The 576716-nt window shown below is 40.5% G+C and overlaps 5 protein-coding genes and 2 long non-coding RNA genes across 29 annotated transcripts; 3 read left to right on the forward strand and 4 right to left on the reverse strand.

Moving 5' to 3' along the window:
- Positions 1-49310: 49310 nt before the first annotated feature.
- Positions 49311-57082, forward strand: YARS2 (tyrosyl-tRNA synthetase 2). The gene is made up of 6 exons (XM_055807198.1): positions 49311-50147; positions 51056-51223; positions 53838-53993; positions 54328-54498; positions 54969-55566; positions 55841-57082. The coding sequence occupies exons 1-5, from the start codon at positions 49345-49347 to the stop codon at positions 55126-55128; spliced, it is 1458 nt and encodes a 485-aa protein (XP_055663173.1). The 5' UTR covers positions 49311-49344; the 3' UTR covers positions 55129-55566; positions 55841-57082.
- A 3623-nt stretch (positions 57083-60705) lies between these two features.
- Positions 60706-99976, reverse strand: DNM1L (dynamin 1 like). Of its 5 annotated transcripts, XM_055807193.1 has the most exons (20): positions 99747-99976; positions 88272-88419; positions 82235-82273; positions 81021-81067; positions 79848-79919; positions 79203-79289; positions 78239-78401; positions 76155-76275; positions 75415-75546; positions 74908-75114; positions 74590-74710; positions 73073-73228; positions 72875-72964; positions 71819-71911; positions 70194-70250; positions 68941-69018; positions 66470-66637; positions 65663-65772; positions 63023-63182; positions 60706-61590 (listed from the first exon to the last, which is right to left on the reverse strand). In XM_055807193.1, the coding sequence occupies exons 1-20, from the start codon at positions 99846-99848 to the stop codon at positions 61534-61536; spliced, it is 2208 nt and encodes a 735-aa protein (XP_055663168.1). In that variant the 5' UTR covers positions 99849-99976; the 3' UTR covers positions 60706-61533. The 5 variants fall into 5 exon arrangements, with proteins under 5 accessions (XP_055663168.1, XP_055663169.1, XP_055663170.1 ...); XM_055807194.1 differs by lacking the exon at positions 82235-82273 and having other exon boundaries at positions 99747-99975; XM_055807195.1 differs by lacking the exon at positions 68941-69018 and having other exon boundaries at positions 99747-99975.
- A 14405-nt stretch (positions 99977-114381) lies between these two features.
- Positions 114382-224592, reverse strand: FGD4 (FYVE, RhoGEF and PH domain containing 4). Of its 11 annotated transcripts, none has more exons than XM_055807416.1 (17): positions 224394-224592; positions 152161-152325; positions 145090-145270; positions 141481-141967; positions 134295-134384; positions 132107-132252; positions 127460-127616; positions 125729-125867; positions 124773-124831; positions 123995-124141; positions 122304-122476; positions 119468-119498; positions 119198-119293; positions 118682-118807; positions 116668-116808; positions 114930-115070; positions 114382-114746 (listed from the first exon to the last, which is right to left on the reverse strand). In XM_055807416.1, the coding sequence occupies exons 1-17, from the start codon at positions 224527-224529 to the stop codon at positions 114489-114491; spliced, it is 2673 nt and encodes an 890-aa protein (XP_055663391.1). In that variant the 5' UTR covers positions 224530-224592; the 3' UTR covers positions 114382-114488. The 11 variants fall into 11 exon arrangements, with proteins under 11 accessions (XP_055663391.1, XP_027648788.1, XP_055663392.1 ...); XM_027792987.2 differs by lacking the exon at positions 224394-224592 and adding an exon at positions 212836-212922; XM_055807417.1 differs by lacking the exon at positions 224394-224592 and adding an exon at positions 201015-201118.
- On the forward strand, positions 167764-173923 carry LOC129784694 (uncharacterized). 2 transcript variants are annotated; one of them, XR_008747696.1, is made up of 4 exons: positions 167764-167868; positions 169695-169903; positions 170621-172897; positions 173345-173920. It is a non-coding gene; the product is annotated as an uncharacterized LOC129784694 (long non-coding RNA). The 2 variants fall into 2 exon arrangements; XR_008747695.1 differs by having other exon boundaries at positions 170621-173923.
- A 10976-nt stretch (positions 224593-235568) lies between the features above and the next one.
- Positions 235569-426504, reverse strand: BICD1 (BICD cargo adaptor 1). 5 transcript variants are annotated; one of them, XM_027793029.2, is made up of 11 exons: positions 422765-426504; positions 329094-329306; positions 291411-291563; positions 287446-287883; positions 279779-280873; positions 271725-271876; positions 263519-263836; positions 262350-262540; positions 248193-248201; positions 247945-248020; positions 241312-241399 (listed from the first exon to the last, which is right to left on the reverse strand). In XM_027793029.2, exons 1-11 carry the CDS (start codon positions 423941-423943, stop codon positions 241312-241314), a joined length of 3912 nt encoding a protein of 1303 aa, XP_027648830.2. In that variant the 5' UTR covers positions 423944-426504. The 5 variants fall into 5 exon arrangements, with proteins under 5 accessions (XP_055663788.1, XP_027648828.2, XP_027648825.2 ...); XM_055807813.1 differs by lacking the exons at positions 247945-248020; positions 248193-248201 and having other exon boundaries at positions 235569-241399; XM_027793024.2 differs by lacking the exons at positions 248193-248201; positions 262350-262540 and having other exon boundaries at positions 241286-241399; positions 263629-263836.
- A 28793-nt stretch (positions 426505-455297) lies between these two features.
- On the reverse strand, positions 455298-494626 carry RESF1 (retroelement silencing factor 1). 4 transcript variants are annotated; one of them, XM_055807810.1, is made up of 7 exons: positions 494311-494624; positions 491264-491346; positions 479833-480076; positions 465222-465299; positions 458423-463854; positions 457556-457630; positions 455298-456366 (listed from the first exon to the last, which is right to left on the reverse strand). In XM_055807810.1, the coding sequence occupies exons 5-7, from the start codon at positions 463812-463814 to the stop codon at positions 456224-456226; spliced, it is 5610 nt and encodes a 1869-aa protein (XP_055663785.1). In that variant the 5' UTR covers positions 463815-463854; positions 465222-465299; positions 479833-480076; positions 491264-491346; positions 494311-494624; the 3' UTR covers positions 455298-456223. The 4 variants fall into 4 exon arrangements, with proteins under 4 accessions (XP_055663785.1, XP_055663784.1, XP_055663787.1 ...); XM_055807809.1 differs by lacking the exon at positions 479833-480076; XM_055807812.1 differs by lacking the exons at positions 457556-457630; positions 479833-480076 and having other exon boundaries at positions 494311-494626.
- Positions 494627-494783: 157 nt separating this feature from the next.
- On the forward strand, positions 494784-506470 carry LOC106112761 (uncharacterized). The gene is made up of 3 exons (XR_001227246.3): positions 494784-494943; positions 496511-496556; positions 505717-506470. It is a non-coding gene; the product is annotated as an uncharacterized LOC106112761 (long non-coding RNA).
- Positions 506471-576716: the final 70246 nt, after the last annotated feature.

The raw sequence follows: 576716 nt of genomic DNA on the forward strand, positions 1-576716 counted from the left end.
ATATCAGCCGTGTAACCAAAGACCTGGAGAAATTCAGAAAGGCCACAAGGACATGGATAAATCTGTCATTTAACACCACTTTTTAACAGCTCAGATGATTTTTATCTCCCTGATCTGACTTTGGCCACTGACTACTTGAAGACACCTGCAAGAGGGTGAAGCTTACAAGTGCTGTGCTGCTTTTCAAAAGTGGCATTCAGCAGACGCACAGTGCACTAATCCGGTTTATTTTCGGAAACATTGATTATATATATACTGACATGAATTGTAAGTACCTGCTTCAGATAAAGTGCTTTCTTTTGTGCTTTCCTGACAAACTAATTTTGTAGCTATTAAACAAACTTGATATCAAAGAGCATCAATGCTCCGAGCAGCACTACCTGCATTCATGAGCATTCAGGCTGCTCTAACCACAGCAAGGTCAGGAGCTGGTTGGGTGCTACTACACCTTTAAGGTCAAATATCTATCACCTTATATATATATATATTTTTACTATTTCTGACAAACAAATGTAGATTAAATACATTCAGCAACTCCCACACATGTTTTTTGTAGGAGCTTCCTCATGCAATATGCTAGCTCAAGAGCACCTTTTTGCCAAGAGAGCTTTCCTATCACCTACGTTGTTTCTAGAAAGGTGTGAAATCTACTCAGGCACAATGAATGCCAGTGTCTCTCTATATATATGTGTATTTGTGTGTATCTATACAAATTTATGTACATTGGTTATAAGAATGTCCTCAGGAATAAGGGAAAAAAGTCAACCGTTGAAAGTTAGGAAGGACCAGCAGTAAAATTACATTTTTAGTCTGTCCTCTCATGTTTCCAGCATCTGCTCTGCATTGGAACAGAGAGGAAGAGTTTAATCTTGAAATGAAACTACAGTCTTAATGACAATCTAATGTCTATGTCCACAAGAATTCACAGTAGTTTACAAGTAGTTCAGCCTGTGTTGGCAATAGCATTTTTTGACCCTGCCTTACTGCTCAGAAACACTTCATCTAGCTGAAATGCTGAGATGCCAGCTGCATATTGGCAACAGACTGTCGTTCTAAAAATTAGTGCACTTTCTTTTTCTCAGCAGTATTAAAAACCACACAAGATAATTACGGCAGTTCTGCAACTCGAGCAGAATGCTGAACCTGCCTGAGCTATTCTCTCACTTGAAAGTGACATACCAATTACGAGTTTCATTTGGCTAGAAGCTTTAATTTATTACATCTCAACATTATGCTGAAGTTGTAACTTCATTTCACACTGCATAGGCCCATCCCATGCCAAGACAGGGCCAGATGCACAGATAAATGCCGAGGAGAACTTGCTTTGGCAACCCATTACTGCAATCCTGGAAGGAGGCATTTAGGTGCCAAGTTTAGATATAAGCTTCTGCTACATTTTGAATGCTTCCATTGAAACATGTCTGCAGTGCATTTACAACCTTAAAGCAAAGTCCCGTGCCAAAAGGTATCTGTAGAAAAGTAAGAATGTGGCATATTTACAATATTACTTTTAAATGTCCTTCTCAGGGACAAGAACAGCAGTGACTTCTCCACCTACCAGCTCCTCAAATTCACCTGGCGCCTAAAAGAGTACAAATATAGAAAAACAACAAGACCTTGTTTCTCACTCACATTACAGAGGAGATTTAGAATGGCAAGCAGCTCAGGTAAACTAGAACAACTAGTTTTTCTAGCCTGATGTGGGCAAGGAACCCCTTCTAGAAACAAACCCTTCTCATTTCAGAATACCCTTCTCACAATGACAATAATAATGATAATCATACATTAATGCATAGCCTTCCAAAACACATTTCTGCCAGAGTCAGAAAAAACACATAAGAAAATGGATTCCTTTAACATGTGAATTGTTGAAGAAGCTACTGCTCATCTAGGTCAGTTGCAAACTTTTCCAGAGGGAAATAGTTTTACATTGGCTGCACCAGAGATGTGTCAGCATGTCAGAGCAACCCTCTGGCTCTGCAGACAGCTAACAGCAGCTTTCCCACATGGTGTGCATGTGTACGTGTGCATGCACATGCATGTGTGTGTGGTGGGGAGGCTGCCAAAAAGCAACACAGTCTTTATAGGCAGCGTCAGTACAGAAACCTGCACCTGGGGCTGCCGCTGAAATAACCATGTGGCGTTTCACTGCTCGCAGGGGTGAGCACCCACCGGTGCTGCCACCCTGCTCCTCTCCCCTGGGAACACAAAGCCAGGCAGGTCTGCCTGCCAGGGAGGACAGGATCCAACTGGCTTTTTAAGAACTGTCTGGAGATCCTGACTGCAAACTGATCCCAGTTCATGCTCAGAGCATTTAAGGCTTCATGCAAATGTAGCTCCCTTAAGGAAAATACTAAAAACATCTTCTAAGTGTTCAAGAAAACTACATTTCTAGCTTGGCCAGAATGGAAGAAAACAGCTTAATTAAAATGGCCGGATAGGATCATAACATTTTGTATTTCAACTCTATAGTTTTATAGCTCTGCAGGAATTATTTTGCAGAAGCTGAGATCTGCTCAGATTTCTTCTTAAGATACTATGTTTCCTTTCACAGGGAACTCTCACTTCAGTATTTGTGCTAATAAAACCATTCCTCACACTTTTATTTCACCTGTGCTGCGTATTCTTTTCCAGTTCTAAAAAGGCAAACGAAGAAAATTGTTCCAGCAGGGCTTGGCACATGTCTAGCTATGTAGCCATCTAAGAAGTTTGAACTGTATTAATTTCAGTGGCCTAATTGCTTTGTTGATAGTCTCAGTACAGCATCAGAACTGGCCAAGTCAAATAAATGCCTGCAGTCATTTTCAGCTTTCCACATAGATCAGAACGTGCTCTAAGAGGACTCTAAGCTACACACAAGATCTTGCTAAAATAAAGGAGATAGATGAAACAAGACAGTTTGGATGTAAAACAAGTTAATCACTGGTCTAATAAAATATATATTGCAGGTGTTAGGGTCTAGTAAAACTAGAACACTTAAATCCAAATAATCTCTGGAGATAACTTATTATCTCCAGCACAAGTGGCAAGGTTCAAAAGAACCACAGGATGGTGAACATAATGCTTGCCATTAGAGCAAGTAAAAGGCAGGAATTTACAGACCAGTCAAACCAACCTAATCTCTGGCAAGATATATGAAGCTCCATTCCAACCATAAACAAGGACAGAGACCGAGAGTGCCTAATACACTGGCTGCTAAGAATTTACTAGGTGATCTCAGAATGGCTTCTGTGACCCACATTTGAAAAATGTTTCTCCCATTGAAATTAAGCTGGAGCAACAGTAGGCAGATAGAGTCCCTGGTTTGCCATCACCACTGTACCTTCACTCAAGCTCAACAAAAGAAGACTGACATCAAGAAAAAAGATGTCCTATGATTTAAGGTGAGATTTAATTGAGTTTAAATTGAACTGAAAGAGAAAAAACAAATGGATGAAACCAAAGAGTGATTGCCTCAAGGTATTATGAACCATCTGTTAATTGTACTTTGGCTCTCTTTGTAAAGGACGCCTCTCCAGTCTGACTAGTTTTCAACTAGTTGTAAATAGCAAGTATTCGCAATGCTTCCTTAGTGAGGTTATTCAGCCCATGATCATTCAACAGTTTTATGGAGCACTCAGAAGCCCAAAGCTTGTGTTGAAAGACATTTACTGTGGAGAACAAAGTAAATGCAGAGAGTCGCAACAGGACAGGGAAATCCTGTGTTTCAATCTGGATGTCACTGCTGAGTGTGGTTTTGTAATAGTTCAAACTGACTGAAATGGTTGCTTTTCCTCCCTCATGATTATGCTTTCTTTCTGCCTTCTCTTGCACCAATTCCTCCATTTACTTGATGCCTCATTCTCTGTTTTTGACCTCCTTTGCTGTGGCTCCTTTGAGCCTGTGTAGCTCTCCAGACAGCTTGCCTGGGTGTCAGACGTGTGTGGCGTTAGGCCAGGGCAGGCATGCATGGCCAGGGGCAGGCTGGGGCTCTGCCTGCAAAGGCCCCAGCACGTTTCAATCTGGCATGTCACCAGCCTTGGCTATGGTTCTGACATGCATGACCTAACAGGCACCTTTACTCATCAGAGGAGGAAGAATTTTGCTGCGGTCCTGAGGAAAAATCAAAAACATAGTGGCAGTAACTGGATCTTTTAGCTATGCTCTTTCTTGCTATTCTTTCATGCAATTGATATATATATGTGCCTTTCAGTGAGGTCTCTGAGTCCCATCACAGGTCTCCAGCCAGCCTCATTGCTAGTCCATTTGCAGTGCTACACCTGCAGGTCAGGGCTTTCATGGGATGACAGAGTGAGCCAGGTCCTGTGAAACCCAGTGTTAGCTAATCAGAAGAGAAACACTCCAGGAAAAAAGTATGTCAGTGTTTGCATGCATGCCTGCCATACCACCCCATCAAGCTCCATTCATGTGGTGACCCAGGAAAGTGGGTCATAACCTTATATGTTAGAGTCTGGAAAGAGCTTCTCCCTTCCTCTTTCCTTCAGAGGACAAGAGGAGTCATCGTTTTCAAGTCTCCTCTTGCTTGAAGCTATTTGACTCAGGTCCCAGACCTGTACTTCCTCCCTAGGAAGATGAAAAAAACCAGAAGCCTTGTTGCTTGCATTGTTTTGTGATCATGGATAATGTTAATTGCCACAAAAGTAATTAATTTCAGGAAGCATTCTCTTAGATTGCCCACTGAGTCAGGAACATAACCACCAAACAAACCATAAAGATACATATCATAGCCCATTATTTCATTCATCTTGCAAGAGCTGCAGTAGCACGTATAACATGCAACTCACAAAACCTAAACTGTTTGCCTATTACCTGGTAACTTAAAGCCTTCCTTCTGACCTGCTGGCCAAAACAAGCTCCTCTGCTGGATTAGCTGAGGACTTGCATGGTGGAAAGTTGCAGCATCAGGCCTCCAGGAGGGTACAGCATCCCAGCTGTGCGTGGTCCGTGCATTGGTAGTGCTGAGTCAGAGCAGTTATCCCACAAGAACTAACAGGATTCAGGGAAGGACCTAACAGAGTATTTTGAGGCTAGAGCAAAGTGGAGGTGCCTAAGTCAAAAGCTGACCTTGTCAAGGAGGGACCTCATCAGCTACTGCCAGGACTTACTAGGATGGTATTTGGATATATATAAATAATCTGGAGAAACAGGAATATTTGTTAAAAGAAAGGGCTGTGTATCAGACTGTGTGTTTTCTCCTCATCTATACCTGCTAGTCAGGGGAAAAACTGCAATTCTGTTGCCCAAAATACCACTAAATAGTGCTACCACATTTCCCTGCTGCCCGCTCCCCCCATCTTCTTGAACAAGCCTTAAAGGAAGAAAACAGAAAAAGCACTCAAGGGGAGCCTGCCCCAGCTGTGCAGGCGTCAGCCATTCCAGATGTGGGATGGGAATAAGAGGTGCAGCCTCCAAGTGCCACTGCTCAGGAGGGCCTGAGCACAGGGGAGATGGAGGTTCGGGGTGGGGACGTATGTACATCTCACCTCTGCCATACGCACCCAGCCAGGGACTGACTCATGCAGTTTCACTCCCCTGAGTCCTTTGTCTATAGCTGGGATACAGGACTGCAAACCACAGCGTATCTACGCTTGACAAGCTATATCTGATTGCTCATAGGAATAAAAGGCTGTTGGAGCTATTTCATTCATAGCTGGCCAATTGAACTCTGGACAGGAAAGCTGCACCCTTCTCAGTCTCCATTCAAATGGGGTTACTCTGGGTTTTCACGTTTCATTCCCACTGAAGATCTCTCCCATGCTTTACCGTAGCCGCAGCTCATGCATGAGCAACCGATGCAAGCGTGCAAATTCACAGCTGTGCAGTCAATCCCCTTGCAGCAGGAGGAGAGCATTGCCCCCTCCTGCCAGCCCCAGCCCCTCCTTGCTGCTGGGACCCACCCGCTGGGTCTGCTGGAAGCCAGCCCAGCAGAGCAGCAAAGGGAAGGCGTTGGCCTCTGCCTGGGAGGTGCCGCCACGGTGACTTACTTGGCACCATCTCTGCTGCCACACCTGGCAGGCTTTCCAGGAGGGACAATAATTCCCAGTAGAGGTATTGATGAAGCGATCCAGCCTCGCTGCTGGGACCTTGCAGCTGTTGCCACCTTACCTATCACGGCAGCGACAGCAATGGCAGCACAGCTGCAGCGAAGCCATGTGCGCAGACTGAGGGTGGGGGAAAGGAGACCACACCAGAGCCTTCTGCCCTGCTGCACCATCTCCCCAGGAGCCATGTTGCAGAGCAGGCACAGCTCCAAGGGCTGCTCTGCTCTCCTGAGACACACGATTGCCCGCAGACCAGACACTGCACGTGACAGGCACTGCAGGGCAGGGGGCAAAGAGGCACCCCCATCCAGCCTGGCCAGCCTGGCCTGCAGCAGCCCTCCCCAGCATGCCAGCCAGAGAGCACAAGCAGTTCTGTGCCACCCCACTCCATTCAGCCCTGCATAATTTTCCCTCATTGCTGGGCATGCATTCCCACACTGCTGCAGAGCAGATCTGCCCTGGAAGGGAAAGCGTGGTGATTTCTCTTATAAACCAGATCTCTATAGCATCAGGTAAGAAACCACCATTTCAGAAACCCTGAAAAAGATTTCAATTAAGATCTACAAGAAAAGGAAAAACATCTCATTTTGGGGCCAGAAAAAAGTTGTATTTCATACTGAACAAACTATTTTCCTACTTCTAGCTTTTCCTTTCTTCTTTTTTTTTTCTTTTGTATTACCAAAAGGGAAGTGGAGAACAAGAAACGAAAAAGGACCAGAGATGCACAAAAGTCCCCAGTGACCAGCCATAACATATCCCAGTTAAACTCAGAGGTAGCTCATGCTGGTGGCAGAGTCCCAGTTAAACCACTGCAGCTCACGTACCCTAGAAGCCCACAAAGCACGTACCAGTGTGTCCCTCCACCACACAATGTAACAGGACCAACCAATCTCTCTTTCACAGATGGTGCTATAAATATTTAGGCCCAAGCTAACAAAACAAAATAAAAGAGGACTAAATGCTTCCAGAGTGCTGGCAGGGGGGACCAGGCAGTCCAGGCCCACTTCCAGTGAGCCGTGAAGGAGTAATGTAACTCTGCTGGGAGCCATTTGCCAGGAACAATTAATCAGAATTCCTGTGCTGCTGAATAGCAAATTTCCAGAGCTAACAGCCTGCTTATCATGAAGCCCTTTAGTTGAAGTACCACTAACCCCACCCTTCCTTGAAAGTCCTAGTTCCTTTGGTAGGGTGGACTCCTGTGTGCTGTCCTAATCACCAACATATTCATCACTTCTCCAGGAGTTTTGTAAGAGGACATGTAGCCACATAAGGCAGTTTTAGTGAATATGAGCTGGACCCGGGAGCATTTGGACATGAAATCAGTAGCTTTGACATAACAGAATCAAACTATTGAAGGCATTTAGGGTGTGGATGTAACATGAACCATATTGAGGAAATAAAACCTGACAGGCTACCAAAGTACAAAGTAAGAATATTGTTTTGGGATCTCATAGGTCCTCTGATTCTGATAAGAAATTGTCCAAATAAAACAAAAGGAATTATGACAATAAAATCAGTGTTTACCGATTGAAAGTTAAGAGCTATTGTCTTCAGTTTCATGTGCAAGTACCCTTATTCCAACTGTGAAAAAAATAGAAAAAGAAAAAAATGCATTCAGCCTAACGGGGTAAACACACTTCTAACTGAATAATCTTATTCCTTTTCATTATACAACACCTTTGACTGGTGAAACTCCTCTGTGACAGTTTGACAGTCCTTTCAGATGTTATTGAGCACTTGAGACTTTGTGGGGAATGAGAAAATGTTGTTCGGTCCAGAGATGCCGCTGTTGGAACGTGCCCCTGTTTCCTGCAAAACAAGCATGTATAAATGAGGAGAGGAAGGAATTCAGCCAGAAATAGACACTTTTGACCCTGGCACTCTATTCAGCTTGCAATACTACTGCTGAGGAAGTAAAAACAGCTTAGCTACAAACTCCTTCCCACATACCAGCAACTAAGCTTTATAAAGGCACAATTTTAGTGCCTTGTAGCAGTTCTCTGAAGAGTCACTTTAGCCAGGGAAACCAATATGGGGTCAAAAAGAGAGCATGGGATGGGATAGACTGGAAAATAAAAGCAGGATGATGAGGAGCAATACGGGATGAGGAAGATGGCAATTCCAGGTTTATATTCCATAGGTGTTAGCTGTAGCCAATGGGACTCTTTGCTGGAAGGTGCCTTTTAGCTCGAGTGAAGACAACCTGGGTGTGTTGTGGGGTTCTGAAGACCCAGAAGACACTGGTTTGGCAGCCCTGAACGCCTCAGTGACTCCCGAGATGAACCGTAGTTTATGGCCACGTGCAGCCTATGGAGGTGCCCCAGCGAGAGTACATCAGTGGTATAAACCCTATTGACATCTAGGTTTTTTGAAGGGGGTTCTGTTGGTTTTTCTTTGGGGGGGGGGGGGGGGGGGGGGAGGGGAGTGTGGGTTTGGCTTAGTTTCATTATGGTTGGGGTTTTTTAAGTTTTCTCTTATGCCGGGTGCTTGGAAAACACCTTGACATTGTAATTTCAAATTCAGCAGACCGCTTCAAGCCTGTGTTGCCTCCATTTTTCATGTATTTTTGTCAATGACTGTATGTGAACAGGCTGAGCTGGATTTCATTACTTTTTCCAATGTTGACTCAGACTGCTGGTACCAAGCCAGGTGCCAAACATCCTAGAAGGCAGGAAACTGGCTTCTGAATCTTTCTGATGAACTCCATAAAAGATAGCAACTCTTTAGGGCAAGGCTGCCCTCCGCAGGACTTCTTGCTGAGTGAGGAGATGACAAATGAATGGCACAGGCCACCTTTCCTTTCAGCTACACAGAATTTGGGGATATTTTGGTTAATATGGAGTACATAAACTTTGATTCTGAGGAGAGTTAAATGCCAGTCAAAGGAAAGAACTACAACCGGCATGACTTGGGCAGAAGGCCCCTTAGCCAGGCAGACCATGGCTGGGTATCCCATGTCAAGTTTATAGAGGAGAATTTTCATTTCCCATGGGGGAGAAGGGAGAGAAGAAGATGGAGGCCAGGGAGGTGGGATTTCCTCTCTCCCAAGCTGAGGGAAGTTCACTTGGGCTCAAACCATGGGAGGGGGTAGCCAAACAGAGAGTTACTGGGAAGGGCATCACTACTGAGCACAAGTGCTGTAATGCCTTCAGCTGGATAGAGACAAAAGATAAATAAATCACGTTTCAGATGCCAGGAATGCTGTAAAAAGAAAGGTAAGCAGGAAACAATGGAAGGCTACTGGGCAGCTGCCTTATTAGCACTTCACAATTGTGAGAGGAGAGCTTGAGGCTGGGCCCTTCAGCAGCATACCTGAGGGGAATGCACTTATTGTGCTTAAAGAATATTATTCATGGAGGTCACCTAGACAGATGACCTGGGGAGAAATGAAGTGATAAAATGAAAACCTCGTGTTCCGTTAGGAAATTTGCCTCTGCAGTTGTTTTTTCTGTGCCTCAGACTGAACTACACTTCAGTATTTATGCCAAGTAGTTTTTCCTATATCATATATCTTTGGGTTTAGTCAGGCAAAGGGGAAGTAATAAATTTGAGCATATAGAACAAGGGAATAAAATGCAGAAGTTTTATATTGCCGTCCCATCAGTATGAGAAAACATATGAGATCTTGGCTCAAGCAACAATCGAGCAGCATTAATCTCTCTCAAGTGCTTTCTTGAGAAAAAGTGTCTCTTATCTTAGCCCCAAAGTTACCTTTGTTCCTTGCAAATTTCTGCCTTAATCCCAGCAGAGGGATGGCTATGCTTTCAGTAGGGAAAAATTATTTGCAGAGATAACAAACCTCTTGTAACTGAAATGACAGATGGAACTGCTAAACTCACAGGGAGGAAATTCACAGAACCCAGTATTTCCCATTTTAATCATTTTCATGCATCCCTCACTCAGGCAATTCATCCCACATCAGCACCAACAGTGGGGTCACAACAAGTTCAAGGCATGCTCGCACCAATACCTGAACAAGGGGGTTTGTGCTGTAAAATCTGTTTCCTATCTGGATTACAGGAAGAAGCAGGATCTGTACCAACTGTTTCTAAAACTGATGGGAGATTAAGACAACTGTTTTTATATACAGCCCAACAACAGATTTATTGCTTTGAAATATGTAATCGAAAAGTCTTTTCCTCTGCCTCTTCTGATCAAAACACCTGGGCTATAATGTCCTGCAAGGAAGTCTGTGTGTTGGAACTGCAGCCAAAATTTTAACCAGACAGGCACAAGCAGGTGTTGAGTGGAAGTCACGGACGTGATTTGCATCAGGTGAGCATTACTATGGCTGTGCCAGGGCAAACTTAATGGAAGCTGGTGTCTCGCCCTGGCAATATCAAAGAAGAGAGAGACTGCTGCTGGCCCGGAGTCCCGGCACGCTTCAGCTTCTCATGGCCAGCACAAGTATTTTGAAAGCTCAAAAAGAGCAGGATGAGGCCTTTTACAATTCTGTATGCACATACAACCTGTCTTGAAAACCTCTCCATAAAAAATGAGCAAGCCCTCCTCATCCAGGGGCAACCTGATGGCTCTTTCTGTTTACCTCAATAGGAGACTTCTCCCAAAGTTGGTCTCCATTTGTTGCAAGGAACTGACTTGCAGGTCATGGCTTTTAGTATTGATTCTGCCATCCTGTTAAAATCACATTCCTACACAGGCTTTCCAAAGAGATCTATCATTTTAATACTGAAAAGCTACAGTTCCAGTCTTCACACTCCTAAGGTCTGTATGAAAAAAAGCCTGCAGTAAAATGACTGTGATTTGCATGGGGCACTGCACACACTTGAAAGCCAACTTTATCTTCAATATTTAAAATGTATATATATTCAATTCGCCATTTTTGCTGTACTTGAGAAACAGTAATGGGACCCCCCTCGGGGCTAATTTAATATAGTTTTGTGAACAAAGCATCTGCTTCACGTCTCCAAGCAAATAAGTTTAAAGTCTTTTACAGAGTAGATTGCATTAACCTTTCTAATTATTTTTCTCCTGAGAAAGCACTTCCAGATTTCTCCTGTCAAAACATATTTCACTCCTGAAGCATATTTACCACCAATAATTAAAACCAAAATGGAGCAAACACACACAAAGTCTTGTAAAATAGGCAGCCCAACAGCAGAACCGTGAATGCTGGAGAGCCTCACGGCTCCGTACAGCCTTGGAGCTGCCTGTAACAGCTGATAACAAATTCCATCCAGCACGATATGTGTGCTAGCTACAGATTAACCAAAATAACCAAACCCCTTGAATTTGAGGTCTGAGACCAGGAATGCGTTTAGTCCTCTCATTTAAAAAGTCCTGTGTTTGTGCAAAAAACAGATGCCCGATTGCTCCAGTGGGGCACTGTCTGTGCATTCCAGCGTGGCCGAGGATCAGTATTTATCACCAAAACAACCCCAGGATCAGCCATGGCATCTTTAAATGACTGAAAACAGAGTGTGTGTCCTCCCTTTCTCCCACTACCCCAGATTGTATACAACTGTTTTATGTTACTCCACAGAGCAGCTAAGACACTGGTGTCTTCCTATGATAAATACCAGCACATACACTGGGAACTCGGTGCGTCTACAGCAGTGAAATGAACAATGAACAACAGTGCAGTGAGTGACCCAGCGGCTGCTCCCTTTGAAGGGATATGGAAATCAGAGAAGGCAAACTAGCAAGGATCACCTTTCCTCTGCCTCCATAAATGCCATTCACATACCACTTGAATTTTTAGCTCAAATCTACAAAGGAAAAAATTCTTTCATAATGGCCACATTGAACTGAGAAACAATGGAAAATTGCTGATTTGATTCTATTATAAAACACACAGAATTATTTTGTACTAGGCACAATAGTACTAAATTCTGTTTCAGCTCGGTATAATTATAACCGGCCATTCATACGCTGAAATTACATCAAAGAGCAGTTTATTTTGAGTAATAGTACATAATTCACCCTAATGTATGTAATTAGAAATGAAATGCAACATGGGCCCAGGCTTTCTATCAAGGGAGAGTGGGAAGTGCAGACTTTTGAATTCATACTTTGTAGGAACTGCTTAATAACACAACTGGTAAAGATTAATAATCCATCACAGTGCAACAGATCAGGTAATATTAAACAACCAAACAAAAATTAAGCTGCTCAGCACAAAGGAAACCAATTATAAACACAGTGGAAATTATATGTGCCAAAGCTAAATTAATTTCTGGTATAACTCCACTATTAAGGGAGGAGAAAAAAGGAAAAAACATTAAAAATGCACTTGGGGCTCAGTTTCTGCAGCATGTGGTATTCCCAAAGACAGGCTGCAGCTCTGCTTTGGTCAGAGATGGCTGCCCAGCCTTCCAGGACTGCAGCCCTGGAGCAGCACCCCTCAGCCACATCTGGGATGGCAGGAGCAACAGGACAGATGGACAGCAAGGGCAGGCTGGAGCCCACCACCCACCCCCTCAGCCCTCAGCAGGACCATGGAGGACACCACAGTGGGAAGGGTTAGGGTGACCACATCCTAGTACCGTGGAGCAGCTGCCCAGCTGCAGGAGCCTCTGGCCAGCCCTGAGGGGTCTCAGCTGAACCAGCAACTGCTTTGGGCTACAACCACCCCTGAGTGCCCGAGAGCAGCTCTGGGGGCTCTCCAGGGGTCCTGGGCCTGTACTGCTGCTGCTCTTTGCATATTATACCTAGCCAAGTGAAATGATGTCTTCATTTCCCTGTCAAACCCCTCCACACCATAAGCCTTTTTCCATCCCAAAGTACTACTGACTGGCAAGTCAGCATTTTTTCCCACCAGCATTTGACACTGTTTTTTTAAGTTTTTAAGATTCTTTAAGTAAGCACTTAGAGATACAAGAACCATGCTACTGTGTACCAGGCAGCAAATAAAAATAATAAACAATCTGAAGGAAAGCTGCTGACACGGAAACCTCTCTGTAGACTGGAAAGAATGAGTGGAATACAAATGAGCAAAAAGCAAAAAAGGGTTTCAAGTGTTAAAGTGCAGTCTTACAAAAAAAAAAAAAATGCTGCCTGCAATAAACGAAGTAGAAATGTCACTACGATAAAACATCTGTATCATGCAGCACATGGGGAACAGGCACAATTCATAGCTAACGACTGCCTACCTTTCTAAGTACATACTTTATCCCAGCAGCTGCTGCATAGTATCTTGAGCTGGTGTGCCACCAAAGCTTTTGTAACTGCTTTATAGTCTAATAATTCTGATTGCATTTAATGGATTTACCACTTACTTCTGAATGGCTGCATTTAAAGCCTTTTTATCCTGATCATTTATCAATGTATTCTGTGGTTCTGCTTTGCTATCTGTCATTCAAATTAACGCTGAAATTTGTCTTCAAGAAGAAGGCAAGGTGATGTTTATTTACCCCGAGAAACAAACGTTATCTTACCTAGACAGCCAGTCAAGGGGCTACAGTGAACAGAAAGGTTTCCCTTTGGTTTTCAATATTGCTTTTGACAGAGGACAGTGGCCACACAAAAGATATACAATGGTGACAAAAGGCTGAAGAGATCCTGGTTGGTCAAATACCACCTTTCTCAAATTTCTCATGTAAAGAAAGTTTCTCAGAAGTATCTTTTCCACAGATGTTTTTCCCCACCTGACTTGACTCTTCTGTGTTCTTCCCACTTCCCAGCTCTGACCTTGTTTATTCCCAGGACTTGTCATCAGTTTAAGCTGAAACAGTACCTTATGGAGGACACATGGCTCTCAACATAGCCATTTTTTGTAGTTGGGAAGAGAGGGCTTTTCTGAGGCTGTTGTGACCGGAGATATGGAAAGCACCAAAAAAACAAAGGCAATCAGTCACAGTAAGCGAAAAGGTGGACTTGCAACATTTGCCAGTCTCTAGTAAATATCTCAACATATTTTGGAGGTAACTAGCAGTTGTGCTGGATTATTAAGCTTTCTGTAGCACTTGAAGGACCATCACAGCAGCTGCCAAAGCTGCCTGTGCTGAGTGCAGGCACCACGGATCTGGGGTGTTTAGTTTGTTGTTTTTTTTAAAAAAAAAAAAATAGCTTCTGAAGTAAGCTGTGCTCTTCCTCTTTACTCAAATGTGTTTGACCAAAGAAATGTCAGCAGTCCCTAATCCAGTTCTTTGGAAGACAGGCAGCAAAGAGCTAGCTGCATTGGGTTTAGCCAGCTAGGACAGTCTCCAACAGCAGGGTTAATCTCCCCATGCTTTGCTCTTTCTTCCTCACATGAGCTACAATATATTTTAAAAGGGCTACAGGGTTGTATTTATGTATATGTGTCTGTATGTGTGTACATTTATTTTTATATATATATTTTAAAAAAACCCTTTTCATGTATATGTGTACAGATATAATCTAAAAGGTTATATAGTAATCGTGGTTACAGTTAATATATGTTAAAAATGATCCACTGGTTGTGTGTAACCACAATATCAAAGCTACACATGGAAGCTTTTACCTACCACTGTTAATGAAATTGCTATTTATAGAAAACATATTTGTTAGTGTGCTTATGATAAAGATTGAATAATAAATTCCTCAGAGTTATTTGAGGTTCACACACACACAAAATTAAAGTGCTTACACAGCTGTACCTGGACTTCTTCCCTTTTATTTGGTAGTCAGGAGTTATCCTGGGCTCTGAAACAGCTTGTCTTGTTTAACATTGAAGTTAGGCAACGTGAACGGCTAACAATACCCTATAGCAGGCCATAATGCTAAGAAACACATCATACTGAAGAACTCTCCTTACTTGTAAAGATAATCAAGAAATTGCAGACAGGGATATACAAGGCCATCATTCGAATGGTTTTCGTGTCACTGGAGTCCCACAGAAATAAGGAGGATTGTCCGTTGCCAGATCTGTTTCAACAGGTTAAGGAAATCTTTACATCTCCATTACCCAAACCATGACTGAGCAGTTCCGATTTCCACGGCCGTCTCGCAGCCTGCAGCTGCTGCGCAGTGCTGGAGTGGTGAAGGGAAGGCAAATAACAGGCCAAAACCCACTACTTTAAGCTCTGGGGACGTGCGAGACCATGGCCGCACTTTTGGCTGAAAATGAGAGTAAGCATTAGGCTGATCGAATACTCTGTAGCAGCCATCGCCTCCAGGAGTTCACTGCTCCCATTGATGGGAGGCATTACGGCTTGGGTTGGATCACCATGGAGAAGCTGGTATTTCTGGCTGCCCTTCAATCCCTGCTGGCTTGGCCTGGCCAACATCGTAACTTCACAGCTAAAACCAGGCTTTGGGGCCGACAGACGCTTCACCCAGACACTCACTGCAGCTCACAGCCAGCAAAACCCACTGCTTATTAAAAATATCATGGTCCTGGGCTATCAGTTTTTACCAGTGTCACACAGAAGCGCTGATGTGTCCTTGTGCTGTTAATAAGCTCAGCTAAGATGATGATCCCATGATTAGCTTTAGGCAGGCGAGAAGTGGCTGCATCTTAAGGGCAAGGAGTGATATTTAGGAACAGGCTTGCACCAAGAGCTGCAGATGAAGGTAGCCACTTTTCAGGCAACTCAGAAAATAAAATGCACCCTTCTGAGACACATGGCATCCCTAGTCGGCCCGTGATTCCCTGGTGGACCTGCCTTCCTATGCTGGCCCCACAATGCCATGTTCAGGCTGCCCAGCACTTTGGGGAGCCACATGTGAGGCTGCCCCAGGGGAGGGGATGAGCAGGGGGCTGAGGGCAACCCCCACCCAACAGATGTCATCAAGGGGCTCAGCCCCACAGGGTACATCGAGGATGTGAACCAGGAGCAAGGGGTCCCGTAGGGAGCAAAAGGAGTTGAGGCTGGAGACAGGGCTGGGCAGGGGCACCCCTGTAACGTAGGCAGGACAGGTGCCCAGGGCGGAGCTGAAACGGGGTCCTGGACCTCAGTTAGGCTGGGGAGGTTTCAGGGGAGGCTAGACAGGGTGTGAGGGCTGGTAGCGCCCTCAGGGGCCAGAGAGGCTCCTAAAAGTAGGGGGCACACACAGAATTACCTGTTGTGAGCCCTTAGCTCCTGAGTGTTACCTACCTACATGGATCTCAATTTTATTTCTGCAAATTCACTGCTCACTTGCTGCCATCCCTGGACATACCAAAGTCCTCTGGCTGCACGATAGCCTTTTACCAGTAAAACTTCCCCAACAGGTGAAAATCTTCCCAGAGAGATCTAGAAACATCAAAAACCATTACAACACTAAGAGTCACGGTGCCTAACTCAGGAAAGAAAGGCTAGGCACCTCTCCACCTGTGATACCAGGAGGCTCCCAGACCTCACGTTAGATAAGCAGAGCACAACACACTGTCCATGCAGTCCCTGGGCTCATCCACAAGCCCAGTGTCACCAAATGCTCCAAATATCTGTTTGATCCCTCATCTGAGCAACCTGAGCCTCACATCCACATCCTAGGTAAGAACCGTAGTTAGTGTAGTTAGGTAAAAGGGAGGCAACTGGTGACTGACATTTGTGTTTAGAAAGACTGGGTGCAGGGGCTGATCTTCAAGAGGAAGCAGACCTACCTATTCCATCCTGGTGATAGATACACCTTCCTCCCACATGGTAACTAAATCCCTCAAGAGTGGGTTTTAAAATGTCCCCGGTTCATAGCTTTTGCCATTTTTTTACTGGTAGAGATTTATTCACTACTGCAAGCCTGTTCATTACTTAGGACTTCATTTTACTGGGAGGACAGGCAAAACATTTCCACTGGTATCAGTTTTCCCATGCTTGAGCTTTCTGACATAAACATGCAGATGCACAACAGGAATTTAAAGCATTTCTTAAGCCTCAGCTGATAAGAGCAGTTAGACATTGCATCTGCACCAAAAAAACCCTCCTGCATTGCGCAAATCCTTCATTTACTTCTTGGACTATTACTGCAAAAACACTGACATATCTCCCCAAATAGAAGTGAAACTGCAAAGATACACTTATATTCATTAGCTTAAATGTATTTCCTGTCATGTTGCAATTTAGACTATGGCTGTCCATAATTTCCCATTGTTTCTTCATATTCTGTAATGGACTGTAGCAAATACTCCTTCACTTTGTATTTAGACTGGGAATGCATTTGGGCACGGATGTCCTTTATTTTCCCGTTTTGTAACTGGGCCTTGTAACAAAGCATCTCCGGTAACAGAAGGAACAAGCAATTTTCCTCTTAGTGGACCCTGCTTTTGAAACAAAGATATTTTTTTTCTTACAAGCCTAGCAGAAACATGAATTTTAAGGTTTCTCCTCCTCCTAAATTCCATTCAGCCCTCATTCTGATATCTTCGTGATGCCTGACAACCAAGATTAGAGACAATAGTATCTTGATACACTGCAAATCTCCAAAGGCGATTAGATTAGAGCATCCTGAAATGTCTTTGGCCACTGATATCACCTCCTCCTCATCAGCCAATCACTAACCACCTACTTTTCCACATTGTTTATAGGTATTTCAAGCAGCACTGAGCTTAATGTAGATCCATAAGAAATTCCAGTTGGTTATTCCCCTCCATTGTGAAAAATGAACATTTTTCTCTATCTTTTATCAGTATTTGCAGCTTGCCTTATCATGTATGTGGAGAAGTCTGTGACACGTTGAGGTAATTCCCACAGACCTGAAAGATTTCAGCTAGAGTCCCACTCTATAGTTGTCCCTTATCACGTAGCAATAGACAGGGTATGAATAGCCTGAACAGAGTGCACTGACTAGCAATTCCTGGGAAGAAAGAATGAGCGCCTCCCATCCCGGAGTGGAGCAGGAATGTAAATTACTAGCTTTCAGACCACAAAAACATCAAATTAATCTCTGAACATCAATGACAGCTACTTATATACGTGATGCAGTATAGGGAAAATCACCACCAACCTGGAATGAAAGCTGACACTGTTTTCTACATCAGGGAACATTATATCTCATCACTTGCTTAAGTGGTCACCAGGTTCCTGCTCTTTGGTTTAAATATATGCTGAATGACTTAAATCAGAAATGGAAATGTGCAATACAACAAATGTTTGGTACCCATGTCAAGATACAAGAAAAAGAAACGACATAGTAAGAGAAGTGAATGATGAATGATGTACTAATCTATAGGATGATGTACTTATGTTCACCTAAAAGTTGGGAAACATCCAAGGACCCTTATTGCTAACATGACGGATGTACTAATTGCTAAGTCCTTGGATTTGTCATCTTTAAAAAGGTCATCTGGTCCTAAGTTCCTGTTGTTTATACAACTTTTCAAAGACAAGGACTTAAATCATGGTCACTAGTTTAGTGAGATATGTAAATGAATTCCTGGAATTGTAATGAATATGTAAAACAATTTCCTGGAAAATTAATGAATAGGTATGAGTTGCCTGTATAAAGAGGGGACTGAAAAATCCCCTCAGTGTGCATGACTTTGGTGGAGCGATCCCTCATGCACCCAGCACTGCCAAATAGAGATAACCTCCGCTCACTCGAATATCGGTGACTGATTCTTTAAATCAGAAGACACAGCATTATTGTGCTACATACAAATGCCAAGTGCTGCAAAATGTCCCAGGTGTCTCACAGAAATATGGAGACACAGTTAAAGCCTACCCAGTTTGAAAACTCTAGTTTGCTTAGAGTTTGAAAACCACATTTTGAGATGTAAAAGCGAGGAAGGGAAAATGGAATTGGAAGGAGTAAGCAATATTTTATTATCTATACTGTATCTTAAAGAAGATATTCTCACCCCATTTCACTGAATGTTTTAATGTGTCAATTCAAAGCAGCACGACATCTTCTGATATCAGATAAACACAAGTGAATTTCAGCAGGATTTATGTGGATGTTGGTATTTAAGGTCAATTAAAACATATCTACTGACTTCATTAAAAGCTGATTCAACAAATGCAGAACAGATAGAAGACTGGAGGAACACAGGTAGAATTAAATGTGCTGCTCTGAACAGAGCCTGGAAAGCACTTCACTCCCACTGCCCAGTCTCCATCCCAAGCCCCACTGAAACACAGTCAAGGAAGATTTTAGAGATTCCAGGAAGATTTTCTGGGTTGTTCCTGGCAAGATAAGCAGAAATATTTCAGTAAAGCTTTCTGTGGCTGCCCCTGAATGCTTAGATCCAATCCTCTTCTCTGCCTTTTTCATATCCTACCCATGCTAATGAGCACCAAAATTTAGGGAAGAAAAAAGTGGCTGCTCCAGGAAGCAGTACACTAAACATGCTCATTCACAGAGAAGAATTTACAATACAGAACACTGGGAATTTCCAAGAATGGCTTTTATTTTTCTGAAAGAAGACTATATGGTGTGTATCTCTCTCCTTAGCACTGTACTTTCAGGCTAGCGGTCATACGCTGCTCCTCTCTGCCCCTCTTAATTCTCCCTTCCCAGACACGCATGCTGTTCTGGACGGTCACAGTTGTCAGGGTAACGTCCAAAACCCATGGATTAATAGAATTGTGAAATTATCTTCGCCGTTTGACGCTACAGAACAATTTAGGCGGACAGAAATGCTGAATCTCCCCAATTACAACCAACACTGAGTTGTTAGCCTTCTGCTTGTACAGCCAATTACATGTGATGTCTGAGAAATGGCTTGCATCAGGGTTTGTATCTAACACCTCACCCACAAGCTGGTGAATTTAACGGGAGAAAGCTGTAAGGAAAAAGCATCAGCCACCTAGCTCCTCAAACATCATGTCCCAAAGCTCACTTTCATTTCTTCAAACAGCAGCCAGCTTTTTAAACCTTTTTTTTATGTAAGCTGCCAGGAGCACAGCCTGAGGTTTGTGTGGCTGCAGGCTGCGGAGTGTATAAACAAGAAAGCTGATACGTGCATGCAAGCAGTCTCCAGAAACAGAGGAGGCTTGAAGGATCACGCACATTTTCTCAGAAAAAATCTGCTGTTATCAGCTTTGAAGACAAAGTTTGCTTATCAACTGTCTAAGCAGGCAGATTGATGTTAACAGATAGGGTTAGAGATACACCACAGCCCAGGTGCCTTTCAAAAGTATGTGCCGCTGCCAAACACGGGTCCCTGTTTGTGTTAACCACTAAATCCCATGGTCAGTATTGTGCAGAGGGTAGATCAGCCAGCTGCTTCTTCAAGCCTTAGAAACTGTGGATCTTGAATTCTGAGAGGACAAGGGCACATGTGTACCAATGCCCTGGCCCAGCAAGACGTTTGAAAAAACATGGGCAGTCGGTAGGCTTGCAGAAGTAGCTGTATGTTATTTGAAATACACAGCAGTCTCAGCACATGTGCCCACAGAGATCCGACAGCCTGAACACCTACCTAGCTCACAGGCAGCATTTCATCACAAATCCTGCTGATGATTGAAGTGCACATCTCAAAAGTTATTTACTCTTTCAAGGCTTCCTACTGTGTTCCTCTCCTTTACATTGGTATTTATTCACTAAACCACAAACTTGGGTGGATTTGAAAGATCTGTTTGCTAACACACTGACTTTACAATGTGTTGTCTGATTGAAAATAAGATTTTCCAAAACATGCTCAGAGAAAAACTGGTACCATGTCAAGAGAAGACAGCAGCAGGCTGTTATCACTTCTGTGCAAAATAACAAAATGCGCATCTATAAAAACTTCCCCATGTCCAAGTAAATACTGTGGTGAATGTAGTGACATGAGACACCTGTGAAGTCTACAATCCATTTTTTAAGCTAGAATTTTTTTAGTCTATCTTCTTTGAATGAGAAAGACAAACAACCCCCCTCACATTCTGAATAGCTGTAGCTTTGACTTCTATTGGAAGAAATAACATCAAGATAGAAATTATAAGTAGTCTTAAACCAGTTCCTTCATTACAGTGGGTGGAAAACTAGTCCTTGAAAGTAAGTGTAGAAAACAGAGTTATTACTACTTTCCCTATGCCTGCAGATGTCACAAATACTTTCTATTACAAGAAAGGATGAAAAAGGCTGGAAATGAACTGTTTCCATTTGACGCCACTTTTGATTCACTGTTGCATGCTCTTATAATGCAGGAAAACAAGCATCAACCATGCTGAAAAGTGAATCAGAAATCTGGATGATAGAAGCAGACTTTACTGGAGTGAAGCAATCATCTCTCTGGGAAATTGACACATACAAGGTGCCCAGGTTCCTTTGGACCTCAGGAAGGTCAGGAGTTAAAAGCCAGGAGAGGAGTCATAGTGGGACAGCTGTGTCTTGCCAGTGCATCCTCTTTCCTAAGATATTTTCCTTTTAACAGCAGCTGAGGTCCTAGCATAACATCTTTCACTGACTATTGAGCCATTTAAATACAGATATCAATTATTAGTGATAGAAAAGGCATGAATTATTGATCCAGAAAAATCAGCTTAGTCTTCCCTGGCTTTTGCATGAAGTTAATTACGCAAATGTAGAGCACATACTACACACTGGGAGACAGAATCAAACTGCAAATATATTTACTCAGCTAATACCCCAAAGACTAACCTGTGTGAATGCTAGGAAAAATGCTAGGAAAAACACCAGCAAAATTTTGCATACCAAGCTCTTGTATTGCCACCTCGTGGCTAATGCACATATAACTTCACTTTGTTGGGACAGAAGATGGAGAATTCCTTGTGCTGCAGAACAAGCTAATAAATGCTGGCATAAATCAAAGCAGAATTTTAGACTTAGTTACATTTAATAGGGATACTTTGCAATGGCATGAGACTCTTCTCTGCAAAAAAGAATATGAATTAAATACTAGGTGAAAGCTTAAGCATAAAGTGAAAACTTAAGTAACTACCCCCGTTGTGATGTGTCCTCACTCAGCCTGGCACTTTTACTGGTGGGACACAAAAGGCAATGTTGCCACTAATAAGTAACTTTAAAATTAATCCAATTAAGCAATCCTTCTGGGAAATTCTTGCAATAGTTTCCAAGGCCTCTGAGTGATTTGAAAGCCAATTGATAGAGAGACAACTGTGATTTACAGGAACTGTTACCTTCTTTTGAGAATTAGATCCTACAGTACTGTAGTGGCTGAATTTGATTATGTCCACATCTACTTAAGAATAAGGAAATTCAATGGGATCCAGGGACGCAGTGAAGAACGAGGAGGAAAATATAGCTGGAGGGGTGCCTGCCACTGGAAGTGACACCAATCACTTACCAGCGAACTGTGGGGGTGCCCACCAGTGTCCACAGAGACCCTTCACGCCAGCATTTTATGTTTCCTTTAATTTCACATAGCAGTTCCCTGACCTCTCCAAGTAACTTCCTTCAAACCACCAATGCTTACCTACCTGCACTGGCAAACAGAGGGAGTTTCAGCTTTCACGTATGTTTTTATAGTCTGAAAGCAGAATGGTTTCTTCCCTTAGTGTCAGCACCATCCAGAATCCAAAATCAGAGAGTCAGGATAAAGGACTCAACCTTGAACAACTCAATTGGACAAAATAAAATTCTTATTTTCATTACTAGCTCTTGTTAGTTCTTGCTCTAATCTATGTTATTTGTCCAAGTAAATGAAAATAAGTGTCATGAAAATAATTATCCTTTCGTGGCTATGCTATTTATCACAAGGAAGGCTAAACCTTTACTATCAGTTCTGTATTTTTTTGTTCAAATGCTTGTAAAATGCCTGTAAAAATCATTTCCATACAAGGCTAAGATAAATTGCTTTATGATTTATAGGAAGACAATCACACACAAAGCTTGATAATTTATAATAAAAAGGCTAAGCACCTTAATCATCTCTATCTAACTGTATCCACATTTCTTCTGCTTAGGCTTAGCCAGTATTCTAATAGGATTAAGTCCTGAATACTTCCTACTTTCCACAGTTACATTATTGGTATCCCGTAATACATCCAAGACAGATCACCCTAGGCTTTATCTTACTCTTTTAAGTGAGTGGTGCTTGAAACAAATAATTTGACAGTTACAGTATGGTAGGGAGGTGAAAAAGTCACGAAAATTTTCTCAGCAATGCCACAAGCAAATACTTTGTTAGCAAGTGATACCGACCTGTAAGCTTCGGGGGCAAAAAGATACTATGTGCATATACACATTGTGTGATTATTTAAATTTCAGTGTCATTAACATAGCATGACACTTTTTAAAAATTATACATCATATCCGTACACATAAAAATATACATAATTCAGTGAGTAGAAAGGCCAGTGTCTGACATGTACAAACATATTCTCTGACAGGTAAGTTCTGGTATTATGCAGTTAGAGGCAGTCTAACAACGTTGGCTGGAAGAAAATGAGTCCTTTCAGCAGTCTAGCATTCTTCGCAAACTTCTGCACAAGTTCTTGCTCCATCTCTGCCAGGAGGGATAGGCATGCACTTAAAACATCAGACTGGGAAGTGATTTATAATGGGGATTACATTTCTGATGGTTTCATGGGTTTCTGCATGACCCAGGAAAAGTTACTGCAGTTAAAACGGCAAGTGCACAACTTTCTTAACAAAATTTTATCTTATTTGAAAATTAAGCCTGTGCAGGACTTTGTGGAGAATGGAGAGATTTTGAACTTACAATACTATCATTTTTATGTGTAGCATTTAGCTCTGTAAAGCTCCTTTTACAGGATGCCTGTAGCATGGCTTAGTCATACCTACATCACATCATGTCCTCAGAAATTACAGCCACCCTTCACGCCATTGCTGCATGCACACACATGCTATTGCGCCCACCCTGTATCATTCCTGCTTCTGCCCTCTCACTTCCCACACCACGCACAGAGTCTACACATGTTTTCATTCCAGATAAAGAGGGAAAGGATGAAATGAAGAATGGAGGTTTGTCCAAGACTTGCATGTTCCTTGTGTGAAGGAAACAAATACACACCCAGTCATAGCAACATCCACTCCAACATGAGTCCCAAGGACTATAAATGGCATGGGTGTTGCCATTTGGTTTGTGATGCTGTGGTCTTACCATCTGCAAAGGGAACACAGTCAGAGGACTCACGCTGAAAACTGCAAATAAATTTATTTTAAAAGTGACGTAACTCTCAATTTAATCCCGTGCAAAACACTTTGATGATCTCACTCTAAAAAGGCTATGTAAAAGGAATAATTGCTGCAAGCTAACAAGCCACAAGTAACATCATTCTCACAATGATACTAGAAACATCAAGGGGTTTGGGGTTGTCCTAGAAAATCCCAGTATTGAAACTGCAGCTGAGGGAGTCTAAAGGCAAGGACAAAAGCAGCTGTCCGCATCATAGTCTGCAAAATGATTTAGCCTGAAAAAATATGAAAGCATCTTACACATTAACTGGTCTCATGTTTCAAGGACAGACATAAAATTTAAGTCTAAAACATGATCAACATGGCACAAAGACTACTTAAAAACAGGTATGCAAATTAAAAACAGGTATGCACCTATCAGAGGACATATAAAGAGGTCCATATAAAGAAACAAAGTTAAACAATATATTACACCAGAGACAAAGGGGAAAAGGAAGGAGAAAGGACACACAAGCACCAAGTGCCCCTGGATGGAGAGAGACAAGGAAACAGGGAACTAGTAACTTTTCAAATTAAAAGATGACAATATAAAAAAAATATAGATATATAGAAAAAGAAGATCAAATAAAATAAATGTGAGGGAAAGTGGGAAACTACAATAAAGGAAGAGGAAAAATAGATGGGAAATCCTCATTCAAATGCTCTGATCCAAGAGAAAACAAGCTGCAGAGGGAATGAGGACCACAGAAAATAACCACTGCCTTCACAGTACAGACATCACACAGCGAGGCATGACTGCCCCTCGGAGACATCAGAAGCAAATGCTTTTCCCACCGTTAAACCACAGACAGAAGCAAAGCCCTGTGGAGCATGGCAGAAGCAGTAATAAGAAAGAAGGTGGCGGGGGGATTGGTATGAGCTGTGCTTCTACAAGGGAGCGGGCACAACCACAGCGGCTGCTCTCACAAGGCGATTATCCCAATGCCACTGCATACACTTGGGGGCCGGGGGGCGTTGGATCCTAAAGCTCCTGTTGATGTTGTGGAAATTTATGCTGGTTCACCAGCAGCAGCAGCCAGACTGCCCCTCTGAAATGGAGAAGTACAGGAGACATGAATAAGGAACAATTGGCAAAAATTAGCTCTGTAACAGAATTAACTAGCAAAGGGAGGGATGCAGCAACTCAGAGATTTCAAAGTAAATTGATGCAAACATTGGATCTTTTCTGCTTCCAAGCTGCTGTGAGCTCTCCTTGTTCCAACAGACCATTCCTAACCACCTACATAATCAAAATACTCATGTCTTGGTCTCATGTTTAGCACATGTCACAACCTCACTCAGTTTAGTTTCTTCTACTCTTTTGACATGGTCATATTTCAGAGCCACTCAATCTTAGCTAAAATTAGTATGAATTATCCTTTTCATATTTGCTGTTACCTTATTTGGACATCATTACCTGAAGGATCTTCAGTTAATCTTCTGGATTGCTGATAAGAAAACAAAACAACACAATGAGTGACAAACGTATAACATATACTATTAAAGAGTATGAAAGACTTTTAAAAGCAATTTTATGTTTTCATATTTCTATTTTTGTACTACCTGACAGGCTTTTTTTAAAATAAACTAAATCATCTAGGATGGAATAGTGTGCTAAAAAGCTTCTAAAAATCAAGGTTATTAAAAATAAATTGTGTTAGTGAGCTACATTTTGATAAAGGAAAGAAATAACTCTCCTTCACTAATTCTATCTCACATCACATCAATAAAACTGTATGGTCTCAGCTCTAAAGATCTGCATGCACATATCCACTAAGATAATTCTTTGCAAGAATGAAAACCAGTAGTAGTCCCAATGCACTCTATCAATTAAATATAGCTGTGTTAACGTAGCATCAAAGTTGTTTACGGCTGGTGATATATAAACAAATTAAAATTCAGATTTCCTGCAGGAACTCTGTTTGACTGCTTGAAACAGAGTATCACTTTCTTATTGGCAAAGAAAGTCCCTGAATGCAATAGCTTTCCACATTTGGACACTGAGTGCCACTTTGTGAAGAAGTTTTCATAGAAGAAGGTCTCAGAGACCACCATGCACCCTTGGTTGCTAGTGAGAATTTTGCAGCTTTAGGAAATGAATTCAGAAGTGTGCAAGCTGTGACACTGCCTGCCTTGCCCGACTTGTATGGCACCACTGTTCTTGGGCCCACATACATAAAAGGCTTCTCACCTTGCAATAGTACATACGTGATGCTGGGTATTTTACATCCAATCCTGTTCTGATCTAGCCAGTCTCAAGAAAAGTATTTAAAATGTCTTTACTCGCCAAAAAAATGTTATTCTTAGCTTAGATTTGGTGACGAATTAGGAAACACTTGTAATCGCCTGTGAATGGTCCCATGTTTTTAATACTGTTGCAAACTGGAGTGAATTTATGAAGTTAATTCAGGAAGAGGCAGTAAGAACAAAGAGAAGAAAGAGCAAGGATTATCTGAAGTCAGTGATCCCTACCAGCACAGAAGGGTATAACCATCTGCTCCAACTAGGCTTTTACCTGTATCTACAAGTGAGAACTCTACACAGTCATTGCTTTTACTAACAGTTAAACGTGCTAGAGATGGCTACTTTTCTGGTTTCTAATATGCAGCAGCTAGATATTTCTCTCTTGTCAGTATTTGGATAGTGAATAATCTAAACTTTTCTCATTCTGTACAGTATTTTCTCTTATTGTTCTTCCCGCTGTATTATCACTTCTACACATTATTCCTAAGACAGAATGACAAAGATTTTAACAATGTTATTAAGTCCTTACCACTGTCTCGAAGGTAAATGCTGCCCCTGCTAGGATATTTAGACTGTAAGACAGGCAAACATGTAGAGCCTGGATTTCTGGGGAGCCATACCCATGCCTTTAGTAGAGCATCAGCTGTTCAGAAAGAGTACATGGCTTCACAAAGAGGGAGGAACTGCCACAGCCACCACTGTCCCTACATAGGCAGACAGGAGAACAGAACCTATTTCGGAGGGCAGGAGGGCACAGTGGGCCCCAGGAAGCTCCATCTAAAGGCTATGTGCCGTCTAAGGGCAGAACCTCCCCCACTTGCTGAAGGAGACTAAGAATAGCTTGTGAGCACAGCCCTTCGTCCCTGTCCCTTCCCCTTCAGAGTGGGAGCTGCCACCTTACCACCTATACCCCCATGAGAAGCATCCTTCCCTTAGCACTCAGCCTACCTCTGGTGGTGCAAAGAAGCTGGAAGCTGGCAATGCAGAAGAGGGCCCTGCCTGAAAGGGTGAAGAGTGTGCAGTTCCTCCCCAGAAAAGGGAAAGTACAAGGTTTTTAGGAAGATGTCCTCAGGGAGGGGTCAAGGGAACAAGCCTGAAACCATGACACATGGCTTTTAACTGTCTCCAGTGCCACCCACATGCCTGTTTCGCAGAGGCCAGATGACTTTTGCTATATCCTTTGCTCGGATCAGCTTCAGACAGTCGTGGCAGGGTTCATGTGTGGTGACGAGTTCAGCATTACACAGGTCTCCCTCAGAACTGAAAAAATACAATATTGCCACAATTATGAAAAGGTGTGTTTGCAGGAGGAATGATGTCTCTCTGAACCTAGAGTGGGTTCTTCTCTGTTTTCTTCTCTTCTATCACTGGCCAAGGAGGTGAGTAAGGGATCTCCAGCCCACAACAAGTAAATACTTGCAGTACGTACCATAAACTTTTCAACTTAGGAAACAGATCTACCTACTCTTTGTGTACTCACAGCACCATAAAGACACATACTCTGGTTTATGAAATGTGTATCCAGGAATCATTTCACCAACCAAACCATAATCACCTGAGTATGAGAGTAGGTGACAGCAGAGCATTCAGTCAACACACTCCCCACTAAGTAGTCAGAAGAGGGACTGCCAGCCAGGGACATGTGCACAAACATTTGCAACAGCACTGCCAGTCTGCAGAGAAATTTCCCATGGGCAGGAAACTTCACAAAACTCAGCTGGCCTGTGTCAAAGGACACAGTTCAAGTTGATCACCCAAATGCATTGCCCTGCATTTCCAACAGCTAAGTAACACCAGAGCCCACACAGAAGCAATAACTCTACTCTGGGTTACCCGTCTCCAGCACATGTGAAGACCCTGCTCATCATTGCTCACGGAAACTGGGCTTACATGAGTTCAGAGACAGGGGACTAGCGTGAACCTCTGAGACTCTGTCACATAAGTTTGCTGGGTGTATTAGAATGTAAGATCACATTTACCTTTGTAAAAAACACTTGCACTCTGTACCTTGTAAGACTAAATTCCTTTCCATGCTATGTAACATTGCTTCTCCATTCCACACTTTGGAAATTCCCATGGTAGATTAGTCAGAGAGCTATTCCTTCATTAATGGAGCAGCCAACACCAAGATTTCATTAATCTAATTCCTTCAAAGTATTTAATGAGCTCCTACCTCATAATAATTGCATTAGCTTCTGCACATACAATTGCATGCTGGTCAAAATCACTGTCTGTCTTCTCACAAAATAAACTATTCATTGCCCCTTTTGGATATCCACTGTACCCCACAGCAACCTAGAAAGAAACACAGAAAGAAACAAAAGGTAACATTGTTCTGGGACCTTTAGATATTAACAGCCTAATCCAACTCGTAAAAGCTGTTAATAACTTCAGTGAGAGTCCTTATGTGATGCTGTTTGGTAATGTGTATGTAGATCTCCATTTCAAAATAAGTAATTGTGAATCCTAATCATATACTTGTCTATGTGAAGTTTCAGAAAATAATGAATATTTTTTCCCCAAAAAGGATAATTTGTCTTTGTTTCCAGAAATATATTTTCCTATGAACATGAAATACAATGCTTATCAACAATAATCACAGGAAAAGTTGATTAGGAAGAAAAAATTAACACAAAAGACGCAGCTAAACATAAAGTCACCAAAAAGATCTGGAAAATGTTAGCTACATTTTCTTAGCTGTGTCAATTTTGGAAACATATAAAATAAAAATAATCATGGAATTTCAATATGATAATAGCAACATCATCAGGGGTATCAGCTCATTACTTTAAAGTTTAACATACAGGGGACTTCACCTCTTCTGATTGTTGACTGCAACCTTCTGATTGCTGACTGTATATTAAAAAATCCATCATCTTAATGTTCTGGGATAGAATTTGGGAATACAAACTTTTTTTCCCCAAAAAAGTTGTTTTATATTATTGAAACTCGACTCTCATTTTTAATCATGTCCATAAGATGCAAATTAACTTCCACATTTACATGCACAAACTCAAGCCTAATGAATTTAAAGCACATTTCTTATGGCAGAAATGGGCTTTTAAAAATATTTCTGTGCCTGATAACTTATTACATAGGAATCTTAGAAGTTTTATTTTCATATGACAATAGATGATGATTAGACATTTCTATAAGAGCACAATTTCCTAGATCACATAAACCTTTACTTACAATGTTGCCTTCCTTGTAAATCACTGTCCCCACTCCATTATTATTGTCTGAGGATAAACAGTCAAATAAACACAGTTATAAATTCATACAACACTATGATATTACAACAAATCTGCTGGTCAAAAGATATGACACTCCTACTCATGCCTGCTAATTCAGAGAGATGCAGAATACACCTGCTGGGACAAAAGCTGCTGTTCCTTGCTCAGCTGCCTCCAGAAAATATTGAACCAGGCCAGCTGCTGACAAGAAGGCTAACCAGATGTTAGGCTAATCGGTGCACTTGCCTCCAGTCCTCGTAGCTCTCTGTCTCCTGTATTCCATCTCGATTGCCTTACCTAGTGCTCTTGTGTAGGAGTACCAAAACCACTGACCTGGCCCACTGCTGACACTAACATGTTTTCTATCGTTGCAGCTCAGAACGAGTTTAGAACCTACTTTCTCTGCCTGAACAGCAAGTTCTGTTAGACCTTCCTCAAGGCACAGGCACATGCAATGACATCCACTGCCCAGGATTTCTCCTTCCATCTTTCCCCTGTCAAGAGGAAACAATCCCCAAAAATTTTCTTTTGTGGGAAAGGAAGCCAGAAACTTTCCACTTTCTGGTGACCCAGGGGAGCTGGTGCTGGCATGATGCTGATGGGGACTGCCCGAGATGGGGCCGGGAGACAAAAGACTCCACTGTTTTTATCTACAAGCAAAGAGCAACTGTTACGCTGATTAAAATCAGTCAAAATCAGCAATGCTTTCTTTGCCATAAAACAGCCATATGCATTTAGAAAGCAGTAGGAGAAACATTGGGAAATAGTAGTGGGATTTGGGATAAAGCATAAAACATCTGCCATACTGTTGAATGAATCCTATTCTCAGCCCGCACAGCTAGGACTGAGCAAAAACCAGCCCAATATCTTTGGTGTAACCAACCACAACCAGCCAGCCTAATGGACAACAGGAGAAAGTAACAGATAATTGTGTCCAGTTTTGTTTTCTTTTCTACTGTAGCAGTGCTGCTTCAGTTTTGCAAGCCTTTAATACAAAAACAGGAAAGCTCACCAGGACCCAGCACTGGAACTGCCTGCCTGCTGTTTGATACCATGGAGAAACTGGGCCCAGCCATAGTCTCTTGCAATCAGCCAAAGGAGTTAGAAATCCCCACCTGGTGAGGAACAGGAGAAGCACATTCCTCCTCTTCCTCCAGGTTGGCTAACAGTACAGAAAAAGCCCAACTAAATACCTCTGCACCATGTTTCTTTGGGTCTTACTCAGCCCTGGGGCTCATGCTGCAGCAGCTCCCCCTTCAGCAAAGAAACCTCCAGCTAGTAGTAATGATATACTCTTTTTTTTTTTTTTTTCAAGAGAGATATTTTTGCCCAATTTACACTACCAGGCTTCTTCAGGTAACCTGAATACGTTTTGTAAGATAATGACGCAATATAGATCAATTTTGTAACAGGAAATATCATTGTGATACTAAAGTTGGCTCGATATGCAGTTTCATGAATTACCTAATAGAATGCAATGTAATCAACTAAAGGGATTTTTTTCCAGTGTATGTAGGACTTCTTTACACTGAGCAAATTACTAAGCTAAATTTATTAATATTAACTTACCACTTCTGGATGCTAATAAATAACAGAGCTGTAATGCATGGGTGTATTTATTCTTTACTCTGTGTTTCTTCTGTCCCTCTAAGATTGTTATTTCTTCATCTTTGCGACTTGCCAGAGTTTGAAAACACTTCTTTGCTGTAGTAAGATTTTCTTTATATCTTTCCCGTTGTATTTCTTTCAGGTGTTCCAAGTCAAAGCTCTTTAAGATACACACATTTAAAGTTTTCTGATCAAATATGGATGCAATTGGGATTAGATCATCATCAGAAGACACTGTTTTATTTGAATTAAGGATCTGCATCTTCCTTTGATTGTCTATTGTTGGTACATATACTGCTGCAACAACATAGCTTTCTTTAAAGATGGTTTTAGCATTTTTTACCCGAGAATCACTTGTGTTACTTTCTGCCATTTCAGTTTCAAAATTCGGCCAGTAATACACTTGTGAGACTTGTGCTGAATAAAGAAAATATATAAGCAAGATTAATATTAAATACGGAATATACTAGTCGTCATTTTTTTCCATTTATAACTGTAAAGTGTTAAGGAATATACTTAAACAAGCTGCAGCTTTTCCCCACATTAGTAAAACAATAGGAAAATATTTTGTTATTAACACATTATTTTTATAGTCAGAAGGGAAACTTACATACAATTTGTGGCATTTTTCCCCCTCCCCCAGGTGATTAAACTTTTATGTCTACTCAGATTTACCAAACAGTAAAAATTTCCAAAACAAGGAGAGTGTTTTAAAAAGATACAGAAAGCTATGGAAGTTATAGTAGAGGAGAAATATGCATATCATTAGGCATCTAAAAAACCCAGAGAACTCAATGTATAGGTAGTGCAGTATCAATTATGAAGTACTACATATTAACTTGCCTGCAAAAATCTACCTACTTCCCTTGTTACCCCGAATATTAATACCTGAGGTATATTTCTTAACTGATAAATGACTTAAATGGGAATAGCTATTTTCTTTCTGGTTTTTTTTTGGGTTGATTATCTATGCATTATTTATTCAGCATTTCCACATCCCTTGGGACCACTCCTTCAATATTTTTCTTGTTTAACAAACGTTTCTACAAGCTCTGGTGGCTCTTTTTTCATTGGCTGACTTGCACTCTTCATGATCCCTCTGTTAGTAAATACCAACAATTTGTACAATGACATTATGAATCACATCTTAATATTCTCTAACAATCACAGCTACTTATTGAATAAGCTATGTAGCGACATCAGCTTCTGACAGTGATCTGAATGAGTCATATAGAACTAACTGAGGAAAAATGCAGAGAGCAAAATGGAAGAAAATGAAGAGGAAGAGAAATGACCAACATGACTAGTTTACCAGCCTGTGCGTATGCCACAAGTGCAATCTTAGTCCAGGAGATATCTCAGTTCTGATACTGACCTTGAACCAGCAATTTTGTGCAATAATTGCAAGGCATCCGAGACATGTAAACTTCACAGCCTTTCAGTGCATTAGGAAACCTTAACAGCACTTTTGGCACAGCATGAAGCTCCTCTGTTGAGCAGCCCAGGGCAATAATCCTTTTTGGCTTGCTCACTTCACAGATGACGATTCCAGTTTTGCAATACTGTGTACATATACACAAATAAATATACACATACACAAACGAATGTATAACCATTCCATGAATGAGAGCCCATCCAGATTATGTGCATGTAAAGTAATAGCAATCAAAGGATCCCACAGAAAAAGAATGGCATTTGTTGTACAAGGGCAGGGATCAAGCAGTCCAGAAACATGCTGATTCTTGTGGATTTTCAGTCAGTTCTGGTGTGTCAGTCCACAGTGTATAACTCAATTGTTGTATCCTAGATCAACAGTACAAATACTTTGACTGGAGTCCAGAAAGGGGTAGGGGGTAGGATAGACCTTGGGATGTCTGTAAGTCTGTAGAATCATGAAAAAAGTAGGGAGATAAAGATCCCAATAGCTAGTCTACTGCAAACTGCCGAAAAAGGAGAAAGGAGTGACAAGGTATAGTTTCAAACAAATGCCAACACTATTCGAAGGATACTCGCAGTAGGAACCACCAGACGTAAATGTAGTTGCAAAACCACCACCAGACGTAAATGTAGTTGCAAAACCACAAAAAGCTTTGATTTACCAAAAATTATTAGAGTCTAAGCATACAATAGACTAAAATCCTAACTGTGGGACTGTTGCCCATGAGTGATCCACACTGGGGGAGAAACACTCCTGAGGGACCACAGCCAGCAGACAACCTGTGCCAGGGTAGGGCTGGTAGGAAGCACAGAGGAGCAGAGGAAAACTGGGGAAAAGTACAGAGGAACTGCAGCCAAACCATCATGCACACAGCCCCAACCCCCTGCACCACCCGTGGCCTCACCGAAGGAATTGGGACCGACTAAGAGTAACCTATGGTGAAAACAACAGAAGTTGAGACTAGGAAAAGGCGAGGGTAGGTGTTTGGCTTAACTGGAACCTGGCAAAAACTGAAGGAAGGATGTTTAACTCTTTGTATTTTCTTTACTTTCCCTCAATGCCCAATTCAGTAAACAGAAGTTTGTATTTATTGCGAATAAACTGAATTAAGTTAAAATTCCTCAAGTTAAGATCATTCTGCCCACAAGACCAAGTCAGTAATTTTAAAATCAAGATCCTATTTGATACTAAGGCTTTTGTGGGCTTGGTAACAATGAATATGCTGGAGTTGACTCAACTCACAGATTTCTGTGATCCACTTGGTGAATTTTCCATATGTAGTGCTAAAAAGATGCACAAGTCTTCTTTCTTCAGGTAAGGAACAGGACCTAGAAAGTAACAATGGACAGAAAAGCTAATCAAAATAGTCTTGGAGAAAAAATAGTATCATAAAATTAGTAAATAATGGTAATGAGAAAGAAAGGATAATATAGCCAGCTCTCCAGTCCTAGGTGAAAAGTTGGGGAAAAGGGTTATAACTTCTATATAGGCTGAACTAAAGAACAGTTTCTTAATAATGTATCAGAGCTCAATGAGGCAGTTACCCCCTGTAAAGAGCCTTATCTTTGCATTTTACCCATCAGCACATCCAGTTATGCCTGCCAGTCCTCTGAGGCAAATGGTAATGATCACCCCAGGAGCTTTTGCTTGACAGAATGCAGAAATATCCTGAATCTCTTTTTTCTGGTTTGGTTTTTGGTTTTGTTTTGGGGTTTTTTTTCTTTTCTTTTCGTTTGTTTGCTGGTTTGTTTATTGTTGTTATCTACTCTTCTCTGCTGGCATAAGGAATAATTTCTGTTGACTTCAACAGGGAAGAAACAGTATGCAAATATCCAATATCTGGAATGGCCAGTTCTATTCCCCTGCGTCATACTATTCTTCAAAATTTGTATCTTTCAACTATCATAGTACAAAACCTTCCTTTTTTATGTTGTATTTTGTTACTAAGATTTCAATAACATAAGGTAGGACTGAAAAAAAAAAAAAAGATACAATTACTTTTACTTAAAATAAAATTAAGACAAACAAGCTGCCAGGGAGATACATCAGAAGTTCATGCATCAGCAGTCAGTGCTGTGTAATATCCAGCTCACTGCCTTCAGGACAGTTATAGTTATTCAACCCTGTTTAAGGAAATGAAATTAGGGGAACCAAAAACTATAATGAGAAGTGAAAAGTTTATTAAATTTATTTCACTTTGCCTTCATCATTCATTCCTTCTGTTCCTCCATTGTCTTTTGAATCACTGGGTACTGGAAGAAAGAAAAGAAAAAGGTTGGGTTAAGAATAACACATGAAAAAACATATTACATGAAGTGTAGCAGCATACCAGCCCTCGTCTTCTCATCATCAACACTGACAGACCATCCACTGTGAGCTGGGCATCTCAGAAGCAATGATTTGTCTAGGACAATGTCTGAGAGTCAGGACATTGAGATCCAGGCTCTGATACTTTATTCAGAAAGATATGATAATAAAATGAATAGGAATTGGCCAATTACAAAACAGTTGACTGAATTTCATGTAGAAATAAATATGGCTCTCCCATGGTTGGGGTGGTGGTGTTTTGGGGTTTTGTTGGTTTGAATGTTTTAACCTACAAATCCAGAATGCTTTCCTCACCTACAGAATGGTCAATACCTACACACTCTCCACTCCCTTTGCTTTCACACTCACAACTGCCTCTTCTTGTGTTTGATACTGACTCTCTGCTTGCTCATTTCTGCCATTTGTCATCCTCCTTAGGCAAATCTCATCATCCTGGTTCTCATTCTTCCTATCAGTTTGATTTCATTCTACTGCAATTATACACTGTTCTCCTTGATTTTAACATAACCTTTCCCTTCCTCCTCTTCAGTTACATAGTTTTCAGCAACCTACTTGCCCATTGTATCTTCACACTCCAAAAAAATGTGGTCAGCATTTTTTTTGGACTTACTATCTAATTTCATTTTGCTCCAATTCTTGACTTGACTCTAAACCTCTATTCTCCCTCAGTAAGAGCAATGGTACTTCAGTTTATAAATCATTAAGATTTTAATTCAGTTATAAATTTGGGTTTGCTTATAACAAACAAGAAGTATAAAAATTTTGGCACATTCTAAAAATGTTGTGCAGTGTTCTTAAAAACTTCTGTTACTTTTTACTCGTTGTATGGTCTAAATAAAATTATAAGTTATTACATTTTTGGTATTAATGACATTATTCTGGGATAGGCGACCAGACTTGCTAACTGGCATAACTCAGAACAGCATAAAGCCAGTAGCATGAGGAGAAGACTCAAGCTCAGTACCTCCAAAGATTTGGATATATGCATTCAAGGACAGAAGAAATTCACAGAAAAGGGTTGAAATAAGACACTATCATGAAGAATGCTGATTAGTCATTTGGGGAAAATCAAAAAAATGAATGACTAAGAGAGCAGAAACCATTAACCCCAGAAACTAGCTATGCTATTCCTCTGTATTTTCAACTGTAACCAGTTATGGGGTCTGGCCACCTGCAGACCTCAAGGACAACATTTCTGTATGATTCTGTCTTCTCCATATTCAGAAGTATTGGGGCAGAAGTGGAATCTGCAGGGTAGAGATATTTATATTGTATAGTTCCAAAGGAAGGTTGGAACAAGTAGAACTAATCTAAGGGTAACTCAATTCAACTTACAGTAATTACATGCAATTTATAACCAGATTTTGTCGTATTTTTTACATGCTGCAAAAAGGGCTTTAAAGAAAAATACTTAGTAACATACTGTGCTTCTAAATTTAAATATTGAGTAGTACCAAAAGAAGGCAAATGGGACAGTACAAAATGATAAGGAAATTAAACAGAACCATACCTGCCTTAAGTTTAGTTTCACACTGTTTCCACTGGGGAAAAAAGCAAACAAACACAAACTCAATCAATTTATTTAAAGCATAAGTAAACATTTGTTTAGTACTTTCCACAATTTGTCTGCTCAAATATGCCATTGTATCTAACAACTATTAATCAATCTACCATGAAGATTTCTTGGACCACCGGACAAACACAGGTCCTAGAAGTTATTCTTGTCTATTCCAGTTCTAAAGCTCTTGTTCTATAGAGGAAGATAGAAGTCAGTTACGTAGCCTACTCTCTAAGCATTTCATCAGTAGTCTTGTGCCCCCAAGTTCCCTTTTTACCCAACTCAGATTGTTTTACCTCCATCAGATATATCTGATGGATCTTGAAAATTGAAGCAATATTTTTCTACATTATCTGCTTCCACTTCTGACATGCCTTCTACCTGCTGAATTATTTCTTATTACATCTGGGAATGACTGGCTCCCAAAACTACTGATGAATTTCAAAATGACTGAAAAGCTCTGATGTGTATATTCAGGTGAACACATATTTACATACCATCAAATGGTTCACACTCAGTGTATTTTAATGAAAATTCCATCTAATGAAAATGTGTTTCTGAAAAACAACAGGACACCCACCCACCCCCAATTAACAAAGCAAACCAGAAAGATGAAACATATTAAAGCAAACTATTCTATGTTTTTATTAAATTAATGTTGAACAATACTTTTTACTAGTACAACCCTGAGTCTAAACTTCAAGATGCAAACCTACCTCATGATAGTCAAAGTTTTTCTTTAAATCATCGAGATGATCCTAAAAGAAAAAAGAAACTTAAAAGCAAACAAACCAGGCACTCACAGAATCACTGAGGCTGGGAGCCACCTCTGGAGATCTCCCGTCCAGACTCTCTGCTCAAGGCAGGGTCAACTAGAGCAGATCTCCTGGGGCCATGTCCACTCACGTTTTTAATATCTCCAAGGATGGGGGCTCCACAGCCTCTCTGGGCAACCCCTTCAAGTGTTCATCACCCTCACAGCAAGAAGGCTTTTTCTTACATTTTAGTGGAATTTTCTGTATTTCAAATGTGCCCAGTGCCTCTTTGTTCCATCACTGGGCACCACTGAGAAGGGTCTGGCTCTGTCTTTACTCTCTCCCATCAGGTATTTATATACATGGATAAAATCCCACCTGAACTTTCTCTTCTACAAGCTGCTCAGTTTCAGCTCTCTCAGCCTCTTCTCATGTGGGGAAAACTCCCATCACTCAGTCACCTTCACGGCCTTTAGCAGGACTCATGTTATATGTCCTTATCTTTCTCATACTAGGTAGGCCAGAACTGGTCACAACATTCCAATCACAGCCTCACCAGTGCTGAGCAGATGGGAATGATCAACTCTCTCAACCTGCTGGCAAGGCCCTGCCTTAAGCAGCCCAGGAGGCAGTTGGCCTTTGCCTCAAGGGCACATTGCTGCATCCCAGTCAACCCAATTAGCAGGGCCACCAGGTTCTTTTCTGCAAAGCTGCTTTCCAGTTTGTCCGACCCAGTCTGTACTGGGGAATGGGTTTATTCCTCCACAGGTGTATAGGCTTTGCACCTCCCTTTGATGAACTCCATGAGATTACTGTTTTGCCATTTCCCCAAATTGTTGAGGTCCCTCTGAATCAACTCTCTGGAGTACCAACCACTCCTCTCAGTTTTGGATCATCTACATACTTCTCAAGGGGGCACTCTGACTCATCGTCCAGGAGGTCACTAATGATAATATTAAACAGTTTTGGTCCCATTATCCACCCCAGGGGTACACCACTAGGGACTGGATTCCAGCTGGATTTTGTGCTGCTGATCACAACACTCTGAGTCTGGCAGTTTGGGTAGTTGTCAATCCACCTCACTGTCCACTTACCTAGTCCATACTTCATCAGTTTGTCTATGAAGATGCTGTGGGAGATCATGTTGCAAGTCTCATTAAAGTCAAGTTGCAAAACTTTTACTGCTCTCTACTCATCCACCAAGCTGGTCATCTCATCATAAAAACGTCAGGTTACTCAGGCATGTTCTCCCCTTCATGAATCCATGCTAACTACTCCTGGTCACCTTCTTGACAGGACCCATGGTCTTGCATGCATCCAACTTCTTTAAATAATCCATGACTAGATTCTACTCTACTGAGGGTAACTCTTCACTGCTCCACATCTTCCCACTGGTCTCAGGAAAATGAGATTCCAGAGGGCAAACCTTGGCAGTAAAAACCAAGGTAAAGAAGATTTTGAATACCTTAGCCTTTATAGGGGTAGAATTTAATCTAGAACATGGGAATTAACTGGGTACCTGGGCCTGAAGCAAGACTGAGACCTCTTCCTTCAGAAAGATTTTTCCAAAGCCATACACAAATTATTTGATTTAAATTACATCTCCGTGTAGGTCCTGTTAAGTAATTGTGGGTCTTCCCTGAAAGTAATAATACTCATTTGCAAACTCAGAAAATATTCTTTCCACTAAAGGGCTGGTGATATCTTGTGATGAATCTGAAAATACCTTGTTTGGCACAGACCTGTAAACAGTGAAGCCAAACTCATCAGACACTTTAAATATGAGAATGTGAGACTTAGAAAGAAGACTGTTGCATATACCCTGAGGGATTAAATGTTAAGTGAGGGCAAAAGGACGGAGGTAGTCCTTTATATTGTAGGTATTAATGAAGCATCCCACAGCTACCTTCATCATCTATGCCCAGGTTTCCTGCATATAGCAACCAAGACACGTACCCGGGTCTCACCATGGTAAGAGTTCAGGCACAGCCAGAATAAGCATCCAGATGCAAAATCGGAGAGCATTCCAGAACTCTGCCATATAGATATAGCTAAACAGGAGACTGGATTTCCCCAGTGCAAGATCCTAAAATATGTAACTCCTTCCTTTCCTAACTTTAGAATATCTGAGGGCAAAGATTTTCAAGGCAGAACGCAAGCCATAAAATTTGAGCTGTACATGCATACCAAGAGTGAAGAACCTGGTAGGTGATGATCTGCTATAGTTCCTCTCCTATACAGAAGGGTAAGAACTGACATGTTTTCCTGTAAGTCAACTATCAATACAGTGACTGCCCCTGACCCCAAACATATAGTTACACTATGGCAATAAATAAAGAGTATTATATAAGCATACTTGTTGACTTTGTGTGGATGATTCTTCTACACAATGAATTGTCTTGATTTTCACATCCTTCAAAAGCTTCTGACATTCATGACAAGGCGGTTTGGTGCAGTAAAGAACATCACTCTCCTCTATTTCAGGCTTTGATCTGAAAAATTATGCAAAGCTAAAACTAAACATAATGTTTACATTTCCTTAAAATAAAACTAGTAATACCATTGAAGACTATTCTTTCTAATTAGATTAATATCTCCTCCTCCAAGTTTCCTATTTCACCTTGATCTTCCCTTCAAACATCTGATCTTTGTTGCTTCCTCTGCTTCTGTGTATATAAAAAGGCTGCCATTATAAGCCGTACGGTTTAAAGTAATTTTTTAGTTCTCCACCTACTGACAGCTACAGTCTTAAGGGATCTGGTTGGCTTGACACTACTCTTGTCAGCCTAAGGACCACCAAAAAAAGACTGCCAGGCAGACTGCTGCAGACTGCGTCTTTCAAAAATTGTTCAGAGCTTCATCACAATGAGACTGGGTGATGACTTTGGCAGTGTGGGAGTACAAGGCGGTACTACACTCCTCTAGGGGTGGAGGAGAGGAAATGTACATGTTAAAATGCTGATTATAAGCTCAGAGCTGTAAGATGTTATGTGTTTGGAACTAGGTTAATGGGTGAAGAACACATGGAAAGGTCAAAGAGAAAACATGTGGTTGCTGACTTATTCACACTACACACTATTCACATCTGCTGTCACAAAGAATGCCTGTGAAGCCACTCAATTACTAGATTTGTAGCAATAACCTGTATAGGAGAACGTTCGCTTCAGCATGGAGAACAGCTTCTCGTTTTGCAAGTCCAGCCTTATGTTTTTTTCTCCCCACACTGGGCAGGTTTCCATATAATATGCCAATGGGGTATCCATTATAACCTGCCCCAAACTGTCAAAATAACACATGAAATAAAATAATCAAAATCTAAATCCTTCCAAACATCAGTAACTTTTTAACCGTCTACTAATACAGCTTCAAAACCTAAATATATCCTGTCTATATATTCCTAGGTACATAAACTTCTAAGTTTTTATAGCTATTTATATATCAGATTTGTAATCAGCTTTTAACACTTTGACACAAGCATCTTAATACCCCATCATGTTATCCCTTTTAACACAGTCAAGAGCTAATTTTGCTTTTGCATTCAATGAGGTCATTGCTCGCCATCAATTTCATCACCAACTTTTTGTCTTTCTTTCTCTGCAAGAAACTTTGGATCCTCCTTTTTACTGGGTCTCAGGGATTATTTTTTTTAAGTTAAATGATAAAATATTATCATTAGTATTAGCATATTTATTATGGGAGGATGTGTTCATGAGGGAAATTAATCTCTCGTTCACCTCTCCTTGACTTCTTTACATGTCTACACCTGAAGCAATCACCATAGACTCCCTTTACATTCAAGGGAGAAAATCAGGTCTGCTTGGCCTATTCCAGACTCTGGATTGGGATGAATGACACTGTAGATCTCCACCAGCTATAAAAGGGAGCCAGAGCCAATAGCTCAGAAGAAGCAGGCATCTACACTGCAGATGTCTACATTGGGTTGAATAAACCACACCCCCTGAAGCACTAAACAGACATTTAGAAGTGTTGGAGAATTCCACCTACTTACAAAATATCCATCCTGACTGTAGAGTGCACATCCCACACCTCGGTTTGGATCATCTTGTAGAAGAAAGAAGGATTTTCATGTCACTTGAAAACATGCTTTTTTCATACTTAAAAACATATTTTACAGATTAACATGTAGTGCTTTAATGATATAGAAACAGAAAGCAAAAGTGACTGCTTATATATTGAAAGAATCCATCCAAAGAATCCCTCCATGCATATACATTATCTAATTCTAGACAGACACCCACACATAACAACACAATGAGGCATAATTACTATCAAGTACAACGAATGTCAGATTTCAGAACACAACTTAAAATCTGACTCAAGGTACACTTAATCTTTGATTAGTAATTGCAGAGTATTAACTTGATACAAAATCCTGATAACAGAATATAATAGGTTATAAATACATCGAGATCTTCCATTGGTGAGACTTGCTGTAAGTTCACCTAGGTACATTAACAATATACCAAGAATGTTTAAATTCATACATATTTTTATATATATTTAATAATATTGTTTTCCCCCTCCAAAATGGATTAAGTGATAAAATATTATTTTCCATGTTTCTATAATATGTTTCCATCTTCTGCTTGAGATTTAAGCTCAGCATTACAACAAACATTATAAACCATAACATTAAACATTAGTGTAACAAATAAATTACTGAAAAATATTTTAGCAGTTATGTTAGGAAAGCGTGCCAATTTCACTGACACGTATATGTTGTGAAATATTTTCTCTTTGCAGTAGATGAATGAATCAATGGCAATAAAAAAAATAATACAGTAATTCATTCTTTATATTTGGTTACTATTCTTTATACAGTCTCATCATAACTTACCAGATCTTGCTGCTAAAAAGTAACAAAGCTGCAATGCATGTCGATTAATATTTTCCTTCAGTCCTTTTTCCTCAAGCTGGGAACATTTCAGCAAAAAATCATAGCAACGAAATGCATTTTCCATCCGTTTGACACAAGTATCTTTACACTGACATATGTTAAACAGTGAAAAATATTTGTCAAAGTCTTCAGTCAGGTAATCGATCAACTTAAAATTGCTGTTCAGCTGTCTTTCGCACCCTATTTTTTTTGCAATCATTTTCACAGTTTCAAAGCTTGTCATGGGTAAGAGCACATTGCTACTTATATGACTTCTAAGAAACATACAGTCAGCTTGTTGAGTATCTTCCTTAACCACTGAATCATCTCCCTTTTGTTCAGGAGCCACTGGCCAGTAATAGACTGAAGAAACTGAACCTAGAAACAAACACTGAAAGTCATTTAAAGTGCCAGAGTCGTCTGGGATATTCAATTCACACGCTTTTTGTTTGACACAGCAGGGCCGATTTCTATTGCATTGCAATTCTGTGTATACACTACTGTCCAGAGCCTATATACACTTACCTAACAGGCTTAAACCTCTCCCATTGCAATGGGATCTGAATTGAACATAAAACAATTGCAACTGGCTCTTCACATTCATAAAAGACCTCTCACAGTTTCCTAATCCTCCCCCAAGCAAGCAGTTTCACTTATTTCTAAGAGACTATCTGCACAAAAAAAGGATTACTTGACTAAGGAGGGATTTATTGGACTGAGCCACGTACAACTTTTTTCTAGACATGGTGTTTAGTGGGGTCATTTATGAACTTCTGATTCAGGTAGAACTGCAGTTAACAGAGGCTGATAAAAAATGCATTATATACCTTGAATGAGGAATGTGGTACAAGTTGTGCATGGCTTCCTGGACAAATACACAGTGCTGTCACGCAAAGAAGAGGGAAGACACCGAATGATCTGTTGGACGGCATGCAACCCGGCTACGGAGAAACTCATAGCTAACATTTTGTGTACTTTGCCCGATTCACATATTACAATCCCAGTCTTATTGAACTGAAGAGAAAGAAAAGAAAGTTTATTTTGCACAGCAAATTTGATTTTACAGGCATGCATGCATGCTTTCCACAGATTCAAAAATACACCTTAGGTTTTCCCACATTGTATTACATATAAAGTCTCTTTAGTCCCACAATCTTTAGATCACAACTTCTCTTTATGAGAAGTTAAGGTAAATTTAGTAGGAATTAAATTTTTTTCTGTGTATTAATTCTCAAGAAATCCAGCTCTGCTCCAATGAAGACACATATGGAATGAATCAGAAAGATCAAACTATAGATTTCTAAAACATTCTGGGAAGGATTTGTTTCTTTTAGCCAAATTTCTCCAAGAATACACACACACATATATGTAAAGAGCTGGGTTCTTCATAAACGTTATATTAACTGTGGTAGGAAAGAAAGAAAAAGACAGTGATATTAATGAGTGTCCAGATTCTTTAAATCTTATGTACATTCATATAATGGCAGGTATTCTAATGCCCTCTGTTGCTACAATGGTGCAAAAAATGCCTGCTGTTGCTGGTATGGCCCCCCTACAAGGCTGGTAGATGGACTACACAGCAACAAACCAGAAACACAAGGTAACTCGGATTTGAAACGGAAGCCTGGAGGTTATCTAATTCACCTTCCTGCTCAAAGCAAGGCCAGCTTCAAAATTAGATCAAATTATCCAGTTCTTAGCTAACAGTTTCTGCCTTCTCTGTCACAGAAGCAGTTGGAATGATCTGTTCTAGGCGATCACCTACAGATGCAGCTGTTTTGGAGCTCAGTAACACCTGCAGGGGATGTTTCAGTGAATGTAGCTCTGCTCCGCCTGCCCCAGCGGATGTCTGCATGGGAACTGAATAGCTTGTGCCATTTTTCAGAAAACAGCAGCAGCTTTGGGATTCACTAACATCTTTCAAGAAGACCGTAAACACATAATTCTGTAAATTTCTCAAAGAAATAACAGAATTAAGCAAAGCAAGAGTGAAGAAAGTAGTATCAGTGATATCAACAGAGATCTGTTACTGACCATCTGACCAAAAGGTAAAAGGATGAAGTGCCCTTTTTTTTTTTTTTTAATCCTTTAAGCAATCATCTGATGCATTCAAGGATATTTTGATAAAGGTAGACTAACTACTGGAGATAGCAGCTAGAAAAGTAATACATTCAGGATACACCTGCAGCTCTGGAAATATGCCATAGCCTATCTTCATTACAGTGATGAATGATAAAACAGGTATTTTGTATTTCATTCTAACACAGAAGAAATGACCATAAATGTGAAAGTGGAAAGTAACTCAAATAAAAGTTATGATGACATGATACATAGGAAAGGATGTTGTAAGAATAGGATGACAATAATGGTTTCAGAAAGATGTATATCAGCAAATTTGAGGAACTGTTGGGAAGACTCTTGGAAAAAAAAATATCCAAGGACTATGAGAGTCTGACTTAGTAGAAGAGAAACAGGAGTAAAATATCCTGATGTAAAGGAAAAGCCAGTAACACCATGACACCAGTTTGGTTGTATCAACAGATCTTTATCAAAACCAGAATAAGAAAAAAAACACAGATGTAAAGGCAACATGAAGAATGATCATAAAGGAATAGTATAGCATGCACAGATAAAATTAGAAAGACTACTGAAAAAAACACAGACACTGCCACTAGCAAGGGATACAAAAGGCAAAAGGAAGAGTGTACATACAAAACTGCAGGAAGAAAATCAAAGGAGGCACAGTTACATTACACAACAGAAAAGGAGGGCGAGCAAGAATAAAGAAAAGGCTGCGTAGCAACAAGATGAAACAAAAGCCAAGCAAAGCAAGGTCCCGCTTTGTAAACAGAAACTGAACAAGCAAATACAATATATAGAAACATTTCCTTGCCAGAAGAGTCAGGAGACTATTGTGAACTATGTTTTGACAGACCAGCAACACAACGTTACTATTGACCTCCACGTATAATAGATGTCTACGGGAATCACCTAGTTGTAGTTACCTGACCTGAAGGTGTCACATCAAGTTTTCATCCTACCCTAAGAAAAATGCAAGCACACTGCAGAATTCTAGGGAAGGAACCTTGGAGGTTTAAACAAAAACCAAACAACTAAAATCTAGGAGAAAGTCTGAGCTTGGCATAAGAAGGGTGATACATCACGCCTATAAAATAGTTTGAAGATCATGTTAGGCAAGCATCTGATAAGGGTGGTGTAATTAAAATTAGTTTATAAAGTAATTATAAAACTTAATCTTGCTTCACTGCAAGAAAATGGATTAGATTCCTTCAGCCCATTTCTGTGATTCCACTGTTTCACATTCAAAGCTGTTTGTTATTATTATCAGATCAGATGTTTATGATTTCAGTAATGTTTAAGAAGTAGCTCTTAAGTTGTTAAAAGTGTAACCATTACTGTTATCCGCTAACTTGATCCCTGTGTAGTATTTAATCAATAGTTTTATAAACCATTCTCAGATATCCTGAAGTTGGGAAAGTTTTCTACACAAGCAAAACAGCATGTGAAAATAAAATATTTAATGTTTTCATATTCACAACTAAAATTAAGATGGGATGTATTTTAACTGTGGAAATGAGAACATGAATAAATGATCAAATAGAAGTTTCAGTTATTTCTTTCAGAAAAGTGCTGTGGCTATTAAGACTGTCAGACCGATTCAGTTAAATCACTGTCCAAGCCCGAAGGGCGAGGTCTTGTCACTCTTGCCCAGGAAGCTCTGCTTAACAAGCTACTGCGGCTACAGCCGTGCTTAGTGCAAATAAATGTTTCTGTTTTCTTTCGCCTACCTAAGCTCATCCTGAAACTCATCCTTCCGTGAATGAGTTCACAGCCTACAGCGCTGCTGAGGCGCAGCTGAGGAAGGCTCAGGACACTGAAAAAGTCTGGCAGACAAAAAGCAGAGTCGCACATTGGGCTCACTGCCTCCTGTGGTATGCTCTATTCTCAGAATACAAAGGGACAAAGAATTAAAATGTCCTCAGAGACATTCACATGAAGAATTGTACTCCCTGAGATAACAACCACTCCAAGGAGGAAACACATTACCCACTATCCATGCTGTCTAGTACCATTCTAGCTATTGACAAGGCTGCCAATTTGAATATACGAATATTCTCTCACCTGGATGTTTCACCTGCTTTGTGCTATTCCCAAAAGCAATGACAGCTCTGGCTGAAGGACTGAAACTATGTGCATCACCAACACCATTGGGAACAGAAAGTGAATCTGGTTCAATAGGCACAGGAAAGACAGAGGGAGGCCAACAACTATCTCACAAACTGATTTACTATTTTAAATCACAGGTAAACACAAAATAATCTTCACATTATCCCTACATGTAGACAACTGAACATAATTTTATCACCATCTTTCAAGTAGGGAAAGCAAACACAAGGCAGTGCCACTTTTTCCCTGGCAGTCTCCTCCGGTTCCATTACAGGGTTCAATAACAATTTGAGCATGTTGGTATGCCTCAGTGATGTGACATAGTGATGGAAATGAAAAAAATGGAATTAATTGATACTTAGGAATCCAGTATTTTTATGTAACTTTATCAGATTACGGTGAAAAACTTAACAGCATCAATTATTATCAGTAACTTTTAAGACTGGTAATTTTTAATAGCAAGACTAGAATGAACCACATAACTCACCAGACTCACTTCCATCACAAAAGTGGCAATCACACAATAGAGGTTTATGTTATAAATATTTTGTTTGATGTATGTCATTAGATATATTAAAGGATAATTCTCAGTAAAATAAGCAGCAAAAATATTTCCTAGCAATGATAGCCTGTTACATACCTGGTCAGATGGGGCATGACATTCTGGAGACTGCTCCATATGATGAGCTAGAAACATACACATATCTTTCTTTTCTAAGCGTATGCATGGATGACTCCCTGAACAGGTCCAAATGAAGAGGTCATAATTAATAGGCAAATTAAAATAGGTCTATGCTACAGAAAAGACATTGTTGATTATTGCACTTTTGGTAATATGGAGAATGAAGGCAGAGTATTTGGGTAATGGAAAACATAGAAATACATATATTTTTACATGTACTGCACATACAGATTAACTGTCAGAATATACAAGTAAGAAAGAGAAAAGTTTGGGTCGGTGTTGCCTAAGGAGCACACCACTGACTGCTAAGGAACACTAAGCTGGTTAACAGCCATAAAGCAATACCATCATGCAAGTAACAAATCTAATAAATCTCACAGAAACTAATACTGAAAGAGAAGCTCTGGGCTGTGTTTAAATTCCTGCTGCTCATTCTATCTACAAAGAGGTAGTCAAACTTCAATTCTGATGTCCTGGTTTTGTATTCTTTCCTGAAACTGAAGATAGATGTGCCCGTTTCAGTTGAGAGATGATTAATGGGAGCAAAGTGATACAAACCATCTTCCATGTCCTCAGCTCCAGAAGGTCTCCTCTTCCAAGGGAAGGAAAAAAAAAAAGTCTTCCTTTTAACTTACTTTTGAAGCGAAGCACTGTAGTAGACAGAATATATATGTACATGTGTGCGTGTGTGCACATATATATTTAAGTATATATGAACATATAACTTGTGTTTATTCATGTTTTAAAAATAATAAACACCCTTCACTCCACATAAATCCAAACAAAACATATAGGAAAATCTGGTATCTTGTATTGCCAACTCCCTTTCTTTTTGCCAGCACAATAAATCTTCAGTTAAAGAAACCTAATTTGTATCATCCCCATTAAGCATGCAATACCGGTCCAATGACAAAGTACTTCACAGCACCTTTTCTTATAAAACACCATTAGCCCAAGCATTAAGTATTTCCTGTTGACAGATACCTCATTAATTTAGGATTAGGTCACTGATGCTTAATGGACTTGTTCCCCCCCCTTCTTTCTTTACTTTCCACCAAAATCTGATTTTCTTCTATCGTGTTTACCCCAATGTGATAGAACGATTCTGTACTTCACTTACCCACAGGTCTTTTAGAAGTCGTCTTCACTGGTAATAGCTTTCAAGTGCGCAACCTATTGGTTTTGTATCTTCCTTATCTCCTGTGAGTCATAGTCATGTACACGCTGTTCCACCTTTGACACTACCTTGGACTCACCCTGTCAATGTGCATATGCCACCTGGAAACCAGTGTGGTGAACTGGGGAAGTTTACCAGGAGAATCAGGTGTTGACCTATGAACGCTACATGCGTGTAAATGCTCTCCCTCCAACTTGAAGTGACGAATTAAGATAGGTTTCTATTGGTATGGTTACTTAGCACCGTTCAAACCTCTAATGAAACTTCCTTTTCCAGGCTGCGCGAACTCACCAGTAGCTGGACAATCTCAATACCTCGTATTTTATCGTGCATATTCCCCTCTGAAACACAGTCTGCCAGTACTTACCTATGTAATCAGTACAAAAAGGAGGAGTGTCCAAGACGAGAAGAGCTTGTTATAAAACTGATGTACATTCTCTAAATGACTTGGTGTTATTTTCTGTACTCAATCATGCTGCTCACACCCTTTTTTTTTAAACCACTACCGACTTCCTCCTACTACAGCGCTTCAGAGAAGCATCAAGGCAAAGTTCTTCCAGTACCTTTTACTATTGTCACTAAACTGATGTAGAGTCATCGTTTTTGTTGAACTGAAGCAGGCAGCTAGTCAACAGGAGTGAACAGCTCTGGAAAACACTAAAAAGTTACACCAGGAAGGCTGGTTTCCCCCTGACTTGCTCCAAGCGGCCGGTGGCCGCCGCCAGCCCTCTCCCTGCAATCTTTACTTTACACCAAATCCCATTTCCCATTAAAGCTCACCGAGACAGTGTTGTGTTTTAGACAGGCTTTGAGCTTTATTAAAAAGTTCATCAATTCTGGAGTTTGTAAGTTCTGAGGCTGCAGCATCACTACCGCAACCACCTGGTGGCCCCCTGCCGGGCGCCCTGCTCAGAGCCGAAGGCCGCTTCCCAGCGCACGTATCTCAGCCCGAAGGCGGTTTGAAATCCCGGTACTTCGGGATGGCAGGTTGGGAAAACATCCGAGGCAGGAGCCAACACATCCCGCCTGCGGGCACATCTTCTCCAGTATCCCGAAGGGCAGTCACCGGCCGGCGCCCGGGCCCGCAGCACTCCCGCCGCCGACCGCCAGGGCCTTCCCCCGGCTCCTCCCGGCCGGGCCTTCCCGCACACGACGCCCGACCGCGGCCGGGCCGCCCCGCCCCGCCGGCTGCGCCCCCACCCCCGCCGCCCCGCCCGCCGCCCCGCCCCAATCCCAGCGTCCCCCGCGCAAGATGGCGGCGCCCACGCTGCGGCGGCGCTGCGCCCGGGCGGCGGAGCTGTGGGGCGGCCTCCGCCCGGGTCCGCTACCGCTACCGCTCCGGCGGCGAGCTCACGAGAGGCCGCGGCGGGCCCGGGGCGCCGGGGGGCTGCTGGCGGCGCAGTGCGAGCGCGGTCTCTTCCAGGAGGTGTTCCCGGCGCAGAGCGCGGAGGAGCAGCTGCTGGAGCTGCTGGAGCCGGGCCGCCCGCCCCTCACCGCCTACTGTGGCTTCGACCCCACGGCCGACTCGCTGCACGTCGGGCACCTGCTGCCCGTCGTGGCGCTCCTCCACTTCCAGCGCGCCGGCCACGACGTCATCGCCGTGGTGGGCGGGGCCACGGCGCGCCTGGGGGACCCCACGGGCCGGGAGCGCGCGCGGGAGCCGCTGTCGGCGGAGCGGGTGCGGGCGCACGCGCGGGGGCTGCGCGCCGGCCTGGGGCGGCTGTTCGAGAACCACCGGGAGCTGTTCTGGGCGGCGGGCGGCGGGCGGCTGGGGCGGGCCGCGCTGCTGGACAACACCGCCTGGCTGGGCCGGCAGCCGCTGCTCGACTTCCTGGGCGGGGCGGGCGGGCGGCTCCGCATGGGCGCGCTGCTGAGCCGGCAGAGCTGCCAGGCGCGGCTGCGCAGCGCCGAGGGCATGAGCCTGGCCGAGTTCCTGTACCCGGCGCTGCAGGCCTACGACTTCCTGCACCTGCACCAGCACCACGGCTGCCGCGTCCAGCTGGGGGGCGCCGACCAGATGGGCAACATCATGTCCGGCTACGAGCTCGTCACCAGGTACCGCCGGGGCTGGCGGGCGGGCGGGCGGCGCTAGCCTCCGCGCTCACCCGGGGCGGCGGGGGCCGGGCGCGGGGCTGCCGCGGGGGGGGCTGCCGCTGGGGGCCGGCCCGGACGCGGCGCAGAGCCGAGGGATCCGGGAGCAGTGCGTTGCCCTGGCCTTAGGCCTGGCCCAGAGGCGCGTTTGGGCCGCGGATTTAAGCCTGTTCCCGTGCAGCGTTACGGAATCTGTAGCGGAGGGGACGGCTCTCGTAGCAGCGGGCGCAGGAGCCGCAGGGAGCCGCGCCGGGAGGCGGCAGGGCCGGGGCGGGCGGGCGCGCTGCGCGGCGGGCACCGGAGCAGAGGCAGCTGCGGTGCGTTGGCCAGGGTGGATGCGTTTCTTCTCAGAAATCCCGTGAAACCTGGTGAGGATGAGCTTCTGCTTATCCACCAGATCTGCCGCGAGCCTTAGAGAATTCGCAGCGTACAGGCGGGGGTGGGGATGCGGCTGCGGTGCGCGACTGGCTGTTGCGGGGCAGAGCATCGGCACGGCGAGAAGCAGCCCTGGGAGCGCCCCGGCCACAGGAGCAGCCTCAGTGCTCAGGGCAAAGAGGAAAGGTACAGGATGTACCGGTTGCCAGTGATGTTGCCATGAAACTACTTGTTTAACGGCTGTAAACTTTGTTACGCACAAAAGAACTCAAGTAGTTAAGTTCAAGGGTGTTTGGTGGTGTTTGTAGGTTTTTTTTCTTAAAGCACCCTTCACAGAAGTGTTCTGGCATCTTTTCCCCCTCACCCCCTTGTCTTAACTGCTTTATATCAAGGATAAAGTATTACAGAACGCTTGTATTTTAGTCAGCTTTACCAATATGTGGGGGGGTTTTGTTGTCTTTTCTTCTTTAACATGCAGTGACTCTTTCCTTTCTCAGGATGACGGGAACAGATGTGTTTGGAATTACTGTACCTCTTATTACCAGTACTACTGGAGATAAATTGGGAAAGACTGCTGGCAATGCAGTTTGGCTAAACAGAGATAAGACTTCTCCATTTGAACTGTATCAGTTTTTTGTCAGACAACAGGATAACGTAGTTGAAAAGTAAGTAGTTTTTCTTTGTCTTGCTTTCTATCATAGTTTATAAAACCTGATCCTAACTGTAACTGTTTCATTGGGGTGTGTGCAACAGAAGCTCTGTGTAGAAGTATATGTTAATTATAACTGTACATTCATTAAACAAACAGGCATGACTGGTTCTTAGGTATACAGGATAGTGGAACCTGTCTCCATATGCTGGCATGTGCATCATAAAATTAGAACGTGGATGAACAAACAAGTAAAGTGTAATGCATTTTGTTCTGCCAGTGGGGTGACTTTATTGTATAGGTATGTTAGTTTCAGTACCGTAACATCACAGTTATCAAATGAAATCTCTCCTGCCGACTAATAAGCAACTGCAGTCAAATAGATACTAATTACTACAAGTTCTTACTTAATATGAGGTATTCAGAAACACTGCATTTTAATTGCAAGAAGCTACTGAACTGGTTGTAAACAAACACATAAAGTTCAGCTTGTAGAACTGCATCACATTAAAAACTGCATAGCCCTAAGAAAATTTTGATAGTGCCTTGTTAAGAAAAAGCCAGGAAGTTCATATTTACGGTTGTACTAACCTTTTAGTTCAGTGGTCTCCAAACTTTTTTGATCACACCCCTCTGTCAGTAAAAAAAAAATCGAGCATTATCTCCCAATACACATATATTTATTTATTTATAGAGTATATAAGTGTACTGCTTAAGTTGTAATATTTCCTTCCTGCACCACAATGGATAATTTTGCATACCTGCTGTGTGCTGGCACCCCACTTTGGAGACCACTGGTCTAGATAAAAACATGCCTAGCATACAGTTAATGCTGTGGTAGTAGTGTGGTTAAAAAGAAGGGAAAATGGTATGATTTTAAGCTCATGGCAGGCAGTATACAAGGTAGCGTAGAAGGGATTTACAACGTAGAGGCTTTCAGGCATCAGTTTTAAGTCATTGTTGAAAGTGAAAACTAAGGCAGAGGAGAAAAACAGAATGAACAAAATGAATATACCTGGTCAAATCCCCAGTTGCTTCGAAGCTAGTAGTCAGTCAGCACCCTCGGCTATAGTTTAGTAGTGTAACTGTGGTAAAAATGTTTCATGTAATTTTGCCCACCTCTGGACAAACATACCATGTATTTCTATCCATGTAGCGTAACTCACACAGTTAAGCATTAATTAAAAATGTTTAGAATATGATGAGAGGAGTGCTTGTTACATAAATGGCCGGTAGTACTAACGTGGTGAAACCTTAAGGCTGTCTGATGTTCTTCTCATATACCTTGTATGGGAATTTTAGTGGATCTTTTTGAAAGTTGCTGATACGAATGATTTGCATCATTCTGACCCTGCTTAACGTTAGAGGGTTTCCCTGAACTTAACTGTTCATCTTCCTCATCTTGGAACACAGAAACAAAGATTTCTGCTTACAGTTATAATGGCAAGTGCATTGATCTGTAAAGCAGATGAGACTAATGCACCAAAACCTGGAAGGATATCCAAATACTACTTAAAGCTGTAGCACGTGCAAAGACAAAATACTGAACATTCATTACTTAGAGTAGAGCAATTCCAATGAGCAAAGCGTGGTCTTCGATTCATTGTGCTGTCTCTGAATCCAAGTCAGCCACACATAATTCAGTAGTCTTACTGACCAGTGTAAAAATACTAAAATCATGTAATGAGAGAAGGGTCGTGGAAGTATGAGAAATACCATGTGACAGGTTTCCTTCATTGGTGGTTAGCCTCCATGCTGGTGTACCAGTGACATGACTGAAAATAAATAGCCAATAGCTTTTTTCAGGGCATTACGTTAATTTTAGTAAGTTGCTATATGTTCTCTTTTAAATCTGCTTTTCTTTAGATTTCAGTAGCACTGTCAAATCTGAGTCTTCATAAACGTCAGATAGGTACTTCCCTTTCATATTGTGACCTGTCATATAACTCTGATACCTCTCTCAAAGGTTATTTCCTGATATTTCAAATTTAGGTTCTGCATCCACACCACTTTTCAGACTGAAAAGAAGGGTATGTGGGTACCTAATATGAAAATATTCCATGCGTTCAGATTTTGTAACAGTAAAGGTACTTTTATTTTTTTAATACGCTGCATTTCATGGTACTGCAGGCCCATTAAAATGGATTTTGTTGTAAAGAGTATGCTTAGACAGGCACCTTTAAATTCTTGATTATCCTAAATAATCTTCCTGCCAAGATACTTGTGAATACGTATCATACTTTTGTCTCTTGAACACCACTGACAAGCAGTGTTATTTTGCATTAGCATATTGTGCAACTAGTAAGAATATAATGTAAAACCTTATTACGTGACACACAATTGCAATAAATCCTGTAACTTGTTGTTGATTGCAGTATAATCTTCATAAAAGCATCTGATGCTATCTTATGTCTGAAGACATTAACCTAGGCAGCATATAAAATAAAACGTGAATTATCCCGGTAAGCTGAAGCACGTGGGCGAAAATAAAGAGTTGTTTGAAAGGACAAAATACGGATTTCTTGGATGGAGTAAGAATCATTTTAGCATACTTAATGAAAATTGAATGACAAAGGCAGGAAATCTGTAATGCTGGCTGTACAGACAAAGTATTTTTTCCCTGCTCATAGATACCTGAAACTCTTCACCTTCCTTCCTCTTGAGGAGATTGACCACATCATGGAAATGCATGCTAAAGAACCTGAAAAATGGGGCCCTCAGAAACGACTTGCTGCAGAAGTAACCAAGCTCGTTCATGGTAGAGAGGGGCTAGAATCTGCTAAGAGGTAAAGTCTGATTTGTCGAGCAGTTTTCTTTCAGATTTACTCAGTGGTAATTATCCATAGATTTTCAGGGACTACTTTCATGTGGTTAGTTGTTGCTCAGCCGTTAGAAGAGAAAAATGCAGTAATTCTGTAGGCTTACAGATACATTAACAATATATACAAAAATTGCAATGCAGTGGGTTATGATAAAAAAAATAATCGGGGTGTATTTCAAGTTCTTCTGTTACTGTGTGGACCCTCGGAATAACTTGGGGAGGGGAATTAGATCAGTTGAGTAGCACTTTGTGTGAAGATGAGACTAGCATTGTATTTCGAAGGATCTTTGTTCCTACAGGTGCACTAAGGCCCTTTATTACAGCAGCGTGGAGGCACTGGAAGCCATGTCTGACCAAGAGTTACAGGAACTTTTTAGACAAGCTCCTTCAGCTGAATTGATGCTTGAACCTGGAATGAGTGTTCTTGACTTGTGTCGCAAAGCAAATGCCATTCAGGATGGACCTAGCGGGTATGTTATCACCTGTGCTCTTTGGTAATACCTCACTTAAACAAGCTGTAGTGGTATGCTTTCAGAAGTCAAAAAACTAGGACAGCCAAATCAAGCAGAAACAGGCTACTGATCTACGTAGCAGCGTCAAAGAGGGGAGCAGGCAGCCTTATTCCATTTTGAACTAAAAGTGTAGGATAATGCAGTCTCTTGTACCTTAGCTGTAAAATCTACACCTGATGAAGAGACAGCCTGAGGCAGCAGCCTAAGTTTTCTTATACCTCTCAGAAAGAATGGGAGTGGTAGAGGCTAAGGTTAATTTCAGTCACTCTTGACCTGGACTGAAAGTAAAGTGCCAGAGAATTAAAATCTATTCAATTATGGATCCAACCAAAAAAACCTTAACTGAACTTTCAATACTTAACAGCAAGAAATGGCTTCCTCTTGCAGTTACCAGTTACTTGTTTTTTGTTTGTTTGGGGTTTTTTTAGGTACCAGAAAATTAAAGATGGTGGAGTTTCAATAAATGGGATTCGTGTGACTGATCCCGAGACAGTTCTTATTCTTGGACAGCATATTCTCAAGAATGGAGTATCATTACTTAGGATTGGAAAGAAAAATTACTACATTATAAAGTGGCTGCAGTTGTGACAACAGAGTATCTCCCTAAAACGACAGATCGTTTCAGCTTTGCTGCTTGAAGAAGTACTTGAAGATGTTTCTATACTGTGCATTACTACACAGCTCACAAACTGCCTGATACCATAGTGTTATTTTCAAATTACACCAGCAGAGTTCAGATAAAGGCAGTTAAGTTACACCACTGAAGAGATTTTTAGCTACTCTGCCTTATTCAAAGCACCATTCCTAAGAGGATATGCACAAGAGGAAAAGATTAATTTCAGAGTCCAAAGATGGAGATGCTCTTCCCTTTTAACAACCTGTGTTGTAGGACAACAGTGTCCAGGTACTCCACAGCATAATCCACAGCAAGATGCCTAAAGTATACTTAAAACCGGTAGTTCCTACAAAGGATGTATGCTGCTATCCAGTTGGACTTCATCTTAACAGAGAAACCTGCATAATTGGGTAAGGACAACCAACCTGCAATCAACATTTTTTATTTTTTTTTCCTTGTTCTGCACAGGTTTCCTTTCAAGGAAGCTGCAGAAGATTGACAATAAATGAATAGAATGATTAAGCCCTAGTATCCAAGTTTCTTAGCGGTTTCATATGGGGGCACATTGCATCAAAGGTTTCTAGCCTTAAAATGGTAATACAGAGCAAATTCACTTTTTGAAATGTGAGCCTTTCCCAGCTTAAATCGGCCTGATGAATCCTTTTTATGCCTTTGTGTGCTTAGTGTGACTCATCAGTGTGGGTGACACTCATTCTGCTTCTTCAGTCCTGTGAACTACATGGATGGATCTGTGCTATCTACAGTCTCTTTCGAAGGTAGACCCTGGCACTAGTTCTGCGGGCTCTACAGTCAGTTGCAAGGTGCTGTATTATGCCAGGAGATTTGAAGCATGTACATTAAAGATTTTAATTTTAGCTGCCTAGGACTGGTGGGTGAACAGCAGCAGAAAGGTATCTGGAACAGAAAACATGTGGGGGAAGCTGTAGTGCTTTTGCAGTTAAAAAAAGTCAGACCCTTCAGACAGGGCAACGTGCAAAAGCTGCACTTCACCCAAGAGCAGGAAGCGATCTGACTGCTGCTTGGCCTAGCCACCATCGGGGAGCGTAGTTTTCTTGTAAAGACAGCATGACAGTGAGAATGTACTTCCAAGACTGGTAGAACAGCAACATCTGTACTTCAAAGTAAAATTGCTTTATTGCTCCAAAACACACTCAGACACCCCACCCCCCCCCCCCCCTTTATTTTATTGCTATCCACTTACATACCTGGAGTCAAATAAATATGGAGTATAGTGCCTTGCTAAATTCCCTGCCCATGGTGGTGTTTGGGATTGGGTTGGCAATACAGGTGCCACAGTACTTACAGCCAGGTCACCTGAACAACAAAACCCACATGTGGTTACCAAGATTATTTATAGTACAAGTCTGTATTTAAATTACTTTAAATTGAGTGGTACAATAGAGTCATGTAGTTGGCTGGCTTAGAATTTTTTTTTATTAAGGCCCCTCCCTGCTCCAGTGCAAATACTTATGAAACCCTCAGCCTGATCTAGGAAGTGACTGATTGCAGTGTTGTGTTCAAGGTTTAGAGTAGCCCTCACTCTTTGGCCAAGGAGAATAATTTCCTAGTCTGTGAAAGTCCTAGACAATAGAATTTTGCAGTCAGAAGGGGAAGAGACCTTAATCTGAGCTACCTGGATGTGGTAACTCATCACCATCTCTTATGTTAGAGTAAGTCATGGTATTTCAACTGGCTTAAAACCACCAAGCCTACAAGAAGAACGGGGAAATAATTAGAAGCGTCAACAAGTCTCAAGAATCCAGACAGATATTCTATAGTTGGGCAGAGAGCTTCTGTTTTTTCAGTTGTTTGGGTTTTTTTAACTTGATATTGATTGACTTGATGTTGGATTTGTTGTCAGTCAAAACTTCAGTAGTAATAAACTGTAGTGGCTTGCTGCTTATACATTGCAATTTCTTCAGATTATTAAACTGAAATATGGTAGTACTTTTAGTAGCTCACTACTTGGATTTACTAGTATTGATGTCAGTTTCTAGATCCTACTTCCCTGCCTGATAATAAGGTATCGTTATCCTAATCTCTTGTTATATAAAGAAAAAAAAGTAGTTGAGTCATTCCTACCTTAAAGAAAAGAACCCTCTACATAGCGTGTTAGCTCTCAGGACCAGTAATGGTCAGAGCCATTGCAGAGAAAGCACTCGGAGGAAAAATCACAACTTCTGACGTTGGAAAGGGTAGGAAAAAAGGGAGAGTGAAGTTCGTTCACTTAATACAGCAGCCTTGTACCTTAAAGGAAGCATTATAGCAAAACAGAAACATGCACCTGGGAACAGAATATACCATACACGTCCATGTTGGCCTCCAGAGAAATACAAGAGATCAGGTGTGACAGTTACTTTCTCATTGCAGGAAATAAAACTCCTAAGAGTACAGTAAGTAATGTTTCATCTCTGATCTCCTGCCTTTTTTCCTTCATATCTAAATCGTGCAGATACACGTATATCCAGAAATTTCAGCTTTTTTTTAAAAAGCATTAGTACCCACTTTGATGAAGTATTAAAAGAATTTTATTTCTTTTTACAAATACAAAATAAAAAGGGAATTAAATTATTTGCATACAAGATTTTTAATAAGATCCATAAACTCCCAATAAATTTAGTCCATGCTTCCTTTTGACCAGCTCCTAGAAATCCAAAGCTTTCCCTGACTCTTTCCAAAGAAACAGCTGGATACAACTACTTTTCATGACTGTACAAGGTTATCACAACTAAGCGTTTGAATACTTAAGCTGAGAGTCAAGGAACACCAAAAAAACAGTATTATTCCTTAGCCTGGTTTCATTTCTCATATAGTATGTTCAGGTAATCAGAGAGAGAGCTTGTTCAAATGTGAACAAGTACTAACTAATATTGAAGTATTTAACATCTCTACAACTGTATGATTTAGAAGTGCAAGGAAAGTAATTATTTGGGCCAGATGTTAAAACTAACATTTGTACAGCATCTGGGGACAGCAAAACCTAGAGGACTTGAATTTAACCTTATTGTGGCAGCTAGCAGCGAAGAGGTAAAGGGTGAAAGGGTGAGCAGCAAGCAAACATTGTGCATAAAACCATATATTCAGGTGGTCTAGTCTGTTTTTCTCTTAAAAGTTTAAGTATTCATCACTCAGCTCCCACCTCAGAGCACAGTCTTAGCAGACAAGTTAAAAAGCAGACCTATTTGAGATCTTCAGTATCTACAGAAAACACTAGCTAGCAAATCACTGTCATATTGAAAAGATTTAAGGGGGGGGGGGGGGGGGGCAGGGAACCCCTCAATTCAAGTTACCAGTAGGGGCACAACAGATTGGCAGGTTGTTTCCCCTGCTCTGTTCCACAAAGCAGGGACCCGAGTTTGCAATATTCAGTTTGGCATCTTTCAAAGTCATAAGGCATATGCCTCCATAAGACATAGAATAAAGGCAAGTTTTACATAAGATTTATTTGCCTCAGAATACAGTTTGAATCACACAGACATCCCCCCTCTTACCTATCTGTTCCATTAAGTGAAATCTGAAACTGGCCACTAAAAACCCCAAGTAATTTATTGACAAACTGTTCACATAGGGATACTATGTTTTATTTACAGTAGTACCACATAGGTCAGGTATTAATGTCAAACATTTACTGATCTAAACTTAGCTACAGTGGTTTTTCTCCCCCATGATTGTGTGCTGCACTGGATAACAAGTTATTTTAAGTTAGCTGAGATTTGTGCATTGATGACAAGAATATTCCAAGTTTAAATAAGGTGGACTAGAAGACATTAGTAAACCATTGCTGATTCTAGGAATTTTTCTGTTGGTGCCTTCATTAGGCTTTTTTCTATATTTCCCCATAATTTCTTTTAATGGTGGAAGCAACAGTAGCATTTTAAGTATTTTAGTTCAATTCCAGATAGATTGTTTAAAAACCATTAATAGCCAATAGCAGCCTGTCTACACTATTACACAACTATACTAGAACTAACACTGTAGAACTGCATGAGGACAAACGCAAACATCCCTAAGGCTGTGCAAATAACAGGTAGTTGTACTGTTAACTTCTAAGTCCTTACCTGAACTACAAGTTAGTTAAAAGTATTTCTGGAATAATTAGTTTTGTGTATTATCTGTTTATTAAATAACAGGATTGTTACAGCATAGATTTTTAAAGACTTGCATTAAAGATTACAAATCAAGTTCATTTCTTGGCACTCAAAACATTACCATATTGGAAATTTTTGTGAAGCTTAAACAAAAAAAAGTCGTAACATTTTAAATCCCAAAATTAACAGTGGAAATTTAACATAACATTAAAGAGCCAGTTATCACTTGCAGGAATTCCTTAAATAAATGGAATTGATTTGCTTTATGCAACGTTTCAGAATTTACAAGTCAGATACTTCTTCACAAGAGACTGTTGACTGAACTTAAGAGTTAAAGCTCAGGTAGCAGTTCCCTTACAGGCAGCTCTACCTTGCTGAAAACACACTGCTACTTAGATGTGGAAAGTAAAAGGGCGAGAGGTGTCAGGTGAATTCCAAACAAATGTAATGCTTCTAACAAAACTTTTAATAGCTTTCACTGTTCATCAGAATTGATTGGAAAAGTGGCTTGTACTTCACTACAGTCACATTTCTTAAATCTGAGAACTACCACTCCTGGATACAATGCAAGAAGTTGAAGTTACTTCCTTTGTATTCATTATATATAGTGCATATATCATGACTTTTTTAGGCTGTTTAAAAATATAGCATGTATTTCTGTGTTCTGCGTGAATTATTTTGGGTCATGCATAAAGTATCCAAAAGCTGCATCTGTCAGATGTAACACCTTGTGCTTAATACTGGTGCCAAACTGAAGATTACCATGAGAAAAATACATTTTTAAATAGACCTTCTTTTAAACTGAGGTCTTATGTTTTTTGATTTTCTGTCTTTGGCAGCTTACAAAAGGAATTCCATTTCTGTTAACTGATGAAATGGGGAAGGAACTGAATATGGTAATAAAAACTTCACTATATTGGCCCAGTATCTTAAAAGCAAGCCATGGATGTTAACAGCAGCATCCTGTTTTTCATGCAAGTTGTGTTAAAGATAAATAATCAGCAACACCATAGCAAACATTTTTACTTGATACAAAAAAGTGAATCTGCTTGAAAAGTACATGCAAATGTGCTGGCTGGAGTTGAAATACATTTGCATTCATAAAATTATAATGTTTACTTTTTAAAGGCTAGTGTGAACAATATTTATCTGTATGGATTATAATCAGAAGAAAGTAACTCATCAACTTTATTTCCAACCAAAAATTCCCTAACTTTAAGATTGTCCTAAAAAAAAAAAAAAAAGGCAGCGCACTGCTACTTCCAGCACAGTAAGGTTTCCTCAAAAGAAAGTAATAACTGTAATCTCTGGTATAAATAATTCTAGTCCCACAGACTTTCTGTCATACTGTCATACATTCCAAAATCTGGACAAAGTTGTGGGGATCCCCTTCTCCCTGGCCAGCTTAATCTGTTTTTAAAAGAAACACTTATTATCCCATTACAGTTTTGAAATCAGTTTTATTTTTCAATTCTGCCAGAACAAACATACTATTGGATGGTCCAGGGGCTTGGTCCCAGTGGGGAGGAAGGGGAAGGTGTTCTTGTACCTGATTACAATCCCCAGCGTTTACACACAAGCTCCAGTGCACATGAATAACTTTGCACCCACCTTTCAGTAGGCTGTTACTGTTCGCAAGCTCCAGGCTAATTCTTCCTATGTGATACTCCATTAAATGAAGTTCAGATTTTTGTCTGCAGCTTTAACATTTGGGGGGAAAATGGGGACACACACACACATAGTAATACGGTAGACAACTCTAGTGTGCTATAAAATTGATACCTCCATCTGTCATTGTGCATGCAATATATTCATGAAAGAAAATACTCGGTGCTCTCTTCTCTTCACAGTATTTAAACTTCTATTGTAAAAGCAGCTTAAAACTATGCCACAAGACTACACCGTCCATCTTAACCACAGGCAACCTGTTTAGCAAGTCAGGCACTGGAACTTTAATGTTTTTTCTCCAAGTTTAAATGAGACTGTCACTGAGACAGTAGACTTGGTCTGCTTTAATTTGCACCAGAAAGCTGGTAAGGAAACATTTAGAGCCATTTATTATGTGGATTAAATATGACTTATTTTGCAAAATGCAGCATATTTTTCTGTTTGCAAATCAAACCAACTGTCTTTACATGAGCAAATTTACACAGTTGCAGTACACAGACAAGAGTTCATAAATAAAAATTCTACTCCGTATACCATGCCTAGCAATTTTCAAGTCAATGTAACCTCCAATGCATATAAATAGTGTGGCTGGTAGAGTCTTCACCAAAGATGTGTCTCGCGAATCTCTGCAATGATCTGACTGGCTCGCTGCAGGGCCTGCACACAGAAAGATGGAAAAGCCAGTTATTTAGTTTTTCTGAAGAGATTTCTCAGCAGCAGTAGTCTAGGAAGTACAGTGTTAAAGATACAATAAAAGCAAATCATTTTCATGATGAAAGGAGTGGTATCAACCTACACACCACTGATTAACAACTCTGAAGCCTTCCATCTGCAAAAGATTATGCAACTGGCAAATACTACAAAGCAAAGGTAATGATAAAACTTAGCATAGGTGTCATTAAATCGCTTCTCTAGACTTAAGAATTAAAAATTGGAAACAACTTCCAGTTTGAAGCAGAAAAAGCTCATTGTCATAGTTTTGAGCAACTTCTGTATTCTCACATATTCCCATTAACACCTGTTTGTCTTAACATTTTGTATTTATAAATAAATGCTCAAGAAGGGCAGACGTTTTTCATCACACAGTTTTAATGCTTTAAACCTTCCTCAAAATAAGAGAAACTGCACCTATTTTGTATCACTTTCAGCATTCTGATGTACTCATTACAGTCTAGCCTGCCACACTTTGCAAAATTAAAAGCTCAGAATACCAGCTAATACTAAACATTATTTAAATTCTTACTTCAGTTTGGAGAAATCCAAGCTATGAGCTTGGCCCTATGAAGTTTATAGTTTCAAAGACTGTTAGCAGACCATTCCCTTCACTCAAATGTTGATCATATGATAACAAAGATTAAATTTGCTGCAGTTGGTCTTTGACAAGCAGTATCTCTGGGTATCATCTCTCAAACATGCAGTGTCTGACCACGCTGCATATAGGAGAGAAGCACTTCTTGCTACTTCTTCAGTCAATGGGATGAATGGGCAGAGGAACTCTTCTATGCAGTTCAATGCAAAGTGGCATATTTCTGGTGCAGCTGATGCAGACACTGATATACCACATAACTGAACAATGAAGAAACGAAGACTTCTCCAGCACAGACATGTCACAAATGCACTGTGATACAGATGAGGTCATCATAAGTAAGTCATAACACTCCCAGTGTTCACATTACAGGGTACTGTCTTAGATACACCTGCCACTGGCCAGCAGGCTCTGTGTGAAGCATACAGATGAACAGCATTTAAAACACTGTAAGCTTAATCCCCCAAAAGAGAACTGCTGAACACTATGAAGTTAAATAAAAGCAAATTATTAAAACCAAATGTATAATTGAAAATAACACCAGATTACAGCTTCTGCTTTACACCCAAAATACAGTTTAAGACACGTCTTCCCAAGTACTCAATCCATGTAATACTTTCTGATCACATACTGCTTTTAATTCCTCTAGCAGAGAGAAAATAGACTGGCATACTCTTAAAAAGCAGCAAAGTAAAAACTGAAGGCAAGTTTTCAAAAAAATCTCACATTTGTATGGTTTCGATTTAATTAACTACTCCCACAAGCTCCTGATCTTTTTAATACCTTTAGCATGTCAGCTGCCTCTTTTCTGCGCTGTGCCATGTCCTCAGATTCCGTCAGAAGGTCATCCAACAACAAGGATTTATACAGCTGGCCTACCAGCTCACTCTGAAGAGTATCCTTCACGTGGTTCACCAGAAAATGCATCACTGCCTTTGGCACACTGCAAGCACATAAAGATTGTTTCTTCAGAAAGAATTATTCAAAGCCAGGTCTGCCCTACACTGAAGAATGCAGTGTGAGGAAACAGCTACACAACCTTGGCTTAAACTACCATGAATCTACCATGACCATAAATAAAAAACCCTTTTCTCTCAAGTGAATGCAGAACCTTGTACAATTTAAGAGCTGTTAGATTTCTTCCAAATAGGATAGCTCCATTGTTAAGAACATGAATATACAGTGTAAAAAGTAAAATAAGAATAAATTACTTTGCTCACTAGAGGCCAACCTGAGTCTCCACTCTGCTAGCCATGATGAAAAGCTAAGTATTTTAACCCTAAAATAATTTTTAATATGTGAACGAGAAAGGAAAGAGTTCATATATCTGATCTTACTTAGCAGATGAACTGAAAACAGGATCACTGTTCAAACACGGGCCATATTATTTCTGTTATCAGAGAGCATAACATGAGAGCAATTTAAGGTGCAAATAGAGTTTAAGTGTGACTTTGTCTGGAATGGAGGCAGGCAGCAACCAGTAAGACTCAACAACAGTCCATCAGAAGGACACTATAGAATCTGTAAGGCAACAAGCAGCCACTGTCTTAGCTGATTTCCATGCCACTAAGCCTCCTTAAAAAATATTCAAAGTATTGAATATAGCTGAACCTCATTTTCTTTGGGACTTAGGATATGCGTAGCAGTACTTTCTGAAAGAGTGGGGGAAAATATTTACATGAGTATTGGTAAACTCATCATACTAACACAGTACCAGAATCTGAGGATATGAACACAGAATCAAAAATTGAATTAGTGCACCTCAGGTTATTTCATCAGAGTGACAGTACCTGACAATAAAAATACTGATGGTTGTTCCCAGCTGAGAAATACAACGTCCATTAAGACAACCTTGTTGGTGTAATTCTTAGCATCAGTATTTCGCAACTAAAGCAGACTGGGAGTTGACATATGATCAGTTCTGACTCCGTAAGTACTGACCACATCACTCTTCCCATGTGCCCATAGCCCTAGATTTAAACCAAAATAGTTTTCATGGGCAGATCAAGAGTTTTTGCTCAGTGCTACAACTGTTACTACAGAATTAACTTGACAAGGGTCATGCGAATCTAAACAGCCAGACCCAAGATCAACAAAGATCCATCAACACATCTGAGCTTTTGGAATCATACTCCCAAGTTTGTCTGGGAATTTTCCCACTACTACATTTTGCTGCTTTGTGGTTCTTTACTAGCCAGTTGTGGGAAGACTTCCGGAAAATCATCATGAGACCGTATACATCTATTAGTACTCAAGTAACTTAGTTTACATACCCCTTTCAAGCCAATACATTGCAAGTTCTACCAAAAGGAAGCTTAAGAAAGAAGCCTAGAATATTTTGGAAGTCACCTGGCTAGAAGAGTGAAAGCAACCCAAAACTCTGGTTCAAAACTGTGTATGTACAGATACCATCCAAACCATCCAAGCAAGAGCCTGAATTAGTTCTTCAGGTACATGGGATGGACATGAGTACCATCTTTGAGAGGTATCTCCTAAAAATATTTCTGAATTAGGTGAGGATGTCCTAATAAATCAAATCTATAATTCCTAAGATAGCATTTTATTTATTTCCTCATGTATGCCTATTTACTGCAAAGAATGTGAAGGGATCGTTTAGAGTATGCAAGGAGGTAACGCTACTAGTACTGACACTGCAGTAAAATTAAGGTAAGCAAGGCAATTCCCTGCCATGAAAAACTAAAAATTTTATTGAGGAGAATATCAGTTTACTGGATAGAATAAAACTTTTATGAGCTCGTTAATTTGCTCTAAACTCTAGTTTCCAGATACCTGTATTTCCCCCAACTTTTCATTCATATGTGTGTGTGCATATATGTGTATATATATAAAATGCTACATCTTTCCACAAAGACTTAAGCCAAGCGAAGTTTTACATCATTCTTCATTTTAAAAAAAAAGGTATGACAATTTTTAAGCACAACTTTAAAGGCATTTTTCATAGTTGCCCACAGCAGAAACATCACTTTTCTGCCATTTCTATCCCTACAGTACTAGAAATATTAGCCACAGTAGTTTCTATTCCACCTTCCCATTTGAAATAACAGAATGGCAAAGCTAAGTTCTGTCAGGTCTACACAGCACCTAGAGTTTATTCCAGTTAGTTGCTGCACATCATCAATGTGAATTGCAGTATCCTCCAGAAAAGCATCTCCTAAATAATTAATTCAACATTGTACTTAATATAATACAGAATATAATACAGAACTCAAGCCAGTAGAAAAAACAAGTGCTGCTTAATTCTGCGATGGGTCAAGTTTTACTGCTGCTGCCCCTTCTAAAAAAAATAATTGTATTTTCTCTCTGCTTACAAACATACAAACATGATAAAATAACAAGATTATATACATTACTCTTGAGATATCACAACATTTGTATGGCTTAAACATTTCTAGAAAGTTTTACCTGTCCTGAATGTTCTTCCTGACAATAAGGAAGTAAGATTTAATAAGTCGTTCGATCACTTCACAGTCTCGTTGCTCACGGGCAGAAAGTTTGCGTGCAACGGGTACAGGCTATGTAAAAAAAAACAACAAAGCAAAACCACCAATCTCAGTTTACTAATTCTGCTCATTTATTTAAGTAAATAAAACTCAAGCTGTGGAGTCTAAAATAAACTATTGCTCTTTGAGTCGGACAGTTTGATAGATGTAACCTCTCTTTAAACAAACCTCTAGTTTTTCAGAAATAAAGTTAGAGACATGCCAAAATCCAGACCTGTAAGACAAAGGTCACAGGACATCACTACTAATTTTATTTTTTTTTTAAAAGCTCACTAAAGGAACTAAGCTTTCCAAACACTGAAAGCATCTCTATCTATTTTTAACTTAAGTGGGTTTTTTTCTTCTTTAATGATTATTTAATATAAAAACGCTAACTTCAGCAAAAAGAGAGCAGGAATTTGAGTTGAGACATGAGCTGAGATTTGTTTCTATACAAAGAGTGATCTAGACAAGAAGTTCACTTGCACAGTAACTTGTGAAAGGAAGCCAGTTATCCCAAATCATAGGCTGGAACTGGAGGGGTGCGGAAGAAAAGATGAAGGACTGGGCAAGAAGGAAGTAGAAGAGACTGGCTAGAGCCCCCTGTCCTTATAATGGTAATTATTTAGAAAGATATCATATATTAGCAAAGTTACAAGATCTGGAATTCAGGTGTTTTCTTTCCTGAGCCTGAAGTACAAAGGGGAGGCATCTGTCTTTCATGACTCACCACATCTAATAGGTTTACAGCGTGTCCTTTCTGAGGACTAGCAGGCAGGGCTGCAGCTGGCTTGGATTTTTCCTCTGTAGACACCTCTTCTGCTTTTGAGGGTTTCAGCATTCCTCTCCAGTTGCCTGTTCCAGGCTCCTGAGATGTATCTCCTGGCCCAGGAGCAGCCTGCACAAACAGCACAATGAAGAAACGTTGGAGAATTAGAACTTGGGCATGGCAAAGCAGTATCTGATCAAATCTACTGTTACTGAGCTATAGGTTAAGACTCAATAAAAATGAGATCTTCACATGTATATTCCCTTTATTCTATTCTTTACATTTTCCACCTTTGTTCTCTCTTTGCTGCTTACAGCTGACACAAAGTACCAGTAAAACAAAAGCTTTCAAAACTTGTATTCTTCCTAATAATGGTATGAAAATGCCACACAGAGAAGCCTCCCAGCACTTCTGAAATACAGAATGGTCTTCCTGAATCATCTGGCTTTTACCGCTTTTACCATACATCCCTGGAGCAGTACAGCCTATACTATCAGGATCTGAAAGTATGTTTTGAAGATAACCACAGCTCTTAGAAAACTTGAATTTAAATTCTTTGGTATTTTATTTAAGTTTATTTATTATATTATATATTGTATTTATTTAAGTACGAACTGAAGTTTCTTACAATAACAGCTTAAAAATATGCACATTTATGTTTCCAGGTACTACAGCTACAAACATATTTGTGCTGTCAGATCTCAATTTATGGAGGGCTTTTTTTATACCAAATCAAAACAGAACAATAAATCTCCATCCTCTGGAAAAGAGGATCAGTTTCTGGGAAGTGCCAGACAAAGAATGACTCGGTAATCTCCTGACAAAGGGACATAACATCCAACTCTTAAATATTAGGAATGACTGGACCAAAGAAGTATTAGTAGATAGCATCATCCATCACATACTAACAGTATTAAAAAACACCAAAACAGTTTATTTTTATGTGGAACAGTAATGCTTTTTATTTTGTACCTTTCCATAAGCCTAGTACCTATTTACTACTGTGCTTTACAATCTATTGCTGTTTGAAAAACATTTGAAGTCATACAAAGCTCTAAACTACTACTACTTATGTCTTGTTTTGGATATAGGCGGAAATAAGCTAAATTTATCTATTGCATTTACAATTGAAACACCACAGGCTGATCTTGAGTCTAAAAAAAAGGAGTGAGAAAGAAAGCATGGCAAACAGAATACCAACAGTTGCATAGTAGGAAGAAACTCAGATAAACTGTCCACATCAGAAATTTTACTAGAATTGTACAACTGCTCAGAGGTGCTGTAAAAAAATACACTACAAGAATTCAAATCAACTTCTGCTAATAAGAGAGAACCATTGATGAGAAATGCTCCATTACATTACTTAGGACTGCAAGACAGCCATTCAAAATAGCAAAAATCCTTATGGCACTCTCATTCAGTATTACTATGGAGCCTGCTGTATCTCCAAAGTAGTTTCAGAAACAAAGCTACATTATTTCCTAAGAAAAAGTGTTGGGTTATGTACCATCTGATAAAGAACAGGTTTTGTGGGAAACACAAATTAAACCAAATTTGGCAGCTTCCTGCAACTTCTTAAGGCAAAACAGTATCCTCACAGTAGCTCTTGACTTCTTTTTAATGTCTGCAGCATATCGCAACTGTATCTAAAACTCTTGAGAAAATACTAGTTAAAAATCTGCCACTGACTAGATTTTTAAACTACTTTGTTCAGGACAGAAATGGCAGCTTTGCACTAGAAGCTGAATGTGCATATGCAATGAAGCAGAAAGCGTAAGTCTTCTCAGTACTCTTAATACACAAACTTGTGACTACCCATCTTTTCTGACTCCAAGTGAAAGCAATTAGCAAAAAAGTCTTTACAGTAATGAGCTTTATTTTAACATAACAGACAGCACACCTGAAGTGTAAAAAAACACTGTAAAATACATTTCACAATTATAAGTAAACCAAGGATTGAACGATTATGTGAAACAACGAAAAGGAGGTTCAGTCTGAACAAAGCCTATAAAGATTCCCTGCAGGAAGCAGGAAACTCACATTTTTAGCTTATCTTCTGTCCTCCTTCTTTAACTGTCAACACATTAAAAACATGCAGTTTAACAACCATGCTGGACACTTTTGATTACAACATTGTTGCACCAAACAATCTACTGACTATTGTTTGAGGCAAATTATGCTGCATACTTGCATCACAACACATTGCAACCAAGAGTTCAAACAGAAAGCAGTGACTTTGCCACCTAATGGCATAGCTTTACCTGTCACTGCAAATACTGGTGTCAGCAGTGACACAGTCTATACTGTGTAGGGCATGCTGTGTCAGTGACAGAGCACTAAACACCAACTGCTTTCCGTACTATCTGCGATGCACCACAACAGAAATGTACATGCAGTGCTTATAGAAAAAAAAAAAAAAAATCAAGACAGACCTTGCCATCAGCCTCAGCAGAAGCAGCAGTAACAGTCTCCTGGGAAGCAGGTGGCAATGCACCTGGAGCTTTAGTAGACTAAGGAAGGTAAAAGATGCAGGGAGGGGGAAAAATTCAACTGAAGACCACCAAATCTACCTAGCAAATTTTATACACTTTTACTAGCATCTTTAAAAATCCAGAAAATATTTTAAATTTGTAACCAAAACAGTAATGTAAGTAGAAAAAAGAGAAAAGCATCTCCAAGACAGTGAAGAGACTTTGCATTTATCTGGCCTTCAATTTCATTTCAACTCTATACTGATGACATAAATATGAAGCCAATGAAAGAGAAGGATCAAAGATCACTGAAAGCGATCTCTAGATGGCTACCTTAAATTCACCGTTCATCCACCAGTTGGCTTCCACGGATTAAAGGCAGTAGATCCGTTCTGGAACTTAGTCTCACTTCTTAAGCTAACAAACTTAATGAATCAATTTCTATCAGCTGTAGTAACTCTTGTTACAACCTGTGAGGAGTTTAAACTATATTCTGTATATTTGGATTCTGAATACTTCACATATTTTAAATATCTAACTGTCTAAAATTCCATCTGAGTGTCAGACCATTCATTTCTACAGCCAGGCAATGTTTTCCATGACACTTGGTTCTTCCACGCAGGTACGTACTTGTCATTGAACTAATCCCAAAACCTGGCAAAACTAAGCAAGCTCCAGAGATAGAACACATGACTGGATTATGACAGTCAATTGAAAATGCCACCTCCACCATCTTCTCCCAAAGTAATTGAGACTGCAATAAACTGCAGTTTTAAGAATAATTTTAAAATAAAACACCAAAAAACCACCAACCACCAAGTCACTATGTTGGCTCATTGAATTTAAATCACCTGTTTGTTTTGAAATCAGTCTCAGCCATAAATTTAAGCACGCATGTTCTGACTCCATCTTTAACATCTGCAGGCATTTTAAGCCTTTCCTCAAATGACATTCAAGAAATAATCGTAATATTAATGTAAATTTACATGCAAGTTTTCAGAAATCCCAGATATAAAACCTGCCAAAAACTGCATCTTTAGAAGACGGTAACATTCTACTTCATCTTATGAAATTGAAGGAAGTCAGTCAATACTTGGGAGCTCCCAAGACTGTTACTAGCACAGCATATTGACGTTTCCAATACTTAGATTGGATCAAAGAAGAATGCATTAAACTTTAAATGAATGAATCAACAGAAATCTACATTTACTTACCTTGTCTCGTGGCACGGCAGAAGGCAATTCCCTGGCTAACCTGTTACGCCTTTGTTCCTTTAAAAACAACCCAGCAAGACCTCAGTTATGTATTACTCTATATCAACACATGTGCAAGATTCATATTTTACAGATAACTTATATTTTTGAGACAAACACTAGTAATTTCATCTCATCCAGTGTCATATAGCCATAATACAATCCTATGAAAACTTCAATTACATGGATAAAACTACTCTGATTACCTGGTTAGAAGTAAATTCCCAACATAAAAACTTCTGCTAAACTTTTTGCAATGCTCTCCATAATCAAAACTAGAGCCTTTAAAAAACAAATTCAAAGCTAGACAGTTTGGCTCAGTATAGTGAGGGCCCTACAGCCTTCATTAAGCTTTAAATCTTTGAAGTAACCTAAAAGGATTTGATTCTGTGGCCAGCACAGTTAACCATGACTGGTCCAAAAGGGAGAAGGAGGCGGCAGAATTCACTTTATAGCAAACTAGAATTGAAAGCAATCAGGACAAAGATCTGATTTTTTCTTGAAATTAAGAATTGTCCACTGAATAAGCATAAGATGTTTTTTACTTGCTTTGTTTCTTCAAAAATTTCAATGTCCTGTTTAGGAAAATATTGGGAAAGAACTAGTTTAAGTAACACTCAGTAATACAATAATCACGTATGTTCAACTTCACAAAGTCCTATTTTTTTTAGTCACGGCAGTCACACACACATTGTTTCTGAACTAGATTCAAGAGCAGTCTACCAAGGCAAATTCAATTGCATACCCAGTCAACACAAATTTTGCGTATAGAAGAAAGTAGAAGGTTAAAACTAAAGAGCAGAAATGATAACGTAAGCATTCAAAAAAAGAACATTACTATGAAAGAATACTGGACAAGCAGGGGAACACAAGAACTCTTAGCGAACTCTTAGCCAGATGGACTAAGTACTACAACAAAATCAGACTGCAAGAAAGAACTGAGCAGATCAGTTGTAGAACAACTGCTTCTCTAGGACAATGACAGCAACAAGTATTATCAATCAAAGCTGGGCTTGAAAATCAGGAAAACTACTGAAATTGTAAAAGACTTATGGGAATGATGGAGAAAACTGTCTTAAGGAGATGGAAGCGTGGTAACACAGAGACTCAGGAACAATGCCAAAGGGAAGCAAAAATTAGGACCTCAACAGAGAAAACAATACTTGTATTATCCTTTCATAAAAGAGAGGAACATTATAGCTATTGATACATTGTCAGAGACAAAATGTAGTTACTTGAACATTAAAGAGTATTTCACAACTATCTAGTTTCTCTTCTGAAAATTTCATTTCATTAGCCAATACTCAGTTAGGTGCTCATCTTATCTTCCAGACAGAAATACAGGCACAACTGTTTTCAGTGAAATATCAACCACTGTCCGTGAAAATCATATGCAATATAAATCTAAGAAATCAACAGATCACATGCTAAGAGTATAGACCATATTTTTAATATACCACAGTTTTATACTTCAAAATGTAGATCCGTGCTTCAGTGAAAGAAAATGAAGCATCTGTTCTTTTACCAATTATTTAGGCTCTTACCTAAAGGAGTCAAAAGACTTCTAGGAGAATGGGCTTTCTTACCTCTATGTTGTTATTCATTAAACCACAGGCATCAGCAAAGTCTGGATGTTTGGTATTGATATAAGCTAATTCAATGGCCACTAGATTATGAACCTGCAATGCAATGTCATTCACAGTTCAAAAATTCAGTGAGTAAATCTAATACTAGTGAAAAGCAATGACCTACGAAGCTAGAAAGCATAGTTTAACTGTCCATAAAAAAAAGGACCATTCTTACTGCCCCAAAGACATTAAAATTCTGATCCAGAGGGCAAGAATGCAGTTCATTCACTCATTGTAATACATTAAGACCTTCAACAGTTTTGGATGTTACATCAGTTTAACTTGTTAGCCTGATTAAGCTAACTGCTTTCCAGCCATAAATAAACAAAACTCAGCAATGTAATGAGCGTAAGCTGTATAGTAATGAAGTGAGCTATACAGTCAACCTTCAGCCACAAGCCACATACAACATCTGAACCAGTGAGGGATGGCTCTCTATGGGGGATAGTGAATGTACGGAACAATTTTTGCTTTTCACATAAAACATATGCAGTCAATAACTGAAACACTTTGTTTCCCCCCAAATAAGTAGCCCAAAGCAGACTTTTATATTAAAATAAATTTACTTGAAGACAGAAATTGAATTTTTAGTTCTCACTATATAAAAGGCATTACAAGTAAAATCACCATTTGTGTTGATTTTATCTCTGAAACACACAGAATAAGGACTACAATTTAATTTTCATCATTAAATTTTGCATCCTGAACTCTACAGTAAACACACAGCTTCTGATACAAGGGAGGGAAATATACCTATATCGGAAAGACCAGGAGATGCTAAATCCCAGTTTTGGTAAAACTCTTCTTGTGAAATTGGAAAATAGGGGACAATAAGCTGAAGATGGTTTCCCCCCATCCCTTTCATTTTTATGGATCTATCTTCTAATACAGAAGTTTCAAACCATGTAGATTGATTCCTTTAATAACTTGGGTTCTTAACATTACAGAGCAAACAGAAGCATGAAGAGAGACTCCAGAAAACACACTTTTTCCAGCAAGTAGATGGAAAATTACCATTTCATTTGTGACAGGAAGCCTTCTACGCAGAAGACAGGTTACTACTTCAACTATGGCATCATGCAATTTAGGAAACCTCAGTAATTCCTAAAAACAAACCAAAAATTTACTGATAAGACTTCCAGAATTTTTTAGGGAAGTGCAGGGAAAAGCGCCCAATAATTACAAACATAATCCTAAAACATGCATTTTTACCTGCGTACTGTAATTACTACAATGCTGGATAATCCTCTGCATTTCTTCATGAACCAGCTCCACACAGCGTAAGCTAGGTTCTTCTAAACGTTTGATTTGCCTTTTTACCAGTAATTCAAATGAAACTTCAGGAACAAACAAGGCAGGACGAGGACCCTAGTTCAAAAGGAGAGAAAAAGCCACTAAATTGTTTATTAAAACAATATGCATTTCTAAGGAGTAGTATCTGATGAAGCCCAGAATAAATCAGGTCACAGTACTCACACCCAAAAGAACACTCAGAACAGGTCTTAATAGAGAAATATGTTACAAGAATATTTAAATATAAAAGCTGTAAAACAGAAAGTTGTTACCTTTAAGACAAACTCTTTGTTAAATAAGAATTAACCAGCATCCTTATAGAATTCTTGAAGATTTCTACCTACTAATGTCACTCCTTACAACTATGAACAATTCTTTTCACGGTTGTGGATCCAAGTTTAAATGAAATTTATTATAAAAGCAAAGACATTCTCTTCCTAACTTCTGAGAGAAAAGTTACCATTATTTGACAGTCCTATGCATGCAGTTCTTACTGCAAGGTAGGTGGGGTTCCTGTTCAGTATAACCATACTACAGTGTAATTGATTACAGTGTTTGGCATAATTTCATTTATGACCATATAGACCAATGCTTAGCTATAGATAAAACATTTTCTACCTGAAATTTCATTTTTTAAATCAAATGAGCTTTAGAAACACAAAGACGTCAATGTCGCATAAAAACAAGGCACCTCTCCTGTTACTAAATGCTATTTTACATTTACAGAAGGGTGATAGCACGCACATACATCATTGCTACAAAGTACCTAAAGTGCTCTAAGTTTGAGTAATTACTGGTCTTACAGAAACCTGTCTGTCTGTCCACACCCAACAGAACACAGTACAAAAGCAGACCTAACATGCTTGACATCCAAAGTCAAGCTCTAAGAAGTGAACATTCTATATACTACAAAATTTAAAAGTGAACTTCCTCTGTTAATTCTTAGCAACACCAATTCCCATATTCACAAGAAACCAAATCTGTCACGTAAACACTGAACTACTGAAGAGTTGCGTCCCTTATACAGGATTAAAACATCTGAATGTGTCCTAGCCCACGCATCTCATACTCAGTCTCCATAACTAAGAGAAGTGCTTAATGCAAAATAAATGCAGAGGCAGTCTTCCATCACCATTTCTGTAATGTATAATAGCTTCAGCACAGCCAAAGTGGGCCTGAGCTTTATTTGAGCCTGTAAATTACAGTAATGAGAGGTAAGCATTCACCTTAAACTCATTCCATATAGGAAAATGGCTGCAAATTTGGATATTGTAATTTTTTTGACTTAAAATACCAAAAAGCAGGTTTCAGCCTCTTCATATTAACTCATTCAGCTGAGGTTATTAATACACAGGACGGAAGGAGCACAAATTTGTTGAAACCTTATCTTCAGATCCAACATACAGCAATAACAGAAATACAGAAAAACAACTCACAGTAGCATTTCTAATGGCAGTCAGAATATCAATTGTGTTAAGGCCACCCAGTGGGTCAACAGATTCTAAAGTTCTTCCAAAGGTCTCATGAAAAATGTAACAGATTCTGGCTCCACCGCACCTAAAAGAATAAAACAACAACTGAAGTAGCAAACAAGAAAAGAGCTCTCATTGCAAACCTTTTTTACAGTTACTAGTATCCAAACATTTTTGAGTATGTTACGTTCCAGTGCGGTACTATTGCCAATGAAGGCCTGCAAGAACCACTGGGTCACTTAACTGCTCAGTCAGTATTCTAGAAAACCATTTGGTACTTACAGCTCTGAAGTCTCTATGTATTTTGCTGTTCCTTCAATAGTGTTACAATACTCTGTTGCAAATTTGGTAATAAGCTGCAATAAGGTGGCACTTTTGTCCTCAACAGGTTCCCCATAGCTGTTTAGTAGAGACTGGTACTGAGCAGCTAAAACATTGATTCTGGTTTTCAGTTCTGGCAAGCAATCCCTGATATGATGCATCAGTAGTCTAAAAATAGAGAACAGTCCCTCATTAGAAAGGAGAAAAAGTTTCATCTTTATCATCTCCAGCAAAACAGAGAAAAGACAGAAAATAATCACCAAAGGAAAACATTTACTCAGGAAAATAACAGCAAATTCAGAAACTGAATTTGGAACCAAACAGAGTTTTCCTTAATGTATCACTGCACATCACCAAAAGAGAAAGGCAAGGTAAAAATAGATGCTTACACATATTTCTAACACCAATTTATAGCTTAAAGTATCTTTAAAAGCTCACATTTATTTTCTTTTACTTAATACGTAATACCTGTTCAATGTTCTAGCAAGGTACTTGGTTCCATTTCGATTGGCTAAGGAAGGATACTTCTTTTGAAGAAAACCATACTCGTCACGAATGGAATCAGCCACACTCTTCTTATTGTTAATATCCAACTGACTCCTGAAGTTAAAAGGCAGAGTTACACACTAGTTAACAGATGCAAAGTCAAAATAAAATTACACTTCTGCTTTTCTGGACAGGACATCTAACAGCTGGTTTTTGCTTTACACACCTAACATCTTCCTCAGACAATAAAGGGGTTTATTTGTTGTTCTGTGCAGCATAGTCAACAAATCAGTATGAACAGCAGCTGTACACAGACTAAGCAACACCTTTTTATCAAAACTACATGAGATTTGACCTGGCTAATGCAAAAATAAAATGAACAGTACTACAGGTACTACAGCCATTTGCAGTTAGGCCTAACATAAACAAGATCTGTAGCGGATCAGTGCTAATATTAACAGCTGACCACAGGCATCCCTCAAGCTCAAAAATAAGAGCAGAAAGAAGTGCACTTCCAGAAGTGTCCCTACTCCTTTCTAAATTAGCAGTTGGTTGAGTGGAAGGACAGGATTTTGAGAAGTGAGCAACAAGCTTCTCATTTACTCAGAAGTTAATTTCAACATCGTCACCTTATTCTTAAAAAACCATATTCATGGGTAAAAAAGCCAAAAGCATTACCTCACATTAAGTTTTGAAAATAGCATCAATGTGCACAGACAAACCTGTTCACTACTCCAATGATGCCAAGTTTGACTGGAATCACTCTTCCCATAAGCACATCCATAGCATCAGTGCCAGCATCCATGAGATCCAGTTTTGTGATAACAGCTAGGGTTCTTCGACCTACCAAAAGGAAAACTCACTCACAGGGATGTTTTGTCTTGACCAGGGTAGCTAAAACTCATCATTCAAAAAGTTCTTCAGACAGCTGCATGAAGTTTGACACTGCAAACCAGCAAAGACCAGCACAAGAACATGTTCTATTAGTATATCTGCAGTCCCTTATTAACAGGAGTGTAAGTATTTGGCTGGTACTGCTCCTCCCCCAGATCTGGCTAAAGGAAAAGGTTCAGGCACCATGCAGTTTGAAAGGAGCCATTACTCAGTACAACAAACACTTTTGCATACTACGTGAGGTTAGAGGCATTACCTAGTCTCCTCCACAAGTACTCAGTAAGGCAGGCAGGGGACTCACAAGTGTGAGTGGACTGAACATATTTCTAGCATGTATGCAGGACCAGACATAATGGGAATCTGTTTCCAACTGCATTTGAAATACCACTACCCACGGGAGAAGCTGCTAAAGAAGGCAACAGGCCCACTTCCAGCACAGTGCATCAAATACATAGCTGAATGCCCCAGGAGACTGAATAGCTTGAAATCCATCCACTGAAAAAGCTTTAGGGGATTCAATTTTGCTAATGAAACATACTTTTATTCAATATGTGACTGAATGTTTTCTGAATTCAAACTAAACTTTATACTGGACACTGTGAAGGACAAAGTGACCTAAATTCATTAAATCTGTAAATATTGCACACCTAAACAAGTAAGCTAACATGCACAGGATTTGTCCGAGACATTAATATTTTCCAGGTTCTTGGGTCTGAAAAAAAAGTGGCAAGAACTTTTTCTTTAAAAATATAACACACTGAGTCTAAAAATAAACCAGTCTAAAAATTACCTCTGTAAAAAAAACAAACTACTGAGTCTAAAAATTACCTCAGTAAAATCAGCAGGTTTTCAGGTCCTGAAACTTTCAGATGAATGCAAGTCAGAGAGTCTACCTTTAGTACTTCAAGTTCTCATTACATACCATTATTCCTACAGAACCTGCAATATGAGCTGCCACTCCAGACCCTTAAGGTTTAGAATTTTGAAAAGTGATCCAAGAGTCACAGCTCATCATTTTTATAGGGGCAAATTACAAGGAAAGGGTCTGCTGCCTTGAACCAGGACAACTGGACCAAGAATCCTGCCTGAAGAGGTTCTCCCTTAAGGTTATGGGGCTATGGAACCCATAAAGGCTTACGCAGACAGACCAGAGTCTGGAAACAAATCAAGAAATGTTATACTTCATGGGAAGAAAGATGGGAGGGTAAAGCATGCCAACACTAAATTTTAGCCTAATTTCAGTATCCCTATTTTCTAAGTATACTCTTCCATATCATTTCAAATCACACAGTGCCATTTATTAGTCAATGATACCAACAGCACTTTGCATAAACAAGAAGCATGCAACCAGTAGCTTCAGATCTGTTTCAAAGTCATAAGGTAAATACAAAACCATAATCCTCTTTTTAGATTAAATCAAATCAGTCCCATCACATAAATGCAGGACACAAAAATGGATACTGACAGTATATATTGATTTTATTCTTAGAAGCAGTCACTTAAACTAACAGCTAGACAGTCAATTACTAGCTGCAGGATGGTGTATTTCCTCTACTAAAAGAAACAACCAACATGGGACAACAAAGCATGAAGCCATCCTAACAGATTAATGTAAACTACTAAAAATCTCAACCTCCCCCATTTTATGCCATTTTAATGCTCTGGAAACAGAAACGGCACCTATGACTACTAAAATAGGTATTTGGCCTGTTCATAAGCCAGAAATCTATTAGGTATTAATTCATCACAACATTCTCTGAGTTACAGAAACTGCAACAGGAAGTCTTTAAGCAAATATAAATGTATTTTCTAAGAAATGCAGTGACATGTGTTTTCCTTACTACTTTTTGCCCAAATGACTTCAGTTTATTTTAGGAGTTGAATTACAGGATCCAGATTTTCTGCTGCTTACCATCTGGATCCACCTCCCGTGCAACTTTAAGTGCTTCTGAAGTGGCCATGTCCGTGTTAGCAGCTGTGACTGCCAGAATAATTGAATTTGGGTTGCTGATGAATTGAAGGATTAGCTCTCTTATTTGGAGTTCAATGTCCTTAGGCTGATCACCAACAGGCACCTAGAGAAAAAATAATGTAGAACTGTTCAAAATTGTACATTTATGCCCGTGTGAGACCACCCATTGAAAGTTCATACCCTATAACACAGTATAAGATAGTTTTCCAGTCCTTTCCTTCCCCCTTCACAAACAAACAGGAAAGAAAAGAAATATCTTACAAGGTGTAAGAACTAAAACCTCATAGAAATAATAATCAATTCAAATTATTTGATATTGTTGTCAAGGCAGCGTGGTATCCGAGATCCACCTGAACAACTGGTAGAGTAGGGTGCATACGTGTGCACAGGCAGGGAAAGATACCATTTTGTCATCTTCGTGCTGCAGAAAATCATTCAGTATAAAACCTGATCAAACAGGACTTGAACATTTCTTCTACTGTATCTTACTTTATACAACTTCTTACATAAAATACACGTAGCAACTTCTGGAGAAGCAATGGGGGAAACATTTTCAACCTTGCCAACTACCCATCTATCTGCAAGTACAACTTTGAAACTTCAATTTCTACCTCTTCGATTAAAAAAAGGAACATGCAGCCCACACAATGCTTCCAGTCCCTCAGCTGTATATAGAAAGAGGAAGAACTTAAGCAAAGCTACCTCTTAAAACAGCAAAGAGCACCAGAAACCCAAATCTTACACCAGAAGATGGTGACATCTCAAATTTATACAACCAGCCACTTAAACCTGAGGAGGGCTGTTTATCTAACAATATTGAATAATTCCAAAGAGTGAGCATACACTTCTTGCTTCAAAATACATTGTTCACAGTCAGTCAGAAGAAAAGCATTCTGCATCTTACCTTTGTCATTCCAGGTAAATCCACAAGAGTCAGATTTACAACATTAGATGAAAAAATCTTAAGATGAATAGGTTCAGGACTGATCCCCTAGAAATATATATTAATAATAAAAATTAATCACTGTACTGGATTATTTAAATGCACCCTTCAGAAAACCAAAAGCTGTAGTGTCATACTAGAAAAACTTTCTTCCATCATACACCTTAAAACTACATGATAAGGAAAACAAATGCCAGCCACATCTGTCAATCAATTCCTTTGTCTTTGGAAGAAGCCCTCCCTCAGTATAATGTATAAAATCTTCTCTATTTCAGTGATTATATAGACATGTAAGAACAGAATACTTGATTTTACAATTACAGATAAAGCCATGTTTGTGGAAAAATGGAAGCAAGTTTAGCTCAAATTTTATGTTTTGCACTATTATTACAGAAGCTTTGAACTAAACCAACAGCAATTCTCTGCATTTTCTTTAGCTGAAGTAATTTATCCAATGAACAACGAAAAAAAATCTCAAGATAGCAAGCAGCATTGTGTTCTTCATTAGAATACTTCAATGCTTTTCACTTCTGTCAACATTGTTTAAGAAAGTTTTAAGCAGCAGAGAATCTATACCAAGAGAAAGATGAACAGTCCAACATTTACCTTATTATTTCCTGAAATCCTCTCAGTTTCATTTTCTATTTCCTGACGAATCTCATCAAAATCTGTATAAATCTGAAATACAGAAGAAAAAAATTGTTTAAAAATCAAGGACAGCATCCACCTACCTAATTGCAAAATAATGCTCTGTTCTCCAAGTGACAGTGAAAAACTCTGTAACTAAGTATACAGAAGGCAAGAAAAACTAAGAATGACTATTCGCCCTTAAGCTAATGCTAGCAACAATCATCAGTGCTAAAAATTGCAGAAATTGGAATCTTGGTATCTATTGATCAATGGTAGTTATTAACATTTATTACCCCAACAACAACAGACAAAAGTATAAAATAATGTTCACCTAAAGAGAATCTCAAGCAATTCCATTTCTAATCTAGCTGCTATCCTTTGAAGTTAATAAACATGTAGCCTGAACCTCTTCTCATCTCGGAGAGGAAGAAGAACAAGAACAGTTTCATTTCAAAATTTTTCCACTCTTGTCCAAACTGTTATCCTTCCACCAATCCAAAATGAGCTGGCACAGAGCTACCCTTGCGCAAGTTCCCTCTGCATTTGTCTCTAGATCTCTTTCAATTTCTAGCACTGCCCAGGTGAGGAAATCAGTTTAAAGTAACAAACACTTAAGTAATTCATCTGCCAACAAAAAGATTACTTTCTTCAAGCAAAGAACTAAACTTTGACTCTCTTATTGAAGTCCTAGGTCATCTGAGTTTCTGCTTCTTGCCGCTGATGCGCATTAGGCTCTTCCTTCCTTTTCACAGCTTTATAAGTTTCTGAAGTAGCCAATTCTTCAGTGGACTGAAACAACTTGCGATTATACACTTCCTTGCCTTTGCAATGTCCATTCTAATTTCACCAATGCACGCACGCACACACACACAATAACGAACAAATTGACATAAAAAGGATTAAGATAAATAACTCAGCAGAATCAATGCCCCACACAACAACCATTGATAAACTTTGTGTTGAGTTTAAGAAGGTTTTCAGAAGTTTTCTACTCACAAAAACCAAAGCAGAAAATCCTCAATATTGGCATATAGTATAGCAGACAGAATAATCTCCTTTTTGAGAAAGTCAAGGAAAGAGATACAGAATTAAGTATATACATGATAGTGTATTTATGACAATGCTACTCAATTATCAGAGTAAACATACCTTATTTTTGGTGTGAAGAAATTTACCCCACTCTTCAGCATCTATCTCTGAAAACAAAGAGTTGATAGGTGAGGAAGAAGAAGCAGATGTTTTAATGACATTTTTCTGAGAGCCTGTTTGTTGAAAACTACAATGTTATGCTTTTTTCCAAGCAGCAAGAAAAAAATTAGTCTGCTTTCTACCATTAGATGTTAAACAGCTCAGTACAAATGTATTTACGATTCTTCTTATTTAAACACTGCATCTCATGACTCTTCAATTTGTCTTTCTTACACAAGGTCCTAATTGTGACTGAGCCAATTAGTTATCCTACCATTTTTCAGAAATGGTCTAGTCCATTAAATATCAGCTTGCAACAGAAAACAAAAGAGTTATTAGCAATAGTTTTAAAAACCTGAAAATAATACCACCTTTTAGCATCTTTTCTTTTACCATGCAAGTGAGATCAAATTACAGCTGAAAGAAAAAGTTAGAAAAACCTGTAAAACCAAAACCAAGCAAACAGAAAATATGTAAGAATTCTGCATAACCATGAAGTCTTAGGAGAACATGTCTCTTCCCAAATCTGTCAAGGACCAAACATCTTAATTCTTGTCAGTCACCACTAACGTCTGGAATTACTTGGGGGCTATTCAAGAGCAGTCCCAGAAACAGCAAAGGAGGTTCAGTCAATTCCTGCTTCATAGTGCAGACAGCAGTCTGAGTCACATTGTGAGATACTCACACCTAGACAACTAGGTTTCCAAGTATTAGCGATAAAGTCAATTTCAAATTTTTAGTTTGTGGTCATTTCCCCTCTGCTCCCCGATACAGCAATCTGCTCTAGAAGAATAGTCTACAAGAAATCTGGACATATGACAAACAACTGCTTACCTAAAATCAAGTAATCTTTCAAAACATTTTTTCCACTCAAGTTGAAATCCAAGATCAATAGAGATTTTTTTAAAGGATTTGGGAATTAAAAGTGCAGGAAATTCTATGAGGCAGCAGCGGCACAGAAGAAAAGCAAAAATCATCTCATTCTAATGCAAACAAGGTCAGAAAACTAAAAATCAACCAGACAACAAGGCTCAGCAAAATAATCAATCAACACAGTAGCCAAAGTGTAAAAGTAAAAGTGTATTCAGCCATAAAGTGGCATGAAATGTACGTGGCTAGTGTATGTAAGCATGCACTTTATGCGTAGGGAGAAAAAGCAAGTGGATAAAGGCAACCTTTAGAAAGGTGTCTTGGATTTTTCCATGTAGCAGGGTCTGCAGTTAAAGAGAAACAGCATTGAATGATGTTTAAAATTTGTAATCATATTTAATATAGCATTTCATTAACTTTCAGTACCAGACATACTACAAAGATCACAAATGCATGCAGACAGATGTGCATGCTATTCTACTATTGATGAGAATGTATAACATTAACAATATGCACAGATATAAGACCTTAACTAAACACTGATAAATGATGCATACTAATCAGATATTCTATACAACTAAGTTTACTTCATGATGACTTTATTACTGCTGTTCATCTAATTCCAACAGCTCACAATATTTTTATCTGAGCACACAGAAAACAGCACCATCAAGTTCTGCAAAGCTGAACTTCTTTGGCAATGTATGTTTCTCATCATTTACTCATGGCAAGAGCAAGTAAGAGTAAAGAAACCTTTTTAATGTCACTGGAAGTAATACTATTGTATGGAAAAGAAATCTGAGGGTTTGCATCAATATTTCTAATGCTCAATTAAAAAAACAGTACTTCTGAGACAGATTTAAGAAGAGACAATATTAGCTATCACCATTCTCAACTTCTGATTTTCTCAAAATATTTATGGAAATCCTATTACAAAAAAACCCAACTTTTTATTGAAGGGTTGATGACTTTACAACTCTGTATTTTTATATGATGTCAGTACAGCACCATGGAAGTGCAAGAATCTAAACAAACAAGAGAATACATTTTTGGCACATGCCTGTTTGGCACAGAACACAAGTAGCACAGCAACAATCAATTCATCAGTTTGGAAATCCTAGCACATCTGGTGAGTTATTTTAATGTCTTGCTCAGGTAGGTAAGTCAAAGGTTTATCATCAACAGAATTATGCTGATTTAGATGGACTGGAACCATTAAGGAAAAAGTTTTTTTAAAAACCTACTTTTATCCTTACTGTTCTGCAGGTGCATAAGCTATGAAGAAACCCTTGTTAGGAGGCAGTTTGTTTGTCTTGGTTGGTAAACAGGCAAAACTACATACCAGTCTCCAAAATAAGCGCAGAACGGAAGGGTTCATTAATTCCACGTTATTATACAGGTTTAGTATAGTTACAGTTCAGAGGAAATAAAGCAAAATGCAAATATGGGAAGAAACTACAGTATCTTCAAGATTGTATTGCTCATCCCCTCTTAAAAACTGAATCTAACAAAGTAAAGACAGGTATAAAATGAGGAAGAAAAAGATACAGCAAGATACTGCCACCATTACATTTGGGAGAGGACCAAGCACTCTCCTGTTATGTCCCTCCTAAGGAGATGATGTCCTCCTAGGACACATGGTTTAGTCTTCAATTACGGTTTTGTGGTGGCACAGGAATTTGCAGCTAGGTACCAGGCTTAGTTCTACGTATAAAGAAATGTTTTGATTTAGTAGAATCTATTAACTTTTTAAAATGCATGTAACAAAGATGCATTCTAGTCAGAGGCGTTGCATTTTAACTTGTTAACATCTATGGATCAAAGGGGACTGAAAATTTTTCAAGCTTTAACAAGCTGCAAGTTTTCTGTGCTACACAGAAGAGAAGACTGAAGCCCTGATAAATGGCTTTCTCTTAACCTCAGCCTTAGTGCACATAAAAAGAGGAGGACAAAAAGTTAAGGAATAAACACAGTCTCCCAAGGTGCACAGATCTCATCTGGTCAAAGTATAAAATTTTATACAGCAGGGAAACTCTTGCCCCACCCTTCTGAGGAAGTCTGTACTAACACCCCTTTAATATTTGAGAAAAATTTCCCAATAGCTCAATGCAAGGAGGTTTTAGGAAAGAAGGAAGGATTTGCATTATTCAAAATGCAAGAATGCTTCAGGGAAGGAAAAAATATTTTAATTAGCTTACATGCAACAACACAATGTTCTGGTTTACATGTAGAACTATTTTTTTATCACTCATTTCACTGGCAAATCAGTCTTCTGGTTATGTTACCTTCTGAAAGCTTTCCTGCTAAAACTTTCATGTGAATTACTCAGTTACATTAGAGGTTCAATGCTAGATAAAAGTGTGCAGATATGACATTTTGGTCATTATAAAATTAAGTATTACAGATTGTAAGAAATTATGAAACCAGCAGCTATTAAGAACAAACAAATCCTGCCCTTCAAAAAACACATCTGAATAAAGCAACAGTCTGTTTCCTTTTCTCACTTTTCGTATCTTGAAACAAGACCTGAAAAACTCCCAATATACTGGAAAACTAGACATGATTCTGGTATTTTTCTCAGGACTGCCCTCCATCGATAGGTTATTTGTTGCCTCCCATGCTTCAATGCTCCTTTAAGAAGCTCAAATACAGCACAATGCTAACTGACTTCAGTTATTCCTCTCTCTCTTCTCCCTTTCTAAAGCAGTAGAAATGTTCTTCACACACATCTGGAGCACAAAGAAGCTGTTCAAAGTCACAAAAGGCTACCACCATAGACAATTTCTTGCAGCACGGCAATGAGAACATCTCAAATACTAAAAAGGATAAAAATCAGCAAAGTTGGAAGAATCTTATCTGTTTTCCTAGATTTCTAGTTCCCATAACTTCACAGCTCTTGGACGCAGCAGACTACCATCTGAACTCTTTTTTTTCCCCCCATCAACTCATCCTTTCCTTGCCCTCTTTCTGTAAATAAAAAAAATAAACCCCAACTTGTGAAAAAATGTGCACATTCTCCAATCCCTTCTGTATGTTGTACCATTTTTTCCATCTTTGATGCTAACTAGATGGCAAGCTCTTTTGAGTTAAAGCTCTTTCTTGCGCTTCTACAAAGCTAAGAACAAGGAAGCAGACCACACTGTTTGGGAGCTAGAGGTAAGAGATTCCTATTTGAAGTAGAGTGCAAAAAGCTGAAAAAACAGCGTTGATTTAGCAAGCAACAGATGTGTATTAAATATTCCTGTGTTCCACATCAGTTCTCTCTGTTCAGAATTTGAACAATGTTTGGCTTCCTATCTTGGACAAAAAAAACCCCAGCCTATAAACATTTACTAACTGACCATTCATACGTTCCTTCCTCTCTTCCATTTCCTAACAAGTGGATACGCCACCTGAATAGGTCTTAGCTATAAGACCAATTTAATAATTTATGAGACCAGGCCTAGTTCTCTCGTAAATGCTGCTTCTCTTGCAATTTGATAAGAGAACACCACAGTGGGCTATCACCACATGAAACATACTGTACGTGCTGAATCACTACAGGCTAACAATAAACAACAAAAGTTTAATGAGAACATTTCCTGCACATCACACATGCATCTGTAGACTATATGCACCAGTCTGAAATACCATGTTATGAAAACACAGCACTTCAAATTTAATGGAAAATTCATCCCTCTGCTGTTTTCTGACTATCTTGATTTACAGCAGTGACTACCATACAAGGGTATCACATAGCTCCTCAGTGACTTTGAGCAACAGCAGAGATGACCTTAAGGTTGCATGTTAAAAAAATCAGAAGTTAGTTCAAGTATCTGGCTGCAATTCTTTCTCAACAGTCTTTCCCAACGTGCTTCCAAGAATCAAATTTAAAAAAATTAAGAAAACCCAAACAAACAAACCAACACACCCCTAAACCAGCCAAACAAAAATGGTAAATTGATACAAACTGATACTTTTGACAGTTCACAAGCATCAGAAGTTGTCAAAATTAAGCTATGGGAGATACGTAATTTTTTCCTTCAGTCATAAAGACAAGGCAATTGTCCATGCTTAAACAAATACCACAGCAACCCAAAGCGCTTTGTGTTAAAAACAGGGAACCTTTCTGAATGCAAACACTCAAAGGCAAAATTTAAGCTTGTAAGAACCACAGACTAGGACTATTTTTAAATGGATGTATGTAATACTAATACATATCTAGAGCAAGCATTAGTACAGTTAAAGGTGACATATCACAAAACAAAGAAGCAATTGCATATAAGTATCTGTGCATACAGAGTTCAGTACCAGCACATTCAGAAAGCAGCATGCCAAGACTAATCTCCTTTACAAATTCAATATTGGACAAGAGACCAGACCTCTCATCTGGAGAAAATACTTTTCTGCAAGACTATGGGTAGATTTCCTTCTGGGAAATCCTGAACACGTATTCAACCCTACCTCAACACCCACCTCATAATAAAAAAAAACCATGACCTCTAATAATATAGTGACTTATATACATAGAATAATATAGGCAGCATAGCCCATAAGGCTATTATTAATGATAAGAGGTTTCCATCTTTTTTCTTTCCAAGCTACTGAATCCCATCTTCTCAGCTGTAACACCAGAGTCTGTACATATGCTAAACCAGACCAGTGACAAAACCATTTAGACCACGATTTGCTTGAAGTTTGGATGGAGAAAAGAAGCACTTCAAAGGCAACTGGTAAGTCATAAAGGTTTGCCTGTTCCGAACAAACAAGCCCATGTCTTACTCAAAGGAACATCAAGACGACATTATAACATATACATCTTACATATTGATTTATTTTTCCCCAGAGACCTAAATTGGCCTTATAAATACTAATTTAGCCTACAACCTTATGCAATAATATCATTACCCCATTTTAAATTTAAAAACTGAATCCCCAGAACAAACTCAACCTGCAACAGAAAGGCTCTGCCTTGACTCAGATTATTCTGATTACAAAACTGTCTTTTATACCTGTAAAGTTGCAGAGCAGAACAAGATCCTGCAACTCAGAATCAATGCATTCTGAAAAGTACTAGAAACTATACACAGCACAATGAAGTAACAGAGCCACATATAAAGAGATCCAATGTGCTATTTCTAAAAGGCTGTCCAAAGACTGAATTCTCCACCCTTGGAGATTTTCAAGATCCAACTGGATAAAGCCCCAAGCAACCTGGTCTTAAGTTCAGAGATGGCCCTTTTTTGAGAAGGTTGGACAACAGACCTCCTGCAATAATTTCCAGCCTGAATTGTCCTACAACCTCTCACAATCCAGCACATCCTGGCTTGCACACAAAAAGTTCTTAATTGTTATGAACCCAAACTGTATTCTCTGCTTATGGCAACAATGAAAATTAGAGCTTAAACCTTTCAAACTGCACAATACTAGTAACTGGTCTTCGGAAACCAAAAGCTATAAATATTACATGAAAATAAATACTGTAAAGAATTCCTGATACCTTGACTTACTACTGCTAGAAATCAACTCAAAAAAAATTGAACACAATAAAAATTAGTAATTATAGTCCCAATATTATCACACCATCAAAAGCCTGTGTATTCTTTACTATTTACATCAAAAAGCTAAGATTTATTTCACGATCAGAAGGTGGATATACCTCTGCTGCTCTTTCATAAGATCAAGAGAACTATTTAGTATAGAAAGAACATTTAAACTCCCAAGGGACAACTGAGATTACTTTCTTGATCTGCTGAGGGATAAGATAGAAACACTACAAAAGACAACCTTCAAACTAGACAGTTTCAGAACATTTGAATTGTTGTTCTTGACACACTTGGAATCTCTCAGTGCAGTCCAGTAAGGTAGCATCTGTAAGCTACAATTAAATTCTGCCTGACCTACTACAACGTTTTTTCATTTCTCCTTCTTCTGCTCTATTCAGAATTTATTTATTTCCTAACCTTCTAAAACATCACTTACTCATCTTCTCAAGGAAAAAACGTATTTATACAGCAAAAGAGGAGGAAAAGAAAAACACACAAGAAAATAATGTTCTCTACAATCTAAACAATCATTACCATAACCAAAATGCTTTCTTCGGCCTGCTTTTCTCAAAAGCCTTCCCTAAGAAGAAACAGGAAAGCTTAAAACATTAAAGATATTTTGAATACCCAAAAGATTTTGACTTCATAACATTTGCTAAATGGACAGAACAGATGTGACAACAGCTATGTCTTCTTCCAAGTAAATTTTTAAAAGCACACAAGTTTTAAGATTACAACTGATTTTTCAGTCAAATGAACAAGAAAAATTAAAAGTCTCTTTCCTACAAGGCAAAACACACTCTTGGATCACACTTACCATTTTCATCTCCAGCTGTTTTCCGACCATCCTCTGGGGAAACATGCACCAGCTGCAGAATAAGGGGTCTCCGGGTGACAACTCCAGTACCTCGTGGGAGCAGATCCCTCCCCACAAGACTTTCCAACACAGAACTCTTTCCACTGCTCTGAAAATTGGAATACAGCTACATGATTTTCTTAAACAACAAAATGCTGCAGTATTTTAGTTTTAGCTTGCTTTCATCACTGCTGCAAACAGTGCTGTATTCTGTCCCCTGCTATACAGCACCTAAAGAAGCACCTGATAGACTCACTGCATCTAACACAGCTGTATCACACTGCACAGGCAGTGAAGGACACGAGTCCTGCTATATACCAATAACTGTCTAAACCTGTTTGGGATACTTAAAAACTATGGGACACTTAAAAGTCACGTAGATAGATGTATTTTCTATCTCTTAAGGCTAAGTTAAACACATAATATGCCTCAGAAAAACTAATATCTTACTTAACATTTTCTACCCCAAATACTAATCTCTCCAGAAATATTTTTGGAAAAGAAAAGAAGAATTTCCTTCTGAGCATTATAAAGAAAACTATGTCCTCTACTACATCATCTTTTAACATCTTGCAGTAACACTCCACTCTGTAGACTATGGAATTTAACCTCCAGTTAGTGCTAACATGGGATGGCCATGTTAACAATAACAGGAGCATGAACAAAAAGATATTAACTACATACGAGTACATTAAGCTCTTACAGTCTTCTATTCCTTTGGTTTTGTTGTGGGTTTGTTTTTTTTTTTTTAAATAACGTATCAGCTTAATAAGCACAGACATTGTTTTATACTAAATATATAAACAAACATCGTTTAATACTGTCTCTCCCACCCTCTCTATAAGTATTTACGAATTGACTGCAAACATCTGTCTACATAATAACAAACAATTAAGAAGCTGTGAATACTTTTAAAGGCTGTGGAATTACAAATTTGCTTTTAAAGTCTACATTTAAAATGTTCTCCTGTAGCACTTCTGTATAAAATGCAGAACTGGGCAACATGGACCACCATATCGCTGTGAACACACAGGTTTTGAGACTGATTAAAGACTACTACCTTGTTAAAACTAACAACAATTGACTCTGAGAAGTCAACATAATACTTTAAAAGTCTGAACAATAAGATTTTGTCTATTAAACTCCCAGTTTTCTGCAACTGGGAATTCAACGTGGGCATGCCATGTGAAAACCTGCTCTGACAATCATTGCCCTCGGCTAACAAATGCTTCTATATTAATGCTACTACCAAACAATTCTCTTAAAAAAAACACCGCAAGCAACACATGCTTCTGACAGCTCCAATGTGCATTACTGCTATACAGCCTCAATTCAGCTTACCAATTCTGAAAGAACTAATTCAAGACTTTAAGTAAATCATGAGTACATAACCTAGCCTAACAGAAATAAAAGCAGTACTGAATATCTTGTAAATATCATACATTTAGTGACATCTTAGGTGACTTTTCTAAAAATGAAAAATAGATCTGCAGAAATCAAGTAACACAGCACTAGCAAACAGCACCTTTCTACTAGTGCAGTAAGAGAAGACAGAAACATGTTATGTGAGAGCATTAGAATCTATTAAAACGGGACTTGTATTTAATGTTTATTGCATGCTTCTGCATATAAGCCCAAATCCCTAGAAAGCTTTAACAATGACAACAAATGAAAGCCTTCTTCTAACACTTTACTTTATAACCATGCTTTACAGCACAGAAAAATGCTGTTTTATCAACAATGTCAGGTGAATAACAACCCAATGCAGACAAATTTACTTTGAAAAATATACACAAAGTCAAATTTGACAGGAGCGAGGTCAACTGTCTAGAAAGAGTAGGGAGAAGGACAGGGTCACAGGAAACAGAAATATACCTTATTAAGATTTTTTGTTTCAAAAGACTTCCCTAGAAAGTAATTAATAATTCTATTCTTCAACTGACCTTCTCCAACCAACTTTGGGCACCTTCCATACAAGGAGCTTATGACAGGACATTGGACACTGAAATCTTACCAAAGAGAACTGAAGAATAACCTGGCCAAAGCATGAACTAGATCTGGAAGCCTCCCTGAGAGAGCTCCTGTTGTAGCCTACTTATAAAGAATTACTGATATTACAGAATGTGAAAAGCCATAAAATTTCAGTGTGACAAACAAACCACTTAACAAACTTCACAATTTTAAAAAAGTGCAATGCCTGCTCAAAAAGATGAGACATGATAAAGGTTCATCAGCTGCACTGGGGAAAAAAAAAACAAAACCACCAGAGTTTCATCCATTAAAAAATATTTTGAACACCTCCTGAGCAAGATTTCTTACACACGGTTAGAATGATCACTCGGTCTCAAAGGTCTGGAGGTGAGACAGATGAAGTGGCTTCTCTTGAACGTATGATCCAAGTAGAGAAAGGATAGCAATAGAGAGCTCAAGCCCTTACCAAGAACCTCAAGACAGGACACCAAAATCCATGGGACATGCTGTTGCACACTACTGCTCATCGGTCTTTCCAAAAGAGTGGTATTGCAGGAAGATGAGATAGGCATGCACCAAACTACGTATCAAACTAAACCACTATGTTTTACACCACTCCCACAATTATCACTTCGAAGAAATGATCTGGATCCTTTGCAAATGTGAAGTCATACATTAGATGAGACACTACAGTACTCCACAGATCCGGAAATTTGTTTCAAATTGCATTATGTTCCCTTATTAAAGCAGTCTGTTCTTGGAAAATAATACAGTATCTAATGACGCACTCCTTCATCTGGGCCTCATACACATCCAGTACCAAGAATTGTCTGGGAACATGGTAAGAAAAGCAGTAAACACAACGCTGATCTTTTTCTGCCAGTGGGAGGAAGTGAGGGATATAGGTCTGCTCAGAATACAAATTCAGTTCAGCCATTCCTTCATATAACAGATGTAGACAGAGTAATACTTTTTACCAAAAGGTTCCCCAAAATTTTTAGAAATAAGTCTGCAGCAGCATCACGCTTGTTCTGTCATCTCATTGGAATGCTCGTCACTATTTTAAGCAGACTGAAACCCATAAACTCGTTTCATGACAGGTCCAAAAAAAAGCATTAACAAATTCTAAGCTTTTCTGGCAGATCAGTCAGGTTTTCCTCTGCACCCTAATATCGGATCCTAATTATAAATATCTTTAAATTGTGATATCTAGAGGAATTTTATACAGTCTGCAGAGAAAAAAAAGAGGGCATCTTGCTGTCTGTTGCTGCTTTAACCATTCTGTCAAACTTCCATTGCTGAGTGTTTAACACTCTGCTCTGTTAAGCATCATCAGTCTCACAGATAAGCACCTGAGTCTAACAGATGGTAAACGCATTTTTCCCAGAAGTACTAAGACAAGAAAAGATGATGAACAGACACTTAAAACATTTTATTTCAACACACTCTGACACTATATATGATGTAAATCTTATCAGCTTTCTCACTGCCTCCTTAACAGTTATATTTTCATCATTATTAACATAATCTTCAGGTTAATCTAAAACAATCAAGGATGAAAGGTAGAATAACAGGGAAACAACTGTGTACGTACTCTCACAAACTAAAAAGCTGAAATCTTTAAGAACTGTGATCTGCTCCAAAAGGCCAACATCTCTACTGTTTAGCAGCCCTAATGATCTTGCGTCTGCCTCCCTGTCCTTCATTTCTTCTTTACTTGTCTCTGCGTATTTTAACTGTGTGCACTCCTCAAGTATCAAACTCATTCCCATCCATTACATTAATTCTTATGAGACAATCTGGATTGCAGCCTGCTGTATTACTAGCCACATTTTTAAGGAATTCAGAAGCAGCAGACAACAGTGCATTATTTTATAGTTGTCCAGGTCATGAACAGCAAGAGATGATACTTTCACCAACACTTCAAGGTTGTTGACATGTCAAATGGAAGAGACCTGTATTGAAAATTCTGAAGTAACACTCTGAACAACCATTCACATTCATCCCAAGTATTTACTTCACTGGCTTTCTTCTACTTCCAAGTCCTCATTAGCATTCCTAATTTTAAAGACTTGTGCCCTACACCCGCAGGCATGCAAAGATGCTTTCCCCATATCCAAAAGAGAACCCTGACCCAATTGTCATCCACTATTGATAGTTAGCCTCCACTTCAGGCCCCATCTATAGGTTCAAAGGCTTAGAAGGGCCAGCTGGTGAAGACCCAGGCAAAGCAAGCACCAGCTGCCTCAGCCTTGGCCATATCCACTGTTCACAGTCAGCACCGAGCCTGTATTTCCTTTGTTTCTCTTTTTTAGTTCTTTAACTGCTGATGCAGCTCTGGAAGTTCTTCTTGTTGTCTTTGATGTCCCTTACAAGTTACTCTAGTGGAATGTTGGCTTTCTTAATACCATCTCTGCATATGCAGACAGTATTTTTATATCCTTGAATGAGCTTGTCCTTATTTTACCTCTTGCAAAAGTCTTCTGCATTGACCCTCAGTCATGAGTTCCCTCCACACTGCTCTCCTTACATGTCTACTCATTTTCCTGGACATTTGTACTGACAAATGTTTTGTGCTCCAACGAGGTTCTCCTTAAAGGCATACCAGGTCTCTTGAGCTTAGCTGTTCTTTAACTCACTGGATCCCACCGATTAGCTTAGTAAATAAGCCAAAGTTTGCTCTTAGTCTTATGAAGTCCATGCAGCACGAAGGCAATAAACACAAGACTCACTTGGAGTATCATTGATGCACAAGATCCATAATTTTTTTTTTACAGTCATTTGCTCAGAATGTTGATTGTTGCATATTTCAAGTTAGTAAAATGACAGTGGACTTCTATTGGCTGCAGATTTTAAGTCATCTTACAAGAACCTGCTGCTTTCCTTCTATTTTTAGACTTTGTAAAAGCTTTGTGGAGCCAATGTAAATAAAGCATCTGCAGAAAAAAATCTTTATAAGGAAACATGTCCAATAAATAACTGGGGAACTTCCAACAAGAAAATTGGTTGAAGGGGGTATAAACTTTGTCCATTGCTTTTCATAGCACAAACTAATAAATCTTTTATTATCTGAACAAATGGGAAAAAAACTGCAAAGAACTCCTGCAACACAATACAAGTTTACTGCAGGACGACACAGTATTCCCTATGACTTGTTCAGTGGTACAACAATAATAAATATTTGAGAACAACATTAAGGAACTGTGAAGTAGGAGAGATTTCTCAGTGAGACATGGTAATTCCTGAAGAATTCTCTTATGAAAAGCAATGCATCTACTTTGACACCCAAGACAGAATGGTGGCAATTTTGCAGTTTCTGTCATACACAAATTGTAAAAGCCTTACTGGCTAAATCATGCTTTTAGCAATACATACATATATGGTTTACTAAATTTTAATTCTGTTATTGGGAAATATAAGCTAACACATTTTTACAGGGATATCATCCACAGAAACATTATCCAAACAGATACTTTGAAAATAGGTTCTCTGCAGTAGCTATCCTGGAAGAGTTCAACATACTATAACTAAAAAACAGCAAGATTTTTTTCTTTCTTTGTTTTACAAACATGAATTATTCTGAAATAAAAGGTCAGCACACATGCAATTCCAGAGCAGTTCCACAAGGGAACTGCTTTGGTTGTAATAGCTATTGTGGCAAAATCTTCCTGTGTGAACCAGGAACACCCCAAGGTAGGCTGGTTCTAAGCAGCCAACAAGTTTAAAAATGCATTTACTAATCAGAAAAGAATTTTTAAGTTACAAGCAGGCCCGATGAATTATTGTAAGACATTCTTTGAAACAAAATTATACTTCTAGAAAGATGCAGAAGAGCTAACAGGCTGATCCCAACTTGAGAAAGCAGTGAAATAATGCACTGCTAGATGTTGCAAAATATATTTTCTCTGTAATAGATCTCATCCAGATTACAAGACTGTTCTTCCTGCAGGCCATTCCCCACTCACTTGAATAAAGAGCTTTCCTGAATCAGTCACAAAGAAACTGGAAGCCACAGGAGCTCCCTCCACAAAGGACAGCTTATGTAGAAGTAGTAAGGAAATCCTGAATTCACAAAGCTCAGTCTAAATTCTTCAGGAACCATGTATTTGCATCATATCAAAATGTAAATATATGCCAAACAACAGTAAATAGATAAAAGGTTTGCAGATGTATTCTTTCTCAACTCATCAATTGCCAAAGTCCTCCAATACTTAAGAAAAAAGTAACTCATGTAATTTAAAGATAGATTAAAAAAGAACTCCTTTAGGTCAGATCATGGAACCATGGTATTTGAAGTAGTATTGCTTATACTACTATATTCATTACTTTTTCAGTAAAATTAATCAAAACAAAGTCAATGTGTATTATCAAATTTTAAAAGTTCTAAACAAGAAAGATTTAAAAAAATATAACTATGAAGAGAAAGCAAATCAACCTTTTGGCTACTATATGCCAAATGTTTTCTAAGAACTTCAAAGCCATTTTCTCTCCAGATTCTGAAACGCATTTGCCAGGGCTGTCTGCTTTAATATTCTTCCCATTACTTTTCCTGAAAACATGTTTCCTTTGCACTGTATCCTGTGGACAAGATACAAGGTCCATCCATTCTAATTAAAATACAGGTTTTCCAAGAAAAACAATTGCCAATCACAAGACGAACAGGACCCAGGCAGGAAGCATACAAAACTAGTGGAAGGGAAAAAAAGAAAAAGAACCATTTAATTCACATCCTTCTACAACTGCACATTCTCTCCACTCTTCCAAAATAACTGGGCACTTGCAAACAATAAAATCAATTTAAATCTGCAAATTTAAAAATGCAAAATAAAGCCAAAGATCAATTTAAAAGATGTTTAATATACTAAAAATCTGTAGAGATTGAAGGCAACATCAGTTATTAGACCTATAATTTTAATTAATCTGAAGTCTGTACATAGCACAGCGAAAACGCTATCCTTCTAATCATAGCGGCCTTCAGGACCTAAAAAGTATCGCTGTTCAGAAACTGAGAGGGCCCATCAGAGAAAAGAAACAGCAAAATGCCAAATGTTCTTTGTACTATATAACTATAGCAGCAAAATCTATTTTATATCTGGTAAATGTAACCAGCTAATTAATGTCAGCTTCACTTTGCTGCTTGTCTGAAACAGGCACCAGAATGGCTCAGGGCCTGGTCTGACAGGAGGAAGGGATAGCAAAAAGGAAAACAGTTATGCAAAATATTTGGGAAAAAAACCAAGCTCTCCCCAGGCAGCATTGCCAGGGCTGAAGCCATGCTCTAGTTGCATCCCCTTTTACAAATGTAGATACAATGTCTTTTTGCATCTGCTTGAAATCCCTGCGAAAAAAAAACCCAAAACACAACCACCAACAAACCAAAGGCCACCCAACAAAAAAAACCAAAACCAAACACAAGAGAGAAGGAAGGAAGATATTCCCGAGTCCAGCTTGGCATGGGGTTTGTCCTGGTTGCTTGGTACAAGCAGGAATTTCCTTCACCTAAAACTGGCTTTTTGCCAACACAATGTAGGATACCTTGAACAAACCAAGTAAGGTGAAGTGGCTTAAATTTCTGTTCCCCTGACACAGCTTTGTAGGGCAACTGAAGTTTAAAACCACAGTACCAGTCTCTCCCAGACCAGATGCTTTGATACAGCATCCACTGAATTCTTCTCTTCATAAGTAGTCAGGACCATACATTAGATTCTTACTGCTGTCAAATTCTTAACAGGCAAATTACTATCCTGTTTAGCCTAAGAGAATATACAGTTATACATATTCAAATGCTCAAGCTATCTGTTATCTCAGATCAAGAAATGTTCCTCCTCAGCAACAAAAAATGGTTTAGCACTGAAATATCAAACATGATACTTATTCCAAACAGCTAAAAAAAAAAGAATGAAGTGTAATGCTCATCTGTGAGCCAATCACAGCAGCTAATGAAACATTTTTTTCTGATGGAAACATTCAACAAAACAGCCTATGTTAAACTGTACCTCCCCATTTAAAGTCCCAAAACAGAATTAACTGAAGACTGAACAAAAGTACTATATATATGTACATCTGGAAGGTAATTTAAAAAAATCTCATTCTGAATTTCATTAGTTGCTAGATCAATTTCACCATGATGTCTCTACTAGAATCAACACTACCAAGTGCAAACAAAGCCCACAATTTGGTTTTATAACTTCAGTATTGGAAGAAGTTCCTAAATAACTTTGTATATAGCTAAGTTAATGACTTTTAAAAATGCAAAACAGATACCAAGAATTAAGAAACTAAAAAAAAAAAAAAAAAAAAAAACAAAAAACCCCCAATTAATTTCTACGCATCTCTAGGTAGAGATTTTTTTGTTTGGTTGTGGGTTTTTTTTTTAATTTATTCTAAAACTCATGCCCACTTTTGTAGTGTGGGCATTTCATTTTTGTGACAGCATCTGTGTACCTTTAACATACAAAAGGCCATAACTAACCAAATTTCATCCTCCTGCCTCCTTTTATTATAGTTTTAATGTGTTTGGTTCAGGCACTTCAGTACTTGTAAAGGACTAACAGGGCGGTATTGATCACAAAGCATTTGTACAAAACACATCAGAAGCTTAGTTATTACAGTATTATTGAACAAATATTGTTTATCTAGTATTCCCAGCATGGACATTTTATTTGCACTTCAGTAATACAGTTCTAAAAATGTAACTGAAATACTGAATGAGGAAAAGAAAAAACTAAACCCCTATCTGAGAACGGCAAAAAAACCCTGAAATAGTGATGAAAAGTTGGCAGTCTGAGGGTGCCCTCCAAGTTCTATCAGCAGTAGAGTCTTCAGTTTTCTTAACAGACCCTGTACTAGATACAGAAATAACTTACATGGTATTTATGTGGAGAATGAAAAGGAATTCTCACATGACTGAGTCACAGGAACACCACTAGAAGAAGTACAAGAGGCCATCTGAGTGTGTAACATTTACTGATAAATATTTTGTAATTAGTACCAAAATCCATCTAGAAAGAGGAAATTTTAAGATGCTTCTACTGTTCAGAACACAAGGATTGTAGGAAACGAATCCCAAAACAACAGAGGAGGGGCAAAAGAGACATGGGAAACAGAAAACATTCAAAGCTAAATTAAGAATTATAAGCAGTTTCTAGTTGTACATACTCTAGAATAATTTGATGCACATAAGTAGAAAGATGCACAGAGAACTGAAGAAAGACACAAGCACAAAGAAAAGGGTAGAGAAGAAACATATGACAGGTGAGAAAAAGAAACAGCAAAAACTACTTTAAAAAGCATTTTTCTTCTCCTTGCTGAATACATAAAAAGGTCATTTAAGAAAAGCAACAGGCCAAAAAAGGGGGTGAAAAGCATAATCAACAGAGTTACAGAAATCTTAACCAGTAGCATTTGTTTCCTACGAATAAAAATGTAGGTGCAAAATTCAAAACTCTTTGTGAATATTATTCAAAGAGGAGGAAGTAAAGCCTGCATATGCCAGTGGGCTACAAACAAAACAACTGGGTGAACAAACTTAAAGGCTGCACAGCACATAACCAAAAACATCTCAAGAAACAAGACTGTTTCAAGGCATATCTCAAAAAAACATGGAAGCAAGCTACCAGCAGTAAAACTATCAGCTCTAAGGCCATATTTAAGACATCTCCACAAATCTGGTCTACAATAAACTAACTTCAAATGAATAAAGTAAAAAAACTTTATTTAAATTATTTTAAGACTAACTGCATAAAATAACCACCTACAGAATTACCACGTCAGTAAATACGATTATTTCTTCCAACAACCCTGACTAAAAACCAAAACAAAAAAAACCAAGATACAAATTGCCAGAAATTTCGCTATGTATTTTCCTGGAGTCTATAGAAGTCTTTGTTTTGGCATGCTAAGAAATATCACACTAATTCAAGGAGTTTTATGAATATACTGAATACAGCACTAAATGGATATTAATACTGATGGGTAAACTACTGAAGTCAAATGCATGTCAATACTGTCTTAACTCTCAGTATCTAATGTACACACTTAAAAAAAGTTAACTAGGACAAAGTTGTTTAAAAGGATGATAATTAAAAAAATGCCACTTCAATGAATTTCATAAAGTGAAACAAAAGAATACTTTATTTATTTTACAGAGAAAAACGCCACACCTCTGCGTTGCACTTTGTTGCAGAACTAAACTAAAACAGACCCCAAACAAACAAAAAAGCAGCTTGCTTGTATGATTTTTAATGTAATGGAAAACAAATGTCTTCATAAAGCGATTGAATCCTGTCAGCTACAAAAATAGCAAGTACCTAATAAAGCTCAACAGCACGAAGTCCCTCCCACCCAATTCAAGTATTTCAGATCTATTTTATAAAGTGGCTGATACAAACTCAACGAATCTGATTTGTATCGGTAAAACAGAATGACAGCTGGCTGTCTCCCAGCCAGTTTGACACTTCAGTGTTTGTTTAGTGTTTGGCTTTCAGCAAACCTACTCCATGCTTCAGCAACGTGCAAGTTTTAAATATACAGCTTGTGTGTTTTAAGTCATATAATGAAATCCCTGACTGCACAGCTGCTGGTATTACTGTCCTAGGTGGGCATCGTACTGTCAGGTAGCATCACACATTCAATAAATACTGTTAATTTCAAGACACAGAAAGAGAGATCCATTAATTCAAGTTTCAGTTGGGTTTAACGTTTCATTTTCAGTTCTCTTATGACTGCTGCTGTTCTGGTCACACATGTTCTGCTGCCAAAAGTTTTGCCGAAGAACGGCATCCCATTTGAATAGATCTGCACGGGTCTGAGCTATCTTCGGGCCCAGGAGCAGCACTATCCGGCAGAGACGCGCACACCGTTAGAGCCAACAACGGCTGGCTTCGCCTCCCACCATCATTCCCCACCGCCAGCTAAGACAAAGAGGTGCGAACGGCAGGAGAACTCGCAGCACGGGGAAACGACCCAGGCGGGCACGATGCCATTCCGCTACCGCATCCCTGTGACTGAGACCCGCTTCGCGGCGGCTGCCAGCGAGGGGCCGCCACCGACCCGCGGCAGCCGCCGGGGCGCAGGGCCGGCAGGGGTCCCGGGCGGGCGGCGCCACCCACGCCCGTGGTGCGGGGGCAGACACGGGGCCACAGGGCCAGGCCGCCCCGGCAGCCCTGCGAGCGCCTCGGCCGTTCAAACGGCTGCCGAGAGCCGGAGGGGAGGGCGGGGGGTGAAAGGGGCACTGGCACTGCAAATGGCAGGGAGGCAGAGGAGCTCGCCGAGGGAACGGCGGCGGGGGAACGCGAGCGGCCGCGGCAGACGTCCCGGCCGCCCCCGTGCCCTTGGCGGAGGCAGGTCAGCAGCACCGACGCAACGGACGCCCCGAGTCTGCCCTCAAGGCGGCCAAGGCCGGCGTCGCCCGCTCCCCGGCCCCGGCCCCGGCCTGCCCCGCCGCCCCGCCCCGCCTCGCCTCACCTGCGTGCCCACCACCACGATCTGCGGGAGCTGGATGATGTCGGCCCCCACCGTGTTGAACACATCCTGCAGCTTGTTAATCACGGGGATCAGCGCCTCCATAGCGGCGGGGGAGGGCGAGGGCCGGGGAAGGCGTCGGCGATGAATGGGCGCGACGGGCAGCGGCTCCCGTCAGCCGCCCTCTCCGCCTGCCGCCATTGGCGCCGGCCCCCGCGCACGGCGCGGCCCCCAGCAGGCAGTGCGCGCCCGGGGCGCCGCGCCGCCGCCGCCGCCAGGCATCATGGGAGCTGTAGTGCGGGGGGGGGGGGCGGTGTGGGATGTGCGGGCGCCCTCTCAGGCGGCGGCGCGCTGGGGGCTGTTGGCCGCCGCTTTCTGCCTGGCAAGCGCCCAGGGCACAAAGGCCTTCGAGGATAAGGCAGCGTTGCCGTTGTGGCCGTGTATTACAAGCCATTCCCAGGTTTTACTCCACCTTTTGGCGCAACAAAGCCGATCCCCTCAGGGGAGCCCCAGCAGCAGCGCAGCTGGGGGTGTTTGGGCGGCAGGCCTCGCCAGATTTCAGCAAGCAGTGTGGAGTGGCCACGTTTATTTGAGGCACAACGTTTTGAAAACCCTTGAGAAGCAGGAAACAACCAAACCGTGCCCCCCCTGCCCTCCCCACTGCTTCACCAGGTGTGCCGGTGGCACGGCCTGAATACAGCAAGGAAGGGTGCTGGATGACAAACTGCTGGACCCTGTCAGTGTCTGGTGTTGCAAAACCAACCGAGCAGGAAAATAAAACTGCTGGGAGTGAGGAGGAAGCGTTATGGAGGTCTCTTCAGGGGGAGAAAATAACCAGAGAAGACCAGGTCCTTCAAACTGTGCAGCAAAAAGGATATTCTCCCATTGCTGTTCATGTATTGAAAATTGCAATAGACACATTTAAAACGGCTATATTTATTCTGTTTGCTTTTTCTGTGGATATTTTTGTTTTCACTGTCAGTCTCTTGGCTAATCTGCATCTGAAATTTTCTAACTCAGATGAATACTATTAGGTTTGGTTGAGGTGTCTGGCAGGGCATGGGGAGTGGGAAACAGTGAGATCTACTGCTCAGCTGCGTTATACAAAAAGATAGAATGACACAGAGGATGACTTGTGATGCGAGATCACAACAAATGAGTCTCCAATATTTAAATGTCTTCCCCTTGAGTGCATTTTCTCAAAGATAAATTATGAATATGCTAGCATGTTCAATGTGTTAAATTCTGGCTTGTCCTTTCTTGGAAGCCAACATAGTAAAAATGCTTCTGAAAGTTTGAAGTTCTGGATGGCATTAGAATTCGTATTGTTATTCTATACAAATTACTCTTTCCCAGACTTCGTGTCTTGAAACTCTCAAATGTTGAAGGAAAGAACGTACAAAGGAAGTATGTTCTTCTCTGTATATCTTTACAACAAAGTTTCTCATTCTTTAGAATGAGGAAATTTCACACTGCTTGTCAGAGGGCATTTTGTGCTTTATACATAAAGCATAAAGATGGCTAAGCAAATTGAAACACTCAAAAATTGGTGTATGCCAGTACAGAGAGAATCAACTAACACATAACATTTTATGAAGAAGGTCCTGAACGACCTCTTGGTGAGGAGTTCTTGTCATAGCCGTACAGACATGATTATCCAGCAGTTTCACCCATTAGCTTTCAGTGTGCTTCAGCCAGTTGCTCTCAGAGATCATTAATACCAGGATGCCATTTGGCATCTTCTTCTCCAGCTTCCAGGATTACAGCGAACTTTCCCCGCATTGTACACCTGACACAGCAAATACTCTTTCTAAAGGGTTTGCTGTTCCCTGGCTAGTGTGGAGCCTCATTTCCTCTCCTTCCTTGACTCCCTGGAAGAAAAAGAAAAGAAAGAAGAAAAAGAGGGAAAAAAAAGCATCCTAGTTGCACAGAAATAGAAGTTGCTGGCACCTGAAGTAGATAACACTAGCTTATTTCTCTACGAGTATCTCTTTTTTCCTGATGTTTTCATTTTGCCATATGACCTCATGGACACCACTGTGAAATGGAGAAAGTGCAACCTGGTTTATGTTTTAATTTAGACCAGAAGTGGGACATCTCTGAAAGAATGTAGAAATGGAAAAGGGTCAGAGAGGGACAGGAAGGATGATGAAAACTGTGGAACAGCTTCAATATCAACACTAAGCTAGGAGTCTTCACTCTACAAAAGAAATGGGGAGGAGTAGGGAGGATTAGAGGTCTGTGTAATCATTATCAGCCTGGAGTGTCAGTTTTGTTTACCCTCCCTTCCAACATAAAGTGTTTGGGGAGTGTCTAATGAAACTAGGAGCCAGGTCAGAACAAAATAAAGAGAGTAGCCCCTCATAGGTGGGTCAGTGACCTATTGAGCTCCTTGCCAAAGAATGTTGTAGACAGTAGAAATTTAAATTCATTCAGATGATGTTTGGACAAGTTTAAGGAAATGTATTGCATATAAATAAATAGCTATGTAGGAATCAAAACTAGCTCTGGATGTTTCTGAGCTGACAATGGATGGAAGCTGGGAGAGTATCATGCAGAAGCACTGCGTGTGCTTACCCTTTAATCTGTCCCAGTATGGCTATTCTTAGAATTTTATCAGAATAATATTTCAAGAATCACACAGCGAAAATATCAGTTGCTGAACCAAGTTGAGATAACATAGTCTGCCCAGCAGAGATGTCAAAAGTCTTATCAAGGGCTAGATACCCAAATGGAGAAGCACAGCACAGATGGAGGAAGTGAATTGATGAAGGAAAGCAACAAGAAAGTACTAAAGAAGATACAAGACTGAGAAACACCAGAATGCAAAGCTTAATATGTTGTACATTTCTGGCTAAAAAGCTGGAAGTGCTTTTGCTATGAACTGTCATGTACTGCACCAATTTATAAAATCCAGCACTTCAGCCCAGTTGAGGACTGTGCCAAAACAAACATTTTAACAAGAAATGGCCTTCTGTAGCTTTAACTCTAACCTTCCATGGCCCACCTACATTGTACTCAGCAAGAAGCTCAAAGATCTGATAAGAGGCAGTAGTTAGATTGGTTATTTACTAAAGTTAATTGACAGGAGAAAGCAGGAACTGCCACACTGAATCTGCCCCTGATATCAAACTCCCTCAGAATCTCATCTCTAAGACCATCCAGCATCAGCTGTCTGGGGAAAATATAAAAATGCAATGTAATAAGATCTGATTCCCGAATCGTTTATTAAATAATTTTGGTATTGCTGTAAGATCGGAAGTAGACAGTTCAATTTTTTCTTCCGCTTTACGTTACTGGAAACTAGATTGCTTCATTTACCGTGTAATAGTTTTTTGTCCCATCAAGCTAAATTCTTGGCTCCAATGACGTCCTATGACAGTAAATTCCATGATCTAATTATGCATAGTGTAAAACATCAATTTGGTGTCTGTTATAAATCTGTCATCTTCTAATTTCATTATAAGCTTCCTTGGGTTTACGTTTGAAGTCAGGAGAACAAAATTTCCAGTCTTTCTTCTCCATTATATGAATTCTTTATAGTTTTGCATAATAATCTGCTTCCATTTTTACTCAGTAGTTTTTGCTCAGACAGCTGGAGCCTCTTTATATTGACATATTGACAGTAGTGGACAAGTCATTTGCCATTTAATTCATTTCTGCAAAACAAGGAAACAACAAACTAGCATCTCAGTAAAGGATATTTCATTGCCATTGTATTTGTATTGAGAAAGAAATACTTGATTACCATACTGAAATGTATCAAGTATGTAACATAGCATTTGTGCTGCATACATACTGCACAAACACTATTAGCAAAATACTTCTTTAAATTATTCCTTGGTAATGTCACCGTTTGGAACCATGCAACACAGCGAGTATATGGGTCTTGCAGAGCCTGATTTTTATGTGAAGCCAAAAAGAATGGTGGTTTTGTGTTCTCCAGAGCAGCCTCATTGCAGATGTTACACTTTCTCATAGCACTTATACCAGACATCTGCACAGCGAACACCATTAGAAGTGAAGATAAATAAATTCCTGAAATCCTTTGACAGGATGACCCTTCATTTGGATGTTCTACACAGATTTCCCAAGCTGACAGATTGTTCTTTTTTTCCAGAAGAAACAGAAATCAGAGGTTTCAAATACATAGCCCAGGGATTCTATTGAGTTGGCAAAGTGAGCTTTTCTACCCATTTCAGCGGCTGAAAGAAGGTCACAGAAGAAGGAATCCCCAAGTTACATATTACCTGTGCTGAGACCTAGCCTCTGACAAAACAAAATAAACCTGGGGCAAATATGCAACTTTGCTGGATGATATGAGGAACTAAACAACAGAGTTCCTTCTATTCTTTCACTCTATCCACATGAAAGTTATTTACCTAAATTCCTTCAATAGTTGGGGTGTTAACACAACTTCTCGTAAAACACGCATGCAGAAAGGAAAGCAGGTTTCACCTTAAGGAAGGGGCAGGGCACAGAGGGTAAGAGCCACAGGGCAAACACAGCAGTCAAAGTTCATCAATCAGTAACAAAGCCCGAGCACTCTGTGAGGCATCAGTGTTTCTGACAAGGCCAACAGAGGTAAAAGCTTCCATTGGAGATGAAAATAATCTCTGCATCCTTTTGAGCTGCTGTACAACAGTGCTGCCTCCCCCTGCCAACTGTGGTCGTCAGATTTCTTGGAATAACAAAACCAACAGTAACAGTTGCTTCAGTGAATGATTTTCACCACTCCAGTGGTGTGCAGTCCAATTTTAAGGTGAAGACTTCTAACTTTAAAGGACAAAGGTTTTGGGAATAAAGCCCATAACCTCCTGTCTGCTATCAGGAAAGCAATTTTTTATTGAAAAACAAAAAGCAGACTTAGCATTCAGCTGAGGCATTTTAACTAGAAAGGAAAACAGAAGAAGCCTTACCCCAACCAAATGTTACCCCAAATAAAGCTTGCTGGTATTCAGGAGGAATGGAGCTTGTATCTTCTACTTCTGGGTCTAGTATTTTAAATAAGGCTATCTCCTGTGGTCTTTTTAAGATAAAATAGTATGCCAAAAGGAGCGGGTTTTTAATTTTTATTTTTATTATAGATGTTTTCTTGTGCATGCTGCTTTTTATGTTATGATTGGTACCATTCTAAGTCTAAATTGGAAATAGAACTATCAAATATATGTGATTTACAACATCACAGCCTGCATGTAAGACTAATGGATACTTCAGGTGTATTTATCTAAAGCTTTTTACTCCAGCTCAGAGTTGCATTTCTGGAGTTGACGCTGGATGTCTTACCTGCCATGCTTTGCTTAGTGTCACAGAATTGTCTTGGAGCACATGGATATGACTCTTTCCATGTAACACAGAACTGCAAGATGCACTTCAACCACTAAAGAGCATTGTTAATAGGACCAGAGTAGTGCTAGTCTGAAACTGAATTCCAAAATACAACATAGGTAAGGTAAGCCTTTTGTAAATGCTGTGGCCCAAAGCCTTGAGCTAAAAGATTTGGATTCTTTTTTGCAAGCCAAGGAACAAGTGAGTAATGCAGAACAGGCAAAGCAGGTAGTTCTACATAGCTAGGCAATAGGTTTAAACAAAATTGTGGTTGAAATCTTCCATCACAGGGTGATTCATTTAATTTAACGCTGTGGAAGGCTCCTCTATTCGGTAGCAGAGTCCAAAACCTATCTCCCTGAAGCAGGGACCCTTACCTAGAATTTGAAAAAATGGACATACTATGCTAAAACATGTTCAAAAGAGAGCACAAACATCCAGCCTTACTTTAGAACACAAGCTCACAAAATCAGAGATACAAGTTCAGTGTTTGGTGGATCCAAAAGAGAGTTCATTTTCCTGTATTCCCCACGCAAAAGTGCTGTGACTGCCTGGCTCGAGACAGGAGTAGGGAGGGGCAGAAGAGAACGTGAGGCTATGGGAGGCCAAAGAAAGAAAGGGTAATTCCAGGTTCTGCTCCCAAGACAATTTCTGTTTCTTGAGCCATGGGGTATTTTTACATTACAAATGCATAAATCAAATGTAGAAACCCTCTGGAATCTTTAAGTTAAGTAGATTGGTATTCAGTAAAACTAACACGAAGAAGTTTTGGGATCTGGAAATCAATCTGCAGCCCACTGAGTCTTACCCTAGATTCTTAGCTAAGGCTCTGTTCCATAAGGAGATGCTTCTGACAGCAGAGATTTCCTTTATTTAGCAAACAAAAATATATTAAGATTTGGTGGTTGAAATTCTTAATGAATTCTCTTTATAAGATCCTGATGGTTAGAAGCTATGTGAGTTCTGACTAGTGATAAGAATCATTAAAAAAAAAAAACCAACAAAAAAAAAACCAGCTACAGAGAGCATAGCTAACAAATGGAAAACTTACCTGAGCATGTGATGGATTCTTTGTAAGTTAAGACTTTAAAACAGGGCAAGTAATTTGAAAAATATGCTCTAACACAAAGAAATGTAACAGTTTGATAGACAGCTGTTTGCACATCCTGCTGATGACACCAGAGCATTATGGTTTTGAGACAGAAACAGAAACTAGCAACACAGACATGGGGTAGACCTCAAGCAAATAAACTCGGCTAGGTGCATCCGGATTTACTACAAGCCAGGTCTGACGAGGCTTAATATCGAGATAGCTGCCTAGTGCACAAGCCAAGGAGGCAGAAGGTGAACAGCTCCAAGACAAAACAGTTGCCATCATGAGGATCCCTCTGCTTTTTCATTGGAGACATCGGAGGACCCTCCAGAACTATTTCTTTAAAGCAAACAAGTCCCAAATACTGTGTTTACCGAAGGCAGGCATGCCATTTCTCTCACGTCAGGAAACTCATACAATGCCAAGAACAGCTCTGTGGTGATGAGGCAGTATTAGTCAGGCTAAGGGAGAGCCAGAGGAGATTGTTACTCACCACTTACTTACCAGCCCTGTACTTGATAGGCTCCTGGACAATTTGCTGCCGAGTAGAAATACCCGTGCTTATTAAACTTGCTAATACAAAGGAATTAAGTAGGACCTATGATTACAGATTTCCTGTTGATTGAATTTTAAAATTGTGTTTTCTTATTAAAGCACATTTCAAGCTAAATTCTGTTATTTTTGTCTCCATGTAGAACACATTGTGTTGGGTTTAATGAGGAAAATAATGGGTTTGGAACAGTTAATCACAGGGAAAAAATAATCAGAACAATCAGTGGGGAAAATTATGTAAATGGGAAGGAAGCATTACTTTCTGTGGTTCATCAGTACTTATTTCAATTTGCTTACTGTGTCTGCAAATAGAAAAAGTAGAAACTAAACAGAAGCCTTATACGCAACTCCTTACAGACAAGAACTAGCAAGTAATACAGTAAATTTTCCTCTCTGTATTTTGGGGGAAGTCTTTTCTGCAACATTTTGCCCATCTGCAGAAGAATACCAAGAATAAATCAGATATGATCAAAACAGGTTTACTGTGTACAGATGATGGAAATTGGAGGCAACTGCAAATGGTTCTGTCTGTTAAAAGACACTTAGAAAAGGAGTAGCTGCAGTTTAAGTGGCACTACCATGGACTGAATGTGTGCTTAGCTAGCAAATGAATTTAAAGACTCAAAGTTGCTTACACTTAGGATAATAATCCAGCCAATTACCTAATAATTTTTTCTTTGCAGCACCACCTTTAATGCACAAGAGATTATACTGAGCAGCTGCTCAATGTTTTGTTTCATCCTTTTGTTCTGAGCAGCGTTTGAATAATAGTAAGAAAGACGTGGGCTTCACTAAACACGTTCCTTTCTTTCTGCGCTCTTCTATGGGAGTGGCAACGCAGAAGCCCATGAAGTACACCATAACATCCTGATCGCACAAGAGAACAATATTATTCCTATTATAGAAATGTAGACCTAAACTGTGAAGGACTGCAGAGACCACTTCTTTTATCTTCCCCACCTACCGTGTCATAGCATTATATATAGCTCTTTATACATTCAGAATGTATCTTCCACTGACATCGCAGTACTTGTGAGTAGCTAGCCCTTCAGCAAATTAGATACCAGTATTCCATACTATCTGTCCTTACAGTCACACACACAATTGGAAATGCAGTTTAAAGACTTCATCAGAAAAGTAAACAGTAGGTAGGCAGAAAAAAACCAGCCAACCAGCAATACTTATTTAATGATGGTTTTATTTTACAGGATACAAATTTCTTTTTAAGTACTCAACAGGAATTAAAGTGCTTAATTTTACAATTCTCCACCCACCGTATGATCAACTATACATATATTACAGAAAATATATACAATATCTGCAGATTTTTTACATTCATATATTTCTTGACCATAAAAATGACCACTTACATTTGCACAACTTAAAATGGCATTTATATTTCACCTTTTTAATACTCTTCACTTTATTGCAAAACCAGAACAAATTTACACCTCTTCCAAATACTAGTATTTTTTTACAAAAGTGTTTTCACAATTAAAGCCAGAAACATTTCCATAATGAAGGGGAATTAATATAGGCATATAGCCTATAATTCTGATGTTAAACATTGCAACTGATCCAGCTCCCACTAAAATTAATGTATTAATCCACCTCAGGGGCTACAGAATAGAAAACATGCTAATAGAAAAAAACAATACTTCTCTTGCAAACTGTTCCCTATATGCAACAAATTTGGCTTCTTTCTTAAACATACTAGGGCACATACATACAAAAGGCTTTGACACAGTTCCCCCTTTTCTGAATGTTTTCACCATAAATAGTTAATGAATCTACAAGGATGAACCATAAACTGAAGTAGGCTACTGTTATGCAGTGGCTGAAAACATGTTTTATTCAAGAAATGTGCTTGAAGATTTTAGCAGAGAAAAACCACATTCTACATTTATTTGTGCTAGGAAGAGGAAGGGGTAAAAGCAAAATGCCATAGTTGAGTCCGGGAAGAAATTTAATCATGGGGTTTTAAAGGAAGCAGACTGGATGCCTTACTGAATTTACTGTCTGTGAGTGTCTGCGTATGATTTTTTTTTTTAAAATTAGACTGAAAAACTAAATGTGCCACAAAAGTAGATCTACTTCTGTTGATTTTTTTCTTCTGAAAAGCATACTCCACATACTCAATATACATTACATTTTGAAAGCAGCACAGTGTATTTTTGGATTGTAAAATACTGCTTGAAAACAGGTCATCTGAATAATAGCCTCAAATATATACAAACACATATATACATATACACACATATGCGTATGTGTATATTTACACACATATACAATCATTAAGTTAATGTTATGCTCTGTTAAAGGAAAAGGATTATGGAAACAATCTGACTAGCACATTAAAACTCCTATCAAAAGAACATACTTATCTACAGTCCCATGGGTCAGAACCAGCTAGATAAATTCCTCGTACCAACAGGGCCACAGACCAGAGGAAAAGAAAAATAATTCCATATATTTCATTTCGTATTTCAAATAAGAGTACACCACAGACAAAGAATGATGATGGATTTATCTTAAACATAGTTCTGCCACAAAATTATTTCTCTTCTCCAGTAATTTTTTTTTTTTTGGATATGTATCTCCAGCTGTTTACACTCACTCCTACATCCTTATCTCCAACTGAAACCCACCTGAAGTTCAACTGAGCACTGTGATTCTGGATGAGACACAGTAAGTCAGCTGGCTTTCAGTTGGTGAAAGCTTGATTTTCCACAAGTGTTTATATAATGTAAGGCAGAGTCTACATGATTTTAAATTACTGAAGGTATAATAGCTCCAGCAGGTCTCTGCTAGTCTACACCAGCTAAAGATCTCTAAATAGATTTATGGAGAAAGCTTTTTTATTGCTTAGAATTATTTCTACATGGAATATTTACTTCTTTCCTGAAAGCCTTTCCTTCAGTATAAGGAAACACTACCCTCTGTTCATTTTATTTAATCTTCTCTTGAAATGAAAAGCTGACCAGTTTTTATACTAGCTATATGGTGATGTAGCTTTACAGAAAAAAAAAAACAACCCTCAAACAACAACAAAACCCAAAGAACTTGTCAAGTGTTTCCACATCCTTCCCACTTATTTTTACATATATATATATGTATATAGATATTACTTTTTCCCCCTCCTGACTCCACTTGGAACTCTTTAAAGCGTTACTTCTATAATCTCATCTAAAATTTACTCAAGCGATAGTGTATTTATTCTAGATTGAATTGGTGCCTTGGCTTCATCCATAATTTAAAAATATGAAGAATAAAAATCCTATTTTCTATGAAAGGGATTTAGAATTTCTGAGGAGATTTCTAAAGCACTTTGAGATGGTTTTGCATAAAAAGGTGTCACATATATTGCATGCATTTACAGTGGTTCAATATTCTACTCCAAATAGAAGAGAATGTTTTCTATTCTTAATACCTGCTTTTCACATAACAAATAAGTTTTGTAACAAACTAAACTACTCGGTGTGGAAGGATCTGAAAGTACTAGATGCTATAGATTTTACAGGAGCTCTTCAAACAAGCAGGGGTACCTGATACCAGAAAACAATTTTTAGAAGGTCTTGAAGAATTGTGCAGACATGCAGATGTCATGATACACTATTTTTCCAGGATAGGGGAAAAATATTAAGCAATTTTGAAAAATACATTAATATGTTCCAAGCATATTAATGATAAAATGAAGCCATTGTTCTGTTGAAAACAGATAAAACCACATAAAATAACTTTTGATCTGCTTTAAATTGGACAGAAGACTGATCACTTTTAAAGTGAGAAACAAGCATGTCTTGAACACAAGAATTGCAAAGCTTAAATAATTCAGTGGAGCCATTCACATACCTTCACGTATTATGAATGAATGCTCAGTTATAGTTTATTCCTTACATACACAGCTTTATGCTAATAAATTTAGTGCCCTTTTTATTTTTTTTGAAGAATTCAATAGCTGAAGTTTATTAACAGTCTGTACTTTGTTGGAATTATAATTTTGACTGCTTTGGTCATGATACTTAAGCCACAGCAGTTACTACATTGAATTTGTTCCTCTGTGGTCATAATTTACACTTTAAAGTTAAAGTTTTGGATACTGTAGGAGGGCTTGTCTGTGGAGAGTGAAGTAAAACAGTGTGGTTAAATCTAGAAGCAACTTCTCCATCTTTTGATCTCCTTTAATATTGGTACATAATTTTCCTACAAAATACACACACAACCAATCATTTGAGTGCCAAGACATTCTGACTCATAAGAGAACAATTCTACCCAAGCATCTGATTAAGAGAACATGAAATAGGTTTCACTAGGGTAAATAAAATATCCTGCTCTTTATACTTTAATGGCTGAGAGCAAACATGAGGCTAACATCCAAATAAATAACTCCCAATGCTAACTTTATTTCAAATTATTTGTGCCCAAATGCAGGGTTTCATCTGGGAGAGGCCATTCAAGCAGCTTCAGCTACTCGGTACCACCATAACAATAAGGCAATCTAGACATTGCTGCCTCTAATAATTTCCCTAATCATTTAACTGGAATAGGTCTTCCTATTTGGCTCAAGAATTAAGTTTGCAGGAGCTTAGAAAACAGAATGTACTACACAACACCAGGCTGAGCAGGCGTGTTGATCTGCTGGGGGGCAGGCAGGCTCTGCAGAGGGATCTAGACAGGCTGGACCGATGGGCCGAGGCCAATTGTATGAGGTTCAACAGGCTGGGGCAGAAAGGCTGGAAAGTGCCTGGTGGGAAAGGGCCTGGGGAGCCAGCTGAACATGAGCCAGCAGTGTGCCCAGGTGGCCAAGAAGGCCAACAGCATCCTGGCTTGTACCAGAACTAGTGTGGCCAGCAGGACAAGGGCAGTGATCACCTCCTGTGCTCTGCAGGGGTGAGGCCGCACCTCAAATGCTGTGCTCAGTTTTGGGCCCCTCACTGCAAGAGGGACACTGAGGTGCTGGAGCGTGTCCAGAGACGGGCAACGGAGCTGGTGAAGGGTCTGGAGCACAAGGCTTATGAGGAGTGGCTGAAGGAACTGCAGTTGTTTAGCCTGAAGAAAAGGATGCTCAGGGGAGACCGTATCACTCTCTACAACTACCTACCAGCAACCGTAATGAGGTGGGTGTTGGTCTCTTTTCCCAGGTAACAAGCGACAGGACAAGAGGAAATGGCCTCAAGTTGTGCCAAGGGAGGTTTATATTGGATATTAGGAAAAATTTCTTCACCAAAAGGATGTCAAACACTGGAACAGGCTGTCCAGGGAAGTTATTGAGTCACCATCCTTGGAGGTTTTTAAAAGACTTGTAGGTGTGACATTTAGGGACATGATGTAATGGTAGACTTGGCAGTGCTAGATTAATGGTTGGACTCAATGATCTTAGAAGTATTTTCCAATCTAAATGATTCTGTGATTACAGTCATACCATCATATTATTTTCAGTATACCTCAGTCCATCTTATCCAGGGACTCCTTTAAGGCAACTTCTCCCCTTACACCCAACAACTTGAACAGGACAAACAATGTTTTTATACATTAGGATGTGGTAAGGTGATTCTCCAGATCCCACAACTGCACTTGAGACTTTTAGAAAATACCCACTTTCAGGAGATGACCATGAGAGTTAGCCATGGAGAGTTCTTGCTTACCTGAATGTCCCCTCATCCTTCACCATGGTATACACAAGATGTAGCTAGGGAGACCTCAGCGAAGATTTGATGGTACTCACCATCAAATTGAACCAAAACAGGTTTAAGCTGCACATAACTAGAGGTCAATACAGATGACAACAGAAGTAACTTCAAATCTCTTAGAGAACTACAGAAGAGCTTGCACATCAGATAAAAGTAATACTAGGGTTATATGGAGAATAATATGGACCAATGGACAACCAAAGTCAGTTGTAGAGCTAATACTCTACAATTCCATGTCCTGATAATTACCAACACTTGTGTAAAGCTTTGAAGTCTAAAGGCCATGGTAGATTTTGGGTTTCCGCTAACACTAAGTTGCACAACATTTCTTCTTACCAAAGAACAATAGACACCGTGTACTCATGGATTCTTGACAGTAAAAACAGAGGTTACTTTAACAATTCCTTTTCAAATGCTAAATGGGTTGTTGTGTTTTGGTTTTTTTTCCTATAGTGTCACAGAAAAAGTGGGAGTGGGAGTTCAGTGAATACTTTTTTTGGAAATCTTGTTATAGGAAATCAACAACTTAAATCTGTCTTCAAGTTACTAACAAAACTGTACTTGAACCTGAATTCTTCAGCTTGACATGATTTAAAACAGACTGCAGTTATACTGAGAAGACAGACTCCTGAATGTGCTTATGACAAGTTGATTGTAGAAGTTACATATTTTCCTTCCTTTGAGGGGTCAGAAAAGGAAAGATATTTATCTACTTGACAGTCATCATTATCTCTGAATTTCTCGTATTTCATCCAAAGATGTTACAGTAAAAATTTTAGGGAGGTCATTTGCCTCTATGTATAAAACTTCTAACAGGAATGGAAGTTCATAAAGGACTTAACACTGTAAAGCCAACAAGTCCTTATTCCCATAAGTGGAATGCAAATAATATCAGTTAATACAACTTGAGATTTGCAGGCTCAGACTTCATACTGAATTTGTATAAAGCAGGCTCCACTTTACAACAATAATCCTTGAAGACTGTTGTCATAAATAAATATTAGAGTATCTAATCTTCTGTAAAAATTAAAAGATAAATTCAAAATGTTCTTTCATTCCAATAACCCTAATAACAAAAATACACGATCCCACAACGTTACTAGAATCTGTTGCTTTTCTCAAACCACATACTGCATTTGAGTAATGAACTACTGCACTCCTCAGAGGTAACAGCGATAGGACACTGAAGAAAAGCAACTACTCTTTTAAACACAACTGGAACTTATTTGTCCATTGCATGCCACTTACATTACTGCTATTTTTTGATGCATAAAGATATCAAGATCATTAAGTGTCAGCTATTAAAACAAATCACTGAACAGTATTTGTTAATTTAAGACTGTGTTTAATTTCAAATAGAAAACATGCTTTTTAAATAAATTACTAATAGGAACCCAGTATCATGAAATCATCAAGTATTGTACATTTTTAATTCTGTACATATATTATATATTGTTTCTAGATTGAAAATCATTAGATTGTTTCCTTGATAAATTGAAACTTTAAAAGCCAATATACCTGTGAAAGCAATTTGCATTACTTTAATTCAAAAGAGACAAGTGAATACAACATATGTACAGATCTGTGGAATTTAATCTATAAACTACATACATTAAACTGAACTGTCCCTGCATATTTAACTACAGTTCTATTTGGCAATGTGGAGGTATATCTTTTATCCTGTTGCAAGTCCTCACATGTATAGTAGGAAGCTTCAATATTTGCATTCTTAATGAAAGTAGCAAACAATAACTGAAGAGCAACTGGATTTAAAAAAAAAAAATTGCATCACGACAAACAAGTAGTACAGTAAAGTTAGTAAGTATTTTTAATAGCATTCACATTTTTTTAAAAAGTCTCCGAAATGGACCTGTACATCACTTTTATTGACAGAACATAAATATAAGAAAAAGATCCCTAAAAAGACCAGAATTTTTCCCAAACGTAAAGTGCTAAGATGTATGGTAGTAAGAAGTTTCTTTCTTTTTTTTTTTTTTTCTTGATTGAGCAAAGAAAGGTTAACACAAATGTTAACCACAAACTCAATTGAAATCTTTTAAAAATACCATGTGTTCTTGAGCTTCAGCATTCAGATGTTTTAGAAGATTCAGGTTGCTCTTCTAAATTCACTTGCAGTTCATTTTGACATTCTGGTGTCTCACCTTTGACAGCTAAATGGATAACTTTTAGCCATTTCTGTTTTAGTTCCTCATTGTCCGCAGCAAAGCTGTGCACAGACTTAGACTGGGTCAGTTTGAAGCTGTGCGGGAGGTCAGCACTTCTGGGAGTATCATCTACTGTATAGCCCAGAAGTGGAATTGTAGCCAGAGCTTTAACATCCTAAGAGGAAAGAGAAGTTCTTGATTAAGAACAGCCAACTAATCTGCCCGCTACCTCTTGTTTACTATATAGGTTGGTGAAAACACTAGGGCCTTTCCTCCATTCCCAAACTATTTGACTTCTCTTCCTCAGATGCCAGTCGCAATAATTACTAAAAATCTCCCCCATTTTCTCCGTACATACCTGTGGAGCACCATACATGTACAGCACGAGAGCTTCCTGTTTAGGTATAACACACCATGCTTTCTGCCAGGGCTTTGATTTTTCCATGTACTGAAGAAAGCTACATATGACGCTATTTCCAGACACTTCTGCAGATTCAATCTAGGAGAGAGTATGAAGCATAAAACAGAAAATAAATTTTCCTTAAGTAAAGACTAAACCCATACAGAACAGAAAAGCAGAAATTCATCACCATTCATATCAAATCTTGGCTAGCATCTCCAAAAGGGCTTGAGCAAATAGGAGAATATTTATTTATTGCATAGATACAATCACAACATGTACTCCCTTAACGTGTGATCTGTTCCTTCTTTCATCATTAATTCTGGATTACAGTTTTTAGATCATGCTACATCTCGTCTTGCCACCACAGCTAGTCTGCCTCTGTATCTTAGCATCTACAAAAGTCAGATTTCTACAATAACATCATGTTAGGCACTGAAGTGCTACTAAGTAACCAATACGAGAACTACTTTATTTTGGCAGATGCAAAGACATTTCTAAGAGTAACTTAAGAATGCAAGCAGTAATCCTACAGAAAAGATTAGGTGAATTTCTTAAAATCTGAAGACAGAGTGACATGCTACTCCGGTTAAATAGTGACCCTGAGAAGATCAGAAAGAATACAAACCAATTCTGCATTAAAATTTCGTTGCATCAGTTTTTTTCCCTCTCCCAGCAGCGATGCTGTCTGGATGCTGCAACATGGTACCAACCACTCCATTGCCATGAGATCCAGCACGCATACAGAGTCTGCGTAAGGGACTCTGTAGCTCCTTCAGCTACCTTAAAAAAGTCACCATGCCAAGAAACAGCAGTCTCTTGACTATAAGGTAAGCCAGTGGAGTTCTATGCTCCCTACTCTTTCTCATTAAAAGAGTGTAGTCAAGGGTAGTCAAACCAACACAGATTAAGAACTGTGTATGGAATTACAATTTGTATCTTACTTTTCCCTTCTTTTTCTGTTGGTATTTAGCTCAAAGGTCAATCCTTCTCTACTACATCCCAAGATAAATATATGTCTTGACAAAGTTAGGATGATATTTCTCTAATTTATGTCAGGTGTTTTAAAAGCATCTACAAAGGGAGATTTAAAAATGTGAAGGTTAATTGCAATTCTGAGATACCTATTTCTTCCCTTGATCATAAGAGAAACACGGCTTTTTATTGTCTGATTGAGACCTTGAATTTTTAAATGTGGAAAGCTGAAAGCAACTTGATGACTTAAAATGTACATTGTATACACTGATCAAAACAGTGCCTTAGTACTCAGACTCTGAATAGCAAAATTCTCCCCCATTCCCCTATCCTCCATCCCCGTTCTTTCAATTTGGGCCTATGATTTCAAGAATCATTGTAGTAGCAGTGGTTTTTGTTGCTATGGCAGCTTAAGTGCAGAAGAAAACTGAAGATTTATAAGGAAACGTAATGTTTTATCGCATTAGCTGACGTAACTGGAAAGAAGCAAAAAAAAGCTCTAAGATTCCTAATTCCCCCTTTTTAAAAAAAAGCTGTAAGAAACAAAGTAGTATTGTGAAAGATGAATGGTGAAAACCAAAATTTATTGGATGGGATTAATTTGGTTCACATACTTTTTATTTTTCAAACAGAAAATAGCCCTGCAAGAATGCTACCATTTCTCACTTACTGATGAGCCGAAATTGCAACTATGCACATATGGTACTTTCAAACAACATACCTCCAAGATGCCTTTCTTCTTCTTTTCTTCACTGTCTGTACAACCAATTATAACATGATAGCAGTCCTTACAGACCTTGTTCAGTTTATTTCCATCATATTCTAGATGTGCCTTGTAATCAGAACATTTCCAGCAAACCACCTTAGAGACAAAAAAAAAACCAAACACGTATATAAAATTTAAGTATTTATAAAACTATGAAAACAGAATTGAATTAAAAATTAATAGTATTTTATCTACTTAGTAATATAGTTTGATTATACACAACAAGAAAGATAATGCCTTTATGACACATCAGCAATAACTTCATAAAAAATAATGGTTTACCAGATTTTTGTTGCTGCTTCTTAACTATAAGTGCTTTTTACTATTTACCTGGTGGAACTTTGTACTTTGCATAAAATCACATTAGGCTTTCAACTTTATCTGTAGGTTAAATTTTGGAATAGAATCAAAATATAGCACAAGCCATGCTGCAGGAAGAAAATCCTCCAGTTTCTTGAAATGCCTGAAAAGGTATATTTGCCATTTTTTTTCTAAATAAGCTCAGAAATGTACAACAGAGATGCACTTTTGATGATAAAAAGTTGTAACAATATCAGAAATGGCTCATTTTTTAACCTGCTAATAAATAGTAAATTTACAGTTTTAGAATTTGTTCATAAGTACACAGAATAAATAAGCCAATATCACACTGATTTTTCTTTTCACTATATGTATATTTTAACTGAAACACAAGAGGGATCTGAGGGAAGTTCTTTCATTAGAAGTGTTTTTCCACAGAAATGTCCTTTCAGGTGAAAAAATAGTCTGCATAAAAACCATATGACTGCAGTCATTTCAAGAAAGAAAGGTAGACAAATGGACTTGAACCACTGAAACCCCTGAACAAAATCTTGTTGTGGACCAGGCCTCTGCAGTACTAGTCTAGATGGCTACTTTCAACTAGTATCTCTAGAGAATACTAGTCAAGTATTCCCAATTAGTCACTGCTGGAAAAACACTATCACTGACACAAATTAATTCCCATGAAAAAATGCTTTAAAACTAATGTGCAGGGAGACGTGATAGAAGTACAATACAGGGAAGTAGTTAGGAGTCTGAACAAAAGGGGAATAAAAAGGAAGGGTGTGATCCTAAGAGAGGAGTTGTAAGGCAGAATAAGCTGGAAAAAAACAACCCAGATGACAACCATACAGTCAAGAATTCAGAGCTCCTGAAAAAGTCTCTACTGTCCTGCAAAGCACAAGAGAAGAACACCACATAAAAACATTAGAAAGAAATCATACAAGGTAACCTGTAAGACAAGTTTTAAACCTGGGCTTGCACTACCATCTGCTGGAGAAAAGCATAGTTGCTGGATGGCAAGAAAAGAAAGTACAGTGTTTGCTCTTTTGTTAACTTCTGAAAACTCTCAAATCATACCGCTATTTCATGGTTCCTTTAAAGCGGCATAAGTTACATAGCATCATACACGGAATGCAGCTCTAACCCTCTCTCCCCATCCTAACCTTCTCTTGCTCCCTGATGCTTAAAGGCACACGCTCAGACATTTACATGCTGAATCCAGCTGGGAACAGCTCCAAGTTAACCCAACAGAAAACTGCAGGGCTTCACGGTCTTCTTGTGAAGAGGAGAGAGGAGGAAGCAGAACGGGAAGAGGAGGCAGCCAGCCAGTGCTGCCCAGGGTAACACTGGCTTAGGGCAGTTTAATACGGTCTTGAAATTGTTGGGATCAGTGGAGGCCACTCGGAAGTAATAGTATAGTGTATGTCCAGAGGCTTGGGACATTTTACACAAACACACATCTTCCACTGCTCCAGGTTACTTCCAAATTTACCATGCCAGCTAAAGCAGACAGAGGATCCTTTGTGGTATGCTATACACAGCTTCTTTCAGCCACTAATGCCGCAATAAACTGCAGCATAAGAAGCAGAAGCCAGAAGGTGAGTAGGCACTTAGAACAGTTCCCAAACCTGCTCCTCAGCTACAGCAGCTAGGATTTTGCACTTACATGTCCACATGCTCGGCAGTGATGCCTTCTCCTTGTCAGTGCATTAAAGGGCTCCTTGCATTTCATGCACATGGTTACTTCATTGTCTCGTATCCACCTCGGTGCTCTCTTCCCAAGCTCAGCGTTCTGAAGCGGAGGGCAGGGAGAGGGTGGGAGAATAATAATAATAATAAAAAAACAGTACAAAAAGTTGTGCAGTACTTCAAATAGAGAAAATAATTACTCTCTTCCTCTGGAAAGGAAATGGCAAAACACAGCTCAAGTTGCATTTTTAAATCTATACAAGAAATAACAAAGAACCTAGTCAAAAATCATTATGCATCACTGAAAGGGTACTCTGTTATGTGTTTCAAGAAAAAAAGAGTCTTGTTTATAATATTTGGCATTATGAAGAAAAACAATTACCAACAAGATGACTGCTTTGTAGTTCCTCTGCTATAAGAATGATGAGCTTGAAAACAAAGTTTCAGCAAAACTTTTTTACAAAATGATTACAAAGGAATAACAGCAACTTACAGAAACCTCAACAGGCATGTCTTCATATTCTTTAGCAATAGCGTTTCTGAAAGTTTCGTTCCTCTGCTGAAAAGCTTCTATAGTATTCTGAAGTGCCTAAGGAAACAGTGGATAAATTCCTCAAGCATTATTACATTTAAAATGGACTCTCTGCATTCTGACCAGTTATTGATTAGCAGAGCGACACTGCAGCCAGAAAATAGGGATATTACTTTTTTTATTACTTCAGTGAAAAATTGTTTAGAAAGTAAAGAATATAGATGAATTTACCTTAATCCATTCTTCCTTATCTTGTTCAGAACTGAAAGAAATATTTGACACGTTAGTCCAAAACTACTTTAGGAAATATTACCTCACCATCGACAACTGCTAGCAAAAGCCAAGCTTCTGAAGTAATTCTCAGGAATTTAAACTTAAACTATACTGATTTGTAACTGTCCACCTTAAAAAACCCGAAACACAACAGAAAACAAATGCATCACTTCAGGCTTCACAAGTCTGCAACCACTAAGCAGTGAATTAAATTTAAAAGATAAATGTAAATGCATTTAAAAGTAATAACAGTATTTGTATTGTTAGGCTTTTTGTTTGGGCTTTTTTTTTTTTTTCTTCTTGTGCTTTTGTTTTGAGTACAACATAGAGAGGAAAAGAGGACAATACAAAGTTTAGATGTAGGCATCTTTTTCTCCTCTCATTTCATGCAGTAAGTTCACATACTATCACAGACTTCTCCTGTGCATCTCTTAAATCTTCCTCCCTCCCCAATAAAAGTAGTTTCCTTCATGCTTTTTGTTGTTGCTGTTGTTTAAACTCGTCTACAGTGGCACAAAGAGTATCCGATTAAAAAAAAGGAAAAATATGTTTTAATATTATGAACTAAACAGCAGAGATTTCCCTTTTATGCATTAGGGCAGATACAGATGACTTAACAGTAAGCATAGGTAAGATATACAGACAAGACAGCGACGAGAAAGGAAATATATTAAACTGATCTTGTACGACAGTTTTGTCATTAAAATATATCAGTAGGACTTTGACATTCAAATCTTTGGAAAAGCATCATATATCACAAATAATAGTACTATTAGAAACTACTGGATAGTGCTAGTAATGAAAGCAGTTTATCTGCAAGTTGTAAGTCAAAAAGATGAGAATTAACATCACAGTATATCTGGCCCTTCAAAAGCGGCCGCCTCCTCAGATAATGGTGTGGAAAAAAACCTTCTGTAGCCATGCAGTATCAGCCATGCAAAATTTTATTTTTCTAAGGATTGCTCTGAAGGATTTGAAAGAGAGCTTTTATCACATCTCAATAAAAACAGTTCCTCACATGTTGTTTTGCAGCATTAGTGAAATTTTTAAGCAAGCAGAATCCTAAAAGTGTTTCTCTTTCCTACCTACCATTTGCATACGAGGCAGGAGAAACCTGTCTAAACAGCCAAAATAATTCACCCTGTCTGCTTACATTAAAAAACAAAAAGCTGAGCTATTAAATGTCATACTAGATCACCAATCTCAAAGAAATAATCTACCAGCTGTTTAAAACCAGTGATTGATAATGTGCTCGAATAGTGTTCTGAAAAATAGAAGCCTACTAGTCAAGAAAGCCCCCAAATGTGAACTAAACATTACAACACTGTTAATACAAGCTCATGAATTAAGGACATTAAGGTATAGGGTACACACAATACCCATACTAATCAAGATTATTCTAATATAAGTGAATAAGATCTCGTTTGGTACTCATTCCTTCACAGTTTCATACACACTTAACACATTCTAACAGCGTTCATAAAATGAAACAAGACATAGAAGCATGTTCTTCTCACACCTAAAATAAACTAATGCAATAAACTTTCCATTACTGGTAATATGGGAAAGTTAGGAAAATGAACTTTGCTGTATCATTTTTCTTCCAATTAAAACGTAACTTCACAAAGGGTAAAGCAAGATGCCATCATTCACCATTGAAATGGGTATATGGCATAACAACTTGCAAAATACTTAGTAAGACATTGTGCAGCACCTTACAGTAGATGTGACTGATGACCAAAAACGTACCCCAGAAGTCTTGCAGACCTTAGTGGAAAGCTTTTTCCTGTCATTTTTCAAAGTATATCTTTAATTTCAAATATCTCTGTATGCTGTTACCTTTCTGCATTCACTACTGTAACTGTCATTAAATATCACAAGGTGTTTTTTTCCATAAAGAAAAGTAGTTTGCAAGCTCGTTTGCTAGCAGACTATGGTTTGTCCCCCAATACATGGTGTCAACACAGAACTGTATCCACCACAGACATCCTCCTGCTTTTGTAATCCTTGCCTCTCCACGGTGAAATCCTGCCTGCTAAGAATAGGATCTTTAAGCAGGTCCAAAAGGAGAGGTGGAGCACCCTACTTTATTTGAAGTGGGGCAGTCTAGACAGGGAGGATTTAGTCTAGGCTATGCGAAAAGCAGTACTGGGAAGGTGACCCAGCAAGAGGAGGATACAAGAACTAATGAAGAAAGCAGGAAAGTGCCAGTCAGAAAAGTGCCATTGGAGAAAAAAGACCCAAGAACTAAATGGAGAACTTGCCTTCCAGGGTGAGGTTGATACCTGGGACTGGAGGAAAACAAGTAGACTGGAAACAGGCCTGAGGAATGGAAGAAAGTAGGTGCCCATCTACCACCATAGAAAACTATGTTCTGTGGATGTAAACCCACTGGGGTGGAGATTTTTGTTGGGTAGACATGCCTTGAGGCAGACTCATTTGTACCAAGGTGGCTCAGATACCGCCCAGAGATTTAACACACACAGTGTCCCAAGACACTTAAGTCAGCCAGATTACCTTTGCACCAGTTAGCTATGCTGCTTTCAACCTTCCAGCCAGCTTGCTGACAACTATCTTAGGTGTTTCTGCAAAGTAAGGCAACACACTATACATTGTAGCTACTTCTTCCAGTTCATGAGATCCTTGGACTGAACATTTATGATTTTTGGCAGCCTAGGCTATTTTCAAAACCCTGATATTAAGATGAAGCCCACTGCATCTTTCACCACTACTAGTCCAGTCTTTTGTATGTGTATAATTAATCCTCCAAAAACTAGATAAAAAGACTGCTTACCTGGCTTGCAACTCCAGTGTTCGCTCTTTTCCAGATACTTGAAAAGTGTGTGGATATTCTTCATTATGAGTTTCTATAATCTTCATACCATCTATACCGACTCTGGTTCGAACCGAGAACTTTGATCCTACCAGGCTGAATTTGGGGACGCAGTAGAGCAACATATTGTTAAACTGGGGAAAAAATAAATATATGGCTTTGCATTAACAAAAACACAGGTACAGCCACAGTTTCTACTGAGAGCTGGACAATACTGCAAAGCTAGGCTTAGTGAGTGAGAAAGCAGGTTCTTTTCTGCTCAGTTGATATCTGAGAAGACCAAAGCTCTAATTCAAGACAACTTCTTTCTCTAATTTGTTTAGAAATAAGATTGAAGGACAGCTCCAGTACATATAAGAGTAATTGCTCTGTATATGCAGCAGTCTTCATAGCATTTATTACCAACTATGCTCAGACTGGATATTTTTTACCAATGTAAAGCTTTTGTTAGAAAAGCCCATTCTTATGCCCCGATTCTGCAAAAAACTACTCTAAACTGCAGAATAAGAATTCTTTTCTTCAGTGTCTACATCTATAGTTACCCTATAATAAAACCAGTTGGTTTTGTAGAAATTGTAACTAATACTATTTGAGGACATTATTTGTCTTTTTTCCAAGATGGAAGAGCATTTCTTCCAGTTTTTTTCTTCAGTTTTTATTCACTGAAACCCTCAATAACACAGGGAAAAAATCAAAACCCCAAACCCACGAGCAGGACAAAGATACATTCCTTTATTAAAGAGTAGAACTTCAAATAATGTTTAAACATCTGAAGCCCCAGCCTAGAAGCACAGCTATTAAATCAGATCTATAGCGTTTAATTTTCTCGCATTTTTCCCCTCACATTTATCTCAAAATTAATTATTAAAAGAGAAACTCACTTCAATTAAATCCTATTTCATAGAAATCCTGTCTAGCCTATTGCCTAATCTGTATCACAGATACAGTACATTTGAAGTTGTCACCTCTCATATGAAGTGCACATCATTTTAATCAGCTGTCTAGCCCCATTTGAGGTCTTCCTATTCAATGATTTCTCCTTTTGTTTGAAGCACAGATAAGCAGGAGTTGTGCCTCAACAACACATTACTCATCCTTATTAACCAGAAGACTTGCAGTGCCAGAGGTCCATAAGCAAAAATGTATTAGTAATTTTTAACGCATGGGAAGCAATGAACTACATCAAACCTTTTAGAAGGGAGTTGTGAGGGAGCATGGCTGTGGCTTTTTGGTTCCAAGACAAGACACAAGCCCCTGACAAGAGGATGACCTGCCACAATTACAAGCTCCCACAGGACCATGACACTTACTGGGACTCCAGCACGCTATCAGGACTAAAATCCTAAGCTTTTACATTTCAGTTTCACGAGAATGTCAAAGTCCTCATGCTCTAGGACCTGCATTTGTAATCAGAGCCACTTACTTAAAAGTGAGTTGATGGACATTGGTTCCATTTATTTAAAACCATGTATTCCATTCTAGCTGTTCCATTCCAGCCTTTCTGCAAGCAGTATAAGGTTTACTCATGCCCTAAGATCACTAGTTGAAAGGCACTGACATCAACTAGAGAGTATTTCCCTCTGTCTTTGGTAGTTCTTTCAAGTCTAGAAAGGTATACAGCCACTCCTGCAAACACAGGCCACCATACTTACTAGGAAAAGATACCGTTCTTGAGCAGATGTATTGCGAGCAGCGAGTTTAAGGATCTGTCCTTCTTTTATCAGTTCATTTGAGGGGTTCACAATATCTTCCTCTTCTCCCAGCATCTCATATATCTCTAACAATTTCTTTAGATTCTCCTTTACAGTGAAAAAAAGTCATAAAACTTATTAATTAAAAGCACAGATCTGTAAGCATATTTAGATGAAATTATGAGAGCTTGCATAAGTCTGGAGAATGTTAGCTTTGAAAAACATATACATCTGGTATGTATGGTCAGCCATACAGACTGATTAACCTAGTTGATCAGTAACGAGTACTTTTAGAAATGTCATCTCCTTGGTAATTTTAGAAATGCAGTTATACATACAGACTGCATTATTTCTTGTCCAAAATATCTCACATACTTGATGAAGTACCTATCATGCCAGCCAAACATGGTGGAGAAACAGTAACTACTCTTCACAAACATTATCCTTTCACTGACAGGAACAGATGAAACAAGATTAAGAGTCCAGCATTGTATCAACTATTTGACCCAGGAGACGAATCCAGTCTGCCCCATTTTCTACTTGAGAGAAATAGATGCAATGCCAGATTCTGTCTATCATTCCCAGGAGCTGTACAAATGCATTAAGTAGGAGCAATCATTCAGACCCAGTAAACCCATTTTTGCCATTTCAGGGAAGATCTGCAATTCACACTTCTAGCTTCACCAAATACTCAAATACAATATATTAAAAAGCAAACAGGAAAACAAAGATAATTTACCATTTTTCTTATTGCACTATTCGAGTGACTTGCTGCAGTGGATATAATTTCCAGGGATTCTAGACAGAAGAAAAAAAAAACCCAAACCACTAAAAAGCTGCATTTTTATATATTTCTATATCACATAGAAAAACCCTGGATCATTCTACAAACTTGTTTGTCATTTTTATGTAAATTACACACTACAATAAATTTTTTAAATTATCAATAAAAAGTAACCAAGGTACAGTGGGAAGCATAAGAAAGTCAGCTACCAAATAGAAACTGTAATCTGGAAAGATCAGAAGAGAATTACTGCAGATTACTTTAGAGCTTCAGCACCTAGAAAAACATTTTATGTGACGTGAACAGTCATGGTTCTCTTCCCTCTTTTCTCAAAGAAGTCCAGAATGCCAAACAGTGTTTTTTAGTTGAAACAGCTCATATTACAGATATTTACAATGATGGTACTAACAATGAAATATTTCAAAAAAATTATCTGGCAAGTAGTTTTGAACAATCTGGGGAATAAATTTCAAATCAGGCAGTTCTTTGTCCCTACAGAGCTTAAAAATACAGTAATAAGTCCACTGTTTTACAAATAAGAGACATACATTCCAAATGTGCATAAAGCAAACCAAAATGCCAACAAAACCAAACAAAAAACCAAATAAAACCCACCACAATCCCAGATCATCCACAAAGCAAACAAATCAAAACCTGTGCGCTACACCAAAACTAAAGCAAAACTTATGTGCTCCAGGAGGAGGATACTAAAGGCTTTAGTTTTTCTATTAACTTCATCCACTATTCAAACACTTTTTCAAAGAAGCCTACAACTCCACTAAAGAAATCCTGCCATTCTTTTCAGAGGGACTTTGCCTCTTCACTTTATTTTTCCTGAAAATATATTGAATTTACAGCGTCCTCCTACTAATATCTTATTACAACTCTTTTAATGGCTAGAATATATTTACTTTCAGCATCTTTCCAGTCTAGAGAATCCTGAGGCAATTTCCTTAGGTAGTCCTTTAGAAGCATCTCGTAGCGTGGAATGCGTTGTACTGGTTCTAGCATGTGATGTTGCAATGTCAAATTTCCACACACTTTTTCCTTCTAAAAAATTGTAAACATATTTCAATGTAGCAGGCAAAAATGTTATTACGATATTGTAAAATAAAAGTTATGATTGATGAAACATAAATAATGTATTCTGAAACATGCATGATAGACCTTCTGAAAGAAAGCAGAACTACTTTACCAAATCAAATAATTATAAATTCTTTCCGAAAAATAATTGTAAAAAAATTCCTAAATATCCAGTGCTAAGTATCCAATTCATAAATGGAGTCCTACCAAAATACCTCCCAAACTCCAGTGTATTTTAGATTTGGTTTGTAATAACTCAGACAACAGAATTACTACTGAATTAATAAGAACAGTTCATGACCACATACCAGAAGAAGTAGCTTAAGGGGGCTACAGGGTTATATTTTACCTATCTACCTATTTACTTGCCCTTTTCAGGGCAAAGCTGGTGAAGGATGTGGAGTGGCTGAGGGAGCTGGGGTTGTTTAGGCTGGAGAAGAGGCAGCTCAGCGGGGACCTTATCACTCTCTACCGCTGCCTGACAGGGGGCTGTAGGCAGGCGGGTGTTGGTCTCTTCTCCCAGGTAACAAGGGACAGGACAAGAGGAAACAGCCTCAAGTTGCGCCAAGGGAGCTTTAGATTGGATATTAGGAAAAATTTCTTCACTGGAAGGGTGGTCAAGCATTGGAACAGGCTGCCCAGTGAGGTGGTGGAATCACCAACCCTGGAGGTGTTTAAAAAAATGCATGTGGCATTTAGGGACATGATTTAGTGATGGGCTTGGCAGTCCTGGGTTAACGGTTGCACCTGATGCTCTTAAAGGTCTTTTCCACCCTAAATGATTCTATGATTCTACCTGAGGATGGAATGCTTGCTTTGAGTTTAATTTGTAATGTAAAGCCCCTCAGCAGTGTTTTAAGGTGCATATTCATTTCCATGATCTTAGCTGTATTTAAAAGATTACATTAAAATACACATAGTTGCTTCCCTAGCTTAGAATCACAAGACCCTACAGAGCAGTAAAATGTAGTTAGAGATACCTTATCCTATTTCTAGCTGCTCAGGCTGCAATAGGAAGACACCTGCCAAGTCACAGAGAAACCTACAGGGAGCACTACAGGGTATAAAACACACTTGTGTAAAAACAGATGCATTGCTTAACTCTTCAGCTTTCTTGACCTTTTGAGGTTTAGCATTTAGGATTACATACCTATTTCCCAAGAGCAATGCTCTGTGTAGCAGCACTGGTGTGAGCCAACACAATACTTCAGGATTCAGTGCAAGGATCTACAGTTGCACTGATAAGTCACGTTATCCTAGAACAGTATTTACTTTTGGCATCTACAAAAAACATAGTATTTTTTTAGCCTTCTCATGTTTCAGACTTTGTACTTTGGTCCTCTATTTTGCAGTGGAAAGTCTAGATTTGTGGGGGTGTTTACACACATATAAAGGGAGAAGAAGAAACAGAATGTGGTGTGAAGCGGACAAAACCAACAACCCTTAATTGTAAGGGATTTGGTGTTTAATATTCTCTTTAATCCTTTTTTCACCCACAAACCTATGTATTTTTTTATATGCTTGTATTACTTGGAGATCTACATTATTCTCCCCATTACCTGAATGTCTTGAATAATGAATTTGAATTGAGGTGACCGTTCAGTCCATGTTTTCACTAGTTCCATTGCATTATCAAAATTCTTCACATACTCTCCATACATCTTGAGGAAAGGAGCTAACTTTTGCAGAATATCTCCAATTCTGGGAGTGGTGGTCCTGCAAAGTAAGAGGGCGGAATCTCAGAGCAAACAGGAAAGAAAAAAAGTCACACAAGGTTGTAAACCGGTTTCAAGCGTTTAATAGAGAATCCTTGGTGTTTGGGATCGCCTCATATAGAGTTCCAATGTAACCATTAAAATTGACCAGAATTAATGTAGAAAGAGTGTTTGCGTCCTCTTTGATGATGTATAAGCATTATACATCATGTAGAGCACTAAAGAAAGAAACACTATCTATAATGAAAAATTTGAAATATATTTTTACAAAACATGGCCTAATTTATTTGCAGTTCCTTAAAACTAAATTATCTTCTTTTGACCATACGTTACCTTCTAAATATCTAACCTGTGGTTTTGAGGACTAAATCTATAATGTACTGCTTCCTTTCTGTGCCTTATATAAATAAATGTATTTACAACTTTTAAAAAAACATTATTTACCTAAGAAAACTTATGAAGTAGAGAGAATCCCTTGGATTCCAGTCTTTTGCGAGAACTTTCTCACATCTTTCACAATGACTGATAGCATCTTCAAATCAAACTGAACAGTAAAGAAGCTAATGGAGAAGCAGAGAGAAGCTGCACTCTCGATGCACACAAAGAAAACTGAACAGCACACATGCATCTCCAAGAACTACAATGGGAAACACATTTCACATATAATATTCAAGGACAGACTCGGAAACTCAGTGTCTCTGGATTTCTGAAAGTCCAAAATCAGCGTTGTGATAATGGTCTGCAGTGAAGCAATCTACTAAATTACTTCAGCGGTCTACTGCAACACACCACTTCTCCAAGAGAAAAGCTGCACAGAAGGGAAAAGTTATTTGAATAGTGATATTGCCGGGACTGGCAGTGGCTGCTCTAGCTCCAGCTGGCTCTCGGCAGGACAGAAGGAAGATCTGGCAGAAGTCTGAGCTGCTGCTGGACCTGGCAACTAGAGAAGGGGACATGATAAGGTGGGAATTTGGCCTCTGAAATGATCAAGGCTCTCCACCCTTAATTAGCTTCATGTTTGTGTTCAACCACTTTACATGCAAGCAGACACACTTTCAAAGGTGAGCTAGCAATTCAAAACAAAAGCCCACTCCTTTGATTCATTGTATGGTATTTCCCTGGGCTGTAATTTTATTGTAAAGTAGCAGCATAATTTTTAACTGAAAATAAAATACAAATAATGCCAATTCCAACAGAACCAAAGAAAATGCAAATACATGTCTAAAGGTCACCAGCAAAAAAACTCCACAGGCATTAAATTTTTCTGATAAATTTAACAGGTCATTATAAAATTTTATAATTAAAAAAAACTTAAAGCAGAAAAGACTGTGGCAATCCCTTTTATCTGAAGAAACTGACACAGAAAAAGAATATTTCTACTTAACTGTTTCATAAGTATTACTACATTTATAAACCAAGAGGCAGGAACAGTTTGCTGTGCCTGCTCCTTGGATACCTATGGCTACTCATTTACACAGAGCACTAAAATTTCATTGTCTCGGAAGATTCAAAAATTTCGTAACTACTTTCATGCAAGGTCCTTATATGTCCAAAGACTCTGAGGCTATAAAAACACAAATTCATCATCATTTCAGGTAAGAAAGACAAGGTCCACATGACACAAAGAGCTCTGGAAGAGTAGGAAGGACAGGGGAAGTCACCACAAGTAGAAACTTGTGAGAGCAGCATCCTCCCTTGATGGACTTTTAATGTAGACAACTAGTTCTCATGTTCAAATACTACGCACCATGAGCCAGAACATTAAATTCTACTAAATGCCATGAGGTCCAGGACAGTTACTGATCTCTTTCATAGACAGATCAGAGAAAGAACTATTACCATGGACCCAAATCAGCACTGCGCTGCTGCCATACAACAAAAATATCATCATGTGTGTCAAGAAATACAACTTCACATTGTAACATAGGTACAGAAATAGTTGGTATTTCTGTGTTATCAGACCATGATGGTATTCACCTTTGCATTCTAAAACCTCAAACATTAAATGGCTGACTTACTAATCATGCTTTGTAGCATCTTATTTAAAACTGTCACAGCTTCAAGGAAACTAAGGAAAGAGCTGTAAAATCACAGCACAGCAAAGGTGACTACAGAACAGCTGCTTTCTCTTCCTATATACATGCTAACAGGCATCCAACAAAATTGGAAATTGCAGTTCCACAGATTCCAAAACTTTGTGTTGAGTGAAAAAATTTCTTCAGCAACACACCCCAACCCCGAGACTATGATGCTGTGTTCTTGTATTCTTCCCCAGGTATCTGCTATTGGTCATCCTTAGGTATGAAAGACAGGGAGAGCTAGATAGGTATTTTGTTTGATGTGGGATCACCGTTATGTTCTGTTATGCTCTTTTCATGGGAAATACATTGCAATTAGTCTGTTTCCAGTGTTTTCAAGCCATATGTTGTGAAAGAGATATTCAGCTCCAGCTGCTGCTCAACTCATTCAAAATGCAACTCCCAGAAAATTTCATTTCTACCCAATAAGCCTAGATTCACGCTGCCTTTTCTTTGAAGAAACAAGAATCTGCTTCTGATCTGCTTTCCTAGTTGCAAAACTTTATATTTTTACCTTAATTTTTTAAATCAAACCACAACTTGGGGCAAGCGCCAGAAATTTCTACCCAGCTATTTTTATTGGAAGCTAAAGAATCACAGAAGTGCATAAACCTACCAACAGAAATATTTTCTATGTCTAATCAGGGGAACTGCTGAGGAAAGTGAACTCTGTATCTAGCAGAAGCCGTTGTACCAGACAGTTGATGCAGAGAGAAATTTATCCCAGATTTTTCTTTCAGCAATGATCAGAAATAGTTCCCTTTAACTGCACCCTTTCTTGTAACTCCTCCCAAAAGCATAATGTTTTAAGGACATTTAAACACACTGCCTCAGGTACAGCACAGAAGTTGTTTCCAAGCAATATGGGAAAGATACTATCTGCATGATGCAATTTATTATTTTTGCACCAATAGTCAAAGCTCATCTGCAGAAGTGCTTTTCAGCTTTTGAAGCTATTTAATTATATACACAATATTAGCGATTTAGCATTTGCAAATACATAAGGTAGTGCAACCCATATTCTGTCCCCCATAAAATGTCTAGAGCAAAATTTTAAGAGTACATCACAAATATAATTTCAAATATATACGGCACTGACATAATGTAGTCTAAGCTGCTTTTTAAACCTCATTACAGAAAGTTAAACTCCACTTCTCATGAATATACACTCTAATTTAATCCAGCTATCTGTATTTCCTATCAGATTTTTTCAATTGATTAGAAGAAAAGGGTGGGGTTACCTTACACAGCCGTTCTGCAAGGAACATAAATTAAAGTCTAAGCTTTCCTATATTTCACGATGCTTAAATTTTATTTACTTTCTTGCCTTATAGACTATACAGAGCTACCATGTGCTTGTGCATGGTAACTACTAGTGATTAAGATAATGATTCTATTTTGAAGAATCATTATCTTAAAGAAGAATCATCTTACAGAGCCAGGACACATATAGCTGTTGTCTAGAGCACCACTGTGTGGTCTGAGATTTTCATATATGTCACAAAATACATTATTTCTCAATTTTTTAGTGTGATTTCTCACAAGTAAGGAGTTATATGAAAATGTAACTGGAAATGACATCTGGACAAACACTTGAATTCCTCATAATAAACCATGGATAACATGGAATACAGAAGCCAAGCAGGTGCTGAGGTGAAACAACTAGATGAAACAATATTTGGGTTTTGTTTATTTTTTAATGAGGTGACTCTTTTTCCCAAATAAGGTAAGGAAGCAGCAATGGTTTGGGACTTTTTTTTTTTTTTTTTACAATTACATAAAAGAGACCAAAAATACATGCCTATATTTTAATATCTCCAGAATCATATATGCCAAGGCAAGGTAAAGCTAAAATATCTTTACATGATCATTGTAGGGTATATTTAGGCCTCAGTTACCCTTCTGGCTTGCTCCAAACATAGGTCAAGAAAAGATGGTGGGAAAATGGCCCCAAAATATACCTGACAAGGATTTTTATTTCAAAAAGAAAACCAAAATAGGAAAACAAGAGTGTATCCCATGTTATTACAGAAAGCAATAACAACAAATGTTACTGTGCTACAAGGGTAGCACAAAGTAGATACATGTTAGTTATCTCAATTTTGTATTCTGTGCAGTGAATTCACCAGGTAGCACACAATTTCAGTCTGAACCCCTAATTCAGAAAAGCATTTAATCATGAGTAACCTGCCTGGCTTCAGCAAGATACATGTCCTTTATTTTGAGCAAATGATGCAAGTCCTCTACTGAGTCAGATCCTGACGAGGAGTGGAAGAGCAGATGTTCTCCTACCCACAGTACTTCCTGGGCCTGCAGTGCTTAATTATAAAGGTACCTTCCCTATTTCAACCCTATGACAGAGTTTCTACAGACATGGTTGTAGCAGTATATTAACCAGTGAATCGCCTCTTACCATTCTTGCATTCTTTTCTCAAGTTCTGGAAGTAAGAATTTACTGTGGAAGGCATTTATTGATGAAATGTTAGAAAAGATTTTGTTAATCACTTCAGCTGGAAATGAACCTCTGTTGGCTTCCTCAAGGAGTCTGGAATAGAATACCTGCAATACAGAAAAAGAGCCCCAAGCCTATCAGCCTATTATCTTTAACCAGTGGAAGATCACCTATCCACCCCACCTACTCCAACTGAGGCAAGATCAGTATTTCAATAATATAGACATGTAATGACAAACTCATTTGTTGTCTTTTCCTTTACAGAAGTTACAAGCTTCTCCTCCCCTTACACCCCGCTTTTTCTGTCTTGTGAGCCAGGGAAGCACTGCAGGCGGAGCAAACATAAGGAAAGCCAAACTGAAGTAGTGCCATTTTGGATTGACTCCAGGCGTCTTGTCTGTTTTAACAGCTAAGCTCATCTCAGTTTTCCCAGTCTTCCAGTCATATTTTCCACTTTTGCTTTCTTTTCAGTTAGCATGATGTCTGATCACCGTTAGCACAGCTACTCTCCCTGTACACTGTATCCTCTTATCCTTTTGAAATCAAAGCAGTTGGCAGACTATGACTGTTCATGACATACTGTTTAAAGTACAAAATGCGCCCAGTTCTGAATGGACTCTACTACAGTCTCCATAAAAATTAAAATTCTTTCCCCATCAGTGGGCTCTATCTGACTAGATGCAGCCACAAGATGGCTAGAGACATGTGTAGCTCTTTACGTGCACATCACATAAAACATAGCCTATGGGGAGCTACGGTCCCTCTATCTCCCTCTCCTGTGCCTGAACAGCCTGTGTCTCCCTAGAAAGGGCTTGAGAAGTTTGGGTAAGTGCTTGGGAAAACAGAGTCTGAAGACAGGAACTTTGATAATTCCAACTGAGACAGCAGAAGACAAAGCAGAAAAGTCACTTTCACAAATACTTTAAACCACGCTCACTTTGCTGCATCTCCAAGAGGAGTTAGTTAATTTTGACAAGTTACTTTGAAGACTATAAAGGTTACATAAATTATAACCAAGTTCAGAAATGTAACAGTCCCTTCCCAGTCTTCTGCTTTCCTCTCATTAGCAGCAGTTTAGCAGCTGTGCTTGAAACTCATTTTTCAGAACTCTGCCCAGTTCTGGGCATAGGAGTAATGCACTTATGATCATGTCAAGGAAATAATTGTACATTACCCATCAGAAAAAAAATATATGAATGAAGTAAATATTTTCCTTTTTTATTTTTAAAATTCTCTAAATCAAAGCTCTTTTTTTTTTTTGCAATACTTCATCTTTTAAAACTCACCATATAACCATCGCAATGTGGGTCTGCTAGGTAAATCCATTTTCATGAGGACAATTACTTAGATCCCCAAGCAGCCTGAACAATTATTATGTCAGTTGAGACTTTTTACTTTTCATCAACTGTTTTTACAACACTTATGCATTAGGCCTGAGAAATTTAAAAAGCAATGTCTGAGAAAAATGTCACGGAGTAAGGCAATGCAAAGCTATAGGTAGCCAGGTAAAATGGATGTCTTATGTGAGAAAGTAAAGACTTAAAAAGGAAAGTACTCAAGAACTACAGACTTTTGCATTTAAGAAATATCAGTTTCATTCTAGAGAGCACAACAATTCAACCCTTCTCTTGCAGTAAGAGTAATTTCTGTTCAATTCATTAGGATTTATTCTAAACATATAGTGGGAAAATAGGGGAGATAATAGTTTAGAATGAGCATCTTCCTAGGTTCTTTGGCACTAAAGAAAACTGGTCAGGTTGCTTAAATTTGAAAGATTTAGTAATTTTCTAGTGGGTGGGTGATTTCAGTATTATAAAATGATACCCTTTTCCATTTCACCAGAAGCCAAGAAATGGATACCCATCCTCTTTGCTGAAAGGTCTAGCAGTGTGCACTACTATTGCTTGTGGTGACATCCACACGCACAGAACATATTGCATTAATATCCACAAAATTGTAATACTTCAAAAAATGTAGTGCTCTTAAAATAGAAATATAGGCAAAGTTATATGGCAAAAGCAAATGACTGGGAAAGTCAGCAAAATGTGAAAAACATATCATGTCTTCTGTAATTTATACACATGCTTATGCACAGACATTTAAGTGAATATGAGGCAAGACAATAAAAACAAATTCAAGAAAAATGTACCCCATCTAGGAGGTCAAGTCGGCTAACGTAGGCTTTTTCTGTTTGCAGAAGTTCACTGGCAATTTTGTGACGTTTCTGTTCATCTGTCTCCTGGAGGAAAACAAGAAGATCTCTGAGGATACTGGAGGAAACATAATTTAATACTAAAAAAAGTTGAAAAGATATGTGATTACCTTACAGTCCAAAAAGCAGCTGCAGTTCAAGTTTCACATTTAGTAACAGACACCCCATTTTGAAAAATCCAAACTTTCTAGCAGATTAATCAACAATACAAAAGTCAAAGAAGATAAAAAAATCAGTTGAACTGCAGAGCAAAACTCAAAGCCCAAAATATTGAATATTCCCCAGTTTATATAGGGATCTTTGCCAAAGCACCAACTCCCTACTAAACAGATCAGCTCACATCCTGGTAATTGCGTACCGCTGACCTTTCAGAGTTGGAAGAACTGATTTGCAGAGTAAGAGGGAACAGATGGGATTAGTTGGTGTTTACCCCCACTCCCATTTCAACAGTTATTTGAACTACATGTTCTTTGCATGACAGAATTATTGAAAAATAGCGTACAAATTGTTTTACATTCATTGATACGCTCATTGCTGATTAATTGACGACTACAATTAGACTTCTTTGCAGGTCTTTATGGGCTCCTGTGTTAGGTCTTTATGGAAGTCACTTTTGAATCTTAAGGGAAGTTTTCACTTTAAAGTCTTTCATTCCACAAAGTATATTTTTGATTCTTCTACTGAACGGAAACATAAAATGCTCATTCAGATTTCAATAATAAATTAAATATGTTAAAATACAAATGTATGAGTTGCTACAAGAAGTTACTTCAAGACAATGAAAGCACAGCCATCTACAATATTAAAACATTAGGGAAATGCCTCAGGCTCAGAAGCATCAGATTTAACAAAATGACACTTCCATTACAAGATTTTTCTTCCAGATCTAGTGCTAGCCCTGACAAGTGTTCACATCTAACAACAGCTGAATCTTTCCTGAGTAAATGGCAGTCTTATCACGGTGCTTATGGGAAAGTGGTAATTTTCTAAACAAACTATAAAGTTTTCATTAAAAAAAAAAAAAAGAAAAAAAAGAAAGAAAAAAAAAGAGTTTGGAAAAGTTATTTCTGATTTCAAAATGCACGCTGCTTTCACAAGAGTATGATACACATATTATGTGTATATACATGAGTACGATAAATATATCATATAAAAAATTCAATATGGAATACTAAAGTAGTCTTTTCATTTAAAGGATTTCAGTGGCTTTTTTCTTCCTTTTCAGAATTCGGTAAGTATTACAAATTTGAACACATTTCGGATACCTGCAGTTTTAACAGTCACACTGCTACACGGCAAACCTCCTCCCTAAATACAGACTTTAAATAGTGACTTTAATGCTGTTCATTAAATCTATTTAAATCAGCATAGCAACCACAGTAACCTACAGAACAGCATTTTAAAGTGCTGTCAAGAGACACTGCAGGGAGCTGGAGGATCAGCTATTCCAGCTGCAGCATGCCGTTTAGTGCAGCCATTTACAAGGCATCTCATACGTGGACTTGAGCCACAAAACCATGGAGGCTGTTGGTTCCTCAGCACTTTAATTATTTTTTCTCTCCCCAAAACCCCACTTTCTCCCCTGAAGCACTACTATAGAAGCAATCTGCAGTTTCCAGATTACTTGAACTAATCAAGAAAGGGAAAAATCATACATAACTGACTCAAAAATATGGCACAAAATGAGCAATTCAGAAAAAGCATTTAATCCTCACTCCTAAATCAGGACAAATCCCTCTTATTCTCCCACTATACTCTGACCCCAACTTTCCCATCTTCTCAGTATCAGCCTTAAACATATTCCTAATTCTAGAACCTCAGTCTCCTTTCTACATCAATCACACTACCGGACACAGGAATTTTTAGTTACCTTTTAACCACACTGGCATGTTCTTATTCCAGCATAAGAACACCCACCCACCGGGTTAGGTTAGTGCAAAAACAACACAAAACTGTATTGCTCCTTTTCTTTTAGGGAAGTCCTCATCTTGCCACCTCACCATGTCAATACTTGCCCACATGTTACATGAACTCCCAGCTGTGTTTTCTACTGCTAGCTGCATCCTCCTCCCTTTGCACACTTCAGTGTCTTCTCTAGTACCCTGTCTAAAGGAAAGCACTTGGTTTCCACGAGGTCGCTCCAGCTTCCTTCCTGTTGGAAACAACAGGTCACAGACTATTTTGCTAGTAGTGGTGTCCATCTGCTGTGGAGCTTTCCTTGATGGAAGTGGCTGCTGCTTCTCCTGAGCACACAGGGTGAATTGGGAGCAGACGCATGGGTGGACACGTGTCCTGGCAGCACCATGCTACACAGCAAGGCACGTTTGGTGGAAAGACTCACCAGTGTGCAAAGCCAGTGCTGCAGCTGGCGTGTGTGTGTGTGTGCGCGCGCGCGTGTGCATCCTTCATCCTTTCAGGGAATTCATTTACAGTCATCCCAGTTCTGCCGTGGCACACGCCAGACTGCACTACAACTTTACCCCCAGCTGCCCACCTGCTCCTCCTTGAAGCAGGCACACAGGGAGCAGCGAAGCTATGGGCTCAGGGCAGGCAGACCCAAATCTGGCTATTCCCAGTAGCAGGAAGCAACTTTTACAATGTAATTTGGAAGTGAATCCTCAATGATGTTTGTGACAGTGAGAATGACATGGAGCCATTCGTTATTAGAGCTGTTCAACAGAACAGCCTTGAAAAACCTTGTAGAGACAATGTAAAGAACTACTGCATCAAATCTAATCATTAACAGTAAAAGGAAATGTTAATAGTCTTTTAAGTTACAAGTTAAGCTTTATTTTCAGAGGATATAACCATAAATGCACACATCTCTTTTCACAAGTAGGATAGTAAGTTAATAGAAATTGAAGATATGGACACTTTTTTTTTTTCTGGAAAAATTTTCTATTTCCCTCCTATGATTTCATTATACTTTTAGTACATTAGTATTTATTCTGGGCTCCTTGCTGTTAACAAAAAAAAACCCAACCAAAAAACGGAGACAAAAATTTACTACAAGATATACCTGGACATATACTCTATCACTTCAAGCGCAGCTTCTCAACGATTTCAGGAAACTTCTGTGACAATCCATAACACACGACAACTCAATGTATAAAACTGTAAGACATGGTTAGTGTGCTATACAGGGAAAGGTCACATTGGAGGTACACTATTTCAACCATAGACCAAAGTATCAGAAGTGTAAGACTGCAGTAGGTGCATCAGTCAGGACTGCAAACTTGTGCCACTATATGGATGCTTACAGCAAGAATTTCACCTAGGCCTAGTTATATATTCGTTAATACAAAGTTGCACATCCCTAGAATCATTACATTACTATGGATGCTTAAGAAATTAAAATACGTAATTTTTACTAAATTGTTCTTGAACTCTAAAATTAAGAAGAGGTATGAAAAATGCTGCTGAGAGCATGAACTTTTTTCATGTGAGTTTATATTTCCTAACACTGTTTTTCCATTGGCCTAAGCTTGCAAAAAAAAAAAAACAAAACCAACGCTGACTTAAAACAGCCTTTACATAAACCTAAATTCCAATACAGTCATAACTAATTATCCAAACCAAACAGCAGCCATATCCCATAAAAAAACCCTATACCTACTGATATGATAGTGATGCTATATATGATTCACTCATATTTAGGTGTAGCCCTTGCCCAAGAGCTTTGCAGTAATACATGAAGCAACACAGGGTGAGAGATGTAGAGTATGAAAAAATATAATTCAATTATGTTGTGCTTGTTTGTAATGCTCAGTTTGGTCTAAAGTAACAGAATGGAGTTTTCTTTTCTAGTACTATTCATGTCATAGCTGCTTCACGATCCAAAGCTTTTTTCCCTGAGTATTGGGAATATAAACATAAATTTCCAGGAGAATTTAAAATATCCTTTAATCTCAAGTCCTCTGTTTCTGAAATCAAGGAAAGCACTGAATTTTGCCAGGCCTCCAATGAAAATCCTGAATGCTACCATCATGTTCTGGCATATTAACTCTATATAATAGTCCCATTGCACAAATGATGGGCGAGTTTCTTGCACAGCAACCAAGAAAAGCAGTAAAGATCCTGGTATCCTTAAATAAACTATTCTTGTCAAGAGGATTTACACATTTAAACTGTGTGCTAAAGATATACGGCGTTGCTCATTATTTACTGTTGCTAGAGACAACCATAAAATTGTAGAACCAGGGTGTTGTAAGAGTAAAATATTTCTTGCCAGAAAGTTAGCTTTGCAACAAAGTTTCACCATATTTAAATCAAAACTTCACCTCACATTTAGAAATACACAATCTCCATCAGGTTTTGCACCTGAAACACCAGGGCCCTTAGCATTGCTGCTAAAAGAAGACATCAAGGACTTTATTAAAGATGCACAATAGATTATTCTCCATCTGTGGCATGCGTGCAGTCTATATCCCTGTTTCCTACCGGTCTCGCAACAAATACCAAAGCGTTTGTCTTCTTGTCTTCAGTTAGCTCTAGCAGCAGATTTCTCACATGTTATTCAGGAAGTTAAATGACTGCAATATTCTTGTATTATTCAGCCTCTGTGTTTTAGGCAAACCAAATTTTATGACAGAAGGTGCTTCTGCTGCAAGGCAGGAAACTTTCCACTTTTAATTGTGTTTTTGTTTGTGATATTTGTGGTTTGAGACTTTTAAACTAATTCAGTAAATAAGAGAAATAAAGCATATTATACTCAGGTAATTTGGGGAAAATATTTCAGAACAATGCCAAATTTACTAAGTTTTGTTTCAACTTTTCCAGAACCAGCAACAATCTGACTTTGGTCAGATCTACAGTGACTAAGGGGAAAAAAAATAATTTTAAAAGCAACACTATTTCAAAATCAGCTTTTTTTTCCAAGTCTAAAATGTAATTTCTGCTCTTGTTTTGCACCATTCCACAATTTAATTCGTCCTTTCCAGCAGTGGACTTAGTTTATTTCTGCTGTGCAATATGCATTTACATAGAGATAACACCACTTTTTTCTCTTCCTTGAATTAGGAAATATGGCATGCAAGAGGCAAAGAAATTTGCATCACTATCAATGTATACATATCTATCTCAGATCCATAATTTAAAGTTTGTCTATGACTCACATGCATCTGCTCCTATTGCTTTTACTCAATTGTACCTACACTTGCTTAATTAAAAAGGTCAGAAGTGTGCTGTGGCAGAAGTCTGTGCAGTGCAACTTCAACTGGACTGTATCCCAGTTTTAAGATTCTTTACTAAGTGGGTGCTTAGCAAAATCACAGACTGCCTAAATGCTCTTACTTCTAATGCCTGCTTGGGCGCAGAAACAGCTTAAAGCTCTACCAGACCTCTCCTGTTCCTTATCACCCTCCCCTATTCCAAACAGCATGGCAGCAGCTACTTAGACCGCTGATTTCAATCTATAGGTTGCATTAATCCAAACTAAATTGCTGTTTGATTTTGTAAAGTGTGGCCCTTAGGTCAGTTTGTGGTGGACATGGTTCTTAATCTCAGTAAAGAGGATGTCTTTGTGTCACAAGCAAGCTGGTATCTCTGGAAGTGCTGCTGTGACCCAGTTCAGTTTTACAGATTCAGTTCTCCACCGGCGCTGACTTAGAAGTCACCCTGCATGCCTTTGGTTTGTTTCAGTTTTTTACCCTTCAAGCACCAGCGAACAATACATCTAGCAGCAGTCACGTTACCCCTCACAATCTGACTCTTGGGCAACACAGGACAGATCACACGTGTTGGTCCCAGCAGCTCAAAGACAGATTTTTGATGAGATTGCTGCCATTAGCATTTGCCCAGTTCCTTCCTGGACTTTATAACAGGACTGGCTCCCATTTCTGCTTTTTCCTGAAAATGATGCCAGCACCTTGCTGCGTAACTTGGATTCAGGCTTAACATCACTGCCCACGCAGCATTCAACACTTCATAGGCACAGAGAGGGGAAACAGGCATTATTGCACAGGAGATAGAAACATAATGAGAGGTGTGGCAGGTTAAAGGTGCCTTGGACTGTGGCCAGGCTTATATTTAGATGGGAGTCATAACGTTCACTCCTTAATGGCAAAAACCACCCCTAAAACAAACAAGAAAAGCCATGCAACCCAGTGCCTTCTCGTCATTACTTAAGATATTTCATCCTACAATACATGAGAATTTGAGGCCCACCTTTCCCACACACAGAGTTTACCCTCAAGCATAGATGTGTGTTAATGAAACTCAAGTGCTTGGAGAGGTCTGTAGTTAATTGATGCAGGTGTACTCCTGACAAGCAGTGATGAGCTTTATCAGTGCTCAGCTATTTGTCCCTGTGGTGAAGAGGAAAGCTGGGAGGGTCCAGCCTGCCACCAGTCCCCCGTGCACACACCACACACACCACACCCCCCCATGACTCACATGTGGCAAGGCTGGACCAGAACTGTTAGCAATGCTCACTGGCCACCAATGCCTCAGTATGAGAAGGCAAAGAACATAATCAAAATTTTAGTGGTGGAAATATGCACATTTTTTCAGCAATTAATTTCCCAAGACAGATTTTCTTCCACCCACTTATTTCCCTTATTATTTAAAAACCTTCCTTACAAGGAAGCTCAAATTCACCATGACATAAGTTCTCATTGCTAACAAGGCATATATTTAGGATGCTAAACCTTGCGTCTATCTCATAGCTAGCAGACTGCCACTGCCTTTCCAGCTTTGACTTGACAACTACATCCAAGTTAAGGACTCATATGACAGTTCTGCCTAAATCCCTGCTGCTACAGTTTACTGCATGTGGAATTTTTATGTACCCCACTAACATGTGTCCCTTGTAGCCTGACACAGCTGAAGCACTGCGCTAAACATATACATGTACTTCGGTTTCACTCTTTTTAAACCTCAGATGGAAAAGTGGGGGGAAAGGGATGGGAAGTAGGGGGGGGACACCAGAAAGAGAGGGGGGGAACTGGGAAAAGCAGGGGAAAGGCAAGCAAAACTTTTTTTCCTGTCTTTTTTTCACAGGAAAAATAACCAAAAGATTTTCAACTTTCTGACTGGCTCTTGTAAGCTTGTTTTTGTAAATAAAAACCTAGAGAAAATACAGAAAGTAACAATATAGCAAAAATGAAATAATTTCTTGGTTTACCTTCATCTCTACAGGTTGATCTTGCTTGCTGATTTCTTCAGTTGGTTCTTCCTTCACTTTAGTATCAATTTCTAGAGTTTCATTTTCAGATGGGAGCAGTGTATCACTGCTTGGAGTTCTGTAGCAGCTGTTAAGCATCTGTCCTTCACAGGCAGTCGTACTTTGCAGTGACTCTCTAGAAGTACTTTCTCTTTCCCCATTTACCAAGCTGCTGTTGATGGCGTTATCCAGAACCAGGGTGGACACAGTGGAGCCACGATCTGGTAATCTCCTGTCCTCATCTTCCATCTGGTCTTGTGCTACTACTCCGTTAGCTGTGTGTAGCTGTGCAACCTGAGTTTTGTCAGTGTTACTGTTTCCCTGTTTTTGTAGTGGGTGCTGGGAGGGGAGTTTTGGTTGAGGTGATGGTGTTGACCCATATCTTCCTTGAGATTTAGAAATGTGGAGAACAGAGGAATCTTTCTTCAAATCACTAGGATTTAATGAGCTAAAAACACCAAACAAAACATATATGAGAGAAAAGTTAAACATGGCATTATAGAAAATCCCTAGTATGGAGAGCAGGAGAGTTACACCACATAACAAATTCCTTCCAGACCCTTTTTGGTTAATATTGGGAAGTTCAGGCCATTGAGGCTTAAACTGTGTTATTCCACTGAAACACACACAAACACGCATCACTTACTGGAAACCCAGAGTGCTGCCCATATTGATTTATTACATCCTCACGTGTCTTGAATCTCCTTTGTAAAATGGGAGGCAGTATGACGAGCTCCACATAACAGACAAGGGAACTGAAGTGCTGATACATGAAGCAACTCACCCAAAGTGTTACAGAAGATTATTGGTGGAAATGGAGAAAGATTTACGGTCTCCCAAGTCCCAGTTCGATGCTTAAACTAACAAGCAGCCTGTTCCCTAACTGTCCTATAATTATACAAAATGCATGAAAAATGTCCAAGAGCATTTAGCATCCCTTTCCTTAGTTCAGCAAATTACAGGAGGGGCTTTAAATTCTTACCTTATTTCTTCCCCCAGTTTCCTTATTTAGCAGTGCCCTTTTGTCATGCTGCATGTTTTCTGATTTAAAAGAATAAAATTCTTTCATATTTTATCTCCACTTTAAACACATTATCTCTTGTTCATACCTTTCACTATCTATTCCTCAGTTTTATTTCTGAGATTTTGCATTTTAGGCCAATATAAATGGTAGCCTACTCCGTAGAAGTGCTTGGCTTCATTACAGTTTAAAAAAAATTAAATCATTGAAATCAAATCAAAACCTATACATTTTTGTCTGAAGTACCTTTAACAAACCATATTCAACTTGCAAAACGGTATCATGACTGTCCTCTAACATATTGTTCCCAGTATGGACCATTAATCTTCTGGAAAGATGAAGACTGCTTATAAACTGTACGTTTACACCAACAGTGTAAACATATTCTGCACTTTTGTACACAGAGCTCAAAAAATATTTTTCAGTAGCTTCACGTTCTTCCGTCATATAACAAAGAAATTTAAATCAGTTTTTCTTTAATTGTGTAAAGACTATGTCTTTAAAAAAAAAAACCAAAAACAAAACGCCTTAACTCCAAGATAGGATTAAGTTACATTTGCTTGCATACAGCACAGAGGTTTAATTAACTTTTTCCCATGCCTACATGTTTGTGGGATGTACAGACTAATAAAAATAAGTTATTATAATTGACCATCAGTTTGCAATTCATGAACATGCTACCTAGTCATTTGAAGACCAATAATTAAAAGTTAAGTTCACCTTCACGGAAGACACATTTTGTGAGCTAAGCTCGTTTGAAAAACAGGAATTGCTTCTATGGCCACAGCAGGATATTCCAGAACTTGACATGCTAATTGTGCAAGCTTCTCATAAGCAGAGGTCATAGAGTTGAAGAGAATTTAATCATTGCACAGATATTATTGGATATATTTAATAAAGTATGTTGGTCAAAAAGCAACTCAGACTCCCCTAGTCCCCAAAACAAAATGTCCCTACTTTTAGAAGTCTACAAATAAGGAAGTTTTCCTTGCTTTCTTTATAGCTTCCTTTAACTGCATAACATTCAACAAGTTCCTGTAGAACACATCAGGAATGTCTAGGAAGAAGAAATTCAGGACTCATTGGTGTAGGGCACAATGAACCTGAGGACTTTCCATTCAGAAATGCTAACATTGTTTTCCTAGGGATACTACACTGCTAAAAAGACTTGGGTGATGCTTGGAGGAAGACTGGGAAGCTCTAAGTCAGGGGTCCTCAAACTATGGCCCACGGGCCAGATACAGCCCCCCCAAGGTCCTCAATCCGGCCCCCGGTATTTACAGACCCCCCTGCATCCCCCCGCTGGGGGTTGGGGGGAAACCAAGCAGCCGCAGATGACTGCCTGCCACTGCATCCGCGCGGCGGCCCCCTGGTTAAAAAGTTTGAGGACCCCTGCTCTAAGTGGTAACAGGACTAGAGACCTGTGCTAGCAGTATTCACAGGACCTCCGGTGCTGCAGTAATTTCTTTTTCCCCATCTTTGAGCAGCTGTCATGACAGAGTGCAATGAAGTATCTGCCTAATGATGGAAGTTTCTTGCAGATGAAGGTCTGAAATTATTTCCACTAGAGATGCAATGCTCAGCTGCCTCTGTATAAAGGATTAAATTTCCCCCATCCTGAGGGGCAATTCTTTCAATGAAAGTTGTAATACTCTGGCTTGTCCTCAGGACATGCTCTGTTGTACGTAATATGCACTCCTTCCCATGGGGGACATCCCTTCAGGACATCAGTGTTCTGACGAAATACAGGAAAGCCACATCCAAAACTTGCAGCTCTCAACTGTCACTGGACTGTTTCTTGAGCTGTTCTTCTATCACAGGCTTTCTGGAAGGTCACTCTCTTTATACAGAGCAGATATATTCGGAACTTCTGTTTCCAAGCTCATAATTCTTGTCATGTACACCTAACTAAAGGCATGCAAGTAACACTATTTTCTGAAAGCAGAGTTCACTGTGGCTCATGTTTCTCAAAGTTCCAATGTTTCCTGTAAATGGCAGTATCAAAACTCAAGAACACCAAACTATTGCACCACAACATCATATCAAGTACTACAAAGCAAACAGTTTAGGGAGTGTATGCCATACCAATAACGTGTGCAGTTCACCCTCTTCACATGAATGATCTGAAGAGGTTAAGACAGTATAAAATTAAAACCACGATTTCAGGTTTTTCAATTTCCTTATGAAATTAAAGAATATTTTTTTCTGCAAGAACAAAAGAATTTAAGATTAGCTCCAATGCTTCATTCTAAAAATCAGCATTTATTTCAAATAGCTGACATTTTTCAGGATGTTTTAAAAATGCTACAAGCTTGGCTTCTTTGTTTTTTTAAAAGAAAAATTAAGACTAGCACCTCATGAAAAGGTGCATCTCGAACAGGTCAAATATACAACTGGCTCACACCGTTTTAAAAACACACGCAGTTTTGCCATCAGACCCTCTGGCAGGGATGGGTTTGAGCACTACTGCGGTACCAACATTTTTCCTCACAGGTTCCAACGATCCACACACAACAGAGTTACAAACCAATTCAAATTCTATTACATACCTGCCTCCCTCAAAACGATTGATGAGATCTGACACTTTGCTGGACTTTTCCTTTGCAACACTAGACACAGTGGTGGGCGTCTCTTCCTCCATTCTTGGTTTCTGGTTTGATAAAGCTTTATGCCTACGGGTTTGGTACGTAATAGGTGACACCTTCTGCAGATGAATTGGCTTTGGAGGCACTGCAAACAATAACAACACCACCAATCACTCACAAACTGTTTCTTTGAACTACCAAAACATATATGAGATTTTTGCCTAAGAACTTACTACGGTAATGAAGAAGAGGTGCTCTTGGCTTTACTGAACCTTAAAGTTGCTTTATGAATGCAGGGACCTCATACAGTTTTTTTATGCACTGCCTGGTGTCAGGAACCTTGTTATAATTCTTGGGTAAAAGGCAAACCATATGTACTTTAACAAGCTAGAAAATTAAGAGGTTTTCTTGTTTGTTTAGTTTTTATAGTTACTATAGTAAACACATGTGGCCTCCATAAATGCAGGTTTTTGCATTTATGCAAAAGAATTAAGCATAATCAAAGGACCTAGCTGTGCTGAGGAGCTCAAGAGAGATATTTAAATTGCTGCCCCAAAACTCTGGTGCTTTCATTCTTTACCTTCTCCCTTGTGAACTCAGTAATAACAGTCAGTGGAAAAGGTATTTGCCTTCGCCTTTGAGCTTCCTTTACTTATTGAACACTTGTCTATTCATACTACTGAAAACCTGGGCCCCTGAAAATATTTTTTATTCTTCTTCCTTTTTCCCCCATCCCTACCAGAAGTCCTTCTAATTAGATTGTTAACGATCAGTCACTGTTTAATACAGCAGTGACTAGAACACAAAGGACAGGGTGACACATAAAGCAACTGAAGTCACAAGTGCTGGGGTTGTTTACATTCAGGTTCACCCCTTTAAGTGACTATGCAGCATTTGTGGGCAGCAAAAGCACTTCACAGACAGTGCCCAAATGTGTTCCACTATCAGAGCAATGGACCTCCAGCTCCATCAAAAAGAGACACTTAATGGAAAGGTCCTTAATTCCCAAGAACACAACTCTGCTCATTCTCACACCCACTCCCAAAATGTATTGTGGGGAGAAGTGAAAGAATTTGATATGAAATTGAAAAATAAAGACTGTATCTGCCCTTTAATAAAAGGCAGGCATAAACTAGCAGGAGTAGGCAATGTCCTGCCAGTAGAACTGCTGGCCCCAAGGGTTCAGCTACCCCTCCACAGGCACCACACTCCGGTGTGCCACAGGCACCAGCCCTCCGGTAACTACACAGACCTGCCAGGGGGCAAATATGAAGCGAAGGAGGACAGGAATTGGTATTAGGAACCACATGCAACTCTCACTGTAGAAAAATAAGCACTAGTACAGGATACATGGTAGATGGATCTGAAAAGTCATGTTCCTTGCATCACTGATTCTAGAATGGCTTGCTGACTGACCCTGGAAAACCTGTGCACCACAGGAATTAGCTTAAGTCCCATCAACAGACATTTGAAAGTGTTGTTGAAAAAACCTCTTGAAAATATACTGTCACAGGCTATGATAAATGTAAAGGAACACTTTGATTAAGGGCAACTTTCCATCTCTACCTTACATTAAATTTATAAGAGGTAATATTTATCTGTGCTTCCAATAACCTAATAGCACTTAAGTGGGATTGTAGTGATTGCTGCAGTCTGAAAAGTACCATGAGGGGCTCCATGAAGAAATGAACGTACCACAGAAAGCTTTAGACTTCAACCATATCAACTACAAATGCTGATAAATGAAATAATCAGAGGGAGAAGGAATAGATTTTCTGTGTATCAGATCCTTTTACTGCGTATAAGTGTATCTTTGGTCTTTTCAAGCTTTATTTTGTATTTATTAACACAAGCAAAAAATCAGATTTGAGGAAGGATGCAGTGCAGAAAGGATGACGTAAAATACTGCAGTTTTCAAACAGCTACAATGCAACCCTGAAAACAAGCAGAATATTAAATTGTGTAACTGCTTGGGTATCTGTACTAACTGAAGCCCCTCCTGAGAAGCCGCATACACTTGCTCAGCCGCAGCTGCAGTGCAGTGCAGCAGCTTTCCTTATGCTCCCCTCTTCTCAGGGAGTTCGGAGAAAGTCTGGCAGAATTAGGCCAACGAGCATCAGATAATTGTCCAAGTGCTGAATAGCTTGCTGCGCTGACAAAGGCGATGGGACAGCTGAACAAGGAGACACAAGCGGGCTGGGAAAAAGCAGGACACAACTGAGCGTGGGCACTGCCATTCCCTCAGGGGGGAGACGGAAGGGAAAGGGAATGCTGGGCAGAATTACTGACCAGCACCGTGCTAGTTCGCAGAAACACTTCTTATTCTTGCAATGGATTTTGTATAACCCACAGTCCTGTGAATTCTCTTATTTAATGGACTCTTCAATTCTTTGATTCTTTTGTACATCTCATAACATGTTAATAGCCTCACAAGGATATATTAAAACTACTAAGCTTGAGGGAATTAATGTCTACTGATAAAGCAGAAGGAATTAGCTGGAAGCTATTTTTATACTGGATCCACTGGGACAAAAATCAAATTCTAGGACATTCTGTGGAGGTGTCTCACACTTTTGCAGCTATTACAGAAAAATCCCCAGTTTAGCAGCATTTCAGTAGGGCAAGCATGAGGAACTTCTGGCCAAACTGGACAATCCCAGTATACTGAAAATCCCTGTAAAGTCTTCAGAGGAGAACCACAAACCAAACAGCCATGCCAATTCACTAATGTAAGATATTTTGTTCTTTACTCCCTATTACCACCTAACAGATAACTTTTCCCCTAATCAGCTGCTCCTGTAGCTACTGTAAGTTTTAGGAATAAAGCAATGGGAAAATGACAGTCACAAGATCAATGAAAAGAAAAGAATCAGTAGTGTAAAAAAACCTGCAAACCTTCCTGAAAGGTCAACCTTGTTAGCAGGGATTATGGAAAACAAATTCCATTAATTCTCCCCTCAATGTACTTCTGTAGTGTTTTGTTTTAATCAGATTATTTTTCAATGTGCACACAGCAGGATCTTAAGGAGAAAAAAAAAAAGATAAAAGACTAGCCCATTGTAATACCCTGCATAATACAGAGCTCTGTCTGAGTCTATAAATACTCTTGTCTCTATACTTTAGAATTTTGAGCTCATTAGGGGATGTGAACTGCATATTCTACCCAAAGAAAACCCCTCGGTATACTCAGGTAGCTGCTACTGTATAATGCTAGCCAAAATACCTACTCAAGATTTAAGCTGCAGTGCCTAGTTGTGCATTCAGCTTTGTACATATGCATAAGGAAATGGGAGGTAATGCTACAAAATGGCTCAAAAGGTGCAACCACCTTTGCTGACTGCAAAGCATATTAGCAAAGAAAGTTTCTCTTCTCTTAGAAAGTATAACACAGTCAATCTCCCTCTATGCATTTAACTCCTGCTGGTTAAAAATGCTGCTATGCTTTCATTCAATGAAAATACACCCAGTTAAAAGTTCCTGTGGTAAGCAACTATAGCTTTCCTGGCTGAGTCATCCTTCATCAGCTCCTTGCACGCTCCATCACCTTCAGGAAGATCAGATGAGCACAGTTGGACGGATACCAAAGATTTACACTTGCCAGAACAGTACAAAATGACTAAGAACTGAGACTCAGCAAAAAGAAAGAAAAAGTTCTCTCCTCTTTAGGATGTACATTTCCACATTTTTATACCACATCAGAACAAGTATCTTCCAATATTATATTATAAAAAAAGACTAATAATAATCGGATGTGCTTTGTTCTCTCATTTGTCTTCTTTCTGGAAATAATGTTTGGGATTTAGCACTTTTGATGATAAAAGAAACATTGCTACAGGTTTCTTAAAGCACCACCGAGACTGGAGAAGTCTAGCTAGAAACAGCTCTCAGTTGCAGTTCAATTTGCCTTTAATTGTAGAACTTTCATTTGCCAGAAGTGCAGTCTACATCCCAGACCTTTAAGAGGTCTCTGGGACCAGGGCACTGAGTAAGTTCAAAACTACAGACTATATTATAATCAACTGAGAAAGGAGGACAGAACTGATGCCACACAGAAGAGAGTCAGCTGAAGTCCGCGTGCTGAATACTTCGTGTCCATACCATTTCACAGTAGCACAAACCAGCCTGTCTTCTGGAGTGGAAAATCATCTCCAACCCAAACAAAAATGCCTCTTCAGCCTCAGCAGGAGATTCACAAGTACTCCTAAGCACTCATTAGGAAAATTTACATGAGCAACTGATGCACGGTCTTGAACTGACAAGACATTTCACTGCTTTGAAGAAGTGTTGACATTTCAACATATTTTCCATCCTACAATAAAAATCTGCTTGGTACAGACAACAGTTTCAGTGCCCAGTATTTAGTAATTGGGCCTTATATAAAACTCATGCAAGAGGTTCAAAGAGCAGTGACCAGAAGAAACTAGAAAAAACTGGTCAATTTGTACATGTCACTCCACATGCGTTCTGCTATTGCTAGGTTCAGATCACTACCCAAATATTTGTAGGTAAGGGCAAATTTCAAATTATCTAACAATTTGCTTCATCTCTTGTGCATCATATTTGCCTTGGAATTCAGTAGTGTATTTCACTATTTCCATTGACTACCTCCAGTCTGGATTAGTCCACTCTATCAGAGAACACATTGCACTGACGCAAAGGCGAAGCAACGTGTTTCACAGCTGGTCCAGACTGTGACTGCTTTTCTCCACAGTCCTGATTACTTTGCTTAACTCACTTATCAGCCTTCAGTCAGTTTCAGGCATTGTTCCAAATTTGTAAAGATTTTCAATAATCAAACTGTACTCAACACAGAAATCTGACATACAAGTTGTTAAATTATTAATAGAAGGAATTATTGGGGAACAAAAATTGCTCTTTTACTGTCAGAGTTTCAGACTGCTGTTTGCTTTCTCCTTGAAATGCTGGGGTAGTGGGGAGGGGAATAAAAATGAAAAGGAAGAATTTTATATTGGACTCTGTGCAGATATTTATTCACTTGATCCAGCTATCCTGAGTTTCCCAATATTTAAACTACTTCTCAGAGACCAAGTGCAGACAAAAGAGGCTCAGAGTCCAGGGTTCACTTCAAGTGTAAGATTTTGGACATTTTTACTCTATATCAAAGCTCTATTTCACCTATTAAAGCTAAGTTTACTAAAACTAGCTGTAACCCACCTGTAATGCAGCCTCAAAGTCATCTTTCAATCTTTCATTTTAATTATATAGATTTTGGTAGGTTACAGGAAGGTCATTTTGCAGTTAGTTCATCAACAACCAAATACACTGCATTACAATTCAGGTCTGTCATCTTGTTTCCCTTCACTGTGAAAGCACACTTAGTATTTGTATGACTAGCACCACCATTTTGAAAAATATTTCCTGCTAGTATAAACCAAAAACATTTCTATACCTGTACACGAAAAGCTCTTAAAAAAATAGCAAACATAATTAAACCATTAAACTAGAGCAATTCAGTTTGCTTGGATCATTTGGACTCCCAAATGCTTCTCTTGTTCATTCTATTCTGTTTTGCTTCAAATGAATAAAAAGGCCAAATAGATACACTATATAATTTCAATATGATGCACATATTTAACAGAAATAAACAGAGAAAGATGTAGGACCCATGAACAAAGGATGCACAAAATACTATTTACAAAAGTATTATTGAATATAATCTACACAGCTGCATTTCTTAGGTTACAACACTATCCCTGGCTGTGCCACATTTTGGAGAAAGCAATTTTGACAAACACAGAAGTCATGGCTAGGAAAGAGCAACAACAGCTGCATAACTACTTGAATGAATAGGGTCCAATAATATCCAACTCCTAATTTATCTAACAGCTAAAATTGATAATAAGTAGGCTGGCCTTGTTTTTGAAATGCTTAAAATCTTTTTATTCATTGCTCATTTCTGTTTATCCATTAAAAGATTTCTAAAATATTTTTCTTAGGAAGAACATGTGTTATCCTATTAACTCAGCTGCAGCTAGGAACTAGTACAGAAAGACTACTCAAATAAGTAATGTTTACATACAAATGCTAAAAACATCTTCATTTAGTGAACAATACTGGCAAAAGTTCTATAAAAACAAAGAATACAGGAAATACAACTTTATTTTGCTCTTATTCTCCCTAAGTAAACAGAATTTTCTTGACACCCCAATGAATTTCTTCCCCACTTAACCCTAACACGAACTCAGGACTGATGCAAAATTCTTTGAGATGTGTTTTCTTATGAAGTGATACACAGATTGTTAAAACCACTTCATGATGACTCCATGTGATTCTAGTTTCTACATGTGATTTAAACGTGATCTATTTTTCTGTAAGTAATTCTGGTTTCTGTCATATCAGCACCGTGTATCAGAATTCAGTTCACTGAGCAGAATCATGATATCAGTCTTCTAAACTCACTCTTTTTTTAAACTTTTGAGATTAAGTTCCTAATTGCACGTCACTCCTACAAGACATCAGTCCAGATTCACTTTGAATCCAAGATTTCCAGAACACACTCTTTGTTGTGATCAACCTCAACAGAATCATCAGTATTACTGAGCAGACCATATAAAAAGGTAGTTTGAGGTTTAGATATGCAAAGTCCACATGTCAAGTTGGTCTACTTAGCTTCTAAAAGTGAAGATACAATTCATGGATAGAAAGAAATCTACTTCTACTCTGCAGACATTATTGCTCAGCTTTTACTGCACAAAGTTCCCTACTGACTAGCCACTTCTTGAGCAGAGAAGGTATTTAACACTTGCTGCCTAGCAGTAACATTTGAGATAAAAAGTGTAGCCAGACCTATGTGCTTGTAACATATGAATAAGTCCAACTTTCCTTCTGAGAACCTTTTTCAGCCAAATATCAGAAATGACAGATTCATAAAGCATTTACAGAACAACTTCAGTAGCAAGCTTTTACACCACTATTTTCCAACTGAACAAATACAGTTCTTTCAAGGTGCTCTGTTTCTCTTGAAGTCTGAGATGAAGAACAACTCCCCTAAAAAAAATATTTAAGAATGCTTACCTTGTGGCTTTGGATTTGAAGCTGAACGTGGGGACTGTTTGACTGGCACACTTCCATTTATTCCCTGAGCCGCTTCATTGTATACATTCTGCTCAACTAGCTTGCTTGGGGCATCTACTGTGCAAGATCTAGACAATACTAAGGACTTTGGACAGATACTGCTGCCTGAAAAACAAATACAAAATCCCAGGAGTTAGAAACAGGATTAAATATAAGGTAGAATGACTATAAACACATTTATTGAGTGCTAACATGTCTCTATAGAGAAAATTGGAATACTCATCTATCCTTTAAAAGTGCCTCATCCTAAAAACATACTTGCCTTTCACTGGAATTTATTATGTTGTTTAAAATTTGAAGAGCTGGATACAAAAAAAGACTTCCACTGTGACTAACCTAAGCTTTCCTATAGAAAGATTACAATTCTAACAGACTTTTTTCCTGTCTGAATTGTTAAAGTCCCTGTTCTACAAAACTGTAGAAGAAACAGCATTTTTGTTCAGTCAATCTATGTTTATATTCTAAGCGTCCACAAAACGTTATACATTCAAAAAGTTTATTTTACTACAGAAGGTAGCACCCAAGAATTAGCTAAACATATTGCAACTGTTTTTTGTAGGAAAGGGCTCCTGTTGTAAATATTAAAAAAAAAAAATAATCAGCAAAGCATAAAGCTAGCCGACTCATCTATTAATTTCTTCCTAGCAGAATGGAATTTATTTTGATTAAGAGGATCAATATGCAGCTATTGGTAACAAAGCTGGGACAAAACATAAAGCAAAGCATATTCACACACTGGAAACTGTAATAAAAGCACTTATTAGAATGTGGTGACAAAAGCCTAAAGCATGCATTTTTGTTTTCAGATATGAAAGAAATTGGTTCTGTAAACACAATCAGAAACTTTAAATAATAATATGAAGGACCTTGATATCTCATTTAGGTCAATATTCATTCACCTCTAAATCAAAAAAAAATCCACAACTTTTTTGTGAGGAGCAAGGGAGAGGAGGAAACCCCATTTATCATTTATTGCGGTGTTGTCATAATTATTTTCATTTTTAACAACATGATTAGGGTAGAGTTTGGACACTTCAATTTATTGTTACTATTTGCCATCATTTTACCTTTGCTTGCTTGTGCTAGTAGAAATGCAAGCATAAGTTGGGTTTTCTTTGCATGTTCCCAAATAAAGCAAATCCCAAACCCACCCAACTATTTAATAAGGTGATCTGCAGCGTGTGGACCCTCTGATTTAATCCATTTCCCTCTCCCATGGCAAAATCCATCATATCAAGCCATTCCTAGCAACAGCCAAGCCTGCTCTTAGAACAGCGGTGGAAAGAGACGCTATAGCTATTGCCCAACGCTGCTTAAAAATTCTTCAATGTTTTTTGGACTCCAACAATATTTTCAAGTATTCATGCTTTGTTTCTTAGAAGCTTGTTTTTCATTTTAAACACTGAAGTAGCCCTACACCAAAAAAGCTGCCTCTACAAACATGGAGACCCTCCCAGGTCCATGGCGAGACCAACAACTCGCTCTACCAAAGCGCCAGTACTCTGACCACCACCTGCAGCTGCAGCATGGCATCTTTGCCTTTCCCATTTCATTCAATTAGCAAGTGATCTGCCAAGAACGTAAAGGTGACTAGGCCCAGAACAATGTGGATAAACTAACGAGGCCCACCACATACGGAAGCTTCTCAGACATTTGTGATCTTAGGCAGAAATTCCTTTTGTATTGCTCCACACACAAAAAGTTGTATCGTACTACAGCAGTGGGAGCTCGGTCCCACGCCATTCCTCGATGCCTAAGAAGGTACCTTATGTGCTGATTCTGTTCCTCCTATGGAGGTGGGAGTACTGAAAGCTCTTAGATGGACCAAGGTGATGGTACAGAGGGTCATAACAGCAAGCCTTCTCTATCAAAGAGCCATCAGGCTGAATTTCCCTGTCCTACATAATCCCATACCATACTATAGCAATTTACACTCCAACTGCAGAATCAGGTAATTCAGAAACAAATTTAAAAAAAGAGTAACTCCTGCAGGATCAGTACGATGCACAAGTACAAGTCAGGTAGGCGCACATAATTTATGAATCTACATTAAGATCACTCTCATAACTCTGCAATGAGGGTGGAAGTTTGAAGTATTAGAGCTTTCTGAAAACCATTTTGCCTGCAGATTTGACAACTAATACGCTTCAAAATCTCCAGCTCCCCAACTGCAGCTCAGTAAGGGGCATTGCTGCTGTCAACCATACAAGAGAAGGTTGTAATTCTCCATCAGACTGGTACCTTGTTTATTACAAGGATTCCCTAAGAAAGCAAGGTGCTGCTGGGGTCAGAATAGGAACTTATTTTACATACACAATGTTATTAAGGCATTTACTCCTGTTTAGGGTTTTCACTCATGATTACTTCAAGCTGGGACAGATGCAGAGCTGCTGCTAAGAACAGGACAGGTCTGGGGTCTGCCACTCTTCCTCCATCCTCATCAACATCTGCTCCAGCTTCTGCTTCTGGCAACTCCTTCCCCTATGCCAGCACCAGCACTCATCCAACCACACAGTGAGATGAGCAGCAGAAATGATGCATCTGCCTTAAGAATCAATGTTGTCACCATCACGTGCCCCCTGCTATACTGGAAAATACTAATTGCATTCAGTGGGCAAAAGGCATTTTGTAAAGCTCATCCACTGTAATATAAAACCATAACACAACAGAAAAGACTGCTTCTCTGTAGCAGGATCTTTTGCAACTGCTTACGGTAAACAAAAGCTCCAAGAGGTGTTCTCACTCAAGATGTGCTCTGGCTTCACACATCTAACAAACTCAGCACATGGGGAGTGCAGGAAACAGAACATCTTCAAATTCATTATTGTTATACAAGCTATTGTACAAATTACTTATCCTGTCTGGAAGCCATATTTGCTGGAGAGGGACACGCTACAGACATTTAAACAATATTTCAAACTAGTAATTCTGCTGATCATGTCACATCCTCAAGCTGTGTGTTTTGAAGAGTAAGGCAGCCATATCAGGATGAGCAGCTTTCTTTACGTGTAAAGCTGGAATGGGAAAAGGTAATGAAAATATAGCTACACCATACTCCTATACAAAATTGAGTAGTCAAATCCTTTGGAAAAAAGCATCCTTTAATATCTCTGGGAATCGGAGCCTCAGTTTCTATCCAGGGAAGGCTGTATCTTTCCAGGTGATGTAGACAAGAAAATTGTGGCAGAAATACTGAAATTTTCACCACAGACTTGTATCTAGTGTATTGTATGTAAGTGTATTATAACAGAAGCCCAAAACAAAAATACCAAATACTTGCTGCACAATCAGCATCATACATTTCAGTAGGGTTTCTCAATGCTGTCCATTTAAGCAAGCAGTAACATAGTCTACCTTTTAGAAATACAGTTGTTGCCTTGCAGGTACAACTTAAAATACCATTAGATATGCAAAAAGTCAGACATGCTGGAAAAACCTGCAGCTCTTGCTGGGCTGAAGTAGATTCCCATTGTGATTATTTCTGACCTGATTAAAGAAACACTTGTGTATGACTGCTATTCCTATGCATTGTAATGACCGAGAAATTTTACTGAAGTCAGAAACACAACATTCAACAAAATACTACCAGCCAGTTACTGTGTTCACTAGCACAGGATTAATATAATGCCTCTTATAATTGGGGCTGATTAAACACACTGAAAAGGAGAGAGAGGGGCGGAAAGTTTTAACGAAATTTAAAAAGGGGATAGGCAAGAATGTAAGCAAGGAAGAGGAGGTTATTACTAACAGAAAAGAGAAGTAAACACTGTAAATTTGATAAGCACTCTAATTATTTTGCTTATCATCTGCAAGGAAATGAGAAGCTAAAATGCTTGCAAACATGCCTGCATCTGGAAGAATGTTTGAAGCTAGGTGATGCATTATCTATTTTTTCAGAGCATTCTAATTAGAAATAACTTGGACCCATGAACATGTAATCAAACATAATCAGCCAGCCTGAAATGCCAGTAACATGGAAAAAATGGCTTATTTATATTCACAAAAGGTTAAACTATTGTTTTAGTATTGCATAGATTCTTCCATCAGCAGTTCCATAAGCTTCAGGAAGACAATCTCAACACCACTGGGTCTTCTATCATATTTATTCTGTTTTGTTTATAATAAATAGTGCATCTATACTGTTCCAGCACTGCCTAATTTTTACTGTCATTGTGATCCCACTCTCAATCATACAATCTGAATGAAAGAACTGCAGCATTTCTGGATATAACCAAAGTCTATGAGAAAAGGGTTATTCTCTTTTGACTGTCAGGAGGCAAAATTTAAGTCTCAAATTACTTCTCAAAATTATAGAGTGATGTATACCTACGGTGTTAAGTGCCAAGAACACCTGCCATAATGGCTGTTGTCTTCATGTTCTACTGCTAGATACTTTCATGCAAGACCATTGCAAAGCTTCAGCCTTCCTACTCATCTCTGGACGTATGTGGAGGTTCGGCTAATAGTCTATTTATGAAAGCATCGGTTTAGCCACAATAACCTACCTAGCCACACAACCTCCTGATCAGTTCAGAAGAGCATTAAGTAGCACTGACACTACAAGAGACCAATTCAACCCATCCACTTACTCACCAAACACTACAGGAGCTGCAGCAAGGCCAGGACATGACTGAGCAGCTTCATGAGCACAAACAAGGCAGTCTCGCCTGGGCAGTTGTAACAACAGATTTGCTGAGGCCTGAGCAGGAAATCTAGTACATCAGGTCATGGATTTTGCTCACAATTGTGTCCAAACCTGCCCTCGAAACAAAGTTTCTAGTAACTTGGTACCTACCCTTCTCAGGTTTGTCCTGTATGTGAGAGGAACCGACGTGTTACTGAGAGGCTTATACTGCTGATGCATACCCAAACATGTTTTAGGAATACCTGGACTAAGCTCAAACAATCTGAAAATAGGAGTATGGAGGAGGAGAGTAGGAATTCTGGAAGTCCAAGTTTCTCTCACAAGGGAAAAAAAAAATAATCTACCTTCCTCCAAATTCTATTAGATGCCATCCACTGAAGTTAATTACACATTTTTGTTTCGATATATCTTCACCTCTCCTATCACAGTGGTGACAGAGTTGTGAATGCTTTGCAGCTGCAGAATAATACAAAAACTTCATACTGATATTCTGTTCTGTGCGGATGAGCAGTAAAGGTTAAACATCAGGTCAGCCTTCACTGTGGTGAGCCACGGCTAAAATAAAGTGAACAGCTGATAACCCAATGCTGTAAAAAGAGAAAAAAAAAATTGCTGAAGTCAGGAGGGCTATCTCACTGAAGAAATTAGTTTTCGTTCTGCAAGAAGGTGATGACGAAAAAAATAATAGGCAAATATCCGAAGGTTTAGAATTATCTTCGAAAAGTGGAATCTTGGCTAAGCATAGGACACAGATCAGGTTCTATTAAGGATTAGTTCAGATACATACGCTGGCAAAATGCAAAAATGTAGAGGTTTTTCTTGAAAAGCTCTTCTCCAGACACAAGCAAAAATATTCTAAGCTCAACAAAAGAAGGTAGACCACTTTCTGGGAATAATGAAGATGTAAAGCATATAAGGCTATTATTTCTCACTGCGTGGGAATATTCCTAGAGCTACTAAACAAATATTATCCTCCTTTTCATAGCATTTACTGCAGGGAGTAAATGAATCTTCAAGTAAATAAGGTAGACCTAAATTGTAGATAGCAAAAAGTATATCGATACTGCTTTTTTAATTCAATGACCTCTGTAAATGCACTCAAATCTGATGGCAAAGTTAAACAGATGAAACAAATTGAACTTAAAACTGGCAGGCCAAACACTACACAATACTTGCTAAGAACTAGAAAATAGCTTCTTGGTGGCTATGCTGCCTTACATAATAACACAGAACAGAGGTTTCAAATTGTGGGATGCATAAGAGAGTATGTGAACCACTCGCAACAATACACAGTGCAGTAATACAGAAGGAGAATGGAAACAAACTTCAGCAAGTTTAACTGTGCACATCACAAGATATTCTAAGAACAGAATCAACTTTGTCTTTTGAAATAATTTCATTTCTAACAGAATAAGGTGGGTGATGCAGAGTGTCCCAATTCAAAGTAGATAGGTACCCATATCTGTCTGCTTTAAGATTAAACATTACTGCACTGGTTTGGTGTGTGCATATTCATGAGACTCAAGCACTCAGTGTTGCCTTTCCCATACTTTGTCAAGCTTTATATAGTTGTTCTGGTTGGAAGCAACCATGTAGAGGAATGAAGCTGGGCTAATTAGCATTGATAATATACAACTGTGGGCTGGCTTCGGGGCAGCGGGTTGGCTGATGTAGATAAGGTGCAGCTGTGGCTGGTTCCCGTTGAGTGGTTAAGCAGCCAATGAAGAGAGAGCAGCCAACAAAGAGAGAGCAGGAAAGACCTGGATGAGGAGAGACAAGGAGAAGGCAGCAGAGGGACTGGCACGAAGAGTATGAAGAAACAGCACAAACAGTAGATTGACCTTTGAGCCCTGGGGGGGGACTGGTGGCCGTGCCAGGGCAAGGCATGCTAACTACTTAGTGAAGTTAACTTGGTATGTGATGGTAAAAGACCTTGTTGCAGCTGGCTAGTTTTGGTAGTGCTGCGACAAAACCATGCATCTTTCCCACAGTAACTTTCATTTTTAGACCGAAATAGAACTTATAGTAACTGCTACTGAAGAGGTACAGTTTGCCAAGTTACCAGCTATGGATGCTACCACATTTAAATCAGCGGCCCCTTCAAGATTATGAACTCCGAGCTTTAACAGAAAACACTGAAATATTAACAAAGTAAGATTTATAAAAAAATCTCCTGATCTCAGTCTTAGTATACTGTATACCATGTAAAGTAAAGGACTGAATGGTGAATTTCACATTCACTACAAATGTTCTGCCAACACTGGCTACAGCAGACTCACTCAGTGTGCCTTAGTCTGTTGTCGTGTCTGGTTGTGATCTTCATTCTTTTGGCTCTGATCTAATACTCATTTCCATGTAGGCAGACCTGCACATCTGCTGAGTCTTATTAAAATTAGTAAGTCAGCAATTAATGGGATTATCTTTCAACATTTCTCTAAATTTTGGATTAGCACAATAATGTAACATGCACTGCCTGTGCTGTTCAAATAAAACAAAAAGCACTGTACAGGATTTCAAGCTACTTTTTCCCCAGACTGAGTCCAAAACACTATTTCCTTAGAAGTAATCATGGTTTCTCCGTGCAACATGCACTGATTACAGTACATTCCTCATCAGAGAGGGCACATTTGGGAATCGGGAATATGGAGATGGAACACGAGGAAAGGAAATGCAAAGCAAGTAGAAAAACCACCTTCAACATCTGGAGTCTTTAAAATCAAAGTTAATTTGCTAGAAGTCCCAGTGGTATATACTATAAATGTTAACTAGCCACATAAAACTGAAAAAGGATCAGTGGACAGTTTTTTAAAACCATATTAAAAAGGCATAGTTTTGATCCTTCAGAGAACAAGTCCCCCTGTATTCACCAGCATCTTCACCTTTCCCTGACCAGACCACTATCTTCACACTGTCACCTACAGTCTTAGCAGAGCCACCACACACTGATCACTCACTTTTTGGAGGTGGATGGTAGTGAAATCGATGCTTAGGGATAGAGAAGCTGGAGGGTTGCTGATGGCCATAGGGAGGAATTACAAAGCACTGCTCATGAGACGGGTTGCAGGGGCTGCAAGTCACGGATATAAAGTGTGACAACCTTATTCCTGGCCATTTGCTGCTGTGGCTTTCCACTCCTACCCTCTTCCCTCATCATAGGGAGAGGAGGTAGCAAGTCTTTGGGCCTTGCTACTGATTCAGCTTTAGCTGGCAGGACCCCCAGAAACCTGTCACTGCTGCTTCCCCACCACAGGGCAGTGGGGCTGCTGGATGGAGCCGGCAGAACCACCCAGCGCAGTGGCTGAAGCACACTGGCATCTCCCTTGACTGGAAAATTATGATTTTGAGTAGGCTGCCAATGCACAGCTTGTGGTTTGAAAGTAGCAGCTTATGACTGAAGTCCTGTGCCAAAAACACAGCATCTCTTACTCCAAGGTTCTTATGAGTCACCTACACTGGTACAGACTGGGACAATGGCTTTGCTGATGGCAGTCATTCATCAACTATGTAATGAATAATGGAGGTTTCTTATATGAACAGAGATAATCAAAGTTGAAGCCACATCTCCAGAAAGGCATATGACTGAAGAGAAAGCTCAGAGTACGAGGACTTCTGTTTACAGGAACCAAGCACTGCTCTTTCACAAACGTAGTTCCTGTATTAAAAAAAACATTCCCTCAAACCTTGTTTTCACTTTGGTCTTTGAACAAGTATTATCAAGCTGAAAACCTAAAGAAAATATGCAATAGTGTTTTTTTACTTGTAAAGACTTTTCATGGCTTGTTTTTCACAAAACAACATCAATATCTCTTTCAGCAGTTTTGGACAGTATCTTTTCTTTCTTTTATATTAAGCCTATCTACAAGGCCTAAGGGTGACCATAGTTCCTGACTCTACAAGCCACGTACCATGAGCTTCATATAGTAAAGAACCACAAGGTTACAGTGGAGAAAAAGAAAAGCAAGCAAGAAAGAAAATGGGTACAGTAAGCAGTGGCAGCTTCATCACTCCAGGATAAGGCAAGGTAAGTAGATCCCGTAACCAAAGTCATCTACCCTGCTGCTACTGGCTCATTTCTACACCTGCTAACTTCAGGTAATTCCTCCTTCCTTGTCAGCACAGCCTTTTGCCAGTTCCATAACACATAATGGCAACTTTCAGCTCAAGAACTGCTTCCCACACGGCTGTGTGTCACAAAGTCAAGGAGCGTGCTGACTACGTAAGTCATCCTCTTCCCCTGTTGCGACTGTGGGAACACGGGCGAGCTCTGTATCTGAGGGTCACTTCCTCGCCTCCCCATGAGCTCTTTACAGCTTCCTACATGTTTGACAAAGGAAGGGGCTGAGTAAGGTTTGTGTGACTTTCTTAAGTACCCACTGCATTAATACTGCTATTTTGATTATGAATGCTAGCACAAGAAAAGATGAACAGGATGCACCTCCACCAAGTTCTCCCCCAACTATTTTTTCCTTTTGGTTTTCTGCGTAGAACTGTGTGAGGTAAGCAACATCCCCTCAAATATTATTTTACTTAACACTGAGATCTTTTCACTGAGTTTTTAATTGGCACTAGCATATTCTGCATAGATGACAGTCATCATTTTCTAAATGTTCCAAGCTCCCATTTACTAATTAAGACACCCTGTTTGTATAAGCAGACTCACTGATCACAAAAGAATCACTTGTGTGAGCAAGCGTTGCAGCACAGAGCCCTGTGTGTTTCTTTCACTTCATTTGTCCAGTCTTAAAATGATTTATTTTCTTTTTGTTACAATATATAAGATAAAGAGCATGACACCATGCTAGGCAGCAGAGTCTAACTTCATATGAAGGACAGCATCTGCACTACTTGGGTCAGGTGAGGGAAAAATGCAGCTGATTGTATCTCATCCAAACCATTGGAATGATTCAAGAGGCAATATTAACATATTCTTACTAGGAAAGTGTAGTGATAACTCAGAAAATGACAAAACCAGCTTCCCCTCTATAACCGATAAGTCATTATGAAGTAACAGTGTGTTTGGATTTTTAGACAAATACTAGCAGTTTTTAAAAAAATAAATTTGATCTGACTATAAATTTCACCGTTTTGCTCCATTTACGCTGCTTCAGAGGACTTCTCTAACAAACCAGTCACTGACATTTTCATCTTATACTCTGCCTGGTGATCTGTGCAGTTATTTCATATTCATCTTAACTTAGGGCTATTTTAGAAAATGTGCATATGCTTGAAAACATGAAATTTGCTACTTCTGTTGATAAAAGGACTAAAAGAAAGTATTTTTAGAAAAAGGATGCTAAACCAAAACCCAAAAAAATCAACAAAAAAACAACCCACAGACCCAAGGCAGGGGGTGGGGGTGGAATCTATTTACAGAAGGTTGAAACTGTAATTGATCTATTACTTCAGAAAATCTGAGCAGAAGTTGTTGAAATAAACACACTGATAGCATTCAAGTCATTTATAATATATCCAAAACTCAGAACAGCCACAGATCCAAACAGAAGTCAATTATTCAATACAAGCCAATAAAGTTACCACTGATAGATGGAAACCGCTTCCCACATCCAACTCCTGAGGCAGTCTGTGTGTGCAGCCAGCATCTGACAACCTGAAGCCCATCCAGCAGCCAGCTGTCACAGACACAAGTTGTTCCACCCATTCCCCTCCCTCCTCCTGGCTGTCTGCTCCCACCACTTTCTGTGCATCAGTGCTGGCACGCATTCAGCCCCAGGATGCAGTCTGGGAAAGATAAGTCATCAGAAATGTAACCCCACCAAAAAAATAAAGCAGCCAGTTACACGCATTTGTTCACCTTAGATGCACCACAGCTTGGCCAAAGATAGAAATTTATTGATGAGGAAAGGAATACAAGACTCCCTTTCCAGAAGCAAGTAGCCACTGGATAACGTTAATCACGTTGAATCACATCTCAGTGGGGTTGGAGCAAACAGTAGGGAAGGGGGAGTGTGTAGCTCTGTGTGTATGAGTCAAAAAACTATTCTCTAAAAATGCATGGCTTCAAAATTTAAAGTAATGCCCTAATTAAAGAACAAGCTGCATGGTATTAACTGCACAATAGCATCACAACAGGCTACCAGGCACTACCCCCTGTTCTGTGAAAGTTTACAAGAGAATATAATTATGAACTTAATAAAGAACAAAGCTCCGATGGAGGGAAACAGGCGGTTGCTCGTCCCTTACAGCAGCATCAGCGGTGCAGCTGTGCGGCACCCTGGCTGCTCCGTGGCGAATGCCTTTCCTCCCCCAAGCCAGGGGCAGGCAGCCCACTGTCAGGCTCCCCAAGCAATTCAGTCTCCCTGCCAAGTAATTAACAACCATCATCTACGAAACAGAAAAACAAGCAGCTCCCTGGGAATGCTCTCTGCACCAAAACAGAAATATAAAGAACCCAAAGCTGGACACTTCACAAGAATTCAAGTGCTTCCTGCTTTTGACCTGGTTGGGGAAAAAAAAAAAAAAAAAAGGGAAGAACAGTCACAAAAAGCCTGATTTAAGTACATTTAGGGCCTTCCTGTGAGATCATTCAAGAAGGACCTTTCTTGCCCAGTCCTTTTAAAGTCTACAATAATTACGCCAGCTTTTACATTGTCTCTTGTCCATAAGGAGTGAGAGATCACCGTTTTACACTAATTTCATCCATTCACAATCATCCTTACAGAAGGAAGTGAAATACAGGTCGCCTAGAATCCAAATGGGAAAAAAACCCTTAGCCCTAAATTACCAGACATGACCACTGATCATACTGTCCACAGAATTCACTCCAGATTAATAGACCTGCACATCAGTACAGTTGCCTCTTGAACATACATACAGATTGAAATGGCTTTACATTTTATGCTATGAACCGGCAGAGAGATACAAATTCAGAACTGTTCTATTGTTTAGTCCTCTCTTCTCTCTTTTCCAGACCCCCATTTAAAATATACATTTTAAAAAAGATAAAAAAATAACTGCATGGTGAATTTAAGATGTCATTTCATAAAACTTCTTAAGTTGGAGAATTAAAATAATTTTTGATGCAGACTTCGATGAGTATTTACCATACTGTTCCAAAAACCTTAATAGCCACATGAATATTTATCTGTGAATGTGCAAAAGGATAGGAAATGTGGTTGTTGTTTGGGTTTGTTTTTTTTTTAAAAAAAAAAATAAATTATGCAATGTAAGTATATATTAAACTCAACTACATTTCAGGAAGAGAAAGAATTTTGTAATAGCTCAAATTTTGTCCAACACATCTGAAGGATGTGCAACCTTTCACTTTGCAAACATTTTGAAAATGAGGACATTTGAAGGCCCAAGGACAGAACAAGAAAAGGCTGCTCAACCCCCAACTGCGGCTACGCCAGACAGAGTGAGACAGCCCCCCCACCAAGAGGAGAAATGTTTTCTTCTCCATCCCTCCACATCCCCGTAGCTCGCACTGCTCACTTCTCAACAGCTTTAACACTCACCAGGTTTCTCTCCAGGCCATCGTAGCCCCCTCCAGCCAGCAGGCCAGTGGACACCGGTTTTATCTCAGGCGCTTGTGCTGTGTCAGTGAGCTGAACTGGCTCGTGGATGAGACCCACCCAAAGGTCTGGGAAAGTCCCACAGAGGGACTGGGCAGCCTTTTGGCAGCAACTGGCCTCTGGATCACTTGAGCTGTTCACAGAACCGCAGCCCAGCAAAATATGGCTGACTTCTATGCTATATTTACTGTTTTCCTTCAAGCCTCGGGTTTCGGCATCAGAAGGAAGTGTATCAAAATAGTCATTAAAAAAAACAGATGGCTTGCACGTTGGGGAAGAAAGTTTCCCAAAACAGAAAGTAAATAAAATCTATGAAGTTACTCTAAAACATAATATTTGTTTAAGTCTACACATTTAATTCTTTATACAATACAAGGTTTGGAAATATTCCAATCCCTCTCCAACCTACATAACCTAACCCAGCTGTTGCCTTCTCTTCTTTTTTTTTTTTTTCTTTTTCAGTGACAGGTCAGGATTGTAAGAACTTTTTCACAAGCAAGTAAGAGCACTCACAGTGTTTTAAATATTTTATGTCAATCAAAAGGACAGATTGTGTTTCCTTACTACCTATACTTCTCAAGGTCAATCATTGCCTGTAAGGAACACATATTCACTAAATTTCCAAACTCTTAATGTTACAGAAATTTATTCCTTTTATTTTATAATAGTCACAAATCTAGGATAAGAGAGGAGAGATGGGGAAGAGGAGCATTCCATAACCATTTTGAATTTTTAGTAAAGACTCAACAAATTCACTGGGTTTACAAGCACTGACATAAACCATTATACAGTTTACATAGCACCTACCAGGTGAAAAACTAACATAAGTCTCAGGGTGCTGCAGTCACAAAGCCAAGCATAGTGATGGTACGAATGAAGACACTTAAGCCTCTGTTGACTTCTGGGTCAAAGTATCATTGAACCTTTCAAAATGACATTGATTTAAATCAATTTTTCAGCAATACTTTCCCCTATAATGAACGCTACTACTAAAAAAAAAAATCTCTAAAGTTTCAGTCTTCAGAAACATCAAAACTTCAGAGAAGGTACATTCTACATATTTTCGTATTTGTTATGGGCCTTTAGTACTTCGAAAAACAGCTTTGCTCAGACACACTCTGAATTGTACTTTGTGATAGCAGTAGATACGCTGCCGTATGAATTTATACCTTTCTATAAGCTTCAGGTGCTACTCCCCTCTCACCCGGTCCCAGCAGTCAGTACTGGAAGGATTTTTTTCCATTTTGGACTGGAGGCAGCCAGTGCTTCAGCAAGCAACTCAGTTCTTCTCCGAGATACTGTTTAGGAGTGTCCAGGGATATTTGTCAACACAATTTCAAACCCAGACAGACCGGAACTACTTGCTGTCACCTTTTCTATGCGTACTGTCTATATCCATAGGTTTCCTACATCATTCTGAGAAGGTGATGTTAGGAGATATCTATATGCTATTCCACAGGCTGATAGAAGCTCACCCCTTCATACCCTTCAAGCCAGGTATTTGCACCATAGTCCACCCTGCATTAACTACTTTCATACAACTCTTAACTGGAGTGTGGGAAATTACTGCCTGAAAAACACCATGATAGTATAACCTCTGTCACTTTAAAGCACATACAAATATTTGATCTCTAAAATAAATCAAAAAAAGTTGGAGATCACAACTTCACCAATATATTGGACATTCAGACTAACACAGTTATATGTAAGTATACTGTAGGCCTCTGCAAACCAAAATAACGCAAAGTAAGCAAAAGGGCAAGAGGGAAGATGAGTTGAAATACCAAAAATAGTAGTTATGGTACCACATGGAGCTTCCTGAAAATCAGTCAGGGTTTAATGTTACATTTACAGGAAAAGAATATGCATTGCAGATCCCAGAAAACAGCTCTTAAGAGCTAGATCAGTGGGAAAAAAAAGTTTCCTATATCCACATGTAGATTCTTCTCAGGATACAGCAAAATAATGCATAAAGAGTGGGAAGAAAGGTGTGATTCCCATCCTTTTGGTTGATTATCAAAAGCTAGAGGGAGAAGGGAAATTTCAAATTTGATCATAAAACAAATAAAGGAGTCAACAGAATGATTTCAAAACAAATATTCCTTGTACCCAAGAATAATCAGATGCCCACAAGTATTGAAATCAGGAGAACTGGGGTAGAGCTATTTGCATACATCTGCTCCAGGCTTCTCTAGCAAATCCCTCAAACTCAGTCCACCAGTGACTCCCTTCCCTCTATTTAGTCTCAGAGGGCTTTCCAGAGGGAGGCCAGCATTCTGAACCTAAACCTTCCACAGATCTGCTTTGTCCACCTCTCTGTGGAAAACTGAATTCAGAATACTTACTGTCTTATATTAAGCTGTTAGGGTTGGGTAAGCCTTTTCATGTAACTTACCCTTAGGCTGAACTTTTCTCAGAACTGAAAAATGCACTCACTTGCAAGTAAAGCAGTATTTTCAATAGTAATCTTAAAAATTCAGTTGCAAGTGTATTTGTAATGGAAAAAATCCAAACCTTTCACTGGATGGTGCAATAAAAGAAAACATCCTTTAATTCTGGAAGCCAATTCTGTACATTCAATGTAGTAGCATAAGCATCAGTTAAATGGATTATTGCAACAATATATGTGAAAACCTGATTGTAAGCCAGAAGCATACATCTACTTCCTAGAACAACGAGAGATATCATTCTTAGAGCCAATGCTTACTTATAGAATTGTCCTACAGAAACCTTGCAGCTATAAACAGCTTGATGAATCTGGCAAATAAGCTAGGAACAGAAACCACTTATAAACATGACAAAACTGATTTGCTTTTAAGAAAATCTTGAGCTGGTGAAAGCAGCAGCAAAATGAGCCAAAAGCTGCAGATTTCTCTGTGTGGCAGATGCATCAGGCAAGTGGTTCAAGAGACTGCAAGCTCATTTACTGAGAACAGGAGGAAAAAGCCACCAGAGCATTCCAGTTGTATTGCATCATGAGGCAGCTGGATGTTCACTGGTCTATTTACTTCAAACTAGAAAGTTTAACTCTTGGTGTTTCTGGACACAAAACCACCACAAGTCTTGAAGAGATGAAAGTTTAACAGAAGCATCCCGTTCAGTCTTACCTGGTTCAGAAGACATTGTAAATATAATCCGGTACCACTGCACGAGGACTTGATTTTGCAATGGCAATAACCCCGTGACAGGCTCACATATATCCTATCTACAAGTCTTATAAGTTGCCAGAAAGGACTTCTCACCAGATGTTCTGTATATGCTGACAGTTTACATGCTGGGTCTTTCAATTACACTATGCTCCTCCTCTTCAAAGGCAAGCCCGTTTTGAGAGGAAAAACGTAAGCATGCAAACCAGTCCGCTCAGAGAAGAGACTGAAGTCTGCTCACTACTAAAGAGGAAAAACAAAGGAATCGGCTTATGTAACCTACAAACTGCTGGAGAGAGGAGGAGGAGGAGGAGGAGGGACTGCTGTAAGTTGTTTTGGTTAATGCCTCAGCTAGTATGAAAGTTCTGTCACTATTAATTGCGTTGCTCTTTGAAATTAAAGCAGGATCAGGGTTAAAGGACAAGTTAATACATCTCTCCAGTTGGTACTTTGTTCTCTCTTTATACCGCATGACGTTAATTTCTAATCTTTTTCATTGCACAATCTGTATTTAAATTTATGCCTAAAAGGAAGTAAATACAACATGCAGGACACCAGAGCAGTGACCAAAAATGTCTACATTAAAGAACTGTCATGAAAACGTTAGTTTGTCACAGATTAAAAGTCACCAAAATAATTAAAAATCGATTTTTAAATGGTATAAACTAGAAGTTGTGTTCCAGGGTAGAATACAGAGACATTAGAGTGAATGCTGAACTGTGAAAATGCACATTTTTAAAAAGTGAAAGCATTAACTGAAAAGAGAAGTTAATGCAAGTAACTTTATTATTCACAGCTCTTACACCACGTGATTCCCGGTTGCCACACTTTCATCCCAGCAGGAGAAAGAAACTGGGATGTAAATCCAGCCCTGTCAATTTGGATAATATGCATCACAATTTAGCAGCCAGCTTGTCATTCAGTGCAGCTGAGGTCATCTTCAACCACTGCCTTGGTCCGAACCGCAGGTCTCTACAGCCTGTTCTACCACCAGTCCTCACATTCAAGGCTCTGCAGAAGCACAGCACTGCAGAGCTGCTCTGGAGGACAAGTACCACGGGTTACAGGGAACAGGCTTGCAAAACAACCCATTGTTATGAGTATCTGTTTTTTACTGAGGAGACAGCCCTCTGGAATAGGGCAGCTAATTATTTCCTTTCTATTACAGATGTTGAATAAAGGGGGTTGTTGCCAAAAACAGTAAAAGCAACTATTTTCCTCCAGTAATTTCAACACTTCATTGCCTTTTTCTTTTTGAGATGAGCAGATGCAAGTTCCACACATATGGATTTGAAATCTAAATGGAACCCGTTTTTAGCACTTTGACCAAGATTTTCATGTGTTGTTTTTATTTTGAGCATTTATTTTTAAACTGCTGGACTAGGAAGCTGCATTTCGCCATCCTTGATACTCCTAGCAAGTAATCCCAGGCTCCTTAAAGGCACATGTAAACTGTATTCACCCAGGTCATCAACACAGCATTAAAACAAACAATAACAGTAGCTGAGTTTCGTAAGACTAAGAGAACTCTAGTGCACAGGTTACATCTCTGTTTTGAAGTTCACCTCCAAGAGTTCAAAGCTTGCCCCCTTTTTTGGGCTTCCACATGAAGTACATCTACCACATAACACCTTGTCTCTCCAGAAAAGCCTTTGCTGAGAAGATAAATTTTCTACTCAGTTTCCCATATTTGAAACAAACCACTTTCCGCACCAGCCTGGTTCGTCCACCTGCCAGTGAGGCTTTGTGAGCCTTGCTTCACTTGGTGTACACTTCCCAACCCAGGAAAACTACTGATAATGCCTGTCATACAAGTATGTGACAGACTTTAAATTCAGATGGGTTCAGCAATAAAGTTTTCAATTTTCACACAAGCAATATAGTAGGCTGGAAAACTGTAAGAGAAATTGCTACAAAATAATACAGGAAACAGTTAGTTCAGATAAGCAGCTACATAAATGCAAGTTACTAATCGCTGTAAGCAAAGAGGAAGGGTCACACAAGTAAAAATAGAGGCCAGAGAGGAAATCAAGTCTCCCTTTCCAGGAAACGTATATAATTACTGTTACAAACTTTGTAACGTGACACACATGGGGTGGATGACATCTGACCTACCAGACTCTGCTGTCTGTTCACCCATTCCTGCTGCAGGGACAAGGCAGAGAACCAGCGAGAGATCAGAGCTCTGACCAGCCGCTGAGAGGTCCACCTTGGACTGCGCGCAGGCAACCACCCCACTCGCACCAGCCCCCAGAGAGTAACATGGCTCGTCTGCCGCTCAAGGAGAGAGAAGGAATTCTACACACATGAAGGAAACTGTGGATTTTATTTCATTTCCAGAAGGAGTAGCATTAAAACAGGTATAAAGTCGTCACCAAAGCCCATCTTTAAAACACATGCTTAACTCCTCCTTTTTAAAAAAAGGTAAAAGATTAATTGTTTGATCTCTATTTGATTAGCTAGCAGATGAGGGGATTTGAGAGAGATTAAAACTAATACAATGGGGACATCTCATTAACCTACTTCCTTGGTTTCACATGAGTTTTATACCAACTTTGCTCACTCTATGAGCAGAAATGTGCAAACCGCACAATGCAGTTATATTGGCAAGTATTAGTTCAAAACTCATTGGCAAGAAGTACAGCTGTGTCTTACCTGTCACCAGAACATGCCTGTTAAAGATAATTAAGGTAATAAAAAATAATGTTAGTTTTATTAAATTTCTCTAAAAAGCAGAAGAGGAGCATGAAGAATAACTTGTTAAATAAAACATTCTCATTAGTGGTAATAAAAATTGCGCTACTGAGTAGTTGCTGTCATTTAGTATGAATGAAGTATCTACACAATCTAAAACCAGCATGGTTTTAGTCCAGACACTTGCGCAGCAGACTAGTTCTATGATACTAAGTTACCTCAAATCAAAATTATTGGAGTGATTAAATTATATGTGAGCCAATAATTAAGAGTTTTTACAAACACCTCGCAACAAACATACAGCATTTATTGATTTTCCACCTCCAAGCACTTTTCAAACTAAACGTCACAAGTTTTCTCTCGGTACTTTCCCTCTTTTACAGATACAGGGACTCGAATTATGTACCTGACTCATTTGAATATTCCTGATGTGATGAAGCTGGAATTGAGAAGGAAGTCACAAGAGTACTGTTAGGAAACCTGGAAAGCTGAACTAAGTATTACGAGCTACTTGGGCAGCATGCCACACTGACACACCCCCAAAAACATGTAAGCTCATGTGACAGTGAATCACAGCCCGGCATTCAGCATGGATGTCTTCGTTTGGCTCCTCTTTACTGCGCATTCACTTCAGGCATCAAGCATTTGAGAAGAGGTTTGCTGAGGATGCTGCATCAGGACATGATATGAAGTTTCTGCAGGCCAGTGAAGACGAGTGATTTTTGTCCCATCCAAAGGATCAGTAACCCATGCAACACCCTCACACAGAATGCAGCATGACCATTTCTGGATTTCAAAATATCAGTGCTCTGCACTGAAAGCATCCCCCAACCTTTTTTCCCTGTGAGAGATCTTGAGACATTTCAACAAGTCCAAGACAGATGTAAAAACCACAACAGCTAAAAAGGCACCTGTCACACGGCTCCCAGAAAGTTGGTGTGGTTGACTTTTACAGTTATCTACCAGTACTTCAGAAGCACAGCAGTTTAGTCATGGACAAAAATGAAAGCACGCTTTGTGCTTACCCCAAAATAGCTTCTGAGGTGCTATTAAAAGCATCTCTTAAAAGCTCAGCAGTAGTCTGCAGACAGGTTCAACTTGGCTCCCAGCTATTCTCAGGGCAATGAGACTAGCTACCAAGATACCACACACCTTTGTCCCAAAGTGACCCCCAATTCTGTCAGACCTTATATGTTTTTTTCATGCATTTTTCATGATTCTTGCGATAGTTAAAAATCAGTAACAAGTGATTTTATTCAGAAGGCTGGATGGATATAAACAATAGCTTGAATAAAAAAATCCAAAGCACACAACTTGCTAAATACTGTAGCTTTGGACAGACACTTCTATAACAATGGATTGAAGAAAAAAAAAAAAAAAAAAAAGTCTGAAAATTCATTTGGGTGCAGACACACAAAAGAAAGAACACCTTTGGAACTGCAGGTACACAGGAATGTACACTTGTCTAGTTCAAAACTTGGGAGAAAGCTGCACTGCCTCAGGCAGGCTAAACGGAAGGTGACCGTCACCTTCCTACCTGCACCTTCTTGTACCGCAGCAATGACTATCCTCTACTTTCTTTTTGAGCGCTGTGCAAGAGCTCAAGCAAGGCTTGCCACTGGTGCTTCATGGTTTCTTTTGATCATAACTGAGGACACAATTAGGGCTTCCTGCCTCTCATCACCATGGGTGGATAGTATAATCTCAGAGCCAAAACATGGCAAAGTAAATGGCTTTAAAAGTCAGGCAGCCAACGACCAAGAGCTACAAACAAGGAAAACCACCACATGGGTGTTCAGTTTACCCTCTCTGCCAAGGAAAGAGAGATGAAGCCCAAAAGGATGCAATGAATGTTAATGCTGCATTTTAGTTTAGTGTTTCTACGACCAAGACAAGCAAACCCCACTCCCACCATTCCCCTTGCAGCTAGTATCACATTCCTCCCTTACAAAAATGTCCAGCCCATGGTAAGCCAATGCAACCTAGCAGGCAAAGCAAATTTTTGTTCCAGTTGAGCAAGCTGAATCAGTGTTTTGTACAATGTGACAAGCTCCGGGAGGTACATGGTGGTCATAGCACAGCCAGAGGGAAGGAACACGATGGCCCTTCCCAGTGCCAGGCTGTCATGTAAACTCGGCTCTGAAATCTCATCAAGGGACAGCAACAGGGGATCAGCCCAAGGCCTGTAGATGTTAACGATGACTGAATGCAGTAGCTGTGAAGCATTGACAAGGACACTTGACTGGGTACCGAAAGGATGAAATTCACGTGTCGTTGCCTGAGATCCTCACGAGAGACAAAGAGAGAAAGAGTCTGCGTGCAACCCAAGAGCTCCCTTATGCCAAGGGCTGGTTGCTGGAAAAGGAACTCCTCTCCTTGCACTGGGTCTTGTCTGGCACCACAGCAAGCCTGTTCACCCCATTAACCTGCCAGAAGTGTATTCATTTTCTTTTGGATTGTTCTGTCAATTTAGCAGGCTGAGATGGCCCATGGGGTCAGATAAGCATCACTGTCAACAGAGGAGAAAGTGGGAGAGAACAAAATCCTTCCAGGAAGCAGACCTAATTATTTGCTGTCTTGTTAAGCTGTGTCCTTCAAGCTTTGCCACACAAGCACGTGAAGAAGAAACAAACAGCCATATGACAACTCAAGATCTGCAGGTATATAATGAATAAAAAGATGGGGAAAAAACTTTTAGATTAAGCAAATGACCTACAGAAACAAGTGACCACCAGGAAAAGGAGAGAGGAGGAAAAGTCCACACAGAAGTGGGATGGGGCAGGGTGTGTGTGTGTGTTTAGGAATGAGTATTCAGTACTGCTGCAGCAAGGAAAAATAACAATAGCACCTTAAGATAGGTAACTAGCCCCCAGCAAGGTGAGAAACACTATGGGAGACTCTGGATCCGCAGCCCAAACAGAAACAAGTTTGTTGAAAGGACACTTTCTGAAATCAAAAACCTTTTCCATCACTCCCTCCCCTAGCTCTCCTGGTTCACATGCAAGGAGATTTAAGACAAGCAGCCTCAAGGCAGGTGTGATGCACAACTACCATGCCATAATTAGAAACTAAACAGTATTTTTCCATCTTTTTTCCTTTTCTTCCAGCTCAGTTGTATCATGTGCCCCAAAGGGAAAACCTGTGGCTGCACAAGGACCCAAAGGACACACAATAAAACTTCTAAGGGGAAAAGTCTGCCTTTTTGTCCTACATTAGTACAGCATTTTTCATTGTAGCATCTTGGTGTCTGCAATTTAGTTCAAGCATAAATGTAACACAAGCAACTACAAAACTCTCCAACCAAAATTAAATGGTTGCAGTTCTACAAAATCAAAGAACTACATTAAAGATTATTGAGCACCAGGTCACCGACATCTATCCTATTAGCATTTATAAAAGGACTACTTTTGCTATGGGAACTGTATGTTTTATACTAACCATATAAAGCTTTTTTTCTGTAGTATTCCCATACTTAAAAAAAAATAATCCAGGAATCTAATCTGTCGTTCACTTTTTAATTAATCTTCTCTAGGAAAGAAAGACCAGCAATTGTTAAAGGACTTTTGGTTTTAGATGTGGGAAGTGGTTAAAGGCTTTGCCTCTATCAACCGGGTTTGATTTGCCAGTTGTCCTGTTTAACAAAAAAGGCTTAATGGTTCACTATTTCTTATACCTCCTTTTTTATATATATATATATATATAAATGAAAATTGAGAGAAAGCTTCATGTTATGATTTAGGGAAGAGGCAATTACTGTGTTTATAGCATTATCCATTCTTATTACACTAACACACAGTTAAGAAATACATACAAAGAGAAGACCCTCTGGTCCTGCAGCTCTACCTTTTCGCATGTTGTCTTCATTGCTTTCACCTTCCCATACCTTCCCCCTTGAGAAGGCTGCTTCTTCAAGCCTCCTGCCTTCAACCACAGCTGCTGCCTCTTCCCCAGTGACAGTATTACCTCTGATGATGACATTCTTACTTGCCACTGTGCTCTCCTGCCAGCCAAGACATGCAGCTACACCAGCAGAGCTGGGTGGTGCTGGGTCAGGAGAGCAGCTCTGGTGCCCCACCAGCTGGGAATCATGTTGTAGCTGTTGGCACAAAAATCCATACCCTTCTTCAAGGGAGGGTGGAAAAAAGGGACGAGGAAAAATCTTGTGACCAGCCCTAGCAGTATTGTGCCACCTGCCTTTACTCACCTTCACAGATTCAACATATCACTCATTTAACATCTTTGCAAAACAACTTAAGGGCACAGACTCTCATTTTCCAGTTAGATCAGCTTTTGGTCACACATACAACACACACGTACCCCTGAAAAAAACTCCACAACCCAAGCCAGAAAGACCAGCACACAGGATTTTCTTCAGATTCAGCAGTACAGTAAAAGGCTGAATCTGTAACTTAAAAATTATCCCTGCCACGTTAGAATTCCAAGCAGTACAAAGACTCGCAAATGAAGCAGGTCAGAATGCAGTGACCGTGATTTTGCTTCCATACAAAAAAAAAAAAAGTTTAGGCAGTGATAGATACTAAAACTAACGTACAAATTAGATTATTTGAATTATTAAAAAACAGCATGGAAGATTCACAATAAGCACCAAAGTAGAATTAATACATCAGTACGTTTTTGCAGTAGATAAAAGCATACAAACCATGGTCAGGAAAAAAAAATATTAAAAAAAAAATCATTTGGTCAGATATTCTGTGTCTGAAAAGAAGCAGCAGCAGATGTTTGGGTAACCTGTGGTAGTAGGCAGCAAACACACAATCCTCATCGCTTCCAGCATCAGTTGTTTAGGGATCACCTACATCAGCAGATGCATTTGTGCAACTGTATTTTACCAGCTGCTGGAAGACATTTTAACCATAAATCTGTTCAGCCTTTTCCTGAATCCCATTTATATTATTTCATTATATTGTTTACACAGAATATGGGACAGTATAGGCATTTTCAATATATTCTACTTTAACTCTGACTCCATGCTTTCTAGGGGAGAGAAACTTGATGGCACAATACATTTGCCCCTCCCCTTCCACCTTTCTCTGTCCTCCCTGTCACATTATAGAAAGTGTCAGATGAACTTTCTACAGAAGACATCAGTTCCTAAAACTCATGGAGCCATAGACTGGTTTGGGCAGGAAGGGACCTTTAAGGATCACGCAGTTGAGTCCCCCTGCACGCACAGGGACAGCTTTCACCAGATGAGGTCTCAGGGCAAAAAATTCCACTACCTGTTTGTAACTATTTCCTTCTGCCTCAAATATATAAACAGCTTTAGTCTCCTGACTCTGTTCTGCTAGAGCCAATTTAATCTAGTACTTACAGGGGAGTCAGCAAATCAGGACCTTCTTTCCAGAGCTTTCTCTCCCCTGCCATTAATACCTAGTACTGCTTTTTTCCCAGCCCATCCAGCCTTGTGTATATCAAGCATCCAGAGAAAACCTATCAAAAAGAACTCCCCAGATCAATTTCAAAGAAGGAAGGTAACATTAGGACAGTGGTGACAAATAAGAGAATGTAGAAGTGTATTTCAGCTTTTGGTGCAATAAGGGTGAAGATCAGAGCAGTTGTGACTGTTTTACATAGTAGAGGTTGTGCTGATAGTTAAACACAGCCTTCACAGAGACATCAGCACTAATGAAACTGTAATTTCCTTTAAATTATTGCTGTCCACACCCCAGACCTCATCAGCCAGACAGTAATAGCTTTTCATCATTTATTTTAACGCAAAAGTAATCAATAAGCTTTTCCCCACGGTTCTTTTACTGTTATCTATTAACTCTAAAAACCTAGAATCAGAAGACAGCTGTAAAACAGACACAGCCAAGTTTAGTTGTCTTTCTCATGTAAAGGGATTCTAAAATGCCACCTGATTTTGCAATAGACTGGATTAAAGCAGTTTCAGTGATCTACAAAGAAAGTCTTAATCCATCAAAACATGACCAGTAGACTACAGTATAAAAGAACTGTAAGTGTTGGATTGAGCAGCTTTTCCCTCTCATCATGACTGTATTCTGTGCATCGTTTTGCACTGAAAATGTCTATTATCAAATTGCAGGAATATCACGTTTCTGTTAGCTTTGTGGATCATTTATGCAAGCTGAGGACATTCCATAGAAGACATACACAAAAAACCCAAAACAACTCAGCTACTAACCAGTTTTACTCCAGGGTTAAGCAGCAAGCCAAAAATCATTCTACAGTTTTCAGAATTTTTCAACAGTCGGAAAATTTTGGAATATTCTTAGTCAAACCAAGGAAACATCAGCAATAAGACAAGTAACATCAGCAGTAAGACAAGTCTGGAAAAATTAAGTCAATTTTTTAAAAAGACTATATTTTACAATTAATAAAAATCAGGTTTATAAACACACACACAAATTACAAGCAGTAATTATCCTGTTATGGCAGAAACCAGACCACGGCTTGCAGAATAAGTGGCAAAAGGGGGAAGAATTGGTGGTCAAGGTGCTTTAACTACAGTGCTCTAGACGGAGTTTTTAATAAGACCATTATCCAAAAATAACAGGATGCTAGTTAAACAACAGAGGGGTGTGCAGCATTGCCAACTTTACTAAGGGCAAATGGTTCTCACCCTGCTAACTGTGAAGATTTCATAATATTAGATTTTAACTGTTGTGTTTCGATTCTTAGATAAAGCTTTAATTCCACCACTAAGTCTTCCATTTATTTTGGCTTATAGCAGCTATCTTTAAAAGCTTGTAGCAGCTCCCACAGTTAAAACTGCCTTAAACAGAGAAATCTTGACAAGCCAAGGGACCAAAACACTTGCCGGTTGCACTGCAGTGGGTGGCCAAGTCATAACAGCAACATAAGGTTTCAAGCAATGGTGTGAACAAGAGCTACTGAAGAGAACAGACATCAAAATTAGTCATGGAAACCTGCCTTGGCACACAGAGCTACCAGAGAACTATTACAGCTGTAGAGAAAAGTAGCAACAGGTAATTTTATATAAGCTATGAACCCTTTTGATATTTTAGAAAGCTTAATAATACTTGAACGTGTTCAATGCAAGTAAAACCAGCATCAAATTATTTTTCTAGGTACTTTATTTTAGTTTCAATTTAACATCTGCAAGCATGATATGGAAAGCCATCAAACTATTCCGAATTACAAAGACATTTCATGCTTTCATTCATCTGCCTGAGCATCAGTAACCTTAAGAAAGGGAAAAGAAAAAAAAATAAACTAGCTCCTGTAGGAAATGAGACAGGGCTGTAGGAGCACACAACAGAGATGCTGGGTGATACTAGAAAGAAAAATTCCAAGTGAGAAGTTCAGGTTGTGTCCTGCAGAAGAACTCATTACAGAATTAACTTGTTCATTCTAGTAGTACTACAAATCTTGAGCTAATTTTCCCTCTATTACTCAAGCAACAACCATGTATGACACCACTCCAGGAATACACCATACCACCCATGTCACTACTCAGTGCCTGCAAAACAAAACTCTGAACTGTAGAAGAGACTGGAATTCAAGTCTTCTGAAGCGTCAATTCCCAGTTCATGAGCCTTTGCTAAAAAGGCTGGCACACTACATTGTTTCTATTTTAGCTATCGAATCTAAACCAGATACTCAGAACTATAACTGCAACACTACTTAATTGGGCAGCCAAACATGGATTATTTTTGGTTTTTTCCCCAATAATTGTTACTACAAGTGGAACAGACAAGTTGCAACACTGCTTAGTATCAGGGTTAGCTGCATCTATACCACCTTCATTAAGGTAAAGTTCTGCGGTGGTGGGAAAACCACAACATCAAAGTACAGGTAAGCATCGTGCTGCTAGTAGAGTTCATTTCTCAAGTGCCTGCTTAAGTTCTCTGCTAAAAGGAAACCCATGACATTGGCAATGACTTCAGCATTTCTTGCTCAGTTCCTGAAGTGTAGTGTGACATTGGATTTTGGTCATTTACTATAGTTTAAAGTTTTGTTTATAGTTAGGTTACCATAGCTAGTAACAGTCTGTGACTCTCAGTGTGCCAGAATAAAAGTCTACTGAACATATAAGTGAGACATAAGCTACATGGTTGCCCCTGACTGAGGGGAGCAGGGGAAAAACCCACACAAAACTCCCTCAGTGAGCAAATCGCTCCTTTCAGCCCTGACTGAGCTCCACATTCCCAAAGGTATTCAAGTACTCACTTTGCTCAGATATTCATCAAAAGTAAACAATTTCCATGTCTTTCCATGTATCTATCAGTCCAAGTAGTATTTTTATACTTGAAATGAACAGCTAATTATTGCATACAGTAAGAGCAACTGGGTGAACTGGGAAAAAAAATTAGAAACAATTTCACTTCAAGATATTCCATTGCTGGCACACAGTCATTTATCCCCATCCTGTTCTTCTCCCAACAAGTATTACTTGGGAGGAATGTTTTCTGAAATCATTTGCATAACGGCTCTGAGTTTTCAGGTTCTTCAACTAGACACCTCAACAAGGAAGGACAAAAGTACTTCTGCACTAAATGTAAGCCTCTCTGGAAAAAGCTAAAAAACCTCCTACAGCTCACAGATGTATAACTGATCTGCACATTGCCAGTCTCTCACATTCAGTCACTCATAGTTTCACTGTACTGGTTTAGTTTGGTGATCTGCTTTCAAACAAATTCCACAGATTTGATATCTTCTAAAATCTGGGACAGCAATTTCTAGCATCATGAAAAAAGCATTAATGCCTGCATTTTGTCCCCACCCATACAAAGCACAAAAGACGCAAGCAATTTTACATGACTAAGGCCCAGCAAACAGACCAACAGCAGCAGTGCTTGTGTCAGCAGGTTTATCCTCCCACATCCCGCATCCCGAGGACTCCATTATTTCATGGGGGCTGCAAAGAGAACAGTTTGTAAACAGGCAGAAGACTTTCCGAAACAGTTGGCCCTTCAGAGGGTGCTGCAGGCTTTAACCTTGAAATAGCCATGCTGCTCTAAGGAGACAGTACAGAGCCTAGGCTTGCTTGTTTGTTTTAATGTTCAGAATACACAAGTAAACAGCAGCTTAAAAATGTATTGAGCTTGTTTAAAAGCTCCACCAAGTAGCAGCCTGAACACAACGTATAAATAAACCCATGTCAAACAGCATTCCACAGTCATGTGTCAAGTGAAAAGCAGAAAGACTTGTCTGTCTCAAAGAAAACAATTGTGATCGCTTATATGCAAGCTAGCTTCCTATATACTGACTCGGGATTTTACCATTTAATAACAAGTTTCCTGAAAGTGTAGTATGTACAGGCATTACAAACAAGAGTATGATAAGCCCACTGTATACTAGGTTGTATTTCTAGACATTATTTTTTGGGGACTTCATTCAAAATATTTTTGTGAGACAACGTACCTGAACTGAGTTTACCCTCTTGAAAAACCCTAGTAAATCCCTACTCAGTATGACCCGTCACCTCTGCTGGCCCCCAAAGCCTGTATTTTAGAATAAATCTCCTTCAAGAGATCATGTAGCAGATTACACTGCCCCTCATTTGTTTGCATTAAGCTTAAACATCAGAACCACTTGTAATAATCTACCAAAGATAAAACTCTTTAAAAAAAAAAATCATTAATGTCAAACAGACATTTAACAGCTCCTCTGTTACATGGAAATGGGATGTCTACTATGAAAGGCCAGATGCTCAAATGGATTAAAGAGTGTCTAGCCTTTAAATCCTGCATCCACAAATCAACACTGACCTAGTGACCTAAAGTAAAATTTAATAATAATAATAAAAAGTATTCAACAGCCACACACAGACTATTCAAGAAGGAAATAAAATCGTTAGCTCATGACTATTTGGACATTTACACAGTGCTCATCAGAGAATATAGTAAGAGCTGGAGAATGCCAAATCTAAAGTCCCCTATTTATCCTTGAAACAGGTTTAGCAAAGGCAGCGGAAAAGCAAGGTTCTCAGCACACCAGCAGCCTGCAATCAGGAGAAATGACCTCTGGAAGGGGTGCACAAGCTATTTATTACCTTTATGGTGATATGATTGTTGCTGTCTGTGAAGACTTGCCAGCGAGATGGTAATTCACATCCACGGCGAGAGCAAATCCTGCAGGTAACAGCTACCTTACCAGAAACAGACCAGTGAACAGTAACACATCCCACACCAGCTACAGAATAACCTTGAGGTGGTTGCCCTTCCCTCCAGCTAGGTTCAGCAAAGAGTCAGAACGGTGAAAGTCTAATCTGTTTTCAAGCACAAAAGCCAATCTGCCTCCCGTGTTCCTTTTAACAACGCAATTACAGACCTGCAACTTGCATGTGTGAACAAGTCCACTGCAGCCAATTAAAAGCAAGTTTTGCATAAATCATCCACTTCAACAGCAATGCAATACTTAAATTCTGGAGCAGGAAAGGGTTAAAAAAAATCCTTTTAGTTACAACATGATACAGCTTCCATTAAGAGCGTTTGCCCAGTTCCACCAACGTGCAAGTGTGACATGATGTCTGAAAGGACTTGAGGCACATATACCAGGCTTCCACAAGCACAAGAAAAGCTCATACACCACAAACAGTTAAAGTACTCAAAGAAACAAAACCCTTCCAACCTCCCCCACACACACTTTTGTTAGGCATTCCAAGTCTTGGAATGCATCTTGTAGGTTAAACATTTATCCCAGTCAAATATGTTGCAATTGTAACTTACTAATTCCATCGGTAACTTTCCTCCCAGACTCCAAAGCACTGACATTTTAAGTGCATAAAAGCAGAGTGCAGATCAGTGGAATCGGGACTAACACAGTTTTAATTAAAAGCCTCTAGTAGTGTCCTCCCCTGTACCAAATAAAAATGGCAGTCCTGGCAAGAGGGATGAATGTAAAAGCTTTATTTGAAAAGGGAAAGCCCATACGTGACTAAAAATATCTGCTGAAGTAACATTTTATTTATTTGGGGTACAAACTAATTTTAATGCCTCTCCTTTAAGTCTGTAATTTGAACTACATACAAATAATGTTGTAAGTTCGTCATGTACTTATTATGAAAAAAATTAATACTCCTAGCTCCTACAGCACACCAAAAAATGTCTTTTAATGGGTACAAAAGCCTTACAAGCATGTATTTCTAATTTTATTTTCCCCTTTAAATGAAATCTTGCCATCAAAAGTGTCACGATATTCGCGGAGTATCCTGAAAACTCATGTCAAGTGTCCGTATAATCAAGGTCTATAAGAGAAGGAGTCCAAAATGTTTGGTTAGTTGGCGAGTTGGAGAGAGGGGCAGAGGGTGGGAACGAAGAGTGGAAAACCTGCTCCTGCATTCTGCCTCCCTTACGCTGTTTCCTCTGGGCAAACTGCATAAAACACCCTAAACATCCATTGTACTGCCAGCTCTGTTTGAACATTTCCCCCTCATCTCACCCTTCATGCCAGTATGAAAACCAAACACGTATCACATCCAAAAAGAAATCACTGAGACAAAAAGCAATCAGCGTGAAAAGGCATGTAAATCAGATTTGGCAGCGAACGGCATTTCATAAAGACAAGAGATATTGCTCCATTTGTATCAGTTTGGCCAGTTATTGTTCTAACTTACTACTTTAATGACCCCAAATTAAACTGCTTGAACTGAAACAGACAAACAAAGATATTTAAAATACAATTCTCACACACACACCCTCTTAACAATAAGCATTATTTCCATGCTGCTACAATCCTTAAATCATACAGTCACTGCACCAATTATAAATTAGTCACATACACAATGAATTTAGTACTGACCTTGCGAAAAGCTTACTCCTCTTGGCTAGAAATCATTAATAGTTTTGGGAAAATCCTTTTATGTGCTCCTCCAGCTAGCTAATCCCAGCCTTCCATTAACGCACTCCATTGCGGATAATTGCCGACAGCACACGCTCCCCTGCTTTTGCTGGTTCCCAACCCAGCAAGGATAATCACATTCCGGCGGGGAGCGAACAGATGGCAGCATCCATGGTAACCAGTCCTCCCCAGCTAGTGGTAGCACTGGGAGACTCCCGGGGACTGGGCAACAAGCGTTCTTTGTGCTTCAGCCTTGCAAAGCCTTAGTGAAGGGAGAGCCAGCTCCTAGAGCTCACTGGGCATGCCTAGCAGGTGCCTTGCCTTCGCAAGCAGGCAGAACACCTTAACAAAAGCTTGCAACCAGGTTTAACCTTGACACTGCCTACTCCTGCACCCTCCTTCAGCAGGGGGGAAAGGAGGGCAAAACACACACTAAGGTGGAGGTGAAGCTAGCAAGGGTTTTCATTTGCTATTAAAACAGAGGGTTCAGAGAAATTAGCTGAAGACTGTTTCCCACCCCCCCCACCCCCCCCCACCCCCGACAAAATTATTTTCTGAAGGCAGGCTTAGTTCCCCTGAATGGGTTTGATTTTAGCACGAAGGGAGTGTTTGCTGCCTGATCTCTATCTCCTGGACCTTGCAATTGTTCCCCTCAAGAATACTCTAATCTCCCAACCTGGGGGTTTCTGAACAAGAACTGCACTGACCCTAGCTTTTGGTCTTAGGGCTCCTGCCACAGTTATCTGCTCCACATCTGCGAGACCAACGCTGATTCAGCAGCAGGCAAAGCTGCCGTGTCTCTGCTGCATGACTGGGTTGCTGGTGGAGGCGTGTCTGGAAAACCCTTTTTTTGCATCAAAGCTGTGCCTGAAACCACTGCTCTCACCAGGCCAGACCCACGCAGCTACACCCGCACCGACGGCGACAGCGTGCACCAGCTCTGCGAAATTCCCACCAACATTATCTGGAGGCAAAAGGGAAGTGGCTTTTCAAGACCATCTGATAATGATCTTGTCTGCAAAATAGAGCTTTGGAAGTGCATATTAAGGCTTTAAATACTGATGAGTTGCATGGGACCATGTCCCAACATATTTAAGGCTTGAAACACTGAACGTACAAAAGCACAGTAGTCTGTGGACTAAGGCTAGTGATGCATTCAAACTTTCTCTCCTCTCACTCAAAACCATGTAGCGTTTATGACTAGCACTGTGTCAAAAATTTTTGAGTAATACTACTTAAAGCTGAGAGAAGTTTGCACTTCAGGTTCCTACATGTTAACTTAGGCCTAGTGAATTATTCTTTTGAGGAAGGGAAAATTGTTTCCTTTCTCCCTTAATGACACCTTTGATCCTGTAGCTGGTCCTGCAGGGCAGCATTTGCTCCTGTAATGGACTGAAAAACCCTGTGCTGGAGCCCACCATCACAAAAACACCCGTCTTTTCCCGTGGGTGGCTCCAGGCACGAAGCTCAATAATTTTCTTCTGCAACCCCAACCCCCACCCCAACCCTAAATTTCAGTTTACCTCATCCTTACTGCAAAAGGAAATCAGTTTTGTTTCACAGCAAGCACAATGAAGTTTTTCTTACATTGGTAAGAGATACCTCTATTAAACTGCTAGTGCATTAACACTGGAAGTCTCTCAGATCACTGCTGGTAGCGTTTGAGTACCTGTAAGCCATACAAGAGCCCCCTGCCACGGAAAGCATGGCAGCTGAAGAGGATGCAGACCTCAGAGGGGTCTCACAGGGCTCACAAGGGTACCGGGGACAGGCATGGGACCAAACCCAGGTCTGCTGACTTCCCCTCCAGGACCACGGTCCTTCTGACTCATGCCGCTAATTTCAACCCATTTTCTTCCTCTAAATAAGCAATCTTTACATCATCAAAAATGTCTTAAGCAACCACAGACACCAATCATCCATCAGCAACAAGGGCAAAATAATGTAAGGAAGGAAGCCAATTTCCTATTTAACTTGCCAATTGTTAATATTAAAAACTTTACAGCATTTAAGCATTACAGAACACACCAACAGCATTTCTTGTTTTGCCTCTTAAAAATAATGACCGTGGCTCAGAAATTAGTTTTAGTATGCTAATAGATTTTACTTATTTATGCATTTCTGGAAAAAAATTGTGGCAATTATGTTCTTGGCAAACAGACTGACTTCAAAATTACAGGGATTCAAGTTCAGTTTCAGTCTTTTCCTTCATGAAAGAGACCTCCTACAAAGTAATTTTCTAGATTTATGTGAATTCTAACTTTGTATTAAAAAAAATGTTGTCTACTGAAATATTATAAGCAATTTTGGCATTGGAAAACATGTTCCAGACACTGATAAAAACCCTCAGACCATCTGTTTTTGAACAAGTACTAGCTGTACTCATTATAGGAGGGCTGCTAGCAGAGTGAGGGTAACAACATTCAGAATCCATTTTGGATAAACTACATGGAGCAGCCACCACACAAAGAAAGAGGCAATGGGCTGCACTACACATTTTGACAAAAGCACTGTTAAAGTTACATGGAGCAGCACTAAAAAAGTACCTTCAGTATTACCTGACAAAGGATTTATTCAAACTACTTGAAAATGAGAGAGGAAAACAGCACATCCAAAATAATTTTGAGGAGGGGAGGACAAGGGAAAGAAAACTTAGCTATCTCCCCTTATTCTTTGGCCCAGTCCAAGCCAGATAGGAGTTTAGGAATAAATTGTTTTTAGCTGGAAGATATTAATGAAAAATAAGCAACACATTGACATCCTGTCTCCTGAATTGATTCCATTGAAGGGACTGTCCTTTGTAACGATGACACCATATGCTTCAACTTTTTCCAGTCCCAGCTGCTATCCGATAGACCAAGACTTTGGTATTTTACTCAAGTTGATGAGTACTCAAACTAGGCTTTAGAAATGTATGTTTTTCAATTTGGATATGTTATTTTGTTGGTGATGATTGCTTAAAATCTGTTCACCCAAAACAAGTTATGTGAGTTTAGAATAAGGCATATTGATATTGACAGAAGTTAGTCTCCATCCTCTGCATAAGATATGGAAGTTTTATTTATAAAGCCAACCACAGCATCTAGGTAAGCGACACTGGGCCTCACACCTGCATAATTTTGAACTTCTGCCCATTCCTCACACTTGTTTTTCGAATTCTACTGAAACAGCCTCATAACTCCTTACAGTTGCACCAACTGTACATTACTGCCAGAGATAAAGATAAAGCTATACAATAGACCACTGATCTGCTCTATTATAGTATCACATTTATTTCTAAAAAGAAAGCAACTTCAACATAATACGTATGTATGTCTTTTAACTTGATGCCATCTGGTATTGAGGAAGTTCACTTCAAGGTAAACAAGGCATCTACACTTTTAAGAGTATAAAAAACTCTTCTGCAAGCAATTGTAAGGGCTGAAATCTGCAAAATTTCCTCTGACTTGTCTAGAATCTCAAGATTTAACATTTTTTGTGATAAGCACAGAAGGGTTATGGCTTCCACACTAGTCCTTTAAGATCCCTTTGTATGACAGAGATGGTTTTCCAGTCTTGTCTCAACTGACTGTCTTCCTAAATTAAAAAAAACAATGGTACTTAGCAGAAGGAAAGTAATGAACTAACCCTTGCAGACAGCAAATTCTTCCTCAGCAGCACCTCTACAGACATAAAGCAAATGGAGATTTCATGCCTGGTGAGTTGCACTCCCCTTACTTCCAGACTGCATGGGTTTTCATTGACACTTGCTCCCTCAACATCACAAGGAAAAGACTATAAAGTTTCTTCTTCTTTCACAGAGTGCCCATGTAGCCTGGGAGTGCATGTGTGCTGAGCATGGGAGAAGGGGCAGCAACTGTTTTGCTCTTGTTCTTATGGCCACTGTTTGATTAAACGAAGTCAACATTTTGAGAGATAAACCTTTCCCTTCCAAACTGCTACTGCTTACAAAAGTGGGATTCGCAGCAGGGAGACAACCTATCTCCTTCTCACCAGTTCAGTGACACAGACTGTCTCCATCCACTGCAGCAATCATTCTTCTAATATTACAACAGCTGTTTCTGTGGATGTTTCTTTTTGGCAACTGTCATAAAAGCACAACAAAGAAACATGGACAGAGCTCATACTAGGCCATCTTAGTCACCTACCTGGTGTACAAGCCTGAAAGTTATCCTTCCTTTATAAGCAGTCCTTCAAAATAACTTTCAAGTTATGAAATTAAATTCCTTATAGAAATAGTAAACCCAAGGCTTCTATTGTTATGTCTCCAAAGATAACTATTTTCAGATCAGGAACAGCACCAGCCCAATACACATAAACACTTATTCCATAAACTGGAATTACTTTAGTTTCCAAATACTTTATGGCACCTCACCCACTGAGCTGTATCAGTAGTGCCTCCAAGCTAGTAATGCCTGTAGAGAAGGACATTGTTTTTCCTTTAAAGCCGATACCAAAGTATATCTAGAGTTAGTCAGGCACATTAATTAAAATAATGGAAAGTAAATAATGTAAAATGTAATTTCAAAGAAACATACGTCCATCCAAAGGCCATAGAATAGAATCCCTTTCTCCAGTAAAGAAATTTCTCTTGGAAATTGCTGATCAGGAACAGTTAGTTAACAGGATTTCTTGTAAATGCTGAATTATTTTTATGTCAACAGTAAAATGTAGTGCACAGAAGAGTTGTTAAGGAGAATGTGTGATAGCACAGCCTCCCTAAAGAGGATACTGCAGCTCAGGCCTTGCACATACAAGGCACAAGACAGCTCGTATTGGTGGTACCTACTTAGAAGCAAGAAGTTTAGAGTTCCTTTTGCAAGATGTGCATGAACAGAGAGAAAGGGAGAGCCAACATCAAGGGACTTACATTCCAACAGCAGAATAAACTGTGACACTAATGCTTTTCAATCCGTCTGCATTAAAAAAAAAAAAAAAAGCAAAAAAAAAAAAAGCAAGAGGGATGACAAAAGCAAAGCTGGTTTTAGCTAAGAACTCAGTTTGTCAAGGTAGGACAATTCAGTTCAGTATCTCAAAGCATCCAACAATAGGGCACAGCAACCACCAGACATGCCTGATTATTTCTGCAGTCACACAGAGTGTTTCCATGGAAAAGCAGCAGCCTCCTAGGTTTGACATTCAGTGTCTGACAGCTGAGCCAGCCAAAGCTCAGACACGCAAGACTCAAAGAGAGATCACAGACAGCTCTTTGGACAGGGTTCTGAGCAATGCAAGAGTAAATCCAGCTCTGGGGAAGAGCCTAACCCCAGGGGCTCTGCCCTGTGCTCTTTATTTACCAGTTAAGCTCCTACTGAAAGCAGAATAGACATCAGAGTAGCACATGGGTGTGAACTGTGGCCACGGGGCTTTCCTTTCTCTTTAGGCTTTACTAAACAGTTTCTGAGAAGTCTGGATGGGAACTGCAGGACTGCTTTTCTACCCTGGCCTGGACAACTCCCAACAGAACTTGTAAACAAAAAGATAGAAACGGTGTTTCTGGAAGAAAAACAGCCTGTACATTCCTTCCTCTATGAAGCATCCTTCAACAAAAACCATGAACAGTAGGAGAGTAAGAAAATGCAGAGAAACCATGCTACTACCATAAAATAATTCAAGATGTTATGGGTATTCAGTGTGCTAATCTCCTCTGTGCACGTACAGGAAGTTTTCGTACTTCATCAATTAAACCTGGGGGAAAAAAAAAAAAACTTGTTATAACTCCAGAACTTTAATTTATGCTTCATAGAGGTAATCTGAGGTACACCAGGAGTGGTGGTATTTGAGCTGTGCTAAATATTACATCAGTGTCCTTGTGATTTAGCCCACTGCAGGTGGCTAACCTATTAGTGGCAAAGAATGCAGAAAAAAAAATAATCTTAAAATGCATTTAGCAGACTCACATAATACACATTGATGCAATTTAAATTCCTCTCCAAACTCAGCAGTTCTTTGCCACAGATTTCCAAGATCTAGAAACACCTGGTTTAGATCCAACATAAACACCCTTCTGAGCACTCTGTAACAGTTTTCTGACCAAGCAACAGACGAATTTTACAGAACACCTTGCTCTTCCCTAGCCTGAAGCTCCTTCAGCAGGTTGAGAGATCAGTCAGCAGTAAGGTGTCTACAGACACCAGGCTTGGGATTTGATCAAGCAGTTGTGGAGCATGCTCCACCCATGCCCACAGCTGGCAGCTCCACTGACAAGTGGAAGGAAAAGTGGTATCACAGGATTTATTGGTAGCCACCAAGGCCACACCAACAAAAACTAAAAATTCCACCTACCTCTTGTGCCAGCTCACACATGTGGGTTCGCTTTTTTAAATCCCAAATTTAAGGTATCACTTAGGCCGACAGCAACTATGTGTATCACTAGAGTCATCCAAAATATTCCTGGTTTTATTTTGTATACATTTCAATGTCTCAAAGTTCTCTTTGCAGTCTACCTCCTCCCACAAGGATGAGTTTCACAGTTGCACAAAAACGAAGGTTTTGGCAGAGACTATTTAGACAAATCTGATGGGTACTAGTGGTCTTGGTCACTGCTGGGGCTTCCAGGTGGACCCATGACAAATACATGCCGTTAGAGGCACAGCGCACAAAATCACAGGTTCTCTCTTTCTCAGATCATATTCAATATAAGTAACAGGTCCAATATAGTTTATTACTATGCAGCATTTCACTTGCAGTAAGAATATCATGAATGCTTGTATTATTACTGCTAACAACATACAATACAACAAAGAAGGAGCCATACCTTTCAAGGATCTTACTCTTTTGCTACAAGGGGACGGGGAAGGATATTAGCACATGGGTTACTCCAATACCTTGAAAGGTCTAGACTTCTCATAGTTTGTATTTAATTGCAGAAGTATTTACTACATATAAGGATAAAGAAAAAAAATAAACAATGTAAATCAAGATATGCCTCCAAAGAAAGACTCCTACACATTCTGAGAAAGTAGTAATGACTGACATACACACATACAAAGCCGAACTAAAACAGTGATCTTGCTCACCAGAAAAAATTTTGGAAACACTGCTGAAGTTTTAATTGTCTCTGCTATAGCACTGGTGAGCTCACTGAGTCAAAGCCATGCAGTACAAACAGGGATGAATGTTTAACAGCGTTTCTATGTCCCTCAAGTAACGCAATATAGTGCAAATTCATACATGTAGTGTATATCTACACTACAGCGAAATATGCTCCATCCAGTCTGCCTGTATTTATATTTTAAACAGCTAGAATATAGGCAAGCTAGTAGATTATTATCTAAACTTCACTTCCATGAAAACTGAACATTTGGTGATGCACTGTTATCTAATGCTGTGGGTGGGCTGTAGTGACATGCACCGCTTCCCTCCCTTCTATACTCTCACAGATCATGACTATTTTCAGACTGCACATGACAGAAAAATAGGAAGGAAAGGTTAGGAAAGTGTCAGAAAATAAGTTCAAATTTGCACACAAATCTATTGTGTGCTGTGAGGAAGGTCACAAGATTCAACTTCTCATTGTAGGGATAGCTGCCTTGGATCAAAACAGTCATGTTCTGCTTCTGCTGCTGCTCACCCAAGCGATGAGAGCGCAGTTCAGTCCAGCTGCCCTTGGATGCTGACAGATCACTTATCCTTCCTCAACGACAGCAAGCAACATGCTTCTTGTTGATATTAGCAGAAAAACTAGATCTAGACTACAGAATGCACTCCTGCACAGACAATTTGATCACAGGCTACTAGTGAACTTCCTTGACTCCTGCTGTCCTCCAGTTCTTTAAGAGAGCTCTGTAAGTGTATCAGCTACAGGCCAGGATTAATAAACTATGCGTATCTTTATTTTCCAATATTTCTGAGGCTCCCACAGGTCAAAAATTTACTTCAAAATCAGTAAATTATTTTAAAAACAGGGAAAAAAAATTAAAAAAAGAGGTCTACTTACAGAAACCCATGCCTTATAAAGGAACATCATTACTGCAAGCTGAAGTCCTTACATTCCAATGTTTTTGTGCAAGTAACTACCCATCTAGGAGACAGTCCTTAAACTGGGCATTGAATGAACATTATCAACTCGTTATATAAAAAAGGAAGTTCTGAATTTCATAACTTAGTGACATAGCTCAGGAAATAAGCAAGAAGAAACATTTCAACACAGAGTAGCAGCAGATTGTGCGAGTGGGAACTTAAGTCAAAGAAAATGTTTAGTTAAAAAGACATAAAATCCTTACAGGTCAAGATTCATTTGACTCAGTGTCACCAATAAGGAGAACTCTATAGCTGTAGAAAGCTGTAGATAGCTCTTCCGCATTATATAAGCTATATTCCAGTCACACCTTTAAGATCTTTTAAGAACCCTTCTTAACAAAAATAATGGGCAGTTCTGACGATGCAGAATGGCTGTCATTCAATGTAGAAGAGTCGTTCTGTGTTTTAGTTTGTGAAGAACTAGAAACACATGGGGAAGTTCAGAGAGGGGATTTGTGTAAGTTACTTGTGCTTGAAGTCTCACTACTCTTTTCATAGTACTAAACTGTATAGTAGTGAGTTATTATCTTCCAGTACTAGGAAACTCATAAACACAACAATCTTAGTGCATTTGGTGCTCTTCTATCTTTGCTTCTTATCTTTGTTGTCTTTATATCAAATTTCAGCAGAAGGCCTCTAAGCCTTCTACTGCTACATGTTTGAGCCATGCAAAATTGCGCACAGAAACATGTAAGCAGTGACTTCAAAACCTTCTGACTCTCTTCTGCGTTAACTTCTATCTTACTGAAATGGTACTAGAGGATTTTCAGGTAAAATAAAGGACTTTTTTCAGCACGCCACAGTAGTGAACCCTTACAACAAAATCCCATGGCATCAGACATAGAAGATGCCAGCAGCTTTGTTTAGAAAGTCTGCTAGACAGCCAGATACCTCACACTACCTGCTCTGTGCAGCTTCTTTAGAAGTCCATTAAATACTTCACTTCTCATTTTAGGTACATTACATACAGAGAAAAAAGCCCATTTCAACAGATCTCTGAAGAAATGAGGTATAAGCTACATCATACAGAGCACTGTGTGTAACTGCCTCTTGCAGACAGTCTTCTCCCTTTGAAGTTGGGATGTGTGAATCCCTTTATAAGCACAACTTTTATGCATCAGCTGTAGAAACAAATTACTTGAAAAAAACAGGTAATATCATTATCTCTCAATATACTAGAAGTCCCAACTCCTGGCAACAGAAGAATAATTCTAGAAAATCTGAGGTGTCACATGAAAGAGTTTCACAGACCTCATATCGGGAAAAGTTTGAAATCATTAAGAAAGTGACAAAAGTAATCAAATAAAAAGATAAAATCTTTTACATGGGTTTTGGAGGTTTGGGGTTTCTTAGTGTTCTTTTATTTTGAGAAACTACTGAAGACTTTGTTAACTTTCATAACAGTAAGACACAACAGTAATGCAATGCAGAAAAATAAAATAAAGTCTTGCGAAGTCAAGATTAATTGCCCCATACATGCTAAGGGGCATACATGCCCCATCCCTGCAGGACAGTGCCCTTCACAAACAGCTGCACTAGGAAGACTAACACCCACTGGAGTATCTCCTCCTCAAATAGATTTTTTTTTTTTTTTACAACACGAGGTACAATAAGCTAAAAGAAAAAGAGCAGCACATGTCTACTGCACTATTGCTTCATAAAATGTGAAAATTTAGATTTCAGAAAATTGTCATTTAATGATCAATAGGACAGTTCCAGAAATATATTAATAGAAGAAATACTAGAGGACTACATATTCCAATGCTTAGCTCTGAAGCATAACTTGTATGTCTAGTCCATCCTGGGAAGATGGCTGTGAGAAGACTACATCATCAAATGCATGCACTACACCTACCTCAGCCTAACAGAAGAGAAAGAAAAATACAGTGCAGCCAGACAGTTCATCTAATGAATTTATGAACTGGATTTTAATGGTTCTTCACTAGAAAACCATCTGGTGCTACTAGCATAATTCAACCACACTCTGATTTTCACCTAACTACTAGCTGGGCTAAGATTCTCAGCATTATCATAAAAAATGGAGTTTAAACATCATCATCTCTAATGCTGTCTACTATCTCTCCCAGAAACCCTTCTCATGCTTTTCTTCAAGCCCTGAAGCTAGTATTTGAAAGCTCAGTATGAACTATAACAATCTTTTCAGTCATATGACTTCCATCAACCTCCTGCAACTTTAACAGCATATTGAATTTTCACATTCTTTTTCTTCCTGCTATTTCAGGTTTTAGAAGGAAGTGATAGCTGAACAGAAATGAATGAAACAAAAAGTCTGCTTTTCATTTTGCACAGTTACATTTGATCAGCACTCTAACCATTAGGAGTGATTGCTGTTATCTACAGGAAAACACCTGCATCCAGCACTCTGCAAAGAGCACTTACTCATCTGGACCACAATTACTTAGAATACAGCAGCATTGTATCATGTATTACACTGCCATTTATTTGAACTCCTATTATTTTATTTAAACTTACCTTAAGCCTTTGATGACAAATAATTAAGGCCACATTGTAATACAGTGATTTTTTGTGTGTGTGTGTCTCTTCAAATAGTCTATTTCTATTGCTTCAGTAAATTGTAATCTAACTTTAAGGCAATCCCATACTATGACGGGACACAACATAGCAAAATCTGTAGTCTAACAGGGTTCAGATTCAACTATTAATCAGTCACTCTACTACAAAACAAGTAGAGACTTTAATAAGTTGTGACATTCATAGCTGGAAGCTACAAAACGGAGACAGAGCACCCCAGAATAGATTTTTAACTCAGTACTACATGATCCAAAACAAATAAATCTCCAATATGCATCCATTCCAACTCAAAGAGAAGATTTAGCACATCCAAATTTAAGACACTCAGTTGTAAAACCAAAGGCATCTACATCTGTGTTTTATCAAAAATGATGCTAAAAATGGATACAAATACTTCAGTTGACTCAACACAAAACAGCAGCAGAAGGCTGCCAAACTGAGCGTGTGTTCCTCTGAACACAATATACATCCTGTACATTTACCACCTCTCTCCAAAGCAGCAGCTGGAAGCTAGAAACACCTATGTGGCTTACGGAATGGAGGGAGAGACTGCTCAACATTTTATTTTAAAATGGAAAATTCAACCATTTTGGTTTTTCCAAAAGCTCGGGAAACACTGAAGAAATAGCCGAAAGAGACTCTGGTCCCAGTTACTTAGACTATGAGGACACTGTAAACCACAAGAAGCCTTACTGTCTTTCTTAACAACCTCTCTGGAGGTTTGAGGGATTCAGTTGTTTGGATTTGGGAGCAGAAAGATCTGGCAAGGTCTCTTGGGATGCATAAGGAAGCCTACATAAGTACAGTACATGATAGTAAACATTCTTGCTATTTTCCTTTCCCTGTTTGACAGCACATATCTTCACTGAATATTGAAACCAAAATCTGCCAAGGGCCCGTATTTTCAGAAGACTACCAACCTCTAACCCAAAATAAGCAAAAACATTACGTGTGTGTTCAGAGGAATTTTTCCATGTTCATACCGTGGTCTCTCGCATACCCAGGAGAATAACAAAACAATAGCTATGTTTGATTATAGTCAATAAGCATCCTTTTTTTTTTTTAATAAACAACCAGGATGAATTAGTACTCCCTTTTTAGATTTTGTTGCGCATACACTACGTCACAGCAATGGGTCAAATTCTCAGGTATTCTGGAAAAAGTGGCTTTGCGGAATTTTATACTCATCTACTCAACATCCTATTTCAGTAGAATAGCTAATGGGCAGGAGGGGGGGAACAGCTCCTTGAAACAGAAAAATTTGATAACAAAAACTGATCCATCATTAGGTTTGTAAGACAGCTAAAGGAAAAGAGGAGCTGCTAGAGAACCCTGACGTGCACATAAGCACAGAACTGTTTTCATTTCAAAGCAGGTGAGGGCTGGTGGGGGGGGGTGGTGGTGCTGTTTGTTTGGTATTTAAGTCTATAAATAAGCCAGGCCCTACAGAGTTATTATTAATCATGTTCAAATCACATCAGGTTGCCAACACCTAATTGTCCTCACACCTGTACATTCTGTACATCTCCCTCTAAATTAAAATGGTAAGTTTTATTAATCAGCAGTGGCAGCACACAGTACTTTTTCATGCAGCAAGAGCCAAGTAAACTGGAAATAGCTCACAGAGCTGAACAAGCACAAAAGCTCTTTAAGTTTACTTCATGCCAAAACCTTTGTGCTATCTATATTACTATTCAGATAACACATACTGGAAATTTTTCTATAATTTGTTTTTAAATACAAAAGTGTTTAGGTCATCAGTGTCATAAAAAGCAATTTTTTTTTACAAAGATACCCACTTTCATTTGGTCCCTGTCACTTCACTGCAGATTCTGAACAGCTGTCCTGCATTTTGCCAAGTCCATGGCCACAATACACCCATGACACTGACTCACCATTTTAGAGTGCAAACATTGCTACTTATTCTTTAGCTTCTTCCTAATCTTTTTATGGTTTAGGACATCCTCATTATGACTTTTAAATCAGTTGCACATGGAAAGACATACTGCAGCTAAAGGATCTCTGATGAGTGTATGCACTCATACCTTGGAAAACTAAAAAAAAAAGTCTTTACAAACCACATAAAAAAAACCAAAACACCAAACCACGTCAGATTTGCCTTTTCCAAGGATTTTTTTATCTTTTCTGTACAGGACTCAAACATATTTATGGTGTTGCAGTATGTCCCAGGCATTTATCAGAATAGATTGCTGAGCCTTTCTGTCAACAACCATGACTGACTGGAGGTGGTGGGTGGTGAAGATTATGACTTTTTGCCTTTTCCAGAACTGAAACTATTTGCCTGTATGATGATATTTTCATAAAAGACTTTCAAAGCAGATGTCTGATGCTGGGCAATAAATTCAAAAATCAAGCCATTAAATACACAGCTGTAACAGGCTTGTATTTGCTGCTCCCATTTGAGGAATCCACTTTTGCAAGGTTTGGATCCTAGAGTGCATTATCATCTTAGCTGGCACCTTATTACGTACCTGGATACTAGAAGGAAAAATGAAAAATGACTGTTGAAGAAGAAATTTTATATTAAGTCTGCAGTTCCTTCAGGACAGACCATCACAGTAACTAAAATACCAAGGAAGATGTCTCAAGATATAATATCACATATTATGTGATATATTCAATGAGTATATAATTGAATGACTTCCTTAGAAAATGAAGCCATGGACTGCAAATAAATCATCTACAGGAGAAAAGCTCTTGCAGCTAAGGTGCTGAACTAGAGGGAGCATGAATCACAACTACAAAATGCTGCATGGTTTCTTTTGCTATCCAAGTCAAAGGAGTCTGTACTTCTGTGTTTACTGTAGGAAGCAAAACAACTAATTTATCTGCCTTACACAGAACAGCAGCCAATGAAAAACAGTATTTCAGTAAGAGCTTCTTTAGTGTGGCCCATCTTGTAATAAATATTCTTACTGTCTTACTGCTGCAAGGGAGTCACTGCCCAAAGTGTTACTGCAAATTATTGAATGAAGTTAGATAAAAGGAAACTCTCTGTATGCTTTGGGCCATTCATATTTCCAGCTAAGCAGTCAGGCTTCTACACTCTTACAGGAGCATTTGCAGATCACAACAGACAATCTACCAAGTGTTAGACCCCATCCGGTTCAAGCCACTTTTCCTCCTACCCCAGCTCATACAAAAAATTAGTTTTGAAGGAACCTTAAAGGTAAGCTAGTCCAATTCCCTCCTCAGAGTAGGACCAGCTTAGATCATGTTGCTCGAGGTCTTGGCAGTTGAGCTCTGAGTGTCTCCAAGGATGGAGTTTCCACAGACCGTCTGGGCATCTCTTCCAGTGTTTGAACACCCTGATGCCAAATTTTTCTTCCCCTGACACGTAGGTGGAATTTCACTTGTTGCAGTTGCATTTGTTGCCTCTTGGCCAATATTGTTCATCGCCAAGAGTCTGTCTCTGTCACCTCCACACACACCCACACTAGGTGACAGAAAATAGCAATAAGTTACTCCATAGATGTCTCTTCTGGACAAGCCCACTACTGTCAGGCTCTTTACGTCATGTGTGGCAACCCCTGATCCTCTTGGTCAACTGGACTTACTCCAGTTTGTCAACATCTTCCTTGCACGAGGGAGCTCACAACTGGACACAATACTCCAGCTGTGGCGTGACAGGAACAGAACTGTCACTGAAGGACTCACTTTCCTTGACTTGCTGCAGCTGGTCCTGTGTCACCACAAGGGCACACTGCTGACTCACATTCCTCCTCTTCGTCAGCTCCCTGTTTCTGCAGCACTGCTCTCCAACCAACAGCCTGTACTATTGCACAGAGATTTTCCAACCCAAATACCAAAACTTTCATTTGCCCACGATGAACTGCATGAGGCTTCTCTCAATCCATTTTTCCAGTCTGACAAAGTCCTTCTGAAAAGCATCCCTATCTTACCCATATTGACTGCTCCCTTCCCATGTTTAGTGTCATCCACAAAGTTGCTGAAGATGCCTTTCTTTCCATTGTCCAGGTAGTCAGTGGCAATATGGAACAGTATCAACACTGGTATTAACCCAGGAAAAAGAGATTCCTCTCCTTTCCCTGTCTTCCAGGCAGCAACTGTAATTTGGCTGGCCTGTAAATTGACCCATGTCCTCCAGAAGACTGCTAAAATTGCTTTCGGAGCCAGAATTGCTATCTGACCATCACGTCCTTACCCAAAGGGCAACATTCCTAAAATGAAGTAGAGCTGAGGTGGTTCCTCATACCACAGTTTAACATTACATTATACTCAAAGTAAAGCAATTTGCATAAAGTACCTCAAGAACATCAGTAAGTTAGTTATTGTCTTTCTTATCAGCTTAGTTTCCAGTGCTTCAGGTTTCTTTCCTGCCCAAAACTGTTTGTGTATGTGACAGAAAGAAAACAAACAAGAAAAAGCCAAGAAGAACTTTGCAAAACTGTTTTGGTGGGTTTCTTTCCCAAAAGGTCCTTTGAAGTGTTTTAAGAGCTTAGTAACTTCACAGAAGGGAAAGAATTTGTACATTTTTGGTGTATCAAAGCATAGCACAACTATTCATACAGAAATAAATGGACATACTAGATGTCAGATTAACATGTTAGGTTTGGGTTCTTGGGCTTTTATTTGGAGGGGGCTGGGATTAAGAAGAAGCAGAAAAGCATAAACAGCATTAGGAAGAAGCAGAAAAGCATAAATTATAGCAATATCAATGTATCTTAATTCACAGAAGATAAGTTTGCAGGCAATTTCCATGGATGAAGCACACTGAGACCTTGGACCTTAGCTAAAGTCACAAGCAAATTCCCTTGAACACCGCATGTCGTCAATTTGGAAACTAACAATACTCACAGCTGCTAAAATACCCCATAAAACAATGCAGTTCATACCTCAGAAAAAAAAAATTTGGACTTTTTTCACTTGTTTGGAATTTTCACTTACATCTATTAATTCTTGATTAGTTTATTTAAGGCAGGAAAAATAATTTACAGGAGTACTCTGGGGCAACAGAGTTTAAGCTTAGATTTAAGAAGAGAGTATCAAGACCATATCATAGAAAACACGTAGAAGTTAATTTAATAAACCCTTCAATTTAGATATGTGACTTTACCTTCTATGAGATAAATGAACTCTATTAAATACTAGAAAGGAGCACAGGACATGATCATCCTTTTTAAAGAATAAAGCTCACCACACCACGTTCTCCTCACATTCAAGCGTACAGTTTATAGATACCTGCATTTGTCTTAGAGATGCTTTGAACCAAGAGAACAGAAAGCTATCCATGACAAAATCTGGGAAACACTGTAATCCAAACAGGAATCAGTGAAGGAATTACTACGTTATATTCCTATACAAAGAAGTTAAAGTATTAAAAAAAATCATGACAAAAGAGAACAAGTCTGATGGTACACCACTGAATTACTTTAAGAAATCTAGGTTCAAATTCTTTGGCTCCACAATTAATTTTTTGTGCTCAACATATTCCTTAATTGTCCATGCAGACTTCTTGTGGGTAACCATAGCACTGAATCTCACTATGAAAGTGCAAGGAGGAAACACTCACTCGTTACGTGAGGCTATGCAGATATTTATAAAGCACGAAAAATGAACATGCAGCTCTGGATGGCACCCATGGTGTTTTTAAGCAGCTACATGAAAGAGGAAAAAAAAGTGACCCAGGAATCAAAATAAAAGTCAGACTTTGTTCTAATATGGGGTGGAGGAAACTGCTCTCCCCTTACAGGACAAACAAATATCATCAACTGCCTGACACAAAAGGGAAGAGGAAAACAACAGGAAAACTTGCCAGCTGGGGAAAGCTGTAGTCAACTGCCAAGGATCATTTTAGGGTTGCAGCCGCTTGTCTCTGCCAAGTTTAAAGAGTTAGCTGTTCTAAAAGTATATTAAAAAAAATGCCGCTGGGGAGTTTAAGTACTGACCTTGTAAGGAAAAATTCCATGGAGAAGAGAGCAAACTGCCAGGATACCAGGAATTTTGTTAAACATCATCTCATGATTTCCCAGGTTCAGCTTCAAAACAGCTATTTCAAAAATGCAACTGATGTTGCTTTTTTCTGCTCAGATCCCTACCCACAGAGCTGCCAGTCTCCCATGTGTCCATCTGAATTCAGTTCCACACATCCCACTCCAAAGGGAACAACTTCTAGACTGAGAATGTTGCTACTACTATATCATCACAAATCTATTTTTACTGGGTGATGCATGGTGCTTCTGGGAAGACAGCAGATATAAAATTTCTCTCAGTATTTTAAGATTATTCATGTACAGAGCTCTCAGCGATGCCATCTCTTGAGATTTTAGAGAAGCACTGGTGATAAGCATACTTTCAAGTATTTTAGGACTTAAAAGGGCTAAATCTAGTAAAAAAAAAAAAAAAAAAAACAACCCAAGAAAAAGTATCAAGGTTTTCCCCACATAACAGTGTGCTTGCACCTAAACTATAAAAAGTATGACTTTTTTAAGATTATTTTTTTTTTAAACAGAAAAATCTGAATGGCATAACACTGATATCCGAAGTGTCGTGAAGGATGATCAAATCACCTTTGTGATATTTCTGAGAGTTCAACAGGAATCTCCTCAAATGGATGATAAAGGAAGAAGTGACGTAAAAGTGTCCAAACCGGGGGGGAGTGGGGTCAGGGAAGTGATTCATTATATAACATCTGCACTTAGGTTTCAAACATATTACATACAGCATGAGATAGAAAAAGCGTAGCAGAGACAGGTGCAGGAAGAAACCCAGATACGTACACACAGTGTCATGTCCTTTAACACCCCCAGAACCAGCTGACACTTACTTTAATTACTCAAGAAAACCAGGAAACATTTCTTCCAGCCTATAAACTTTTAACCATAAGTTCTGCTACCCTTCTCCTTAAATCAGAAGCAACAGAATGATGTAAAATTTACCAGTTTTGAGGGAACAGGCAGATGTAATTTTGTTCCTCTGTAGTTACAAGGGTGACCAGTACCCAATGTGTGTGGGGCACTACTCCACACTGAAGATGATTATTTGCCAGAAGACTTGATGACTATCATCAGATATCATTATTATACAAGCTTAAATGTCTATGTAATAAGCATGACAAAAAGTAGAAGCTACTGGAAACCACAAAATTATACTAAAAAAAGGCAGAATTCTACTGCTACCTGACAGTTTATTATTTTACAGCATTCCCCTCCACCATTATCACAACAGAAGCAATTCAATCATGGTTATTATATCTCACTGCTGTTTCACAGCAATCAGCGTGGCTGTTACTTTCAGTGACAGTCAGACATATCTCTAAGGCAGTATACACTTCCTGCTGCAAAAGCGGCCGGCCAGCCATTTACTTTCCTATTTACAGAACAAACTGGCACACAAAACAGGAACCTCAAAATCCAGCCTCAAGACTCTTATCGAGGGACACAGAACAAGAGAGAAAAACTAAAGACTGAACAGGACACCACAGAAGTTTGTCAGAAGCACAGAGTGGGTTGAGTACATTCAATCACAATTCAAAATAATAGTAATAATTTAACATTCACACTGTACAAGTCAGTTAAAAAATGCCTTCTTCACAAAATATGTGTTTCTTAGCCAAGCCTTTCCTCTGGTACAAATACATATACAATAATGGTATCTGGAAGTTCAAGTGTCAAGGTGTGTAAGAGGTCAAAGAAAATTTATCAAGTTTAGAGTTATCTATCAGACACTGGTTGTATCTTCCAAATGTATGAAGGTAAGAATATCTATCTGGAATACATTCAAGATAAAGAAGGAAGTTTTAAAAATAAATCTAGTTGCACACACCGATACTGGCTCACCAGTTTCATTTTGACTATTACAGGGATATAAAGTAGTATTGAGGAACATTTACTTAAAAAAAAAAACCAAAAACCACAAAAAAAAAAAAAACAAAACAGACTCAAGTCAGGTTTCACAAAGAAACAAGCTGTTCTCTGAGAGACCTAGGTGATCACTGGGAACCTCCACTACATAAAGACTGTATTTCATCAGAACTGATTTGCATTGCAGTTACAGTGCTGTGTACAACAGTCTTTATGCTCCACAAATCTCACAGTTACAGTGCAGTCTGATGCAAAAATGACCACAAGCTATTTCTAGGCAATGTCAGAATCCTAAAGACAAAGACAAGAATTCACAGGAAGATCACACAACATGGCAGTAGGCAAAAGAGTACAGGGCTAGGACTTCATGAACTATGGCAAACAACTCAGATAGAACCACTTCCAATGGTCCCAGGAGGCCAGAAAAGAACAGTAACTTTTACTGTCTTTTTTACAGCAACATCTGGCAAGCCTTGAACCAGATCATTAAAGATATCAGAAGGAAAGACACAAAAAAACCAAAAGCAGGGGTTAAGAAAAATGGGGTACAGAACCATATTAGTAGACCGACCTTTCCAGAAGGGATGCCACCAGTAGGATCAGAGGGCCATCAGCTGCAGAGAAGGAGTGGGCTGGCTCTTTCACTCCTCCTACAGCAGCCTGGGGAAGGGCTCAGCGGCAGCCAAGACCAACTATGGAAACTGAAAGGTAATGAGCTGTAAGTCTAAAAACCAAACAAACTTGGCATGTTTCCCGTTGTGTGTAAATTCACTAGGAAGACATTAGAATGTTAGAGTTGTTCATGATTCATTTGGGTTCTGGTAATAGCGTGCAATCACATTTAGCTGCTGAATTCACCCAAAGCAGAACATATATATGTTTGCTTCCAAACCAAACTTTAAAGGAGAAAACTCATTCTATACAGAAAGGACAACTTCTAGACTGTCCACCTTCTCACCTACTCCACTTACCATGTCACCTCACACATAACCTATTCTGCTTTCTTTTACCTGTTCTTCCAATTTGCTCTACCTCAATATACTCGTTTCCCTTGCTGCATGTCTGTGAGTACCAGCAGCACAACAGACAAGCACATGAACACATACACATTACATTCTACCTAAGTTACAACCCTTGCTTCCCTCACAGCCTGGAGCCTGTGGAAGAAGTATGGCAAAAGCAATGCTTAAGCCTCTTGTGAAGGACTTGCTGAGCGGATTGCAGGTAGCACCACCCCAATGTGACACAGGACCCTTACTTTATCATCCGCTTAAAGCCTCTGCTCTGTGTTTGGAAAGAACTTGCATTTTTACTTTCCCTCCCTTTTCACTTCTTAAAGCACATTACAGCTGCAAACTTCAGTTAACAACTGTGCTGTTTACAGTTTTACCTGAGACCACTGCAAGCCCTGGGCTCATATACCTCAGTAACGCTGAAACAGATTATTTCTGGACTCTGTCTCAAAGTCAATACAGAGGTTATAGGTGCTTATTAATATGAATTTGAAGTCCCCATCTGACAAAGTTTACAAATGAAGTGAGTATAGGATTGGCACAAGACGACATTGTTACACTTTCCTGAATGCAGGTAGGTTGGTTTGTCCTGTTTACTTTAGACACGCAAGCAGCAGCTTAGGAAGATGGGAAGGTGGTGGTGTTTGGTTTGTTGTTTTTTTTTTTAATGGGCGACATACTTGCCATAGTTTCTAGAAGTGTTGTCTATCGGTCAACTGTGCTTTGTTCTTTCGATTTACAAAACCAAAACTGAACTCTCTCTCCTTCCCCCTCTGCCTGGCTTCTGTAAAATTTACAGAACTGGAATTAGCAATATAATTTTAATGTATTTTCTTCTAAGCAAACATTTTCCCTTGAAAATGGTATTTCATATTCAGATCATCAGTACTTTCCACTGTGTTCTACAAGAACACAAATGCCTTGTTTAAAGCATCATTTTCTTCCCTCACTACTTCAAAGCGCACACAGCCCCGCTGAAGGACAAGGACTTCACGGTTCCATCAAGGCAGCAGAGAAGAAGCATCTAAATCTAAATAAGGCTTTTCATCTCTCAAACTGTACTAACAGATACACCCAATATAGCTCATTCTTTAGTCATACAAGACTTGTGCTTTGAGGTTATGCTTTCCCAAACAAGGCCCCAGCTGCACTTCAAGTTAACTACTGCAAGCAGATTTACCAGAGAAAGAGGGAAAAATAAGCCTGAACTACAACCTGCAATTTTGGTGAGGACTGGAGCACTGTGTTCAGCTCTGGGGCCCCCAATACAAGGACATGAACCTGTTGGAGTGAGTCCAGAGGCCACAAGGATGATCAGAGGGCTGGAGCACCTCTCCTGTGAAGGCAGGCTGAGAGTGTTGGGGTCGTTCAGCCTGGAGAAGAGAAGGCTCCAGAGAGACCTTATAGTGGCCTTTCAGTACTTGAAGAGGGCTCATAAGAAAGGTGGAGACAGACTTTTTAGCAAGGCCTGTAGCAATAGGACAGGGGGTAATGGTTTTAAACTGAAAGAGGGTAGATTTAGATTAGATATTGGGAAGAAATTCTTTACTGTGAGGGTGGTGAGACACTGGAACAGGTTACCTGGAGAAGTTGTGGATGCCTCAACCCTGGAAGTGTTCAAGGTTGGATGGGACATTGAGCAACCTGGTCTAGTGGAAGGTGTCCCTGATCATGGCAGGGGGGTTTGGAACTAGATGGTCTTAACGTCTCTTCCAACCCAAACCATTCTATGATTCCACTCAAAAGCTTGACTTCCCTTTATTCTCTCCCCAGTCACAACCTCTGCTAAGGCCCCCACCTGGTTGAATTCATAACCCTCTATCTATGAGCACAGAAGCAATATTTGGAGTAGTCTCCACACTAAGATCAAGATTCCACCACACTAAGTTTAGTGCAAAATCTTAAAGAACTGTAAACATCAGAATATAAACCACCTACAGAGAAAGCTATTGACAAATACAGGTCCAGAATGGTTTCAACATACCAGCCGGTCAACCCTACTAAAGTTATGTGTAAACACAATGGCAAAGTAGTTTCAAGTGTCTGTAAGATTAGGCTGGCAAACCAAAGTCTACAACTAGCACCAGTGGCCTGTCACTGCACCATCTTGCTACTGGCAAGTTAGAGTAGTCCTAACAAAAGCCACTTCCAAAAAGTCTTTTCCATTAGAACACTAGTAAGATTTAAGTGGTCACTGCTCTCGGTATTAATTGAGAAATAAAACATTTTCAGTATCTGAAGCCTTCTTAAAGAAGAAAAGAAGTGAATCTGTATACACCAACGGAGGCTTGCAAATGATAGGTTCAGGAATCATGAACACTGTGAGCCCAGGAGTCACCAGAAGGAATATCTTGCTTTATGTGGAGCCACTCTGGGAATACTGTGCTGTATCACGACCTTACCAGGCATATTTACAGGGTGCTGTAAGAGTTTCTGAGAACAGCCTTGTTCACTACCAATTCATGCTAATAAGCATAACAAGCATGATAAATTGAAGAAGCAGAATTTGGGCTTTGTACTAGTTTTTCTTGCTCATGGCATTGTAACTACCCTGAATAAAACCAGTTAAAACTATTTACTAATGTTTCCTAGAGGAATTCCCAAAACTTCTCTTTCATTCACCTTGCTCCAAGAGGAAATAAATAGTAGTTTTCCTCTGTCATGTGAAAATGTGCAGCTCTCCCTCTTTGGTACATTCTTCTGTAATTGTGGAACTAAACAGTGTAACAGAGACCTCAGTGACATGTTCTTCATCTTAAGCCAGAATTAGAACAGCCTTAAAGGAAACGCCATGCAAAGACTCATTTTCTAATAGTAACCCTTTCTCTATCTTTGACCCTGGCAAACTTGCTCTGACAGCTAGAATAAAAAAGAGGTCACTGCCACAAGCCAACTATTCTGATCACCTCCTAGGAGTTGGCATCCCAGGAAAAAAGTGGAAAAACTGTTCATGGGAACAGCACAAATAAAGGAGTGGACAAAATGCAAATTCAAGGGCAGTAAGATGCCTGGCTACTGCATAGACATCACATACAGTAATTACGTGGCAGGAGTCTCTCTCAGAGAGGTTTTTAAATCACTAAGAGAAGAATTTCTAAAGCTTGTCAGTCAAACACCTCATATTTCATTGCTCCTTCTACAGCAGCAAGCAGTTCACAGACTAAATGCCCCTCCTTCAAGTTACAAGTAAAACCCTGTTAGACTGATCTATTTAACAAAACCCAAAGCTACATTAAAAATGTATGTGAAAATTGTTCCTAAAAAGGCAGCTATTAGAGCTTGTAAATCCCACCAAAAAACCTTGTAATTGTGCGCACACATACGGAGACATAACCCCCGGCATCCTGTGTCATCCATTTTTCTTGAACTATTTCCAGCACTTTTGGAAAATAGGTTATTTATTCTTAAAGACAGCATGCCAATTATTCCACGGATGAGCCATGCAAGCAGAGATGGCTGCTGTAGCAGGTCAATAAGGCACCACAGGAAGGGCAGCGTTGCTTTGCTCCCCCTTCAAAGAGAGAGCACAAGCACTGCCTTCATTAACAAGTATTGACTAGCCTCTCTAATTACTGCCTTCTAGACTTCACATTTTCACTGCAGCACAAACCTCAGCTGTCTGCAGATGCCATTTGCCAGGTTAGGTTTTGCTTTTACTGACAATTTAACGCTGTGAAAAGGAGCAGATAAACTTTTTAAAATACTTTAATACATTTGTTGGATTTCCAAAAATATCCACAACACATAGGAATGTACTAACTGACACTATTCTTTCAAATTATGCACCTGAATCTGTTGGTTTGCGTGCCTAAAGTGAGAAATACAGATCCAATATTTAGACTTGTAAATTATGAACTGGTTTTCAGAAGAGCTCAAACTCAGTACCTCAGAAAAATGCCCTATTTAGCTGTTACATCTGTACAGAAAACCCTGGGTGAAGTATGGATCACTTTGAACCTTGCTCTCATGCCTGTCCGACTGACTGCACTGAACAATACTTTTGCTTTTCCCTATGCATGATTTAGAAACAGAGAACCCTAATTAACTATAGGTGGTAATTTAAAAGACTATTTTAGTTCTGAATAATATTTTTGGCAGAATAGAATACAGTTTTAAATTTCTCTCTCTTTTTGCCCTTGTATGTCTCTAGGTAAACAAATCCTCAACTACCTTTTTGCTTAAATATCTACTACATTAAATATTTGCAGTAAGAAAAAAAAACTCTGTGGAAGATGATGATACCCATAGCATATCGTACCCTTATTATTCTGAAGCACTTCTGTCTACTCACAGTAATGTATTTACTTAACAGTGAAGACATTTAACAGCATTTGTTTAAAAATTATGGATTCACTTCTCCTCCTTAGGTCAAAAGCTGCTTCTTTCTACACCACGCTGACTTCCTGCTCACATCCTCAGCACTGACACCCGAGGTGGCTGCACAACCTACACGCTGAAGGGCTCGCTGTCTTTCACTTCCTTTTGTGGCTTTCAAGGCCGAAACTAGAGGGAGAGTTTTTCTTCACTAGAATATTGAACTTTTCAGTTACTTTGAAAACAGAAAAATCATAAAGTGAGAGCTTTATTTCTACCTTCTGATATCTCCTCTCAAACTAATTTGCTGCTCCCTAGGGATGCATAGGAAGATGGTAAGACCCAACACAAGCTCAGAACACCTCCCCTTCATTCTTACTGTCACACTTGGCACGCATAACACACACTCCAGGAAAGCAGATACTTAAGTGAACATTAAAAGTGTGTCTGGATGAATGGACAGCACGCTACTGTAGCTACCAGGAGAATATATATTTAGACTGCACTCCACCATTCCTTACAGAGCCGTTTTGTTGCCTGCTGAGCATTGCCTATCATTTCTATTGAAAATCCTGAGTCGACATCAATAACGAGTTGGATTTTTGTCACCCATACCCAAGGGCCACATCTTTTTTAAGACACCTGACCCTTTCCATTTTACCTTTAAAACAAGGCATCCACACTGCAAATAGTTGTGAGATTGTCGTAAATATGCTTCATCTTACTTCAGTTATTTGGCTGAAGGAAGAAGTCATTTATGTAAGAGATCCAGGACACAAGAGAGATCACGGCTTCCAGTGACTTAAGTAATGACATCATAGAAAACAGTCTCCTGATGGTGAAACAGCTTGTAGTCATTGTATACTAAGGACGTCTCTTCATCACAATGCTGTCAAAGCCATCTCAGCATCAGCAGAGCAGTACAAAAGCAATAATCAGCTAAGTAGTTCTCACCTCTCTAACTTAATACTACAGTGTGAAAACACCCCAAATACATATATAGAAACATCACCTCCAATCTTGTGCACTGTACTCTTCAAGTGCCTTATACAGCAACATGAAGCTTTAATAGTTATTTGTCCTGTAAGATAGAGATATCAATCGAATAAAACACAGTAGCTGGCTCCTGTTTTTTTGAAACAAGAGGGAGGGTTACTGATCCTTTAAGGTTTCTTTTGCAACGAAGACAATTCTGGAAGTAAAACTATATCCACCATACAGACAGTGATAAATAGGTCAAAAATATTCTAGCAAAGAAAATATTTGCAAAACCTTTGAAGGCTGGTGATATTCTCCTGAGATGCAAAATACATATACAAATGAGAATATTACAAAGGAAACCACACTGGATTTGAAGAAATAAGTTGCAAAGAGCCTCAATCCTCTCAAAACTGTATTACCTGCTATACAGAACTGCTTGAATATAGAATAAAAATTTAGATATATTATTGGCAACACAGACTTGGCATCTGATCAAAATCCTGGGTATCTACAATATATTTTTTTATTTTTGAAAAGATGAAACCATGAAAAATTTTCTGTCTGGAATATCAAGACTTATTTTAACGAGACCAAAAAATACTGGTTTTCCATTAAACTCGAAAAACATCTCACAGTTCTCACTTAAAATTCCAGAAATCTGACAGCAGCCAGACAATCTCCAACTGCAGATAAATGGAGCATTTCAGTCTTGTGAAGTGGTCAGCTCATGGTGCCATTGATCTCAGATTGGTCCATGTCATCTTGTGAATTACCATCACTGTACGGGAGCTGCTACTGATCACTCAGCGTGATAATTTAGTAAGACCAGGACTGAGTTTCCCAGTCAGGTCAACGATTTGAAGTGGGCAACAAGATATACTTGGGGTAGATGAAACACAATTTTAAAGTCGTTTAAGTATACCAGCACATTTAATTCAAAACCACGGGTCAGATGTTTTTACTAATTTTGGACATGACATAGTACACGATCCAGTGTTTTAACCTCCAATTTGACAAAACAGTCCTAGGGATCGCTTGTTCTTGTTTAGATGGAAGCACACTTGACAAGTACATCTGCTTCTTACATCCAAAAAACCAAAGCCATTAACTTGTACATCATTTCTTGTTACACTGCTCAGTTGTAAGAAGGAGGGACAGGAGGGAAAGTTGCCGAGACAAATTTATTCTGCCAACAGTCAGCAGAATTCACTGACAGATTCAGAACAGGATTCACTAAGCTTTTGGAACAGTCTTTGAAAGCAACTGTGAAATGCTAAGTTACACAGAGTCTGGGAAAATGAGAAGAAGGTTGCATTTGCACTTGATTTTTTTGTAAGGCCATCTATCGCCATGGAAGCAGAAAGCAAAACCGAGTTTTGGAAAGGTTTTGCTATTCAGCGTAAGTAACCGCACTCCAGATATGAAAAGGATAGTGCAGGAATTACAGCAAAAGGAATTCTGACCACTAAAAAATTAAGGGTCTTTTACCAGCAATAATAATCTTTATCCATTTCCATAGGCAGTTTATCCTCAATTCCATATTTCTGTCAGTGATCTCCAGCTCCAAGATAGCCACTGATAAAGAAAGAAATATGCAGGTAAATCACTCTGTTTTCATTCTAGACTTTGACAGTTAGAAAACTAACATGCTAAACGTAACCACTTCATGATTAATCACAGATTATTCTGTGAAAGAGAGTTCTTTTGAGTGAAGTCTGTGGGAAACAAATCTATGTTCTACCTGGTCATATTTTTCACCTTGAACATAAAAAAGACCAGGTCTGATTAGATATAAATATATAGCTGATAGGGTAGAAATCCCCTTACCTTTCATAACAGATGGCCAATTTACTCAACGTAACCCTTTCTGTTGAATCATTGCATTACCAGGCACAGAGTATTTGCAAATGATTCAGTTAAACTAAACCTTAGAGAAACTAAACCTGGTTTACTGGCTGTAGGTCAGTACTCAAGAGTTTCAAAGAGGTTTTAAAAGTTCAGCATACGAACATTCACCTTGCATGCAGTTCTTTCCACGTCAGTCAGGTACCTGTTTTGTTAAAAACTGTGCCAAGTGAGGACCTTCATCTGAACATACATATACAAGAAGATATAGGGAACTATGCCAAGGAGTTTGATGACAGGCAGATGGGATGATGACAATACTCAGAGACACATGGACCTGTTGTAATTCATTAGAGAGTATGTTCCTCCATATACAACCAATACTGTTACCAGTTCACCTTTTCCACTGGGTATGAAAAGGTCAGAACCTCTAAGGAGCTTCCCTAGCTTTTAAAATTATGCCCTTAGCAACTGCTAAATCAAAATGCAATCTGTAGGCCAGGCCCATAATCGCTAGTTGGAAGGAAAAACAAGACTAACTTTGCTGAATCACAGCCAGCTGGAAATACAGCAGTAGCCTTTGCCGTCAGAGCACAGTACTACGGCGGCCACACCACCAGCTCCAGCCCAACGAACAGCAGCCAGGGTTGGAAAAACCCGACAGTCCAATGTCTAAAGCTGGCCTTCCCCATCGCTATGTGTGCATGGCTGCTGTAGGGAATGTACTGAAGGGACAATAAACCAGGCTGCAGCCTTCGCTGGTTCCAGCAAGGAAGTAATTTATTATTCTTTTTTTAGTAGAAGTTGGTGGAGAATTCAGTGAGCTGCCATGGTGGAAATAAGTTTGGTTTAAATTCAAATATGAAATCGAGGAAATTATGGCATTGACTTTGCCTGCCTGTTTTGAGCCCTGTAAGTGCAGGATCCCTACCTAAGCTTGTGTACCAACACTTTGTTAATATTTATCTGTTAAATATTTAGTAATTGTTAATTATTAAATTGTTATCTGTTAAATATTTATCTGCCAAGACTGTCCTACATATTGTTGGAGCTCATACAGTATTTTACTGACATATGTCAATAAAGAGCAACATGCAGCTGCTCATATTTTAAGTTTTTATAGGTATCATGTACTAATATTGAATTTTCATATTTTCAACACAGCAAGGTACAATTTTGCATGTAAACCAAAATGATTGAAGTTTTGAAACACAATGAAGTTAAATTACTTAAACATAAATTACCTTTTTAACTTTATATTAAAATTACCTTAACTGAAGTTGAAAAAAAATTAGCTTTAGATTGCAAAACTCAGAATCCTGTCATATGTATAGGGTTAGGATATAAAATTACCTTCATTTTAACCTCTGAGTAGTTGTAAAACACAGATTTTTTTTGTTGTTTTTTTATTTTTTATTGAAATACCTAGATTAGAATTAATAGAAAAAGTCCACACTTGCCTCCTACTGGGTATCAGGTAAGTGAATCAGAAGGGACATGCAGATATTCTCTACAATCCACTAATCAGGAAACAGATTTTATGCATCTTTTCAGAAAGGTATTTTGCTTCTGTATTCCTGAATGTGTCTGCTAAGTCCTAATTGGGGAACAGATAACACTTAAAAACGAAAACAAAAATCATCCCATAAACCCCAAACCCCACACATTCCAGTTAACAAAGAGCAAATAGTAAAATAGGCTTTACTCTTCTTATTGTATTTTTGTAAGGAAAAGTAACCACAGGGAGTGATGAGTAGAAGGAAGAAACAGACCAGTCTAAGGTCACATCAAAAAACTTCTTTCGTTGACCCAATATGCTGTGCAAAAGGGATCTTCAACTTACTTTTTTTGCATTATGATCATTGTAGGGACCACAACAGCAGAAAAAAAAAAAAAAAAAAAAAAAAAAAGAGGCAGTCTATAGTAGTTTGCTGCTAAACTAAATTCTTGCAATTCATTCCTTGATAATATCTTATTGTACCCAGATGGTTCTGTATCTCATCATGCTATGTAATATATACGCAAAATAAGAGATGATCATTCTGCAGAAGAGATTTTTGTATTTTTATTGTTCATTCCACTTGTTCAGAACAGAAAGAGCTCATTTTCTTTCTACACTGTGCTGAGGAAGCCAGGAAGAGTGCAGGAACAGGAGAATCTTGGTGGACAACGTTCCAGTGCCATGCAAGCTGCTGCCTCATGTGCCAGTGCCTTGAGACTCAGCATAAGGCAGCAGCTGAGGCAGACTGTCCTTTAGATGGCCTGCAGAAAGATCAGTCAGAGAGCATGATGCTGACTGAATTTCCATCTGAATATGAGGAAGAACTTCTTTACTTTGAGGGTGGCAGAGCACTGGAACAGGCTGCCAAGTGAGGTTGTGGAGGCTCCTTCTCTGGGGACATTCAAAACCCACCTGGACATGACTCTGTGCAGCCTGCTCTGGGTGAGCCTGCTTTAGCAGGGGGTTGGACTAGGTGATCTCCAGAGGTCCCTTCCAATGCCAACCATTCTGTGATACTGTGACTGCATAGCACTGATAAAAGCACAATTGAAATGACCATTTGAAAAGGGAAAACTTCAACTTTAGACAACATTTGAGGCTCTTGGATTTTTAATGAAGTCAGGCAATCAAAAAGGACAGGAAATTCTGACTGCTAGAAACTTGCCTATAATCTATTACATTATCTTACAGTATCAGACATGCATTAACCCTTACCTTCAACATACAAAATTCACTCACATTTTCTACACAAATTCAATATGTTATGCAAAAGAAAAACTAGCCTTGGAATCAATGGAAAATATTCCAAAGCCAATACTAAAAGACTGACAACTCTCTCAGTCTACTTGCTGCCTTTGGCCTTGTTCTTGCAGTGTACTAACAGGGTAGGCAGGCAGCATTACTTAAACATACCTGAGGGCAAACAGTCCTGAAGAACAACCTCAGTTTGTGTAGCCCTTCTCCCTGTTTACTCCACAAACATATGGCAGACACGGATATTTCCAATGCAAGACAAAAAGCATTAATTGAAAGCCTCTGAATGAACTGGACTTAAATCGAAATAGATGTGGCTAAGACTTTTACTTCCTAATATGAGGAACAGTAAGTCAGGCTTAATGTCAGAAGAAATAAAAAATATTTTAAATACCACATTACACAATTGAAGGTTTAATACTTGGAGGTACCTACCATACCCAAATGCTTACATCCAAACCGTATCCATATCCAGGCATATCCTAATACTTAGGTCGAGTACAGTCTATCAAATTACATTAGTGATTGGATTGGCCCCCTGCTGTTTTATACACAAGGGAAATTTGTAGATTACCAATAAATGCACCATGGTAGAACTACCTATACTGCAATGCCCATGAGAAAGCCAATCCATTGAGAAATCAGTTCCTTTGCTACCACAATGCAGCACCACAGCTGTCTGAAGCAGCCTGTGCAGTAAGAGTGCTGTGAACTAGCAGACACGTAAAATTAGACACATCACAATTTTTAGTTCCTTATTTCCTACTATAGCTTTTGAAGGTATTCCTTATTTTCCAGAAACTTTTAGGTAATATTTGCACAGATTGCCATTATGTCCCAAACAGTTAAACAGTGATCTAACGCTGTTCGTAAAAATAATAATTTAAAATAATTTTTCAAAAAATCTTTTTGCCCCCCTAGTTTATCTGTGGCAAGCCACCTATAACAACAACAACAAAACCCCAAAATATTAACATCAGACCTCTTTACACAACACTGAAATCTGTCAATTGACTGGCAAGGTCATAGTTACAGTCTCTCAAATTGCCTCCAATATGCAAAAAGATTTTAACTCACCTTATTTAAAAAAAATATCATGTTTTCTACAACAGGGTTAAAAAAAACCCAACTGAAAAAACACTTAACCAACCCACATTAACAGGGACCATGCTACAGTTAAGGACCACACTTCCCCAGATAATTAATTATAGAGTCATAATTTAAACAGCAGATCATGCAATAGTATGACATCCACATACAGAAAAAAAAAAAAAAAGACAAGTGAAGAAGACAGCATACATTCTACACAAAAACATATATGATTTGCTTCTATTTACTTGAATATATGTCATTCAAGAGCTTATGACAGAAACAGAGGTTCTTCTTTCTTAGCACAGGATTACCTAGTTTTATTCTACACGTGGCTTGTCAGCAGCTGCAGTAAAGCAGTTCAGAAGTTTTCATTTAAAGTTCAACATGCTTACCAGCTATCAGAATTCTCCTGCCTTGCAGTGTAAGCCCACACACCAAGAAAAATAAAAAATAAAAAAAAAAACCCTTAGGATAAAGAGTCCTTTCAGCACCATGCAGTCAGCCCGCGTTCCTCTCTTCTTACTTCCAGCTACTAAATAGCTTCTGCTTTTCTAACCCCTTCTGTACCATACCTGAAAAAAAAAAAACTTATCAGAAAGCCGATCCTGCTTCCACACCCTAAGCCACTGTAAACACAGTATTTAACTTCAAACAACCTGCCCTTCCACATGTACAAGAAAACCAACAACAAACAAAACCAAAAAAACTTCAACTGTAGTACTCTAGATATCTCAGCTCTGTGTATTTCACTTTCCAGCTCTGATAGCCTTACCTACATTTAGAGTTACCTACCATCTCATCAACTATAATAAGCATGCAATCCATGTCAATCTTAGCAAGGATGATAGATTCTCACTTTTCATATTTAAAAAGCATTCTTCCTTCCTGAAACTGAAGCTAACATTTGACAGCAAACAGCTACAGTGCTTGATTTTTTGAGGAAGGGAAAATACTTGAGGAATTCTTCCATGTCCATCCCAAACTATAGATTTGGGTTGCTACACAGGCACAAAGACAGTCCAAATATTAGTGACACAAAGAACTACCTCAGAATGAATGTAGGGGAAGCAGAGAGGGGCAGGAGGGGTTTCATTTTCTTGGGATATGTACTTTTGTACTAGCGAAGAGAGCTCAGCAGAGCACTGTGGAAAATAGACTACTAAATATATGCACTCCCATAGTCTTCACAGAGCACAGGTCATCTACTTCTGCTCAGGTCTCTAATCTCCTTCCATGGGACAGAAGGAAAGAAATAGTGGAAGATCTATTTTTAAGCCAGCATTGGTGTGAGCAATATCACTCTACACCACAGGGTAGCAGATGGAATTGGATTTTTTTTTTCCTGCAGCAAACTCTTCAAAACGTCACTCTAATAGAGAACGTCTGTAGTTTTTTCCTGATCTGTAGACTGTCTCCCAAGTATCTTCAGGCAAAAGGAAACAATCGGAAAGCCTGGCGCTGCAAAGGGGCACTTTTGACACTTACTGAGCCTGAACAACATAACTTGAGTTGGCATTTGCACCGCTGGATAGTCACTTCTCTGCAAGTGAGGGTTTGGATTCTGTAACCACCATATTTGAGTATTCATTACATCATGCCTAGACATATTAACTGGAAAAGAGTTACGTTAAACTGCTATGCCCCAGAGACATTCTCCATGCAGATACTTCAGCAGCATTACCACCCCAGTTTTGCAGACACTGGCTGTTTTCCTCTGTGTCAGCTTTAAAAACACTTTCCTTTTGGAAAGGACTATGTTAATACTCTCAGCAAACCATAGTGAAAGTCACGTATTTAGAGATTAAGAGTCTGAATTATTTGTATCAAAGAAGTTTTACATGACCTGTGAAGGATTTCTGAGGTCTTATTTCATATGAGGATCATGGTCCTGGTCACAATTGTCAAATACCACATGCTATTTCAGTTGAATGCTGAACATGTACACCTTGACCCCAGCAGAACAGAAGCAATCAAGAAGAGCTTGGCAAACATCTTTAAACATCACTATTTAACCCTGTGGGGAAAATAAGCAATCTGACAATTTGAGATGTGAGACACCTCTAGAAATACTCCTCAGTTTTCTAAATTATGAAAATATTTAAATCAGTGAATCACAAGTCAGAGTGAAATTACTTAATCCCTTTTTTCCTCCTTTTTCATTTAGAACCTATCTCAACATTTTCTGTAAATTACATGAGGCACAAAAACCAATTAAGATTAGTTTTAACCAGGATCCAGCTAAATGTCATTTAGGAAATAACAAAGAGGACACAATATTCACAGTGATAAGATCTACACATTATGTACCACATTCCAACATCCCAATATTACTCAGATTTTTAAACTGTAAGCCTACTTTTCTGTTGCAGTTGAACTGCATTTGCTGAAAACAACCAAAAAAAACCCCAAACATATAAAACTAGTTAACTACACTGTTGGTATTGGCCACATGAGAAAAGCAGATTATACTGTTAAAAGTTAACAGTTGTTAAAACCAGGAAGCAACAATTCTCCACAGTTCGGATAAACAGACACTTGTTTGTTTAAGCTCTACCAAAATCTTTGGAAGAGGTAACTCATTTGGGTTTTGAGGTTTCTTTAAATTATGTATTAATACACACAATGTTAATATTGTTCTCATTTCTATGAACAAAAAGCTTTCAATATATCCTGTGCCCAAGCAGTCCTTACACAGAAAATAAATAAGATGAACACTTAAAGGGGCAATCCTCCACACTGAAGTTGAACACCAAGGGCAGTCCATGCCCACATAAGCCAGATCTCTTGTTGGCTATACATACAGTTAGGATGGATGTTTTTCTCCCCCTCTGGCTGCATGCCAGGAATGTTATTCTGAAGATACACTCTATGCTTGATACAGGACAGGGAAGGATATATGGAAGCTTAGAAAGAGATTAGGTGCACAAGCAACCACTTGGGTTGTTGCATTTTGGACTTGCTTACACCCTTCCGTTCAACCTCACCACAAAAGCCACCACAGAGTGCTGTGGAAATTACCTCCTGCTACCTGACCTAGCTTGGCAGTCTCTAAACAGCATGTTGAGTGCCAGCTTGGGTGTTAGCATACCCTTCATTTGTAAGCCTGCTGAGCCCATTTGTCCACTGGATCAGGTACAGATTAATAAAGAACAATGTTTACTGCATTACCATGCATAACTTAAGAGAGTATGAATGTAATTACAGATCAACAGTTGGGTCAGATCACCAGAACTTGATGAAAATCAACTTAAAACTTTGCATTAACCACCACTTTATTTTCTAAAATGGACAATTATTTTTAGTAGAAAATAGATGCAACTTGCTTTCAAATTTAAAATGCATCTTAATAAAATTCACAGTTCCACCTTTAGTATTAAAATAAGCCAAAACACAAATTCCCAATAATTTTATACACCAATAGCAATTCTCATTTTATTGCACATACCACAAAAATCAGATGTTTTGCAAAACCTCCCTAGAATCACATTTTCAGCCAAAAATCTCCAAGCTTTTATTTTAAAGAAATAAAAATCCTCTTTTTTAAGAATTAAATAGTTACAGGCTTTCGAAGGACAAATATAAAGGATCTCTTTAGGAACTTTTGAAAACCATCCTCAGGCATCTGTCATCCCACATAACCTTCCTGAATGCTATAGTACTGCTAGCCCATAGGAGAATAGTTGAAGTACAAAAGAATTCTACCTTCACAGATGTAATGTAGTTTCTTAAAGACAAGATTTAATGTCAGACAATGAAAAGGAATGTACAGTACTCTTGGACTAAGACAGGGACATTTTGGCAAGAGTCAGCTAAAGAAAAGGCTAGCAGTATAATTGCATAAAACTGAAAAAAAGTTTCAATTCTATCAAAAACAATTTATTTTTTCTGTATCAGTGACTTTGATTCTTAAATCACCGATTCTGAAGGTGAATGTAATTAGCCAGTAAGTTTCATTTCCCAACTCAATTACTGCTGTTAATACAAATAATGTGTATATTAATATTCAATTAAGAAACTGAATAATGACAGACAAAATAGTGAATGGTGGTCTGTGAGAGTAAAGAGGAAAAAGATTCTGATTACTTCCTGCAAGAAGTTGTCATCAAGCCCTTCTGAAACAGGACAAAACATTTCAAAAGAAACATCTTAAAATATTATTTGCTCTAACAGTTTTACAATTCAGACAATTTATAGGGGGTTTTTAGGTCTGCTGTAAACCCTAGCTGTGATTTCTGATTTAAAATATTTGTTTCATGGTAGAAGAGAATGTACAAGTATGAAACAGCTTAAGCAACTGAATGCCTGAGCCTAGTAGAAAGATAAAAGGCTACCAACAGAACCCTTAAGTAAATAAAAAGTCACCCTACATCAGCATACTAGCTGAAGCTTAGAAACTAGACAGTCCTCACAAGGAACAGCAACTGGTGGGGCCAGGATCCTCAGCCAGAACCAGAAGCAGTGGCAGGGAACCCTACACCCTCTCCCTCCTCTACCTCCAGAAACCATCAAGTAAAGGCAGGAATATCTGCTCTCAAGTTGTCCCAATCAAGGCCTCTCGTGCTTCACAGAAAGAGAAGACAAACCAAAGATGCAGGTAGAAACTTCTCTATTGACTTTTGCTTCAAGTGCCACAAAGTCCCCAAAGGGATCACACGGAAGCCCCATCAAGAATCCAGGTGGTCCAGAGAAAGAAGACAGCACCAAATGGTGGCACAGGACGGCCACACAGAGCAGGGCCACCAGCAGCCCTGGCACTGCAGCACTCTGGCAGCTCAGACCCTGCAGGTTTCAAGTATGTAGGAGCAGGGCAGAGTTACAACATAATCATACGGCTACAAGGCTCGGTGCCCTTACAGTAGGTGCAAGTCCCTACCGTGAGGGCTCGGTCACAACAGTGACCGACAGAACCACAAGCCTAGCATGGAAACATCACATGCTCAACTAATAAAAAGCTAAATCGTTTAAAAGGCCAGAATAAATTCAGCCACCGAATCAGTTCAGAGTTACTTTTGCCTTCCTTGATCCCTATCTGCATTTGGGCACACTAGCATCTATTCGAGAGGGAGGGCAAGTGCCTGCAGTTACTTAAGAGGAGAAGGATAGACCTGCACGTCAGCTGCATTATTATGTCTGCTGCAAGGCAACATGTGGTCAGAAGTCAGGAATAAATTTCACATCTCACATTACAGTTCCACCACGTTTTTCCTTCTTTCCAGGCTTTTTAACTTGTTTTAATTATTATCTGTGACGTGCTTAGCATTAGTACTTAGTAACTAACACTATTGCATTGCCCTGCCCTACCTTCTCTCAGTGTCTTTTGCCTCCAATTTTAATCCATTTTGTGCTCCATTTTACTGAGCATTACGGAGGCATTAAATTGCTCTGAAACTCATTAAAAATACATTTATTTACATGCCTGGCTTTGCAGACTACTGTAGCAGTTTAATTTTTCTCCTCTTCTGCTTTTACTGATTTCTCCGTATCTTCTGATACCGTCTCGCTGCTATTTGGTGCTCTGGGATCACACTCTGATTTTTACTTAGTTCATCAACATTTCAACACAGCTGCATTCTCTTTTCCCTACATTAATTTCAAAAGTTGTTTTTTTCTGCTAAAGCCATCATTGTTAAAATGTGACTTCCAAGGCAGCTAGTTGAAGAAACCATTAAAAATTCCTCTTTCAATTTCCTCCTCTTACTTGCTTGGGTTATTGACAAAACTACTGCTCTCAGGATACCCTCTCTAAACAGAATTCCCTCTCCCCTTGCCAGAAGTACAGCAGTTTATTGGCAACAGCCTGAATATATCGAGCTGTCCACAGCTACACATTTGATCAAAATGTTTCAACCATCAAGAGCTGGAGGCAGTGTTTATTCATAGATTTAACATGATGGAAGGGATCATTCTGATCATCTAAGTGTAACTATTCATCCTGGATCGCCTTATATTCAGAGGAGTTATTACACACAGTATCCCACACTGCAATAGAAAGCCTTTTCTTTCCTCTCATAGAAAAAGGAGTTTCAGCTACAAGATTTGCAGTCAGTAACTGGATTAAAATACTGAATTGACAACAAAGTTTTGAAGAAAACCTATCCAGCGTTGACAGAACTAGAAGAAAAAGCTCACAAGTATCTTATTTTAAAATTTACTTGCTTCATATTTTCCTTTTCCTCTGGCAAACCCTTCATCCTGTGAAAATATTTTGTCTTATACAGCAAATAGATAAAACAACTTTAAGACACAACAGTGCAAAATACAGCAGTCCGAGTGCTTTATCACAGATCACACTGTACCCAAGACATACTGACAAGCAGCATCAAATACTGCCCAGTTACAAACAGGATTTTGACTGAAATTACTGCAAAATGAGATAGTCCCTCACCATGACTTAAGAAGTGGGTGAAAAGTCTGACAACTGCAGTTTTAAGTAGCGCAGGTATTGACAGACAAGGGAGAAAATAATAGCCAAGGGCAAATAATGGTTTTTTTTAAAATGAACAGCTTCCTTTCTCAATACTTGTGGTTTACTGGTTGCCCAAAAGTAACACAATCCTTAAGCAAGCTCTCCTTTTCCAATCCAGAAATCTCCTAACCATATGCATTAACTTACCTGCAAAAGCAACCTGCTTGTGATTTTGTACCACAAACTGATTTGTATTGTGTATGCAAACTATTACTTTTTCAGTTCCAGCTACGCCTGAAAGTATTTCAGGAATGGCATTTACCAGCACCTCCACAATTTTGTCGTCTTGGGTATATTCTAAAGAAGTCTCTCCAGTGCTATAATTAAGATATAAAGAATCACTAACAGAGGCTGAAACTATAGCAATGATTAACTTGACCTATGGAATAAGCTCACTAAGATGTAGCAAGCTTTCTGAGACACCTGGGATCTAACAACAGACAAGGGAAACAGGGTAACAGAGCACTGCAGTCAAAGCCATATAGTACAGAGGACAAATTAAGTTCTCTAAGAACAAGTAGTGTGCATGTTCCCCAAGAAAGTTCAGCTGAAGTTCACCAACTTGTCAACCACCAGGGGTCTCAAAAGACCCCAAGAAAGATCCCCAGGAGTGAAGTGTGCATACACAAGTGCTTTATGCATATGTAAATCATTTTGGGGAAGTAGTTACAATATGTATTTGATTTTGGGGAAATATGATGAATACGTATGTTTTGTTGTAATAAATTGAGGAATGCTGGTCAGATAGGCGCACATGATTTGAGATGCTAACCTCCGTGTGCCCAGCGCTGCAATAAAGAATGCCTGCCTTCTAAACTTACAAAATGAAGTTTAGAGGATTTTCTTTTTGCCAGTTTTTCGGTATCACCAGCAAGAAGCAGACAGGTTATTTTCAGTAAATCCATGTCAAACTGGAATTCTTCTTTGAAACCCTTTGTGTATTGGCACTAGCAAGTCAAGCAGTGAATACAAATTGTAATTTACTGAAGCAAATCACCATCTTAATCACCAGGAAGTCAGTATTACAAGACCAACAACAATTATTGGGTAAAGCAGACATTGTTAGGCAAGGACCGAATAGACCCACCAAGCCAACCCAAGATACACATATAAGTGACTTCAATCCTGGATAGTCTATGAACCAAACAGTACACTGTTATTGGCTTTACAGGATTATTTTGATCCTAAATATTTGGAGGAAAAGCAAGGGAAGAAAGGAATAAGAAAACAGTAAAAATATATTCAGGAAGCTAAGTTCCATTTCCTGCACTTTCAGAGAAGACATTTGCTTCAATAGGAGGCACATGGGATTAATTTGGCCCACAGAAACAGGAAGCTCTCTAATAACAGATGGGAAAATGTGTTTTCACGCAAGTTCTACATAAAGCTATTTTTTATACTTCACTTTCTCTCACATTTGAAGGGAGAGGAATATTTAGCAACAGTTTCCTATATATTCACCTTCCACTCAGCATTTTTAAGTATCAGCTGTCTCTGGTAAATCTCAGCTTCAGAAAAATTTCAATAAAACAGGAAGGCATGTAAGACAACTAGTTCTCTTTTGCAGTGGTCTCTAATGCATCTACAGATTCCAGTCACTGTTTAGATTAGCCCTAATGATCATACAGGTTTTCCCTGAATACACTGTATCACAATCAGGTTTTCAATCACTGCAGACCAGTCAACAAAATGCAGCGGGTAACACAAAGCCAGGAACAAGGAGAATGATAGTCCAAAATTCATTATTTTCAAAAATAAAACAAAACCAGTAACAATGAAAAACTACCAGGCAAGGCATAGTTCTCATTGTAGCTTTATAAGACTAAAACCCTGAACAAAAGCATTTTTCATAGACTTGAACAGCACACTATTAAGAGTCTCATTTAGTTATCTCCCACTGCAAGACAGAAACCTGAAAGACTACTGAAGTTCTGTCAACATAATCCCATAAAATCATATCCATTTAACAGGTAGAGATACAACAGTAGTGGTGGGGAACTATTTTTTTTCCTGTCAACTGTTTGCAGACACCTTGCTGCAGTGAATGCTGTCTTGAATGCAAATTACCTCAGCTCCCTAAGAGGCACACCGCAATGTCTGAGACTGCCAACATACAGTACAATGCCAGCAGAGAGATATTTAGGGAAAAGGGAACAGAAGAAAGCAGTGCAGAAAGGGTGTAAATTTGCACATACGTGAACAGAGCCAAGGAACCAGTGCAAGATTTGAACCGCACAAAAGTTAACCCAGTCTGTGTGCAGCAAGGACAAAGATGACTGTACTGATGGGAGGAAGAAGCTATTTCTTGCTGTGAAAGCGAGTTACTGTGTCCTTGTGTTCTGAGCTATGTTTTCACAGCTAAATCTAGTCGACTTAAGTGGAGTTACAGCCTTCTAGGGTAGCGTAATCCCATGCAGAATCAAAGCAGTGCCATGCTCACACTTTGCAGACCTTGTGGCTAATGAAAGTGCTGCACAAGCACGCAGTAGCCTAGACCTGCTTCTTGGCAGACAGCTAATTTTGAGTTAACATGCATACGGGAACTTGAAGTAAAGATTTGTTCGAGTAAGTATCAACTCTGAATTTTAATTCAGCAGAAAAAAAAGACACGGAATCCACATTAGTTATTCCCTTCAAAAAAAATTATTAATCACGCTACTGCACTGAGTGCTCTTCTCTAAACTGTCTCCAGATATCAGCCTTGATGTTTTCCAGCTATTTCAAAGTATCTCTGAAGATTCAAGTACTCTTTTGTCAAACCTTTATATTAATGTCAACTTGTAACAGGAAATAATTTTTGCTTTGTCTTTTAGGTAGGTAAACACACCAAGCCTTTTCAAACTCAAATGTTAACAAAATTCAGTTGCAGTTTTGCTCATGACCATGAACCTGATGACTTGGAATATGGTATGTTGAAGAGCAGAAAGATTTTTCTGTTAGAAGTCAGACACTTCTGTGCAATGCTCAACAAAAGACTGATGCTGTAACAGAAACCTTAAGCGACCCCTTTCAGCATTGGAAATGTTTTCAGACAACACCAAGAACGGACATATTCTGATCTTCTGCCTCCCAGTATAGAAAACCTGCCACGTCCCCTATTTCATCAGGTCAATGTCAACAGTTGTGAGGAAACTATTGTGTGTACAGAAGTTATAATAGGTCTTATTAATTCTCCGCACTAACTCACAATTTACTAGTCTGAGAAGAGTTCTGATATGCCTGCCATATATATCATCCAGGTTTTTTTTCTAATGCATTTATAAGCATATATAGCTCATGTAATACATCTAGTTTCTCCAGGTGCTGTCCAGATAAAGATCTGAGACAATTGCCAGAGTCCCGTCCCCAGGCAGTAATGTAACTGGCCTATTTCACAGCACTCAGCAGGGACAAGGATTGGAGATGTCTGAGCTAGGCTAACCCCTCCTTTTCCCTAATAAGGTTTTCAAGCAGGTCAAAAGCATACTTCTGCATTAGAAAACCCCTTTAAAATCCAGTTAGCATTTTTAAGCCATAAAAGTGTAAACACCTGCTGTTTTGTTGTTGCTGTTTCATAGGAGAAAGAACACACCCACATTTATGTTGCATCTGGGGATTAAAGTTTATACTTCCAAAATCAAGGCAGTTTGATCACCTTTTTTGAGCAACAGAAGCAAGTGCAGTTGCATTCTGACTACAAAGAACAATGAGGAAGACTACAAAGCTATCCTGGAGCACATGCCGCAGTGGCCTGTGCCAACAGGAAGATTAGATAGGGAGTCAAAGTCCCACTAAAAGAAATTGTTTGTATACACAAGGTATCTTCACCTAATTTTCTAGGAGAAATGGACTATGAATGAAAAAAGGAAAGATATACATACCTACATGAGAAAAGCCTAAAATCATCACTGAGTCTCCCTTTTATTTCCCACATCTTTGGGATTAATTTATCTTAGTTTCGTGAGTTTTTCATATTGCAATCATATTTAGAAATCATGATGCAGTAAAGTACCATGAAGTTTGGTTACTGCAGTGCAGATTTGAAGTTATCAAATGCAGAGACATTTGATAAGCAGCACCTTGCATATGTCTTGGCCCTCACAACCTTCCTGCCATCCAAAAGCCACAAGAAGAATGCTGACACTGAAAAAGCTATGCATTGCACTTGTTTAGTAGATAAATCACCCAGTGGAGTTGTTGCATGCACAGATGAAAGAGCAACAATAAAAGACTGTAGATGAGTACGAAACTGTTACCCAGAACTCCAAGGTAACAGGGTACTGCAGGAGCCTAATGAAACTGAAAACTAACTGAAAACACAGTATCCCTTTGCAAGCTTACCTTTACTAGAGGAGAGTGAAATCCATTAAGTCTACCTACTACAAATAGAGCCGCCAGTTCCTCTTTCCCGATGTAAACATGCAAGTAGGGCATTAGGAAAAAGAATGAACCCACAATTTTTTATTGGTAGTGGCACATACATATCCAAAGTTACTACACATTAGAGTTAAAACAAAGCACTCTATGCACAGCATGGCGGTAGTCTGTTCTTATGCGTGCATACTTACTGTTAAATGAAGCAGGCCACTTGCCTGGGAATTTGCGAAACAACAGTCCCGAAGCAAAACATCCCACCCTTATATTCCTTATGTTATAATTCCCAACGTTTTAACAAGCATATGTCACAGATGTCAAGCTTTATTTCATCCACTTTGTCCTTCCACATCCATAAACCCAAGCTTCTGTGACACCACAAGCACGAGCCCAGCGTGTCACACCTGCTGTCACACCAGAGTGGCTAGGTTTAGACATACAAATGGGGGTGGGGTGGTGGTGTTAACTTGCTCATAGGCAACAACTTTCTGAAGTTTGGATTTTAGGATCTCTTATTTTTATAGCGTGGCCAAGGTCATGCAGACCAGCAGCCGAAGCTGCCGCCCCTTCCCAGAGCGCCGCGCTAACCCCGCACGGGCGGCTGGAGCCCAGCACGGGTCCGGTGCCGAAAGGGGCAAAGAAAGTGGCACCGGGGGGGGCAGACACGGGGCGCGGGGCTGTCGGAGGAGGGAGCTGGCCCGCTGCGGGGCTCAGGGCTTCGGAACGCTCCGTGCCGAGCTGCGGCTGCCCCGGCTCCGAGCCCCCGGCGGGCTCCCCGCCCCCCGGCTCAGCCCCCTCCCGGTCGCCGTGCCAGCGCTCACCTCCACCGCACGGGCTCGCACGGCAGCGGCCGGCGAGGCGAGGCGTCCCGGCTGCGGCAGGAAACACGGCCCTTCCCTGACAGACCGCCCGCTGCCGGGCCAGCCGCCGGGGAGCCCGGGGCAGCTCGCCCCCGAGCGGCGCGGCACCCAGCCCGCACGGCGGAGTCACCGAGCCAGGCGGGGCTGCGCTGCCGCCCTCCCCGCGCCCCCCCGGGCCAGCCGGCACCCCCGGGGTCCCGCCCGGAGCGCGTCCCGCAGCGCGGCGGTGCCGGCGGGGGGGCCGGGCCCGGGGCGCCGTTACGGCCGTTACCTGCAGGCGGCCTCCGGGCGGCCGCCCCCTGCGGGGTGCCCGCGGGGCAGGCGGGCGCTGCTCCATGGGGGGCGGCGGGGCTGGATTTCCTGCGGATAGCCGTCCGCCTGAAGTGCGCGCCCTCGGCTCCGCTCATCCTCGGGGCGGGAGAGAGGCGGAGTGAGGGGGAAGCCGCGGGGTGCTCAGCGTCCCTCCCGCCCCGGGGCGGCGAGGCCGGCATAGCCCCGAAGGCAGCGCCTCCCCCCGGCCTCCTCCCGCGCCGGCCCCTCACCTGCCCGCCGCTCCCCGCCCCTTCCCGCCCCCGCCAGCACCTGGGCCGGGCGCCGGCAGCCGCCGCCCCGCACGACGCGCCCTGCGGCCGCTGGCCCCGGGCGCCGAGCCCCGCCGCACGGCAGCCCCGGTCCGCCGCCCGACCCGGGCCGGGGCCGCGCCGCAGCTCCGCCGAGCCCGGTGCCCGCGGGGCGAGTTCCCGCCGCGGCGGCGCAGGGACGCGGGATCCGCGGGATCCGCGGGATCCGCACCCGCTGTGCGCCCTCCCGGCCGGTGCAGAGCCTCGCCGGCCTGCGGCGGGGTCCGCAGCGCCCCACCACCCAGCCCCGACGTGTGCCTTGCGCTCCCTCCCTTCCCTCACCGTTCGCCTTTCAAATGCCTTCCCTGGAAGGGGAGGCCCCGTTCCTGTAAGGTTTATCAGCGTACATAGAAGTTGTTGGCCATAACACAGCTCCCCTCTTCCAACGAAAGTTCTCGAAGACGTCTGAGTACTAGCAATTAAAAGTGAATTTTGGTGCCAGGGTTGGAGCTGCAGTACTTGCATCAATAACCTCTCCAGCTGAATGCTGCGTTCATGCCAAAGCTGTTGCCTCCCTCCCAGTGTTAATCCATACCAACAGAAAGACAACCAGAAGGCCATACTGCTGCAAGACTTTGGATTAGGTTTATTTATATAGCAACAGTGTCTGAAGCACCCGTTTACCTGCTTAACTGAGACATTATATTTGGAGGCAGAGCATCTCCCCCAGTGCCACCAGAAGTGGTGCACCTGCCTGTGGTAGCAGGACAAGAGCTTTTGAGTCTGTTAGGGACCCTGATGTGGTGCAGTTAGAAGAAAACCAGTTGCAAAGCACTGTTCCCACTACATGGGGATTTTCTGAGCTTTGGAAACCCCAGGGGTTTTTTAAACCTTTAAAATACGGGTTCCTGTTCAGTAACATGCTGCCTCGTTTGCCATCAGCCATACTTTTTGCGTGTATTTTCTCACAAAAGGAGCGCAGTCAGCTATGCTCCAGGGATGTTCTCCCTTTGGCAATGGTGCAGCACAACCATTAGCTGCCATAGAAGCCCATGAATTGCTGGGGCTTGAAGGAATACTCTGGGGAAGTACCCCTCCACACTTGCCCTGCTCTTAACGGGGTTTTTTGCCACTGTCAGAGATGGGAAGTGGGCAAGAGAGACCTTTCATTTGACCCATGACAAGAGCCACTGCTGTGCTCTTACATCTTCAGTAAGAAGATATTATGGACTGCTCAGGCAAGCTGCTGACTTTGCAACTTCTTTGCCTCCAGAGGGATGAGGATACCTTTCGTCAGCACCCACGAAATTGTGCATGCAACATGGCCACATCTGTGTGTGGGAACAATGCAATGGGGCATCACCTTCCTTCAGAGCCTTGTGCCATGGTGTGAGGCTCCTGCTGAGTCCTTTCCAGCAGGCTTTCTTGGCATGCGGGACCTGACAGTAGCACACTTCCTCCTGATGCCAGGGGACCACCTGTGTGAAGCACCAGCGATATCTGACCCATGCACGGTGGCAGAGAGAAGCCATAATGGTGCCTCCTGTACCACAGACATGCAGCAGCAATGGATCATGAGACAGAAGTCAAATGAGTGAGTCTTCCACTTTCAGTGTTAGAAAGCAGGTCAGCAGCAAGCACAGGGGGAAACTGGTGCAGCTGGGACATCTGCCACCACATGCCAAGGATCTCATTCTTTTGGTCTTGATGTGAAATTATTCTCTTCCAGAAGAGGATTGATATCTTATAGCCTCCCCTTTTATTTCCCACTAAAAATGAGGTGTTCAGGTCACCTCCTGGCTTTTATTTGTGTGCTTGCAGGTGCCAACATTAGGTTTTACTTCTGCAAACATAAAGAACAAAGCAGTGACTCAGAGGTAAAACACTGATTTATTTCCTGACTTCAGCCACCTCAGCTGGGCTGGGTATATGGAGATGAATATACTTACAAAGAGCACTAGTACCTGCTGACTTTATTGCAATGAGCTAGAGATTCTTGTAAACTTTAGCTACGTACAGTTCATGGATTTGTACCAAGGATCAATCATTAACTCATTCAGATAAAAATCTTCTTCCAGAACACTGGTGTGCCTTTAAATCTTCCTCTGAACTCAGACAGTCTGAGTACTGAGTAGTCTTTAGTATTACTGATTTAAACAAATAAAGAGCAAGAGAGGCAGAGAACTGCTCATTAATAATTTGCAAAGCACTTCACTGAGGAGGAAGTATCGGCCTTTCTTGACAAGGCAGGAAAATGAGGTATTATGGGACACAGTGATTTGTTCAAAGTTGACCAAGATGTCAATACAGTAGTAAAATACAAAATGTTACCTTGTGAGAATGAAAGTAAGATTGAAAATAGAAGACATTTCTCTGTTTCTCTTATGGGTGATAATGAGATTAACCCAAATATTAGCCAATTGTTCAACTGCCAATCTTTATCCAGGCACGATTATAACTTATTATGGAACTTTGTACTTGCCTCTTTAGACATAGAGCTCTGCTTCTGGAAAAAGAACAGCTAAGGAAGCAAGGGCAAATGCACGCACCCTACTCAACCAAGCAGTAGAACTTGGTTAATTTTGTTTTCTGCGATGTTATCAGCGAGCAGTAACTTATTACAATGTCACTGGAAAACAAAGGTCACCTCAGCAAAAAGAATCTATGGCAAGAGACTGGTCACAAAAGATTATTCTTTTGAGAAAATCCTCCTGAAACACACATATATTTAAAGCAGCAAGATGACAGCTTGAGATAGAAGCCATTCACGCAGTCATTAAATCCATGGAAATTGTAGAGCATTTGTACACTGCAGTGTACGGGCTTCTCAGAGTACCTTGTTGGCTCTCTTTTCAGTTTGTTACAACACAGACCCGGAGCAGCTGGTTCTAGCTGGCTCTGAACCGCCGTACATCAGCAACAGGTCCATTCTGCCTGCTTTAACAGGGTAACAACCGGGCCTCCCCTTCTGGCATGCCCTTCCCATTTTTATACATTGCTCTCACTCTTTCTTGTTCTCCATCTCCAGGGAGAGACAGAAAGATGTTTTTCATCTTGCTGATGTTGCCAAAAGACTCTCTAAGTGTAAAAAGTCTATCTGAGATAGATATTATCTTGGAAAACATCACCCTAAATGATTAAAAATTTAATGTAAAGAAGAGATCTGAGAACAGAAAAATAAGCTCAAAGATAGACAGTGCTGCCAATACCACTTGAAATATATGAAGGTCAGAAAATGGCACTGCTGAATAAAAGCCTTGCAGCATACCTCCCAGCCTAGGCAAAGTGCGGGAAGAGTTACATACCCCCATGTTGTGTGGTAACTGACATAACTGGTAAGCCACAGCTAACCCGTTCAAGTGTGGGCAATAGCTGGGCCATCTGGCTCCAAAGCTTTCTGTGGGAGTGGTGAGAAATGCAGCGGTGGAGACTTGATTTAATTACACCTATTTGTATGTGGGAGGAACAACAGGAACCTTACGGCAGCACACAGAGGTACAGAAGGAAGGCAAGGATGGCTGGCAAGGTTTAACCTCAAGAAAAAGTTGGAAGAGCTCTTTTGGTATGTGAAAGGCTCGAAAGCACTCATTGCTGCTGGAGCACCAAAGCATTCAGGGAAACAGGACTTTATAGGCAATCTTTGTTTAGTTTGTGAGAAAACAAATGCTTCGGTTTGTATGTAAAACATTGTTCCTCTAGTAAACTTCTTTGTATTAACCTTTTCTTCTCTTAATGGAACCAGCCTTCAGAAGACTTGATTTTCACTAACCCCTTGAGTGAGGCTTTCTGTTGTTGCCTCTGGTCAAGTTTCTTTATTTCTGCTGGAGTTAAACTTTATTTTCTTCTTAGTTACACAATGAATCTCTTCTGGGATTCAGTTCATGGCCTCTAGCTTTGATTCCTCTGAGCACTACCTTGTGCTGTACCCAACAGTAAATCTGTGTATAACATTTTTAGAACATAAATCTACAGGACGGTGAGAAAGAAGATACGTGAACTCAGCACCTAACAAAAATACATGTGTGTTTCGAAACATTACAAACATTAGCTTATTTAGGGATGACTTGGACAGTACCTTCTCTGAGGTCTGACAGAAAAATGCCATTCTCTGTTAGATATGAAACTCCAAATCAAAACTAGAATTAAAATTCAGCTTGTAATATAGAAAATCCATACTTAAATACAAAGTGATACATAAATAACCAAGACAAGTCCTGCCTAAGTTAAGGTACAGATCATCATAAAATTTTGAATCTTCTGTGAACTGCATATGGTATAACCCACAAACCAGTTCTGCCAGCAGGGAACTGATATAGCAAAAGATAGAGTAGGATGCTAATTAGAGAAGAATCTCACTCATCTCAGGCCGTCATGCACATTCCAGATGAAAAGTCTCTTCTGATGGCAACAGCAATTACAAAGCACAAAGCAACTGCAGTGCCTACAACAGAGATATACAGACTAAGCAAGCAACTGTGAGGGAGATACTTAACCTCGGTTAAATCAGCAGGCAAACACAGAATCCAGCATTCAAAGACATGATGTGACTTTCTGCCTGAGGCTGCAGGCTGTGGCTTCTTAGCCTGGGGAGTGGCTTACAAAAATGAGAGAGACTCAAGCCTGATGTTGGCTCTCCATGCAGCACCCAGTGTATGTATCAGAACAGGGTGGGGACCCTGAATGTATAGCGTTGTGCTGGCTTCCACCAAAATAGGCACACGGCTCTTTTGCTGCTTACTGCCCATTGTAGGACTCACCACACCTTAGGGATGATCAGAAGTAACCCACGACAAGCACTCCAAGGGGGGGGTTAGACAAATCCTAGGTATTAACTGCTGGAACAAAAAAGATGGGTAGATAGCCCTCTGAAGAAAATGCATGGCTGTTTCTTTTCACCCAGACAATGCTTCTAATACAAATCTGTTTTGTCTTGCTTGACTGGATAAAAGGGAACATTGTGTTTAACCTGTTTCCCCCTTTTGTCATTTTGGGCCCTATCAAAGGTGGTTGTAGGGACTACCCAGCAGCACATTTTGTCCAATTCCAGCCACTGTGATAAAGAATCCTATTTATACCCACTACAGCCAGGGCGTCTTTCTCCACCACACACATGAACGCTAACATGTAGCTCTGCACTATGATAACCAGAGGAAGAAACATTCCTGCTGCATACTGCCTCGATGTTAATTTTGTTTTACCCCTTTTTTGCTGCACAGAAGCATTTTGTCTGTTGCAAGCAAATGCTTGGAATTTGTTGAAAGCATGTTGAGATAAAGCTATCAAGCATATCCCTTAGTTTTACTGAAGGATTACCGCTTAGAGGGAGTAATTGCTATTCAATCAGTTCTGTTAGGCAAGTCTTGCAGAACGGCATTCGTTCAACAAAGACTGATTGCTTTTACAAGTCAGAATATTCTTCATTATCACTACAACAGGTTAACGAAGTATGTTTTGCGCTATCCAATTAATCTCAGATATTTGGATACCATTAGCAACAGTGCTTCAGCTTTGATTTGCATTAACTACAGGTGAAAACAAACTTCCATAAGGTCATGTAAGTAAAAAGGAGAGAGAAAGCAAGCTATGCTCAAGGAAATGTTCTACTCTTCTCCTGTTTCTTCTTTCTTCTGCAGTGACAGTCAACAGCCACTATTTAAAAAAAAGTTTAAAAAACATGGTCTAAGCTCCCCATTTGAGACATTTTAGCGAGGTCTGATTCCCGTGGCAAGACTGACAACTCTTCTAAGTGTACCCCATATCCAGAATCAATAGTCTCTAGATTTTTTCCAGATCAAGTTAAATTCCTTGTGGAAAATAGTGAATTAAAAAATTAGCCAAAGCTGCTCCCAATATTGCCCACAAGTTCCTTATGGTCTGACAGGAAAATACATTCCAGCAATATCCGGGGAGTGCTTTTCCCAGGAGCTGCTGGGGAGCTGGCGGTGAGCTGTGCTAACCCGCTGCTGATGGCAGCAGCCAGCTCCTGGCCACCATCTCGTATGGGCCCTGCAACTTCTCCCTCTTCTAAGAGGGGCCCATGCCTGGTTAGGTGGTGGGACAATTGGTAGTGACTCCTGGGGAAAAGATAACAGCTTGTGTGGAAGGAGCTGGTGGCTGCTATGAGCTGTTCCTCTGGCATGCTCCCTGCACGAGGTTCACAAGCTCCAGGAAGGGCTGCAGCTGGAAGAAGGGGCTCTGTCCTCATGGAAGTGTGTGACCATGAAATGAAGTGCTCTTTAGCATTGCTTTGCATTTATTTCCAATGCTTAGCCTGGGAGAACTCTGCTCTCTCTTGTTGGTGCTATGATATGTGGGATTGTGCCTTATTTAAAGAGCCGTGTACTGCTAAGGTGCTGTATACATTAAATATTAACCATACTCTCTCTATGAATGATTACCTAAACATTAAAATGTTTTAGTTCTCTTCTTAACAAATCAACACTTGGAGAGCAACTCAAGGCTGATAAAACACATGGAAAGAAAAGCATAATTATTACTTCCTTCCCTGGAAGTCTCAATATTGCAATACTCCTTTAACTTTCTTTTCCTTATTGTAAAACCCAAGCTGTCAAGTACTTAGGATTGTTTCTAATGAGGCAGATGGTACATGCACAGGAGTTTCAGCATGCTTCTCAATAATTTATAGTGACTTTAAACAGAGAGACTTCAAAGCTGTTGCTGCATTTGCAGACTCCTCTAAGTTAGCTTCATCCATCCTTGTTTTCCTTCATTCTGTTCCACATTCCACAAAGTCCCTTGGATCTTTCTGGGCTGAAATGTGACAATGTGGAGCAAAGGCTGTGAAAAGGATATAAATGCTGCTCCTATTCCACTTAAACTCGCACTTGTATCCTGAATCACAAAAATAGCATTCCATTCGTATTTATAATTTTTTGAAATGTATTTTTACCTCCAGAGATCAAACAGTGTCTAATTTGGAACTCAGTACTTCAGGCAATCTTTACGGTATACATCTGAGGCTTTATGCACTGCAAATGGCTGTAGCTTTACCATACTGAAATGTGCCATGATTTTACATTCAAGCATAAATAGCACTAAGCATAACTGCACAGACAAGGGGTCTGAAACCTCAGAAACTCCACGATCTTAGTTTAGGCTGTATCACAGATTTATAGTCAGGATTTTGAACTCAGTCTTTAAAGGAATGTCGTCACTTTAAAGGAAATCCAAGTTCTCTACTGAAAAAGAGTATCTATATTTTACTGAGCTAACATTGCTGGGGAAAGAAAAGTTTTCCCATGTTTAGACAATATTTTCATCTTGTGCCTTGTGAGTCAAATACCTTTTTGGTTTACAGGCCTGGCAGACAGTCAGAAGGAGGGCATAAGTCTAAGGAAATTAAATACAGAAAGTGGAAGTTAAACCTCAGCTATTTATAGTGAGGTTCTATTAATATTAAGCACTGCAAAAATAAGGAACGAGCTCTGAACCAAGCCGAGCACTCAAGCAATGCAGGTTCTGGAGCAGGGTATGTACCACATGGACTAAATAACTCACCTTGCTGAAAGCACCCGGCTACTGCATCTAAAACTACTTTGGTATTCCAGTGTGTGCAGGGTGGATGTATGTGGAGAGATGAAGGGTTACAAGTAAAGAAACCTGGCTCACTTTGTAGAGTGTTGATGTTTTCCCATAGCACAGTCTCAATTTGTCTATCTGTAGGTGAGAGATAACAGTAACCATTTTGCAAAGACGTTTTGGTAATGAATTAATATGCATAGAGTGCTCTGAAGATAAAAAGAACTACTTTACATTTGGCTTAGATAACAAAAACCTTTGAAAGCAGTGGTGGCTTCACAGAGGCATTTTCTTTTTAGGTAATGTAGTACTTTGAGATTGCTGGTATTTGAATGCAGTGCACTTATAGTAGATCTAATTTTACATTTCGCATGGCTGAAGTTGAGTAACAAGCTGGTCATGAAAGCACTCGTCAGTCACATCTTCAGATTGCATGAGATACTCACGTTATGCCCACCGTCCTGTCATCTGCTCCACATAGGTAAGTGCCCAGCATCTAGATGGGACTCACTAAAGTCCATGGCACTTAGCTCCAACCCAGGGGTCTCTTTAAATCAAATTTCAAAGGAATGAACTGAATGGCAGGTCTATTCATTCTTGTCAAAGCAAGTTTTCCAACCAGCTGTGAATGACACGAGATAAACGCCGCTATAGCCATGAAGAACAGCTGCCACTTCATCTTAGAGCACTGACAAGCTGTATCACTATAGAAAGAGTTACCTGGGATGGATCAGCATTGAGCCATCTGAGTTTACAAAGGCTGTCTGCCTCTAACAGAGGTTTCTTGCCACTATAGCAGAGTCATTTAGTCTTTTATAGGGGGATAGAAGACAACCTCTGTACTGCAAAACCAGTAGCTCTTTTTCTGCTGTGATCATAGGCCTTTCCCACCTCTGGGTGGATGAACAAAATATTGGGCCCACATTTTCTGCATTCAAAATTCGATCTTCAGGGGAGCTCATGTAGCTCTCCATATTAAATTCCTAATCTGAGCAAACAGCATGACAGCATTGAATACCAAAAATCAATTTCCTTGAGAGAGGTAATCAACACTTATAAAGATGAAAGCCCTCCCCAGGGAGGGTATCCTATGAATAAATTTAAATGGACACAACTGCCTCATCATTTATTTCCAAAGTTTCCTGGTAACTCACTTAAGGGGGATGAAAGGGCTTCTCTTTCCCTCTCATATGGAAAGCTCACTCATAACATTTTCTCAATCGCGTACTATTATAACAATATTTTAAACATTTTTTTTCCTCTAAAACCAGTCACCAAACCTTATTGCTGAAGTTAGTTTCCTCCAATATGATAGAAGAGAATTTATTAATAGTAACAAGTGAAATATGCATTTTCTAATATCCTGCTTTAGTCAAGAAGGAATAATTCTTGCAAAGGTCAATATTTTTTAACAGGTTATTAAGCTTCTACTGAATTGTCAGCTATAGTATTGAGCCTTATTTTGGTGCAAAGTCAGGACTTTCTTCTTTCATTCAGACAATGACTCAAACCTTCCACTGAGAGGAAGGCCTTACTTCAGATGAGAGTTGGCTTTATTCCAAGTATTTTTTCCCAGGATGTACATAATTACTATTATCATTTTTTCCCCTGTATTTTGTTCTATATATAAAGTCTTCTCAATGTTTGTCATTCACAGGCTGCTAGATGTGGATGTCAGCCCTTTGGTATGGCTCTTTTTATAGTACCTCTGTTCTTGTTACTGGTCTCATGAATCATGCATGAAGCCTAGGTTTCAACTTTGTTCAAAATTATGCAATAATTTTTTATGCTCAACCTGAGTTTCCAGTGGCCTGTTGGTATTTTATGTTGTTAACAGAACTAAACCATGGCTCCTGCTGCCTTTAGGTATTACGGGGAGTTTTTACCTGCATTTCTCTAAACATAACTGCAGGATTTATCAAGGGAGGTATCTAGAAACAAAGACTTGCAGTGGCAGTGACTGTAAAGTTTAGCTTCAGCTTCTTTTCCATTTTCATTTGGCATATTTCTGTAGGAAAACCAATAGTTCATTTGTCAGAAATTACCCCATATTCCACAACAAGGGGCAAAGGTGCTTCTCAAGGGAGATAGAGTGCACAGACATTTTCTTTAGAAACAAAAGATACATTTTTGGAGTTTGTTTATTTTCTTTAACCCAGACTATGTAATTATTTATACCATTGCCTTTCAGAGAGCTCCACAGGACCACCTGTAGAGACGATACAGAGGAAGGGGAAGGAGCTACACAGGTTAGAAGCTTCTCCAATCAACTTTGCCATGAGAACATTCACACAAGGGGCAACCCTCTGGGAAACTGCTACCAAAACAAATAGGCGGAGGAAAAAAAGTTTGCCTTCCCCTTTTTTTAAACTCTCAGAAGAGAACTCTTTTAATTTAAAATTGAAGGGAAGGAACACCCAGTGTAAGAAAATTTTACCCAGAGCAGTCACACTTCTGCTAAAACAGTCCTGCAATGCTGTTGCCAAAGGCACTTCTGCAATGAACACAGATAAGGTGGGAGACCTCCCCAAGCTAGACGAGAAAAAGGAAGAAAAGGGCCAAGTGGGAAGAACTTTGATAAGTAACAGCTCTTGAACTGCCTTTCTGTCACCATGCACAAATCCTGTTACTATCCGAAGCATCTCTGTAGCCAGCTAAAAACAAAGCCAGCCCTCCAATTGACTTCCGTTGGGTCAAGCATCAGAGCAGGCTTGGAGGTGCAATCCTTCCTCCAGGCTCCTCCCGTTTCCTGGCCTTTCCTAAAAGCTGGACATTTACTACCCCTCAGAGACCCTGTGAGCAGTGAGGTTCACTGGGGGAGCTGCAGCAGCTGCCTGCCTGCCAGGAGCTGAGCTCCCAGATCAGTGCGGGACCGGCTGCTGGGGGAGGATTTTGAGCCCCTTGCTGTCAGAGCAAGGCTCTTCCGCAATGGAAAAGGATGTTGTGGTACGCTGTACTGTGCACAGCACTCCCAAACCAATTTTATGCTGACTTCAGCTCTTCTTTTGCTTCTACATCCCCTGAGGGGTATGCGGAATTCTTACAAGGAATTCTTGTACTGAGACTATGCAGATGTTGCAGCATTTCAGAGATTGCTCAGATCTGTTGGAAACACTATATGGGGAATCAGTGTTTTATTATCTCTCTCAATCTCAGAAAAGAGCAAGCATCTTTGCTTTAATTCTCATTTGCGTTTCCTTTAATGTTGATTTCCCTTCTTCATTTCCTGTCTGATACCTTTGAAACTTACCGTTATGGATCTTTATGAGCTAAATAAATGTAGAAGTATAAGCCAAGACAAGGCACTGCAAACTGATGTAAATAGAAGTAGACCAGACAGCGTGGCATTAAATGAACAAAAATGGCCAGTTTATTCACTGGAACAGTTATGCATTACACTGTAATTTTAATTGGAACATAAAGATGTAAGAATCAGTATATTGGCTTCTTTAGATTATTTTCTTCAGCACTAGAGTGTTTTTCCCAACCATTTGACTGCATGATCATATTACACATGTACAAGCACAGACTTTATGAATCCCTCACAAGGCATTAATCTAGGATTGTCTACAAGAACAAGGAAGAGTTAACATGGAAAATACTTCAATTTTAAAAACAAATGATGCATTTTTGGAAACAAGAATTATTTAACTTTTTTGCTTTTAGCATAAAGTAGCAACAAGAAGAGTTTCCAATATTCAGTCCTTAGCAAATGAACACATATACTTTTATATTCTTCACCACCTAGAAACACTCTGTCATTTAACCCCAAGAAGGCAGGACAACATACTGTCAATTCAACATAGGAGTAGCTGAGTTATTACAGCAGTAAACATACAGTATACAAATTTGTGTTTGTCACAAACTCCACCAATGTTAAAACTCGTTTGAAAGGAACACAGCAATCTGTATGGTTTGTTAGATACAGAACATCATGCAAATGGAAACATTCAAGAAATTACAAAAGTCACAAAACATCAGTTTTCTTTTTTTTTTAATTGTTTACAAAGGATCGAGTTAATTAACCCTTTAACAGTCAAACCACAGGGCTGAAAATCAATAGGACAATAACTAATAAAATTGACTTAATTTATCTGCTGGCATAGCACACACAGCCATATCTGTGAACCGGAGAGAAAAAAAAAAGCTAGATTACTCTTATTTCTTCTTCATAGCTGATAAAATAACAACGCAACTAGCAAGCCATTCTACTTGAAACTTTTATCAATCACTTGTGTTTATTGATTTCCCAAATATTTTTGAAATCAAATAACCAATACAAACTGTTTAACTCAGATTACTAATGCTGAGGAAAAAAACACACACTCTTTTCCATGCTTTCTTTTGCATCAAATTGTGATAACCAAAATAAATACAGAGATTTGGAGGAAGACAGTTTTGAAACACAGGGCCCTGTCACCCAAAGTCTGCCTGCAATCAACTCCAGTCATGGAATACAGGATTTTTCCTTTACCTTTTGTCAGTTTGTCACTTGCTTGCCATTAGATTTCACAACAGGGATTTTCAAGACTTGCACAGGAAACAGATTAAAAACCAATAAGGATTTAAGCTGTGCACCTCTGAATAAAAGATACAGTGTCTCTGTGACAGTCCTCTTGCCTTTCTAGCAAGAGGAATATGCAGATCGCACAAGAAATAAGAATTTTCTAGCTTGGTTATGGATATGGAAAAGCTAAACGATGTTAAGAAACTCATGCACGCATTTTACATTGCATATTTAGATGCATATGTGCCTGAAGGCGAAAGGCAATTGCTTTTTTGTTTCTCTTCCACAGGATGCTTAATTATACTAAAAAAAAATCCTTAATTGCTAAAAAAGTCTGAATATTGTATATCCCTTTCAGACTCACTGCACACACAGCAAAGGAAAATTGAAGAAAAGCAATGACTGTAATTTTTAAAAAGGTAACTATAGCAATTACCATACTTCAAAGGTAAAACATCAGTGCCTGCCATTCTCAAATGAAGACTTCCAAAGTACAAAAGAAAGAAATTTACTGTAACTTCAGTGGATATGCATCTTCCGCCAAAGAAAGGAACAGACCTCAGAAGGGCTGATATAATCTATACCTTATGATGATGATCAATGCAGCTACAGTCGAACTGGTAGCACAACTACTGACTTTGGCATTGCACGCTGAACGACAAGGTTGGTATCAAAATAAGGGCCCAGATTCATGGGTGTCATTCCCAGTGTGATAAGGACTGGGTTATATCTTACTAACAGCTTAAGTATTTTCAACATGACTGCCATGAGCAGCCTTCATAGGTGAGGTCATATTTCATAAATGAGGCTATATTTCATAAAATAATCTCCTTTCTGTTCACACTTAAATATGGCAAAAGGCTTAAGTTTACCATTTTTAAAAACAAAAAATAAACTTAAAGTCATCTTGGCATTCAAACGTGCAGTGTTAAATACAGTTTCATTCTAAGAACCCTACTGTATATTTATGATTACATTAGTTTACTGTGAAAAACGTGGATGCAGAGAGCAGAGAGATGCCAACCTGTCAATCAGATCTTTCAGAAATAATATTCCTATTACCTCCATCTAGAAGGCAGAAACTTCTATACGATTAGCATGAAAAATGGTAACATTTCCTCTTTCTGTAAAACCTCCATTTATCTTCTGACTGATAGAAAATATTTTTCCATACTATTACATTTTACAGTTCATTTATTTATCTTTTCCTCCCCATATATTTGATTTATTTCCTTTTTTTTTTCCTTTTCTGTTTTCCCCCACACATTTCATATAAACTGGATTTCCAGAAGTAGATCATTTCACTGAACAAGGAATATTTTTTCACTACATTCGAAAATAAAACCCAAACCCAAATGTCCCAGAACTGAATAGGGTATTCCAAATCCAAAGAAATGTCAAGGCCATCACAGAGAACAAAAGCTGCCTTTCAGATACAAAAGTCAGAGCAGGGTTTGAATTGCTTCCTCACTGTGTAGGACACATTTCGGCATTTCTGAGTATACTCAACTATTACAAATACATGTATATTTTTTTCTTCATCTTTAAAAATCAGAATAAATATCAACACATCTAAATTAATTTTAAATTGGGAAAAATATAAGAATTTGCAACCCTTAAAAAAACAGGCTTTCATTTCTGGTTTTGTCTGCATGTAAATATTTCGTATAAAATCTCTCACAAAGTTGTACGTTATTAATCACTATATAATAAAGAAGAATTTATCATCTCAAGTTCAAGATACGGATTTTATTTTGCACTGGTTAACTGATAAAAGTTGTCCCAGGGACCTACACAGGTACTTACAATGCAGTAACTACAGCCATTTGTACATTTACGTTGGTTTGTTTCTAGTTCTCTTACATTTCCAACACTTAAGTTTTCTTACATATAAAAAAATGTAAATTGAAAACTTAGAAATTAAATATTTAAAGCTTAAGAGAATAAAAAATTTAATAAAATCACTTATTTCTATAAAAAGGGGCCACAGTTTCTATACCATTGGATGCTGTTTCATAACTCTTGATCCACATGGACATACCAGTACAATGTTTCTATTTTCCCAATCTGCTCTGCAAATCACAACTGGAAACAAGTATGTTTCTAAAGCACTGTTCTAGTACAACATTTTTTCCACTAAATTCATATCTATATAGAAAGAAAATGTATTTCACTGAATTTCTGTTTATTTTGACTTAAATTTGGGGAAAATGCATTTGATTTGGATATGAAAATAGGAAAAACTATTCCAAGTGCAGCCTGCAGTAACTGTATTCAAAGTGCAATGCAAATTCTTTTTCTTTTTAACAATATACAGTAGCTGTCTTTGTTGAACGCAGACGTGGTCACTGTATGATATTCATACACCAGTCTGACAAGGTCAAGAAATTCTGAGACACTTTTTGAAGGCAGCATTTGCCTCAGATAAAATGTTGGTTTTTAAAAAATAAAAATCAAAATAGCAGCCAATCTCAGTGTTAGACATTATAATAGAATGGAACAAGATTTCACTTGACTTTTCTATGACAAGACAACACATAGGTTAAGTACAATACAGAACAGGGATGTAAATGCGTATGAGAAGGATCATGTGAACCGCATGGATACCGAAGTCGAAACACTGCTGAGTGCTGTCTGTTTGATCTGATCAGAATTGGATATCAGTTTGTTCCTATTTTCTCCACCTCTGGCTCTGAATGTTTTGTTACAATAGCTCAGCTGCTTTGCCAAGGTTACACGACATACGTTGTTGATGACATAGAGTATTTGTATTTACAGCACCTTAGTTACTGGTACTATGGTAATAATGATTTGTTAGGCACACTGAGTGGTCACTGATCCTTTCCTCTGCTGATGTTTTGTGTATTGTAACATTTGGTAAGCACTGTTAGTAACAGAAGACTGACTTCATTTTCTCAGATCCAGGCAGAATATGAAAGAATTATTCCAACCACACCTGCAGCAATTTTTTTTTTCCCCAGCTGCTCTCCACCTTATGCTGAACTGGTTTCCCACTTGTAGGTCATACGTGTGCTGCAGAGAAGGAATAAAGACGTGGAAATATCTAAGCCTTTCTTCTGTAAATAAATTAAGGCCACCTGACAAAGCAAGGAGTCTGCTAGTTACCGACAAGCAGGCAGGGATGCAGTACTGCAGTCTTTTTTTTCTAGCTGATGACCAGACGGGAAGCTCATAGATGCTGAACCATGACTCCCTACTTAGCCGCTTGCCTTGCTGTCAGGTACTGTGCAAAATAAATTCTGCTATCTTTGATTTTGTTCTGAAACTCACTACTTTTTAAGAAAAAAACCCCAGACTTACTCAGCTTTTACAGGAAAGAATCTTTAACTAGGAACACTGTGCACTGTTGCGATAGAGTCTGTGTAGCGTAGATCACCTGAGTATTTGTCATAAATCGACATGAGCTAAGGTTCTGCGTCTGTTGATTTTTGGCAAGGAAAAAATGCACTACAGTAAAGTCTTACTAACTCTGATCCACACCATTAACCCTACCTGCATGAGTTCTTTCATCACAGAATGCTTCACACAAAATGCATACGACTTTGCCATTCGCACTAGCCTTTCACAGTAAGGCCTCGAGCTATTATCCTGAATATGGGAGCAGGAAGAAAGAATGTTTTTAAGTAGCACACAACATTTTACTTGTTTTAGATTTTCTTTCTCAGATACCGAATAGAAAGTAACCTCAAAAAACAGCACCAATTCATCTACATGTCTGAAATGCAAAAATATAGTTACATTGCAAGCAAACAACTGAAAACAAATCAATACATCATCCTTTCATCTCCTTCTTAGGCTTAATAATTATCTTTCAGTGAAGAGCTAGAACAAAACCAGAAGCTAGTGTAATAGGAATTAAAAACCAAGTGCATAAACAATATCAGTGCAGCAGCAAAATATACAGTCATTGTTAACATTCCAATTCAACCTATTCCCAACATTTTTGTGCAATAAAAATTGGCCATATGCTGGCCAATGCAACAAGCCTCTTTTTAATATTAACACAGTCATTCTTCACTTAAGCTATTTCTGTTTTTAAAAAAGAAAATCAATTAAATACAACTCTCACAAAAAAAAAAAAAAGACTGTATCTTATAAACACAAAATTCTGGTGCAAATAAAGTAAGAAATAAATATCACACCCTTAACAACAAAAGGAAATTTGAACTGGTTCCTATGGCTGAACTTAGAGGATGTGAGGGTAAGATTTTTGTAACATACTTTTTTTCAATATTGGCTTAAGTCTCTCATTATTTCCGAGGTAAAGCCAAGCAGCTGGGAGAACGTTTTTGTTGACATGTTAAATTTTACTACACTTTAGTTGTGATAGCAAAGTTTGAATACAGTCGGAGGAACCATAAAAAGTCTTCTTGATAGGTTGGGCTCTGTGCTTTGTGTTCTTCTTCTCAACCTTCCCTCAGTCGCCAGAGCAGGGGATATGAATCCAGACTTGTCAATGCAGCAACAAGGCAGGATTGTCTACCCGCTTGCTGGGAACAACCCCAACCTTTGTTGCATGAACTCCACTCTGTTTGCATTTTCTCTTACGTTGCATATGAAGATTAGGGGTAAGGAGGAGGCTTAGAGAGACAGTTGAGAGGGGCACACTGAGAGCTGGAATGTGGCTGCTCTTCTGGAAGAGCATTAGGACTGAAAATTAGAAAAAAAAAAAAAAAGAGAAAAAGTGCTTAAAATACAGAGCAAACTTTTTACATGCACGTAAATAGTACAGGACTGGAAACAAACTTTAAAAGGGGATGAAGCCTCATCTCTGAATCTGGATCCTCAGATACACAGTATACATAAAGAAAATCCTCAGTGTGCACACACATTCAATGACACCTGGATGCATATCTGAAGTGGCACAGATATCCTGCTTGCCAGTTCATGTACACAATTTCTGTGTGCATGCTCTGATGAAAAATGCTGTGTGGAGAAATGAACGCATGTGCAAAATGGGGGAACAAATTTTGAAAGACAATATAGGTGCCATCTTTGTGGGATCATTAAAGATTTTCTATATGCAACTCTTTAATTGCTTGAAATGAAGGACAGTGCCATTCTGGAAATAAGTTTTCATAACTTTGTGAAAATGTGATCTCTTACTGAATGTGACCTATTTACTAGTACATATGAACAAATACAGTGTAACCTTCTTCATCAGGCAACCTAAGCATTACATATTTTGTAATTGACACTTCCAAAGGGGCTTTTTTGTGGTTTGTTTTCTTTTGGTTTTGTGCTGTTTGAATCCTCTTCAATTCTGTCATATACTTTGTCGCTTGGCTGTTTTTTGTGTACAATTTGTTTGAAAACAGTATTCAACCCTTAAGCCTCTAAAAGTGCATCTATAGCGTGCACTGTCCTATAGCGCAGAGGTCTGAACCAGCGTTCAGCAAACCAGGTGGGCCTGGAGTAGCAGCCTAGCAGTGGCAGCACAAAAATAAGGGGCCGCTAACACAAACATACCCCACTTCATCCTGCTGAGTGCCAGGGTGCTCCTGCTAGAAAAGTTTTGGATAATCAGGTTTGCTCATTTAAAGGCAGCTCAGCAGTCTGCACCACACAGCAGTAGGCAATGCAGGCATAAATCGCCCTGTATGATTCCTCAGCCTTGACCTGTCCTGTTGTAAAAGGATGAACTTCAGCTCATCTTGATGATGTCAAGCTAAGTGACAGCCTTTAAACTTTCAAGGAAAGCATGTGGCAAAACAAGATACCAAAATAGAATGCAAGTAAATGTAATTTATTAAAAAAAATAAATTAAAAAATCAATCAAAAACCAGTTTTCCTATGTGTCTGGGGAGACTTTTTTTCCTAATGCTTCAAATGTTCTGCAGTCTTGAAGTTATTCCAAGCTCGACAGTGTGATATATATGAAGCACAATCATTTACGTCCCTGTCTTCAAGAAAATTTGCCTTTTCCGTTTTCCTTCTTTAGAAACCGAGATGTTACATATTATCTCTGCAGCAGACTATTGGAGTGTTGGCTGAAGGGATGCAATTACTCTATTGCTGGAAATGAATCAATTTGAAATGCCAGAGGTATATGAAAATCTGCCACTGGAAATGCCAGCTATACTGAAATTGTCTGTAGTTCCACATATAGCACCTACTTGGGGAAACAAAGAAATGACATTGCACTTGCTTGAAGACAGAAACAAGTGTGCGCCATCACCATTAAGAAAGTAGATGGCAATGTCCACATTTTCAAATCAGAGAAGCCTAGGAGACAATGACCACAAATCCACAGGTATTACAATTCAGCAGGAGCTACAGTCCTTGCACCTCTGGGTTTGTTTTGGGTTTTTTATTTATTTGAAGATCATAGACTTGCACATTTTAAGTTAGATTCTCTTTCACATTAATGCTCCTGAAGATGAGTTTTGTGATCGCAGAATAGCTGGTGAAAGTGGGTTATAGAAGCTCAGGACCCCACAAGCTTTGTTTTGTGCTCAGCTGTCTGAGTAGGTCAGTCCCCAACATGTAGTGTTAGGGACTATGACTCTTTGGTTTCCATATAGATTTAGTCTAACCTAAATCTCTATGTATAGATAGGCATAAATACTTAATCTAAAATATTTTCTTGCAACTTAGTAGTTGGACTTGTTTAATCGAACACTCTGAGAAGACACAAACCCTGTCTTCTCCAAGTAATTTTTTCCATGGCTGTATCCTTTTCTTCTGCCATGTTCTGCCACACACAGATGCAGATACAGCATCTAAAAAGGTGTCTGATCAAGATCTTTGCCTGCTCTACCCAAATGAGTCTGTATCAGGAGTGACTACAGATGGATCAAAAAGGTCTGCATTTACTGTCAAACTTATCCACTCATCAAGAGCCAGCCCCTGGCTTGAGCTCCTCCTAAATTTACAAGATAGGCTTAGGAGAAGCACTAGTCTTAAGTCCTTCAGAGAAACAAAACCAATTTAGAACTTGAACGTCACATTTGGGGAGTACAAACAAGGAGGTGGTCACATTACCCTATGAAGACTGCCTGACTCTCCTCCCTTTCTGTCCCATTTGATTTGTAAAGGACTTCCATAATTGTCAGGAAGGAACAGAAACTTGACTGAATTTTCCTTGCTCATTAGCAGAGATGTGTTTGTCTTTTGGGGCTTCCTTCCCAGCTTTAAAAACAAGCAACAAGCTATTCATGCTCTGAGGGAGAGGACTGGTGAGGAAATGGCCACAGTTAAGACTTATGTACAGCAATGGCCTGAAAGAGGGCCTCTTCGAGACACAGCAGGTTCTCCTCTACACAAATATGCACAAGCATATTAATGTTTTGGCATGACCTTCAGTACAAAGTCAGCTCTGACTGCAACTACTGTAATAAAAACTATCCCAGTCTATGCTCAGATTAGGAAGCACTGTGCTTAGAATTACTTTCATTATTACATTCAAATTACACACTTCTGTGCACAGAAGAAATGTAAAACTTTGTTTCACCATTCCCCTTTCAACCAATAATAAATATTAGGGGCATTAGGAAGAGAAAAATAATTACAAGGCTACAAGGCACCTTTGTAGCAACATGTATACACCCATCATTTGCAGTAGGTTTCAGTCTTTTCCTAAAGCTCTACTGTTACACCATCCTCTCTTCAGAAACACAATATATCCAGTTCAGTAATGCAGACTACCGTAGCAGTATATAAACAAAAATTAGATCAGAATCAGCAAGCGACACATGGCACTCAGTGTGCTTTTGATGGCAGTATAGGTGATCATGGCAGCAGGTCCTGGAGCTGAGCTATCAGGCACATTGACAGTCGTGGGCAGTAGAGGATGGCAGGTGAGATTAATAACACAAAGCAATAGAGAGACATGGAAGAAACTGAAGCTGTTGACTGTTAACTGAGAATAAGGAAGAATATTGTTACATTCCCCCCATGGGATATGTGCAGCTTTTAAAACACTTGGTTTTAATAGATATTTTTGTAAACCTCTCTTTAAAGGCTGGTGTCATTTGGGGATATATTCATTCAGCTGATGAGTGAAGCCTGTGTCATTTTTTGCGTTAGTATTATTTTCTGGTTTTAAGCATATCTTTTTTTTTTTTCCCACCAGTGCTCTAAATGCTAATCATGTATTTCTAAAATCAATTGAAAAAGAGCATGCAAAGCCCTTCAGTGTTAGTAAGTACTCTGCTCTCTGCCTTAAAGATGCCATTTGCATGCAATATTGTCTGGCATTGATTCTAAGTGTAACAAATCAGCAATGGAAAATATAAACAGACCGGTAATATTTTCAGAATGCAACTATTCTGCATGCAGTAATATTTTACCTTATTTCTTATTTTATATAAAATACAAGCATTATTTCTTAAAAAAGATAATATTAATTTAATTTGCAGTATAAGGTTTTTTGGGTTTGTTTTTTGTTTTTATTAATACATAACTTGGGTCTACAGTTTGTCTTCTAATAAAGAAAATGAGATTTTCACTGCATTAAACAGAAACCTGAACATTATCCAAAGACAGACATGCTTTTTTTAATACTACATGATGGCAATATCTTAGCCCTGTCCAATCTTGTCCATCGGACAGGTAGTTACAGACGCTAGGAATGGTGAACATCATCCAGTAGTTTTCAGGGTAGGCCTAGGTTTGGGTGCTTGCCCCATACTCCTGAGCTTAGAAATTTGAGGTGGTGCATGGAGGGCAGAGCGAGACTTTAATGCATTGTTGCATTAGTTTACTTAGAAAATATCTTACTAAAAGTTCTAACAGATTCTTTAGATCAGGTTCCAGTTGAAATATGTAGACTTAAGCAAAAAGACACAGATGAACAGGTAAATAAATTTACTAGATGTGTCCTGGAGTGTCATTTGGCTTGAATCTGTTCATAGCTTACGCAGTGAGGTTCACCAAAACCTATGCACTGGAATCAGAATTACCAGAAAATCCAGAATTACACAAATCCCACTTAAAATCCAGTATAGATAATGGATGAGGGAAATCTTTCTGTATTTGATATTAAAGTTCAAAGTGAATCTATGTGTTATGGTCAGGAATACTAACTAGCTTGAACATGATTATACATACTGCAAGCTGCAGAAAACATCCGTGTGAATTACAAATCTTAACGAGCTGTTGTTTAATCCTGGGTGAGATGCCACTGAGAGGTCACGTTACTGCAAGAGTAACGTTAAAGACTTAAAAACAAGCATACCTCTCTCAAAATGGGTGACTTCAGGGCTGGACAGAACTTTAATCTGCATCATTTGGCATCACCACATGACTGAAAGCATGTCCCATGCCAGGAGGGACTGTCAGAGGACAAGGAAGGGCAGTGCAAGCTCTCGTCTTCCTCCTCTGCTGGATTTAGAAAATCTGAACCTCAGTAAGCCTAACTGGTTCTTTACATGACTTCAAATTTTACTGCAGATTTCAATTACTTTGTTTAAAGCAGATGGCAACTTCTGCCATCAGGCTGACTTGCACTAAATCTTGTTAGACTTCACTGCTTTATGACACTGTGCAGCTACTTGGCTGAGACAAGCAAGGCAACAGTGCTAATATCTCAAAAATAGTGTGTTGTTTTCACCAGAAGAGTATCAATCTAGTGGTAAAAAGCAATAGTCATTTAAAAGTCAATAGTTCAGCTAAGTATACAGGTGTGTGTTGTTTGTGAGATGACTGATCTGATTTTTTAAAAATATTAACCATATCTGTAAATATCATTACTGTTTTCTATGTGCCAGATTTTGATTTGGAAACAGTGGCAAGAAGGGCCTCTTGAACGCTTACAGTTCTGGTTGTAGCTAATGGGGTCTTCCTAACTGCAGAAGAATTCAGGGACAAACCAGAAAACCTTGAGACTTTCCGTTCGGACCTTATCCCTTTCTGTGGGTTTGTTTGCAGAACAAGGTAATGCTTGTGGATAAATGTATAGCAGCAACAAATCAGGTAGGTCTTCCATTCTGAAAAGAATTTTAAAATTGCAGGAGCAATTTGTTTGTTAGCATTTAGGAAGGGATGGTAGTAGAGTATATTCTCCACCAGAGGAGTAGCTCTGGAAGGAACAGGACAGGCTTTGGTTTTGTGATGGTAAATTAAATAGGGTTAAAATAAGAATCATTGACATTAAACTTCTGTGTATCCAAAGCACCTAATGACATTCTCAGACTGCTGTAACATCTAAAATACAGCAGAACTACTTCGTATGGATTTTAAATGGAACTAGTTTTTTTTAGTGTGCTGTAAAACTCCTATGGTACTTATCAGTTATAATGAGCTTTTGCCAAATTTTCAGTAAGATTTTTGTAGTACCTTTAAATAGAAGGAAGTTAATAATACTTCCACTTTGTAGGGAATAAAAGATAAGCACAAATGAAGTGGCTGTTCCAAGACAACTGAGAGAGCCCCTGTGACTCTCAGAATTAGTGCTTGGCAGTGTCTGATGTGCAGTCTGAAATCTGTAGCATACCTATTTCCCGATGCACATGAAGTTTAGTGCTGTGCGGGAAACAGCTTCATTATATGTAGGGCTATAGATCAACTTGGTCACTACAGACCAGGCAAAGGTCTAAAAATAATGTAACCTATTATAGGCATAAATGAATGTATGCAAATGATGTACCATGAACAGATAAAAGAAAAATATTGTAATCTCTTTTTGCTTAGGTTTAGGTTTGTGCCTTGATTAACTCAACCACCTCAGAAGCACGATTTGACCTTTGCACCAGCTATGAACAAGGACACCAGGAGTTTACTTTTAACAACAAGATTAAGAACTGACTGCAGTGGGTCTGAGTTTCCAGGTCAAGGAGAGCTTTCTAAGAACTGTCTGCTAAAATCTTACAAATGCCTTTAAAATGCCATCTTGCAAAAGGGAAGCCTATACCTATGCCTAAAATTAAAAGTCCCCTTTTAAGTAAATTTATCTAGAAACAAAATAAAATCTTCACTATTTTGGCATCATTGAGAAACTGTCTATATAAAAAGACCAAATGAGGACTGCAAGATCCAACGCTGCATTTTTTTCCTTGTTTTTACATGGATATAAGCGCATGAATGCTGTCATTCATATCTGTGTTGTCACTGCAGAGTTATCACTGTTCCTCAAGTTGTTAAAAGTTTGCTGTTAGTGAAGAAGTGTAGGGAAGAGCTTTTGTACAAGGAAGAGGAGGGGAGTTGCAGACGTGCATGCAGCTATGTGCAAAGAGAGGAGAGTTAGTTAAGTTTACCTGACAGTCTGGCAATCTGGCCCCCTGGCTAGTTGTGAGCCGTGTGGCGGTATGGAGGCAGCAGGCTGCTGACAATCTACAAGAAACTGATAAATTAGACATATATACAGAGAGATTACAGAGCAAGGGGTTAGTAACAGTAGTACATAGGCTACGCATCTGATGGAGAGATTTAGTGAGGAATGTGTTCTTGGTTCCTTATCTCACAGAAACATCTTTTTTCTGATAGTAATAACATTAGGTTTTGCCTCTTTTTTCTTTTCAGGAGAAGCAGTAGAGACCTTGGGGTTTTGTTTTTCCTTAGCACTGGCAAATTTTTGTTTAAACAGACAGCAATAATGGGCTGTATTCAGGATCTGGGTTTAAGCCTTGTAATTCTCATTCTTCTGCTGCTGCTGAAGTTGTTTTGCTTAATCTATTATAAGAAGTGTCAATAAAGCTACTCAACTTCTCCAGTGAACTTACATCCATATAACAATTACAGATGTCATTTCATTATGGCCTTTGAGAAAAAGCTTGCAAGAAAGTTTTCACAACTTCTAAATAGTGCTTGTGAGATTGTTTTTTGTAGAGAAAAGAGAGAACTTGATACAGTCTGTTTTCACTCTTCCGTCTAGATTATTTTATCAATTCTCTGCCAAAGCAGTTTCCTCATTAATCACTTGCAAAGCTGTATTCTAATTCTTAATTTATTAAATAACAGTAACACCAAATAATCCTTTGTTGTTACGTTTTTACTGTGACATTTGCAATATGAAGATAGCTTTAAACTCAATATGTGTGGGACTTCATGAAAGTAGCTGAACAAGAAAACCCTGCTTTCTAGCTCACTGGTTTCTACCAGGATTTCCAGATCTCAAGATCTGCTCATTTTCCCCGCAGTGGTCTGGCCTTTCATTCCACTGCCTGTGTGATTCAGACTGTCAGATAACAGTGTCAGCAGGGTCTTTTTGAACATTAAAATCTATGGGTGAAATTCTGACCATCTGGAAAGCTGCTGGAGATTACTCTTTGTTTCCAGCAGGGTTTGCAGACCTATTATCTTCTCTGACTGCTTCAACCTAATTCTTAACTGACAATTCAGTGGAAAGGAGTTACTTTCCCCTGAACCTTAAAAATGAGACAAAAGCACTTCATGTACTTGGAAAGAAGTTGATTCTGTTTTTTTCAATTGGTTCCTACTTAAAGCTCAACACCAGTAATCATTTCTCTTTACAAGGTAGGTGTTTTCCAAAACCCACTTCTATTCTTTGTCTCAGTCAAGTGGAAGAATATACAAGCAATTTGCTGTCAAGGGTCTTGAGGTGACATCAGGTACAGTGCAGAGAAACACACCTTCCTAGCAACACTGAGCATCACATCAGCTATCACATTTCTGTTTCACACAAGCCCAGAGTGCTTCTCCCTACTTCCTATGAAGATCTGTGCTGACCTCCAGTGGGTGGAAGCAAGCGTACCCAAATCACTAGTTTCTTCCTGCTTCAGCCAAGAGGAGAGTGGTTTGGACCTATTTTCAATTTCACAGGTACCTACGTCAGAAAAATATATGCAGTTAGTGCTGGCACCATTGTGTCAGGAAGTAAAAATGGAATGAGAAATTACACTGTGCCATTCTCTCATTTATCAGGATGGTCACTACAGTCCTCAGTACGTCTTTTATCAGAGGAGTGCAAGAGTTTGCTGTGTATTTGACCCATGAATACAGTCATTTCAGTGCAAAGCTCAGTTAAAAGAAAAGGTGCCTGGGGGGACAGACAGGGCAGGTTAACTGCAGATGAGAAATGATTGTAAAAAAAATAATAAAATAAAATTTTAAAAAGTGAATGCCTTGTTCTAAACAAACTAGCTTGCAGAAGTCCAAAGCAAAGTCATCGCTGACAGCTTATAGAAGGTAGTCAGTGAGAAAAGGAGTACAGAACAGAATGCTGTGTGATAAAAAGATGTGGACATAAATACAGAAGATTTTGTTCTGACAGGCTTTTCCAGAACAAGGCAAATGCCTGATTTATGATCCTATTCTAATATCTCAAACATCCTGCAAATATTTTATGATTCCTCTTCATCTGCTAGATTTGGCAGAATGCATGAACAGAGTGCCAGTCTGCAAGCATTATGCAAGCTGCATAATAACTATTCCATGTGAACAAACTCCCTTGACTTCATATGAAATAACAATTTACCTGGTGTCAGCAATGCTCACATAATCTGGCTCACACTCACATCGGTATGAAATCTAGTGCTCCACATAACAAAATGGCTGAATCGTCTTCCTACATCCTCCAGGAGTGAAGTTTTGAGGATTATGCTAAGAAAGAGCTAAGCAGAATGCATATAGCTTAGATACACACATTTCAAATTCAAAGGCGCTCATAGCTACTTATTTCCATAGCTGTGCCAGAGCTACCTTTATTCCTTCTATATTTAATCCTTTTAAGTATTTTGGAGGGTTTGTAACACTACTCTCTAATGTCATGACAACCATAAAATGACTTCTTGTTACATGGTGCTTAAAGGTGAAAACTAGCAGACAGCAATTCAGTCCTTCATTTCTGCTAAGGAACTCCTGCCTGTATCAAATAAATGTTTGCTTCTTTCTGAAATACTCTGCTGACGGTTAAGAGATTCAAAGATGTCTTTGCTGATTCTGTGGTCAGTGTCACATACCATAAAGACAAGGTAAGAAAGACATGCCCTCTTTTACTCAAAAATAAAAATAAGATAAAAAATGATGTTGGAAGATGCCTGTTCCCAGTTATTATTCAACAAGGAGTGTCAGTTAAGCTATGGAGTGAAGGAGATGCTTGGGGAACACCAGCACCAAAATTATTAATAAAGTTATTAAATACAGATTATTTTATTTCTCCATCACGTCCAGTTGCTGTGAGAAAATAAACTACTAGGGGCGCTCTGTGTGTGTGTGCTGACTGATCTCTTAAGAGTCCTTTTATGATTCTATGAACCTATAACCAAGAAATGAAGTTCAGTGACCATTTCATCCACAAAAGGCAAAGAGCTACTGTACACAAAAAAATCATATGATGGTTTTCACTGAATTCAACAGCTGGAGTCTTTACAGAGTCCCATGGCAGTATCAGACAATGTTCACCGCTATATCTGTTGGAGCTTTGAGGCTTGACTCATGCTATACATTAGGCCTGTTCTGATTTTCCAGTTCTTAACATTTCAGCCATTTTCTAGCAATGGTGGTGTAAAGGCCTCAGAGATTTCCTCTGTCTCAGATTAGCCAGTGCTGATTTTCCTTTGGAATCTAACACCTAGTCCTAATCAGGTTCCATCAGCTCCTGATGCAAGAGCATTAAAAATACGAAGCTGAGAGAAGCTACATCTGCTCATATGAGGATTGAATGTGCTGCTATAAATTACTGGCTTAGAGCAAATCTCAAAAAGAAAAAAATGCACCAAACTCTTTTCCTGTGCTTCCCTTTGGCTCAGCCACAAGAACAACGCATTTCCCTCATGTCACAAGGTGTGCTTTGCCCTCCGGTTTGTGAGGTGTGTGATTCTAATCAACACAGGCCTGCTTAACTGGGTTAATAGTGTCCAAGAGATGGGCATTGCCTTCTGTTGACATCAGCAATGTCCTCAGTGAAAACACTACATGCAAGCATTTTCAGTCCCACCTGCTCAGGAACCAGCATACTGCAATGGAACATTTTAGCACATTTTGACACTCAGTAAATTACTAATCTCTGTATAGTGCTGTCAAAGATAAGCATTGAGGATGCTGTGAATGAGTAACTGATACATAACATACTTTTAACTGTGTCTAGTTCAGTTAACTAGTGGAGACCTTTTTTTGGTTTATCTGAAAGGGTAAAATTGAGAATCAAGCAATGAACCAATCAAACGTTCTTTTTTTTTTTTTTTTTTTTTTTAAAGTTAATGTTACATATTTGGTATTTCTGATGTGAAAAACACTGGGAGAAAAATCTGTTCTTGGTGAAAGAAAAGCTGTCAAGAAACACTTATAACAAAATACAAGACTGAGGCTTTTTCAGTCTTTTAAAACAAACTCTCCTTACCATCCCACTGACCACCCCAGGCCAACAGAAAATCCTTGTTTCCTACCTAAAAGTTTTCAAGCTACCTAGCTTTGTGTCATGCTACCCAATGTCAATTGAACTTGCCCCATAACGTTTGAGGAATTTGATAACATGTCTATGAAGATGTTATTGACAATTTACTTGAAATGAGAAGCTGTCTCCATTTATATTGTGATGAATTGTTTTCTTTCCCAAGATGTCAATTTAATGGGAAAAAATAAATGGTTAATAGCATGAGTCAAAAGTATTGGGCAAAGAACAAATCAGTAATCTTATGACTGTGCAGAGGCAGAAACATGCTGCATCACACAGAAAGTCCTATAATGACAATAAATCAACCCTCTCTACTCAAAGGTGGGGAACAAGGAAAATTTCCAAACCCAAAAGACAAATGCGAAATGTCAAGAAGAACAGGGCAGAGAACACTAAAACTCTCACCAACCTCACCGTATTGAGATTTGTGGAGATGCTTTCAAACTGTAATCTGACAGGATGAGAAAAGTCCCAAAACTGTTTATATCCAGTGGTGACAGGCACAGAAGTTTTTACTATTTTTTGACTAGCTGGTTTCACTTACAATTTTTCTCTGTTTTTCTAAAGGATGTCAAGAAAACCTTGACCTTCCTCAAGGCCAAGAGGAACTTTAAGTGGTAATGGTTATCACAAAGAACATCTGGTGAGAGGACAGCTGTGGCTTACTTTAGGAAAAAAGCACAAACAATGGTAGAGGTCAAAGATTAGAAGTGTCTCTCCCTTCTGCTTCCAGGGTCAGCTTGGGTCTGGAAATAATACAGTTACCTCTGCCCTATGCACAGCCCCAGTGGGTCAGTCTGCCAGCTGCCAACTGGGAGCAGCTCTGTATTTCTGTGGGCTGTCCCTGGAAGTAGAGGACTATAGTGGAGCAAACCACATGGGTTCCACTCAGAGCCTGGTCAGCCTTATTAACCCCAGCTCTCAAGAGCAGGGTTGACTCGGGTTGTCCTGGCCTGGGAGCAAAGTGAGCAGCGCTGGGGGACCAAGCCATGCTGTAGAGCCATTGTACAGCTCCATGACAGCCAGCCCTGTTCTGGCACAGCTAGCACACAGGCAGCCTGACGAACTTCACCAGCTGCAAGGCAGCCTCTGCACAGACATTTTCCAGTACCCAGATGCTCTGGGTTTCCACACTGTCTGAGTTTTACCTCCATTCCCATTAAACTGAATAACGGATTGTTGCTTGGAGATAGACAAATTTATCAACCAAGTACCAACTAAGTTTTGGCTTACTTCACGGTAAAGCTGATCTACTGTAAAATTTCTATGTCAAGTCTTGTAAATAGCCAGGTAACTCAGATCTTAAGCTTGCTATACAGAGAAGCTTGGTGTCTGAGATTATTGTTGGTTTGAGAAGTTTCAACAACAATGAATTCTTCCACTCCTTATTTCTTAGTCTTCTCAAAACTTATTTGAAGAATAACAGTTAAGAGATGCAAGCACACTGATGAACTCCCATTAGCACACAGAGCTGGAGGCATCAGAAACATCTATATATTGCACTAAGATGCAACAGGCCAGCAGTAGGATGCGTCTAAAATCCTCATCTCCTGTCACCTCCACATGTCCATTCTCTTCCTTCCAAATGCGGCCCAGGAATGTCCCACTGTTTCTACAGACTCTTGATACAGGCTTCCTTCTGCTCCTCTTCCTCTCAGCTCCTTACCTTCAGGACAAGGCCAGACAGAGTGAATGTAACAGAGAGCCTTCTGTTAAATGCTGCTCAAGAATAAAAGCATGTGATTAAGCTTATTGGAAGAGGTAGGGGATTTAATTGCTATTTCTTTATAGCATTTAGAGAAATGCTATCTGTCTTGGCAAAGCCAACTTGTGGAGCTTCACTAACAACTTCACGCACTACCTGGCACATAACACAGACAGACATGGTTTAGTAGGTCACTGCTTCAGTGGTTTTCCAGAACGTGACAGGTTTCCTGGCTATGTTCCAGTAAGTCCTTTCATCTATACAACAGCTACAATAGATGAAGTGGTTTTTCTCCTTATTTCCTTATTCTGCATGATTTGATTTCTACTTTCTTTTTAGACCTGAATTACCCCAACCTAGAGAGCTGTTTTGCCTTCAGCCCATGTGCTTCAGCGGTAACGTGACTGCTGGCTCAAAGTACAGTGATAAAGCTATAAACCTAGCCTTGCCCTTTCCTGTAGCTCATATTCAGTATAATTTAAAAAAATAAATAATACCTAGTCATTAACAAAATTAGTGAAATGCATTTTTCTCCAGTTACAGACTAAGAACATTAAGGTTTCTTGTCAGCTGTGTAGGTTTTTTCACACTTTCTCTGTCATGATGTGTTTATATTGTTTCTCAAATGATTTCTGTGAATGCTTTAAGTAATTCCTCATTAAATCTACTGAGAAGCTAAATAATGGGTTAGTAAAATAGCAGAAATGGAAATGGTAGAAGGTGAGAATATATATTCAGTTCCTCTCTTTTATATACAGTTCATAAAAAGCACATTTAGAAAGGTCTGATGGTTCAAGAAATACTTACTCGTTAAAAGACACACACATTTTAAACATTTCAAAAGAGGAAAAGACAGGTCTTAAAAATACAGGTATCGCCACACTTGTGTCTTGTTGATTACTCATCTTTCATGGAAATGTAAGTGTCTAGGATACATTTCAGACAGCCAGAAAAAAACCCCACAAAACCAAACCAAAAATACTTGTGCTATTTTATGGGTGAAGAAGGGCCTGATCCAAAAGTTGAAGTCAGTGGGAACTAACTTTAGCAGGCTTTGGAAGAAACAGCATAAGGTACAACTACAAGGTTTCATAGCCCTAAGAAATACAGACAGGGAGATACTTACAATCAGGGATACTAGTCTTGATTAAAGAATTGCTGGTGAGCTTACTCCATACATCACAACATCCCAAGGAACTGCTCTATTAGAGAGCTAAAATATCAGCATGTCTAATTTAAACAGAGACTTACTTCAGCTTTGCCTATTTTCTGAGACGAGAAGCACAGTATTGAATATTCCTGTATATTTGATGTTAAAAATCAATAAGTCATGAAACCACATTAAACCTTGTCATAAAAGAAGATGAAGATGGATATTTTTTGTTACCAACATTGTCAAGGTATTTCAATAACTGTTTCAGTTAATTGATATGACTGGATTCCAAAGCCCAAAATTTTCATAGAAAGCAACAAATATCTGGTAACACGCCTTAAAGATATGATGTGTCACCTGCATACCTGTTTAGTTAGAAACAACCAGAAGTCTAACAAGATTTTACTGGAGAACTTGAACAAATGACACTAATATTAACCATTCCATCCAGCAATGACATAACTTAGATAACCATGACATAACTTAGATACACCAGCAAAGCATGGAATTCACTGCACTTTTGGGTTTTTTTAGTGTTTTAACAAACTGATTGGGGCTTCCATTAAAAGTGGGTTTTATTTCAGAACTGCTTTCTTTATATAGTGAAAAATACAAATACAAATCAAATGAAACTTGTAAAACTGCAGTGAATTCATGCCATTATTCCATTCATGCCAGCTAAATTATATTGAAGTAGCTAAATTATATTGATCAGCATGAAATGTATGGTTTTGATCTCATCAGTGATAACTGGAAAGCTAAATGCAAGAGAGAAAAAGCATAGAGCGAAAAGGTCCTATTCACAGTGGCACCAAGAGGTAAAAGTACATTGAGCCAGCTGACTTCTTCATCAGTTACAGCCAACTAATGTCCTTGGCAAGGATACTGTTCTTCAAATTCAAAATGGCCTCCACAAGGACAACGTACCATGCTTGAAATGACATAAATATGCAATGCTCATTAAGCTTACTTAAATGAGCATATCAGATGCAGGACGTGGCCCTGAGAGCAGGAAGATATATACATATATCTGTATATATGCACTAATACTGCTCATTAAACAATGAACACATATATACACAAACACGGCATGTTTACAAACCCCACAGAAAATAGAACAATGCAGAACAAAAAAGTGAACACAGATAGAAAGGTAATAATGACTGAATTATCCTTTTTGTGAAGAGCATCATGTTCCAGTGAAAAAAACCAAAACAAACCAAAACCAAAGTACACTTGATTTTAAAAAATTCTGCTGAAAAGAAATAAAATCTATTTTTCACAGAGAGCAGAGACAGATTAGAGCAATACAACATGAGTCTTGCAATAGCCAGTATCTTGCCCGATTACACAAGCTCAGACACATCTTGCAGGTACAGGATCACCATCAACACAAATACATTCTTGGTAGATAAAAATACAACATATTTATTTATAGCTGAGGATTCAGAAGAATCACCCACAGATCTCTAATGAGGCAAAGGGAAATTTGCACTCAGACTGTAAATTTGAGTTGTCAGAATAAAGTTGTGTTTTTAAAAAAATAATAGTTCTGAAGAACTTGCATGTTCCACCTGCTTTGCATTGCTTGGATGAAGCGAATCAAACTTACCTGACTGAACAATTCAGAGCAGACTAGTCTGACTAGTTAAATATTATACGGCTGCATATCTTATTTAATAGTGGTGGCTCAGTTAACCGTCTGCACTACTTTTTAAGAATAAACTTTCACTTAATGTACAGATAAATCCATATTGTTCATGAAGTAGCATTCAGAATAAAATTCTTTAACACAAAATCAGCAAAGAAAGAGGTATCTAGGCCCTAGTCATATTGATTTTCCTTTTCATTAATCTATAAAATTCCTTCATGAAGGAAAAGAAAGAAATAATTTAAAACTGTTCACTGGGTGACCTGAGCAATCAAAGATCTACAAAGCACCCTCCTAGCAAAATTCATGTCTGAGCTGACAGTGTTCCTCAAAGGACTTCTTCCACAATAATTTTCAAAAGAAGCTCTGCTTTCCTCCATGTTCAGATTTCTAACAGTCCTGCTGTTTCAAAATTGAGAAGTGCATAAAAAACGAAAAGTTGAGGTACTGAAGCAATGTTTATAGCAGCAAGGCTTAGATACCCACAAGCAGCTTTCTGACATTGGACTTAAGCTCAAAAGCAAAGCTAGAACTATTTTTGGCAAAATACTCTTGAAGAAAAAAAAATGTGCACAGCTGAAGACCTTGCACATAAAGCTGTTTCACCACACAATGAAAGAAGACACAAACCTGTTATCAAAAATTTATTCCCCCTACCTTTCCAATGCTGTAAGATATGCAGGCTCACCTCTGCAGCCAGCCTCTGCTGTGGAGAGTAGTGTCAGCCTGAGCATCCCTCGATCATTTTCCCAACCCCATCATCCAAAAGGGCAGGGTAAAGACAGCTTCATTTCCTATCAAGAGTTTCTACCCCTAATATTCCTTTTGACCATGCTTTTCCATATCTTCATGCTTCCTAAACAAGATGAAGAAGCAAGGAAGAGGAGCCAAAGCCAAGAATCTTGCCCCACATGGTAAATTCCACTTTAACATTATTTTAAGAAAAACATACAAGGAACATGAGCTTCTGATTACACAGAGAATAACCTTTTACAGAATATTTCTGAAAATTATATCCTAAACACTGCCCCTTGAAAAAGTTCAAAATCCAGAAAGAAAAAACTAAACCAGGAACACTCTACTCAGCAGACCTTCTGCCCCTTGTGTTAAAATGTGTTTGTACTACGTCCAATAGATCAATGCATTCCCGGGTTTCTAACCTATTACAGTTGAAACCACTTCCAGTGTAAAGGGCAATTAGTAAAGACAACTCTTAAGCAATTCCCTTTGAGTCTCAGCTTACAGACTTAATTGGAAGACTTCTTAGGACCTCTGCATTGGGGTGATTGACTTTTTTTCATTATTATTTTCCTTGTTAGCTTCTACTTACAGATGTTGATTAGCTCTTGGAGACACTATTAGGGTCACTCTATAGAAATTTCCTTTGGGATAGAATTTCTGTAAATTAAGGTAAATTTTATGGTAAGAATGCAAGCCAACAAACAAAAGCTAGTTGTTGGTATCATATTGTTATTCATATTTGATTTGCCTGTAAGCATAGAGCCACAGCAGAAATTAATCTTGGATTACTTCTATATTGACAGTATTAACTACATAGTCTTAATTATGTGTGACAGGTGGTGAGCTTAGTGCTTGAGCAGTTGCTGCACTATTATATGGCATTTTTTATCCTGTCTTTCCATATCAGTCTCACCTTGTGAGAATTAAATGCCATTCTGTAAACCAGTCTTGAAAGACACATGAAAAGCAAGAAAACTTTCAGGTTTAATGTGCTTTCAGAAATGAGCAACTCCACAAAATTACTTGATTTTGCTACAGTCTTTCTTTTTACAAGTTTTAGAAGAACAATTTTATGAAATGGACTTGTAACAATGAAGAACAATAAAATCTAAACCCTACAAAACAAAAACTTGGGACTGGAGTAAACTAGCATAATTCTGCTGAAACCTGTGGGGCTAGTCTGGTTGTGTCAACTAAACATCCAACCTCAGCTGGACCTTGAGTTTGAGAGAAATGTATCACATTTTAAGGCTACTTTCCTTTTTCTATTTTAATAAAGTGAAATATATGACTGTACAGAATTCTCTAGAAGGGAAAGGATTGCTTATTATGATCTTATGATCTGATTTCCTTGGAAACACGAAATACTTCACTATTCAAAGTGTTTTCCTGTGCAGGATTTTAAATACTGAAATCTGCCTGGTGATACCTTACAAGCATAACAATAGGGAAAAGAAGCATCTACCACAGTTTGTTTGGGGTGCACTCCAATGAAGGAGAGACTCTCAGGTGGGCTGTTGTTGACTCTGTTTAAGGGAGAATGCTGCAGCCATTAGTTGTTCTCCATCTCATAAGCCTGTTGGGAAACCTTTTTCTTCAGGTGCATCATCCCTGCAAGAATCTTAATTGATTTAATTTTAAGTTAAAATCACAGAACTTTATATTCAACTTTTAGAATTTCCATGCTCAAATAAACAGAGAGAAAAAAGTGGTATCAGGGCACCCACAACAGACTTTTTCTGTCATGTTCTTTCCCTGAAGAAGTCAAGATAAGCATATTTCGTATTTGGGACTGTGGGATATTAAGAGGCATCTGTTGACTTCGTCTTCAAGGAGTTTGAATGGAACTGCAATGGAAATGTCACTTCTAATACAGTGTTACACACTGTCAAATCCAGCCTTAGGCTTTCTACATGCCCTGAATTTTCATGTAGTTATGAACACAGTCATGTGCAAATGTGGGCTGGAACTGTGCTGGGCACATTCTGGCTGCTTCTGTCTATCAGAAGAATAAAGACTTTAAAGTGTAAAAATAAATGTTAATAACAGAAGTAAAGAAGAAACACACAGCAAAGCTAAGTGCACACTATTATCTAGGAGAAATAACCAAGTGGCATTTTCAGCCACTGCAGTTAAGAGCTATTAGTTCAATTAGAAAGCCCAGATAAAGTCATACTGCCACAGTTTATGTTGGAGGGACATGCGTGCTGATTTAAAGCTGAGGGCAGTCAAAGGGAGACCAAGCAGGAAACTACAATCTATTTCTTGAGAGGTCTTCGGTTCAGCTGGTCTTCACCCCTGAGTCTTCACCAGAGTCTTCCTCTGAAGAAGGCAGGCAAAAGCAGTCCCAGCTTTCCCTCTGCTAGGTAGCCAGCAGCAGTCAAAGCCAGAGCTGGAGCACAGTGAAGGCAGACCCTTCTGCCAAGCACCAAGTCCAGAAGGAGATGCAAGAGAAAGACAGGCACAGCTGGCCTCTGCATGAGGCAAGGGAGCCTGCCTGGCTTCTCCCTCTATCAACTTGAGTTATTTAGGCTCCTGGCCTCCATGAAATGCATTACCAGCCTCCCAGTCCCCACCACACTGGGACCCAATGAAAGGACAGGAAAGACCACACATCATATGGATGAAATATTCAGATAAAGGAAACAGTTCACAAAATTTAAAAGAAAAAACAAACCCAAAACCTGATCCCATTTAATTTAGGCTTAATCGTTCTTACCCCACTCCTGAGGACACAGCCTCAAGCCAAGCTATACTCTGCTCCACGGTGTTTGGGTTTGTGTGCTGCTCTTGCAACCCCCAGATGAAGAAGCACGTGTGGGTGGCTACACTTCTTGCTGGCTTGCTTGACTGCCTAAATCATCTGAGAACAGAAACTCTTTCTGATACAAGGCTTTTAAACATTCCCTATAAAACCCTTCACTGTTTCTTACTTTCAGGAAGCAGATAATTAGACAGAAGGTAAAAAATCCTAGTTGGTGCATCGTTCCTTTGATCTGCTAACAGTAAGAAATCTTCCAGAAACTGGTAAGAACAATGCTGAAAAAGCCCTACCTAATCCTCAATCTGGTTCTAGCACAGACCCTGCTAATACTGGAATCTGAGTGCTCAGAAATATCTCTGGTTTGAGCTGGTCGGTCTCACAGGCTGAGACTAAGGCCGTGTGATAGCATAAAATTCTGACAAATGCATTCAGAAAGCTGGGACTGTTGTAGATTCATAAGGACAACTGTAACATAAGTCATTAATACTGTCTCAAGACCCTTACATTCTGAATATGTAGAGATGTACCTAAAGTATACCAGACAAGACTGCAGGCAGACATTATTTGCGGGACAATTCTACTTTTTAGGCTGCTTCACCCTTTGGCCTCTGTTACTGGAAAAAGTGAGCGACTGCGTCAAGAGTTTCTCAGTCTGTGTTGAGAATGATGATATCTCATGGGATATCAGATGGTGGTCCACAAAAATAGTGAAAATAGAAAAAAAATATTAATGCATGAAGACAGGATACAGAGTCCCAGATTCAAAGATCACATATTTCATCATTTACTAACAATTTTACAATACACTTAAGTTGTGTTTCCCTATCTGTTGAGCATAGTTCTTTTTTTAATCATTACTTCTTCCAACCACTAGACTGCATTTATATACAGTCAGGATTCTTCACAGAAAGGTCATCCAGGCCTGGCACTTTTGTAAATTGTACATGGGAAGTACAATTACATTTAGAAGAGTCTAGTAAATTGTACTTTAGAAGATTGCCATTTTTGGGCCTAGATCCTCACATTTCCAAATTACGTAGGCGAGTTTGGCTATACAGCAAATGGAAAATCCAGTTCTTTAAAGAAATTTAAGTGTCCATCAGAAAGAAAATGATCCTTATTCTGTTATAGGACAAAGTAGAAAGAATGTAAGAGACATTGCCAGTGTTTAGGAAACAGACTCCTGTTGATGGAGTAGAAAATGAACATGCGGTCTTCCATTGCCAACAACAAAAAAAAAAAGGAACTGCTGAAAGTTCAGTACTTTACACATTTTAAAGCCTTTGCTTCTTTCCCTCTCCCTGCCTTTTCCTCCCCAGGAGCCAACTCTTTAATTTTACTGCAACATTCCTTAGGAAAATGTCTTGTTTAGACTCTGCAGTTTTACACTTGTCCTCTGAGTGGGTGTTATTTGCATGGCACTACTCAAAGGCGGCCTGCGATATTGCTGGCACTGAGAGATATAGCATACTATAGGGTATTGCTTAGCTTTCCAGAACAAATATCTGCTTCAGCAGAAACCACTTTATAGGCCTTAGCTTTTATATTTTCTACTTACATTTTTTGTGCATAACAAATTTCAAAACAAAGAATGAAAAAAATCACCACCAGACAAGAGTGTGCCCATTTAAAGGCTAAAGGTTCTGCTCAGACACAGAAAAAAAATAATTACCAACTTGTCTGTCAGGAGAAGAAAGATGTCACAACCTTTGAAATTGCATTCCAGTTTGCATTTCCTTTCTATGCTTGTTTGAAGCAGATGCTACATTTCGGCAGGAAACAAAGAGCAAAAGCTTCCTGCAAAGACAAACCTCATGACTCAATCTATATAAACTAAATCTCTCTGAGTTTAACATTACCCTTTAGAAAAACCTGATTGAATGCTCCAGGGTGAGCAGAAGACGGATGCTGCATAAGCTCCTGCACAATGCCAATCACTCCCTTGCTGGTCCTCACGCATCTGACTCCTCTGTCCCATTGGGTTCGTGACTTCCATGGGGACTCCAACACAACCACCAGACTAAGCACACCCAGGCACAGGGGTGCAGCTTCTGTGGATGACAGCAGGACTGCACCCACCTATACCACAGCAGGACTTTCCCCTACTGCATCTGGAACCAGTTTGGGCCGCTGCCAGCAGAATGTCATCTCCTGCTACAGGTGATACAGGAGGAGACATTTTGCTTTTCAGGTCTCAAAAATATGCCCAAATTAGATTGCATTTGCAGTGCTGGGAGGGTTCCCTGCTCTGCTAAACACTCAGCACCACATGCACCCAAGGAAAAAATGTTTACCTGGTGTGGCCACGGTTAACCTTTTTTCCTTGCTGAGACGGTGCCCATGGATGAATTCACTCATGGAAGGGGGGCCCCTCAGAAGATATGATTCTGTGGAGGCAGGATGAGGGGGGGCTCTTAATAATTTCTGGAGGTAGGTCCCTGAAGTCCTGGGATGGCTCTGATCACAAAGGGAAGGTGAGAATAGTCTTGCAGGAGATCCAAGAAAAATACATATGGAAACAAAAGAGTTTTACTTTAATTACCTTTCAAAGCCTCATGAATGACAACATCATGTTAATGTGCTTAACAGGTAAAAATCAACTAGCGTTGCCACCCCATGTCATTTCCACAGCAGGGCACCTTGCCTGCATTGGAAATCCTGGTGCGTATTAGGGGAGGAGGAAATGAGGCTGAGTTATATCCCAGCATCCTGGAGTCAACATGTACAAGGCTCCCTGAATGTGCTCTTGTTTTTGCATTGTGACTAGAGCATATAAGAAAAGGGAATGGTTATGTAGGACTTCTCTAACAGAGAGTCCCCTTCACCTTCAGAACTGTGGAGGTCCCCACATCTATAGAGCTTTGGCAGGGCAGTCACAAGACAAGATGAGAACTCACTGCTTGAACAGCAAAATATTTGCATCAGGTTATGAATGGCAGCCATCCCCCTTCAAAAAGTTGCTTGCTCCCATGTAGAAAAACTGATCTGAGTGAACACATCCCATATTCTTTTCACACTGATGAAGAAAAAGTGAGCATCAGCGCTTAACAGATAGATGTAGATTCGTTTGTGTTAAGCACTGAAATGCTCGTAGAGCACAACCCTTTTTTTATTTCAGATGCTCGTTATGGAAAACCTTAAGGAAAACTTAAGGAAAACGTCATAAAGAAAATACATTCACACTGATATTAAAGACATACAAGATGCACTGAGACACTGACAGAATATAGTTCAAAACACTGCATTAAGGAGGAGGAAATAACAGTGAGTAGGTGGATCAGAACCACATGTTGCCAGGCTTTGAATTTCTTATTCATATCCTCCCCACCTCCTCCCCAGTCGAAGTACGGAGGAAAAAAAAATTAAAAAAAAAAGAAAATAATTATAATGTTTACAATTCAGTGAACAACTTTAATTAAAGTCTGGCCACTGCACTGTACTGTAAAGATCACTGCATGCATACCTTTTCCTCTGAGTGCCACTGCTGACCAGTAAGTTTGGTTGCTGTGGGCCCTGACTATGCAGGAGGAAAGTGTCTATGCTTGGCACGGTGGCTGATGCCTCCTCACTTACTTTAGGGCTGCCGATCTTGCTCTTTCCAAGCTTGCCTTTGCTGCGTCTGGACTGCTCATGGTCGAACTCTAAATCCTCCAGTCGCTGGGTAAGGGCAAGTTTTTGCTGGATAGCCATGCGCAACAGAGAGTTCAGGGTCTTCTTCTCATCCTCCGCAGCTGCAAGCTGCCTCTGCATCTCATCCAGCTGTGTGACGTACTCATCACACCTGGGAAAACAAACAAGGCAGAAATCTGGGGAATTGATCCAAGAACCAACCCTACTGGTGATCACATTCCTGGGCTGCAGTTACAGGGGCAGATTCAGGTCCAAGTTTTTGCCAAACATAATCCTGAAAGCAGACAGCCTGAATTCTTCCTTTCCCACTTTGAATAGATTTGGACTTGGATCTGAATGCCAACATTTCCTATTCAGCAGGAGAACCTGTATCTATAATATCAGATTAGTCTGTGTCAAAGTAATAGGCTTCTAATGCAGATGAGCAATCAGAGAGGGGTGTGGGATTATCTCCAGGCTAGACCACAAGTAGCAGTTCTGGGTGCTGGTTCTGCTAGTAACTCACCATGGATAAGGATGTCTACTAATTGATAAGACTATCTGCCATTAGACAGTAATATCCACTTCAGCAAAACATTACAAAAAATGATGATGAAAAAGACTGCAAGTACTCGGAACACCTGAACCATCAGATTTTGTGAAATGAGAATCCCTCAGTTGTTTGCCATTGTTAACTGAATAAAGAGGTACCATTCCAGAAACTCCACACCTGGAAGTTATTTCACATTTACTGTTAATTAATTGTTACATCTCTTGGAGGTGTGCTCAGGTATTCATTGCTACAGTTACCTGCTCCTTCTTAACCCTCAACCTCTTCTATCTGCAAGAAGAATTGTATCTTTCTCACTTGCTTTAGATCTCTCAGATTTTGAAATAAAACCCCCTTTCTCATGATTTTGTTAGCATTTAAGACTGAATTCAGTTTAGTTCTGCTTTAAACAATGATTTCTACGGTGAGCAGGAAGAGCAAGGCATTTCAGAATGGCCTTTATCACTTAAATGGAATAGCTTCAGTTTGTTAACAACAGACCATTTATTCAGTAAGAACCAAGAGTGATAAATGCATACCGGTAGTGTATGATTCGCAGATCGCAGTACTGTCTGACCATTGGACATTTATGGCAACATCCAAGACTTTTTCATGTTAAATGATGCAGCTTTCACCAAATCTCTTCCCCATCTGAATAAATCTATATAGCTTTGCTGTGTAATTACAGCAGGGTAATTGATGAGGATTTAACTTTACCAATATCACTCACAGAAAACAAGCATAGAAAATAATTTTAGTTTTCCTTCTTATAATATGTGATGCAATAAACTGTCAAATTATTGCAAACTGAGGGATGAAACTAATTTCTCCAAAACTAACTTTCTCTTTGGGAAACAGAAATACTTGAAAATTCATAGTTATTCTTCACACATGAACACTCACATATATATATTGCACTCTCCTTTTGAGTAATTCAGGTGCTGGAAGAAAAATTACGAAGTCAGACATAGTTTCATGTACAGTTTCAGTATTATCATTCTTCTGCAGGACCTTAATAAGCATGACTGTCTATTCAAGCCTTGAGGAAGAGCGATATTTCTGAAACACTGGTTGGCTTAAAGCCAACTTGCACACCTATTTCTGCTCCAAGCCATGAGATGTCTATTGATGCTTTAGCCAGTTTCTTTGACAGAGACATTAGAATGACATCAGCATTCTGGAGATTAAATTAAATTAATTTGAAATAGGAATTAGTATAATGCCTGTGTTATGAGAGTTTTAAAGACTCATTCTTGCAACCAGATGGATCCTGTATCCAACTCTTATTCTCTGCTGCTTTCTAGGAGACATCTTTTTTTTCCAAATACATTTTCTGTTAGAAATTTTAAACAGTAACACCTGCAGCAACACCTGTAGCACAGTGCTGCCAGGAATGAACAGACTTGCTTCAGTATGCCAGTAAGCCAATTCTGGTTTTGGAAAAAGACTGGGTTTCCTCAGGCCCCAGGATGTGTTCTTGCTATTTAGGCAACTGCTTTGTAAAACAGTGTAACTGAGCACTTAAGAGACATAAGCTCCATGAAGGTGGGTATTACTAAAGCAGACTTAGACAAAACTGCTTTTCGCTACCTGCTACAAACTATAACAAAGCTGGCCCTAGGAACATGGATATACTACACACTGTTAGCTGGCCTTATACTTGAGACAAGAACAAATCTTGTTAATACATTTTCCTACTGTTCTGGTTAATTATATGCCCTTCCTAGAAGCCTCCCCATAACGGCTAACCCACATTTTCGGCAGTTCACTGCAGTGTTTTGTGGTTCCAGTCATCTGACCTCCACCATGACTCGAAGTTTCCCATTAATTTTCACAAACACATGGTCCATTGTCTCTGTGTTTTGTTGCTCAAGCATGGTGATTTTTTTGTTGAGAAATAGTGTTCAGAAAGGTTAAACCTAAATCGGTTAAGTAAACGCCATAATTAACTTCAGAAACTGCTGAATTAGCAGCCTCAGATCTCCTTGAATCTGCAGCAGTGAAGGTTATTCCATGTAGTGGGAGGCAGCTACTGCTTGCAGCCACGGCATTTCCCTTCACTGAAATATTCCCTGCTACATGCAAGTGTGGGATTAAGAGAGAAGTGCTGCCTATTAAAAAAGAAAAATGCATTACACTCACCCAAATTGCCTTTTGCCTACACATTTTACAAATGTTTGTGAAGTCTCACAGTATGCCAAAGAAGAAAAAGGTTAAGAGCTCCTAAGAGAGATAACCTGACACAGCACAAACCGTTGTGGACTGAGCAGGGCTCCAGGATGCATCAGGGTTCCAAGAGGGTCTCTCAGAAGTACTCACACAGTAGTGAATAACGGAAGTTAGGTTATGTCCTGCTGAGTCAGCTCTTTCTAAATTTGTCTCTTGCCCCAGGACAGGTGTAAGCTACCAGTAACTATTAAATAAACAGCACCCTTATCTTGCTGTCTGCTGGTCTACTTAATGCCAGAGCAAAAGTCAAGATTTCATCTCTTTCTCATTTCTCTTGTCTCAGTAAGGAAGCAGATAGACAGACAAGCCCACTTATTTTGTATTAACTGATCCAATAAGCTTATATAGGAGTTTAAGGGAATTCTAGTTCCATCTGTCTCTCTCATCTAGGAAGGCAAACCAAATACCGAGTCAGGTTTATGCATAATTTAGGTAACATAAATCATAGCAGATCTTGAGCTAAAACCCAGTCATGCTGACAGTGACAGGCTCCTGCTCTAGCCATATAAACATAATTCTCTTCTGCTCATAAACGTTTTCTCATCTAGGATAGATCCAGGACCTGTCTGCACTTCCTAGTCCATCTCTTCAGTACACGTTTTTCATTAAATATTAATCATAAGAAAACGTTTTGATGGACGGCGAATAAAATCAATGCATGCAGCGTCAGGACTTTGGCAATATCACTAGTAATATTTCCTCTCTCCTTTTGAGTATCTCTGTTGAGGCTGGGAAAGCAAGCAAGTAGATGGACTCAGTGAAATTAGCTGCCTGAATCCCTTTAGGATCCTGCTTTAAAAGTATGTTCTCTCCTTCAGCACAAGACTTCCCTTCCTTTCCTGGGCAACTCCTATTCTAGACTGGAAAACTAATGTTTTAAAGAATTTATTTTTCATTTGCCCTCTAGATGAGTGCTGGCCACCTGTCTCACTGCCTGACACTCTCACAGCTCCTGCCGTGGGTCAGCAGCTCAGGGTTGGAGTGAGGGGCAATGACAGGCCGAACAGAAAAGGCTCTCACCATTTTTTTTAGTTTTTCTGGTAGTTTACCAGTTTTTTACCAGTTTTTCTGGTAGTTTATTACTACCAGAAGCAGCCCAGGGCAAAACAAGCAGGCTAAAGGCAGGAGCTGCAAATCTGATGGGCAGCACATGGCCCTGGCATCAAACAGGAACTTCAAATCTGCTCTGCCAACACCATGCATCCCACAGGAAAGAAGGTTTTATATGCTGCTGCTTTCTTTTTTAAGAGAGATCTTTGGGGAAAAGGGAGCTTGAACTGTATTGAGGACATATTCTTGACAGGTCTGTAGTAAATTCAGAAAGGAATCATAAGGCTAATGAATAGGTAAGAAAAAAGCTGTAGAGATCAGAACCACAGAGATTTTGGATTGGGAAAAAAAAATAGTCCCAGAAGGAAAAAGAGCAAAAGTAGAGATGCAAGCAGAATGGATGGACTTTTGAGTGGAAGGAGAGAAGAACTGAAGAAAGAGCTTAAGGATTGGAAACATACACAAATGTAAGGGGAAAACACAGAAAAAGGATGGCTCCTGCTTTCTGTATAGGGGAGATTTGGAGAAAAGTGTTTTTGCTGTTCAGTCCAGAAACAGGTGTGCTGTGTTGTCCTTATAACATGGCATGACCTTTATCTGGTGCATTTGAGGAACAAACTGTGCAGTTCAGCACCAGAATGAACAACCATTTGGGGACCAAATGAACAGAAAAGAATGGTTTATGAAAGAGAAAGCATATTGCTCTATCAAACAGTACATGAAATAATTTTCAGGTCTATAACATAGCTCTACTATCAGCAGAATGTTCTCCCTACAGTACAAATTCAGGAGTAAGTACCATGTGATGCAGGATAACCATGGAAACCATTGTTTTATTCAACAGAAGACTAAGCAATTGCTTTTTTATGCTGAAGGTTGCTATTGCACCTAATGTTACTGCATGGAGAATCTTACAGTCTTGTATTTTCAAACAGATTTCTCTTCAACAGACATCTAGAGTATATCAGCTCTCTGTCGTTTAAATAACTGCTGTTCCAAATGGACTATTCAGAATGAGTCGATGATTTGAACATTTAGGAAGACTGATTTAATTATAAAGGCCATTATATTCCAGGGAAGGAAGGAAAAGGAATATTTTACAACAGAAAAATCAATAGGAGCACACTGATGCACAAGACCTTGCAGTGAATGACTTTTTATAACTGTGCTCAGGTAATACTAGGCAAAACTTATGACCTCAAGGGCAGAAATACATTCCATAGTCCATGTACTGACTTTTTAATCACTACAGAATGGAGTTTACCAACAACAGTAGATGCTTCAGGTGGGTGTGATGATGCATCTCACCCCCTTCTCTGGGCTCCTCTACGATCTCAGGAATCCCCATTGGGCCTTGGCATTTGAGTAATGAGTTGGGCAGTTAAGCACCCCTTCACCGTACCAGCAATTCTTGAATGACTAAGTGGGGAATGGTTCTACCTGTACCAGGAACTCCTGTTGCCTGGCAAAGGTGAAAACAAAAATGATGATCAGTCACCCTCTGACAGCCCTGGGACATTCATGACCTAAATTGTAGCCTGAGCGAAATGGTACCATAGTCACTGAAAAATGACCAACTCAGATTACGTCCAGGATGGAATTTTACAGATGACTGAAATCAATCATCTCCAACTCTATAAACAGTGGTCTTAAGTGAGACCCTTTGAGTTCTCCTGGACCGCTGCAGGCTGCGATCAGTATCTCTCGCTGAGGGGAGAGCTCACAAACTGCCAAGTTTGCAATACTAAGGGGACCATCACCGAAAGCTGACGACAGAGCCTGGGCTGATACCCCTGCTCCTCAGGGCTCAACCCTTCGCCTGTTGAGAAATGCAGAGGCATTCAGCATGAATATTTCACTAAACTTGAGGGGAACTTTTAATAGGTATACAACTTTGTACATTTGTACATATATAGCTATACACCTGCCCCTTTGTGTGCTTGTGTATGTGTGAATTGATTTAGATACCTCATAACCAGTACAGTATAAGTGTTATTATTTCAGATCCATAATTAAATCAGTTACATTTGCAGTGAATCCTGTTGATTCACTTTGTAAATGTTAATTGATGAGTAAGTGCTGCTAAAATCTTGTGATCAACCTTAAACTGTGAAGAAACCTTCATTCTCTACATACATATATCTCTATATATGTTGTCCTAAGTCTGAGACTAGGATTGGACCCAGCTGCTCTGAGCTCTATCAAGAGTTTAGAAAGCAAAGGGGTCCACTCTGAACCTTGTGACTCAATGGGAGGGTCTCCCTTACTCTTTTACGTCTTTGGTCCCTGTGTAAACCATTGCAGCACAATTCTAACTTGATTTTAATTTGATTTTTCATTTTGTGTATCATCCATATAATAATTGACCATTGTCATCAAACTTTGAAGTTGCACTCCCACAAATTCATATTAAAACTATTTTCGTTAATACCTTTGATGGTAATTCTTTAAGCGACCCTAAACCACTCATTTGCGACAGCGGGGTTTATCTCTACTAACGTTAGACATTTACAAAGAGGAAATCTGTAACTCAGCAAGGCACACTGATTCCCTTTGTAGTTCATAGAAGAAAACAGAAGCTTCATTGCATCCTACACACAAGACATCTAGAAAAGATACCTAGATGAATGTCCTTACTTAAGCCTAATTCTCAAAGACAAGATGCTGCTGTCTCCCACCAGCTTTAGGACATGCCTTAAACTCAGCCAAAGTGTGCACTCAGGATGCCCAAATAGGATAAGGAGCATTCAATACACCAACAACGTAGCATTCCCTTTAAGTAACAACTTCTAAATCTTTGCAAACTGCTTTTACCTTGTAGGTTCATGATTTATGCTCCACACAAGACCCTTGTTTGCTTTATGCTCATGATGCCACTCCTCTCCTCTGGAGTTAGTAGCCTTCCAGATAGTCTTATAGAGTTAGTACATTCATGTATCTCCTAGGGGAATTAGCTTGCAAGTAAAGTTCAACACATGAATTTCTAATACACACACACAACTTTCCTTTCTTGAAGAAAGTGTTTAGATACCAATGAAATCAATGGAGCTACCTTGGTTCACACCACCTGCTGAGTTGGTTCTTCATTTCCATTATGGCACTACATGTACTCTTCTGATGATGAACCTATGATGAATTTGTACACAGCACCAATGTTATGGCTTGTAAATGTCCCTTCTCGTTCCTTCCCACCTCTCCCAGCTACTGCTGCCACTGTCATTAAGCAACAAAGGGCATTAGAAGCCTGGAAGAGGTTAAGATGGCACCTATATACTGCAGGGAGCACTAGGCAGACTTTGGCATGAAGCACAAAGTCATCTTTTTACTTATAGACTCAAGCACAAGCAAGAAATCTGCATTGTGTTTGACCATAAGGGGTGGTGGGTGGTGGAAAGCCTTGATATAACAGAATAATTTCCTGAGGATACTAATTTCCTTGCATATTTGGGATTTAAGAATTTATTGATGAAAGTGTTGGATCTTTAAAGAAATTATTTTTAGATAATCTTTTAAAACACAGCTAAACCCAAAAGCTCTTCTGAAGAAGGTGTGGGTGAAGGAAAGATGAGAGATGATTAATTACTGTTCTGCCAGGAGGAACTATGTTAGAGAAGATAAGTGAAACTTTTATCCTGTGAAGGAGAAGATAATAAATTGAATCTCACAGTGGGAGAAAATAAGAACTCATGTTGGAATGGGAAATTGCAATGGCCTCACAATTATTAGTGCTGGATTACAGCATGAGCTGGTTGATGAAACAGATTTTACTAGTGGTAAGTAATAAATCTCACAATAATGAAAACATGGGATTCCGAAGATCATCATTAACCATGTGATAGCTTTACATGACAGAATCTCTGCGTACTTCTGAATGCAAAGATCAGTCACATAAATCTACTTTTTGATTTCCACTTTAAAAAGTCCTATAAATGCAAATACACTGCAGGCATACTTTGGCATTTATACTTTGCTCAAGGTTGTATTGACATTGCTATTTTCCAGCTTTATTTTCCAAGACATGCATCTCAGTAGCACTTGAAAGCTTGCGGGTTTTGCACAGTGTGCACTCTAAGACTTGTTCACCTTCATCCAGCAAACCTCCGACCTTGCAGAAAATAATTTCTGTCTCTCCTCCTAAACACCCAACATACAGGGCTAAGTCTGTTCTCACTTTGCACACACATGTTCACTTTCACAGTGCTGAGCCAGAAGGTGACACCATTTCCCCTACCTGGTTGCAAACATTGCTCTCAAGGATGAGAAAGTGGCTGCGTCTTCCTTCAAAGCCTTTAATTCATTCCGTAGTTTGGTCATGGTTTCAGTTACCATTGCTTTTTCATTTTCGTATTTATTCTTCAAATTGGCTAGTGCCACTTCAGCTGTCTGAAAAGACACAAAAGGACATATACTTATGAGACAGATATCTGAAAACAGCTAAGATGCCCTGTTTTATTTTAATTTTGATTTCCTCTTCATTCACACAGTAAAAGAAGTTAGATCTGAGCTTCATCACACTGCACCCTTGAATATCTGCTTTTAAGTTGTACTCCATGAAACCAGGAAAAGGGGTAAGCACTTCAAAGGACAAAGCCAATTTCAACGCACTGGCAGCAAGTTGACGCCTTAAATGTCTCTTCAAAACTGTGCAGCTGTGTTGAGGACTCAGGCAAGTAAATTACTACAGCTTAAGGAGCTGCTACCACGTTGTTTGAGCTGCAGTAAACAACCAGGTGTGCCCGCTCACCACACTGGAAGGAGGCCACACGGCACGTGAGACTTGGCCTCTGTAGCCAAGGTGTGAACTAAGGTGTTTGGGCTCATGCTCCCTGCCAACTGAGGTTTTCCTCAGGCCAGGTGACTGCCAGGACCTGACAGCTTGCTTTGATGTCTGAGCACTGGCAATGCCTACTGTTGTGCAAACCGGCATTATTTTGGCAGTTTCAACCACTACAAAAAAAACCAAAACAAAGAAACAATTAAAAAAACCCCCTACAACAGCAACAAAAACAAAAGAAGTGGAAATTATAATTTTCCCTTAAGAGGAAAGCAGTGCTTTGTAGTCATCCTATTCATTAATTTTTTCTGCTCCCTCTTGTCTTTTTTCAATTTCATCCAGTAAATTTACTACCCTACTACTTTTAATAGTTACATTTGTCTTATTTTTGCAAGATTTGAGCTTTTTGTAGTATCATTTTGAAGTTATTCAAAATACACAGTTTTGTAGAGGCTTTATGCCTACTGCTGCTATGATACGTTTATAATTATTGCCATTGAATGAGGTGAAGAAAAAATGATTCCTTTTACATTTACTCAGTGGGGGTTATGGGTGTTTTTTTACTTCATTTAGTGCTTAAAAAGTTGCAGCATTTCATACAGGCAATCAATTTCCCCTCTTGATCTTGTGGGTTCTTGAGCCACCACCAAGGGAGAGAAGTGTCGAAGAACATCAGTTTAAAGCGACCAGCAAGGGGATGTGACACAAGGTGGTAATGGCCAAACAGTTGGAAACCTATTTTAAACTCAGTTTTCTGAAACTCAGTATGTTTCCCACTAACAATGTCTCTTAACAAAGTGCATATTAGCATCTCCTACTAAAATACAACTCTGTTTATTTGGGTCTGGTAACAGCAAGTTAGAAATGGAAGTGTTAAAATAATTCAATATTTTTTTCATATTGCATATTTACCAATAATGTTTTCTCTGCTTTCACACTAGTTTACATTGAGGGAAAAGATTTTAAAAAATCACTAGTAACTACCCGTCATTTTAAATAGATGGCTTTTTCCATGCCAAATGTGAAAGCATCAGCAATACATGTTAAAAAAATCAACCCTTAGGGATATATTCAAATAAATGCAGCTTTTCTCAACCTTGCTGACAAATGCTTTGGTATAATGTAGGATGGTAGACACCACCCTACACCTTGGCAAGCTAAAGCTGAAATCGTCAGCTTTCTATCTTTTCAGCTATGAGCAAAAATGTACACTCGTAAATTAACATGGAGACGAATTAACCATGTTTAATAAAACTACATTTCTGCAGGGAAATCTAGGAAACAGTGCATGAAAGGACAAATTCATATTTAATAGATATGATTAAATCAGATTTATTTAAGAATTTTCAGGTGACTAATGAGGCAGAAGTGATTTATGAGAGCACAGGTAGACTCTATAGTGCAAACTGAGTTCTGCTTTGTCCCTAAGCCAGGAACTCTGATCTCTTTGCTTTGCAAGAGAAATACAGCCCCATGTCACTTAACCTATCGTACCTCATTTTCAAATACAGAATTCATGTAAAGATTTTCCTTTGTTTAGGAATGAAAATGACTTAAAGATATGTGCTACCTAATGCTAGACTTTTTTAAAAAAGCATGTTAAATTGTTTGAGCAGTGGGATTACATATTCCGTGTCAACCCAACAATTTGCACATCAGTGAAACAGTGCACAATGATCAGACAGACATTTCAGTCTGGATGTCAGGATAAGTTAAATGGACGTGTAACACCACAGGATGAAAAATAACTTAGAAATATAATTTACTTGTTGAACAAAGGTAACAGAGGAAGGACTGTGTCAGATCTTCAAACCTTTTTTTTCTCCTTGTTAAGAGTTTTCCATATAATAATACATAGAAAACAAAGCATAAATTACAAAACCTATTGGAAATTCCCGGTGGCTCTCCATGCACCAAACAAGTTTTTGAACACACCCCTTTGCAGGCTGGTGAGGGTCTCCCCTCTCAAAGTCCCCTAAGCAAATAATGAATGAGCTCTACTGAAGAGGCAAATAAAACTAACAAAAATGTGTTTTTAATAAGTAAGAGAAGAAAGAAGGGGAAGCAAGCTATGAGAGCTGCTGTTGGAAACCTGCAGCCAGGGCCAGCAGAGCAGCAGGGCACCACGTTAGCATGAGGCAGTGTGCACCCAGGAGGTCCTTGTAAGAGCTGGTGGGCACCGGATGGTGCAGATGTTCAGGTTACCTACAGCTCATTGGTTTGGGACCTGGATGCTGACTGAAGCCAATTGCTGTCAGACTCCTCAGCTCAGAGGCTGCCATTTTACAGTGCAGCTAAGTCAATTTATATTGGTTAGCTGCTGCCAAACGATTAATTACCCAGCCTTTCCCCAACCCTACCCTATGCACACCTGGTGGTTTTCTTCTGTGCCTACTGGAACCAGTTTGGGGAGTTTGAAGAGTCAGAAAACTTGCCTGAAGTACCCTGAAGCCAGAATATGTAATGGATAGTGGGGCTGAGGGGAGAAAGGGAACTTGGACTCCATCTTTCAGAGGTACCTAGCTTCATCTTATTCTTCCTCCAGCACCAGCTATAGTCTAAATTTTTCTAGTCTCCAAAATCGTACCCGCTGAGCTCTATATGTGTGGTTGTGCCTGAAACCAGTTCTGTAGGATAATCTAGATTTTAAAGACCTAGGGCAAATGGTGCATTCAGAGAGTGCTCTGAAGGGAAGGATGGGGCAAATAAAAGTCTAAGCAGTAGGTACCAGAAGGAAGCAGGTGCCTAGGACTGGCTTTGTTTTTAACAGGTTTTTTTCTGAAGCATTTGTTTTTAAACTATGGGTAACTACAAAACTGTATTAGAGAAATTAAAGAACTTTGATCCATGTAAAAATACAGCTTCTGATCAACACACTTGGAAATGGGGAGCACAAGAAAAAAGGTGAAAACTCAGAAAAATGTGTGAATACTCTTCAGTGAAATAAATAATGCAATAAGACAGGAGAGGGGCTAATGACACTCCTGTCAGACCAGTCATGCCAAGGAACTGGGCAAACAAACTACCCAGCTGCTCAGTGAGCCACCTGAAGGCATGGGATTAACAGCTTGCAGAGAACGTAGCATTTGCTGTGCAGAAGACATCACCTGGAGCTGACAGTGAGGCCAGGAGGGAGCACAGAGTTCCAGCACCTGGGCTTCTGTGGTGTGTGAAACAAGAAAAGCAAGGAAAAGAGAGCTGGGGCACACAGAGCTGAGCACCCCCTACCCCAAAACCCAGTCATGGAGCTACACAGGCTGAGGTGAGCGCACACCTGAGCCCCAGCGCTCCAGGCTCTGCCAGAACATCCTTTCCAACCCTCTCTTTATATTTACAGAAGAGATGTTTGCCCAAATCCAGCTGCCTAGGGGTTGCCACCTTAATCCTGAAATCTATGATTTTCTCTATATATCCATATTCTATGATGACTCCGTATCCCATTTACTTTACATTAACAGTGTGAGCAGCACACCAAGTAAAAAAATAGTTGATGAAAGAATATTATGTCTTACAGTGGTATTTTTTAACACAAGAAAGCATTGTCTTTTTTACACAAGAAAGCACAAAGTCTGTTATTTTAGTGCACAAATTGTATGTGGTACTGGATCTTTTCATTCAGCCTCACTTTCCCAGCAGAAATTCTACCGTATTCTGTCTATATAATATCGGAGCATTTGTTTATAGATAAGGCACTGTATGTCTGGGGTTATGAAGTTATTTTTTCTGAAGGACTTTTATGGGTTTCTCCGTTATGGGAGGTAGAGACACCATAGTTACTGCCAATGCAGATGTGAAGGTCTTACTGACTCAACTCCTTCCCATCGAACCATCTACCTATGAGAACAACCAATCATTTTTCAATCAGAACTTTAGGATATTAAATTTCCCTCACAGGCAGCTTTGCTTTCTGTGTGTTATTAGAAATCAAAATCAAAACCATTATTGAACTGGTCCTAAAAGTTACTGTATCGTTAATTTGATATTACTTTACAATTTATGCTACTTGTTAATGTTAATGCTACTTGGGTTTGCTCCACAAGACTGGTGCTGACACAGTAATTATGGCTATGAATAAATGGATACATAAATCAAGATAAGGTAAGCAAGCAAGCTAGCAAGATATATGTGCCTTGCTATCCTGAGCAATCGATTTAATAATCCATTTTCACGGGATTAGATTTGCAGCTTCTTACAGCAAATCTTGCTGTCTTGTTTGTGTTACAGAATTTTGTGTAGTCTGTTCGCAGCTCAGCCTAACACTAAAATGTTTATATAAAAATATTACTAAAGAAAACACAGATAGAATAAAAAGAAATATCAGATATTGTCAAATGCTTTGAACTAGGCAACAGCTTGTCAGGTTCAAGCAGAAACTTATTGTATGTTGCTAAAGAATTAAAAGGCGTAGCTGCACTGCTGGAGTGCCAGGTGCACTGCAGCAAGAGACAGAAACAGAGACACCTTCAGGGCTCTCCTGCAGTCGGACAAGTCATGGTGAAGAGAACTGGAAACAATTCAAGTTAGGAGGCAGAAATTCCATTTGCTCTTTTTCTCTCCCGATGAACCATCTGCCCCTGCATAATTAACAGTACGTCAGCACACTGCGCCCAAGTGTATCACCAGGAAAACTGTATGATTCTGGTTTTGATCTGATGTTGCAATGCCTCTGTGGTGGTCACTAAATAGCACACATGCTTCCCTGGTTAAGGGTGCGATTTCTCTGCTTAAGTGTAGCCCAAAATACCCGACCCAGGGACCTGCTGCTGGTCTTCACCCCTGGATCTGAATGGTGAGATGCTCTAGGAAGGCCAGGTCTTGCTATTTTTACAGTGCGTTTGTTGTGTTCACCTTGCTTTTCCGTATTACTCCAACCAAAAAAGCTTCACCTAAAGTGTCTCTGGAGTGCTAATAAATACAGATGTTCTGTAACAGTATTGCTACAAAGCACGATGAGATGTGATCTGGCCCATCAGGAGGCTGAGGATGGGCCAGGGCATCCAGCCCCCCGCCAGCTGCAAGCTTCCCTCACCAAGGGGCCTCCCTGCAGCTCTCCCCTGCTACCCTGGGCACCAGCATGGTCTCACTGTGCCACGTAAGGGATGAAAATGCATAGTTTCATATTAATGTCGCTTTATTAGGGCTCAGGGAAGGTGGGTTTAAAAAAAAAAAAAAACAGCAAAATTCTAGCTCTTGTGGTTGTGGAGCAAACGTGAAAAACTGAATTAGATGTCCTCTTTAGGCTCGTCTAAACTGAAACCCACAAAGGAAAAAAAAAATATTCCCAGCTTATTTCTGCTTAAAAGCATTATTTTGGAGCGGAAGAAGTCAGGGGAATGAATCTTGGCTCCTGTTTTTTGAACATGAGATGTGCTTTGGGTCCTGGGATATACCCATAGCTTCAGGCTGGCAGTACTGCTAGCGCATAATAAAACTCACCTCCCTCTCTGTAACTTTAAATTTCCTCTTCCCTTTTACGTTTTTTACACATATATATTAAAATACATATTTATTTTAAATACTTTATATATTATATATAAATATATATAATTATATATTTATATATAATTATGTCATTTAACTTGAAAGTTTGAGGATGTAGATATTTGGTTTGCATGAGCAGTATTGCAAGATTCTATATCCAGTTATACAGCTACCAATATCTACGTTGCTATCCGATAAATAGAAGTTTAGTTAATAGTGCCTCCTTACCCAGCAAAGCTATTTATCCATTTCAGTGAGCACACTTAAGGATGATGCTCTATTTCTGACAGCAATAAAAGAGTAAGACTGAGTTAGATTCTCTGGTAGTATCAAAAAATAAATGACAGCTCTATGCTAATGGAAAAAAAATCTTTAATTTGGAATCTAAATTGATATACTTCAATTATATCTTAATTACATTTTAATTACATGGAAAATCCGTGTATGATTGCTCAGAGCTATTATTATTGCTTAGCTAGAGATGGTCTTTAATTACTTGAATTAATATTTAACACATGTTGTATTGGAGGGGGGAAATGCTATAAAAGACTCTATATATTGAAATATTGCTGTGATTTCAAAATCCCCAATACGCTAGAAACGCGATTGCAGACACAACAACCGATTAAACTTGAAACTGTCTTGTTTCTTGGCTATTGGGAACTTTAACACTGAAATCCCATCACTGTTATCAGGTAATAGTATCCCAAGTTGTTAATTCAGGATTCATGCCCCCCACGTGGTGATCACTGCACTGGTTTTAACTGGAGAAAGTCCCAGAGCACCTGCAACAATGACTCTGAGGCTGTATCCTCTTGCATTCAGGTTAAATCCTGGGCATAAGGAGAGGCACTGAAGTAAATAAAACTGTTTGCATGCTTAAATTTAACTTCTTTTGAAGTATCTGCAGACCTGGAATCTAACGGATACAAAGAGCTTGGGAGGATATATTATGCAAAAAAAGTCAACAGTACTTCTGAAAAGCACACCATTACATGGTCCACTTTTGGCATTTGATATAAAATGTGATAATTCTCAGCTTATTTGCATTGATGAAACATCAAAAATAAAGAGATTTCATTACTTTTTTAAGATGGAAACCTTTTTAAATTATAATTTGAAATGGCTTATTATCTTAAAATACAACTTTATAACAAATCCTTCTCAAAATAAAAAAATCATAGTTACTGCTTCATTCAGCTTTATCATTTAGTGATGTTCTTTTTCATAAAAAAAAAAAATGCTGATTTTATTTCTCAAAGGTTTAAAAACGTGACAATGGCAGGAGACATTATTTCTGACTAAAAAGGAAAAATCAGTTAAAAAAATTCTAACTACCTGTAATGAAAATAACTCGGTACTTTGCCTTTTGTCTCATCAAATAAATGCTCAGTTTCTGTCCAAAGCCACTGGTCACACTCTTAACACCTGCCGTTCTCTTCCTGAGGCACACTTTAGCTTTTATGGCACTTATCTTTCACCCCCTTAAATCTGCTGGGGGGCATACAAGTTTTGCAGCCTGCGGAGTATTACCAAGAGCCAAGCAAAATGAAATGGGTTGTTGGCACCACCAGCCCTGCTAGACCCCACTGGCAGGACCACCTGCAGCTGCTGAGGTGCTGGCCCAGGTGGCCTCCCCTACGCTTGCCCTCCCCACCGCTCCAGCAGTACCTGCGCTGGCAGAGGGCCAGCACGCCCCTGGGAGCCTCTCCATGCACACTCCATTTTCTTTTCCAGTGTTGGCAATCTTATCATTTTGCAATAATACTAGCAGCCCCTCAGCTTTTCTCTCACTCCACAGGAAAGGTTCCTCTGCCTGTGCCCTTGGTAAATAGCAGGTGCTGAGAAAAGCAGCACTGAAGAGCTTAAAGAGGAGGTGAGGAGGGAGGGAAGAAAGGCCTGCCCTCACCGTGATTGAGAGACGGGCTAAATAGCCTGTGAGTAAAATCTCTCTTCTGAAATACTCCTGCTTGCAAGTGACCTGTATAAATAGCAGGCATTCCCAACTGACTGCTTTATTAGCATCTTACCTGCTTGTTGGCTTTCAGCACTGCTCTCAGGGTTGCGATCTGTTCCCGCTTTGTACTCAGGAGCGATTTCAGTTTCAGTATCTCTTCCATTAAGGCCTCCTTGTCTTTATCGATCATAGGCGCCAGCTCCCGAGCTGCAGCACGCTGGCGCGACAGCTGCAGCGACCGATCGACAGCCTTCTGCAAGTGCTTGATTTGGTCCCTTATTATGGCATTGAGGTTATAGATGTTCATGGGCTCTTTACGGATGTCACTGGTATCGGAGACAGGAGAGGAAGGAGGGGCTGTGATGACAGGAGAAATGGTGGGTGTTTTTGTTGGGCTTTGCTCTTTGCCAGGCTCCGTGGCCTCTTTCGTCACCTGTTCGGTTGGGGTCCTGGCTTCTACAGGTGATGCCACCCCCCTTCTGGCGAGCCGCGGGGAAAGGAGGCCTCGAGGGTCATCTGGTCCCTTCAGGCTCCCACTGCGGGTGACTCTGCTTTGCCTGTAATAGTCCAACATAACCCTGTTTGGTGTCTCGTTGTTGCACAGGCAGACGTGATGGTAGAGCTGAGCCAGCTCCTCACTAAACGTCACCAGCTCGTCCTGGGCGGTGTTGAGGGTATTATGGTTTTCATTTGCTATGCTTGTCATCCTTTGCAATTCCTTTTCCATGTGGACCATTTTTTCCTGGCTTTCCTTGGTCGATTTTTCCAGGCTTGTCACCTGCTCATCATAAGTCTGGATTCTGCTCTCATACTTGGCCTTCTCTTCAGTATAATTTTCCACGTACTTATTATATTTCTCCTTTAAGGCTTTGATTTCTGCTTTAAGGTCTATCACCTCCGTAACAGCTACTTTGTATTTACATTCTAGGATCTCCAAACCATTGATGTCCACTTCATAGTCATGTGCTTCTTCACCGGGGTCTCGGCCCTTCTCACAGTCAAGCTCAGCTTTTAGCTCTTTGTTGCTCTGCAGCCCCCTCATGGCATTGACATGCTCCGTGAGCCTGTGGACTCGCTCATGTTGCTCAGTCAAGGCTCCCTTGGTGTGCTCCAGCTGTGTCTGAGACTCCTGAAGGTTGGCCAGGAGAATGGCCTTCTCTCTCTCTACCTGCAACAGAATCAAAGTGAGAAACCCAGGATCTCGTCCTACCTGTGCTGAACACCAAACTCTGCAATCACATTCATCTCCTCCGCTCTGCATACACAACTTGAGGGCTTCCAAGGCATTTTAGCCACATACACCTAAACCATAAAATCAAGTCAGAGAGATGCGTGTAACTCTCAGAGGGTTATAAAGTCCCAGCCTCTGTTAAAATTTGCAATATCACCAGGTCATGATTTTACACACTGACCACCAAAGAATTACTTAGGGCCCAAGCACTAAGTGCCTAGTCAGCTAGAGCAATAATACGGGATTTATTAAGACATATGTTCCTTCAACACAGGAACTGCATCACTGTCAACTGTAAGCCATTCCATTGGTACATACAAATTTCTCAATGGAGTCTGAATTTACATTTCCTGTGAATAGCTCCACCAATCCTTCACAATATTTATTTGTATCTTTGGACTGTTGCAAACTCTCATCAAGGTTTGATTACTGAATGCAAATACAGTAAACAAATGGCTGTGTATATTTCCACAGATTAAATAACCCGCTGTGTGGAAATGTAACACAGATCAGAAGAGTGAGCAAATGCCATCCCCAGGACTCCCCATCCCCAGCACTTGACCGTAAGCAAAATCCATCCTTCCAAGGACAAGGCAGAAAAAGCAGTATTTGTGGTATAACTAACTAACAAACCATTGGTTCTGACCTAGTAAGTTCTTTTCTGAATATCCACAGAGAAATGTGGATGTTGAACCGCAGAGGAGGTCATGGAGGACTCCTCTAGAGGTTTTAATGCACAGCATCTTAAAGCAAGTGAACAAGACAAACTTAAAGTTTGATCTGCTCAAGTATTTGCTACTCATGATAACACCCCTGAAAGACTCCTATTTCAAGTTTTAAGTGTAATGCTCCATTTTTTCTGTGCCTTTGTCCTATTCCAAGCTGTGAATTGGGAAGCAGAGTACACTGAGATGGGATCCTTCTTGCTTTCAGGGCTTTTGCAACAGGACCCTGAGCCTACCAGCCTTACTGCTCGTCCCCCTCCATGGCTGCAGGATCTCAGCCTTGTGTTTACACGTGCAGTGAAAATGGCATGCTCCATGTTCCCTTTATGAGTGGCTGAATTACTAATTCTGAGAACGCGAAGCTTTCAGCTCTGAAAAACCCTTTAAGAAAACCCAGACTTTCCTTCCCTATCAGTATCCCCTCAGGTAGTATTTGGAAGAGAGTCAAACTGGCCACCATGCATCTTACTGAAGGAAAAGAAAAGCCTTTTAGGGACTAAGGGGCTATTACTGCCATCTCACAAAATGTTCCAAGCAGCGCTTCAGACTCCTATTTTCTCATAACAAGGCTTTTGAGCAGTGGCTGCTGCTCAGAAGTATTAAGGCACTAAAGCATATGATGATCCCCTGGTTTTACAGACAGACTTTCAAAACACAGCCTCTGGTAGAACCTGCAATCAACTGCAGGCAGAAACTGCAACAATAAAAATAGAAGCCATGTTAAAAACATCTAAAAAAATCAACCTAGTTTTCTTGTGTACAGGGGACTGATGGCTTAAGAATTAAAAAAACAGGGCCAAACCTCATCATTATTTTATGATCCGGGAAGAGCCTGTCTCCTTAGATATAGGGCGCTCCATTTTAGTCTGTGCAGAAGAGGACAGCCAAGTACCACCAGTGTATTGGTACCTTTCTCCAATTGATGCTGTTCCTCCATTGCTGCCTCAGTCTGCCTGCTACCCTGGTAGCTGCTCACTCGCTCTGTCAGCCCATTGTCCTTGAAAAAATCCAAAATAGGGCAACCTTTCCCTTTGCCAAGAGCATCTTCTTAAAAGGTGACTGCTTTACACGGATCTCTCAGTCAGACTGGCCTGGCGAGCCTCAGAGATCCACTCAGCAGAAGCCTCTTCACTAGCTTTCCGCTGCTTTTTCCATTAAGCAATCTGCCCCAAGTCTGCTCTCCCCAGAAGTTTTCAGCTGAACTCTAGTTGTTACCACCTGGTATAAACCAGCTTAGTCTTAAATTACATTACCCTTATCAGATAATGAAGGTATTTATTCCTTCAGGTTGGTAAGGTGAGCTACACGTGTGCATGAAAAATCTGAGTTTTGATTAATTTAAAGGACCATGTCACCTTATGGTGAGAAGTCTTAAGGGTAATCAAACCCCATACATTACACACCAAAGGCGGTTGGCTTTTTAAGGTGTATAGGTCCACTGTATGTTCATACCAAAGTAGGTGATTAACCGTAGATTGCACCAGTATAAGAATAAATATAGAGCTTACAGTCAGAGAGCACCTTTCCTTCAAGAAAACAACTTGGTGTTCAAGAAACACAGTGTTTCAGTGTCCACTTAAATTAATCAGACTGAATTGATACTGCTGGATTACTATCTTAGTTGTCATACTCTATCATGAAGGAAAATTTTAACAGAGTTAATTGGGCTCTCTATGATAATTTCTCTTCTGAATATAAATGTGTTCTGGAAACAAATATTTCTTTCAAATAGAAAGTATACTCTCCAGGGAAAACATGCAACTTAAAAACCCCATATAACAACTTGGATAGTACATAAAATGAAATATGTGGATCTACTAAATTTTACTCATTCTGGTCCAGTAATTATGGATTAAACTAATCCACATCTGTTTGAAGCTGTACATACATGCTCCTATTTCCAAGGGAAAGAAAACCCCAAAGCTCCAACTCAGCCCTGAGCACACCTTCTGCATATTAATGGCTCTGCTGTTTCCAAGTATGGTAGTTACATTTCTTGTTCTAGACAATACAATACTCTCTATTTCCACCCACAGCAAACTTTTGGGAATTGCAGTTATTTTCCAGTCCAATTGGTGGAGGCTTTCTGTTGACATTGAAATCAGTAGTTGCAGTAAGAACTTTTATCATCTTAAACTAAAAATTAAAACAATTCAAAAGTAGCTTTACCTATTTTGTGATGCATCTTCCCCTTCAGAGATTTCAGTTTAAGGAGATTTCCTTCCCAATTTGTTCTATACTTGGCAATTATGGGAAAACAATTTTACCATTGTTATTTATCTCCCCCCCTCGCCCCCCCCCCCCCTTTTTTTTAAATAATATCAGAATATCAGTGAATAATTCCTAATGGAGACTGGAACAAATTAACAGGAAAACTCAGCTCAAGAACCCTGAATCTCATTTGTATCAAATGGTCAGAGAGTACCAGGCAGCTGGAGAACAGGGTCAGAAGCTGGGCTGCATACCTTTTTGGTTTTTTTCTTTTTCTTTTTTTTTTTTTTTTTTTGTAAGAGAGTTTTAACTAAAGGTTTTGAAATGAGATGTTGGTCTCAGAAATAGGAAAAGCATCACCATGGAAGAGAGAAGTCCTATGCTTTAAAGATGACATACAGAATTCTTTCCACTAGAAAATAAACACGAAGAAAGAGCAGAAAGCTTTGAGCTTTTCAGAGAAAATCTCAGAATACAAGAATTTTCAGCAAGTTACTCAATGGAATTCATTGATGGAAAGGGAACAATTACAGTTAAATCTCGCCTAGGTGTGAGTACAGATCATGGAGCAGCATCAGCATCCTAAAGCTGCAGAAGGAATTATATCTGTCATACCAACTCTTTTAGTGAAGGCTTCTTTTTGAAATTGAGGAGTGAAAAAAATTGCCACGCACATACAAAATGGCAAATCTGAAGTCTGCTTGTCTCAGAGAAGTCTGCTGTCCTATAGACATAAAAATAGTTCCCAAGAGAGGGTCAGCTCCTTCAGCAACTCCAACAGCCTCTTCAGAGAAAACAAGAGGAATAATTTTCTGCTGGGCAGAAAAGGACCTGGGGTTACTTGGTCAACAGCCAGCTGAGCACTAGCCAGCAGTGTGCCCAGGTGGCCAAAAAGGCCAACAGCATCCTGGCTTGTATCAGAACTAGTGTGGCCAGCAGGACAAGGGGAGTGATCATCCCCCTGTACTCGGCACTGGTGAGGCCGCACCTGGAACGCTGAGCTGAGTTTTGGGCCCCTCACTGCAAGAGGGATGCTGAGGTGCTGGAGTGTGTCCAGAGACGGGCAACGGAGCTGGTGAAGGGTCTGGAGCACAAGTGTTATGAGGAGCGGCTGAGGGAGCTGGGGTTGTTTAGCACGAAGAGGAGGAGACTCAGCAGGGACCTTATTGCTCTCTACAGCTGCCTGACAGGGGGCTGTAGGCAGGCGGGTGTTGGTCTCTTCTCCCAGATAAGTGACAGGACAAGAGGAAATGGCCTCAAGTTGTGCTGGGGTAACTTTAGGTTTGATATCAGGAAAAATTTCTTCACTGAAACGGATGGTCAAGCACTGGAACAGGCTGCCCAGGGAGATGGCGGAATCACAATCCCTGGAGGTGTTTAAAAAACACATAGATGCAGTGCTTAGGGACACGGTTTTAGTGATGGACTTGGCAGTCCTGGGTTAACAGTTGGACTTGATCATCTTAAAGGTCTTTTCCAACTTAAATGATTCTAATTCTATGATTCTAACACATACCAAATGTTGAGATATGGCTGAATGAACACCACATGGCAAAGATACGAAAAGGAGAAAAAAAAAATCCAATTTTACTGAAGAATTAGCTTTTGTCAGTTTAACCTGATTAAATCTCCCATCTACAATGAGAAAAATTTTCAGAGGAATTTTCACATTTAATTTGTGTGACCCAAGGTGAGCAGAGGCAAATCAACAGAGAAGATGACCACTTTATAAAAAAACGTACATCAGTGTTTTGCAGTGAGCCTTTTCAGTATCTAAAGAAATCAGGTTTCCAGCTAGGTCCAGTCTTTCTTTTTAAGGCATAAACCTTGTAACAGGATTAGAATGCCAAGCAATGTTATCAACTATTGGCATGAGGGTGCTGGGGCCCAGCACTGAGACTGAGAAATGGTTATATTTATTGTGTATGGTCCTAAGTTTACAGTTGGTGACTGTCAGAAAGCTGCCTCTTTGTTTAAGAGGTATAAAATAAGTAAGTTTTCAAGTCAGAGATGATAAGAACAGTTGCAGTACTTTCAAGTAGAAGTTTGCTGATTCATCAAGTTCAATATTTAATCTAATAAAATCAAGAAAAAAACAATATTTGATTATTTCCAAGCAACTTTCACTCCAAATTTATATTGCATAAACTTCATTGCAAATATGATTCAAAATTCTTATGCTGTATTTTAAAATGTGAACATTTCAAAGCATTTCTTCTGAAGCTGTGTTTTTTAAATTTGTAACATTGCATTTCTGAATGAAATCAAAAGCTACACTATATATGTGCATGTATTATATACATAAATTTATATGTACATAGACATGCATAATTTTATGCACATATGCATATATGCACAAAATGCACACACTATTCATATTTTAATACTGGAGAAGTCTGACAAATTTTTCACAGAAATAAAATTCTAAATGTTAAGCTTTCCCACTTAAATTATGTATGTCTTACATCAAAGTTATTTGTGCAAAGCACTAGATGTCATCAGTGTTTGCCATGTCACAGCTCAGATCAAAACTTCCCATGGTGAGCTTGGCAATGAAGTAAATAAAACAATTAACTCTTCAGCAAATATAGGACAGACCATGCAGGGATTTATTTTACTTTAGCAAGCACTGAAAATTGAGTTTTACCTTCCAAATCACCTTTTAGGTTTTAAGCAGTAAAGGATTCACCTTTACTTTCTTTAGAAGAGGCACTTTTTGGAAGCCTGCAGCTAGAAAATGCTGGCTGTTTCATTGATGGTGCCGAAAGCTTTCAAAGCTCTTGTGGCAGAGCTGATGCTCAACAGCTTGGGCAGCGGGACCCTTTCTCTGTGTGGCACTGTACCCCTTCTAAGATGATGTCAGCATCGGGGCTGGCAGCTTGACTTTTTATCTGGCTGGCATCCCAGACTCCTATTCTGGTTGTGCCTGGGCTGGGCTTGGATGAATAGAGAACAAACGCTCGCTGTACGGTCCCCAAGGCACCCCCTGCAGCCTGCGCATCCGCCAGGACTGCCAGTGTGGACAAGGGCACTCTGTGACATCTCACACACCACATGCTCTCCCAGTGCACGGTTATTAAGAGGAGCACTCCTCTCCTTTTGTTTTCTCTTGATGGTATGCCAAATCTTGTTCAAACTTAACGGCAAAAACTCCCTCCGACTTGCAAGGCAGAAGGATCAAATCTGTATGTATTTTAACAGGGTTTTGTTTTTTTTTCCAGATTTTGATCAAACTGAAGAGTACTTTATTCTACTTGCAATTTCAGGGACATTTCCCATTATCAAAGCAGCAAAAAAAAGAATCTAACCATCTGCAACCACAGCAACTAGGTCCTTTTCTCCTCTTTGCACTAAACATCTGCTCAGATCACACTGACTTTTTGCAGACGTGCTGTTTACTAGGGATATTTCTAGCAAAACCTGGATATGAAGAAACCAAAGCAGAAGTCTGAGAACAGAACATACATGGTCAAGAACGTCACTGAGGGAAATCATTGCAAAAGCTGGCACTAGGGTCTACTGGATCATAGGATCTACATCTAGACACTTCAGGACATCAAATTCAGCTCTTACCTGCATGAGTTGCTGCTTCAGTTTCTGTATTTCTGATATATTGAGCTCACTGAAGAGGTCAGAGACGGGGTGCAGAGATTCTCCTTTCCTACCTGTGGGAGTTCGGTAGTCACTGTTGAGTTTCACAAGAGGCCCATGGATATGTCCGTTCATTTTGTCGTCATTATTGGGCTCACCCCCATCCTCTGCAAACTTCAATCCATCTACTGATATATTAATATGGTTATTATACATACTATCATTGAGGTTGATATACTGCGAGAGTTCCTTCCTCAGATTGTTCTTTTGCTCTCTTTCATTTTTTAAAGTTTCCAGGGCTTCCTCCAGCTGATGCTCAGCAATCTCCTTCAGCCGGATGGCATCTTCTAGCTGACTATTAAGCAACACTGTCTCCTCCTCAAATCGTTTAATCTCATGCTTTAAGCCTTCATATTCAACCTGAATTAGACAAGACAAAGAACATTCATAATACTAAAACTTGAGTCATGAAAACCTGCCATTTATCAGCCTTATTGAAATAGGTGTTACAGAAACTACAGTTTGAAATACCAGGCACTGCCTGCAGCTGCAAAGAACTGACTGCAAAGAAAATGCAAGTGGAGCTTGCTCTGTTAAATACTCCATTGCTCACTTTTTCAGCATGTAAGAGTCAAGAAATACAGAACCTTTTTCTGAGTAACTTACAAGGACAAACAATGTATTTATGTATTTCATGGAAAGAGGGGTGTTTAGTAGCAGATATCCTGGTAACCATAGATTTGTTATGAATTGCCATAAGCAACGTTGGTACGTACAGATCTTATGTTAATATTGTCTGATTTATTAATTGCAAGTATTCTAAAGATGACTTCCTATCCAAATTCTTGCCAGATGTAAAGTCACTCAGGCACAGATTCTCAAGGATCGGTTTCTGAGTAGTTTTCAAAAATACGGATGGAAGATACAGAAATGATAGAAGAGCCTCAACTCTCTTCTCTGTCACACAAGGCTCTCCATTATCCAAGCAGCATTTAATTTTAAAAATTAAACAGCAAACTATTCATACAATGAGTTTAAACTCTATGATGCTCCATGTTAAGAGATTTTTAAACTACCAGAAAATGCAGTAAACAGCTCATTCAGCCACACAGTCCTTGATCTGCACGATGAACACACATCCCTATGCTGTTTTGGAGCACACGGCAACTTGTTGCTCCAACAGCGCTCCCTGAAGTGTGTCCCAGCGACCTGGTGCAGCCTCACCAGGCTTGGAGGGACTTGCTCCTTCTCAGAGGGCAGGCTCTCTGCCTCAGACCGAGGTGCAGTGTTTTATCAAAGTATTTACAGGCACTGTGGGCTGAGGAAAACGTTAGCTTCTTCTCTGCTTTAAAGACACCTGCCATGTTTACACAGTCCTCTCTATTGTTCCCAACAAGAAGTAAAGCCTAGGAAAACCCAGTCTAGCTCAAAACCAGTTACTCAGCAATATCTAGATGGTGCAGTAGATCCCCACTGCAGAATGCTTTGCCTTGCTGGCCCTCCTCATCTTCCTTTTCACTGCTGGAAAATCCCACAGCAATTGATGTTCATGACCATGCTTGACCAATTCTCCTAGTAAAAATGATCACCCTTTGATTTTTTTTTAATTTAATTCTAATCATGTTACTCATATACCTCGTCATGTATCAGGTGAAATAATTCAATAGCTCAGTGAAAAAGAAATACTGAATTTTCATGCTTCCATAAAAATACTTTTTGCAGCTGAGGCCTTTATAATTCAAATGCATCACTATCTGCAATTTTAAGGCATTGTCCAGAATATTTTTTTATTTTATATATGTATAGATATTTAAATAAACTATAATAAGGTTCTTGTGAAAATAGAAATAGCCACCATTCCTATTGGAGTAGAATATTTATCAACCTGTCAAAAGTCTCGTACTCAAACCTTTGGAAAGGCAAACTTAAAAACCAAAGCACTAATCTTCAAACCCATAAAACGGAAACATATCAAAAACAAAGCAAGTTCCAAATTCATACTGGGAATTCTTAAGTAGAAAAGGAAAACTCATGAGATTTTCAAATCTACTTTTAGGAACTTTGTATCTTTTCTGACTGGAGGGACAGGTCCACCTGAAAAATTATGTAATCCAATCAAGTAGCTATGTTTGCAACTTAAGGACATGAAAAATAAAAAAAATAAACCCCCCAACCATTTTACAATTTTAAATCCATATGAGAATCAAAGGTCTATATTATCTACCTGGTTACCATCACACAGATTCTTAATTACAAAAGTTGCAAAAAAACCCAAAAAAAACCCCAGGCAGTGACAGTTTAGAACTACGACTTGTAATATATAGTTTTGAAAATTAGAGCATTAAAGTATAAAATGCTCTTGAGATTTTATCTTGTATATCAAAGTTATTTTAGGAATCCTAAGTGCATAGATATGTGATGAAAAATGACTGATTATTAAAGCCATTCAAAATATAGCAATGCTTTTCCTCTCCATAGACTGCTGCTGTTTGGTTTCACTAAGAATGAAACATTATGACAAATATAAACACTTGCAAAGAGATTTTTCTGCTGGAGGAAACTAGGACAGTCCATAAAGGGTCTTTAATTTACTGATAGTGTGAAAATGTCTCCTATGAGGTTGGTGAGGAAAAAAATCCGTGCCTCAAAGGGGGAATTTGCTGGCTTGGTAAATAACTGATACAAAGATGATCCGCTATAAATTCAATTTCAGGAGTGTGAAAGTCTAGGTATCTTTGTAAATAAGGAAACAACATAGCCGCTTCTATTACCTGCATATTCCCTGTCACACAGCTCCATCATTTTAAATGTTTCAATTACATTTGTGCTAGAATCCTAAAATAGTAAAAGATAGCTGAAATGGCACTGCATATTCCTGCAGGAATAAGGCAGATTTGTTACCAGGCTGCCGTTAGAAACAGCGACAGTCCTGGCTATTTGATAGAAACCCTAACTGAACCAGGCAGTAGGTTAGGACGTAAAGCAGGGGCTGCAACGCAGTGCTGTTACTATCTGCTGGCAGCTAAGGAAATGGTGTTTGGAAGTGCAACAATACGCTGATCTGGACAGTGTCTAAAAGGCAAAAAGTGTTACATCATCCAACTCAGATACTTAAATATTGATCATGGTACGTTAACTCATCTGACGTGCAAAGAAATCTCTTTTGTTCTATTTAAAGGACAACTGTGTTCTGGATTGCTTCCTCAGCGGTATGTGTGTCGCACAGCAAAGGGAGCTGCGCTTTTTCTAAGGGGAGAGAACAGACTCCATGACTTCTCACATCTGGATGAAAAGGGCCTCTTGTTTATGGGGGCTCCTTGGGGTGCATTCTGCACTGCAGTGAGAATTGCTGTGGGTTGGTTTGCCGTCAGCTGCAAATTGCTGTAATGAGGAAAACAAAGGAAAAACTAGGAACACCTGATATCACCTATTTTTGAATCTTGCTAAACTTGTGGGTTAGCATGGCTGAGAAGAGAGTAGCACCAGTACACGAAAACCTGAGGAGCAGGAAAAAAACCCCGGAGAACAGGGAGAAGATTATTTCCTCTTTTCTCTGCTTCAGAAGAGGAAAGGACATGCAGGAAACCAACCAAGAGGAAAGAGAGGGCTGAACTCTGCCACTGGGCACTGAGTTGAGTCTGCAGGTAGCGAGGACAGGAAAAGCAGGAAGCAAAAAGATGCTATTCTATCTATTTTAATGATTCGTCTGCTTTTACAAAGTTCTGCAGTGAAATATTCCACCAGGATTTCACTAAAGCTGTGGTAAGAGCCTCCACATACATCAAAAAAGTTATTACACTGTTTCAGAGCAAGCATTCAGCAAAAAAACAACCGAAAAAAATGTACAAAGAAACTTCTATCAAAGTGCTCTGCGGGATCACATTATGGGATACTAGAGGAAAAGGTGTCATTATTCAGCATAATGGCTTGAATCTTTCGTTGCTTACTTGATTCTGCTTCAGTGTGGACACCAGTTTCTGTAAAGTAATGTTTTCTTCTTCAAGCTCAGTGTAGTCCTGTAGAAGTCTCGCCTCTCGAAATTTGTATTCTCTGATTTCATCTTTCATTCGTATCCTCTGTAGTTCCACCATTTCATTATTCTGATGAAAGAAAAGGCAAGTACATTACCATTCATGCACAGCCACTTTAATGAACACTGCCCTTAGAAAAGACTAAAGAAAAAATTGTCAAATAAAAACAATTTAACAGTGAAAATCAAGACAGCATCACCTTTTTTAAAGTGAGGCCAAGCAGTAATTTCAGGTGTGTGTTGGCAATGCAGAAATGAGAACATCTGATAAGGAAGCTTGATTAAAACAGTTTCAAAATTAGATGCTTATTGAATTGGAAAACCTGGCAAAGCTTTATCATCTCATTAATTTTATTGTTCTACGGTACAACTTGATTTAAATAAAATTACCACCTGCTTTCCACTGAAGGATGCTCTCCACTTTTATACAGAAAAGCAATGAGTAACAGCATCTGTTCTGTAAAGGCATCTGTTACTGAGCAAGACGCACTCACAGGCTGGTATCTGCAGGCATTAGGGAGGCACACAGGTAGGTGGGGGGGACCTGCCAGGCAGATGGCTGTAAGGCACTCCTCAAAAACCTGACAAATGCATTGCTGTGCTGAGCAGGATTACACCCAGGAGTCCTGAGAACACACAAGGTCACCACTTTATTTTTCCCATTAGTGAATACAGCTCCCAGGCAGCCTTATGAGAGAGCTCGCGAGGGATCAGTTTCACCAAAAATTGTTTCCATCACATTCCAGCTCTGAATGAGTTTGACATCAAGGGTCAGGTTATTCTGTGAGGACTCTGCTGGCATAACCCTGATGTAAATTGTGCTATGGGAAGATGGAGTTAACACACGGCTGGAAGAGTACAATGACATGGTGGGTAGGAGCCCCCTCCCCCTCAGCTTTGAAGAGAAGCCCACATTTTCCTGACTAATAGGAACAGGCATATTGGGTCACATCTTCTCCTTGCCTGCCAGAGAAATCTGAGCATTGCCACAGCAGGTGCTGGAGAGAAGCACTACTGCAACCTTAATGATGGGGCAGAGCCCCCTTGCTGCTGGGGTGTCAAAAAGAGCACACCTGAGCAGCAGTGAAGGGTTTCTGTAAAAGATTCCAGTGTGGAGGGAGGGCAGCCACTGGCCTCACACCTACCTGAAAAAAAGTCAAATGTTTAAGAAATCATTACAGCAGAAACTGTAGTCAGGGAGCTCTAAACACATCAATCTGTACAATTCACCTTCTGATATGTAAAGGATAAAACCCCATGTTGTGATTTGAGGGTAAAAAGAACTTTGCTTAGCACCTAGGTTAAATAAACAATTATAAGCCCCTGGAAAATAACATTGCAAAGCATGTGGAAAAAAAAGTTGATGCAAGAGTTACAAAAGCACTTTTTAAAATGAAGCCTTTTTCTTCAAGAAAAATAAAACCCATCACCCTCCCCCTAACAGCTAATTAAGAAGAAATGAAGAAACCACCAAATTTCTTAACTGAAGGCAACTGAAAAGATCCCCGGTGGCAGAAGAGTCACAGAGCACTAGATAAAAGTAACTGCAAATATTCCTGCATCCGTCACTGCCTAATAAACCTCTGAGTGAACTGTAAGACTAGTACTGCAGATGATTTCATGAAGTGAAGGCATTTTATACCTCAGGGCTGCCTTTATACATTTTGTTTCTGCCAGCACGTTCTCAGCTGTGGCAGTGATTTACACTGGCTGGCTGCGGGTATACGTGCAAGTCTGAGGCAGCGTGTGGACAGCACCAAACACACGACTCCGCTGTGTCAAGTATAATTAAGCCGCTCTGCAACTCTCCTGGTGTTTGGAAGATGATTGGCCCAGGGAATGAATAGCAACTGGCTGACATCCATCCAACACTGACAGGAGCCCCGGGAGCACGAGGCTGTGCAGAGCAGCTCTGCCTGCTTGGCTCCTGCCATGGCAGCAGCCGGCCGTTCCCAGCGGCTCAGCCTGCACCTCGCTGGGGTGAGCTCACCGCCACCACCGCCACCACCACCATCACCACGCAGGACAGGCGGCTGCCAAGGGTCAGCTCATGGCCCAAACTGGCTCTGCTGTTCAACACTGCAGATTGAAAGGAAGGCCTCTCCCAAAAAGGCATAAAAAGGAACAAAAAAAGGTGGCCAGAGATGGAGGACCTGAGCAAAAATTTTTACAGAATCCTGATATATTATTTCCCTGATACAGTACAAGGCATGCTGCTTTGAAAAAGCCTCAAAAATTAACTCTGTAAGATCAGAGCACTCCTTTGTCTTTTCTGTTATTGCAAACAGCAGCAGAAAACATGAGCTGTCATCTTGCTTGAATGCACCACCATTTCCTTAAGAAGAGAGAAACCACATTCCTTCACCATTCTCAACTTCTCCTTCTCCTGTATCATCCTGGAGGTATAATCAGAAACATATATAGCTCTCCTCCCCTTCTTACACACAGAGAAACGCTCTCTGCAGAGCTACCTCTATTTGTTATTACTCATGGCATTTGGTCAAGGAAGAAACTACATGAAAAGGGAAAATGCACCAGCCGCAGCATCCCGTCTGCCAGGCCGCCGCAGGGCTGCCTGCCGTGCTTCCCCCAACCGGGGCCAAGGCCTCCGCTGGAAGCAATCCTACTGCTCTGCCACATGGGCAAAACAAACCCAGCACATCACAGAATACAGTATCACCTTCTCAAAGTAACATAAAGCATGTGTTTGGTCACTGAAAACACCCCGGCATCATCCTCCATGCTCCCAGATCCCTCCTCCTGTTTGCAAACATCTGCATTGTGCTGGCAAACATCCAGCTGCAAAGCGCTCTGGTGCTGTCACGGCTTCCTACGAGAGGCAGGGCTTCCACGTTACAGGGCAAAAGCCCGGTGTTATCAAGGTTTACGAGTGAGTAGCCACAGGACCTGCTGGAGGGCTGTTCTGTTGTCCTTCATAGGAGATTTCTATGCATTTTGTGGAAGCAAACTAGTCTTCAGCCTATTAAAAATATTCATGCTGAGTTTATTCTTTGTTATTGTCAGTAAGGATATTAGTTGTTTCCACCAAATGATCTAATTAAATGCAGTAACTCCTCACAACTCTCTATTGTTATTCTGAACTATTTTAAATATGTATTTCTTCAGTAGAATATATAGAGTTAGAGAGGATAGACCTTAGCTGTACTGACACAGTGGCAGTAACATACAAACTTTTTATTTGGCCATTGCATCAGTCCTCTTGTGAGGTGACTTGGACTTGCATGAAAAATGCATGAGAGGATTTAAAAGCACAAGGCAAAAGGAGTCTGCCATCAGGGCAGTTATCTATACGAGCCACTAGAGGCCAATGTAACCCAAACTGTTAGTAAAAGAATTCGTAATTAAACTTTACTGGTTATCAAGCAGTGAACATTAAATCCCCAGGATAGAGCAATCGAGCCAGACGATTTTACTATGGCACTGCCTCAGGACTTCTTACGTTTCCAGAGAGGATCCCCCTATGAACTTACTGGATCTGTAAAAACCAAATTAATCCAAGAGGTGGAGCTAATGATACACGAGCAATGCTTTAATGGCTGTAAATTATTTTCAGCCCTTGTCACCAGCTGAACATGGTGCAATGGTTTTAATGGTTCGGTGCCAAAGAAGAAGGAAAAAGCCTTTCTGTGAAACTATAGGAAACAACAAAGTCCTTCAGCATTGCATCTCATTATACATGAGCTCTAATTGTGGAAGATGTCAGTCACATAGCACGTCTAATGAACCTACACATAACGGAACAGACCACGAGAACTTAAAAACCAAAGGATCGGCTGAGATCAAGTCTGTTCAGGTCACCTATTCACTGGTACTTAGATATATTTTTCAGACTTGCCATATATGAATGGTGAAAGACATCTCTAGATTTTACAGGGGCAAGGACCACATCTCTGCAGTACAGCCATCACTTCAATCCTGGCAGGTCTCTGAGCATCACTGGAATACAAATATTAAATAATAAACTTTTATACTTCTTCCCAAAATTAAATGCAATATATATGAATATATTATTAATTTTTGATTCAGCATAGACTTTTAAAATGCTGTAGTCCATATGCTACATACATAGCACACTGTATTAATTGTGTTGATACATTGTAATGCATTGTGTGATATCAAATAATTGCAAGTGAGAAGGTACTTTAAAATGAAAGAATGGAAATGTCTAATGTTGAAAATTATGAGAAAGAACTATGAAGAAATATATGATTCCTCCAGGGTCATTTTTATGTCAGAACACCCCCAGTGTTGCCCAAGAAAGATACCTGTTACATTTTTGTCTCCTACAAATATACCGAAGGAAAGCAAACTGGGCAAGGGGTAGTGACCTTAAGCTGAGTGTTCTCATCTCTGAGGCAAGAAGTGAGCTCTACTGGCTTTTGATTTCCTGAACTGTGGACCCATAAATGGAACTTCTCGGAAACTGGTGGTGTTTTGAAGCCTTCTTTTTAAAGTGAGTGCAGCTCCATTAACTATTTTGGTCCTCCCCCATCTTGGAGTGCATAAAGGACATTTTTATTTCTGTTTTTTGTCTACTGGGTTTTATTCCAACAAAAATTAGGGAACTAGTGTTTGGGCTTTTTCCCTACAGTTTTTGTCATACGAATTTTCATGAAAAGATTTCAGGTCCTTACTGCAGTGACACATACTATTTTTCACACTGTAAAGCAGCCTTATAATCAGAAATTAATTATACACACCAAACTACTCTAAATCAGTACTTATCTGTTGGAATATGCAAGTCATAGCATGATGTTGTGCATAACTTTCTAATTTTCATAACTTGTAAGAGAACAATTGAAAATTTATATATTTCCAATTTAATGGCATTGTATTATAGTTGATGCAGTATGAAATCCCATTTGATCCAATGACAGGTTTTGCAGTAACAGTAAATTGAATGTAATAGAAAGTTTATGCTCAGAATAACATCCAGGATCTCATGTATTTGTTGACAAGTCTCCCTGTAAATTTGTACGTCATGTTTACTTTACTCTGCAGAGGAAAATAAAAGGTGTATTTTTTACGAAGAACAATAATAGGCATATCATAGAAAATACAATTTAACTGGGGTTCAAATTTAATTACAAACATGCTAACTTCACATGAGGAAGCACTACCAGCACAATTTTGGCCAAAATCAGGTTTGGGACTTCCTTCAGGATCATTCCTTCACAAAATTAACCCCACTTGGAAATTATTTTTGCTTCTCTTTAAGTGCATTGTTTGTATCTACTTGGCAACATGCAAATATAAATAAATCCATGAGAAATTAATGAGGAAAGAATAACCCAACCCCAAAGTACCTTTGATTCATTACTTTTAGAATATACAGATATACCCTTAGAAACTTTAAAGCCCAATTATATCTCCCCTTTAGAAGCCTCTAATGTGATTTATGGGTACACATAAACAGTGGAAAATCTCATTCTGCATCATACAGAGAATTCTTCTCACCGGCACGATGTAGCAGGACACCACTGGAAAGCCACCCCTCCTCTCCTTTCTACTGATGGAAGAATCCAGAGAGGAAAATAGTACAAATTAAAGACCCAGAAAGAGATTTGTCACATCAGGGAGGAGGCAGCCAGGGAGAATCAGGTGGTCTGCAGAGATACCCAGCTTGCCCTGGCAGGTCCTGATTTTTCATCCTGAAGGGATAAGGGAAGTTGAGAGAAGAGAGGACGAAAGGGAGAATAGAAGAGCAAGGACTATTTTTATTTACCACCAACTTGTTTTAGGTCTCCAAAGAAGGTCCTCTAGGCTAACCTTAAAGTTTCCCTTTCTCATATGCAGGAATACTCACCTTGAAGTGAAAGAATGACATTTTCCATGCTTCCAGATATATTTAAAACCATAATGGGATTTTGTGGATGACCTAGTGTGACCTCTTCTGACCCTTTAGCAGAATTTGCAGCCCGATCATCCTGATTCATAGATGTAAATGCCTAGCTGAGCAGGGATGGAGCATGTCTTGCAGAACCATTTTTGCTTGCCTTTCAATACACAGATACCTCTATATCCCAAAATAAATAGTCAAATACTCTCTTTCCTCATTGTTAGAGGTCTGCATCCTCCTTTTTAATCTGAATTTATCTGATCTCATCCATCAAAATGCATCATTCAGTAGCATTATTAGAGTTCATGGTATTGTATCTGATCTAAGCAGCCGTATTGGCATACTACCTTCAGAGCATGAATACAGCTTCTATTATCTAAACCCAGAAACTACTGACTTTTGAAATTATGTACGATTCTGACATTCTTTAGCTTTTGATATATCATTCACTGTCTCAAAACCAGAAAAAAAAGCAGACGTGCTATTGTGCACAAGATATTTTTACAAATACATCTGTAGAACAGCATAAGCAACTATAATCTTTCCCTTCCATGGATTTACTCACAAAATGACAGCACTATGAAAGCCAAGGACAAAAAAAGCCATATATTTGTTAGCTATAGCATATTGAATAGAAGCCAGATCAAGATAATGTATGTTTCAAGTTTCTTCACCAGCAACGGCTTTTAATTAAAGCATTTACAATACATCTAATAATTTAATCCTCTGAAATGCTCAACACATTTAATTGGAATCGCTAACTCTAAAGGAGTAAGGTGAATTTCTATCAAGGGCAATTAAATGCCCCATTTATGTAGTAATCACAGAGTTTTAAACCCATAATATTTAACATTGTAAATCCTGCTACATATAAATCCTTATGAAGTATCTATTTTATTGACTTTCATATATAAAAAGACTGAATTAAGGAATGTTCTGGTGGTTTAAGTATTTAATTTAACTGCTGAATATCTGGTCACATAATATTATAATGACTTCATAAAATGAAATAAACTACAAATCTCGAATCATACATATTCATCTGAAAAATAATGGTTTGATTTGGCTGCATTTATAGCAATTAATTAATTAGTATTAATGTGTTGTATATATTAATATTTAAATTATAATTAATACCAGCACCCTGCAACAAACACTGCTATAATACTCCTAACTAATCCCATCAAAGGAAGGAAAACTTTACCAAACTAAACTGTATTAAAATAGCATGATAGGAAATTGAGACTCCAGGGTTATAGCACAGTTCAGTTACGATCTTTCTCAGTATCTGCAGAATGACGCCATACATTAACATATGATCACTGCAAATAGAAAAATATCAATTGGCTGGAAAATGTTTTGCCATAAGAAGGACATTGTGGTGGTCATTTTGTTTAAACGTAAAACTCTGCTACTCAACTCTCTCCTGCAGCTCTAGTGGCATTAAAATTTTCTAAGTGGAAGAATTTATTTCTAAATACCACACTGGCTGGGTAGAAGAGAGATGATGACACATCTATGCCTTGGAGCAGGCTGGTAATGACATCTTACAAATGCAGCACTCTCCATGGAGTCTTCCCACAGCCCATTCATGCCTATACTGGGTTTCAAATTTCTCCAGGTACCAATGGACAAAAACAAGTCCACCTAGGAGCCAGCCATAGGCCAAAGGCCAGTCCCACTCCCACTTACAGAATTGTAGAATCATTTAGGTTGGAAAATACCCTTAAGATCATAGAGTCCAACCATAAACCTAACACTGCCAAGTCCACCACTAAACCATGTCCCAAAGCACCATATCTACATGTCTTTTAGACACCTCCAGGGATGAAGACTCAGCCACTTCCCTGGGCAGCCTGTTCCAACGCTTGACCGCCCTTTCAGCGAAGAAATTTTTCCTAATATCCAATCTAAACCTCCCTTGGTGCAACATGGGATCATTTCCTCTTTTCCTATTGCTTGTTACCTGGGAGAAGAGACCAATATCCACCTCACTACAAACTCCTTTTAAGTAGTTGTGATGCCAGAAGTTTAATGTATAACCTTAGTATAATTATTAGATTGTAATCAAGAAGATCTTGTATAGATAAGATTTATGATCTAACTTGAAAGGAACATCTAGCACAAAAGAAAAGATCTGACTGAATCTCATGGAGACATAGCAAGTCTGACAGGAAAACATTGTAAAAGGACTAAGGTGGCCAGGTCATGAAGTATTTAGAAATCAACATCTCAGTAGTTGCAAAAGCAGCCCTCCAACTCAAATAAGATGAAACCACGTATATGCAAAAGAAGGGACTAATGCAAATGAATTCCAGGAAATAATCAAATATGTGTGAGATTTCAGGGAAATGTAATGCATATGTATGAGTATGCAGAATACAAAGGGCGTGGATTCAAAGACAGGGTGAGCACCTTAGGTGGAGATATCCCCAGTGCTCCTGGCACCGTAATAAAGAATGCCTGCTTTCTAAATTTAAAACAAGCCTTAGAAAGTTCATTTGACAGATCTTTTGGTAACAGTTATAGAAAGTGATAAGGTCTCCCCTCAGCCTCCTTTTCTTCAGGCTAAGCAACCCCGGTTCCCTCAGCTGCTCCTCACAAGGCTTGCGCTCCAGAGCCTTCAGCCTCCTCCATGCCTTGTCACTGCTGCCACCTGCCCAGCCCCATTGCTGCAGAGCAGGTTGCTCTCCCCGGGGAGCCCTGCACTCTGGTCGCAGTGAAAAGCACAGGGTGGGAGCGTGCAGCCAGGGTGGACAGGGCACTGCCTCCTAATGTCACACTTTAGCTGAATTACGTCGCAGTATCCTCACTATTCCTGCTGCACTGAATAGTGCCTGAGTAAGAAACACCGGAGATCGCACTCTCTGGAGCAGGGCTGTTGCCCATTCTACACCACCGATTATCCCACGGCTGACCGGGTGCTATTGTAAAGACACCAAACCCAAATCGCTCTTGTCAAATTATCTTAGGAAAAAAAAAAAAAAAAAAGAGGGGGGCATCCTGGGGCATTTTGGACTGAACAGAAATTTCTTTCCTCCTCAATTACAACCTTTGTTATGAAGGTTGTTGCTTTCTACCCACAATTTAAGAAGCCAAGGCAGTGTGACAATGCCTTAAGGCAGGCTTTTTGATGGAGGAGCCACACAGGCCTTTTCAAGCTCATCAAGAAACTAAGAGCTGGTTTGAAAGCCTAACTGATCATTTGGGAGAGGCATCTGCCAGTTACACACATCTCTTTGAGAGGCCATCTGTCAGGTGCAAAGTGCCAAATTTCCTTCCAGACCCCAGGGGCACCAGCTAACCCACAACAGAGAAGTTGTGCTAGCAGGGTGTGGGGCTGTGATCGGTTTAAGCTCAGCAGTCCCACAGCTGCTGTTCCCATGTCCTGAACCTCCCTTGGGCCAGTGCTGCCTTTCACATCACCAGCCAGATCAGGGCAGCAAGGCACCCCAGAAAACAAACAAACAGTTAGTTTTAATCGTATTTACTCCCTGACACTGCTGACAGGGTGGACACACAGACACTGGCATTAGCAGGAGGCACGGAATTGGAAAACACGCCATTTCTAGTTTGGATATGCTTGCTGCTCAGCAGCAACTGATGATCTATTCCATGTTCCAGATGTGGAAACTCAGCCCCACCAAAGTAAACTGTGAAGTTTATATGTAGCCTCCAGTAGGACTAGGATTTCATTGTATGTACTGAAGTGTTAAGGAGCAGGGAGCAGTAAAAAATCCTGAGGATGGAAAGAAGGAAAGAGAAAAGACACAAAAACACCTAAATAAGGGGGGGGGGGGGGGGGGGGGGGGGGGTGAGTATGACTATTTTAAGACCCATTGTGTTTGGTTGGCGTGGGAAAATATGTCCCTGTTTACTGACTGCTTGCTTTTGCATTGCTTTCTGCTGTCTTACTCTAATTTTTGCTGTCAGGATAGTTTCAGAGGTCCCTGTGGTAACCCACCTCTGAGTGTGCCAGGCAGTGACCCCATTCTCCCACGTTTCAGGCACAGAGCTAGCTCCTTGTAAGTTTTCCATTTCCCATGGCAACTGCCTCCCTTCCTTAGGACTGGGAGCTATTTTAATTACAGCTGGCTGCTAGCTCAATCCTACCTTCCTTACACTCCTTACACCAGTAATCAAGCCACACTGTCGAGGGATGCACGTGCCAGGCCAGGGCTCTCAGCTCAGCCTCCCCAACCTGCACTGCATTACAATACTATCCAAGCTCTGCTTTTTGCAGTTTGCATGCCAAGCCAATCTTTGGTTTTATAAATACTAGCTAGACACTTCTCCTGCTGTGCTGCATCACTGTGTCAGGGCTCAGGAAGCAGAGTGTGTTGATGCACAGACCCAGGGCTGGGCAGCAGTACTAATAAATCTGGTCCCTGGGACAGCACGGCTAAATTAGTAGGGGGCTGAGTTCAAATTAATCAGACATGTGATTAATCCTGATCCTCAGCTCACAAAAGATCATAAAAATCATAGGAAAATGGATCTCAAAGGGGACCTCGGACAGCATCTAGTCCATTCATCTTTCCCAGGATAGGAATAACTACAACTCTTCATTCCCAGTATCTGTAGCATCTCTTAAATACTTTCAATGACAGAACCCACCACCCTTCCCAGAAACATGGTTCCTGACTTCGCTTTTACCTTTGCCAGCAATCTCTTCTGAATGTCTAATCTGAATTTCACATTGCAGGAAGAAAACAGTATTTCTTCTCCTACCCACAAAAAAAAGGAAAATAAAAGCATCTGTTGTTCTCTGTGGGAGTCTTCCATTTACCCACTGTACCCATCTTCAGCCACCTCTCCTCTACAAACAGAAGAGCATATGAGAAATGTAGTTCCTGCCACAAAGTAAAGTTGTTAAACGTCCCTGCATGACATACAGCAGAAAGTCACTGAGATGGGCAATGACGACAACGGTAACTAGATATTGGGGGAAAAAAAGAATAGGAGACCCCAATTAACACTCTGTATTCGTTCTTGTACCTGATTCCTCACAGTGGATTGGGAGAGGAGAAATACATTGAAAGAAGCAAATAAGAAACCATTAATACTTTTTAAAAAGTAGTGTAAGTACATAGCTAAAGGATACAAAGGTACAAATCTATTTCAAGTAGTCCTCTGCTGCTGCTGCATCCTCTATTGTGCTGTAGAGGAGCTGCAAGAGCTCAGCATCAAGGGAGCTTTGTAAGCCCATGCTCATAACAGAGCTTCCCTCAACAAAATTATTCTTGCAGATTAGAACAGTTGCAGAGGTGTTTTAAAAGCTCTTTGTGAATCTGCACCCACTGCCCTCCCAATAGCAACAGACTAGTTCCAGTTCCCCTTGAAAAACATCAATACAGTGTAAAAGGTTGCTACAAAAGGAGGAGCAAGAAAGCTAAACTTCAGTAATTCTCCTTCTCTTCTTGAAGGACAAAGACGTGGCACATTTAAATAAACACATCTGTGCCACAAAACTCAAACGTTACCATGTGGTCAATCCTGTCATTATTGAGGGGAAGTATTTCCTCAAAGTCAGGAGTAATTTCAATAATTAAAATCCATGTAACATTACCCATCTGCTGCAAAAAGAAGCACAGCGTTCTGCAGCTTATTTGACCTTGTGTGCTGCACACCCACACCCCACACCCCCCAACCCCCACACACTTATTCTTCTTGTGGCATGACCAGAAATATCGATTCAGAAACAGGAGTTGATTAATATTGAAAGGATTAAAATGGCTTGATGACTAATTTTTTTTTTTCCTCAAAGACTTAGCATTTTTATTTTAGGTAAAATATTTGAGTGACTTAGGTGGCAAATATAGCTGAGAATAAGTACCTCATCTGTCTGTAAACTACATCCTTTAGAACTGAATTTTACATGTAATTTTTATTCATTACAGTGGACATGGTGATTCATGAATACAAATGCCTATGTAGAAGATTTGGATAAAGTAAACTGCACTAAAGGTTCCTTGAATTTATTAATATGAACAATAAAATACTTGTCTTCAGCAAGTGTCTAACACTGTAGTACTCTTGACTGTTCTGTATAAATTGGTTTGAAACTTGATTTTGGCTTTTATAATCTGCCCTTTGTTTATTTTAATACAGACTGCAAATTTCACAGATTAACCTTTACATATATATATTACAGTCAACCGTAGTAATTTTTACATTGACAGTTTTCTATCTTGTCCTTAAAAGGCTGAGCAAACAAGATTCTTACTGCCTGGCACACAGGACAGAAATACAAATGTCATACATACCATAAGAACACAGTGCAAGGGCTGACTATTAACACTGTAACTCACAGAGATTATTCAAGCATGTTGCTCATAGCAGCACAGCCTTAGAATTGAATTATTCTTTTTGAAATTGAATAAGCACTGAATATTATTCACCGCCTGCAATGCATCAGAACAGGAAAAATGTCATAAAATGCCATATTTACTCAGGGAGTAAAATATCAGTAAAGTTATGGGATTGCTCAAATTTGGATATTAAAATTATGTTTACATCTCTTTTTTTCTGTTCTGTTGCACTCCCTTTTAAACCCACTGCTGTTTTCCTTTCACCCCGTTTGTTTCCACTGGACTTGCATCCAGATAATGACGTGTGTTGGGTCTGATAACAGGAGCCTTGTGCTGAAATGGATTACTGACTTATTAGTAAGATATGGTTAAAAGAACTAAACTGGGAACACGCACAAAGAACTTAAACCAGCCCTTTGGTGACCTAAAGATAATATTCATTAAAGTATTGATTATTTTCTACAAACACATTGTGGCATGAGGATGACAGCATGTTACAGCAAATACTGAGGGATTGCAGTGATTGTTAGAGCACACAGAGCACACATGAGCAAAAGGGACATACACGGCAGCTCTTGGAGCTGGGCTGCAAAGTCCCCAGCTCAGCAAGAGAGGGAAGCAGTTTCTTTGTCCTTGCAGAAGCTGGGCTCAAGGAATGTGATAAACTAAGAACTGCCTTTGTCTAGATTTATGGAAATCTAGAAAAACATGCCCATGTGAGAAGTAGAGGGGAAAACATTTTATTTCGAAGACATTGAGGGAAAATTACTTTGGGGGCAATTAGAGAAAACTGGGACCTAATGGAAGCATAGTATTACAGAAAGCTTTTTGTGGTGGTTTAACCCCAGCCGGCAACCAAGCCCCACATGGCCACTCACTCACTGCCCCCACAGTGGGAGGGGAGAGAGAATTGGAAAAGTGAAAGTGAGAAAACTTGTGGGTTGAGGTAAAGACAGTTTAATAGGTAAAGCAAAAGCTGTGCATGCAAGCAAACCAAAGCAAGGAGTTAATTCACGACTTCCCATGGGCAGGCATGTGTTCAGCCATCGCCAGAAAAGCAGGGGTTCATCACGCATAATGGTTACTTGGGAAGACAAACACCATAATGCTGAATGTCTCCCCCTCCTTCTTCTTCCCCCAGTTTATGTGCTGAGTATGACGTCATACGGAATGGAATATCCCCTTGGCTAGTTCAGGTCAGCCGTCCTGGCTGTGTCCCCTCCCAGTTTCCCCTGCCCTCCAGCCCCTCCTTGACTTAGTACAAACATCACCCAGCAACAACTAAAGCCATCAGTGCGTTATCAACATTGTCCTCACACCAAACCCAAAACACAGCACTGCACCAGCTACTAAGAAGAAAATTAACTCTAACCCAGCTGAAACCAGGACACATTTTTAGGGTAAAATACAGTTATCGCTTCCAGGATGGTTGACATGCATGAAACCTTCTTTACCACAGCTCCTTAAGCATGACACACCCTTGCCATCTTAGCACATACTGATAGGCTCTGTTGTACTCCCTGCAGGATTGGGAACTTGATGGTACCACACAGCTGATAAGATGAGAAGATGCCTGCTGCTGGGCCAACAATTTTGGCAAAATTGCTTCCCTTGGATGAGATAATCTCATTGTAATACTAATGCTCCATCCCAAAGTTACCTGCCTCCAAGGTACTACCACACCTCACTGGGTATGCAATACCAACCAGTAACAAAAATATGTATGACTTCAGTCACTCAAGGTCCACCTAAAGGTAAAGAAAACGAACTGGGTTTAGACTGAAATAAGTCAGAAAAGGGGGAATTGTTGTCCAAACTACAAAATTACCAAACTCTACTTTAGTGTTTAACTATAAGTTAAACATTTCTGTGCACAAAGTTTAGGTCAAGCTGACCCATCCTCTAAAGCCGTTAAATTTGATGAATGAAAGGACTTCTAATCAAGGGTCTTGTCTTTCCTGGGAAACGGACAGGCTGAGCCAATACAAAGGGTTCAAGTAAAGTCCCCCCCTCTTTAACATGACAGACACGTTCACCAAAGCTTTATCTAGCTCACTATCACTGTTTCCAAATTCCAAACTCATCCTTCGCTCAAGACTTCAAGCCTGCCAGTGGCAGCTGGGGTGCCAGACTGGCCACCATGCCTGGCCCTGGCAGCCGTGGTTGCCCGGGGCAGATGCAGGCAGCGTTACAGCCTCCCCATCTTGCTCTCTGCAGCGATAGCCCCCGAGGCACAAGGGCACACACTCGTTGGAATGCTGGACTGTAAATCTCCAGATACTGATAAGAAACTTCCATGGCAGTGAAGGATTGCAGTCCAAAGGCTTAATTGCTCCCTCTGCTTTCTAACCTCCCAGCAGGCCACTGCTGATTGATAGCTTATGCCTCCTTTGGGTTTTTTCTGACTGATTTTTAATATAAAATATAAGAAAACATTAGAGGATGGCTTCAAATTTATTACAGTGTTCTTAAATTTCCTCTGAGTTTTTAAAATAATCAACCAAGATCTTGATGTAACATTATTACTAATGAAATCAAATACCAGTTTTGGCAAATAACTATTTAAATGCAAGTTTTTCAGTTCTTACTCTGTTGTATGCCCAATGGCTTGATACAGCACAACTGAATTCAGTTTTGATACAGCACAACTGAATTCAGCTGTACACTGCAAAAAAAGTGCAGCAGAATAATCAATCTAGTAAAATGACAGCCATCCTCAGGGAGGAAAAACAACATCACGCTTGAACTAGGTCAGAATTCAGACAAGCAACTGGAATAAGATGAGATTTATGAAGTCCTCCTCATTAATTGATCAATATATTCCACGTCATACCTACAGAGTCATGGACTATTCCCAGGTTTTTCATCACTGAAATATTGCTACAAGTTTCTACAGGGGAGACTACCCAGGCTGCTAACAATTTCTTGGGCTCTTAATTATTATGCTGAGGTTGAGTTTACCCAGCATCTCAACCAGAGAATCAACTTCCTGATCTTGTGTGCCTACACACAAACACAAATGCGGGACATGGGATAAGCATCACACCTACACACCTGTACCGTGCTCTCTGTGCACTGTAATGCACAACATTGCCAAATACAAGGACAGAATGAGAAAAATCCCCCAAACAGAACTTCTGGTGTAATCACAAATTTTGGCAAGGCATTACCCCTGTTAGAGACTGCACGCTTATTTAATAGCCTCTACCTTTGATCACATGGAAATTTCTGTGGCACAAGTAATTTTTCTTCAGTTTGTACAGAGCACAAGTAGCTCTTGTGAGAGACTGAAACCACAAGCAAAAAAAAAAAAAAAAATAGCCTTGCAGGCACGTGCATCTGTCCTATGCCCCATCCTCAATTGATGGAGCCTTCTTACGGTCAAGTGGCCAAAATGGAGCCTTCTTATGGTCAAGTGGCCAAACTGCCCTAGTATGTGATCCCAATGTATGAAATTAAAGTGCCACCCATTTTCATGTTCCAGAGTGTAGCAGGCATTACTCTGCAGCAGTTTGGTGTCTGCTGTGGGAGCGGTGTAGCTGCAGCAAGCACAGGGAAGAAAGCTGAGCTGCTTTAGGAAAAGAACATTCCTATTACAAGTCAGAAACATTAATAGTATTAGAGATACTAAGTCAAAATCCCTGGGTTTCCATAAAGTAGGATTTCTTTCTATGTGCAATTCAAAGCCTCAAGTTTAAGTTAAAAATCGATTTCTGGCCTTGGTCCTGAGAAACTAGGAACTATTGCTTTCCCTGTGGACATTTCCAGTTATCATCACTAAAGGGGAAGCTTTTGGAGACAGCTCTCACATAGCAACAAAAGGATGAGTGAGACTACATTCTCTGAATCCTAAATGTTTTTCCCCCACACTTCTGAGCCCCTCAGAGATCATGTTAGTTGAATTACAGGAGCATCTACACAGAATTCAGATGTACTCTTGGTTATTACCCTAGCACACTATGGTGTCAAAACTGCTTCTTCTAATAGGGCCTTTTTTTGCTTGCTTTCACAAATAAATGTAGCATAAAGTCTAAAGATTTTTCTCAGTCAGTCTTATTAAGGGACTGAAGTTGCTTTAGCACTGTTCTGACAGGCCACTGTTTGACCCTGACTGAGCTGCAATTTTATAACTGCTTTACTCAGTAAACTACATACGTAAGGGCAGGCATTCCAGTTTCCTAACAAAGGAGACAGATTTCAAGCAAAACTAAACATTCTTGTACCGAATAGAATTTTATTTTCCTTCTTCTCATTCCCTTGGGGAAGTGTTTGGGTGACCCAGAGAGCACCCACTGAATCTTTTCCAACCATTTTACTCAAATGTAAACACCGTACTGAAAGCTTTTCCTGTCCTGACTTGTCCTAAACTCAGCCATAAAAACATCACACCCTGCCTAGCACTACCAACAATTACATTTTTTCTCTCCTCTACCATTTGTTGTCCTTTTTTTCCCTCTTGAAGATTATGAGGATGTTTTTTTCTTCTGCCCCTCCAACCCTTACTTCTTATTCCCTGTTTCTTCAACAAGAGGTATGAGGATACTGAATTTGCAACAAATACTAATTTCTCTCAAATATCTGTCATTTGGGTTAAACAGGGGTTAATGAAAGACAACCAATGTGTAACAGCTAAATTCAAAGTGGTAAGAAAATAAGACTGCTAATCTTACAGGCTGCTCTTTGCCAGATTTCATCTACAAAGTGCATTAGTACCCCAGTGATGACAGATGTTTTAAGCTGCACTTATTTATTTGCTAAAAAAGAAGAAAGTATCATACCTCAATGACAAAAATCATAAACAGAAGTGAACAGCAGCAGCCTAGGCCACTCTGCCCCTCTGTCGTCAAGACAGCAGACTGGTCTCTAATAATGTTTTCTCCTGAAGCTTTATGAACCTGAGGATAACTTCTGGGAATCAAAGTATTATTTTTTTAATCAAAATTTTCTCCAATGTTCCCCCTTCATTTTAAGACCATATCCTCATATTCATGGGAAAAACTTAGTTAAGAAAAACAAAACCAAATCAACAAAACCAAGCCAACTCATTTTGAAAAAGAAAGCCCAGCTGTCAGTAAAATAGTTGTGATATTCTTGGCTCTCATCTTGGCAGAAGGAGAGGCTGGGGAACCACTGTGGACACAAATTTTTGTCTCCACAGTGCAGACCCCCCTAGGTGAAAATGCATATTTTAACATATATTAGCTAGCGCGTGTTATGTAGCCCATATTAAAAGCATACAATGGAGAAAGTCGGTCATAATACCCTTGCATGTTACATGGCTGAGTTCAGCCTCATCAGGTGTTACCAATGTAACATGTTAGCATGAGGATTTTAACACTGATCAGCTAATACCTGCAGAAGTGTGTGTGTGGGGGAAGTCTTTTCTTTCTTTTGTGTTTGACAAGACCCTAAATGTTTGCTTGAAAAGAATGGTAGTAAGTCAAGGTTAGTCAGAGCTCGACTAATCACACCTAAACCTTATTTTTCTCCTACAGCAGAACTACCGTCACACATTTTACTTAGGTGCGACAGACTGCGATAAGAGATATCCCATGCCACAAGCTCTAGCATCAGCCCTTTCTCTTCTACAGAAATCTTAACTGTGATCCAAATCCAGCTATTCAGGGGAAGGGTACGAGTAGGAAACTTTAAAACACTGTCAATCTGGTGAGCTTTGGATAGGATCCCCCACCTCTGGCACATGTGGGACTGGAAGGGATAGGTAAGACAGCAGCTGACTGCAAAGCATACACCAGCCCATGGCACAGCTGTTTTCTTGCAGCAGCCTTGAGGTCAAGCACCAGCTCTCTGCCAGGCTCTGAGCAAAGACCAAAGGCTCTTCTTCTCCCAGCCCTGGGAAACGGCTCGGAGATGGAGCTCCTTCTGACTGTACCATGTATTTCATCACACCAGAACTGGTGCTGGTTGTGCATTGTGCTGATAAGGACAGTCAAGGCTCCGGATAAAGCTCAGTCAGGCTTTTTGGAAACACTGAAATGCCACAGTACTTGTTTCAGACAGGAACTCTTCCTTGTTTTCAAAGGTGAAAGGGGATTGCTTTATATAAGGCAGTCTCCATTAATATGGGCTTTCATGGGAGAACAAAAGCAAATGATGCGATTTTTCCTGCTTAGAATCTCAATTAGAAACTTGGATTTAGCACCAGTACAAAGCTTTGAGAGTAACTCGGGAATGGGAGAGAAGAGTTGATGCAGAAGACAGGATTTCTGAAAGTGAAAAAAACCCTTTTTTGAAAGAGAAAGCCAGTTGTTAATACCCTATAATTTAATAGCAAAGCAAAAAGGATGGTAGGTTCTTTAAATAATCCATCAGGGAAATTGCAGAATGTTGCTAGTATTATATCTGTTTAAACACACAAAACAGATGTGAAAGACAGCTGCTACGTGACGGAGTCTGGGTATTCTTTTGCAGGATATAAAGAACTCAATAGATTCACACTAGCATTGTTAAAAGCTCTTGAATATCGAGGGCACTGGAAAAAATATTACAATATTTGAACCTTGGGTAGGGAAAACAGTTTCAGTTAGTATTGTGGGTATGGGAATCCCAGGAATTTCTGAGCTTTAGGATGCAACACAAACTTCGTCCATCATCTCACATAGTTCACTAAGTGTCAATCACCAAATGTCAGAGGCACCACCAAATGCAAGAAGGCATCCAGTTATGAGAAACTGGGACCTCAGCCTCTGTGCCTCAGCTCCCCCATTAGGGGAAAAAACCTTCATCTAATTATAGGAAATTTGTACAAATTACATACCTTAAGAAATTAGACCACCATTAAAACACAGTGCAAAAAACCTGATTACCAGGTAAAACAATACATGCATTTATATAGAAGAGGTAAAAATTTGTAAAACATGTCTTGGTTTTAAAAAAACAAAAAAAAGTCTTATTGCAAACAAAATTTCAATTTCTTTCCATAGTATTTTATCTCTCATATGACTAAAACTAATGTGTGCTCTAAGAACAGACTGGTTAAATTATCCCACCAAATAGGCAAGGAGCTGAACAGATGGCAGCACCACTGAGGTAGCAACAGGAATCACTAGTCCTCACTTATCCAGATGAACTTTATCATTTCCGTAACATTAGAAAATTACTCACCTATGAAATACAAAGTTCTGAGGATGGGGCAGAAAACTTCCTTTTTTTCCTCTGGAATAGAAGATTATGGACTGTCTAGACACCAGCATGATAATGTTAGAAGTTCTAAAAGGAAATCACATACAGACATACCCCATTTCTGCTAATTTGTGGGCTTTTTAAAGACCACTGATTTGACAGACAACATTTAATTTAGAATGTATGTGAACTACATGCAGTCTGCTGGTAGCTACCTTGGGTTATTTTGTTTCTCTTGTAGGAAGCGGGGATTTTGGATAAGATTACCTTGAAGGTGCACATACACCTTTATGTTGCCCATAAAGAAGGCTGGTTTAAGAGGAAAATTAGTGTGCTCAGCCAAAACATGCATGACAGCACTTACAGGGAGCCAATCCCTTACAGACAGAAGGCAAACCATGGTTGGTTTGGGGCACTTTTGAATTTATACAGTCGTATGAAACACACAGGAAAAAAATACCTAGGTTTTAGAGAGAAACAAAGCTTCTTTTTTCCTGCTTATTTATCCCATCCTGCCATATGTTCCAAAACAAAGGAGAAAGGTCTTAATTACAGGAGTTACTGGGGTACTTTCTTGCCTACAGAGCACAGCAGAGCCTTTTCAGAAAAAGAATTGGTTTTATCACGATTTTTGTTAACAGTTGGAGTGCACAAATGAGTTTAAGTGTAGCAATGCACACTGAGACCAAGAAAATTCACTCAGTTGTACTGAAGGGAAGAGAGCAGTGTGGAGTCTGTGTGTAGGGTTTGTCTGGGTTTTTTTCATTTGACTTCGCATGCCAGTATGCAAATAGTTAAACAGCAATATTCAGCAATTTTTAGCAGCAATTTTGCAAACAATGAGGCAAATACATACTAGATACAGTCCAGCTGAAGTCAACAGTGATGCATCAGGAATCAACTTTGGTCAAGTTCTATAAACATGCTATGCAGACAAACAGGTCTTTGATGCCACTTGATATCTAGATGAGACCAGTTCCAGAAAAAAAAAAAACAAAACAACACACACCAGAAAACAAAAAGGGCAAGGGAAAGAAAGAAAGAAATGGAAGAAAGAACGGGAAAAAAAGCACTCAACAAAGGTCTCAGAAACTTGTTCTTCGCATAAGCAACTGAAAAGAGAAAGTAAAACTAAGGCCACAGACTGAAGCAGAGTTTTTAAAGTCTGGTCTTGCGCCAAGAAAGATGCTTCTTGTAGCCAGCTGTCTGTACCTTACAGACAGAAAGACTCCCAGGGTAACTCTTGCAGTGTAAGGAAGTTGGAAAAGTTCTCTGTGCTACAGAGCTTTATTCCAATGCAAATCTTGCATTCAGTTTTTCACAGTAAGTATGAGGTTTAATGTCCTTGAATAAGGGCAAGTGCAGAAAGCTGAGGGATGTTGACTTTTCCATGATGGCACAGTGCTGGAGGATATAACCCCTGCATCCCCTGAATCTTGTACAGGCTTTCTTAACCTCATTGAAGATGCACTACATGCCCGAGTTTCCCTTCAGGCTATAGTTACACTGAGGACAGCTGAAATGCATGTGCCTGGCCTGGATAAGGCACAAAATTATTGAAAGTGTAAGGCTACAAAATACACTGGAAGTCAATAAAGCACTGGTAAGAAAGGGATACAGTCCTCCTGGGAGGTGATGCACGGAAATCATGTTTGAGTACACAAGAGAAGACGTATCTGCAGTTTTCCCTTTACTCAGAACAGCAGCAAGTGAGATCTGCAAGAGCCATTTCCAGTCTGAAATAAAACCTGGTGGTATCAGCTCTGTGTGTTTTTTTCCTTATTAGCTCTTCTTAAAACACAAACACCAGTTCTGCTTACCTTACACAGCAGTGATCGTGGCAAACAAAAGCCTACCAACACGTCAATCCAGAGGCAAGCACACTTGTACAAGTCTCATATACAACCTCTTAATGTTCATTATCTTAACCAGGGAAAATGCTCTATTAGTGCTTTGGTTGTTCTTTCATATCCATGCCCCCTCATAACTCAACTGCTGTCCTACTTATCTGCTCCCAGAAAAGCCACACTGGAGCCACAGGAAATCCATCCGTCTCCTCTGGGAGAAAAATCCTCTTCAAATAAGCCCAGAGTGCTATCACTAGCTGCCAGCCTGCTACCTGGCAGCAGGGGAAACCTCCACCAGGACCGCATTTATTGCAGTCGGTGCCCTCTGAAGGCCCAGCCGTGCACAGGGGAGCTCAGCACTCACCCAGACGCATCTCCATCACCATTTTTAAACCTCCAAGTACAGCTACATCTTAAATCCGACTGGGTTTAAGAGAAGGGGTAGGATGTGATTTGGATGCATGACAACTACCTGGAACAAATAATTTGTTTTAAAGGAAGTCTGAGGCCTCTTTGGAAAAAAAAATTAAGTACATAAATATAGAAGAACACTCACCTTAGGTAAACTGTCTCTGCTATTAAAAGAATTTGTCTTTACCTATTTTGCATAACAGAAGTTTTTTTAAATAAATTATGTTTTTATTTTTCAGTGAAGCATTTCACTCCAAGATATGTTAAAATGTGAGGCACCGGTACTGCGTGAACTTGCAGTTCAGCTGGCCAACTGCAAGGACATGGTGCCACCAACACCCCAGCAGAAGCTGCAGCACAGTTGGGGAAAGGGGGGCCAGGGGGGTGAAGGGTGTGAGAGAGAGAAAGAGAGAGAGAGAGAGAGAGAGACTGACTTCATGTAACAGGTGCACTTTGCTGAAGAGCCAAACTAGTGCTTCGGTGCTTGTTTTTATTTTCTAAAAGAAAAGTAGTGAAAATTCTAGAAAAACACTAAATAAACAAATTTTAAAAAATATCTTCTGAAGAACATGAAAGTTGTTCCCAAAACAACTGAAAGCAAAACATCTACTTCATATATAATCAATCTCAGGCCAAATTATTTTTCCCCACCCTTGGTTGAGCAATAATAGGCTATCAAGGCCGTGCAATAAAACCCCACACTATAAAGTGAAAATTACAGCAAGAAAAAAACCTGAATCTAACTGGAGAACAGCATAGCTGAAAACACAGGTTCCATCTGTATATTTGTGACAGAAAGCAGCAATAAGTCACATTTAGAAGTTAACCCAAATCATGCTAAAATAATGAAAGTTTCTAATGGAGTACAGACAGGAGACGAAAAGCAGAAAGCCAGAGGAGAAGACGACACATGGCTCCATACCCCAACAGCCCCTGAGTTATGTGCTTCAGTGGAGGAAGTGACATGTGTGTATTTTACTTTGCTGTTGTTTTCACAACCCATTTTACCACACCATTGAATGACACCATTATAGGGCCTGAACTGTGTTTCAGCTGCATCACCAGCTTTAAAAATAACTTGACCTTCTAGACCTGGGATGGAAATGATGCTTAAAGCTGCCTCCGCTACTTCAAGGCACAACTAAGACGGGGAGTTTCTTTGCAGAGTGCAGCATAAAAAACCACAACTGCTAAACAAAGCAAAACCTGTGGGTTTAGATTTCAGTAATAAGACAAGCTTTGATATTTCAAACATTGCAAGATGGTATATCTCATATCAAATTGTTGTGGTGGGACAGGAAAGAAATAGTCATGGCTAAATTTCCTTAACTCACAGCATCTAATAAAGAATAAACCATCCTATTCTGTTTTTAATGTCCTGGGCTTGCTTACAACCCCTGGGGAAAAGGTCAGTGCAATATGATATGAAAAAAACAATGATAATCCAGTTTTTGCATGTGATTCTTGATGGAAAGAAATATTCTCTCTCCAATTCACTCTAAGTTATTGCGATGATTTTTAATGAAATCACAACAGAGCAGGAAAACTCCAATAAATTTGCTACCTTTGGAAGCAAGGAGCTTTCCAGTTTTAGTCAAAGAACAAAATTTTTGCCAAGTATCCTGCCTTTATATATATGATCATGACTCTCTACCTTGAGGCACAAAATTACAGAGGCTGTAGCACTGGTTATTCTGACTATGCAAAGAATCAGTGTCTCCAACATTTCTGAGCTCAGCTAAGAACTGTAGGACTGTAGACTGTGTCAGGGGAACTTCAGAGTTTCAGTTTGTAACGTGCATTTATTGGGTCTGAAAAGGAAATACAGTTCCCCAAAGTAAATAGGTATCAAAGAATGATTAATCTACATAAATGTTTCTGAATCTGAGCTGGTAGTTGATTCACCTTGCCCTTCTGATTGCTGCAGTGAGAAGCTAGGTAACAGTATTCATTGAATTCCTGAAAACTGGTCCTTAGCTCATGCAGGCAATTCACAGCCTGAATTCAGCAGGAGGCAAGTGATGTTGCTGCCCTGTGTCAGAGCTGATCACACAAGAAGGGTTTATTACTATTGAATAACATGCTAAGAGGAGAAGGATTTCTTAAACAGAAACATGAGCAGGGTTGTACTTTTCTTATTTTAAGTTTCCAGACCCATGTGCTCTAAAAATTTTTCATTTTTCAAACTTCAGAACATGCACTGCCTTCTTTCCCTTGAAGACATTAAAACAATTTCAAGTGGACTAACAATACAGTAGTATTTTTAAAGTCTATTAGCAATTTAAGGTTCCATTTAATTTATAGCCTATAAAGCCATTTATTTTAAAACAGAGTTATGGCTCTGGTATGTAACTCCACTTTGTAACAGATATGGTGAAAAAAAATTTTGTAGTCAGGTTAGGAGAAGGAGTAATTCATAACTTTTAGAGGGCAGGAAAAATGATAACAGAAACTCATAACTGGCTTTCAATGGATAAAACCACAAAACAATGCAAAAATTTAATACATGAAAGCTGTTCAGGGACTGACTTTAAATCACCACTGACATTTATAGAGCATGGGCAAATGAAGTTGTATAAAAACCAGCTGTATCTCCTAGCCTCCAAACCAAAAATATTTTGATGATGACTCAAAGATCTGCAATAAAATGAATGTCAGAAACGCACTAATCTCATAAATCTACATCTATAGCTATTTCTTACCTGCTTAATAACATACTGCCCAGTAAAATGCTTATGAGAATTGCTGCCAAAACAGGATGAGCGTCAGTGCTGCAAAGCGCCTATGAACATGTCTGAAAGTATCATCAGTAAGCCTATCCGTAGGCTTTCTTGGGTACCTTTTATGCTGCTGCTTCAAAACATGCTTAGATGTCTTTGTGAATTGGAACTTCTTTTCTGACATCTTGCAAAGGGGTCTGCAGATTCAGTCCTTCATTGCATTTGAAGTCTTGAACAACAAACCAAGGCCATCCTTCTCCTCCCAGATTTTCCAAGCAAGCCAAGGCAGAGTGAGCTTATGAAACCTTGTTACTGGCTTGACACAGGCCAAAATATTTAATTTCTCTCTCTAATATATTCCTAATTACTTGACAACCAAGCCCTTGTCTATACCTATTCTTCAGATTTTTTTACTTTTCCTTCCCTGCTTTTCTTATTCATCCTGAGCTCTCTGCATGCCTCATTTGAGAGAGGCAGATAGTCACTGCACATAGAATACCACTTGAGAGAAGTTGTTTGGAAAAGAATCACTTTCCTTTTCTCCATATTGACCAGAATTTTGCTCTTGCCATGTTAATCACCTACAGCTACTAAGCACAGAACCAGAACCTGGTATCTTCTCACTGCTGTTGTGTTGCCACTTCCCTTGGGAAATGAGACAGGAGGAAATATGAGCAACAAATGTAAACCACCCTCTATCATTAGCCAAAACTCACAGTATCGCATCTGTGAACAGCATTGCCTTTGCATCCCATTTTCGTGACTAGGTATGAAGGGCTGATAGGAAGTGGCCCAATTTTAATCCACTTGACTCCGAAGCTGACACTGTAATGCCACAGCCATTCTTCACAGCCAGCATCAGAAAAGCCATCCTGACCATTTAACTGAAGTGAAAATCAAGTATCTATGATGATGACTTCAAGGCATATTCAGCTGAAAGAGCCAACATACTGTGCTTCAGAAGGGAAGGAAAGGCTACACAGACAGAATGAGTGAGCAGCGAAGACAAAAATGGCATTCATATCTAGTCCTACCTATTTGATAGGGTTTTGGGAACAATAACGTCACAGAAGCAGACAAGCTCTGATTATGTATGAGCATCTGCACGTACACATCTAAAACATTTGCCAGCAAAAGTGCATTTCTTTCAATCCTGAGGCTTAAAAGTGGATTTGACCATTACAATGAAAGGGTGATAACACTGTCTGACCTCTTCCTGACTTGCTGCCCTCCTCCTGGATGCTGACTGGCACCGACTGTTGAGAAAAACTAAAAATAACCAGCTTGTTTCATGTATTGTACTAAGGGCAAAGGGAGAAAAAGAGGTGGCATATTTGAGTTTCTTGCTGTTCACCCTCCTGTCATCTTCCTTTTCTATTTTTCCCCCTGAGATAAAAGTTTGTTGCAGAAAGCACAATTAGCATGGATGATGGGAGCCAAGAACTTATTAACGCTTTCATACCAGTGCCAAACTGGTAATGAGTTTGACGTTTTGAGGCAGAAGGGGGAATTGAACTGGAGAACATACTCCACAGAGGACTATGCTTAAGGTTGGCATCACATTGCCACACAGAGCAGACATCAGTTTTGTAAGATGTAGGCTGAATGAATCCAAGTGAGAAGATACCAACATAGAGAACACAGAAATATAAACCCCAAAGATGGTTGCTTTTCTCATCGCTTTCAGGGTTTCATGGGTTTTGTTTCTATGCGGCTTCTTTCTTTTTATTTGTTTGGTGGGGTTTTTTGCCAAGGAAATTTTTACTACCTGCTGACTATCCACGTATTAGACATGTCATGGTCAGTCTCACTCTGACTACACCTCACAAATAATCCACTTCTGGGGCCAGGTCACCAGCAACAACACAAGCTCTGTGCCCTGGTAGCTAAGACACATTCCCGGGAAAAGGTAAATCCTATTTCCCAAAACTACCTAGTAAATTGTAGGAGAAGCCCTTACAAATAAGACAGTACTGAAAAGGACAAGAAAAAATACACTGAAAATAAATGTGGCTTTTGAACAAATGAGAGCAGATGCAGAAGCTCAGGTACCCTGGCTGGTAATTACTGTCCACCTGTGATCGGCACGCATGACTTTCTCTCAGGGTCCAAGTACTAATCACAGTATCATAAGAGATCATTAGGTTTTTCAGATTTGTTTGGTGAATTTCATCTCTGAATCAATTACTTCAGTCCTGCACTGCTTAATCACAAGCAACATCGAAGAAAGTTCAGGAAGAAGCAGGTTAGGAAAACAGGCCATAATGCATCCATATGTAGAGAACAGGAGAAAGTCAGCAAGAGAAGGTAAAGTCAGGCAGACCTACAACGCGTGCAGGGACTCCCAGGAGAAGAGAAATACGGCTGCACCGCCTGTGCACTGAGCACTGGGAATACATCAAGATTACTGTTCTCTAAGCCTGAGTCCTGAAGGCATAAAACATTCAGCAATTGCCACATTCTAACACTGAATGGCTGATAAGAACAGCATCAGTCTCTCAGAGAAACTTGTAACTTTTTTTTTTCTTTTTGAAATTAGAGACTGCTCAGGATATTTTAAAAAATCAGAGGGAATTAACTGGAACAGGGACAACAAACTTACTTTCATTTGTGGAATATTCTTAAACAGTGGTGCATGTCACTGAAACTTATGCTTTATTTGTTTATGTACTGAGAACTTCCAGAAAAAAATTTCTCCTCTTTGTTGTGTCTTTATCTGGAAGAGTGCTTAAGCTTTTGGACTTAAGCTTCAGAAAGTCTGGCATCCAGGGTTTTCTTCCTTCCTCACTTAATCCCAAGCAAATGAATGAAGTCACGAGGTACAAATCAACACAGCTCCTGGGCTCTTGCTCCTAAGAGTCCAGATCACATTGCAAGGATTCTTTAAAAACTGGCAACACAGCTAATCCTGCCACTGCCAAAAACTGTACTACTCCACACCACTTGAATAGACAAAAGCCCAAGTTATTCTTAACCAGCAAATTAATACTGAAAAGGGTGAGTCAGCACAAGCAGTTCTTAAAAGGGCTTCCTCTTCTAGAAAGAGAAGCATGCCAGCAAAGTTATGCATTTTAAAAAAGTAGAGGCTGCACAAACCCAACATTTTCTCAAGTTCTGAGAGCTGCTAGCCCAGCCTCCAAGCAGCCACTCAGAGGTGCATGGTACCTGAGAAACAGGGATGTAACATGACTATGCTTTCCCTGGCATCCCCTCCTAGCCGCCTGCATCAGGAGGCTGAGGAACTTTCTGAGCTGGGCCCTGCCTGGGTCTGGATCTTCAAGTACAAGCAGCACTGATGGCCCCATCCTCCGTGAAATTCACCTCACTCTTCTTTAAACCCAGGTATACCTCTGGGCTCCACAGCTGTCCTCTCAGCACATTCTCACTCGATACCTTGCACAGAGGGGTACATAAAGGGCTTTGAAACACTAGCTTGGCACAAATAAGGGGTCATTATTTCACAGATCTTATGTAAGAACAAGCACTGCCAGATCCGATTTGATTAATTACTGCCCAGAGATTACAAAGTGCAGCTGAAAGGGCACCCTCTTCATGTTCTATTTGAGGCCCTGCAAAGGACCCTTTCTAAAAGAAGGAGCTGGGAATTTGAGTATTTAACAAGGTGGCACACTGTATGCAACGGTCCCTTCATTACGCTCCATTATCCCACCTGGCCTTTTTTTGACCTCCCTACTGTCCATTGTTTGGCCGTTATTCACAGCAGAGCTAAACGCCTGAACCTTGCCAAAGAAAACTGTGTCATGCATGTGTCAGATCACAAGTTTGCATCCTAAGTCACTGTCCCCGGCTCATTAACAGGAAACATAACCAATCAAAGCTGCTTTGGCTAGCTTGCAGGTATATTTGAGGGCAGGAACAGCAAAACAAGGAGCTGAAGATTACACTGAAGAAAAAGTGCCACAACAAAATGTATTTATCCTGCATTCTTGACATCCCTATTCAATTCCAGTTAGTGCTTATGAGGAGTATGAGCTTGGAAAAACAATGATTTTATGAGCAGCTATAGAATTATAGCAATTTACGGTTATAAACCATACTTCAGGAAATAAAAGAGTAAATCTTACCATGGCCACCTCTGGTTTCACTTGCAGGAGGGAACGATTTGTTGGCCAATGCATGAAACAAGAACCAGAAGAAAGCGTTTGGTGGTAACTAAGTAATAGATCAAGTTGAATGGCAGATTTATAATTAAATCTTTATCTGTTAATAAGGGTACTCAGAAGCAGTCTACAGGGGACAGGTCTTGCTGCCCATACACAAAGCTCTTGCTTTGACAGACAATATCAGGCTACCAGTATATCTATCCCTTTCACAGCATGAGGAGAGATTTGGTAGGATTGCTTTATTTTTCTGTCTCCAAGACAAAGAAAGCCATTTTGTTTCTTTTCAGAAAGAAAGTTCTGCAAACAGGGGAAAGTAAATACACAGAGCAGAGAAAACCATTTAACAAGCACCAGCATCTAACTCTACAAAATAACACCCTCACAAAACCACTGTAAAAAAACATGGAAATTGGTAATGGAAACAAAAACATGGAAAAAACCATGGAAATGTAAGTGTCAGCAAACACCCACTGATAACAACCTGCAGCGTTCTGTACCTTTCAGACTGCCTCATGCCGCAAAGCCAGGCTTTACGCTTCAGTGTGGCCTCCTGCCATTTCTTCCCATTGCAGCCCATGGCAGCCACAGCCACCAGACCCATCTGTCCACTGCCTTCGCTCCTGCTAGGAGACATTCTACAGGGGACCTTGCGGCGGTGTGTGCCCCCCACCCCATCCTGACCTAACAATGAACGGCTGTATTTCAGCTCAAAGTGGATCTGGGGGCTCGACTTGAGCAGCACATCTATCTCATAAAACAGATAATGGATGTGATCTAACAAGCAGACAGACTGAGTGGTGCCCCAGGGGAGGCAGGGGCTCGTGGCCTGGTGTTGCTTCAGTGAAGGTCAGGAAGGTCCCCACATGACCCTAACCATGAATCTGTATCATAAATCTGGCTGTAGCAAATTCTGTAGCAGGGCCCAGCTGACCTTCCAGAACTAATACCTTGTTAAGGGCCAATCAGCACACAATAATTGACTTAGTCCCACCTCACCATGAGTATAAAATCCAACATTTTAGATATTTTTTATTATTATCATTATTTTTTTTTACAATGAGAACTCTAACTGCTGGATGGGTTAACAAGCCTGTACCTCTCTCCTCCTCAAGCAGGGATGCCTCTTCGGTAAGACTTGTGTCTCTGGCTACACTGGATGTTACCCAGGATAGTTTTGTTAACAAAAGCGCTGAACCCTTAACTCAAGCTCGATTTTTCCAGTAAGTCCATTTATCAACAGCAATTCCGAACTTGTTATATCCATTGCCTTAATAAATCATCTATTTTTTTCAACTTTGTGAAATTGTTTCAGTGAAAGTCCTTAAACTGGGCTCTGACAGGCAAACGTTGACTCTGATGAGTGGCTGTACATATAATCAATCCTTTAGAGTTAAAACCATTGACCAAGCCTGAGACTAGAACTGGAACTAGGCACACCTAGACTTCTCTCTGAGAAGTTTAGGAAGCAAGGGGATCCTTTCTGAACCTCGTGACTCAATGGGAGGGCTTCCGCCCCTGCCCCCAGCCACTCATTAGACTTTTATCATGACAGATCTCTTTTATAGGAACTACACCTTGCTTCACATCTGTCTGAAGTGAGCAGTTGTAGGCACTTGTAAAAGAAATAGTCAGATTACTATGAACACAGTATGGATGGAAACTGTGTAAGTGTCAGGAATCAAAAACAGAACAAGGGTTAAAGGAGCAGCTTTGCAGTGATAGTGAAGGGCACCACTTGCAGTCAATCCAGTGGCCTTCACTTATAAACACACACTGTTGATTTTCCAGAGCCTGTGTGAAGAGGACAGTAATTCAGAGCAGGGACAGGGTCACTCTCCACCCTGTTCAGCCTAAAGTCCCCAGAGGTCCTGCAGCTCTCTCCAGTCTAGATAGAACACAGACAAGTGAGCAGCTTCCCAGGAAAAACACTGTTAACCGTTAACCTGCTTTTAAAGAGGTCCAGGTAAGACACAAGTATATACGGGAGTTTGGCTTGAAGCAGATCAGCAACATCTAACAAGTTTCCCATGTTACAGAACATTATGCTATTATATGATAATTAGGATTAGGGTCAATCTGAAAACCTTTCCTGAAAGCAAAAGGAAGCAATACATTTCTAGCAAACTTTTCAGCCTCTCAAGACAAAAAACCCCCACCCATTAGCACTACCAGCAAAATAGGGGAAAAAAATTTGAGAGGGTGGCTAGACAACCAGGAAGCTGGAAAACCTCCCTTCGGCAAGCTTTTCTAAAAACAGGAGGGAGAGAAGAAAAATACCTCCCAGTGGGCAAAGTAACAAATTTATATTCTAAGCCTAATTTAGAGCCGGTTCTAGCCAGTTGAAGGAAATTTCTAAAACAAAGGAATGTAAATATAGACAGTTAGACTGACGATGCTAATACTGCTATAAATTGTGATGAGAGAACCCTCCTGACAGGAGGAACAGTTCTGCTCCCTCTCTATCATGCCTTTGTTTCTAAGGCAGCTCTGACCCCCACAGTCATCTCACTGGGCTGCTGTGGCATCATTTTCCTACAGCTTCTTTTCAAAAAGCAGCGCTTGCAGGAAGGTACAGTAAGATGAAATCAGTATTACCAATGGCTGCTCTGAATACTTCACCATATTTCCTTACTCATTTTCCCTCTAGAAATGAAGCCATTGGTGCAAGTACCAGCATAATATTAGTGAGAAGATAAATACATTTATAATGCAGGCTGTATTTAATTAGCATAAATGCCCAAATAAACTTTTATTCTTCAGTAGATTGAGTGGGACGTCTGTTGATGCAGCCAGTGGAAAGCACAGAACACCACCATGAGGGAACAGGCAAGATCATGGAAGGATGCTGCACGCTTTGTTGCAGTCAATACTGCAGTTGCTTAAATCACTTCACTGTCTAGGATAATTGTCAAAGCACAATCACAGGTTCCCTATTCTATGCATGAAGGAAATTAGACAACTACGAGGGAAAGCAAGTTAGTAACACTGAAGAGGGTCCACTACTCTCCAAGAGAACTTTGTCACTGTGCCCAGGCCACTAAAAGGTGCTTCCTGCAGTACACGGTTCGTAGCAGTGATTCTTCTCCCAGACTTACCTTTTCCATGTTTCTTCAACACAGAGTTGGAGAAAACTGCTTCCTCATTTGGTAACCTGGAGCTGCCTCCCCAAAGAGCTCAGTAGCCTAGCCACTAGCCATGAGAGATCCAGGCAAAAGACCATGCTCTCTCTGAGGGATGGAGGCATGTTTTTCTGAGGGCTGTCACCTCACAGAGGAGAGACTGGGGTTCTGGTCTCTGCCCCAATTAATATTTAAGTATTTCTTATTAAACATTAATTGAAAGAGGGACTAGAGCTAGTTCCCTATTCCCAGCTGAGTGGCTTAGCCTTTAGGCTACAGCCATTCTTACAAGCATGCTCACTCTCGCCCTTCCTGACCCACAAAATTCTACCTATCCCTCAAAGTGAGCAGCTTCATCTGAAGGGATGAAGTGACTGCCAACTGACTGCTAGGGCACTTTCTTCAGAGGGAGAAATGGATTCATGACCCCTCAGGCAGAGAAGAAATTGGAGCCCCAAACCTTGCTACAATCACAGAACCAGAGAGTGGAAGGACATCACTAGGTGATGAGGTCAGCTAGGCAAACATCTCTCCTTGGAGGATCCTGGTACCTACAGCAGTGCTCAATATCCAGCAACAGTGTAGTAACAGACCTCAGCCCAAGCCAGAGGTGTTCCAGAATGTGTCTGTAAACAGACATTTTTACACGGGCAGAAAGTTTTACAGGTGCTAACTTAGGCATATAACAGCTGTAGGAGCTCCCAGGAGTAGGTGACAACTGAATGTATTAAGGATCTCAGGTTTAGACCTAACTACATGCTACATCAAACATGAAGCACTATGTACCCAAATCCTGTCACAGTCTAACCCCAGAGCAACAAAACAAGAACGTGAAACTGGCGTCTGTGCTGGTTAAGCCGTGACAGGGCATTAACTAGTTCCAATTTAAACATTTTAGGATTTACCCTTATCCTAAATCTTCACATTGAATAATTATGATTTTTAAATAGGAAACAGCCATAGGAATTTTTTGAAGGTATATTTAGTATAGAAATACCAGTTCTTAATATTCTTTTTTTAGATAAAAGTCAACTTGAACACAATGCCTGTAAATTTTTCCCATTTCTCATGTATTTTCAGAATGCAGATGTGGCCACTTCGCATGAGGTTACATTTCTGAAATGGCCATAGCTAGCAAAAAAACTTCTAATTATTTACCCAGCACAAGTGCTCACACTTTGCATCATACATATGTTCCCCTCAAAAAACATCCAAGCTATCACACCCATATATTTCCTGATTAGTGCAAAGTACAAGATCTTTGTACTGCTGAAATGAATAAAAATTTAGCTATTGATTTCAAGGGCAGCAGGGCTGCACAACTTCAACTCAGATTATATTTTTTTCCCTTGGTTTCAGCACATAATGCCTCACCAACCTGTATTTTTTCTGCCCTCATCCCTGCTTTTGCCCTCCAGAAGCCCAGGTGCATGCTGTTGCCATGGCCCATTAACAATCCCATCATATAAACCTCCCTGTTCATCTGTTATCTCCCAGACTGCAGGTACGCAGGTGCCGATTTCATTCTGCAATCCCAGCAGCTGCTGCAGTGACATTTAGTAGCATTGGCTAGCATAGGTTTTAACCCTTTGCATCCTGACTTAAGTCATTCTTTCTCCTTTTCACTAGTCTTGTTTGGAATAAAGAGCTCACCCATCACCTGCCAGCCTCTTCAGATACAAAAGCATTCATCTACCCACCTCACACAACTAATCCTAATCTCATAACACCTACAAAACTCAAACTGTACTTTCATCTTTCATCTCCATTTTCTACAGTTTCACCTGCTTCCCTTCTTTGCTTCATGTTCTTTCCCCTCCAGCTGCCATCTGTTTTGAGTCAGATGCCCAGCCCCAAGACATCCAGCCTCCTCCTGAAGGAGGGGTACGATCTCATCACAAGAACTTTCTGCTCCAGCTTCTGAGCTGGGTCATCTGTGCTTGCTTAACCACTTCTGTCAGTTGTCAACCTCTCAAGCCAGTGATTTCATGTTCTTTATCCATCTATAAAGTGCTTACAGTTACCATAAGAAAAGACTTTTCAGTGGCACAAACGGAACAACCAGTCACCCATCTGCCAGTTGTAAGTAAACAGTGAAAAAAACAAACACCAGAGAATTAGAATATTATGGAAGATTGTATTTTTTAAATATGTTTTAGAAAGAGTATTTCTTTAGCATTTATAACAAAGGCAGGCAATTCATACGTGGTTGGAAAAAGTTAAATGAGCTAGTAACCATACTGATCTCTCCACACAGAGAGGCCATATACCACAAAATGTGTGCTGCATAACATACAGATTTTGTAAATCTGGTCTCTGACTGCTAAAAAAAAGATATCTGTGGCCTCAGTTTTAAGACCAGTGTATTTTTCGTTCAGATTACAGCAGTTTTAAAAATCACCAAATAACCTTCTATATCCCTGTATGAGGTGGGAGAAAAGAATAAAAAAAGAGCTTCCTACTTTCCAAAAATGTGTATTTTATTTAGTTAGTGATAGTTAATAACATCCCTATCCAAAACTCTAGGGATTTTTATTACATCAAAAATAATGCTGCTGATGTTTTACTCTTTTGATTATTTTAACATGAATCCAGGTGGCCATCTGTGTACAGATATTCCTGGTTCATCCTTCAGCATCAGGGTGAAACAAATACTCAAGTTCTTCAAAAACATGTCTTTTTCTAGTGATGAGCACTGAAATCTGTTTGTTTGCTTTCCTAGACTGAGGCATAATCTCCAGAGACCTGAGCCTTTTATAGCAAGAGGGATCCAATTCAACCTGCCCTGCAGATATCAGCTGTGACTGTATGACAGGTACTTGCAAAAAGGCATGAATTTTTAAACTTTGGGGCTATAGAATACCTGAGATCCCTAAAAGTCATCAGTATTCATGCGCATGTATTCTGATGGTTCACAAAATGCTCATACACATTCATATGACTATGGATTTCTGTGCAAATTCAGAAAGCAAAATGTATTTGGAAGAGAGCTCCCATTATAGACTAGAGAATGGAGAAGCACCAGCTGTGTTATTTAGGGTTATAGTACCAACAGGGGTCACTTTGTGAAACCTTAGCTATCAGTCTTCAGTATCATAAGGGACTGTGTGTCTGGATAAAGTACCATAAATTTCTTTCACCTATGCAAAAATGCTATTTCCAGAACCATACTGCAGTTTTATATTAAGTCTAAAGGTGAAAGGAGTGATTATTTTTTTTTTTTTACTTAGTTCATAAGATGTCTTAGTTATGTTTAAAAAACAACAGTAAAGCATATTATCTTGCAGGAGTGGGAGGGGGTGGGCAGGGAGGGGAAGAGACAAGATACAGCCAGGTAACTTACATTCAGAATCTACATCACTCTGTACAGTTGCTCACATGAAAACCATCCTTGTTTCTTCCTTTTTCCTCTAACTAGATTTTCAAATATACTGCTTAAAGAGACAAATTACATTCTCACTGTATTTTTCAGTGAGATCTACCTGTGGCAGCTTCTAACAATTGTCTTTACCCCAAAATGTACCAGACATTTCATTTTTCCCCCCACCTTAATGATTGTCAAGATTCACAGTAAGCTATGCCTGCATTTTCCTATTAGCAGCACCCAGAACCAAGCAAAGTTCATAAACACTTACAGTAGAAGGACATCTCACTTCTGCAGGCACTTGGACATGGCAGCCATGGGATTTGTGTGTTTGGACCAAGGTACACTGAGCTGGGTACAAGGGTCAGACTTTTTGAGCTCAAGGTGAAAAATCAGTGTAATTCAGTGTGACAAGATACGCAAGAGCCCGAGGTAGGTGTCAATTACCTCTACCTCTTATTATACTCAGGTAATTAATCATAATAGTGTGTGGTGTAAGCTTGGTAATGAACTGCCTGCACTAATCCCATTTATGTTTAAATAGTAGTTCCACAAAATAAAAGTTCAACATAGCCATGGACTTTATACCCAGGGTCCACCATCATCTTAATAATAACAATCAGTTTACTAGCCTTATTTTTATTGAAGTAAAATCCTTTCATTGCACTTTTAACTACTAGGGCTTGTTTCTATTTAGTATTACAATAGGAAATAATTGCAGCTGGTCTTACACTAGGGGTTACTATTATCTTCAAAGAAATGAGGACAATCAATATTGTAGGGAGGACAGGTACTGAAACTGCCTCCTGAATAACTTACAGATCAATAATCATGACAGACAGTGGAAGGGAGATTTGCATTTGAAGGAATCCCAAGGAGACCCCAGAGGAAAGAATCTAGTACCAAGACAAAAACGTGTATTTTCTAACCTGGTTGTTCATTTGTGACTGAACCCCAGGTCATCAGGACCTGCAGGCTTTAACCAAAGATTTTAAAAGAAAGATTTTAGGATGAATATATATAAACTTGGGAGTTTGGGGGTCTTTTTTTTTTTTAACCATCACAACAGCAGTTATAATCACATATCTGAATTGGAACTTGTGAGTAAATAGCATCAATTTACTTCTTACTGCAACCCGATTTGTATTATGGGCAAGTCCAGTGCAACCATTAAATAAGAATGTTCAATGGGAGTAAAGGGCCCAGTTCCAGGGAGACCATGTCCCCAGGGGTTTCTGTAGGTTAAAAGGATGCCATTCCACTCAGCTGCAGAAAACATAATATTCTTTGTTAATTTGCTAAAGTCACGCAAAAGAATCACTTTCCAAGATCACCTCTTCCCACAGCTGGACAGTAGGGAAGGAGGGAAGACGGGTTATTTCCAAGCGCTGCCTTACTGAATATAGTTGCTCTGCTTAGAAAACTGAATCCATGGAAATTTGTAGGAGAAGACTGGTATGAACAAGGTATGAATGTATGTGTGAAAGCACTAGAAGAAATAGCAGAAGGATAAAAGACAAATGTGCATTGAAGGCACCTCGATGAACAGGCCATCAAGATCATAGTAGACCCACGTGCAACTTCTCAGACTCCCAGACTGCAAAAACAGCCAGCACCCAGGGAAGGATACTAGAGAGCAATGAATAGATCAGCAGTGTCACACAGGGACACACAGGAGCAGGATGAGCAGAAAAGACAGAAGTTTTTGATAACCATCATCTCCTTAGGGACAAAAAAGGCACGTCTGAAATGAACACACAGTCACAAATCTATGAGAAACCCAGGACAGGTGATGAGAACTTGATAGTCGGTATTCCTTACCCTCCATTTCACTGTAATTAATGCTGGCCAGTGTGGTGGGACACACACATCTTCAGGAGTCTAAGGTGTTTGTGTCTAAGAGTCTAAGAAAGCGAGCAAGAAAAAATTTGCTAGCAAAGCTGAAGGGAAGTGTCACCTTCCTTTTGTGTATGGTCTTGTGTTGAGCCTTGCTACATCACTTGTGCAAACTAACCAACAATATAGAAAGAATAAACTAGAAAAATTATATCAGTTGTCAACTAATTGGGATATAGAAACAATAGTAAAAAACCTTCTGTCTAAAACTCCAGATTTCATGGGAAAAAAAGACAAGTTCTTAAATATTACTAAATTCTCCACTTAAATTAATCAATAACCACTGTGTCCCGTATTTCCAGCAACTACATTTGGCTTCTTTACTATGGCCCATTTTCTAAATACGAGCATGCGTATGAATTTTGCTTTAGAGTAGAAGAAAACTGGTGAAAGCTTCATCAAATTCTTGCTAATCCAGAATACCTGAGAAATCATGTGAATGTTGAGAAAGAGAAGAGTTGCATGAATATCTGAAGTGTGCAGAAAATGTGCTTATGTAAAATCCACTTATACATAGGTGTTATAAAATACAATGCAAAATGCTGAGTGCTTCAGAAATTATAGCTTCCTGAATTAGGTCTTATTATATTTGTAGGGGGTTTTATTGTTGTTCAACAATAATCTTTAAAGTTATATTTTTTTCCTTTCTAAATTGCAGCCCTTTCAGGTCAGGTGGATTCTCGGATGATCACAGACTGGTAGGTGAGCATTTTTACTTCTTGTAGTATTTTCATGACTCAGAACCATGCCATCCATGATACTCCAAGAAAATTCAGCCCTTTGCTCCCAGCATACCCCCATTTACCTCTTTCAAGTCTTGAACAATAGCCGTGAGTCTCTCATTCTCTGCCTGAACATTGGTGACCACCGCTCGGCTCTGCTTCAGCTCATTCTGCATCTCCAAAATCTTCCCAAGGTAATAAGCTTCTTTTGATGCAGATTCCTGCAGGAGGGTCTCTTCACGTGTTTCACCATCTTCAGCCACTTTGCGGTGAATCGAGAAGGATTGTCCAAATGCCTGCAAGAGGAAAACAGTGCACAGTATAAAACTACTGAAGCCCTAGAAAAATTATCAACAATAATGAGCAGCTGCATAGCCAGCGGGAATGAAATAGATCTGTGAGTCCCAAATTTTGACCCAATAAATACTGCCTTAACAGCTGAGGGCCACCATCTCATTTAGCTGAAATGAAGCATCTTGAAGCTGTTCTCATTTGCAGTATGGATTTATGGCCCCTATCCAGGCGACCTCCACTGAGATCAAGATGGTGTTCTGCTAACTAGCCATTAATTAGCACCAGTATTTAACTCTCCTGCAGGAGGCCGGTTGATAAATCGTCAATTCCTTTCTTCTTTAGTTCTACAAAATAAACGTGTGGTTTGTTTTGTTTTAAAGAGCATAAATAGCTGACAAATCATTCCAAATTGCCTTCTATTTGCAACAATCTTTTATTACAGAAGCTGATGTTATGGTATGGAAAAAAGCTCCTATAACTTGAGAAAAATATAAATGAGCCAAGTACAAGCAGTGACCACCTACAGTGCTGGTAAGCTAAACAGAGTTTGACAGCCCCTTCATTTCGTTTGTACTCAGTGTTTTCTGCTTCTGCTGAAAAGAAACAGTATTTATGTAATTCAATAAGTTTCTAAATATATAGGCAAATTTCCAGTGATTCTCTTCCTCTTGTTACTAGCTTGGAGTGGTCAGTTTAGTAAGGCAGTATTTCTCAGTGGCAATTTCTGGTGTTATTTTGGACAGCTGTGAAGCAACCTGGAAGAAAGCAAAGTACAAGGCATGACAGTAGAAGTAAAGAAGGTATCATTTAGCTGTGAAAGACAGAGAAAAGCCTGCAATAATTTAATTACCTAAAAATAGTAACACAAAATAACACATAAATAAGAAGAGTAATAAAATATACAAAGTAAGATAAAAGCAAAGCTTGTTTTGCTTTTTTGGTGGGTTTTTTTTTTAGTATTATTATTATTATTATTCCCTTTAAAACCAGACATTTGGTTGAAAATGACATGTTCTAATTCTGGAAAAAAGCCAAAAGAAGGCCTTTAATGTTAAGAATATTTAGCCTAACACAGGCAAAAGCTCTCTCATATATCTTAATTCAAAGAAAGTGTTTGAGAGACCATGATTTTTAATTTTTTTCCCCCCCAACATAGGAGAGAAAGATGTAAGTTGTGGTAATATATGTTCTTTCAGTGGGTTATCCTCCTCAAAATCCTAATCTCTGCGCAGTTCTGTGAAACCAAAGTAGAGTATACATTTGTACCCACTGTAAGCAGAGGCCTACTTTGCCTTCTCATCGGTAAGAGCTACTTGCCAAACGAAATCCATTGTTTTACTGCCACTATTTATAGCCTTTCAGAACACATTCGAAGTTTTTCTGGCATTAGAACTGAAGCAGTCCCTTAGAAACTTCAAAGCAAAACCCTGTTCAAAAACTTTTTAGCTTTTAAGTCTACTTCACTTAGAGAATCCTGTGAACTCAGCATTAAAGGATTCTAAAAATATTCAATAATGTATTAACCCAGCTGTCTTCTTAAAAGATCTCAAGTTACTGAAATAGCAAGCATCAGCAACTTGCCAAATAGGATTTTCCAAATAACAAGAAATTCAATGTAATGAAACTGTTAAGCACCGATTCAGTCACTATATCTATCAATCTAAGACAACTGTTTCGGGAACACTGCTAATAAATACTATTTTACTCTCCATACTTATATCCAATGGCTCACTCTTCCTAAATTGAGACTGAGCAAAAACTGCCAGTCTATTAAAGACCCTACAAGACAAATGTAAACACTGCATATCCGGGGGGGGGGGGGGGGAAATCAGAACACAATGGAACAGCAGGTCAGACTGACAGGGCCGAAGAAGCTCATGAAGACATGGGAGCTGGAGCGCTCTCTGCTAGAGAGCAATAGTTCAAGTGCTATGGGTAAATACCTGCACACAGTGTCAGTGCCCTTCCAGGTGCATAATGTATTTTTCTCACACGTACTTTGAAGGTGCATTTTGGCATGCGTGATGTTTGAGAACAGCCATGAACATAAAATTTGGGGAGGGTACATAGTATAACAGAAAGTTACTGTATACTTAACATTTCCCTGTAACTATAACTACAGAAAACGTCAGAGAAAATAATTTAAAAGTTTTTTCCTATGAAACCAAATTTGAACGTTATTGCATTCAATTCAAACCTTATTCAATTTCTTTCTTAAACTACTATCAATACATTAAAAATTAAAGGAAGAAAAGAAAGGAAGCATAGTTCTCTTTCTATATTGATGGAAATTATGCAGATCCATGAAATAAGGAGAGGAACACAAGAAATCTTTTAATTAAAAAGCAAGCCCAAAAGTCCTATATTTCATGGTCTGTATAGAACACCAAAAAGCTTAAACCTTCAAGACACACTCACTTAAGGCCTTCTATGAGATGAATCACTTTTAAATTAAGCTATATATTAATATTTTTCAGCTGGTAGCCAAATATTTGTTCTATTTTGATATTATGTTTTAATAATTTGCTTAATATGTTTACTTATTTATAAAACCTTATAACCTTGCTATGATATATTATTTTTTCCATTAACTGTGCTCACTGATTTCACTGAAGCAATCCCTACAGTAGCAAAAGTTAGACCCTGAAAAACTTTCCAGGTCAACTAACTGTAACAGGTGAAACCATTATCTTCCAACCTTTACCGGATTCCAGGCCTGGACGTGACAATATGCCTCACACCACTGCTTCACACAAACACCACGCTCAGCCAACAGCACGAATGGGCTGCAGCCTGGGAGAGCTGGAACAGCCCACTTCAACCTTCACAATTACCTCCTGAACGTGTTGGACAGTAAAGAGTCAAAAGGTCCCCAGGAGCTGAGAAATCCTTAATAGTGAAAGCCAGCAACGGATGAGATACAAACTGGAGGAGCATTTGGCACAGAGGCATTCCCATGTGAGACCTGGATGCAGTTGGCATTGGGTATGCAAGGAAAAAGCAGATGAAGCTCAAAACATGAGAAGGCGGCAACCTGGATCACAAACCAAAGAAAGTTCACTTGCATTTGGGTCAAATGTTGGATACAAACTGGTCTGCTGAACATATCTTAGGGTATTGTAGATGGGAAAATACCAGCCTGCTGTGGAAGTCTGATGGGGCAAATAGCTTTCCTTTGACACTGTGTGACACCAAGGGAGAGGAAGAAGTACCATGCAAATGCAGAGCAGATGTTCTGTGTTCACCATTGAAGAGGGTACTGATATTGTGGTCAGATACTTATACTGGAGATACATAGTTTGGCTCCTGGACAGATGCTGTTGCTGCTTAGAAGTACTGTCACCTGTATTAGTACCAAACCAGCTTCTCCCCAAACCACAGGTGATGCCAGGATGGCAAAAGCAGAGCTAGGCTTCTCCCATGCTATTCCATCTTTTCAACTAGATTAGGACAAGAACCTCAACACATGCTATGGAGTTCTCTGACCTAGCCATGAAGAAGTAACTGCAGAAGCAAAGCACTGTGGCTGTAACTGCAAGAAGAGCAGCCAATTCATTCACTTGTGTTGCTTCTATGATAGTATTTTGGATGGGTGCCGTAGCATGTCTTGCAGATGTATTAGTTACCACATTTCTTTTCAGTATGGTGCTGCCTTGCTTGGTATGGCTACTCATTATAAAAGCCTAGAAATCACTGCTGGTCCCTTGGCAGCTCTTAGTTTCAGCAATCACACTGAAGAACTTTTCTGACAAAGCACATCATCTTCCCAGTTCAAGTTGGGACTCAGAGGGGGCTATATAGCCCTTTATGGCTTCTACTGCCTTGAAAAAAAACCCTCCTAGGCTATGCACAATATCTTACATCAGCTACAAAGACTGAGATACATTTACTGTTTTGACGAAGACTGTCCTAACCGCGACCAGTCTGAATTTCACTGTATCCTAGTCCCATCACTTCTCTCAAGACTTTGCTTGAAAGGATGCTCTTGACTGAGTTAGGAGATTCTTCTTTTGTAAATTTGTCATAAAGGCTGAGCAACAAGATGCCATTATATGTTGTATATATTCTAAGACCTGAGAATTGTATAACAGTACCAAGACGTTTTAAGTGTGTCTTAGAATTCAGACTTTGAGAATGATAAAATAATGATGAGTACCTGTTTGAGCACATGATAAAGGATGGCAACAGTGGGCACACGAGGTCAGTCTGATTATGGAGAAAGGCATAACTTTTGAGGAAAAGGCCATTTGCCACTCAAAGAACCCCAGATAGAAATTCCAGTGTCAGAAGCAAACCAGTATGAAAGAAATAATGCAGTTAATACAAGAGGCACGGATTTGTAAAAAAGCAATAGATAAACATGACTGTTCCAAGCAACATATGCAAGAATATTTATATGACAAATATATATAAACAGCAATAGCAAGCTAATGTGCAAGTAACATGAAATGATGTCTGTAAAATTAAAATTGTATTTAGCACTTAAAAGAAAAAAGGGAAAAAGAGAAGCTAAATGTCTGATTTAGGTGTAGAAAGCGGCACATATGCAAAAGAACAACTGAAAACACAAGTAGGTGATGAAGGATACTATTTCTATGTTTGAGTCTTATTGTTACTATACCACCTCCTGGGGCAGGAATTCTCCAGCATTAACATAGAAATCCAGTCTTCTAGTCTGTGATGATTAATAGGCAATAAAAAATTACCTGACTGCTATCAGGATGAGCAGGCAGCCTACCTTTATGGCTTTGACACTTAATGTAGTTTTTCCGATGCATAATGCAACAGCACTGAACCTGTTGAAATTATTATCTATTGCAGCTGCTAACTTGCTGCAAAGCAAAATGTATTATGTATTAGTTACCTCCACATACCTACAAAATCAGGGAAACCAGTTTGGGATTATCCAAGAGGGTAGTATATTTCCCAGGCAATTGTCAGTATGGCACCAGAGACAAAAATCTGTGCTAGAGATGCATAACTGGAGTTAATGCCAGGGACAGATTTTATTTTGTGGCATAGCTTGAATGCCCACTGATCACCAAGTATTCCCTCAGCCACTTGCAGATCTGTCTCTCTCAGATAAGAGGTGGGGGTTTGTTTTTTTTAAAGCTTACTACTTTAATTTCCGCCCCCCCTCCCCCCCCCCCCCCCCCCCCTTTCACGATTCATTGACCAAGGCTCAGGATTCTCTGACATTTTTCTGCTAAGGAGGAATCTGTGGCAGGCACAGGTCTGTGAATAAATCCCCTGTAGGCAAACCTGAGCAGTTGAGCGGGCCCTAGCCCTTCCCTCAACACCAGCTGGTACAAAACTCTCCCCTTCCCCTACAATGTGATGTGGCTCCAATTAGACACATTGTTTGCTTAGCTTGCCTCCAGTCTTTCACACCCTGCTTACCTGAATGCTTTTGAAATCAACCTGCACATAGCATTTTCTTTGCTAGTAAATCCAAGCCAGCATTCAGCCTAACTCCGAGTCTCTCTCTCCATGGCCTTCCTTACAGATCCAGGGTTTGGTTCTCATCACTCGGCTGTTTGCCATTCCCTGCTCCCTCACACTTGGAGCACACAGATTGTCCAGGGTCTTGGACAAAGACTGTATTTTATTCTTGAAGCACACAGGAGGTACCACCAAGCCTAAACTCAACTGGTGTTTCCTGGCAGCGTTGCAGTGCAACAGCAAACAAAACACCCTTGCAGAAGTGACTGGTAGGGTCCAATTATATCTGTTTTTTTACAAAGTGGGAAAGTTTTATGCCTCTAAAATTAATTTATAATTTAGACTAAATCTTTATGTAGTTGACATGATCTCCTGATGTTCATTAAAGACAGCAGAGAGGCGTCAATAGATTTCCTTTTGGAACCCAGTACTGAAGTGATTGAAGTCTTCAAATGTGAATAATAGGCACATTGCAACAAAATACAGACAAATGCATGCTTAATGATGACAGAAGAAAAAAAATTAATAGGTAACATGTGGATAGTGCATGCAAGAAGGACAGTCCGTACAGGGAAGCAGACTGAAAACTCAAAACCAGATTAAGAACACAGCCTGAATCAGCATGGGCACACCAGCAAGAAAACAAGACCATGAACTTCTGGGTTGACAGGGTAGCTGAAAACAGCTTGTGGTTTTACAGCTACACAAATGTCCCATTTGTCTGAGTCCTCCTGTGTTTGTGAAAGCAGGATGCTGAACTCTCCTACAGAGAGGCAAATGATAAAAGATGCTCAGTCCCATCACCAATTCCTTTTTCAGCTCAGACAGCAAACAAGGTTCCTAGACTTAACCAGTTCCCCAGTCAAAAGGTATATGAGATAACGGATCAAAATTCTGTTGTACCCAAGCAACTGTCTAAACACTGGTCATTTCATAATTTCCAGACTCAAGATGATCAGTTTTATGCTCCATGCCACACAACATGAATAGGATTTTGTGTTTGTGTGTCTTTGGGGTTTTTTTTCTTTTTTTAATGTAACAACATGCGTTTTACTTCATATGCCCCATCCTGGAGAAAAAAAACTCTTTAATGTTTTGAACGCTGTTTGAAGCAAGCTGACAAACTGGGGTTTCCTTTTTTCTTAAATGATGGAAGTTGAACTTTAAAGAACAGTTGTTTTCAATTCATGCTTTGCTACCAACACTTGATATGGCCTTAAATAAATTGTTCCTCAACTTCACATTTGAAAAAATTTAGAGGACAGTAACTGCTACACAGTGGAAAGGACTGTTAACGATACACCCATTCATGATCTGAGACACAATACACTATAGTCATGAGCACAGTACAGGTAGGCAACTATGATAAATCCATAAATCTTACCTGAAGAAGCTATTTTATTACCTCCAAAGGCAAAAAGCATTTATTTCCAAATATCAGCTTAATCAACTCAATTAAATAATAATGTAAATGCTGCTACAATGGTCGTCATGTTAAGTTAATATCTGCATGAAGGATTTAACTTGCAAAAAAACCTTACAAGCCAACATGCTGGAGGTTTTATCCATGCCAGAAATACTGAGGAGATCAGATACATGGAAAACATAAGTAATACCACCACTGTTTATAGATGCAGAACAGTTGAACAAATGTCAACAATCCAGTATTTTCCCCAGGGAAGTTTGGATAAAGGTGTGCACAGTGTGGACATCTTCTGTTTGTTCTCAGAAGATCTCTACAGTGTCTACAGGTCTGTTGAAATTCATATATCAGATGCTAATCAGCAAAACCTTCAGAAAGTATTGGGGGAAACAAGCATTTACATTCAACTCAGCTACAGGCACTGCCGTGCTTCTGCAGTCCCAGTGCACGCTGTGCTGATTTCAATCAATATGCCACGGCGTCAGGCCTTAGGCAACCATGCTGCTTTTTTATAATTAAGGAACAAAAATATTCCTAAATGTGACAGTTAGGAAATATTTAAAGAGCAAAAGAAGAAAACACAACTATGAAAATGAACGTTCTATAATAACCTCCATTGTTCATCAGCAATCCAGTAAAAGGGAGAGCGAACAAGAATTTCCATTTAATTGCCTTTAACAGCACTCTAGATGAGGATTTAAATTCCCCATCCTGAGCATTCCCTCCAGGCACAGAAAACACTAGAAAGGGGAAGCCTGTAACAAAGAGCACCACTTATCTACAACACAACTAATTAGGCTCGTGCTGGTAATTTTAAAGCAGCTTTGTTCAAAATTAATATGGCCAATAATTAAATTATTTCTATAAACAAAATAATTCACACATTATTAATGAAACATAAGGTGGCTTAAAAAATTTGCGTTGATGTCTATATTGGTGCTTGTATGAGTTTGCACTATTGTCAGGCCAACCTCCAGCTATTACAAAATTCTAATTAAAGCCAAAAGAAGCACTAGCGGAACAAAAATGGAAGACTCAAAGATTGATTATTTTTTTTTTTTAAATCAAAATATGTCTACGTACAAGATAGATCATGTCTTCCTTGAAGGCTGTGTTACCTTTGCAGTAAACAGCAAAATCCCATGTTTAACTGAAACATGATAGTTTATTCTTTTTTCCTTTTTTTTTTCCACTTTTCTGACTGATTCTTTTTTCTGTTTGTCTAGCTATGAAATGGCAGAGAGAACTTCAATTCCTTCTCCTGTGCCTGCTTGAATAAAGCTGCAAAGAATGTGTGCCAAAATCCAGTTCTTTAAAAAGTTGTTAGCTTGCCAGGGCATTCTATTTTTTTTTTCTATTTTCAGATATTTCTATTCTAATTTCAGATTAGCTCCCCGTATATAAACTCACATTCCATAGCAAGACCACGATTATAGCACATTTTAGGAGTGGTCTAAGCAAAGTCATGTTGAACAATGCAAACAACCCATGAAGTACACCAACTGCCTTTTATATTGCTGCTACTACTTTTGCTTCAAGTTTCAATCAGTATTGCGTAGGGAAAGATTATTTGCAGCTGCAAAAGCACAACAAAGGTAAGGAAGCAAAGAATCTTATCACAGCAAGTTAGGACTATCCCAGAGCAGCATATAAGGAAGCAGAGGCTGCATGCCCAGAATGCCTCTTCTAGAAGAGAAGGGAGGAAATAAGGAGTAGGGACACAACCATGTCCTAGATACAGATGCACACCAATCAGTGAAGCTGGATGGAGCAAGGAAAGGAAAAGCTGCTCCTTAGAAGATAATGCTCTTTGCACCTTAAAGTAAAAAAACCAGCAGAGAAATCTTGTATCAGTGTCTGCTGCAGATGCAAGGAGTGTGTCTCGATACAGATTAAAAAAATGAATGGAAAACTGTAATTTTATTGTAATAATATTAAGTTTGTGCCAACTTTCAAGTACGTTCATACAACTTCAAAAAAAATATTGTTATTTTCCCACACCATCCCTGAAGAACAAAGCTACTTATACACCTGTAGGTTACCCGCTTACTGAATCACCCGAAAGCTTTAAACTAGCTGTGCCTCGCTTTAGGAGAGATTTTGACGTTTGGTCTCAAATTTAGAAGGAAATAGTATTCCTCTGCTGCAAACAACTTAGATGTATTTACGTATATCATGGAAGCAACAGAACATCTCTATTTTGTTTAGATAAACTTTTAATGTTTTGTACTATTTTCATTCCATTAAAAAAAGGAGGGATCTAAACCTATGTATTCCATGGTAAGTGGCAGTGTCTTTGCCAAGCAGCAAAATGAAAGATTTTCTTCTCTAAGAACAGGAAACTCCTCCTCTTGAATGAGAAAACAAATACTACAGGTACAATCTTGTCTTCAAAGGGCTGTAAAATGTCACCCTTGGGCAGAAGTTGTTATGCTCAGAATACTTTGTCATACAAACAAAAGAACTAAAAGCTAAAGTTTAGGGCATTTCTGCTCTTCACATTTTCAGAGAAGGAAAAAAAACCCCTATCTCCTTTGAGGTATTATTTGGATCCACAGGAAAGTCTCAAATAATTAAAGCAGCAGTATCTTATCCTTGAATGGATATTTAGAGACAAGCACAAAGCCTTGCTCTACCCTTCTTTGTGTTTCTCAAGCTTTTTCAAAATACGCCCTTATGGCTTGTCTGCCTCAATGAGTCACAGCTAGATGGGGTCCCCAAATGCAGGGGAAGAAGAGAACTCGCTACTGTCAGCATGCTCAGAGGCAAAACACCAACACCCCAATCCTCATAATGCTACTTTTCCCAACAAATTTCAATCCTCTCTGAACCTTTTCATGAACCTCTCAAGAGACAGGTTTCTATAGTTTTTGTAAATGAAACTGGCATAGAGAGGGGGTTTATTTGTCTCTCAAAAAGCAGCCATCTCTTTTGGTGCCTTTCCCCTCTCCTCAACAGGCTGAGCATAACAGCTCCATTTGGAAAATACTGAACTGGCTGTGACTAGTTCTTCATTATCCTGCTGGTAATGACCCAAGCATACCGCCCGGCAGAGCTAACTGCATTCAGATGGGCTTTCCAGGAGATCTACTCCCAGCACGCACAGTGGTTCATGCTACAGGGCCATCCAGCAGCAGGCTGCTCAGGGAAGTAAGAGCCAAAGCTGACCAAAGAGCTGCAGAAGGCTCTGGCACTCCTGAGTGATCAACTAGTAAGTTAAAAGCACACTGTTAAATGCAAAGCAACACATAGGAATAGGAGCGGACCTAACTCTACAGGCATGGCAACGGGCCCTATTTAAGGCTCATTGTCAATAGCCCTGCAAAACAAGCAGCCCAGGAGCAGCAGTGGTCAGGAAGGCAAAGAGAATTTCATTGCTGGGGGTGCCTGAAAGGTTTCCTAGAGAAGAAACCTCTATATGTCTACAACTGACCTCAGCTGGAGCGAGAACTGACTTTTGGATTAATCCCAATGTTCACTGATGCTTGGAGCCTGAGGCTTCTCATGCTGAAGTACATGCTTTACTACCTGGATTAAGGTAGGTCAAAGGCTAAGATGTTTGGGGATCTGGAGCACATGGCATACAAGGAGAGGCTGAAGGAACTGGGTTTGTTCAGCACAAGTGGGAAAGGTTAAGGAAAGGGAGACCTACTCGCATTTTTCTGTTGTCTGGAGAGGGATAGAAAAGACAGAGCCCAACCCTTCTCAGAGGTGCACAGAGAAAGGGCAGGAGGCGAGAGTCACAACCTGAAACAGAGGAAAGTCCCACAAGACAAAGGGGAATTCATGCCGATAGTAGCACAGCACCAAAAGAAGTGCCCAGAGTGGCTGCGTGTTCTCCATCCTTGGAGAATTTCAAAACTCGTCTGGAACAAGACCCTGAGCAACACCTGACCGAGCTTTAAGCAGGGGATAGACAAGGTCATCTTCAGGAACACCTTCCAAACTAAACCACACTTCTCATGGACCGAGCAGTTGAAAGAGCTATGACTCATGGTTGGCCATTTTCTTAGGTATCTTCAACACCAGTCTAAAACTGAAGACAACCAAAAGCAAGATCATTATGGTTTTACCGTAATAAACAAATCTGATTATTTAAATGACACATAGACACAGGAAATGTCAACACCAGGAGAGCTGATTTCAAGTCATAAAAATCAGTCCCCAAGGGGCTCAGTCTGAGCCAAAGTCATAGTAACTAGACAAGAGGTAACTCAGGTTTGTCGCAGCCAGGGCAGTAAAAGATCTTCTAAACTGCTAAAATCCACAAACAACTATACTTACAGAATACATGTTCCTTGTATACCCCGCTAAAGTAGTCATGCTTATTAGGTTTACAGTCTTAATTTGTCTGTCATCACTTATATTTCTGTTCTCTGCAGTTCTTTATGTGAATTGTCAGCACAGCAGTTCTGCCTACTGCCTAGGTGGTTAATAAGAACAGACTCCCTCCTTGTGACCACACATGACAACGTCACCATGGCACGTGGCATCCAGGGTTGGGCTTAGCATGAGTAGCTTGGACAAACAGAGTGCAAGGAAAGAGCTCTGCATTCCAGTCCCTAGAGCTGAAGTATTTAAGTTTTGGGGAGGCAGGTGGGGCACAGATTAGCTTTTAGAAAAATAATTTGTAAACCAATGGTTTAAAAGGAAAAAGAAAGACGATTCAGAGACTTCTGCTGCTCTGGGCATTTATAAAGCTTTCTAAAAATTTAAGTTGGAAAAATCTCTAAATAAAAGCATGCCCTTCAGAAGAAGAGGCCAAAATTACAGACCTCTCATTTATTTTCAAAGGAAGGTTTAATTAGAGTGTTTCTAGCCACAGATTTACCATGGGGAACTTTATGCTTCCATTAGCGTTGATCAATGCAGCATACACTGCTGTTTCATACAATGCTATTGCAGCTGGATGCTTACTGCAAGTGTTAGATAATCTCATGCCTCCAGAGCAAGTGAGATTTTAAGGCATATGGTGGTAGTGATAATCACGTTACAGTAACAACAGCTTGCCTACTTAATACAAAAAAAAGTAAGACTTGAAGAATGGGATTGCCATAAATTGCCCCCACTGTAATCCTTAGGGAGCTTTAATTCATTTTGTACAGGCTAAGAAAAAAAATGCCCAAAACACCCAACAAAAAAACCTGCTCATTTATTCAACCAAAGACAGTGACAAAAGGAGTTTGGTGTATGCTGCTGACCAGCAGATCAGCTAATGAGAAGGGGGACTTGTCTGACATATGAGGATGTGTGAAAAGGTAGAAGGCCTGGCGCTCCCAAGTACTACTGAATTCACACCAAACACGTCTGTCTTAAGCCAACCTGATGATAAATGGAAGGTGGCAGACCATGCCCCGTGCTGAGCAGGGCTCCAGATTGATCAGGGTCCCACATGTCACCCCAACATAAGCAAAAAGCAACAGTGCAAACAAGATTTAACTTTATAAGCAAGAAATTTGCAATCTAAGCCATTTGTTCAGGCACAGCTCTTCCAGTGCTCTTCCCTAAGGACTCAGCTGTCCCTAGCACTGCTTGCCTTCTACTGCATGAAAACAGAAGAGGAAGGCAACTGCAGTGAGGATGGGATTTGAAAGCCACATGCAAACCAATGAAATCAGGAATCCGCAAGCAACAGCCAGGGTTGCGGGCATGTTTATAGGATGGGCCCGTCTTGCCTCAATAAGAATCTTAAGTAGTTCTCAGCCTTGTTCTCTGACGGTGTTAAATACATAACACTTGCCGGATTATGAAAACTCCTATTTTTGAAGTTGTTTCCCAGTAAGCAAAGAATAACAAGTTTAAGAGGATAATATGCTTTTGCTTTGTCAGCAGCTTTGTCTCAGGGTGACCCATCTTCCAGACTGTAAAATAATTGCATAAGCATATGCAAATTAAACACCCATGACTTATCTAGTTCTACTGAGAAAATAACCAGAGTTTTCATTGGCTTCAGTGAAGCCCAGATTTTACCCCTGGGTATTTATTTCTGGACAACATACTGCATTTTGGCTCCTGATTCACTATATTTGCTCATGTGGAAATGCAAGCAAATTGCAAAGAGTTTGCTTTGCAAAAAAATTGCAAAAAACAACTAACTTGAAAATCAGCAAAACCTGTCAATATCAGCTCTTTCAGAAGTGGTCCTGTTTTCACAGATGCTTTCAAACTACTTCACCATCATCATCAAAATCTTCCCTTTGGAGTTTTCCTTCTCACAACAGCAGTTTTCATGGAACGGAAAGTCTTCTTTTCTCCCTTGACACCTGCCCACGGGAGCGATGCCTGTGCTGCCACAGAGCAGAGGGTCAGCGACACAGACAGGAGAACACCCCAGTCAGCAGCCAGCGAGGGAGTGCTTAGCTAGCAAGCTAAATCTGTCACAGCACCGGATGGCAGAGCTTTCCTTTTCTTTTCCAGAAAGGAAGCTTTCACACGTCTCTGAACTTGATACTTAGCAAACTGTAAAGGAATGTATTCCAATGAGTCAGATGGCCATTTGCACAGTTGAAAGGTCAGAATGCAAATATCAATGCCTTCCACAAATGATTAAGATGAATGATTTCCTACTCTTCTGAAGAGATTTAAAACAAAAGTTAAAATCGGTATGAATGAAGTACAAAAGAAGATACGTGTTTGTGTGTGCTCACGTGGACACCATAAGAAAAAGCAGAATAGGGGTTAAAGGGAAAGTTAGCAGTTACTTGCTACAGAGTGCCACATACCATAGAATCATAGAACCATTTTGGTTGGAAAAGACCTTTGAAAGCAAGTCTGACATTAACCCAGAACTGCCAAATCCATTGCTAAACCATGTCCCTAAGCACTGCATCTATGCCCCCCTTTTTTTTCCCTTTTTTTTTTTTTTTAAAAAAAAACACTGCCAGGGATGGTGATTCCACCACCTACCTGGTGTAACTTCAGGCTGTTTCCTCTTGTCCTGTTGCTTGTTATCTAGGAGAAGAGACCCACAGCCACCTGCCTACAACTTTTACATTTCATGTAAAAAGAAAAGGCTGATCACATTGACCTAAACATAAGATGTCAAGATAATGAACAACAGGACTGGAGCCATAATATATCCATAAGGAAAAAGAGAACTGTGAAATTCAGGATTTTTGTGGAAGAATGAAACAAAACATGAGGCACAATATCAAAACCATCACCCACTGCTAATGCATACAATCAAAAACCAGTCTGTCATTGCCAGTCAATAAAACTCAAAACACATGATGAGCATCTGATAACCCCTGTCCCACGTCACACAAATGGTCCTGACACTACTTGTGTATACATACATGTCTCAGTTCCTGAAAGTATGTGCATATGAGAGCATGAGGGAATGAAATCTATAACAGAACGAGCGCAGATGGGTAGATGTCAGGTATCTTAGTGACTCTGTAAAATGAGTATTACCTACCCCTTCCATAAGGTCTCCAGAAGCGCTAAGAATTTGCCTTGCTTTGGAGATGGTTTTTTGTTTGTTTGTTTTTTAAAGTATACCTCTCCAACATTAACAACTCATTACAATATCTCTTCATATTACCGGAGCTACACTGGCATCACTGGGCAAATGAATCTAAAACAGCTGGAATTTTCCTAAAGGCATACATTGCAAAACCCAAGCTTCTATTCATCCTTCAATGTCCTAGTGGTGCAGCTGGAAGACTGTGGTACAAAGAGTCTGTGACCAACACCCTTGCTCCCTTCTCACACGTGCAGGTGTGCTCTGGGTAGCCTGTGATACCAACCAGCCCTGACAGAGTAGCCACAACCACTTCTCCAGCACATGCTTCCATATCACAGATACCACGTGACTGCTGTACACAATAGTATAATTAATCTGTGTACACATGATCAATGCATAGATAATCAATGTTTATATATACACGACATATACTCATTTCTAAGTATATGTATAGAGCATTTTCGTGTCCTTGAAATATTATGTGCACCTGTACAATGCTATAAGACAGCATAGTATATTAGCCAGGGGACTTTTCAAACATCTGTCTTCCAGACTTGACTGCTATCAGTGATTGACAAAAAAGTATTGTGATCAAGACCCTACAGGAGTACCAGGTGGACAGAAAAGGCTGGTGACACTCACCATGGATGGAAACGATGATGTGTGCTGTGGGCCACCCAAGGCTCATCCAATGCCACAGCAGGTGAGGTCCCAGCATCCAGAGGGATGCAAGATTGCTATCACTCTCTCTATAATTTCCATCCTTTACTGAATACTTTAATTAACCAGCTTCAAGCATTGGGTGCCTTTCTTACCAAGATCCCAAAGGAACCAGGACCTCCTCAGTGCAAAACAAGTTGTCATAAGCAGTTTCCATTTATTGTCACCCTCTCATACTCTGTGCTACGAAACATTTCCATTACTAGAAGAGCATTCCTAATCTACATTTGATTATTCATTAGGTTAAAAAAAAATACTTTCACAACATGATATCTGACAGATACGATGAAGCTGCCTATAGGGATGCTGGTTTTCCATTCATTGCTTTACAGACAAGGAACCTTTGGAGAGCATCAGACAAATCCACATCAGGAAGATACATCAGTTAATTGAAATAATTAAACATTAGAAGGGGACAGAGAGATCCCCATTGAGTCCCACTTGGAGGGAACTCCTGAGGGGGTTGACGGTTTCTTTTTTTTTTTTTTTTTTTTTTAGAGCCTGCATACCCACCAGACCTCTGACCTGCAGCACATCTAGGAGTGCATTTGTAGGAAACACACCAACAGAAAGAGATACACAAAGTGAAAAAGATAGTGTCATCAAACAACATAATTCTTTCGCAGTGAATTCATAGATATTCCTTTGTGCCAAAACATAGTTATAGCTACCTTCACTGTTGGGAATCTGCAAGCCAGCCTTTTAAAGGCAGCGGTGACCCCATATAAAGTCTATGCAGATGATGTTTAAGCCAGACTTCACCACTTGATGTTTAAGCCAGACTTCACCACTTTCAAGTCTCTGCGTACCTAAAGAGGGACATCACAGAACAAACAAAAGCCACCTCACCCAAATGACCCTAGGAAACTGGAAGGACGTGTGCTTCTCAACATACTTTTGAAAATCTTTTAAGTACAGTTGTGTGTATAGCAACACTGACACCCTCTATGCAGCTGTGCAGTGCCCCATTAACCAGGGTCCCTAGGAAGGCAGAGAAGACAATTCCCACAGGGCTCAGGACCGTCAGCCAGGACAGGATGTGGGCAGTAGTGAACCAGAATGAACGAGCCCTGCCAGACCTGGCCTGACCACTGCAGTTCCAGCCAGACTACTCTGCATTACATTTCTCAGCACTTCAGGTTTCCCACAGGCTTGCTAGTTAAACAACGGCCGGGTTCCAAAGCTCCAGGAAACATGGTCTTGCACCCAAGTTGAGTGATGCCCCCAGATGGCACAGTAAAGCCAAAAAGGTCTGCAAGAGCCAGCAGGATTTTCTTCACCCAACCCAACACTGGTCAAGCCAACCCAGGCTACCCCTGTAGAAAGCTCATCAGTCATCTCCATACCGCGTTGTCCCACAGCACTGGTTTCTGAGCTGGCCTTGCGTGGCAGGAGTCCCTTTTGCACAAAAGGCCATCTGAGTCTGTGAATCCAAGGCACCTCCAAGAGTTTCTCAGGCATTGGTTTCCCTTTACAGGATGAACTGCAAACTTGCAAAAACTGCTAACACATCACTGGGAAGTGTGACAAGATTTCATAAAGCATGGCTTGGAAGGAAATATCAGGGAAAGGAGAACGGAATTAAGTATTTTTAGTAAGTTTTAGTATTGTGCTACTATACATCTCTTCCCCAATGCAAATTAGAAAAGGCTGGCAATACACAGAACCCACAGATTTATAATGCTGTATCTTTTAAAAGAAATCGATTAGGAGAGAGTTCAAAGTAAAAAAAAAAAAAAGATCAGCTTACCTCATTGTGACTCTGCTGTTTATTACACAAATAACACCAAGACACTGTATTGTGTATTTATGTGCACAGACACCTAATTGCACACCAGTGGTGATGATTTCAGAACACTCCAGGAAATGGAGATGGATTTTTTTATTTAAAATGCTGTCCAAAACCCTTAGGCTGCTTTGGAAATAGCAGCTCATAGTTTTTTTTTCAGGGCTACTCAATCTATTTTTGCTAACATGCTCTGAGCAATTTTATGAAGGTCTGTTCAGCAGGGGCAGCACCGCAGCTCAGCTGGGCCAGCCATGTGTGGCACGGCATCCTGCAGCTGAGAAACACAGGCACGTGCTGGAACTGTGCCCAGAGAGATCACAGGAACAGTAATAAAGTGAGAGGAATCAAGTAACAGGAACCTCATCATAGTCATACCTAGCCTAAGGTCTGCTGCTTATATTGTCCTGATTAAATACAGCTGCCAATGACAGAAGTAATAAAGGTAAAGAAAAAAACCATAAATAATGTAGTATAAGAGAAAATATTTGAATTATTGTCTTTAAAATTTCTTCCAAACATTACCCAGCACGTTTTAATTTATCACTTTGAAATTCACATGGATATTATGTAAGACTCAACACAAACCAGGTTTATTGAGCTGTGTTGAAAAAAGACATCACATGGAAGAAGTAAAAAATGTTAAAATGTTTAAAATATTTGACTTCTTGGAAATACAGCAAACAATTGAGATAGCTCTGCTATCATAGCAGTATATTTATTAGGAGGCTAGTCCCAATGGGTCAAAAGGTTAAATGTCTGAGCCACTGGGAGAATTACAGGAGGCAGGAAACTATTTCATTAGATCCCAAGATAACCATGCTTCATTGCTGACCCTGGCAATACAGCACAGAATACAAATAATATTAGAATGACAGCACACAGCAACCCTTGGTGACAAAGAATAGGTATGTTTGGAAATAAAAGCAGAGACTTTGGTATTTCACTGAAGTTAAAAGCTGTAGAAGAAAGTCTGGGGTTTTGTCAAGGTCGGGGTAAGATGACAAAGTATTTTCTGTAGAAGAATCAAGCCATTTATTGAAAGCCCTGATGGCCTAGGCTTCTCAGGACAAAAAGCACTGAAAGTAAGCACAGAAAAAGCAGCGAGATTTCATCTTGTGATACCATCATAAGATGTGCTACTATTCAGACTGAGATTATGTGCTCAGCATAGAGTGAGGGTTTCTGTCTTGCATTACCCAGGAAATTAGACCAGATTGTTTTAACAACCACTAAAAACTGGACGGTTCTTACTCGCAACTTGTGTAGCTGGAGACATTTCCAACATAAAAATCTTATAAATGGTGGTTTAAAGAATCAAGTCACCAATATTTGAGTGAGCGGAGGTTAGCATGGGGGGATCGGAGGTTAGCATGGGGGATCGCTCCACCAAAGTCATGCACCCCGAGGGAACCTTTCAGCCCCCTCTTTATACAAGCCACTCGTGTCTATTCATTAACTTTCCGGGAACTCATTAACATATCTCACACCTGGACAATAGCACATTCCCGTTCAAGGACCTAGTACATCTTCAAGTTAACATTAACATATCTTGTGCCTGGACACCTAGCACACTCCCATTCAAGGATTTAGTGTATCTTCGAGTTAAAATATTAACATATCTTGTGCCTGGACAATTAGCACACTCCCATTCAAGGACCTAGTATATCTTCAAGTTAACAACATGAACATATCTCATGCCTGGACAACTAGCACACTCCCTATTTCACCCATTCAAGGATTTAGTGCATCCTCAAGTCAACAATAAGGGTCTCCTCAGATAAACATGAGCACACAGTTCTTTAAATAAATCATATATGGCCCATTATTCAATGGCAGCATGGAGAAGCGCATGTCTAATGAAAAACTTTTCATCGAAGACTCATTTATTAGCTACCTTGTAGAGGAGTCACCTACAACAGGCATCCTGATTTTAGGAACACTGAACTCTTGCTGTTGAAGTGGTACGTACCTGGAAACACATTACCCACCTGGTATCTCTAAGCAGAAGCAGCACTGCACATGAGCTACCAGCTTGTTTCAGCAGGGATCTGGCCAAGCCTCTTCCAAGGGACTGAGGACATCACTCAGGTCCTGTCACTGGCCACCTCCTTTGTCCATCACACCTCTGGAGGAAACCCAGACCTGCTTCCTGTGGCCTCTTTTCAACTGCATTGTTACTACCACTATGTTAAAGAGGGAATGACAGGAAAAACAAAGAACCAAAGGGGAACACATTTCTGCTTTGATAAAAGCAACTGCTTCTAAACCACTTCCAATCCATTTCAATTGCAAGGAGACTCTTCTACTCTGCCTAACAAAAAGATGTCGTTTACCTCATTTATTTCAAGGGTAGAAAATACCATGAAACAAGAACTATTTAATCAAAAGGGAAAGATATTTAAGATGGACAAGTCCAAATGAGAAACACCATGAATAATTTAAGAAGTGATAGCAAGAGAAGAAATCACTAGCAAGAACAGCAGTTTCTTCAATGTTAAAATAGAAGTCACTGTATTATAATTTGAAAAGGACAAAAATACCGGTAGCATAGCAGTATTTAGACAGAAGTTAATAACAAGTTATTAGGAAAAATCTGTCTATATATATACACACACACTTTTAATATTGCCATGTAGCATGCATTTTCAAGGGAACCTGAGAAATTTGAGAACTCCAAAGAGCAAAGGAATATAACATAATAAGTAAATGAATAAAATTACCTGACTAAAAACCTGTTTGCTTACATCAATCATGAAGAACCCAACAGACACCATGAGGACTTTGTTAATAGCTGGATTTCCTTGTCTTCTATGGTCTTTTAACCAAATAAAGTTAATTATTCCAACAATTAAGTTAATTTTGTGAAATAAAGATCACCTTTATCTTCAGATGAGGTGTCTCATTAAGTTTTGCCACACTAAGTTCCTGCACTGTGATGGGTGGTCTACAAATAAACAAGCCGATGAAAACAGACATCTCTAAGAAACAAAACAAAACAACTCATCCAGCCTGATGGCACATTTAGACTGCTCATAAGAGACTGCAAGAAGCAGCACTTCATTGCTCTTTTCCACGGAGTCCACAGAATTGTTCCTGATCTTATCAGTATACATGGAAGTACACAAACTGGGTTTGCTTAGCCTTGAGAAAAGAAGGCTTAGGGGACACCTTACCACCATGTTCCAGTATTTAAAGGGTGGCTACAGAGAAGATGATGACTCCATTTTTACAAGGAGTCACATGGAAAAGACAGGGATAACGGGTACAAGTTACTCCTACAAAGATTCTGATGGGACACAAGAGGAAAATTTTTCAGAATGAGACCATTCAGCCATTGGAATAATCTCTCCATGGAAGTGGTGGATTTCCCAGCACTGGACACTCAATATCTGGCTGGACGGGGCACTGGGACATCTTGTCTAGACTGTGCTTTTGCCAAGAAAGGTTGGACCAGATGATCTTTGATGTCCAACCTGGTATTCTATGGTTTGATGAAGTATTGTCCTATCACCATTAAAAGGAAAATGCATTTCAAATATTTGATCTTAAGTTTGCTGTTTATGCATGGCTGGTCTGGTCACCTCCTTCTGAAGACTAGTTGTAAATCTTGGATGAAACAACTGATGGAGAATGTGGACAGTCTAAAGAAATTAAGGATTGCCAAAAGCCTGGGGGGAGGAGAAAAAACACCATCTCACTATCAGTCCACAGCAGCATCAACAGCCTAAGCAGCTAATGGAAAGGAAGTTGTTTAGCTTTCAGTGCTTTGCTGTAAGGTAGTTTCAAATGTCTCAGTCTACATGATTGAGAGCCACAAAATTACACAAGGGCTCTTGATCTGACCAGTAACTCAGGAAATACCCAGAAACAATGGATTGAAAGGATCTCCATCCGTTGTCATCGCAAAATCAGAGCAAAACAAATTCTTAGAAGCACAGGGCTCTCTGGAGGTCCTAATCCACGGACAGAAGATATATTTTTAATGGCAGTTAGGAAATGCAGAACTTTTTTTTTTTTTCCCCTTGAGATCATAAAAGTAAAGATGAAGTAGGGAACTGAGTTAGGAGCACCTGAACAGCATTAGAGCCTTTGGACACTGTGGTATATGCTAAAAATAGCCAAAAATAGGAACTGAAAAATAAGATTAAAAAGACTGAAAATAGCATTAAAACCAAAAATCCTGAAGCCCTAGAGCAGGAGCTAGAAGTTGCAACAGTAGACAGAGGAATACAAAGACAAGAAATGCAGTGCAATAGCAGAAAGGTTGTGAAGAATCTTAACAAGAGTTAAGAGATGTCCAGGAAAAGGCGGCTTCAGCAGAAAAAGGGGTAGCCATCTTTTTTAAAGAGGGGACACAAGAAAGAAATAGAAAAAAATTAAATGAAGTGCAGGCTGCCATTCAAATTGTGCTGGAGGTGAAGGAAGATCAGAACACTGCTGATCACATACTAGGTGATAAGCAAATGCCAGCTTCAGAAAGTTAGCAGGGAAAACAGGTGCAGCAACAGCCACAAGAGGTGGGGGAAATTCAAACAACTGGAGCAAAAACATCTAGTGCAACTCACTTGTTGCAGGGCTTTGAGTGTTCTACAGAACATAGTACATGCTCTCCCTGCATTCTATTAGAAAAGAAATAAACCAAATGCAAAAATTTTGAAAGAGCACATTATTAAACACAGAGAGCCAGGGATCAAAGCAAAGCAGGAATAAGCAAATTATTACTGAAATGAAATTAGATGCCAATCAAGTTAGAACCGTACCAAATTATATTAGGTGTTTAAGCAGGGAGATGTGACTGATTTGCAATGGAATAGTAAAATATAGATCAAAACGAAATTGTTCAAGCAACCAGAAAAGTAGATGACAGGGTTGTGCTCAATTCAGAAGTGCAAGATAACCCAATAACTAAAAATGAGCTAATAAGATGGAGTATTCTTTCAGTGCTTTAAAGGCTTTGCTATATTATCAAGACGCCTTAATGTTATATATCCCTCAGATGTCTCATTTTCTTACTGTTCTTAACAAAGCAGCAGCTATTGGGAGCTGCAGCTGCATTTGTGCTCAAGAGCAAAAGGGAACACAATTATAATGAAGATAGCTTCAAAGTAACAGTATATGAAGGATGAAGTCACCTCTCAGAGGTGATTATTGCCCCACCAGATAGCTGCTAGCTTGGGTGACCTTGCAGATAACTCCTGAGAGATCAAAACATTTTACAGAAAGACTGCAAGATAAACTTCTGCATGCTTTTTTAATGAGGATGAAGAAGAGACTATTTAAGTGGTACTCTATTACACTGAGGGCCTGAAGTGTCAAGCAAAATTCATGGATGAAGAGGAATCAGAAATAAAAAGATGTAGATATCTTATAACTTGCATTAAAAGACTGACCATGCCTTTAAAGGATACAAGAAACAGAAACACTGGGTAACATCAGGGAGTAATTAGAGGGGTGGGGAGAAGACACAGCTGAGATAAGAAACTACTGCTTTAGTGAAGGGCTCAGGGAAAACTATGAAGGACATGAAGTACCGAAGACTACAGTTACAGCAAGAAAACCTTTATGATCAGATTAGGGTAGCAGTAATTGTTATTTTGGGAGGGCAGGAAAACTATAAATAAATCCCAACCAGAACCACCCCTGTATGTTAACTGGCTCCAGGACTAGAGTAAGAGTATTTAACAGGCTTGAGAACCAAAGGGAATCAGAGGGACTATGTAAACAGGAGATGCAGTTCATAAGCAGATCATAAGTGCATCTGAAGGGCCTGATGTCACAGCTGCTAAGGGCAAAAAAAGAAAAGGTAACTAGCAAGGGAAAGGACCGCTCTGTGCTCAAGTGAAGTCTGACTCAAAGAAGCACAGCAAGCCATACTAGACAGCTTATTTTTAAGGGAGAATAATTCGGTGCTGATTTAGTAAGACATGCCTTTGAATGAGGTTAGTGAGAACTGGATTTCTATAGTTCACCCATACTGGGCAATAGTAGTGCCCAGCCCAAAAGAAAAACAAATGTGGGAATGTCCAAGTGAAGTACTTATTACTGGTCCAGCCCCAAACCCACAGTGCCGGTACAGGTATCTAGCAGAAGCTGAAGATGGATTGCAGTTTATTAGGGATAGTTTAGATCAGCAGGCGGCCCTGCGTTATGCACAGATCTCCAGGCTGGTCAGTGCTGCAGCAGGCAGTACACCGAATCCTAAAATACACAAAATAGCACCAAACCCAACAGAACGAGCTCTAAACCTTTCAGCTCCACAAACAGCTCCAATTGCAGCTAAAGCATGACAGAAGCTGGAAAGACAAAACTGTGTTCAGCAGTACATTTAGCAAATTTAGTAGAACAGCACTGCTATAAATTCCCTTTGATGTGCCAAGGGAAGCAGTACTGTCTTATTAACATGCTGCAGGCTTTCCTGTGCACCTGCTCTTTGTCCACCCAGCATGCTACAATTATACTCACACAGATAACTAAGCAATACCCACCCAGTTAGTAATATTCAGAGGTGGCTGAAAACCCAGAAAAAGAAACCAAGACATCATACCTTGACCCCTGACAGAAGAAGGAGAGCTGTTTCTAGACTGCCCATACAAGACCAAACCACCATTTGATCTCCCCTTTTCATAAGAACTGCATATGTGGTCCGTACTCTGATAGCCCGGTCCGTATTGCTATGTATGCATGTACTGTCCTGTTACCCCTGAAAGGGACATTCATTTCTACTACTAGGACTGTATTTGTCTGGTCAGTCTGTTCACCTGGCCTTTGAACACTGGTGGTAAAGTGGATGCAATCACTGCATTAGTCAAACATAGGTTCTTGGGCTCAACAGAAAAATGACTATGAAATTTCATAGCCTGTAGTTAATAGCAAATTAATATAGTTAATGTAACAGTCTCTTCTGACCTTCAGATTTATTCTTCTTTTAGTAGTCTTGGCCTTCTTAAAACATATCTTAAAGTGGCTCATTATCCTTTCTATTTTCACAAATTGAACACTGAAGACCCTACACTGGTAACTACTGAATTGACTCCAGTTAACTAAAAGCAGTGGTTTAATACTGTAATTATACTGACGCTGTCAGTGTCCTCAAAAGCCTATCTCTTAACTGAGACACTAACATAACGCATAAGCAAAGAATACTTCTTGAGTATAAATTAGATATCATCAATGGGTTTCACAGAAGAAAATTAAAAAATAGACAGGAGTCACTAGTTAGGCAAAAAAGGAACTATATTGTAAACTCAGGAAAACTTTCTATGTAACCACACTCTTTTCACGTTACCCCTCTGTATGATCAGTCCACCTCTCCACTACTTGGCTAAGTTAATTATTCATAACTAATAAAGATTTTTTTTCCTCCTAGATAGCTAGAACTTACAGATACCACTTCACTATGAATAAGTAATAACATACTGACAGGAATCTTCTATTCATCTGGTCAGGAGGATGGTGGAGATAGATCACTGTTCATTTTATACACCAAGCAGATATCACAATGATCGTGGCTTTAAACATCACCTCATCATTTTCATAATGTTTTCCAATATCAAAGTGAAGACACTAGCCAATATTTTTCAAAGAGTATTGAGTATCTATGTCTATAAATCTCAAAAAGCCTTTGAATCTTAGAAGGCAGGAGGTCAGTGCTTTCTAAATACCAAGTCCCTTGTAACCTAGTTTCAAACTGGGCACTCATAGGTAATTTATTACTGTTGTTATTTTGAAAGCTTTCTGGAAAGATAGATTCTAGTTAGTATTTCTCCCCAAAAGTTTAGCAGAAAGCCTTCTCTAGATCTAGGACATTTCATATTTTTAAATCAGAAAAATATATTAACCTTTCAGTTTGCAGAGTAAAGGATCTAGGATCCAATAAAGAGAAAGAATCAAAATCCCTTCCTTTCATACACTCATCCTGGCAATCCAAGGTTGTGTAAGTACTTTCTTATTTCTCAGAATAGGAGATACTATTTATCATACTTTGTTTTTGTTGTTCAAATTACCAAATTCGATTTGACAGTGTTACTGTCTTCAACCTAGTTGCTTTAATGTTCTATGGAACTTCTGTTGAGGGCAGTCCCAAAACCAAAGTTTTCATTCTGTTTTAAAATAGACATATGCTATAAGCATCATTAACAGCAATGGCAGGAAATTACAAATGTTTACACTTTAAAAGAACAGGTATACGCTCTTTATAAGCAAGATGGCCGAAAACATTTAGCTTAAAAAAAAAAGCCAGAAACTACATTGCCTTTCTCTCTGACTAAAAAAAACTAAATTACATCATAAAGTAGTTTGCGTGTATACAAATCATCAGCTGATGCTGTAATTTTGTATTTTTACTGACCTGTCAGAATGCTTCAGAAAATCCATATAAATATTTTAAGGTAAATCACGTAGCAGGAAGGACAGAAATGCTACCCCAATTCTCTCTTGAAACAATTGTGGTCCAAGTAAACAAAATCATAACAGTAAAATTACACAACCAATTTTAATGCTGCTGAAATAGCCTCCTGATTTGCAGAAGACATCCACATTTTTCACCCAAAGTACTGTGGATGTCAACTGTGACTATTACTTAAACCACAAGGGTTAGTGCTTTTCTGTACGCCGAATTTAAATTGGCAAATCCCTACTATAGAGAACAGTTTTAAGATAAACTAATTAGATTTTGAGCTGTTAAAACACTGACAGTGAGTGATGGCCTGGCTGCTTGCCTTAGTATTTCTGCTGAACCAGAAAGAAACCCTTACGTTAATAACAGGGCATTACTAGAAGCGTTTTAAGATAAGACACTACCTGTAATAAGGAGCAGGCATTAGTGCAATCTGAAAGTACTTTACAGAGGCCCCTGAAAGATCAGCAGATGACGGTGCGCTAAAAGCCATCATAGGTGACATTCAAGCTGAGGTTTATTGTGAAGGACAGCGTTGAAGTTACAAGGCTTCCCAAAAACTCCTACATAACTTGTATAAGTATTCATTCAAGCACAACCAGTGACTGGTGCCAAAATAGAGATCCAAAACAAACATGAGCTTGAAATGGGTCAAAAAACCCCTGATGCTATTTCTGCTTTTGCATTGTGGTCCCACCTACTTTCACATAACTATTACTAGGTCTTTAAGGCAGAAATTTTATAAGGAAGACCCAATCAGCTTCCCTAAAATATAGTTAAACACATGTACAAGAAGCTACATGCTCCACGTAGGCTTTTTTGCTATTGATTTGTTTTATGGCAGTTCTCCACTTAGTGGAGCTTTCATCACTGACCTTTGGGCATTATTCCGTAAAGTAACATACTGACTTTTTTCCACTAAGTTTCTCCAGTATTAGCTTGCTTTATTTTCATTTCAAGTGGTTCACTCAGTAGGAGCAGCCACAAGGAAAGCAGAATGGGGGGAAAAAAAATATTTTATACTTGAATACTATATCACAAGCCTTCGCTATATTTTCAGTAGTCAAAAAAAATAGAGCCTATACAAATCTCACTAGTTTAATAACCAGATAATTCTGCTGCAACATATATATATATACACACATGCACACACAGAGCACATTTACAGAAGCAGAAACTAAGGCAAAAAGAAGGTTAATGCCAAAAGCCCGAATCCATTAACAGGACAGAGTTTTAGAGCTGCCACTATAGACTTCCCTTGCTTTCTTCACTAGGATTGTAGATAAATGATTTCTTTTAAAAACAGGCTACTTGTCTAAGCATATACATTTTGACAATTGGTTTCTATCTTTTCATAGCCAAGGATCAACAACAGTGGCCCAAATTCCTTCCCAGCTTGTGTGTCCATGGCAAGGGAACCCAGATCTCCTGGTCCCATGGAAATGATCCAGTTGTATTGGTTGTAATATCAGGCAGCAGGGAGGACAAGGAAGCGGGAAATGCTATGGGAGATGGGATAGGAGAGAAGAAATAAAGAACTTCAGTACTGTAAGACAGAAATCTTCCCAGATCCTTAACCTACCCACTGGTGTGACAGCTACTCTGAGCAAGACTAAACTCAATTTTGGGATACACAGGATACGTGGTGCTGTAAGAACCTCAAATAAGCTTTGACTTAAGAAAAGTTTCACTGAATTTATAAAGGCATTTTTGCATTTGCATTCCCCATTTTCTCACTAAGAGTGTACCTAACATCCATTTTGTGAGAGGAGCAAATTGCTTACCCAGGATCCCCAGACTGTTACACTGCAATAGCAATTAATCTACCAACATGACAGAGACAGCAGCATATTTGTGCATCTTAACACCCTGATCAATTTTATTGAACAAAGCTGCTGTCCATTCAAAAACTGCATCTGTAAGAAAACATCCTGAACTGCTTCTGTTAAATAAGTTCAACCAATGCAGAGTACGTCAGAACCCTCTTTAGCATAAATTTCTCATAATTTTTGAAGTGGAATAAGGAGAGAAGCTCAAACATTTAAAGCCACATTCCTTCATCCACAAAAGCATTCTCACCTCTTCAGGAAGATGGGGAGCTAGATAGCTTCCTTTAAGTACCTGGGATACTGTCAGAGACAGCTAAAAGGAAATTTGGTTTCAATGCTGGTTAGGTTTTGACTTCCATTTCAGCCTACTGAAAGTAACTGAAGAATCACATTTCTGAAAACATACAAGGAGAAAAATAAACAGAAAACCACTCAGTAATTCTAAGTGCATTTCTAACAACTGCTGACTAATTTTCAGCTTTCAATTACAAAATGCCACTAACTCCCTGCATGTCATGGACTTCATATGTAGCTCAAACCTACACCTGGAATCTCACAGCACACACTGTAAAATGAAAAGCTCCTACTAAGATGAACATTCCCTTATGTTAAAACTTCATTTGATATCTGGGTCAACTGAAAAATTGTCACACAGAAAGAACATATGCCCACAGTGTCAGCATGGTGGGCAACTAAGCCTGCAGTCTGTCCTTCTGATACTAAAAATAAGAAAATTAAAAAAAAAAAAAAATATCTGCCAGAAAAATCTTTCAGAAATGCTTTCTATTTACTGTCCCTTCTTCTTTCCTTTCTAGGAGCCAATTAGAGACCCATCAATTATATTTCCAAGCTGCTTTGTGATAAGTGTACTTTTACACCCAATTACTCCACTTACTTTATCAGCTGGAAAACATCTAATTTCCTTTTGCAGGTACCCTTTGGTTTTATTGACAATATCTTCTGTAAAGGTATAGGACTGAATTCATCTTTCCTGACTGAACAAGCTGTTTTCCATCACCTATCTTTTTCTATGTATTGCTTCAGAAAGTCTGTCCTACTATTCCATGGAGTTTTCATGCCTGCACAGCCTGTATTTTCATAGCATCAAACTGACAGCATCAAATTCTGCAGAGTCTGGGGATTATTTTTTTTTTGGTAACAGCATAAGAAGTTGCTTTATGACAATGGTAAAGAATGCTTTTCAATATATCTAAATACTAATATATTTTGATATGTATTTATATGGGGTAATTATAAAGTAGAGGAAAATTTACTGCAATGGGGATGCAAACACATTTGGGCAATTAGATCTTGTATACTATTGAGCTGGGGGAGGAAGATGGGGGAAGGACTGCTTACAAGAACTCCCCTCTCTGCTTGGCTTTTGTCCAGTTTAACAGTCTGTGATACAAAGTAGCCCAACAAAATATTAAAGATTATTTTCCATGCATATACTAAGGATGGATTTATTTTAATTTATTTTGAAAAAAAAATTAATCATACGGCTTATCTACAGAACAACCACACTCAGAAGTTGTACCCTGTACATTTCAGGCTAATTTTATAGTTGGTGCTGCTCGCTTCTATAGTTGATTTGCTTCACTATTTTAAAGAATACATTTTCTATTAAAGAAAAAAGAAAAGCTACCACAGAGATGAAGTGTTTCCCCTCCCACTCACTCCCACACAAAATTTATTCATTCAGCAGTCCCAGAAATTCAACAGGGAATTACCAGCCTGCTGTTCAGCAACACAGACCAGCTCCAGGGAAACAAAATTTAAAAAAAAAAAAAAAAAAATAGCAGCTGTGAATTGTAGCTGCCATCAACACCAAATCTAACTGAATGCTCTTTCTGTTAATCTGCAGGAAAGAAGTCAAGTCAGAAAGAATATTATTTTATTTACCAATAAATGCTATAGAAATAAGATGGCAAAGATAACCTTATACTTCAGTGAATGAGATTGTTCAATAAAAGGAGCGCTGCACAGCTTAAGAAATTAAACCGATTGTCCTAAATCAAACAGGCTACAAGTAACTACTTTTCATGTCTTTGTGTGGTTAGCCCTGCTACCGGGGAGGAAAGCCAGCCTGTGCTATCTGTTAGCCCCCAGCTTCCCAGCTGATGCCTTGACCACGGATGAATTAAGTAGCACATGAATAGATGAGAGGGTGCTAGCTCAGCTGCTCAGGTCTCAAGCGAGAAAAATCAGTGTTTATAGAAAGAACAAGTCACTGAACTGAAAGCAGCTTAATAAGATGCCTCCTCAGGTGGCTGCAGGAGGCCCATGGTCCGAGGAACGATTGACCTATCACAATGGGAAAAGCTACAGCCACCAAGAACATCCTCCAAGCTGCATGAAGTGCTACCCACAAATAAAAACCTTGCACATGACATGGATGTGATCAAAGTATAGAGTCTGCTAAGAAGTCTGGTCAAAAATGTTTGGTTTTCTGGTTTGGTTTGTGTTTTTTGTTTGTTTGTGGGTTTGGGGGTTTTATTTTTTGTATTATCCCAAAGACAGATCCTCAGAAGGCATGTCATGACTGGCACAAAAGCCTTTCTTATAGCTCAAAGAGGCAGAATGCACTTGCCTCAGCCACTGCCAGCAGGATGGGGTCAACAGGAACATCAGTCTGACAGCACATAACAGAGTCAGAAATCAAACCCTGTCCAGCACCATACAGGTGCACCCAGCTAGTCATGAACGAGCTAGCTCATGCACTAGCATCAGTGTGACCGTGCTGGCATGGTGCACAGCTTGGGTCAGTCGCAATCAAGAGCTCACTATGAATTAGCTGCCTGGTGGAGTGCCACTCAGTGTACTACGCTGCTTCCAGGATGCATGGCAGTCTTTCAGTCAATGTGAATCTTTCTACATGCCACTTTCTTGTGCAGATGTACCTACAGTTCCCCATGGACAACCTCTTCCAACTGATGTGGGAAAAGAAGTCACCTTCAATGAAGTTCAAAAGCATGTCCATCATCCATGTACTTAAGAGCTAAGGGCACGTAACATGGTACAAAGAGAGACTGCTTATGAAAACAGCTGTTTTCACCATGCTGCTGCAGTCACCATCTTAAATCATTACATGATCATAGAAAAGTCTCCCAGAGACCCGATGTGGATTCAGAAAGGCTGATGTACAAATGATTCGGTTTTCACCAAAAGACAACCTCAAGGAAAGCAATATGAACAAAATCCAGACCTTTGTTCAGTCTCTAGGGATCTCGTGAAAGCTTTTGCTCCATTTGGACCTTATTAAGCAAAGCAGGTTGCCCTGAAAAACTCAGCTAACAAGTCAGTTCTGGCAAGGTACAACCACCAGTCACTGCAGATGGGTACACCTGAAGACACTTTCATTAATCCTGCTAAAGAAAACAGGGATATAACTTACTTTCAGCTTTGCTTGTTATATCGTTCCCCATCATACTCACAGATGTTTCCAGGTTCTTGGGTAGTTTGAGTGAATGATTCAGCAAAGTGTACAATTTTTGCTGTCTAAAACCCACACTCTTACAGGGTTCAGGGTAAGGACTGCATGGTATATGGTCTGCAAGATGCCTAACTTTATAAAAGGCATCTTTTGTATTTTTTACAAAAGGCATACTTACATCTGCCCATCTGAAGTAATTGGTGCTACAGAGCAGTTGAAAGTAATGGCAAAGAAAGAAAAAAGAATTTCTAATGGCATTTCAAACAAATCTTTTCCAACTAGTTGCAGAAAGGCAAGACAGAAGGTGAGAATTAAGCCAGGCAGTTGTTGTTCCTATATGAGAAAATATTCCTGGCAAAAAAATGGATTTCATAATCAAATGAACTTCATATAATACAAGAAAATAGAACATCTGCTCATGTTCGAAATATCTTCATTGCTTATTCAAAACTGTTTTTATAACCCCTATATATTACTGTCTTGGAATAGAAGATTTATCCATAGGGCTTGGAGATTTCTGAGAATCAATCTAGGTAAGTGATGTTCTGCCTTCATCTTATTCCAGATCCCTCGAAGAACTTTGCTGTAAAGTGAATTTAAATCTACTGACATTAAGACTACATTTAGGTTAGTTACTCATTCAGTCCTTAAGAGAAGTAATTTCAAAGCTGCAAAGCAGCACTAGATCATGCACTGAACACCACTCACAAGCTCTCATTTAAGCAGCTGGATTACATGAAACATTAATATGCAATTTCTTTAAAAGTTACTGGGCTCCACAGATTTTACCTTGCTGTTTTCCTTTAGGTCACAAAGTAAGTTTGACTATGAACAGTTTTTAAGATCAGGTGACACTTTAAAGTATGATTAATACTTTTCCAAAGGTGCGGTCTACTGGCAGGGGGGAATACTACCACCACCCAAAAAAACCCCACCAACCGACTACTAACACAAACAAAACCCACCCACCCATCAGAAAATTTTCCATTAAAGATGTTCCTTTTCTACTACAGAAATAGCTACTCCTCCCCACTGTATAGACATGATATGCAGATAAAATTTTTCATGGATACAGACACCTCGTTTCAAAAGCAAGTCAGATGTAGCAATTACTATACTCACTTATATAAATACATTGATCAAAGTCTTTAGGGGGAGCTGGACTCATCCCGTGGCTTAGGCCTACATTAATCACAGGCTAGGTCATACACACTTTCATAAATCTTGACTGGTAACTCTGCTTATGCTTTAAATTTCCACAATGAAACAGCTGCTCAAGTCCCTAATGGCTCAAGACGTAGGAATAAGTATGTAGATGATAATCTTGCTTCTTCAGGACACTTTTTTGCCTATTAGAAAACCAACATCTTCCTTTTCATCTCCCACCCACCCCTTGTTTTTTGGTTGGTTTGTTGTGGGTTTTTTTCCAAATATACCTAATGTTTCTGTGAAACATGATTATTATCTTAATCTGGACCTGGAGAATGACTGAAGCATCTCATACTCAAGGACTAAACTGGATTTTTGAAGTTTCAGCCCTAACACACTCAAATGAAAGATTGAGACATCTCTGCAGATGTTTTAAGATGCAGATTTGCTCTCCTAACTTAAAAGAAACACAGACTTAATGGTCATATGAAGTTCTGGTGATTTACTCTTTATTCAGCATAGAAGATGAATGTAAACATCCAAAAACTAGTTACCAAGCTCCTTGTGCTGATACATTTAAAGGACAAATATATTGATGACAGTAAGGGAGACATTTCGCACTAAAAGGCATGAAAATCTGAGGTGGGTTCACTTCGAGTCATGAAAAAGAGTAAAAGCAGTGCGAAAGAGTCTCAACATTAGTAAAGGAAGAACAGCAGCGCTGCAAACCCTGTTTTAGGAGACTGAATGGCAACCAGATTGATCTAGTAATTTTTTAAGTGGATTTTCAATAAAGATGCAAAAGAGGTCTCAAAGATGCAAAAGAGATGTCAATCCAGCAAAGCACTTAAGCACGTGATAACCTTAGCATGTAAATAGGCCTCCAGGTTTCTATGGCACTAATAAAGGCGTTGTTTCATTGGATAAGAACAGAACTGATTTTCTCCTTGCAGCTACTCAGGTAATTATTTCAGGCTGAATAAGGTCTGGGCTATTCACAGACAGATTCACTATTACCTGAAAGAATGACCAGTGAGATATACCAACGAATATATTATCCTGGGTGTATTTCGCAATCCTAAAATTGAAGATTTCTCATTTATTAAATTTTCAGGGAAACTTTCATAAACTTTAATATGTGATATAAGTAATACAATAAGTATCATCTATAAATGACCTCTCCAAAGTCATTAAACATGAGGTTATGTAATGCAAATCTGCATACTTTTATTATATTTAGTCTCCCCTTGATAGTATTTTGGAAGGATCAGATAACTGTTTAACTTCTTTGAAAACAGTCAATCTTCAACTACCTTTTAGAGACAGTAATATACCATAATGAATATTTCACAGAACAAATGGGTTCTTGGTCTGTTTCCCCCAATGAGGCTTAGTGTTCAGTTTAATACAGAAAGATTAATGCACACCAGCTTTTTAACAAAACTCCATGCTATTAATAAAGCAGGGAGAATAAATACTCTTCCAAGTGGGCAGCTGTGCCCATTGAAATGGGAATCTGAATCAAAAGTCTACCCCCACTCCACAAATTTATTTCTCACAAACACTGGAATCTATCCCAGCCAGCCACATATCCATTACCAAGGCTGATTTTTCCATACTTTTCTACCGAACTCACCCCTCTAAAGATATGCTGAATCACTGGCATCACACAGCAACATATTCACAGTGCACATGTGCCAGATAACCTCAGCAGGTTTTTGTGGTTCTGCATCTGCAATGCTTGTTAGAATTAAGCTTAATAACATCAGTGAAATGCTAGATGATCTTATAAGATTACAGTATCTTTTTTTGGCTAATTGAGTTTTATATTCCATCTGCATAACGGTCCAGCTCAATTGAAAGAAAAACTTAAAGTATGTAAACACAAAAATTCAAAACAAATCAACTTGTTTTGCTTCAGCAGCAAGTTTAGGAAACATATAATCCTGAGCAAAACAAAACAATCACTCAGTTTTCTACACAGTCTGTCCTACTGTGCCATCATAGCCAAAGCCAAGTACTATTTCAAGTCCTCATTCTTCCAAGCAGTCCTGAAAAGCTATCCTCATGCAGTCCTCTTCCACAAACTACCTAAGAGTAGATAAGCAAGATGGAATTAAGAGTGAATAGAGAGACACCCACAACAGAGCATCCCTCTTGCCTGAGAGGTTGCATTCAGACACGTTAGGCAGGCTGGTTACAGCCCTGCTGGCAAAAGCGCCCCAAATCAGGGCTGGGGGCTGGCAGAGCATGGTGGGTCCCCACGCTTTCCACCACAGCGTACTCACAACTAGGTATTGCTTCGGTCTGCGATACATGATCCTTGGCTGTCATCATCCTTCTATCTTTTACTGTTGATCCAGGAAAATAACTTCTAGAGCATCTTTTTTCCTGAAGAGAGTTGTTTTTTAACCAAGATCTATACAGCTTTCCTCTTCAGACACACAAAAGGTTACTTTGACCTCTATAATTTGCTCTCAATAGCTAAGAGAAGAGCTTAGGAGTTCCTCTTTGGCTTCTTCCAAGGAAACCAAACCAAATAAAGATACTTTCATAAGGTAGATTAATAAAGCAAAGAATTACTTGGAAGCACTGTATTTGACAGAAACAATTCCAACCATACTGTCTTTAAAAAGAAAAACACTTGATATGTGTATTACATCGTTACTGAGCAGATCGAGAATAAATCCCTAGAATAAAAGTTGCATCAACATGGCTACGAATATTTTGTATTTCAAATGTAATCCAAGCTTGTTTATCTCAGTGAAGCTTCCCATTTCCTGTATATACCCCAAGCGACAATTTCACTTCTCCTGTAATAAGATACAGGAGCTCCTCATTTTGGTACAATCATCTATTTACCACTCATACAGGCCAAACTACAGCAGATTCAAAGTAAGCAATGTGGAAAATGTAATAGCTCTGTAAATCAATAAGGGTGTTAAAAGTGCAGAGAGGAGGGGAAGGACAGCCACTGCCTGGAGATCACAGTCCAAGGATTCTTTCTGCTGTACCTCTCAGTTATCCGACACCTACCTGTGATGAGAGCTTTTTTTCCCCCCAAGTTGATTTATTCCACTGCAGTTTCTCTGGTGTTAAGAGCTAAATTGCAGAACTTGAGGCTACAAGATAGAATTGCGTGAGAAATATTTGCATAGATTTTACTAATACATATTCAGCAGAATCAGAGAAAGCCTTTGGTCAGCTGGCAGGATGTATCTCTCAGCTTACATACTTTTGGCACATGTCTACATTTCCCCTTCTCCTTCCTTTGTTAAAAATGCAGCAAAATAAGCAAGTGAAAGCAAAATCCTGCTAATTCCTTCAGGACAGAATTAATGTGGCCTGATCCGAAAAGCTTTCTCTTCAGAAACCACTTAATGAATCATTGTCCCTTAGTATTTCCAGGAGGCATGTGCAGATTACTTTGCATCTTTAATTCAGGAGTCTAGAGCAAGTAACAGGAGAGTTGCAGTTGCTGCCTACGCATGTAGTTCCACCCATTTAGAAGTAACATGCTCTCCAAGAGCATCCTATTATATTTCAAATATTCTCGTACGCTTCACCATTCCAATTCACCAAAATCAGATGAATCTATTTAAAATGTTTTATTCAGCTATTATTAACAAATCTAATATTCATGTAGCATTCCTGCTATGGCTTGTGGAAAGGAATAGAAGTCTATACTAAGATTATTTTTAACCCACTTTTTGCATTCTGACCTAAGGTTACAGTCAGTCAGCTCCAGCAAAGGCACTGGGCTGGCCCCAAGACCGACCACAACTAAATACCGTAGGATGGCTTTCTTGAGGCAACATGCAAGCAGCCGAGATCATTCCTTTTCCTGGTAGGAACAAAACAGAAGTTGGGGGTTTTTTTGGAAGGTGGGAGGGGGGCAGAATTTAACTTCAAAGTGAAGAAGGCTAATTTTTATATTAATATTTTATGCATTTTTATGGAACTAAAAATATTCTGTACTTGATCTACATCTGTATTAACAGTCTGTTTGAAAAGCAAAAGAAACATATAGTAAGATGTAGTAACATGAGACAATAAAATAAAAAAAAGAAAATACTTCGTTCTGCTCGTGGAAATACCATGCATGATCTATACTCAGTATGGCCCCTGTTGATCACAAGGAACAGAGATTTCTTTTTATCACAGTTACTTCATAATGACAGAACTTAATTACACCTATGAAGAAAAGCAGCAAAGTGCTCTCTGCCTTGTCAGCTTTTTTCTGTGACAAGTCTGAGCACTACACGAAAATAAGGATGGAAAAATTCCCATGAAAAGGTTTTGATTAGAGCACACACAACCCTGTTACCAGATGTAGGCATAAACTCTACTTAAGGTTATTTAAGGGCATAAGTGGAAGACTTAAGAAGCCCGTCAGGAAAAGTACAGAGACACAAGATAAGGAACTCCTAGGCAGTGCTTTTGTCTGGAAGATGAGGAGATAAGGCACTGAATAATGAGCCTTTTCCATTGCCTAGGTTTTGATGGTTAGATTGCTACAGTTGTTGCTCAGTTATATATTGAACACACACGTCCAACAAGCCCACAGACATCAAACGAGGGAAGCAGTGCAGTAAAGGTTATATAGAACATGTGAAGAGCCTTGGGTTAGCCTGAACTAGCACAAGACTGAGCACACAAGGAAGAAACCCTGCAGCCTCTGTCCAAGGGACAGATCTGCAGCGGCTGGTGGAAGGGCTGATCAACAGGGGATTCACTTCTCTAATTACAATGCTGATGGGTTAATTGCACACATTGTCTTGAATAACTTCTGCCTTACATATTGGGCTGCAACCTCTGTCTTGAAGTTGAAACACTATCCTTGAACACTTAAACTTGGAGTAACGTAGATGAAGAGATAAAACAATGCTAGGGCTTTCTTGTACAAAAATCCTTCCTGAGTTGCTATTTCAGTTTATGGATGAGGAGCTGCATATTCTTTTCTCCCCTCTTCTGCCACATGCTTCAGGGGCTCAGGGCAATGGAATATATCTGAAGGTACTCCTAGCCTGGTGCTTTCTTAAAATGATCTTTTCCACTGTGATATTAATGCCTTTCCAGTCTGTTTGTTGAAGATAAAGCCCTTTCCCTTACATTTTATGTCTGTTAATTTATCTGACAGAAATGCATGAAATTATACTAGCTGCAACTCTGAAGACTTTGTTTTCCTCCCAGAGAATGAAAGTTGTATTTCCTTTTCATCCTTAAGGTCTTCTTAGAACTGTTATTTCCAGTGTATACCTCAACTGCGGCATTCTTTCAAAGTAAAGGCTTTAGTGTAAAGTGCATGATTTTTCCATATTGCAATAAATCTGATTTTATCAGCTCTGTTTAGGAGAAATAGTCAGAGCACATGAATCATATTAGATGGATAACTCCCAGCATGACTGGAGTTTTCAGTAAACATAGCAAATGACATACTAATAAAGCAGATGAGAGACTTGGCACTTAGAGGGTGGTTTTTTTTAAGTCACTTCTCCCAAATTCTTACTGTACTGGCACTCCTTTTCTCAACAGCTTATAAAAATCAGACTAAGGAAAGTCAAAATGCCTTGCCAAGGACTGCTCAATGACATGGGCAGGCTTCCACCTGGCTCTTTGCTGATCCCTCACATAACAAGGTTAATTAGTTACAAACACTATCATCATCTCGAAGCCCAGCCTAAAATTCTGCCATTTCATTATTTAGGAGTGTTTTGGTTTTATTTCTTGAGCAACAGTCCTCTGCACCATTTTCTACACCCAAATACCAGACAACCTCACCTTCATAATGAATGCAACTTTGCAATATCACTAAAGACAAAATGCCAATCCAATTTGAGTTCCTAAGACTCTACAGTGATGGCTTCTGACAAGGTAATCCAGGCACGGCGTGTTTTCAAGACATTAGATCTGAGGTGGCAGTCCTGGGTAACACTAGCTTTGCTGCTCCAAGCATCCCTGGATAGAAGGACATAAGCATCCCTTGGGTCCTTATAGTCATACGCTACTCAGGGCTTTCCTCACCGTTACCCTTCCTGAAGCTGCCAATATTTCTTGTTTACGCTGTTGGCAAATCTGTATTTAGTTTGTGCCTGGGTTTGAACCTTGCCCGGCAAGCTTACCAGTCCTCAGGACTTCTCTTGTCGCAAGGACACCTCAAGTACTTCTGCTGTTTCAGCTACTGCTCCCCACAGTAGTCTCAGCCCTGACACTTTGTCCTTTCCTTTATACAAGTATCCGTGACAGAACTCAGGCAAAAGTAATTTTGATTTAAAAAGGCAGAAGAGATGAAAACCAGCTCTTTGTGCTTGCTCCAGTCTGCTTCAGCCTGATAGTGGGATTTTAACGATAATCTGTTTGTTTCTCTTTAGATCAAGAGATTCATTTTTTCCCCTTCAAGGTGGTGAAAATGTTTCCTCTTTCTTTTAACCATTGGGAAAACACTACTAAAATTTGAAATGGAGGCTGAGCTGTGGAACTTGCCTATTCACGTTAAAAATATTTTTAACCAGTCACAAATTGTACAGTTTAGATGGTATTCAGACATGCAACAGTATCTGTGTACACATATACACACTGAAAACCAAATCTCAGACATACAGAATAAGGTATACTCCATAATACCACTGAAGCCACTGAACACACTAATTTCACTTAAATCTGCAGCACGTCATGTATCACCACCACTTGCATATACCCTAATCAAGAGACTGTGGATGCCAGCAGGAACCCCCTGATTGACTTCAGAGGATCTCGACTCAGGCCTCAGTGTTGTTCCCACTTGCAAACATTCCTGCCTGCTGGCCAGCAAGTGAGTCCAAAATGGAGCTCTGATTGATTTAAAATATATATATATCTATTCAGAATACGCTGAAAACTCATCTCTCTAGTGGAATTTTGTTTAAAGAATAACCACCTGCAAAATCTGTATTCATCTACAGCTATATTCTGTATTTTCCAGCTTCCCTTGAAAGAATAATTTCCATCTGTTTTAACAATGTTTGAGATCAAAAACCGGTTTAATCATCTTTTCAGCACAAAAACATTGCCACATACCTAAGAAAAAATAAAAGAAGTCAAATTTGCATTTTAAGCCTAAAATAACTGTGAAACCACTAAAGACAGTAAGGCTGGCTTTTCCCCAGTCACATCATCTGAAGCTGTCTGGGCAGGTACAGCCAGTGAGGGATGGGAGGGTGCTGGGTTACTCAAGTCCAGCCTCACATTCCCATAGCCTTACAGTAGAGAGAGGAACGCAGATAGTATGTGTTTTTTTAAAAAAAATGTTTCCTTACTTGACCATCTCAAACTTACTTAAAAGCATAGGACACCATTGTTATTGGATGTCCCAAAAGACTAGACCCTTCCAAACTTGATATAAATCCAAGCAATTCTACCATATATCTTCATGTAGAAGGAACAACTTCCAACTGAGTTTTATTATTTACCATTGCAGCTTTAAATCAAGGACTGCTGCTGCTTAGAAGGGAGTTAAGGGCATGCATTGAGCTTACTAATTAAACAGTTAATTGCCAAGAATGATGACAATGAACTTGACCACAGAGGAAAGAAAAGGAAAACAACGATAAACGTTTTAAAGGTTGTAATTGCAGGAAGAACAGCTCCTCATGTTTAACTGAGGATATCAGATTTGAAGTAGCAATGGAGTATCTTCATGAAGCTGAAACAACAAGTGGACCTTACACAACTACATGGTAAAGCACAGTAATTATACCACAGATGGCAGAGAAACAAGTAGTCATATCTCACCAACAAGACTTACACAGATACTTAGTCAAATTTCTCATTCTACCGCACCCACTAACTGTGTGATTATACCTTCCCATCTTCCTACAGGGCTCAAAATAGTTAAGACACCTGGATGTATCATAAACAGTTTCTGATATGTCAAGGTACTGATTTCATCATGACTTGCTTCTTGCATACACTTATCAAAATCAATTGCCAATAAAAGTCAAGAAGACGAAAAAAGTTAAGAAGGTGTAAATAAGATTGTTTATGAGATTCATTCACCATTTGCTTTAGTAGATGCAGGACCAGCCCGTTTCAAGGGATCTCTTTCTTCATTACATTGAGCCAGTTACAGACATAGTACTAAAAAAAAGCCGACCAATTCTTCTTGTATGATTTGCAGTACCATCTAGAAGAATGCAGACATTCATAGTACATCTTCCCAATACATATTGGAATAGTAAGCCCAGATCTCCAGTAGTTCTGCCATTTGCTTCTCCTCATCCTCCAGCATGTTACTTTTTTGCTGATAAAAGAAAACCAGCAATAGAATTATTAGATCAGTGTTGTATTTCCTACAGAATTTCTGTTCTGTACTATTTCAACAAAGAAAGTGGTAGCAAGTCTGCTAAAAGCTAGACTACTCAGTTATAGATTCCCTGACTCAGCCAAACTGTAGGGCAAGCCACTAAGGGACACTTCTCCCCCAAATTTATATTGGCCCTTCCCCCTGCAACTGTTCTTGAGACCTGTACAGTGCCCACAACACACATTATATCCCCCCCTGCTCTTCCAAAGGAGAAATGGAGTCCCGTGACGCCTGTATTTGAGTCCACATAAGGGGAATAAAACAGGAAAACGTGAAGCAGAAACAAGTGTGGAAAATGGGTCCTCAATCAGAGTGTCAGCCTGCCCTGCACCCCTGATTAGACAGGGGAGGAGAGCTAAATATATGTTCTCCTCCCCTTCAACTACCCCCTCTTGCTTCCTCAGGTAACAGCCTGCTTTTAAAGGACTTAAAGAAAACACACACAATTCCCGCACCCCACCCCCAATAAAATCACCCATTCACCTTAGCGCAGCCTAAAAATATGTGACTAAACAGAGGGGGGAAAAGTGCATAAATAACAGAGGAGCAGATAGTTTGGTATGTTTCCTTTGACACAGGTCTTGCCGCATTGAAGACCATCTATAGCAAGATAAATTGAAAGCAAGGTAAAATCTGGAAGTCAGTAACTTCACCCTCCAATCTCACTTTAGAAATTCTAAGCTATCGTTATGTTTTTGAAATCTTACGCAAACTCCCTTTTCTATTGCAAGAGAACCAAGGACAACAAAAAGGAGAAAAAAATATTAGCATCTTCCAGAAAACATTATCTTCAGTTCTCCAACTAGATGCTTATCCAGCTGCTGAACACATCACTATATCCTCTGCATCAATAAACTCCAAAATAATCGTTATTCAATGTCTAACCAATGAAGCAGAACAAGACCAGACCAAGCACTGTAATTTCTTGGTTAAAGCATGCAGAGAGCTATAATACCACAGTCAGAGAACGGAAGAGTGCAGAGTCCCACTAAAGCTGTCACTGAAACACAATATATTAGGTGTTACCATGAATAGAGTGTACCTCAAGAAGAAGAGTTTCCTTTTATATGCACGTATATGTGGCAAACTCATCCCAGTGAATTAATATGGTGTTAAAGAAGGTGTGTTGCAGGGCTTCTTCACCTGAACATTTCTACATAAGCTTCATTTACAAAGCTACATGAAGCAAATTAGTCTGATATGCTGCATATGGACATTTCAGCTCTAGCAATGAACAGTTTGCCTGTACCTAAGATAGCACAAACAAAAAAATATTCCAGCTATGGAAGTTGCATGCTGGGCAAAAGAAAAGTATAAAGCTTGCCTCTACTGCAAGGAACTGTTTCTTCTTTTTATTCCTTAGATTTCATCTGACCCCACTGCCCTTTTCAGAAAGCAACAGAAAAGAAACCAAGTATTTGTTTTCTACCTACTGCCCACAGTTACAATAAATTCAATAGAAGTTTGATAATGTTAAAAATCACCCTCAGTTAAATAGTAGCTTAACAATGATGATGCAATTTGTATCTTCAAATTAATTGTATCATAGTATACTGGGTGCAGCTGGGATGGAGTTAACTTTCTTCACAGCAGCCCACATAGTACTGGGTTTTGTGGCTAAACCAGCGCTGATGACTTTTAGCGATTGCTGAGCAGCGCTTGCACCGTGCCAAGGCCTCCTCCTGTTCCCAGTTCTGCCCCTCCACAGCAAGAGAGGTGGGCAAGGGGCTGGGAGGGGACACAGCTAGGACAGCTGATCCCAACGGGCCAAAGGGATATCCCAGACCCCATAACATCTGGCTCTGTGATAAAACTGGAGGACAGTCTGCCCAAAGTAACCACTGCTCATCATTGGTCTGCTAGTGGGAGGTGTTGAGTGGTTCCCTTTGCATCACGTTTGCTTTCCTCTTCTTGATCAGTGTTTGGTAAATTGGCATTTGTTTCTCATCTGGTTTTTTGGTTTGGTTCTTGTGGGAGGGTACAGAAGGCCATGGAAATGGCTGTCTATGCTGTGAACTGGGTTGAACTGCCGAAGAAACTCAAAGGGCAGTCAAACATGAGCATCCCTTACCAACTCCTTCAAAAGTAGTGCCATGCCCGAGGAAGTCAGGGAGCATCCAGTTTAGGAAACAAAATCTGTAATTTAAATCAGAAGAGGCAACAGCTCATCGGCAGACAGACTGAGCAGGGCTGCTGCAGTTTAGCAGCCACAGCACAAGCTACGCTAGGCACACATCACACTGAATGCAATGAGAAATTGCCTTCAGACAAGTCTATCAAATAATTTTTCGAATCACAGCACCTTGAGACAAACTGAGCTCCCAACTATTTCTAGTATTCATCAAGCTGAAGGTGCCTAAGTGAATGAGACTGAAAATTCAGTTTCCTTCCCAGCTCTGCTGCTGATCTGAACCAGACATAAACTGAAAGCCATCAGACCATGAGCAATTAGCAGACCAAATGTGTACTGCCACAGCCGCTGCGGGGCTCCGCCTCCAGCGCTGCACCACCTCCTTACACAGGTGTGCAACTTCTTCGGGAGGTTTTAAGTCTCTACCAGCTATAAGTTCCCTAGAGCACTGTATAATTACCATTGATTTAATTTTTAAAGCCAAAAGTATCAATAAAGATACTGCTATCCAAAACGGCAACGCTAGGTTTTCCTTTACTGACAGGCAATTTGAATTAAAAAACCCAAAACCTGATCGTTTTCATTACAACAAAGATTTTAGCAAACAATTTTAAAACCTAAACAAAGAAATCAACTAGAGATCATCAAACATTAGCTCATAACATCACCTGTTATTTCATAATAACGTGTAATTATGTTATACCCTGATTTTGGGAAGCTAATGCTCTTACTTACACAAATGTGTAGGTAAAAGCAGAAGGCCAGCAGAGTCCAGGGATCTCGTCCATGCCTGTTTGTCCTCTACCTTCAGTTCACCTTGTTTATTCAGTTTCTGTCTTGAAGAGATTACTAGGTATTTTATACAGTGCCATGATTTTGTGTAGAGCCTCCAGGCTCCAACAAAAAATAAACACATCGGTAATAATGTGACAAGTTATATCAGATTCAGAACATGTCTTCATCTGAGCAGTTTTTAAACCTCTTCTGTACAGGATTTAAACCTTTTATTTACTTACATACATATAAATAGTGTGTGCATATACATATATACGTGTACATACACTCAATATGCATGTTTTACATAACATATAATTTTATAAATATTGTATATTATAACTTATAAAATGTACATATTTACATATACTTCATATATATTTTATAGTATATAATGGTGACCGGTCACCTGCTTACTCCTGATTGCTGAATCCATTTCCCTGTAAAGCAGCAATCCTTTTCCAAAAGGAAAACCACCGAGGGTATCAGAAGTAGAAAGTGATGGAAAAGCCCAAAAGGAGAGAAGAGAAGAGAAACATGGACACTGATCCCACTTCCCAGTAACGCCAGTGTCTCAGGACACGGGCAGCGGGAGCAGAGGCCTGAAGCGCAGAGTGCTGGGAAGTCTGCGTGGGTACAGCCACCAGACCCGGGAGCCTGGGCTCACACACTTCCCAGCGGAGGAGGATGGGAGCAGTGGGAAGCCTAGAGAGCATGTTCCAAGCAGAACAGCAGGAAAGAGGTCAAAATGGACCATTCCAGAAGGGAAATTTTACCTTCTTGACTTTCCCACCAGCCTTATTCCCTCCCCTGCCAACTCACTGCTTCAGAAACCAGAGCTGAGGCATTAAAATGATGCATTTGTGGACTTCATGGTGTTGCATAAGCTTCTAACTCAGACTTTACGACTGCAAGTCATTTGTATCGATTTATTTACTTTATTAGCAAGGGGAATATGTAATTCTGCATTGATGGAGAATCAAATTGAAGAAGGAATAGCTGATCAGACATTTTAAAATCACATTTTGAAGTGAAGTTTTCCAATTACATATCCAAAATTAAATAGCAAGAGTATAAAGCATCTAAATCTATAGTTAGAAACTTAAATCACTGATCTTATCTGCAGATGAATGAGTTATGCAGCTGCTTTTACAAACTGGCACCTTACCTCCTCTACTTGATAAAGCTTGACAAGACCTGCTAATGTAATTATGAAAACTCTAACTGCGTAAATGACATTGCAAATTTTTACTCCTGGGCTTTGAAGGAACTGTGTTAATGGAGATCAACAGCTTCGTAGAAACACAGCTGAATACTCAGTCAGGGAAGTCTGTTCCTACTAGTCACTGCACATAAAGCAGCGGACATTGTGACTTTGAAATTCAAACCATTTTGTCATTTCCCATCGATGTAGCCTCTCCAGCAGCACGCTGGCATAATTGCCATTAAAGCAATAATTTAGCAAGCATGAAACAACATCACCTTTGAGTAAGGAATTAATCTTTCTAGATTAAGAGATGTAAATATTTAATTTTAATGTACAAAAATTAATAAGATAAGTGGGAAAAAGAAGGAAGTTATGAATAACAATACTTACCACCTTCCCGTTGGGCATCTCAAAGTACTATAAAAAGATAAATAAGCATTATTTTCTTGATTTACCTATGGGGAACTTTGAGATCAAATTGCTCAAGGCCACAAAGTAAGCCAGAGACATAACTTAGGAGCAAAGCTGAGGCTCTTTAGTCCCACTCCGGTACCCTGCTACTGCACCGCACCTTATCATACAAATAATTTCAGAAACAACAGTGAAGAAATGCGCTCTCCTGTTGACCTCCCGAACATCACCCTTCTTTTGGTGGCTTTCTACAGACCACTTCCAACCTACCTTCCCCTTTTGGATAACTCTGTCATCTGGCAAGGCCTGCAAGGACTGCCTTGAGCATCCCAGCCAGCACCAAGCCCAGGACAGACCGCAGTGCTAGGACATCCCGATGGCTGCAGCACTCGCTGCATTCTCTGTGAAGACAACCAGGGGACCGCACCAGTAGAGGCAGCGCTGTGGGAGGATCTCCTGAGAAACCGAAGTTCTCAGTAGGGCTGAGTCAGCTCTATTGCTACCTTGTGAAGATCCAGGAATGGACATAAACAAGCATGATGTCAGCACTCAGAGAAAATTATCTGTCATATCAACCTAATAGAGCCTGAAACTTTAATGCGATATTGATTCTGCTAATGTTCCTCCATGCTATCATCTGGAAGCAAAATACCTCTTTGTTATACAGCAAACTATGCTCAGGGTCATGTGGTACAACAGTCAATATCATTATGAAGGGGTTTGAGCTTTTTCAAACAAAAAAGGCATTTAAAATCTCCCTATTCGAAGGCAGTCACTACCATTATTAGCACTAAGAGGAAAACAGGTCATGCCTAATTCCAGTCATTGTGTCTTACATCATCTAAGACAACAACACCCCAATGTAGTAGGCATGTCCTAAGCAAGCAGGTAAGGCTGGCAGAGCTGCAGGAGTCACAGGACAAGGTGCTACAGCACTAAACCAACAGCTCAGTGCTCATTTGAAAAGCTTGGGTGGTCAGAGGTTTTGTTCCTTTTCCCCCATCTCTTCTTGTCATGCGAGTCAAATACAACTTCACACACACAAAATGCCTAACAGTATGCCCACCGTATTTAAGCATCAAGATTGCCTGCTTTAAATTACAGGCTGAACATTCATCAGTTCACACTGATTTCAGAAATAATACAGCGCTTCTGTTACCAAGCTGCAGACACAGGAAAATCAGAACTGACTGGGGTGATCGGGGAAATCCTGGTAACAAAAGGGCTTGCTATTAGACTCCTTCACTGAACTCCACACCTCTTCTTGCTCTCTATTCTTCCCCATGCCCTGTATGACAGGTTAAAACTCTGGTCCCATTTCTTCCCTCCCTTGAATTGACAGCCAGCTCTCATCTGTTATCTCACAGCTTTTTATACCATCATGATTAATAAAGTCATGTTTTTGATAAGGAAGAGAAGTAACAAGCATTTTTTTTTTTTTTTTTGTGCAACCCTGCCAGGTGTCTGAAGAACTGCCTTTTGTCCAGTTTTGAAAACTGCAACATTCATGGTTATTCAAAATTTTTGCCTTTGATACTGTAACTGCAGGCAGATGAGCTCATTAAGCAGAAAGCATGGTGAATAATCTCATACACCTCAGTATGATGTACTTGAGGCTATTCCCCTCTTCTTCCCCCATGTTTGATACATGCTACCCCTCTCGTTGACTTCCCCTGCAAACAGCAGAGACCTCAGCAGGTTTGGAACGCTATCATGATGAGAAAAGCTATAACAATACACCTTTGGTCCATCTACCCCCTTTCTCCAAATACAGAGCTGACCCCCAGCAGGATCCCACTTAAAGAAGTAGTTGCCCCACTTTTGAAGCGCTTGAGAAAAATCTTCATCCTGCAGACAGCTGCAAAAACTCCTGGCAGTGAATAAGTTATGAAATGCTTCTCAAAGTGTTATAACTATAGTTAGAATATACGAGATGAGTCATAATCCTGACAAATGACACCCCCATCTGTCAGGTTCACAAAGCTGGGAAGTTTATACAGAAACTACACAACTTTCTTTCAGATAAAGCCTTCCTGCCAGATCTGTACCTTTTCTGAAATAGTGACTGGCCTCGTTCTCTGGATCAGAATGTTCTATTTTTGGATGATGCCTCATTACAACTAGGGATTGCTTCATTTTGTTTGCACTGTATCCAGCTGCAAACAGGTAAAAGCCTGGAGAGAAAAAAAAAAAAAAAAAAGTAATCCTTATTTGTCAGTGCACACACCTCTGCCAGATGGCCAAAATGAAGGATGTAGCGGGTTAAATACATTTTACCTCTGAGGGAAGTTAACTATGCAAGTGTACTGCTACTGGAAATTATATGTACATTAAAAAACTATACCATTCATAAGCCATCCTATTTTAATCAGAAATATTCATGCAGAAAAATAATTTAAGATTAATAGTCAGGTGCAGTCAAGCTTTAACATATATAGGACATGAATGTTGTGTTATCACAGGGAAGTTTGGGGGGCTTGTTTGTTGGATATTTTCTTTCTTTTTTTTATTTTAAGATGGGAAATGCTCTCAAGCAAAGCAGGCCTTGTGGACATCAGATCTTCATTGATCCCAGGAATTTCTACAGTAAAAGCAATATCTTATTTTTATATTATATTTATAAACATCTCACTTTAGGAAAAAGATAAAACCATCTACTTTGCTGTTTAAATGCTATCCAAATAGCTACATGATCACTGAACTGAAGATGCTATAGGGATGACTCATACAAAGAAGTTTATGCTCCAAGCACAAGACCTGCAAGCCTTTATATGATAAACACAGAATTTTTTGTGTTTAGAAAAAAAAAACCAAGAACTTATTTTAATGAACTGTTTTTACTTTACGTGCAATTATTTTTCTCAGAAAAAAACCCCACCATATCTGAAGCACACACTAAAATTTGCAAAGTACCATCTCTGTTCCCAAGTACTTAAATCTAAGGTGATCTTCAAATGTTTTATTGCTTTGAGTAGGGTCAGGTTGTTTGTTTTTTTTTTCATGCCTGTGTAGGAGATACTACCAGGGTATCCTCAGATGCACTCTGCCTCTTCATTTCAGTTAGGTCATTCAGTTTTGTATCACAATTCAGGTGTTTCAAAGAGCCCGTTCCTTCTTCACTGAAGGGAGCACAGGAAGAAAAGAGTAATTGAAATATTTTGTGCAAAAGTTTGTCTGGCTCATCACAGAACGAGAACACCTACAAGGAAATGAATTCACTTATAAAACGAAAACCTTTATTCAAGAATATTCTCTAAGCAGTTTCTCTTTTTCATGATTTATGAAGCTGAGTCACAGCGCTTCCATGGTAAAGGAATTTTAAATGTCATTAAAAAAAAATCCATCTAGTGCAGTATCAGTCTTTACTTTTACTCTTTAATTCCTCAGAGCTTTCATTGTTTCCAACCTTCCTGGCACCTTTCAAGCTTACATTACACAGGAAAAATAAATGAGTCCCTCCCATCCTCTCCATGAACAGTAACGATGCTACAGAAGCTAAGCAAGCAGGCAGGAAACCTATTCTCTAAAGCCCAGAGAATATAGTCCCAGGGGCAAGGATCTCAGTGCTAACAGCCCGGCTAGTGGACAGCTTCTCTAGCTGCTTCAGCTCCTAACAGGCATGCAGGGTCCTGCCTCTGACAGCAGCATCCCTTCAAGTTACTGCACCATGGTAATAGTTTAAGCTACAAGCCTCAGCAAAGGGTGGTCACACACAGTACTGATGAAGGGGATGTCTGTCCAGCACGTGAAGGAGCTCTGCATGCATGAATTGGGTAGTCCCTACCACACAGTCCTTCATTTTTTTTCACCCCCTGCTCTCGCATTCAACCACAAGGGAAAAAATAAAATAAAATAAAAAAATCACAAACTGAAGGGGAAACAAAAAGCAAAACCTGAAAACATTTCTAGTAGTTTTGTAGGACAGTTGAAAAGGAACAAAAGAGCTTGCACAGGCAGAAATGTAAGCGTAATTCAATCAAGATGTATTTTGCGGCACAAGTAATGGGTTTCAGGGCACCTTGCGGCATTAAAGGAACCGATCAGTTTATCGAGAGAGAAGGGTCTCCTTCACATTCCAGCTCAACAATGTAAATAGCTTCATAGACCTTTACCCATGGGTAGACTTGATACAAGAAATTGAATTAGCCATGCTAGCTCAATTAAATATACACAAAATTAGACCAGAATTAGTGAAAAAAAATGCTGCAAAGCTGATTACATGTTAAGCATTAGCTACTAAGAAAATTAATATTATACATTACTATAATGACTTTTAAATCTGGACAATTAATATTTTGCTCTGTATGTCTTCATTATTAGATATCACCTTTAAGTAAATGTCAGCATTTTTACACAATAGTTCAAAAAAATTTTTATTTTTTAAGAAATATCTATTCTTTTGAACTCTTCTCCTCTAAAAAAGGTACTATGGTGACTAGGTTTACTCAAAAATAGGATTTTAAGTTACCCATTTTGCACACACATACCCTGTACAGGCCAGTTTCAAGTACCCTGAATCATTATGGACCACAAACACCAACTCCCACGTGCTATATGAGAGCAGAAGACTTCAAAGGCATTGATACAGGTCAGAAAAGAAAAGAGGAAGATCCACCAACAGGAACAGAAGTCTACCCCACATTTGAGGGAAAATAGGCTTTTCAAGGCTGTACTGGAAAACACTTCATTAAAAAAAACCCCACTGCTTCATAGATCACCATTCCTAGTCAGCTGCTGGCAATATTTACATTATTTAAAGCTACTTCTCACTCTGCTGAGCGTGTATTAGCTCAGCGTGGACTTTCTCTAACTGCTGTGAGGTTCAGCAGATCATGCAACTTTTCTTTAAGATAACCAGCAAACTTCCGTCATCCGCTACTCATCAGATGAGCCTCTCTGCTTCTCAGTCACTTCCCTCCTTTGGCCAAGAGGGCAATGCACAGTTTGCAGTCCCCGTCCCATCTGCAGCCGATACGAATGCTGGGGAGCAGAAAGCTTACCCTGGGCAGTGGGGAATGTTGACCTATTTTGTATGAAATGTCCTGTCTCTTCCTGTATTTCCTGGTGCCAGTCTTATTCTTCTGTTCTGCCCTGAAAACACCCCAAAACAGAAATAACTTAAAGAGTCCAGCTCTTTAAATGGTTGCTAGCTCACATTCTCAATGAAAGAATGTGAAAGATTTCTAAAGCAGCCTTCCTGAAGCTTCTAAGCCCTGTGGCAATACAAACACAAAGAATCTACTGCCTAACTTACAAATTACTTTTTTTAAAAAAAATCCTATTGTAAAGCTGCAAAACCTCCTGCCATTAGTTGTAATTTAGTTATGGCTAGCAACATTTTAACTTAAAGATATTACTTGCTAATGCAAGCTACTCTGTTAGCTAACAGGATCACACAGGTTTATGATACTCTACCTGTGATTTTATACCAGTTTCCAAAAAGCAAAGCAATTTTGATTGAACAAATGCAACTTTCACACAAAGAGTAGGCATGCCTTCCATGAGCAGGCAAAGGTGCACAGCTTGACAGTCTGTGCCAAGCACAGTCTGCTTCCATGAGTAGCCTTCCCTGGTCCCCGTCCTGACCACCCATTCCCACCTTCACACTCCCATCAGCACCAGGATCCATGCAATTGTGCTGACCGCCAGACCAGGGACCCAGAAAAGCCAACCCATTACACAACTCCAATAAATCCCAAACAAAGTAGCGTTTAATTCACTTTTCAGTCACCAGTGATCCCGTCTACTCTTCAGTGAGCTTGCTCTAGGTCAACAGGCATGATCTAGAGTCCTACGTGCTTTCCCTACAGCAAAGCGGAGCTCTTGTCTGCTGCTTTCAAGGCAGCAGCTCGAAAAACAGCCCCAGAAACCTAAAAGACTGAAGAGAGGATTTATTGGCAAATGCTATTAAAAAACAAAGTCTACAGAATAGCAGTGCAATTTACAGGTATTTCCCCATACATACACTTCTTTTCTATTTTCAGTGAGGTATAAAAGGCTGTACAAACCAGGCAAAAGCCCACATACGCTCTCCAACAGTCAGCTCTAGCAGCACCCTAGGGAAACTGCTCACAAGGAGGCAAAGCATACACCAAGATATCCTCAGAAAACATGCTGCTTTGAACATCTGGGAATTCCCGAGACAGAAATACCACCTCCTTATTTAACAGCCTTCAATAGATATTCCTGAAACATGTTCTATCATTTTGTGAAACGATGCAAAGTGCCACATGACAAGCTTTGCAGCCTAAATACATTGTGTAGAACAGTCATTCCCTAGGAGTCTCCTCCCATCAGTCACAAACACATAGATCTCCACCACATCCCTGCACTGTAGCACTTTTACAGGCTGAAGATTCATATCTTTGTTCAACATTCTGCTTTCAAGAATCATTCTGTGCCTTTAGTCACCCTTGTTGCTCTTGTCCATATCTACTCCAGTTGCGTTGTATCATTTTAGAACTGGCAGACCACAGGAAAGGGAGGCCAGAACTGCACACTGTAGCCAAGACATGGGTGCACCACTGCCCTACTGTGAAGATTTCTGCTGGTTCTCCATTCCTTCCCTAATAATTCTAATAATTCTTCTCAATTTATATTTCTTTGGGGGTGGAGGGTAGGGAGTGGCGAGGTGACCACTACGGAGAGTCTGTTTTCATAAGAATGTCTTTTATAACCTTAAGACATCACTTCGGAAGGGAAATTGGCAGCTCAAATCAATACATTGATTTTCATTTGCCCTTCCATTGCCCAGTTGCTCAAACCCATAAAGCCTGCCTGCTAGTTTTCAGTTAGGTCTCAGTTTGACCACTTTGAATACTTAAATATCATCAGCAACTTGGTCACTCCACTGTTCACTATCTTTTCCAAGTCAATATCAATATATCAAACAGTACAGGCTCCAGCAGAGACCTCTGCAATAGTTTACTGGTGCTTTATCTTCACTGTGATACTTTACTGACACCTGCACTTTGCAGTTTTTCATCCATTATTAATTCATATGAAGACTTAACTTCCTGGCCCATTGCAGTGTTGAAGTTTCTTATTTATTGGGTTTAAATAAAGAATGGTGGGGGATTTTGTCAACTACCTACACAAAATCCCAGTATACCATGTCACCTGGAAGTTATCTTTGTTCACATATTCATCATGTGCTTCAAAGGATGCAAATAAATAAGGCAAAACTTGTTGTTGCAAAAGCTATACTGACTATTCTGCTACAGATCACGTTTATCCAAAGGTTAATTATTGAACTAATATTAAAAGTAACCTCAATTATCTCCCCAACACAGACAATGGGCATTTTGGTCTTCCCTGGAAACTCTGCATCCCTCCTGCCTTTTATCATCCTTTCAGTTTTCTGGTGCAGAACCGTATTAAAGTGAGTAGTTACTTATCACAGGTAGCTTTTCTGTTCTTTGATGCATGCCATATCATAGTGATGACTTGTTATTATCTATTTTACTTATTTGTTCCTCCAGTCACTTCTACAGACACAAAGACAAATCCTTCGGTACCCCCTCTCCCATATAGAGGAGGATTGTGGCATGTAAATCTCCAACATTCTCCACTGTGAAGGCAAAAGTAAAAAATAATTTTATTTTACTGATGTGACTATGTTCTCTGAATGCTTTTTTTAAAAAAAAACAACAACACACCCCTCTACCATGGTGGTCTGTTAGCCCTGGTTGGGTGAGGGTAGGCTCAGGGAAATCAGTGACAGTATTTCTATTTCCAATGTATTTGCAAAGAAAATACTGTCTATTTACTACATGTTTACAATCTGACCTGCCAGGTTTCTGTTGCTTCTTACATCCCCCATTTGGATCCAACTTTCACTTTTCAAAGTAATCTCTGGGGTTAGTTTTGTTGGGTGTTTGGTTTTGTTGCAATATTCTCTTTTTTTTTTTTTTTTATAACCACATTGGTTTGACTTTTCCTTTATTTCCTAACAGAATATACTCTTTTCTTTAGTCTCCAGTACAAGGTCTTTAAACCACCACAAAGGTTTGACCCTTCACTATGACTTTCAGTGTTTGTTTGAAAAAAACACAACAAAAAACCTAACCCCAAAACCACAACACCAACCCAAACAAATCCACTCTGTTTCTGCTCCCTCAGCAGTGTTGTCTTCAGCTTCTGGGAAGGAGTCTTCTGGCTTTTGTTACCCCTGCAGAGATGCTGAATTTACACAAGCTATAATTACTACCACAGAGCAGCTTTTCTACAGTGATGTTTTGAAACTGCTCTGCATGCTCAGGAACCAGATGCTGCCTGTCCCCTTATGAATCCCCTCACTAGCTGGCCCACCAATCTGCCACTTACAGTGTCTATGATTTAGTTTCAATATCCCATCCCAACTGAGACAGACATTAAAGACACATGGGATGAGGCACAACAATGCTGCGGCGCTTCATCCCTCTAAGCTCTCTCCCATCTTCCCCAGTAGCACTGTTCGTGTAGCCACACTGATGGCAATAATACAGTCCTACTGCCCCATTTTTCTTTTCTATGCCTAAACTCACTGGTATTTTATGGTACTTATGGCAGGCGGCTGATCTGACTTGACTTTAAACTTTAGCATCCAGCACAGTTTCTCCGTCAGCTCAGCCTACCCTGTCTTTCGCCGTACATTGACACTGCATTATCTCAGCAGCTGTCATCCTCCTACCACATTTAAGATGAATAAGTGGATATTGACATAATAAAGACAAGCATTTGCTTCCACGTTTTACTACTTATATTTACAGTATCAGTGCAGAAATATGTATACCATGTTTTGGGTTTATTTCCCTCTGTGCATATTTAAGCAGCACTCCCTTCAGTTCCACTCTTCCCTTTATCTCCTACCTAATTACTGCTGAGGGGCAAAAGAGGACTTGCAGAGAGCACAGCAGAGGAGTTACTGCCCGTTTTGTTTCCAGAACTTCTGGATTCACTGTGTCAAGGATACAGGCAAGAGACCTGGATCACTGGGTCCTCTCCTACCCTTCCTAGGAACCTGTCCAAACACCTTGTGACGCCCACCATCACCCCAATACCCTACAAGCGAGTCAGCGGGTAGCCCTCTTCGAATAACAGAACCTGGTTTTAATATATTCCTCATAGTTTAATATTGCCTCCTATTTCAAAAGGCCTGGGAAGATATGTTCAGTGTGGTGGGACACATTACAAGGAGAGGCACTCATTACACCCAGTTTCCTCTCTACCACATCACTGCCAGAGTGGGGCTGCCCCTGTAGAGATGGGACTGGAAGAGGTGGCTGGAAGACCACAGGGTAAATACGTAGCTTATCTGGCTTGGGACCATGGAAAGATTTATTACCACCATGTTTGTTCCCTTAAGCAATGATTCAGGGACTCAAACCTGAACAAGATTCCAAACCCTTAATACAAAGCCCTTTCCCCCACCCCACTGCCACCCCCTTCCCTGCACCAAGACACAGAACTTTACTGACAGTGTTTTACACAGATGATTATACTCAAGAAAGATTCCTCACTGTTTCAGTGAAGCTGGAAAGCACAAACATGAAAGATTAAATATCCCTATTTATGCCTGGCAGCTGATACTCCCAAATCCCCCACAACACCCTACACTGAATCTTTCACAAGAATTATAGTGGCATTCCATCACTGTGAACATAAAGCCATCTTAAAAATATACATCTTCGATAAGCAATTCAGAGTAGCAATGTACATCAAAAGCTGAGCTGCTATGAGAAGCCACATCCCCTCCACCAGCATCAGCACTTCAGGGAATAAGCACAGGAGCTACCACTGCACTTCCTCCTCCACAACTCCTGGACTGCAATGGTGCTGTCACTAACGAAGGATTTCAGCAATATATATGCAATTTTGAGGTGCAGGGAAAGTCAAAATATAAAGACTAGGAAACTAATGTAAAGGAAGCTTTGAAAACAATTCTTACTGACATTACTAAGGAACTAAATTATCCATATTACCAAGTGCAGAAAAAGGTGCTGACACAGGTAACTGCTTGGATGAGCAGCTTTCCAGTCTCCTCTAGCTACACTAAACTTCTGCTTTTAGAAAGATGCAAGAGGTCTTACTCTTTGATAAATGTTATTTGAAGTGATTACTTATCTACTTTACATCTAAATTGCTTAGAATTAAATTTTTATTTTAATTCCTCCAAGACTCTTGTCTGCTTATCTGATAAAAACAGCAGTTTGCCAGTTGTTAGAGAGTTCTTTCCTTCATCTCCAATATTCAATATCCCTCTAGGTACATCTAGAGGTATCTAGCAGATACATGCATACTGAAAAAGAAGTTTCCTTATTGATTTATCTGAGACCCTGATCCAGTAAGCCATTTATCACTGCCATACAGATGGTCACAAATATATTTAACATGATGCATTAAACACAGAGGCTATGAAACGGTTGCACCACGTTTTCCGAGGGGCTTCTGCTTAACCTAATGTCAGAGCATGGTCTGCACCTGTGAAACAACCATACTACAGTTGCACCTACACTTTTCCACACATGAAGTTGCAGGCACACTACCAGAAGTGGGCTTTACTACTTTTTTTAAAAAAAAAAAAAATCAAACCGATCAAATTTGCCTTTATACGTTGCTTCCAGTGCTGACCTGAACTCATTTTTTTCTGAAGTCAGATTGATGTGATACAGCTTGAAAGCCTGGAAATGATCTTACTGGCAAATTCTCAGTTTCATAAGTTACTTTATTTGTGGCAGATACATAAGCTACTGGAATTTAAAGATCTATTTAAAGATCTCTTATCACCTCTGCAAAAAACTGAAAATGGACTACAACTTGCTCTCTGCCCATGATTTATCACATGCTTGTAAGCAAGGATATTTCCCATTGCATCCTAAAATTTTACTTGAAAAATCTCTATTCAGACCAATCCTGGGGCTCCCACACTTAACTACATATCTAGACATAACGTAGATCATCTACTTCATTGAGACATCATAAAACATGTAACAAAATTCAACACAAACTCTACTGAAAACTTCCAAGGTATATTATCAGTTTTCTTATTAAATGAATGCACTTAAAAAAAAAGTTATGTAGCCATTCAGCCAACATTGTCAACTAATTCAATGCACTCTACATACAATGAAGGCACTCTACATACAATACAGAGTACAGCACAGCTCCTTGGTTTGTCAGACTAGTAAGAAATATTGCCAGGTGCTACAAATATCTTCCTTGATCTGTAGGTAGCACATCCCTCAGTACTCCTAATGCACTGTGAACAGATGATAAGAGGTGATAGTTAAATTAAACACAAGACAACTGCTCACAGTCAGTAGCTTGCTTGAGCTTGAAGCTAATGCTTTGGTTTCAGACTTGAGGAAAGGTTTGGGTCTTGAAAGGCTTGTTTGCTTTTCATCGCTTTTTCATTTGCTCTTATTAGAGCTATCACATTTCCCTCCTAGTCTCACTTACTATAGCTTTACTAATGTCACTGTAACTGTGATGGCCACCTTTTAAAAACCTACTGAATGTTATAAGCTTTTTTCTGCAGCTTCCAAATCCAGTAATATTGCTGTGGTTAGGATATAGAGAATGCATACTTCACTAATCACGGAAGCATAAGCACTACTTTTTGTGGGCTTCCCACCCCCACCCCCCCCAAGACTGCTCAAGAATTTTAGTTTCATGGTAGCAATTTCTTTTCAACACTTCCTGAAAATCAGAGGAATTTTATAAAGTTTCATTCAGCTTATTACGATTCTGAATAATTGAATGCATGCACAAACAGACCACATCGCCTGTTGCAAATAAACATACACCCACCAAGCAAGCATTTATGTTTACCATACACAATTGCATTGAATGAAAGCTATCAGACCTCAATTAGTTTGGACCAAGCCCTTCACCATGGACACAATACTGCCTGATGCTAGTCTAATTTCAAGAAACATCTGCAAGACAACAGGAAAGATGAAGTCGAGAAAGTCTGACAACAGAAGAGTTTGTTTGGCTTGCAACACAGAAGGTAGCACATCTGGAATAGTCAATGCACATCTAAAAGTATATTAGGTATGCCAAATTACAGTGTAAAGCTTTATTTATTGTTTTCAATTTTTTATTGCCCTTAGAATGCCCTGAAGGTCGCTCTGCAATAATCCAAACATGCATATCTTGGACATATTAGTCACACCAGTATGCTTCAGATTTAACATATAATTAGATCCTCCCCTCTTCATTCCCTATAAGATTTTCTGTCTTTCGGTTTGAAATACCAGTCTATATCACACCTTAAAATCCAAACTCTAAATCTGAATATCTGCAACATTTCAGACAGCAAACTAAATCCCCATGTACCACCATCCCTAAGGTTTCTGCCTTGTGTTTGATGGGAACATATTACATCTTTCAGTCCAGCAAAGCTCTCTCTGACCCAAGAAGAGGCAAGTGCACATCATCCATAACAGCCTGTTTAAAACATGTTTCAACAGTTTATTTTATAGCCTCAACAAAACCAAATCACTAGTTGCAAAGGCATATTGTATGAACAATAATGGAAGGAGACAAATGCTAGTTTTTAAAAGGCTCAGTGCCTCAGGTCATTTGCAGGGAGGAACAAGGGAAAAGCTCAGTATTAGTTGCTGCTAGCTGGACCACCATTAACACAACATGGCTCTCACTCTGTGCTAGGTGCTTTTTAGAAATACAAGACTAGGAAGTATACCATGCTTTGATATAAGTTATCAGCAGATAGATAAGGCAGACAGCAAGAATAAAGCAACAATACCTCATCCAAGAACAATCGTCAAGGATCTTTAAATCTTCGTATTTAGACCAAAGATTATGTTTTCTGAAAACTTATGCCCACAATTCTCCTTACTGCATACAGCAACACCTGATTCCAAACACATTGGTTCTTGTCTAAAGCAATTATGGAAGCACCTAAGAGCAAACTGTTGTCTTGAGAGAGCTGATGTTTAACTATGGGTAAAACAAAATTAGAGCTAAACCCTTGGAAATACTTTGAAGTGGCAGTTGAGGGAGATTGCTAAGAAATACTCCCAAAAGGCAAAAGGTTTCAGCGACAGCTAGCATTCTAAAAGAGGAGTTTTCTAAAATTAATTCACTGACTGAGCTATATCAGCCCTTCTCTCTGCCATTTCAGTGATTTGTGGGCTAAACACACAAAGGCACTAAACCAGCAAGCAATCAAGAAAAACCTCTACACTTAGCAGGCATTACAGGAGACCCTCAGAGGCTTTAACTGCTGAATTTGGCTGCAGGTGGTTCAGCAGTGGCTACAGAGCCTATTTTGGCACCTCAGAGAGACTGTCAAGGAGCAGACTGAACCGAAGAGGGCTGCAGGAGTGTCCGATGCAATTCAAACCACACTTCAGCATCTCCTCCCCAGCACCAGGCTCTTCTCGTGCACCACACACACAAAAAAAACCCAGTTCAGGATGAGCTCATGCAATAGAGGCACCTGGAAGTTTCCACCTAATTCAGGAGCCACGCTGTCTGTGGGATTTTGAGGCTGGTTTCTTTAACCATTCTCTTCATTTGCAGGCGTTTGCTATTACCAGCTGGCAGAGAGTTCACACCGCTGCCCTAGTACAAGTGTTGGAGGCAGAGGACCAAACACTTAAAGGCCTTGCACAGGCTTTTGCACCAGAGTTCATGATTCTGGGCTCAGCCTTTCAGCTCACAGCCTTCAGATATTAAAGTCTGGTTTTCTTTTTCAAAAATCTTTATCACAAAGTTCCTGCAGCAATCAGGTGTTACTTCCAATAAACTTTGATTCTCATTTCCAGATCAGGCCAGGAGATAATAACTATGGGCACAAATAATTATCTGTCTTTCAGATCAGATATACAATAAAGCATGTTAGAAGGTGACACTGGGATTCAAAATATCTAGTATGACAGGCTTTTGTACAGAATATAAGTTAGCAGTGATGATGAGCCATTAATATCTCCCATTAATTTTTGCTATTGTTTAAGTCTCCTGAAATACCACACAGTAAGGAATACTTTATTATAATGGATGCTCTTGGAAAATTATCCAGCACTGTGGAATGGCCAAAGCCACTGGACTGAAAACCTCAACTAATTCAGATGCTTCCTGTCTACCCACCCCTTCCCATTCAATCCTCCCAAGCTTACCAAGCTACCAAAAATATTATTTCACATCAGTTAAAGGTGCTCACTGTTCCTTTTGTCTCCCTGTGCGTCTGTTTTGTAAGTGCTTGGCACATTTGTCTCTTGGCATCTACTATTTGGTAATGAGCAAGCACCCGCCACCCATCCTACACAAATACTTCTTTACAATTTAGGTTTTGGTTGTTCTGGGGGGTTTTTTTTCTGCACCTAGGTGAAAAGTAGAAAGTAAAAGCCTCTGCCTCTCCAGGTGAGCTTCTTGCCATGCATATTAACGCACAGACCTGGGCTACAAAGCAGGACGCAGCCTTTGCTCACAGCCACCCTTCTCTGGGCTTGCAGGGACTCTGTCCCCAGCCCTCACCTCTCCTCCTGGGATCTGGCAGTCAGTTGACCCCAATGGAGATGCTGTCCTGCCTCCAAAGACAGACAAGTTTATTACAACTGCAGCGACTGCTTTGGTGCATACTGGGATTTTACTATCGTCCTTTGTGACCAAACATTCAACAGGCCAGTTACCTCTGGCCAGAGTTTTAAAGTGTTGACAGGTCAAACAGGGGCTGACCCTCAAATAACTGAGCTCTTCAGATAGCTACAAGTACCTACTCCACTGCCACAAACAAGTATTTGGCCAGCTGGTTTCCTCACTGTATCTTCATGGCTTAGGCTTAAGCAGCAGAGTAGCATTTTGTCACTAAAACCAAGGTAAAGACTGGATTTAAAAATAGCAAATAAAAAACCCACACACCACTTTAGACCCTGAATACTTTAAGTGCTATCCATAATTTTAAACAGATTCTTTTCCCACCTGTAGATCGTAAGTCACATCCTAGCATCTACTACACAAGAAATAATTTCAAGTTCCAGAGGGTTTTTTTACGCCTGCTTATATTGATAAAGGCACTTGAAATAGTGAAGAGAAAATCATGTTTATTGAGAAACACACACAAACCCCCACTCCTTATTTCCCAAAATAACAGGTAAAAAGTGAATCTTACACACAGCTTTACATAAGGAATTGTTATGAGCTTCAGAAGTCCTCTGCCTCCTCGTTGATATTCTAACAATGCTCTGTTGTCTGAAGATGAAAACACTAAAACTTCAAGATAATAGCAGATAATATTGACATTTTAGTGTGGTAAACAAATTTCAGCTGGACAACGTGGTTTGCATACATTAATCAACCTCCTTTAAACAGTTCACTCACCAGATTGTTCCTAAATAGCTTAAGTGACTGGATACACGAATACTAGTGTCAGTGCTAGAAACAAGGAGGTTATCGCTGGATTCTCCTGCTTTCCATAAAGCCAGTCTGTAAAAGAAACAGCAGGCACATGCTTCATGGAACACGCTGTTGCTATGAGACAGAAGCTGCCTTATTTCTGCATGAAATTTTGCAACCACTCTCAACCGGCTTAACAGGACTAGAGCAACACCATTAGCTCAGACTACAGACTTGTATCTGGTTTGCACCATTATGGAGCTGGCCCTTTGCCTGGCAAAAGTAAGCAAAACCTTGCAGAAGGTGTGGGAAACAAGGAGTCACTGCTCAGAGCTCCAATTCCGGCAGGAAGCCACCACCACTTTGGTTAATCCTTAAGTGCTTGCTGAGGGTAGGGCTCCTCTCCAGAAACATCCAAGCAAGAAAGCTGGAGGCGGCTGAAATCGAACAGAAACCATTTTCAGGAAATCAGCTGTTTGGATGATGAGCAAAGAGATTCAGGCAGGGCTAGGTAATGATCCAGGAAATACAGAAATAGAAGACCTATAGATGGGGTAGACTGCCATGATTGCTTTACTTTCATCCATTTCTGTAGCCCCATGTGGATAGAGAAAGCCACTAGCTCAGGCATCAGCACAACCATCTACAGCTTCATTAAAAGAGATGTAAGCGGATTTGTTCTCGTCTCTCATGAATTCAGGCTTTCTTTCCAATTTATCCCTCCAGCGTCATTTGCACAGTCACAGACAGAAACAGGTACGCTTCCACAGAAGAGATGGAGCAAGTGTGGAATCCACCCAGGCAGGCAGGGTTCCCCCTGCTGAAGTGGGAAAGAGCAACAATCTCAGGGAGCAAATGGGAAAGTGGAGAGGAGCGTACAGCTGTGCCCCTCTGGCCAGTCTCTTCCCCACTACCAGCACTGCTTTGGCTGTTCAGAGACCTGTAGCTTAACCCTGCTCAGAAAAAGTACCTTCCTGAGAAGCATCTGTGAAATCAGATCTTTGTGATCCTCCTGAAAGCACAGCCGTGCAAACAGATGAACTGACCTGCTGGCAGAAGAAGCAGCAGCCTTTTAGAGCAGCATGAGGGAAGTGGGACCCCTAAACTGAGAAGTGTCACCAGCAGAAAAGCAACACAGAACCTCAGTGGCAAGTATTGCATCATACCTGGGTGTGGGTTTGGGGTAAGCACCGTGAGGTGTGCATCACTGCTTGGAGGGAGGAGACCCACCTCCTCTCCAACGCAGAAGTACAACCAACAGAGCTATTAGGGTCTCCCCAGGTGAACAAAATCTGGGCAGAACCAGAGAGTTTACCCAGCTCCTGTGTTATAAGTGCAGCAAAAGAGATCAAATCCCTCAGCCAGGGCCAGGGCCACTGAGGGTGTCATGTCCCACCTCTCAGGAGAGGGATTTCTGCAGCCACGGCATTATCACCTCACCAGTTAACTAGAATTGCACAGTCCGATCAAAGAGAAGTCCTGTTCACCTTAGCTGGAGAAAGCAAGCATCCACATTCTTAAAGGTGCTCAATGTAGAACAAACAACAATGAGAAATGGTATTTAACTGGCAAGGGTTATAGTTCCACATACTGTTTTCCTCATCTCTCTTACATCTTGGTGGAAGGAGAAGTTACATTTCAAAGAACAGCTGTTACAGATTCTGCCTTTCCCACAACCAATCTGAAGGACTCTGACTCCCACCATGACCCGTTAAGCCAGTGTGTGGCTGGAGATGTACACCCTACAAGCCACCTCCTCTGCACAGATGCACAAGGACTTCCAGCACGGGAATGATACAATATCAGCAAACAAACAAAAAAAATGGCATCTTTATGATCTGCCCTGTTTAAGGAAAAAACCTATAAACTAGTTGTTAAAGAAAATACATTTTGAATTAAGCCATTTGAAGTGCTGAAGCTGCTAAATGGCAGAGTCAGGCCTCATCCCTTGGATAGCCATGATCCAAGGCTGGTTTAAAACCCAGTCAATCCAATCAATAGGAGAACAGAGAAACAATAGATGATCAATTTGTGTACATAGGTGCTCTCGGAAATGCAGGTGTTTCTAGAAAAAAAATAGCATTGTAAATAGGAACTGCTTGTTCAACGACTAAGTGTGCTTGAAGGATTGTGTGAGTTAAAGCAGGCAGAAAGAAGATCATGATCCGAGGAGGTCCTTGGAACAAAGGCAGAGACTGGAACCAGAATAGATGAATCAGCTGGGACAGCGATGGATTCGCAGAACTGGCAAGACCAAAGCAAACTTCTAAAAACTTTGACAGTGACTAATGATTTGGTAAGTGTATGTAAGCTGTGCTGTATCCCTTTGTTCTCTGCCAGTCACTGAGGTGGTGGCCCAACTCTGAGTTGTGATTGAAGCAAGCCTAGTGGTACCCATGTCTGTGTGACTTTTTCCTTTAACACTAGTTAAAGCATTCATCATTCAGTCACATTATCTTCCATTTGATACACACCACTGTTCAAAAAGTCACTGCCCAGCCTCACAGAGCAGAGTCTTTTCTATTATTGACAAAGACTCTCACATAAACAAGGACAACAGCACAATCCTCATGGGCTAAAAAGCTTGGTTTTGACCAAAGCCTGTAGAATGAAGGTCTGGAGTTATGTATAAACCTGCTAATACAGATCCTGTCACCACACTTATGCATGATGGCTTTTGCAATTCATTACTGCACAGTAGGAAAGTCTCCATTTGTTCTGCAAGCTTTTTAATAATTTCTAGTATACAGTTTTGCGTGCAGTTGCTTCAATACTTTATTTCCATAGCTGTTTATATTCTACCTCAAATATATTCATCACCAATTTAAATAAAAGCCTGCCTTTAAGCAGATAATTACTCCCAACAGAGCCTACCACAACAGTTTGCAGTTCTGCATGGACATTTTGGCAATGCTACTGAATGCATTTTGTCACAGTAAGGTAGCAAGAATAAGTTCATGATACTTTTGCTTAACAAGTACTAGTAACATCAGCCATGATGGTGCTAACCTGGCAAATAATCAAGTTCCATGCTTAATGACACATTGGATCCTTTAATAGGCAAAATGTTTCCATACAAGAAAAAAATTATTAGATTTGCTTTGTGAAGTAATAAAAAAAAATATTTTTCATTGTCACCTGCCCCTCCCTGACTTTAATCTTTAAACTGATGGGACAGTAAACGCAGAAAAATTAATGACTGCACATCATATGGAATAAAAAACTATCCACGAACAGCTGGAAAGGAATTAATTATTGCTTACAGAAGCAGTATACTTCAGATATCCTTTGCCTTGAGCTGCACTAATTATCTAGAAATTCAGGTGTAAAGATTAAGTCAACTGCTCTTCCCAAGTCATAAACAAGCTGTTATAAACCTGGCTGCAGGATTGACGTTTCTGAGAAAATAAACTAAAATATTCATGACGGTATTCACAGTAACTATGCTTGCAAAACATAAAGCAGCACATCTTTTATTCACCTGCAGAAGAACATTTCTCTACCACAAGAATGTCTGCAGCTATGACTTCAGGTGCCCGCTTCCCCTTTGGTCTTGGTTAGCCAACCATTTCAGCATAGCCGGGGCTGTTTGATTCGCACCCTTCAAGACCCACCAGGCCCTGGCTGCTCTACCTACTAACCATTATTGGGAACAAGACCCTAGAAAGAAGGCAAATTAAAGCAAACTTCTTTGGCTTCTTCATCCTCCATTCAAGTCAGACCTTAACTTAGCAAAGCCCATGAGTAGCAACCCAGAGAGCTGGCCAGCAGGGCAAGGTAGAGGGGATGGACTGGCAGGATCTTACCCACCGAGTCTCCAGCCTGCTCAGAATACACATTTTCTGCCACTTTTTGTTCTCCTGAGTAGGAAGCTTAAGCTGCCCCAGAGAGGAGGCTGCCAATACCTTTGAAAATAAGAACATGCCTTTACAGATAACACTTCTAAGAAGGAAAAATGCAGGCCACACAAGTGATAGTGACACTTTCCAGAAGCATCATAGGGACCATGCCACAGATGAGCTGTCACTGTGGCCAAAACAAGCCAAATTCAGAGGAGACACTGCACCTTGCACAGCTGGGTCTCTCAGTAACAGCCACGGCATTGAGCAGCATTCTGTCTTCAAGGTAACAGTCTGATTTGCACCTACTTGGTCACAGGAGAAACAGTTTGTGCCCAAGAGAGGCAAACATGACAAAAAGCTCATACAAGCTCCCTTCACCTCAGCATCTCTAGAACAGGTCTTCGAGTTCATAGTTTTTTCTGGGTAGCTACTGTTCCTTGCTCTCAGCTGGTCTTCCGGACCATGGAGGCTAGATGTCCTAAGTTTACTCAACTGCTGAGAACATTGGCTTTGGGGTTTGCTTTTGTGTTTTCTTTTTTAACTAAAAAAACCCCAAACAGATGTTCCGCAGGAGTTTGAGATGACGTGCATCTTACCTGTCCAGTCATTCACTTCATGATATAGGCAAAACATTGTAAGTGTGTATGCAGATCAGATCCAGATTACTCCTGCACTTAGAATCAGCATTTTTTCTGAAATGTTTTTGCAAGAAAAAAATTCTGTTCAGCAAAGTTGAACTGTTAGCAAGAAAGTATCACCTGAATAAAAAAGGAATTCTAAACAAAAACACTGCAACTGCAGAGGGGGGTGGGGGGGGAACCACTAGACAGTGTGAATATTATCACTGTAATATACTGTGCAATGCTATTAATCATTGAAATTACCATGCCATTTTAAGAGCACTACAGAAAGAGTCTTGTTAGTACTGGGGAAAAATTACATCCCCTAAAAATCAAAACTGCATCAGAATATTCTCAACTTTTGAACCAGCCAAGGTGACAAGCCCTCTTGCTACAGCTGAGCTAGACTAGAAGAGGAAATCTGCTCCTTGCATTTGAGATAATCTCAATTTATGAAATCAATTCTGCTCCTGTTTTTCACAGCAGAAGTTAAGACCATATCAGTGTCTCCTGTCTGTGTTGCCAGTGAAACCCTTTGAAGCTTTGTTATACATCAAACTGCTTCACAAAAATGCACGCACATGAAAGGAGTATTTTTCCAATTCAACATTAACATTGTCTTAAGATATAATTAAATGCATGCAGCAGTTACTTGTAAAAAAATATTTCAAAAACAGTGATGACATGCAGAATTACTGGTGTGGAAAGGTGTGCCTTGGGGTCACCTACCCTTAACCTCCAGGACTTCACTAAGGAACCAAAATGCAGAGAAACAGCAGCATTTACATTTCTAACAGATCAGCAGCATGTGATGCCAGAAACTAATAACTAGTTAGTTTCAAATTAAACTGTTTACATACTTTCTAAAGCAAAATAATTGCAATATTTTATCTTGTTTTAAGAGAAATAACCATCAACAGGCTATACAAAGAGGCATCATAGTTAATGTTTCATGTTTAATTCAGTGACAGATTTGAATGCTAGATTTTAAACCAAACCACCAAACAAAATACCCACAAGTCATCACATTTATGAGATTTAAACTATGGCCCGATTGCAAAGTTCATTAACTAGAGAGGTCAAAACATACTAGGGTTTCCGTGCTGTATGTGAACAAATTAGGCAGCTATCTTTACACTCACAAGCTAAATTGCACCTGCATATAAACCCAGTAACATCAGCTGCAAAGTGCCAGAGTCAAAAAAACAAAGCATCAAAAAAAAAGTGAATGCGCTGTTCTAACAGCGATGTTGATGTTCACAACACCAGAGCCTAGTCAAACATGCTCAATAAAGGCAACCTGGGTTGCAGGGAGGTGTGCGTCTTGCCATTCACCAAGTGATGCACAGTGGTAGCAATAGCCATACATACCACCAGCACTTGCATTTAGTGGATTACAATTCCCACTAGATGAGTAGGATACCATCGTCCGTTACATTTAGCAAATTCCCTCACAAATGCAAGGTTCAATGTGGCAACAGTTAGCCAGCTTCCAGCCAGACTCCTACCCGATGCTATGTAGTACATAGCTGCTAGCATTCAAAGGTATAAATAACACTCATAGGTTCATAAACTATAGGGATTTATTTCTGCTTCTGCCCTGTTCTGCAACTCAGGCAGGGCAGCAATTGCTCCTGCACAAAGAGTAACTTACAAAAGATCTTCCCAGAAGACTTTCAGCACTTTCCAATTAATTGTTCCACCCCAAGCCCCTTACAGGTAAATTCCCTTGAGCCAAATGGTGGACCCCAGCTGCATGATTATTTCGTTCCTCCTGTGCAGTCTCTTGGCAGAAAGTCTTGGAGTTGTTTTGCCTTCAGTATATCCAAATGGGAATTCCCTGAAGCCCAAGGAAGTTTGTTGTCCATTTCCCTAAGTACACTTACACTTTGGCTAGTGATGGCCACAAGTCTTTTACCCTAGAAAAACTCTCTTCTAAACTTATGGAAGATTCCTCCCATCTTTCTTCCTGCTGCATCGGATTGCACAGCTCTTTTCATTTTTGAAAAAAGTTTTCTCTTCCTCTCTGATATATATCAAAGTTGATACCTTAAATTCACCACACCCCTGTCCATACAAACTTTCTTCAAATAGGACAGACACTTTGATGAAGTTCCCGTGATAAGAAATAAAAAAAAACAACAACACACCAACAACTTATTTCTGATCACTTGTAAGGAAATGCAATCCTCCTGCAGCCCTCCATTCACTTCTTGGGTTCAAACGGTATGACTAGAACTAAACGATGGCACTGAGGAAGAAGTAGTAATATTTTCACTAAAATATCTGTTTAAATAAATGAGAGCATTTTTTCAACAAAATTCCACGCCTAACATCTGTGCACTCACCTGTACAAAAATATATTTATCCTGTTGCTGAAGTCAAATGCATATTTGAATTTCTTTCCAAATAAAAAGCAGTTTTATCTTTTAAATGATATTTTTCTCATCTTACAGTTTCTCTGATATGGCAGAAAGTTTTTCAACAAAATTTAAATGTTTTCATACAAAAAAACCCAAATCCAGTTACATCAACAGTTTTCACCATTAATCCATACCCTGAAGAGCTGCAAGGTTTCAGGGACAGAAGTCATCTCCTGGTTCTGTGTCTGCACTGTGTTAGATCAGTGAGGTGCTACTCCAATGCCAACAATCACACGGGCCATAGTAACACAAATAGTAGACAGTGATGATAACATAGACCTTCCCAAGCAGAAAGCGGTAGGTGTGAAATAAGGAGATGTGCTAACCCGCAGAGGCGGCTGGTGACCTCCTACTCATGCAACCCATAACTCCATTATATAGTCTCTACACAGAAAGCAGCAAGATAGCCCCATCGTGGTGCTGACATTCTGCTTGTACATGTCAGGTGAAGGTCAGACAGCAACGGCACCTCCTTCATGAGGTGACAATCCAACATTAGAGCAGTAATGTGTCCAGCTTCAGAGAAGCTGCATGACTGGGCATGCTGGTCCCATGAGCACTGAGCTAACACGGTGGGCTGAGAAGCTACATCACCCTCTCCAGTGTCCTGTAAAACACTTCTAGCTGTTGGGAAGCAAGTTCTGATCACATCACTTGGCAGCCAACTCATACCACCCAAAAACTGTTACACTTCTGGGAGCCAATGCCATGCTGGACCCCCATCAGCTGGCAAGAGGGGCTTCAAAAGCATCTGCTGCCATGTGAGGTGCCACTCCCAGGCCACTGTCTTCACTAGCAAAAGGGTGTATTTCCACCACCTGTTCACTACCACATTTTTTTGGTTTCACCAACCAATATCAAACAGTAGGAAAGGGCCTGAGGTTTTACACTAGGACAGCCTTTGTGAAGGTGTAACAGAATGTTATTACATAGCAGTAACATTCACAGGTGCCTTCCACTCAGAACCTGCTATCATCCCGCTGATCACCCTAGCCACCCTAACTGTTAACTTGAAGTAGCCCAGGTCGGTCAGATTGAGGTCCTTAAGGAAGAGCAAAGGCTGTGCTGCGCCTCCCTAAGGCCCCGACAGCCAAATGCTGAGGCCTCAGGCTGAAGGAGTTCAGTGCAAATATAACGCAAATCTCGTTCCTGTTCATTTCTTCTCAGAACAAGAGAAAATGGCTACTTAAGAAATTGTGCATTCAATTACTTCCAGCTTTGGCAGACTTGATTTGAAACAGATACAGTTCCAATAAGAAATTGCTTTGCACCTTAAGAGCACCCATAGACTTCTGTTGTGAACAAACTGGCTTGTTAAAAGAGCTGTCAGAAGCATTTTTGATCTTCACCCCATCTCCTCTTCTCCTCAGAAAAGAATGATTCCCACCCAAGAGAGGCTAGCAGAGGCTGAAGTAGTCACCCAGCCAAGCCACTCACATAGCTTGTGGAGAACTCTGTTCAGGCTGGCACTTTGGTTAATTCTGAAGTACCTGACTCCAGACCCTTCAGATCACCTGGGAGTGACATAACCATTATGGTATTCCCTCATTTGACACCTCTTCTCTCTCTCCCTACCCTCCAATAAACTTAATTGCTCAAAGATCAGATTTGTTCCAATTTAAGCTACAGTATTCACCAAATGGAATTCTTCTTTCCAAACAGCCCTAGTTAACTCCCGCTCAATGTTTGGATTGACATCCAAATACTTTCCATGAACACATGGACTTACACATACCACCAACCTCATCTTAAAGCAGAGTTGGTTAAGACGTACATTAGTACTCAAAAAGCTGTTTCTGCCTTAGCTAAGCAACTTGGAGTACTGTACTTCCGGTGCTTTTTGATTGTGAAGATAATTGTGAAGATTGTGAAGATAAATATACTGCTGGTTTGGGTTTTGTTTTGGTGGGGTTTGTTTTGTTTAAATTTATTATGTACCTTTATAAAATAAATTCTTCAATCTTAGAATTCTATATAACATACAGCATTTTTGCTAAACTGGGCGGGGTGGTGGTGCTGGGGGGGACTCATTATCTGCAGCTATGCAATAAGGAATTGAAGGAATGAATCAGTATTTTTCATAATGCCATTTGAAAGGTTTTACAACCAAACTTATCACATTATATCTCAAAGGTATGAAGCAGTTAACTTTTTCATACTTCATTCTTTTGAAAAGCAATTTTTAAATCCTAGAAATTAGCTATCAGAATATTTGTATTTCTTTAATTTTGCAATATTATCCAGACAAAATTGCATAACTACAGGCAGATGATATGGTATACAAGAGAAAACACAGCGTCAAATATGCTTTTCCATTAAGCTTCCACCACCACTTCCTATTGAAAAGTAGAGACTGCAGAGACCATTTCTAATTAACAAAGTCCAGGTTTGGCACTGCTCAGTATTTTTTATGAACAATGTTGGCAGCTACAAAAGCTCTGAGGAGAAATGAGACATAGTAGAGGATGAACAATTCAGCAAAATCTCAATATGATTCTAGGTCAGAAAAGAGCAAATGCAATCATCATATATAGAAAGGGACTAGGAAGTAAGAATACAATTTTTCTCCCCAAGTAAGGTATCAAATACACAGATGCAGGGCTGAGAGTTCCAATAGCTCATTTCTTTTAAAGGACATTGAAAATTAGAGATTATGTAGAGAATTACAATACTGTTTCAAGGTTATACGAAACCTTGGTATTGAGGTTAAGTAGCTCACTTTGTTTAGCAGATGAAAGGCGATGGCTGGGTGACTTGACTATGAATTCTAAAAAAAAAAAAAATTATAAAAAAAACACCTCAGGCAGAGATTGCTATGTCCTTGGGGCTTTTCATTCAAGCAGAGAAAAGCATAAAAAGGAACTTCCAGCTAGAATTTAAAACCAAACACATTGAAAACTGAGATTAGGTACAATTTTATTTTTTTTCAATCACTGCATTACCTACTAAAACTAATTGCCAAGGAAACAGTACAGTCTGCCTTTTAATGTCTTTGCATCCAGACTGGATGCCTTTTCAGATGCCCACACTACAAATGTAAACCATAGGGTTCAGCACAGAACTAATAGGAGAGTTACATTCCAGCTCTTACTGCCGAGGTCAGACTGTGCAAACCATAAGCACTTTTTTGCTCTTCAACTCTATGAATTTGCACGTCCAGGCAAGAGCAAATCTGAATGCTGTAGCTGTAAGCACTTTGGATGGGATTTATCTTCCCCAACATCAAGTCATGTAAAAGTTTGTTGTGCACCTTAAACAAGCCACTAGCTCCTCACAGTGGAGACACTTCCAGAAGTAACTCTTGCAGCCTGAATGTCTGTCCATCCCTCTCCCTCCCAAGAAGGGAGGCCCAAAGGCTACATGCTTAACGTTCAGTGGCAGAAGGTCAGCAAGATGAATCCAGACTTTCATGACAGCAAGTAACACTATTAAAGACAGAAGCACAAATTGGTTACTCAGGCACTGGGAATGAAATCTCAGCCTGGCTTAAAGTCAAGGGAAGGTTTGCCTTTGACTTCAGGGACTCTAGAACTTTTGCCCCTATTGTGAATGACTTGTATGGCAGGTGCACCTACTAGCCTTTTAGTCAGTGACTGGGATCCAACAGGCTGGGTGCTCTTTGGAGTAGAAAGGCAGACCTCTGCTCTAGGGGGCTCAGTGTTTATAACAAAAGCTGGCAGGGAGGTACACAGGGGCACTGGCGGGCAGAGGGAAACAACCGAACAGTATTTGTCAGAACTGGCTGCTGATGCGTTAGACTATTGAAACAGCACCAGCGTTACTCCAAAGAAATGCTCTATGAAGAGAACTGAAGGGAAGACAATGAGATTCCTCACAGAGGTGTACAGAATGTCTCTCCCAAATGTGCGTGGTGAATTCATAGAATCCTTTAGGTTGGAAAAGACCTTTAAGATCATCTTAGAAGGCATTACTTTTCAAAGCAGAAATAATACTTCACCATCACGCAATGCGAATTCCTTTTTCAATGACAGATTTAAATATTTACAATGTGCTTCCTTGATATTGAACCAAAGTGCTTCCTTCCTAAGAAAATTCACAGCAGTAACCTATGGTAACATTGCAAGATGACAGCTCATTTTCTGATGGGCTATCACTGCAGCACAGATCTCCAGCTTAACTGCTAGATAAGACTTTTTTTTTTTTAAACTACCCCCCCCAAAAAAAAAAAATCCAACAAGCCATGTGACCCCCTCCCCTTCATGTTTCTTGCCTTAGAGAACTAGTTTCTGTAAGAACTCATGAAGCTAAATGCAGATTTTAAAATATGCCTTTACATATGTAAAAAATAGCTAAAGAATAAATGTTTTCTCTTCTAAAATAATCCCACTAAATTATTTGCTACTAAAGGAGTCTCTGAATACAAGCCAAAGAAATATTTTGGAAAGTCTAGACAGCTGTGCATGATGCAGTTTCCCAGAAACTTACTCCAAACGCTTGAGATAGAGAAGCCTAGTAATTGGAAAAAAGAACAGAGCTACTAAAAGAACAAGAAATTAAAAGTGACACAGCGGGGTGGGGGGGAGGCAGATAACACACATGCATAAGCAATTATCTGTAATTTAACACTAAGTAAGAAGCATGTCTTATGTGATCATTAGAGATAGTTTTAAAGGACAGATACAGAGCATTACAAGTTTGAAAAAGCATATGCTAGATGTCTGTTTTTAGTGAGAGGAAGTTAAGTGAAGCAAGGTCTAAAACCTGAAAATTACTGTTCTCTCTTAATCCCAGTTCTGTTAACAGTCATAGCATGTCTGGTTTAGAGGACACATTTCTGCACCCATGCAGGGAGGGCTCCTTTAATTCTAGTCCCTGAGCTTTGAGATCCCACTACAACTGAAGAAAAAAGCACACAAAGAAAGAGAAGAAAACACACCCCCACAGTCACACACACACAATCCATCCTTTTTCTTCAAGTCCTGTCAAGCAACAAATGTATTTTGTATTGTCAAAGAACAAGTTGACATTGAGCAGATGAACTCTCCGCTCACCTTTTGAGAGGGAGAAAAAAAAAAATCAGACAATGCAGTAAACAGTGCTGAAATACTAACAAGCCTGAGATTTAAAAAAAAATTATCATCTAACTAGCGTTTAGCAGAACCTGCTACTATAGAAATGAAACCAGGATGGAACTGCATTTAATTCATACCTCCAATATTACTGGTCTTCATAGTGCCCACTGACATTTTATTCTAAACAATAATTCGGAAGAACAATTGCATTTTAGGTTTCTATTAACAGTATCATGCATGCAGGCAAGTAGCAAGAACAGGACTCGTCTAACACACAGGTTTAGTTAGCGGAAAATGAGACAAAGCTGTAACCTGATGGTATCATTTATATGAAGAATACCCTGTCTTATTAACAATTAATTTTTAATAGGTGTTGATATGGCTGTAGAAAAGTTTTTTCAGCATATTTTCCATTTAATCAGAGCAACTAGTACAGAGGTTTGCAGTTGGGCACTAACTCTAAGTATCTGTAAGCATTCACCCACTTTCTTCTGCAGAAACCATCCTGAACCTAACAGTCTTGGTGCCCTCAAGGCAAGCCTTACCTATTTAATATATACAGGTAGGCATGAACAAATGTAATCATGCTACACATAATATAAGAAGTTGAAGCCTAGAAATGAGGCTACTTTGCAGCTGTAACAGACACTTCATCCTGAGGTATCATTTGAAATCTCTTTGAAGATATCCATGATGACATAAAAGCTGCACCCAACTTCTTGTACAGCCAAAGAGAGGTAGTACATAACACTAAATGTTAAACCCAAGTCCCTTTGCCCAACGCATCCAGCACCTAAAGGATTACAGAAGCCTCATCTGTAAGATTAAGCCAGAAAAATACAGAAGGGCAAGTGAAAAGGAAACACTGATCCCTCAAAATATTTAGTGTCATACATTAACTCCTGTTGAATGGCTACAAATGTTCAAATTAATACACTGCCTAACACAGAAATGTCACAAAATTATCAGCTAACAAGCAGGGAAGTCGGTCTTTCAGCTCTACCACGTCTGACACTTGGTTAGCCCAGGGGATCAACCACTGCCACCAAAACAAAGGCGCAGTTTCATCTGAGTTACCAAGTCTCCCTCGCTTCCCCTGCCGCCTCTCTTCCCCTCAGAAGAACCGAACCCTGACGTTTTAGGGTTCTGTGCTTAAAATTTTATGGTAGAGCTACCAGTTTAAAAGAAAAAAATCGGACTTTTCTGAATATCACTCCCAACTACTTGCCAATAGATCTGAAATTCACACTGAACTCACCACTTCTCACATGCCCTCAGAAAAAAAGGAATCCAGAAGCCCAGTTACCACCTCAGTTATATCTCCATAGGTGAGCTACTAGAATCGTAGAACTGAAGAAAGAGCATTATTTAAGACCTTATTTACCCGAATATGGATGAGACAATGCTGATATCTTTCAGGATGTCTCAGCAGAAGCAGCACATTTCACACAGCCAAGGCAAAGACACACAGGAAAGAGAGGTGCTTCTCACTGCTAGGCAGCTCCCGCAGCCTGCGTGCAGAGTATTTCTGACCACATGGGGAGGGGTACAAAGCCAGATAAATACATACTGATAAAAACGCACATTTTGTCTCCCACAATATGCACAAGCCACAGCCCTAAAAAGACTCCCCAGACCACCCCACAGACATCCCACCCAGTTAATTCCTACTGCCCTGGCACTTACCCAGCTTCAAGCCAAAACCAAGCCCAGCACTCTCCTTAGGTATCCCCACGTCTCTTAAAAGAGAATAGGTCTTAATAATTTCAGTACTAATAAAGCAGTATAACCTTCTTAGAAGTCTCAGAAGCCCAGCACTAAAAAGCAGACAGCCCCAACAACTTTAACTCCAAGAGACAGCAAAATTTACCACCCACAGCATTAGTAAATAGTAGTAAATAGTAGTAACCTATTTTCATCTGTAATAGGAACGAATGCTCTAGAGCACTGCTCCCTGTGACTGCAGCATCCCTTCAGCATGGGGAGGTTAAAGTCCAGCACAGGAGCAGAGCAGGCAGCTGGGAGTTAAGTCTATCTCATTTCTTTACTGCAGACATGGCAGGATTGTTTATTTATTTGTTTGACCTCCCTGAAGCATCAAAAACCTCCAAAACAAACACAGCAGACCCTGAGCCACAGCACACCTTTACTCACAGCTCCTGTGCTGTCAGCTGGCCTGTATTGAGCTGGCCCTGCCTTGGGACACACAGCTGAACCAGAGAGACTGCCTAAAGCCTTCAAAACAAGCTGCATTTTGCACAGCACTGGAAACATACAGATAAAAATAGTTACCAACGCTGCTGCGAAAACTAAGGCGGGGAATAGTTCCTTGAATATTGTTTAGGATCAATCTATAGCTTTTTAATCAGGTTCCACATGGCTTCTCTGTTGTAACCATGGGACATCCCTACCCCTTGAGACTTACCTCCTTTCCCTTCTCCTTTATGACCTATTTTATTTCTCACCTGATGCTATTGCTACGCCAAGCCCACAAAAAAAAAGGAATCCCTTACATTTCTCTCTTGCACATAAATATCACTAAATCTCAGTGGTTAAGGGCTGTAGACCATCCTTTTCACATGCTTCTTCCAGAGCTGCATGAGGGAGCAATCAGGCAACGAGTAGCAGGCACTGAGGAATGAGAAAAGGAAGATCAATAGGTAAAGGCAGTTATCCCTTACTGTGGTGAAACAACAGCAGGAGGAATATGTATGACTGCAGGCTCAATTATCCCTGTGCGCTCCTGGTGGGATTTCAGGAAGAGTGAGAATACCTGCTTTCTTTGGACTGCTGCAAATTCATTCCTGTAAACCCCAATCATGCAGAAAACCAGGTCAGCCTGGTTTTCTTTAAATGCATCAAACCAGTCTCTTACACTGAGGTGCTCTCTCTAGAAAAAATGTCATCGAAATGCAATGGCTCTTTAGATATTGCTTAATCCAGAGGATGGGGGACCCAGCCCTAACAGCACACGGATGACTTTACCTCCAGTAAGGCATTCAGCGATGCAGCAGTAGCCACCACCAGACACCATGTACTCATGTAGACATATTGTCCCAAACACCTCATTGCATCTTTGGGAGTAAAAACTGTCACTTTATGCAATACTGAATCTGTATGAATTTAAAATTAGCTTCTTCATGACTGTCTGTGTATACCTATAATAAAAGACTTCAACACTCAGAACTTGTGGGAATGTCTGTGTCATTCATAAATTATGAACAAGACTTCTTTAAACCAGGGTAATTACTACAGGTATACAGCACTACGCAGAAATTAAATATTTACATAGAAACGCCCTACTAAAATGTCAATATTACAAAGCCTGCAATAACTGAATAAATTATTTTGGGGTGAGAACTTCAGCAATGAAACAACACAGTTTTCCGACAGAGGCAGCTGAATTTACCAGCTCTAAGTTAGAACCATTTTTCTGCTGCTTTCTTGTCCTCTGTTACATTACAGAGCACTAGCACATCTTACAAAGGCTATCATAAAATATAACGTCTTGCAATGCAGTTCACTGTAATTTCACAAGTCACTAGAAGTATTTACAGACAGGAGAAATATTTCAGAAATACTGTATGTGATTACGGCCAAAATCAGGAAATTATGGACAAAACAAAGAAAAAAACTGTTGCAGAAGATGCACATCATATTTTAATTTGAAATGAACAGTTACTGCAAACATTTTCCCCCCATGCTTTCTCAAACTACTTTGTACCTGTTACAAAGAAGGTAAAACTTGCCTACTCTGAATGACAGATATGTAGACAAAATTGAGACAGCCTGGGAAATATAAAAAGGCTTCCAATGGAACTGAAAGGAAATACTGCAATTTATTTTAAATTATTTTAAGCTTAATTTAGAAACTGTTTCATTTCAGCTAGTCACAGATGGAAGTTTAACGTTATTACCAAAATTATTGTGATCACAAATATAGCAGTGATTGCTGCAAACAGTAAGATTTTTACTTTTGCTTGAGATGCCATCTCTTTCCAGTTCTTGCTGACCTTTATATACCTATATAAATTGAGAGGACAGGGCAGTTGCTGTTCAGTTGTTGTTGTTTGCTTTTGGGGGACAGAGAACCAGTATTCTCCATTTTCTCTCCCTTTGCTCCTGGCAGTCCTGGGTCAGATCCCACAGAAGATCTTGGTTTACAGACATGGCAGATGCAACCCGGTGCAGCTCAGCGGAGAAGGTGTACATTGCAGGTGTCCTGCTGTTTCATGAGCATCTATCTACCCTCTTAATGGCATCTGTTCCTGTGGGATTAGAAGCCTGCATACATAGAAGTTTCATATTTAGACTACACTTATTACTGGATAAAGTTAAGCGGAAAAATAACAAGCCCAGATCACTTCATCCAAGATCTGGTTAGACAAATCTTTAGCAATGTGATCATACAAACAAAACCAAATTAGTGTGCTGTGCTCATCTAACACCTGCATCCCAGTTCCAGCTAGGTCAGGAGGTCTTCCGTGGTTTTTTCAAGCTAATACTGCTGGGGACAATCAAGTGTGCAGCCTTCTTCGGTGACATGCTCCTTTTATAAATCTGATCTCTTGCTTTACTTTAATTCACCTTTGTGAAAGTGATGGGGGAATTCAAATGCAGAAGCAAAGATCCTCCATGAATTTCACATGTACACCTGAAGTTTTGAAGCCAGCTTTAAAAACTCCTTTACCTAGACACACAGACTCACAGTGTGGTTGAGGTTGGAAGGGAGCTTTGGAGGTCACCTGGTCCAACCCCCTGCTCAAGTATGGCCACCTGGAGCTCTTTTGCCCAACACCATATATTTCTTTGCTAGCTTAATGTTGCTTTAAAAGGCCTTGCTTCTCTAAGACTTTTAAAGGAACCTTATCTATTTGATACTTTGGGAAGTAAAGTGGATCTCTGAAGTGCACAATTTATTTCATTTGCTTCTACAGTTGGTGGCTTTCAGACATAGCCTGTAAAATAGTCTTGCATGAACTATGTAGCATAGAAGCTCCTTAGCTCCCCAACCCCAGCTTGCATAGCTTAAAATTAGACTTCTTTAGTATTTTCATAATAACTCTTAATATAAGTATTCAAGAAAAAGACCAGCTAGACAATGTTTCTGGTGGTCCCTTAGCTCAAGTTATGTTGAACAGATTCTGAACTATGTACCGCGACGTACTAACAGGTGATTAACTTGGGGACTGCTGTGCCTACCTTTCCTTCTTATGTCCAAGTCAGGAATTTGGCTGGCAGACCATTTGTTCACTTCGAGGGAGTTCTAAAATATATTAGATCAGCTAACATTTGCAAAAGGTACAACTTTCTAGGTTAGCCATGAGGGCCAAATTCTGCTCTTATCTGTTCCAGTGTAAGAAGCTGCCTGGTTTGTAAAAGCTGACGCTTGTGCAGCTGCCCTTTGCCTTCCCACAGCTATCACAGAAGAAAATATCCTTTCTGCAAGTAGATGCCGAACCTGAAAATGAGAAAGGAATTTGGCTTTAAACCTCACTGGGATGCCTTTCAGCATGGAAGGTGACCAAAGTTAGACCTATCACACAAACTTAGACCTATCTATCCAGGACAAACAACAAGCAGCAAGTCTTAGCCTGTTTCCTATGGGCTCTCAAAGTCTCACCTTTCCTAATAACTTGGAATCTGTTGGCTAATTATGACCAAATTTGACTGACGGATATAGACTGCAAAGGTGCTTAATCTCTCCTACCAGCTCTGTAAAAAGTGAGGCGTAGCTATCTCAATACTAAATTAACAAAAAAGCAGCAAGAATACCAATTTTCCTTTTGAAAAATTCATATTAAATAATTTTATGAAAACAAATGAGTTTACATCTCATAAGAACAACACAAAAACCAAACTGCAAACTGCATTGCTGGAGCAGCAGTTCATTTCTGACTCAAAAGACAGAGCACTGCCCACTGAGTCACCAGTACCTCCAGCATGCTGCCAAGTCCTCCCACCAAAACACTTTATAGTTCTGGAAACATCATCATGACAGTCACTGTTAGAGTTGTGTGACTTAATGCTATGAAGGACCAAATTCTTCTCTAGCATAATTCTGTTGATTTCATCATGCAGCAGCAGAGAATTCAGATCATAATTCACAGTGTTGTCATGGAGCCCAATATTTTTATTTAAAAAAAAATAATGAAAAAATACTTGCTGTACCTGGCTCTGCATACCTTATGAGTACAGATTAAAACTGCATTCTGAACTAGTACCAGTGCCTTTGGCTCCAGCCCACAACTTGATCTTTATACCAAGCTGGTACCAGAAGAGGTTTTGGTCATGGATAGGTTAAAACCACAAAACTGTAGCTTAATTACTATGGTTACCAGAGTAGAAACAGATCAGGGATTGAAAAAAAAATAATTCAGAAATTACTATCCTCCTCATTAGCACAATCTACCAAGGACAATTAGCATCCTTGCGTATCTTACCGGGAGCCCAGTACTCTAAACCACTGAACTACAATGTGACATTCTCAGTCATACTGATCATCACCATCACATCACCCGCTGTCAGCTTCCTGAAAAAGTCATGTTTGCATTCACTGAAGGAATAAGGTTTTTATTAGTCATAAAAAATGTGGAGGAAAAAAGTACCTTTGGATACCTAACTTTAAGTTTCAAAGTCATTAATGCCTTTTTTGGCAGAGTTCTGACAAAGGCTACAAAGAAAGTTGCGGAAGAGGTCTCTGAAAGCCTCTACAGTTCAGCTTCCCTTACATGTGGGGAAGATGCACAGAAGGAGCCTGCAGACCTCGATGAACCCTGTGGACAGGAGGACCTGTGTTACACCATTCCTTACATTTTTCTACCACGGCTCACTAGGCTCTCTAAATGGCCACCTGTAGGCCAGGTGCCGCCCCTCCTGCAAAGGGGATTAAGAACGGCTGTTGAAGGGCTGTGACATGCCAAAGGAACTAAATGCTTTATCATGCCTCTGGGCCCAAGCTGTCGTGTGGGTGAAGGCAGGGTTCAGAACCACCATCATCTCATAAACCACACCTGGAAACAAGAGCTTACCTCTTGCAGTTGCAGCAGTTGGATCATTGTGATGGCAGTGTATTGGCAGTGCACAGCACGGCTAATTCTGCGTGCTTCGTAAGTGAATCAAGTACACAAAAACAGGAATCAGTGGTTTGCTTTGCATGATTTTGCTTCTTTCCCCCTTATTAAAAATAGCAACAGTTGAAACCCACTCCTAGTGAAAAGGGTCTTTAATCAAACAAGGTTCCATTGCGTAAGAGCTTGCTGCAAGAAAAGATGCACAAACCAGCGAGCCATCTGACAATTTAGTTTTGGGAATTTCCATCACTGCCTATGCAAACAAAGCTAAAGGTTTGTGACAGTTGCTTGTGTTTCGATTATCTCTTTCGGGATCTCAAAGTTCAAAACCACATTCTAGAGAAGCAACTGGCAGAAGGAAATTATTTCTAACAGCCCATCCACAGAGGAGGCCCCATTATTATCAGTAATTACTCATATTGCCATAGAACCTAATTGTCCCGGCCAAGAATAGAGGCTCACTGTGTTCATTCAGTACAAACAGGCGGGCAACGGCAGCCCTTGCCCCACAGAACCCACTTTCTACAAACTCCCCGTCCAAGCTCCACGTTAACCGCTGCCAGCTCCGCAAGGAGCTTGATGTGGTGCTCAACGCACCCCATGAGATTTTGGCCAGCCAAAGAACTGCAAAAGTCATGCCTCAGGTTTCAACGAAGATTTCCCACATACTCTCATCATGAAGGGCATCCCACACGCCGGAGCCCAGCACAGTGAAGTGTGTCGTTTAACTTCTCCCCATGCAGCAATAGGAACAAGGGGTGCTTTGTGGGGCCAGGCTACCCAGGGACAGGCGAGGAGAGGCGAGATGCATTCCTCGCAGGAGAGGCGGCTGGAATTTGGCCTCCCCCCGCAATGAACAACTAGATGTGGGGAAAGACCAAAGAAAAATGAAGCGTTTCAACCAGCTGTTTAGGGATTAGTAAATGCTGATGTGAAAATCTCAGTCATAGCAAAGAGTCATGGTTTGGAAAGGGCTAATGGGAAGGACTGGGAAGACTGCTACAAATACTGGGATGGCAGCCAGGAGCGGTCAGCTTCCAGAGGGGGAGAGAGCAGAGCAAAAAGGGCAGCTGGGGGTGAGAGGTGGCGATGTACTCTGGGATCCCAAGTAGTTCCCATGTGCTCCGGGATCACCAGAGTATGTGGGAGAAGGACCACAAAAAGTAAAGGGAAGTGTGTGTGTGTGTGGGGGGGGGGTCCACAGGGGGCAGGATGGAAGTGCAGAGCTACCGATGGCCTCTAAAGACAAGGGTTTCACCACTGACATGCTGCCAAATAATGAATTAAGAAACAATAGAGGTTTCCGTAACTTTTTCATTCTCATTTTTCCTTAGGTTTTGACCGTGTTACAGTAGCAAAACTACCAGCAACACCTTTTCTAAATGGCCTTACTGGTCACACTGGCACCAGCGGGAGGTACTGCCAGTGCATACACTGGTCAGAGAGCACAGGCAGTTCACTGCTTTGGTTTTCTGGTTGACCAGCTTTTTAAAATGGAAGGATCTTTGGAAGATAAATGACTGGATTAGATCTGAGAAAAATCTGTGTTTTCTTTGTGATTTACCCACAGATTTCCTATGAAATTATGGCTGAACATTGTATCCCTCCACAGCTTCTGGGCCTACATTACTCATCTGTAAATGCCCTTTATTATTCCTTAATAGCAAATCCCTGACTAGGTTGTCTATTTCCACTGTAAACTCTCTAACCTTTTATTTATATGCCTGAAACTCATTATGCCAGGCATCGCAGAATCTCCAGGTACTGCTGTCATGCAACAAATCACAATTTATCCCACCCTGCTGAGACTTAGTAGGCAAAACAACAGCTCATGAAATAAGCAGTATTTTGATTTGTCAGGATGTTTTCACTTTAATGGAGTGCGGTCTGTTCTTTCACAGGGAAACAAAGAAGTAGACCTGTTTCCTAATAAAATTAGCTTTTAATAACTACAATCTTGTTTATGCTGATGCCTTCATTACTACTATGTACATGTGACACCTGTCATACACATACCAGTGGTGGTTACTCAAGTGAATTTTATTTCACCAGAGGCTCTTCCTGATGAAGACCCCAACCAATGTCAATGGCCATTGAGGCTGGATCCCTCCCAGGCTGAGACCCATCCCTCCGGCTGCAGCCAAGGTCATGCTGAGTCACTCCCTCTGGCTTTTCCCCCACATCCATCCAGTGCCAATGCTTTGGTAAGTGCTTGACTATTCATAATACTGTCACTTGCAAAGCTGCAATTCCTTTCTCCACAGACAGCACAAAGTGTTGGACTGCAAGCTCCTAAAATTGTTGCTTATCAGATTTTGGAGTCCTTTCCAAGCAGTAGATTACTTTCTGCTAAAAATGTAAGTGATAAAAGACTTGAAATAGAGGCATTTCACTCTTAACCAGAGAGCTTTCCTAAGGGAACAGTTGAGCTGGGGAACCTGGCAGGAGAAGAGTCTGCCACAAGGTTTTGGGGCAGAATTCAGGATCCCCTTTTCCAAACCCACTTCTTCAGAGTGGAATAATTAACAAGCAGATCCTTGGCAGCAAGAAAATCAGTACCCAGTCCAGCTTCACCTGTGGGTGCCTAACTCAAGTTCACTGGTAAAGAAACCAGGGGGCACATTTCAAGAAGAACCTTGCAAATAAGAGATCTTAACAGAATAAAAACGGTACAGCACGGTCTTCAACTGCAGCTCTTCCTGTTATACCCAGGGAAAGGGTTATTTATACCCAAACAAAGCCTATATGTTCATTTTAAATCTCTCATCAGTCTAATCTGCTACAAAAGCAAATTCAACAGCTATAAAACATAGGCATGACCGAGTGTCTCTAATGTCGGCCCAAGGAACAGTGAGTAAAATACTTTTCTAACACCAAGTGCTAAAGCTGTACTCAAGGCATCACTGCATTTTCTGTTCTTGAATAAACAACTCTCCCCAAGCAAGAAAACAGAAAATACTTGACATCACAAGTCATGAAGCAGCATTAAATAAACTACAGCAAAAAAGTTTAAAGCCAGGATCCTAAATGTGCATCTCAAAACGCACATATAGTCACCCAGACAAGTGCGATCTGTAATTTCAAAGTATGTGGGCAAAAAGAAGTCATAGTGGTTTCAATACAAGGTTGTTCAGCCTGCTTAATAAAGCAAACCAAATGTTTTCCATGATAACTAAAATACAGACTTTAGGGTGCAAATTACCAGGTATCTAAATTGGATCATTCAGTTCTATCACTTTAATATGGATTTTATTTTAGGAATAGTAAGCATCTAAGAATTTATAGCATCACTGTAACTTCAAATTCAGCACATTTGGAAAAAAATGTTACCACTCAACTGTGTTGTTCCAGATTTGCTACTATTTTTACACAGCTAAGCTTACAGCATCTTAAGTGAAAGTTTTGTTATTATCAGATGGCAACCATTAGTCCTTAAGTGGCAGAAAAAAACCCAACTTACCTAAGGCCCAAGAAATGGAATTACCTGATGCCCAGAGTAATGCACTCCTAACAGACATCACAATGCCTCCATCTCCCATATTGGTATACACAATTATATTCCATCTGACTACTGGTTCTCTTAGATATAGTTATATATCATACACTTTATTTCACAAAGGAGTCCTTGTTACATATCCTTACATTTTACTTAAAAATTTGTTACCAGGGAGCCAGCTTTATGTCTGAGTTATTATGGATTAGTAATTGATCTAGTGCACAATTTTAGCTTACTCCAGATGGAAGATACCTGTCAGCTGACAACTTTTTCCTTCAGGTTTCTGCTGGGTTTTGTTTGGGGTTTTTTTGCCTTGCCCTTACACATTTGGGGCTAGCCAAGTGCATGCACAAGATCAGTTACTGAGGCTCAGCAGAGTTATGACAATTTATTAAGCTGCAAGAATAAGATTACTTGTTTGAAAGCCAGTAATTATAGATATGCTAGTTCTCCCTTCTTTGCTGGGAAGAAACCTGAACTCTTAAGTTTATAACACATTTCTTGATGACAGTGCTCTTTGCCAGCAGGTGGTGGGCACAGACTTGGCAATTAAATCATTGCCCCGTCTTATCTTTGATTTACCCAAGTAGCCAGGACTTCAGCGTTAGTCTTCAAGTCATACCTGCTATAAATGACCCTGAGGCCCAACCCTGAATATAGGGTATATTGTTAGAGATAGCATTCTTCACATGAGATGCTTAAATAAAACCTTTCCTAACTGTTTGTAGGTGGGAATCACATGCAGTTGTCAAAGAAAGAAAGGACTGAATGCAGCTGTTCTCCTCAACTAAACTTGGACGAATTCCGCATGTTTGCCACTGCTGTGCAGACACCTGGAACTATCCAGAACAGCACAACCTTTTAATGCTTTGTAAAAACTCTGTGGGGTATTCAGGATATTCGAAAAACTTCTCCCATCCACCTAAAAAAATGCAACTTGCCTTTATTAATACTATGAATTATACAAACGACAAGCTATTGAGAGCACATTTTGAATAAGAGGAATCATAGATTCAAGTCGGACAATAGTTGTTAAGTATCCTGGATTAGCTGTCAAATTGAGAATCAGAGCCTATGCCTACACAGACAGTTTAACCCAATTGTGAACTCCCCGTGTACCCCCCCTACCAAATGCTCTAGCTCTCTTAAAACTCAAACGTCAAAAGTTTGAGAACTCTGTCTTGCTGGCCAGGATTCAGTGCCGTTTGGCATCCTGCATCTTGCCTTGCAGATGTGAGTAGTCAAGACTCCAGTCCTGAGCAAGATTAAATCCAGATCATGCTGTGTTCATGTTTGGCCAACAGCCAAGCTTTTATAAATGAATTATTTCACCAAGCCACCTGTTCCCTTTGCCTGACCCAAATTCCTATATTTATACTTACAGGCTTGCTGGTCCTTGTCCATCTTCCTGTCTGAGCTTTACAACTACTAGGAGCCGGTTGTCCTTCTCTTAAGTATCCAAAACAGAAGTTATAACTGCAACTGTTAACAACTTCCAGCTTCCCGCCATGGATTAGTCAGTGATGACAAACAGCCCTTCACAGTTCATTCTCAGTACACTCACATTTGAATCCATCCAGAGGACTAGGGGAACCAAGGAAAGCTGTTTGGTGTGGATAAACTTCCCAGAGGGGTGTACTGAATTCTTGGCATTGCCCCTGCTAACTGCATGTCGCCTGTGAGCTGTGAGAGGTCACAAAATTAAAAATGAACAAACTCAGATGAAGAACAACAGGAAGGAAAAATGAAGTTTATATAATTTATTTGAAATGTCTCCAGAAGTGATTGATTGAAGTGCAAGATGACTAACTCAGGTGACTGAGGATGCCTTTTATGCTTCTTGGTTAACCACAGTATTGTATATATTAGTGCTAGCACTGGAAAACTGCTTGCTGTGTAGATGGATTTAACACAGCTGTACAGCACAGAGGCAAATTAGGCATGATTCAGGGGAGCAGGAGCGATGGAGAGGGTATGGCAGCACTGTGTGGATAATGGGCCTCACTCCCAGTGCTGATCCCAAGGACTAAGTGCATTAATGTAACCTCATTGGGCATCGATTTTCCTGTCTGGGGTTACATAAACAAACAACCCCAGAAACCAGACAATTTTTTTTTTTTAAAAAAAAAAAAGGGTTGATTTTTGCAAAACACAAAAAAGGTGAAAAAAGTGAAAAGGTATCTCCTTCCTGTGCACACATGCAGCCAATGCAATTTTAAAGCTGCCTTAAAAGTGATCTTTCCAAGGATGATTTTAATGGTGAGGGTGCTACAAAGCAGAGCTGATAAATCCTCTGCTGTTGCATTTTCAGCCCATGTTAAAGCAACATTTCTAAGTATTTCCGGGATTCCTTCAAGTCATCACAATACCTGAACATGGTATGGAAGGTCTAGGCTGCCACAAACGGCCAGTTTTCTTACATTCACACAATGATGAAAAGGGTCTTTAACATAAACAATTCATCTCCATGTCTTACAGAGCAGCAAATCAACACTAATTAAGATGTAGGGCAAAGACTGAAAAAAAGAAGATTAGAAAGTACACACACCACCATGGACAGGAGACAAATGCTGTACAAGAATGAAAGGCAGAAAATGATCGGCTACAGACAGAGAGGGATGAGCCTCATGAGAGATGCAGGAAACAGCAGTGGACCAATTTCAGTCTTAGTGAAAGCCTTTTGGTGTTAATAGTTTTCATAGGTCTGTTCCAAAATCATAGATTTAGGACAGTGGCCTGCTTTGTCTCTTAATTATTAAGTTAATTAAGCTTTGATAGTAAAAGAAATTCAGAAACACAAATATTATAATCCCAAAATTATTTTTAATACTACCCTCTGCAGAGAAGTAGAGTCGCTGTTAAAACACTAATCTGCAATCTAGCTTAATTTCTACCTGCTTGCTTCAGCTTTAGGCACCTGCCCTTGCTGAGACACATTTTTCACCTTCTGACTAGCCCTAACTACTTCCATCTGTAGCTGGTAGAAATCATGGACTGCTTTCACAGTGCAGTATAAAAAATTGCAGGTTTCTCTCCACAATCATCTGCTGCTAGTGATGCAAGTGGATAAAGGGACAAAGGGCACATTCATGTCTCTACATGCCATATCAATTCCTCTACATCCAGAAGATACCCTCTCTCCTTCCCCATAAAATAGTGTTGTTGAGTTCACAAGGAAAAGGGGAAGGAACAGGGCTATGAAAGTCACACCACCAATGTAAGACAGTTCAGCAGAAATGAATGCATGCATTTCAGTCTCTGCCATCATAAATTTAAATCATCCCAAATAAAAAAATGGACAGTAGAGAACTGTATTGAACTAAACATTATCCCCTCAGGTATCAGACAAATATGGAAGAGAAATCTATAGCAAAGGCAACTGTGCAGCCAAAGCCCTACAATGTTTCAGAGCCATGAGGGATACAGGAAGAAGATTTTATTCCCATTGTCCATATGCTGAACAATGCAAAAACATGAGTGAAAACGAGGTGCTGAAGAACAAATGTATTTGAGCCCATTTGGAAAACTGAGAGGTTGTTCCAAGAAGAAAGCTCTTCTTCTAGAAGCCCTCAATGCATCCAGAAAAATATGATCTTTCATGTATTTTCCTCCAACTGCCAACTGCATAAGGTATATAAAAGTCACTCAGCTGCAAATCTGCTCTGACTTTGAGAATGCTCCTCGTTTTACCATGATAAATGTTCACAAATTACTGGTTTATGCCAAACCTTATTTCTCCACCAGTGTTTTGTCCCTAGTTGCACTTTCAATAAAGCCAAGTGTTCAATCTGACTGATGTGCATACAGACTGCATGCATACCACTTAGAAAGAAAATCCACAGTGCAATGCAGAATGGAAGGAAAAATATTTCACCTAAAGGAAGATGGAAAGATGGCAGCAATTTTTTTTTTAAATCCATTACAAAAGGCCTAATTACAAACAGATGTGGACCTTTATATTGAAATCTCCTCAGTGAGCCCTAATGTTACATTTTTGAGCCTTGGACAGGAAGTAGTTCACAATAATAATGTCTGGCTCACCCATTAACACGTCGGTCAGTCACTTCAGATCTGGTACTAATCCACCATTTTCTAGAAAATCTATGGAAAATTAACTTTTTCATGACACAAAATTTAATTGCAACTTCCAGTTATCTCTGAGGAGTTCAACCCAGATGACTGACTGATTCAATCAGAATCCCTCAGATTAGAGAGGAATTTCTTAGATTTTTTTAGATGAAAGAGTGAAATTAAGAAAACAATTTAACTATTGGGAGACAACAAATTGAACTCTATTTAGATTTATTTTACGGGTATGTGAGCCCCGGTGTTTAAAGCTGACTATCATTGTTTAAGGATTGGCTAGTGTAGGAGGACTAAAATCACATGTACTGGCTCATAAGGATGCAACACAATTACTGAGAGCAACCGGCAATATAGGTCTCTGGGGGGGGAAAAAAAGTTCATCTACATTTTTCTTTGCATGCTGCCAAAGCTCCAACAGTAGCCCTAATTTCCCTTAAGATGATTTCAGCTGCTTATGCTTTCTGTAGGATAGTGCAGAGGATTCATTTCCTCTTAGAGGAAGCGATCCTGCCATAATTTGATCAGCATCTCCTGTAACATCAGTACCTGTTTAAGCAGATTTAAAAAAAAAAAATTTTTTTTTGTTTACCGTCCCCCTTTCCTCAGCATTCATTTCTATCCTCGTGCTGACTTTCTGGCAATACAGGTAAAACAGTTTACGGGAAAGTATTGTGAACCAGATCATGCAACCAATCTGGGTTACAGACAGCATACACCCCCTCCTCGGTTATTTTTAACTGAGGTCAGTTTTCTACCCTGGTGTGACAGTATAAACAGCTGAAAGCCAGAACACCAGCACGAATGACAAAGGGAGATGTAGGGTTGTCTTGCTGGGAGATGAGCACATCAAACTGCACCCTTAGTAACCCCAGGCCAACGCAGGCTTAATGACAGGCAAGAGAAAATGAAATTCAAGCATGAAGTGAGGCTATGGCTCTGCTAATGGTCACTGTTTCCAGGCAGCATGCTGTTACATATTGGGTGGCTCACAGCAAGCTGCTACTTGAATTTAACTGGGCACAGTGGGCATCTTATCCTGCATCCTACCCCCTACCTTGCATCGTCCAAGGTCCCTTGCTGTCTGCCTCCTTTCTTCTCCAGTCCAACTTCCAGCTCACAGCAGGGTCAGCTCCGAGTTCAGACAGGGTTCCTTAGGGCTGTATCCAGCTGGGGCTTGAAAACCCCCCCGGAAGGAGACTGCACAACCTCTCTGGGCAACCTGTGGCACTGCCTGTGCTCAAGGAGAAACAGTTCTACCTTAAATCCAGTCTGAGCCTCTCTAGTTTCGGTTTCTGTCAGTTGCCTCCTCTCTTCCCACCATCAACTGCTGTGAAGAGCCTGGCTCTGTCTTCTCAATAACCTCCTTGCAGGTATGGGCAACTGCTGCTGGGTCCCCCACAGCCTTCTCTTTTCCAACCTGAACGAGCTCAGCCCCCCCAGCCTCTCCTCATAGGACAAATGCTTCAGCTCTTCATCTTCTTGATGGTCCTCCACTGAACCCAGTTTATCAGTGTCTTTCTTGTATTAGGGAAGGCCAAAACTGGATGCTGTTTTCTAGGTGGGGTCTAACAAGTGCCAGTTTAAAAATGATTAATCACTTTGCTTTCTGGCTATGTTTCCACTAATAGCAGGCCAGGATGCTGTCAGCTTTTTCAATGTCAGGGTACACTGCTGGCCCATGTCCAGCTTGCTGTCCTCCAGGATCCCCAAACCCTTTGCTATAGACTAGATCCCCAGCCAGTCAGTCCCCAGCCTGTAATAACTGAACAAAAGCTTTGCAAGTGGCTGCTGGATCTCACAAAGGCATTGTTTATAAGTGCACCTCCCAGAATGAACTGCTTTTCCATTAGCAGTGTATGCCTTAGAGACAGAGGTAGTGTTGGCTGCATTGTGAAGGAGACCACACTGTAGAGAGTATCTGAGTACTGTCCCTCCAGGTCTGCAGCTCACTCACCCTTGCCCTGTCCCCATCTCTGAGCCGGTTCCTTGGCAGCACAGCCTTTCTGAGTGACAGAACATGAACAGACACCAAGAAGAAAGTGTTGAGATCAGGATGAGATGCTGAAAATGTTCAGCCTCGCCCAGCACAAGCCCACAGACGCTGGCACTGGAAGGAGGTGTAAAGATATACTGAGATGGCACCAGTTCACAGCTCCCAAGTCATATATCTTGGTCACGTTCATCTTTGGGGAGAATACCTCATTGGGATTTATGAGTTGCTTCACACTTTCCTAAGCATCCAGTGACGCAGACAGGCATGTAGAACAATCCCCATGTAACAGGGTCATATTTGGGATAAGAACCCTCCCCCTCTTCTGCCCTTTTTGGATCCAGAGAAGTCCCACCAGCTGCACACTTCAAAGACGGAAGAGGCAGAGGTGACTCCAGCAGCAGCCATGAGAGGCTTCAGAGGACAGTGGGGGAGCTGGAGGGGCAGCGTCATGTCAGAAGAGAGGAGAGATGGAGCCTGAGTCACTTGCATTAAAGCAGTGCAGGGGAGAGCAGAACAGAAAGGAAGGTACCAGAGACCTTTGGCTCTAGTCCTCAAAAACCCTTTTCAGTCACAGACCCAGAAGTGTTTGTGGAAGCCCTATCAGTAAACTAAGTACTTCACAATCATTGTTACAACATCTCTGAGGTAAAGAAAACAAGAAATTTTGACCTGCCATGGATAGGGCTGCTTACCCATAGCCTGGTTTCAAATAATTTACCAAGGGTTTAAAGTAAAGAAAATACCAAACTGCATCTTCAACCTGGAAATCAAATAGCTAGTGCTATGTGTAATCCAGTGGAAGACTTTGTCTCTGTAGAATGAAATACATAAAAGCCAAGAAGCCAAGTGAGATATTGCCTGAGTTAGTCAGAGAGGGAGTCAAGGAGAGGAACCTGGGGGTCTGCTCAGCTGCTATGGTCATTCTTTGATTCCCAAAGAGAAATCTCTGTTTAGGATTTACCAAGCCCAAATATCTTGCAGAGTTGGATACCAAAGCTGCCTTCCATCCCCATTTTATCTTGACTGGATGTAACTGATATTTGTCCCCTTTAAAAACATTACAGGCCGCGAGTGCACAGTAACTAATCACACAGTCACAGAACAGCTGAGGTTGGAAGGGACCTCTTGACATCATCTCATCCATCCCCCCCGCTCAAGCAGGGACAGCTACAGCAGATAGCCTAGGCAAGAAGATATTTATGAAGCCATTTTACACTTCATTAAAAGAATGAAAACTAACAACAAACATTATCCTTACAGCAAATGCAATGTGAACATGTAAGAGCACAGATACTAAAACCACTAGAAAATGTTCTCCAAAAAATATGCTGGTAATGAAACTCCCAACTCAGCTAGACAGTAAAAACAGGCTGCCTTCAGTCCCATGACTGCTAGCAATGAGTCTTATTCTCTGCATTCTTATGGACTGCAGGTTAAAAGGTACATCTGCTAAAGTAACTTTCTGAACAGAGGCCCTAAAACTATTGTGTTTTTAGCAAAGGCCCAAAATTCCACCTGTGAGATGTAATTGTGAGGCACAGAAACATCATTTACAGACTGGAAAAAAAAAAAAAAAAGCTATGAAAATTAATAAAGCTTTAAAAATAATAATGTTTTGTTTAACACTACAATCTTGCCTAGGACCACAAGTACCCTGTTTCATAACACTGGAAGCTGTTAAAGTCAACAGAACACAGTATACCTTTTCACATTCCTGCCATTCATTTCATTTTTGAAAACATAAGGTCGGTAGCTGATAAACGTCTCAAGTTTTTTCTGGACAGCTTATATGTGTAATAACTGCTCTAATTTGGAAGAAGAAGCCTTTATGAGGTCACTGACTAAAACCTCAAAGTTTTTGTCATGTACGTCAGTCTCATGGCCCAAAACATTGAAGTCTTAGGCTAAAACAGAGACCTATGAATACAGCACAAGAAACATCAGAGGTTACTAAAACAATTCATATTGCATGGTGGATAGCATATATCCTGTGTACAAGTATTAATATTTAATGTAATGTATTGCAAGTTGCTTTTACTTCAACATCCTATAATGGCCTTACTCTCCCATCTCACTCTCCAAGAAAGGAAATAATCATATAGCTGAGGCTCTATATTGCAATCTATATGGAAAAAGCTCTGCTGAAGTTCACTGAAGTTTTGAATTGCCAAGAAGCACAGGAGAAGACTTCAGATCCTAGACTGCTAAGACATGACTTGGTAGTTGAAGATGGGCAGCTCTGTTTGCTTAGCTCCAAACAGCAGAACACAATAATTTAATAATGAAACAGTTAAAAAAATGAAGACTTGCCTCAATAAAATTTGACTGCAGTAACTGAATCTGTTCAGAGAAGGTCCACAGAAGGAGAGGTAACAGTCCTAAACATAATCCTGCCCACACTCTTGCACCTACTATTCCTCATGAATGGATAAACTACTTGTTTCAGCACAAACCTGAAGCCTCATTTCTATGCCCCAGTATGACTTCAGAGAGGCTACAGATGTAGGGAGGCAAAAGCAGAAGCACAGATTCTCGCTGAGGTAGTGGGTGTCTTCCGAGCTCCGCTAGTCAGTCATGGTGCTTTGATGTCCTGCCATGCAGACCCAGGCTGCTGTCCAGCCCACCCTCTATAGGACCTGCTGGGGAAGGTACGCAAAGACCCTCCTCCGCACATCTTGGACTGAGCCTTAGTAGAAAAGCCACCTTCAGACTTCTTCCGTCACTTTGAGAGCTTTCAGATGGAACCCTACAGCCCCGAAACCTATGCCCCCCAAGTCTCCACAAGGCAATTTGCCCAAACGAGCTAATTCTGCCTCACTAGTGTCATCAGAGGCACCATTTGCTTATGTCTCGGTTATGAGTCTGATCTGCGCTCAGAGAAACGTCATAATGGAGGTGGTAACAGAGAAGCTAGAAAACAGATTACAGCATCAGGAAGGGATATGAGCAAATTCTCTTTTGCAGGGCTGCATGTGCAAGAAGAATCTGTGTGGCTTCTCCTATGAAGGTTAGAAGCAAGAAAAAAAACCTCTTGCAGCCTAGGTGGGGGACAGAAATGCCCTACCTGCAGCTAAGGAGAGCTCTGGAACTGAGAGCTCTGGGCCTGGACTGGAGAAGCTCCACTCTTGCCTGGCATCAGGCAAGTTACAGGATTGCTCCTCTTCCTCTCTCTGTGGATATCTTCAGTTCCATGCTGTGGTTGGCACAGCATGAAGGCACCACCCCACGGGAGACATTCTGGGCTGCCGAGCATGCAATCCCATTGACTGCAAGAGGAGGTGAACATGGAAGAAAATTTGTGCCCATCTTTGATTGCTGCTAACCATGTTGACTAATCCCTCTTGTTACTAATTTCAACGGAATTCTTTGCACTACCCCTTCTACCTGTGGCCACGTGCACCCATGTGTCGTCCTGCTTTCTGATCGGTCTTCTTTTCTACGTTATTATGATGGGCTAATGGCTAGCTGCAGCTCTGCTAATCGCCATTGCCCCCCACACACTCCCCCAACCCAAAACTGCATTGCACTTTTCCCCCTTAATTCTGTTCCTCTATTACTGCCAGGTCCTTTCGAACAGCCCTGCCTTCACACCACTGTAAGTTATGTATCAAGGGATCTTTCTCTCTCAACCTGTGGTTACTGGTTTCAAAGTCTTGAGCCTACTGCATAGGTTCGGGGGGGGAGGGGGTAGGGGGGGTGGGGGGGGGGTGGTGGTGAGGAGGTAGGGAGCCAGAGATCAAGTTTAAGAAGGTGAATAGGTTTTTCTGAAAAAGTTTTATTCTTACTGAAAATATAATTTTTTCAACTCTTCTGGACACTGAACCAAGTCTGTAGCATAACTCATTTACCTGCAAGTAAAATGAAACCTTTATTTTATTAAAAATACTTCTAAAAGTGCATCAGTTTGTATTCAAAAGAATATGTACCTATATAATCTAAGTTTGTTAAGTGGCTTCCCTCAGTATAGACTATGTTCATAATTTCTAATTGACCAGAATTTCTGTTCCTTTTATACAGCAATATATTTTTGTAGAACGAAAGGATACCTTTCAAATTTGGAAGCCTACCCGTGTGACACTTCCTCTTCTCTTTACAAAATATGTAAGCAGTTCCATTCTAAGGTAGCATAACCCCCCAAAAACCCTAGAGATGCGTGCTGCAGACGTGTGCACGCCCCCCCCCCCGCCCCCCCCCTCGGCAGCTGCCGTGCCTGTGCACTGTACGGCTCTCAAGTTCCTTCCCCTGACGATGACCATGGGAAAAGCGACGGTTTTTCAGAGTCACGTTTAAGCAAAGCTGAAAGGTGAGCTGCTGCCCTCGCCCACTTTATACTTTTTGGATGTTACAAAACCACATTTGAAAGATAAAGCAAAACCACCTCTCCACTCAAATATTTCATCCTTTCAGCATGACGCAGAAGTTTAATTTCCACTGATGGGGGGTGACCTCGAGACTACTGAATAGCTGCTTCACCCCCCCTTAGTGACAGCGATTCCCCCCACTGGCAGAATAAAGCGGGTCTATAAATAACTTCGAAAGGAACCGTCTCCCTCCTCGCGCACTGCAGACAAGTGTTTACACAGATCCCGAGTCCTCACACACTGGGTTTGCTCAGCAATCATCCCACGGGCTGTTTCATCTCCTCTTCCTAAAAAAGCCGTGGCCGATGCAGGTGCGGCCGGCGGTACCCTCCGCTGCTGCAAATGCCCCTTCCCAGAAGTTGTGGCCGCCGGCGGCGGGGGCTGGAGCGCGGCCCCGGCTCCAGGGAAATTTCCCAGGGCAGGGGGGTTGCAATCTCGTGTAATCCGTCCTTAAGCTCCGCGGTCCCGGCTGATCCTCCGGCCCCGGGAAACCCCTTCTCCCCACCCCACGAATCCCCGCAGCCGCCCCCGGGCCCGGGCATCTTTGCTCGCTCACCTGCAGGGGGTGGCCCGGGGCTCCGGGCAGGGACACGCGTGGAGTGTCCTCGCACCCCCCCGCACCCGGCGGGGCTGCGCGCCCCGGGGCAGCGGGGAGAGACAAAAGCCTGGGATCGCTCACCTCCTTCAGCTGCTCCAGCTCCTGCTTGAGGCCGTCATACTCCGCCTCCAGCTCGTCGTACTGCTGCTTGAGGGTGAGCTTCTCCTCCAGCACCACCAGCCCATACTCCGCCGCCTGTATCTTCTCGTGGGTCGTCTCGGAGAGCTCCCGGGTCAGCCGCTCGATCTCGCTCTTGTAATGGTCCGCGCCCTGCAGCACCTCCTCCGCAGCCATAGCCCCGCCGGCACTGCCGCGCCGCCGCGCCGCCGCGCCGCCGAGGCAGCCAGGGGGCGGGCGCGGCCGAGGGGCGGCACCGGCACCGGCACCGCCGCCGGCGGCCTGCGGTGGCGACGGGGATGGCGACCGGGGCCGCCTGCGGCAGCCGCCGCCGAGCGCGGGGCCGCGCCGCCCCGCCGCACCCGCGGGCCGCCCCCCACCCTCCCCGCGGCCGCCCGAGAGGCGGGGAGGCCGCGTTCGCCTCTCCCGGCCCTGCGGCGGCCCCGGCTGCCGGCGGCGGGGGCGCCTGGGCCGGGCGGGCCGAGCCCCCGCTGCCCGGGGAGGCGGCGGCGCGCTGGAGGCCGGGGCGGCGGGTGGAGCGGCCGGGAGGCGCCTTCGTGCGGCGGCTGCCGGGGAGATGCTGCTGCTGGCGCCCGCCTCCTCCCGGGGAGCCGGCACCGCCGCCCCCCCCCCGCCCGGTCCCTCCCCTGCGCGCTTCACGAGGACAGCGTCGCCAGGTCCGGCGTTCCCCGCCGGGGAACCGGGGACGCGGCTCCGAGGCGCGGGGGCACGGGCAGAGGCAGCCGAGGCGGGGGCAGCCGGAGTCCGCAGCGCCGCTGGCCGGGCCGCCACCCTGTGCTGGCCGCCGCGGGGCTGCGTGTGCGGGGCCGCGTGTGCGTGCGCGGAGCTGCGGGTGCGTGTGCAGGGCCGCGTGTGCGGAGCCGCTCCTGGCGCCGCCGGGCCCCCTCTCCGCGCTCCGCCGCCCCGGGGCTCCCGCCGCCCTGCCGTTTCGGCGCCTCTCGGCTTTTCGTAGCGCGTTGCGGCGATGGGCGCGTTAGCGGCGGCGCTGCTGGAAGCGGGAAGGGAGATGCAGCCCAGCACACCGCGGGAGCAGCTGCGCAGCCTCGAGTGGTACCCTGCCTCTTCGGGAAGCTGGGAAGGAAGAGCTCCCTGCTCCCTGCCCTGTCCCCGATGAATGCACATGGGAATGGGCAAGGAAACCTGGATGTGAAACAGCGGCGGGATTGGGCCATCGAGCTAAGGCCGCACTTGCATGACCGCTAGCGCAAGACCTGCGCTGCTGGTTAGACAGCAGGGCAGAACTGATGCAGATCAGAGGCGGCCACACCATTGTTTTTCTGCCAAATTAACTGGGGGGCCTAATGCATAGATTATGTTAGTTTTATACTGGCTTTATGCTGGCTGCAGAAAGACAGATGCTACTTGTCCAGCATAAAATTAGAGTGGTGCAGACAGACAGTAACTGATCTCATACAAAGCCGCCAGTAAAAAGTTAGCACACCGGATTAGGGGCATTTTACATATTTGAACTGGAAGAGTGAGTTCATCCTGGATCGATGGCCTAATGTCCCATGGCACAGCCTTTTTTGTTTGGTGCTAGGAGTCAGCCCAAGTTTACCATTTCTTCAAACTCTGGCCTGCAAACAGAGACCTGATCCCGTTGATATCAACCAAGTTTGGCTCTAGATACTAGCAGGACTGGGTTTTCACACTCTACAAACATCTCTTTTTTTTTCTTTCTAAAATAACAGCAACATAAAGTCTTTAAAATTTAACAATTGAGTTAAAATTTCCATCAAAAGGAAGGTTTTTTTTTAAAAAAAAAAAGTTACGTGTACAAGATGGATATTGCTGCCCACCAGTGCAGCACTGTATTGAAAATCAAAGACAGATTCCCTTTCTTGCTGACCACATTAACAATGTGGTTTTAAACAAGCCACATCCCTTTCTGCCTCTGCTTCCCTTGTCTAAAAATGAGGTAAAAATGTTTAGATTCCTCAGCAAAGTGCTTTGAGATCTGGAAATGGAAGCACTGACACTAGTTATACAATATACGCATACAGCATGTAACATAGACTCACTTTATAAATACATATGCATGCATTCATAACTAACACATTGTAATCTAGCCTGCGTAAACACTTCTTATTGCCTAGAACATAAATGGCAGAAGCAAGGAAAGTAATAGAGGTTCTGTCAATTTTGTAGCTTGAAAGCAGCTTCCAGAAATGCACATTTTAATAGATTCTACTGTAGAAACAAGCATGAATTGTAATAGGAAAGAAACAAGTATGAATATTAATAGAGAAGGGGAGTGAGTGGCTCTCGTCAATGACTGAGTGTCAAAACAGAGAGGAAAACACCAGTACCCCAACTGTATGCCTAACCTCAACCTCCTTTTCTTAAAAGAAGATGGAAGGTTCCATAAATTAGAAAAGGGGGAAAAAAAAACCAAAACAAACCCAAAGCAGGAGCAAAATATTGTCTCAAGTTTTTTACAAGTTCTAGTTTAGCTGTCTTCCTCAGCTTTCAATCTAGGCCACTGTGCAAGCAAGCCTTTGGTGAACACGCATTCAGGAACGGATCAAAAAAACCAGCTTAAAACCAGCACTGAAAATGAGCGGTTGGGTCAAGAACAGTGTGGAATCAGGTTGAAGCAACCAGATGCCCATAGCTAATCTAGCCTTGATGTCACTCCATTTAACATCATTCAGTTGGCAATCTCACAACCCAAGGGCAGCCTCACCACATGTCTGAACATCTGCACCCCAGAGTGTGCCTGTTAGAATGTGTCAGTTTTTCTGCAATACCTCACAAGAATGAAGTCCAGCTATTGTGCACTGTGCAGAAGTTCACAGTGACTGTAGGGAAGCATCTGTAAACTGGAGGTCCTGCAGCAGCTCTAAATTGAAAACACCCAGCATGCCCATGAGTTGCTATACTTAGCACCAGTTTATTCTGGCGCCTTGCCTACTAAACATATCCATTATCAAATCTTGCTCCTTTGGTGATATTTGTCTTTGTTGTAGAAGTCTGCTTCTTTAAAAATCTTCTTTTAAAAGTCCCCAATTGTCAGTTTCTCTCCACTGACTACAGAGGACCTGGCATGGCCAGCATAGATATATACATTCAGACACATATATACATTTAATTAAATGAATCCCGCCTTTCACATCCATGCCTTTTCTTAGGCCTTTAAACTAGCATCTATATTCTACTGTTGAGACTCCTCCATCTATATTTATAATGGACTACTCAGGTCACTGGTGGATCTGAAATATACTCAAGCTCTTCTCCCCAGTATAAGGAGCTCTGATTCACCTCATTCCTGACTCTGTGGAGACAAGAAAAGATGGATAGCCCCATAAATAGCATCTTAGTTATAGGAAAAGACATCATTAAAGAAGGAAGTGTTGCAGTATGACCCAAAGGTGGTCATTCTCTACTGAGGATCTCATAACTGAAGTAACGGGACCTCATTTGATGGAGACTTCTTGCTTACATAACAATGTATGGATTCAAGTGACCGTACAGTGGTGCCAGCAAAGTGCTGGTCTCAGTCGCAGATGTGGTACCTTTCGGAGCCTACTTATCAGTGCAGACAGCTATGAACAATGATATGGGCATTTAAAAATAATCTCACCACTCAGGCATGCATCACCTCATATTGGTTTAAGTCCTGCTACAATACTCATATTTTCTGCCTCCCCCAGCTCAAAAAACATGCCCTGATCTTATTAAAGGTTGGCATATCACTCTGAACTGTTATTTCTCCTTTATTTTGCCCTCATGCACCCCTTTCACATGAATATTTCAAACCAGTCTGTAGTCATTTAGTGACATTCAACATACCCTCATAAAACAAGCCTCCTTCTGATTGCATCCATTTCATGGGCAGAAATTGCCCTTTGAATTCCTGGCATGGGATACTACTAGGAATCTTAAACTAAGGATAGTAGGGCCCAGTACCAAAAAATGCTGTTCTGTTTACACATTTTTTGAGACATTCAGATATTCAAGGACAGGCAAAATGCTACAGTTCAGATCTTGCTCAAGAGAATATTATCCAAATTGCAGCTCAAAGAAGCATTTAGTGAGCTATATGAAATGAACTACTGGTTCTACATCTTAGTAGAAGCGCTGCTTTGAAAGCCACCCTCTACCATATTGCAGATGGCTGAATCTCTGCACCTACACATACACAGAAAGCGCTTTGAAACATGTGTATGGAACACCTCTGAGGACTGGAGCCCATATCTAACAACTGCTAATTAGTGGTGTTTGGCAGACTTGCTAGAGTGGCCAAAGGAAAAAAAAAAGTTATGAGGACCAATCTGTCACTGTTAGTAAGAATGGGATGGATTTCCTGAAAGTGAAAAGAGGAGAAAAGCACTGAGGGAAGGCAGTATGGCAACTGTACTGGGTCTGGTTTGGAAATAAACAAGTAGCTGTTATATTGCCAGGTCTTCTTAAGTACTGAATATAAGCACCACATTTGTAATGAATGACCAGCCAAGAGATAAAAGGGAGTCACTGAGGAGAAAATGAAATTTAAAAAGATATTTCAAGATCCTAGTGCAATAGAAATAGTAATAGGTTTTAAGAAAATTAGTTTATAGAGAATATTAAGGGAAACTAAACACAGGAGCTAATAAGCAATAATGCATATAATGAAAAGTAATGATGTTATGGTGATTAACATGAGTGTCAATATTCAGAAGAAAGGTTTTCAAACAGCAGTGTCCTCATGTGAGTCCTCTGTGAGCAACCTTTAAAGGGTCTGCAAAGGTAAATAAATCAGTATTTTTTAAAAAAGCCTATTATCAAGTGGACTTAAAATTGGTGTATAGCATCCTGTATCCCCACCAGAATAATTTTGGGCCCCAAAAACCTGAAAAGGTCGAAACCCACTAATGTAGAGCATACCGAAGCCTAAAGGAAGAATGGGATAAAACAGAACAATTCAACAAGGAAATCACAAAAAAAAGGACTGTACAAAAACAGTTGGCAGAATGTTTTGTGTGTAATGAGCAGGGGTTAGAGAACCAAAAACTAGTTTTACAAGAAAACTACCAAAAATAAATTATAAGGACATTTAGAAAACATAGTCAACTAAAACTAAGTAGCAAACTGATACCTACAGTACAGAAAAAATACAGACTATGCAAAGAATGTGAATTATTATTCTTTAAAGTGAATAATACCACCTCAGACTGAAAGGGTGCTGCTTTTGGTGAGTGTTGCACATGAGTTTTGATTCAGGTTCACAGACATCAGCTGAGTTTTAACTGACAGCATTGCCCCTGGGCTCAAGACCCAAGACACAGCTCTGCCACTCTATACAGAGACATAGTACAGAAAAAAAAAAAAAAAGGTTGAAAAAAGCACAGAAAATATTATTACACCTATTTAAACTACTAGGCACTTTTCTGTGACACAAGGAAGATCTGTCCACCTAGAATACTTTGTCCAAACAGCTTCTCAGCAATTTAGCCTAGATAAATTAGTGTCATGGTGCAAAATGTTCTTTATCAGCCAAATTTAAAACTGGGAGGAGAAGGGAGAACGTGGTTTATCTTAGGTGAACCGTAAAAACGTCCTTGCCCAGAAAACCACTAGAGCTGGGGCTCAGGCAAACTGCAAAGTAGCCAGCCATCTAGGGCAGCAGATTGTTATGAGATATGAGTACCACATAACTATATCCTGAAACACCTTCTTTTGCCAGAGCCTTGGAAAGCCAGGCCCCCAGTGCTGTGCCTACTGAGAGCCCGGTGATGTGGAGAAGCAAGGCAGCTTGTTTTTAGGAGACTGGAACCTTCCAGCAGTGACAAGTTCAGCTCCACTTCCCCTCTCTGAGCTTCGGCAGAGCGATGGGACAGTCTCCACTGCTTCCTGGCTGCACTTTGCACCTTGACCCTGCTCAAGATCATTTTGAACATCCTCTTCCAAAAGGCCCACAATCATTTCTTTACAGAGGCATCAACAAAGTCATACAAATGCGTGATCAGCTGCTCTTTGTCCAAACATTTTTCATTCCCAAAGAGCAGAATCAGATCAGGCAGTTTCTTCACTACACACAGTTGACTTTGCCATATTTAACACAAATCCAGCATAATAACAGCATGTTGGGGTTTTGCCTTCACAACAGCTGAGGGTTTTTTAAGCAGAAATATGCCAAAACCTGCACGAATTCAAACTCCTCAGAGCCTGCCTGCTGGCCACAGCCCCTAGCTCTCCCTGCTTGGGAATGGCCACCTCCCTCCCATGGTCCCCACCAGCTCAGCACCAGGCTGGTGCCCTGAATGCATGGGGGTCCTCCCCATGGCTGCCAGACAGCCCATCTACTGCTCCCCAGCACCCCAGCACAAAGTTGTCACGCTGCCATCAAGCCGTCAGTAATGATCCCCCAAGATGAGACTGTACCTGTGGAGATTAACCAGGGGCTTTACTGCCTGGAGCACCCGGTCCCTCCACTCAACAACAGCTTTTTGCTCTGGCAGAGGTGACCCAAACCTCCCACTGCCACTTACCCACCCAGCCAGCTGCTCCCCTTAAAGCAGAAAGGGGCAGGTCCAATCCCTTTTTTCTTGGCAATTCTACTTCTTAAACCTGATTATTATTTTTTTTCCCAGACTCTCGCAAATCATTTGCTCAATCACCTTTAGTGTCTTTCTGGAAAGTGCAGTGAAGCTATACATTATTCCTCCATTCTTCTCCTTCCTTTTATTATGTCAAGTCCCATCTTTGGAGTGAGTGCAGAGCTACCCAGTTCCTGGGCTTCCTCCTATCATCACAGTATGTGCCAAATCAGCTGGCAAAATCAGATTAATAGGTAGATCCACTGTTTGAAATAGGAGCTGACTGAAATAAACAAACTGCAGCTTATGGCCCCATTTATACTGATTGTTCTCCTCAGAAGTGGTTAGTGTAGGAGAGGAACAAATTTGTATTTAACAGTGTGCCTTGTCTTGAAACTGCGAGCCTGGTATCTGCAGTGCACCTATTACACATAGCTTCAAAGAGCACTTATTTCTGCTAAAGTTAGCATTTGCCTTGCATTCCGTATCATGCATCAATGACTAAAAACATTTACAGATGATGGCTGAGAGAGAAACTGAAATTTTTGTGTGGAATCTAATTATAATGCTGTGTTGATAATATTAGTAAAATACGATTCAGACACTAAAAAAGACGTACGATTCAGCTTTTTTAAAAAAGCTAAAAGCTAATATTTTAGCACTCAGGAATAGTTGGTTATGGCCTTCTCTCAAATACAGCTGCAAAACACACATTACAATGAATGCAGAACATACAACACAAAGAAAATTGCATTGTGTTTCTATTAAGTGAGTGTGGTATTTGGGAAAGGTGCCAGATTTATGACACTATCCTATAAAACTGGGTTTCATTAGACTTTTGCCAAAATACCTAATACAGGGGGGGTGTATTTAAAATGCTAAAATAAAGGCTTACAAAGAAAGCATGTAGATCAAAGCTACAATTATTTTCCTCAGGTAAGAGAAAAGTCAAAGCACAATTAGGAGATTAAGATCTTCAACTGCAGATTGACTTCAGTATGACATTTCCCACTCACGCTTTGTATGTCTTGGATGAAATGGTTGGTTTATCATAAAACAGGGTATCACAAGCTTAACTACTTTAAAATCTCTCTAGAAGTTTTTTTTTTTAATAATTGCATTTATACTATAAATGCTTCTTATAATAATTACATTATTTAACACGCAGACAAGGATTGGAATACCTGAAAAAAGAACTGGATAAAATTATTTCATGTGAAATCTGTATTGTCAAATCTGATCCTTAAAAAAAAATTGAAACCCATAAAGAATCCTAAGGATATTTTCTTTGCGGTTTGTTTTCCCACAATATTTGGGGCTATTTTTATTTGTCTTATTCTTTCTGAGCCAGGTCAAAATTTGCTGGTATCTGGTTCCAGCTTTTGCTCACAAGCAAGACCTTTATTTTAAAAAGCAAAACAAAACAAAAACCCCCAGTTGCTGAATGAACCTCTGAGGTCCAGGAGAGATGGACTATAACTACACCTGCAGATTAGTAGTTGCCAACCCTGACCTTACAGACCAGAAAATATGACTGAATTCCTAGAGGTCTACTGGTGAGAAACACAGTAAGATTTTGGGATGAAGCATTTTTCTTTCAAAAGAAAGTCTTGTCAATGATGATATGCAGGAAGGTATCACGTTGTATTTTAACAACAGCTATATGAATGTATCTAGCTATAACTGTCTAAGAGTAGAGTAAACCAATCCCACAGTGCCAGAGCCTTTCCTGATATGTTTGGAAGGGGGATAAAGTTAATTGGGAGTTTCTGTGAGGTTGTCTCCTGAGGCTTTTTTCATTCCTTCTTGGATGATTAGGAGATTCTGAACGTGTAGCATTTGGACCTTGGCATGGGAAGTCTGTGAAGTGTGGTTATAACCACCTTTGGGTGCTGAATGTTACTGTTGCTTAGAAGGAGTTGCTGGTATAACCAGGCAACAAGGCAAGAGGGATGCTGCTATTTGCCTACCTTAGTTTGCCCAACTGGGCAGCAGAGGATCAAGGGAGAACAGAAGAAACAATCAAATGGTTGCCAGCGTTGTACAAAATTGGGAAAAGAAATGACAGATGGCAATTCCTTTGATGCAAGGAACCCATCTGCTACTGCTTCCCCCATGAGCTCCTGGAGATACTACATGGAAAAGCTTCAGAGACAGCCTGTGAACGGCAAATGTGAATGTGGGTAGTACAGAAGAAGATAGAAGAGAGAATAGTTCTGCTCATGTAAGGGGACCTGAAAAGAAGGGGAGCTGTACGTCTTCTGCTCAGCTCTCGGTAAGTCCCAAAATAGCCTTGTGAAAAGCTGAAACAACTCAGCTATATAGGACAACATATGAAATAACTGCTCCATGATGTCCTACGTAGAATACACAAGTGATAATATCTTCTGAAAACCTAGTTACAAGCAAAGTCCATGTAAAGATCATACTATAGCTGTGGTACCAGATTGTATAGTCCTGCAGAACATCTCAGTTCTGCTGTTGACATCATCTCTGATCACACCTCTCATTCTTGCCTGCTTTGATAAGCAAAGGTAATACATCTTTATATTATTTAACATTGATGCCTGATGATTACCATTTATTATTCCTTTTAAGATTAATAAGTTCATGAATCTTCCCAATTTTCAGGCTGTCTGAAAACTCAGGCAGCTATTATTGTCACATTTGTCTATATGATATAAATGGAACAATCTCTGCAAACACAGATAGAGACAAACTTATCTGAAAGAAGGAAAGTGCTTTGGAGCATTCAGTACAACTATGGGAAAATAAATTTGGGCACCTGATTGTCCTCCTGCTTCTGCCTGACTTCCAGCTGCCCTGATGTCTGCTGCTGATCACTCAAAGCTGTTGTTGACAGTCAACTGAATAAACAGGAAACAGCTTTCAATCAGAAAAATCACCACCATGGAGAAGACAATACAAATGCCCAGATACAAGGAGAAAATCAAATACTAACCCCTTTCTCCTCCCTGCTTTTCTTTAAGAGATTCCTTCTCTTTAATATTGTCGGAAAATGGCAGTTGCTACATTTTAAGGGATTTGGCAATTCACTGATGTTAAATGCAGAAGGGAAGGCTGATTTGCAAACTGGTCACAGATTCTCTCTGCAAGGGATCTGTCAGAGTAGAAACATGTTTTGAAAATGAATTAGCAGGATGTGGGACTTGTTTTGAACAAGCGATTCCTGATAGGAATGGTCAGGGGAGACATGTCTCTTGGATCACCTCTATGGCCGTTAGCTGGCATTCTTTGAGTCCAACCCATGGAAAGCTGGAACAGATGCACGTTTATGCACACACTTCAAGGTTATCCAAAGGAAAAGGCAAGCAGGATATACTTTATCATTGTCTTTTACAGCAAACAGTTGCGATTTGATGTTAAGTAAACACAAAACAAGGCTTAAACACCCACAGGCACACATTTATTTATATACTTGTTTATAAATAATGGTATTACAGAGCCATTATGATCATTACCTTGATCAAGGGTTGTGTTACTGAGTGTAATGATCTATGGCTGGTAGGATAATGCAAATGCCTGAGTGTGATGAGCCTTGGGACAGGCTGAATCAACAAGTGACTGAAGAGCAATATCTGAAACGGCTGGGAAAGAGGTATTGTTGACAGATTTGGCTGATGACCTGTGTTGACATCTGGCTGTTAAGTCCCCCAGCTTTAGAGAGTAATAGAGACTGGGGGGAGTCATTGCTTTGAAGATGTCCAACACCTCATGGAAGCAGATCGCTTAAGGTGGAACCATCATATGTTGGTGCTGAGCTGCTTCCCAGAGCCCAACACGGAGGCAGGTTGGAGAGAGCAAGTGTCACATTCCCCTGAGCTTGACTGTGCCAATTCACTGTGCACGGTGAAGGTCTCAGTTAATTCTGCGTGTGCATGTATGTGCCCATGTGTGTAGCTTCTCCTCACACAGCCTGTCCTGTGCTTGGTGAACTGCATACGTTGAGCTTGGCAGTATCTCATTGTTTGGTTTTTCTTTTCCACCTGTGACAGACGGGAACTAGAAAAATACAGAAAAAGAGAAAGGGGGGTGGAAGGATGACTTTGGCAATGACAGTAAGAAGAAAATAAAAAGAAAATGAGAAGACATATGGGAAATGTGTAAGACTTGTGAGACTGGCTGAGAAGGGAGTTCTCGGCAGACCAGAGGCAGAACGGAGGGTGGCAGGGGTTTGTCCACCCCGCGCAGCCCTCAGGGATGGCAACCTGCCATCTGATCCTTGTCAGCAGTGTCTGGGGATATGACTGGAGAGTGAAATGGGTCCTCCCTTCCCGGCCCTTCAGGAAACACAGCCAGCGGTACATTGCTGCTCCCATGCTCACGGGAAATAGGTGTCAGGAAAGGAGCTGCCTGAGCTGACAAGCCAGCCGCCTGCTCCAGTGTGTGGCTCTCTTTTCACTCTGGGGCTTCATGCACTCCAGATTCTACTGCTTGAATAAAAATATCAAGAGAAGACGTACTTAGGTGACTAAGCACTAAAAAATAATGAAATGAAAGGGCTATTATAGCCAGCCTGGTAGATGAGACTTGATGTTGGAAAATGAGATTATATACGGGAAAGCTGTTGGCAGCCTAAGGGGAAAAGAAACCTCACTGTTAAGCAAAGTTTGTTTTAAACTATTGCTGTTAATCAGCTGTGGTTGTAATGACTGGATGCAACAAATGTAGGTAGAGGTTACATTAGCTGCTCTGAGACTCCCGATTTTCTTTTTAATGAGCAATTTGCTTAAAGAGAAAAGCAAAAAATATTACAGGTGAACAAAATTTCCCAGTGGATCACTTCCCTGACCCCATTCAGTGCACAGCATCACAAGCTGCCAGGCTGGCTCAGGGAGCAGGGAGGATCGGGATGCTGGGAATCCAGGAACAGGCACTGCCTGAGGCACCGTTCCCCGAAAACCCTCTCACCTAAACCCGACAGTCTGTCCCAATTCAGGTTTACTTTAGCATGGCTAAACTGCTTCCTCTGACTGCAGTTAACCTCTACACAACTAAATACTTAAATCTTTGGAGTGTGAGCTACTGACTGTCAGTGTGAATTTTAAAAAAGCCTTTAAAGATAAAGGTCTCTGCTGCCTTTTGTTTCATTTTCTCCACATCACAGAGATCTGATGTTTGCACCGGATGGCCCTGTATTAATGGTGTCGATTCCTTGAGACGTCTGAAATAAATCAGTACTTCTCTAAACAATACTTCATGCTGAATGTTGCAGACCTTCCAACACATGTAAAGGCCACATTTACCTGTTCTGCAGCCCATAGGACGTCTCATCCTCTCAACCACTACAGCAGCTCCGTGGCTGACACACAGGGACAGCAGAAACATACAATGCCCAGCGTGAGTGTTTGGTCTTTTAGATGGTGAAGGTGGGATTTTGTGGTAAATTCCAGATGTGTTTCTGCACCTCCCACTGCATCATTTGCAGACATTTCTGAACAATGGGTAGCAGTGGGCAGGGACAGCTCTTGCCTACTGCAAGTATTATTTGCCATAGGCATCAGTGCTTTACATTTCTACTCTCTGTTCTTTCTCATGGGTTTGTATGTCAATAGTTCCCAAGCAACTTCATTTGGTTCCCTGGGAGAGAAAAAAATCTGCTTGTTTGCTCCTTAAGCAGCTTTGCTTTCCTTAAATCCCCCTTTGACACTGTGTAGCACTCTGTTCTGCATATTCCTTTTCTTTTTGTCCTCTCTCCATTCCCCTTTATACTCCCTGATTTCCCCAGGCTTCACCTGTTGCCATACCATTGAAAATACTAAGTTGTCCTACAAAAGCCACACTTCTTCACATCATTTAGTTTCATATTTATATTGCATAAAATAAAAAACAAGAAGCCCGTCTCTTGCAAACCCATTAATATGGTGAAAATTCACAGCATTTCTATATGTAAACTCTAATCTAAATAACACTGTCATCATTGCTGGGTTCAGCTGCTGTGTACTGACAGAACACTGCTAAAATATACATGTGATGCATCCCCATCCTTAAAAATACATAGAAAAGAAGTATATACCGATGAGACCAATTATTTTTCACTCAGCATAATGAAATGTGCCAAAGCCAGCAAGGACTCATTGTGACATTGTGAATGTATTAAACACACGTCTAAGGCTATTCTAGTCGCAGCATCAGAGGAGATCTCAGACAGACCTCTCATGCATCTCCTCCCAATGACAGCAGTTATTCAGCCATTCCTGACAGCTGTCTGTCTAGTCAGTTCTTAAAAATTTTTCTCATGGAGGCTCCAGAGTCAGGGAATCTATCTGTAGCTTCTGCCTTCGGTTTATAATTGAAGGAAATGGTTTGCCTGACAGTTTGAGCAGCAAAGTAAGTTGAAAAAAAATTCTTTTTTTTAATTTTTGTTTCTTTTACTCTAGGCTGCTTTACAACTGGAAGCAAACACACGAAAGAAACCTTCTGTGAGATGTGGCATAAAAACCTCTATCATTTTGGGGGTTGGGATTTTTTTTGCAGAAGGGCTAGTGCTTCAGAGTGACAGAACTGACCTTGCTAGCCAGGAGTTACAGAAAGATCTCCCAGTACTGTGTGGCTAACAAAGTGCCAGAAGAAATGCAGCACTGCTGAACGCAAAGCATGGTAAAGGGTGACCCTAATCTTATGTTCCCAATAGCAAGTTCTCATGTCATCTTTTCTCACCAAAAGAAGTATTCTGCATCGCTACAGATAGTTCTTTGGAAGATGAAGCTCCCTACTCTCCAACCATCAAAAAGACCAGGAAGGGAATAGAAACTATCATTTGGTACTCCATAAAGCTATGGTGTACCCAATCTTGTGTAAAGCTCTGGTCTCTTCAAAAATGAGGTTTTACAACTAGAAAGTATACAGACAGGGAGGTTCAGATTGGTCAGAAATAGGAAACAATTTCCACTGTAGAAGAAAGTGAAGAGGTTTGGTTTCCTCAGCTTGGGAAAGAGATTACTGAGGACATGATAGAGGTCTAGAAAAAAAAAATCACGTGGAGCAGGTGGCGAGGGAATGATTAGTCATTGTTTTTCATGAGACAAGAACTACGGGGCACTAAATGAAATCATCAGGCAGCAGGTCAAAGACAAATGAAATAAGGTACTTTCACATGCAGTGCCTGATTGCATTGCAGGACATAACATCTTGTTTTGTTTTGATGCCTGAAGTATAAATAAATGTCAAAAGCTACTAGATGGGTTCATAGAAGAAAGATCTGTCAAGAGCAGCTGGACAAGATTATGTAGATACAATTTGTAGATCAGAAAGTCTAAATCACAAATTGCTGCAAACTGGAGGAGTATCTTGGAATAAACATGAATCTAAGATTTCCCTGGTTTTATGGCTTTTTCTTTACTAACTGCCACTGGCTATAGTAGAGATGTATATACCAGATAGGGTATATACATAGGGTACTACCTTTCCCTCAATGAAAATTTACATATCTTGAATAATTTAAAAAGTTCAAAATCTTGAAGTTGGAGGAGTGAAGACATAAGAACAATAGAAATCTGTACACATGAGAAATAAAAGAAAACACAAGTCAATCTCTTCTGTGAGGTAGAAATCAGCACTCTGTGAAATCATAAGCTTTTCCATTCTTTGCAGCAAGACTAGGATTTCATGTGGAGGATTACATTTTGTGCGGTGTCAATATGGCAAAATGATGACAATATCAGATCTCTCATTTCTCTCCCTAACTAGGTGTAAGAGGAAAAACTAGATTATTTTTTTTCCAAAACTGACCAAACTCAGAATTTGATAGATAAATCATATGAACTGAGGAAATGCGCAGAAATGATAAGGTGAATTAAATCTGGAGCTTCCGTGTACACCCAGTCATTTTCTTCACGTTGTTTGTAAAGGTAATGCCAAGGAATTTAAGAAGGACTTAAACCAAAGTACTACTTTATGAATCAGTATTTAATTTATCCTCCAGCTCACATCCCAGCCAATGCCAAAGATGTACTAGGAAATTGATCAACAGGAGATATGATTTTCATTACAATAAGGAATGATAATTACTAGCACCATCTTGACACATAGGCCTGTAAGAAATTAGTGTTACTAGAAGAGAGATCTATTGCCTCAGCTCAAATAATAAACTGTTTTACCTCAGTGTCTCTATAACTGATTTAGAGAAAATATTCTTCAAATAATATATGGCTAGGAAAGATTTTAATGTCTATTGCCATTCACAGGACACCTAGGATTAGTTATTTCTATCTAAAAATTATTTCAGATTATTCAGGTACATACTAGCAATTCTTTAAATCCCCATTGAGACTTGCAACTTTAGAAAGTTGTACTTTAAAGAGCGTGTTTATCTATCATGTGTGTTATTATGCATGTCACTGAAACTTAAGTCACGTTACCGTGTATGAAGATCCAAGTAGTATATTGATACACTGCAACATCCTCTTAATTGGCCTAGATACAGAGGAAAGTTTTGTTCCATTTGATACCTGCATCGCTTTAAATCTTTTCAGAGGCTAAAACTTAGGAGTAGGTGGTAGATATTTTATTTGTGTTTCTTTCAGCATGTTTCAGCTGAAATGTATCAGCATATTTCCTTGGGACAGGGGTCATTAATACATTTTTTAGGAGGAATCCTAATAAAATTTCCCCATAGACTTAAATCCCTGGTGTCAGTGCCCAGAGAGAAATGGGGTATGTATATTTGAAAGACATGTTGGGAAAGGAAGAAGTTCTCCTCAAATAGTTCTCTTCAGCGGCACCTTTCTATGCTTCTGTGATTTGCAATATCACATCTCACTGGTGTCAGAAATGCAGCAGAATCAGGTTCTATTTTCCAACAGAAATTTCCATACAGCTCAGCCTTTTTGATCTCATAATATTCTGCAGCACTGGAGAACAAACTCAGTCAAATGATCATCAAAACATGGAAGCTGGAGGTAGATCACTGGAAGTTTTTGGCCCCATTTTAACTCTTATTCAGACCAAACTACTTTATTTTTAGATTATACCGCTTTGCACCCCTGCCATAAATATTTTATCTTTTCACTTTGATTGCAAGTTCATAATTAATTTATATTAACACTTTTAAATCCAGAACAGGGAGCCATATAATGATTTGCAGATTTTAATAATTCTTTGCCATCTCCTGTCTCTTCTTCCATTTATCATGTACTGCCAGAGTTTCTTACCAGAATGAATAAACTTTAATCCAAGTGGTAAAGCCCTGGATAAGCTTCATCTGCAGAAGCTACAATGCTGACCCCAAACTTTGATTTTCCTTTATCTTGTGCAAATAGGTCTGCCGGTTCCTCAGCACTGTCTTCTTGACTTCCAGGGCTCTTAGTTCCTATGCCAGATAAATGCTCTGTAGCAAACAGCTTGATGTAGTTCAGCTACCTAACCTAGAAAACAAGAACAGGCTCGTTCATATCTTACCTGCAGCTTCTGCACAGCCTGAGAGTACCACAAGCTGTGTCTGGTTTCCCTGTTCATGGATGATGTGATAGACCAAGTTACTCACAGACCTTCACAGGAATACCTAAACACAAGCTTTACTCTAGAGACTGATCAAGAAATTATACAAAGCTAAGGGAAACCAGCAAGACCTGCATGCAGTTTCTTTCCTCAGCTTTTTTCAACATTCCACCCCTCTAGTCCTTGTCCTTCCAGGCAGTCACCTTCTGCTTTGCTCTGCCTGATTCCAGGACAGATCTCCGCCTTCTTACTCTCTCAGAAATGGATCATCAAAGAACTCCTTTTTAAAAATTCCCTTTCTTCTGCTACCAGATGACTTTCCTCAAAGACTTCCATGCTTTGCCAGGTAATGCAAGGCTTGTTACAAGCTTAAATTAATTGCATAGGTCCCTCATACAGGAGCCAAAATCATTCTGATTAACTAGCTCTTTGTTTATTTACCCTTCAAGAAATATTAACACCCAAAGGTCTAAGGTTCTAATTAAAAGTAATTCATTGTGACTCTTTCTGGTTTTGCTGGTATACCTTTTTCCATCAAGCACTATCAAACTGGTAAGTAATCTATTTCTGATGGGGGTTTTTTTAGCTCGTTAGATTAGCATAGTTACTACATGCTAGTTTCTGAACCCAGCTGCATCACTTGTGTCATATCAACCCAACTTTGATTTTTCCAGTTCACACTGGGAAGTAGCTTTTGACAACTGGGTCAACAGGATGACAAAGTTTAATTACAGTTCAGAGTAGTCTTGATCATAAGATTCCTTCCTTCTGATGAAATCACATAAGATCAAAGACAACAGGTCATATTTTCTGCAGTATGGGCCCTTTACAGCCAACAGGAACAGTCGATTGCAAAGTCTTTTGGGCATTGAACAGTTAGCTCATTTCCTGATGTAAAAGCAACTTTTGCAGACTTAAAATTTTCCACTAGGAAAAAATTCAGTTTATTATCAGAAGTATTGAGATGAAATACTATCTTTGTTGAACTCAATGTGGAAAATACTTAAGTTGAAGTGAAGTTCAGTATTCTTCCAAGTGACCCAAAATGTTTCATTCTGAAGCACTTCTACAATAAACTGCAACTGTTGATTGCAGTGTGTTGTATGATACAAATTAGAGTACCAGTATCCATTCTTTCTTAATATCTTGGTTTCCCTAACATAATTCAGTGTGTTCTTTATTTAAACAACATGGATGCTGCATTGTGTGAGCCACAGGACTCTCATAGTGCTATGGAAAATGTGTCTGACAGGGAAATTCTGTGTTATAGTGAGCATCAGGTTGCTCAAAGGTAGCATCCAAGATGCAATGCACAATATTGGAAAAGCTGTATGTAACAAATGATGCTAAGCAAAGCATTTTTAAAATAAAAAACTGTTTTTCAGATAATATGACTTGGCTCTGAAATTATTCATATAGTTATTATACAGTCCAGTAATGTTCATTTGTTGTAGAGACAAGTTCTGTTATCAGTCACAACAAATTGACTTTAAGTGGGGTTACACTAGCTTATCTAAACCTAGAATTTAATTTGTGTTACTGTAGTTTCATAAGAAGTTACAGAAAGATGTCTTTCCCTTTCAGGAATGTCAGACTGCTTTGTTTTGATGCAAATTTTTACCATTTCTAGTAGAAAATCTTGAGGGGAAAACATTTCCTATTTGCATTCCAATTTAGGTCAAAACTAATGCTGCAGTATTCTTGATCTCATTTTCACCCAGCTCTAGAAATTACCTCTTACAGTCTCGAAGCCTACCATGTGAGTTGAACGAGGGGATTGCCAACATCTCTGCCTGCACATTTGCCTTGGAGCCTCCACTGATGAGTAAAATACTTTTCCTGAGATCCTGGTAGCTATCTGTCTCCTCTTCATTAGAGCAACTCACTCTTATGGGACTCCTCCCCTGTGTTAAGTGCCGCTTTTCTTACTGCAGTTTGCGTCATTGTTCTCTCTACTGTGGCTCACAAATAAAGTTATTTTCATAAAAAGCAATGCAGTGGCTTTTATTTCAGGACCAAGGGACTGAAGTACACCCAGTTTTATTAAACAAACCTAAATATATTTCTAAAAGACCGAAAAGAAAATCAATAAGAAGTGACTAAAAAATGTATAAAGATCTGATGCATATTTAACATGAAAAATTTTTCTCTGAGAAGACTGTGTAAAATGAGGTATTTCTTCGAAACCCAGGATTTTCTGGATACTTACTTAACTCTGTTCTGCTGGCAAATTCTTTTGGCAGCACTGTGCTGCCAAGTACTTGTAAGTTTACACCGCACCACAGTACCGTAAGGCTTATCTTGCAAGGTCCAAGTACCCAAAATTAAGCACGTGCACATTCAGGAAGCATTTACCATAATACTCCAGAAGTACCAAGAGGTTTTACAGCATGCATTTGCTTTTGTCAAAGGGTCAAATTCTGTTCCTGCTTACAAATCCCTGAGGTCAACCTGAAACCAGGCCTTGGCCCTGCTGAGCTGCTGTGACTGATGCGCAGAACAATAAAAGCAGATGAATTTGATCATCCAGCTGATGAGACCCTAGACTGCCTAATCCAGAGGCAGGTGAGCTTTTAATCTTGACTCTAGGACTGTAGATGTCCCCTGTACACACACCATGCCCAGCTCTGAGCCCACACAGACCTAAATGTCCCCTCCTAGTGCCCCTTGGTGTCTGCTTCACCACGGCTGAGACCAGGCTAGCTAAGGGAAGACAGATCTTTTTCCCTAAGTGTCTCTCATAACCTCATCCTCTCAGATGATGTCTCTCATCATCGTTTCAACTAAAATGTCTTTTAAAGTGTCTTTTACTGCTACATAGTTTTCCAAGACAGGCATGGCAACTCACCAGCCATCGTTCACAGTACAAGCAATGGCTTTCCTGGGGTCTTCCACAGTCCCTGTACACTCTGCTGACCAAACTAATTTACAGTGTAGGCGTTTGCAGACATCTCACTGGAAAAATAAGATCAGGAAGCCTGCCACGTGATGAACCCATGAGGAAAGCTACTGCAGTCCCAGGCTGTTCATTGCCCCTTCCAGAGGGAAGCAGTGTCACTAGAGGATTGCATGCTTTTGGCTTTTTCAGGCAGGCATCAGAAGCTCCCCTCCCTTCCACAGTTTAAGGGTTGCAGAAGCAGACCCCAAACGTTTGACCATTTAAAAAAATAACAAGGCTACTTTGTTCTCCATCCCAATTTTTCATTGCCTAGGCTGCTCGGCTGGCAGGCAATTTCGTGAAGATACGGTCTGATAAACTGACTTTGAACACTGAATCAATTGTGTGATTTAAAGCAAGAGCCCAAACTCAGCCAGCAAATCACAAAGCAAAAAATTGATTAGAAGGAGAGTTGCAGTAAGCCACTGTAACAAAGGGCATCCTAATAGTTTTATGTTCAAAACAGTCTTTAATGATAAATAATACTGGGTCTAAGAAGTAAAGAGACTGAAATAATTGTTTATGAAATTGTAATCTATGGTTAATTTAGAAGAAAAGGAAGATTCACAGGCATCCTGATTTTAAATCTTTCTCAGCACAGCCGCCTGATCCAAAGGCCATGAAAGACTCATGGATCGGTGGTTATTAAGTGAGATCACTCACAGTATTTCTTTTCCTCTTGCTAGTTACAGAAAGGGTGGTGAGGAAAATTGGACTGACAAATCTTCCCCTAGATGGAAAGAAAAAGCAGAGCAAAAGAAAATCCATCTGTTCTCACTCCTGGAATTTCATGTTATCCCATATAAGGACAAGTTTCTACAGTACATGAATCAAAAGTCCTAAAACCATGGGTATTACAAAATCACCAGGACAACCACCAAGTGTCAGTGACAAGGTGACTGTATCAGGCTAAGACAAAATTCAGGGTGCTTTGGGATTCCAGTGCATGGTAAGCTGCACTACAATAAATAGCACAACAGATTAATATTTCATGTCCCTTGAACTAAGGCATTTTTTAGTAGAGGAGAGATGGAGCAGAAGGAAGTGGGCAGTCACCTTAGTCCCATGTCCAGCAATCAGATGGTTTGTACCCTCCACAGCACTCCTGCCCCAGGGAGGCCACCATGAGATGACATCACTGTAACCTGCCCGGGCTGGACTGCAGGAGCATGACTAAAAGTCATTAACGTTTCAAGAAAGGGATGGAGAGCAACCCATGGAACTGGTGTGAAACACTGACAATAATGGGGTGAAAATGTGTGGTGTCCTACAAAATGAAGGGCATTTGAGAGGACTAAGCAATAAAGATCATATCTGTCACCTTAAAGCAAGGCTAATCACAGCAGCTGCACACTCAACTTATATCTTGCCTCTATACTGATGGCACATTTTCAAAACAGACAGTGTTGTCATAAAAATTACATTATATATGCATAGCACTTTATTTACATTAACCTAGTTTGTACTGGTTTTTATCAATATACTGACTTTGCTTCAATTTTCTTTTTCTTGTAGTGTAAATCCTGGTTGGTCATTAAATAGTCATAATTTCTAGTGGTCCTTCACACTGCAGCTACAATGATAATATCTGTACACTGGGTCACACCATATCCCAGGTTGAAAGAGGCTGTGTGGAGAAACCAGTGCTATGAAAGGAAACCTGCTGTGTTCCCCAGGTGTTCTTACCTTGCTTTGCCCATTACCTCATGCAAAACTGGAAAAGCCACAGAAGCCAAAACCGAACTGTGCATCTAATCCTTGTCAACTCACTGCCTTCTAGTCTCTTCCAGTTTTGTTATGTTTTGGGGTTTGTTTGTGGGGTTTTTTTGCTGTATCAGTCAATGGTCCCTGGGGAACAGATGGGCCAGGCACCACACACTGTAGAAATGCACCGAGGCAGCAACGGGGAGAGCTCATTGTATGCAAACAGAAGTATAGAACCATAGAATAGTTTGGGTTGAAAAGGACCTTTTAAAGGTTGTCTAGTGCAAGCTCCCCCTGCAATGAGCAGGGACATCTTCAACTAGATCAAGTTGCTCAGAGCCTCATCCACCCTGACCTTGAATGTTGCCAGGGATGGGGCAAATACTACCTCTCTGGGCAACATATTGCAGTGTTTCACTTCATAAAAAATGATAATAAAAAATTCATCATAAAAAATTTCTTCCTTATATCTAGTGTGAATCTACCCTCTTTTAGTTCAAAACCATTACCCCTTGTCCTATTGCAACAGGCCCTGCTAAAGAGACTGTCCCCCTGCATGACTGGCAGCAAGGCTGCAAGGCACGGCAGAGAGATGGTGGCTACCCCTTCATCCTTTATCTCACTTTCCATCATCACTTCCCAATATAATCCAAGACTCTGGACCTCTAGGCTTAGGAAAAAAACGCCAGTGATGGAGAAGTGACAGTCAATTATTTCACGCCAGTGTTACTTTTGTTGTTGGTACCAACCAAGACCAGCTTCTCTCCATGGACACATGCAAATCCCCTGGGTACAGGCAGGGGCACGTTGCAAACTTTGATTTTATAGCAGAGAGCAGTGACAGTGCCAACAGGCCTGTAAAGAAGACAGATGTTGCTGCCGGGCTGAATGCAGTCCCCACACTGTCACCTAGTGGATTTAGTAATTATATCCAGAGCTCAGTTTAATAACACGCTAATTTCACTGGATATACCACAGCTTAAACATTTTTTTTTTCTTGTACAGTTTCTGCCTTTTCTCATCCAGTTCTCTTAGGATTGCTCCTTCCTGAATCCTCTTTTTACAATAATTTTATTCTCTTCATTTTAATCCCTTTGTACAATAATCCCTATTCCTTTGGTTTACTGTAGTTGATGCCAAAAAAGCACAGAGTAACTGCTCAGAGACAATTTTGTCTTTAAGCAGCAAAGGTATTTATTTAATGCAATGTTGGGGGGCTAGTCGGCTCGCACCGGACAAACTAGCTCCAAAGTTTTTGGCGAAAGTCAGGTAATTTATACAGTTTTCCTGAGAGGTTACAACATCTTTACATACATACTCATTTAATTTCGACATCTAATCATCATATTCATAATAGGTGGGGTTTGGGCAGAGCTTGAGGCAAAGTCTTCTAGAATAGCCTTTGGGGAGCCTTTTGGGTGTTCGTTCCATTCTTTGGCCTTACTTTTGGGGGTTGCTTCATCTTCTTCCTGGCTTGAACTCTTAACTTTGTTCAACAACCTAGTTTCTGGAGCTTGCAAAACTTCTTGGCTCATGGCCTTCTTATCTCCTTCAAATGCCCACCTTATCTTTATTTATGACTCCTGTATAGCTCAGAGTACATTCCTCCTATCTCTTACTTTAGTACCATCAGCAGAACAGAACAGGCCGTGCCATCTCTGTTATACTTCAGCATAAACAGAGCATCACCCAGAGCGTGGCACCAAACCCATCCTAACCCATCCTTTAAGACCTTGATCTGTTTCATTGTTCCCAGGCAGGCTAGTTCCCCACTGCCAGCTAGTGACTGCAGAACGTCTTTTGCTTTCTTTTAGGAAAGTATCCTCTTTTCCTTCCTTACAGTAAAGTAGGAATAAGTTTATTGTCTGTGAAAGACAGAATAAATTCTCCTTATACATTTACTGCAAGCGGTGCAGGTGCCCTTTGATACACCTCCGGTCTTGAAAGACAGATCTGCAGGCTGAACACACTAGGTGTCTGCCTCTTCACATGGTATCTGCCTTCCCAGGCTCCAACCCCACACTGTTTGCAGTCTCCTACTCTGAGAAATTCCCCAATAAACTCAAGTACTACAAGGGTAAGGAAATTATGACATACAATTATGCCAGTTATGTTTGCCTAAACCTAAAAAGTATGTAAATACAACAAACTTAGCAGTATGCAGGTATGAGAAATATTAGAAAAATGGTGTTATTAGGATGACAAGCACTCCCAAAATCAGAGTTGTCCCAGCTCAAGAAGGTCTGCAAGGGGCAGCTGTTGGCCCATAGGTTCCGCGCTCATGACACGTGTCCCACCTCATGCGTTAAGGTGGCCTGGAGAAGACGTTTGTCTTCATAGGTGTGGATTCCCAGACAGTGGGATTTACAGTGTTGATCCTATTCTGCTGAGACCTCTTGGTCTTTGATTCTGCATTTTACCCTCTCACTTTCAGTGACCTGTGACTTTCTGTACCTCCTTATTTATGCAGTCAGATTGCTCATCACTCCTGGAGAGTCAGCTCTGAATCTGTCCCAGGGGCAACCCTTCACTCCACCAGCATCCTGCAGCAGCCCTCCTGAGGAGTCAGCTCCCCAGGCTCGCCCAGAGATAACCAGTCACTTCACTCTTGCTCTGCAGCTGGTTCAACCACAGTCATTTTGCAACATCGACCTTATGGTCTACCAGAAAGGAGTTAATTAGCTAAATATATTAATGCTGTGTCAGCAATTTTATTACTGCTTTACAGTTATACTAAGTCAGTGATTTGGCCAGTCTCTGCCCCATTTGAAGAAATGCTAAATATGTTTGTGCTGGTTTGGCAGTTTTGTCACTGGCCTGTCTCAGCTCAACGGTCCCTTTTCTGTAGCAAGGGTCTATGACTCCCCACTGCTTCCAGCTTTTCTCTTACAAAAACTGAGAGAGAAGGGAAAATGACTTGTCAGAAGTTGTAAAGAAAGAATATGAGGCCACTGACATGCAACAGAAAGGGGGGGAGAGACTTTAAACATTATTTAACAGTTTACAAACCAGAAGCTTATAGACCAGTTTTTCTTCTCTGTATGTGTGCTTCTGCATTCACATCAGACTCTACCAAAAACCTCTTGCATGAGTACATAATATAACATGAGGTTATTTTTAATAAAAATCTCCAGTTTAAGAACCATTTTAATGACCTTCTGCCAAAAAAAAAAGAAAAAAAAAAGTCTTTTCCACAGGCTACAGAATGATGTAGCTGGGACAAAGACACCCATTGCCATGTTCATAGCTGTCTCCTAGACAAAAGCTGGGAGTGCAGAATTCAGGCAAACTGCTCTAGAGAAAGCTGACTTCTTCAGCAATTAATTTTCAAGAATTTAGATCGGCTTTAATGATGATAAATTAATGATGATAAATTAAGAGGGATATGATGCACAAAGGACATAAAGAATCCAGAAATCGGTGTATGTACTAGATACGACTTTGAAGCTACAAACAACTGGAAATTAAGTCGTTAGATCTTGCTAGCAGGTGGCCACTCTCCTGGAGATGACAGAAAACGTGCCCTGTCACCAAGCTCTTAATGGAAACCTGTCCCTATTGAAAGGACCACTGGAGTAATAGAAGTCATGACAGGAGAACACTTATTTCAGAGCAGAATTCTCCTTCTATAATCTTATGACAAATACATAGAACAAGTCTCCCAACTAAGGCAAGTGGATATACTTTCTTACTTGTTTTTAAACTCATTTTGGGGGGAAAGTCTTATTTCATTCCTTAATTCTGATGTGTCTCATTTCTGAGCTCTGTCCCATTGGGCTATTTCCAACTGGTACGATTTGGTCTAAGTGTTGCCTCTATACATTAGTAAAAACCATAATAGTAGAGTTCTAAGTGTCTACTGTAAAGCATTACCTTTCACAGTTGCTTGTACCACAAAAATGAAACAAAAAGGAAGCCTCTTTATTTTAGGCATGCTAACAAAAGAAAGAAACTTAAAACCTTTTCACACAGGGATAGCAGAATGGAATCACTTAAAAGAAAACTGAGAATGGTGAACACAGCCTTGAGAAGAAACCAAGACCTGATATTTTTCTTTTGGGCTCTTTGCTTGCTGGAAAAAATGGACAGTCAACTATGGGAATAGAAGCTGCCTTCCCCTCCCCTGGCAGAGGTTTCTCTACTGCTAAACCCTCAGGGGTGTGAAAACACAAGCTCACAGTGTGGGAACTCCAGCAGGCCTTACGGGGGCTTTTGGAGCTCTGCTTGTGAAACAAATTTAACAACCCTTGAACAGATACGATCACGTGATGATGATTTTTCATGCCTGTGCTTCTGCTGTCATTTCCCTTTTGGGGAATAAACAGCCCTTTTGCTATGGTTATGGGTAACATTACGCACTGAGCAAAGGTGTCACAGCTTCTGGGCATCCTGGGAGCTAGAGCATGCCTAGGACTAGAGGACATGGACTACATGGTAATATAACATCCTGGCCATGGGTAAGGAGTGGATTTTATGTTCTTCACCTCCTTGTGCACTACTGTCACAGAGAAGTTCACGGCTTCCTCAAGGCATAGTGATTTTCTCCTTTAAATCTGCGGTGGATCACAGCCTGCTCATTCATCCTTCAGTAGGATGGGAAGGAAATAGCAAAAAAAGAAATGGAAAACTCAGGTTCAGATAAAAGACAGCAGGATCACTTCCCAATTACTGTCATGGGCAAAACAGACTTGTCTTAGGGAATTTAACTTAATTCATTGCCAATTAATATAAATATTTGAGTACTGATTTGGATTTTTCTTTCAAAAAAAAAGAAACGAACGTTTATACACAGGGAAAACACTTTTCCTCCCCCATTCCCAGGCCCAGCTTCACTCCATCACTCCAGGCACTTCTCCTCCTGCCTTGTTACCACTGCAGACCACATTCAGTCCCTGCATTGAGGCAACAGGCAGTGCAGGGAGTTGGGATCAAACCATTGAAGTTTCTCTGCTGCTCCTTCCTATGCTCCAGCATAGGTCCTCCATGACCTGCAGTCTCTTTGAGGGTGTTCCTGCTTTGTCATAGGCTCATCCATGGGCCGCAGTTCCTCTGAGGAAGTATTTTCTCTAGTCTGGGTCCTCCATGGGCAGCAGTTACTTAGGGAATATCTGCTCTACCATGGAGCACCTCCTCCTCTAACTTTGGTGCTCCTTCTACTGTTTCTCATTCTTTTGTTTCTCATTCTCTCTTTGGTGTCCTCTACCCTCTCTTAAATATGTTATTCTAGAGGAACCACCAGTCTGGGTCATGGTCGCAGCTGTGTTCTGAGGTGGATGCATTGTGGACCCAGCTGGAGCCAGGGCATCTCCTGGCCTCCTTCCACAGAGGCACCCCCTGCAGCATCCCCACTGCCAAAACCTTGCCACTAACACCCAATACAAAATTATATACCTATTGTCAGGGGAAAAAAATCAGTCCATTTTATTAATCAAATAAGAAACCACTAGCATGCTGTTATAATGTTTTACCCTCCAGGTTTCTTCCCAGACTCTCTCATTAAGGCATTGCCTAGAGTCAGAACCAAAGGGACATCTCAGCCTGACTAAACCAAGGAGCTCTGCAAACACATACCTATTTGCTAATTTCAAGTTTATTCATCAAGAAGTTGACCTCTCAGTCACCTTTCAAAAGTCAGATCTTTCAAAAGAGAAGCTTCAAGAAGCAAAATGGCACAGTTCTAATCCACTTTGTGCTTTCTATAAGTTGTATCCACATCAGAATTAATCATGAATGTGTGTAGCAACCAAGAAAGAGTTACAAAGAAGACAGGGCTACAGAAAGACAGCAGGGATTTCTTCTGCTGAAATCCCAGGAAGACCTCTGACCAGCTCCATGTAGGAGACGGCACTTGCAGCTATAGCGTCCATACATCCAGTCACCATTGACTATGCATTTGGCCCTTCTCTGTTCCCAACACACAGACCACTGAGTAAGCAAGGTTCTCGTCAAAATACTGCAGAACATCTCTCTGCAGTTTCTTATATCCCTTGCAACAAAACATCCCAGGAGTACAGAAAAGCTGAAAGCCACTTGCACTAATCCAGCAGAGTGCATCCCCACTGGACAGTAATAAGACTTACCTTCTTTGGTTTTTAGTTGTTTTTTTTTCCTTGAGAGCCCTTCTTTACACTGTGTATGGAAACCTGTCATCTCAGTGCCAAATAAATACAAGTCAAAAGCATTCTGGGGCTAGTATTACAAGTATATTACTCGTAGTACAAGTATCCTCGGGTTGCAGTCATTACTAAACATCTCTTTCATGTTCCTCATTACATCAAAACACGTCTAGGTGAGAGACAGTAGTGAGCTACCCAGAATATATATTGTTATAGCAGAGTATAAAGATGTCTTTCAACATTAATACCACAAAATCAGCAAAGTTTACAGAGCCATTAAACCCTTAGAACTAACCTTATTTTTATATATAGTCATTTCCAGATATTAAAGCATGTTGTAATTTTGTGCTTTATTTGAGCTCTCTTTCCCATATTCTTTCTATAAAGACTATCTTTTTGTCATAATATTTTTAAATCTAAGGTTTAGGGACTTAACACATGTTTAAGTCTTGTCTGTAGCTGTTTAAGGTCTTATCAGAGAAGAAATTTGCTTTGGATGTACTTGTACATCAGAACAGGTTCACCACAGTTAGCTGCATGAGATGCAGAACAGAAATGCTGAGAAGCAACATCAGGTTTCCCAACAGAAAGCTTTTCTTGCTGGGTCTTCTGCCGAGCTACCCATCTATACTGCAGCTGCTGGAGATGCCCATAGGTGAAGCAGAGAGCACCAGAGATGGTCGTGTTTGGTCTGTTGCTGTGCAGGTCCGTGCCAAGCCAGCATGACCATAACAAGAGGTTTGATGTTAACATGCAACTTCTGTGCATGTATCCAGAGTGCTTCTTCTATGGAGCAGATGGTCTTCAGGCTTTTTATGCTGTTTCCTGTAGGTCCCCCTTGTAGTCATCATGCTGCTCCTTACAGGTATTTTCCTCTGAGCAGCTGTCTGAATGGACAGCGGCCAATTTATCAGTCACGGCAATTTATCAAAGATATTCTAATATTGGCAAAATTACTATGAAGTTAATACACTGGAGACTGAAACTGTATAGAGCAGTTTAAAATAACAGCAACCTGCTGAATATGGCATCCCAAACTGCAAATTTCATTAAAGGACATTTGTTTATGGAGCTTGACAAATTACAAATGTATAACAACCCCTGACATATCTCAAGGATAACTGCCACTGAACAATTTATTCCATGTTGATAAGATCAGACAATTTTCCCTTTGTCAATATGCCTTGGCAAGCCAGTTGTGATAATGAACAGAAAAAGACCTGGGTTTTTTTCTACCTATATGATTTTTGCTGTCTTGTTATCGTCTTTTTCTTACTGTGTTGATATTTACTCCTATTTGGAAGCAGATGATCTTTGCTGATTTACTGACACAGGGATTCTTAATATTGGTATGATGATTCCATTTGTCTCTTCCTCCTGCACTAAGAACTGTGTGCAGCAAGGAACATTAATCTCTTACACATTATATTTATGGACAGTTTTGCGGTAGTTTCCTGTAAAGCATACTGCCAGATCCAGTTAGGATTTTCCTATTTATAGGAAAATGCCAATTCTACCAGCTGACAAGCTGTTGTTGCAGTCCTACTAGTTTGTATTAGGAAAACCTCCATCCACCTACAGAATATGTCTGCTATGCCCATCAAATATTTTTTACTTTCATTTTGGTTCTAATTAAATGTCCTGGAAGACAGATTTCCATGGTGGGCCACAATCTATCTCCTGCTGGGGTCTAAGAAGAGCATTCTTTTTTCTTGCTACTTGCAGAATGATTGCACACACAGGTATTTATCTTAGTCTTCATATGTATCCATTGTATTTGCAGTCTGATATTTCAAATCTATATTGTTTTGTCTGTTCCTCAAGGTCCTCCTGAGACAACACTATGGACCTAACAACATCTTTCAGGTTTGTATTGCTACTGTTCTTTCTATTTCCTTATGTCTTTGAGCATGAACAAGCACCAAACTTAATTTTGGTTCAGTTGAAAGTTGAATCCTGCAATAAATTCTCCTTGCCTATTCTTCTTTTTCTTGCCTATTCTTCTATTGCTTCTGGTAACACTGCATCTTGTTTCTGCAGTGCCTGAAGTTCAGGACAGTATCTGAAATTCTAAAGAGCAAGAGACTTTGTTGTTTTGGCCAAAATACAGCATCCTAACTTCATTCCATATTGTTCCCTAGTAAGGTATAAGCCAGCATCTCTTGTGGCTAGCTGGAAACCACATGTATACCAACCTGTGGGCTAACCTGAGGGCTGACTTCTTGCCTTTACCACAGTGTTGGGGGAAGGAAGGACTCATCATTTTTCTCCATCTCGAACCAGCCATCAGCTGTGGGACAAGGCCTGAGGAGCCAGTCTCCGAGTACAGTCCAAATGGGGACATGTTAGAACTTGTCGGCTATAAACCTTGGGAGGACAAGGAATGTGAACAGATAACAACCAACAGGATGAGTCATGCCGAGAAGAGATAAGGAGATGAGGAACAGATAGCGCCAAAGGAGAAGTAACAAAGTTTGTGCTAATTGCTGACTGTAGAAACTTACTTAAAGTGTCCTTTGTTTGTTGTTAACCAATCAGGGATTGTCTAGTATGCAATGCTTAGCTTAAAGAACCAATCTGTTTAAAGCGTGCAGCTTCTGAAAACATATATAAACTCGTGATTGTGTACAATAAATCGACATTTGTTTGCATCAAGCTGCGTCCCGTCTCTCCATCGCAGCAATCAGTGTTACCTTCTCGTGGGGGGTGGTGGTGTGACCCTGGCTGGATGCCTGGTGCCCCCCAAAGCCACTCTATCACTCCCCCTCCTTAAGCCAACAGGGGAGAGAAAATAAAACAAAAGGCTCGTGGGTCAAGATAAGGAATCACTCAAGCAATTATCGTCACAGGCAAAACAGATTCACTTAGGGAATTTACTACCAATCAAATCAGAGTAGGATAATGAGAACTAAAATAAAAAATTTAAACCACCTTCACCCCTCTCCCTTCTTCCTGGGCTTAACTTCACTCCCAATTTCTCTACCTCCTCCCCCCAGGTGTCACAGGGGACCGGGAATGGGGCTCACGGTCAGTTCATCACGTTACCTCTGTCACTCCTTCCTCCTCACACTCTTCCCCTGCTCCAGTATTGGGTCCCTCCCACAGAAGACAGTTCTCCATTAACTTCTCCAACATGTCTTTCCCATGGGCTGCAGGTCCTTCACAAGGTCACAGGTCCTGCCAGCAAACCTGTTTCAGTATGGGCTTCTCACAGGTCGCAGCCTCCTTTGGGCACTCACCTGCTCCAGTGTGGGCTCCTCCATGGGCTGCAGGTGGATATCTGCTCCACCATGGTCACAGCCTGCCTCGCCACAGGTCCTCACCACAGGCTGCAAGGGAATCTCTGCTCCAGCACCTGAAGCACCTCCTCCCCCTCCTTCTTCACTGACCTGCGTGTCTGCAGAGTTGCTCTTGCATATTCTCACTTCTCTCTTTTGCTGCAATTTGCTCTGAAGACTGTTTTCCCCCTGGCCTTATTAAATATGTTATCCCAGAGGCACTACCACCACCACCATTCATGGGCTCAGCCTTGGCCAGTGGTGAGTACATCTTGGAGCTGGTTGGCATTGGCTCCACCAGACATAGGGGAAGCTTCTAGCAGCTCCCCACAGAAGCTCCCCTGCTACCAAAACCTTGCCATGCAAACCCACTACACTTCTACAGGTTTTGCTTGATATTGGTCAAGAGTCCAAAGTTACTGGGTGAGAGTACAGTTGCGGCTGATTTCTTTCTGAAAAATATCTAATGGGACGTAAGGGAAAGGCACTATGAGCCAATTAACATGCAGAGTACTGTTTTACTCCTTATTAGCTGTATCTCCCCATTTTGGTCTGAAGACCATCTTCTTGTGGTGACTTACTGCAAGATTACTTTGTTACAAAGATTATTTTTTCCAGATTTCAGCTTGTAGTCTGTTGAACAAGTGTTGCTATGGCAGAGGGACTTTAATTTTATTTTTAAGGAGAATGCTATTTATGACTTTTTTACTAGCATTTATAATTGGAGGAAAGAGGATAGTCCCCCAGGGGACATGGGAAGGCTTGAGGTGCATGATGATGCAGGCTGTTTTACAGTCCCAACACCCTTTCCCATGCACTTGACTTACTAGTGCCATAGCAACGTAAAACTGAAACAGAAGCAAGAAGCCAAGGGAGGTTATGACTGGCAAGGCTGGGGGGGCCTCACCAGGCAAAGCCTCATCCCTACAGCACCCAACCAAGGCAGGCAGGACAGGGATCAAGTTAACAACATGAACATATCTTGTGCCTGGACAATGTCCTTGAGGAGCTCTCTCTGCGCAGACTCTATTCCTTAGTGGCCATGTTTAAAGCCTCCATCTTCGCCACGTTGCATGTACAACAGGAATCTAAGACAAAATGTCCCTTCTAAAGACAACCAACCCAAGGACTCAGCAGTCTGTACATCCATCATGGGGCAATAAGGGTCCTTGGACATCTCCCGACTGTAACTAAACATAGGTGCGCCATCCTTTAGATAAGTGGTACAGCATTCACTATTCAATAAGAAGCAGGAGAAATGGCAGCAGAGTTAGAGCATCTGGTACAGTTCTCTAAGTATGCAGGTGCATGCTGGAATTACACAGCAAGCATAGCACAGGCTACAGGCATGCCATAAAGTGCAAGTACTTTAAGTGCAAAGGCTTACGGAATAGCTAGTGACCCAACACGTGAACCGAGCAGACAGGATGTGGCCACTCTACCCCAAAGATCCCAGCCGCACCCAAGCAGTGCAGGCACAAGTCATTGTGTAAACATGGTCACAGAGCCAAGATTCAGTCCTTGGTAGAAAAGAAAGAAGATGCAGCCACTGAGACTCAAAACTAGCATTCTCACTTATTGTGTGCACTGGGCCAGTGAGCAAACTTCTCCAAGTATTTAGAATATAATCGTCATGGGTCGATGGATTGAATAATTTCCCATTGAAAAGAATTCACTCAAGCATTTAAGTCAGGCTCATGTATCATTATGCAGAACAAAACCCAAAACAAATACTTGGCAGAACTATGTCTTGTTTGTACTGGGTACACTTAAGGCTACAATGAATCTTCCTTAATACAGGCAGTTAATACAGCCGCTAAACTCTCAAGAAAATGCAAACAAAAACCTTCTCAGAGTTGCCAACATTATTACAAAATCCTCCAGTGGCAATGCTCCCCCCAGACTAATAGCTGGGCATGCAGCAAGAAAAGTTATTGGGATAGCTGTGCCAGACAGAAAGGGAGTTAACCTCCTGAACAGTTCCCTAGTTTGAGAGAAGAAACATACACATGATGTAAGGGGAGGACTTCATCCCCAAAAGCCAATTTTTCATTCAGCATACAGATAGAGCTAGGAAATTATAACATTACGTTCCCCTGGGTAATTATAGCCAAGATGCCTACAAGCACAGATCTTGAGAAATGGAGCAGTACTGAAGGCTTTTTAAGTACTCATGACAACCAATTTCCAAGTCAGAGCTGGGTGGGAGGGGGCAAGATGCTGAAGAGAAAAACATTCCTGGTGTTTTCTGAAGCGTAAGTATGTGCTGTTAAGGAGATCACTAGAGAAAGCTTGGACTCAAGTCCAGTCCTCACTTGCAACTATGAAACCTCTTAAGAAGAAAGATCTGGCACTTATTTTAAAGCTGGTTTGCATCTACAGGAATATCTCAAATGACTATTTTAATTAACTGCAATAAACACAACTTTATACTTTTAAACTAAAAAAAAAAAAGACAAGGCATAGCCTTCAAAAGTTTATTTCAAGTATAAAAATCATACAGTGAAATATCTACTGAGTTCTTACTTTCAGTATAAAGGTTTAAACAGATAGAAAGAATCAAGTACCAAATTTCTGAAAAAATATGATTTCATTCAAAACTCTGAACAATAATGAAAAGGCACTTAAACAAAAGATATCCAGCAACAAAGAAAACTCTTATGTCACAGTGAACATTTTACAAAGACATTAATTACAGTCTGGTTAAAGCGAGCAACGTAGTCCAGACAGGAGTGAATTCAAACTCCCAGCGCTTCAACAACAGCACTTTTCTTCTAAGTGTGAAAAAAGAGGAGAGAAAAACAAGAGAAGTCTTAGTCAACTATCGGTTTACAGCATTGTGTTCAGATGAAGAACTGAGAGTTCAATTTGTACAAGTTCCACAAAGAGAAAAGTAAGAAAACTACATAGCAGCATAAATACTTTGTGGAATCCCCTGACCTGTATGGTTTTTTTGAGGATTTTATATTTGTATTCCCAGTTTACATTTAAAAAAAAAAAAAGTTTCTACAATAACAGAAAGCCTTGTTAGAAGCACCACAACCAGACTAGCATAAATAGAAAATGAAGGTGTAGTGCTTGGGAATCCACTGCAATCCCTTTCCAGTAGCAATATTTTTCCACTGCCAGCAATGGAAAGCAGAAATTTTCTAGAATCTGAAAACAAAGAATATGACAATTTAAGTGAGTTTGAGGGGTTTTGTCAAGGTTCAACTAACTCCTGCATCTTTTAATATGAGGCAATGGGGGGGAAATTGCAAACAACCAAAAAAATATAATTTTTTTTGTTTTACTATTCTTCAGAAATATGAAGTAAACAGGAAAAAGCATTTAGTGTTGGCATGTTTTTCCCATTTATATTGAATAAGACCTATGACACAGGAGTGCTATCATGGCTTTTGCATCTTTTTTTCCAGATACATCTTCCTGTAGGCCTGAAACATCTCTTTTGAGTCTTTGTTTGGAGTGTGAGGAGCCTCACCACCGCCATCCAGGATCTGTATAGCTGTATCAAGTGGAATACTGTCCTCAGCTGAAAGACAGACAGAGAGGGAGGTTAAACCAAAAGTCGAAGAGTATCAAATGACTGCTCCTAATGTATGTGGTACTTAAGGCCATCCATTGTAAAAAGAATGCCACAAACATCCTTCCTAAAGCACCAGGCACCTCAGATTTAAATCAATCTCCAAGCATCCTTAAGCACCAAATGGTTGTTTGGGTGTCTTTGTAAGAGAGATTTCTAAAGAATACTAAGAAAGGTATGAATGAAGATGTGCATTTGTAAAAGCAAGAGAGAAACAAGACAAAGGGCTAAAAGAATTAATGACAGGCACCAATAGCCAAGGACACATGCGACAGCAATAAAAGATGTAAAAACTGCAAAATGCATTGCCTGCATCAAGACCACACCACAGATAACTTGTCAGCAGAGGATTTGCACTCTGATAAGTCTAACAAGGTTACAGCATGCTGAATGCATCATTTTGCTCCCTGTGAGACCAGTAGGAAAACAGGATTATAGCTAGAAAGGTATCTAAAGCAAAGAAACAAAGACAGTGGGGAGCAACCTCACTCAAGATTTACAAAGGATGGAACAACCAAGATCTTGAGATTAAAGATGTCACTGTTCAAACTATTGACTCCTAAAGGGTACAAAAGACCATCTAAAAAGTAATTTGCCAATCAAGAGAAACAAGAAAGATGTAATAGTGGCACCACTTTCCCTCTGTGTGTCATACAAGTAATCCTGTCCATACTATTGGGACACAAAGGTCCCAGTACCTGTGAGCATGGGTGTATGCACAGACAGCGTCAACTTGCTGTGAAAGCCAAATAAAATTAAAACAGTTTTTGGTTTATCGGCTCACACTAGATTTTGTTACATTACTTCCTACATTTGAAAGTGGGAAAGGGTTAGCTTGGTTTTTACCTACAGTTTAAAATTGTACTTGCATCTTGTCACCAGTGCTACTTCTGATTCAACTGCACACATGTAGGCAGGAAAATTCCAATAGTTTCCAACAACAAATTCTTACAGCAATAAAAATCTCCACAAATCTTTGAAACTCATATGTCCACTCTACAGCTTCCATTTCAGCAGCAGAGCTAGTAAAGAATAAGTTAAAATTCTTAATTAAGATTTGCTACTGTAAATCAAGCTATTTGAAATCAAGCAAAGAGTATTTAACTTATATTTCAAAATAAATAATGAGTCATTTCACCTGTAAAGATCTCTTCCAGCTTTTTTTGCTTCACTGGATTACATTTTAACCAATCTTCTTTTTTACTTTTGACACCTAAAGAGAAAATTTAAAAAATGTTTTGAGGTTGGTATATCACAAGTTTCGGTCTCTATTCAGCATCAAGCTTTAGCAGATAGACCAGCACATGCAAAAGGAAATTTGGGTGTGAAAGTGACTACAAGTGTTGATACGTACAACTTAAGATTTGGCTTTATCTAAAATCAAAATGCTACATTTGACACAAATACGCTTCACAATGCACCATATTAAACGTTGAAAGATTCAGGATAGGGAAGAAGAGGAGCAAAGAAGGCAGCTTAAAGCATACACAGCAAAGGTCACAGAAACAGTGTGCAGGATATGTCTGGCCCAAGCCCTCTCTCCATCTCAGTGCTCCAAAAGATCTTCCCCTCCCCCATCTAGCCAGCCAGATTTATTTACAACCAGGTGAAAGCTGAACACAGATCAGATCACCTTTGGTAACTACACCAAGGGAATCTGCTTTCTATGAACAAGCCAAGCTACCTTGTGCAAGCAGGTTAAGCCTTCTCAACTTTACTTGAAACTGACATGCTCTGAACTACTCTGTATTCTGTAAAACTTAAGGAAAAGGAATAAAACATTAAATTGAAGGAAAAAGACTCATTCTTTTTCAGCTTAACACACAGCTACAGTCTGTCAGAAAGCTAGCTAAGCTATTGCAACCTTCAGCTTCTCGAGTCCCGCGTTTTCACTCTGTAGTTCTGTGTACCATGAATTTAAAAGCAGTATATATATATATATAAAAAATACTTTTTACTTGCAAATCAATTGACTTACAAATTAATAATCAAGATAGCATCATACCTGCCACAATGGCCTTCTCTCTTTCCAAGGAATTCTTTGTGGCTAAGCTTTCTTCACCAGTGCTTGGTTCTCTGAACAGTATCTCTGGACACAACTTAAATTCAAGTACTTCTATTTTGCATGATTTCTCAACTTCTGAGAGAGAAGCACCTCTTTTTGCATCGTTTTGTGACACTTTGGGCTTTATATGCCGGACAGGTCTGACAGGTGACGTCTCCAATTTTGTCAGATATATGCATTCCTGTGCCATACGTTTAAATCCCACTCTGTTCAGATAGTGTTTTTTTGGTTCCTTTTGAAGATGCAATTTTAATCTGTTATTTCTTCTATTTAAATATAGCAAATTTTTATCAGGAAACGTTTTCTCAGAGCATTTGTCTCCGTTTTGACCATCATGACATCTCTCTTTGTTAGAAAAGTAGTTTTTAGAGACGGTAGTAGATCGAGCCCTTTTTCTCTGTAGCTTAAGCACAGAGAGATCTGCTAATGAACTCTTTGATTTCCAGCCATTTTCTGCTTTGAGTCTTTTAGCTTTGTCAGTATTTACCGTGCAATTACGTGAAAGCTGCTTGGAATTCTTTGCTTCAGATTCTTTCAGTTTTTCCTCTTCCACTTTTGTTTTCTTAGGGTCTCTCCTCCCAATCACATTTTCTTTCCTCTTCCGTTTGTATGGCTGCTCCTGTGAAGGATAAACTTTCATAGATTTATGCGGAGAATATTTAGGGTTTCTTGACTTAAAGTCTATAGCGCCAAAATATGGGAACTTCATAGCATCAGCACGATGACCATTCAGCTTTTTATGTTTTATTTCTGCTGACAATTTGGCTTTCTCTTTGATGTTAATTCCTACATCTTGCCCAAGTATCTCCTTTTCTTTCCTACAGTTCTGTTCTTCAGATGAGTTCTCTTGACAGGTTTTAATTTTTTGTCCTTGAATGACTTCAGCGTGCTTAATTTCAACAGTTACTGACTCTGTACATTTGTGAATATCAGTTTTGGATTTCACTGCCAAACCTGGTTTGGTTTTATCTTTTGAAAGGGACTCCATTTTGAAAACTGTCTCTTGCTTTTCAGATGACTTTGTTATGTTGTCTGCATCTGGATGGCCAGCTTTCTCTGACAACTCTTCCAAGGCTGTCTGATGATCTTTTTTGTCAGAATTAAGTTCTTTGCCTAACAATGGGAACGCTCTGTCAATTTGCAGCTCTTCCTTCCAGCTACTCTTTTTAGCTTTATCAACATCCTGGTTCTCAGAGGAATTAAGTGGTCCAATTTTTTCCTGTTCTGTTGCAAGTGATTTGTATTCATCATTCACCTTTAGCTCAGCTTTTCTGTTCATTACAGAGGTGTATTCGCAAGTATCTTTTTTATTTTTGCTATCAGTATTTGGGATTTTTTCAGAAATCGGCAGGTTTCCCACTGTACAGCTGTTCTTCATTTCAGCATCAGATTTACTGTTGTCTTCTTGTCTCTGTAGAGAGCTAGTATTTTCAGCTTTTGAAAGCTGATCAGCATTTTTCTCTGAACCAGACATTCCCAATTTACCAGGACTCCAGGGCGTTGTATGTGTTACAGATAGCAAACCCATTAAAGAACAATTTTCAATTTTTTTTCTCCTGGGGTTGGAGGTTTTTTGTGGGGTTTCTTTCTTCTCACATAGACTCTGATGAGGCTGAATACTACCTTCAAGGTTCTCCTCAGCTGAAGCCTTTTCTGACTGTTGACTCACTACTGTCTTGCTGTCACTAGAGGAACTCGAGTTGCGTTCAGGAAACAGTTCTTGCATTTGATCAGCGCTTAATGCTACAATTTTTATCTGATCTACTGGATCCTTCGAAGGAGGATTCTTGTCACAGATCTGAGTCTCTTTCTGAAGCTGACTCTCCATCCGCTCAGCCACAGAATCATTTTGTACTGGTTCTTTTGTCAGCCTATTGGCACCTTCAATGCCATACGGAAACTCTTTCACTAGTTCGGACAACTGATCATTTAGACATTTAATGGGTTCTGCTCCAAAAACGTTCATGTCTTTTTCTGTGCTAGTTTTACTGGATATGTTATTTTGTTTACTGTTGCCCCTTTGAACAGCAAACACATTTCTTTCAGCAGTTACACTGATTGAGACATCTGGTGTACGTTGAGCTAGCTCCTGGTTTATGCCAGCAAGCATTTCCAAGTAATTTTTAGGATGCTTGAAAGATGCATTGAATGACTTTTTTTGTTCTGAGGTAGAAACTGTTTTAAGAGGACTGCCACTGCTTCCTTTCTCCAAATTACTAGTTGTGATACCATCCAAAATCTTACCCGCTTTCCTCATGCAGCTTGACGATTCATTCAACATCTTTTGCAGCAAGGTCTCTTTCTGGGGAGCATTATTGCTCAGCTTATTTTTACGTAAGTCCAGCTGTCGTTCCTTTTGTCTTGGGTCAGTTGCATTTCCTTCTGATGAGGTACCATTTGGTGCATTTGTCTCAGGGACTGACTTGAAGATACTTGCTATTTGTGGGTTATAAAATCTATCACCTTCAACAAGAGAACATACACCAGAAATACAAAACATCTGTTCTCCCAACACTGCTGTGGATTCATCTCCTGTCTCTAACACAGCTTGCTTGTCTTTATGGTCTTTTATACCTTCCTGAACAATTTGACTAGAAAAATTTATGCCCAATTCAGGAAGAGGTGGCTTGTTTTGTAATTCAGGCTGCAGATTTCCTCTGGCATCTTGTGCAGATTGACTAGTAGCTTCCCTTTGGTTTTCACCATATGAACCTTTTGCATTCACGCTGGTTTTTGCTATGTTTCCATCAGCTAATTTTGGCTGTTGCAAATGCGGGTCCACCTTCTGTACCAGAACACAATCACTGGGTGATGACCTAGCAGTATCTATTGTTCCTTTACTGGTATTTACCACACTTAAACCACTTTTCCCCTCTTCTTGCAAGCTACATATGCTTCCTGAATCAATCACGGGAGAAGTTTTACCTGCAGATGTTGGACCTTTGTCTGCCTGCTCACTCTGTGTTCTCTGTTTGGAAAGTACTAAAGGAGAGACAACTGCAACTTGGAGTTCAACGCTTTTTATGAAATTGCAACTTAAAGTATCAACTTTTTGTCCTACAGAAGCAGTTGTTACAGGCAAAATTGCTTCATCTGTACTAACAAGAACATTATTTTGTTCTCTATTTTTTGCATTTTGGATGTGCAGTGAAATCTGATTTGCTGTGGGACTTTCATTTACCTGACTATTTTGCACAGTTACAGATTCTGACGAATGTTTTTTCCACAAGTCCAGGCAAGCAGTTAGCTCTTCCATAGAGTAACGATAATTGTTCTGTTTAACAGATTTATTTTCAGGAAATGGCGTTTTTTTCTGAGCCACATCACTCTGGAATTTAACTTCACCAGATTCAGTTGTTTCTGACACAGAAGAGTTTGTGTCAACAATAAATGGCTGCTCACCTTTCACACTTTCTACATTCTTCTCACTAGTGTCTTTTAGTAAGTTTCCACCCGAGACAGATACACCTACCAGTGGTTTCTCACTGCACAAGAGACTTGTCAGTATTTTATCAGCAGTAGCACCAGCTGTCTTCTCTTTCAATACATTTGTGCTGCTCAATACAAACTGAAGAAATGACGAGTTCTTGGGGTTAGCTGGCACATTCTTTGATGCTGTTTTGACAGAGCTATCCACTTGACTAAAACATGAAGCATTGTTCAAGGATGTCACAGAGTTTTGAGATGAGGCCAAGGCATATGAATCCTTTTGTTCTGATATGGGAGTGCTCTCAAGATTATTTAATTGAGTTGGTAGTTTGCTCTGAGAGGGAATAGGAGCAGGGCTTGAAAGGCTTCCTTGCTCCACCTGAGAGTCACTTTGAGTCACCTCTAATCCTCTGTTATCAGCATCAGCTTTTTTGTCATTTTTTTCTTCAGGTGAAGAGTCAAGTATTGGACACTCAGTCTTCGCTGTTTCAGATGGGGAAGGTGATAGAGTTCCATTGGGCATCCACGGAAGACAATTGGCAACAGTAGCCTGATAACTTGGAGGAAGCAGGGGAGTACCTTTGTCATGTTCTGAAGCTGATAAGAGTTTCCTTCTGTAATGATGCATCCTTTCAAGCAGGACACATTTTTTTTTAATAGTGTGCAGCCTTTGAGCTTCCCAAACTAATCTGTCCTTTGTAATTGTTTTTCCATCTACTGCTGCTGCTGAACAAATTTGAGAATTAACAGGCCTATTCGTTAAACTACTAGTCTGGCCTTCCTGAACTGAAACAGGATCACCAAGTTGCTTTGAAGCAGTCACTGAAGAAAGAGTTTCCATTTCTTGTACAATCTCATACAGTTCTTTGGAAATGCCGGTGGGTGGCACAGGCATTTCATTAAAGGGCCGATTTGCTGTCACATTTCCCCTTGAATTACAGACATTCCTAACTGATTGACTGACTGACCCAGATTGCTGTTTCTGATAGCATTGCTGAAAACTGTTAAAACCAGAAGCATTTTTTGGATCTGATGGGTGCCTCTGTTGGCTAAAGGCGTATCCATTAGGCACATTTTGAACAGCATGTGGAACACCTATTGAAGATTGTGCTGCAGCTCTTGAATCACAGTTGGCAGGCAACAAAGATGGTGCACAACATCCTCTAGGAGTTTCTGATCCCAACTGACTTGGTCGATATTGTTGTAGCAGCTGGACATTTGCTTCAGTATCTTGATTCAGCGATTGTACAACTTTAAACTGAGTGTTGGGATGATACATATGGCTTTGGACATGGTGCCCAGATGTACCAAGGGACACAGAATTATTCTGGGAATGAATGTTACTTTGATATAATGTTGTAGTTCTCACAGAATTATGCTGCAGTATTTGTGGCTGCACAGTGTAACTGTTTGTGGTGACATACTGAGGTTCCCGGAGTACATTCCTCATGTTATTTCCAGTGTTTATTTGAGAAGACAGGGGAGGTAACTGTCTAAGGGGACAAAAGTAGGCGTCAGAGTTTGGCCAAGAAGCCCGAGTCATCTCTGCCTGCAAACGTGGTGTATGATTGGGAGGTTTTGGAGCTATTGGTAAGTAGGGTGGTGGATGTCGATTAACTGAGTATTTAGAAATAAATAAATCATTACCAGCTACAGATGCTTCTGGTAAGGCCTGATCTGAAGTTTTGAGTCCTTCAGAATTTACAAAAGGGAAGGCAACATTGCTAGTTGGCAGATATACCATTTGGTTATTTCCAGCACAAGCGCATGCATTTTTAGAGGAACAGATGTTTGTCTGAGGAAAATCATGTGCATTACAAAGCAACTGATTGTGACATGCTTCTTCATTTTGCAGGTTCTTCTTTGCATCAGCATTCTGGAGTGATCTTGCATTCCAGTCCATCTTTTCTTAATTTCTTTTTCTTCAGCCAAAAACTAAAATGCTAAGAAAAAAAAAACAACATTCAAACTTTGATCTTTCGATCAAAACCTATTTCACTTACCAAGGAGTAATTTAGAATGCAATATGAACAAAACCATTGAACTTGAATTGCTAAGCAGAAGGGCAACTCCATTGGCACATCCCATGGACATCAAAGTTGTCAAGTTGCATAAATTATTTGCCAGAACACAGTTAAGGTACAAAATGACAGAGTAGCAGCTAACAATTCTATTGACTGTCTGATGAATAACAAAATCCTCACATTAGTCCGTTAATTCTATTGTCATTCAACTTTTTAATTTAACTATAGATTGCTGTATTTACCTTCTCACCCAAAACCAACGGAAAAAACCCAATGTATTTTGCATAACATGATACAATTAGCAATGCTCAAGAGCTGAGCATAAGCAGCACGTATTTATATATATAGATATAAAACACAGGTCACTCAGTTTTCAGACAAGAGGATTCAACTTCAATTACACCTTCAAAGAAAACAAAAGATAAAATTAATTTGGGTTCAGTGAAGATCTCTCATAATAATGTGGCCCACTTGTTTTTATTTTACATGTCATTTGCCCTTCCGCAACACTGTGAGTGGTTACTAATAGTTGAGGAAGATGACTCTGTGACTGTAGTGAACAGCACATGTAGCTACAAGTAAAGCACCCCTAATTCTGACTTACTCAGCCAGCAGAAGGCATGAAGCATAGAGATTATATCATCACCTCTACTATTGCAATAAATACACCTCCAGGAGGTGAAGTCACAAATCTCTAACTCTTCATATGTTATATTCCTGAATTTACATTGATTACCAAAAGCCCAACTGGGTGAGCATGTTACTTCTGAACAACCTCTGGGAACTTGTTAAAAGACAACATCTTCAAAACAAATATTATTTCAGTCTTCAAGAACAGAAAGGCACAAACAAACATGACAACCTACAAGCATGAATGCTGCTTGCATGTCAGTAAGTTCCTCTCAGTATGGTCAAACCCACCTAGCACAGAGCAAACACCTCACTTTATGCAGGGTGTAAAGACAATTTCCCAACAAAATGTTTCAGGTAATTTCTCCCAGATCACTCAAGGCTCCTAATTTTCTCTTTCATGGGCTCTTTTAGATTTTAAGACTCTCCTGACTTCAAACGTAGAAATTAGAAGCATCACTCAGATCTGGCCTATAAGAGACACAAGCTTTATAATTTTCCAGGTCTTACATCAAGATTCAAAGATAGCTCTATCTTCCTTCACTCTCTCTTTTACTTGTTCCACTCTCAAAGACACCAATAAGAAAAGAAAACAGGAAAACAAAGTCGCATGTGAAATTTGTAAAAAACATCAATAACATTAAGGCAATACTTACAGTGATGCAGGAATGAGAAAACAGGCTTTTGCATCCAAGCTAAAGATTTCAGACTGCTAATGATACACTGGGTATTTCCTGAAAAATAATCAGAGGATAAAACAACCATGTCCTTGAATTAGATTACTGCTGAAGAAATTTAAAGACATTTATACATTCCAGAAATATGATCGAGGTATATAAACAAGATTAAGATGCCAACTAGTAGTAACTGTAAAATTCTTGCTGAACAGAGGAAAAATATTGACTATGTGCAACACAACTTTGCCAAGAGTAAACCCAAGTCTTGTCACTGTCAAGACCATAAAAATCAGTACAACCACAGTTCATCATCATTATTAGCTGGATTAAGAAAATTAAGTTTGTGACTGATGACAATCTTCAAATTTTTATAACCAATACAACAAAACATGCTACTTTAAAAAGTGGCATTTGGCAGAAAGCACTTGTCTTAGGAAGACCATTTGAGAGGTTCATTATCAGTACAAAACTCTGAAAGCACATACGATTGCTCCACTCCTTCACCTGCTACTTCCTCACCTTGACCACAAGCCTCAGAAACCACCAGCAACTACCACACAGGCAACTGCCAACTTTTGATTGACAATGCATAGAAAGGGAATGGAGAGACATCCCCACTGAAAGCAGGAAGTAACAGCACAGCTCTTCAACAAATCTATCATTCAACTAAAACAGCTACACGTAGACTTCTCTGTCAAATAGTTTTAGGTGTGGCTCTGGCCTCTGTCTTATGTAGTGACTCTGAATCACTCTGCAGAGACACCTCACGTTCACCTCACAGAAAGGTTTCAGGGGAATTTGGGTCATCTATTGTTTTGCCAATAGACAGGGTCAGCACAACAGACACAGACACCAAGTTAAAGAAGTGAGATTATCTTTACTTACATTTAAAGCAATAGAATAGTAAGTGAAATAATATAGCAAGAATAAGACAAGGCAAGGCATCTAATTACTACTATATACAGCAGACTATAAGAATAAAACGAGACAAGGTAATGCACCTAATCATTACTACGTAAGGTTAGCTATAGTGATTAAAAAAGATACATCACCAATCACCCTAATACGCTACCGTCACCCAGATCTGCAGTCACTGGGGAGCCCCTGTTGCAGTGAGGATTTGGCAGGCCTGTCCCAGCAATTGGGAAGTCCTGTGCAGGGCATCCCCTTGTAGGTGAGGTCTCCAAAGCCACTGCAAAAAGGTCCAAGTTTCATACTGTTGAATAAACAAGCTCACATAATTACAAATTACAAATGCAGAAACATCTGGTTTCACTCTCCTCTCCAATCCCACCAAAGCCTGGCCAGGGCTCAGGGAGGAACCAAGTGGGTTTCCTTTACCTACCCGATTTTAACCACCAGTTTCCAAACAAGGCCATGTGTCTGGTTTTGAGGCCTTGACCACCTGCCTTTAAGCAAGGAAGGATGCACTCTGTCTTTGCTAATGATTATATTTTATCTGAGCTACATCTTTTGCTAATGATCATACATATTTCACTAACAATCATGCATATTCCATTAATGATCGAATACTAAATATATATAAAAATATTTGGTTGGTAGGTTCATCTGGAGGTCAACTTTGTCTCAGGGCCTGTTTCTCAGGCCTCAGTACTTTATATAATATAAAGCCCAGCAAGTTTAACTGCTACAGGTTTCTATAAAGGGGAAAAGGAACAATACATCCAAACAGTGGAAGGTTACATTTCCTTCTGTTTTCTAATAGCCTTAATCTACACAAAACATCTAAATTAATTTCTGATCGGAAAGACCTCAATTTTTATTGCCAATGTTTGTTACTAATTACTTCTGAGAGGCCCTCCTCTAAGAAAATACATAGAGAAGAAAACAAATGAAGCCTAAAACGCAGAATAAATTGTTACAGGCAGTTGATTGTCGCAGCACTAGCAAAACTAGCCAGTTGCAACAAGGCTTTTACCATCCCATACCAGGTTAACTTCAAGAAGTAGCTCCCACACCTTGCCCTGGCACAGCCACTGATCCCCCACAAGGTTTCAAAGGTTCATCTACTGTCTGTGCTGTTTCTTCATCCTCTTCAGGCCAGTCCACCCTGCTGCTTCTCTCTGCTGTGTCTGGCCTCTTCCAGCAGCCTCTCCTCATCTGGGCCCTGTTCTTCTCTCTGCTTCTCCCAGGGCCTCTCCTTGTTTCTCCTATGTCCCAGGCGCTCTCTCTCCTCCCTCTTCTTCTTCCAGGTCTCTCTTCATCCAGAGCTCCTCTTCCATCCCCCTTAGAGCTATTTAACTACTTAGCAGGAACCAGCCACAGCTGCACATTATCCACATCAGCCAACCCACCGCTCTTGAAGCAAGCCCACAGCTGTATATTACCAATGTTAATTAACCCAGCTGCATTCCTCTATAATTCCTCTACAGTTGATCTATTGGATTGGCTAAGACATTCCAGCAAAGATTTAATACTTCATTCACTGAACACTGTAACTTAACACTAAAGTCTGTACATGTGCACACTGGAGCCAGAAAACACCTAACAGGGAAAACACAGGGAGAATATGAGACTCAGCAATGTGTCAGACTCATGAGGGACCAACCAAGATCACAGTAACAGTTGACACCTAGAGTATAGAAAGCACACCCAAAACCAGTTCACTATCACCAGTCAAAAAGACAGTGGACATGGAGTGGACTCACGAGGTCACACCCCTTGTCCTACACATTGCTGGAAGAAAAAGTTAACACAAATGCAGCAAGACGCCACAGAACCATGGTGTGGAAACTACTGTGCCAAGACTGGACAGTAACTGAATGGCCAGCCCCGAGCAAACACCATTTCTGCAGAAAGCAGCTTGGTAGTATTAATGTATTTAGCATTAATGTATTCAGCGTTTCAGTTAAATGGTAAATGCAACAACATAGCAGCTAAGACACCTGCATGATGATCATCAGGTAAACTACTGACCTGTCAACACCATTTCTGCAGAAAGCAGCTTGGTAGTATTAACGTATTTAGCATTAATGTATTCAGCATTTCAGTTAAATGGTAAATGCAAAAAGACAACAGCTAAGACACCTGCATGATGATCATCAGGTAAACTGCTGACCTGTCAATTGGTTTCTGTGATTCACCAGGGAACATGGACAATCAGTTCAAATAGAGAGTCAGAAAATGCAGAAAGCAGGTTGGTTGCTGAAATTAAAGGGTATAAAAAGATAGCTCACCAACTGTGGGCTAAGACCAGCAGCAGAGGATCAAAACACTGAAGATCCCCACCACCTGAAAAATTGTTATGGAGGTAAGCATCCATCGCCAGGCTATGTCAACACAAAGACAGGTAGGTGTTGTTCAAGCCCCCGTGGCATAAGCATGGTCTGTTAAGTACCAATACACGGATCTTGTGGACTGTAACAGGCTGGGAGAACTTATTCTGGGGTTGCTGCTATAGTCAACCTCTGACAAATGGGGTGGATAACAATACCTGGTAAAGTAAAAATAACTTTCTTTTACTTTTTAATACCTGGTGTGTCTGAATGCTAAAGACTGGTTTATTGGGAGGGCATCTGCTCAAAATTATCAAGTCAAAAGCAAAGATGCTCATCAACCACCAACTGATGGTGTTGAAGAGGAATACTGCAAGAGCAGGCCTGGAAATTAGGACCATGCATGGCAATCAGTTAGCTGAGGGGAATGTGCCTGGGAGGACAAGGAGTGTGAATAGACACAACAATTAACATGATGAGTCATAAGAGAGGACAGGGGAGTGGGGGTGGCCCCTTGGTGCCAAGGAGAGGTAACACCTTGCTGTTAATTGATGACTGTAAACACTTAAAAAGTGTCCTTTGTTTGTAGTTAACCACCAATCAGGGATTGCCTAGTATGCAATGCTTAGCTTAAAGAACCAATCTGTTTAAAAGCGTGCAGCTTCTGAAAATATATATAAACTCGTGCTTGTGTACAATAAATCGACATTTGTTTGCATCAAACAGCGTCCCATCTCTCATTGCTGCAGAATACAATCATCATCTAGATTAAATAGTAACTCGAGAAGATCAAAGACAGTTTTGAAACAAAAAAGTATTCAATAGGAGTATAAAAGAAGCATGAAATACTTAAGAGGAAAACACTCTCGAGTAGACAGCAGTAGTCAAGACCCGTGTACCAGTGCCTTAAGTTACCCTGCCAACATCACAACCTCTACCTGCGCCAGACAGAGCACCCTCTCCATCAGATAGATGTGTCTAGCCACATGGTTTAGCCATAGACTTGGCAGTGCCAGGTTAATGGTTGGACCTGATATCGCAAAGGTCTTTTCCAACCTAAATGATTCTATTGCACTGTGAAAGAAGCCTAGCCTGTATCCAGCTAAAGGACTGACAGTGCGGGCTGCAACAAGTAGGGTGCCACACTTCAGCTGTATGCATGTAAACTCATGGGAATGCCTTCTCACCAACACAGGAATTTACTCCTGGGGAACACTAGCAAATAGATTTTCCTAAGTCACCAAGCTGCAATCAGTAAATACTTACGTATTTGCTTGTTTTAGTAGACACCTTTTCAGGACGGACAGCAGCTTTCCCTTGCTGTACCAATGAGAGGAGACAGGTCATTAAGATATGTGAACCAAAGAGCTCCTTTACCTTTGAACTCCCCAGTGCATCAGTTTTGACCAGGAGATTTGGTTTGCCTCAAAGTTCGAAAGACAAACCCCTAAAAGAGAAGTGGAAAGGACCATATATTGTTTGGTCTGCCTGCTGACATAGCACTGAAATTAGGAACAGACTCCTGAATATATTACAGAGTGATGAAACAGTGGATCACTAAGTAAACTGGGGACTGTAAATTAAAAACTTCTAAACTTTGATGAAGCGTACAAGGGATTTTGAAAAATCACATCTTTAATTCTTAAGTATAATCTAGTTCATTTTGCATTATTGCATACTACTAATAAGAGCTAGTAGTGATAGAGCACATCTAGAGAAACACTAACTTCCTTGTAACAAAAAAATACTCCTATAAATTGCTGTCCTTTGCTTAGCTAGTGATAGGACAATGCAGGAATCCTAAGAAGCAGCCACGAAAGGATCCTTGGGAGGACAGAAAATGATACAAATAGTGAGCAAAAACAATTGTTGGGTCTGTACACACCTCCCAGAAACCTCAGAAAACGGAATACCTCTAACTGGGATTCCCACCACTGCTAACGTCTCTTGGGGAGAATTGTGGACAAATAAGTCTTTCAATATAAGCCGAGGAATAGAAGACAAGGAACGGGAAGTAACTACCCCAATCTCCCAGCAAATTATTGCACTTGGGGTATCCAGTGCCCCAAAAGGAATAAGTAAATTAGATAGCAAAACAGGTTATCCAACTTTCATTTGGAAATAACCAAAATATAATAATAATACAATTGATGTTTTGACACCAGTTCTTAAAACCCAAGTCTGATCTTGGCCAGTCACAGAAGGAACAGACTGGTATTGGATCAGCGGCACAAAAGCAAGAAAGGCCTTACCTGTACATTGGTCAGGAGTTCGTACTTTAGGAGCCATATTACCCAATTTAACTACAGTCGAAGAATTGGCACCAGGATTATGGGTATGATCGCATATGAAGAGACACAAGAGAAGTAATCCTTTGACTGAAAGACCTACAGCACGGTTAGGAGTAAGTGAGCTCAAAAAAGCTATAATAAATGTATCAGCAATAGTAGAGAAAATAGGAAATGAGACCTGGGATGCAGCGTCCACATCATAGGAGGAAGTATCAAAATTAGCAGAAAATACTATTCAGAATAGAATGGCTTTATTTGACATGCTATTAGCATCTAAGGGGTGTGTGTGGTGGTGTTTCAGAGCAGTAGAAGATCAACAATATTTGGAAACAAACTAAAATTTTACATGAGATGCAAAAGGATGACACTTCTATTGTCTTTGCTGAAACATGGAAATGGCTGACCTCTTGGGTACCAGATTTAGGTTCACCGATAAAGGTGGTGATATGCATTGTGACTGTAGGAGTTCTAATGTTTGTACATTGAATTAATACATATGTACTCACATAAGGGACGTTGTTTGATCTTGGGTGGACCAACTAAGGCGAGACTTAATATAAGGGAAAAAGATAAATTCTTCCTTTATACAGTCTCAAAGGAAGATTTTGATACAATAATTATTTATCTTAAAAATAAATATGTAAATATTTATAATGAAAAAAATTTGAAAAAACCCGAGGATGTTAATCAACCCTTATAAATAGTTAATAAGATATGGCCTTGAGGGAAGGCATAGACACCATAAATAAGTCAAGCTAAGAGATGTGGCGTATGAAGGCATAGACTCCGGTTGTGGTTCAACCAGAGACACTATTGTGCAGAGGTCATATTAATATATCTCAGTCTGGATATAAATTCCAGCTGCAGGTACCACCAGGCTCAGGGCAGAAACTGTTTATGCAGTTACATAGCTATATATTATTACAAGCATGCAAACACTTTTTGGCTAGATAACCATGTTTATCTTTCTTACTTTCCTTCATAATACCCAGCTGTTCTCTATCTCCTGTCAAATCAGACATTCTCCATCCTCCTCTCATACATCTCTCTTCAGACATTCTCTGTCCTCTCATAGATCTCTCTTATCTCCCATCAGTAATGATCAGACATTCTCCATCCTCCTCTCCCACAAAGAAATAATAAGATCAGCTCAAGGAGAACAAAATGGTTAATGAGACCAAACAGAAAATTACTTGACCTATACTCGAACTATCCTAACTAGCATACTAGAAGATCCCCCCTCGAGCAAAGCAAGCCCCCTACTAACAAAGCACCCCCCCCCCCGAACATGCACCTTTAAATGGGAGAGGGGGCTTGTAAGAACCAATGAGAATTAAGTGCTGTAATGGTTGTCTGTACTGAAATGAAGGAAAGCGCAGTTGTAATTCATGTTTGCACAATCAAGTGGAAAACTGCAGTTGTAAAGATTGCAAAGCTGTTCACGAAAGTGTGTACAGTGGGTTTTGCAGGTATGCCAAATAAGGACAAAGAAATCAAACAGGATATGCAATTGTACAAGAATCAGCCACATATATTCTCCGCATCCCAAGATCACCGAAGGAGGACAAATGACCCCTAGTAACAGACAAGAGCATGCGCAATAGACTGAAGCTTATGCAAAACCCAGGAAATGGAGTAAGGAGGGGATTTCTCGGAAATCAAAAGAAGAACGTATAAAAAGGAATGCTGCAAACCTGCAAATTGTGAGCCGTTGGTGGAGTGCTGACTCCCCGGCCGCCCAGCACTGCTTTGCTTGCTAATCTCAATAAATTAATCGTTCAAACTGCAAATTGACTCTAGTTCATTTTTATAACAGTGTGACTAAATGCAATTGTAAACAATTGTTCAACACAGGGTAAGACAATTTATATGCTTTAAGAGGTGTGCTAGCTTTGTTTACTTACCACTGAGTACCCATCTCTGCGCAGACATGCAATTAACTAGTATCTTGACTCTGCACGTGGATCAGCTTGAACAACCCTGATTTGGGATAACAGTGCTGTGCACGCACTGCTCAGCAGTCACCAAAACACTGGTGAGTTACCAGCACTGTTTTAGCCACAGATCCAAAATTCAGCACCACACAGCTGCTGTGAAGAAAATTAACTCCATCCCAGCCACACTCAGTACAGGGCTGCAAAGAGCATGTAAAACTCACAGCCAATATGCCTTATTTAGAACTACTGTTTTATTAGTTTCAGGTAACAGATTCTTGAATCACAGGCTCATCTTTTTTCCTGGCATATCCACTTCCACACTAATCAATCAGCTAGTCCCATCACAACATGATGAAATTCAGCATGCTGAAGGCATTAAAGGTATCAACTGCTACAAATTGATCCTTGTGCTCCAGTGCCATGGCTGTCCTGGGATAATCAGGTGGAGAATGCAGACAGCACAGAGGCTGTCCTACAATATCCCCACAGCACACAAGTATACATAAATTAATCAGGGATATAAACAGTCAGGAAGTAATGCACGGTATAGAAAGCAATGCGAATAAAAGTAGTTTGTCTGCCTCAGGTTTGCAAGATGACGACTTGTATGTAAGGGTTAATTAATAAACATACCAATTATTTCCATTTAGGTGTCAAGTCTTGTCTCTTCGGCCAAGTACAGACTGACCTAATCTTGCTATGTATTTTTAGCTGGCCAAATAAGATCTGGCTTGAGCCCAGAGGTAACTGCACATTGGCATCACATTCAAGCCAACATGCTTTGCTGATACTGATGCTATGCATTTCACTTATATGTGGGAACTTAAGTTAAAACTGCATTTTGAGCTCCCACTTCTTTTTTCTTAAATCAAACTTGACATAAAAATTTATATATACATGTAAAAACGTAGGAACACAAACTAAGAATGAACATCTTAACTGAGAGGATCTTCAATTTAACTTTGAGTTTACTCATGTAAACTGTTAGCCTGAACACCCAGTACAACAGCATTAAAAAGCTATCTCTCACTACTATATATACACCCCTACATGTAGTGCTCGTGCATGTGACTAAGAGCCATTCATACACTCAAAGAGTGCAAAAATAAACTGGTGTGGAGAAATTAGTTCAAATTGTGCTGTTGTAGTCAGAGCCTCTGCTGCTATGAACCCCTTGAAGGAATAGTTTCAAGGCACAGAGTGAGGTTTATTGGGATAAGGCACTTGTTAAATAGGTAACAATTACACCACCCTGCAAGTGAGGACTATCCTGTTTCTATTCCAAATTCCTTACAATCTGCCTAATAGGTATCACTCAGTTCCCAGGAAAGTGCCCTCACCTGGCATCCCAAGTAACAGGGAGGATCACCAAGGCATGGGCCAGCCACTCCTCAGGAGTGCTCCCATCAGGGCTCCCAGGCAGCAGTTCATACATCACTCTCCTCAGTGCTTTCTGCAGTCACTGCTTAGTGGTGTCATTTTGCTGTTGCCACACAAGCCCAGGGCACTACTTGGTCGGGATCATCTCCTCACTGGTGCCTACGTTTGGGATCTCCAAGGTCCTGGGTAGCAAGCATACAGGCTTAACGTCCAAATTCCCAGTGAGACACACAAATCATGACAGCAAAACTCAGGGTCTTATTTATCAGAAAATAAAATACAGGAACGTGAATGTACAAGCATAAACAGTTTGTTACAGAGCTCCTTAAAAATAGTTGGCAATACATCAGGAATCATACTACTGAAGAATCATATCTTCAATCAGCCCATTGAATCCGAGAGTCAGTAACTACTAACACACCACCAAACAGGGGCTATATCCACAGAGGTTCCTTTGACAAATGGGTCTCCCAGAACCTGGGCAATTATCCAATTCCAATCTAAAGAAATTTAGAGCAACAACGAGCGACTAATGACAGAAGTGTCTGAGCTTGCAGTGAAGAGAGAAAGAAAGTGAGAGAGAATGAGAGTAAGCCAGCTTTCCTTTTTCACATGAGTAAAGTGAGGAGAATTTATACCTGTCCTTAAGTTTGTGGTGAGTGGAGTCAGGGTCCCTGGTGTGCGATTTAGTCCTGCCGGCTCCCCTTCCTTCCTTCTGCTATTTATTTACATTGATTCTTATGGAGCCTTTTCAGGTTTACATGTATTAACAGAAAGGGACCCTTAACTCGGAAGCGGTGTTTGGGGCAGCACTGGCACAAAACCAGGGGTGCTGTGAGTCCTGGAGCTGAGTCAGGGAGTGGGAGATGGCTGCTTCTCCTAGGAACAAGAGAGACACACCAGACAGCCATTACCTTGGGCAGGACACCCAGGGCAGGGACATGAGCAGCCAGCAGCTCTTCCTAGTTCACTCCAGGCACTTGTCCCTTGAAGGAGACTGGGGTACCATGCCTGGAAGGGGAAACTGCACCATGATGCATCCCCAGCCCATGCCCATCACAGGTGCTGGGATCCCTGAGTTGCCACAGCAGGGGGTCCAATTGATTCAGAAGCACTTGAGCCTGACTGCCCATCCAGCCCCTTTTCTTTTCTTTATTGCCAAAGACTCCTATCTACTCACCCTCAGGCACAGCTGGGCAAACCTTCCTGCTTAACCCTTGTTGCTTTGGATCTAACTTTCTGTGGGTCAGCGGACTGCCCAGGGCCAAGCTGGAGCTCTGCACAAAACATACAAGACTATTAACATCTGCAATGCCTTTAGTTGCATCACTTTCCCATCTTCCCACCAGAACTCTGTAGCACAACCAGGAGAGAACCCAATTCTCAGGGCAACACCCAGTTTTAGCCCTACAAACTCTCCTTCCAGACCTCTGCTTTTTCTGTTTCAGTCATTTGAGATTTCACATTTTCTAAAAAGAACAGAGTATTTCCATTTAAAAGGGACAATATAAAGAGACTCCACAACAAACTCCTCTCTGCACTCAATACCCTCAGGGGGCACGTGTGGCACAGATATCAGTCCTGGCATTGCACAAACAGGACACAACAAGAATGCTTTTCCCCACTGAATCACATAATGAAGGGGTGGAAATGAGGGGTTAGTATTGTATTATACAGTGGTTTTGATCACACCAAAAAAAAGAAGCAGCACAGAAGGGAGAAGTTGGATGCAACGCCTGGGCAGCAAATCCAGATCATGCTTCCATGACTCAATAAAGGCAGGACAGTCCAACCAGACAATTTTTTATTCCCCAGGCCTCTTAGCAGGCCAAGTCACACATCTGAAGAAATACAGGACTACACCCACTCGTGCTTTGGCTGTCAGCCACATTCCTACTCTGTTTGTCCCATAGCCAAGGCCATATGAAATGCCCAAGCAGGTGTCACTGCTGTGATGAGAAGGGTAGCAGTGGTAGCAAACACTGACACCTACGATAAAGCCAGTCACAGTTCAACAGTAACAGATGAAACTGCAGAATCTTCAACCCAAGCCTCCAACCTGAACCACAGAACCACCATGGTAGCTCTCTGGTTGCACAAGTGTTGGGGTCATCCTGCTGCTAAAGCTTTAGTCAGGGCTGCAGCACACTATGAAATACATCTTCCCTCAGACATGGCACAAAGTGTCACAAGAACTGGTGTTGTCATGGTTTAACCCAACCAGCAACTAAGCACCATGCAGCTGCTCACTCACTTCTGCCCCCACCACCACAGCAGGACGGGGAGGAGAATCTGAAAAAGGTAAAACCCATGGGTTGAGATAAGACTGATTTAGTAAGTTAAATAATAACAGTAATGAAAAGGGAGATAACAAAAACAAGAGCGAGAGGAATAAAACCCATGAAAAACAAGCCATGCATAATACAATTGCTCACCACCCACCGACTGATGCCCAGCCAGTCCCCTGAGCAGTGATCCCCGCCCCAGTCAACTCCCCACAGTGTATATACTAAGCACAAATGGTAGGAAATACCCCTTTGGTTAGTTCAGATCAGTTGCTCTGGCCATGCTACCTCCCAGCTTCTTGTGCACTGGCTCACTGGCAAAGCATGGGAAACTGAAAAGTCCTTGACTTAGGGTAAGCAGTAAGCACTACTTAGCAACAACTAAAATGTCAGTGTGGTGTCACAGCACAAGCAAGCTATCAGGCTGCACCAAGGCTTTTACCATCAGTCAGATTCTACTGTCCATGCTGTTTCTCCTCCCTCCAGAGGCCAGACCACACTGCTCCTCCTCCATCCAGCCACCTCTCCCGCCATCCTCAGGGCTATTTAACCACTTAGCAGGAACAAGCTACACCTGCACATCATCCACGTCCATCAACCCACTGCCTCCAAAGCAAGGCCACAGCTGCATATTATCAATGCTAATCAACCCACTGCTGCATTCTTCTGCAGCAGGGGTCCTCAAACTTTTTAACCAGGGGGCCTGCATGCGAATGAAGTGGCAGGCAGTCATCTGCGGCTGCTTGGTTCCCCCTCCCCACCCCCTGGCTGGGGGGCGGGGGCACAGTTCTGTAAATACCAGGGGCCAGATTGAGGACCCTGGGGGGCCGTAGTTTGAGGACCACTGCTCTGCAGTATGGTATCAACATTATTCTCATACTAAATCCAAAGCACAGCACTGTACCAGCTACTAGGAAGAAAAATAACTCTTTCCCAGCCTAAACCAGGACAGCATCCACCCCTTATTCTATACCATTTGCCATGCCCAGGCCTCACACTTTCCAGTACATCCCAGTTAACCCCCACCACCTTCCCTGTCTATTGATATATACACACATGTACAATCCCCTTAGTCTATGGGGCAATCCCTACAAAAGTCCATTGAGTTAATTTAGTCCCTAACTTCAGGCTCCATCCATCCTAAATCTTTCAGAGCAGGAAAGATGGTGCATGATGTTGGACTGTTGCATGCTGAAGTCAATTCCAATTATATCACTGCTGTGCTGCTCTGGTTTCACTGAAGTTCATGCTTCATTAATCTGAGTGATTTTTACTGTAATATTCTTGATATGGCATATAGCACCATAGAAATTATGATATACCATATTATAAAGCAGTTAACATCATACAATTTAATTCATTGGCTCTTCTCACTCAAAATCAAATCCCCTCAAGGCACACATCATAATTCCCCATCCTCCCACATTACCCACCAGGTACATCCAGGCCCTTGAGCAAAAGCAATCCCACAAATGGGTTTGCCTTTGCCTGAGGCAGGAATAACCCAGGCCGTTTCCCCTGGCGTATTTTTTATATGCACTACAGGAACTTTATCCCTTTCTATAGTATGTAAAAGTTTTGATTAAGCAGGGCCAGCCCAATTGGCAGATCCTCAAATGCTGACTAACCAGGTGGCTTTTGCTAATGCATAGCCCCATGTCTGAAGGTCCTACCACCCACTGCCCTCAGTGTAGCCTTTAACGGTCCATAGCATCATTCAGTTTTCCTGGAGGCTGGTACGTGATAGGGGCATTCAGTACCATGTTCTTTAGCCCAGGTGTCTAATAAGGTTGTTTTGCAAATGAGCCCCATTATCCATGTCTATTCTTTCTGGGGTGCAGCATCCAAGTAAGATTTGCCTTTTCAAGGCCCATGTTGTGGACAGTGGCATGGGACACTGTCTGTTTCCAGCCATCCAGCGGCTGCTTCCACCACTGCCAGCACGTAGCACTTGCCTTGGCAGGCTTGTGCGAGTGCAATATAATCAGTCTGCCAGGCCTCCCCATGTTTATACTTCAGCTATCATCCTCCGTACCAAAAAGGCTTTAACTGCTTGGCCTGCTTAACTGCAGCGCTTGTTTTACATTCACAGATACTCTGTGTGATAGCATCCATTGCTAATTCCACCCCTCAATCACAAGCCCATCTATATGCCGTACCTCTCCCTTGATGGCCTGAAGTGTCATGGGCCCAGCAATCTATGAGTAATTCACCTTTATGGTCCCAGTCCAGATCTACCTGAGCCACTCCAACCTTAGCAGCCTGATCCACCCGACAGTTGTTTTGATGTTCTTCAGTAGCCCAACTCTGTACATGAGCATCTACATGACTTATCTTCACAACCAGGTAGCAGTATCTTGCCACTGTACAGCAGCCCAGATGGGTTTACCTCTGGGCTGCCAGTTGCTACAACCACCCCCACAGGGCATTTGCCACCATCTCTAAGTTGGTATAGAGATAAAAGTATTGACCATTTTTCTCATTCAGCAACGTCTAAAGCCAGCTGGATGGCTTTCACCTCTGCAAACTGAGGTGATTCACCTTCTTCAGCAGTTTCTGCAACTTGTTGTAGGGGACTCTGTACAGCCACCTTCCACCTTCAATGCTTTCCTACAATATGACAGGACCCATCAGAAAACAGGGCATATTGCTTCTCACTTTCTGGTAATTTATTATACAGTGGTGCCTTTTCAGCATATCACCTCCTCCTCCGGTGACATTCTGAGTTCTTTGCCTTCTGGCCAGTCCATGAGTACTTCCAAGATTCCTGGACAACTGCAGTTTCCTATTCAAGCTTGATGCGTGATCAGTGCAACCCGCTTACTCTATGTAGCATCAGTTGCACAGTGTAGATCAGACCCTCCTTTCAAACATCCAGGCCAGCACCAGCAGCCAGGGTGCCAGAAGAAACTGCACTTCAGTACCAATCACTTCCAAAGCAGCTCAAACCACTACATAAGCTGTCAGTATCTCTTTCAGTTGGCATATAGCGGGTCTCACATCCTCTGTATCCCCAACTCCAAAAGCCTCAGGGCTGACCTTGAGTCTCCCTCAATGTTTTCTGCCAGAGGCTCCAGGCAGGGCCATTCTCCCTGGCTGCAGTGTAGAGCACATTACATCTTGCCTTGCTCAGACTGGCCCATGGGCTACTGCTTGCTTGAATTGGTTCCTGTTTAATTTGTTCAAATGCTTGTCGTTGCTCAGGGTCCCATTTGAAATCATTCTTCTTCCAGGTCACTTGATAAAGAGGGCTTACAATCAGACAGTAATTTGGAATGTGCATTCTCCAAAAACCTAAGAAAGAATGTGCATTCTACAACACCTAAGAAAGCTTGTTTCTTCCTTACCAGTTGGCGGAGACATGGTTGTTATTTTATTGATCACATCCATTGCGATTTGACAATATCCATCTTGCCATTCTATTCTTAACTGGATCTCCTGTGCAGGTCCCTTGACCTTACCTTGTTTTATGGCAAACCCAGCTTTCAGAAGGATTTGGACAATTTTTTTCCATTCTCCAAAACTTCTCCTGTATTGCCCCACATGATGGTATCATCAATGTATTGCAGGTGCTCTGGAGCTTCACTCTGCCCCCATGCAGTACAGATCAGTCCATAGCAGATGACAGGGCTGTGTTTTCACTCCCCCAGCAGTCAATTCCAGGTGTACTGGATGACCGTCCAAGTAAAAGCAACCTGTACTTTGCTGTCAAAGGGATTGAGAAAAATGCATTAGTGATATCAATTGTGGCATACCACTTGGCTGTCTTTAACTCCAGTTCATATCAAAGTCGTAGCCTAGCCAGTGTGGCAGCACGACTTTATTCAGGCCATGATAGTCTACTGTTAAGTCTCCATTCAACTTTCATACTAGCCATATAGGTCTATTAAAGGATGAGTGAATCCTGCTGATCACTCCTTGACTCTCCAGTTGACAGATCAACTTACGGATGGGAATCAAAGAGTCTCAGTTGGTGTGACATTGCCACCACTGCACTGTTGTGGTAGTGATTGGCATCTGTTATTCTTCAACGCACAGCAAACCTACAACAGAAGGGTCCTCCAAGAGACTGGGCAAGGTAGGCAGCTGTTTAAGTTCCTCCACCTCCACAGCAGCTGTACCAAAAGCCTACTGGTACCCCTTTTGGTCCTTGAAATACCCTCTCCTGAGATAGTCTATGCCAAGGATGCACAGAGCTTCTAGGACAGTCACCATGGGGTGCTTTCGCCACTCATGCCCGTAAATTAGGCTTACTGCAGCCTCCAATACAGTTAGATGTTGGGATCCCCCTGTCACTCCAGAAATATAAATGGGTTCTGCCCCTTTATAGCTTGATGGCATTAGGGTACACTGTGCATTAGTGTCTACTAGAGCCTTATAATCCTAACATGCCAGACCAACAGACCCACACAGTCCAAAACCCAGTTTCTCTCTCCTCCACCTGGCTGGAGGAAGAGCCTCTCTAGCCCTAGTCATAGGATCCTCCACTTCTTGTAAGAACAGATTAGAATTGCTTTCCATACGATCAGGAGTAAGACCAGCCCTTTCACTCCGTCTGGGGAACTACCCACTGGAAATTGGAGTAGCAATTTTCCTGGAAGAATCCCCATTTGTGATTGTTTTTCCTTTGAATTCACATACTCAATGCCTCTAAGGTCAAGGCAGCTTTTCCATCCCACTTCCTTATGTCCTCTCTGTGGTCCTGTAGGTAAAACCACAGGGTATCCTGTGGTGTGTACCTTCTATATCCTTCCTCTTGAGCATACGGACGCTTGCTGTTAACAGCCGAGATCCGGGTCGGTACACATGGGGAGTAGGATCTATACTCATCAAATTGCTCAACCAGTTTCTCCACAGCTTGAGTGAGGAAGAAAGATTTTCTTCATATTCCCAGAGCTGGCAATCCACTTCATCCACTGCTGGCACCACTTCATCTCTCCAGCTCATTACTGCCAAGGAACTGGCATACAACGATGGTGCACTCTGTAGACATTTCCACCACACGGGACAAGTCCATCAGACTTCGTCTGGATCTGTGGGGGACTGTGTGTTGTTCAGGTCTCAATAAATCATCTCTAGCCAGCTAATTCCCTCAGATACTGGATACCTCTCATCTGTTGCAGTCCACTTGCCTGGGCAACACATAGCGTCTTCCTTGAAGGGATACCTTTCCTACACACTTGACAGGAGTCGCCTCCAGAGGCTCAGGACTTGTGTCCCTCTTCCAATTGCCTCGTCAATACCCTCTTTCCTAGTAAGTGATCCCAGTTGCTTAGCTTTCCTACTCTAATTCCAAACTATCAGCCCCATTATTCCAGCACTGGAGCAGTTACGTGATAATGCGCTCACCTGGACGACAGCCGAAATCTTTTTGCATATCCCACAGGGACAGGGATCAAGTCGTTACCTCTTGTTTTGCCTCCTCCTCCTGTTCTTGTGGTAGCTCTATTTCATCCTCCTTTACTAAATGAGCTGTCTTTCAAACCCATTTCTTGTTGTGTATAGAAGTGTTTGATACCAGCACAGGCTGGTCCTCTGTATCAATTGCATCACTCACCACCGAGGCTGGAGTAGCTGCAGTACCTGTCACTGGCATTGGAGTAGCCACAAATAGCTTAACCCTAAAGATGACCAGAACTAGATTCATGGTTTCTAGCAATAGGACCACGCTGGTTTCAACATCCCAAGGATATTCAAGTTGTTGAAAATTCTCAGATGCTACCGTAATTAGCCTGGAGGAGAAGGGGAAGATGTCTCCTCCAGAGGCTGGCTCTCTGAGGAGACAAGGTAAAAGGTGTAATTATTAATAGTTTCCAATAGATGGCTCCTGGCAGATGTGACTGCAGGGCTGAGTACAAATACTAGTTTCACAACCAGCAATTCTATCATATTATAAGCCAGTATTACAAAATAACCTTAGCCCAGCCCCCCGAGGTGACAAACACCACAACAGAGAACACATACGTAACGTAAGAACAAGCGCAACAACTCAGCACAAATAAATCAATATTAGGAACAGTCATTATTAAACTAATACAATGAATGCTTATAAAAAAGTTGGGTTTAACATGCTCTGGTCAGATCTGTCATTATCTCAACTCTTCTTTGTCCCACACTGGGCACCAAAAAGGACTGTCATGGTTTAACCACTCCTGCTTGCTCACTTCCCCCTTTCCACAGAGAACTGCAAAAAGATAAAACCCACATAAAAAAAGATAAAAAAAGGCTTTACCCACAAAAAACAGGACACATGCGCCTGTACCAACCCTTTTGTCGCATGTCCCTTATATCTTCTCACCCTGTTGACATTGTCTGCCTTTAGGTTAAGTTTAATAGTATTCTCTTGTCTGAGTCCCACTTGGTACTCCCCTTCCCAAGTTTATCGCAGCCAAGCCTCCAACTGCTCTTCCTCACTAACTCTCAACTCAATCTCCCATTGTTACCAAAGCATTGATTAGAATCAAATGTTTGGGTTGAAGGGACCTTAAAAATTGTCTAGTTCCAACCCCCCTGCCATGGGCAGGGACACCTTTTACTAGACCAGGTGGCTCAGTGCCCCATCCATTCTGACCATGAACACTTCCAGCAATGGGGCATCCACAACTCCTCTAGGCACCCTGTTCCAGTGTCTCACCACCTGCACAGTAAATAATTTCTTCCTAATATCTAATCTAAATCTACCTTCTTTCAGTTTAAAATTGCTATCCCTCATCCTATCACTACATTCCCCAAGACAGGGTCCCTCCCTGTCTTTCCTGTAGGCTCCCTTTAAACACTAGAAGGCTGTTACGAGGTCTCCTTCTCTTCTCTAGGCTAAACCACCCAAATTCTCTCAACACATCCTCAAAGGGGACGTGTTCCAGCCCCCTGAACTCTTCGCGGCCCTCCTCTGGACAAACAGGTACTTAGGTGATTTAGAAAAAATCATGTGCAACAGCTACTTTTGGATCCTAACTGGTCCTTAAACAGGCAGAGTTAACACTGCTAACCAACGTGTCTAGACTCAGTATGCCCCCCCTTCTTGTCTACCGCTTCGGAAGGATAGCTAGCCTGGCTCCACAGCTGTAAGCTACCTCAGCAGAACATACGGAAGCCTTACAGACTATTTGGAGTGCTCAACAGTACGGGTGCAGAAGCCTTAACCAATAAACTAAACACAATGACCCCCTCACTGGAGAATCTTCCACTTTCCCTTATAGTTATTACTTAAATTGGGACTAGGACAGTGGTTGACCACAAACACTTTACCTTTATGGGAATGTCCAAAACACAGTGACTGCACGTTATTACTTAATCTTCTGGGGTTTTCCTCAGCTCAGAGCTGCCTTCAAGCCCTACCAAGCACTTCAGCTGCAGTAGCCAGAATTTTAAGACAAGGTGACAGCAGAATCCCACCTGCTCAAATGCATAGAAGTTGTCCAGAATAACGCCACTGACACCAAATGACACCTGCAAGCCCAGCAGCTCTCAGTAAACTTCCATACAATGCAAATGCAAACTTAGCTGTTGCCTGTGTATTGACTATAGGAGATGTTACTAAACAAATCTACCCTACCATCTCTGGTTTTACACCAAGATGGATCTGTGATCCATCCTATGGATCAACAACAGGCCTGGCAGAGAAATAAAGGATGACAATAGATAGATATTGAAGCTTGCATCCCTGATGTAGGATGGGGCTCACGTGAAAGGAATTCCCCTGAGGGAGTATGACATTTTTCAGTACACTCTGACAAACAAGCTGAGACAGTACTTGTCTATGTCGGCAACAGCTGTGTGTATTCATGATCTTGAATGATCAACAGCAACTAAAGCTTTGAATTTGATGTTACATCCAGTTGCAGTTTTATTAGTTTTGACTTGTGTTTATTGCTTATAATCATTCTGTCTATCAAAGCTGGGTGAATAAGGAAACAAATCCTGTTAATCCAACATGTAAAACATATGTAATCAACTGATTCTGTATGTGTGATGGTATATAATCAGCATTAAGCAACTCAACTGTAGCCTTACCGCTGATCTGCAATACACTGCGTATTTATGGTGCAGAGGCAAGAAGTAACCATACCACCACTCTGAGTCAATAAAGTTTGATTGACTGTAGTCACAGGGTGGAGTGTGATGGATGCACTTGACTTCTGGACCAAACTAGCAAATAGTTTGGTTCAGGCTCCCAAGGAAGCAAAAGCCTAGGTCATGACCAGGTCAAGAACTTCTCTAGTTTCAACCTGTTCTTTGAAAACCCACACAGGAGCAGGATGACATGGTGAGCTTTGATGCATGAGCTGGGAAATGGGAACGCTGATCATACGATTAACACATGAATAGCAGGTGGTTCTTCCAAGACTAATTTGTCAAGGAACAAATGAAGTTGTGGGTACAAATAATCTCATGCCTACCCTCTCCATCACATGTAATTTGACTATGAGCCAACCGTTTTATTCCATAAATATGACAGATTGAAAACCTTTTTGAGCTCTCCCTGCTAAGCAACTGGCTGCACAGCAGTGATCTCCCCTTGAGTTTGGGCAGCCTCTCAAGGTTACTCCTCAAGGCTGAGAGACCCCTTACCAACTTCTTTGGTATGTGACCAATGTTTTGCATAACCTTGTATCATAGGGCACTAAGATTTTGTATTGCTATTTTTGAATTATTATTATACCCTCCGTACAGTAAGTAATAGATTGAACCTTGCCACTGGACTTCCTTGTGCCTCACCTTTACAACATCTTACTTCAAACCAACCCATTTTTGCTGCTACTTAGATGGTGGTTCTTTAAGTGGTGTAAACCTCTTCTGCAACAAGTGTAACTGAGGCACTCATAATAGTTATAAAATATTCTTATTCATTATTAAAAGCTTCCTTTAATTGGACCAAAACTCTGTTTCAATGCCAGTCACTCCGATCTCGGTTGTTTCCCATCTCTCCAGGATATGGAGTTCAGCAAATACAAACTTCCAAGAACTGAAAGGACAAAAGTTCAGCTGCAGGCCAGCACACCTTTGCTCCCCTGTTTCTGCTTCTGCACTTCTAGCAGTCAGTCTCAATTAAACAAAAGCATTTAAAATTAATTCAGCATGTCTGACATCATAGAAAGATTAGAGAAGCTTGGCAGACCTGCACCTGTGGTACAAGATGGCCTAAATCAACCAAACATGCCCAAAGAGTACATATACACCATGAATTCTCATTTTCCTCAGTTTATAACTGTATTTTAGATATCACAGAAGAACAAGCAGACAAAAGTTTTCTTGCCACGAGGATTCTCAGCAGTTATGCAAGAGAAAATCTGTCAGAAATTACTTATATCTCAGATTGACAGTCAATCACAGGGTGGTTAGAGTAACTGTAAGCATCTAGAGCAGGGGTCCTCAAACTTTTTAACCAGGGGGCCGGCGCGCGGATGCAGTGGCAGGCAGTCATCTGCGGCTGCTTGGTTTCCCCCCCCAACCCCCGGCGGGGGGGGCGGTCTGTAAATACCGGGGGCCGGATTGAGGACCCTGGGGGGCCGTATCCAGCCCGCGGGCCGTAGTTTGAGGACCCCTGATCTAGAGACTAGTCACTTCTCTCTGCAGATTCCCATTCCACTACTTCCAACAGTGTATTTTCCACTTTCACTTCCACTTCACCTTTGTAAGAAACTATGGACTAGGGTATTGTTTATTAAGATTTATGTTAAGCCCAATGTAAAGGTTAGGCAACAAAAGATAGGAAATCGCTTATGCAAACAGCCACCAGACACCCCTTGTGTAAGATAGGATAACCGCAATCGCTTACACAAACTAAACCAGATACCGCTTGTGCAAGATAAGATAACCGCCAGATGTCCAGGAACCGACAGAAACAGGACAAACAACCCCATATAAGGACATATGAGTGAGGGGTCAACTATGGGACAAAGGAGGAAGACTTCTTACTTCGGCCTCAATGACCACCAGGAGGCAGAAAACGACCCCCTAACAACAACTGAAGCATGCGCAGAGTACCTCCACTACTTCATGAACACGGAAGTAAAAAATGTATAAAAAGGGACTGTTTGAACTGCTCAGGATGGCAGTTGGCGGAGCGCAGACTCCCCTGCCGTCCAGCGCTGTCTTTGCTCATATTCTACTTGCTATAATTAATAAAATTTTAATTGGATTATGATCCATTGTGGTCTCAATTTATAACACCTTTGTTGTCCTAATGCCATCTGCTGCTACAGATATGCATTACAAAGTGATTATTGGATGGGCCTATTTTAGTTTTACATCCATGAACTTCATGTTGAATCCGGCTCTTCTCCCAGCCTTCCTGTGTTCTTAGCATTGTCTCTTTGAACTGCCAGGATATTTTATGTGATTTTATTCAGTATGATCCAGCAGTATTTCTGAGGCAGTTTGTTAGTGGGTTCTTTTTGCTTGTTTGGGGATTATTTTTTGTAAATGATCACACTTCGTTCTCCGAGTCCTCAGGGCCCAAATCTACCACAGCAGGAAGAGCACTCAGAACAAACAGGACCATTTCAGAACAGATAAAGTAACAGGACGAAGATTTTTTGGTTCAAATGACAGTCATTAAAACAAAAATGATCAAAATTATCCTCTTCAAAATTATGTCATTAGCATAGCCCCAGTACTTGTTAAGGGATGCCTTAAGTGACCACCTCCAGAAACTCTGTGGCTTGATGGTTCCTCTTGCCCAGAGGCTCCTGGAGCCCAGTCTGGAGACCCAGATGTCTCCGTTGTAGGCCCTTTAACACAGCTGCTGCTGCTTTCCTGTTTGCAGGTTCAACAAGTAGCAAAGCTGGGCATGCAAGCCAGAGACCCACGTAGGACACTGACACAAACAGCCACAGACCAGGTGCTGCCTTCAACAGCATCTACATGTATGACTCACATAAAACAGAAGTATAGACAGACAAGTCTCTTTCCTCCTCTTTGGTTGATCAGGACTGAATCTCTCTAAAATCCACATAGCCCCACCCTCTACAGTCACAGGCACACACACATCCACAGATCTCTTAATTCAGTACAGCCCCTCTGCCCATTCTATACCCCCGCACAGAGCTCAGGCCCTCTTGCCCACTTCACAGGATCTCATAGTTGCAGGCTGGTCCAGCTTGATGCTCACTAGCAAACAGACACGTGCACTTACACACTTGTTTCATAAGCACTCCACACTCACAGATCTCCCTAAACACCAGCATGGGCTCTCTGCCCATCTGATGCCCCTGCCTGGACCTAGACCCTCCTACCCACCAATCAGTCCATTTGAAATCCGCTAGCAAATTATACAAGCAAATGCCACAAACCCAGTTGGGGAAGATATGTCCCATGCACCCCCACCAGCAGGCAGCATCGGGCATGCAGGCTGTGACCCACAGTCCCACCTTCTCACTCCACTCACCCTGCAATGAGGCCCCCACTTACTCCAATTGCTAGCACCACAGGCTACAGGTGTCTACACCCCACTGTGACCCCAGTTGCTCACACCAAATCCACTCATGTGTCCCCCCAGTAGCTGGCACTCCAGACAAAGTCTGTGGAACCTGTGGAGATGCTCCCTGGAGCTATGGTCTTTCCAGCTACTGACACAGACACCCTCCTGCTCCAGTTGCTGGCACAATGGCCCAGGGATGACTACACCTCCAGTCTGACTCCACTTGCTGGCCCAGTTACCAGCTCACATTGGTCACCTCAGTAGCTGGCACCTAGTCCTTGCAGCACATACACACAAGGACAGAGTGAGACTATGCAGACAGATAGTTAAGAAAGGACTGAAGATGACAGACTGGCTGCAGGAGTCAGGCACAGGGCTCAGTCAGACAGACTGCAGGAGCGGGCTGGAAATTAGGACCATGCGTAGGAATCAGTTAGCTGAGGGGAATGTGCTCGAGCTTGTAGGTCACAAACCCTGGGAGGACAAGGAGTGTCAATAGACACATTAACATGATGAGTCATGCTGAGAGAGCATAGGGGAGTGGGGGGGATGGCGCCAAGGAGAGGTAACACCTTGCTGTTAATTGATGGTAGTTAACCACCAATCGGTGATTGCCTAGTATGCAATGCTTAGCTTAAAGAACCAATCTGTTTAAAACGCGCAGCTTCTGAAAATGTATATAAACTCGTGCTTCTGTACAATAAATTGACATTTGCTTGCATCAAACTGCGTCCCGTCTCTCCATCACAACAACAGACCTCCTGGACAGTCACAGTTTAGACACAACTAGCCCCTTTCATACCCTCTTCTGTCTGTTCTCTCTCTGTGTAGTTCCACCATCCTCTTCCTCCCACCCATACCTGTGACTCCCAGGTTTGCATTCTCACTAGTTTACAAGTCTAGGTTTGTCTGCAGTTTCTCAGTGGTCCATCAATTAGAAGAAACAGGCAAGTGTGAAGGAAACAGAAGAAACAAACCTTGTCAATCAGGTTTGTCTCTCTAAGCCTTCTTCACTGCTTCCTTCTTTTCCCTAAAATCCAATTGGACAAGGTCCAGGACCAGATAACGTTGCCGAAATAAACACTCATATCCCACATATTCTTATCAATTAGCACAGCTGAGGAGGTTTGCTTCTTGTTATCCCCAGTACTCTTTGCCCATCAGGTTTGCATCCCTGAACATTTGGTTTATTCCTTCCCCCTTGCTGTCTCCTTTTGCACTGAAGAGGTCAGTCCTTGAGCAGATAACCTTAAAGCAGCAGATGCTCTCACCTTCCATGTACCCTTACATTCCACACATTCCTCAATTTTATTGCTGGAAACAGTGTCCTGGAAAAAGTAGCCCTGCACTGCCAATGCAGGCAATTCTTTTAACTCTTGGTCCGCTATTTCTTCTGCTGCTTTCTCACATATTTCCATTGATACATGAGTTGTGGCAGTTTCAATATTTATGTTACAAATCTGAAATTATGTCTCAATGGGGCTATTTGAGGCAGGGCTACAGCTGCAGGTTTCTACTTCTCATGACACTTCATGAAAACAGCAGCAAAATGCAGAGAAACCACAAAATGTGCTTCTGTCTCTGAATGCACCTTTAAAACTTGGAAATTCTGCAGCTGAGAAATCACAATCATATAATTAAATTTTAAGACTTATTCAGAGATAGGACAAAAATAAAAAAACCAAGGACAAATTACTCCATCATACTGGCAATGGACCTGATCAGTCTTATAGCTATACAATCGCACCAGGCAGCACTACCATAAAAGTCACGGGAATTGCAGTCACAGCCAGAAGGGCAGCAGTAAAGAGGCCATTCTTCTCATCAGGATGAGATAATACAAATAAACACTATGCCACATATCAACCATCAGGAGCGCTAGATACAGCAAATTCACTTTTATCTTTCAGAATAATCTCTTTGAGCTCAGTTTAGATGCTGCTTAAAACAAATCCAGATTTTTCTGTAAGAACTCTACCTATTTGGAAGAGCCATGCTTCACAAGGAGTTTTAAAATTCTAGTTTTCCACAATACCAAGCAACATACCAACATCAGCAAAAGAGATGTCACTGTTCAGACCAAAACGAAATTTGCAAGATTGTATCTGATGGTTTGATGGCATCAACAAAGTATTTACTGCTTATACTCCTCAGGAAAAAAAAATATGTTCACTTTTGACTAATATCCATAAGCACGAGAAAGTAATTTTTAACACAAAGCAGATCTGCAGGGAAAAGACATTAGTAACGTGTGATGAATTCATCACACAAAATATTCTCCTAATATTCTATTCAGAAGCCTACAGATAAACTAGCAGACTCCTCTATATGGAAAAATCCCTGCCTCTGTAGTATAGTTCATGTATATAAAATATATACCTGTAAGTATACAACTATAGCTCATGCTTTTCCAGTTGTGAGCATTACTGTGATGGAAGAGGTCAGCTAACAACGAAGCAGAGTCCGAAGTTGCTTTTTTCTTGGCTGGAATGCCATTTCTTAGAATACACTTACACCCCTATGCTACAGCTGCAGATTTCTACTTATCACACTTCACGGAAACAGCAGTGAAATGCAGAGAAACCATGAAACGTGCTTCAATCTCTGAAGAATTTCCAAGTTTTAAGGCACAAAGAACTGTCTTACATCTCCAGTAGTTATAGTTATGTCCTTTTAAAAAAGTACTGCTCTCTAATCATTCAACACCTAATGACTACTAACAGAAGAAAAGTTTGCAATCTATGTATGGAATACTAGCTGAAGTACAAATTAAGATGTTTCAACTTAATTTCAGTCATGGAGAGTAACAGTAATCTTTCACAAACACGTACTAGAAGAGCTCTTTGGCATACTTGCATTTTATGGAGACCGTTTATACTGGCAATAAGGCATATTACTAGCTTCAAGATCACAGGAGTTAAAAAAAAAAAGTATAGCTGCAATAATGCCTTTCTTCTCTGCTGAATTGTGAAGTTTCCTGTACACTGTAAGTTATATTATTCCACTCATTACATTATCTTCCTTTCAACTCTTCCAAGTTTAAAATCTTAAGGCTTTTTTGGTTTATACTTTTACTGCCCTTTGCATTTTCAAAACTGTTGAAAACTTAAAACTCTCGTATTTATCAGAAACGCAAATAATAGTCAAAAAGATCTTAGTGGTGTCTAGCAATCAAATGTGTGAAAAAGCAAACATCCATTCCCTGTCAGCAATGGGAAAGCACTAGAGTCCTTCAAAAAACTGAGGCTGTAATATGTAATACTAGTTAAGTATAGCTTAGAAATACTTTTGAGTGGCAAAGACAGGTTAAGAAGTTCACATTTCCCCCAAACTCATTTTCTTCCCCATTTCTACATCTTCGGGAGCACTGATGCTACTTGTGGTGCTTCAGGATGAGCCAGACTATAGGTAATAAAATAGCTTTCGTATTTTTTAAATTTTTTTTTTAAAAAGAAAGTAAGATTACATACCTCGGCAATCTTCTTTGTGTGTCCCTTCAGCCAGATCTGTGGCACCCTGTGGAACAGCAGGAGCTCCTTACTGGCCTTTGCTCCTGGAATGGACAATAGTCATTAAGCTGCAAGTGCTCCTGGAATGGACAATAGTCATTAAGCTGCAAGTGCAACTTTTACCAAAGTAACAATGGCCTGTACCAACAATATCACTGGACAGCCTCCTGCATTCCTGATTACTCATAATACATCAGGTTTCCTGGCAGGCTCGGAAGTCCAATTTGCTGTGAACAGCTTCCTTTTGTTAGTGACCAGTATCAATTCATGAAGGCTAAGAACAGCAATCACCTAATGGTAACCACAATGCTGTTTTCATCATTTTTCCTTGTCTTTTTTTTTTTTTTTAATTTTTCTTTCCTCTTCTTAAGAATCATCAGCGGGCTCTACTGTTTCTCACAAGTTTTCATGGTCAGGCTTCGCAAAGCATGAAGTACTCTAGGAATTAAGATAGCAGAACAGCACCTTCTTAGACTTTAGCTCCCTTTGTTTGCTGTCTCCAGCCTTCCCTCCTCAATGCTTTTAAATTAGGGGGTGGGGAGTATCAATCTCCCTCCTGTGCCCTCTTGTTGACTATTAATCAAGGAGAAGAAAGGTTCAACATCAAACTAACAGGTTTATTATTGCTTTGATTAGGACCAGGAGAGACCACAAACACTGTGACAAAGTCACAAATCTCCAGCCCACTAATACATTGCTCATGGTCACAGCAAACGAAATCGAGCAAGCTCTGCACATACAGAATTTAAGAAAACACTTCCCTGTTTGCAAGCCACAGACAAAAATCAACAGACCCAGGTGATGGCTCAGGAGGTTGTAGCTAAGTAGCTCAGCTGGTCCATTATGGGCAAAAGGCCTGGCAAGAACTGCTGGTTGCCAGAGGAGCACACACCCTCACTTGACCAGGTGAACCATCACACCTCTACTCCATCAGAAGTGACTAAGCAAACACAACAGGCCCCTTCTGATCATTATTTCTCACCAAAAAAAAGCAAACAAAAGAACTGGGAAACATTGTTTTGTGTAATTTTTAGAAACAGATGTAAAAATATTCTACTACCAGAACAGGTTTGCCTGCAGAAAACACATAAAGCCATAATAACTTGCTTACTTGTTAAAAGCCATTGTTTAAAGGACAGCCTCCTGTAGATCTAAGTATTTTACTGGTCTACAATTATTTTTGTTGAAGAGCGGTAGGAGGGGGGAGGATCGAAAAAGCATCTGTGCTCTTAAGTATAAAACAGAACCACAATGACAAAATAGAAGTTCTAAAAACTTGGCAGAACAGTGAGCTGGAGGAAGTTTCAGCTACTATTAAGCACGAAACCGAAACACCCTGTAACAGACTTGATACGAAGCATGCTGTAATGTTTGTGGTTCTTCTCTGCGAAAACATCAGACAATATAGTATTTCCTGGAGAAAAAATATCGTTTAAGCTTGAACTACAAAGAGGGCTCCATCCTTTTAACTGCAAAGCACCAACCATTTCCTAATAAACATTTTCAGAACTGCCTCAGCACAATGGCAACGGCTTTGCTTTGAAAGGCTTGGGGGAACTTTTATACTGGCACAGCTATCAAGAGTAAAGGATTTAATTTTGTGGACAGTAATATAAAACTGATCATTAACAAGTCTGCTGTCTCTGCCTGGAACACCTATCTAAGCGTTTTGGGACACTGGCTGGTTAGTTCAAGGAAACCGGGCGATAAGAGCCCAGCTTTTGGCGTTACAAGTTTCACTCTCAGCATTCTCAGATGCAAGAGCTAGAAAACATTTACCAGGAGTCACGATGCGCTGGGTTTGTTTTGTTCTAATTTTAAGTCCTCCCAGGAGGCTAGTTAAGAGCGGGGAAAGGCCCAACATTACCACAGAGCTCCTAGAAAGAGTTGAGTCAACCTCGCAACAACTTCTAGGAAAACAACCTCCAGCATTCCTATGGGCTTCTGAAGTATATCCAGCACTTCAGGGGGAAAAGGGGGAAACCTCATGTTCTACCTGATGCCTCTAGTTTTCAACCAATACCAAGAGCATATGAAACATATTTCCCCGAGCACATGAAGAAAGTCGATAAAGAAGTATCAATGGGGTACTTGCCTCTTTTCTCACATTTCCATCTGCCTTTGCAGATGGAATAAGCTACATAATTCTTTCAACTACACAATTCAACCCAAAGCAGTAAGAGCGACCTATAGCTCTTTAAAACAATTTTTTTTTTAGTTATATAAACAGGTTTGTCAGTTCAACCACAATATGAGACTGCAGGTGTCCCTCTTACACAAGGCCGAGCACCGGCTCCTCACCACCTGCCTTGCGATACCCACCTGAAAGGCTCAAGCCAAAATCACAGGCAAGCCCTGGGCTTCCACCACAGAGCTTAAACACAGGGGACCCGAAACACTGTTAGCTCACAACCCTGAATGCAGTTACTCTTTCAAAAAAAAAAAAAAAAAATTCAGTCCTATCTCCCTGGATGGGCACACCCGATGGGGAAAAGACAGTAAATCAACTTCTGCTGAAGGCGGGGGGGGGGGCGGGGGATGTTTCGGAGGCACACAGCCCGGCCCGAGGCGCGCCTGCCCCGCCGGCCCCCGACCGCCGGTTCTGCGGGACGAGACGCAAACTACCGTCCGTGCCCCGCGGCGCCCAGCCCGCTCCCCGCCGGCCGCCCCCGTCCCTGCCCGTCAGGAGGGGGCCCCCAGCCGCCCCGGCAGACCGTGCGGTCCCGCGGGACACACGCCTTGCGGCGGCCCCGGGCGGCTCTGCCAAGGCCTCCCCCGCCGCCCCGGGGAGGAGCTGGGAACGGCCTCACTGGGCCAGCCTGAGGAAACGGCTCCGCCACCGGCCCCCGGCCCCGCCGGAGGAGCGACGCGGCCCTTGCTAGCGGCCCTCCAGCTCCCTCCCTGCCCGCCCGGCGGCCAAGGGAGCGGCTGTCACCAGCCGCCGGCAGGCACGGCCGCTCCGCTCCCTTCCCTTCCCCTCCCTGCGCGCCGCCGCCGCCGGTACTCACCGAACCCGGCGCGGCCGCCCGGCGAGTCTCTCGGCGCGCAGAGGCGAAGCCAGCGGCCCCGTAGACTCCGATGAGAGGCGGAAGGAGGCCGCCGGCGGCCGGCACGGCGAGGCGAACGCCAAGGCCCGTCCCGGGGCGGGACGCCAGCGCCGACCCCGCCGCTCTGTCCGACCCCGGGCGGCGGTGAGGGGCCCCGAGGCCTGCGGCCTGCGGCGGGCGCGCTGCAGCCGCCCGGCCGGGGGGCGGTGGGAAGGCAGCGGTGCGGCCGGCCGGTGCGCCACGCGGGGCGAGGTCGATCGGCGGGAGCGGAGGTTTCCTCGTGGTCGCGCCGCGCAACTGGCAGGAGCTGTGCGGCGCGGTCGGGTTTGGCTCCCGACTTCTCCAGCCTCTGCAGCCGGAGCCCCTCCCTCCCTCCTCCCTGCCTGCCTGCCTGCCTCCCTGCCTGCCTGCCTGCCTGCCTGCCTCCCTCCTCCCTGCCTGCCTCCCTGCCTGCCCTCTCCGTCCCTGGAGAACTCCAGCTTCAGGCACATCATGATTTCTAAGAAAAATACAGTGCTTCTTTCATCCCCCGCCGAGACTTGAGGACCAGCTGGGACTTCAAGGGGAGCTTGCAATTAGGGGAAATGGAGACTGGTATGTATAGAGGCTCTGTGGTAAATACTAGCTAGATGAAAATAAAATTTTTAATATTTGATGGAAATACTTGATTCAAAGAAATCACCTCATGGTCTGCAACTGTCAAGTAAAGCACACCTTTGTTGGTGCCAGGAGCACGTAGGGGTTGGCACCTCCCTGTACTTGTCCAACGATCTTTGAAATTACAGGTAAATTATACCTTTTGGTTATTTGATAATAGTTGTCACATGCGATGCATACTGAAGGCAGAGGTTCCTACCTCTAGGGCCCATGTAGGGTGGACCTCCGGGCAGACCTCTGGTACTTAGGCGCTGGTCCTCCCCTCACCTGGACCCTGCTCACCTCCTACGTGGCCTCGTACATGGCAGTAGCTGTTCTCATCGCTGCTTTACTCTTATTTTATAAGTACCACCCCTGCTTATAAGCTTATTTACAGAAACAGAAGCATCAGCGCCTAATATGTTTGCAAAACAGGCCCCTGTCTCACTGCACTCACACTGTATTTCAACCATCAGGCAATTGTTACCGAACTGGCAAGCAATGCATGAATTCCCGTTTCATACACATAAGTACTTCAGTTTCACATCACAGAATTACCTTAAAAGGTCTAAGTTTCAGTTTGATACAAGTAACAAGCCTACACTGTGATATGGAGAAATAGTGTGAAATGGGGACAATGGACATCTATCGTGATTGTATATGTCTGCTCAAGGAATGTGGGTATGGTGACTGGTCATGGGTGTGGTGTCTGGTCACATAGCCACATAGCCACACAGCTTTGAGGAGACACCTACCCTTCTTCCTCTAACAAAGGGGCTATTTAAAAAAGGGTGAGAAAAGGATGAGAGACATTCCAATGTTATCTAGAGGGAGGGAGTGCTAAGTCTTCTTGCTGGAGAACATTGGGTGGTCACAAGGACATGAATCACCTACAAACCTGCAAGACCACCACATTCCAGGCAAAGGACTGATAAGCTAATTAACATATGGAGCGAGAGTAAGCGGGTTTAGGTAACGAAAACGTATAGGTGTTAATTGAATATTCATTTATTTTATTGTATAAATGTGAGATGGTTCGTCACTTCGGGCATGCACGTTTGTGGTGGAGCGATCCCCCGTGCATCTGCGCGCAATAAACATACCTACTTTATAACTTTCGAGTTATAGAGTCTAATTCCATACGTCAACTGTATAAATCTTATAAATTATGTATCCTGAGTAGCAGTTAGGCAAACAAAGCTCATTATATAACTATATAGTCAGGGAAAGTCATTTTTACTAAGCTTTACAAATGAGTCAACTCTGCTCACTCACAAGTATCAGAATGCATTTCTTCAACCAGGTTGGGGTGACACATAGGACTGGTATGTGACAGAGGACATGGCAGCTGCTGAATCGTCTCTGCACATCCTAAGTTTCTCTTCATTGCTCAGAACAAACTGCTTTTGGATAGACCTTATATATATAACCTTTCAGAGCAAATAGTTATTGTGATCTTTTGCCTCCATGTGAGTCTTCAAAAACGTTGCTTAGTTATTGTTGTGCTTTTGTTTTCCCTTTCTAGTTACTTTCTGTCTCCAGGCCAGTTGTGCCCCACTTCATGGTGACAGGTAGGTTCTTTTAAGGACTCTTGTAGAATGAGAACTGCCCACAGGTTTGTAGTTAGATTAGAGCTTTATTGTTACATGAAGATTTTAGCAACAGCATAGGTGGTTACACAGAATTTCTGGCAATTGGCATAACTTTCCTATTACCTAAAATTTCAGTTAACTAGATTTTTTTATCACCTGGACACCCTCTACAGATCAGGTCAAATTCTTAATAATCAGTAAACAATACAATAATCTAGACTTACTTTTAAAAGTGTGAGTCTACCCATTCACCCTGACTTCCAGAAACAAACTTCACAACCCTTGAAAGGTTATTCTTGTAGCACTGGGTGCAAGGGGGATCACTTTTCCTAACTTGCACACCGTTTCGACAAGCAGCCGGGTATTTATTATACAAAGACATGCATATACATAAGATTTCCGAGAATTTATTATCATAAATCTCCACCCTCTGGCGCCTGCGCACTGACACCTGCTGATCGTGGTGGGAGGTCCTCTGGGAGGAAGGCTCGCAGTCTTCTTCAAGATATAGTTTCACCTTTGGTATAGAATGCTTTGAAATGGGTTTCTTCTTCGGTGATTACCTAAAATTCTTGCTTATCTTTGCATACATTAGCAGGCCTTCACTGTTTAGTTTGTGTTATCTGCTAAAGATCATTGTTCTATCTACATACACATCATCTATTATCTAGCTTTCATTCAAGTGTAAAACATCTGCTAGCTAAAGATTAGCCCTTCCTGATTGCCCACTCTAAACGCATCAAGCTAATACTTGCCCACTGGGCTGGTTTTAATCTGTATCAACCCTCAAAGGAAGAAGAACAAGGAGGCCAATACTCTAGCTGATGGTTAGCGTTCTCTGTGCCTATATCACACTGGGGAACACAAAGGTCTTAGCAGTCCAGGTGCTGTTGGATCCACTTCAAAAACCTTTTGGATAAGCTGATCTACATATATCTCTCAATTTGGAAGTATGGTCTTTACCATTTCCATAAACTAGTAGATTCTGAAGAGCTTGCCAGAAAAACAATAGGCAAGAATTCTGGCTGAAGGAGACAGCAAGCTGTGGGTGGCAATGGCTGAATAAGGGTCTTTATCTCTTATCTCTTCCTGTCCAGTCCATCCTGTCTACCTGATGTTGCTCTGGCTTTGACCTAGTGATGCTGCTCCTAGCATACATCAGGCCTTAGCACGATCTGTGTGTTAGACAAAATCTAAGCAAGAGTAGAGTGAGCACTCAGAGGAAGCATCCCTGACCACAGGAAGATCACGGGTTTTGCCATCCAGAATATCTCACATACGCTTGTTCCATTGTTCTGTAACAGTTGTCACCATGTCCTGGTGCAATCCTGTACCAGATGTCAGAAGCAGGAGATATCAGTCACATGACTTCATTTTCTTGCTCTCTGGCTATTGAATGAAAACATGTGTGGCTTGTGCTGTGATCCAGGTGAACTGCCAACCTTAAGTAACAATGCATCATCCCTATTTTATTCAAAACAACTTCAGAATTTCTCTTACAAATTTCTATCATCCCACATGTAAGAGGAAATCTAAGAATAGCCAGAGACAACAAACCCACAACAGGGGAAATGAGACCATGTGCCACGACAGGACAGCAACCACACTCCCAGCACAGCACAAACACATTTAGCATTTCTTGTGATGAGAAAAAGACCAGCTTGCTGGTTTAGCACATTTAGATCTCTGATCTGATGTCTAGAAGGCAACAGGATAACCTATGTAAGAATGCTGTGCTTAAGAAAGCTGCAGGATAACAGTGCAGTGACCAATTTTCTCTGATTATCTCTGGGATGATTGTACAAATTGTGATATACCAGGGAGAATTAGCAATTAATCTAAAGGATATCAGGAAGTGCAAGGGGCCACAGAAACTAAAAAAAGCCAAAACATTAAAAAGCTTCTCAGAGACTGAGGTGGCACCAGCAAGAGAGAACTGAAGGCCCTACTGTCTCATGATGTCCTTCTGGACAAAGAGTCCAGCACACAGCCAGACAAGTCCTTAATACATTAGGTGAGCAATTGGCTGGTGGTTCGTGCTCAAAGAGTTATAGTAAGTGGGGTTACATCAGGCTGACAGCCAGTCACCAATGGGGTCCCCCAGGGCTCAATTTTAGGTCCAGTACTCTTCAATGTTTTTATAAATGATCTGGATGCATGAGTCAAAGTTATGCTGCTGATACTAAATTAGGAGAAGCTGTAGACTCCCTCAAGGTTAGAGAGGCCTTACAGAGAGATATGGACACACTGGAGAGCTCAGGCAATCACCAACCGTATGAAATGCAACAAGAGCAAATGCCAGATTCTCCACCTGGGACAGGGTAATCCTGGTTATATGTACAAACTGGGGGATGAGAGGCTGGAAAGCAGCCCTGTTGTTACCATGTGGTATAGTTTATTTTAGCTTTGTAACTATATTGTTTGTTTCAGAATAATCACTATGGAGAGACTGTTAACCAACCTTAGTTGTGTAATTTTATGCCGAGAGGGAAAGAATTGTCTAAAACTTACAGTCACTGAGGAGACTGTACAGTAGCTGAGGAGGCTGTTGTATAGGTAACTAATGAAACAAACTTGGACTCTCCATGTAAGGGAAGGAAATCAAGGTTCAGTGATTGGTCAGCTGTAACTATAAGGTTGACTATTGTTTGAGACCCCTTAGAAGACTCTAAAACACTTGTAAGGATCATGCGTGACATTTAATCAACGTAGTACTCTCTGTTGCATGAATATGTATGGTTTTTCTGAGAAATGTAATGCATAAACGTATGTGGACTACATAACTTTGCTGGAATGAAACATACGGCATGCACATCAGGTGGAGCGATCCCCCCGTGCATCCAGTGCAGCAGTAAAGGAATGCCTGCTTCTTAATGCTACGTTGGTGTTAAGGAGTTTTCTTATTCCCAATTTTGGTGACACTGTGGAAAGAGATCTGGGGGTCTGGGCTGATGGAAAGCTGAATATGAGTCAAGTGTGCCCCAGCAGCCAGAAGGGCCAACTGTCCAGGGGTGCATCAAGCACAGCGTAGCTAACCAGTTGAGGGAGGTGATCTTCACACTCTACACTGCACTGGTGCAGCCCCACCTCAAGTACTGTGTGCAGTTTTGGGCTCCTCAATATAAGAAGGACATCAAACTATTAGAGGATGTCCAGAGGAGAGCAACCAAGATGGTGAAAGGCTTCAAGGGCAAGACTTACAAGGAACAGCTGAGGTCACTTGTTTTGTTCAGCCTGGAGAAGAGAAGGCTGAGCAGTGATCTCCTTGCAACCTACAACTTCCTCAAGGAGGGCAGCGGAGGGGGAAATGCTGATCCCCTCTCTGTGGTGACCAGCAATAGTAGTACACAAGGAAATGAATAAAGCTGTGTCAGGGGAAGTTCAGGTTGGACATTAGGAAAAGGTTCTTCACTGAGAGGGTGTTTGGTCACTTGAACAGGGTCCTCAGGGAAGTGGTCACAGCACCAAGCCTGTCAGAGTTCAAGGAACATCTGGGTGATGCTCTTAGTCATATGGTTTAGTTTTAGAAAGTTCTGTGAGTACTAGGGAGTTGGACGCAATGATCCTTATGGGTCCCTTCCAACTTGAGATATTCTATGATTCTGTGACCTGAAAATCTCCATATCTCTCTCTCTCCTCCCTTCCCCCAGCTCTCACCCCCCACCCCCCACCCCCACCCCCCGCCTCCCCACTTCACATTACAGCCAGAGAGATCAGGAGTCTGATGCAGCAGATGGGCTTGAGGTGCTTATTGGGTATTAGTTTCCCTGTTGCCCAAGGCTTTATGGTTTCTTTGCCACTCGGTGCTTAATCTTTTGGGGATCCTTGACCTTTGCCTTCTCCAGATTCCAAGCTACCAGAGCATGCCTCCCATCCTAGTGCTGTTTGTGTGGTATGGCTGCACCTCCTTCACTGTCAGGCCTGGCCTCTCCTGGGTCAAGAGCTGAGTATACTACGCAAACAGGAGCTGCCTGTAATGAGATGTGACCAATAGGATGATGCAAACAGGAACTGGGTGTAGTGAACCTTGATGGCTGCCATGGCTGAACTATGGACAGGAAAACATTCTGCAAAAGAAAGAGAGTCAAGGATAAAGTGAAATCATTCTCTTTGGAAAGCATATAACATAAATGAAACAAAACCACGATGAATTGAGTGTTGGAAGGTAGTAAAGCCTGCTTTACTTGAAGGCTGATACAGTCCAGCAGTTATATCACTATTGCAAGTGGTTTAGGTCACTTAAAGAATCACCATCAAAGGTATTAGCAAAATAGTTTTAATATGAATTTGTGGGAGTGTGACTTCACAAAGTTTGATGGCAAGGCCCACCCTCTTACTTATTACATAGATAAATCACACAAAGAGTAAAATTAAAATTAAGCTGGAATGATTTACACAAAGACTAAAGACATAAAAGGGTAAGGGAGACCCTCCCATTGAGTCATGAGATTCAGAGTGGGCCCCCTTGCTTTCTAAACTCTTGATACAGCTTAGGTGCAGCTAGATCTGATCTCAGTCTCAGACTTGAACAATGGTTTATATCTAAAGGATGTCTAAGGTCTATCCCCAGTTTAGGGTTGATCACAAGATTTTAGCAACACTTAATCATTGACTAAATTATCATTTACAAGGTGGATCAATATGATTTACTACAATCACAAAAGTAACTTTATTATTGATCCAAGATGGTAACATTCTGTACTTGTTATGAGGTACCAAAATCAGATCACACACACACAGAGACACAAAGGAGTAGATGTATAGAGATGAACATATATAAATGTACAAAGGTATACCTGTTAAAATTTCCCCTCGAGTCCAGTGAAATATTCACACAGAATACCTTTGCATTTCTCTATGGGCAAAGGGTTGAGCCTCAAGGAGTTGGGGTACCAGCCCAGGCTCTGTCATCAGCTTTTGGTGATGGTTCTTCTAACTGCAGACTTGGGAGTTTGTGAACTCTGAGAAGCATCTCACTCAGAGGGAGGTGCTGTTTGCAGCACACTGAGGTCCAGGAGAGCTCTAAAGGGCCTCACTTAGGTCTGCTGTTCATAAGGTCAGAGATGGTTTGCTTTAGTCAACAGTAAATTACCATTCTGGCCACAATCCAAGTCAGTAATTACTGGAATTTTCAAAATTCCAGCAACGGTGATACCGTACCACTCAGGTTACAATTCAGATAAGGAATGTTCCAAGGCTGTCAGGGGATGTTATGATTCAGATAATGAATGGTTGTGGTATGGTCAATGCTGTTTTCCCACCTCAGCCATGCAAGAATTGCTGGTGTGGTCAAGGGACGCTTAACCATCCACACTAATTACACAGAGACCAAGGCGTAACAGGGATTCCTGAGATCGTAGAGTGGCCCAGGGAAGGGGGCGAGATGCACCCCCACAACCAGTTACACTGCACCAGGCCAAAATTGTCTAGGTAACAGTGCTGGAAACACTAGGTTAAGAAGCAGAAGTAACAGAATTGATGTCAATGAGGAATAAGTAATGGGTAGCGTTGTTTATTTTGGGAGTCATCTGGGTAGGGACAAGCCAGTATGTGTAGGGATAATGAAAAGGTAGGCTGGAGGAAAGAGAAAATGGGTAATTAGGTATATGAGGAGATAAAGAACAAAGAAGGATAGGATCTTTTAGCACTAGGACTGTAAGTGCTTATTGATGGTTGTAGAGGAATTATAGAGGAATGAAGGCAGGTTAATTAACATTGATAATATACAGCTGTGGGCTTGCTTCAGGGGCGGTGGGTTGGCTGACATGGATAAGGTGCAGCTGTGGCTGGTTCCTGCTAAGCAGTTAAATGGCTCTAAGGACAGTATGAAGAGGAGCCTGGAGAAGGAAGAATCTGGATGTAGTAGAGGCAAGAAGGATTGGCCTGAAGAGGATGAAGAAACACCATGGACAATAGAATCTGACTGATGGTAAAAGCCTTGTTGCAGCCTACTAGCTTGTTTGTGCTGCAACAGGTGGTGATACTCAAAAATTGAGGTACTGTGGACTAAACACTTCCTGGTTTCAGTTTCCACTTTGTCCTAGAGCCTCACATCTTAATTTCAGTCTGTGGCATGTTTTGTCCTTGTGTTTCAGTGCATCTCAATGTTCAGATTCCATAATAACTACTCTGTTTTAATGATTGTTAACATGAGTGAGTCTGAATAAACTCTTCAGGTCAGGTTACTACCATGCAGTTAGTCCACACAGCTCATTTTCTGCCCATCAAAAACCTCCCTCAGTAACAATGTTGTTTTCAGCATCTTGAAACAGAAACAATATTACTGACCCATTGCACTGACTTCCCATAGTTCTTGGAGTGAGGGCAGATGCACTCATTACTTCCATGATCATCGCCAATAATAGGTGGAAAACCTACTTTCACTGAAAGAAAGAGGGTTTTCCTTGCAATGGGGATGCTGCCAAACTGGATCCATCTTTTCTTATTACTATGGCCCAGGACCCCATTTCAGAGCCCTCCTAGGGCTGCCAGTGACACCACAGCAGTGCCAGTCTCCAGCTTCCCCACAGCCCTGCCCTGCCCAGCAATGGGCCCCACTGAGCTGCACCAAGGCACAGGTCAATATCCTGGCCCAGTCTTGCAGAGAGCTTTATGGTGAGTGCCGGAGGCTACAATGCCTTTGAAGGACCTTGAAGGGTGAAGAGGAAGGAAGTAAGATAAGGTTGGCTGAATGCCCAGAAGAGAAACAGGAACTTTGGCTTAAAAACAGGATCTTAAGCAAGAAGTTTAGTATGTTTATAGCTTAGCAACTAACCAATGAAATGTAGCTAAGAAGCTCATGAATAGTATTGATTGACCAATGATATTTAGTATGGTGTGCGTGAACAGTGAATTAGGATATATAAGCGTGGGTTTTGGACTAATAAAGGGTCTTCTGATCAGTATTCAGGAGTCTGTGTTGTTAATCTCCTCGCATCTCCAGGGCACTGCCCAGCCATCCTGGGGCTGTGTCTGATGCTGGTCCCCCTCACTGGGCTTGACCCTGACCCCCATCCACAGACTGATATCCCAGCAATGCCCAATGCCAAGGGCTGGGGCTGCCCCTGGCTGCCCTGCTCCTCATCTGGGGTGGCGGGATGGCCCTGGCTGCCAGCCCTGCCCTGCTGCCCATGAGAAAAACAGTCAGGGCAGGCATCCAGCTGAGGCTCAGCTCAGGGGTGTCCCTGCCTCCACGTATATACTCTTTTCTTTTTGACAGTAGATTATGTATTATCACTCTCACATGGCTGAACATCAAAATTCAATGTTGCAGTAATTAGAAGCTGTTGTCACGGTGAACTGATAATTCATAAGGGGCAGGATGTTTGCTTCATGAACTTAAGGCTAGATCAAGCAAACCAAGCCATGTCCTCGACTCCTCACCAATCTTCCAAGTCCTTGCCTTGCAATGACTAACATAGCTATCCAAGGTGTGTAAAACAGCAGAATAGTCTTAGTAGTCCATATGTTTGAACTGTGATGTGATGTGGTGTGATGTGATGTGATGTGATGTGATGTGATGTGATGTGATAAAAAAAATATATTTTAAATGAAGAAATTTAAAGTGCTGAAGCTGCTAAAAGGCAGAACCAGGCCTCGTTCCTTGGATAGCCCTAATCCAAGGCTGGTTTAAAACTCAGTTAAGATAATCAGTAGAAGAATAGAGAAACAATAGATGAACAATTTGTATACACAGGTGCTCTCAGAAACACAGGTGTCTTTAGAAACATTAGTATATGTGAACAGGAACTGCTTGTTCAAAGAATAAGTGTGCTTGAAGGATTGTGTAAGTTAAAGCAAGCGGAAAGAAGATCATGAATCAAAGAGGGCCTTGAAACCGAGGCAGAGACTGGAACCAGGATAGATGAATGAACTGGGACAGAGTCAGGTAATGGATTCTCAGAACTGGCAAGACCAAAGGAAACTTCTAAGAACTTGGACATTGACTAATGATTTAATAAGTGTATATAAGTTGTACTGCAACCTTTTGTTCTCTGCCGGTCACTGAGGTGTTGGCCCAACTGAGTTGTGATTAAAGCAAGCCTAGTGGTACCCACGTCTGTGTGAATTTTTCCTTTAACATGATGCACATGCTCATTTTTCATTGTGGCATTTCCTTGATTTGGTATGACAGAAGACCCATCCTATTTATAGTCACAGATGGACCATCACCTTTATCCTGTTAATTGTGTTCTGTCATCAGCTTTCTGAAGTACAAAACTGTGTCCCCAACCTCTGCATATATTCAAAGGGGCACCTTCACTTCTATCATTCCTGATCTTTAAATCTTGTACTTTATTTTCGCTTCTATCCCTGACCGTTCCTGATGCATTCAGTTATCTAGGTTAAAATATCTCCCTCTGAAGGAGTTTCAGAGTGACATTAGGGGCATAATGAATGACATCTGCATTCCAAAAAAAGGATTTGGAAGAAATAAATCGGAGAGGCTAATCAACTGGAGCTTCTTAAAACTGTCAAGATCAGGAATAACAGGCAATTTCAGTCCTTCTTGCTCTTACTCGCTATCTTCCATAATGCCTTTGTAATGGTTTAGTTTTAATGCACCACTTGTGCAGTCAGGATGACTGAAGGTCATTCAGCACTTGCAACCTTTGCTTTATCCTCAGACCTTGGAGGTTAGATGTGATCGCTAACCCTTGAAGCAAAGACCTCCAGCTGAGTCAGTGACTTGTGGGGTCATGCATGTGGGGTATGTTTCCACTTATCATGTCATAATTATATGTTTATTTATTCCTCTGTCTTCTTTTCCCTTTCCTGTTTTCTTGATCTTTGTGTGAGCTGGTTTTGGCTGGGATAGAGTTGATTTTCTTCATAGTAGTGGGTATGGGGCTGTGGTTTTGATTTGTACTGAAAACTGTGTTGATAATACAGGGATGTTTTCATTATTACTGAGCAGTGCTCGCACAGAGCCAAGCCCTTTTCTGCTTCTCACCCCACTCTGCCAGCAAGTGGGCTGGGGGTGCACAAGAAGTTGGCGGGAGACACAGCCAGGACGGCTGACCACAACTGACCAAAGGGATATTCCACACCACATAACGTCATGCTCAGCATATAAAGCTGGGAAGAAGAAGGAAGGGCTCAGGGGGGGCATTCGGAGTAATGGAGTTTGTCTTCCCAGGTAACTATCATGCATGATGGAGCCCTGCTTACTGAAGATGGCTGAACTGACGGCCTGCTGATGGGAAGTGGTGAATAGTTTTCTTGTTTTGCTCTTCTTGTGTGCACAGCTTTTTCTTTACCTATTAAACTGTCTTTATCTCAACCCATGAGCTTTCTCACTTCTGCCCTTCCAATTCTGTCCCCTATCCCAATGCAGGGGGCAGTAAGCCAGCAGCTGTGTGGTGTTTAGTTGCTGGCTGGGGTTAAACCATGACATCATGTTTCTGTTGAGTACTAATATTTGCTGTTACAGATTTGTCACATGCCTTATGCTGGCAATTTCTCTAACAGGCCTACCCACCATTCTTTTGTTCAGTTTCCTAATCCTGTTCCTCTGATGAGCTTTCACACCTGATCCACAAATGTTTCCCAGACTGATTCATCCATTTATCAGTCACCTTACATGGATCCTTATTTGAAATGATCTTCCAGTCTCCTGACTTCTACCACCTTTTGGCTCAAGCATATATCCAGAATTGTATCACCTGCACACAATGATCTGAATCTCAAACCACCCATCCTTTTATCACCTCATGATCTCGAAAATCACTTGTAAGCCCACAACACATGTGGGATCACCTGCCCAGAAGTTTGTCCCCACAGATGTTCAGGGCTGCACACCCAATGCACCATCTTCCACTTAACTTTGAACTTGCAACAGTGAACCAAATTTTGCTTATGGTGAAATTACGCATTCATGCTTCAAACCCCTCTACCCATAGGATATTCTCTTACAGTAGTTAGGCATTGTATCATAACCTGAAAAGAATCAGATTTAATTCCTACCAGTAATAGGCCATAGATATTAAGGACAAGCAGTTGAAAGAAGCATTGTATGCCTGTATTATTTTATCATTAATGTATAAAGTGAATTCTGAAGGTTGCTAGAATAACGAAGTATCTAGTTATTAACCCTAGAAGAGGACCGTATTGGAATGTGCTGAGACTGTTAGGACTCTACACCCAGAGAATACTATCAAGACACTATACAAGATACTGTATGTTAAATTATGTTAAACTACACCATGGAAAACATGAACTATGCTTCCAAGGAATTATATCTTGATGGATTTAAAACTCATGGAGTCACAAATGCAAGTGCTGTTAGGAAACTATATCTTGACAGTGTAGCCTTGTAGCCCAGGTAAAGTAGCCGTTGCCACTGCTGGTTCAGAGGCTGGAGGCTGTGGTTTAGTTTGGTATAGCTTGAAGGCTGGGATCAGTCATCTGGGCTTGTTTTGGCCTGCCTGGGGGTTTGCCTTAGCAAGTTTAGCTGTGTCACATGCCTGTCTGAGACCGGAGTGTGGTTCTGTTTGTATTCTCAGGAACAGAATTAAGACTCAAAATGGAGTCAAGAGCCGAGGAACTTTATTTGCCCAACAATAAATCTGTGAATGCAATGGGAGAGAGAGCAAGACATAAAGAGAGGAAGGAAGGAAAGAAAGAAGGAAAGAGCTTGCATCAATAGCTACCACCCTGGAGCTGCGGCATCCCAACAGTCTGATTCATTTCCAAGTCCGGTGGGGGAATGTTCCGTCCGATGTTAGTTGGTTCCATTTTTTTATAGAGTTGTTACAAGCTGTTCTGCTTAACCACACCTTCCACCTGGCAATGATGTACGTGCCCAACATTCCTCAGGGGCCTCCAGGCACCTTGATCCCCCTGACCCCAAGTCTGGGCACGTGCACAGGGGTTTGGTTAAGTTTTGCAGGATCAGCCTCCCCCGTTGCTCCATGGCATCAGTCGGTTTCCTCCTTTAACAATGTATAGATAAATCTCTGCAGTGGTTGTGGTGTTATCTTCCTGCCTTAACAATGTATAGATCATTCACTGTGGGATGGCATGAGTTTCCTGCCATAGCAATGTTGAGACAACATATCTGCTGTGGTGATGGTGGGTCTCACCAGCGCAGTCTCTTACAAGCTGTAACAGCAGTTGCCTAACAATTAGATTACCTATAATATTACCTAACTTGTTTTAATTTGTTACCTTTGTGCAATGGTATGCTATATTGTTATAGTAGTTTTGATGTACTTCTGTGTAGAGGGCACTGTCTATGAGCTAGAAGTGTAAAGGAGTACAAGTGCAGGATGATAGCAGAGGCCTTGAAAGTACAGGCACCAGATGATACCAGAGGCCCCAGGTTTATAAACAAATCACCAGTGGTCAATTACTGGTCACTAAAGGAATGCAGCATTGGGAGCTGGATAAAACCGGTTTTCAGGATAACATAGAGAACAAAGAGTAGGCATCCAACGTAACATAAACTGCACCACAGACAGCAATTTTTTTTATAGTAAGGAATTATGAAGAAATAAAGGGAAGATATGCTGCATGTTCCAAAATATATAAAAATAAATTTAAGCACAAACCCTAGAGTAAGGAAGAAGTCCGCACCAACAACATCTAATTCCTCCCAGTGAAGAACACAAGACATCAACAAATCAGTAATTCTCTTTTCCAAGTAAGAGTTATCGCTGTCAGCCTTTGGGGCCAGCTGGGCAGTGGAATCAAGCATCTTAACACCAGAGAACAGGGACAGTGGAATGACAAGTCTTGACACCAGAGAACAGGGGGGGGGGTACTAGAAAGTTTCTGTACAGCTGTTAAAACTGCTAATTAACATGGCTTTTTCTATAATAGTTATATGAATCAGACTGTTAATGTTGGTACCATCATCATCAGACTGATAACAACACTTTACTGTTAAGACTTCAGTTATTCAAACAGTGAATTGTTGGTGCTATATCACAGCACTATCCTCCATGCAGCCACCTTCCCCCCCCCCCAATCCTCAGGGCTATTTAACTAGTTAGTGGGAACGAGCTACAGCTGCACATCATCCACGTCCATCAACCCACTGCCTTGAAGCAAGCCCACAGCTGTATATTGTCAATGTTAATTAACCTGCCTTCATTCCTCTACAATTCTTCTACAGTGCTAGTAAAGTGCATTTCTTCAGCCCACACAAATGGTACATGTTGCAGCCCAATATTGAAGAAAAACTGTCATTCAAACATTGCATAAGAGACATGTCAGTTGACCATGTGCAGAAACAGTTGAGGATGTATGTAACATAATCAGAATTGGAATGATCTTTAGATGTGCACCTAAGACTGCAACAATGACAACAAACCCCACACACCACTAGCAGGCTAATGGTTATAACTGCAATATGATAGTAACTGCAAATGGTGTGGGCATCATTGCCTCAGATTCAACTGTGCAGAATCAATCACTGCCATTCTGCAGTTGTTATGTATTTCAGTTTTATCTTATTAAGGGCAAATATATCTCTGATATTTGTGTGGCCTCTGATTACTTCCACTCAAAGCCTGCTCTAACATGGTTGCAACAATGGGCCAAGAGATGAGGTTCCTGGAGTATCTGCTGTTTCAGGCAACACAAGTCTAAGAAACTCTATTTCCTGCCAATGATCCTAATAAGATATGCCTTAAAGGGGATTTTAGAATCTCTGACCATGTGTACCTGGGATATTTGCTTTGTCCAAACATGGACTGTATCATCTGATTCAGCGCTGATTGGTTTTTTGGATTTGTAGCTGGTACCAGCTTGCCTTCCTGATGTTTTTCATGGCAAGACATTGCCTGTTGTTGGCGTGGTAGCTAAGAAGGTTGTGTTGAATCTGGCATTTTGAGCCTTGCATCTTGAAAAGTTGCCAATTTTATTGTCTTGCAGCCTCCTTCTGCCTTGGACCTCATTCTCACTCTGTTTCCTTCTTTAGCAACTGTGTTAGCAGATGTGATGTTTCTGTATATTTAGGAGTATGCAGGTGGAAATCGGTGGTGCAGTTCTCCCAGTACCATTCCTAGCAATCTCCTACAGGGGTTGGCATTTCAAGCAATGTTTTTAGGTTTGTTTTGTTTGGGGTTTACTGTTTGACATTCCTGATGTAACAATTGTATTTCCCATCATCTGACATCCATCTGCACTAACCAGGCTTTACTTCAGTTGTTTTTGAATTTGCTCTGTTTGATCGGTTTTAACACCCTCCTAGTTCTCATTCATGTTTCTTGCTTTGTATCTTCTGTAGCTGTAACTCTGCTAAAACTTTACCTTTGCCTGCATAGGCCTATATCCATTATGACAGATGCCCTCGCAAGTGCCACATAAAGTTTTTAAGCTTACAGTTAAAGCTGTAGAGAACCTTTTGCTGATGTATAGGATTTCTACATATGTCATTGCAGTGGGCAGCCTGTAAGACTATTGTGAGAGGAGTTAGTGATCCACATAATATCTAAGCCAGGTGTTTGCCCCTGTGTCATGTATACCACGTGACCCTTGCTTAACCCTGACACAGATGTGTATTTAATCATTGTGTAATTAATCAATGTGTTTAAACATAAGCACATGTGTAGTATATTGTTCTGTCCACTTGAAACACCGTGAGTCTTTAATCACCAATTGTATATACTGATCCTAGCAAGTGTGGCTTTATTAATGTAATAAGGATATTAAGTGTATTGCCAAGGGACTTTTCAAAGCTAAGTCCATGTCCCAAACCTGATTGCTATTGGGGCTGATGAATCTGTACTGTGAGCAAAGCTCTATAAGAGTGCAGGTGAGCACAGATCTGACCAACCTCACTATGGGTGAGATCTGTGCATCATGCCGTGCTATCACCAGAGGTCCATTTGATGCTGTGCCATCTCAGGGTTCCCAACAGCAGAAGGAATGTAAGATTTTATAACTTGTTATCACCTTTTCTGGGACATTAAAAAAAACCTATTTTTCTTGAGCATGTTTGTGTCTTTCTTGTTGGGAACCAAAAAGAACAAATGCCTCCTGATACAAAATAATCATTAGCTTTTTAAAAGAAACTGCCATTGCCATGAAAACTTTGATATGAAAGTAGGATGTCGCTGTCTTGACAGAGAAGGTAGCAGTGAGGTAGGAAAAAGGAGTTAATGCATGAGTGGTAACACACTAACATAAAAGAAGGTAATTTCTGAAGAAAGAAAAGAAAAAGAACCATTTATCGTGAAACTGCCCTTCCCTACAGAAAGACCAGTGCCTGACTAAGGACTCATTTGGTTTGGGTGAAACTGATAGAAGCTATAAGCTTCCTTATAGCTTATGTTTTGCTTTACTCGGACACAATATGTAATTAACATAGCAAAAATTCATTGTGCTTTATCTGTTGTAGTACCATCACCTTGGGTTTCTACAGTCAGCCATTTAAATCAAAACTTACAGACTTGCCGCCTGCTTCTGATACTTTTGCAACTTTATCTCCAGTGCAGTAGAAGTTAAATGTACCTGCAGGTATATAACTTTATCTTGTATTCCCTGGTTTGATACCTGCATAGTCTAATTATTACATTCTTGTATTTCTTATTTGTCGCATGCTGGTCTGAGACCGGAGTGAGGTTCTGCTCATATTCTCAGGAACAGAATTAAGACTCAAAACAGAGTCAAGTGCCAAGGAACTTTATTTGCCCAACAACAGGTTTGCAAATGCAAAGGAGAGAGAGAAAGATAAATAGAGAAAGGAAGCAGAGAAAGAATGAAAGAATGAAAGATTTCATAGCAATAGCTACCACCCTGGAGCTGTGGCATCTGACAGTCCAATTCATTTCCAAGTCCAGTGGGGGAACGTTCTGTCTGATGTTGGTTGGTTCCGTTCTTCTATAGGGTTGTCACGGGAAGTTCTGCTTAACCACACCTTCCACTCAGCGGTGGTGTGCATGCCCATTGCCGTCAAGTCTCCAAGCTCAAGGGTCTCCAGGCCCCTCAATTTCCCTGACCCTGGGTCTGGGCTGATGCACAGGGGTTTGATTAAGTTTCTCAGAATTAGCTTGCCTTACTCTGTGAAGACCACTTCCTGCTATAGCAATGCTTGAGACAAACATCTGCTGTGGTGGTGGTCACCAGCGCAGTCTCTTACATCTGCCCATGTATCAACATTTCTATTTTAGAGATTGTTCTTCATGGCATGAACAATAGAGGTAGAGAAAGGAGGAAGGGAAAGACAGAGTGCATGTCACAATAATTAACAACATCTAATTAACTTTGGCTAATAACTATATATAACTAACTTAACAAAACCAAAACATGTTATAACCTGATTTTATGGTTCTGGGGGTTCAGAAGAAGAAAAAGTTTTACCGGGGCAATTACAAGGTGAGCATTTGCAAGGGCAAGTAACACATACTACAAGAGCAAATAAAGCAATAGTTAACACAAGGCTACACAATAAATTGGCACAAGCACATACATCTGATCCATTATTTCCTGTGACTTTGATGACATGAAGCTGAGTGATTGTGGCTGTCGTGGTCCATGCGGTCTGCTGCCCTGGTCTGCCAGAGTCAGGGTTGGGATATGCAACAGGAAAATCAGTTTCCATGCCCCCTTAGCTAAAAGTGTATATACCATCTGGGCCTAGAAACTTCTGTCCCAGATTTAGGTGAAGGAAAATAAGCAGTAACACTACATAATCTGTACTGCTGATGGTATAGTTTGGTGCACGGCATGAATTTGTTTAACACTGCCAGGTGAGACAGTAGTTATAAATTGCATCTTAGCCACATGTCAAATCAATTGTATAAAGCATGGAATGATATATGGTAAAAACATCAGCATGGCAAGACCACATAACAAATAAAATAGGATTTGCTTAATCCATGGACCACCAGGGAGCCAAGAAAACATATCAATACCCCAGCCTTTCTATGTCTGGGCAGGAACATGGGCTACCTTTCATATTCCTGCGGTAATATGTTTAACAATTTTGCAGGTATCATCAATTTTTAAGCAGCAATTAGAATCATTTAGTTTACCACAAACACCTCCTTTTTTGGCTAGCAGGTAATCGAAAACCATGCGATGTTGCAGTCTTGTTGTTTGTGTTTGTGTGGCCTGATCCACTGATAGGCCAAGGGCATGGCCTGTCTTGTTAGTAATGATCTCTAGTACAGCTTGCAATCAAATAACTCAATTTAGATTATAGATAGGTTCTCGAGCACCATTAAACCATTCATTCCAGGTGGCAAGTCCATAATGTTGTATGATATGTCGAGGGGTCCACTCCTCTTTGCCCCAGGTTTGATCACTTCCACCTGTTACAGAGGTATCAATGGACTACCGATATCAATTAAGGTAATCATATATCCTAACTCCCAAACTGTCTCCATTTCCCTCTGGTAACAAGAAATAGAAGGGGTGTATATAACCTACATAACACATTCCACTCCAATTATTTAGTAGTTTTCAATAAGCATGATGACCACAAATCCAATAATGACCTTTTAAGGCCCAAGTTCCATTTACAAACAGTCCATTCCCTTTGTGTCTTAAATTGGAATTACAAGGAGTTTCAAAATAGGTGGTATTTTTTAAACCCAAAGGGTGCTTAATTTGATTATTCGCCTTTTTCCCTTTAATCCAAAGATCACATTTCCACGCTTCTACCAGATTACTGTAGTTACACTTAATCGTTATTGTTTGGTTGGTTATGCCACTGATGGCACAAGTTAAAGGGTTAGACTCTCTCAATACCTTAGCTCCAGTGAGATCAATACTAGACCAAAAGTTATTAAATTGTTTTCTATGTCCAGTTTCATTGACCCATGCCCAACTTAGCCTGCGAGGGATAAGCTTTTCATCAGTGGTGTTGCTATACAAACACCATACCATGTCACCCTTCACATGAAGAGAGTGGTTATAAGTTGAACAATTAATGAGTTGACAGCCTGGAATAATACAATGATTTCCATATTTAAATGTCCAATTACACACACTGTGACCCACAAAAACTCTATTACTGTTGTTCTGATTAAGACAATATTCTCCTTTTTCTGGAACTTGGATTTCCCATGGGCTGATCTCCTCATTCCAATAGAACGAGTTATTACCAATAGTTATGCCACTCAGATTATTCACGAGCCATTGTGGGGATAGTGGTTTTGATGTCCATGGCCAATCTTAAATCCTAAAGGGCTCCCACATATCCAACAATTAGTCAAGTTAAAAATGTTGGCCATCTGCTGGCCTAAAGCCATAAATTCATTTTGCCACCCTCTGAGAGCCAGGGGGGGCACAGGAGTTTCCCTGGATATTAAACGTGGTGACAATGGTCAACCAAAACAATCTCTGCGATGGTATGCCAAACATCCTAAAAATATTAAAGCAAACACTGACAAAACTACACAGAAAATCAGCAGCTTCATATGTTTTTTTTCACAGGCAAGTTCCAGAGTCCTCAACTGGAAAAGAAAGAAAAACAGACTCGGTTCATTCAAAGGAACCAGAAGCAAATTGTTATTAGAAGGATGGAGTAATCCACCTGGTGTTGATTTTATGTTCTTTTCCATGAGCATCTTTGGCTTTCCAAGCATATTTATTGAGAGGTTCAGTGAGCGTGAGGAACAGTTCCAATGGCTGGCATTTCTACTGATACAGGCTGTCCAGGAGAAAAAGCTAGTTCTCCAGGAGCCCTAAGAGTCTGGGTCTTCGGGGCCAAAGTCAGGGGTTTAGGACAAAAAGCATTCAGTTGGGGACATCCATTTATTCCCCAGCCATCACTGACTCTGGTAAATGCATCCCAAAGGTGTTCCACCCAGTGTGGCTTGTGAGGTTTCAGAAATCGTGTTGAGTCCATTAGTTTGTTCTACTATCCCTTTAGCTTGGGGGTAACATGGGGTGTGGAATAACTGATTGATTCCCTTTTCCCTCACTCACTTCTGCACTCTGGCAGTGGTAAAATGGCTGCCGCTGTCCGGTTGAATGGAATCAGGTTTGGGGAGGGAACTAAACCAAATTTTCAGGGCTAGCACTGTATTTTCCCCAGTCACTCATGGAAATGTTTTGGCTTGGACTAGGCCAGAAATCACTTCCATGCCTCCTAATGCATACTGTTTCCCTTCCGATTTTCAAAGGCCCAACATAATCCATTTACCAAGTTTCCCAGAGAGCCTTTTTATCTCTTAAATGAAGGGGGGATCCTTCCATGTGGTGTCGTTCCAGTCTGCATCATTCACAAGCTGAAATGCAGGTTTTTCAAGATTCCTGAGAGACAGGCCAACCTCTGGCATGTGCCTCTTTGTATAAATCATTAGACCCTGTATGGCCACGCTTGACGTGTAGCCATTCCAAAAGCCTGTCCCAGTTTTCCCCTGTTCGGTTTTCCTCCTGCAAAGGAGTAATTCTGGCAAGCTCCTCTGCCCTATTATTCCAACCACCTGCCAGAGTACCCCCTTCCCAGTGGGAGGGCACCCATGCTACTGAAAAATCCCCATGTTTGGCAATATCTAAGGTTTCTTGCCACTTCTGCTTTTGCCACGCCGGTACTCGGTTTACTTCCCAGTTGTTCTGTTCCCAAAAAGGGGGTCATTCCATGCATCCTTTCAACGCTGCAAACAAGTCCGTGTAAACATACGTTGGAGTCTTTGCCCCTTCCTTGCTATTAAACACACTCCATACTGCCACTAACTCTCCTGCTTGGGCTCTGCCCTCACCTTCGGTAAAGATTTCCCTGTTAACATCTATATTAATAACTACAGCTCGGTATTTCCATTGTTTGCCCTCTCTCTTAACAGAGGCAACCATAAACCACACGTTCTGAAACGCCAGAGTGATTTTACCACAGAAGGAGGAGCGCTATCCTCCTCCAGAAGGTTTGTTACTTCCTCTTGGGCGTTTAACTGTTCAGTGACAGTAAAAACACTACAATAATGTTTGATCTTAGCATACCATTTTCTCACAGTATTTCTTTGGGCCACCCCGTCAGGGTGGGGGGAGTTCCTGCTAACACAGGTTTAATTACCTTAAAAGGTCCCCTTAAAATTATAGGTTGTTGGCTTATGGTCTGCTCTGCTTCTCTGAAAGCCTCACTCACTACAAACCAACCTTTTTCCCAAATGAAGTACTGTTTCTCGACATCCTTAAAGCTCCTGGAGTAAAATCCAGTCTGGTGGGTGGGACCTTCTGGTCCCTTTTGCCAAAAATGAATTGACAATCCCGGGATTGCAAACCCCCACTCAACCTGGACAGGGTCAGTGGGGTGAATAGGACCCAAAGCCTGGTGGGCGTTTGCTTCAAACACCAAAAGCTGTAATGTTTCATCGTGGGCTGGAGCCCATTCCCAAGCTGCTCCTTTTTGAAGCAGGTCATATAAGGGTCGTGCAATTATTGCAAAGTCTGGGATGTGTTTTCTTCAAAAGACCGATAAACCTAAGGCATGCTGCAGCTCCTTTTTATTTGCTGGAATTTTTACCTGATCTAGTTTTGAGAGGGTGTCCTGAGGAATACAGGCTAACCCTTCTTTCCACCACATCCCTAAAAATGTCACTTCTTTTGCAGCAGTTTGTATCTTTTGCTCTGGTATCTGGAGTCCCAGAGACTCTAAGTGCTGTATAATCTTTCCCTGTGTCACCTGTACTGGAACAATTTGATCCCCTCCTATCAAAACATCATTGATATAGTGATAAACTCTAACTCCCGGTTCTGGGAGAATTTGGGCTAGTTCTTGTGCCAACACATGATGTGCTAAGGTGGGAGAATGTTTATAACCCTGAGAGAGGTGAGTAGAGGTGTACTGTTGGCCCTCCCATGTGAAAGCAAAATGATCACAGTCCTCTTCTTGCAGGGGAACCATGAAAAATATCTTTCACATCAATGGTGGCCATCATCAGATGAGCCTGTCCCTGAATGAGTGAGAATAGCTCCGCTATATTGGGCACTGCTGCCGTCAAGGGACTGGTGTTAGCATCTACAGTCAGTCTCCACTTCCCGTTTGGTTTACGCACTGGTTTACACAATGGGGAATTGTACAGGGAGTGGGTGAATGTTAAAATGCCTCCTTGCTTAAGATCCTCAGTCACGGGACATATCCCTTCCCAGGCCCCTAATGGCAAGGGGTAGGGCTTCACATTAGTCATCTTGGAAGGGGGGAGGGTAGGTGCCGCTTGCAATAGGCATACTTCTGTCCAGGACATTTCAGCTAATTCTGTGATCTGAGGAACGCTAAAAGACTACGAGTTCCCCTGGGTATCATACCACTGTCTGCCCTTCAATATGTCTATGCCCAAAAGATTTGTTGGGAAAGGGCCTGCTGCAACCTTGGTGTTCACTGGGTCTTCCTGCCCGGGCAACCATAATGTTACCAAGGCCATAGGTACCGACTGTGGTTTCCCCAAAGCATTTAAGACAATTAGGTTTTTAGACGAAGTCAAAATTCCACATTGCTGTGCCTCACTCTGCATCAGAGCAGTGATTTGTACCCCCTGTGTCAATTAAAAAGGCTACTGGTTTTCTCTGTGGCCCTACAGCCACTGTAATCATTAAATCCTCTCTCAGATTTAAGGTGAGTTGCCTTATAAACATCCAGCCCTCATTCCCCCCTCACCTTTGGGGGCTGGAGGGTCTAGTTTCTGATCACCCTCTTTATTTCATTGGCTTTTTCCCTGATCCCTGTTGATGATGACTGGGCCACTAGGGGTTGGCTCAAAACTGACTTTTTGCCCTGACCATCTCTATATAAGTTTCTCCAATTTCTGGGCCAGGAACCTATCCATTAGATCCCAGGGAATACCTCACCGGAGCCCCAGTTGCCACCATTCCTGTCGGCTTAGGGGCCTCCCTCTCCCAGGATCAGTAAATCAGACCAATTTTGAATCCTGACTTCTCTGAACCAGAGCTGACCATCCCTCAGCTTTTCCTGCAGCTCATACAACTCTGATTTAGGGTCTTTGCTATGATCCACCAACAGGACTATATTTTCCCCCAAAGTTAATTAGCTCTTGGGCAACTTCCCACCACGTAACTCTGTCTGTTATGGAGATATTTTGTATCTTCCCCTGTAGCTGGATCCCAATGGATTTTAGAGAATCAGGAAGTCTTTGAATGAGAGGAGTCATCTGTTCTGGGTCCACCGGCATCATCACTGGAAAGCGAAAGCCCTGGTGACGTTCGAGCCTTCTATCATACATCATCTGCAAACAACCTGCCTTTTGTACACTTTCTACTACTTTTGTACACTGTCTTCGGTTAACTGGTGCATGCAGTGTGCATGCAGTGCTTAATGTTTCCTCCAAGGTACAGGGTTAGATCTCTTCATTAAACATCATTTCTCCAGAGTTTTTGGAGCAACAACTGTCAGATGAGGGGTTGAAGAACATTTGCTGGACAGTCTGTAAGTGCAGTCTTACCTGAATGCTGTACCACTTATCTAAAGGATGACGCACCTATGTTTACCTAAAAGTTGGGAAATGTCCAAGGACCCTTATTGCCCCGTGATGGATGTACAGACTTCTAAGTCCTTGGGTTGGTTGTCTTTAGAAAGGACATCTGGTCTTAGATTCCTGTTGTACATGCAACATGGCAAAGACAAAGACTTTAAACATGGCCACTAAGGAATAGAGTCTGCGCAGAGACAGCTCCTCAAGGACATTGCACAAGTGTGAGATATGTAAATGAATTCTCAGAATTGTAATGAATATGTAAATGTTTTCCTGGACAGTTAATGAATAGGTATGAGTTGCTTGTATAAAGGAGAGACTGAAAGTCCCCTCAGTGTGCATGACTTTGGTGGAGCGATCCCCCATGCACCCAGTGCTGCCGAATAAAGATAACCTCCTCTCACTCGAATATCAGTGACTGATTCTTTAAATCACTACCAGTTGATCCACCATACCTGTTAGAGCTAGGGGGTCTCCCCTCTCCAAAAGGTTCGATCCCTCATCCCAATATGCTGCTCTATGCATCAATGACCATGGGGCCAATGGTTGCCAGTAGTTAAAAACACACCTGGACCCCAGTATCCTTCTGCTTTCTCCTCCGACAACAAAATCCCATCCCCTCCTGGCAAGCACACTTTCCAAACATATTCCATTTCAGATTCCTTTGGAGTCCTTGCAAAATCCTTCCTTAATTTTGCTAATTGAGTCACTGTAAACAGAGCCTCTTTAGTAACAACTTGGGGACAAGTATGTCATCTGCCTCGCATACTCAGCCTTGACTAGGAGATACATGTGAGGAGGGTTTTCTGCTGCCTCTTTTGACCTTTGTAAATCTCCCTGGGGATATATTTGCCTAATCCCTCTCTCTGTTAACTTTGGCTCCACCTCCCAAAATGAGTCACTTGCTTTCCACAATTCTTTTCTTAATGTTTCCTTTAGTAAAGCGTTCTGGTTTCTTTCCTCCTCTAACAGCTGATTGGTCTCTTCTAACTTCTCTCACAGCATTTGAACTGTCATTTTCAAGGAGTCTACCATGGCATCATCTTGACACAGTCTTTGCCTCCTATTTTCCATGGCCGCTGTCAAACTTGCTCCCAAAACTGCAGAAATTACGGATTTTCCCTTCCCAGGCCTAACTTTAGTCTCTTTCTGCAATATCATGATCCTATCCACTATAATCTGCGGTTGGAACCAATGATTTTTTGTCCATTCTCGCCCTTGATGATCCAGGCAAGCATGATAAGTTCCCAATAAGTCATCCATAAATCCCCACCCCATATTTCAGTGGGGGAAAAAACACGAACTTCTGCAGATGTGTGGGCACACATTTCACCAAAGAGGGGTTATTTCATCCTGAGAGGGCCTCACCGTAAGTTCTCTACCACTAATCCTACATACACACCCCACCCCACTCTCAGGAGGTCACACCTTTAAACTTCTATAGAGAATTGTTCAATTCTATCATTTCGTCCTTCTCCGACTGTTTTCCTCATGGACAAAGAGAACTGTGGATCTGGACTATGCACTCACTTTGTACCAAGGTACATCTCAAACGCACACACACAAACAAGTCTCTCATAAAGCACCGGGCACTTTCTGTTTCACTAAGAATCCTGTCCATGACACCAATTAAAACGTTGCACACCAGTCAAAGACCAGAGTGAGGTTCTACTCATATTCTCAGGAACAGAATTAAGACTCAAAATGGAGTCAAGTACCAAGGAACTTTATTTGCCCAACAACAGGTTTGCAAGTGCAAAGGAGAGAAAGATAGAGAGAAAGGAAGCAAAGAAAGAATGAAAGAATTAAAGAGTTCACAGCAATAGCTACCACCTTGGAGCTGTGGCATCCTGACAGTCCGATTCGTTTCCAAGTCCAGTAGGGGAATGTTCTGTCCGATGTTGGTTGGTTCCATTCTTCTATAGGGTCGTCATGAGCTGTTGTGCTTAACCACACCTTCCACCCGGTGGTGGTGTGAGTGCCCAATGCCGTCAGGTGATCCTCAGGGGTCTCCCAGCCTCTCAATCTCCCTGACCCCAGGTCTGGGCTGATGCACAGGGGTTTGGCTAAGTTTCTCAGAATTAGCACCCCCATTACTCCATGGTGTCCGTTTCCTGCCATAGCAATGCTTGAGACACATCTGGTGTGGTGGTGGTGGTTTTTCACTGACAACTCTTACACTAGTTGACTATTCCATCTCCAAGAGTAAGTACATGGTCTTATCCTCTGAGAGCAAATACCCTTTTGGATGGCATAAAACAGATGCTATTTACTTCTTTTCACTTTTTTTGTATAAGTTATGGTATCCATCAAAACTTTCCTCATTGTCAGGTAGGGCTGCACAGTTTGGTCTCATTTTATCAGTGCAATGACTAGGCCCCTGCTCTTGAATTATCTCTAGGAGAATGGATGGGTGCTCCACCACATAACATGTTTTCTTTATTTCTAAAAACACCTATATTTGGTCTGCCCAGACATATCATTTTCCTTATCCAATAAGCCACCCTTCAGTCTGTGTTGCTGCTAATGTAGCAAAATTAGAAAGGGAAGGTGCTTTTTGTTTTAAACAGTACTGATTTCACTCACACTCATGCTCTTATACCATCAAATTCATAAGCACTAAGAGTACCTGTCCTATTCCAGTCACCTTGGCCAGACTACTAAGAGAGTCTGTGGTCTGGCCAAGATTACTTGTGTATGACAAGGAAGATGAGGGATACCAGCTGGAGAGTTGTCATCATATGTCTCTTGACTGGGGAAAATGAACTAGTTTTTGAATGTCCCTTTCACTCTTCAAGGTACTTCTAGAGTTGACAGAGATTGTAATCTTTTGTCTTTTCATCCTGCCCAACCTTCCTGGGCTAACTTTGCTGATTTAGAATTTGTGTCTCCCACTCCAGATATTTTATGGATCAAATCCTGTTCTTTATCTTCCTGTCGTTCTCTCTTCACATCTTCAGTTCTATCCTTCATTTTCCCAGTATGCTCACTGACATTCTGGGATCTTGGTAACAATCTAGTGTCTATGCTACCAACACTCACCATTCTTTTAACCCTTCTGTTACTTTCCTGCTGGTGCTTTCAGACACATATATGTATTTACCAACCTTAATGCTTCTATTACAAATCTCTGCACCAGTAGACCCAACTGCTACTTAGAAATTGGCTTTTGTTGCTCTATCTAAATAATCAGTTTCTGTGCTTCTGTGTCCTACCTCTTTTCTTTTCCAATGAATGGTTCCAACCACTTCCTTTCACAATGAAGAGGCAATGGTGGAAAGATTTCCTCTTGCTTTCCCAGCTTGGATTCTCTGCCAACTAATGTGGCTATTAATGAAACAAATCTCACTACAAGACCATACAGATGGGGAAAGTGATTTTTCTTAAACTTTGTAAATCAGCTGAACCTGTTTAATTTCACCAACAGTATGTCTGTGTCCAAGTAATCTGGCCAGCATGACTTGTGCATGACATGAAGGACAAGACATGCCAGTACTGAATCCTCTCTACATGTCCTAAGATCCTCTTCATTGCTGAGAACAAACTGCTTTTGGATAGACCTTAGAGCCTTAAGAGTCAACAGTTACTGTGATCTTTTGCCTCTGTTCTAGTTTCACTCCAAGTGAATCTTGGGCAACACAGCTGAGTCAATGCTCTGCTTTTGTTTTCCCTATCTAATTATCTTCTGGCTCCCAGCCAGTTCCTTTATTGTCCTGTTATCTTATCTTTTGGTTTCATTTTCTTGCTATCTGGTTATAGAATTAAACCATGCATAGATTGTGCTGTGATCCAGGCGAACTGCTGACCTTAGGTAACAATATATGCCATTATTTTAGTCCTTGTTCTGCTGTTTCTTCTCATATTTCCACTTGCTCAAGCATATTGCCACTCTCACTTCATTCAGAACAAACTGAGTATTTATGACGCAAATGTCTGCATCAGTTCCAAATAAAAGTTTGGATTTCATTTGCAGATTAGAATTTCAAGATGCTTTCTTTTTGTATGTTATCAATCACTAACATAACTTGCATGTTAAATGGCCAGTTCAATTTGTCTGTTCTATTGTCAGACAAGTTCCAGCTGGACTGTAGGAAAGCTCTTTGCTTCTGATGTGTTTTGTCTGTTATGCTTTCCAGTTCTGCATTTTTTCAGTAAGAATGCTTTCAGTACAGGCTAATATACTGTCATAAGGCTTGCTAAGGCATATTCAGTAAGTTGTGGACCTATCAACCTAGGATCAGGTAGTGTCTTAAGAGTTGAAGCTTATCAAATGTCCTGGAAGTAGGCCCACAGTTTTCTTGGCTTACCCCTCTGAGGAACATGTGTGTCATGCACAACATTGCGGAGAACTTCAAAGCTTGCAGAACGTTTTGTGACAAAACAAGAACAAAACCAAGCCAGTGACTATCATCTGCAACAGTCCCAGTCACCATTTGTTTAGCTCCTCTCTTGGGTTTCCATTATTTTCACATAGAGGAGTCCCAGTCACATAATCTGGTGGAAATTTTCTGGTGGGAAATATTACCACAGCTAGGCTGGAAATGCCTTGCCTGTGCACGGCTAGGTTCAGTGGTAACTTACAGACCTGCCCCTTTGCTGCACACAAACCCTCTTTAACATACGTGATTTTCACTTAAATGCTAAACAGCATGCTGTCTTACATGGGTCAGCTTGCAACCTAGTTTATTTGCAAATTGGTCTCCTGAGAGAAGAGTCTGTGGTTGTGTGGAGTGCCCCAGCTCTGAAGAGTACCTTTGCCACTTGTCATTGTCATTGATTTGTCACTTTGTTACGTTGTCATTGATTCAAACAGACTAAGTGTGGCCAAAGCATTTGTAAAGGCTCAGACTTTGGGATCTGTGGTAATTTAGATGCTGCAGTTACCATTTTCCTTGGGTTTTGTAATGGTTTGATTTAATTTCTCTGCATTCCTATCAACTTGGGGATTATCTGGTACCATGAAATTGTGTCTTATAACCTCTTATGTATAAATCAGTTGAACTCATTCTTTTGTGAAGTATGATTGAGTTTTACAACACTGAAAGTGCCTCCTCTGGAAATCATGTATTTTGTCAGATACAGAAGTGCATAAACCTCTATGCTATTCTTTTAGAGGAGAGAATTTCAATGAAGCTCGTTAATGATATTGACAAAGACAAATAAATTGTTATTTCCCCTTGCTGTAGTTTGCAGGAACTCTGCATAAGCGATACAAACGTCATGGTGATGACCGTGATTCTTGTGGTGCTGAAGGTGAATCTCTATTCTGCTTTGGTTCATTAAGGCTGTGGCTTATCTGATTAATCAAGCCTTGGTGCGTTGAAGTATTGTAATTTTTTTTCTGAGCATAGGTATTTAATGCTTGTTTGAAGGATTTTCAGGATTGTTGGATTAAAGCCTGGCTGCAATACAGAGTGCTTTATGGCCAGTACAACTAGCTTCCTGATTTTGTATAGGGAGTACTGTTGCTTCTGCAAATTTCCTGCATTTCTCTGGGGTTTTAAAATGATGCTTTACATGCATATATGTTATGTCATATAGCACATTTATGATGAGTTCTTTTATATCATTTGACTAAACCTATGGTGTTTGCCACAGGCAAACTTAACCACAAAACACCTACTTTAACCACATAACTTGAACAAATTACAGCAGTTATAAATTATTTAGGCACAAAGCTCTGAGCAGATCAGCAAGTGGAGGTATGTGGGGAGGATGTGGCAGGGTGTTTTCAGTCTCTTGCCAGGGAAGATGTTTGCATGAGAGATGCCTTGCTCTGGAGTCACATGAACATATATTAATCATGGTCTGAAAGGGACCTCCTGGAATCCACAGTGACTCCTCTCTCCTCCAAGCATGAGATCAGATAAAGTTATACGACTGTTGCCCCAGGCACTAAGCAATACAGGAGTTTCCATTTAATTAATGGCTTTTGAGAGTCACTGTAAACACTTGTATATAATATCATCATAAAGCATACAATTCACGTGACCCTTTATCATTGGTTACTCAATCAATAAATATCTCTATAGCTATACTAGATTTATATTATAAAATTTCCAGCATAGACTGGCTTTTGCATGTAATCTTCCTGGCCGTGGCTGAAGCAGTAGAAGGTAGTTGTTACCATCTGTGGCCCGTTGGAATACAGCCTCGTTATTACAAACCTAACTGATGTAGCCCACAACTAAAGCATGATGGACCTTGGCTGTCCAAGCTGAAAAGCTTCCTCTCACAGCTGTTTGTCAACAGCTGGAAACAACTGCTTCTGTAGACCTGCTGGCTCAGCCGCCCAGTTGAATTTAAACCTGACTCTATTTAAATCAAAAACAAATCCAGAGGGTCTTACTTCCACTACTTCCACAATATTTTTCCCAGGAAAGTACCTTCATTCTCACAAATCTATTCATTTCTAAGAAGCAGGATAAATTCTGAATTCACTCTCCTTTGAACATCATCATTAACTCCAATTTTCTAGACACTGTAGGAATATGTCTTTCTTGTGGGGCACATTTCTTTTGCAGTTAGTCCTATCCCCTTGAGGATTTCAGCTGTGTCTCAGCTCTGTACCATCAGAGGCCCTGTGTATTGATTGTCCCCATGCACATTGTAGTTTCCACTTCAAAATCCACTGTGGGAAGTTGGTTTAATACAGAAGGGGATATTTACACCAACAAAAATAACACACCAAATGTAAGTTAGCTAGCTGTTTTCATCATCTCCCACTGAAACCAGAAGCAGCAGAGTGTAGAGGAATTATAGAGGAATGAAGGCAGGTTAATTAACATTGATAATATACAGCTGTGGGCTGGCTTCAGGGGCGGTGGGTTGGCTGACATGGATAATGTGTAGCTGTGGCCAGTTTCTGCTAAGTAGTTAAATAGCTCTAAGGGGTATGGAAGAGAAGCACTAGATGAAGAAAGACCCGGAAGAATCAGAGGGAGGCAAGAGTACATGTCCTGGATGTAGGAGAGACAAGGAGAGGCCCTGGGAGAAGAAGAGGGCCTAGATGAGGAGAGGCTGGCTGGAAGAGGAGCATGGAGAAGGAAGAGGATGGATGCAGCAGAGAGAAGCAGCAGGGTGGACTGGCCTGAAGAGGATGAAGAAACAGCACAGACAGTAGATGAACTTTTGGAGACCTTGTAGGGGATTGGTGGCTGTGCTGCAGCAAGGTGTGGGAGCTACTTCTTGAAGTTAACCTGGTATGGGATGGTAAAAGCCTTGTTGCAGCTGGTGAGTTTTGATAGTGCTGCAACAGCAGTGAGGTTGGTAGCACTTAGACAGGAGGTAGGGTGAGGTCTAGAGGGGTGAGACCTGCTCCTATCCCTTCAGCTTGTTTGCTTGTGATGCCACAGCCAGAAGGTAAAGACACATGATAGGGCTCTAAGCCAATCTAACAGCTCATCATCACCTTATATTTTAGGTTTATTTTGCTATAAGAATATGGGCTAGGTTCTTCATTTGGTAGTGTAGAGAACATGACTTCACAACTGCCAGCAGTTTTGCTTATTAGTTACGTGAGTGAAAAAACATGAGAATACTCTGCATAAGCATGTATTTCTGCAGATCTTACTGGCTGTGTGTCTTTCTACCCCTTTACAGTAGTACAAGCATCTCACTAGGGCCAAGCCATGTAATGCAGAATAAAAAGTGACTCTAAATACACCAGGTCAATTCTATACCTGGCCTATGCAGTTATCAATAAATAAAGAACTGAGGAATTTTTAAAATCCTGACAACACTATTCCGCAGAGGCACCTTGTTGGAGGGAAAATGAACACTCCTGCAAAACCCCTGGATGAAAGCAATTGCTGTGTAATGCAGAGCTCCAGCTCATCCCTGGGCAGTCCACCGACTCACAGCCATGATCTCAGACCCAAAGCAACAAGGGTTAAGCAGGAAGGTTTGCCCAGCTGTGCCTGAGGGTGAGTAGATAGGAGTCTTTGGCAATAAAGAAAAGAAAAGGGGCTGGATGGGCAGTCAGGCTCAAGTGCTTCTGAATCAATTGGACCCCCTGCTGTGGCAACTCAGGGATCCCAGCACCTGTGATGGGCATGGGCTGGGGATGCATCATGGTGCAGTTTCCCCTTCCAGGCATGGTACCCCAGTCTCCTTCAAGGGACAAGTGCCTGGAGTGAACTAGGAAGAGCTGCTGGCTGCTCATGTCCCTGCCCTGGGTGTCCTGCCCAAGGTAATGGCTGTCTGGTGTGTCTCTCTTGTTCCTAGGAGAAGCAGCCATCTCCCACTCCCTGACTCAGCTCCAGGACTCACAGCACCCCTGGTTTTGTGCCAGTGCTGCCCCAAACACCGCTTCCGAGTTAAGGGTCCCTTTCTGTTAATACATGTAAACCTGAAAAGGCTCCATAAGAATCAATGTAAGTTTCTCACAGAAATGTGCCTCCACAGAGCAAGAAAGCAACAGATGGAGAGACAGAGAACAGAAGAACAGAAGGCTGGAAGCAGAGCAAGCATGTCCACATCCCGCACAAGGGGCCTTGAACCCACTCACTTAAAAACAGATATAAATTATCTTCACTTTACTCAGATGCGAAAGTGAAGCTGGCTTATTCTCATTCTCACTTTCTTTTTTGCTGAATGCTCAGAGACTTCAGGAATTCAGTCTTTAGTCACTTGTCCTTTGCTGTAAGGTTCTTTAGACTGGAATTGGATAACCTCCCTGTTTGGGGGGGGGGGGGGGGGGGGCAGCGGCTTTGTCAAAGGAATTCCTGAGGATGTTGCCTCCATTTGATGGAATTGAGAGTTTCTAAATTGACAAAGAAGTGACTAAATATATGCTGCTTTGTTCATAGCAGAAATCCTGTTTTACCAGCAAATATTTTTAAGGAGCCTTCTAGCAAACTGTATGCTTATACATTCATGTTCCTGTATTTTATATTAGGTCAAATAATACTGAATTTGACTGTCATGATTTGTGTGTCTCACTGGGAATTTGGACATTAAGTCTGTGTGCTTGCTACCCAGGACCTTGGAGATCCCAAAAATGTAGGCACCATTTGAACTAATTTCCCCAAATCAATTTCATTTGTGCATTCCCTGAGCATGCCTGTGGCTCTAAGTCACATGCAAAAGCCCTACACATAACAGTTCATGATTTTCTGGGGAAAGACAGTGCTCAGAGGATTTGGTGGGACCGCTCTGTCAGACGTGGCCTCTTTTACTGATCTCGTGTTTCCTAGAATGCTAGAGATAGCCGTTGTGTTGGCTGTGTTTTCTAATGAGTGAATAGCTCTTCTTTTCCCAGAATATAAGCAGCTCATTAAAGGCCAGCTAACACGTTTCATCCTTAAATGAGTTATCTCAAAGCACAGCGTAAACCATCCTGCCTTGATAAAAGAAAACCAAGGTGGGGAGGCAAGGCCACACAGTGAAGCTATAATTTCTTTGTATCTCATGGGAACAAACGAGTAAAATTCCAATGTTTTCCTGGATACATAGTATCATTGAAGATAATTAGGGAGGCACTGCCATGAAAAGACTACAAATCAGTGCCAGGACATTTTTCTCATGCAAAGAGCATTGTCAGATCAGCTGTAAAGGAGAAGCAGCCCAATAATTTAAACATACATTAATTAATAATTATTTTTATATGATATTAATTAATAGCCAATTATTCCACGATAAACTATCTTTACCTATCTAGCTATTCTCCTAAAGCTTTTGCATCCCATTAACCAAATGTCATACATTGCCTGAATGCTTGGCATATATGTTAAAATACACATATATATAGACAGTATTCTCACAGTCCTTTACTATCTCACTTAACTAATAAGCAAAATTACTGGCAGGTGTACAGTTGTGTTCTATAACAAAATGAAGAATCTAACCTCAAAATGCATTACATGTTCTTACAGCAACGTAAGCACTGAGTGAAAGGCAAATGAGTATGACTTCCTTTCTCAAGGCTGAACTTTCAAAACATGGAAAAACTGTGGTATCTTCAAGAGTAAAATCTGTCAATTTATACAGGTTCATGCCCTTAGACAAGTGGTAACGAGTTCAGCAATTTATATTTAATTTTGAAAAAAAGAAAAAAGACAGCTCCATCAAATTCTCTCAGATGTTTGACCGTCTGCCTTTTCGACTCTGCTGTGTTGCATGGTTGGTTTGCTGGAGCTACATTGGCCTGGGTTACCTGTTTCAGGTAGATTATACTTTTGCCTTGTCTTGAACACTCTGGACTGAATATATACTGATGTCTCCCCTCCTGCAGAGAAACATGTTCAGGCCCTGCTTGCTGTTCTCCATGGGAAATCCAAGGAAGAATTCACTGCAAGCCAGTAAAACAGTTTCTGTCTCTAGAGAAAGGAAGTAGTAGTGGTATATTTTCCTGCTGCCACCATAAACAGCTGTGGACATCAGTCCTCAATAGTTTTTCAACCATTACCAAAATCTTCACTTCTACTTGGGTTACTCAAATGAGAGGCTCAAGTACCTCCATCTCCCAGGTGCTTTAAGCACTTTCTGAAAGAGGCAATAATCTCCAGGAAGGCACATGCCAGGCTCATCCAGCCTGTTATCCACTGTGACCAGGTGGTCCCAAAAGGAGATCTTGGTTCTCTCTCCTCTCTGGTATGCAGACTAGGTTCAGAAAAGGGTCACTGGAAATTTCCCTAAAAGTGCAACTTCTATTGCATTTTACATTAGGAGTATATAAAAGGTTATATTGAGAGCTGCGTTAGTTCGGTCTACTGCAAATTCTTCAGCCTATGTTCACAAGGCAGAAGACACTGGCAGCTCTTTTCAGGCCAAGTGGGAGACATGGTCCTACTCCAAGAAGTGAGACTGACCCAGATATGTCTGTAGCATGAAAGCCTCACAGACAAGCAGCACAAATGAGAAGCATCTCAAGGTACGCCTCCTCCAAGGACAGATGCATTCACCATACAGGAATGGGACAGATGGACATAGCACCAACATGCTTTTGTCTTTCAGATCCCTACAGAGGTCAAGGGACTGTCATATAAAAGCACTGAGTCTCTTTTTGCTGCCTAAAGTCTGAGGGCCCTTCCCATGTAGAAGACAGGTAAACAAGCACATCTCTGGAAAGCTGTGATTACCTACCCAAACAGCCCTTCATAAACTTCGGTAACGATCTCTGCCTGGGATTCTGCCTCTGTTTTCCCATGATATGGGGTTAGCCTGGTTTTTTAGATGATATGACCCTACATCATGTCATGAGTTGATCCCACTCAATTATTTTCAGGTTTCTGACTGACAAAATTGTGTGGGCTCACTCACCTCTGGAGCTGTCATTGATCAATCTTCCCCCTGAACTTCCACTCTCCGGCCACCCTTATCTTTTCCCCCGCTCTAAAGACAAATGATCTATACTGCTTCTGTGCATCACAGAAATGCAGTAGCACACAACAATGCACAAATGTCTTGTTAGGAAAAAGCAAACAAACTTTTTAACACAAGTTTGTTGAATTTTCATCAGCAAAGCTCATTTGTGTTTACTATTTCTGAAGGAAAAATCTGGATGGCCAGACTTCTGTCTGGATGGAGGATGTTTGGAAGAAAGGGACTATAAAGGCCAGCAAGCAGATTTTTGGAAGATTTACTTTTGCTTAAGCTTCACAGTTCTGTCTGATGAACTTACCTAGTAAAGGCCAGATAAATATGCTCAGAGGGTGGGAAGGAGAAGGAACCTTTGAATTTGGCAGCCATTTGCAGCTCACTTTGTAAGCTAGATAATAAATGTCTGGTGATCAGGTTCCCAGAAACTGAATGGAGTGTTAGTCAGGAAAAAAACCCAACCCAACCCAAACACAAAATTCCAGCCACAAAACAGAAAATAGAGAATATGTTTTCAAATGTATCTATTCTGACAGAAGAACAATGTAATTTCCTGCAATCATCCTGGGTAAAACAGTTTATTAGCACTTCCCTCAAGGCCTGTTTTTCACAAACCACCTGTATAGTCCTATGGGTTTTGCCTCCCAAGATCTCTTACTTGCCTTTTCTAACCATTAGCCACATCTTCCCAGTTTTCCTAGAACTGGAAAATTCAGAGGTGACAAGAACCATGAGCCCATGGTGAATTTGACAGAGAGTGATCTTCACCTTTCAACTGGCCAAGGTGTTCCTGGTGGTGGCTAAAGCTCCATGCTACATCAGGGCCAGGAAGACCAGAAGGAAGGAACACACAGAAATGCACGAGAAGCAAGGCAGGGTGGAAGCACAGCCCGCTGCTGTGTGCTGGTCCAGCTGGAGGTGCTGAACTCTCTGCAAGTTAATTCAGAGGCTAACCACTGAGAGATGTGTGTTGACAGAGGTGAAGAGTTGGGACTCAAGATGCTCCATGTGAGCTTGCAGGATCTACTGAGTCATTTGTGCATGCAAGTGACCAAAACGCTGGAGAGTCTTTGTTGTTCATAGCCCTGACAGGTGAGATCACGGTTGTAATAAGTAACTAAGGGTAATTTGCTGATCAAACAAGTTAAGCAAGAGGAAGGAACCCATTGTGGTGGTCTTGAGAACTTCCTGTTAACAAAAAGAGACATGTCCACAATGTTATCTTGCTACACCAAACATGGGAATGTCCTGTTTGACAAGAAACCACAATAACAGAAGAAGCAGAGGGGCGTACTGAAGATGTCAGAAGCGACCTCGGTGAAGATAAAAAGAGCTGCTCAGCTTGCTTGCGTTTGCGAGCCCTTGGTGGAGTTGCGACTCCCCGGCCGCCCAGAGCTGCTTTTGCTTTCCTACCTTAATAAATATTTAGTAAATCCATTTCGGACTTGATTTATTTAAATTCAACTATAACACGGTGGCATTGGAGGAGTGTCACAAGGAGCTTGCTCAGGGTAAGACACAAGCAGAGAATGAAGTCCACACATGTACAGGAAAGGGACATTGATATATTGAAAAACCTAAAACTCTGCTGCAGACAGAAGCTGCATAGATAACAGAAACATTAACATCTGAGAAAGAGAGAAGGGTGGGAGCTTAGCACTTAGAGAAGGGACAGTTACTACCGATGTAGATGAGCTCAACAAGAACATAAATAAGGAGCCTTCTGACCAGAACGTGCTAACTACTAAAAGAAAATAAACCAAGGTAAAGTAATTGTGGTAGTAGGAGATCAGCGACCTCCTACTCAAATGGCGCCCATCCTGAAGAGGGTGGATCCCCCCTGCTTAGGGATCATGCTGATATAGATTAAAACCAGCCCAGTGGGCATGTTTTAGCTTGACATGTTTAGAGTGGACAATAAGGCTCATTGTTAGCTAGCAGATGTTTTATGTATGCAAAGATAAACAGGAACTTCAGGTAAGTGCCCAAGAAGGTGAAAAGTACATCTTGAATAGGCGCCAGAGGGAGGAGATTCTGAGTGTTTGGAAACCTTATGTATATGCGTGACTTTGTATAATAAATATCAGACTGCTTGTTGAAATGGGGTGCAAGTTAGGAGTGATCCTCCTTGTACCCGGTGCCGCAATAAACTTACCTGCTTTATAACTCTCCTCGAGTTGTAGAGTTCAAGTCTGTCCGTCAACATTTCCTTCCTTGAGGATAGGGAGGTCCAACCTTGCCTAAATTTTAGAAATCTCATTACAACTTTGCACTGTAGTTCTAGCTCAATACATTGCAAAACAGGGAAAACAAAGGCTATTGCCATGCTGAAGACCTTGTAACTTATGCTAGGAGTTCATGAGTTCCTTTAGGTGCTGAGCCTACCTTCTCACTCTGTACCAGTATTCATGAAAACTATCTATGGAAATTTGTTACAGTGTTTAACAAGTAACAGCATGGACTGAGTGCAGAAATTAGTTCACGGGAGAAAGTTATATGGTCATGTGACCTGTAATACACATGTTTTTTCCTATTTTCCAATGCAATGAATATTCTAATCTCATTAGTACTAGCTTGGTAGTGAATAAGCTACACTGCTCTTGCTTTGTTGAATACAGCTCAAAACGCCACCGCATTATGCATGTGCACACATGTAAGTCTACTACAGCATTTGCTGTTGGGATCCTCCACTTGACAAGCGCTGAAGACAACGCACCCACTCGTGTAGATCTGTTGTCCCCTAAGCAAGCTCGTTACCTGGTGCGCAGGGCCAGTTCGTACAATGCGGCAAGGAATTCCCCATTTCTTTATTCTGGTTCGTGCAAAGTCGAGCTCTAGGTGCCCGCAAATGCCTAGCTCTTCGACTGCCGAAACTTCACAAATTCTCTCCCTTCTCATGTTAATTAGCCCACTTGCTCAGTCTCAACTTCTTTTAGGTCCACCGGGGGTTTCAGGAGTCGATAGTCAACGTGTTGGTGGTCGCGACCATCGGGCAGTCACCTTTCCTCTAGTTTTTCTAAGGTCATTGCCCGCGATGAGCTTCTTATCAGCCCATCCATCCCGTGGAGCTGCTTCCTTTGTGAATTTCCTTTTTCTGAACAAAAGGATTTGCCAGTGCTTTACGAAGCACTTAGCAGGACATAAAGTGCTTGTAACCTGAATTACATAGTCAAGCCACCACCACCACGTTCAATTCCATCAACCAGCCATGTATCAAGAATATATAAGCTAACTAACAAATGCTATATGGACGTTCGGTTTTGTTTAACAGTCTGCATATATTCTTGAATAAACAGAATGCACACCTTCTTTCAACTCAGGATGTCCCATGCAAAGAGCTATCACGGAAGATTAACTAAAGTAATTGCTACATGGGACAAGGCAACTTTGTAGAACATTACATCCTGGAACAGCTGTGTTGAATGAAATGCCTTGCAAAGGACTCTCAAATATTAAAAATAAAAGGAAGCGTGAGAAAAATCACTAGTCATTCTTTTTTGCTTCTTTTTAATAATGGTGGGTGTCCTGCACCAGAATTCAAGGAGTAGCGCTGCTCTCAGGGATCTCAGCACCATTGGATCACTGCCAGGAAACTCCAAAGCTGCGATACTAAGGAAAGTAAAAACTTTTGGCAGTAAATTGATAACAAGGAAAGTAGAAGCTTGTTGAAGTAAAAACCTTATAAGTTCTGTAACTGTGAGCAAATAGATAACTTAAGAGCCAATAAGAGCCAAAAAGCAGCTGTTGAGATGTAAAGCAGCTATCGGGATGTGCACCAGCCTTAACAAGTTTTGTGGTTTAGCAACAGTGAAAATGAATAGAGGGCATACACAAGGAAGCAGAAGTGAAAAGTTCAAGATGAGGAAGATGTACAGCTTTCATCCCTACCGACCACCAGGAGGTTGAGGATGACCATCCAAAAGAGATTGCACGTGAGCAAGAGAGTGTTATGCAAGATGGAAATAATTTGCATAAGCACCACCTGTTCTAGGCAATGTATTGAATATTAATGCAACTGTATGTATATAAAGAAGCAACTTGATAGCCAGAGTGTCATCGAAATCAGGAATAAAACCTCTTAAGACCAATGTAGTATTAAGAAGCAGGCACTCCTTTATTGCAGTGCCGGGCGCTCGGTGGAATCTCCACAAATCAAGCACAATTATGCAGATTTCACCATTACATTTATACACAAAAATTACAAGGTCGTACACTCCCAGTTACAATGATTGGTTAGTAATTTGCATATATTTATATACCTGCTGTGTCATCCTCTTCTGTTACTATGCTTGCGCAAAGGAAGGGTCTTCACCTGGGCAAGGGTCTTCTTGACCTGTGGGTGTGTTTTTTAGTGTTATAATGAAGGTAATTCACTTTGGGACACCTTAAAAGTAAGTTTTGTTGCCAAGTTGGACAGCTAGATATCTGCTTTGCCAAGCTGTCCCATAACTCATCCTAGACACAATAGAACCAGGTGTTCTGGTTATGGTCTAGAGAGTAAGGACTAAGGTTGCTATGGTCTATGGAATAGGGACTTCAAGTAACACAGTCTCAGATAACAAGCAGCACGGCAACTCATACGTCACTGGTTAATAAGTGTTAACATAACGCTAACATAAAGGCTGGCTTATTAAAATCAAGACATCCCTATAGTTAACTGTTTCACAAACAAATACAAAATATAGAAAGATTCAGTAAAACTTTAAGACGATCTGCAACAAGAGTGTGTGAGCTAGGAGGAACTGTCCCCCTTGTGCCCAGCGCTGAATAAACCTGCTCCACAGCTTCCTGACTGTTGGGTTTGTTTGGGAAGCAGCTTTTCTTGTCTTCAGTTGGTCTTTGACCCTTGACAAAAGGGTCAGCTGGAGGCTATATCTGCTGGCAAACACTTGGCCAGCTTCAAGGCACCAATGCATTTGTCTCAAGAAGTTATCAACACTTGTGCACCTCTAGCAAGAACAACACCAACTATGTGCTTTGTTTGCTTTTCCTTTATACATTGATGAAAGGTGTTGTATGTTACCTTCCACTGCATTTCAAAGTGTCTGGCACCTCACACCAGAAATACATGCTGATCCACGTATCAACATCACACCCTACTCATGCAGGCAGAGTCATCCTTCTAGCACAACTGCCTCCATTCTCACCTATTGTGAGGCCTGTGCACTGTATAAATGTACGCACACAGCTCCTACAGGGCCTGTTTCCTGGCAGTGCACAGTACGCACGCACATCTCCTATGCACAGTACATGTGCTTCTGAGCAATGCCCTAGTGAGACTTAAAATTTGTTATTTTACATTATTTAATGAAAAGTCATTATGAAAATCACGTGAATTGACAGTAAAAGCTCCGTACTCAAAGCAATAAACTTCTATTAATAGATCTATAATAACTTCAAATTGCATCGAAATATGCTTTTTTTCTTTTGGAAAGCTTTAAAAACAAGCTGAAAGGATCTAAAAGAGATTAAGTGGTGTTGATTCAGGATTTGTCTACACTAGCAAGGAAGTCAATGCAACAGCAACAGTAAAATAGGGTGGTCTTGAGGCTCTTCACCTCCTCATTCCTTCCAGTTCAGGAGGCTTACTTCAAATGGGATCTAATTTGCCATGCTGTTGAACATCCTTTTGTAAAAGGTTCAAAATTTCTGAAAAGAAAACCCCAAAAGGATTAAATGTAAACATATGCCAATTATATTGCTGCAAAAAAGATGTCAATAATAAATAGTTTCAAATGCATTTTAAACCATACACACTTGTATATGTGCATAAGTAGAGAGGAGTTTTCCATTGTTGTGTAATAGGAACATACAGGAAGCCTGAGAAATTTGAGAATTTTAAACTGCAAATGCATACAAGTGGAAGAACGTAACAAGGAACTGATGCAATATCTGAAAGGTTCTTAGTCTGCATCTGAAGTAAACAAATTTATCTTGATTAGTAAGCATGTATGAAGACTGTTAGCTACCTTAATGTACAGATAAACAGGACACCAAGTTAAAGAAAAGCCAACCTCCCAGTGAAAAATCAAACGGTCACTCTCATAGCAGAGGTAGAAATGTCTCCTCACTGTGGGTATGAGACTGCAAGCAACATCACTTGGATTCCTGTCTTCTTCAGAACTGGCTGTGCGGAACTCTGGATCCTGATCAGTATTGCTACATATGTAAGTGTTGTCCTGTTGTTGTTGGAAGGAACAGCTGCTGACATCCTTCCCACAACAACTGCAGCAGTGCGGCATTTCTTATCCCTCCTTTGGGGCAATAAGGGGCATCATACCTTGCTCATGCATATCTCAGCCTGGCAGTGGAACAAGCCACCAGTCCCTTCACAGATCCCAGGGGAGCCACCATCACCACAACATCCATCTTTTCTGACCAGAGTTACACCCCAGTTTACAGCTGTTATTCCTCAGCGATTTTACCTGTGACCAAAGCCTCTTGAGGTCAATCCAATCTTTAAATTGTTTTCAATTTAATTGACTTCAGAGGAGCCCTTTTCCATCCTGATGAGACAACCACTATTCCCACAAATGAAGTTTTACATTTCCCCCCTCAGTGTTGGTTTTACTATATTTCTTGTGTCATCGCTGTGCTTTCTCCATCATTATCTTGCAACTTTAAGGTAAGATTAAGGTAAAAAAAACCTAAAACAAATTAGTGAAGGTTCTGAAATTCTTTATACTGGACAAACAAACAATAAAAGAGCACAAAGACTCTTCCTTCTTTTTTTTGGAATATAGGTCATCTTTAACATATTGCACAAAATATTAATATTAGAGCAGCCATACCACTTCTCTATGATTTATGTTTCTTAAGTATTTGTAATAATTTGATAATCAGCCTTGTCAGAGATTAATCACCTAATTGTCCCTCTCTGACCTTTTTCACTGAAATCCCATTGCAAGGTGATATCTTATCAGAGACTCCGTTAGTTCCCATGGCATTCAAGATATCAATATCTCAACATCAAATTTTTAAGCCTTTATTAAGAGATTGAAATAGGCTCCAAAACCATACTGCTGTGCTGTACCATATCTGCGTGCCAGTGCCAGAGTGACATTTCAAAAATATACCATGTTGATTTCTATTGTGGATGGAAAAGGAATAGGAGTCTATCAGGTCTGTAAAATGTTCATAACAGTTCTAAATGCTCACATCTATACTTTTGATTTGCTCTTTAGATCACTCCATCTTAACTCAGTTTTGTATTACCTGAAATATCTTTCAATGTGTTATCCTTTGCTGTATTTATGGTAATCTGCCCAAAAAATTATCCTCAGTGCTTTCTGTTTGTGCTTATCTGTATGAAAGACATATCCTGCTAATGGAACTGACCTGCTCTCAGACTTGCACTGCATCTTAACTCCTATCATACAGGGCTGTGACCTGAGTAATGATTTGCAGTGCCTGCCAAGGGAGGACAACTGCAGGCAACAAACTAAATATATATGTTTTCATAGTCAGGTTTGCAATGACAAAATAAGAAAGCATATAAATATTTCTAGAATGCAAAATAAGAGGAAAGCGTTTGCAGGCTGAAGCAATACAGTGGTGAAAATTCTTGTATTTTGTCAGTGAGAGATGTCTGTGACTTCTGTCACAGCATTGATGCTCCATCCAACCGCTTTTGTTGCCATTCTTTTCAGAGGCTGATAGATGGGGCATTTTGTTATCCCAAATCTGTGTTCTTCACCCGGTGTGCAAGAGCCAATCCATACTGCAGTGTTTTCTTAATATTTCCACACCTAAATACTTGGTAATACTTATTGCATACTCTGAATAAATACATAAAGGACGTGATTTCCTTACCTTTTTTTTTTTCTTGCTTATGACACAAGAGACACAAGAATTATTTATGGAGACCAAACAGAAAATTACCTGAACTATGTGTGAACTATCCTAATTGGCATATTAAAAGATCCACCCTCGAGCAAAGGAAGCTCCCCGGTTACAAAGCCCACTCCCCATAGAACATGCATAGTGAAAAGAAGGAATACTGTACCTTTAAATGGAGACAAGGCCTGAAGGCTTGTAAGAACCAATGAGACAATTACAATTGTAAACATAATTGTAAACAATTGTTGAAAGCATATAAAATGTTTTATCATGGGTTAAGAGGTGTGCTAGCTCTGTGGATTTACCACTGAGAACCCATCTCTGCACAGGCATGCTATAAACAAGTATCTCCACTCAGTGTGTGGACTGGCTCTTGCACACTGGGTGAAGAACCCAGATTTAGGAAAACAGTCTTTAAAAAACACATCCCAAAAGGCAGGTGATGTTTCCTTTTTATTCATAAGACAAATTTTTTCAAAGAAGAGTACTTCCATTTAGGTAATGAATTTATTAACATACCAGTTCATGCACCCAAAGATCTGCTCTCTGACAGAAGACAAGGAAGTCTTATCCTCTGAAGTTGGAGGATAAAGGAGATGTGCCTGGTAAGTGCCTCAAATTACAGCAAACTGCTGTAATCAGTGCGTTATATTGGTGCTTAATACGCTGATTCACTGATTCCCCCAAACTGAAAAAGACATTGACCAAGTGCTCCTATTCTTAGTAGGAGAGGAAGCATTTTGATGGACATTTCTGTCACTCTGTTAGGAAGATCCCCTTCTCTTGTAATTGTTAGTGTCCTGCTACCTATATGCTAATTTTTTATTAAAATATACAGTTATTACATGACCAGTGCTAGGTTTCTGTATGTACACCTGTTACCGAAATCTCAGAATAAAGAACTTATCAACACCAGTGTGATGCAGATAAGCAGACACTTCTTTATTAATGGCCGGGTGCACGAGTGAGTCCTCTCACGATCAACGCACACCAAGTTTCAAAATCATACACCTTATGTAGAACTTACTCATACATATTCATTAAGTATTCATGCATAAACATAGTGTTTCCCAAAAATCATTAATTCTCGAAAATCAAAATCCGATTCTGTGCAGTAAAGGTTAGAAAGGTCTAGAAATGGGTCCGGGGTATTATTCGGGTAGGTGGTACATGAGTCGGTGGTCGCGATGCCCCCTGCCAGAATTACCTTTTACCTTCATTCACTGTTTCTTGGCAGGTAACTACGAGTTGCTTCATTCGACTCTCCCCATTTCCCATTAGTTCTACATTCTGACATCTCAATGCATTCTCCTAGGCTACACGTAAACACTGTATCCAATCATGCATTCTATCATGAAACTGTTATCTAAGTTCTAAACGTTCCTACTAGGTGATTCTGACCCTTGGTATGGGGCTGTACAAAGGATTTCATAGTAGCTGTCAGTTGCTATGCAAACACAAATTCCACTAAAATATTTCTTATAACTCTATATTCCTAATCAAGTGTGGTTAATTAATTCTAACTAATAGCAGATATGTAACACACCCATGATGAGATCATGGTAGGAAAATTGGTCGTAGGTGAAGTTTCGATACCAGTGATACCAGAAGTTTAATGTATAACCTTAGTATATGTATAACCTTAGGTTTAATGTATAACCTTAGTATAATTATTAGATTGTAATTGAGAAGTCCTTAAATTAGTATAATTATTAAGGCTGTGATCAAGAAGACCTGGTACTGTATGGACAAGATTTATGATCTAACTTGAAAGGAATATCTAGGATGAAAGAAAAGAACTGATTTAATCTCATGGAAACCTAGCAGGTTTTCCCAAGAAAACATCATAAAGAGGACTAAGATGACTGGGTCATCAGGTATTTAGAAGTGAATTTGGGTTTGTGGTTGCAAAAGCAGCCCTTCGACTCAATTCAGAAGAAACTACATATGTGCAAAAGAAGAAGGGACTAATGTAAGTGAATTCTGGGAAGATAATCGAATATGTATGGGATTTTGGTGAAATTTAATCCATATATACGATTATACAGAGTATAGGGGACATGTATTAGAAGACAAGGTGAGCATGTTAGGAGGAGATATCCCCCACACTCCCAGTGCCATAATAAAGAATTCCTGCTTTCTAAACTTCAAAACAAGTCTTAGAAAGTTTCTTTGACCAATATGTCAGTAACAATATCACCAGAGCTCTGAACATGGAAGATTCCTGACTGGAGCAGGTTTTGGGGGACTTCTCAGTATCCCCATGCTGAGTTTCAGTTAGTATTTCTGTTTTATGAACATATGGCAACACATCCACAATTAAAAGCCAGAAGGAAATGGTAAAAGGTATTCTGCAAGTTTATACTCAGTCCGTGTGAGTTCTTGTTTTTGAATGATGGAAGGACAATCAGCCCGTACATCACATCCATCTATATTCAATCAGCCCTACTGACATAAAAAAGGTAATATTTTCATTTACTCTTTACTTTATTTCTGTATAGCAGGTACCATCTGTTAGTAGAAATGACTCCTGGTGCTATGACTTGTCAGTTATAACAGTTTAATCTGTATCAGCAGAAGGCATCAGAAACCCAGAGCTGACTACTTTCTGATATTCAGCATAAAGAGAAAGACTTTGCCATTACATAGCTAGCAAATGCGTTTGGACTAGTTACATTTTCATTCTGTTCCAGCTGGTGATATCTGTTCTGCTGATATACATATTTACCTCATGCTCACATCAACTGGAAAATTGCAGATTCCAGTGCACTGCTGCACACCATAGTTCCCTTTCTAAAATGTAATTTTAGATGTTAGCAAACAAGCAGCAAGCCAGGGAGAACAGACATGAAGTATATAGACCTTGTCTGTCTGTGTATTCTGCAAAATTTCTATGGTCGAGCAAAAGCAGAGTTCTTGGGGCACATGTGATGCTGGCCAGCAATATTGAATGAGAAACCAAAAGCAGCAGACACATTTCTGGGTACTGCATCCAGAAATGGGGGGTGGGTCGGTGAAGGAAGGTAATTTTTAAGCTGTGTATTTTTATTAATACTTGCTTTGAGCTGCACTGAAAAACAATAGGGATGCTTGTTGTACAACCTTTCATTCTAGCACATAAACAGTGTGGTCAAATAAAGTCCTCCGCCAGAGAAAGAGGCTGAGCCCAGAAGAATCCATCCCTGATCTTACAGTGAACTCAGTGTATCAGGAGATGGGCTCTTGGCACTAAATCACTTCAGTTTGCTTATATGATAAGATTCATACATGATCAATAAAACTGATCTTCCCCACATTACCAGGTGTCAGTTGTTTGATTCAAGGTGACCCAGGCCCTACAGAACACAACTGAAAAGCAACTCCCCATTTTTAGCCATTACTCTATGTAGTAACTGTTAAAAATCAATTAAGACACTTAGAAGAAAAGGACTAATTAAAAGTAAATCTGCTCTGCAACTCAGTGATTACAGTTCTATTGATTAATCTTGTAAAACCTTTTTCAGCAAAGGAGAATAATTTTATTTCAATGGGTGAAAAGAATGTCTAACTTCACTTACTACTTTTATTGTGCTCACAGTGTGTCATGTACATCCATTTAGAAACAATCTTGGAAAGTGGACTTAATTTGCTAACCAGTCTAAGTTAAACATTTGAAGATTCTGTCATGGAAGAAGGATGTAACTCACTTAGAGAGAAGCAGTGATAAGTTTTATTGAGGTGAAGCAATTATTTAACAAAGTTTGATGGAATTCAAAGTTCAATGGCAAAGTTCACCTTATTAATTACTGCATGGACATACACACACAAAAAAGAGTTAGAATGGCTTATACAGGGACCAGAGGCATGAAGAGTAAAAAGGACTCTCCCACTGAGTCATGAGGTTCAGAGTGGACTCCATTGCTTCCTGCACTCCTCTTCGGAGCCTAGGTGCAGCTGGATCCAATCTTAGCTTGAGATTTGGTCAATAGTTCATATCTAATGGTATTTTCCATGCAATGGTTATAATACCTGAGTAGCTACATAGATTAGTAATGCTTCATAGTATTAATTCAGCATTCTGTCAGTCACTTTATGAGGATCTGTCACAGGTAAGGGATCTCTCAACCTTGAGGAGTAACCTTGAGAGGCATCCCAACTCAAGAGGTGATCACTGTCATGCAGCCTGCTGTTTCAGCAAGGAGAGCTCAGATCTTTCCACAGGCTGTCCATGTTCGTAGAGTGAAGTAGTTGGCTGCTACTCAACTGTATAGACAAGACAGATGTCTTGTTTTAGCTCTGGTATCTTGTTCTGTACTTTTGGCTATCTCATACCTTTGGGTTTTGAAACCACCTTTTGAAATATTTTTCAAAACATCTTCACTCCCTTGTACATGTGCCAGGGGCTTTCCAGCTCACAAGTTCACCCAAAGGACATGAGGCCTGTTGCCTCTTGGCCAGCCTGAACCAAAGTATGGTTAGGAGTCAAGTGTATCCATCACATTAACCCACCGTTGCAGGGTAAATCCAAGAATATCCAAGTATACTATATTTATGCTCTTGTAACAATACAAGTAAACTCAGTATTTCTGCTAATTTTTAGACACAAAGCATTGTAACGGGTAATGTGGCTTTGCACAAGACAAAACTAGGCATCAGATAAAGCAAAGTGTGAGGAAGTCTGTGGCTGGTTCCAAGTCATAAGACCAGACTTCTAAAATGAGTTTGGTTGAATCTGCTCTAAAGTACAAGTAACCCTTTTCCATTCTGTGTTTTGTGCTTGTTTTCTGGTAAGCTACATTTAGTTCTTAAATTTTTCATTTGTTTATGTTCCCCACACACCAAAGATGAATATACTTGAAAAATTCTTCTCAACAGTTTCACAACTGTGTAACTATGTAGTTAACATGACGTTTCTCCTGATTTAAGCTAAAATAGACTAGACTAGTTCTTACAGATCTCATGTGTCTAAGCAGACAAAAGCATATCTCCTGACCTTAATTCTGAAATCTCCAGCACCTGTGATTTCTTCCCATGTCACACTCTACTGTTAGATCCTACAGTGTTTATTGACAAACATGTCCCAATGGCTTTTCCTGGAGCAACCATTAAGGAAACATCCCATGGAAGCTGTTTCTGCCAGCTTTTCTTTTGCTTTAAAAAGAATATTCCAGAAACTAGTAAATGCTTAAAAATGTTTGCATTAGCATTTGGCACAGAATACATATTTTGGTATGGCAGGAATAGGCAGGATCATCCATCTTTCCTGTTATTTCCTCAACAGCAAGCGTTACAAGTTTGGTACCAACTTCTTAAATACAAATCAATCTGGAGGTACGATTGATTCTTACACAGTTCCTCAACTACATAACACATGTGGGCTAACCAGGTTTTGAAGGAGGCAACAAGGACATTGATACTGAATGAATTCACTTTAGGATAGAATAAGCCTTGTAGTTAAAGTATAATGAATATAAGAAATATATTCTAATGAAATTAATAGTTGCACAGCAAAAGCTGCTATGAAATCCTCTGTACAACCCTGTACCAAGGCTAAGAACTTATATTTACTCAAAAATGTAGGTATAGTAATTAGGTCATGTAACCATAGTCGGAAAGAAATAATTAATGAAATAACTGATCAGAGAAGGAGTCTGTTTCTCTTTCTTTAACTTTCTCTAACAAGGGGCCTGCTTATAAGTAATCTAGAGGGAGCAATTAAAAGAAACAAGCGGAAGAAACAGATGGTTGACAAGGACATAAATTAGCTCAGACCGGTAAGAACACTGCAAACTGCCAAGATCATCACATACCAGACAAAAGGTGAAAAGTACACCATGTGGAAGACCTATGGCCTTCCTCCCAGAGACCACTGCCCATGTCCCAAAGACCCCTGCCCACAATTCTTGGAGGAATATGCACAAGCACAAAGGACTGATAAGCTAATTAACATATGAAGTGAGAGTAGGCGGGTTTAGGTAATGACCATGTATAGGCGTTAATTGAATAGTCATTGGTTTATGGTATAAATACAAGATAGTTAGTTACTTTAGACATGCACGTTAGGCGGAAGGATCCCCTGTGCATCCAGCGCTGCCAATAAAGGATACTCAGTCACTAAGATATTTTGACTTCGTTCTTTAAATCAATCTGGCTGAGATTTCCCGGAGGGACTCCTTGACTCAACGGATCACTGCGGTGGCAGACAAGGACCCCATTGCTGTAAGTGACGGTATTCTTTATTTTGGTTTGTTTGTTTGGTAGACTGGTCATTTGGAACTGCCCGTAAGTCAAAAGTTAAACTTCTGCAGGGTGGTACATACTTTTGTGGCTAGCACCTTAAGTATACATTTGGTTTTGTTGGCATTCAATTGCCCTTTGGTTGGCATTCAATTGCCATTTGGAGCCTGGCAAGTTCGCCTATAGGGCTCGTTTGGTACGGTCTTGCCTATTACGGTTTTCTGACTTATTGGGTGTGGGAATTTGACTCTGATTATCGTTATTGTGATTTTGGCTATATTCTTGGTAATAATGGTGGTTTTTTGATGCTGCTGTAGAAAGGTACCTGCATGTTGCATTTTGTAAGTGTTAAGTGTGTTCTGTTAGTGTGAAGTGGAAAATGGGAGGAAAACAAAGTGGTGGGACTTTAAGGAAAAGTCCTTTAGGATGTGTTTTAAGTCATTGGAAGGATATTGGAGGAACTGCTGGTGGGAAAGTGAATAAGAAAACATTGATAAAATATTGTAATCAATGATGGCAGCTTTATAAGCTGGAATGTGGAGAAAAGTGGCCTTTTAATTAATAATTATAAGGTTATTAATAATTGTTATACTCATTTATGCTGGAAATGTGAGAACATTTTTGTATTAAGTATATTGTAAATGTTGGTGTGTGGTTATTGTCTTAAACATCCGAGGGGTGAATGTGAACCTCTATATGTTATAGAGTGTATATGGTGTAAAGAGTTATTATATGTATGGTGGGGACAAGAAATTGAATGCCCTAACTGTAAGGTTTGGATGCCTTGGGATAAGAGAGAGAGCTGTAAGTGAAATTAGAGTGGTCTGCTGTAAGTGAAATTAGAGTCGTCTGTGGCTGGCATAGCAATTGAGATAACAAAGTGGTGGAATAGTAAGAAAGAGTCCGTTGGGATGTGTTTTAAGTCACTGGAAGGAAATGAGGGGGCAGCCTGGGGGAAGCGTGAATAAGAGAACTTTGGTTAAGTACTGCAATCAGTGGTGGCCCCTGTATAAATTGGGGGTCGGAGAGACATGGCCCTTAAATGGGACACTGAATTATAATGTTTTATTACAGTTAATGTTATTCTTGAGGCCAGAGGAAAAATGGGGTGAAGTAATGTGTGCTGATATGTTTGTGTGACAGAAGGAGTGTGGGATTAACACCACCTGATCTTTGATTATGGCTCTAGAAAAGGATAGGGAAAAACAAACAAACAAAACAAACAAACAAAAAAAACCCCAAAAAACAAACACCTGAGATCTAGAAAGATGTTCTTGTTGAAATTTTTGTGTAAAAAAAAAAAAAAAAAAAAGAGAGCTCAGGTTGTGGTTCCTTCTGTGGAGCAACCAGAATGAAACACGTTGTAAGATAAAAACTTGTACTAATGTATGTAAGATCTAAAGCGGGGTGTGTGTGGAGAATCAAAGACCCTGTGAAAGTGTTAAAGTATTGGGGTGAGTTTGTACAAACCCCCCCATACCCACTCGAAGGTGCGGCTGAGTCATGCTGGATGCATGGCAGGGTGTTTGCTGTTTGCCTGCAAAGGCTGATATGTAAGAACAGACTTGTAAGAAACTATGGACTAGGGTATTGTTTATTAAGATTTATGTTAAGCCCAATGTAAAGATTAGGCAACAAAAGATAAGATAACCGCCAGGTGTCCAGGATGCCACTTGTGAAAGATAAGATAACCGCCAGGTGTCCAGGATGCCGCCAGATGTCCAGGAACCGACAGAAACAGGACAGACAACCCCATATAAGGACATATGAGTGAGGGGTCAACACCTCCACTACTTCATGAACACGAAAGTAAAAAAAAAAGTATAAAAAGGGACTGTTTGAACTGCTCAGTACGGCAGTTGGCAAAGCGCAGACTCCCCTGCCGTCCAGCGCTGTCTTTGCTCGTATTCTACTTGCTGTAATTAATAAAAATTTTAATTGGATTATGGTCTGTTGTGGTCTCAATTTATAACAGACTTAAAGCAACAAGGAGCAGTTTTGCATTCAGGGTAAGAAAGAGTTAGAACAGAAGTGCTGTTGCAGAGGCAGGCTTGTGTAACCTGCAGAGCAGGAAGAGCATCTTCTGCTCCAATCCTTCTGATGGTGAGGAGGAGGGGGTTGCTGTTGCTGACAATTGAGCAGAAGGACCTGACAATGTCACCCCAATTGCTGCAGCATTTGCAGCACAACAGGACCGGTAACGGCCCCTTTAGGGCAGGCAATGGGTCTGAGGAGAATAAAGGTGCATCTTTGAAAGGGAAATTTAGATGTTTGAAAGTTGGTTGTGAATAGGACTGGATAAAGGTTCGAGTTGATTTTTACTAAGGTAATCGTGATGTAGAAAAGTTGATAGAAGGAATAGGGGACGTGTACAGAAGGTAAGAGAAGAAGAGCTGGGTCGTGCTAAACTGGTAGAGGAGGTGAAGCAGAGACAGAGGACGAATATCAGGCAGAAGTGAATGTGCATATTGTAGGGAAGTGGACACTGGAAGCGAGATTGCCCTAAGCTAAAGAACCAACAAGGAGTTTGGGTGAACTAGGGACTAGGAAAAATGAGATGGAATTTTTAGTGAATACAAAACCAACTTATTTGGTGTTAAACTTTAGTGAAAAGAATTTGTTGCAGTTGTGGGAGCTGCTGGCCACCAGGAAAACATCCTGAAACCTTTAAAGTACAAACTAAGAAAACAAATAAGAATGCCAAATTCACCAAAATCTTTAAGTGGAAAAGAGGACCTCCCTGAAGTAAAAGAAATCTTTAACCTGTTACAGTAAAAATGATAAGGGGAAGGCCTGCCTAGTTCAGGTAAAACAATATCCCTTGGTCAGCAAGTCTGTGGGGAATATTGGCAGAAAAACTGAAATAAAATACACTCTGTAGTAGTTCTACCAATGTAAATCTGTGTGGTTTACCATGACAGTGACTTGTTACGGGATGTGCAGATGAAACTCTGCATTGTCAACGAAGTACAAGGAATAAGGTTGGTCAAGTACCTCCTACCACAATCAAGGGCAAGACTGGGCTGGCCTCCGTGTTTGCCACCAAGAAGAATCTTGAGCCTGCTGCTGGCTGCAACCCAGTAGGCGTTGAGAGGTGGGAACATATGCCATGCCAGACCTTGATGTGGGGAATGGCCCCTGCTGTTATAAGAGGGTCATCCAGGAAGGAAGAACATAAGATGGCCCATTGAGGCACTGATTTGGAAATTGGAAACTGCCTGGCCGACCATGAGGCCATACGAATAGCAGAGGAGGTAGGAAAGGAGGAATTATCCTTAATACCAGATGGTAAAATCCAAACTGTAAGTATAAGACGCATTGGGGAGCTGATAATTTATATAAAAGTCTAAATCAGAAAATTATAGGGCGGAACTTGTATACTGTAATAAAGCAGGTGACTTCAGCAATGTGAAATGTGTTTGAAAATCAGCAACAGTGGCAAGCTGATTTTTCCAGACTCCCAAGAAAAGGGGGGCACCGATATTTATTAAATGAATGGACACCCCAATGTATCATACAGTATTATGGACCTGCGACTTGGAATCCTAATAAACTCATTAGCGGTGCTCAAGAACCTATCTACAACCTGAATTGTATCATTCGTCTACGGGCTGTCTTGGAAATTATTACTAACAGACCAAGCAACTCAAATACGAAATGCAATTTATTAACACAGGATGATTCTCGATTACCTGCTAGCCGAAGAAGGAAGTGTTTGTGGTAAATTAAATGTTTCCAATTGTTGTTTGAAAATTGATGACAATGGTGAGGTAGTTAAACAAATCACATCAGAGATAGGGAAGTTAGCCCATGTTCCTGTCTGAACTTGGAAAGACGAATATTGACTTGTTTTCCTGGCTTCTCAGGAGCCCCTGGGTAAAACTAATCCTATTTTATTTGTTATGTGTATTAGCCACCTTATTGTTTTTGCCATGTGCTGTTCCATGTTTTATAAGATTAATTCAACACGTTATAACTAACATGCAATTTGCTATTATGGTTTCACCCGATGGCGTTAAACAAATTTGAGTAGTACGCCGAAATGTACACACAATAACAGCCAACAAGAATTTGGGAACAATTGACTTTTAACAATCCAGTTAACAATGTAGGCTGAGTAAGAATAAGAATAGAATAGCAGCAAAAACAACCGCCAGGAACGCATAGACGAGGATATGGTAATGCCTTTTATACTTTTCCACCTCCGCCATAAGTTCTTGACGTGAGACAACAGAAAAACTCACCCTCTGCCTAAACAACAACAGGAAGAAAAAAAAAATTGATCCCCTTTCTAATGAACCTTATAGGTTAAACGTTTTGAGAACACTCACCTTACAGAATGTTCAGAGGGGGAAATGTGCACTCTAGACCCTTCCTCCCTGGCAGGTGGCACGGCGGTCTGGTGGTGAGAAAACATTACATTGAAAGCAGGGACCTGTCGTTTGACCATAGTGCCATAAATGTTACCCTTAACAGACTTACCAGAGTGGTAAGCTCAGGAAATGGGTCCGGGACTTCATCTGGACACTCAGCAGCCATCTTTTTCCACACAAATGATCCGTGTATGCCTTTGAACATGCGCATGCGCAATTTTAAAGCCCCACGGAATGTGTTGGAAAAATCTGGAAAGACCGCGCATGCGAAATCCCTATAGTCTAGCCATGATAGTGATGCATGTAAAAAAAAAAAAAAAAAAGGGGGGAGGGGAATGTGTTAAGAAAATATAGTGTTTATAGTTCATTTAAATAATATTGATTCTTATTACTGAAGTGAAACATATAGCTATAACTGTCATTTTATGTTTTGTTTTTGTAGGTTATTATTATATGTATTACCCAACCCTTTGGATTTATTTTGAAAACGGTGTGTTTGATGCAAAATAACTTCAATGAACCATTTGACAATCAGTATACAACAAATAACAATTTATTAACAAACATGAACTAGAAATTGAATAACAGAATAACAGTCCAGCAAAGTCTCATGTAACGTGAAAACAGACTTCTTCACTCGTGAATCCAGTATTTCTCTTCACGAAGTGACGAAGATGAACAGAAAAGAACAAGCCGCTTGGATCCACTATTCAAGAGTAAAGAAAACTCCTGAGAAATCATGGGCCGTCACCCCAGCAGGACCCACAGGACTACGATTCTTCAGGTCATAATTATAGTCAGATGTTTGCCAAATTTGTACTTAACTCTGTGGAATAAGAATGTACATTTATCCCTGGTATGAGGCATATCTCAGGCTCTGAATAAAACTGATTGTTGGATATGTACACATATGCCTGAATATGGAGGAAAGGGTGTATCATTGATTGGAATTCCATTACCTAGTAATAAATCTTGGGAAAGACTGTGGGAAAATACCTCTTGGAGTATTGAAAATGATGAAATTTTGAAATTAGAGATAAATAGTCCTAAGGTGCAAGAGTCATACTATAAGTGTGTTCAGAGATGTAATCCACCCAAAGGATCGGGAAACATGGACTGTAACCCTGTGACCTATGTAAGAAATCAAACTTCTTGTAATACAACTTTAAATATTAGTACCTCGATTTCTGTTAACTCCACAGCTTGGCCAGTGCTGGAAGGAAGAGGATAGTACTGGCTGTGTAATGATACAGCCCAAAAGATGTTACCAAAAAACTGGGTGGGAACATGTACCTTAGGAGCAGAAGTTCCTAACATGACATTACATGATTCTTTGTCAAAAGGATACCTGAGAAATCATATCTGGAGAATTAGATGACAAATCAAAAATCCTTTAATAGAAAAGCCAAGTGCTTTTCATAGCTTTGCCCGATGGTGTATCCCATGGTTAGGAGTAAGTGAACTGAAAAAAAAACAACTATAGTCAATATATCAGCAATGATAGAAAACTTGGAAAACAAAACAATCGATGCTATAAAGACACAGCAAATAGAAATAACTAGCTTGTCACAAGTGGTATTACAAAACAGAATGGCTGTGGATTTATTATTGGCTGCTCAAGGAGGAGTATTTACAATTATTAATACCAGTTGTTGTATATACATAGATCAAAGTGGAAGAGTTTCCACTGATTTAGAAGAATTTTGGAAACAAACCAAAGAATTTCACAAGATTACAAAGGATGATCTTTCTTGGGGATTTGAGGAAATGTGGAACAAGTTGACTTCTTGGTTACCTAACTTTCAATGGCTGAAACAGATTTTTGTTGTAACAATCATTTTTATAACATTTGGAATATTTGTATGTATATTATGTAGATGCATGCTTTGGTGTTTGAATGCAAGTAGATACATATGTTGCAAAGGAATTTGCATGTACCTAGAAAAGGGGGGAATGATACTGAATGAATTCACTTTAGGATAGAATAAGCCTTGTAGTTAAAGTATAATGAATATAAGAAGTATATTCTAATGAAATTAATAGTTGCACAACAAAAGCTGCTATGAAATCCTCTGTACAACCCTGTACCAAGGCTAAGAACTTATATTTACTCAAAAATGTAGGTATAGTAATTAGGTCATGTAACCATAGTCGGAAAGAAATAATTAATGAAATAACTGATCAGAGAAGGAGTCTGTTTCTCTTTCTTTAACTTTCTCTAACAAGGGGCCTGCTTATAAGTAATCTAGAGGGAGCAATTAAAAGAAACAAGCGGAAGAAACAGATGGTTGACAAGGACATAAATTAGCTCAGACCGGTAAGAACACTGCAAACTGCCAAGATCATCACATACCAGACAAAAGTTGAAAAGTACACCTTGAGGAAGACCTATGGCCTTCCTCCCAGAGACCACTGCCCATGTCCCAAAGACCCCTGCCCACAATTCTTGGAGGAATATGCACAAGCACAAAGGACTGATAAGCTAATTAACATATGAAGTGAGAGTAGGCGGGTTTAGGTAATGACCATGTATAGGCGTTAATTGAATAGTCATTGGTTTATGGTATAAATATAAGATAGTTAGTTACTTTAGACATGCACGTTAGGCGGAAGGACCCCCTGTGCATCCAGCGCTGCCAATAAAGGATACTCAGTCACTAAGATATTTTGACTTCGTTCTTTAAATCATGATAGCCAGGCTGGCAGTCTCAAAGAGTTAAGCTTAAACTAAAGAAATGCTTTTGTGGCAAAGCAGAGGTCAGGGGAATGGAGACAAGCGCAGCAGCTCCTGATGAGTGCCATCCTCAGAGAAGCAGTGAAGCTGAAAAGCATGTTTCTCTCCTTCACATGCACATCCAGTATCCCTGTGGGGCAGCCAACAGAATTTTCCAGCAGTCACTTGTAATCTCTAGGCTGTTTAGTGAAAGTTTGGTTTATGTTATTTTTATGTTCAATTAAAGAACAGAACTTTATTTGCAGAAATTTTCAAGCTTTGTAATCTTTGACAGTTTCCAAATTAAGCACAAAGAGCAGAATAAATAAATGATTTATTACAAAGACTTTGATCAAAATAACTCAGCTGCAATGTCAGGGCCTCAAGTTGTTTTTAGACATGCTTTTCCATGTGGCTCCACAATTATCTCTCTTAGAAGACCTGCATTGCTCCAGTTATTCTCCATTTCCTTCACATATCTATATGGTGTGCCCTTCAAGTTTTAACTCATCTGAGAGCCTTTGTAGCATGTAGACTATTCAATTACCTTTAACTTTTGCTTGCATAGTTTCTAGCAATAGCTTATGTCCTTTCCAGGAGTTATTTATTTTGCATACAGTGTTGCATGCAATGCATTCCCTTGCTTGTGTTTGAGACCTGAAAACCACTCAGAAAAATCTGCATTTGCCTCAGACACCTCTTGTCATTCACAAACACCTGGGCAGCAGGGGCATCTTGTTCAGCTTAAGTTTGCCTGCTTCATAAAACAGCCACGAGCACTTCTATATTTTGACTCCACTGGAAAAATTTGGAAGCATCTAGGCATGTCTAGACCACAGTTTAGTGCACAAAACGTTGTTTATTGCTCAGCACTGGGAGCTTATGTCCATCAGCTGGGCCCATGACCCGAGCCACTTCCCGCAGCCAGGGAGAAGAGCTGCCCCTCTGACTCTCTCGCAACCAGGGAGAAGAGCTGCCCCTCTGGCTCTCTCGTAGTGATAGGCGCTGTAGCCCCAGCATTCCATCACCACGCAGAGGGAAGGAGTTATATGTCAACCAGCTCCAAGCCCTCACTGGAGGCCACAAATATTCTAATGTTCCTAAGTATTAATCTTTCCATCTCACCCTTTCTAACCCCTGTCCCATTTATGCCATTTTGCTTCCAATATATTCTCCTTTTACATTACAAGCAATTACATTGTTATTGTCAGTGGTAAAGCCTTGTTTCCTACCCCTTCTTATATTTCACAAGATATACATGGTTGTACAGATCAAACCCCAACAGTCAGGTTCAAATAAAATTTAAACATCTACAATGCACACCATCCTGAGATAGTAAGTTGTCACCTTACATACCACCTTTTCAGAGATACTGTCTTTTGCTAGACACAAAACAATCACTGGGCTTGTTAATGAGCATCCCCTCACAGAAATTAAGGTAGTTTGCTAGACAAAGCAGCTGAGCACTTCAAAGGATTTTTTGTGAATGAACTTAAGGTGTTTAAGAGACAGAGCATTTTAAGTGAGGGCTACAGCATGAGATGTTAAACACCTGTAAAATAACAGAAAACAAGAACGGCTGGAAAATAACTGTTAAATGAAATGTTCAAGGGTGATAAATGTTGACTGGACCATTATAAGGAGATTATGCAAAATACTGCACATGTGCAGGATTATTGGGGTGCACACAAAACTGCAGAAAGGAGCCCAAGTGCAGCACACCTCCCAAGTAACACTGGGAAAATAAGTGAAAAGGAAATGAGAAAAGCTACTCCAGGAGCCTCAGCTTCACCTTCTCTGCAATATTTTGCCAGAGTGACACCACTCGCATCCCTAGGATGGCTGATCAGCTTCTGTCCCAGCAAAGCCTTCACTCACCCTGCCTGAGTGCTGCCCAAGCTCCATCTCAGTGACACATTTCTCTACTGTGCTGCTGGTGTCATCCCAGCACCTCCTCCAGGCCAGCCTCAGCTCTCTGGCTCTTATTCTTGCCCTAACCTCTGATTTAAAGAACTAAGTCAAAATTTCTTAGTGACTGAGTATCCTTTATTGGCAGCGCTGGATGCACAGGGGATCCTTCTGCCTAACGTGCATGTCTAAAGTAACTATCTTATATTTATACCATAAACCAATGACTATTCAATTAACGCCTATACATGGTCATTACCTAAACCCGCCTACTCTCACTTTGTATGTTAATTACATTATCAGTCTTTTGTGCTTGTGCAAATTCTTCCAAGAATTGTGGGCAGGGATCCTCGGGACATGGGCGGTGGTCTTTGGGAGGAAGGCCTTAGGTCTTCCTCAAGGTGTACTTTTCACCTTTTGCCAGAAAATGCTGAGCTGGCTGAGTTGGCTGTTTTCCAAACCTGCAGAACCAGCTTCAACCAATTCTCCCTTTATCTGCCTTTCCCCCCACTGGGGTGTTTTAGCTTAAGTTTGAACATAACAGAAGGACAACAGATAACAGGATGTTAGCTTAGGTTTCAACAAAAGGTCGACGGATAACAGGATAGCATTACAAGATGTTGACAAACAGAATACACATTGAGGATGTCACTATTCTATCCTACAGTGAATTCATACAATATCACCTCATACCTGAACTGTTAACAGTGTGAGCAATCCAGGGTTAAGAAACTCACTTGTGCTTGGTTTCCTGTTGTCTGCTATGTACTAGTCAATGATGCTGGCATAAATCCTGCTACATAAAGCTGCTTTAATTAAGTAAATTTGCAAAGCACGTATGGATTGTACCCTTAGTCTAATGGGAGCTTACAGACACACATTGCTTAAAATTCACAATACTAAATAATCAGAATTTTCACAAATGTTATTTACACAATCTGATTGCAAATTCTTGCCAGTATATTGAGTGAGTCTTTTAAGTGACATTTGCTTGCCAGTCCCATGGAGCAGCTTGTCAAACTGCAAGCCCTTCCCTCAAAGCCTTAGGCCTCTGGTAAAACATACCAGGTACTTGCTCGTTAGTAAACTGCTCATACTCATCCTTCCTAACTGAGCTTCCACCTTCAGGTATCCAAAGCTGCCTCCAACCTAGACCTTGCCAGTCTTGTGCAAAGCCACCATTTTAGCAAACACATCGTTCTGCACTGTCTTTTCACCTTCCAGGAGCCTCCTGCCATTTACCAATGCTTTTTAACCTCTTAAAGGCTTATTCTGTTCACAATTCATAGCTGAGCATTTTTTTGTGATGCAGATAACCAATAACTGTGGTAATAGAGAGTAGACAGACTCCCCAGTAAGTACTCATTCAAATCAACTCCAACACTAATCAAAGATAAATACACAGAACACAGCCTTCCTTCAACACTTATCTTCCACCTCAAATTCCATATCACTACACTCTTCCTTCTCCTCATCTCCTCCTCGTATGAACTAATGAGGTTCTCATACTCACTGACATAGTTCTGCCTACTTTATCTCTTTATATAAGACCATTTCAGAAATTGCTGGAGACAAAGAACAGCAAACATTTTTTTACTTCACCCGCTGTAGAATGCACTGCACCCCAGCATTACTTGTGGGCTTGTACACAAATACCACCTCAGCTCCGGCTCTGAAAGCGAGACTGTACAAATGATCTTACCAGAACATTATCTGTGATTGGGCCCAGCATCACCCAGATCAGAAAAGCAGCGTAACTGATGCCTTACAACTGAATGGTGAATGATGTGCCACTTATCTAAAGGATGATGTACTTATGTTCACCTAAAAGTTGGGAAACGTCCAAGGACCCTTATTGCTAACATGACAGATGTACTAATTGCTAAGTCCTTGGATCTGTCATCTTTAAAAAGGCTATCTGGTCCTAAGTTCCTGTTGTTTATACAACGTGGCAAAGAAAAGGACTTAAATCATGGCCACTAGTTTAGCGAGATATGTAAATGAGTTCCTGGAAAGTTAATGAGTAGGTATGAGTTGCTTGTATAAAGCAGGGACTGAAAAATCCTCTCCCTGTGCATGACTTTGGTGGAGCGATCCCCCATGCACCCAGTGCTGCCGAATAAAGATAACCTCCGCTCACTCGAATATCGGTGACAGATTCTTTAAATCACAACCATCCTTTGAAGGGACAAAAGCAGGACGCAAGGTCTGCTTTCTTACTGGCATGCATCAAGTCCAGTTTCAAGTGACAGCACAGTCCACAGATCAGACAGAAACTACACTGGCTAACAACATGAGATACTGTGTCCTAAGTGAAGTAGTATGCTTTTTAGCATGGAAAGAGGATCTTACAGTTCATACAGGCTAATGGACAAAAGCAGGAATGGTTAGTGACTGTTGGGCAAAGAAGCCTGGCATTGGAAAGAAAGCATAGGCCATGCCCTTCAACTATTAGTAACTGGGAGTCTGTGCAAGCCAGTCTAACAGGTCACCCAGCAGTAGATGTTCAAGTATTAATGGCATGGTTAATTACAGTACACGTTGCTGCCTTATTCTTAACTTATGGAAGTGTCCATGAACTGAGATGATTTATCAGATACATTATCTCACTGTTGTAAGCTATTACTACAGGAAATATCTATAACTAAATGCACCATGAGACATTATGGAAAAGGAAGGTGCTTTTACTTTAGAAGTTATTTCACGCCTGCTCATTCTTTCATACTTCAAGCATCAAAGATCCACGTATCAGAGTGGACTCACCAGGATCACTTGCATGTCACCTAGAGAACACACAACAGCTACTGAATCTTCTCTGAACCTCTTGGGCTCCTCTTCATGGACTATGACAGAAGTTCTAGTTATTTTCTGGACAGATCCCGTAGGAGTCAGCAGTAATTCTAGCAAGAACAATTAATCGCCCTGTAACAATTGTCCCTTCAGCATCCTCAGGCCTTCTGTAAAGTTGCTGCCTATCTTCTTTGTTTTCCTATTTTGTCAGGTCTATCCTGATAAAAATAGGAATATCATCAGGGCTATAGCTTGTCTTTACCTTGGTCTAAAAGGAAGAGAAAGGCTACAATGCGGCATGCTGTAAGCTTGCTGCTATCCTGCTGCCTAGGTGTATACCAGGAAGCAGTAGGAGCAAGGCTGCTCCCTAGGAGACAGGCTCCCAGGAGCTAAGGGGCGACCATCCAGCCAGGAGTTCATAGCCCTCACCAGCCAGGGCCCAGGCTCACAGCAGCAGAGCAAGGAAAGCAGGCCAGACATGGAGATGGCAGCCAAGTCCAACCAAGGGTCCAGAGCACAAAACAGCATGGTGGCAATGATACAGGTTCATGGTTAAGCCAGGCCATAGGTTGCAGGTTAGACCAAGGAGCTCCATTGCTAGGCTAAGTACAGCTACAGCTGAGATCGACAGTCCCCCAACACATCTTAATACTTTTACTACAAATCTCTATGCTAAGAAGTCAAAGCAATAAATCTGTATGTATGTTTAACTTCTCTAGGTATATGTAAGATGGAATCTCCTTCAAAATCCCTATGAACTGTCATTGTCTCAGTGGTAGATACCTATTACTTGAGCAAAGTAATTCTGTATCATTGTATATTGCAAAGATAAAGAAGCAGGTACTTTTGGAAATAACTTGACATTTTTAGATTGCCTAGTTTCACTTTTCATATCCCGTGACTTTTCCTGGAAATTACATGAAACTATAATCAACATTTTTCTTTTTCTGAGGGGAAAAGTCCTTATTAATCGCTTCCTGGCTGAGTGACACCTTTCTCAAAGCACAAGTCATTAGCGTGGATTCAGCGGGTGTTGTGTAACTCAGAACCAATGTAGTTTTGCTACATTGGCTAAGATAATAGAAGTGATAACAGATCATACTAGGACACTGATACTAAGAGAGAAATTGTAGGCTCATAGAAAGTAATCAGGCACAGGGCAACCTGCTTATATTTTATATTACAAAAATAAAACTAAGCTGCCTGCTCCAAGTAGTTTTTCAAGCACTGTCTTACAATGATGTTCTAAGGATTGTGAGGACTGCCTTATTGATTCATCAGGCCAACACAGCTGCAGCCATGCAATTTGCATTAACAAGAACTGCGATGAACTATCCATGGAAGCATCATGAATGTTATTTTCAAAATGAAATTATGCAGTGAGACAGACCACTCTGCTTGGCCTCAAAACACATAATTGAACATGTTAAAATGGCTGCATCACTCTGAAGAACTCAGGGTGGGTTTGTATAGCATAGTCCAAGAAAAATCTGAACTTGCATGGGAAATTAGAAATTCCTTAATACGTGCTATGGGCTAAAGGCACTATTTAAGAAAAAAACTGTAATACGTAGATAGTGAACAGTCACAAGATCTGTAGTATAAAAAAATTTGAAGCCATTCTGAAGGATTCAAGCTGAGTATGATAGATTAATAAAATGTAATCTGTGGTGTAATAAAAGTCTGCCAGTTATAAATAACTAATCAATTGACAATTACTTTGTCAATTTGTATTTTGTCAAATATCTAAATACATCTTCTTTGCTACAAGGTTATTTAGCCAGATGTGCTTATCTGTGTATCCTATTCTGAGACAGGAAAAGATTACATCCTTTACAATGGAGCACTCAAGGCACCCTGTATACGTGATGCATTAACTATGTTTGAAAACTGCAGTCTCCCACACAGGTGTCTGTCATTCTGAAGCTCTGCAGCTGTGCTGCAGCGGCTACAGCTCACCTCTCAAGACCCCTCACTTGCTTATCAGACTCAGAAGAAAGAAATAAGACTGTAGCTGTAGCTGTTTTTAAGAATCGAGGTCATCACTGCAATCTTGCTATCCTTCTCACCTTTGCAGTCCTGCTCTGCTAGTTGGATCCCCTGGCTAAATATCTCCAGTGTAACAGAGAACCACTGTACCAGAAACCATAGCTGTTTCCTTCCTGCTCCTCCTTTGCATTGGCAGGATTGACAGAAAGCAGGCATTTCAAGGTGGGATGAGAAAACTAAAGGAAATGTGTGTTCTTAACAAATATTGGGAAACAGAGGCTCAGCTGGTGCTTCCATAGTGTTACAGCAGTGTCTTAAAAAGTTGGTCATAAGACAGGGGGAAAGGAGTCATGGGATATTTACTAAGGGACTCTTCATGCAGAATGGGAAGGCTCCCAGCAACTTGCAGACGGCACGTTCAGTTCTTGCTTTAGTAAGCACCCCCCAGCACCTAATGAACTGCAGCACTGGTGTTCACAGGTACATGCACAACACCATAGGCACTATGGTAAATCCTTTTCTCATATGAAACAATGAATTGTGGGTGACGATAGTTGTGGGAGGCTGTCAAAATTTTATCGAGTTAAAATTGCAGCTCTGAAAGATGCTATTCATCTATCACTACCCCTAAACATGTCTAAACCAAACCAGGCATTTTTTACAGTTAAGGCAGTCTCCCTTCCTATTCTGCATCTTCTTAGGTCTTAGACAAGAAAGATGAAGCAGTTCCTTTGTACATAGCACCATTTGTTTTGAGAAGGGAAAAATAAAGAGAATTTTCAATTGCTTACTAAGGTACACATGACTCTGCTAGAGTTGTTCATGTAGAAGGCATATTTTTGGAAACGTATTCTGGCATCTTCTTCAACACAGCATGTATGTTCAAAATCATTGAAAATAAAATCCTTACTGAGAGAATCCCATCATCTCTTGTACCTGGAGAATTGAGCCATAATGCTGTGTCACTAAGTGAAAAAAAAAATTAAATGCTGTCAAACAAGACACAGTAGAAACTATAAAATTATTTTACTGATATTTAAACTCATCTGCAAACCTCTTTTTTTACAGTTCAGTGACCTCCTGGATGCTTAAGTACTAAACAGAGCTGTGAAGGTGCTGCATGCTGGTCCAAGACCGGAGTGAGGTTCTGCTCATATTCTCAGGAACCGAATTAAGACTCAAAATGGAGTCAAGTACCAAGGAACTTTATTTGCCCAACAACAGGTTTGCAAATGCAAAGGAGAGAAAGACAGAGAGAAAGGAAGCAAAGAAAGAATGAAAGAATGAAACAGTTCACAGCAATAGCTACCACCTTGGAGCTGTGGCATCCTGACAGTCCGATTCATTTCCAAGTCCAGTGGGGGAATGTTCTGTCCGATGTTGGTTGGTTCCATTCTTCTATAGGGTCGTCATGAGCTGTTGTGCTTAACCACACCTTCCACTCAGCTGTGGTGTGAGTGCCCAATGCCGTCAGGTGATCCTCAGGGGTCTCCCAGCCTCTTGATCTCCCTGACCCCAGGTCTGGGCTGATGCACAGGGGTTTGGCTAAGTTTCTCAGAAATAGCTCCCCTCGTTGCTCCATGGTGTCAGTCAGTGGTTTTCCTGCCTTAACAATGTTGAGATAAACATTTGCTGTCATGATGGTGTTGGCTTCCTGCCATAGCAATGTTGAGACAAACATCTGCTGTGGCGATGGTAGTTTTTCACTGACACAGTCTCTTACAGAAGTGCAAGTGAAGTAGGATTTATGATTACTCACTTCAGCATAGGTCCATCTGGTGTCATAACCTGAAGGGAATTTAATACATTTAAGTAAACCTGATAGAACAATGTGACAGTAACACGCCATAATTAAACATATAGTAATAACAAGTATAGTGCAAAAACATTGTGTTTGTTTTCTCTTATATTCTCTTAATGAACCATCGTTTTGTAGAAAAAATTTTCAATGAACCTTGGACAAAAATGTCTGCACAACCTATTCACTGACCCTAGGACAAGAACGTATGCTATGCATAAGTAGCATGTGCAAAGGTTGTCAAGCTGCCACATCTAGAAAACACTATGTATGTTATCAGAAAAGCGCATCCTGAAGGATATCTAGGAGAAAAAAAGAACTGCCCGTTGGAAAATCAGCCAACTACTGCACAAGAGTCACATAACTTTTGAACAAGAATAATTGTATAACAACCGATGGAAACAGCACGATTGTGTACAAGGCTGCAACAAAATGAACCAGTTGTGTGGGTGCCATTGTTTCAGAACCAGGTATGCAGAATCAATCACTCTGGCATTCTTTAGTGCTTTGCTTGCACGTATTATCTTGCTATCATTAAAGAAAAGAAACCATGAATGTTTGTTTAGGATCTAGTATCCAGCTCTTGAGGCCTTGTTGCAATACAAATGTAACACTGGCTTACAATACACTGGGACTATTGTATAGCTTCACAATGGGTGAAAATGTTCTTACAGCTGCAGTTCTGATCCCTTCAGTTTTACCTAAGGAAGTCTTCCGAAAGCTGACCTCTGTCTTAAAAGATGAAATGTCACCGTGATTTTGGAAACAAGATTTTAATCAAATAAATTTGATCTCTGAATAGTGGAGCAGGGAGGTCTGGCAACTGCTGATAGTTCTGTCAAACAAAATACTGAGTTGCTAGTTCTCAGAAGGAGGAAAGGAACAGCAAACAACATGACTGACCAGCTCAATTAATTCAACAGACCAGGCTGTGTGAAGGAAAGTTTCTCACGCTCATACACACAAACACAAAGATGCATCCCATCACCTGAGACCAGCCCCATCTACTACTCCCACCAGACGGTGCGGCTGAGCCCAGGGGAACCGGCCACTCGCTCTGTCTGACCTGGCTCAGTGTCAGGCTCTTGGGCAGCAGCGTGACTCCAGCAGGTAGGAGTTCCACCGTGCGCCCTTTTGTAGTTTATCCCAGCAGGCAGCTAAGCACCACACAGCCGTTCGCTCACTCCCCCGCAGTGGATGGGAGAGAAGATCACAAAAAAAGGTAAAACTTGTGGGTTGAGATAAAGACAGTTTAATAAGACAGAAAAGGAAGGGAAAATAATAATGATAATGATAAAAGAGCACACAAAACAAGTGATGCACAATACAATTGCTCACCACCCATTGACTGATGACCAGCCAGGGCCTGAGCAGTGAGCTGCCACCACCATGCCCAGTTCCATCAGTTTTATTGTTCAGTATGATGTCATATGCTGTAGAATGTCCCTTTGGCTGTCCTGGCTGTGTCACCTCCCAGCTTCTTGTGCACCACCAGCCTCTTCACTGGCAGGACAGTGTGAGAAGCTGAAAAGTCCTTAATTTAGTGTAAGTACTGCTCAGCAACAACTAAAACAGTGTGTTAGCAACATTATTCTCATCCTAAACCAAAACACAGCACTGTACCGGCTACTAGGAAGAAAATTATCCCAGCAAAAACCAGGATACACCCTCTGCCTGTACTCGGTGTCATATCCCACTAAGGGTCTCTACTGCTGGGGGGAGGGTTGTGCCCAGATGTCAGCATAGGCTGCCAGTTGGGTCAGTTCGTGACAATATTGCAATATACCTTTCCAGCAGTTTCAAGTATTGTTCTGTCGGAGAAACTCAAAGGCAGCAGGAGGTCACAGGCTCATGGTTATGGGCACCATTGCACTGAGATGGTACAGCAAGCAAATTGTCAAGCCAGCACAAATATACAGAGAATTTTTGTGTTGAGAAAATATCTATGTCACTGACTTAGCATAAATGAAGTGCTGATTTAGCAAAAATGTATTCAGCATTTGGCAAGCTACATGGTAAACAGCATAAAAGTTTAGTCAGCTGTGTGAGGAAGACAGTAGTGGATAAAAAGTGACTGGCCATCTCTGGATCAGTCTCATAGACTGCAATTCAACAGGGAATGTAAGAGTAAAATTAGAAGGTAAAAAGATCGCAGGTCACAGAAACTAAAGGGGATGAAAAGTCAATTCACAAGCTATGGAGTCAGAGCAGCAGCAGCAGATCAGCATTGAAGACCCCAGTATCTTGAGACCAGCTGCTATGGAAGCAAATATTGTCCTCCAGAGCACTTCAACATGCCAGACAGGGCACCCTGGGAGCCACTTTGCCAGAAACATGACAACACTGGGGCTCCTGCACACCTTAACAGGTTAGGAGAACTTGAGATCTTATTTACCATAATTATATGTTGCTACACTTTAAATAGTTTACAGCAACTATGTGATTGAATAAGGAGGCTGTTGAAGGATCACACCATATATGTTTGTATATTCACTCCTCCACTGGACAATGCTGGTTTACACCAGAATAGGCAAGAGGTTTTTTCCAGATCTCAATAAAAAAGGCAGCTCACAAGTATATGTGGCTAAATGCTATTTATTGAATAGCTAGAAACTAAGAGTACTGGGTCAGTTGTACATCCTTTCTCATGCTGGGAAGCCAAAGGTGTGTCAGTGACATGCAGAATCGAACTCTACAACTCAAGGAGAGTTATAAAGCAGCAAAGTTATTTATTGCGGCACCGGGTGCAAGGGGTATTGCTCCTCCTAACTTGCACACCTAATTTTACTCACAACACATATTTATACAGTGAAGTTGGTTAGTTCCATCCAAAGTCTAAACCTACTAATTACTGGTTAGTTGCTTTCTCATTTCAGTTTTCAGGTACAGTTAATTTTAAATTCAGTATGCATGCTCCCCGAGCAGGGGATCCACCCTTTCCAGGAGGGGCCATGTGAGTAGGAGATCAGATCTCCCACTACCACAGTTATTTTACCCTAGTATCCTCGAGTCTTATCACTTCAGTAGTTTGCCTTCTTTTAGCAGTTAGCTCATCCTTATCAGAAGGCTTCTTATTTACATTCTTGTGGAGTTCATCTACATCTGTAGTAACTGCCCCTTCTTGAAATGCTGAGTTCCCGACCTTCTCTCAGACAGTGAGGCTCCTGTTTGCGTGTTGATGGTTCCTGTTACCTTTGCATCTCCTGCCTGCAGCAGAACTTTATTCTGCTCACTATATTCTCTTGCATCATCAGTATTTGAGGCCTTTTCAAGGTGGCTATGTCACACTGTGCAGAATTCCCAACTGTGATGAGGTTCAGAGTACCTCACCACTTGCACTGCTTTTGTGTTCTCAGACTCCATTACTGTTCAAACTTTTTCCTCACAATACAACCATTAATCTGTTGCCCAAAGAATGAGAAGTGTCCATGAAGGACAGGTCATATATGTCAAAACATCAAACAGGACCACCTGTACATGCCTTTGTAATGTCTGTGAGATAGCATAACAGGACATGGACTGGGGCCGCTGCCCAAAGCAGGTTGGGTCATTCAGTGCTCACTTAAGTGGAGCAGGACATTCAGTGCTACGTATAAGCACCAGTAGGGAAGGGCAGTCATAGTTGCGTGTACATCAGGATCACTAAGTCCTCATTACAATGTCTTCTGATATGGTTCCCATTATACACTATTACACCTTCTGTTCCTACTAACATGTTCTCCTGCCAGTTGTCAACCCAGGTCCTGCTCGGTTCTTGCTCCATGGTCCTGTTTGTCACAACTTACCACTTTCAGCCTCTCTTTATATTGTACTCAACTCTTGGCCAAGATTAAGCTATACTACTGTAGTCGACTGTCTTGCAGATACATGATTAACAGAAGGCCAGTCTGTTATTTAACTTGAAATTTAGACAAAATATGTAGATAACTATAATGAAAAACAAGAGGTCAAAAGAATTTGAAAAACAGAGGATGTTAATCAACACTTACAAACAGATAACAAGACCTGGCCTTCAAGAAAGAATAGACACCATAAATACCTCAAGCTAAGAAATAACAAGATAAGCTCAAGGAGAACCAAATGGTTAATGGGACCAAACAGAAAGTTACCTTAACTGTGTATGAACTATCCTAAAGCACATAGTAAAAGATTGTCCCTGGAGCAAAGGAAGCCCCCTCTCACAGAACAGTGGCACAGTGAAAAGAAAGAATGCTGTACCTTTACATGGAGATGAGGCTTGTAAGAACAAATGAGAATTAAGGGTGACTAAATGTAATTGTGAACAACTGCTGAAAGTGTATAAAATGACTGTTAAGAGCTGTGCTAGCTCTGTGGATGTAACCACCTAACACCCACCTCTGCGCAGACTTGCAATAAATGAGCTTGCAGATCTGTGTGTGGGACAGGCTCTTTGCACACTGGGTAATGAACACTGTCTGTGAGACAGCAGTTTCTGGTGATCCATATGGGACAAGCCTTGCCCTGATCATCTTGACATCCTGATGAGGAGTGGTGACGGAAGTGGACTCCAACATGCACCGACCAGTTTGATCGAGGACTCCACCACGTTTCCCTCCTGCAGTCAGGCAGTAAGCGACACAATGGTGCAACACAAGCATAATGAGGTATCAGCTAAGGAACTGCAAGGGAGCCTCAGTGAGTGGAAAATCTGTTCTGATCTCTTTCTGGTCTGGGTTTCATTCTGCTCTGCATAAATCTCTCTAACTCGGGGATCACACCAGCAGCTTATTTTGACTTTTGTATATAGATGCTTGAGAAGGGAAACTATATTAACTTCTATTTGCTGAAGTCTTGATTAAAGAAAAAATTTCCTAGGAAATAATATGGGTTCTGGTTCCTTCACCAAGATACCCCTTTGTGCTCCTTTTAGGATGCATCCTGAAAAATTGTAACTACTTTGGTGGGGATCCCTTAACAAAGGGAAAATTATGCAGATACTGAAATCAGTGGTGGCTAAAGTATAAGGTGGATGACGTTAAGAAATGACTGCAAAATGGGAATTTGAATTATAATATTATATTGCAGTTAATGCTTTTCTGTAAAAGAGTGGGTAAATGGGATGAAGTACCATATGTTGATTTGTTCTTTGCCTTGTGTTTGGCCAGTTGACCGGGTCAATAGATAGCACACAGACACCAATAAAGAAAATAACCTTAATTTACTGTTTGTTTCAACTTAATACAGAAAATAAGGCAGTATACACATACAAAAGGATTAGCTTATGGTGATTCAGGCAACAAAATAGGTAAGCTAATGCACCTAATCATTACTACGTAAGGTTAGATGTAGTGATTACGAAAGATACATCACCAATCACCCTAATACGCTACCGTCACCCAGATCTGCAGTCGCGGGGGAGCCCCTGTTGCAGTGAGGATTTGGAGGGCCTGTCCCAGCAATTGGGAAGTCCTGTGCAGGGCATCCCCTTGTAGGTAATGTGATAAACGCAGTCCTGATTCATGTCAAAAATAGAGTCTACTGTGATAAGTGTAATTGTTGTACCCTGTGCCTGTATCGAAGTTGTGGTGAGTGGGCGCGTGTATTTCTCCTTTAAGACAATGTGATGGCTTCCCCTTCCCCTGAGGCAATCGCTGCCTGGAAAAGCCCGCCAAGGGAGATAAGGAAAGCAAAACCACGCCAGGGAAGGCCTGCCGAAGGAGACAAAGACCTTGAGGTTTGAAAAAGCGCGCCAAAGGAGAGCCAATAGGAGGAGAAGGCGTTCCCTAACGGCCCAGTGGGGAAAGAGCGGGACGAACATCCGGCGAGAAGGGATTGGTCAAGATCCGGGCATAAAAGATGCTGCTTTTAGGACTCAGGTGTGCGTGTGGTGGAACTAACTGAGCTCTCCGTGCACCCAGCGCTGTCTTTGCTTATTGTTTCTCAACCTAAATTGATTGAACCCAAAATAAAATTGTTTTAATTGTTATCGATTATATCAGTAAGGTCTCCAAAGTCACAGCAAGAGGGTCCTGCTTTTATACAGTTGAACAAGCACCTTTCATAATTTCGAAGGCAGGAACATCTGCAGTAACTTCCCCCGTGTTGGATTCCATCCCAAGCCTGGCCAGGGCTCAGGGAGGAGCACAAAAGAGGTATTTTTAACTATTACAAATTTTAAAAAATGTCTGGTCAAACCATCTGGGGTGTTTCTAAGACAAGATAATTTCAAGTATGGAAGTGTCTGGAGGGTCTTGTGCCATGCTTCCAGATGAAGATAGACCATTTCTGCTTAGATTACTTCTTTTTCTTGCTGATTATTGTTTTTTTGAAATGGCAATCATAAGCTTAATATACCAAAATAGCAAAGCTGACACCACATATGCTTAGACAGATGCTTAGGTTGTTGAATTTATCTAAAGGTCAACTTTATTCAGGGCCTGTCTTGAGGTCCCCAGTACTTCACCTTGTGTGATACTCATGAAATGAGAAAGAAATGTAAATTGTTAGACAATGATCTGAATGGTATCTATGCATTGGCTGAAAGTGGACTTAAGAAGACTCAGAGGTGTTGTTCAGCTTGTGAATTTGGGAAGGGATATATTAAGGGAAACAAGGAACCTCAACAGATGTACAATTGTTGGTACCACGGATCAGAAGACAAAAGGCTAGTAGCAATTCTGGTGAATGATCTCCTCAAACAGAAGAGAGAAATTTCCCTCTCATTTCAGGGAGAACTCCAGCTCAACACCCAGCGATACAGGCACCACTCTGGCAGGGAGTGGGAGTTGAAGGTTTGTGTTAGTGTTTGTGCATGTACTGTTAACCAGCTCAGACTTATTAAATTGGAAACCATCAGTGGGATGGTATAGAAATAATCCAGATAAAATGTATCAGTTAGAGAAGTCATTTGTGCTGAATCATAATCCTATCTGGAGTGACATGCAAACACTGTTAAACACTCTTTTTACTCCAGAAGAAAAGCAATTTGGTTTGGAAAAAGCTGAGCAAGAGAATCAGAGACAAAATGCTAATGATGATACAGCTAGATTTATGCCTAAAACTGATCCAAAATGGGACCCAAGTTCTGGTACTGGGAGGGGAATGGTTAAACAGTACCAGCAGTTGCTTTTATATGGTATATAGCATGGGGTCCTGAAATGGAAGAACGTGTCAAAGTTACATGAAATTAGACAAGGAAATGATGAGAATCTCTCAGCATTTTATAAGAGATTGTGTGAGGCAGCTAGAAAATGGGCTGATTTAGATCCTGGAGATGAAACTAGTAGGAGAATATTTAATATATTTCTTATTGGACAACCAGCTTCAGATATAGAAAAAAAGTTAGAGAAAATAGGAGAGGTAGGAGGAATTACTATCTCTCAATTGATAGAAATAGCCTATGAAGTATATAATAAGATGGAGTAGAGAAAAAAGAAAGACAAAAAGAAAGATTAAATGATCACAAAATGCAGGCTAATTTGTTAGCTGCCCATGATTGCTGAGAATTAAATGAGAAGTGGGGTGAGAGGTCAAGGATGTTATTGAGAAAGTATCCAGGGTAGAGGTAGAGGCCAGGGCTGGAATTCTGGATCGGTTTTAGAAAGTTCCATAAAGCCAAATTAACGTTCCTGATGTAAAGGTGAGGGACACTGGAAAAATGAGTGCCCAAAATTAACAGTTCCCCAAGGAAAGAAGACCCCTGAAGCTGATCTGATTATGCTGGGGGCTTCAGATTCAGACTGAAGGGAATTGAGGGGCAATATTAAAATTTCCCCAGCCAATCACCTAGTTTCAGTTCAGCTGGGAAATGAAATTATTGATTTCTTGATGGATACAGGAATGACATATTCAGTTATAATTAGTTGTAAGTGTCCTTTAAGTAATAGCTCTATGCCAGTATGCAGGAAAGTGAGCTCTAAAACCATTTTTAAAACCAACGGAATGCAAAATTTGAAGTAAAACTGTAACTCACAAATTCCTTTATATGCCAGAATGTCCCTTATCCCTCTTAGGGTGAGATCTGTTGTGTAAATTAAGAGAGCAGATAAAGTTGTCTGATAAGAAAATACAGCTACACCTGACTAAGGAAACAGCTTGGAAAGCTCAAATCTGTTTATTAATGGACAAACAATGGAGAAATGCAAACATCCCTGAGGAAATCTTGTATGCTTTAATAGCTACCGTATGGGCAACCAACAGACCTGGAAGATCAAAGAGCGCAGTACCAGTAAAGGCTGAATTAAAACCTGGAGTGCAACTGGTAAGAAAAAAGCAATATCTTATTAAGGTAAAAGCTTGTTTGGGTTTGGAACCGCTAATAAATTATTTTATTCAATATGGACTATTGAAGGAGTGTCAATCTGAATATAATACCCCAGTCTTACCAGTTAAGAAACCCCAGACTCAAGAATACTGATTGGTGCAAGATTTGAGGGAAATCAATCGAATCACAGTAGATATACATCCTGTGGTTCTGAACCCTTATACTTTTGTTATCATCTTTACCTAATAAAGATGTTTATCGTACAGCATTGGATTTGAAGGGTACCTTCTTTTTGCATAACACTGGAGGAGGAGAGTTAGAAGCTTTTTGTGTTAGAATGGGAAAACTTAGTGACGGGATGAAAAGTTCAACTCTGCTAGACAGTGTTACCCCAGAGATTCAAGAATAGCCGTGTTTTGTTTGGTAATGTATTGGCCAAAGAACTGAAAGACTGGCAAGTTAAAAATTCTTTGATTACCTTGCTTCAATATGTAAATTATAGTCTACTGGGAGCCACGACAAAACAGGAATGTCAGGCAGACATCATTAGTTTACTAAATTTCTTGGGACTTGCTGGGTACCCAGTATCACAGAAGAAAGCACAAATTACTCAGATAACTGTAGAATATCTGGGGTTTGAGATTTCATATGGCAAGAGAAGGTTTGGAACAGAATGAAAAGAAGTGATATGCCGCATAACCCCTCTGAACTCAAAGAAAGAGTATGATTTTTAGGAATGGCCAGATGTGCCACGATGAGAGACGGGACGCTGTTTGATGCAAACAAATGCCAACCTATTGTACAGAAGCACGAGTTTATATACATTTTCAGAAGCTGCGCGTTTTAAACAGATTGGTTCTTTTGAGCTAAGCATTGCATACTAGGCAATCACCGATTGGTGGTTAACTACCATCAACTAACAGCAAGGTGTTACCTCTCCTTGGCGCCATCCTTGGTGCCATCCCCCCACCACCACTCCCCTATGCTCTCTCAGCATGACTCATCATGTTACTTGTTGTCTAGACAAGCTCGAGCACATTCCCCTCAGCTAACTGATTGCCATGCACGGTCCTAGTTTCCAGTCCGCTCCTGCATCAGAGGGGGAGTGATAAAGTGGCTTTGGTGGGCACTCAACATCCAGCCAGGGCAAACCCACCACAGTAAGCAAGGAACGCACTTTAGTGGACAGAATCTCCAAGACTGAGGTCAAAGGCTAGGGATAGATTGGATATTCCACATTACCTACCATCCCCAAGCTAATGGCTTGACTGAAAGAATGAATAGGTTGTCAAAAGAACAACTAAATAAAGCCAACCAGTACTAAAACTTTACCACATTGGAGTTCACATTTTACTAAAGCAGGGGTTTTGTTGGACAGCTGGAATATTCATAATCAAACCCCCTATGATTGTATTACAACACCTGCAGTACAAAACATGGTAAGAATTTAAATTCTTCCAGATGGTATCTCTCCCAAAATATGAAGTACAGGGGAAATGGAATTGTTTACACTGACAGTTTGCATAGCAGAACTGTTGTCTCACAAATGGAGTTCGTTACCTGGTGTGCAAAGAACCATTCTCACAACTGAGCTGAAATATAATTTATTTCAGTTTTTGCACAAGACCTAATACAAATTTTTGTATTAGGTGGTTAAATCACAAAGCTAGCACACTTCTTAACACATTTTATAAAACATTTTATACACTTTCAACAATTTTTTACAATTATATTTAGACACACTTAGTTCTCATTGGTTCTTACAAGTCTTGTCTCCATTTAAAGGTACAATATTCTTTCTTTTCACTGGCATGTTGATGAGGAGGGGGCTTTGTAGGTAGGGCACTTCACTTGCTGGAGGGGGGATCTTTTAGTATGCTAGTTAGGATAGTTCACACATAGTTCAGGTAATTTTCTGTTTGGTCCCATGAACCATTTGGTTCTATTTGAGCTTATCTTGCTGTTTCTTAGCTTGAGGAATTTATGGTGTCTATTCTTTCTCCCAAGGCCATGCTTTGTTAACTGTTTGTAACATACCCTGTTTTTCAAATTTCTCTCTTGTTTTTCATTATATTTACATACTTCATCTAAATTTCAAGTTAAATAACAGACTAGCCTTCTATTAATCATGTATCTATGAGCCTGTCAACTACAATTCTCCCCTTTGAGACTATTCAAGAACACTTTTCTTTAGGGAAGTCTCACCTTACCTCCTGATCACATTATCAACAGTGAACAACATCTAAAAGTACATTGAATCAATACATAAATACATACAACCACTGACAATCCAATTATCAATATGCTTAACAACCTTTTTATCCATGTGGTTAAATTAGGGAACCAAGATGTTAATAATTTCCATGTTTCTTCAAGTCTTGAAGAGGTATATACAATCTAAATGAACTACTGATCCCCAGTTCTTCCAGTGATGCCAGAAGTTTAATGTATAACTTTAGTATAATTATTAGATTGTATTCAAGAATATCTTATATTGTATAGATAAGATTTATGATCTGATTTGAAAGGAACTTCTAGGATGAAAGAGTACAACCAATTGAATCTTGAAAGGAACATTTAGGATGAAAGAAAAGATCTGATTGAATCTCATGGAGACCTGCAAGTTTTGCCAAGAAAACATCGTAAAAGGACTAAGATGACCGGGTCATGAAGCATTTAGAAGTGAATTTGGGTTGGTGGTTACAAAAGCAGCCCTTCGACTCAATTCAGAGGAAACTACGCATGTGCAAAAGGAGGAGGGACTAATGTAAATGTATTCTGAGAAATTATCAAATATGTATGGGATTTCAGGGAAATGTAATGCATGTTTATGCTTGCATGGAATATAAGGGACATGTATTCGAAGAAAAGATGAGTACATTAGGTGGAAATATCCCCCATGCTCCCAGCACTGTAATAAAGAATGCCTGCTTTCAAAACTTCAAAACAAGTCTTAGAACGTTCATTTGAGAGATCTGTCAGCAACACCAGGTGGAGTTCCTTGATTCCATGTTAATTTCAGTTTTAAATGTCCAGTCTCTCTTGACTTCCACTCTTCCAGAGAGGTACTCTTCATTATAGTATAGTGAATCCAACTGTCTGTTCCCTTTACCTTGACCACTGTGGGTGTGATTAATAATACCAAAGATGGTCCTTTCCAGCATTTTTTCAGAGGTTCGTCTTTCCAAGTTCTGATATAAATTAGTTCTCCTGACTGGAAGGTAGGTATGGGGGTGTCCAGAGGTATAGGTGCTCTTTCATTCAGGTACCTATGAAGTGAAGATAGAGTATAAACTGACGTGCGGAAAACAAACTCCACAATCTGTAAGATTGTAAAGTAGGTATGTTTATTCAGCGCTGGGCAGCACGGGGGTAGTCACGCCAAAAACCGTGCACGCCCGACGCGAAAACTTGCTCTATTTTTATAGGGCAACTCATTACATATTCATAATATGTTGCAATACGCCTATACATATGCATTATCTATCCCCGCTTCGTATTAAAATTAGTTCTGCGAGTCATTTCCATACTTTTCTCTCGACTGAGTTTGCGCAGTGTCTCCTGGTGGTGGTCGTCAGGGGTCCTGAGGATGAAGGCAGGCGAGTCTTCCGCTAGTTGCCCCCACACCTGGCGCAGGCTCAGTAACGTCCTGGTCTTTGTCCAAACCGCAGAACTGGCTTTGGCTTGTTCTTGCAAGGTTGTGATTGTTCTTTGGACTTATACGGTCATAAAGCTGGACTTATATGGTCATAAAGCTCCCTACTCCCGTATACCTTATCACAGCACCCAAGCAAACCATGTAAGATTTGGCAAACAGCTAAGCAGACTATCATAATCGTTAAACTTTACCCTAAACAGCTAAGCAGACTATCATAATCGTTAAACTTTACCCTATCTCTTAACCCCCCTCTCTCTCAGCCCCACCAATAACATGTATTCAGTAAGTATCTGATTTCTGCTTACATCAGGGGTCCTCAAACTACAGCCCACGGGCCAGATACAGCCCCCCAGGGTCCTCAGTCTGGCCCCTGGTATTTACAGAATCCCCCTGCCCCCCCCCTGCTGGGGGTTGGCGGGGGGAAACCAAGCAGCCGCAGATGACTGCCTGCCACTGCATCTGCGCGCCGGCCCCCTGGTTAAAAAGTTTGAGGACCCCTGGCTTACATGCATCTGATCACCTTTCCCTGTAAAGCTACTTACTGTGTATGGTTTGCCATATAAAATTTCAAAAGGACTAATTTCTTCTTGAACCCTGGTATTAATTAAGATTCATAATAAAGCTATGGATAAGACAGCTATCTATTTCATTTGAGTTTCCTGGCCTAATTTTTAGATTTGTCTTCTCAGAGTCTGATTCTACGTTCCCACTAGATTGTGGCCTCCAAGGCGTATGCAAGTCCCAATCAAACTGTAAAAACCTGGCAATTTCCTGCACTACCTTAGCAATAAAACGAGGCCTATTATCTGATGCTATCCCCTCAGGTATTTCAAACCTAGGAATAATTTCTTTCAATAACACTTTGATTACTTCTCTTGCGTTGTTGGTTCGACATGGGAAAGCTTTTACCCATCCAGAAAAAGTATCTACAAGCACCAGCAGATATTTGTACTGATTACATCTTGGTAACTAGAAGAAATCTATTTGCCAGTATTCCCCTGGAGTATGTCCCCTCTTAACTTGCCTGGAGGGGGTCTTTTTTGTATTTTTGGATTATTTCTGCAATAAATCAGGCCTTGTTTTACGATAATATTAGCAAAATGTTTCTTATGCTTGCCACTATTGCTTCAGCTCCCATATGAGTTTCCTGGTAAGTTTTCTTTATTAATTTCCTCATTAATGGATCAGTAACTATGATCTGTCCAATGTCCATTGTCCACTATCCATTTTCAGATTTGGTACAATTCAGAAGTTTTGCCAATTGATCATCCCTTTCACTGTAATTTGAAGGCTCTTTTACTGCTAATTTCTCCATAGGAATCAGAGCTCCCATAAATTAATTTGATAGAGCAATTCATTTTGCACCATCATCTGCTCTTTGATTACCCTGAGTTACATTTGTTTTTCCCTTCTGGTGAGCCTCGCAGTGAGTCACAGATGCTTCTTTTGGTTTTTGACCTGCATGTAAGAGTCTTAAAATTTCTTTCCCATATTTGATTGCAGTTCCTTGTGAGGACAAAAGCCCTCATTCTTTCCAAATGGCCCCATGAACATGTACTACCCCAAATGCATATTTTGAATCCATAAAAATATTTACTTGTTTATCTTCAGACAGTTCTAGAGCTTGAGTCAATGTATTAATTTCAGCTTTCTGAGCTGATATATTGACAGGTAATGACTTAATATCTACTTCTTTCAAAGTTACCACAGCATATACCACTTTTCACTGCCTATTGTCCATAAAGCTGCTTCCATCAGTGTATAATTCCCAGTCTGGATTCTCTAAGGGTATCTCTTTCAGACCTGGTCAGCTGAAGTACACTTGTCCTATGACATGTAGACAGTTATGTTCCAGTTCATTATATTCATTAATGGGGTTGCAGGAATCAGGATGAAAGTCACTTTCAAAGTGACATCATCTTGTTCAATCAAGGATGCCTGATATTGAATCAATCTGTTTGGAGGCAAGTGATGGTCCTTCTGCTCCAGTACTGTCAGAACAGCATGAGGCACAAAAACTGTAATAGGCTGTCCCAAAGTCAATTTTCAAACTTCTGTAATAAGACCGTTGCCATCACTGCTCTGAGGCATGCTGGCCATCCCTTGCTTACTTCATCTAATTGCTTAGGGAATTATGTCACCAGCCTTTTCCAGTCTCCAGGGGTATGAGTGAGAACTCCTAAAGCCACAAATTGTTTTTCATATATGTCACATGAAAAAGGGGGGTAGGGGTAGCAGGGGTGTAATCCTCTCAACCCCAGGTGTTTGATCTGTCTATTAGCACCCCAGGAAAGCAGAGACCCTTGTACCCAACCAGTCTGTCCTTGTCCCTTTTCAGGGACCTTTCACTGAACAGTCCCACTGGATCAGAGAGCAATTGGACTGCCCTGTTCAGGGAAACATGCCAACAATATCAGGGGGACCCCTCAGCAGGTCTTCCCACTTTATCTGAATGTGTTACCCTCTGCCGGCAACTGCTAGCGCCCACAAAGGACACACACTAACAATTTATGGAATAACACACTCTATTAACATAAAATCGTGACAAGATTCATGATGGCCGGTGATAGGGACTGCCTGCAAAAACAAGCTTGAAATGATACACAACCAAACTACATACAACCAAAATCTTGATTACTAATGACAGCTAGAATGAGTTATTTATTTAGCATGCATAAGTCAAAGTTCTTACCCAACAGGCGTCCCTATGGGGGAGAACACAGGTTCAGCCTGTAGACTGATCCCAGAAGTTTCAACGGAATCTTCCACTAACTTCTCCCCTCACCCGTCCACTTTTCATACTTCATAGTACATTGCATATTCATTCATCATTCACGGGACTGGTTACAAGTTTCTCACTTCTAATGCAAATTAGTACGCATCCTCAGATAGTGCTACTGAAGTTCTCTGCTAACTACGCATGCTCCTCAAGCGGGGTTTTGCCCTCTTTCAGGAGGGTTGACTTGGAGGTTGTGATCTCCCACTACCACTATTCTCTTTGTCCTATTTTCAACTAATTTTCTGTTGATGTCAGTAGATTGCAACACCTTATCATCCTGTTTCCTCTTAGATAACTTAGATAATGGTTTTCTTTTCACTGTCTGTTCTGTGTTTCTCATGCTCCCCAAGGCTGACTACCTTGATTAGCAGTCCCTTCATTCAGAACAACTTCAGAGAGCAAGTCAGCTTGACCTAACTTTGTGAACACTGAATCAGAGTTGGGTAATCCAGGAGTTTAGACAACAATTCCCCCTGCCCTGGACTTATTTCAGTCCCGGACTAGTCCATTTCTTTCACATTTAGGTGGAGCTTGAGTGACTCTAGTTATACATACTGTTGTTACTAACTGGTATGATGTGCCCAGTGAGGTGCAGTAGTACCTTGGAGGTAGTTAACTTTGAGATGGAGGTGTGTGTTAGTATTACAACTATATTATTTCATCTGAGGAAAGTAATTTCACCACAATGCTCGGTTTCATTGTGCCATCAAATGCTCGGTTTCATTGTGCCATCAAACAGCCACGGACACCTCATGGATTCTTCACATGACAACCGATGTGCAGCTTATCAGCTGTGTGGTGCCATCGAGTTCCCATTCCTGCAGGGAACACAACAGAGAATGGCCATGGGGTCTCGACTCCGTTCCACTCTCTGTCACTCCTGCACTCCTGTCAGCATGTGCTGAGCTGGCAGGATGTGTTGCTTAGGGAACTGTGGTGATGTAGATTCTATGCATGCAATCATCCTGAAGGTGACAGCTGTATTTTACCCTAAAAAGTTTTCTGTAATACTATGCTTCTGTTAGGATCCAATTTTCTCTAATTCTCCCCCCCCCAACAAGGAGATTTTCCCGCACTCTTGAATTACCATCACAGGCAAACCAGACTCAACTTGGGGAAAATAAAGTTATTACCAATCGAGTCGGAGAAGGATAATGAGAAAATAAAAACTAAATTTTAAAATCACCTTCCCCCCACCTCTTTATTCTTCCTCAGCTTCACTCACAAATTCTCTATCTCTGACCCCTGCAGCAGCACAGGGGGATTGGGAATGGGGGCTGTGGTCAGTTCATCACATATTGTTTCTGCTGCTCCTTCTTCCTCAGTGGAAGGACTCCTCATCCTCTTCCCCTGCTCCAGTATGGTTTCCCTCCCATGGGAATCACTCCTCCACAAACTTTTCCAAAGTGAGTCCTTCTCACAGGCTTTACTTCTTCACAAACTGCTCCAGTGTGGGTCCCTTCCACGGAGTACAGTTCTTCAGGAGCAGACTGCTCCAGCATGGGTACCCCCATGGGGTCACAAGTCCTGCCAGCAAACCATGCTCCTCATGGGCTTCTCTTTCCATGAGGTCATAGGTCCTGCCAGGAGCCTGCTCCAGCATGGACTGTCCACTGGGTCACAGCCTCCTTCAGATGCATCCACCTGCCCTGGTGTGGGGTCCTCCACAGGCTGCAGGTAAAACTCTGCTCCACCACTCTGCTGCACACAAATAGTACAAATATGTGCACATGCTTTATAAATATGTAATGGCAGAGGGGTTTAATTGTGAGCAATGTCCCTTGTGTGCAGTATGAGCTAATCAACAGCCACAAGCTATATGTGCATTTATAGCTTCGGCATGTACTTACATCCATCAACCAGGTATCTTTTTTGTGCTCTTCTACTAACCTGTCATAAGGGCAGGATTCCTCCATAGATGTAGGGATATCTCCAAGGGGAAGAGTATCCCTTAGTGTGGGCATATAATTAAATTATATTGATATCAAATTATTAATAAATTTTAATGTTTTGTTAGTAGTTTGACTTTAAAACAATTGGAACAAATGAATTGTTACTGGTTAATTCAAGTTATAAGCATTTTTGAATGCCCTGCTAAACACTTTGTTAAGTACCAGCAAGTTCTTCGTTTAAATGAGGAAATTACCACTACAAGATGAATGAGATGACTGGAAGTTTACCACAAGAAACACTAACTAGGGGAAAGGTAATTCTGATGGGGAGATTGCAACCACCAGCTCACTGACCACCAACTCAAGAGATCCCTCAGACCCAAAAAGAAGCTGGGACTGAGCTTGCAGACTAATTAACGTAAGAAGTGAGAGAATTGTTTAACAAATAGGAAACAGAGTACAAAGTATTGAAAGTTATGTAACTTGTAACCAATGAAGGCTGATGTCCCTGTTTGCGGAACTGTATAAATAGCATAAAGTGTTGACAACTGGAGAGCTAGGCAGTTGTGGGTGATCACCTAGCTCCCTACTTAGCACAAAACAGAATAAAGGAATAGAAATACCTCAGCTTGGCATGTGGATTGGTGCTGAGCACCAGGTAATGAACCTGCCTACAGGACAGTAATACAGATCCTAGAAAATTAGCATGTGGAGTGGTTACATGTGGTCTCCGTGGTAGAAATCATTGCTGTAAATATTTCCATTTCCAGTGTGTGGCTGCCTGAGCTACCCCTGTATTGGCCTCAACACAATCATCAGTAACCCACCCATGAATAGGCATGAGGGTGTATACAGTCACACTGTCTGGGCCCATGATTCTTTCAGGTTCTTACAGTGTCCAAACTACAGCTAAAATTTGTTTTTCCATCAGGATATAATGTATAGCGGAGCCTCGTAATGCCTTAGACCAAAATCCTACAGATTCTTCCTAATTTTTTCAGCCCAGTCATCTGCCACGATTCCTATGAGACTGTATCATCGAGAATAGTTACTTCTAATTCAAAGGGACATTCTTGTCTAGGAGTGTATAATTGCACATGCTCAATCAAAGCCTTTGATACCTGCAAAAATGCTTTTTGTTGTTGCTTGGTCCACTGCCAAACAACCTTCTTCCTAGTTAATTTCTGCAGAGGGCACATTAATACTACCAGATGTGGGATAAAAGTTCTCCAGTAAGGTCTGTAGCTGTTTTACTGTGGTT

The sequence above is a fragment of the Falco peregrinus genome, chromosome 6, assembly GCF_023634155.1.
Source record: "Falco peregrinus isolate bFalPer1 chromosome 6, bFalPer1.pri, whole genome shotgun sequence".
In the NCBI taxonomy this organism is placed as follows: Eukaryota; Metazoa; Chordata; class Aves; order Falconiformes; family Falconidae; genus Falco; species Falco peregrinus.

Bases quoted from the DNA above. Each gene is read 5' to 3' on its own strand.
- RESF1 (XM_055807809.1), bottom strand. From the start codon at position 463,814: ATGGACTGGAATGCAAGATCACTCCAGAATGCTGATGCAAAGAAGAAC. The intron at 457,631-458,422 runs GTATGATGCTAT...TTTTCTCTTTAG, and splicing joins AGAGAAGGCCATTGTGGCAG to GTGTCAAAAGTAAAAAAGAA. The intron at 456,367-457,555 runs GTGAAATGACTC...TCTGTCTTTCAG, and splicing joins GCTGGAAGAGATCTTTACAG to CTGAGGACAGTATTCCACTT.
- YARS2 (XM_055807198.1), top strand. From the start codon at position 49,345: ATGGCGGCGCCCACGCTGCGGCGGCGCTGCGCCCGGGCGGCGGAGCTG. The intron at 51,224-53,837 runs GTAAGTAGTTTT...CCCTGCTCATAG, and splicing joins CAGGATAACGTAGTTGAAAA to ATACCTGAAACTCTTCACCT. The intron at 53,994-54,327 runs GTAAAGTCTGAT...TTGTTCCTACAG, and splicing joins GGGCTAGAATCTGCTAAGAG to GTGCACTAAGGCCCTTTATT.
- BICD1 (XM_055807813.1), bottom strand. From the start codon at position 423,943: ATGTGCATTCATCGGGGACAGGGCAGGGAGCAGGGAGCTCTTCCTTCC. The intron at 271,877-279,778 runs GTAAGATGCTAA...GTGTCTTTTCAG, and splicing joins TGCTGAAAGCCAACAAGCAG to ACAGCTGAAGTGGCACTAGC. The intron at 241,400-262,349 runs GTAAACATTTTT...TCTAATTTTCAG, and splicing joins GTTAACCGTGGCCACACCAG to TCCTAATGCTCTTCCAGAAG.
- DNM1L (XM_055807193.1), bottom strand. From the start codon at position 99,848: ATGGAGGCGCTGATCCCCGTGATTAACAAGCTGCAGGATGTGTTCAAC. The intron at 73,229-74,589 runs GTGAGTTGTTTT...CTTTTGAACTAG, and splicing joins CTGCCATTAGAAATGCTACT to GGTCCTCGTCCTGCCTTGTT. The intron at 61,591-63,022 runs GTATTAAAAAGA...TTCTGTGTGCAG, and splicing joins AGGCAGCTGACATGCTAAAG to GCCCTGCAGCGAGCCAGTCA.
- FGD4 (XM_055807416.1), bottom strand. From the start codon at position 224,529: ATGAGCGGAGCCGAGGGCGCGCACTTCAGGCGGACGGCTATCCGCAGG. The intron at 141,968-145,089 runs GTATGTAATAGA...TGGTGTTTTTAG, and splicing joins AATCGTTTTGAGGGAGGCAG to CTCATTAAATCCTAGTGATT. The intron at 134,385-141,480 runs GTAAACCAAGAA...GTTTTCCTCCAG, and splicing joins ATCAACCTGTAGAGATGAAG to GAGACAGATGAACAGAAACG.